At 39.6% G+C, this 576,716-nt stretch overlaps 18 protein-coding genes and 3 long non-coding RNA genes across 46 annotated transcripts in view; 14 read left to right on the top strand and 7 right to left on the bottom strand.

The window, feature by feature from the left end:
- Positions 1–3,836: 3,836 nt before the first annotated feature.
- Positions 3,837–15,974, bottom strand: LOC116062968 (KN motif and ankyrin repeat domain-containing protein 1-like). 4 transcript variants are annotated; one of them, XM_031317779.2, is made up of 12 exons: positions 15,760–15,974; positions 13,147–13,247; positions 9,266–11,851; positions 8,731–8,883; positions 8,132–8,240; positions 7,864–8,040; positions 7,625–7,712; positions 6,750–6,969; positions 5,448–5,590; positions 4,759–4,959; positions 4,418–4,516; positions 4,257–4,319 (listed from the first exon to the last, which is right to left on the bottom strand). In XM_031317779.2, the coding sequence occupies exons 2-12, from the start codon at positions 13,181–13,183 to the stop codon at positions 4,257–4,259; spliced, it is 3,876 nt and encodes a 1,291-aa protein (XP_031173639.1). In that variant the 5' UTR covers positions 13,184–13,247; positions 15,760–15,974. The 4 variants fall into 4 exon arrangements, with proteins under 4 accessions (XP_035847505.1, XP_031173639.1, XP_035847507.1 ...); XM_035991612.1 differs by lacking the exon at positions 15,760–15,974 and having other exon boundaries at positions 3,837–4,319; positions 13,147–13,183; XM_035991614.1 differs by lacking the exons at positions 13,147–13,247; positions 15,760–15,974 and adding an exon at positions 12,546–12,706.
- fbp1b (fructose-1,6-bisphosphatase 1b) lies at positions 15,185–22,297 on the top strand. The gene is made up of 9 exons (XM_031317780.2): positions 15,185–15,425; positions 18,342–18,691; positions 19,610–19,772; positions 19,902–19,994; positions 20,529–20,669; positions 21,188–21,325; positions 21,483–21,602; positions 21,758–21,947; positions 22,059–22,297. The coding sequence occupies exons 2-8, from the start codon at positions 18,522–18,524 to the stop codon at positions 21,944–21,946; spliced, it is 1,014 nt and encodes a 337-aa protein (XP_031173640.1). The 5' UTR covers positions 15,185–15,425; positions 18,342–18,521; the 3' UTR covers position 21,947; positions 22,059–22,297.
- A 10,651-nt stretch (positions 22,298–32,948) lies between these two features.
- gas1b (growth arrest-specific 1b) lies at positions 32,949–35,093 on the top strand. The gene has a single exon (XM_031317622.2). The coding sequence runs from the start codon at positions 33,378–33,380 to the stop codon at positions 34,152–34,154; it is 777 nt and encodes a 258-aa protein (XP_031173482.1). The 5' UTR covers positions 32,949–33,377; the 3' UTR covers positions 34,155–35,093.
- A 6,907-nt stretch (positions 35,094–42,000) lies between these two features.
- LOC118493067 lies at positions 42,001–42,556 on the top strand. The gene is made up of 2 exons (XR_004895016.1): positions 42,001–42,333; positions 42,383–42,556. It is a non-coding gene; the product is annotated as an uncharacterized LOC118493067 (long non-coding RNA).
- On the bottom strand, positions 42,199–49,523 carry c9 (complement component 9). 2 transcript variants are annotated; one of them, XM_031317621.2, is made up of 12 exons: positions 49,259–49,523; positions 49,088–49,178; positions 48,051–48,201; positions 47,216–47,357; positions 46,087–46,225; positions 45,731–45,908; positions 45,555–45,682; positions 45,158–45,398; positions 44,925–45,044; positions 43,595–43,770; positions 42,708–42,942; positions 42,329–42,594 (listed from the first exon to the last, which is right to left on the bottom strand). In XM_031317621.2, the coding sequence occupies exons 1-12, from the start codon at positions 49,330–49,332 to the stop codon at positions 42,437–42,439; spliced, it is 1,833 nt and encodes a 610-aa protein (XP_031173481.1). In that variant the 5' UTR covers positions 49,333–49,523; the 3' UTR covers positions 42,329–42,436. The 2 variants fall into 2 exon arrangements, with proteins under 2 accessions (XP_031173480.1, XP_031173481.1); XM_031317620.2 differs by having other exon boundaries at positions 42,199–42,594; positions 45,555–45,908.
- Positions 49,524–57,669: 8,146 nt separating this feature from the next.
- Positions 57,670–67,671, top strand: dab2 (DAB adaptor protein 2). 8 transcript variants are annotated; one of them, XM_035991596.1, is made up of 15 exons: positions 57,670–57,915; positions 61,346–61,607; positions 61,736–61,875; positions 62,634–62,732; positions 62,835–62,966; positions 63,082–63,165; positions 63,461–63,487; positions 63,572–63,622; positions 63,733–63,795; positions 64,696–65,319; positions 65,891–66,020; positions 66,124–66,780; positions 66,870–67,069; positions 67,160–67,252; positions 67,340–67,671. In XM_035991596.1, exons 2-14 carry the CDS (start codon positions 61,466–61,468, stop codon positions 67,232–67,234), a joined length of 2,424 nt encoding a protein of 807 aa, XP_035847489.1. In that variant the 5' UTR covers positions 57,670–57,915; positions 61,346–61,465; the 3' UTR covers positions 67,235–67,252; positions 67,340–67,671. The 8 variants fall into 8 exon arrangements, with proteins under 8 accessions (XP_035847489.1, XP_031173591.1, XP_031173590.1 ...); XM_031317731.2 differs by having other exon boundaries at positions 57,701–57,911; positions 61,334–61,607; positions 67,163–67,252; XM_031317730.2 differs by having other exon boundaries at positions 57,702–57,911; positions 61,334–61,607; positions 67,160–67,256.
- A 2,428-nt stretch (positions 67,672–70,099) lies between these two features.
- Positions 70,100–93,593, top strand: zgc:162472 (uncharacterized protein LOC553495 homolog). The gene is made up of 38 exons (XM_035991351.1): positions 70,100–70,222; positions 71,713–71,915; positions 72,008–72,656; positions 72,795–72,898; positions 73,067–73,132; positions 78,225–78,392; positions 78,570–78,703; positions 78,840–78,934; positions 79,053–79,107; positions 79,223–79,360; positions 79,523–79,750; positions 80,781–80,844; positions 80,930–81,131; positions 81,220–81,329; positions 81,436–81,817; positions 81,996–82,130; positions 82,741–82,777; positions 82,865–82,978; positions 83,085–86,148; positions 86,302–86,456; positions 86,593–86,846; positions 87,469–87,535; positions 87,628–87,781; positions 87,878–88,013; positions 88,107–88,140; positions 88,247–88,337; positions 88,426–88,722; positions 88,853–89,174; positions 89,287–89,452; positions 89,538–89,832; positions 89,955–90,276; positions 90,389–90,554; positions 90,640–90,934; positions 91,074–91,404; positions 91,508–91,673; positions 91,759–92,053; positions 92,175–92,505; positions 92,609–93,593. Exons 2-38 carry the CDS (start codon positions 71,719–71,721, stop codon positions 92,714–92,716), a joined length of 9,927 nt encoding a protein of 3,308 aa, XP_035847244.1. The 5' UTR covers positions 70,100–70,222; positions 71,713–71,718; the 3' UTR covers positions 92,717–93,593.
- Positions 93,594–93,974: 381 nt separating this feature from the next.
- LOC116062815 (rhotekin-like) lies at positions 93,975–111,410 on the top strand. Of its 3 annotated transcripts, none has more exons than XM_031317519.2 (13): positions 93,975–94,157; positions 96,284–96,483; positions 97,030–97,076; positions 97,167–97,220; positions 97,485–97,602; positions 97,708–97,947; positions 98,044–98,138; positions 98,233–98,339; positions 98,437–98,565; positions 98,801–98,963; positions 104,783–104,881; positions 107,315–107,402; positions 111,254–111,410. In XM_031317519.2, exons 1-13 carry the CDS (start codon positions 94,140–94,142, stop codon positions 111,258–111,260), a joined length of 1,365 nt encoding a protein of 454 aa, XP_031173379.1. In that variant the 5' UTR covers positions 93,975–94,139; the 3' UTR covers positions 111,261–111,410. The 3 variants fall into 3 exon arrangements, with proteins under 3 accessions (XP_031173379.1, XP_035847245.1, XP_035847246.1); XM_035991352.1 differs by having other exon boundaries at positions 97,705–97,947; XM_035991353.1 differs by lacking the exon at positions 104,783–104,881 and having other exon boundaries at positions 97,705–97,947.
- Positions 111,411–114,646: 3,236 nt separating this feature from the next.
- On the bottom strand, positions 114,647–118,488 carry arid6 (AT-rich interaction domain 6). The gene is made up of 6 exons (XM_035991737.1): positions 118,300–118,488; positions 117,372–117,528; positions 116,956–117,008; positions 116,642–116,739; positions 116,403–116,559; positions 114,647–116,079 (listed from the first exon to the last, which is right to left on the bottom strand). Exons 1-6 carry the CDS (start codon positions 118,309–118,311, stop codon positions 115,045–115,047), a joined length of 1,512 nt encoding a protein of 503 aa, XP_035847630.1. The 5' UTR covers positions 118,312–118,488; the 3' UTR covers positions 114,647–115,044.
- A 17,119-nt stretch (positions 118,489–135,607) lies between these two features.
- Positions 135,608–143,667, bottom strand: LOC116062925 (aquaporin-3-like). The gene is given in 6 exon segments (XM_031317720.1): positions 135,608–135,785; positions 136,225–136,466; positions 138,786–138,904; positions 139,593–139,730; positions 141,650–141,776; positions 143,560–143,667. Coding segments are annotated over 6 exon segments (912 nt in total).
- A 29,728-nt stretch (positions 143,668–173,395) lies between these two features.
- Positions 173,396–175,292, top strand: LOC118493095. Its single transcript, XR_004895046.1, has 2 exons — positions 173,396–173,491; positions 175,031–175,292. It is a non-coding gene; the product is annotated as an uncharacterized LOC118493095 (long non-coding RNA).
- A 38,991-nt stretch (positions 175,293–214,283) lies between these two features.
- On the top strand, positions 214,284–402,605 carry LOC116063022 (netrin receptor UNC5D-like). Its single transcript, XM_031317870.2, has 18 exons — positions 214,284–214,631; positions 331,829–332,035; positions 352,694–352,837; positions 353,031–353,134; positions 368,126–368,300; positions 369,350–369,517; positions 371,796–371,960; positions 372,292–372,324; positions 374,273–374,458; positions 377,622–377,771; positions 380,164–380,382; positions 381,410–381,494; positions 386,240–386,411; positions 392,518–392,748; positions 396,617–396,766; positions 398,155–398,319; positions 398,592–398,770; positions 401,211–402,605. Exons 1-18 carry the CDS (start codon positions 214,520–214,522, stop codon positions 401,398–401,400), a joined length of 2,835 nt encoding a protein of 944 aa, XP_031173730.1. The 5' UTR covers positions 214,284–214,519; the 3' UTR covers positions 401,401–402,605.
- A 14,638-nt stretch (positions 402,606–417,243) lies between these two features.
- On the top strand, positions 417,244–441,370 carry tnfrsfa (tumor necrosis factor receptor superfamily, member a). Its single transcript, XM_031317872.2, has 10 exons — positions 417,244–417,519; positions 429,576–429,750; positions 431,448–431,579; positions 436,437–436,548; positions 436,752–436,885; positions 436,991–437,086; positions 437,173–437,219; positions 437,368–437,649; positions 438,279–438,315; positions 438,823–441,370. Exons 1-10 carry the CDS (start codon positions 417,487–417,489, stop codon positions 439,122–439,124), a joined length of 1,350 nt encoding a protein of 449 aa, XP_031173732.1. The 5' UTR covers positions 417,244–417,486; the 3' UTR covers positions 439,125–441,370.
- Positions 441,371–442,398: 1,028 nt separating this feature from the next.
- LOC118493131 lies at positions 442,399–446,286 on the bottom strand. The gene is made up of 2 exons (XM_035991845.1): positions 444,477–446,286; positions 442,399–443,439 (listed from the first exon to the last, which is right to left on the bottom strand). The coding sequence occupies exons 1-2, from the start codon at positions 446,184–446,186 to the stop codon at positions 443,023–443,025; spliced, it is 2,127 nt and encodes a 708-aa protein (XP_035847738.1). The 5' UTR covers positions 446,187–446,286; the 3' UTR covers positions 442,399–443,022.
- A 5,600-nt stretch (positions 446,287–451,886) lies between these two features.
- On the top strand, positions 451,887–455,557 carry LOC116063026. Its single transcript, XR_004895040.1, has 4 exons — positions 451,887–452,062; positions 454,340–454,486; positions 454,684–454,828; positions 455,108–455,557. It is a non-coding gene; the product is annotated as an uncharacterized LOC116063026 (long non-coding RNA).
- Positions 455,558–456,660: 1,103 nt separating this feature from the next.
- trappc13 (trafficking protein particle complex 13) lies at positions 456,661–469,813 on the top strand. Of its 2 annotated transcripts, XM_031317789.2 has the most exons (13): positions 456,661–456,817; positions 457,820–457,888; positions 461,810–461,909; positions 462,565–462,649; positions 462,767–462,894; positions 464,250–464,322; positions 464,659–464,703; positions 465,166–465,183; positions 468,168–468,301; positions 468,782–468,980; positions 469,082–469,182; positions 469,282–469,429; positions 469,505–469,813. In XM_031317789.2, the coding sequence occupies exons 1-13, from the start codon at positions 456,772–456,774 to the stop codon at positions 469,610–469,612; spliced, it is 1,254 nt and encodes a 417-aa protein (XP_031173649.1). In that variant the 5' UTR covers positions 456,661–456,771; the 3' UTR covers positions 469,613–469,813. The 2 variants fall into 2 exon arrangements, with proteins under 2 accessions (XP_031173649.1, XP_031173650.1); XM_031317790.2 differs by lacking the exon at positions 465,166–465,183.
- Positions 469,814–470,686: 873 nt separating this feature from the next.
- sgtb (small glutamine-rich tetratricopeptide repeat (TPR)-containing, beta) lies at positions 470,687–480,545 on the bottom strand. Of its 3 annotated transcripts, XM_031317784.2 has the most exons (13): positions 480,334–480,393; positions 478,761–478,771; positions 478,007–478,136; positions 477,539–477,642; positions 477,054–477,129; positions 476,113–476,212; positions 475,741–475,845; positions 475,514–475,652; positions 475,356–475,418; positions 472,804–472,841; positions 472,615–472,698; positions 471,623–471,743; positions 470,687–471,512 (listed from the first exon to the last, which is right to left on the bottom strand). In XM_031317784.2, exons 3-12 carry the CDS (start codon positions 478,104–478,106, stop codon positions 471,632–471,634), a joined length of 921 nt encoding a protein of 306 aa, XP_031173644.1. In that variant the 5' UTR covers positions 478,107–478,136; positions 478,761–478,771; positions 480,334–480,393; the 3' UTR covers positions 470,687–471,512; positions 471,623–471,631. The 3 variants fall into 3 exon arrangements, with proteins under 3 accessions (XP_031173644.1, XP_031173645.1, XP_031173646.1); XM_031317785.2 differs by lacking the exon at positions 478,761–478,771 and having other exon boundaries at positions 478,007–478,122; positions 480,324–480,545; XM_031317786.2 differs by lacking the exon at positions 478,761–478,771 and having other exon boundaries at positions 478,007–478,119; positions 480,324–480,386.
- On the top strand, positions 480,343–488,736 carry nln (neurolysin (metallopeptidase M3 family)). Of its 2 annotated transcripts, none has more exons than XM_031317781.2 (13): positions 480,343–480,488; positions 481,474–481,724; positions 482,325–482,473; positions 483,016–483,120; positions 483,483–483,585; positions 483,687–483,847; positions 485,039–485,174; positions 485,703–486,069; positions 486,491–486,692; positions 486,787–486,973; positions 487,061–487,189; positions 487,434–487,570; positions 487,680–488,736. In XM_031317781.2, exons 1-13 carry the CDS (start codon positions 480,358–480,360, stop codon positions 487,830–487,832), a joined length of 2,211 nt encoding a protein of 736 aa, XP_031173641.1. In that variant the 5' UTR covers positions 480,343–480,357; the 3' UTR covers positions 487,833–488,736. The 2 variants fall into 2 exon arrangements, with proteins under 2 accessions (XP_031173641.1, XP_031173642.1); XM_031317782.2 differs by having other exon boundaries at positions 480,412–480,585.
- Positions 488,737–489,528: 792 nt separating this feature from the next.
- Positions 489,529–541,781, top strand: erbin (erbb2 interacting protein). 5 transcript variants are annotated; one of them, XM_031317536.2, is made up of 27 exons: positions 489,529–490,185; positions 499,492–499,561; positions 516,220–516,414; positions 516,746–516,863; positions 518,636–518,714; positions 518,850–518,939; positions 520,167–520,223; positions 522,450–522,513; positions 522,857–522,931; positions 523,668–523,812; positions 525,119–525,191; positions 526,747–526,876; positions 527,016–527,131; positions 527,475–527,544; positions 529,503–529,602; positions 531,448–531,569; positions 531,961–532,134; positions 532,278–532,460; positions 532,568–532,670; positions 532,776–532,950; positions 533,043–534,567; positions 535,887–536,030; positions 537,260–537,313; positions 537,410–537,577; positions 538,228–538,320; positions 538,522–538,596; positions 538,703–541,781. In XM_031317536.2, exons 3-27 carry the CDS (start codon positions 516,229–516,231, stop codon positions 538,808–538,810), a joined length of 4,227 nt encoding a protein of 1,408 aa, XP_031173396.1. In that variant the 5' UTR covers positions 489,529–490,185; positions 499,492–499,561; positions 516,220–516,228; the 3' UTR covers positions 538,811–541,781. The 5 variants fall into 5 exon arrangements, with proteins under 5 accessions (XP_031173396.1, XP_035847289.1, XP_031173395.1 ...); XM_031317534.2 differs by having other exon boundaries at positions 489,532–490,185; positions 532,568–532,685; XM_031317535.2 differs by lacking the exon at positions 499,492–499,561 and having other exon boundaries at positions 489,531–490,185; positions 532,568–532,685.
- A 12,974-nt stretch (positions 541,782–554,755) lies between these two features.
- srek1 (splicing regulatory glutamine/lysine-rich protein 1) lies at positions 554,756–567,773 on the top strand. Of its 4 annotated transcripts, XM_035991449.1 has the most exons (14): positions 554,900–555,022; positions 555,169–555,302; positions 556,000–556,178; positions 556,334–556,483; positions 556,944–557,066; positions 557,387–557,502; positions 559,201–559,347; positions 560,039–560,217; positions 560,423–560,553; positions 560,637–560,751; positions 560,857–560,964; positions 562,433–562,504; positions 562,771–562,885; positions 564,255–567,773. In XM_035991449.1, the coding sequence occupies exons 5-14, from the start codon at positions 557,036–557,038 to the stop codon at positions 564,417–564,419; spliced, it is 1,179 nt and encodes a 392-aa protein (XP_035847342.1). In that variant the 5' UTR covers positions 554,900–555,022; positions 555,169–555,302; positions 556,000–556,178; positions 556,334–556,483; positions 556,944–557,035; the 3' UTR covers positions 564,420–567,773. The 4 variants fall into 4 exon arrangements, with proteins under 4 accessions (XP_031173463.1, XP_031173462.1, XP_035847342.1 ...); XM_031317604.2 differs by having other exon boundaries at positions 556,000–557,066; XM_031317603.2 differs by lacking the exons at positions 556,000–556,178; positions 556,334–556,483; positions 556,944–557,066 and having other exon boundaries at positions 554,756–555,022; positions 560,860–560,964.
- Positions 567,774–571,132: 3,359 nt separating this feature from the next.
- The window catches only part of LOC116063021 (interleukin-31 receptor subunit alpha), a 7,675-nt gene continuing 2,091 nt past the window's right edge, over positions 571,133–576,716 (bottom strand). For both annotated transcript variants that reach the window (XM_031317869.2, XM_035991448.1), the window contains exons 7-16: positions 576,650–576,716; positions 576,371–576,471; positions 575,429–575,633; positions 575,120–575,305; positions 574,469–574,600; positions 573,628–573,789; positions 572,622–572,765; positions 572,427–572,508; positions 572,254–572,335; positions 571,133–572,165 (exon numbers count right to left, since the gene is read on the bottom strand). The exon at positions 576,650–576,716 is cut by the window's right edge and continues 75 nt beyond it. In XM_031317869.2, the coding sequence (XP_031173729.1) occupies positions 571,728–572,165; positions 572,254–572,335; positions 572,427–572,508; positions 572,622–572,765; positions 573,628–573,789; positions 574,469–574,600; positions 575,120–575,305; positions 575,429–575,633; positions 576,371–576,471; positions 576,650–576,716 (1,599 nt within the window). In that variant the 3' untranslated portion in view covers positions 571,133–571,727. The remainder of the gene's footprint in view (positions 572,166–572,253; positions 572,336–572,426; positions 572,509–572,621; positions 572,766–573,627; positions 573,790–574,468; positions 574,601–575,119; positions 575,306–575,428; positions 575,634–576,370; positions 576,472–576,649) is intronic.

Here is a 576,716-nt window from a genome sequence, read left to right as displayed (position 1 = left end):
TTACGTCGTCTCTCTCAGTAACGCTCAGCCATCACCGGAAAAGTGCTTCTAATATCCTTCACTGGTCTCCGTCTAGAGCAACGGGATCTATTGGTCCATTTTATATATGTCAATGAGCTCGCCCCTCCCTCCTCCTCATCCAGTCCCCTCCCCCTCCCTTCCGTGCTTCCACGCATTAACCCCCCAACCCCCACCCCCAAATCCTTCTTGTCGGTTATTGGCTGGAACACTGTTTGTTATGTTTTGTGGTGCAGGTTGGCGCAGTTTGTTTTTGTGGCCGTTTGTGGAGCCTGGGCTGTCTACAGAGACCACGGGTTTTTTTACAGTGTGTTCAGGGGACAGGCAGCTAGTGGATAGTGAGGAGATGTTTGCTGTATGTGACAAAAAATGTTGTAGCCTAAAAAATGTGTGACGCTTAGAGCACCTTTAAATATCAACATGATTTCATAAACATTTAGTTTGATAACAAGATGAATACTGTAATAAATACTTATATCGTAACTTACTACATGTTTTTTTTAAATATGTTTTACAGCACGGTTACAGTACACAGGAATTTATCAGAAGAGAAATTAATGTAAATACTTTTGCATTTTCTATCTGTGATAAAATCTGATGTTGATTGTTGGATTCCCTCCAGTCATCATGTTAAACATTTTATTAATAGACCTTTCTGTATTTTATCATCTACTGACCATTCGAAATCCAACGGATATCATATTTAGTTGTCCTTTTTTTGCAGTCAAAAATAATGTCATGGTCTTTTTTAAATTTATTGTTCATTGTTTTTCATTATTAGAAGGAAAAAGGTCTGGGGAAATATCAGAAATTCTCCTTTTACTTTCAGCCACTGAAAGAGCATGTCTGCATTTGATTGACAGCAGCTGGCAGGCTGAGCCCCAGCAGGGGAAAAGAGATAAAGTAAACACACTTGTGCTGTAGCTTACAAGCCATGGGCTTACATCATATGTTGTTAACAGTGGCATTGAAGAGTAAGGACCAAGATCTGAAAGGACCAAAGTGACATTTGCATTTACAATGCTATTTAGTGTTGTGCAGCTAACAAGATAATTAGCCGTCTAGACTGCTGTTAGCAGTGCACTTCCATCTACATAAATGGAGAACTAATGGTATTTTGGTGAATTAATGCAGACACAAGGGGTGTGAAATGTAAATTTCTCCCTTAAAGCAGAACACAGCATGCAATTTACAGGAGACATAGCAGACACAAGATGCAATTTAATATAAGTTGAAATTTAATATACAGTAAACTGTAATGGGATATGATAGGAGAATGCATTGTGTCTTGTATCACTGAAACAACACTATTTCTTAATGGTATTTTTTTTCAGTTAAGAGTACAGGGGGATTATCCTTGGATGCCAGTTTTATGACAATTATTCTTGTCTTAAAAATTAAAAAATATTTTTTTGAAGATTGCTCAAATGAAAATCTGCTTTATAAGCAATGTGGTGCAGTGTTTCTGTTATTTTAGTATTATGTTCCCATGAACCACTTGCTCAAAACCGCTGATTGTTACCATGGCAACTGCAAATTTTGATGGTGGATCTTGTATATAATTGTTTTTTACTGCTGTTGCTAGGAAATGACTCAGAGTGCTCTCAGTCACACATGCACAAGCTCTTAGTAATGCGACACATTAACGTTCTGTCTGTGTGTGTGTGTGTGTGTGTGTGTGTGTGTGTGTGTGTGTGGGTGGGTGAGTGGGGTCCAAGCATCACTTTCAAAACCTTTCCAAATAAGCAACATGTAAATCATGCAGGAAAAAAAAGCAAGGAGATAGACACACAACCCACCATGTCACAGACATAGTCTATATCAACGACGTTCCACTTCCGGGATTGCTCTGGTGCTGCCGGAAATTCTGCCTGAGGTCCCTCATTTAGGCCGGATGTCCGTTGCCTTGGGCTTCCTTTGTGTTGGCATTCTAAACTCCGGTGGATTTCTGAGGACTAACTGCTCCTCAGATCTCTGCAGGGTAAATCCAGACAGCTAGCTAGACTATCTGTCCAATCTGAGTTTTCTGTTGCACGACTAAAACAACCTTTGAACGCACTCATGTTCCACCAAAACAAGTTCCTTCCCGAGGCTATTTTGCAGCGGCGCCGTTGCTCCGTAAGGAGCTTAGCACCGCCCAAGACGATTGTGATTGGTTTAAAGAAACGGCAATAAACCAGAGCATGTTTTTCTCCCATCCCGAAATGCTGTGTGGACTAGCCAGACCCTCCTCCGCAGCGCTGTGGAGGAAGGTCTGGCAAAGCGAGACTACTGTTTCAATAATGTTATAAAGACTTGTGTGATTCAAATTCTTGCATATACTTTAGAAAACATACAGAGAAAATTCAAACTTTAAAATTGGGCTATGTCTTATTTTTATGATTTCAATTTATACTTTACCACTTTACTTTAACCATTAGTGTTATTATGTAAAATCAAACAATGATAGTCTCCTCTTCCTAGGTCCTATGGGGAATATTCATTAAAACAGTCTGAGCTGTACCATGGTGCAGGTTATTCTGAATGTTTGATAAATTCATTATAGCTTACTCAAAGCTGAAATTCAGGTTTTTAAATTTGCAATGGTGGGAACATGGATGGAGCCAAGCACACTTTGATAAGGTCACAAGGCCAGTCTTCTGAAAAGATGTTTAAAATTGAATGCATCTTGCTGCCCTATCCTTATGAAATAGTCAATAAAAACTCATTTAAAAAATAATGGACAGACAAGTGGGGACAGGGTGGACACAGAGGACCAATACCACCAAAACACAAAAGGAATTTCTGATAAGGATAATAAACAAACTAGCTAACGAATACCAAGTGAGTGAAAGGAAAAGAGCGGCGAGGGAGGCGAATAGTTTCTGTGTCGGAAGAACAAAGCGCTAGATGTTAGGGGATGAATCAAACGGCCAGACTAAAAATGGGGGAAAGAGGTGTTGACGACTCAGTGAAGTTTCAACAGGCATTTTCTTTCCAACTGGTTGAGTCACTTAAGAGAAATGTGAGAAAATATTCGTTCAAGACAACCACTGAAACCAGCTGACATTGAAACCTGTTGAATATGGAACTAAACAAAGGGCTCCATAAAAAGCTTTTGCACACTTATCAGAGTCTCAAAGTATCATTTCTGGAGGTGTTCTTGCTTTATTTGGTCAGTAGCCAACAGTAAAAAAAGGACATGGTGCAGAAATAAACTGGAGATTTTTTTTTTGAGGTAACCTTACCCAGAGTAGCAATATATGCAGTGGTGTAGTCTAATGTATTTTAGCGGGTATACTGTACTATATAAATATATGGACCAGAATGGACATATCGAAGTGGGGGCTATGGGTGTCCTCCCCCAGGAAAATTTTGATCACAGACTTTATTTCCTGCATTCTGATAGACTTTTTTGCACCAATTTACGGTGGAAATACCTTTATTTAGCCTATGCGAAGGAAAACACATATGACAATTCAAAATATATCAAAAATATAATGGAAAGTATGTTGTTACGTGTCATTGCGCATTTTTAAGTGGGTATATGGAAATCCTGGAGCTTTCTTAGTGGGTATACTGCATATACCTGCGTATCACGTAGACTACACCACTGAATATACGGTATATTAACAATTAAGGAGCTTGTTTTGGATTATTCTAGTGAAGCAGTACAGATACAGCAAAAACATCAACTTATAAATACAACTATAATCTTGTTTACATTACAATAAAAATATGGATGTACAAAGTTTACCTAGTTTTAAGATTTTAAGTTTTTTTTTCAGAATAATTGACAAATCAAGACTATCTGTAGCTATTTATTGTCTATTTGTTTTAATTTATTTACATATTTACTCACACATCTTTATGAGTTTGATGCTACTGTGCAGTATATTGTTCAGCAATTAAATATTATTTACAAAAAAGAGAATTAAAATAATTAAAGAAACTTTGAACTGATAGTATATAATAAATGACTGCAGAATACGACAATAATAATATCTCTTACAGACAAAGACTAATAATATACTCTACCATGTATATATTACCTGCTGAGTTACAATACACACTATGCAATGTTTTGCAAATGCTACACTAGATACTAATTTAGATACATACTAACTAGCATTCTGTCAATTGCCTGACAACTGTAGGTTTGAAACTGGCACTGTTAAAATCATTATGGGGGCCCTTGATACTAAATCACCTGATAAATAAGATTCAAGAAGAATCCATTCAGGCTTTGGGGCATCCCCTCATTCAAAGATATTTCTGCCACCAGAGGAGGAGAGAGACTTGCCACTGTGACGAGCAGATGCCTGTTAACACACAGAAAACAAAACACATTTCTTTTAAGAAAACTAACCGCATATATATTTAGTTTAAATGTTTGTGTAAAAATGTGGAAACCACATACCCCTGTCTGTCCTTTGGAGAAGTTGGCATGTGCATAAAGGAGCACTGCAATGTCATTATGTCCTGCCTCCAGAGCAATGGACAGGGCTGTGCTTTCATCCTGTAAACACACAAACTCAAATATATTATGAGAGGTTTTGCTGTTTATTGAACATTATAGATGGTAAAAGCCTACTGTACAGTACAACTTCTACTCCCTTGTTTATCTAACATATTAAATGGGAATAAAGTGTTCACTCTGATTTCATAATATGTGAGACAAAGTTGGAATGCTTCAGCCTCACAGCTTGAAGCCATCACAGAAACAGAAGCTGCACAGAGTGGCAGTAATGACTCACATACACTATCAGTCAGGGTGGCATCACAGTCGGGCTGTGCCAGCAGTAGTCTAACAATGTCGGCGTGGCCATGCTCGCTCGAACACATCAGCGCCGTGGAGCCCTCGTCGTCCTGGAGATTGACCTCGGCCCCCTGTGCCAGGAGTGCCTGCACCATGTCCATCCTGCCATGGCTGACAGCCAGCATCAGAGCTGTCTGACCGGCCTGGCGTCAAACACAGGGAATAGGGTTAATGATGCTGAGTCCATGCATATCAAACATTAACATTAATATGTTAATGGTATCAGACAGATCACACTTTCTCCACTTACAGAAGATAATGCACACACTAAAAAATACAGCAATGTTTTATTTTATGGTTCCTCCTGGAAATAACTATGTAATTTGGTACTAATTATGGGTAAAATAGAGACAGTGTTCAATGTTATGTATATCTATGCAGGCAATTGTAATGAATTGCCCACAACATGTGACATTCAAATCAGGTATCTGACATGTGACATTCAAATCACTACCTGAAGATCAGGTAGTTCAGGTTTGAACTACAAATATAGTAACCCAAAAGAAAAAACATCAACTTGGCATTAAAGAATAAAGAATATGTGGCTTTTAGTAGTACCCAAAGCAACATATGGACACAATTTAAACAGCAGGACATCAAACCCCTTACCGTCACCTGGGAACAGACTGACCTGGCTCGCCTTTGCATTGACGTCTCCTTTTGTGAAGAGCTGCTCCACAACTCTCATGTCCTCTGGACTTTCCACAGCTGCGAGTGCAGCAAGCATGATGGGCGTGTAACCGGCTTTGTTCTGTTGATCGACGTTGCACACCTCTGTAGTGATGGTGGTCATTTGAGTAGAAAAGACAAAAGAGAGGAAAGCAGAAATATGTAAGGAAGACAGAGGTTTATATCCATTTACTTTTAAGCCGGTGCTGGCAAACTGTTCTCCACCTATACAGACTGTACCAGGTTAAAATTATTATACGCGGAATACATAATTCTAAAATCATTAAAAAGAAACTATGTAAAAGTGTCCAATAAAATGGCCCTGCACCAAAGGTTATTTATTGTGTAGATTCATAGACATGGAAAAGCCTTGCTCAAATTCAAATCAACTGTGGCTTCTTTGCTGCTGTGCAATTAAAAGTTCTCAAAAGCATTTATTTTGTGAGCGCTAACATTCTACATAGTTTATATTCTAGCTTGACACCGCCACAGTAAGAATGAGCAGCTAAAACACTCACACAGTGCATCCTGTGAAGCATCAAACTACCTTCACCTACTCTTTCAAATGGAGTTCAATCATTTTTTTTTTATAGTCTTCATTTCGAGCAACATATTAAAAAGCTTTAGTCATGCTTTTTATATCCTGAACATTGCAAACATAAAATTATTGATAAATTTCTGTGACACAATGGATTAGCATCATTACTTGTTTGCTGATCATATGCTTCTGTTCCACCTGGTCTTAGACCAGACAGAGGTAGGTCCAATCTCTTCTGAAAGAGGTAGCAAAGCTTTTCAATAAAAATAGGAAAGAATACTTCATCTCCTCCATTAGGACCCTTTTTCAATGTTTGCCTGTTCAGTTGAAATTGATTAAAGGCTCTGAATGGCTTGGCCCTGTAATTATTGTTTTATCATAACAGCTTTGACAGTTAAGAAAAACATCTATTTTGGCTGGTTATGCAGCAGTCGACAACATGTATTTTATTTATCCTGTTGTTGTAATAAGCGTTATTATTATGCTTCAGAGTTTAAAATGAATGCTTTTGGGTTAGGCAGCTGCATTAAGATATATGCATATTAGACTTATTTTGTAGATACAAAAAGGACCTCATGATCCAGAAAGTATCTTACTCAATCACTCAATGGAGCCTATTTGCCCCCTAGAGGCTATTGTGGAGCACAGCAATGTCTGACCCAGAGCACTAAGCTAGAATGTTGTTAAAATACATAACCTCTAGTTTGCCTGTGAGTATTACTGTACCTGCATCAAGCAACTTCTTGACAATGCCAAAGTTGGAGTGAGACACACTGTAGTGCAGAGCTGTGTTTCCATTGCTGTCAGCCATATTAGCTATATGTTGCAATACTGAAGGTGAAATGACCCGAAATGTAGACAAGTAATTCCCTATAGTGTCAGCAGAAGCTGACTTGTGGCTGGACACAGACGACCACTCTTGCTGGATTGTTTGTAGACAGTCATGCTGTAAGGGACAAAAGAATGTAAAAAAACAAAACAAAAAAAAAAACATCAATGTGCATGTAGGCATCCATAAATGCCTTGCAAGTTGACCTAATTCACAGCGTGCAGAGCAATTTCACCTTTGAATAGAAAGGAGAGTCTTGTTATTACAAGAATTTGACCGAAAGAGCGCAAACCAAGAGCATAACAAAGCAACAACTCACTATCAAAATGTCCAAAACTATTTCAAAAAGGTCGAGAATATGAATCTGTCTTTATATAATCCATAAAAGGTTTGTGGCATGTTGAGAGTTTTGTTTGTCTTTTGTTTCTGGATTTTCATTTTCAATATACTTCTTTTGAACTCCCCTCCTTTTTATTTCTTTGCCAAATTATTGTGAAAGTGAGGAGTCTCTTTCACTCACATATTTCATTGTTTTCAAGTTCAGGAAAAAAAAATCTAATGACAGAAAATTACAGTGCCGACAAATTCCTGCGCCTTTTCTATTCAATGCCAAAGCCATTTCTTTTTAAATGGCATATTTGAACACACCCTGCCTCAGCATCCCTCCACACCCATCCAGTGACATACCATTAAACGTGCACATACACACGCACATATGCACAAACAGTGAACTTCAAGGGCTCTCATGCTGAATATAGTGAGAAAAACATACCAATTCGCTGCTGGATAAAGCTGTGTCATCACTCAGGTGTAACTTCAAGGCTTGACAAGCAGAAAACATAGTTTCACTTATCTTACACCTGAAAGGAATAAAATGCTACAAGTTACACGGTGTGAGTTCAGACCTGAGCGGAACTCTCAAAAGTTAGAGATTGAAGGATATGGCTATTTAACGCAGTACTCTTATTCAACTGAGATGTTTTGACTTTAAAACCTTCTGGACTACATTACCTCTGTGTTTGTGATTTTGCAGACCCTTTGGACACCTTGTTGGAGCCACCTTTGCCCTTTCTTCCTTGCATTCCATCTTGAGAAGCTTCCTTTGATTTTTTGTTTCCTCTCCTTTCCATTTCCTCAGAGTTAGCCTTCTCACTGGCAAAGGGCTCATAAGATGACATGGGGTCCAATCTAAGGCCAAAACACAGGAGTTACATACATAAAATATGTTAAGATGCTGAGTCCTAAAGTCTAAATATTAGTTTAAACATTAGATGATTACCCTGTGGTCACCCTCATTAATTTCATGCTCTTCCTGTTGCTGCTACAGCCTTGGTCACCATTTTGTTTCTTCATTACAGACCGCAGCACACCGGCATTCGTTGACCTATCTGGAAACAACAATGCAGCACATGCCTCTGAATTTGAACAAATTACATTTAATATTAAAAACACATGCAAAGAAACATATTTAAATCCACTAGGTCAATCTGTGCAGGACTTTGTGAGGATTGTTCTTTATATATTCTTATGAATCTCATTGCCTCATTTTAAAAAGAGAAAGCTTTCTCTGACACAAGCTCCTCCTATGGAGCCATTCAATTTTAGACCCTCAACCACAAACTGGTATGTGGTACGAGACGCCCTCCAAAACCAGATACCATTCCAAACATTACAAGTGTATCCCTCAGAAAATCCACTTGTCAAGCCAAAGGCAGCCACTTCCTCCAAACATAACGCAAGTTTAAAGTGGGCCCTGTTAGCGGTCTGGAAATAAAATATTTTTAAACTAGACTACTTTCGCACGGACAGTATTCTTACCCAATATCGTTTACTGGATTTCTCATGAAGATGAACTTTATAACACACACATACGTTTACCTTGCAGAGCTGAAGATGCCTGATTTTCCAACATCTGTATCATTCTTTTCACCTCTGAATCACTGCCACCCTGTTGGCAGATTCCTGGGTTTGTTTTGTCACACTTATTAGAGTCAGCTGAGAGTTGAGATGGGGACTGAAACTCTCTGCTGACTGTGACAAAGAAAGAGGATACAAGTGTTTGAATAGTTACAGCATGACATTACATATATTACATGATAATAGTAATCCAACATTAAAGGTATCTAAAGGAGTTTGTGACCAGTAGACACACTATGGCTTAACTTTTTTTTGATCAGTCGGTCCCCATTTTGAATGAAGGCACATGGATGATGCTACACATTCCAATAATGCAAAGGTTTAACAAACTATATGATGTACTTTGGTTTCACGGTATTCCACTTGCCTGATGGTGGTAAAATGCCAAAAAATGAAGAGGATACGCATAATGCTTTGTGGTGAGATACGGTAAATATAATATTTACAAGAAAACTCCACAGGGTACCTTTAACATTAACTAAATCTACAGTGTTACCTGGTGGCTGAGAATCTAAAGGATGGACTTCTGGTCCTCCTTGTGCTGCAGCTTTGTTATTACAGGACAGCTTGGAGCTGGCACTTCCTCGTCTACTGTGCTGCTGGACAAACCCATCCCTCTGCTGAGCGTGGTCCTCTGTGAGCAGGTCCCCGTGCTCCCTGAGCAGCCAATGCATCTTCTCTATGTAATGGTTCAGCTCGGGGTCCCACTGGGACTGTGAAGATTGCTGGATTATCTGGCCAGGTGTACTGGATGAAACTGACAAATCCCGTATCCTTCCCTCCCCTACACCGATGCTCCTTGTCTTGATGGGGTCAGGCAGATGGGATGGTCCACATGCCATATTTCGGGATTTCAGTCCAACCAGAAAATTGTCATTAATATTCGTTAATCCAACACCAGCGTCTCGGGTTACCTTGCCGACTGTCCCTGGTGTTTGTTTTAAGGCACTTCCTGGCAGATTTACAGTTCCTACACCAACCGTGCAGGTCTTCGGTGGGCATTTGATGTCTTTGACCCTGTTGCCTACTGACACGGTCCTGGTAACAGTCTGAGTGGTGTTGGTGTGCTTGTCTTGGGTACTTAAGACAGTATTAGTGCCGGAGTCTGTGTTGAAGGCATGTCTGGTGTTGGTAAAGCGAGACACTGAGCTGGATACAGTGTTGGTACGCTGGGAAGCTGTCTGGGGTGTTGCCATGATTCCCAGATCCACACCTCTGACTTGATCTGTGGCAATACCTTGAGAAACCACTTCCTTTGCTTCGCAGACGATCACATCAACAGAACAGTCCCCACAACCCACTGAATTATACTTCATCTTTCTTTTCTTAGACCCCAGATTCTCCGCTGGTACCTCTGTGTTGGTTATTGCATCACATAACTTGATCTCCCTCCCAACTCCTTGTGTGTTCGTAAGAACTTGGATCCCCACACCCTTTTCCATGGTCTCCACTCGCTCCCTGACCTCCCAGTGGCTCATGGGTACATCTGGTCCTGCGCAAACATTCTTCAGCTCAGGCCTCCAACACGACACTCCCACAGTCTTCACCTCTATTGCCTCCCCTGTGCAGGCATCTCGGAGCTCTGTGTGATTACCCACTGCCTGGCTTGTGGTGTGAGGCCTTGCCTCGATGCCTGTGCTCACAGTGGATGGTCTAGCAAAGGAGGCTTTATCAGCTCGGTTCCTAGCTCCTGCAGCCTGAAGCTCTAGTTTCAGACGACTCATCTCTGTCTTGAGAGTGGATTCTTTTAACTCTGCTTCTAAGTGACAAATTCTCTCCTTTAAGGCACCAATTATTAGTTGTTGGGCATCAATCTCTGCTTCCCGTTCTGTGTAAATTCCCAGATTAACTTCAGACACTTCTGATGCAATGGACCTCGTCTTTACCTGATCAGTGTTCACATATTTGTTTTCTTTAGTGGGTTTAGACAAGGTGATATCTTTATCAGTTCCCACTGTGACTGACTTGATAGCCTTGTCATGCAGAAGGCTATGGGCTTTTTCATGCCATGCTTGCAAATGTCCGCCCTTGATGGTTCTTTCCAATGCCTGCATCTCTTCAGTCAGTTCCCTGAACTCCCTGAAGTCGGTGCAGTCACTTCTGACTATGCCTTCAGGTCCTTCCTCGTTAATCACCTTATTCTCAGTGTCAGACTTTTCCATGCCATATGCTCTCTGCCAGATCACACCATTTATGTCCTCGTTGTCACTATGGTTCTTGAGTTGAGAGACCAGTTGCCTCTTTTCCTCCTGAAGGACTGAGATTTTTACCTGAAGGATAGGGATAATTGTCACCTGCTCCTCCAGCTCCTTCAGCCTCTGCAGAGCTACCACCATCTGGTCACGGACATGCTGCAGGTGCATGGGGCCGAGACCTGTAACTGGGGTGGTTCTCCCAGAGCTCTGTGGGCTCAGCCTAAGGCATCCTGTGCTGCCTCTACTGCCCAGGGACGAGTTAAGGTGGACGTGTATATCACCTCCTGTGCCAGTAGGCTTGTTCCCATTGTTGTTCTGATTATATGCGCCCAGGCCAGTAAAGGGGGAAAGCGACCCATGGGAACTTACCCCTCCAAAGCTGGCCAGCCGACGACGGGGAGGGGGCTGAGGTGGAGGCTGGCTCGTCACCTCCTGTTCCAAATGTTTGAGGGTCTCCATTAAGGTCTTTTCCATCACAGGGCTTTGTCTTTGTAATGCAAGAGATCTTGCAGCAGGCTGAGGCTTTGGCTCATTAAGTATCTGAGAAGTTGCTGGTCCTTCATTCCTGGAGGGTTTGTTATCCAATGAGGAACCATGTGGTGGAGGAAGAGGAGGTCGACCTTTTGTGGTAGAAGACATGCCCAGTAGTCTTTTATCATCACTGCTAGATGATGACAAAGATTCTGCAGAATGCCACTGGCTGGGTGAAATGTCACTCTGCGTTTTTTCCACATTATTGACAGCCACTCTGGGCCTCCTTTTAAGGCTTAACCGCTTAATGGTGACGCCGTTTTGGAAATTGTCCACACTCTTAGGGTAGTCCACGTCCAACTGATAACTATAGTCAATCCCCAGGTAGTTAGGAACACACTCTTCAGTGCTTTGACCTGTTAGACCAACAGTGGAACAGCCATGGTTGATTACTCTTGCAGAGCAAAAAATAGTCCAAACAAAATATCCCTATTGCATGTGATAAAAAAACAAGTAAAGAAAATGTCCTGCATTGTGAACTTAAGTTTAAAACTAAATATATAACTAGGGCTGCAACTAACGATTATTTTCATAATCGATTAATCTGTTGAATATTTTCTCGATTAATCGATTAGTTGTTTGGTCTATAAAATGTCAGAAAATGGTGAATAATGTGGATCAGTGTTTCCCAAAAGCCCAAGATGACGTCCTCAAATGTCTCAGTTTGTCCACAACTCAAAGATATTCAGTTTACTGTCACAGAGGAGAGAAGAAACTAGAAAATATTCACATTTGCTGCTGGAATCAAAGAATTTTTACTTTTGTCTTGAAAAATTACTCAAACCGACTAATCGATTATCAAAATAGTTGCCGATTAATTTAAAAGTTGACAACTAATCGATTAATCTTTGCAGCTCTTTATATAACTAGACATTAAATTTACAACAGCAAACCATTGGTATTGAAGAAAATAGTGTTTAACTCTTCATAACAAAATAATATCACAGGCAAAAACCACAATATGCTATATATGGAAAATACAGTATCTAAGGTTTTATACAGCTTTATACTATATACTTTCTACCCTTAGTTTATTTTTTCTTTCCTTACCTCAGTATTATACGCTCATCAGCGACCGTTTCTATTTGAGCCTAGAGCCTTCCTTCTATCACCCCGAAATGTTTTTGAGTATAAACTCTCTGAGCCTGTCCCACAAGAAGAGGAGGGACAGGGGAGGATTTACCAATTGTGTAGACACTCTGTTTTCAGCAGTCACTTCTCTCTAAATTGTATGTCTCTCTACATAGACTGAACACACTATAATTACTATGCAACTCTCCTTCTAAATGCCTGACCATAGTCTTGGCAGGTTTTCTCAACCACAGGCATCCTCCAAGTATTTTAGCCAGGGAACACATAAAAAAGGAACAGAAATCTTTTATATTCTTCAAACATTTGACAAAAAAAAATTGTAGTTCATCAAACAGGTATAACTATTTAAATTGTAAATGTTTTCACTTTCTAGTTGAGAATAATGTGTGTTTAAATTGATATAGATATTTCAGTATTTGCAATTTTTAAATTCCATTATAACCCCCTGTAAACAAAAGGTTGGACATATTTTGTTCATCATAAATAACACACAAGTTATGGAATCCACATCAAGCAAAAACTAGCATCAAGCTATTTGGAAAGTAATAGTTATAGTTACCTGAAACATTTCTCAAAACGTAACTTCCTTGAGCCATAATTACTCACAAAGTATCAATAATGGAGCAATCCCTTTATATCCAGTTAGAACTTTGGATAAGTCTGTAAATAAAAGAAAAATGTAGCAAGTTAACCATACTTCACTTCTTGATAATTAGCTTTTAATGTACATGTATTGTCCTACAGCCTCTCTCTCTCTCTCTCTCTCTCTCTCTCTCTCTCTCTCTCTCTCTCTCTCTCTCTCTCTCTCTCTCTCTCTCTCTCTCTCTCTCTCTCTCTCTCTCTCTCTCTCTCTCTCTCTCTCTCTCTCTCTCTCTCTCTCTCTCTCTCTCTCTCTCTCTCTCTCTCTCTCTCTCTCTCTCCCTCTCTCTCAGCCCAGGTCGAGCAGTCAATAACAGCTAACCTTACAATGCTTACATAAAGGAAATGCAATACCCGGCCACAACATATTATAGTTAATTCTGCAAAAAGTACAGCGAGCAAAAGGCTAAGCCTCAGTGCAAAACAGTGACTCACAGCATTGCAATGCCGTATCACTTTCTAATCAGTAAGCACCTTCTGTTCTCAGCACACAGAGGTTTTAAGGAGAGCAAAAAAAAACCATAGGTTTCAGTTCGGTCAGTGTCTTGTACATTTTCTCCCTTCATAGAGAGTTGGTTACATTTGCAAGTCAAGTGAAAAGTCAAGTAGTGTTTTATGTATAAAAAAGGGATTACATAAAATAGGTAGAGAAATGAGGATGTTCCAGCAGCAAAAGCATCAGGACTCAACAGAGAAAAGAACATTTATCATACGCACAATCGGAAAATATAAGAAAATATATGGTAATAGGGTATAAAAAATTGCAGAATTATGTAAACATACTGCTGTCAACATCAATATGGTTTTACTTCCAGCTGTTAAACCCAGATATTACTATCAGTCTACTTCACTGTACTAAATTAAACGTTGATCACTAACATTTATCATATATGCATATATGTGTTGGTAGATATATTATAAAAAAAACAATCACACTCCATGTCAAAATCAGGCTGTCTCCACACTGACATTTTCATCTGAAGACTGAGTGAATACATGACATCAAGCCTCAGGCAATAAATAAAGTTTAGCAAGCTCTCTTTAGAGTAAGCCACAATGACCGAAACTACTATTTCTGCTGCTCTCAAATGAATGTTACAGAGTGAATTGGGACAATTCATTGTAGGGAAGCAGAGTCAAGCTTGCAGTTAAGGAGCCATAAAAAAATGTTTGGAATACAGAATCAGGAACGCATAAAGCATGAATGAGTTAGAAAGATAAGGAAAAACACAAAAAGTAATATGTTTGAAATGTATGTATGCTTTATGCCTTTTTAATTCATCCACACATCCTTATTCAATCACTCTGTCACTAACGTACATGCCTTGGGATGTCTCTCGCAGGCACTGAATGTTATTTGTTTTATATCTTAGTTATTTGGTTTTTTTTCAACTAAAATGGTTTGTTATAGTGAACATGACTACAACTGTATCACTATTTGTGACATTCGATGTGACTGCAGTTTTTGCAGTTAGACTTATTTGTGTGAGGTTTTAAACACTGTCGTTGGTATGCAGTCAGTCCACAAGAGCTTTCAGCACATCAGTTAATTTGTTTCAGACCTTTATCTAATCCAATCTTTGCTTTGTTTTCTTGAGATTTTACTAGATAACTAAACCTATAAACATTAATAAAATGAGAGAAGGAAAATTAAATCACTCTTTGGTTGAACTGGGGCACGTTCAATCTCAAAACGGTGTGCACCGTTTTGCTACGGTTTGCTGGTTGAACAACATGTTTCCTCGGAATGGTGTGAAACGGTGTGCAACGTGCTTTGAGTTGTGTTTTGGTGGGTGTGTCTCTTGTTTATTGGCTGTGTCACAGGTGATACCCAGTCAGCAGAGACGTGTCTGTAAACTCGTGTTAAAAAGGCAGTGGGCTTTCACACACAACAGGGTGTTCAACCTTACGGTCTATGTGTTCAATGCACCTCCGTTTCAGTTTTTAAAAACGTGTTGCTACGTTTTGTTGGGGCCTGAACGTGGCCCTGGTCAAGTCGACAGTCCTGAAGGGGTCACAAGTCAGAATGGTTGGCTCTAACAAGGGTGTTTTCCCGGTTTTGTGGAATAGTCCAAATGTTTTCCCCCCTTTTCTCTATTTTGCAGGTGGTTTTGGGAAGTCCTCATTAACATTTAGCTTGAGGGATGCAATTCACCAAGGAATTCCTCAATTTTTGACACACAGAACCTGCTGAAACAGGTATTTATTCCTGAAAAAAAGTAGATATTCTGTAGTTAAAGATGACATAATTGCAAAATGTCTCCTGAAAAGGGAAGGGACAACAATGAATCCTGACCACCCAGAATAGTTAGCAAGGCAGGGTGCTGCTTAAGCCTGAAGCCTTGTGGTCACGGTGAGAGAAGATAAACGTAATCAATTATATGATGCTGGTGCAAAACTCTTACTTGACTTTTTCATGGTGAACTGAATGTTTCATATTTTTCTGTTAAAACTGAGCTCAAAGTCAGTGCGCATTCACCCGTTAGCCTACGTTAGCTAGCATTACCTAGCAATGTGATGGGATGTAACTTACCTGTGCAGGAGAAGGCAACAACAAGTTGGGGTGATGCAGAAGTTAAAAATAATGTCACAAAGTATGGGAAAGGTCGAACGCAAGATGATGACGGTCGAACGCAAGATTAATGCGAAAGCCAGATGATCTTTTCTCCTCTTTCCTCCTTTGTTTTTACATTTATCTGTGAAACGAAATAAGTTTTCACTCTGCAGCAGTAGGACAGCTACTGCGCATGTGTCGAGAGCTGTCAACATGCAGCACAGCAGGTGCTCCTGGGAGTCCTCCGTAAAATATTAATGATGTCTTTTCTTCTATTTAATTGATTAACGTTACACAGCATATGGACTACGTGATTATTTTTTGTCTCTCAGGCATCTTTCTTACAAATGTCTTTACGTTTCTAACCGAGAAGGGCTAGTTAAGTGGCATATTTTGACCAATAATAGTCAAATCAACTATTAGGCCAATATATTTAGAATATAGTTTATTTCGACAGTGTTATATTCGTAATGTATATTTACTGTAAAAGCTTATCAAACACCTTTATTTATTTATTTATTTATTTATTTATTTATTTATTTATTTATTAGTAATTTTTCCATTGTATTATCTAAATTCACTTTTCCCTCTAGTGGCAGATTCTGACAGTTTTCTAAAGTCAAATGAAACGACATGGTATTCTTTGTTTAAATAGTCTGCGTCGATTTAACTATACCATTCCACTAATTTAAATTCTAACAGCAAATGGCAAAAAAGAAGTTGGCCACTCTGACATCGTGCAGGATGATACTGTGCCTTACCAGAGCAGTTTTGATGGTGCTGAAAGTTTGAAAGAAGAAGAAAGTGACTGCTTTTATTTGCAGAGAACTGCAAAATTGAAATTGATTCAAGGTACAGCAGAGTTACCAGCATGAAATGGCCTGCTCCTTAGAGTTGAATCTTGGCCCAGACTCCATTTATATTCAACAGATTGTAAGCTGCACAGCGACATCATGTGGACACAGTGGAGAAATACATTTTGCACTCCACACTAGACCAGCAATACCAAATTTGTTACTTTAAAGTTTGACTGGGATAACAAAGAAAAAAAAGTACATTTTGGTGTATAACTTGTGTTGTTTATAGAGAAAATATATTTTTTTAATTAAAATGCTCATATTATGCTTTTTTGGCTTTTTCCCTTTCCTCTATTATGTTATATCTTTTTTGTGCATGCTATAGGTTTACAAAGTTAAAAAACCCAAAGGGACTTACCATCTCCAACAGAAAACACTGTTCACAAACTGCTCCAAACAGCTCTATTGTAGTCCAGCCTTTACTTACTCGCCTAGCTGCTAGCATAGCACGTCCTCATACTCTGCTTCTGACTGGCTAGTAGTCCTTACCTAGCTACTGCACATGTACGACTCCCAACAAAGATGGAACAGAAGTGAGATGCCTCACTCTGTAGCTAAAACAGAGAGCTCAACACACAGGGTGAAAAGAGGAGCTGCAGCAATGTGCAGTACAACCAAAATATGGTGTTTTTTTGAAAATTAAACCATTTAACCTATTCTGATATAACCTCTAAATACAATTATGAACCTGAAAATGAGCATAATATGAGCACTTTAACTATTTTGGATGTGTACGAGTGTTTTTTGTTAAAATCAGTATCACTTGTGCACTTTTTGAAGCTCTCACATGCTGTTCTTGTTATTAATACATTACCTCATGTGGTAGCTATTATCATGCCGGGTATCTTGTTACATTCAAAGTTCAACTTTCCGTTGTGAAACAGGTCTCTGGCACATTTCATGTAAGCTTATGTTGTAAGTCAAGTAACTCCATGGACCATGTAAAGTCCTTTTTACCTTCCCATGATTGTGTCACAGACAGAGACAGCCATACACTAATTACATGCATGCAGAGACACACTGACAACATTTACCACCACTACCCCTGATTGTTGCTGTCTATTACCTGGCTTGCAAATACTGTTTTATCTGCCAGTTACATTAATAGTGTTATCTAAAATCAGGTAGGGTAGACAAGGACAATGAGTCCCATGATTTGAACTTTACACTTCTTCAGGATCACGCAGGGAAGGAATGTTTAAGCAGTTTTAGTTGTGTATTCAAGAAGTGCTGAGTTAGTCATATCAAGTACAAGCTGTGTACCAATTCTTTCTTAAAAACAATGGTTAAACTGCAATGGCCACTGGTAAAACTAAACAAATTACATGTGTTCTATTCTAAAAGCATAGGACATCTGTTGATGTACTGTAAGGAAATAGGAATTAAGCTAAGTGATTAATGTAGTGCTGTATAAACATTGTTTCCGTTAAAAGCTTTTGGAATTATTGTGCACTTCTGCACCATGAGTAAAATGAAACAAAATCCAATTGTGTTGAGACTAAGTGCTGATCCAAAGTGTAACATCACTCAAATATGACTTAATAAAGTCATTTTGTTCATTCAAAGCATTGCTAGCAACTTACATTTAGCAGAACTGTACAGTGCAGACTGAAAAAAAGACACCTAGTCTCTAATCAAAGTGAACAGGGATTGTTACTTTAAAACAAATCTCTATCTTTGAACTTTGCTCTTTTAAACCTGCAGTTACAGAAGTGATCAAACCAACCCCTAACTGTGAGAAAGGACACTTGTGATTGGCTGGAAGAGTTGCACACCCCCGTCCCTTCCCCTATCTCAGTTCTAGAGTCTACTTTTTAACAATTGGCTCCACGCTCACCTATTTCACTTGAGGCATTAGGTCCCAGTCCCACACCTGGCAGTAAAATGTCTGACAAAGGAGCCTTCGATACCAACGTGCTGACCCTCACCAGGTTTGTTCTGGAGGAGGGCAGGAAGGCCCAAGGAACAGGTGAGCTGACGACCTTGCTCAACTCCATCTGCACAGCTGTCAAAGCCATTTCAACTGCTGTCAGGAAGGCTGGGATCGCTAACCTGTGAGTAGTATTTCTTTAAAATATAGAATATGAGAAGGGGGAACTACAGTTTGCACCTTTATTAGACATGTATGAATCAATCAAGGTTACTATTATTTGCTTTTATTTTAACATTACTTTTAGGTTAGCAAGTTTCTATTCCAGTGCATTAGTTATCTGTCTTAAATGTGTTGAAATAAATAGGAATTGATATCTGGGTACGAACGGCCGAAATGGGTTTCCTCAGGAGCGTGGCTGGCGTCTCCCTTAGAGATAGGGTGAGGAACTCGGAGTAGAGCCGCTGCTCCTTGCTCCTTTGCGTTGAAAGGAGCGAGTTGAGGTGGTTTGGGCATCTGGTAAGCATGCCCCCTGGGCGCCTCCCTAGGGAGGTGTTCCAGGCACATTCAGCTGGGAGGAGGCCTCGGGGAAGACCCAGGACTAGGTGGAGGGATTATATCTCCAACCTGGCCTGGGAACGCCTCGGGATCCCCCAGTTGGAGCTGGTTAATGTGGCTCGGGAAAGGGAAGTTTGGGGTCCCCTGCTGGAGCTGCTGGCCCCGCGACCCGACCCCGGCTAAGCGGACGAAGATGGATGGATGGATGGATGAATGGATGGATAATATCTGGGTTTAGTGTTAGTTTTAGTTAGTAGTGAGTAAGAATCAGTAAGCCGTTTTAACTTTGACCCCGGCCAAAGGTAAACTGCACATGTTGTGTACATACCCCCAGGGCAGAGGTCAAAAAGATAACGGGCTTTTCAGACCTTTCTCACAGGTTTAATCAAAAATAATAACAAACGTACTGTGAAAAAACAAACAATTAAAGAGTCACTTATCACAATTTACAAGAAAACCTAATGTTTTTAAAATTGCATCAGAATGGATAACTTTTATTTAGGCTTGGATCACATCAGTCTTCTCCTCTTTCCTCTCTTGGAAGATATGGCATTGCCGGAAGCACCAACGTGACAGGGGACCAGGTGAAGAAACTGGACGTCCTGTCCAATGACCTGGTCGTCAACATGATCAAGTCCTCCTTCACCTCCTGTGTGCTGGTGTCAGAGGAAGATGAGAGGGCCATCATTGTGGAACCAGACAAGCGGGTACTTACGTCTGTACAGTATGCATGTCTGTGCAAATATGTGTCCTTTTTCTTTAGGTTATAGATTTTTGCATTTAGTTTTTCTGATATTGTTGTGACATTAATAACATTATTTGTTCTCAACTGGCAGGGAAAATACATTGTGTGCTTTGATCCACTGGATGGTTCCTCAAACATCGACTGTCTTGTCTCGATTGGAACAATTTTTGCCATCTACAAAAAGGTTAGCTACCATGATGCTGCATGCTGATTAAAAAAACACTGAAGTAATTATCAGCCAACTGTTTCGTATGGCATTCAGGTATATTTTATATGGATTTTTCCTGAATTTATATTTTTCTCTGAAAACCCTCTTGAGAGTTGCGCGGATCAGCATCTGTAAAATTAACTAGGGTCCAGTGGTGGAATGTAACTAAGTACATTTACTCCTGTACTTTTCTTGAGTATTTCTACTACGCAACATCTCAGTGGGAAATATTGTACTTTTTGTTCCACTACATTTTTCAGACAGCTATAGTTACTAATTACCTTGCCGATCAATATTTTACATTCCAATTCTATAAAATGCATCAGATAAAATATGATGTTTTGCTATAGCTTAAACTACCAAACGATATACAACATAGATTGCCTTCACCTCTACCAGCTATAGCATTAAAATGCTGTTAAGACATCAATGCAACAGTAATGATAATAATATATCACTCACTACGTATCTGTTTGTAAAATGCCTCTCACTGTCGTTGTTGTTCCATAGACTACAGATGGTGAGCCGTGTGAGAAGGATGCTCTGCAGCCTGGAAGAAACCTTGTGGCAGCTGGTTATGCTCTGTATGGCAGTGCCACCATGATGGTCCTGTCCACTGGTCAGGGAGTCAACTGCTTCATGCTTGACCCCGTAAGATCAAGGTTTTACTGTTATAGATAGTTAGTTAGTTAGTTAGTGTATTCATCCCAAGGGAAATTTTAGGCATCCAATAGCTTAGACAACCATAACTTACACACATATATCTCACATACTGTACATAAAAATCCCTCATAGAAATTTAAAGAGTTAACAATTTGTGAAGTGATTACAAAGGTCTGGTATGGACTGACCATGTGATGCAGTGACCATGATAAGGTGCTATGGTAGAGTGTGTGCAATGGTGGTAGTGCAAAAGTGAACACTGCAGGGATTGAACAGTGCAATAGCTTATTATTAAATATTAACTATGATATTGACCTATGACCTAATGAGATAGATAGATAGATAGATAGATATATTTTATATATATATATATATAATTTTTTTCCGCCTTTTTTTTTTTTTTAATATATATTTATTTAAATAAATATGATTCATTTTTGCTCATTTCATTTTGGATGCGTCTTTTCAGATATGTTTCGCCTTATTGCCTTGCATTTCTCTTTCAGTCAATTGGCGAGTTCATCTTGGTGGATCGAGATGTGAAGATTAAGAAAAAGGGAAAAATCTACAGTTTGAATGAGGGATATGCGCAGCATTTTTATCCAGATGTGTCAGAGTACCTACAAAAGAAGAAATACCCCGAGGTAATGGCCATGAGTGTACAGTGTATGATCGCTGTTGCTTTTATGTATTATTCCATTGCAAAGGCCTAATGTGGTATTGGCTGCAACATATTTTGGATTCTGAATATATAAGTGACATGCTGACTAAAATTCTACATTTAAATGTGTGTGTTTCTAGGATGGTTCTGCTCCATATGGCAGTCGATATGTTGGTTCAATGGTCGCTGATGTTCATCGTACTTTGGTGTACGGAGGGATCTTTTTATATCCTGCTAATGTCAAGAGTCCGAAGGGCAAGGTGAGCAGTGGAGCTCATACAAATGGACAAAAAAAGTGTTTTATTATGGGATCATTTTTAGATCATCTACATGTATGTCAAGTTGCTGTAAAAATACACACATAAGTTGTTTGTCTTGTATCTTCTCATTCATATTTGTGCTGCTTGCGGCGCAGCTGAGGCTTTTGTATGAATGCAACCCCATGGCCTACATCATGGAGCAGGCAGGAGGCATGGCCACCACAGGATCCATGAATGTTCTTGACATCCAGCCCTCCAACATCCACGAGCGAGTTCCCATTGTCCTGGGATCCCCTGACGACGTGATGGAGTATCTTTCCATCTGTAAGAAGCACAAGAAATGAGGTATTCATCTTTGTTATGTATCAACCATAAACAAGACCGTATATAATAGGCATAAATGAGCAAACTGTCTGGGATAATAAATCATTTTCTTGTTTCTGTTTTTTTTTTCAGTCTCGTTGCAGGACTAACGGCACAATCAAGAGGCTCAATCGGGACATTCATTGTTAAATGCTTTCTACTCATTTCCTCAACTGCACTGATGAAGGAACCGGGAACTTCACTGGGCCCTCACTGGGCCTCACACTATGCTAGTTCCATCTTGCTGCTGTAAGTGTTATTTGTAGAGACTGTCCCCGTATTCTTTTTTTTAAAATAAAGGCAAATGAACCAATGCACATGTTGTTCATTGAGTTGCAAAGAGTCCTGTGGTTTTTATTCCCATCAAAATCTGCCATTTTGTTGTTTTTTTGTTACCACTACGCATCCGCCACATAAAATTTTAGCCTCTTTCAAAGGCTGAAATATACTGTGTAATTTCATTAACCATCTGCTCAAATTGCTTTGGAAGCCTAGTCTATATAATTTAGTCTATAGAAAACTTTGGGCTGCAGTATAACAGAATGTTTACACACATTCACACCTTGACGCTACCAAGGTTTTTGGTATGTTTAGACAGACCCGGGCTAACTGTTTCCCCCTTGTTTCCAGTCTTTATGCTAAGCTAAGCTAACCGCCTGCTGGGTCCAGCTTCATATCTAATGGACAAATATGACAGTGGTATCAGACTTCTCATCTTGCCAAGAAAGCGAATAAACATGTCCCAAAATGTTGAACTATTCTTTTAATCTAATGGGACATAAAAGCATAAACAAAAACGACAGTAGAACATCTTTAAAAAGTAAAAACATTTCGTCCATTAACAACTTTCATTTCTCTTAACAAACTTGCTGTTTCCTGGTTAGCCTCTGATGATTTCTGGCATCAGCAGCACACCCTGACAGGCCTTAATGTTTCAGCTTTGCCCCTCAACTAATGAGCCATAAAGACTCACTGAGAAAAACAAAAAGATTTCAACATGTATGCTAACACAAAAGCCTCATTCAATCAATCGAGTTTATTTAGGTAAGCAGTCATTATGGTCCGTAGAACAGCAATGCCTTCGATGTCGGCATACACAGTCTGTATTTTTTGCTGATATTGTACCGTAGCTTCCAGCAAAGAAAAGAAAATTTGATTGAAAGTCTAATATGAAACTTAATGAGCTTTTAATGATGTTACAACACAATAATAACATAGCTTTGTGGATCTCTGGCTGCTGATGTCACTTGGAAACTTGGCTTTGAAGCGAAACGCTCCTCTGAGAACATAATGGAATTTTTATTGGCTTTTTTTTGTACTTACGTCTTGGCAATCCAAAGCCTCACAAATATTGCATGTGAGTCATACGAAAGTTAAATTATGTGAATTGATAGCAGATGTATGATCAGAGACGGAAGGCTCAGTGCTTTCGAAAGAACTTCTTTGTATATATAGAGAATACAAGATAAATGTAGGTAGCTCCAGCCTGCTGGATGGAATCCATATTGTCTGGTATTTGCCAAAACTGAACGACTTCCTCTTTTTGTGTGTTTGTCAGTGTCAGCATTCAAGGGCCTCAGCGTCCATGAGACACACAAACACTTACACATTACAGGCACACTTGTTTATTTCGATTTTGTTCAGTCTGTGTATGATTATAGGGTACTGAGTCAATATTTAGATTTTGCAGGAAAAGCAAAACCCAACCTGTTTATTTTTCCCTCGCTACTGTGTGTGGTGTGTATGTAAGTGTGTGTGCTCATGTATGAAGAACAAGATGAGATGACATATCTTGGTTTGAATAACCATCATACTTTTGGAATAAGTATTCAATCTAAGTTGAAAACTTTAAAGGGGCTGTGGGAAGTTGGGAAGATCCAGGATTTAGCCAAAAAATTTGAACATCAACAACTTCTCAGTCCCTCCCCCCTTTCCGCTAAAGCCCAAAACGTTCTCCTAAGCCCCTCCCCCCACAAGGGAGAATGAATGCGTGTGCATGAGCAGTGATTGACACACAGTTAGACACCCCCCCCTGGCCCTGATTGGTGCATCTGAACAGGGAGCGGTGAATTTTTGCAAATCACACTACAGGCTGTAGGTGGTGCCAGAGGAGCCGGATTTCTTTTTTAATTACCTGCTTAATGTAGTTCTACTGGAACATAGGGTCAGTTTCAGCAAATATGACAGAAAGTTAGTTTTATAATTCTTACCTATTGCACCTTTAAGGATTATTGTTAAATGTGTTTAGCTGCAGTGTCTGTAGATAGGCATTTCCTTCCTGGGCGCCCGGGTAGCTCAGTTGGTAGAGCGGGCGCCCATATATAGAGGTTTACTCCTCGACGCAGCGGCCCAGGTTTAACTCCGACCTGCGGTCCGTTGCTTCATGTCATTCCCCCCTCTCTCTCCCCTTTCATGACTTATGCTGTCCTGTCAAAAAAAAAGGCCGGAAATGCTCAAAAAATAATCTTTAAATAAAAAAAAGAAAGTCAGTTCCTTTTCCCCCCTAAGGAGTGACTTGTTACATCTAGCCGCATCACTGTCTGACTATTAATTTTTCTCAGACAAAAGCAGAACAATGTCGAATTAAAGTTATGTAACAGAGGCTTGAAAGAACAGTGGAAGGCAGCATACCACAGTATTTAGCCAAATCATGTCATGGCTGCCTCTGCCAACTGATGTGTTCTTAATTTAATATAAAACAATGTGTCAGGCCTTTGAAACACTGTCTTGTCCTTTTCTCTCTGTCTATCCATGACAGGTCAGTACCTGTTGTTTTCCGTTGTAGCCCTTCCTTGTCTGTCTGATATCCAGCCCATGTGCAGACAGGCTCGGTTTACTTTACACTCTAATGAAGAGTGTTATAGCGTTGCGTCTGTGGTTTGTCTGTGCAGCTGACAGCTTACTCAACAACCTCCCTCCTCTCTGCAGCACATCTCTGTTTAGCTGGTGCAGGATGGAAAGAAAGATCACAAAGACAATAGATCCTCAATGTATGTTTATGCAGAAATTAAATAAAGGACACATATTATGAAATAAAAGTAGGCAATAACAAACATGTTCTTTTTAGCCATGCTAGCTAGTTAGTTAATTAGTTATATTTTATGTCTGTGTCATGCCAAACATTTTGGCCCATCCCACATGGGATTACAAGACACCACAAACTTACTTATTTAGCAAACGTCTTTCTGTCGCATATACAAATCATTCGGAGAAATACATGAATACAAATATATACATATATACACACACACACACACACACACACACACACAGAGAATGGGAGAGACGGTTGAGTGACGAGGCGCTGAGGGTTGTCTCTGGGGTATTAACAACCTTCTTTTAACCTTTTCTTTCAGTTGGGACCTAATTTACATGTCTACGTCTTTGTGTAAACGTTTTAAGATCCTTAAACAGCCTTGTGTCTACAATGTTCCCCACACACACACACACACACACATTACATACAAACAACAAATCTTCATCTACAGTTCATCTCGATAAAGAGCTTTTTTCCTCTTCTCCCAAGCTTTCTCAAGATAACTGGCTCATTTATATGTTTCATATGTGAACAGCCATCTCAGTCTTTGAGCATCATCCATATTTACCAAATCTCTGCTTTTATCCTACGAAACAAAAAATCACGCTGTTCACAATAAAAAGGACAGTAGAAAACAAAATGGAACTCATTTTCTATATCATTCAAACAACACATAACATAGCAGTGTGGCTCTGTCGGTCAGTCGGTCGATAGTCTATATCCTCGACGTTCCACTTCCGGGAGTGCTCCGTTGCCGACGGAATTTCCGCCGGGAAATCCACTCATTTAGATCGGATATCCGTTGCCTTGGCCTTCCTTTGTGTTGGCATTTTAAACTCCAGTCGATTTATGAGAACTATGGTTAACCATTCTCAGATCTCTGCAAGATAAATCCAGACAGTCTACTGACTTTGATGATCCTCTGACTTTTCCTCTAGCACCGCTATGAGGTTGTTGTTTTCAGTGAAATATCTCAACAACTCAGCACTAAAGTAGAGAGAAGGTGGCACACCATCAAAGCAAACATTGCTGACACGTTTCAGTGTGTCGTTTTGGTTTATGACCACATACCGTCAGTCTCAGCTGTAGCTACTTTGTATTTAGTGCTAACTAGCAAACATTAGCATGTTAACACAATAAAGTAAGATGGTGAATATGGGTATGTTAGCATGCTGATATTAGCATTTAGTTCAAAGCATCGCTATGCCTAAGTACAGACTCACAAAGCGTCTAGCACGGCTGTGGACTTTTTGCTCTTTTTGGAGGCACTTTTTGTTTCTTTATTAGATAGCAGACGGTAGAGAGTTGACAGCCAATGAGGCGAGACAGAGATGGGGAATGACATGCAACAAAGGTCCCCAGCTTTAACAGTAGCTTTATAAGCCAAAGATGAAAACTACATATCTAGCCAGAGACTTCCACTATAAACACACAATTCTGTCTGCCAGGTTGTGTACCTTAGAAAGGTTTTATACCTTCAGTCATCAGAATACACATTAGACGTACTATCCCACCTCTTTGTTTAACTCATCAGCATGGCTTTTCTCAGCACAGTGACAGTATACAGACTCAGAGAGCCTATGTTTAAATTAAACATAAACTCTGTATCCCAGACCACCCTGACTGGAGCTAACTGCTAATCCAAATACTGCCTCAACCTTCATCCAGAAAGGACCCATATTTGTGCCTGATAGTTATTGCATTCCCAATCCTGCCCACCCCCTGCCACATTCAAATGCTCTTATTTTGAAGGTAACAGTCCAAGTTTTCTTGCTAGATCCACATCACAATACTGCAGTTCATAGTTCCACATCCAAAATCTCAAATTCAAACTGACATCTGAGTGAGTCTCTCGTTACCCAAGCTTTTTTGTCAATTTGGAGAAACTGATGTAAGTCTATTAAAGCCAAGTTGGATGGGAGAAACCATTAATGCAGTTTAGAAGGCAAAGGACTGAAATTTTTTGTACAAAGTTATGTTACTAGGCAACATTAATGCTTGCAGTATCCTGATCTGGTCCAGTATCTGCTACTCTTAAGTTTACCTTCTCATGCAGAGGAGACTTGTATATCTGTAACAATGCCTTATGCTTAGTGTCTAAGCAAAATAGGAAAAAAGCAATATTCTATTGCAAGCATGTGTCCTCTGAATGATCCCTGAATCCTGAAAGAAGTTTGATCTTATTTCTTGTTTCATTTATGATGTTTCTAATACAGTAGAAGCCATGATATTTTGTGGTATTTGTCTATGGAAGTGGGAAAAAAGTCCACTTAGATTATCTTGATTTATTTTATGGTGTCACATCGAGACAGTTGGACCAGACCACCGATGCTGCTGCGCCTTACAAAGGGTGGTGTGTTTGGATTAAGAGCATGTGGTTACTGTCACTGAAGACAGCCTCATCTGTGCTTTGACCACCAGACTCTTCATAAACCTTGAGTCTTCAGCTTGGAGGATATGCGTGTATTTAAGTTTAGGAACAATAACCATTATATAAATGGAAGGAATCAAACCACCAAACTACATGCCTTTCCATCCACATTAATGAAAGTATAGTGAATCAAAGGATGCTCTTATATGTTTGCATTTGTATATGTCTGGATATTTTTGCATGAGGGATGTGTCATTCTTCCCATACAGTCCTGCAGTTATTATGTGTCTTGGGCTGTTTTTACGCTGAGCTGGAATTATATAAGCCTTTGTCAACTGCATCAGCAATTGTTCACCACAATGTCCTAAATCAGCCCACACGCGTCTACCCTGAAGTTCTAAGAATACTCCTAAGGCTGGCAGGAAGATATTCTAGGACCAATGTCCCATGCTGTTTAAGCAGTATCTTCAATTCTGCTCAAACATTGTGATTACTCCGGCAAATGCCAGGGAAGCCCTGGGTCACGTCTCATTTTTTGTCTCCTGAAAACAGCAGCTACGCCTTAAAGATTGAGCTCAAAATGTGCCCCACATTGGCAGGATGCCAGACAGGCTGAGTTAGAGAATGTGCCATGGAAATGAAAGACTGGCAATCTTGGATTCTGCTTCTCCAGCTCTGTCGTAGGACTGTACTGTGTTCCTACATGCACGCAGAGTAATAATCCCACAATGATTTCTTCTAGCTCTTACTAAAGTCTCATATATTTTAAGAAAACATAACCTCTTTCTATGTTGTCTTACTTGAGCGCTTAAAGGAATAGTACATTTTGGGAAATTAAGTGAGAGTTAGATGAGAAGATTGATGTCACTATATTTGTCCATTAATCATAAAGTGGAAGCCAGCAGCCAATTAGGTTAGCATAGCACAAAGACTGGAAATGGGAAAACCGCTACCTGGCTCTGTCTAAAGGACACAACTAAAGCTCAATAATAAACATATCTCATTTGTTTAATCTGATGCGATCAGAGCCTGGAAAGGAGAGGTTACATTTCGAACAAAAACTAAAAAAAAAAAAAGTCTGTCTTAGTCTCTTTTTCTTCTGTAATAGCTAAATACGAGGCCATTATTGTAGCAAAACTATTTGCAAATGTGTGTGGAGAGTTGTGCAACTGTATCTCAATCCTTGTGTGTGTAATCAGATTTCTAATGTGTAAAATGATCTCTAAATGTGTACTGAGATGTGTGAATGTGTACAGGAATCTGCAAATGTGTTAAAGAATCTGCGTAATCAGAAAAGTGTCTGCGTAATCAGAATTGTAAATTAGAGATGTTCCAATACTTGCGTATTGGCCGATACAGAGTACAGATCTGATACCAGTGCGTAAAAAAGAAATGTGTGTGTGTGTGTGTGTGTGTATATATATATATATATATATATATATATATATATATATATATATATATTTATTTATATATATAATACTAAATTATGTTGTGTCGGATCAATGCATTTTAGGCAGAATCAGAGGCATTTCTGATACTGATATCGGAATTGTTATCGGAACAACTCTAATGTAAATGCAGATTTGCAAGTGTATTCAGTTTTGTAAATGTGTAGACAAATCTGTAAATATGTACATAGATCTGTGCATTCGTAGAGAAAACACACATTTGCAAATAGTTTTACTACAATAATGGCCCCATAGCTACACCCTTCCTTTTATTACACAGATGCCCTCATTACCTCTGGGGAAATGTGTGGCTTTATTTTCTTCCCCTCTTTGAAAAGAAATGGCTCTGTTATCTTACATACCTGACCACTGTCACTAAGTATCTCTATACTGCAGGGATAAGTAATCCTGGAGAGTTCCAGTTGTTCCTTTTAACACAGATTGGACTGCAGATGTAATCAATCTACTACACCCACTATCAATAACAGTCCTTTGTGATGGCAAAACCATTGTCTCTCTGTCTGGAGTTTAACTCTCTGTTCCAATCTATTTAACAGCCCCATCTGCTTTGCTGCAAAATCCTTAAGTGAAATAATAACAACATGAGCATGAATCTTTTTGTAATGTTATCCAACTTTACTCCCTGTTGTGACGTTAATCTGTTCCTTGAAACAAGCCAAAGGAATCTGAAAGCTTTGCTAATGGGAAACCAATACAAGAAAACAATTGTCTATGTGTTCATCCTCGCATCATACCACATTACAAACATTTGGCTATGGCGAATATAACTTTTTTGGGTACTTTAGAACCAGGATGACCCATGTTTGAACTTGTGGCTCTGTTCTATATATATATATATATATATATATATATATATATATATATATATATGATGGCAATCTATAGAATAGATGGGAGAGAGATGATCACCCATGTCTGGAAACTAAGAATGTCTGTATGAGAATTTGTAGCAGTTCATCTTGAAGATATTGAGATATTTCACTTGATAAGTGAAAGCCTTGACCTGCTGGTGGCCCTGGATAAAAAGTCAGGGGATTCATTATCTGGGTACCATGGATATCTGTACCAAATTTCATGACAATCCATCCAATAGTCGTTGATAGATTTCATAAAAAAAAAAAAAAATGGAAACGTCAAAGTGGAGCTAGAGCATACTTCACGTTATTACCAAAATCATTAGGATTGATGCTCTGGGGATTATGAATGACTGTACAGAATTTCAAGGCAATCTATCCAGTAGTTGTTGACCGACAGACTGACATTATTCCGCTGTGTGTGGCTCAAATCACTTTGAACCATCAAATTTTTCTGGCCCAAACCAAAAAACAAAATTACTGCAGTGCTGTGTTGTTGACTTGATATAAGATGACACTTACTGCATATTCATGTCATGACTATGCATGCAAGTTATTTTCTAGTTTTCACCAAAAGCATACAAATTCCTCTCATGAAAAGAATGAAGACAAAATATCAGCATGTCTAAGACAGACATCTGAGCCACAGAAAAATAAAAATAAATGCAGGCAGAAAAACACTTGGCAGCTTTTTAACATTGACTCCTTTTCCTCCCCCCCCCCATCTCTTTTCCCTTTCTCCCTGCCTCTCTCTGGGCTTGGAAGCACTTGAATACAAAGTTCAGTGAATTGTTCTGGCATAGCAGCTTGTGTGTAATGACTTCTGACAGCAGTGGAGACAAGCTGAAGAGCATGTCTGTCTCTGCATGAGTATTTACAAATCTACTCTTGGGAACCGCATTCCAATTCTGGAAACATTATTATATTCAAGTCGCCATGAACAACCGCATGTACAGGATGTACATATCTGGAGGTACTCGTTTTAAATAAATGGAGGACAAAACTGCAAAGGACACTGGCCTCATATTACCCTCAGAACAATCTGAGAAGTTTGGTATAAAAGTAAAGCATCTGAGTGATGTATTAGAGTAATTTAAGAGGTACAGTTTGGGGGAGAGCAGCTGCCAGCTCCATCATACAGAGCCACTGGCTCGACTGAATCTGGCCGTTGTTCTCATCTGGCTGCTATCCAACACTGATGGGATTTTAGTTCTGCTATGCATTATGAACTCCTTAAAAGGGAAATGCAACTGTGGTCAGAGTGTGTTCTTTAGTTTGTTGTTGAAAAGAAAGCTTTGTACAGGCCTTGTGCATCAGGGTATGTGGCTCTACAAAGGGCAATAGTTAGAGGTACCCAAACCTTGCTCACAAGTTAAAAACATGCTGAATAGTCACGTCCTCAGCAGTGACACAGCACCCATATCTATCTCTGTTAAGAGCCGTCTTTGGCCTTAGCAATCTGGGCTGATGTCAGGCTCTTTGTAGTCGATGTAGACCCTTGAGCAGTTCACCATTTGGGCTTTCTCTAACCTCTGCTTTGATGTTGCTCTAAATTGAGTCTGCAGTCATCCTGTTGCTCTGGTATGCCAACTGGAGGAGGTGGGGGGGGGGGGGGGTTTGGGTTGTTTGGCTAAGAAACTCTTCTGCACTTGTCTTGACTCCTCTCTAATCTCTCTAATTGGAATCGGGGGGTCTGAGGGTCCCCTGAGAGCTGCCAGATCTTTATGGTCATAGAGTGGTGATGTGACGGGGTCAGAAGAACAGAGTTATTGGAATGACTGAGTGGTTTTGTTTTCGGACTTAAGGCCCCAACAGACCCGTTCGGTTTTCATTCCAAGTGGCTTCATGCTAGGTGTTTGTTTACATGGTGTGTGGCTGAAGTTGTTATTCCTCTTCACCCTCGTTTTCTTGTTAAGTGTTATTGTTAGGAAATAGGAAATGCCTTCACCAAAAGGTAAAGTACAGGGTCATTAGGATTTCACACCGCTGCTTACACTTGCACAGAATGGGCAGTAAAAAACAGCCAAATGTGGGTTTTTTTTCTTTTACTTTTCTCATATGAAGGCATCTGGTACTTTCCCAGCTCCATATCAGCAAACCATAGTTCTCAAACCTCTAAGCTGTCATGTCTTTATTGGTGTGTGCAAATGTGTGTGTGCAGCGTTGACGGGTAGCTGTATCATAGCTACGCAAGGCTTGTTATGTTTCATGGTGGAAAGTGTAAGACAGGAGCTCTGCATGTGTTATAACAGCTGTCGCCTCTCCCTGCGGGGAAGCAACACAATCCAAGTGTTTTCCAAAGAAGCTGTGCCTCATTACATACGGGTCTCAATGCAGGGATGAGCAATTATTCAAGAATGAGACCACAGTAGTTGAACTATATATCATGTGAAATCCAAACGTTATAGTAGTGCAACACAAAGTAAGAGATTTATGGAAAGACTACGGAGAACATCTATCTACTTTTGACCATTATAAAGAAAAACTGTGGTGGAAAGTAACAAAGTAGTACTGTACTTACTGTAAGTACAGCTTTTAGTGCTTTACTTGAGTATTTCTATTTTCTGCTACTTTATACTTCTACTTCACTACAATTTAGAGGCATTTTACTGTTTACTCCTACATTTTTTGAAACCTTAAATTAACAATGACTTTTCTACGGCTTAATAATACAAAATAAGATGAGACTTTATTGATCCAAGGGGGTAGCACAAGCTACTGGCAGTATATGAAGTAATTCAAATAAGGCACTCTGCTGCAGCTGCTACACTAAAGTGGTGTACAAATGAATGCATCAATAATTATAATTCAATAATATGATATACAGTCATTCTGCATAATAACTACTTTTACTTTTGTTACTTTAAGTATACATTATTTGAACACTCAGAATTATGTATTTTTACTTAAGTAAAATTGTAGATATATTACTTTTACATGTGGAGTATTTCTACACTATGGTATACTTTTATAGCAAAATATCTGAATACTTTCTTCATCGCTGTGAAAAATAACTCCATAGATATAAAAAAAAGAATAACTGTAATGTGTGATCTCATAAAAGACAATGGGTTAACAAATCTCTGTATAATTTGAAATTACAAGTCGTTTTTTATCATAAGATAATTAAAAGTACCCTTTGCAGAAAGATTTATTTTACCTCCGTTTAAAAACGTCACTGCCCGCGCGTGACGGCAGAATCACAACAGTCTATCGGACCAATCGGAGGGGGTTGTTGCAGTAACCTAATCAGCCCATCACCACAGCCTTCATCACAAAGCTGCTGCAGTTCGAGAGGATGCGGGCTGGAATTGAAAGCGGATGAGTGACTTTAGGAACACGGCTATATCGCGGTAGGGTACTTGGGAAGAGTTTGGAAGGGGAGTCCAAACACGTACACGTCTGTGTGGGTGCTGAACGACACAAAGGCTACGCACGTGAAGCCTCCAAAACCGGACTGGGACTGGCGAAAACTGGAACCTTTTTCTCAACTTTGAAACTTTTTTAGATCTTAAAATGATTGGCTTGTTATGGCCATCCTGGCGCCTCATTGACGTCAAGTCCTCAACTGTGACATGATATGAAAGCATTGAGGAGTAGCCTTGTTTCGACGCAGCGCGATGGAACTACAGAAGCCCATATGAAGTCGAACTTTTTTAAGATCCATTCTTCCTGGAAATGGCAAGTCGTGCCATATTGATGGAGCGGACAGCGGTTTTGATATGTAGTGTATTGATCCTAATCGTCGGTGTATGTGTCGGATCTCCTAACCACAGCCGTCAGCTGGTCTGCTGGAAAGCCATCCTGAAGTGCCACGGAGAGCCGGAGTGCCATTACGCGTATGATCAGTACCTTTATGCCTGCGCCTCTGTCATCAGTGGGGGCCGTAAGAAGTGCCCCAGCCACTGCATATCCTCTCTCATTCAGCTCAATCTGACCCGAAGCGGCCCGGCTTTGGAGGACTGCGACTGCGCCCTCGACCCGGTTTGCAGAAGCACCAAACAAGCCATCGAGCCGTGCCTGCCGCGGACCAGCACCGTGGGCTGCACCGAGGCCCGGCGCCAGTGCGAGATGGACCAGTCGTGTAGCTCTGCCATGAGGGATTATTTATATCACTGCCGAAAACTTTTCGGAGGGGAAAGGTGCTCTGACGGGTGCCGCAGAGTGATCGCCAACATGCGCTCCATACCGAAAGCGCAACAGCTAGACACTTGTGTGTGTGACGGCACGGAGAGGAACATATGCGAGTATATAAAAGTCAGCATGAAAACGTTCTGCTCTGATTCTAGTGATAGGTTCGCGGGAAGCGGCTTTTCAGACGCTGAGGACGACTCTGAAGACGATTACATCGACCAGGAGGATTATCAATATGTGGAAAACTCAAGTGGCTCCCCACTTTGTCAGACTGTCCTAAATGTCCTGACCACCATTTTGGTTTTGACCAAATTTATCTAAAAAAGCTGCTGCCATTGAGGGCAGCCAGAAAGTCAGTGGTTTTGCTCTTTGTGAATCAACAAAATCAAGAATCTGTCTGCAAAAATGGCCGTTTTGGTGTCGTTAAACTAACATTTGGGACTTTTAAATTCAACTCTAAACGTTCTGCTACACATCTGCACATGTTCACACACACATGCTGTTTGTAAATCACTCAATAGCATAGCATGTTATATTTCAGTTACAAAATGTTAGTCATCTGATAATGCTGAATGGAGCCTATTTTTTGTATGTCAGCTTTTTAAAGATAGATTGTACAGTATATTGTATAAAAAAAATATTTTTGTCCAAATATTTGTTTATAAGTGACAAGAGATTTGCACTGTAATAATAGGTGAGTCCCACTCTTTCACCGCGTTATGACCACAGAGGGAAATGTTTAGTCTAAGGGTGCCTTAAAGTCTTAAAAACTGGGTTTATTCACCATGATGTGACCATATCAGAGACGTGCTGTTATAGCAGAGCAATTTTCTTCACCAGCTTGTACAGAGACTTTCTCCACAACCCCTTCATTAAAAACCAAAGTTGATGTAATCCACTAAAATGTGTCTAAGATCCCAGGGCAGATAATGCCTCTGAAACAAGAAGCTTGTACGACTGATACACTTGACCTTGTAAACATGGATGTTTGTGTAAAGTATAAAGTGTTAAGCTTTGAAAACTGTTCAAACAGACAAGGTAAACTCCTCCTCTTGGGGATTTGCAGCACAAATGGAGCCAAGGAGCTGTTCGGTCAGTTTGTTTATCCTCACCCTGTGCATTTGTCAGAAGTCTTTACAAAGACACACTGAGAGAAAAAAAAGATGTCAGTGTTCGGGTGAGTGGAGATATTAGGTGCCCATTAAGAACACACTCCTCTGTATGTACATGCACATTAAATAAAGAAAAGTTTTAAAACGATTCATTTGAAAGTGTGGCTCTGTCTTTAACTGTTAATATTGAGTCTTTTTTGATTTCTTTTTTAAGTTTTAGGCTTAATGTTTTTATCAAAGGAGTGCAGAGCAACGATGGCTCATTTAAAGTAATCTCTGTTCTTTTTTTGTTTAATTTAAGTACATCAGATTCATTATAGGCTTACAGAAATAATTTGAAAAAGTCAAAATCTGATCTTTTAGCCATGATTGCTACTTTTGCTTTCTTTTCAAAATCTTCTAGGGTGATGCTTAAAGCTATCACCAAATGAACTATTTTTTTTGAAGGCATTTAACACAAGTATTTACCAGATGTCACTAAGAGTACACAAACAAAGTGGTTTTAACACTTTTGGACTTCGAGGCCTAAGCCAAAACGGTTCCTCCTCAGTCATAGGTCTTGGTGTTCACTATTTACTAGATGCATTATTTAAGTAATAAGTGTCAGTGTACTCTATAACCCAGAATAGGGTTTAGGCCTTAAAAATTTCTTTGTAAATCCCCTAAAAAGGACTTTTTGCTTTACAGGTCAACAACAGTTCGAAAGTTCAGTATGCTCACCATAATTATTTTTAATCTGTTCCAACATGCAGAACATTTCTTGACAGCGGTTGCGGAAAAAAACTTTTTATACATCACAAATGTGCTTTCAGTTGATTGGATTTTTTTTTTTTTTTTTTTGAAGACCCATGTCACAGACAGTCAGATTTTAGAATTTCTGTTTTTAGTGTATAATGCAGTTTTTAATGAGTGATAGCAGGTATGGTGCAGGGTACATGTGTCTGTTTACATGCCTCTGACTGATGTTATGAGTCAGTCAGCTCTTTAACAAAAAAAGCCTGTGTCCCCTCCTTCACCTGTGATAATGGGTCTTGAAACTATTGACAGCAGCCATGTTGCTTTTTGAGGAGAAGAGATGGGCCCTCCAGCCCATTGATTGGAAGAGAAGTCGAGTGGCACCTCTATTATGGAGATGCAAAATACACAATGGCGCAGCAGCACAATGCGGGGGCACTTCATTCACTCTTTCCCTCTGTCACCCCTTTCAGTGAGTGGGGGAGCATGAGGAGACAGCTATCCCAGAGGAAGACAGAGGAGTTATGTGAGAAAGTTCAGCTTTATTGCTCAGTCTAACTCCTGCTGATACATTCTTTTGTGCAAAAGTTAGTTCTCTTACAATTAGATGTGGTCTTCTCTAACTTCTCTCTGAAGCTTTGAGGATCTTTATCATAGTTTGGAACTCTTCATTATGTATGACTTTACTCTGAAAAACATGAGCTATCATTAGGCTTTAAACTGTCTTAGAAAGAAAATAATAAATCCTACAATGGCAGTGAAAAAATACCAACAAAGTGATGTGGGGAAAGCATTTCTGGGCCTTTGTTATGAGAAGCAAAAGCCTGCCACTGTCACTTTAAGAGTGAAGGCCTCTGCTCCAACCATTAATAATTGTAATGCCTTTTTATCATTGTTGAGGATAATGAAGGGATGAGAATCATATGGGGGCCCCAGACCATACTTTGCCCTGAAATGTTTTCAATTAACTTTTGGCACCAGAGAAAAATAGGAATGTTTTCTTCTCCATGCCGAAACAGAAAAGAGTCAACTGGGGCTTTTGGTGCATCGACCAGAACATCATTAAAATTGCCTCATCATAACTCAAACTGTTGCTTGGCCAACCTCCCCTCTGCCCCGCCCTGAACCCTTCTTCGTCTTGGTTACACTAAGCAAAGGCAAACAGGCAGCCTCACTTTGGCTAGATTTTGTCGACAATATATTCTCTTTATTGGCCAGTGGCGTAATGTGTATAGTACTCATTATTATGATTATGATTATTATTATTGATGTCAGACACTGTTCTTCAGTTAGGTAAGCGCACTGGCAATGCAGTAACTCCATCCTTCTTAAAATCCCAGTGGAACTTTGCAAAACATTTTTAAAACTGCTCATTTGCCAGACAGACTTTTTCTTGTTGAGCCTATTTTGAAACTGCCAATCTTACAAACAAGAGAACTGCCTTTTAATTCATTTGTTCTCACGTCCAATTTATGTGGCTCAAAGTGAGATGGAGTAATAACAGAAAGAGGGTAATACTTAAGTATCAGAAGTGATAGTTGGGTTTTCTGCAAATCCTACAAGTAATCATGAATTGGAAACCTTGTATATGAGGCTCACAGGTCAGTCTTGACCTTGGGAACAGCTATGGACCTTGATACTGAGCTGGTTTTCTCAACTGAAGATAAAACTGCAACTCTCATCCCTTTTTGAACCAGTAGAAATTGGCAAAAAGCTGAGTGAGGCATCTTACTTAGTCAGATACTATAGATACACAATTGACTTTCATGCAAGTAGTAGATTAATAATCTAATGGATATTGAAGGTGTTGTGACATATACTCAGCAAAAAAAGAAACGTCCTGTCACTTTCACCTGCTTTTATATTTTAAGCTAACTTAACATATGCAAATATTTGTATGGACATTAAAAGATTTAACAACTAAGACATAAACTGAACAATGTTCACAGACATGTGACTAACAGAAATGGAATAATGTGTCCCTGAACAAAGGGGGGGGGTCAAAATCAAAAGTAGCCCTCAGTATCTGGTTTGGCCACCAGCTGCGGTTCTACAAATTATACCAGCTGTAAAAGAAAAACAAACACCATCCCATATAAACTTAGCACAAACAGTAAGGAAATTTGTGTTTGGTAGATTATTTCTCTGTGGTACCAATGCTTTTTGGCAATAAATCTTATACCGTTGGAAAGCCTGTTTAGTTCCCTTTCAAATGGTGCCCCATTTGTAAGGAACATGCATTTGTGAGATGAGCAGCAGCGCTGAGTATGTGGGTTGCGCCCATGAAAAATTTGCCAAATCTTTTCTGCCATTGCCAAACAGGTTATTTAGCTGTTGCTACTGACACTTGTTTTGAGCTTCTGGTACCCCCAGGTGCTGCCAATCAGGTGCCTGATTTAGAGATGAGATTCTGCAACCAGTGGCACTCTCTCAACGAACTCTATCCTCCAAGATGACAACGCTCGCCTCCACAGGGTGGGGTTTATCAGAGACTACCTCCAGAATGTGGGAGTGGAGAGGATGGAATGGCCTGCCAGAGTCCTGACCTCAACCCCAATGAACACTTGTGGGATCAGCTTGGGCGTGCTGTTCGTGCCAGAGTGACCAACACAACCACGTTGGCTGACTTGCGACAAATGCTGGTTGAAGAATGGGATGCCATCCCACAGCAGTGTGTGACCAGGCTGGTGACCAGCATGAGGAGGAGGTGCCAGGCTGTTATGGCTGTGTATGGTTCTTCCACATGCTACTGAGGCTCCTATTTGTGAAATGAATAAATTGTTAAATTGCCAATATGTCTTGTTTCTTCAAACTTCAATCATCCAATCCACCAAACACCAAACGAGTCAATGGCAGAATAACCTATTTGGCATTGGGAGAGAAGATTTGGCAATTTTTTCATGGGCGCAACCCACATACTCAGCGCTGCTGCTCATCCCATAAATGCATGTTCCTTACAAATGGGGCACCATTTGAAAGGGAACTAAACAGGCTTTCCAACGGTATAAGAGTTATTGCCAAAAAGCATTGTTACCACAGAGAAATAATCTACCAAACACAAATTTCCTTACTTTTTGTGCTAAGTTTATATATTTGGCGACTGTGGTACACTTTAATGCTCAATGTCTTGAAGCGAGGCTGTATAACCTTTGCAGAACAGCGACCACTGTGCCGCAAGAGATACCAAATTCCCCATCACTGTCCAAAGGAACCATTGAAATGTCTTATCTGTGAGATGCGATGAAAATAGTGTATCAGTAACACAGCAATATAAGCTAACATTAGCCACCATGAGCTACTAGTCCCAGACAAAGTCCGGCTGTAGCAGCGAAACTTCGGAGTATATTGAATTCAGCAAGGGTGAGTTTTATTGCTTGTTAATCCATCTTTATTTTCTGAAAGGAGTATGGTGTTATACTCTCATTTAAACTTTTTATCATGTTGCTAGACTTGAATTACAGTTCAGTTTTGACCAAAATAAACAAACTTAGCAAAAGCAAAGTGTAGTGGGAAAAAAAACAACCCAGTGACCCAAAATAATTGGAGGTTGGGGGGTGGACTTGAGGAAGGCAGTACTCTGAGTTTTTTAGAGGTGGGAAAGGTGGAGGAGGGGTTGATTTATGATTGAGGGTTAATGGGGGAAGGGAAGGCTATGGGAGAGAGAGGGGCTGTGCTGGGTTGAATGTCAGGGATTTCTAGCCTATCTGAATAATGATGCAAAGAGAGAATATTTAATCAACCAATCAGTTTCCTCTACACTGCCATGGCTGGATAGGACTTGTCCTTTTGTTGCCTCCCCCCTCCTGCAGCCAAAGAGCAGTGGTGCAAAGTTTTACGGAGTGAGAGAAGAACAGGACGAGGGGGGGGGGGGACACAAAACATAGCTGACAAGGGGCATAACTTCATTTCCACGGTGCTGGGACAGCTGTGTGGAGTAATCCGCCGTAGCAGCCCTCTAAAACTTCAATGCCTTTAGTGACCCAGGGAAGTGGGGAGGGGGCGCCTCCAACTGTGTCCAGGCGTTTAGGAGTGCGAAGGGGCTCCTTTCACACCCTTCTAAGGGCTTTTGTTAAAAAAAAAAAAAGAAATATCCCTTACCTCTTGTGAGGACTATATGTTTATGAGATGAAGCAACAATGGTACGCATTTTGAAAGCAAATCTTGAGTTCATTTTGTAGCTTGTGAGCAACAAGCTGCAAAGTAAAAAATTTTGTGAAGTGAAGTGATCTGCATGTTCTCTGTTTGCCAACACGTTTTTTTCTCTGAACCTGTTTGAGATTTGAAAAGTATCTACAATACAAACAATACAAAAATGTGTTTTTAATGTCATCTATGTCGGAATGTTTAACACAAGATGTAAGTCTTGCATTTGGCTATGAAGATGTTTCTACTCACAAAATCTTCTAGTTAGAATCGATTTGCGATCGCACATATTCCCAAATGGCAAATGTGTTTCCACTTAATGGAGTATATTTGAAATATAACCTATATTATATGCCTAGGTGTCACAAACTTCTGCTTTTGAGGTTTCTCATTTAATCTTTTAAATGTTCAATGTTGTTACTCAGTATATGAGTAAAATTAGTAAAAAGAGAATTGGGAAGTCTATCGATGAAGAGGGGTTCATTATTTTGTGCTAAGTGTTCTGTCGAAGGCTGCAGAAAGAACAAAACATTTTAGACTAAGATAATGGCTTGAGGCTGGGTTGCCGTCCGGAGTGAATGGGGTCTCCCTGGAGCTCAATAAGGTCCCAAAGTTTTACTCCATTATGCTGACATCCCAAAGGCCAGGGGGTACCACCCCCAGTGGTTACCTCTCAAGTATGCATTCATCACCCCCCCCCCCCCCTCCCCCTCCACGCACACGCACACACACACACACACACACACACACACACACACAATCTTATGGACTTTAACTCCTCTCTATTTAAGTGATGACAGGAAGCGATATTCACAGAAATGTTACTGAGAGAGGAAGAAGAAGTCATAAAAAATGTCAGATGAGAAGGACCAAAGCTGTTCAGGTCATATAAAAAAAAAAGAAGAAAAAATCACAAAGCCCTATACTCTATCCAAGACTCAACTCTCAGACATTGTATTAGTATGTGCTTTGTTTCCTTTCAGAAGGATTTTATTAAAATCTGTTAAAGGGATTTAAACATATTTAGAGTTCACTATCAGTTATTTGCTTTGTCCAGTGTTTGACATGTTCAATCAGGATCTATCGGATTGAATACAAGTGTCCAAAAACAACCCCTTTTAGAAAAAGTCTTCCTCTAAAATTGGCCGAAAAGAAAATAGAAAAAGCATACTTTTCTTTTTTTCTTTTACAGGTCCGTGCACATTCCTAAATATTGTGCAAGGCTGGAGCAGTATACACTCAACTGCTGTTTGCTTAACAAGGCCTTCTCTGGCACGAGGATCTCAAGTCATTCTTGCATTGCTGCTGCTAAATGACGAAATCCTTAGGTGACTAAATCCATGAGCAAACATGGGAATCAAAGGCTTTTAAGCTAACCAAATATGACGGTCAACCTTTTTGCCCATTGTGATAGCAACTCCACAAGCATGAAAGTAGTAACCCCATGGTAATGATTTTAGTAGACCTTTTTTTTCCTCAGCAGTGATATTATTTACACCGGGGCTTTTCCTACTGTGACATCTCAAAGGGCCTATTATTTGGTATTTGTCTCTCCATGTAAATCCAAGACACACATTCAAAATATGTATCTTCATCTTAAAGTTATTGCTGTCATTAGACTTGTTTTAATGACTTGAATGATTAGTCCCTTGACCATCACAGAAATTCAGTTTAATTAAAGCAGATAAACAGTTTTATATGTGATGATTTTTGTTGTCCCTCATAATTTGCATTGGCACTAATAGATAGCCTTGTGTGAAAAAGAAAACATGTATAATGGTGTTTGTTTTTTTTCCACTTGAAGAGTTCCATATGAAGCGTCTTCCACAGAAAAGCGACTCAAACCCCTGTTCCTAGATTACACCAGAATTGAAAATCATCATCACATTTATGGGTAAATAAAAAAAATAGAATGCACATATAATGTCTTCCTTTATGTTGTGTTTATGTCCAGCACCTTAATCTCTAGTTGGCCTCTGTCAGTTCTCTCTCCATGCTGCTTCTACTCATCTGGTTCTCATTTACACAGCACAGCCAGCTGGAAAGTGTTCATGCTTTCAAAGATGAGTTATTAGCCCATTAATACATACTTTAGCCAACGCTTTTTTAACTCAACCAAAGTGGAAAGACACAGCATTGTTTGTAGTCAAAGTTCTTTTGGCTCTACATGTAAGACTTATAAATGATTAAACAGGACATGCTCTTTTTTGTGTGCAGGAATCTGTGGGCTGTAAAAGACAGCATAGACTTTTGATTGAAATTATTTGAAGAACTTGGTTTTAATTTTGCTTTATTGTAACGAAATAGAGCAACTTTAGGTTGCTGAAATTAAAACTTAGAGGGCTCAGACAAAAGAAATCAATCTACACATAAAATCATTTTATGAACTGCTTTATCCATTACCAACCTCAAGATGGCTCTGTTCTCCTAACTAAGCATGTACAGACAAAAATGTTCAACATTAAATGTTAGGCTTTTTTATCTTTGGAACATTTTGTGTGTGTGTGTGTGTGTGTGTGTGTGTGTGTGTGTGTGTGTGTGTGTCAGAGAGAGAGAGAGAGAGAGAGAGAGAGAGAGAGAGAGAGATTGTTTGTTACATGGTAATTAATCTGTTTAGCAGTGTTCTTCACTCCTGGTGTCTCCTCTGCACACAGCTCCAAGGAGCCCGTCTGTGTTACACCTGCGGGTCCTGATACGTTTCGCTCCACTACAGCTGGACCAGCTGGACCAGCATGACCAGTTACCTTCCTGAGTAACTGTCGGCCTTGCACCTGCAAAACATTATCAAAATTAACAAACAAAAGGAAAATGACCTAAGGTGATATAAATGGCCTTGTTGGTATGTTGGGCTATTGTATGTTTTGATGTATCTTTTTACTCTTACCTGCGTTTTTAGTGTTATCAGGCTTGTAATTCTGGCAGGCCAAGCCTTCATACAGGAAAGAGCACATGCACTTACACTGCCCATCCAGGAGAGCAAGAGTGCCTCCGTTATGACAAGGCTTACACTTGCAGATGTTATACTCTGCCACGTAGTCTGCCGTGGCCTGCTTCAGGTTGGATATCCTGGTGTTAGCGTCTGGCATATCCAGTGGAACTAACATATAGATGGGCTCTGGCTGTCAGATGAAAAAAAATCAGAATAGGTGCACCATTTCACTTGCCGGAATATGAAAACAGAAACATGATATCACATCTTTCTTTTGCCTCATGTCTTATGACATGAGTCTACAGCTATAGTGGCTCTGAGAGGCTGTACTTAGGCGCAGCAGTGCTTTGAGCTAAATGCTAATGTCAGCATGCAAACATGCTCACAATGCTAATGTTTAGGAGGTATACTTTTTACCGTGTTTACCATCTTTATTGGGCGCATAAGATGAATGTCTGTACCAAATCTCATGGAAATCCATCCAATAGCTGTTGAGAATTTTCACTAAAAACATCAGATGTCTACCTCATAGTGGTGTAAATATCTGACGGATTTTGTGCCAATTAATCGAGTAGATGTTGAGATATTCACATCATAAGTGAAAACTTTGACCTTTTGGTGACGCTAGGGGAAAAGTCAGAGGATCACTAAAGTCATTAGGATTTATCCTCTGGACAGCATGAATGTCTGTACAAAACTTCATGGAAATCTATATTGTGGTTGCGGTATTTTGGTCTGGACCAAAGTGGTGGACTGACAATGCCATGCCACTAGTATTGTTAAAAACACGACACCTATCATGATGTATTTACAGCTTCATTTTGCCAATCTATCATAGGTACCTCACTGGTGAGCAGCGCAGGGGCCTCAGTGATGCTCCGGGCCCATTCCTGATAGGTAGCGATGTCCATCACCCCTTCCTTATTCAGTTGAGCCCTCATACTAACAGCACTTTGTAGAGTACCTCCTTTGACTGTTGTCAGCACCTTGTCCACCACTGCTTTTCCGTCAGTATCACCTGTTTAAGCACCAGGGGAAAACTTTGATGACTTTCCACATTTCATACATACTGAAACCTTACTCATACACATCACAATATCAGTGCACAATGTCCTCATAAGAAAAGAGAGGTTTGGTTTTGGTGGTTAGGTTCGGATCTTTGCAAGTCTAACTTAAAGTGACGATATGTAACTTTTTCATGTTTCTAAAGCTATGTCATTTTTCATACAATGGTCTTAAATGACCTGTAACAGCAAACGAGACTAACGCTTTTTTTTATATAGTTTTTAGTAAGGCGTCTGCCCGGGTTCGGTTTTCCCCGCAAAGTCACAGAATGATTTACGGCATGTAGACGGCGCTACAGTAACACATTCTGAAGGGTCACAGATTTCTTTGTAACACCAGAAAAGCCTATGTTAGCGTATGCCAGGTAATAGGAAGCAGGAGATTTCTTTATATAGGCCTAATTGTATTTTTATTTTATTTTAGAAGTTATCTGTTGTAGTTATGGCTGAAACTGGGGAAGGGCCATCACAGGAAAGAAGGAAATTAAACGAAGAACAACTAAAAGCTAAAAGGGAAAGGGAAAGACGACGGGCGATAACGTGAGTCACACTCGGTCGGGCTTTTAACAGATGGAGACAATTACGGGATTGTAAATGATTCAAAACCGACCTAGAATTGGCCCTCAGGTATGTAATATGTCTATTTCATTCATAAATAGCTTTACAGTGCGCGACGTGGTTGTACGTCAGTAGCCGACATTAAATTACGACCCCCTTTCATTTAGCGTAGACATTTTCCTTTTAGTCCATGTTTGTGTTCGCTTTCTATTTTCTTTTCCTTTGTCCCCCTGTAACGTTACTTGTGTAAAGCGTCCATGGGTTTCACATAATTCGCTATATTAATCTAAGTTATTATTACGTTGGTTGCTACAACAATCTCTTAATGCAATTGGCTCGTGACACAGTGACAGCGATAACATTACCCGGTTTAGCTCACCAGACATCCAAAGTAGGCTAAGTTATCATATGCAACACTTGAAATGCAACAATACATCTGTAATGTATTCTCTATTTGTAAATGAATGATTTTCTGTCTGAGACTAGACTTCAAAACTCTGCACATATCCTTTAAATATTAGTGTGATCAGGTGAAACAGGGAAAGCTCACCTTGGTTTTTATTTGTTACATCTTTACAGTTGTCTTTTTTCACGTGGCCATCAACTAAGCTTTGGAAGTCTGCTGTGATGCCGACTTTAACGCAGTCTTGAACAGTTCTCTCTGTCAGATCTGCAAGAATCATGGAGTATGGAGGATCAGTGCTTATATACTTTACAATTCAGTCAACATTGTGATTGAGAAAAGGAACTTCAGAACCACTACGTTTGAAAAGAGACACATACTTTTTGTTTTTATGGTGTCCTGGTTGAGAACATAGACCAACTCATATTCGCCGCCAGTCTTCCCGTTTTTGGTGTAGTGAGTTCCGTAGTCCTCCAGGAAGGCAAAATAAATACCCTTCTCATACTGCAAAGGCAAATATTTGACATGCGCCAAGAACTCATCGGCTGTTTTGAGCTCACGGGAACGCATCCTGTAGGTGCTCAGTTGTACTTTGCCCTTCACCCGCATAAAGCTCTTGTTCTGAGTGTGCAGGAGAGAAGAATGAGTAAACGCATATGGCATGGATCTATCTGAGATTGGCTTCACAACGTTTTTTTAGTTTAGTTAATGTTGCTATGTATGTTAAGAACTATTTATAAATTGCAATGGGATTACTTGTCGCTGGCTGACATTTACCTTAATTTTGGTGTACTCTGAAAGCTCCTTAATGATCGTTTTCTTCTGGAATCCAGCCTCTAAACCCAAAGTTGAAGTTGAAGGTCCAGTTGCATCTGAAGTTGAAGGTCCAGTTGCATCTGAAGTTGCATCTGAAGTTGAAGGTCCAGTTGCATCTGAAGTTGCATCTGAAGTTGAAGGTCCAGTTGCATCTGAAGTTGAAGGTGCAGTTGACTGTGACATGGACTTCTCAGTTGGGCTGAATTTGAAGGAAAGTCCAACATCAAGTTTGTTAGTCATCTCCGTCAGAATCTCCTTCAGGAGGCTGTCTGTGTCTTCATAGATTTCTCTAGAGGTGGTTTCTTCCACTAAAGTCTGCAAAGACAGGGAGCACGAGTGTTGAGGGAAGACCGACTTTTCAGGACCCTCACTGACATACTGTATTCATCATCATTTTACACACACACACACACACACACACACACACACACACACACACACACACACATTAATACATCCTTAGGATAAAATTGGAGAAATTGTTTTAGCTAACCTCATAGTTGAGCACACCAACATTCCAGGGAAGCCTGTCATACGTCTGAGTGTTTGGATTCCTCACTCGATCACACCTTCCATTGAAGTAATCATTGTTGAAGGGGTTCATTCGAGGATCTACACCCAAGATGTTGATTCTGGTGCATGGACACAGTGGCCACTTTTACATTATATACAGTATTATGCCTACTCAAAAAGTTTGAGTAGTACTTGAGTTTCCTACCCATGTACAGGTTCTATTACGATAATTATACTTGAAGGAATAGTCTGACATTTTGAAAAACCTTATAGGAGACTTTTTTTTTTTAACCTTTTAGACATTTTCAGCACCTGCTTACAGTTTTTTTATGCTAAGCTAAGTTAATTGTCTCGTGGAGCTAGCTTCATTGTTCACCTTCAGGCAGAGAGTGGTATTGATGTTCTCATCTAACTCGGCAAGAGAGTGACCCAACGTAGTTCTCACAATGTCAAACTATTCTTGGAACTATTATTAGAGTACAAAACAGATCATTTTTATTGTTATAAACAACATTCAGATACATAAAGAAAGTATCTCCTCTGAATACTGCTTTGATTAGTATTTGTTCCGTATGGTCACTGTGAATGGGCCAATATGCCATTATAATGTAGCACTGCTAGCTGATTCTGCTATATGAGCCATCACTGGACAATATTCTGCACTATGCATATTTATTTATTTATTACTCTGTGTCACCTCCCACTGTGCAATATGTCAATTCTATTCAGCCGCACATTACTCATCTGTATATCTGTGTATATATATACTGTATATGTAAATATACGGGTGTTTATAGTGTAAATACGTTTGTATTATTACTATTATTATTATAACTAATTTTATTTTTTTCTATTTCTTATATACTTTCTGTATATGTTTCCTATGTCTATTTAACGTGTATTGGTGTTATTCTGATGTGTGTGAATTTTTCTTTTGAGCTGCTGTAACAAAGGAATTTCCCCAGTGTGGGATTAATAAAGTCTATCTTATCTTATTTTATCTTATCTTATCCTGATGTAAGTGCTCTCCACTGTGACAAAGCCTCCATTTTACTGTATATTGACACATTGATCCCAACTTAATTAGCTCTTTAATGACTCACTCTTACCCGTATCCTGCTGTCCTGCCTTGCTCATTGCTATCCAGGACTAACAGACCACAGGGTTTACGCAGAGGATCACAGTCCTCGTCTGATCCATCCTCACAGTCGTAGTCCCCGTTGCACATTAATCTCTTCTTGATGCATGAACCTGTGTAAAGATGGGGGTTAAACTGATAGAGCCAAATATAATGAAGACAAAGGTACTGTAGGCGACTTAACCCTTTTGTTGTCTTTGGGTCAAATTTGTCCCACTTTCAAAATGTATATATATATATCAGAAATCTGGGTTTCTTTTTAACTATACCTAATTGTAATTACCCAAAAATAACTCAGATGATTCCATACAACATGCTTCGCAAGTACAACAAAAGATTGGATCTCCACTTTCATTACATTTTGGTTGTTTTACTAAATTTTTTAGCATTTGAAAGTTTTTTTTAAATGTTTCGAAACAGTATCCTCACTGAACGTTGACATATACCAGTCTGTGATTAACCTTCCTTTAATATTAGTCTAAATAATTCATAATATTTAGCTTTTTTAACTCAAGGATCAGGTATAATTTCCTATTAATGAGGTGTATTGACCATGAATTTCAAAAATAAGCATAAAACTAGTGGTAATAAGTCGGTGTTAGTGGTGTTTATACAGTACATGGTAGTGAAAAGAAGCGCTAAACATAAAAAAAAGCGTCAAAAACATTGAAAAAAAACACCAAAAGTATCAGGGAAAAAAAAGACAAAAACGTCAGAAAAAGTGTTGATTTTCATTTGACCCGGGAGGACGACAAGTGCATGGTCAAATGGAAGACAACTCAAAGGGTTAAAAGAAGCTGAAGTACCTGACTCGCACTGGAACTCTGTGTCGGAGCATGCAGGAGGAGGCGGTAGGTCACATCTAGCATCTGTTCTACAGAACTCCCTGTCCCCCAGTGATCCCTCGCAGGACACACCACCAAACTGGCTGAACACTTCTACACTTCGCGAACGTCTCTGAGGATCACACATGACATCACACTTTGTTAAGCATCTACTGTTTACTTTTTTTTAACAGAGAAACAAGGGTTTGAAGTTTAAGGCCCTGTGTAACAGATATATGATTTGAAAACAATTAATTTTATGGGTTTTTTTTAGGCTGAATGTCACAGAACTTAGCCTACATAAAACTCATACCGCACTTTATGTTTGGACAATCTGAAGGGCACAGGGAAAATTCAGTATCTACAAACAAAATGGCTTCTTGGTTCTTTTTCAGCCGTCTTGTCCATTTGAACTAATAAGCGAGTTATAATCTTTAATTAAATACATTTAAATATGGGCTTTACAGGTAGCTTAACCACATCAAAAAGCATGACTTCCACTAGTGTTGGGGGGGCAGCAGAGACGATAGTTACTGAAACTCTGCTGAGCTTAAAGTTAGGTTAGCAGAATCGGGTGTTAGGCTACTTTTTTCCATTAAGATCAGATTTTGTGACTGCTGTATTTATTTATAATTTTTTTTAACAAACTCAATTACTAAGTTGTTGGAGAATCAAAATTTAGATTTTTTTAATTACAGGAAATAGCGCAGTAAATTATTCTGTTATCTAAAGCTCCTAAGTTGAATTAGCTTTAGCAAAGGCTATGTCAACAGCTTGCTGTAACAAGCCAGAGTGCAGTCACTTTGGTTTTTACCTCGGTTTTCTAGATCTTTCAAATTCAAATCCTGTATAGTTTCCCCTCCAAATTACAAAATTTCTGGGAAAGTCAGATTTGGGACGTAACTCAATTTTGTCAAAATACGTACATACGAGCAGTACAGTTTGTCACATGCTAGCTAGTACAGTATTGTGATAGTTGAAAGTTGAGTTCTCACTGACTACAGTTTTAATGGACTCACTCTGGTTTTCGTGCAAGGATCACAAGGACTCCACGCTGACCAGCGGCTCCAAACACAATTTACTGGTGGCGGATCAGGAAGTTCCACTCCCCTAAAATGCACATATTAAGTGATGATGCAACTTTGTATCTTCCTTAGTACTATGTAATCCTTAGTGTAAAATATACATACATTCCTTCTCCAACAAGCGCCAGTGTTAGACACAGGCCACAGAAGCCCAGCTGGAGAGCGACTTCAATCCTCATGATGAACCTTTGAAGAGACAAATGGTGTTGTGTGTCTGTCCCTATTAAAACTTTTAAGCCACGTCTCTGTCAATGATTAGTCAATGCAAAGGGACCACGCTGTCATCTTTGAAGTCAATAGGTTGTTTTTTTAGGGGCAGCAATGTTGATTTAGTGCTGGGTAAACTCCAAAACCAGAGTTTAAAGTGTTACATCATAATCACACAAAAACATAATAATCTTTTAAAGTGATGATTCATTTCTTCTCATCATCTCTGCAAAACTGTTATATAACTGTGAACTGTTTTTTAGTTGAGTGCTGTAGAAGAAAATGTATTACCCAATAGTATTAGTTATCTTATCCTCTTACTGTCTTTCCTGTCCTTTATCTCCTTGCTGAAACTATTTTAATTTGATCAACAGATTCAGTGTATCCTGATGTAATTAAGTGAATGCCTTTTTCTAGTTTTGTGTTGAACCATCTCTATGAGTGAGACATTTTGTTGAGAGTCCCACCTTAACTAATCAAAGCACCTTTTTCCTTTATGAAACAGACATATGTTGAGCCTATGTAAATCTACTCAGACAGACTTATGAGTTAAGTGTCTTCTCATAGACTTAGCTTAGCTCATTCCACTCCTTTTGTTAGGTGTTTCCTATAACTCAGTGTATAAAACTCTGGCTAAAATCTCACTTTGGTCAGAGAATTCTACAGCTTGTTGTGAGCTTCTGTCTTCACTGCGCAGTTAATAAAACTCATCTGAACCAGCCACAGAATTGGACCTGAAAGAACCTTTTATGGTCCAAGTGTGCTTATGGTTGAAACTACTAAAAGCAAAAAAACAAAAAAACATTTACACTCCAACTTGACTCTATAACAGACACGTATGGTAAACACATATTGTAATGCTTATGTTTCTTAAAGCAGGAGTCTTCAAAGTTTTTTAAGCCAAGGACCCCTTAACTGTAAGAAAGACGGATCAGGGACCCCCTTCTACATATATTGTATACAATTAAGTTGCATGATAAACTGGGCCTAAGGCAGCCTAAAGCCTTTATACACCTTATATACCTTTTTAGTGCAAATAATACTAAGCTATTACAATAATAATTGTTGGCATGGTTTTATTAATCATCTTTTAATGGTAAACATAAATTTGGCACAATGAATCCTTAGGATGAACTGTAGATGTGGACGGCTACCTTAGTGAATCCCTTACCTATAGGCCAGTAAGCCTATCGATAATGTGATGTTGTTTTTTTTCACAAATAGGCTGATTTATATTTGCAAATAATATGTTGGATTCATGTTAAGACATTTTAAGTATTGACAAAACTTTTAAAACATTAACAATAATTTGGTGGGCCCCCCTGCAGTAACTCTGAGGACCCCCTAGGGGTTCCCGGACCCCCTATTGAAGATCTCTGAAGAAAAGGAAGCACATCTCAAGTTCCCATGTTAAGACAAAATAATCTCATTTCACTTAATTGGCTTCACATCAGAATAAATAAACGCTGATGTGTTCTGGCACAATGCCTTCTCCAGAGCGTTATATAATAAGCAAAATAATCAGGTTCAACTCAGTGATATACTAATGTTTCTTGTTGGCTGTGATTATAGATTTTTTTTTAAATACCATTTTTGATAGCGTACTTCCCAGTTACCAGCATGTATTGCAAAAACATGACTATCTAATCAAACAACCTAAATCTTACCGTATTATCTTATTTAGCATTACATCTAGTTTGAGTCAGTTAATGATATAATTTGGAAGGTATTAATGAAGAATAAATGCAGTTTAAATGATTTGAATTAGTCACTCGGAATACAATGTACAAAACAAATAGTGAAACATGGTCATTGCAATATTTGGCAGTAGCCTACATATTTTAAACATGTGTTTATAGAAATTATATTTTAGGTTATTATATTTGTTCATTTGCTGTATTGTCATTCAGTATTCATTTCCATTCAGTCCTCCTTACAGTCACAGGAAGCTGGAAACTATCCCAGCATGCACTGGGTGAAAGGCAGGGAGACACTTGGGACAGCACACGAAAGCTGACAAATACGCTTGTCAAGTCTGGCCTTCTTTTAGTGCATGCACCCTGTTATGCACAAGGCAACGGGTCATTTATTAAGTTTTCATTTTTATTTTAGGACTACTAATTGGAGACAATTTGTCAATTTCTGAGATTCCAGGATTATGCAATCACTCAGGTTTCCAGGAAAGCCAAGCAAATATTGAAAGAGTCAGTTTTTGACTAACTTCCGACGGTCCATATAGGTCACCATCTGTGTTTGATAAATTGAATGGCAAGACTTTTAAAATGTAACCACGTAACCACTGCAACTGCCAACATCAAAGATGTTTGGAAAGCTGTTGTGCGCACTGATAGGATTCCTGCTGCACAGGTTCTGAAGTGCAACTCTTTGTCCACAAGATGGCAACATCGAACAGCTAACAGCAGCGTTTCATGCTGTGTGTCCATGTCTTACATTCACACACTGTTTATGCATAGGGCGAAGGGACACACCAATACAAATACTATAACAATTTATACAAATGCACAAATTTCTTTTTCTGACAAGTCAAACACTGTTTTCATGTTTAAACATGTTAAAACAAGCCTTGCACAATGCACGGAAAGTTTTAAACTGTTGCACCTAATGATATGTCATGGGATCTGAGTGGCTTTTGCTGAGTCTGCAGTACTTTGTTCTTCAAAAGGGAGGGAGTGCAGTGTGAATAAATTGCAAAAAAGGGAAAACAAAACACTTCTCAGTGTAGACAGATAAAAGCAGTAGTGGATTTAAAAGTGGACTTAACATCCATTATTCATGGTCACAGGGTTGGCAGTGACACATCATCGGCTTTGATCCATCTGAGAGAGTAAAACTGATGTTAAATTGAGTATTCAGCATGCTGACAAGTATTTTCTGCTGACTTAAATAAACACACACAGACTATTCCCTAATGTCTCCAAAGTCAATCAGGGGGCTGCCCTGTCCTGGTTCCTTCCCTGTATCTGCAAGCAAGGTTGGGGTAGTCTAGGGGCTATGTGGTCATGGCCCGCTGGAGAGGCACAAATATGTGCTGAGGTCACCACTTTTACGACGTTCGGCAGTTTCCTCCCAGCTTTCTCAGGAAACCAGAGGGTAGGTAATGTGCTTGGCCAATATTTCTCCTGACTAGAAAGGGTTCCTGTTTTTTTGGAGGGGGTTGGAGGTTGGAACTGTGTGGAAACACTTGTGCCCTGCTTTACTGTAATTTACACACTACATAGAGTCCGTCATCTTGTGCGACAGAATACGATGACGTTGCTTCCTGCATTGCGAATTGCCCTACTGCTTTATGCTGTATTTTTTTAGACTGAAATGGTCAAGAGTATTGAAGGCAGTTGGGAGTTAAAAGAACAAAGTCGGACAGAGAGGATACAATCTAAGACTACCACAATTATGGACTGGAGATAAGTGGCTATCTTAGGTTCTGGTTGTGGTGGCAGCTGGTTCCAGGATTCACGCCCTAAATGTTGGATGTTTGGATTGCGGCCTTCCTGTAATAAACGGAGGAAAGGACACTTCCCATTAGATTGTCTCTGTCAGCATTCTATCATATAAATAAATCCTCTAATGTGTATGTGCTGACTTGTGCCATCTGTTTTCTTGAAAAGGGTCTCCAATACTTTTCCTTTTCCTACCAGAATCACCAGAGAGTTGTACATGAGTAAGTAGCATGCAACATGTTGTCCTGTATGCAGTTGCATTGGGTGTGCCACTAAACCACACAGACAATGAAACACATTCAGCAGAACAAGGAACCATCATTCTGACCCAACGTCATCAGACAGTGATGCTGGACCAGAGAGACACGTCATTGAAGATTAAAGGTTAACGGCCTTGAAATGTATACGAGAAAACATCTTTTGCTATCCCTGATTTGATTATGTACAGTGTATGAATATTCTTGCATTGATATATATCAGAAAAATGAAACCAAGCATAATATAAATTGCAAATGTTATATGCCAGATGTGACGCAGCAACATCTGTACAGATACATGCCAATCATTCTGGGGGTCTGCAATTCTGAACAAAAGTCTGATGATGATAAGAGGTTATGAAAAAGATAATTCCAGTGGTTGGTGACTGAAGGGGAAAGACTCTCAGTTAGTCAGTTATCTGGCTTCTGAGGAGCGCATCTCCTAAAAACCAGCCGCTGTCAGCAGAACACAGGATACTAAGGCAGGAAGGACGTCCTTCCTCTGTCCCTATCTCTGTCATTCTCAGATCGCAACCAATGTACAGTGTACTGTACATCTCTTAAACGTCAGAAAGTTTTTGGGGTGTCAGAACTATATATATATATATATATATATATATATACTATATATATATATATATATATATACTATATACTATATATGAGTAGGATCTGGGTTGAAGTAATAGGTCCAGATGTGATTGTTACATCTGGATGGTTGGCTCTGTGATGGTTTCAGTCTTTATAGCACCAACAGGTTTATAAAAGTTGGCAGAGTTGCTATGAATTCGAAAATGCATGCTCATGTGTGCAAGTGAAATCTCCAACAGCCTGTTCCGGGGGATGTGATGAAGTCAGATTTGCGATGAGATGTAAAACTAAGCAGCAGGATAACTCTTAGTTTTAGTTTTCCTATAAAATATCTGATTTTATTTATTAATTTGACTTTGCTTGGGTTGAGGTGAGAAGAGCAGATGTTCTTACTCTTTTGTAGGCAGCTTGGCATGGTGAACCACTTTCATTGATAAAGCCATTTTATTTGTCTCCTAACTCACCAAAGGAAACATTGGGGGCGGGGGGAGTGTCTGACCATGCTGATAGTTTTGATTGTGAGTGCAGAAATGTCGAGATTTCTTAATGAATGTAAAAATGAATACTGATGCTCTCATGCTGCTCCAACACCACTTCCTATACACACCAATGGATTAGATATCATCAGCATATAGGGAACGTTTTTTGTTGTTTAATCAATAAGCTAACAGTAACATCATCACAAAACCAATAGTGTTGTTAGGCCACCAGCTGAGCTTTCAATAAACTGCAGTCAAACAGACACCACAGTATCAGCTGTGGGATGTTCATCTGGTGTTTAGGTTACCGTCATTTAAAAGTTGTCTGCTATTTAAATTATGATTCATTGCTAGGTAATGGCTCTCTATAGTTAGAAAAACACACATTTACAGAAGTGAAACCTACCGTTCTACAGGAAAAAGCTACATGGACATCACTTCTCATGTTAGTGCATATCTCACTGTTGATGTATACTGTTGTTAGCTATACAGATGGTCGATCTCCTTTCCCAATAATTTGTTTCTATTTCTTTGGTTTTTCTGTCTTTGTCTTTTTCACTGTGACTGTCCCTGCTTTAACTAAGCCCCCGGTTCTTCTCTTAATTATCCAAAACAAACATCTATTAATGCTTCTGCAAACATGGAACAAAACATTTCCTGTGTGACTTGAGGATTTTCTTCCTGGGAATATCATAACTGGCACTCAGTGCTCAGAACAGCAAATATAAAAACGGTCATTACACGTCTGAATCACTACATGGTATCAAAAAGCAAAATAGATATTTATACTAACCCATTTTCAGCCATCGGTTGATGGTAATTGCAATAACACTAGTGCATGGCAAAGGAAATGTAGTGCCTGGTCTTTCAAAAAAATGTGCTGTGTTAGCAACAGTGGAGCTTTCCTCTCTGGTTTGGACTCTTCTTTCCCCTCACTCCGTCTACACTTAGAATATGTACTCCTCAGTGTACATAACGTTTAGATGATATGAATGAGCTTTTTAATTTGAAAGTCATCCAATACTGTGGACCCAGACCCACCATGTTGAGGAAAGGTGGGATATTAATGGGTTTCTGGTTACCAAGCACAAATGTTGAGCAACAAGGAATCCTTGCTTCATCTCATTTTCAGCATTTGCCAATTTCTAGCCATTCTGCCCCCTTACACAAGAGTCATACTGAAAAATATGCTGTATTGAATATAACAATTTAAAATGAAATAGCTAATTGCCTATTTTTAGACATTACTTAAAGTAATATGCACCTTTTTTCTATTTACCTATTTGTTATACCCAAATGGAAAAGCTTATAACAAAAGAACTGCAAGGCCAAAATGCATAAACAAGGCTGCATTTGAATCATAAATTCTTATAGTTTCTGACATTGTGATTGCTTAGCATGTGATTAAAACACTACATCAGTTCACACATGGTTCAGAACGGTTTTTGGTCCTCGTCTATAATAAATAATTTTCTAATCACAATATCTAAGACATGCTTATGCCACACTATGTGAAACCTATCATCTACATCTTGTCAACACCTGTATACAGTTTCAGACCTGAGGCCTAACCTTATTGGAGCTAGGGAGTTTTCTGTAGGCCTATTGCTGTGTTCCAGACACAATTTTTAGTCTGTAAGTTACGACTTTAAGTTACGACTCACGACTTGGTAGCATTCCAGGCAAAGTCACGACAAACCCTTCTAGCTAGCGTTAGCTAGCGGCTACCTAACGTTGACGTTAGCTAGCGCTAGCTCATACTAGCAATTTCTAGTTGGCGACGTATTTTGGGCTTCATTTAATAAACATAACCTGTAGTAGTACACAATCGTATGTGTATTGTTTTGATTACAATGTGCGGAATTACTTTACGTTGCCTATTTATTTCTATTTCTCACCGTTAATCAAAGGCGTCTGTACAGCATCAACATGTGTGTGTGACGTCAAAAACTGTAACTGGGAGTACAACGATCTGGTACGAGTTCACGGGTAGTAAGTTACGGTTTGACTGCCGTTCCAGGGCACTTTCACAGGTAAAGGGATGTGAAAACACGGGTTACGGGTTGCCTGGAACACAGCACGTGTTGTCACTGGTGTCCCTCCAAAATCTCTCCAAGTGAACAAATTGTGCTAAATGCTTTCAATTATTTCTGTGAAACATTACTGAAGCATTTAGATGACTATAAAATCCTTTGACATTCATTCAAACATTGCTGATCATCTTTGTTCTCACAAAACGCATGCATGACACATGACGCAGCCCGTTGACGTTCCACACTGGGAGCGCATGCTGGATGTCGGGGGGCTTTCCCAGGCCGAAAACTTACCAGCAAAAGGTGGGGATACTTTCATGTGTAGCGAGGAAAACAAGCATACCAAGTAACCCGGTGCAGGAAGAGGAGTCGGAATAAGTTCGGTGAACAAGTTCGCCGACAGTGAGCGATGGACTCCATAGACGTTATTCAGAACTTGGATTCATTCTTATGAAAAACCCTAGATGAATATAAATTAGGCAGCAATGGACCCATATTTAGCATTTAGGACCAGCTCACAGGTAGGGAATCGTCATAACGATGTGTAATAGTTAGCATGTCCACATTGAAACAAGTTTTACACTCTTTAATACTTAAAGGTGCCGTAGGTAGGATTGCGAAGATCCAGGACTTAGCCAAAAGATTTGAACATCGACAACTTCTCAGTCCCTCCCCCCTTTCCGCTAAAGCCCAAAATGGTCTCCTAAGCCCCTCCCCCCACAAGGGAGAATGAATGCATGTGCATGAGCAGTGATTGACACACAGTTAGACACCCCCACCCCCCTGGCCCTGATTGGAGCATCTGAACAGGGAGCGGTGAATTTTGCAAATCACACTACAGGCTGTAGGTGGTGCCAGAGGAGCCGGATTATTTTTTTAAATTACCTGCTTCATACAGTTCTACTCGAACATAGAGTCAGTTTCAGCAAATATGACAGAAAGTTAGTTTTATAAGGCTTACCTACTGCACTTAATGCGAAACATCCAAACTACTGTCGTCAGCGAATCATTGAGTTTAAAACACCCTCCCCCCCCAGGCATGCACCTAACATTACCTCCTCCCCCCACATCTTATTTTTAATGCACAAATGAAGGAACTGGCTGGATCCCATTTCACTGGTTCAATAGCGTTATATTTTATGATTAATGTTACATGTGCCAAATACAATTGATTGTTTGATCTGTTGTTATTATAAAAATGTGTATTTTTGCTGCTTAAATTTGTGATGTCAAATCTCTTACACATCTCTTTTATTATTTAGTAATGAGACCATACTGTCTTGACGAAACCACAAATTTTAAAATGTTTTTAAAAAGTGCAAAAATCGTAGGAAAGCAGAGGTTGAAGTGGGGACGAAAATTGGCCAGCATTTTTAAAGCAAATTAATCAGATCTATTTTTTTATGACACATTTTTCATGACCCACTTACTGTGTAACGTTAGGCTATATGACCGATGGTGATATTCTCTTAAACGTGAAGAGACCGCCCCTCTTCCAGTTGAAATCTGCAGTGAGTTAGGTCTGTCAGTCAGTAAAGGGTTAAAGTGGGAGTTTGCAGCAGTCTCTCCTTTCTGTCCACGACAGTTAGCGGAAAACATCTGACTGCTGCTCGTTTTCAGAAGGCTGTGTTTGGTTTTACTCATTTTGTGCCGGAGCCGCGGAGGCATCACGGGAACAAAAATCACTGTTTCGAAAGCAGGATTTCAACATCTTACTGCGCGCTTTCAAACAGGTAGGTCCCTGTGTTGGTAACATTTTCCATCCATGCATTAATTAAGGATCCACCAAAGGATTACAGGTAGTCTTTTTTAAAGTAGAGCTACACAAATGCTGGTATTTGAGTTCGCCCATAAAAGCCACAATAAAAATGAGTTTTAGGTTTGTGGGAGTTGCTCTTCAGTCTAAAACAAACCTACAAATCAATTGGTTTTTCAGTAACTGTACCTTCCTACACATCTCTGTGGGAGGTAAAACTTCACTCCATGTTTTCATATGTAGGCTACTCATTTCCTTTCCTGTCTTAACTGTTGGGATAACAAACAATATAAATCACTTTTCTCCCCCTAAGTTTTCTTTCCAGAACACACTCTTCTAGCTGCAACCATGTTAACAAACATGTTTTTGTTTTTGTTTTTTTTTATCTTGAGAAAATATATGATGCAGTATGTTTTTAAGTTGCATCTCCTATCCATATACCTATCCTAGTTTTAGTGCAAAACATTTTTCATTTAGTATGAAAGTGTTTGCATGGCCTTTGTGTTCATAGTGGGCCTATGGTATTTCACCATCTCATTGACTTGCAGACTGAGTCATTCCCTGATTTCCTCCAGATGTGCACTAGTTTACGTTTCCTGACGGCCCAGGATTGTGACATTTCTGCCCTTGCGCTGCAGTTATTCTGCTGACAAATATGAATTTACACTTGTGCTCTGTGGTTAAGTGTTATTTGTGCCGTGACACTGGTGGATGCTGTAAAAAGCTCTTCTTCTCATCCTTCATCTGGTAGTAGTGACTTCCTTTTGAGTAAGTTGTTAAAATGTAATCCTTTATCTCAAATCTGCAATGAACTGCTGACATTTCAACCTTTTTTTATTAGCCTGTCCTCCAACTAGTGTGACTCTGACACCACCGTTTACTGGAAAAGTGCAATCATGTGTCACACTCGTGTAAATGGAGCAGCAACAAGTGTTTAGGCTTATGTCTGGTTTTTCTACACTTCTTCGCACAGCAACAAAAACAGAATGCGTGTCTCTGTGCAGTTGCAGGAGTTTAAATGTCATCATGACGAACCAAACATACAAGGGCTTAGTACTCACCCTGCTTGTTTCCTTGACTTCAAAACTGGTACTGGTGGATGAAAAGACGTTTTTATTGTTTTTACAGCTGCACAGTACAGTAGCTCTTGTGGTGCAACCCTCATTCCAACAGCAATTAAAAAAATCATTTCTTGAATAAGAAAAAAATACTCAATTGAAAATCCAACTTTGCCCCTTCTATTTTGAATAGCTGTTTTTTTGTTGTTTTTTTAAATAGAATCTCTGTATAGGCTACATGTGTCAGTCTCTGTTATAGTCAAAGTGATTTTATAGAGAGGTAACACACTCAGTGACCTGAAAGTTCCTATCTGTTATCTCATCCTGTATGGCTCTCATTTCCTTTATGGATCAAACTAATGACCTGCCTGATTGATTCCATCATAAACAGTACCTTCTTACTGTCTTAAAGGTAATGTTACTTTAGAGATGTTCCGATACCGATTGGTATTGCCTCCGATACTGCCTAAAATGCTGGTATCGGTATCGGGAAGTACTGGAGTTTATGCACCGATCCGATACCACGTAATAAAGCCCTAAAGAAAATCTACGTTAAAGTAGTTTATTTATGTTCTTTTTCCGTTATAACTGACTGTCAAACTGGATAAAAAAATAAAGTTCTGTGGCATTCATTGTTTGTGTTTGTTCATGTTTCACAAAGAGTTTAACCTGAGCCAGACCGTACAACAAAGATAGAAATCATATCACATCCATACAGGGATAGTAGTATACAGTTGTTAAAACATAATAAAATATATGACACAGTGGTATCGGATTAGTACTCGGTATCGGCCGATATGCAAGTTCAGGTATCGGAATCGGTATCGGGAAGCAAAAAATGGTATCGGACCATCTCTACTTTATTGTCACATACACATACATGTAGCGAAATTCATTCTCTACATTTAACCCATCCCTCAAGGGAGCAGTGGTCAGCCATTTATAGCGCCCGGGGACCAACTCCAGATCTGAGCCAAATGGAAACCAATGAATTTGCATCATCACTCAGTTTTTTTTGGGGATTGTTGTCCTTGTTGTGGATCATTTTGACTGATTCCACAGTATATTAAGTGTATGTTTTTTAAGTCGCTTGAAAACACTCTGGGTAAATGATCATTCCATTTCCAAAAGGCTGCAATTTCCGTTTGTAGTTACTTTGCTGGGCATCACAAGATCTTTTGCTCTGCTAGCGTAAGATTAACCTCAGGTAATTGCTCAACCTTTGCCCACTTTCAACCTTTGGTCTGTCCTACAATACACAGCCTCTTTACACTGTTAGTGCAGCCAGTGTAGCCTCTGGTACTCTTTCTGAAAGGTATGTATGTCCCATGCAAAGCCATGTTTGTGTTGGTTGTATTCCAATGGTTGTGCAGAGCAGGAGTACTTAATGGCCTTTTTTTGTCTGAATGGTTGTTGTTGTTGCTGTTGTTGTTGCCACTTTGTTGTGATCGTTTGATTCATTGAGTGACTATATGGTGGTAAAAGAAGTTTGAAGGTTGCTGTGACGTCCACTTTGCTACTGTCCACTGTGATGTTGTTTTTGCCTCATGTGATATTGCCTTGTGTTTCCTGCACAGTAAGTGCTATTCATTACTGTTCAGCGTGTTGGCAGGCAAATTGATGATGATGTTATTGTCGATGTGCAGATACATATGATGTTGCTTCTGAGCCACATTTAGCACAGGATGTTGATTATTGATGGCATTTGAATAGGTGTGACAACAAATCACATGCTGTGACAGTACAATTACAAAATGTGTCTTTCTTTGTCCATCTGTGCAGTTATAGTGGTACGTACCTAGTTATTATCCATCCTTAATAAAGCTCCCTAAATTAATATCTGTTTCGATGGCAGGAGAACAATATATTTGTAAAAAGGTGACTGTGTGCAGGACCTTCTTTATATTTAGGATAATTCACTCCTTTACAGGGCTAAACAACTGACTGTGTGTGTGTGTGTGTGTGTGTGTGTGTGTGTGTGTGTGTGTGTGTGTGTGTGTGTGTGTGTGTGTGTGTGTGTGTGTGTGTGTGTGTGCGTCTTCTCGTCCTTATGGAACCATCATGTGTTATAGGTCATATGTCTTGCTATGCTTCTGCATCTCAAGAGTGTTTCTGTGGTTGTAAATGTTTACTGTGGATTGTTAACATATTTCATTCTTTATGATGTGCAAAAAATCTTTTCAGCAGCTAGGTACAAAACCTTTTTAGCACTCACTTTAAACATTTACAGTCCAATATTTTGTTTGCAGTTTCACCAAGAGAGTGCGGATTGACTTTTTCATCTCCACCTTTTTTTGTCTCTCACCACACGCATGGTACAACTTCACTTTTTCTGCTCCAGGCAAATACCAAGGAAAGCATGTGTGGGTGTTAAGAGTCATCTGTTTGGTTGACCTCGCTGCCCCTGAACACGGAGCTGCCGCTTGCCTAACCCCCCGACTGTCCACTTGTCCAGTGAGACTCACTCCACAGCATGTCTGCAGAGGTGGAGAACAGCGTGCCCGTCCCTCCCGATCCCAGCATCGCATCCCCATCTACAGCCTCGACCAACACCCCTCCCACCTCCCCTACATCAGCCACATCCAAGGTCCCTTTCAAGAAAGAGAAGAAGAAAGGTTAGTGATGGAAGACGCAATGACATGATAATGATCATGCTGGGATTTAGACATTGGATTGACTATATCATTTTTGGGGTCTGATCTTGTAGAAATCATAATGTTCTTGATTCCTTTTTATTTTACAGTCCCAGAGAAGACAGATGAGTACCTGCTGGGCAGGTTTCAAGGGGATGGCGTAAGGTACAAGGCCAAGCTGATTGGCATCGATGATGTTCCAGAGGCCAGAGGAGACAAGATGTGTCAGGACTCCATGATGAAACTTAAGGTGCAGCATAGGCCCCCCGACTGTGCCCTGCTGTCTTTAAAACTCATTTTAAAGCTGGTATCGCTAGCATTTTTCAATTAATAATTCATCTCTGTGGTGGGTGTCATAGACACATTTGTACTGCAGAGGGCGACAGTGTGCACAAATGTAACAAATATTAGCTTTGAATCACAAGTAATGTGCTTACTCACAAAATAGGACTGTGCAATTAATCAAAATTTTAATCGTAGTTACTTTATTTTTTTTATTTATTTGTTTAATTAAAAGGGACAATGCACATCAATTTTTTTTGCTTACACTCAAAATGTAAATGTGCCAGAGTTAGCAAAAAAGCTAATTTTCATCTGTAGTCCCTTGGCAGGTCAACACATCATCATATTACATTAATAAAAAAGAATGCAAGAAGGATAGAAGGCAAATTAAGAAAGAAGGGAAAAGAGAGAGGGACAAAAAATAAAATAAAAAATACGATTTTGGCTCCTAATGATTATGAAAAAGTGAAAAATGAATTTTTCTGAATGAAAAGTATTAAAGGAAATGTCCAAGGTGTTTGCACTTTTAATTTGTTTAACTGTTCCACTGTTTGTTAACTTCAATAAATGCAACATCTTTCCAAAAGTCAATGAGGAATTGTGTTAAATAATCCTGATTTAAATATTGACCAAAATAATCGTCATTATGATTTTTTTCCATAATCGAGCAGCTCTATTACAAGAGATAGAAAACCATAATGGTATGTATTATTTATGTGCCACCAGGGTATGGCAGTAGCTGCTCGGACCCAAGGCAAACACAAACAGAGGATCTGGATCAACATTTCCATGTCGGGAATCAAGATCATTGATGAGAAATCGGGAGTGAGTTCTGCCATTTTCTTTCCATTACTGTCACGTCACACAGTATACGGTTCATTCGATTTGGTTTGGCCCGCTAATAAAGCTTTTGTCCTTATGACTCAGGTGATTGAACATGAGCATGTGGTGAATAAGATCTCCTTCATCGCCAGAGATGTAACAGACAACAGGGCGTTTGGATATGTGTGCGGAGCAGAAGGGCAGCATCAGTTCTTCGCCATAAAGACTGCACAACAGGTAACGCTCCCACATAAACACATGCAAACTCACACATCGGCGCTCGCCAACAAAAACTGCATGAACAACAAAGACAATTGGGCAACAATGGCAGTGTCTCTCTGTCACCATACAGGCAGAGCCCCTGGTCATTGATCTGAAAGACCTCTTCCAGGTCATCTTCAACCTGAAGAAGAAAGAGGCAGAGGCCTCACAGAAGGTAACTGCTTTAGAACGAGTTGACTTTAAACTGGAAAAAGTATTTTTTTTAATTTTTTTTCAAAAGTTGGACAGTGTGAACATTTTCTTTCTGAAAGAAAAGCATTTTGGTGTGGTCATCTGGCAGGGCTGACAGGGTATATACTGTATGTACCTCTGGAATGTCAACACTGCCTCTTTGTGTTCTTTCAATAAATCACATCTTTAGACATTCCATTGAAATGATGCGAAATGACACATGCCTCATTGAATTGAGAAAATAAGTATAGTCATTAACAGTCTACCTCTGTTTGCAGGGGGAAAGCAGCAGCACTGTAGTTGAGGTAAGCAACTTGGAAGCGCTTGTTTACATCCAACAGCTTCTCTAACTCCGTCCATAACCTTTTGCTTTTCTACCTTGTTTCCAGAATGGAGGTGGTGCCTCGCTAGGTATGGATGGTGAAGTGAAAACTGCTCAAGTAAGTGTTTCTGCTCTGTTGTGTTGTGCAGCTTAACAGTAAAATAACATACTACTAATTTATAGTAGCTGGATAAATACAGTATGTTTCTATTTCTCTTTGACATCCAGCCAGTGGAGCAGCTTGACCTGTTTGGAGCCATGTCGACCCCTCCAGACATCCAGGCTCCAAATGTAAGTGTGGTGCCATGAAATGTTCCCTCTATCTGGACAACATCATGGAATTGAACTTAGTCAATGAAGTGTAGCTGGGTATTTTACAGTATTATACGTATAATGCATACTTTATATGCATCTTAATTACTGTTAATAGACTGTTGAAGACTTATCCAAACCTTTCTTTTAATGGTAAGATTTTTTGAAAACAGGGAAATAGTAATAATGATGAATTCATTATCAAACAATATAATTTGCTACATGCTGCCTCTTGTCAAACATGTTTCTAATATGTGATTTAGAAGAAAAAAATCATCTCAGCTCCTCCCAGATCATTCTATGTGTGAACTCAATTCTAAAAAGGCCACCATTTTTGTGTTCAATTATTGTGTATCAGATTTGATTTTTTTATAAATTCAAAGTTTTTGACTTCAAAGGATCTTTTTAAGAATTGAGTTTGAGCTTCTTGTATACCAATTTCATTGTTGTTCATCAAACCTTTAAAGCTGCTACAAGTAGACTCTATAAAAGAGACATTTACATTGGCTTTGGTGACACCTGGAGTGTTATACTGGTAGTGTTTTACAACACTGTTGCTGGGCCAATTCACTAGCTGAGTTTCAGGTCAATGAGTTAGTGCTGACTAATGCATAGTTACGTGCCTTGCTGCTGTCCAAGGCAAGTAAGAAACAACTTAATTTTTCAAGTTGGAATATGGACTGTAGACTTTGCTTCACCATAAAGTTTAATATGACATTGATTTTTAGGTAAATATTCTACAGGTAGCAGCTTTAAATTGTCTTTTCACACCATGTGATTCATTTTTCATTTTGTTAACACGTGTTTGTCTCCTTCTGCAGAACTGATTCATAAATCTTTCTTTTTTTTCTCTCCCACTGTCCCTCTCATGTTAACCAGGGATCTAATGATATTCTCTTGCTGGACTTTTCTGCTGAAGTTGACAGCAATCAGAATTGCATAAAGGGAACCTCCTTTGTAACTTCCTGTGCCCCTGACCGTAGGGCATCTCCCCAGACAGAGAATCCTTTTTCCTCAACATTTGGCTACTTTCCAACCCCAGACAGTGACCCTTTCAGAGACGACCCCCTTTCTAAATCACCAACTTGGTCGGAACCCGATAATTCACAGATCTCCCTCAGCACCACTAATCACCTAAACAGCACTGCTGGCAACACTTGTAAGACAATTATTAACGGTGGTTTGAATGGAGACTCTGAACACCTCAGTCAGCAGATAAATGACTTATCCAGTAAGACCATGATCCTCGCTCTCAGTAACGGACAGTGGCCACTAGGGGGCAAAATAACTCGGGGCAACCCAATTACCATGATGGACGGGAATGAATCTGGAACAGTTCTCTCAACCAAAAACCCATTTTTTGACTCCTCTTTGAAAACTACCCCTGTCTCTAATGGCATAACTCATCACCCACAACCCCCAGTCACTCATAGCAAGGATTCAGTTGTCATAAGCCCGCCTCCGCAGAGCTCTAAGTCTGGACGAGGTCGAAGGAGCGCAAAGGTGAAATTCCATTGCTAGATGAATCATAGTAGAGTTGCATGCGTGATGCCTATAAATGGGTTTAATGCACATTTCCCAGAGTATAATTAGGTTGCTAACATCTCCCTTTCTGAGCGTATGGGTTTTGCACTGGTGTCTGACAGGATATGTCAGAGGATGCTGTTGGTTAATGGCCTGTTGTTTGTATCCATTCTGTCTTCATGCATGCACTGTTGGTCACATATTTCTCTAACTAGCTTGCATAAATGGCACTTTGACTGTGCGCCTGAACAATCGACTGTACCTTTTGTCATTGCTGCTCTAAATCTATTTTCTAACACCATGCTTCAGTGATGAAAGCATTGGTAAGTGGCAAAGCATGAATATCTGTCAATGTTAATGTAATACTGTAGTAAGTATGTCTGGCTACATACTTATAGAAAAAAATTGTTAAAGGTTGGTATAATTTCTAAGTACTGTGTAGTTTATTTATAGAGTTATCATGTATACATTTATGTCAAAAGGTGCAACAATACACTAATAAATATATTTATTGTATATATCATATTTTTGTTTTATTTTCTGTGACTAGTCCACAGCAAGTGACCTGTTTGGAGCAGAGCTATTTGCTGCTCCTGGTCATTCTGAAGGGTCACCTGCCTCAGGGGACCTTTTCAACAGTATACCTGCCAACTCCACTTCCTCCTCCATAGCTGCTCTGGGTAATACACAGGAGGGGAACTTTGTGACTTATCCAGATATTACGATGTTGTTTAGGCTTTACATTCCATTCCCACTTTCATATTCCTTTTTCTTTATATTCAGGGAATCTTCAGTTAGGTCCTCCAGCCAGCACAGGTATCCCTGCTGCAGGCATGTGGGGAGCCTCCGTTGCTGCACCTTCCATGTTCCCCATGCCAGGAGTGACCTCTCCCGCTCCTAGGCCCACCTACCCACAGCCATCTGCCTTTGGTGGCCTACCCATACCGCCCACAGCCTGGGGCCAGCAGGTCCCCTCTCACTACAGTTCCGCACCCTTATCCCCACCCCACCTCAACTGGGTCCAGCCTCCACCAGCTGGTCCACTTGGTGCTCCAGGTTGGGGTCAGCCCGCCATGACCAATCCTTTCCAGACTGGCCAGTTCCCTGGAATGGTTGACCAGCAAGGTCCGTCCCGCCCTCCTCCTAGGCCACCTGTTAAGGAGGCCCCTCCAAAGGTGGAGAACAGTGCCTTCACAGCTTTGGACCCTCTTGGAGATAGAGAGAAGAAGACTGGAAAGGACATGTTCAAGGACTTCCAGATCGCCAAACCCCCTGCCATCCCAGCGAGGAAAGGGGAGCTGGGGTCCAACTCTGCTCCAGCCCCCAACAGCAACGAAGCCGGGGCATTTGATCAGTACTTTTCCAGTAAAGTGGGCCTGGCTCAGGATAATGCAGATCATGATGACTTTGATATCAATCAAATGTCAGCAGGTGTTAACGGTAAACCAACCACAATTATGCAAGTTGACGTGTATGTGACTGTGAGATTTGCCGCTAACTGTATCCTCTGTCTTAATGTGCCTGTTTAGATGTTACTAAACCAGCTCCTGCTCTAGCTGCAGCCCCAGCTCCATGCTTTAACCCTGGCCTCCTCGATGCCGCCTTCTCTTCTGTTCCCATCGCAAACAATTTGGCACCGGTCCAAAGACAAGGCCCCAATCAGGACATGTTTGATAAAGCATTTGGGGCTCCAGATTCCAGTCTTTTTGGAGTGCCACCTGTAGCCATGGTACAGAGATTCACACAGACGCATATTTACACCATATCTAGTGTCACTGTAATCATTTGTAATCTGTGGCCTTTTTTCTCAATCTTACAGCAGACTGCTGCTGTTGGTCAGACTTCTGGTTCAGCCGCTGCTTTTGGGGATCCTTTTGGAAATCCTTTTGCTTGACCATAACTTTGTCGATAAGTAAGTATGTGTTCATGTTTATTACTTTACTGACTTCTTCTAAACAGGCTATAACTTTTTTTTTCCCTCTTCTCTCTGCCCTCACAGTTGAAATGGAGCAAATGGAGATCTTCACATCAAATAACATCTTTGGGACAAGCTGCTACAACGTGCGCAAGACAATCCAAATGATGAAATGATGAACTTTTCTAACTCTTGTCCCAGACCCACCCTTCTTACACCTCCACCTCTGATGCTGTTTTTTTCTATCCAATCAGTAGTTCCCTTATTTCTAAAGACCACTGATCTAAGAAGTAAATGTTATGTCCTGATCTGCTGAAGGAAGAAATGTGATGTGTGAGAGAAGGCATGTCCAAAGAGGTTCACTATTGATACTGTCTGTGTTAAAGAAATAAAGTAATTCAGTCATAACGCTGCAAGGTGTTGACAAGTCCATTGCCTTCTTCAGACTGAGTTAGTGAATCATCAGTGTGCAGTAGATGATAGATACACATGACAAACACATATTATGATAGATATTTATATGGGCTATGTCTATGATTACTAAAGTTCCATATCATTAAACTATATATATATATATATATATATGTGTGTGTATATATATATATATATATATATATATATATGTGTGTGTGTATATATATATATATATATGTGTGTGTGTATATATATATATATGTGTATATATATATATATATGTATGTATATATATATACATATATATATATATATATATATACATACATATATATATATATATATATATATATGGGCTGTCAAAATAACGCGTTAATTTCGATTAATTTGAGAAAAAATAACGCAGATTAATCCATTCCATATTGACGTTTGACCCGGAGCCGTTCTAGCCACCATTGGACTGTAAAATGAAGGAGGGAGACGAGAATGTGCTGCCTGGATCATTAATTGGAACATTTACTTGTAAAAATCTTTTTCCTGCCAACCCTGGCTACCGAAATCTGGTGCCACTGATATGTCTGCTCTTCTCTCTGGTGCTCTGAAGACGATACAGGCAACACAAACACCGCTGCATGTGACGCTAGTTAACACTATAATCAACAGCAGCTAACGTTAGCCTACCGCTAGCTAGTTAACACTATACTCGACAGCAGCTAACGTTAGCCTACCGCTAGCTAGTAGCTGGATTAAACACTGTTACAATGCTGACAGCTAACGCTGAACGGTGTAAAGTTTGACTGTGTTTTACTGTAGAGGACTGTGACTCAACAGCGGGATGTAACAATCTGCAGCTGCCGAGCTGCCGTCGGAAAAACAACACAGACACAGTTCAATGAAACTGGTAAACTACAGCTTCGTGGTGCATTTGAAGTTATTGTAAATGTCCTTGGTGGTTGTTTTTGTCGTTCAACAGCAATTTACTAGTGAAATAAGTTATTGTTATACATTATTATTAAATCATTTAATTTTGACCATATGGCCTTAGCAATAAACAAGCCGTTCTTTAATGTCACAGACTGTTGTTTAGTACCCTTTTTTTTTCTTTTCCTTTTTTACTTTCTTAAAAAGTATCGGTTCAGGCACCGTTAATTATGTATGCGATTAATTTCGCTTAATTAATCACAGAGTCTATAATTAATTAGATTAATTTTTTTAATCGATTGACAGCCCTAATATATATATATATATATATATATATATATATATATATATATATATATATATATACACAAGATTTTAAATAGCCACCTAATGGAGTATATAGACTAAAAAAAGGAAGAAGTATCAGATCTTTAGATACAGTACCACAGTGGAAAAATTCTCTATTATAAGTAAAAGCTGTGCAGTCAAAATATTAAGTAAAATATATTAAGTATTATCAGAAAACTGTATCAAAAGTAATAATAATGCAGTTGATGACTGGATAAGTGATTAATGTGCAACCACTAATCACTTTCATAAACTGTTAAAGTGGAGCTAATTTGAAATACTTTATATTACTAGTTTCATGTGTAACAATGCATCGTATAAGCTATATAAGCTTGATATTGTATTTACGACTTTACTCTAAAATCTGTGGAGGAAAAAGTACAATACATTGTACAGTACATAACTGAAGCAAAGTATTGGTATAAATTAGCATAAAATGGGAAAACCCAAGTAAAAGTTTAAAGTTTAAAAAAAATTGCAGTACTTTAATAGTAGCTTACTTGAGTAAAATGCACTCACTTAGCCTACATTCTACCACTGGTCATTATATAGGGCCTACAATCCCACACAAAAAACAGACAGATGATGATTATGTTTAACTAAGGAAATAAAAATAATTGGAAAAACCACAGGAAATAATGAACAAACAAAAAAAAAGAATTAGTACAAGTACTTGCAAACAATTTTGAGGAAGATCTTCTACATTATACTTTATACTATGTAACCATTGCATTTCACAGAGAAACATTGTAATTTTTACTCGATTACATTACAACTGTCTCGATTACATTACAACTGTCGTTACTTTATCTTACATAAAAAACATAATCAGCTTATAAAATGTGATGGATTGTTATCAATAAAACTACCTATTAGCATATCAAGTAATCCAATTTAGCTTCACTTTAATCAGCTACAACATCACAACACAACATTCTGCTCGTTTTGATTTATCGGTATTGTTAATTATATATATTATTATTTAGCATTTGAAGTACATTTTATTGCTAATGCTCCTGTAGTTCTTCTACTTAAGTCAAATTATGAATGTTTTTACTTTTAATTGAGTGTTTTTAGATAGGTGTATTGTTGCTTGATCTTGCCTCAGCCAGCTCTTTGCAGCGACCTGACTACATTTCCCACGACCCCTTTCACTCACGGAAATATTACGTCATGAAAAAAAAATGGCGGATTAGTGTGTGTGTGCATGGGGTCCGCTACTTGCCATCCGTAGTCGATAAATGAAAGCTTATTTCTCCCAGCAAACGACATATTTTCGAACAGGTACGTTGTTACAACGTAAATAACATATGTAGATGTAAGGGAATTATAAATGTAGCTGACTCAGGTTCTGAACATTAACAATAGGACGGTCCAAGTTGGGAAGACTCGCATACTAAAAGTGTTTGCAGACGAGTTTAAGCCCAGCTTTATGCACTTTCCGGCTTATTTAGTCAGTTATTGAAGCTTTTGTATGTCTTAAATGTGTTTTAGGTGTGTTAAGGTTTTGGCTTATTAAAACTCTGGTGCTATTTTCTTTTACGGCCAGATTTAACAGCTTCTCAACTGTCAGCGTCACTAGTCCTGTCAGTTAAAAAATAGCTGAGGATAGCACAACCGTATATTGCAAAAAGAAGCTATTCTTGCTAACGTTAGTCCTACAGCAATAAGTGATGGTTTGCCGCATTGCTAACGTTAAGCACCATGTCGCAGAACATAACGTTACACTTAAAATGGTCATTGTCAAATAAACAGTAACTCATTTTCAGCAAAACAAGTCTGCGGTTGTCATTCTCTCAAGAAGATTATACATATGGCAACCAGATTAAAATGTGCACATTTACGCAGAAGCCTGTATTTTGAATGCTAAATGGTAATCTAGATGTAGTCTTTACACTACATCCTACATTCATAAAAGACAAAATGATGATTGGAACCGTACTTCAGGACATCAGTTTGCCTTTTCTGTTCTGTATTGACTACAAAGTGTATTTTTTTTATTTCCAAGACACCAAAAGTTAAGTAATCTAAAATACAGTAAAGTACTGCTCGTGGAGCAGAAAGGTTAAACCAGGCTCTACTGTGATGCTGAAGAACATATAGGCCTAAGTAACATTAATTTACACTCCTGCAGTACTCAACACATTGCAACATTCTGACAGTAATAAAAGGATAGTAATTGCATTTATTTTCCTTCCAAGTGGTGGTGAATTAATAAGCAATGATGTTGAACACATGATGCATTGATTCAGTGATCTGAATGCTTAGTAATATTGAACAGTAAAACTTGTGCTGATATGAGGTGTCTGTATTCTGAGGACTGAGCATATGATTACCGGTAAGTGGTTTGCACTCTTTATGTAAAGGACATCATTTTGTGCTTAAATGTAAGAGTTTAGCCGGTCAGTTTGGCTCTTTGCATTGATAGTTTTGAACATTGAAACTATGTTGTATGTGAAAACACAACTGTAATTCCTGTCAATATGCATTCTGGGACAATTTTTGTGTGTTTTCGTTTTGCATTGTATCGGGTATTAAATGTTCTGCAAATATCTAAATTGAAGAAAAATGATTAAATTATTGCTGCAGTCAAATCTGTTTACGTGTGTCAGTTATACTATGTAAAGCATGTAGGTCATACCCCTGCTCTTTTCACATAACCTGAGTACTTAAAATATAATATATAGTAAAAATATATATATTTCACTTGCAGCTGGTTGTCAGGTTTTGCTGTTGGAATACTGATACAACTTTGACTTTCTGTGTGTTTTCAGGTCAAAATGTTTCGCCGGTCAAGATTTAGTATTCGGCCTAATGTTGTTACGGCAGGGAGAACAGCAGCAGCACCTCAGGAAGCCCCTTCAGCAAATCAGGAGGCCAATGAGACCCCCAAGGATGTCAGTGAGAGCAGCACTACTACTGCTGTGACAGATAACAAGTCTGTTGTGACCCCATCAGAAAAACCTGCAGCCCCAGGGTGAGTGATAAGCACTAAATGGAATGACCGGCAATGGCAACTACTTTTGTTATGTATAACAAAAATATAAAAACTATTCTTATATTGTTTAGGGATGGTAATGACCAAAATGGGGAAGGTACCAGCTCTTCAGCAGCAGTCCAGAGAAGGAAGCGGTTTTCCATCAAGCCTAAAGTGGCCCCAGGCCGCCCCTCCACCCTTGCTCGGACGCCAAAATCCCCCGTCAAGGCAGTCTCTGAAACTCCTATTGAAATCCCTGTCTCAGACCTTGACAAGCCAACTAAGTCCACCCAATCTGGGACTATAGCATCCCCTCAGAGACTCCAGTCCCCAAGGCGACGGAGGGCTTCAGAAGAGAGCAAGCAACCCAAAACGCAACCTAAACCCATCATCATCCCTTCTGACAGTTCAGAACCTTCAGCTGTTCCTACAGCTAAGGACTTTCTGGAACAAATCCCTCTGCCGACAGACAGTGGCAAAGAATTGGAAAGCACTTCAGGCAGTCCAGTTGAAGAAGTTCCTTCAAGATTACCAGATAAAGTCCCCCCCTCTCTCCCAGACAAAGAAGCTATTGAGATATCAGAGAAAGCCAAGAATCTAGTGTCATCTAAGACTGGACTTTCACTGTCACAACCTGCGTTCTCCTTGAGTAGACTACTGAATGACCCATCAGACTTACAGAGGATAGCAAAGGCCCAAAAACTCAGAGAGTTGCTCAAACAGGAGATGCACAAAGAAAAGGTAAGCTCAGATTTTCAGTAAGCATACTTCTTCTCATTCGCTCCCTCTTCATTTTCTAAATTTAGTAACGTAATAATTACATATATACTGTTGATATATTTTCAATTCATTAATTCAGTGTATCAATTGATGTTGCAGAAAATCAAGAGAGCTAAGGCACGTGTAAAGGAATATACCCTAGATCCTGCCAAAATGACCATGAGAGACCTTATCCGTTATCTACCACTGTCTAACCCCATGACGTAAGTGTCTTTTCTGCAATTTAGTCAAGCTTGGATAACATTTAATCCTTACCTCCATTGGTGCTGTTTTTATATTGATTATACTAGATCTTTATAAAGGTTTTTTATGGTTCCTTGTCTTGTGTGACTATAATTTGCAATCGTTATTTAATTTTTTTTTTTATACAGATCTAGTTTAGAAGACGCAACTCGAGAGAATGAGACGGTGGTCCCACCTTCTCCAGTAAGAGAAGAGTAAGTTTATTCCATCATCTTTCTACAATCTCTTTACGTTCTAGTTGTATTGATGTTGTACTTTGTGATCATATGAATGATAGAAACAGTATTAACTGCTTTAATGGTTGTCTGGTTCATGGTGTTCTGCCAAATGATATTATGTCTGTAATATTAGTACCTGTGCTTAAAGACAAGGCTGGTAAGCTCAACAGTATTTTATTATCGACCAATTGCATTAGCCAGTATCTTGTCTAAAGAACTGGAGAGAATACTGTTAACAAAGCTAGAAATGTATGTCCTTACCACTGACAATCAGTTTGGGTTCAAAAGAAAACATGGAACTGACCTGTGTATCTATGCTCTTAAAGAGATTGTGTCTAGGTACACAAGCTTAAATTCATCTGTTTTCCTATGCTTTATTGATGCGTCAAAGGCATTTGATAGAATTAATCATGAACGATTGTTGCCCACCAAACGTTTCAGGTTAAATTGGACAATGTTGTATCTGCTCCATTCTGTGTTAGTAACGGAGTGCGGCAAGGAGGGATTTTGTCTCCTCTTTTATTTAATGTTTATATGGATGAATTATCAAATCAGCTAAATAGGTTAAAAACTGGCTGTCTTGTGGGCAACACTATTGTTAATCATCTTATGTATGCAGACGATCTGGTCCTGCTCTGTCCATATAGTGCTGGGCTGCAGCAGATGCTGAAGGTGTGCTCTCAGTATGGCCTAGATTATGACATAAAGTGTAATGCTATGAAAAGCCACATAATGATAGTTAGAAGTGACGAGGACAGGAAATCAACTTTTCCGACTTTTTATTTGTCAGATAGTCCTCTTGCTGTGTGTGAGGAAATTAAATATTTAGGACATGTCATATCGGATGACAAAGACCTATACCGTCAGCGCTGTAAAATTTACTCTCAAGCTAACATGCTTATAAGGAGGTTCTCTATGTGCTCTGACACTGTGAAGTGCTCTTTATTTAGAATCTAAATCACACCGTTATATACTGCTCAATTGTGGTCTAATTATAAGAAAAAGAGTATGCAGAGGCTCAAGGTAGCATACAATGATGCAATGAGGCTGTTGCTCCGTGTCCCTAGGTGGCAGAGTGCCTGTCATTTGTTTGTGTCCACTAGAGTGCCAACGTGTGAGGCACTCTTAAGACAACTGATGTTTAGTTTTATGTGTCGCTTGGACAAGTCAGAGAACCATATAATTGAAGCCCTAGTCAGCCCTCTGAAAAGCTGTTATAGATACACTTCTAGGTTAAGACGACATTGGTGCAATAGCCTATATATCCTATAGGCTCATATGCAATTTTTTATGTATTATTGTGTATCCTATAGGTTAATATGCAATTTTTAAACACTTTATTTGTACTTTTCCAATTATCACATAAAACAATCGTATTCTCTATTTTACAAATAAACATAGAAAAACAATCCCAACAAGAGAAAGATAAAGACAGACCAAACCCCAAATCAACCTGACAGACTTGTCACAGACAACCGACGGACAAAAAACCCCCCAAAAAAACGTACACCTAACATTCCTTATTACAGGACTGACCAAGGGCAGGTGTAAACATTTATAGTTCCAGTTCCAGACCAGATAAATTGTTCACATAAGTTATCAGAGGGTCCCAGGTTTTGTAGAATCTGTTAATGGAACCGTTGAGGGTACATCTGATTTTTTCCAGCTTAACATTCTGTATAATGTCCCTAATCCAGTGGTGGTGTGATGGAGGAGTAGCCTTCCATTTAAATAAAATCAAGCGTCTAGCTAATAAGGAGGAAAAGGCAACGACCCTCTGTAGATGAACAGGTGGAACAGATCCCATTGTATCAGAAAACCAACCAAAAACAGCAACCAAGGGAGAAGGTGAGATGTTATAAGCATAAGCATTAGAGATGACTTCAAAAAAGGATGACCAGAAAGGAACAAGCTTCGGACATGACCAGAACATATGATAGGAAGTAGCTGGCGTCTGTTTACATCTATCACATAATGGGTCTACATTCGGAAATATTCTTGCTAATTTGGCTTTTGAGAAGTGCAACCTGTATAACACTTTAAATTGTATTAAAGAATGTCTGGAGCATATGGAAGAGGAGTGGACTCTAGTAAGAGCCATATCCCATTCTTCATCAGACAGCTGCGCCCCCAAGTCATTTTCCCACTGTTCTCGAATATGTGAAATAGAGAGGTTGCAGCTATCCATGATATGGGAATAAATAAATGATATTCTGCTCTTATTCAGCATATTAACCCTTAATAGGGAATCTAAACAGGAAGGAGAGGGGAGAGTAGGAAAATTAGCAAACTTTTTACGAGTAAAATCTCTAATTTGCAAGTATCGCAAAAAATGATTATTGGTCAGACCGAATTTTCTGGATAGTTGTTCAAAGCTAGCAAAAGTATTATTAATATACAAGTCCTCAATACTATGAATGCCCTTGTCATACCAAATTTTGAAGCCATTGTCCATTAGGGATGGTTGGAAAAGATGATTATGTATTATTGGTGAGTGAATAGAAATACTCTGAATACCCAGACATCTTTTGAACTGATTTACAATGCGTAGTGATTGAGTTACAATTATATTATCCTTAATATTATTAACTAGTGATGGTAGGGGTGCGCAGAGTAAAGCAGGGAGTGAGTGTGGGCTGCTTGTAACCTTGACTTTCTACGATCTAAGGATATCATGGTTTCAATATATATTGAAACCATGATATCCTTAGATCGTAGAAAGTCACTGTAGGGAGACCGGTGGTGATCATAAAAAAAAAAAAAAAAAATTAAGCATTTGGGAGTACATATAGCGTTACGTGTGTATACACACCTTCACACAGAAAATGTTCATTGCCACTATGAACAATATGCTAGAAAAATAATACTATAAAAATAGAAAATACTGTCAGAAAATATGACAGAATAACCATATCTAATGATACCACCGTCTCTTTTAAACGATTATTGGCGTCATTGACCCACTCATTAACATTACCTCAATCACCATTCTCCGCAACATGTGAGGCGGGGCGTCCGTTATCATCAATTACATTGTTATTAATGTAGGCCAGCGCCTCCGCAGGGTCGGTGAACTTCATACGTTTCCCGTTGTGTGTGACTTGCAGTATGGCTGGGTAGTAGAGGCCGAACTGGATCTTTGTGGCGTGGAGCTTCTTTTTGGACTCGGAGAAGGCTGCGCGTCGTTTGTTGACATCCAGGCTGTAGTCAGGAAAGATGTGAAATCTTGATCCGTTGAAGGAGAGCGGGCCCTTCTGTCTGGCGAGGCGTAGGATCAATTCTTTAGTTTGAAAGGGATGGAGCTTGACAATGAATGGCCGTGGTCTATTGTCGCCATCTGTTGGTTTTGGGGCCAAACTCCTGTGGGCTCTATCCACCGACGGCGGCTTCTCAAAACTGTCTTCCCCAAGCACATCGATGAGTAGTTTGGTGATGAATTCTGTTGGTCGTGGACCCTCAACATTTTCTGATATCCCCACAATGCATATATTCTGCCGTCTAGTGTAGTTTTCCAAGTACGCCACCTTTTCCCTCAGAGCATCGTTCTCTTTAGCCAGCGAAGTTTGGGAAGCTTCCACACCGCTAAGTCTCTTGTCGATCTCAGTCAGCCCGTCCTCCACATCAGTAATTTGTTGGCCATACACACTCAGGATCGAATGTAGAGAGGCAATAGACGCCCGGTTCTCCTCCTGAAACGAGTTGATAGAGGCTTGCACAGCAGTAACTGTATTTGCCAGCGCGTCCATGTTGTTAGCATTAGCACCTGTTTCTGTGCTAACGCTAGCCGAGGAGTTCGAATTGCCCCGTGTTGTGGGTTTCCCACTTTGTTGTTTGGCCGGTTTGGGAGGCATTCATCCACTCATAAGGTAGTAAAGTCACTTAGTGTGTGTTTCCAATGGAGTTTGAATGGTTACGAGGTCCAAAATGTATGAATTTGATAGATTTCTGCGGGAGCTGTCGAAGACACGTCTACTCACTACTCATGCTCAAGCGCGCCCCCAATATGCAATTTTTTATGTATTTTTTTGTATCTCCTTTTTATACTATGTGTTCTGTATTATGTGTTATATGGACCTGTGTCTGCAATAAAGCTTTATATATTAACTTTATTCTGACTTAGAACTTAAAAATAAATGTAAATGAATTTTGATCCCAGCTGACATTGGGCGAGAGGTGGCTTATACCCTGTCACCAGTCAATCACAGGGCTGACAGACAACAATTCATACTCCAATGGGCAGTTTAGAGTCACCAATTAACCATAACCTGCATGTCTCTGAACTGTGAGAGGAAACTCATTGGGCTTAAATGTCTAGGCTTATCAACACTTGTTTATCTTGACAAAATAAACAAGTCTGAATAATGGAATGGTCTGTATAATGCGCTACATTTTTAATCAATATCTCTATCATCAGCCATAGTTTATATATGGACATACAGCAGTAACTTGCACACGGTTCAAGATTAACTTTTTCGTCCACCAGCCAAATGGCTAGTGAATGTTCAAATTGTACCAGCCACTCAATAGATTACTGTTGTTTTTGGGCTGGTGAGCAAAGCAAATCTACCAACCACTTGCGTATTTTTCCAGCATTTGGCTAGTAGATGTTGCTAATTTTGAACCCTGAACTTGCAATTTGAGAATTACAGTTTGCTTGTATACTAGTCTCGCATAGCCCTAACACCTATCTTAGTGTTAGGGCTAGAGAAAGGTCTGGAAGTACCTTTTATCATTTTGATAGAAAGATACTCTGTTTTTTTTGTATTTCTTTAAACCAATCACAATCGTCTTAAGTGACGGTGCCCCTACAAAATAGATAGCGGAAGGGGAGGAGAATGCTGTCAAAGCCAGCCAATGGCGGGCTTGAATCACAGTATACATCCTGTGAGTCAGATTACTTGTATACTAGTCTTAATCCTTCGGGTTCCAGTTCCGGGATTGCTCTGAATGCTATGTGGAGTAGCCAGACTCTGCTTCAGCGCGCTTTGGAGGAGGGTCTGGCAAAGCAAGACTACTTGTATACCAAGCCCCTTCCTTCTGCCTGATGTTTGCAATGTAATCCCTGCAGTTCCCCAGAGAGAGCACAGGAACCTGTGGTCCTCCCTAAAATAGCAAGCCCGAGGGAGGAGGCAGAGGAAGAGGCAGATGCAGATGCAGACGAAGAGCAGGATGGCGCCGTAATGGTTCCTCAGGTCAAAGTAGCAGAGGATGGCTCACTGATCATTGATGAAGAAAGGTCAGTGGACGTCTATAGGTTATGAAATGCATGCTTTCATGTTAATCTACTTCCCTTTACTTGGTTATTATAGATAACATGTTTTATGACATTAGTTTTTTAAACATTGCTACATTATTGTAATATTGAAGACATTGGAAGCAATTGTGAATCATAACCTCTCAACCTGTGTCTTAGCTTGACAGTGGAAGTCCAGCGAGCCAAAGGGCCAAACCCAGCACAGGATCGAGACCCCATCTTTGAGCGTGGCTCCACTACTACTTACTCGAGCTTCAGGAAAGGGACCTATTCAAAACCCTGGTCCAGTGAAGGTTAAACTAATATGGATAACATATATATATATATATATATATATATACGCCAAATTTATCTTTACAGCACACATTTGCTCTGATGCTTTGTTCATATTGATTTTTAATGTCATGATTGTTTGCTGTTTTCCATCAGAGACAGACATGTTCTTATTGGCAATTAGCATGGTGGGGACAGACTTTTCCATGATTTGTCAACTGTTTCCTCACAGAGCTCGTTCAGAGATAAAGGTTAGTGGTTAATACAGACATGCATATATTTATGGGACATGATATGAAGAAGCAACACATTGCTAAACTAAATACACAATAAAATGCTTGTGTTAATTGCATTGATTTCAACTTTCAGAACAAATTTAAAAAAGAAGAGCGAGAGAATGCCTGGAGGATTGACAAAGCTTTCAGTAAGTATTCAGTAGGACAGTATATTTAGCTGGTTTAGTATAATCAATTATTAAAGTTCCCTGTGCAATTGGTGCATATATTTTGATGCAACATTTACTGCTGATTATTTTGTAGGAGAGAGGCGCAAACTAGACATAGAGTATTTTTCTAAGCTGCTAGAGAAGATTCTGGAAGTTCAAAAAACCCGGAAGAAGCTAAAGTCACTCACTGAGAAGAAATCTCCCAAGAAGAAAGAAAATAAAAAGACAGAGGGTAACTATATCCTTCCACGTGTTTTATCATGTTCAATACTCAGTGAGTGGTGTATTATTGCTACATAACTTCAATATTATTCTGGAGTACAGATTTTAACAACTGTTCACCCTGAGTGTGTCTCAATTCAACAAACCTTGTGTGTTCTAATTCCCTCTACAGGCAAAAAAGCTTCAAGGAAGCTGAGTGTCGTGGAGGAAGGAGATGAGGAAGAGCAGAATGAAATTCCTGACTTGGAGGAGGAGGGAGAGAAAGAGAACGAGGACCTCTGTAATGAGGGAGGAACCACTGTTGCTAAACCTCAGAAGAAACGTAAAAGAAAGAATAAACAGGATGCTTCGACTAAGGAACCAAATGACAAGAAAAACAAAACTGGTGAAAATGAACAAGGTACAGGAACATTCAGTTACTTTATCAAAATGTTAATGATGAAACTTGTAGATTTAAAGGGGTGATAGAATGATGATATATAGGGTATTTTTACACTGTTCCTTAAGGTCTCCTAATAGGGTATGTAACATTGGTTGGGCTGAAAATGGCCCGGGTGCTGTTCTATGTGCCATAATGCAACCCTGTGAAATAGCCCTAGAATGGCCCCTTTTTATGGTATGCTCATGAATATTTAGATGAGCTGCGCGATGATTGGTTGGCTTACGAGCGAAGCTGAGGAGCAAAGACGCAATAGCCAACAGCACTTACTGGGACCGGCAGCTCGCGCTGCTCTGTACCCAGCGCATAGTCACCTTTTCTGGGGTAACTAGGCCACCAACTACCGCTGACCTGATGGAGCTCCACGAGCGGCAGCTCGCGATGAAAAAGTGTCAGCATTCCCTGTACAGCCTGGAACACTGCATTTACGACCGTGGTTCGTTTTCAGTATCCTTGAAAAACTTTCAAACTTTCTCCTTTGTAATTCCCGTGGAGCAGCGCACAACTAAACTAGTGTCTGAGATCTACACGACCTACATTCAGAACACCAGCTGGTCTCAGACCAGTGGTCTGTATGTCAATTTTGGGGCGTGACAAAGGTACAGACCAGAGCCAAATAATGTACAGCCACCGAGTTGACGTCAACTATTAGCTTTGTTGGGATTTTTCCGTTTTCAGCAGCAGTTTCAAATTGTGAGATTTGCATAGGAAAGAGGTGTCAATGGGACTTTGAGGTTCTCTGTATGTCCATTTTACCCACCGAACTGTCATTATTCAACTATGACGAGGTAAACTCGGGTTTGCATTCTATCACCCCTTTAAATAAAAATGGTATGTTTGCGCACAGACATTGTAATGTAGAATGTAGATCCATTGGAGCTGCCATTTGTTTTTGCCTGATTTAACATAAATTCCAGAAAATGAAAGCATACAATCCTATTGGCCCTTGATGATTGCTGCTTACACTTTTCTTTTGCTTTTATATGATCAGATGAGGCCTACATACCCGGAGACACTGAGGCAGCACTTCCAGAGGACTGTCCAAAATCAGACGTGTAATGAAACTTAAAAAACGTTTTAACTAGAGTATTTTGCATCTTCAGTTGGCATTAACATTCCCTGGTTTGTCCTAATATTCAGGTCTGAAAAGACTGACAATTTGAATGAGTCCAAGGACAACACTATCAAGCCAGCTAAACTCTCCCGAGGCAGAGCACCAAAACCACTACTACCTTTGGGCCGGAAGTGGGGTAAAAAGCCTCCACCACCCTCCACAAAGACCAATGATACGGCATCAGATAAAGAGGATGAGAGTGAGCTTGATGGGGCCTCTAAAGAGCAGGTTATTACTTTTAGTTTCAGTTTCAAGTCATCAAATATTTCTACATATTGTTACTTTGGCTTACTGAACGTTATGCTAACCTTTTTAGGTAAATAAAGATCCATCACCCTTAAAGCAAGCCACTAAGAGGAAGTCAGCCAATGATGACATTTCCTCTGGTGAAGAGGATGTCACCGTTCAACCTCCGAGACCTACCAGGTACAATATTTCATGTTTTCATGCAAAAACATTCCTATTCCCAAAGAAAATAGTTAGGATATAATAGGATAGGAGCAGTCCATCAATGTGTGATTGTGTTTTATAGGTATGGGAGAGTGCCTAAACCCACCAAGCCCTTGAATTACCCTGGGAAAGAGGCTACACACTCGTCTGAAACCACTCCTGCCTCACCAGCTGGGTCCACTGCTTCTGCTGCCAGGCCTAAACCTAAATGCACAGCTAAGAGGGGAAGATCACCAAAGCTACAATCAGCCCAAGAGTCCAAAAAGCCTAAACTAGTCACCCTCAGGGCTTCTCAGTCAGAATACAGTGATGAGGAGGATGACAAGCAGCGAGTAGAGGAAGAGGTGGAGGAGGAGCACCTTGCATGTAGCTCCAGTAATGACAGCACTGCCGCTGCGTTTGTGCCTGCCAGCCTGCGCTCCCCACATCCTGTGATTTCAGAAGTGGAAGAGACAATGGAGGAGGTGAGAAACTGTTTCCTATCATGTCTTGTACCAATGCACAATATCCATTATTTATTTATTTTTTTACACAATTCTTATAACAAGCATTTTTGTGTATTTTGCATTAGTTTTCTTTGTGCATGGTTTTCCATTCCATAATTCAAACCCTCCACTCTGACTCCCCCCACATCACACGTAGCTTGATATCTTGGCCAATATGCCTGATGTGTTGGGCATCTCCCAAGATGTACTGTGCCCTGATGCCTTTAGCGAGCGGGCACAACATGAGATAGGCACAGCTGAACCCTGTGAACATCAGCTGGACCTGCTTGTTGTAAGTGTCCTATGTCTAAACTTTAGAACCAGTGACATGAAATCATTATCCCAGTTACACTTATGATTTTAATATTATTTCTGATATCTAATCTTAAAGATCTGATGTGATCTATCCACATAGTGTTATCTACAGAAGGGCCAACTTTTATAAAATGCAACCTTATTTTCCTCCCAATATCTCCCTCTTTTTAGTTTAAGTGCATGTATTTTGTTTGCCGTTGGATTTGATTTGATTTTTTATTTATCTCGAACAAAGCAAAAGAAAAACACAAAGATAAAAACACAAACATAGACACACACTCATATTGTGTCTTGCCATTATTTCCAGCTAAGGTTAGTTTTTGCACACTTTAAATGAAGAAAAAGGAGGACATTTGAGTTTGAACAATGTTGCATGCCATGTTCATGCGTGAGCTGGATGAATTCAAAGCAACCTTTTTGTATCCAGATGTAATCAACTGACAAACACGTAGAAAGAAAATGACAAAGAAGTGTAACTGGGGCTACTGTAATACATGTTTTCCATATATATCACGTCCTTTCATGACTAGTCTAGCTCATATGGGAAGTCTCTGATGTGACTTAAAATATATTTGTTTCCCTTGCAGGATGTTATCGACTTTCTTTCTGTAGAAAACACAGAAGGTATGTTGAAGAGGTATTCTAACTAGCTCCCAGGGAAATCTTTGGTCTCAAAGTCTCATGCATTTTTTGGTGGTCTTTTTGTTTTAGTATCTGAGGACGAGAGCTACAACGAGGCTGCTCAAACCCTGTTGACCATCGGCAACCTGGCTCACCTCTCTCAGTCAGCACAGAATCAAATAGCCACTCAAGATGACATAACAGGTTGGAGACACAGAAGCTAAAAAAAATCATTATATTGGAATTGGATTGCTTTCCTTGTAGATTAAATTACAGTGAATTTAAAATGTGCCATTATGTTAAATTGCAGGGACAACACCAGTCAGTGTGAATGAAACCAGCCAACACCTGGAAGAAGAGATTGCCTGCTGCTCAAAGCCTGCTGCACAGGAGGAACACAATGCCACTCTTATGTCTGCAACTTCTGTTCATGGAGGCCCAGAAACTGTTACCACTGTGGAGCTACAAAACCGCACAACAGACACTGATGCCATCCCTGTTATTAAATCCAGTAATCAGAGGACAGGTTCTGATACGGACCCTACCCCTCAATTGCACTTAAGTCAAGAGAGCTCAAAGACAAATTCTCCACAAACCAGAAGAGGACGCTTAGCCAAGGTAAAACCAAAACCTAACCTAGGCCAGTCCTCAAGGACTGCTCAGTCAAAATCCCAAACAGAGACTTCAACAGAAAGGACACCTGAAGAGAGCCACACAGTCGCTCCTGACCTTTTTCAAGCCACCGAGACACTATCAGCTGCAGCGGAAATCCCTAAAATAGCAGACTGTAGTAAAAAAAATGTAAATGTTGAAATTTCTCATATTGAAGTCAAACATACAGAAAAGCCATTTGGCAGTCAGAAGAGGTCTGTTGGTCATGTAAAATCTGGTGCAGCAAAATCAGATCAAAGTGCCTCAGAAAACCATAGTCACTACTTTTCTGAATCCCAGTTTGAACCCAGTTTGGAACAGACCACCAGAGAATCCAGGTCAACATCTGCATCTACAGATGAAGTACTGATTTCTCATGTCGGGACAACTGAGAGTAGCTGTAATAATCCGCTGACATCCGACTCAACAGTCACAGAATCACAGATTGGACAATGGTCAAACATAGACTCTGCCCCAGTCAAAGAGAGCAGCGACCATTCTGCACCGGTAGAAGAGTTACCTGTCAGTCAGAAAGAAGAGAGTGAAGTACCATCGACTAGCCAGACAAGGAAAAGTCGATTCCAGAAAGTCAAACCCAAACTCAACCTAGCGCAGACATCAAGGGCCGTACGTTCTAAACCTCAAACCACAAAAGACACTGTAAAGAAAGATTCCAACCCAACTCCAAACCTCAAATTCACTGAAAAAACAGTAGCACAGGTTGAAGCAGAGCCAACTTACATCACCTCTTCAGAAAACCCAAGTCTAAGTCCCTGTCCTGTTATACCGTCGTTGGATTTAGGGACTACTTTTACACCCACAGAGGAACTGTCTACAACTGAGGAGAAAATGACCGATGTTGGAGTTGTTTGTCAGGTAGAATCAGATACAGCAACATCAGATCAAAGTGCCTCAGAAAACAAGAACCTCTCTGAAGCTCAGTTTGAACCGAGGAGGGAACAGGCCACCAGAGACACAATGCAAACATCTGAGTCTACAGATGAAGTACTGATGTCTCATGTTGGGACAACTGAAAGTAGTTGTAATAATCCGCTGACATCCGACTCAGCAGTCACAGAATCACAGATTGGACAAGAGTCAAACAGAGACTCTGCCCCAGTCCAAGAGAGCATTGACTATCCTGCGTCATATGTTAAACCTGTAGAAGAGTTACCTGTTAGTCAGAAAGAAGATAGAGAAGTCGCATCTACTAGCCAGACCAAAAAGAGTCGATTCCAGAGAGTAAAACCCAATCTCAACCTAGCACAGACTTCAAGGGCCGTACGTTCTAAACTTCAAACAACAAAAGGCATCGCCGAGAAAGACTCCAACCCAACTCCAAAAACAATAGCAAAGTATGAAGCAGAGCCAACTTGCATCACCTCTCCTGAAAAACCCTGTACTGCTTCAGATTTGATACCATTGTTGGATTTAAGGACTCTTCCGCTGACATTCGACTCAGCAGTCACAGAATCACAAGTTGGACAAGGGTCAAACATAGTCTCTGCCCCTGTCCAAGAGAGCAGCGACCATCCTGCTCCATGTGTTAAACCTGTAGAAGAGTTACCTGTCAGCCAGAAAGAAAAGAGTAAAGTCGTATCTACTTGCCAGACTACAAGAGGCCCATTACAAAAAGTCAAACCCATCTTACCACAGACATCAAGAACTGTGCAGTCTAAGGCTCAAACCACAACAGACCCTTTCACTCCCTTGCAACTTCCAGAGATACGCTCGAGCCCTACTTTAACGTCTGAATCCACTGACAACACAAATACAGAGGTAGAAGCACAACCAACTTGCAGTACCACCTGTCCTGAAAAACCAAGCCAGCTTAAAAGTACTGGCTCTCTCTTAGTGTCAGTACCATCATTGGAATTATGTTCTACTCATAAAAGCACAGAGGAATTATGTTCAACTGAGGAGCAAAAGATAGATATTGGATGCAGACTAGACTCAAAGTCAGAGGGCTCAGAACAAAATGTTTCTCAAAGAAGGCAACGCTTTCCAAAGGTCAAACACAAACCCAATTTAGGATCCTCTCCTCGAACTACATTCACAAAACTGCTGTTAAAAGATGTCAGTAAACCCTCAGAACAGTGCCATATGGACACTTCTTTAACCTTTGAACAACAGCCTGAGGACAATAACAATGCACGAACAGAACTGGAACTCGCAGAGACAGACAGCAAGACATCAACACATTGTTCATTACATACAGAACCTCTCAGCTCAACCATGTTAGAAGGGCCTGCCGAGTCAGAGAAGTCACTAGACAGCACAAATTATAAGGGTACGTCCTCTGATAACGTCGTCATAGCAACATCTTGGGTTGCTGAGAATCAGTCCGTGTTGACAGACTCAGTTCTGACTCAGAGTAGTGAAAAAGCCACAGTTGAAGGGGAATCCGCAGAGGACAAAACGTCAAATAATGATGTGGTAGCTGGACCTGCTTCACAATGGGACTGCAAACAGGGCATGTCCATTAGAGCTACAAATACCCAACCAACCGATGATCCAACTGCTGTTTCAGATGTCCATACTTCAGAAGATGGTTCAACAGAGTCAAAAATTGAATTTAAACCCCCAACTAACAAACAGTCTACATCGGATCCAAAAATAAGCACTCAGCAGCCACGGTCAGAGAATGACTCTGAGGCACAAAGTCAAGATGCAGTCCAACATTGTTCTGAAACCACTGAAACTAATCAAACAGCTGCCCGAAGGTAAGAAATAAATCATGCTCCATCATTATGTGATCAAAAAGACACAAGACAATTATGCTGTTCATTATGCTCTCATTTACAACCTCAAGTTCTAAATGAATTATTAAAGAATTATTAGTTTTGCTTGTAACAGAGTTTGTTTTCCACTTAAAGGACTGACGATAATCAGTCAACGCCAACTGACTCTCCCTCAAGAAAAGCTCCCCAGACTTGTAGAGGCCGGCTTATTAAACCAAAACCCAACCTGGGACGCAGCAGCCAACCTCCACAACCTCAACAAATCCAGAAAACAAAACAAGCAGAAGCAGGTTAGTTTGACACCTTTTAAAATGAATGTTCCCTTATTTTAAAGAATGCTGAGCAGATATTCAGGATTACTGCCATATAAAGAAGCACTACAGTACCTATGTTGATCAGTGTTTTTTTTTTTTTTTACCCCCACAGATTTTGGTACTTGCTCAGAGGGCGTGGATGCTTCGGTTTGCCAGAAACTTGTGTCTGAACGGCGACCTGACATCCAGGAACCAGTAGAGGGAGCTATTGAACAATGTAGTAACCAAAATCCCTCTCTAAGTGATGCTGGGTCTTCGCTGGGCTGCTTGACACAAGTTATTGAACAACTGAGTCAACATGACCCCCCTCCAAATGTTGCTGGATCCTCTCTGGGTTGTGTGACACTACTAGAAAATGTTACTCAGGTAAGCTAATAATCAATATGTACAGGAGGAAGTGTATCTTGTGAGCATTACATGTATGATTGCGGTGTCTTTTTGTGTTGAAATTCCTGTTAAGCTTGTTAATAGTTGGCCTTGGCCAGACATGTAACAACATGCTTATAACATGGAGCAAGTTATGTTTTACCATGTGTCACTGAACTGAGTTTATATAGAATAGCAGTATATTTCTACCCCATTTGGTACTTCTGCAGTTCCCAGTAGGTGTGTGAAGAAATTGTAGAGTAGCTCTCAACTAATTGAAAAAAAAAGAAGACATTTTATATAAAGTAAATCAATTTATTGAGTCAACTGTAACAACTGAACACTACATGTTGCATTTGAGCGTGCATGGAAACTAGTTAGGAAGCAAGCAGTTAGCTTAGTAAGCAAAGTAATGGACAAATGGTTGAAACGTTCAGCTACTCCAGGTGGTACGTCTGACAAGGTAGGAAATAACTTGTATAGTACCAACAAAACTACTACACCAAGTTATTGCTCTGACTAAACCTCCTTTGACTAAGGGTAGGATGTAATCTTGGTAAAGAAGCCCTAATTTAAGGATTTATCCTCATATTTGTCACTGTGATTCTCTTCACATTTCCAGGATGCATCGACATCAAGTACAAGAGGGACTAAAGGTCATCCAAATGTCAATACAATAATTCCAGACAGTAAGTCAGTTTCCAGGTGATTTTGTGCTGTAAATTATATGCAGTGTGTGCACCATGGTTTTGCCTAAAACTTCTCTCACTCCCACTGTCAGTGCTGTTGCAGCAGGAGCCTTTAGATGCAGATGAACCGTTCTTCATCCTCTCTCTGACTGAGATCCCAGTCTGCTCATTAGGGGAGGTTGTGGACAGTGTGCCTGAGCCCCTCCCTTATCTTCCTGTAACAGATGCGTCAATAGAGCAACAGAGGTTAGTGCCTACCTTTTATCAGATGGTCATCCCGTTCGTGCAGGCGCAGATCTGTTTTGGTGTCTGATTCTACAACTTTCCCTTACCCCTCATCAGTGTTTCTGGAGAGAGTTTGGCAGCAGCTGGCGACAGGCTCCTGTCTAATGTTGCTGTGCCTGTGTTCATGGAGGAGAGTGGTGACACAGGCCTCATCAATGCAATAGATATTGGGCCTGACCCAGCGGCAAATATAGTAAGTGAATTTTCTAGGAACCACTTGTAGTGGCAATGTGATAAAATGTCTGTTTTTGTCACACTTTTTTTTTTTTTTCCTCACCCACACCAGGATTCGATCATGGAGAATCCAGTGGATCCACATGGTAGAGTAATAGCATTATTCTGTCATTTATTTAAGCTAATTAATAATTTTGTCTTACTAATAGCAAATCTGGATTGTTTGTGTTTATGAAACCGATAATATTACAGTCCATGCATCGGAATTACCAGAGACTGTAGAGAATAATGATGAGACTGAAATTCCCCCTGCAAAGCAGAGACTAATGGACACTCATAGAAGAAGAGGTATGTAGTACATTAATACTTACTCATCACATTCACCCTTAGTAAATTAGACAAATCTTTTTAATCTTGTACTTGTTTTTCTTAGAAGCAGCCAAACTGCAGGTTAAGCCCAATACTACCAAGAGGAAACAAGCCAGCAAGACCCTCGCTGCCAAGGAAGAAGAGTCGATCCCCATTGAAAAAAAAAAAACTCAGCACTCAGAGCTTCCTGGGCCTTCTGTGCAGCCAACAGTCTTTGATGACGATGTCACTGAGCCACAGAAAGGAAGTGATGATCATGTGGATGTTGAAAAGGAGACTCTGACAGGTGGTGAGGACCCTGAGGATAGCAGCTCAGGAGCACAAACTACAAGGACTAGGCAGGCTAGTAATTGGAATAGGTGAGTAAAAATGGTAAAAAAAAATTTAAATTCTTGGTTGAAATCTGAATAATTCCTCCTCAGTTTTCATGTTGGTATCCATCAATTTTAATGAAATGTTAATTCACTTTTATTTTCTAATATCTGACAGAAAAACCAAAGGCTCCCTTTCCCTACCTTCTGAGATGAACATTGCTGCCCCTGCAAGCGATTCTCCACCTGGCAAAGAGGCTCCCAAGGGCCGTAAGGTCAAAACTCCACGCGCAGCAGGAAAACCATCTACCCCAGCACCTGGTGCCTCAACATCCTATGATGGCCCCCCAACAGCCAGTCTGACACAGCCGACCCAGGAAACCCGCTCAACATCTTCTACCACATCACCAACACAAACAGAGGTGGACCCCGAACAGACTTCTGAGCACAGCCCACTATGCTCAGACACAACTCCTAGCACTTCTCTGTGTCCAGCTGAGGTAAGACAGGTACAAGTACACAGGTGGATGGAGAAGCATTCTGATTCAGTGGAGATTTAACACACCCACATAGAGTTGATAACAGCTGATGATTTGTTCTTCTTTGTTGTAGGTCTCAGCTTCTCAGCAAAGTGTGGAGAGCAGTTCTATAGAGGAGGAGCCCACCACTGTGTCTCAGTACTTCTTAAGTGACATTTTTACAGAAGTGACTGCAGAGAAGAATGATGAGACTGAAATTCCCCCTGCAGAGCAGACACTAATGGACACTCATAGAAGAGGTATGTAGTACATTAATACTTACTCATCACATGCACACTCAGCATATTGGACAAATCTTTTTAATCATGTACTTGTTTTTCTTAGAAGCAGCCAAACTGCAGGTTAAGCCCAATACTACCAAGAGGAAACAAGCCAGCAAGACCCTCGCTGCCAAGGAAGAAGAGTCGATCCCCATTGAAAAAAAAACCCCTCAGCACTCAGAGCTTCCTGGGCCTTCTGTGCAGCCAACAGTCTTTGATGACGATGTCACTGAGCCACAGAAAGGAAGTGATGATCATGTGGACGTTGAAAAGGAGACTCTGACAGGTGGTGAGGACCCTGAGGATAGCAGCTCAGGAGCACAAACTACAAGGACTAGGCAGGCTAGTAGTCGGAATAGGTGAGTAAAAACGGTTTCAAAAATCCTTTGTTGAAATCTGAATAATTCCCCTTGTTTTCATATTGGTATCCATCAATTGTAATAAAATGTTAGTTCATTTTTTATTTTCCAATATCTGACAGAAAAGCCAAAGGCTCCCTTTCCCTACCTTCTGAGACGAACAATGCTGCCCCTGCAAGCGATTCTCCACCTGGGAGAGAGGCTCCCAAGGGCCGTAAGGTCAAAACTCCACGCGCAGCAGGAAAACCATCTACCCCAGCACCTGGTGCCTCAACATCCTATGATGGCCCCCCCACAGCCAGTCTGACACAGCCGACCCAGGAAACCCGCTCAACATCTTCTACCACATCACCAACACAAACAGAGGTGGACCCCGAACAGACTTCTGAGTACAACCCACTATGCTCAAACACAACTCCTAGCACTTCTCTGTGTCCAGCTGAGGTAAGACAGGTACAAGTACACAGGTGGATGGAGAAGCATTCTGATTCAGTGGAGATTTAACACACCCACATAGAGTTGATAACAGCTGATCATTTGTTCTTCTTTGTTGTAGGTCTCAGCTTCTCAGCAAAGTGTGGAGAGCAGTTCTATAGAGGAGGAGCCCACCACTGTGTCTCAGTACTTCTTAAGTGACATTTTTACAGAAGTGACTGCAGAGAAGAATGATGAGACTGAAATTCCCCCTGCAGAGCAGACACTAATGGACACTCATAGAAGAGGTATGTAGTACATTAATACTTACTCATCACATGCACACTCAGCAAATTAGACAAATCTTTTTAATCATGTACTTGTTTTTCTTAGAAGCAGCCAAACTGCAGGTTAAGCCCAATACTACCAAGAGGAAACCAGCCAGCAAGACCCTCGCTGCCAAGGAAGAAGAGTCGATCCCCATTGAAAAAAAAAAAACTCAGCACTCAGAGCTTCCTGGGCCTTCTGTGCAGCCAACAGTCTTTGATGACGATGTCACTGAGCCACAGAAAGGAAGTGATGATCATGTGGACGTTGAAAAGGAGACTCTGACAGGTGGTGAGGACCCTGAGGATAGCAGCTCAGGAGCACAAACTACAAGGACTAGGCAGGCTAGTAGTCGGAATAGGTGAGTAAAAATGGTAAAAAAAAAATACAAATTCTTGGTTGAAATCTGAATAATTCCTCCCCAGTTTTCATGATTTCATATCTGTATCTACCAATTGTAATACAATGTTAGTTCATTTTTATTTTCCAATATCTGACAGAAAAGCAAAAGGCTCCCTTTCCCTACCTTCTGAGACGAACAATGCTGCCCCTGCAAGTGATTCTCCACCTGGCAAAGAGGCTCCCAAGGGCCGTAAGGTCAAAACTCCACGCGCAGCAGGAAAACCATCTACCCCAGCACCTGGTGCCTCAACATCCTATGATGGCCCCCCCACAGCCAGTCTGACACAGCCGACCCAGGAAACCCGCTCAACATCTTCTACCACATCACCAACACAAACAGAGGTGGACCCCGAACAGACTTCTGAGTACAACCCACTATGCTCAGACACAACTCCTAGCACTTCTCTGTGTCCAGCTGTGGTAAGACAGGTACAAGTACACAGGTGGATGGAGAAGCATTCTGATTCAGTGGAGATTTAACACACCCACATAGAGTTGATAACAGCTGATGATTTGTTCTTCTTTGTTGTAGGTCTCAGCTTCTCAGCAAAGTGTGGAGAGCAGTTCTATAGAGGAGGAGCCCACCACTGTGTCTCAGTACTTCTTAAGTGACATTTTTACAGAAGTGACTGCAGAGAAAAATGATGAGACTGAAATCCCCCCTGCAGAGCAGACACTAATGGACACTCATAGAAGAGGTATGTAGTACATTAATACTTACTCATCACATGCACACTCAGCATATTGGACAAATCTTTTTAATCATGTACTTGTTTTTCTTAGAAGCAGCCAAACTGCAGGTTAAGCCCAATACTACCAAGAGGAAACAAGCCAGCAAGACCCTCGCTGCCAAGGAAGAAGAGTCGATCCCCATTGAAAAAAAAAAAACTCAGCACTCAGAGCTTCCTGGGCCTTCTGTGCAGCCAACAGTCTTTGATGACGATGTCACTGAGCCACAGAAAGGAAGTGATGATCATGTGGACGTTGAAAAGGAGACTCTGACAGGTGGTGAGGACCCTGAGGATAGCAGCTCAGGAGCACAAACTACAAGGACTAGGCAGGCTAGTAGTCGGAATAGGTGAGTAAAAACGGTTTCAAAAATCCTTTGTTGAAATCTGAATAATTCCCCTTGTTTTCATGTTGGTATCCATCAATTGTAATAAAATGTTAGTTCATTTTTATTTTCCAATATCTGACAGAAAAGCCAAAGGCTCCCTTTCCCTACCTTCTGAGATGAACATTGCTGCCCCTGCAAGCGATTCTCCACCTGGCAAAGAGGCTCCCAAGGGCCGTAAGGTCAAAACTCCACGCGCAGCAGGAAAACCATCTACCCCAGCACCTGGTGCCTCAACATCCTATGATGGCCCCCCCACAGCCAGTCTGACACAGCCGACCCAGGAAACCCGCTCAACATCTTCTACCACATCACCAACACAAACAGAGGTGGACCCCGAACAGACTTCTGAGTACAACCCACTATGCTCAAACACAACTCCTAGCACTTCTCTGTGTCCAGCTGAGGTAAGACAGGTACAAGTACACAGGTGGATGGAGAAGCATTCTGATTCAGTGGAGATTTAACACACCCACATAGAGTTGATAATAGCTGATGATTTGTTCTTCTTTGTTGTAGGTCTCAGCTTCTCAGCAAAGTGTGGAGAGCAGTTCTATAGAGGAGGAGCCCACCAGTGTGTCTCAGTACTTCTTAAGTGACATTTTTACAGAAGTGGAAGAGGGTTGAAAGCTCTAGATATGTCGAGGGAGGGGATGAACATGCAGAGTTATGTCTGTAAAGGTTAATTTATAACTGAAATTAGTTTTTGTTGTGTTTTTGCTGTCAGTTGTAATTAAGGGAATCTAAATTGATTCTACTTTTACAAGCACTTTGAATATGTCCAGTAATTTCATTTTATTGAATTGCTTTTTTTAAAAGCCAATAATTCACATAAGTATTAAATTGTACACATCAATAACCAAAACACTGGTAAATTACAGGTTTGATTCAACAAGGGAGCAGCATTTCCCCAATTATTCATTATGTTTCAAGCCTCAGATTCCCCAATTTGGTTATTTATTAACTGTGAAAATGTACATTTTGTACAGTAGCAAAATATGTTTTCTTTTCCATATCTGTTCCGTTTAAATATAGACCACAACATTGGTCTCAGGAAGAAAGAAAAACATCTGGATTACTTGACATCATGTACAGTTGTATGTTTAAATGTATTACTTTTTTATAATGCCTCTTCTGTGTATTTGTGACAATTTTCAATCATCCTTTCTAATCTGAAACAAATTTTGGTTGTCTTATTTAGAAATCCAATAGACTGTAAAATTGCATCATTATATTCTGCAAATTCAACCCATACAGAGCAGAGAAGGGTAGTCCTACTTTATTGAAGGAAAATGTTATACGAGCTAGCATTTGTTGAGACATTTTGCTGTATTGTATATAGTGTTGATTAGTTCAATATTCAAAGAGTTACTTGTACAGATTTGCAGCATTCATATTATTATGTTTGATACTTGGAACAAAAACACGTGTTATCTTTTAAATGTTCATTAAAAGTAACACATGGAATTCTGTAAGATGTGAATAAAATGTATTCTTCCATCACCACTTGCTTTAGTCTTCCATCTATGTGGATGCTAGTTGCTAGTTGTTTTTTTTTATATTGAGGTGACCAATTTCCATTTTGGTACAGATTTATATAAGCTCTAGAAACACCAAGTACTGCATGTTTTTGTAGAGTAAAGTAAGTCATTTTATTACAATTAACTGTTCACGTTTCTAGTAACTACCCTTGTCTTTTTAGCCTAAATACATGTTTGCTTTTAATTCCTGTGTTTTAAGATGCTGTGAATATTAAGTAGATATTATATAGTACTCTTGTGACTCACTATATTTAGGAATTTGTTTCATGTGATAAAGCTGGTGAAATAAAAGACTAAGGTTTTAAACGTCTCTAATCCCTAAGGCTGCAACCTCTTGTAGTGAGGCTTAAGACTGTTTTGATCTCTCTGTTGGGTAACTAACTTCTCTGTCCGCAGGTCCACTCCCTCACTCAGTCAGTCAGCTGTGAGATTAGTGGCTCCACTCACTGTACTGCCTGCTGACTGCACAGAGACTGGAGCAGACCTCCGAGGCACTGCAGAGAAACAACATGAGCAATAACACCAAGGCAAGTGAAAGAGATTTGATTTTTGTATTTTATACATTTCTGAATAATTCATTACAGGTGTTCATATCATGGTTCAGTACTGGAATGTGTGCATTATGTTTTGTTTTTATTTAAGGTAGGTGTATTGTACCAAATACAACCTTTTTTTTTTTTGCTTTACAGGTAATTGTCATTTTACATGTTCCTATTTGCAGATCACAAAGCATGAGTGATTTGTTCTTTAACATGGGTAGTTAAAAGATGCCCTTTAAAATCTTATCCTGTGTTTCTATATAGTTGATCACAAGCAATCTGCGTCAATAGTTTGCCCCTTTTATACTAAAAAAAAAAAGCTATAATATGGCACTAATTAACAAATTTAAGGTTTTGCAAGAACAGTTGAGGGAACTTCAGGTTATGTAATTATTTTGCATCTATTCAGAATAAAATCCCAACATAAGAACACGGCTTAGCTTCAGAAAACTTGACTGAACTATGCAACAACCTTCTGATCCCTTAAGCTTTACTTCACTTAAAACCTATGGCTTGTTAATGCATGGTAAACCTCAAATGATTGCCCAATTAACCAACAGGTAACACTAATGATGTTCATTGTGTTGGGGGGGGGGGGTTTCATCATATTAATAATGGGAAAATATGTTATAGAAGAATCACCTGAAGTATAACAACTCACTGATCTGTTAAGTCAGAGGACCACAATGAATTTAAATGCATGTATAATAACCGATCTACCAAATGACATGCACATGGCTTTTCTACAGGTCACTCATAGTTAAAAATACCAAAAGAAAATCTGTTATTCATCATGACAATTCATTATATCTACATAATAATAATAATAATAATATATAAGTGTATACTTTATTAATCCTGTAAGGGGAAATGTATTTGTTTCACTCTGTTATATATTCACACACATGCCCAAATATACACATAAACAAACAGGGCACATGCACACAATACACATGCATTATGTATAGAACGATGTCGGAACGAGGGGGCTGCCTCACAGGAGTGTTATTCAATGTGTTTGGTGTCCAGGAGGTGAAATAGCACCTCTCCAGCTACAAGTCCCCACTCCGTACTTGATCTGTAAACAGCAGTCCCAACTGGAGCTCATTAGGAAACATGCTGCGCTAAGTGGATTATCAATAAAGAATTCCATCTAATGCATGTGGACATTGGAACTTTCCATTGCTCCAAATACAGTATTGTTTTTTACCTGGGTCAAATAATAACACATCTGTTGTTGCAAGCAAAGACAAAGGTAACATTGTCTATTGTGGGGAATTCAATTCCACCAACATTCACCTTGCCATGGCTCACCTGAAATGAGTTCAGTCTCGGGGCTCTGACAGCTGGACTACATCCAGGGATTAATGTGATGCACTAATTTAACACTGTCGCCCCATGGTGGCTCGGCTCTTACGTAACCGGTCTGGCTCGGTGTGTTTGAAGGTTGCCAGAAGGATCAGCGGGGTGTTTGAAAGTTACAAGACCGGTTATAGTCACCTGATAATGTGTTGTCATGTTTATTACTGTATATCATCAACAACAACATATGATGGCATATAGAAAAGTCAGGAGATCACCAAAGTTTTTTTAGATTAAAAATCATCCTGTGGCGAATATACGTTTGCACCAAATTTCCTGGCAATCAGTCCAATAGTTGTCGAAACATTTTACTAAAAACAACATGGGAAAGTTAGAGGAAAAGTCGGGGGTTCAATCCTTAGGATACATTGTCTGGGAACCATGTAAATGTAGCGCCAATCCATTTGATAGATGTTGAGCTATTTCAGTGGATACAGGAAGACATGCTGGTTGTGCTAGATGAAAAATCAGTGGATCACTAAAGTAATTAGGCTTCATCCTCTGGGGACCATGACGTCAAAGTTTCATGGCAATCCATCCAATAGTTGTTGAGAGATTTCAGTCTGGACCAAAGCAGGCTAAAAATGCATCGTACTTTGACTGTTTGAATCTTTGGTTCATAGACGTCAGATCATTCTCAGTACCAGCTTCCAAGCACTCTATGCTGTTAATTTGTCTTTCTTTTTAGTTAAAATAATATGAATATTGATAGTTTTGGTAAAGAATAATCTTCCTCCACTTATCTCGGACAGGAGGAAGTGGTGCTGAAGCAGATTGAGATGGAGGTGCGAATGCGGGAGGGAGCCACTAAGCTACTGGCAGCTTGTTCCAGGAGAGAGCAGGCCCTGGAGGCCTCCAGGAGCCTGCTAACCTGCAATGCCCGCATTCTGGCCTTGCTCAGCCAACTACAGAGGATGAGGAAAGCTCAAATCCTACAAAAAGTGGGACGCAGGTCAGATGGAGTGCAAGGATATATTGTATGTATGGGTAAATGGACAGATAATCTGTCTATTATCAGCAGGGAGGGATAAAACAATGTATTGCAGAGCGGAAACAAGTGCAGTTTGTGGACGTTGCCATGCCTCCTACCAGCCACTAGAGGTCAGACAAGTTCACTTTTTCAATCCCTGGAGTCCATTAATTCCAAAACAAACATTAGATGTATGGGTTTACCTGATTTGTTGTGTTTATAATGCACATGTGCATACATTACACATTTGTATACAGAATTTACAAGCATAGGCTGTGTATGTAATGGTGGACAGGACACGTTACCTACAATATGATACAATAGAATGCACATATCTTTCAGTTGTTCAGTTTTGTTGATATTGTGTTACAGATGTGTTGATATAACTGTTTTTTCTTCTTCCTGAGGCTGTCATTTCTGCTTTTGTACTGGATTGCACAAGTGTTCCTGTACATACTGTACTGCACAGCATGTATGTAAGGTGTATATATGGATAGTTGCATAGATGAACTATCTCTTTAACTGCAGGCCATCTGAAGATGTTGTGCCATGTGTAGGAAAAGTATCCCTTTCAGGCGAGTGTTAATAAAATATCTTGCCACAGATTCATAAAAATACTTGAACCTGGCTTTAATATTTCTAACTTTATATTTTGTACTCTGTAGACCTGCGAATCCCGCTGATGTGGAAAGACTCTGAGTACTTCAAAAACAAAGGAGGTAAGTCAGGATGTTGTGATCAAGGGGATCTGTTGCGCTAATGTGAATGGATGAAGTTTGATTGCATGAAAACCTTGTTGACCTCACTATAATACCTAGTCATTTAGCCAGATATCAGTTTATAAAAGTGCACTGAAAAGACTGAAATTATTGGCCACCCTCTCTGGTACCTGACTTGCATGAGTGCATATCATTACATGAGATAAATATATGTCAGCACCTTTAGAATCAATTGCAGTTTTCACTCTATTCTTGTACTTGCAGAGCTACAGCGCTGTGCTGTTTTCTGCCTGCTTCACTGTGGTACAGAGATCCATGACACTGATCTGGTGATGGTAGACAGGACTTTAACTGACATCTGTTTTGAAGACACTATCATATTGTAAGTCACACAGTTTTGACAGTGTTTTTTTTTTCGAGGTTCAGTTTTTGTCTAATCCCACTTTAAAGACATTTCATTCGTCATTGTTTAAATGTGTCTAAGCAGCAGCGAGGTAGGCCCAGGGTTTCAGCTTCGCGTTGAGCTGTACAGCAGTTGTATGGTCGAGGATTTCTTCCCGGGGGCTCTGGGGCCCAGGAGAGCGAGCCGTCTGGGGGGCTCACTGGGATGCTCCTCTGGGAAAAAGATCCGTGCTGCGTTTGAGTCTGCAGCTGTTTGTGGATCCAGTGGAGGAAATGTAGAACCTGGAAGAGTGTCCCCGCCTTTATCCCCTGACCTGTCTACACTGTGAGGATGATAATTCTCCCTCAAACACACACAGACAATGGGAATATTTTATAACTGGGTGTCACGTTGATTTTGCCCCTTGCTTTCTCTCTGAAGGGGGCCTAAGTATAACCTGCTGGCTCACACAACACTGAGAATAGAACACGTCAAGGAAGGTTTCAAGACGCATGATTTGTCACTGGCAGCAACAGGTGAGTTACAAATCCTCTTCTTTCTTCTTGCCACTCCTGTCCTCTTCTTCTCATCTTCTCCTGAAAGTGAATCCCTAATCTCTTTGTTTTCCAGAGGATAATCCATTCTGGTTGCCTCTATACGGCAACATGTGCTGCCGTCTAGTTGCTCAGCCACTGTGCATGATTCAGCCAATGATAAGTGGCCAACTCAAGGTTAAGGTGACTTGATTTTCATATATTATCCTGCCTTGTAATTCCTTTATTGTTATATCACATTACCATTCAATGTATCATATTATTCCCTGCTCTCATTCAGCTTGGAGAGGACCTTAATTGCTGGGAAAATGTCTATGGAGTCCTCAGGGAGCAAAGTCTTCTCTGCTATCAGAGTCAAGAAGACCTGGAGTCTGAGGACAAGCTATTACTTGTAATCCCCATCAGAAAGGTTGGATTATGAAGTCCAAGGATTATGAACTATTGATATATGAAGTAGTTGGTAGTCCGTACCACAGGGCCATATTAAAAAGTTACTCCCATAGCGGATTTATTTGTAGAAGGATGTTTTTTCAGCAGCAGATTTCATGATCTTCTGTCAACTGCAGTTAAACCTGTTGGATTATTTTGTCAATAGACTGAATAACTAACATGAAAATGATTATGAGTGTTTGTTTTTCCCGCAGCATACACATGTCTGTGTGTCAGAGAGAGATCCTGTCCATCACCAGAGTATATATATCCGCACACAGCATCAAGGAGAGGAACTAACCTATACGCTAACCACACACACACCTGAAGACACGCAGCGCTGGACCCAGGCCATCTGGCAGCATGTCTATAACATGGGTGAGGCCTGAATGAAAAAACTAAATGCCCAGTCTTGTCTGTAATACCAGCTACATGCAAAATGTGTGAATTTAGGCCATGGATCAAAGAAGAAGCAATTAGTTTGTTGTATTGACAAGCACAATATGTGCACATGACAGAACCAACACCCTTTTGATTATAGAGTTCATCCTTCTGCCAAGGTTGCATAGTCAGCAAATATGTTATGATTAGTCTTATTATTTATTATAGGAACAATTTAATTGATTATTGTTCTGCCCCAGAGGATCCAGAACTTCTGGAAATCAAAATACACTCCGAAGGTACAGTACAGTAGTTCATGGATATCCACCTGTTCTGTTCTTGGTTTATGGATGTGAACTCCTGTCAAACTGTCAAACTAGGCAGCGTTGATCAAATATGAATCAAGAGTCTGTTCTGCCGTAAAATTAAAAAAAGTTTGTGACCTGGGTGACATGTTAAAAACATGCACCGCCTACCGGCCGGAGCAACCTATCTCATTTTTACATCGAAACAGTACACTAAAATATGTTTCTGATCTTGATCCATATTCGACCACTGCTGCCTAGTTTGACAGATATTGACACTGTGTTAGACACTCCTCGGCTCTGATTGGTTGTTTTTCCCTCTGGAATCTTGGAAATGCCATTAGGAGCACTAGGAGGAGGCAGAGGAACTTGTTTTTTTAATTATCTGTCTCATGCACTATTGTCAGGATATAGTCACAGTTTTAGCAAATATGACAAAAGCTTATTTTTAATTAAGTTACCAACTGTAGCTTTAGCTGGATTTTTTTTCAAGTAGTTTGGCATGACCCTGCCTACTGCAAGTAATACTGTTACATGACAGTCACAACATGCACCATGCATCTCCAATTTTCTTTAAACAATCAACAGTTTTTGCAACTACAAAACAGCTGAGCAGTGTTAAAATCATTATAAGTAATTGCGCTTGATTACAGCATTGACTCAAACTCCCAACCCAAGTCTCTATACCTGGAAACGGTAAGAGGAGATGTTAATCAGGCTTTGTGTATGTAGGACACAAAATACACCTGTTGATACTGATACCTGCAGGACAGCATTCTTGACAGCACGGTGAACTATGCATTCATTTTATGAATAGTGTGTCACAAAGAAAATATTTGTCTGGTGTCTGACTGAGATCATGCGATGTTTATTGGTCTGTAGTGTCTGTCAACTTTATTGTATAGCACATTTCCTACGTAATAAAATGCAACACAATTTGCTTTACATAAAAATAATAATGAAACAAGTGCAATCATGCACGCACACACACGCACACACACGCACACACACACACACACACACACACACACACACACACACACACACACACACACACACAGACACAGAAGGTAGCCTCTCCTGCTTTGATGGATGGTTAAAAGACCTCTGCCTGTGGACCTGATGGTTCATGCTGGTTTGTGTGAATAGACCATTACAGTAGTCTAGTCTGATTGTTATAAATGCATGGATTAATTTCTTAATTAAAGTCTGATTTTGATAGAAAGCCCCTTAGTTCTGAGATGTTTTTTATAGAAGTGATCTTGTGAGATGATTGATATGGCTGTTCTGTCTCTAAACCTTTGCTCCAAAAATGAGTATTTCTGCTCTTATGGAATTATTTAGTCTTTGTTCACTTGCAAAAAGTTTTCTGACATCCGAAGTAGGGCTGCACAATTAATTGCAATTTTATCAAAATCGCAATATGGACTACTGAAATTTCCAAATCGCAGGGGGGGCGCAATATTTGTTAAAGGCAAAATATGTGTCGAACCAGTCTGAATTAAGTATTGTGGTGCTGCAGAAACGTCCCAGTTTACAAATCGTATCCTACAGAAAAGGAAACATCTTTGTTTGGTACAGATCCTTGCAAAAATCACACTATAATCATTTACATTTTTAAAATATTTTTTTATAAACAAAAATGTTCATTCCTCCAGTATCGTGACTCTTATTGCAATCACAATATCAGTCAAAATAATCAAATTAGATATTTTTTCTCATATTGTGCAGCCCTAATCCAAAGATTAATATCATGTATACACTGAGCCAGGGAGCTTTTTTCTACTTTGATTATGGTGACACCCAAAGATAATGATGTTCTAGCCAGAACTAATTCAATACAGTCCTGTGTTGAGACATTCCAAAGTCATGCAGTGGATGATTAGATTTGTCACACATTTTAGCATATTCCCAAAGCACCATCCTTAGACAATTGTAGTCCAGTGGTTTCATTTATTTCAGTTTTACTTTCCCTACAAAAGTTTTTCAACTTCCACCAAATGTTGGCAAATAGTGGCAAATTACTACCTCATAAGATAACAGACAAAAAAAAAATACATTTACCTTTTACTTTTATAATAATAATAATAATAATAATAATAATTTATACTTAATCCCACAAGGGAAATTACAATGTTTACACACAGGCCTGAGTTACACACATGCTCAGTACCTATACGTGCACTAATGGAGAGATGTTAGAGTGAGGGGGCTGCAGCTGTCGATGGACAGGCGACCCAAGCAGTTGGGGGTTCGATGCTTTGCTCAAGAGCACCTTGGCAGTGCCCAGGAGGTGAACTGGCACCTCTCCAGCTACAAGTCCACCACCATACTTTGGTCTGTATGGGGACTTCTCAACCCAACTCCCTACAGACTGAGCTACTGCCATCCCAAGAGTAATCTTAATCTTTTTTTGGCGAAAAGCTAAACGGAAGCCATAAACAAAACATTGACATATTATCATCACCTTTTAAGTTAATATGGCGAACCTGTTAGCATACAGTTGCCTATTTACACATCCAATCATCCGGCTCTTTAGCTCACGCTCCACAATGCTCACTAGTTGGTCACTAACTTCTTCTGGCTGCCATTTACTGCTGGACAGGTGGCGTTCGGTGGGTTTAACAACTTGTTTGCTGAAAATGGCTCCCTGCTGCTGCGCAAAAGGTGCTAAGCATTGAGAATGATCCAAAAGAGTGAATTTGCTGGTCGTATAAACAAAACAATGAGCTGAAAGATGTTCAAAACGGCAGAATTGGGTGATAATTAATTGTGGGATCATCTTTATGACCGACATATTTTACATTCAAGTCTTGTGATCCATTTTAAATATAAAAATGTATTCTAGCAGCTTTATTTAAAAAGACCAAGCCCTTTATCCCCATAATAATTGAAAGACAATATACATATTGTATTATAACTATCCCATAATTACTATATAATCATTGTTTCACATTGTGCTGAAACACATACTTATGTCAGGTGTGTTAGGTACTAGGTTTTTTTTGATAGGTACCTGATCAAAACCAATACATATTTTTAAAATTAGAAGTTATGAGAAGAGGCAAATGCATGCTCTAGATCCCTTTCATAGGAGGATCATTCCAATGTCATGACCAATACAATGTTGCAAATATGATTGAGTTACTAGCCAACTGTATGAATCAAAAGGATTACTAGGTAATAGATTAGTTACAGTTTAGTACACACCCCTTTACAATAATAAATAAAAAAAATAATAAATGACAGCTGTGAGACTGCTACTACAGCTTTGTCTGAAGTTTAAAAGAGGATCTAGGAACTTTGCAGGTGTTTATATGAATGAAGAAATTTATTTCAGACATATCAAAACAGTATAATGTTTATAGTCTTGTCTACTCTGGTCTAAGATTATTGTTATTGGAGTATTTATTTATGTCTGTCAGCGGCCAGATTTTTGCACCGCAATTGCATCACAACCGTCCAAGATATACTCACGTAACTACTACTCACATAGGTGTTGTGAGTCAAAATAAAGGCTGAGTTGTAAGATGGGTTTGGTCCGGTCAAGGGTGCCAGAAGTACGGGGGTTAAAAGTAGGGAAGAGACCTTGGCCCCCCACTTTACACCCCTGTCCCTATAACCGTGCAAGATACAGTCACACAAGAGAAGAGAGAAGAGGCTATTAGCCCCCTCCCCACCACTTTACGCCCCAGCCTGATTTGCCGTTGCAGCTGGTGTGATCCCATCGCATGGTCTCTAGTTTCAGTTAAGCAGTTAACTTTTCTGTATCCAGCACAGACACTTAATCTTTATATTGTGGATTGCATTTACAACATTTACTTTAAGTAAGTGGGTAGCCTTGCTTTGCATCAAGAAACCAGGTGTGTCCCTGAATTGAATACTGTGTACCTTGGGGCTATTGTTGTAACTTATTTATGCCTTAGTGCATTTCTGAGAATTAAGATATGAAATAAATCTTCTTTACTAACGCAGTGTTTGCACGGAGCAATTGCAATATTTGTGGTAAAGTCCGAAAAAATTAGCTCTTGCTGTACGGAGAGAACAGGCTTGAGAATGTGTCTTTTAATGTGTCATCACAGCAATATTGTGTGTGAACAAGTGAATGTGTGATGTATGCCACTCCTTGGTGTTAACAAGGGTGGGATGTTTGGCAGTAATCTTTTGTAGCTAAATCCTGATCCCTTCACTCATCAGTTAATCTCCTCCTGCAAAGATCACTTTCCTTGTATAACGGCAAGTATATTCCCCATTACAATGCTCCTTAATGAATTGATTCTCAATTAAAGGGGTTATTTCTGGGGTGTATGGGAGCTTTGGTTTGTCATTATCCTTGACAATCTTGAGATGACTTTTTGATTTTTACAGCTTCCTGCTTGCAGCATTCGTTGGCTTAGTTGTTATTGTGAAGTCAGGGAAATTGTTCAGAGCTCAGTTAGGTATGAGGCTGTAGGACTGCAGATTTGACTCGATGACAGATGCGCTGCACAAAGTACACATGGAACATCATAGCAACGTCTAGATCTGCCTGGTATGTGGTATGACAGTTATGACACTGTATTTATTGGCACAGATTCTCAGGATGATATGAGTGTTGAGCATGATCTTGAGATGCATGATAATGATACTGCCAGCTTGTCAAATGTTGTATATGATGTCCGTGTTTCCCACAGGTTGAGAATTTACTTGTGGTTGTGGGTGGCGCAGGATGTGATGGCTGGGTTCAGTAATGAACTAGTCAAACAAAGGTTTATGAACTATTTGTTGACAAAAATGACTACGTACCATTAACAGATCATTTAGAAAGAAATAACTTTACATATCAAACAAACCAGACTAGAAGATGATACAGATGAAGTGTAGCCTTTGATGTGCACTGTCAATCGAATCTGGTTCGTTTTTGGCGCATGGGTAGCTCACCTGGTAGAGCATACGCCCATGTACAAAGGCTCAGTCCTCGCTGCAGCAGCAGTGGGTTTGGTTCCGACCTGCAGCCCTTTTCTGCAAGTCATTCCCTCTCTCTCTCTCTCTCTCTCTCTCTCTCTCTCTCTCTCTCTCTCTCTCTCTCTCCCCTTTTATGTCTAAGATGTCCTATCAAATAAAGGCTTACAAAAATGCATAATTTAAAATCATCTTTAAAATCTGGTTGGTTTGGGTGCCTGGGTAGCTCACCTGGTAGAACGCCTGCCCATATATAGAGGTTTACTCCTCAACGCAGTGGCCGTGGGTTCGACTCTGACTTGTGGCCCTTTGCTGCATGTTATCCCTTCTTTCTCCCCTTTGATGTTTCAATTACTTTTTTTTGCCATTTTATGTGTAGTTAACTATTGAAACTCCAAACAATTTTGGGCCACAAAAGGAAAGAAATTATTTTATATTTTTATTTAGCCATTGCTTCGCTACTGTGAAGTAATTGGTAGCTTGCAAAGCTATGCTTTCAAAGTAGCTTCCCCATCACTGGCTTTGCCATTTACATGCTATGAAAATCACTGCATATAATATTTGTTGCAGGCCAGTGGAAGCAGTGTTGTGATCACCTCATGAAGATTGAAATGCCGAGCTCCAGGAAAGCCATTCCAGTGAAGCAGGGATCGCTCTACCATGAAATAGGTATTGTAACACAAGCAGAGTGAAACATTGCTACCTCTCACTGACGTCAATCAACAGAAGCCTTTAAGGACCAAACCAGTGGTTTGGCTGGTTTCCTTCCAGTCGCCTAAATCAAAGCACATCATTTTGTACAAAAAATGGTTCTGCATATAATTTCTGCAATGGCCCTTGATTTCTTTTTATGCATTACTGTACATATTTAAATATACTAGCAGACTCTTGAATCTTGCTGAAACTGTTTGGTAATCAAACAAGTCCGTTTTTATTTGTGTTTAAAATAAAAATGCAGTGACAACTTTTCAAATCAAGCAGCACTTAAACTGCATAACTGATAAACTAAAGCAGCAATAACTGCTTGGGAGCAGCATCACCTTTTAAAGCAGCCATATTATGCTCATTTTCAGGTTCATAATTGTATTTTAAGGTTGTACCAGAATAGGTTTACATGGTTTAATTTTCAAAAAACACCATATTTTTGTTGTACTGTACTGCTCTCTCTCACTGCTGCAGATCCTCTTTTCAGCTGGTCTCTGTTTTAGCTACAGAGTGAGACCTCTTTTCTTCTTCTTCTTCTGTACTATCTTTGATTGCACTGCACATGCCCAGTAGCTCAGATGTAGATCATGTCAGCTAGCTAGCTCCATAGACAGTAAAAGAAAGGCTGTTTCTACAACTTCGGTCAGTTACAAGGCAGGATTAGCTGGGAGACTTCTAAATGAGGGCGCACATGGAAGTAGTTCTTTTGTAGATTATGGTGAACTTGTGTGTGTTGTAGCAGTGCTTTGCTATTGAGAACGAGGTAGCATGCTAGCGTTAGCATGCTAGCGTTAGCATGCTAACGCTACAAGCTAATGGTTGCGGTTAGCCTGCTCGTTTCGGCTTGTGACGTCACAAGCCGTGCTGATTTTGAACAACTCACCCGGAGACTGAAGGCAGGACACATTCAGAAACCGTATCTCACTCTAAACAGCATGGGTGGATTTTTTTCAAAGTTTGTATGTGTGTGGAAGCACCAGAGACACAACAGAACACCCCAAATCCCAGAAAAAGTGATTTTTTCATAATATGGGCACTTTAAGTTGATACAGTATTGTTAGCAAATCGTTGCAGAGTTACACCTCCAGCAGATAATGTGCTACATTAGCATTGTTTTGGAGTTGTGTTTGTGTCCACCTGAAAAATTTAAGTCCAATATTGTCATTATGTTTTAGCTCGGTTTTGCTCAGCACTGACGCCTGAAGGAAATATTCAAGTCAATTCAATTTTATTTATAGTATCAGATCATAACAAAAGTTATCTCAAGACACTTTACAGATAGAGTAGCTCTAGACCGCACTCTATAATTTACAAAGACCCAACAATTTCCAACGAGCAAGCATTTGATGCAACAGTGGCGAGGAAAAACTTCCTTTTAGGCAGAAACCTTGGACAGACCCAGGCTCTTTGTGGGTGGCATACAGATATACAGATATGGAGAAATATATCTCTCTTTAGCTGCTAAATGCTCCACTATGTTCACCAGGTAGTCTTACTGTGGATTTCTAGAGGATATTTACTCAAAATAGTTGCCTGCTTCTGCCAAAGACTATGCTGATAACCAAAACAGTTGCATGCTGTAAAACCAAAACATGAAATACACTAGCTCCTTAGAGCTGGGGGGAAATGCAGAATTGACTGATAGCTCTCTGTGGATTCGTCCCCCACTGCAACTGACTGCACAACTCAAGCAAGTGTCATGAGTCTGCTACAGTAATTGACTTCCATATCATGTGGAATTGAAAGGAAACTAATGGCTGCATTGAACAGCAGGAAAAGTCAAAAAAATGTAATAGGATATGAAGTTAAGGAGCTAAAACTTGCAAACATACTGTACATATCCATGGATGGATCAGATTGTCATGGACAACATACACTTGTACACGTGTCTTCATGCAGGCATTCTGACAATATAACGAGGCTGTGTCTTCATCTGCAGGAATCTGGGGAGACGCCAGGCCTAAAAGTACACAAACGGGTTTGAGTACGTTTATAGGCGCAATTATCTTTAACACCTGCTGACAAAAGCACCAGCCATGCTAGAAAGTATACATTGGTACTAACCCAGGGGAACAAATATGTTGCACCTAAAATGTGGTTGTGTTGTTTATATGACAAAATGTTCGTTTCATTCCAGTGATTAAGACCGGTTGCGTGAAACAAAACAAAAGGAAGAGAAGACAATATAATGCAGTCAAGGAAATGAGAATCCTTCTGGGAAATCCAGATATCTGATCTCTTTGGGACTGAAAACATTTTTGTGGTTGGTATCAACCACAAAAATGTTTTCAGTCCCAAAGAGATAAAATATCTGGTCTAGAGTTTGATATCTTTTCAAATGGAATGATAAAGTTACTCCTTTTCCCGTTTGTCTTTTTTTCCCCTCTTCCTTTTCAGTTACGCCCTCCTCTCCTGGAGAGGGTCTTGTGGTTCCGGATTTATCCACTGAGATCCGCACTTTGGTCTCTTCCTACTACATGGAAAGGTAGGCTTTTCTTGTCACAGCAGACACTCCCTCCGCCATACGCATTCCAAATCCTTGCCTTATGCTAACCATGAAACGCTTGTTTTTGTGACAGTCCATTGTAACTGGAAGAAGTCTGACAGAAATGGGACATTTCACATACATACTTTGAAGCATGAAAATAAACACTATTACGATTATTTTTTGAGGCTTTTCCCTTTATTTGAAAGTGGATAGACATGAAAGGGGGAGAGAGATGGGGGATGACACGCAGCAAAGGCCAGCAGGTTTGATTCGAACCCTGCGCCGCTGCAGGACTCAGCCAACGCTCTGGGGCGAACGCTCTTACTGGGTGAGCTAGAGGCTGCCCCCTGAGAGATGAAATTTTAGTCATATCTGACAGTTTCTTGAGATTTCATATCTTTAAATATTTCACATTGCCTGCTGTTATCAACAAGTCCTCCAAACCATTCCACCGTATAGGCCGTTTATTCCTACCCTTTAATACGACCCACAGTAGCGTTTTCAAAAGCAGTGGCAGTGGCATGAAAATACGACCTACAACCAGCCTTGTATAAAGTACTTGAAAGCAATACTTGGGTAAAGGTACAAGTATCTCACCAGAAAATGACTTTGGTAGAAGTTAAAGTCACCTTTTAGAATGTTACTTGAGTAAAAGTCTTAAAGTATCTGATATTTCCTGTACTTAAGTATCAAAAGTAATTTTCTGATATTAAATGTACTTGGACTTTGACTCTGAAGTTGATTGTGGCTTCTTTATAGTAAAGCATAATATTCAGGGTTTCCACACTGTCTTAAACATCAAATTCAAAGTCTGACATTACCAAAGAGAAAAACCGACACAGATTTATATATATATTTTTAATAATCTTTCACTTCAACGTACGAAAACATGTCTTGCAAATACGGCCACAAGTGTATAACGTTATCTTCATCACCACCCCGTTCACCACTGTCGTCGGGGTGGTCATCGTCTGTTACCGTCTGTCTCCATGGCGCCAGAGCCTGCAGCAGGTGCTTCCATGACGCTATCAGTTATTATGTTTCCTCCTCTTCTTCCTGAGTTTTGCTGCTTGGCAACAAACAAGCATTAACCAGAAATATAAATAACGAAGTAAAGTACAGTATTTGTACTTTGGTACATTACAACACTGCCTACAACAAAACAAAAAGGGTGTATTGTGGGTTAAAATCAGTACATTTGTTAGGTGAATTCACTTCCGGATACATGTGGCACAGAATGTGACGTAGTTCTGTGTGTTACGTAAAGTTAAGAAAAACTTGGCGTTTACTTTTATTTTCAAATGGGACGTGAACCACGGCCCCCTGGGTAAAAGTCCTGTGTTTGTTTGACCCATCCACCATCACAACTTACTAGGGGCGTTGAAATTAATCACTGCATTGATGCATCGCGATACGGACCTAGACCATTCTGCATCGATGCAGTGACAGGCCATAATCGATTATTGCCTAATGATGTCGCGTGTTGATTTTCCGGTCACTTCTTTTTTTTGTTTTTGCCTTTTGTCTGCTTTGTTCAGAATTCGCTACATTCAGGAAGTATTTTTTTTAAGAGCGGATGCAATAAAAAGGAGAGTTCATATATATCTGACTGCTTGAATTTGTCGATGGAAAACCAGGTGTAGCAATATAATTATTATTAATATATTGAGGAAGTGACGCATCGTGATATTGAATTTATTCGAATCGTTGACAGGATAATCGTAATCGAATTGAATGGTGGGACCAGTGATTCACACCCCTAAAACTTACCTCCTTACGCAGAATTTGTTGCTCTTATACTTCCTGCTTTGCACCTGTCATAATTACTACAGCAACTAGAAAACGGCGCAGCAGAACAATAAAATATTATGGGTCATTATTGCTGATTGTACAAATGACTTATAAGTTAGTTTTTCGGGGTAGGACAGTCTTGCTGTTATAGTCTGTTTTATTTAGTAGTAGTAATTAGAGATGTTCCGATACCAGTATCGGTATCGGCTCCGATACGGCCTAAAACGTTGGTATCGGTATTGGGAAGTGCTGGAGTTAATGCACCGATCCGATACCTTGTAATAAAGCCCTAAAGAAAATCTACGTTAAAGTAGTTTATTTATGTTCTTTTTCCGTTATAACTGACTGTCAAACTGGATAATAAAAGAAAGTTCTGTGGCATTCATTGTTCATGTTTCACAAAGAGTTTAACCTGAGCCAGACTGACAACAAAGATAGAAATAATATCACATCCATACAGGGATAGTAGTATACAGTTGTTAAAACATAATAAAATATAAGACACACTGGTATCGGATCAGTACTCAGTATCGGCCGATACGCAAGTTCAGGTATCAGAATCGGTATCGGGAAGCAAAAAATTGTATCGGGCCATCTCTAGTAGTAATAAGAATGGTTCATTGAAATCATGTTAAGTACCTCAATTACTGTGGGAGGCTATTTTTTTTTTTATATTATGGAGCTCTGGAGTGATTCAGCCTTTATAAGTTGTAATCACACATTTCTAGTTTGGTCAGTTTGTTCACTCTCGTGGAAAAAGCAAATACGATCAATGACAAAGGTCACCTGTTGAGGTCAGCAGTGGCGTGACTTAACACGGGACATCACAGCTAAGCATGATGAACACCTCTTTGACTCACATAATGGTCCTTTTATACAGTGTTGGCTATGTCATTAAACACTGACTGCTTTCAAGACAACTTGACTTCTTAGAACCGCAAACACTCACAGTTACAAGTTTAAGTCTGCACATAACGCACCTAGGTGTCAAATGCCACAGATATTGTGTGTGAGTGTGATGGTTTGTGTACAGAGAAAGGCCAAAGATTGGTCAAAAGATCTCCTGGAGAACAGGTTATGCTGGAGATGTTGATAGTTGATGTATGTGAAGTAGCAAAGCTAAGAAGAAGACAGAGCTTTCACAATGCTTGCTTTGTGTAACTTTGAATGCTTCATGTGTGTTTCCAGCAGTCTGGAATCCAGTATTCTAGCACGGCCACATTATATGCAGCAGTAGGTTAGACAGCAGTTATTTTCTAGTTAGATGCCTTGTTGTTGTTTTCCTGTAAAGAATGCCAGATGAGTGAGTCACTGCTGATTTGACCTCATCTTACATCTCATTTTCTTTGAGAATTTACAAGCCTAATCATGCCACATGGGTGTTTAATTTCAAATGAAGCCAAGAAGAAAAAGAAGAAGCTTTATTAGTATTCATCACATGCAATCGTGCAGTACAATGTAGTGAAATTCAATATCTGCATCTAACCCATCCTAAGCATTAGGAAAATAGTTGTATAAAAATGTTGTGTGACCTAGGCACTGTATTGTTGTAAATAAGTTAGATTACTGGGCAAAAAACTCAAAAACAAATGTGAAATACATTTCCTCCTGTCTGGAGGGGAATGCACCCTGTCAGTATAATGATGTCACAGTGATCTATCAAATGTTGTATTGTGCTTGTTCTATTAAGTAAAATCACATCCTCATACCAACCCTACACCAGATCAGACATGGGAAACCTCACAGCCTGAGCTGCGGTTTTAACAGATACATTTATAATTAGGTCCAACTGTCAGTAAGATGTGGTGTTCTGGTTTTACAGGCTGGAATCTTAATTGGGGGGTGTTTTGTGTGTCACATATTAAAAAATACACCTTCCTTGCAGTTAGTTTTACACAGACAATTAGATATCAAAACAGACTGGAACTGTTAAAGTAAGACTTATTTGATGCTATTTAAGAACACTGGCATCCCTTTTTTTAGCAAGACATTTAATTTCCTTGAGGAAGTTCAGGATGACATTGTACTACAGTTATCTTTGTTTCTCTTTTGTACAGTTATTGATGACGCTGCCACAGTCGCACTGGAGGAGTGAGAAACTGTTTTTATTTTATTCGTTTGCGGTTACCACGCCTGGTCAAGGAAACGGACATGGACGTGATAAATGGTGCTATTTCAAAATTTTACCTAAACAGCAGTATTAGTAACAAAAAAGGAGTGAAAGGTGACGAATGTGAGTCTGGAATATCTACCCCAAGCTGACTGTACATTTTAAATGCGGACAAATCGCCCTGTACCATTGTCTAGCAATATTGTACATTTTGCGCATGTAAAGAGAGACCAGTACACGTACCAAATTATTCTGTTCATCACTTCCAGTACAGTATATTGATGTTATAATTCACTAAATTTGCCCAATGTTTGAAAGAAGTCTGCAGTGCTGCTGCAACACCGGAATTTCCCATTTTTTTGGGATCACTAAAATCTATCTATCAGTGATGAATGGAAGACTATTCTGCTACTAATGTGTTGCTCATTTGAGTTTCAAGTGTTATAATAAAGCCATACAAAATAAATCAACCTGCTTTTTCTCTCAGTTTGATTGATGGGGCATTTAATACAGGCAAACACTAGACAACACATGAATACTAGTATAATTTCTGTTAAAGGTTTGGGATATAGTAAAGCATGCCATATTTTATTTTTTTTTAAATTAGGATCAATTCAACTGTTGCTTTTTCTTGATAGACATGCTTTTATACTGAAACCACAGAAGCAGTTTAGTCTGTGTGCACCTCCCTGCTGAGTCTGCATGGAGTCACTAACATACTTTTACTTAAAGTGCTCATATTATGCTTTTTTGCTTTTTCCCTTTCCTTTATTGTGTTATATATCTTTTTTTATGCATGTTATAGGTTTACAAAGTGAAAAAGCCCAAAGTCCACCCCAAAGGGACATACCATCTCCAACAGAAAACACTGTTCACAAACTGCTCCAAACAGCTCTATTGTAGTCCAGCCTTTACTTCTGTGACGAACGTGCGTCATTTTGTAACACACGTTATAATGCTCGCCTAGCTGCTAGCATAGCACGTCCTCATACTCTGCTTCTGACTGGCTAGTAGTCCTTACCTAGCTACTGCGCATCTGCGACTCCCAACAAAGATGGAACAGAAGTGAGATGCCTCACTCTGTAGCTAAAACAGAGAGCTCAACACACAGGGTGAAAAGAGGAGCTGCAGCAATGTGCAGTACAACAAAAATATGGTGTTTTTTTTTATAATTAAACCATGTAAACCTATTCTGGTACAACCTCTAAATACAATTATGAACCTGAAAATGAGCATAATATGAGCACTTTAAGTACCATTTTCAATGCAGGACTTTTACTTGTAACAGAGTATTTTTACAGTGTGGTATTAGTACTTTTACTTAAGTAAAGGATCTGAATACTTTTTCCACCATTGACCCACAGCTACCTCCCTGCATATCTAAAGAAAAATGAAGCAAATAAACATCAGTTATTAGCTTTTAACAACCAAGGTGTTTAGGTTCTATGAATCTTCTGAATCTTCAGCCCACAACTAAGATAAAACTGAAACACCAGCAAACTGCTCAGGTTCAGAATCAGTCCAATAGCAACACACTGCTTGAGTTCAGTTATCAGGGGCGTATAGACTGATAGGAAAAAACAAATAAGTAAAATCAATTTCAATATGCTACAAATTGAGGTTTCAACACCAAATCTGCAGGAAGGTTAAAGGGGGTTTGAACACTTTCAAAATACACTGTCCAGTGATTTCTATTGTCTTATGTATTTAAAATGACTTACAAATCCATAAACGTATACAGTACTACATGTAAGGTGCTACAGATAGTTTGAGTTATAGTATTTTTAACCTGAGCCAGTACTTCAGGTGTTGTCGTGTCTAGCCATGTTAAAGAATGTTTTTACAATGTAACCTCAGTCTTTTCAAAGCATGAATTCCAACGGAATGCACTACCTATGACTATTTCCTCTTTGCTAGACAATATCTGCATAATGCAAGCACCATATTGTCCATGGCCTAAGGCCTTCCTAGGCCTAAAGGCCAGTGAGTTGTAAAAACTAAAATGCTTTTGGCATAGTGTAACTCAAAACGATGCCATAACTTTTGATAACCAAATAACACCAACAATGTGAAAAAAATGACTATATTATAATATTTGTTAATATTTAGTAAAATGGTGTTTAGGGGACTATTGTGATGAGCAATTTGCACGCAATAATCAGTGTCTATAATTACAGTGACGGTAGTGTCCGTTTTATTTTCATGTTGTTGTTATCCCGGATGACAATAACAATAACACTAACATAATAGTAGGCTGCACATGTAATCTTCAAGCATGTAGGTGTGACAAACAGAGCTTCCTAAAGCACAATTGAGTTATCTGCTTTTGACGTAACTGTTTTTCCGGTGTTTTATTCATACTGTATGTGTATGCCAATGAAATGTCGATAAAGGCCACAACAAACACATTTATGATTTCAATATAAAGGATTAGAAGCAAAGTGTCTCCCTGCTTATGAAAACAAAAAAGAGCGAAACTATCAGAGACCGCTCCCTTCCCACAGGAAACCAAATCACAGATTTCCATGCACAAGCTATAAATAGTATTGGAATATTTTTTTACTGACGTTAAAGGAACACATACCTGCCCATTTTAAATGGCACAGCCTATAAGGAAGTGAAACTTCTTCCTGAATAATGCTCGAGGCCACTACCTCCGTGCAAGGTGTAATTTATTCTTTTCTAAGGCGTACAAATGCAGTAATGGCTGTTAATTGATAAGCTTGATGAAAAGTAATTGTTTGGATTCATGTTAAAACACGTAGTAGTGGGATGTGAAGACAACATGATCACCCAACGAATGAGTCTTTCAAACTTTTATTTTATTTATATGAATTTATTTAGATTTAGATGGCATTATAGCTAAAGTGCTAAATGTATTATACAAGTAATATTTCTGTACAGACAAACCTAAAAAAGGTCAGACAGTGCACATTCTCTGTAAATCAAGCTGTGCTGATAAGATAAGATAACATAGACTTCATTAATCCCACACTGGAGAAATTCCTGTGTTACAGCAGCTCAAAAGGAAACAAATGTACACACATCAGAATAACACAAATTCCCAATTAAATAGTCGTAGGAGAAAAAATATACAGAAAGTATTATAAGAAATAAAAACAAATGAATTGGTTATAATAATAGTAATAATACAAACTTATTTACACAATAAACACCCTTATATAAACAGACCCTATATATACACGTATACTGTATACAGATGAATGAATTAATCATTAGATTATCATTTTTGGTAATTTGACTTAATATTGAGATACTATACAATTGAATGATATACAAAACAGAACTTCAGTAAGAAACACTACATGAAAGAGGAATGTAACGTGGTAAAGCTTTAATGTGGTGTCGGACTGTCAGTGTAATGATCTGACTGATCTTCATGATGAGTTTGAGCTGATTTTCTTCAGCTTCATATCCTCTTCATGGGTGAGGTGCAGCAGAGAAGACGAGCTGGAATTCCACATTAGCGCAGCTGAAGGGCCCATGTCCAACTTCTCTTCCCTCTCTGCAATGTGTTTCCATTGTAGGACACAGAGGCTGTAAACTCTTGCTGAACTGTGCGGGGACTAGAGTCCATATTGATTTGGATGGTGTCCTGGGTCACTTTGAAGGCATCCCAGCAAATTGGAGGTTTTGAGCTGTATCACCTCTTAATTCCCTGCGGATCAAATGGATAGCCATCCCCCTGGCTGCACATTTCAGAACACCACCTGAAGACTAAGGCTTGTAGGCGGTGAAATGGTTTTGGTTTGTGTTAAAGTGATAACTGGTAGTCTGGGTGGTTTGTATGGGATTTGGCAAATTACTTCGCCACAGCCTAAGATCCTCAGCGGCTAAGCTTGGGTGTTGGGGATTCATTTGAAATGTCAGGTTAGTCGGGAGGACTTCTGTGTCCGAATACTTTCTTTGTCCGGAGAGTCCTTCCTGAGGAGGAAGAGGAGGTAGCTGCTTAGCTCCATGCTTCGAGGCTGAGGATCCACACAGCCTGAGCCAGTCATGGAACACAGACAGCGGCACCTCAATTTCCATCTTGCCTCCGTTCTGTTGAGGGATGCCGGGCAGTATGTGACTCAGATTGAGCTCAATTACTTCTGGACTCCCCTCCCTCTCTTCTTTTGGCAGGATTGTTAAGTCTGTCTTCGGAGAGCTGGGTTTTTGTGCCATTGTGGGGGCACCTTCGTCTGTTCTCAGTGTCGGAGCAGACTCATATGTGGGGCTGATTGACGCTGTTAAAGCTTTGACATCGCCGGCATATGCCTCTCTGGCATTCGCAGGATATGAATATGGTGTGTCTCCTAAATCTGCTTCACCATCTTCCGTCTCACATCCGTCATTTCTCACCACCTGCGGACGATGAGGACTGTACAAAGGGGAGGGTTTGTTCAAGAACTTTGGGTTCTTGCTGGATGAAGGTGGGGTGAACGATGAGGCGGGGCTGCTGTCGGTTTCCCGCCCTGAGGCTTTATTAACGCTAAGGTTCAGAGGCTCAGTCAATCCAGATGTTGTCTTGTACCGTTCTGCCAGGAAGCGTAGCTGCTCCAATGGCTCCTTAACCCTGTCTGTTAGGTCTAGACGAGATGGAGAAAAAGGAACCCAGGGCTTCAGGGCAGGGGGGCTATGTGGTGTTAACGTCGAGGAGTAGATAGGGACATTGGGGGGCAGAACTGGATGGCTGGGTTGATAATACTGAGGGTAATGGGGCTGCAGAGGGAAGACACTCTCGTGTGGGTCTGGCTGGAGGTTATGAGGGTTCTGTTGGAAAGATAAGTGGATCGTCAGAGCTTTAACTAACTGGAAATATGTAATTATTGGGATCTTAAGTAAGCTTTTTGTTGCACCAGAACCAGATTATTAAAAAGAATAAACTGATTATTATTATTATTATTATTATTATTATTATTGTATCACATCATACCAGCTAACATGCATTTATAACCAAAAAGCCACTTCAGTAATTATTTACTACTTATTGTAATTAAGGATTTTTATTGAATCATAATCACATCAGTTCAAGTTTGTGTTGAGCAACTCTGCTATGTCTTTCCTATCTTGTTTGAGTGTAAAATAATACCAACCTGGTACAGATATATTGAGGACAGTTTGCGTTTAGCTGGCCTCTGGCAGGCAAGATGATTTTTGCTGTAGTTGGCAAAGAGGAAGTGCTTTGGTTGATTACGAGGCAACACGTTCACCAATGTGCCCGTCACGTGACATTCGTATGGCAGAATCAGCCTGCACAAATAACAAATGTATCAGATGAGTCTGAGTCTGGGAAGAAAACATAGCAGCCACTCTCATGTACCATTTAACTCACTTCTCGTAGTGTCTGCGGGTGCAAGTGGCTGCACTTGTGCTTCGAGGGTTTCCTCCCAGCGTGTTGTACACTTGTTTCCACAGCTGCTGAGCAGTCACCTGGAAGAGTGCAGGTGGTTTTTAGTGGCTTTTACTTATGTCACTTCATTAATTAACAGGGACAGTATAAGCAGTATTAGAGTGAGTATTAGTTTTGATAACAATAGCTAAATAAATAATTATTCCATTGTTATAAAATTAAACATATTGTTAATAATATTAACAATATTATTACTGATAATAATACTTATCCGTGAATTGAAAATATTTGATTACCTGGTGGTAGCCACCCAAGTCTCTGACAGCCTTGTACATCACAAATAGATCAACTGAAAAATAGGGAACATATACATAATCAAACACACTTCATAATTAGAATGTAGGGTCATTAGAATTTGATCAGTTAATATTGAGAATTGATTGATTGATTTTTCTAAAGGGTTGATAGATTATTAGACAATTTGTGGATTATTTTTCGTCAACTAATTAATCAATTATTCGACTATTCGTGTTAAATCAGAATCATAATCACAATTACAACTACTCATTTGTGTCCGTATACGTTAGTAGGCAGATAAATAATATATTCCTAATACCATATATATTTGTGTACTATATAAAAATGTTTGGTGCATAAAACAAATTAAATACATTAAAAATCAATGTGTGATAAGATGAATAGTTATAAGTACTTTGTTTGAAGCCCAGATTTGGGATTCTTTCTATGGGTGTATCGTTCTTCTTCATGAACAGGTGGAGATCTTTAAGGAATTGTTCCTCTGTCATCTCCTCCACCGGCTCTTTTGTTCTCTCCTCTCGGATCTCTCTGTGTGCCATTTCCATGTGTGCCTGAGAACACAAACAGAACAAATGATGATGTTATTTAAAAAAATTAAAAAAACATACCATATCATATCCCAGTTTTTGACAAAATGTAAAATCAATGCACAGCGCTACTTGACTAAACACATCTCAGGACCTGAGGTTCTCTCGTGACAATGCCTCACTGTTTCGTGCTCACGTCATCTTGAGTGATGATTGTCAAACACATATAGGTTTCTGAGCATATATCAAAGTTGTATCCCATGTTTGTACTTGCCTCAGTCGATTCAGCCCTCTCACTTGAGACATATGACACTCAAAAATGTCATCAATGCCCTCATTCATTCCTTCATGCCATACTTTCCATTGTTTTGAAATACGGTTATGAATTAAACTTGTAAACATGTCAGTATACGCGTGCTCACACTGGAAATTAGTTTCATTACAAATCAATTTTTCCAGTTTGAGTTCAGAATCTTTGTTGTTTTCATTTAGTTATTTTGTTTGTTTTTTTATCATTTACTATCATACATTTACTTTAATCATGTCACCATCATCATATTAATGCTTTTTAAACGTGGATATAATTATGTGAATATGATAATGCTTAAATGCATGTTGACCGAACGTAACTGACAATTGACAACATGGATGGAATATACAGGACAGTAAACCTTGGCAGCATATTCTTTTATTCTAGTATATAGTCTTTATTCTATCATAGATACTTAGATACAAATAGATACAAAATCATAGAGCAACTCTATTCTGGATTCTATGTGAAATAATGTTCCTCACCTGTGTTTCCATTGAGAGAGTAAGGTTGGATCTTATATCATTGCCCTGATGATCAGAAAACAAGCTGTTGCATGTACAGTTTGTTCCCTCCGGTGTAGTAAAAGAGACTAACAAATCACTGCAGCCAGTTATTTATGTTGCGTCTGTCACACACCTGTTCTGAGTAGCTTTATGACAGTATGGGTAACTGACAGAGGGGGTGTTTCTTCCAACTTGTTCCTGCCAAGATTGCTATCGTCAGACCAGTTGAACCTGCTCTTGAGCATGTTCCCAAAAACGGCGCACTGGAATATTCCACACAAAATTGGCAGAATACGGAGAAAACTAGTGGAAATTTGTGTTCATATTATTCCAAATAAGTCAAATTTGAACATTTCTATTGTATATACTGCTCTCACTATTTGTAAATGAATAACTGGATTTTGCACTAAAAACACTACAGCAGTGTTACTGCGAGTGTTTAATTTAGCACAGTAAATAATTAGATGCATTATAATGTTTTTAGTATTTAGTATGTTAGCATTGGCAACTTATTGAGTATGGTAAATTTCAATGTGGAAACAGGAAATGTACATGGCTGTCTAAGTGTTTGGGACATTGCTCACAGGTGATGAGCCTGTATTTAGAGTTGCAAGGCAAAGCATTTTTTCAATTATCATAATTAGCTCAGTTTTAGAGTTCCAGTTATGATGCTTAGTTCTGGGGATCCATTTATATATAATTGCCTTAAGTCTCCTGTTTTAGTCGTATAATTAGGCAAACCCAAATTTGCAACAAAGACATTTGTATGGATCAATAAACAAAAGAAGAGGCAGATTAGTCAAACTTCTCATTGGGGAAACTGTCCAAATGACAGAAAAAGTAGACCAAATTCCTTACTTACCCAGTTATTTAAAAAGTAGTCCAACTAGGTGGTAAACTGCCATCTCTCAACAGTGCTTGTAGTAAACATTTTGATTAAAGCTTATCATAACAAATGTGGGCGTTGCCTCTGAAAATCAACACATTAAAAGAAACAATAATTACTGTTGAATGATGATTGTACTTTCTCTTCCTCAGCATTGTTGGAGACTGCAGCGTGTTTTTATTGAACCATGACATCCGTCTGCGATGTTGTTTACGTCATGGGAGTTGTCTGGGTGTGGCAATGCCCATATCAAAACACAGAACATGCTATCACTGTGTGTTCATTGTATTGAACTTGAATTTTAACTACACATGTAGAAACTTGACAGGGATGATGGAGGAAATATAAATGGGTCAAGGTTATGTTAACCTTGGCTTTGGATGACTGCAATTATGTGCTGTGAGTTCTCCTTTGGTGTTGAGGTATGCTCTCACTTCTGTCTTATCGGATTTCAGCTATCACAAACAATATACATGCATAGCAACAAATTTATTTCTCTATATTTGAGCCAATATTTAGCAGTAGTTAGCGTGAATACTGATGCATGTGGCCCAAAAGACGTCGGTTTTGGCTTCTGCCTGTCAGCTAAAAAGAAAAAACAAATGAATTCCACCCTAACAGAAAATAGAAGGAAGTAATGGAAAGCTGTTGATAACCATTCAAAAATAGACCTGGACACATTGTACAGGAAGGGGCAGCTTTAATTTAGTGTAGTCAATTATAGGGTTTCTCTCTGTATATATTACAGCTGCATTAAGTTTGTTAAAATTTGTTATCCTTACATTACTGCAGATTGATCATTCTGCAGCTCCCCATGGGTGGTGATTGGGTGGGGGTAGATGTCAATTCATTAATGATAGCTACTTTTACAGCCAATGGGATGACATTAGACATCAGATAATAAGCCTAATAATCTCCATCTGCCCTTTGGTAGTTATGACAGAGACTGTACACACACTGTACATGTATTGACAAATTCAAAGATGTAAGCTGCTATATTACACTGTGTCGTGCTCCTTGACCTAAAACTTCTTGGCAGGCAAAAAGGAAGCAAAGGAACTTGATTCAGAGCTGGTATGAGCAGGATTCCTAACTAAAATAAGCTACCAATAAAGAAGTAGCTTTTTGTCAGCATTTCCTCTCTGTGAGCTGTGCAGTTTCTGTTATTCTGGCATCATTCGTCAGTTCTAGAGTTTTCCAAAGTTGACAACAGAGATGGGGACTCGAGTCTGAGACTCAGACTCGAGTCGCACAAACAGCTGACTTCAGACTCGGACTCGACCCAAAAAACTTCAGACTCGACCCAAAAGACTCGGACTCGACCCAAAAAACTTCAGACTTGACTTGCGACTCGACCTAAAAGACTTCAGACTTGACTCGGACTCGAGCTTCGTCAACAACCTGTTTTCATGCAATTATTGCTTTGTTTTTTAAAGATTATTTTTGGGGCTTTTCCCTTTATTTGAAAGTGGATAGACATGAAAGGGGGAGAGAGATGGGGGATGACACGCAGCAAAGGGCAGCAAGTCAGATTCGAACCCTGCGCCGCTGCAGGACTCAGCCAACATGGGGCGAACGCTCTTACTGGGTGAGCTAGAGGCAAATTGTATCTTTATAGTTAGTAGTTGCTGAGGCTCAGACATCCATGGCGCACAGGAGGCGGGACGCATTGATCCATCTCCCCAGGAACAAACGCTGTGTCGGGTGGGCAAATTCATGTGATGTGTAATTGATCCCATGGATGATTTGTATGCTATTAAGTGAACAAGGTGTACCTGTCCACCAAACACGGGGCCGTCTTGACTGTCTTAATTCTGCACATATTTCTGTTACTGTAGTCCTATTTACTATTTAATTTTTTATCCATGCGTGGCGCAGCGGATCCGTGCGCACCGTCACCTGCCGTGGAGACGCTGGCCTCACTTACGGTACAGATCCATTTGACTGTGCAACGCTTCTGTCGCGCCACGCTCCACTCTATTCCTATGGGTGACGTCAAGCGACTTCAACGTGCAAGGCGGCGCTGCATTTGAAAAAATGCTGAGTGTCCAAAAGCTAGCCGATGCCCATCTTTATGCAAATTATTCTGTTGAACGCAACGCAACTATCCAGTAGAAGTAGACGAAAATCTTTCAAACTAACCTTTGTCGATCTGAAATGAAGACAGATTCAGCAACTGCATGGCCTATTTCTCGCTTAAAATGTTTTCAGAAACACGTTTCGGTGAACTATTTTCTTAAAATACAAGATCGTATTCTCAACGAGCCGCCATGACACTCTGTTGAAATTCTCAAGAAGCCAGACCCACGTCATGCGTTCGTCCAATCAGCTGCCGGTCAAGGGCGTGGAGCATCAACCATGGATGTATGACGTTGCGATACCACGCTTCAGTCGTGTCGGTCAAATGGATCTGTACCGTAACCTCTCCTCCTCTGAGTCGGATCTCCCTCGCGCTGGACTCAGTTTCACTGAGCGTACTAACACTTAAAAAATAAATAAATTGCATTACATCAGTGAGTTCAAACTGCTTATTGTGCGTAATTTGGACTGACACTAAGATACATGTTGTTCTGTAACTGGTGTGGCGCTGCCACTATTCTCTTGATTTCCACTTCAACATTAGACATTTTTTTGAGTGAAAGAGACGTTACATTTAGCATATATCGTCACAGGTAACAAGCTAATTCGCAAAGTGTTGTGCTAATGCTGGGAACAGGCACATTGTATCTTTACAGTTGTATCCATATGATGTGATAGACTTAGGTTAATATTTCACCAGGTCAGAGTGTAATAATTCTATAATAGTCCATGGGAAAATTACCCTACTTCCCACTTAATTCATTATCTCAATAAACATTTTAATAAAAAGTACGTATTACCAGATAAAAGGTGAGCCGGCGAACAGGGCACCGCTAGCAAAAAGTGAGTGTCATGCAGCGACAACAGTTAAGTTTAGGCGTTGAAAAGTGAGCGTCATGCAGCGACGCTAGTTAAGTTTAGGCGTTGAAAAGTGAGCGTCACGCAGTGACGACAGTTAAGTTTAGGCGTCGAAAAGTTAGCATCATGCAGTGACAACAGTTAAGTTTAGGCATCAAAAAGTGAACGTCAAAAAGTGAGCGTCATGCAGTGACGACAGTTAAAGGAGAATTCAAGTCGATTCCTTCCGAGGGAACACAGCAAATTTGACTGGAATATTGGATTGTATGAGTTCGACAATCGACTAGTGTGGACTTGACCGGAAAACAGGAAACAAACAGAGGTATGTGCACGGTGTAGGCAGCACCGATTGTTTTCGTTTTTTTTGCTACTGCCAGCACTCCAAATTTCCAAACAACAGAGCTACGTGTTGAAATTGACCAGAATTCTCCTTTAAGTTGAGGCGACAAAAAGTCAGCGTCATGCAGCGACAACAGTTAAGTTTAGACGTCAAAAAATGAGCGTCATGCGGCAACGACAGTTAAGTTTAGGCATCGAAAAGTTAGCATCATGCAGTGACGACAGTTAAGTTTAGGCGTCGAAAAGTTAGCGTCATGCAGCGACAACAGTTAAGTTTAGGTGTCAAAAAGTGAGTGTCAAAAAGTGACGACAGTTAAGTTTAGGCGTCAAAAAGTGAGCGTCAAAAAGTGACGACAGTTAAGTTTAGGCGTCAAAAAGTGAGCGTCAAAAAGTGAGCGTCAAAAAGTGAGTGTCAAAAAGTGACGACAGTTAAGTTTAGGCATCAAAAAGTGAGCATCAAAAAGTGAGCGTCAAAAAGTGAGCGTCAAAAAGTGACGACAGTTAAGTTTAGGTGTCAAAAAGTGAGTGTCAAAAAGTTAGCGCCATGCAGCGACGACAGTTAAGTTGAGGCAACAAAAAGTAAGCATCATGCGGTGACGACAGTTTAGGCACCAAAACGACTAGTTAAGTTTAGGAAAAATATTGTGGTTTGGATTAAAACACTCACAAGGAACACACATTTCCTGGGTGAAAGTCTTTTGTTCTCCGCCGCTTAATGGGCGCTACGTGACGCTGCATTCTCATACAGCGGCAGTCACTGGGGTATTTACAGCAACAAGGGTTAGGGTAAGTTTTAAAATTGTTCTTATGGTGGTGTTACAAAAATTAAACCAACTAAATCCCAAAGTTGTTTCTATAACTATCTCTTCACTGAGCATTTAATCCCACTACATCATCACTTGAGTGAGACAATATGTATAGGTATTCACAAGGTACACAAGAGCCTTCAGGTTTCCTTTCTTTGTTCTGCTCAAGAATGACTACCAAGCTTTACTAAAATAATATTAAACTCTCCTGAATAAGATAACCTTGTGGAGGAATATTCACCGCAGATAATTACACAGATACATTTTATTATAGATACGTATGCTATAGGCGTTGTTAAACAAATCCCTGCATTTATCTATTTCTGTATTTCTTTATTTCAGTGTCACAAAATATGTTTTGTGTACTGCAACCATGTCACAATCATCCATCTAAGCCAAGCAGAAGCTATGACTTCAATCAGCTGCAGGTGTGACTAACTATATGAACAATGGCTCTGCCTGGAACTGGCACAACGATCTTAACTAATAGCACCTGTGCGTTTCCTTCTTGACATGTCAAAAGGTCTACAGTTTGCCAGTTGCAGTTTTTGCATCTGGTGGCAACGAAGACAAAACTAGAAGAATGTCATCTATTTATAGTAGTAATTCATTAATATGAAAAAGGTGTCAAAATGTAAATGTGGAGCTTTGGAAACAATATAGGATTACATGGGAAGGTAGACGTTTGTGTCAGTGACCTTTAATGGATTTGTGAAAACAAAAGTTGCCATTGTTTTTCAAAAATCTGGATCCATAACCATGCAGTTGATAAATTCATCTCCACCTTCGGATATCATCTTGGGATAAATAGTAAAAATAAACAGATACACAAAATAAAAGCTGTTTAACCCTAAATCAGATGGATTAAGTTCAGGGATCTGTTTATTTAATTGTGCATGAATCGCTAAAATAAATATTTCAGTAGTAGATAAATATTTTATTAAGATTGAGCTTTACTGGTGCTCAGTGTGGCTGTATTCTTTTTCATTGACGGGGTTTAAAATGACCTTTATCTTTATTTGCAGTTATAAAATGCAAAAACACAATGATTGAAGTCAGCTGTACTAAATAGAGACATCTCAGCCTAAAACAGATCAATCAAACAAGCCAGAAAATGAACTATTTTTTATTTTGTTTCTTCGTGGGGCTTCCCGTCACATAGATTCATTCGCATTATTCAGGAACGCAGCAGTAGCTTTCTATAATATTGAGCAACTTAAATCATGCAATGACAGTTCACGTACTATAAGTCATTGCTGAAAAGTTGTTGCATGCGCACATGGCTTCATGCCAGAGCTACATTGTGATCTCATCTGAAAGCGTTATTAATATCCCAAGCTCTACAAATACAATCTGCCACAAAAAAAGTTCCACTTTCTAAAACACAACTCATGGTTTTTGTTGCCATCCAACCACAAAAAGTAATTGTAAATTAAGGACATTTTTACCAGAAAGTTAATCATCATATGATTGGCAATAGAACATTTTTTTTGTTCAGTCTCACCTACATTTACATAACAAAGTTTTTTTTTTCTTAAGTAGACCCTTAAACTTGGCTGTTTCTGTAGCTAATGGCAGTGCACCTGAATGTAAATGTGTTTACAGATCTTTGACTTTTAGTTAAAGGTCTGGTCACAACTCTTACAGTAAGTCTGACCTAAAACAATGGTTACGTGCCTATCCGAACATTTAAACCGGTTTTGCTTGCTGTTATCCTTCCTCCTGTTCCGATTGGCTTAAGGCACTATCAGTGGAATTGAACTGTGAGCCTTAAATATAGAAAGATTGATACACGCCACAACAGATGTCTTTCATTTTTTTTTCTTTCTCAAAATGTTAGCCAAATAATTTATTTCACTCTTACTCCCTGTCCCTCAATGTCTTTTTCTAATTCTCTGTAATCCAATGTCCATTGACTCAAACAAAGAAAGCTGTGTTCAGTGCTAAGAGGTGGAAAGAAAATGCATGATGTAGGCTACCTGGTAATGGTGCTAAATTATACAGACATTTGCAGGTGATGGTTATTTCCTAATGAAAAGGTTTTTTTATGCATTGTGAATGTACAAATAAAGGGCTATATAACCGTTTTAAATACACAATGCATTCAAGATTATTTTATATCAAATCAGTTTTTGAAGGAATTTGTTTGTGTAGAAAATAAACTAATATATTATTATATAATTATTTTTTTCCCTCATTGTCCACCTTCATTATTTGAGATCATATTCCATACCAATCATAGTTTTAGTGAAGTTGTCTCTCCACTTGTTTTCATGTATGCCTTGTCCTGCAACCAGTGTCAAATTATTCCATTATTAAATGCACTGCATATCGCACATCTGCATTATGTATTTGAGCAATTTGTGGGAACCAATCACAAACTGGCATATCCACCTGGCGCGCTATTGGCAGGTTTAACACGATGACGATAGAGAAGCGACCAAGCAGCTTTTTGTTTACATTCAACATGACGGCCACCGAAGCGCAGCCACCCGTTGATGCTGCTGTCGCAGCTACGTCACCCGGATCATTGGTCTGATTGGTTGAAGGACTATCCGATTGCATACAGTCATTTCAACTATGCCTGTTGATCACGCCTCTTGTGCAGTAGAAATACAGAGCAGACTCCCCAGACTAATGTTCAATCTTAAAAGATTGAGCTTGGTCTGGTGATAGCCAGACTAGCCAGTCTCTGCACTTTAGATCAACAGAAGAGCATAAAGTTAGGCTATCAGGGTCCATACATCATAACAGGGGTAAAGAGTTCACGCAGCTTAAAATAAAAAATAAGTCAATAGTCAGATATGTTTATAATCAGATATGTAATTTTCCATTACAACTTAAAGTACCAATGACGAAAGAATCTATCTGTGTGAGTTGAACCGACCACACATTGAAACTCCATAACGAGCTGCAGTGTAAAAAAACATCCCAGTTTCCTCTTTTATGTAAAAGTGTCCCTCAGCAGATGTGGGCCTGTTCGTTTGATGAATTATGTTTTCTAGCTACTGTGACTGGGGAGCATAGTAATTCTGGGATCTGTCACATGAAGAGAAAGAGAAATTAGATAATTATGCATCTGGATAGCTTTATTAATGGTCACATGCAGGCATTTTAAAATCATGTGGTTTTTTTCCTGCAGACAGAGAGGAGTATAATTACAGATGCATTACATACTACTCGCTACCGTAGTCGCTCTTAATGCTACGTCATCTTCTCATTGACTTTACATTGGCATTGTTTTCCGTGGTGGCCACACGGATTTTTCCACACATTCCCACATGCCACCACCACGTAATGCGCTGTTAACAATTCGTGATCATTTTACAGAATTCTGTGCGACCAGGCTGTAATTGGTTCATAGACCCATCAGTCAGCACCATCTTGGATCTTAGGCGAATGGAGCAAAGTAAATTATTATTTTCATACATTACGATGACTAAACCGTAACAGGATTTCTCTGCTTCTAAACAACAAAAGTAAGTCTCTACACTGCATTGATCTGGAGATATTAAATAAGACATATGAAGTACGTGTTTGTATCGCCGACAAAACAAGTGACTTACGTCCGTTACCTTCGAGCCATTGCCAATTGAGTTGCTAAAAAGCTAATCAGCTCAACACAACTCTCTCTGTATTTCTCAGTATGGCTATGTTCAGAAGATTGTGTCATCCGGTGACTTTCCCGCACAGAAGCTCAAGTGAAGAGTCCATCATGTTTTTTTTTATCCTCCGAGTCCTCTTTAGTTACTAGCAACTGCGTGGTGGAGGGGTGGGGTCGCGTGCGTGATCACGGAAGGCTGTATCATGTGGACGCGCCAACAGTGTTATTGTCATTACTTAGAATTCCTCAAACTACGCACTACAGCTTTAAGTAGTTGATCTAAGAAAATAAACTCTATTTGGAGTATTTAATTTAAATGTATCTCTCTAGTCACATCAATTCTGGAATCAAAAGCTGAGATGGTGTGGTGGAAGTTTTTCGATGCAGCAGGTGTAGAGTTTTAGATAATAGAAAAGTGAAACAAAATAAGGACAGTCGAAGACTAAACCAAGTTAGGTTTTTGTATTTTATTAAGTATATTTGTAAATATAGGAGGAACACGATTTCACAAAATGGCACAGCAGCACTGTGTGAAAAGGGCTCTTCAACAAGTGAACAAGAATACTGAGCTTATATACACAAAGAGTCAATGGGAGTGATAGCCACACATGTTCAGGTCTAAACATGACATTGCATTTTCTTACAGCCATATCTGGACACAAGAGACAATCTAAATCATAATAGACACCTTGGAGCCACTGCGTCTCTTCCCTCTTGCCCTACTTTCACCCTGGGGTCACATACCCCGTACATCTCGAACTAGCAAGGGAACACTGGATCTTCACAGAAAGATAGTTTACTGTGACCTTGTACCTTTATCGGTTCAAACAAGGCCTGTACGCATTCGTCTCCAGACTTTGTGTACGCAATCTACATGTGGGAAGGAGATAAACTCCCTTCCAGCATTGTGAGAGAAACACAAAAAGAAAGTATACGAATAATATAGAGAATCATGCTTAAATGTCATTTTTGCCATTACAATGGTTACTGCTGCTCTGCTAAGCTATACCTTTAGCAGGAGCTAAGCTACGTTTTCTTTTTCCATCATGCGTGGATTTAACTACTGCCTGTTTTAGTTATGTGGAATAACAAACCGAAATACCAAGATGTCTAGTTGTGATGTTTAGTTGATTTGTTTTAATTATACATAACAGCTAGCAGAAAATCAATAGGTACATTTATTTTAAGCTTTTGGCTAGCCAAGGATAGCTAGCTTTAATTTGATGTAGCGCTTTTGCTTTAGCTGTTTAGTTGTTAGTTATTTGTCTCTGGCAAAGTGCATTCCAGCACCCTGGGCAGCAATGCGAGTATAATACATTTATACTGAAATTATAAATTAAGATGGCATAATATTTTTTTCATAGTAGACTGAACAGACATAAAAAAAAAGTCCTAACTAATTTTTGACCAATTACTGTGTTTTGGCTTAGTGTATTGAGTTTACACTAGAACATAGAATATCCATATCATCAGCTGCAACACATCTCCCAACAGGACATACTCTTCTGTACTTATGAAATGAGTCATAACTTAAATATATTGAACATGATTCAGCAAAAATACTTGTTTTACAAAGAATCTCTCAACATAAGGTTTACCTTATCTATTTACAATGCTTGGTTGCTGACATGGAACCCCTAGCCCTAATATAACACATGATAAAATAAATAATTATTTATTTTAACTTAACAACTAAACCATCTCCATGACAACTGCACAACTCTATCCACTAAGATGTGTTTGAAAGCTTTAGAAAACACATTTTTAAAGGTTCAAGCTTAGCTGTAATTTATTTGTTGTTTCATGAGTACAAGGAAGTAATCTGAACTGTGTGACTTATCTTCTATTATACATAGCTGTCTGAGGCGTGGTCCCTGTATGTCTTCTTCAAAATACACTTATCAGGTTTTCATTGTGTCTTTTAAATGAGAATGACATCTTTCACAACGCATACCTGCAATTTTGAAATGCAGGCACGCATGTGTGGGTGGAGTGTAAAAAAGATGGTAAAGCACATTCACACTCAAGCTCATTCAGAGCGTTATCAGATGGAACGTGTACCAGAAAATGAAATATAGCACAATGGTGTTTGGCATCTTAATATTGTCATTCGTCTGATTGATTAATATCTTCAGATGTACATGCGTACGTGCAGCAGTGCTGTGCAGAGGATACAACCGGTTTCAGGGGTTTATGAAAACAAAGAGTGAGCAGCTGTTTGTGATACATTAGTTAGTTGGTAGTTGCACTGGTGCTTTTTAATAACAGCAAATTTATACAGAGAGAAATTAGTCTCAATACTAGCAACAAATGCCTTTCGTGAAACAAATAAAAATGAGATTCACAAACGTGTATGATGATTTGTAAGTAATTTATGGTGTTCACAAATGTATTTCATATTCCATAAACCAATTTAATGTGTAGCAATTTTACAAACAAATACAACTCAACTTGAATGATGGCCAGTATTCTACATATACAGTATATCCAACTTCAAGTTCATTAATACAATAGGATTTGCTTTTGAAAACCTTCCTGTTCGTAAAAATAAAAGATTTTTTTAGGGACTGTTCGCTATTTATTTAAGGGGCTACCGGAGGAGTTTTGGGACCTTTAGCCAAAAAAGACATGACCCTCTCCTCGCCAGTAAAAAAAATTCTATGACCCTCCAAAACAATTTGGAAAAAAGGCATGTCCCTCTCCAACAATTCATCAATACCTTCTGTACTGGTTTGCGCTTGGCAAAGATATACAAATTCCCATTGTTTTTTTACAGCCAGGAGATATGTGACTAAACCTCTGCATTCTCATCTGACGCATCACACTCTCTGTTATGGTGTGGTGGCCATTTCAGTAGATTTAGTCACTAACATTGTTGTGAAAACACAATAAGCATGGAAACTAAATGCACACTTCCTGCATTACTTCAAATACTAAGTTACTCATCTAGTAAACTAGTATTCACATGAAATAAAACAATACAATATTGAGACCAGTCAGCAAGGCACTCTGGGTAATATTCAACACACAAACTGGTTGCTCGTCACTAGGCTTCCTCCACTTCGCCGTTTAAACAAAGTGGAATAAACGTATAAAAGTCCAAATCTACACAAAACCCGCAATCAATTAGTAAGCTGACATCAAATGTGGCATTTAGGAAACCTTTATTGCAACCTTGGCACGGTAAGATGTCCAGCCAGTCCATCGTCAGCCAGGAAATACTTTTTGTTACTAAAGCAGTATATACAATCTGATGTATTACCTACCACCATTTAATTGTTTTGTATTATTTAAGATATTTATAAAATATCTGGTCATGTCAGATATAATTAATTATTCCACTTGTGACCCTCCCCTATTTTCCTCCGGTGGTCCATTCCATAAATACCGAACGGCCCCTTAATTAAAACTTATAAAATATATAATACTGGCATTTATTTGGGTTGTGTTGTATTAGTTTGTTCAAATTTATATTTGTTTGTGGAATGAAAAATACATTGTAAATTATTCACAAATCGTCACACACTTCTTGGAAATCTTGTTTTTTTAACATGCATTTGTCACTAGTATCTATCAAATAAAGCAAGACGTATCTGTGTGTGTGTGTGTGTGTGTGTGTGTGTGTGTGTGTGTGTGTGTGTGTGTGTGTGTGTGTGTGTGTGTGTGTGTCCGCGTGTTTGGGGGCATGGTTAGTGGGAAGGTAACCTGCACGTCACACGCAGACGCCACACGTGGAAAGCTTTACAACAGCGGGCGGGGGGGATGTGTGTGTGTGTGTGTGTGTGTGTGTGTGTGTGTGTGTGCGTGTGTGTGCGTGTGTGTGCGTGTGTGTGCGTGTGTGTGTGTGTGTTACTGCCTTCCACTATTTTCCTGCTTCCAACGTTAGCTTCATGATTGCTGGATATACCAAACTAACTTTTCTTCACTTTCCTGGAGCACGAGCGGATAGCTGATCAGTGTCTATTATTTCGCTAAGAGGAAACTCAATAAAAAGCCATTTGCCAACACTATATAGTTGTTGTGAGCTGTAGCCTACATTCACCACTTTTAAACAGAGGCAGAACATAACGTAATCGGAGATTAGGCTATTCCTTCACAGCACTGTGCAATGCGAGAAAATCTCAGAGCTGAACCGGGCAGACACATCAGTTTTCATCAGACTCACCCTGGGTCGGGTTAATTAAGTCTACTGCTAACTTACAACACTAATAACATTACCGTCGCCAAAATACCCTCTCTCTCTCTCTCTCTCTCTCTCTCTCTCCCTCTCTCTCTCTCTCTCTCTCTCTCTCTCTCTCTCTCTCTCACGCGCACTCTCTCTCTCTCTCTCTCTCTCTCTCTCTCACACACACACACACACACACTCTCTCTCACTTTCTCGCTCTCTCTCTCTCTCTCTCTCTCTCTCTCTCTCACATACACACTCTCTCTCACTCTCTCTCTCTCTCTTTCTCTCTCTGCGCACACACGCTCACACACACACACACACACACACACATAGTGCGTTTCACTATCTTTGTGGGGACCCGTCATTGAGATAATGCATTTCCTAGCCCCTTACCCTAACCTTAACCATCACAACTAAATGCCTAACCTTAACCCTTACCCTCACCCTAACCATAACCTAATTCTAACCCTAATCCTAAAACCAAGTCTTAACCCTCAAACAGCCCTTTAAAATTGTGGGGTCCAGCATTTTGGCCCCACAAAGCTGTCCGGACCCCACAACTATACTGCATTCCCGGTTTTTGGACCCCATGAGTATAGTTAAACAAGAACACACACACACACACACACACACACACACACACACACACACACACAGTCCGGTTCTGGTGGTTGATGAGCGCAGATAGATGCTGATTAGCTCTCATAACGGGCCGGTAGGTAGTGCATTGCCATGAGTCCATGACGCTATTGTCTGATTACCCCACATTTTCATTGTGATATTTTGTGATTACATTATGAATCTGCAACATTCTCTGTCAGGTAATCAGTAAGTCGGTAGCAGGCTTTACAGTGGAGGTGCATATGAAGTGGTTTGGGGTACTTCTGTAAGTAATTTTGGGGTACAATTTGGTTTTGAAGAATTCTACAAGCAACAATACCACAGGCCAAGCAATCGACCCGTTCCAAACAGGCACATTTTCAACGGGCACTGTACTAGTTGAGTGCGTCTCACACATCTGTATCGGCGATATTGGCCCTGTATTTACTTGGTATCGGATCGATACCAAATATTGCACACCACTAATGTGGATCGGTGCATCACCGCATCGGCATGTGGGGAGAACAGAAATGCAAAAAAAAAACAAAGACACTCATGCAAGATGTCAAAAACGCCACAGGAGCCCTTTAACAACTTTAAAGACAGACAGATTCATCAATAGTATTATAATCTTGGTGATTTGTTTTTGTAATCACCACGAAAAAAATACCAACTGATGTCATACTTTAATGTGTCTAGCTGTGGATAAGGTGCAGTTAAGACTCTAAGCTAAATTAAGGGGTGTGACAAATTTGACTCATTCGAATCATCTTACTGAGTGCCACACAGAAACAGGAAACCACACAACAGGTGATTATGCACCACTTGGCTTCCTAGTACATGTAATGTGTTGACTGGAATACTAGGATATTCCATTACAGGACCTCATTGTAGCAGAACGAAAATATGCATACTGCGGCCCTTTGTGCAACATGATAGCGTTGTTGCATCTGGGAACTAAAAGTCATATGGAATGTGGACATGAAGAAAACTCATTATTTCTTTATAATACTGTCAGTCTGTGTCTGCATCAACTAGTGCAGTGAGGATTGTTTTAGTCAATAAGTGGATAGCAGTTGACAGATGTTAGTTTGGATGACAACTAATTTGAAGGTGTGTGCATAACACCGTCATTACTCATGTCAGTAAAATTGACATGAATCCAAATTGAACTTTCTGTTTGTTAGAATTTGGGCAACACACAGGGAAAACCATGCCTGAAATCAGTTTAGTTTTATTGAACATTTGCACGGAATTGGTCTTGGTCGTAAATTGTATGCTTTATGGTTCTTCAGCCCTTTTAATCTACCAGAGGTTTTCAAGTGTGACTTGCTGATAATAATACTAGTGGTTAAAGTGTTGAAGGTCTGTTACTTCACCACACAGTGGAGCTGTGGCTCAGCTTTCATATTACTTTCCCTGCATTGAAATGCCTGTGACATGACATAAATGTTAGGCTGATTATGGCATTTATTATTCTGCATGTTTAATATTAAAATTAAAACCTGCTACCCATATTTGTGCATGGATTTATATTTGATACTGTGTCCTGTATATGTTGCCAGTGATCATGCGTAGGCAACAAACAAATGTGTCAACCAAGGAGAGGGTTCTTATTACTCTTGCAGTTCATGTTGCTGATTTTATTTTCTGGTCATAGATAACATTTTTCATTTCTGCCATGTTTCTGCCCCAGCATCCATAGAAGACTGACTCCAATGCATAGGAAATGAAGAGTGATTTCGGATTTACTCTGTAGATATGTTTTTCAAATCAACAGACCTTGTCATATTTGTAATGGAACTTTTTACTGACAACATGGTTGAACCTCACTTTTGTTCTACGGTGACATCTATAAAAGCAAAAGCAAAATCCTGCTGCTTGATCTGCTTCCCTTCCGCAAGTCAACGGGAAGGTAAATGATAATTTCAGAGGCAAATGGTTAGATTGACAATAGATATGTTTGGTGAACTGCTGCAAAGGTCATGGCCAAAGAGGGACTCCAAATGTCAAACACCCGTCTCTGAAGTTTAAGCCTTTGTAAGATCAGACGTATTGATATTCTTTCCCAGACTCCAAAAATGTCATTACTGATATTTTGATGTGGAATATGCGTTGGCTTCTCCGATAATGGCAATTGAGCATTGATGGATGTCTGTGGAAGATATGAACTGTGAAGATGTGTGTGTGTGTGCGTGCGTGCGTGCGTGCGTGCGTGCGTGCGTGTGCGCGCGTTACTTTGAGCAAATACCCCTGACCTTTTTTGCCCTTAGTGCCCTTTCAAACCAAGATCGAATTTCTAAGAGTGAACCACCAGGCACTATAAACCAAAAGGGACATATTCACAGTTTGGAGGACATTTATAATGTAGCAAATGTCACTATTTGCATGCCAGTGAGTGTCTAAGGCAAGCTTCTTCATCATGTGAAACCATACCAATAAAAGAACATAGTTTTTCACTTGACAATATACCAGTTTTTCTTTTGGTTATATAAGGGCTTCCCTAATTGGGGTAATGATACAGTCATTCATACAGTACAAATGACAAACACAGATAAATTGGTGCTGACCATCTTATGCCAATTTTGAAACCATCTGTTAGGATAACAACATACTGAGCCAGGAACAAGCTGAAGGAACTCTAATAATTAAATTAGGACCATAAATAGCCAACCAGTGGGCTCTTCTCATTTTTCTAATTTGCCTACTTGTGTCCTCCGTCATCCTGCATGTGACCTGGAAATCAATCTCAGCGCACCATCTTAAAGGATGTCTCAATTCCTAAAATGTATCACGGGAAGTAATCTGGTTTGGAAGATGTGCATGCTGTTGGAGTTCCAAATCCATGTTTTTGGTCATAACTGTTTGCAAATGTTCTGAAACATATGTACGAAAAAAATTCTGTTTCAGTCCTTCATTATCTTTGTCTGTGTTGGAGAGGGGTGAGTTGCCGCATCCATTGCTGTCTGCCACAGTGTCCTTTTTGATGTTACCACAAAGGGGCGACAAGTCAGAAATTTTCAAACATTCTACATATTAGGGATTTATGAAATGCCCCATAGACAGCACATGGCATCCATGGCAGGATGTTGTAAGTGGTGACAGCAGAGCAGAGTTCCCTGGAGCCCTTAGTTATCCTGGATGAAACTGTCAGAAGAAGTCAGATTTGTGGAACCTACTCCTAGCAATCCAAAAATATAACAGTTTACACACATTTCCATATACAAAATAAACTCTAATTGTCTCCAGTGCTGTTAAAGGATGGTGGAATCATCCCTTAAAAGTCAAGGACTACCAGAAAATGGCTTTCAGATGTATTGGTTATAAATTTCTTTCTGATTGAATAATGACTTATGCTTATTTGTGGATTTTGAAGTTTGTTTTATGACATTTAAAAAGAATATAATAGTTGTATAGCCTGCAGTACATCATGTCCCTGGCAAGACGTGTGTAAAGGCATTTCTCTCACATATATGCAATGTAGAAATAAATGAATAGTGAATATTAAGCTAATTGCAAGTCAGACAGATAGATAGGATCACACTCTGGCATGTTTGCACTTTTTTTTTTAATCAGGCAAACATCAGGAAACACTTGCAACAAGGTGTTCAAGTGGTGGGAATGCACATGAAGACAAGACTGATATATTTATTTTGTCAGAAACGCAGCATGAAAGAAATAGTTATGTACTTCAAGCAGAAAATGAAAGAGCTGACTGGAGTGAAAATGAATTCAGAAAAACGTGCCATAATTTCATGAGAAACTCTTCTTGTACATGATGAGATGTCACAAGAGTAGATGTCTTCATGATTATTGATGGATGGCTTATGCTATCCAAAAGCTCAAGTTAGTTAAAGAGATATGTGAAGAACAGCTAAATGTATCATTGTTAGGCAAACATCTACTAATCTACTGCGACATAATTGTAAAAAGAAATCCAGCGGTGCTCATGCATCTTCGTTGGTTATCATATTGGAAAGTTTGAACCTTTCCTCCATCTCCTTCTGCTTCTCTTGCACTTCTCCTTCTAAATGGTATCCAATCATTAGCTGGTAGATCAGCACACCCACCACTGCACCCAAGAAGGGTGCACAGATGGGCACAAAGAAACAGAAGGTGTTTGCTCTGGAAGAGAATAAATGGAAAGAACTGTAATGCATGTTGTCATTTTCAATATTTCATGCCTTTACCTAGCAGGCCTAAATAAAATATGAGTGCATAGAAAGCATGTCAATATTGAAACATCCTAATTTTAATTTTATTAAAGGGGTACTCCACTAATCTAACGCGAAAAGATCTGTTTTTATTTGTCACAAGATACTACAATACAATTTTGTGTGAAGCGTGTTTTATTATTATATTTGCTTGATTGACAGGTGTCCCAAAATATCAAAGTCAGCCTTGGTGGTTGCTGCTCGCCATGTCCCTCCTCTACTCCCTTTACTTTGAGTAAATTAGAATTGACTTGCTCCAGTAACTGACAAAAGCATGGCAAGTGATAAACTTGTGTCCAATCTTCTTTACATTTCCTGAGCCTCCTATGGGTAATGTCACTGTTACCCACAGTTCAGTTCTGTTCTGTACTCAGGTGAAAACCTCTCGACCCCAGCCGGCGAGAGCCGTGAAGATGTGCGGCCCCAGGTCCCTGGCTGGGTTGACGGCATAGCCAGAGTTGAAGCCCATTGACAGGCCGATGACCAACACTACAAAGCCTACAGTGAAGGGCTCCAGACCTCTGGGGACTGGATTGTTGTGTGGATCAACTATGGCCAGGATGCACACAATCAATGCAGCTGTTCCAATAATCTGAGTAACAGTTCAGAATGATCTATTAACGCTTTTTGTTCACATCAAGTTAATGTGATCCTTAATTATGTTCAATAATAAGACAATGTAGTCCTGCTGATGCATGAACAAGCTAAAGAGTCTTGAAAACAGCTTTTTGATATGTCTTCGTGGAGATGTTAACAATCTCTTTTTAATCAGACAAACTATTTTGCAAATGTGTTTCCCTTAGCATGCTAGCGTTAGCATTAGCGTTAACATGCTAACGCTACGAGCTAATGGTTGCGATTAGCCTCCTCGTTTCGGCTTGTGACGTCACAAGCCGTGCCGATTTTGAACAGCTCATCCAGAGACTGAAGGCAGGACACATTCAGAAACCGTATCTCACTCTAAACAGCATGGATGGATTTTTTTCAAAGTATGTGTGTATTTCAATGTATGTGTGTGGAAGCACCAGAGACACAAAAGAACACCCCAAATCCCAGAAAAAATAATATGGGCACTTTAAGAAGTTGTGATATTTACAGTGGATTAGTTCTGACAATGTTCACAAGCTGTCAAACTTTCTTGAATAGAAATAAATGTGAAATCTGGCAATCGTGTCAACTTTTTCATCAGAAAACAGCACTTCATAGACCCTCCACTGTCCACTAATGTATTCTGACATCAATGGATAGCAGAAGCACCACAAGGAGCAACGGGACATTGTCTTCAATTGGCGTTGTTGCATAATGACAGGGTTGGACTTAAGACCACTCCGTTTCACAGCATATGTGCACAGTAGAAATGGTATAGAATACTCCACATGCTGTGGCATGTCAGGATCTATTTGAGTGCTCCAGCAGCGGGGCTGGCTGGTGGCCACCTTGGCCAGCAGGTGCCATGTTTACTGCAGTTCTTGTGAAATTGCATTGCTGACACCAGCACAGAGGATGTACTGTTTCAGTGTCAACAGGGGTCTCGAAAAGGTAAACTGGAAAAAAAAAGTCAACAGAAGAAAAGAAACTGTTTAGTGAGTGAGTGTACATGAAAATAAAACGGTGTATATTTCCAAAAATGCAATATTATATAATTTGTTGATGGTTGTTAGGCATGGTTAGCATACAGCTGTTAATGGTCTTCTCAACTGTTTGGTAGAGCACACATAATACGAGCGAAGGCAAAAGCTCCTTGCATATTGTTCTTGCATATGTTTTCTGGAGTTTCTGTCTGTTTAGACAACTTATCAAACAACTACTAAGAATGTCGCTCACACCTTTTGTAGGAATGTTAGACTATATCCTTCACGTTCCACTTCCGGGATTGCTCCGGTGCTGCAGGAAATTCCGCATGCATGTATTTTCCGTTTCCTCCTGCTTTCTTTGTGTTGGAATTTTAAATTTGGTGGATTCATGAGGACTATTGTTAACTGCTCCTCAGATCTCTGCAGGGTTAATTCAGACTGCTAGCTAGACTATCTGTCCAATCTGAGTTTTCTCTCGCACGACTATTTTGCAGCGGCGCTGTGCGGAGTTTAGCACCGCCCATGACGATTCTGATTGGTTTAAAGAAATGCCATTTAACCAGAGCATGTGGAGTAGCCAGACCATCCTTTAGCGCGCTTTGAAGGAAGGTCTGGCAAAGCGAGACTATAGGAATGTTAACTCTTTTTGAGACATATACTTGTAGCCATCAGCAGCAGGATTATGTGTGTTGCATCTGCAGTGTCCAGATTGTTGATGCACAGCGCATACTTTTACGCACTTGCAGAGTGCCTTCATTAATTATTTGAATTTTTCGACAGAGCAGGAATCTAATTGACCTTCCTTTTTCACACACTTTCAAGTGGTTCCACACAGATTCCAAGTTTAGACAATCAGATGAAATGAATAGTGACACTGTCCTGCTCATTACACCGACTGATGCTTTTTTAAAAAGTTAAAGAGGATGAGAGGAGCCGATGTGATGTAATTGGCTATTACTGGAGGGCCAGATTTCCATGCAATATCTTCTGAGCAATAATAATTTGGGGCTCCAGCAGTGGAGCCATGCAAGTCCTACGTCCTGCTATGTCTACAGTACACTTCACCTCAGCCATGTTTTTCAATCATCTGCCTCTTACAAATTTCAGTTTGAGTCAAGTGTGTTCAGCTCCACCAGCCGTGAATCACTGTGACCTCAAGTATCTAAGTCTGTGATTGTGTTCTTTTCTACTTAAACGTGAACTTGAGGCCTAATACAACAGACAATGGACACTGATAGAAAATGAATTCATGTGCTACAGCACTTGTGCAGTACTTTCACTGGAGTGTATGGCCTCTGAGTAGAAGTTCTCCACTTAAGAAATCAAGTCACTGTTACATGATTAAAGAACCCATTAACCAGGGTGAGATGTCTGGATGGATATGTAGCAAAAATTCCAGCTGTGGCATTCTTCCCCACCACAATCAGCTCCCCCTGGCTAAAGTCCCACAATGCATTTGGTGGAAGAACGTACAATTCACTTTACATTTCTTTTCTTTAAGAAAATGTAACCTTTTTATAATTAGTTATCTATTCTAATAGCACAAGAAAGCTTTGTCAATGTTTTCACTTATCTAGTGAAATATCTTAACATGTACTTAATGGATTGGTACAACATTTTGTAGACATTCATGATTTCCAGACACTGTATCCTAATGACTTTTTCTCTAGCACCATCATGAGGTTGACATTTATGTTTTTTAATTTTTTTAGCATTAAGTACCACTAGGTGAAGAATAAGTGTGTTAATTAATCCCTTGTGTAAGAGTAGAGTAGAAAGCCACCAAATGGGTTGCAAATTTGTCAAAGGTTTTTTTTTTTTTAAAGGTCAAAGTATAGATACTCATTTGTTCACTAACGTGTTTCCTCAGAGGAAAAAAACATTTGGCTTTGTTCCATGTGTCAGGCAGGTAGCTACAGCAGGTTGTACATTTTAATTGTCACCACCAAGCTTCTGTATACTGAAGGAAATCAAAGGTTCAAAATTGTTCCGGCCCTTGGGTCTATCCACCTTGTGTTTCCCCTCCAAAGATCTGTAACTACTACTCTGTACCACTGAGTAGACGACAACAAACTTGATTTGTGTGGCATGTTAAACTTTAACAATTTTCATTAATCTGATTATTCCTCTTCAGTTTCACGTACCAAAATAAATGCCAAATACAATCGCTGTACCCAGGAAGGCTCCGAGAGTCTGGCAGAGAAAGAACAGCGGGAACTTCCTCCAGGGCTCTCTTCCAAGTAAACACATTGAAAAGGTCACGGCTGGGTTTAGATGACCACATAATAATGAGAAAAATATAGAAGTCTTGGTATATTTTCATACATATATGTACATTCAGATTGTGATTTATTAAACACAGGAAAACAAACACATGGATGCTGTTTTATCTCTACTGCATAGACCCTCCCCCCGTTTTCTCAGTGAGACGGAAGGGCATTGTAAGCCTACTGTATATTCAGTAATTGCAGTCTCAGTAGTCTTGTTGGGATGGCAGGTCTCTGTGACACAAATTAAATTGGAGGGGATGAAAAGATTCAGAAAAGTATCCCTTTTTCCACCTTTAAAGGGGAAAATAACTGCTCTGATGGCACACTCATGTGGGCGCCTCGCTTCTATTCACACCTTAATCGTGTCAGGGTAGGAGCTATCTAATTATAAGAGCTTATTTTCTCAGCTGCAATGTGTGTTAGAGGTGGACAGCCTCATTATAAAGGCATTGAAGAAGTGAGTATGAGTGAACTGTGGAACCCTTTATAGTGTTGCTGCTTCTGACAGAGGATACTATTGGATTGAGGATTGACTCTCACCTTCCTTTCAATTACAGACCACACAGTTTTGAAGTTCAGGGGTAAGTGCCCCCTCCTACTGTGTGTGTCTCTTTTAAACTTTGCATTCCTCCGTCCACGGCTTCCTGTTTTGCTTCCCCCGCTGCCTTTAGCTGTCATTCGTCTGGCGAACACGTCAGTGTAGTAAATATTGCACTTCTGATAACTGCCAGGTTACCCTTTGCTGATATTTAATGTCTGTCAAACCATCAATAATAATGACTCCCTGGTATGCTGATGGAGGTTGGAGAAAAAAGCTGAGTCTGTTGGAAACACTTTTTGAAGGACAGGTACTTCATGACAGTGATGCAAATGACTGTAGCTCTTACTAAATGAGTGGTTATTGATGATAATAAAGTTTTCCTCCCTTTTAATAAATTATCTATTTGTCGATATTGGCTTTACTGCCTCATTATTGTTGCTAGTATGAATATATAAAAATAGTCACAAAATCAACAATTTTCCCTTTTAAATGGGTTTTTCTTTTCTTCTGACCTCATTAAAAATATAGAGAAAGGCATTGAGGTGGTAGTTTTTTGTACATTTAATGAAGGTAACAAAACACAGAATTGGCCACAAAGCATTGTTATTATACCTAATAAGGAAACATATGTTTCATATGTTATTATGGGCTATGTTGAAATAAATATATATTTATTCTGTGTACCCAAAAGTCATTAACTGAGAGAGATTACAAAAAAAAACTCCAATAAGAGAAATCCAAATAGACTTATTTGGGATTTGGGAGGAGTAATGCTGCGTAAAAAGTACTGTCACAGATATGGATATATTGTACTAAACCATATTTTACAGCTAAGGTCACAAACAGAAGTAATGTGTCACTTTCTCTAGTGGACTTCTGAAACATGTCTTCACTTCAAGATCACGTCTATAACCAATAATTGTAAAACTGGGGAAAGTCATGAAGTATCAAGGTGATAACATTTTAAGTATGTTTTATTAGCTGTTAAGGAGGGCTTGGGGTCACGAAGAAGCAGTGAAGAAGATTTTTAAGAAAACAATGAAGCACATGTAACCCTTAAAGCAGTGGTTCTCAAACTTTTTGACATCAAGGACTCCCTAACTGACACAAATTAGACCACGGACCCCCCATTTGATTAGTTTTTTTCACCAGGCTCCCAATCTGATAGGATTTTTGCTTTTCAATGTTTTATTACAGAAAGTCTATGAAACCCATGACCAAACTAGTCATACATTCTGTCAAAGTGTTACCTATGGATGGAATTATAGTGAAAATAAATGATTCCCCTTCTTGCTATGGTGACCCCCTGGAACACCCTCAAGAACCCCTGGGGGTCCCCGGACCCCACTTTGAGAACAATTGCCCTAAGCACAGTATGGCATATCCTCACCTGAGATCTGTCCACTCACAAGGATGCACAATGTTGCAGCAAAACCAAAAGCAAAGTTGATGGTGAGGAACGTGCCATGGGAGCCGGCGCTTAGCACCAGCTGTGCTACTGCGCCGCAGCCAAACATCTGGATAGAGGAGAGGGTCACACCTTAGACAAACAACGTGGAATTATTTAGTGAACACATCTGACCTTAAATGCCTTTTTAACAATTCCTTACCACACACTTTTTTTTGCAAGATCCATCCAGACATAAGCAGTGAAGTTGAAAAAGACAGACCCTGAGATTAATTTTGTTGTTGTTGTAGACGGACAGTAGTATAAAAACTTCAAAGAGAATAATAAAGGCCCACAGTGGCCCACTGACCTCAAGTCCAGCTGAGTCTTGCTTTTCGTCGTATCCAGGGTGCGTCTCACTGACCCCAGAGTTCATGTGTATGTTATGGTCGGGGCTTTGTGTGGGACTATTGATGCCGACAACAATCTGAGTCCACCCGCAGAGCCTTCATCCGCGGAGGGCCAGCAAGACCACCGAGGGGACCAGACTGCCAGCAGAGTGAAAGGTCTCCTGGAATTAACAGATCAGTCACAGCTGGGGAGCAGAATAACAAATGGCCTGGCGTTTCACCACTGGTGCCCTCTCCTGATATTTGTGTTGTCTGTGGGCTACCATGAGACACAGAGGGACTCCAGGTTGTTTTGCACCAGCTAAAAAACATTTAGTTTTAAATTTTGAAAGAATCTTGCGGCTTCCTGGTGTGTTGAAATAGGTTCCATTGTGGACTGCAGATGAAGTCTTGTATCATTAGCAAAGAATATGGATATAAAATATTATAGTTTTGTGTGTAATTCCAGTACAAAGAATGAAATAACAGGAGACACTTAATGCAGGAGTATTAGGTGCTAAAGTTCTTCTGAATATAGTTGAAATTATTCAGTGTTGCTTCGCTTCAGTAAGAAAGGAGCAATTAAATGAGAAGAGAGCATCAGTTTGACTTTCTTTTGACCTTTTAGCACTACTGTAAAAGTTGACTTTGAACACCATATTAGTCTTGCAGAAAACACCTGGAGAGCCTAACACATAACCAAATTATTAGCTATTTTGTCATTTAACAACTAACATAACTAAACTCTTGCCAGACACGATAGCACCCTCACCTCTTTCTCTACACAAACATGTTGAACGAGAAGGAGACAGAATCCTTTGGGGCATTTTTAAAAGATCTTTTTCCTCTTATCACATCAGCTTTTCAGTTCAAAGCAGCTGGTGGAATGCTTCAGGCTGTTTCAGGATACGTTCTTCGTGAGAAAATCTGGCAACCTGTTTACCATGTATTTGCTCACCATCTCGCATCTTTAATTCTTAGCTCGATTCATTGATTGATTGGATCAAACAAATGGCTTGTTAGTTGTCATGCTCTTACTCCATAATGTACACTTTTTTACTCGTTTTACTTTTTAGATTTTTGACATGAACTTAGGCATATTCAGTAGTACCGTTTTAATTTTATTACATCTCAATATGATATAACACTGCAATATACTGTATATATATATATATATATACATATATACATATATACTGTATATACAATATAACCAAGTATACAAGTATACTTGGTACTTAAGTATAACAAGTATAAGCAAAGATATTTAAGTGTAACTAAAGGTTCATTTATTTCCCCCCAGTTCCTGAAATTGCACAGCTTACATTCCATTTTTATTTCATTTAATGGAATGGCAGCAGATAATAATCTGAAAAACATGCATTCAATTTTAAATTGAGTTAATAACCAGTTTATATTGAGTTATGTACACATCTAGCAATTTAGTTTATTAACCTTCTTTACTTGAACAAAAATGATCCACTCAGCATGCTGCAGGAGGGATGCAAAATATTCTGTACTCACCACCAGAATAAGGGTTCCGAGGCACTCTGCCAGGGCCTGGCGCAGGAGCACATGTTGGATCTGAAAGGCCCCTGCCAATTTCTCCAAAATGTCTCTTTGTTTTCCCATGATGCACTTATTATAAGATTACCTTGAGGTAGGCTCTGTAGTCTAACAACAAATGTGAGTCAGTGGCTGCACATCAGCTTTTAGGGGTCTCATAGGATCCCTCCCTTGCCACTCCTAAACCCATTTCCACCCATCTCTTCCTCACTGTTCTGTGGCTGCTGTTCTCCTGCTCTGAATTACTTTCAGCATCCCTCTCTCCACAGTGCAGCCAAACGTGAAAATAAAGCTGTAAAGTTGCTCATTTACTCTGGAAGCTAACTGATGATTTTTCAGGGTTTTTTTTGCCCTACTTTAAAATTATACCTAATTAAAATATAAGTCTTTCTGTACATAATTGTGCACATTCATCAAGCAAATGATTTCATCCTGAGGGATATGAGATTATGAAGGCCCCTAAACCGATCCCTCTTGCACTTCACAAGTCAACGCTCGCAGCTGCGGAAGACACTCCACATAAGGGAGGAATGTAAAACAGGTAAACTGTTTGACGCACACAACACTCTAAGTAGGAAACATCCGTCACCATGGATACTGATAGATGCCATGCTCAAGCAGCTGTTAGAGCTATATTGTGTGAGGTGTCACAGTAAATGAACTGAAGGATTGAGAGTCAATGTGGGCTTGAACTATTGTCCTTTAGGCTTTTCTAAACACAGTCAACATCTTTTCCCCCCAAATATTTACATATGTTTCCATACCCTACTGTCTGTTTCATTAGTTGCACTGCTACGTGCGAAGCCTTCTTGGCATATTTCCACCTTTCCCACCTCTCTTAAGTCAGCATTGGTTTGAGCTGAAGACTACAAGCAGCTCTAGGCTACATTAACAGCTGGCAAAACGCATTTCTCTGATCAAACTGTCGACTGTTGAACAGCATTGCGTGTAATGTAGGTGCCAGATTTTGACAAGGAAGAAGAATGTATGAAATTAAAAAGATGATGTCTCTGATTTCGCTACATCGTTTTTGATTTTTAAGCTTTCCAACGTGAGTCTGACTGTGTTATAGAAAAGTAATGCTAAATCAATGCAGCACAGTTTATATTGTTTGTGCTTGCATAGCACATAGCCCTAAATGAAACTGTGCTCAAATTACCACAAACTAACTGAAACAACAGCAAATAATCTGGCCATATACAGTGCATCATGGTTATCTGTGGAGAAAATCAGGGCTGGTGATGATGAAGGTTGAGCTTGACCTTGCTGCTAATTTAGTTTTTTTTATTTAACAAAATTAAAGTGTTGGACCTTTAGCTATCAAATTACCTTGTCAGTGTTAATCTATGAAGAAAGCAGGAATAAAGCACAACGAGGTTTTTACTCAAAGATGTTTTCACCTTGCTGTAACATTCAACCACTTACCAGTGTGTGTGTGTGTGTGTGTGTGTGTGTGTGTGTGTGTGTGTGTTCAAGCTTCAAGCAGGCTAATGCAACTGTTATCATTATCTCCGAGTGCAGAGCAATTAAGACATTCATATCTTGTGCTTCGTTCAGCGTATTAGTGCGATGGGAATGGCCAGAGGAGAGAACTTTGATGGTTTATCTTAGAGGTTAGTTAAAATCAGGCTGACTCGCTGTTTCGGCACAGTGCAGAAAACAACCTCCATGATAACCCTGATTAAAATGTTTATTCAAATATCAATTTATTTACATATGGAGCTATTTGTCTAAGATTTTTCCCTGACCACTGTTTTCACAATATGTTCTCTCCTGAGGCTGCCGCCTCTATTTTTGCTTTTCATGTATTTTGTGCACCTTGCTGAGGAAGGAAGCTATCAGGGGCATATGAATATTTACCTAAAATTATTTCTTGAGATTTTTCAACAAACAAAGCAAAAATGATATTCCCCTGATAGAACTTCAGTGAGCTGAAACCAAACACTATTTTTTACTTCTTTTTTTTAAATCCATGAATTTGAATAGCAGACATCGGCTCACTCACAAAAATATATAACCAAACACACCACACACACACACACACACACACACACACACACACACACACACAGGTTTGTGGCACTATCTTTGTGGGGACCCGTCATTGACATAATGCATTCCCTAGCCCCTTACCCTAACCTTAACCATCACAACTAAATGCCTAACCTTAACCCTTATCCTCACCCTAACCATAACCTAATTATATCCCTAATCCTAAAACCAAGTCTTAACACTCAAACAGCCCTTTAAACTTGTGGGGTCCAGCACTTTGGCCCCACAAAGCTGTCGGGACCCCACACGTATACTGGACTCCCGATTTTTGTACCCCACGAATATAGTTAAACAAGCCCCCCCACCTCCCCCCCCCCACACACACACACACACACACACACAATGTCCTCCATCAGGGCATATAAGACACAGCGCGCCCCAACCAGCAGGCTGTCCCTTCTACTAAAATGCTGGGTTTGTTTAGCTGAAGCCTCATGCGTGCAAGATAAATTGATTTTTAAAATAAAAATCACAGTGATGCTCACTCTGGTTACCCCAGTGAGGCTTCTGTCACACTGATTACAATTGTTTGTCTCTCCGATATTGACCTTTCACTACCAACCACAGTGAGGGCAGTGAGGGCAGGGTTAATCTTGTCTTTGCACACACATGCTGATTTATATTTTATATCTCTGAGCTGGATTTGTAATCCATTATGTTTACTCTGTGTACAAAAATCAAAGATCATAATGTATCGCTCTTCGTTAAACAAGGTGAGATATGTAAGAGACAAAGATGAATAGGTGTGAGCTTATTATTTACATTGACATGATTATGCATAGTGTCCTCCACAGCTTCCTCTGAATAAAATGAGTTTCCATTATCGGCGGATTGCATGAAAATTCACGGCTAATGCTAGGAGGTGCTCAGTGCGTGTGGACACAGTCAGGAGAGTGGCACCGCATTAGCATAACATCAATGTCAAGCTTACATCCCTGAATCGAGCTAATCAATATTCCTCCTGTCATATTAGCGTGGCACTCAGAATCTAAAATATACAGCTATCTGGTAATATCACCAATCAGCCACGTCTATATATGCTGCTGTCACATTCCAATGGAATTTTAGAAAAGTATGAAAATGCACCTCTGCTGTCCACAAGGGTGAATCATAAACGAGCAAAGGCTGGAAAAAAAGAGATGTACCGTAATGAGAGTGCACATTATCTCTGTTGTGAGTAGGACAGTGGTTATGTATATTGTAGTATATCATGTAAGAGGCCCAGCAAAATGTTCTGTATCCAGGTATGAATTCAGGTACAGTACAAGTACGGCTGCAGGTGTTTTTTTTTTTACAGGGCATTTTTTGCCTCTAAAGTGATCCAAAGGGCCTTCACTTTGCCACTATCTTCTTTCACATGTTTCATTTGGAAAAGTAAGTGAGTATAAATGCTAATACATGGCTTAAATCGACAGAAAAGAACCAACTTAAAAAATGAAATAGTATGATTATCCTTGATATACTGTAGCCACTGACCGGTGAAAACCATGTATCTCTAGATTTGTTGATTTTTACATTTTTCAGATAAACTGAAGAGTTCCTTTTTGGGTTGAGAATGTTTCCTTGTTATCAAATACAGGTGGTACTAGGGATGTTTTTATTAGCTCACAGTTTTTCACAAGACAGTTATGAAAAATGATGGGGCAAAATCAACTGGCAAAGGAAAGATAATGTTTAAAAAAAAAAAAAAAATAGTGAAAACTCCTCCAGCTAATTCTGTATGCAGAAACACGCATGCTGAGATCCATCCCGTGCATATGCATTATAACAGTAATGTCTCTCTGAGCTTTCAGCATGGACTAATAAAACCACTAGAGTGCCATGCTATGCTCTCTGTGGAGAAAAAGTATACTTCGCTCAGCATTGCTTCAGCGCCGTGTTTGATTAACACTTTCTCTGCCTCTCCTGACTCTTCATTATAAAGCTCTAAATGGACTTACAATCCATATTCCATATTTTCAATAATGTTTTATGTAAAGTTAAAATAAGATAAGCAGCACATTCACATATTCCCAGATCACCATTGCTGATTTATGATGCATAATGAATATAATATTTTATATAACTAGTAAAAGCAATGGCAGAAAGTTAAAAATGAAATGTGGTAATGTGAAGAATATGACAGTAGTATGTTGGTGTTGAATCATAGTCCATGTATAACAACACTCCTCAGAAGCACTTTACTGTATGTGGGTAAGTAAGTGACCAACTAATTCCCATTACTTTCCCATAGGCTGCACATTACAGTATGCATGACAATGATTTGCAATTAATCCTTGCACAGAAAGCAATGCGAGAATAGCCTAAGACACGTATATGCAGTACCCATATAAAGCATGTTCAGCATGTTTATGTCATTATGGTCAGTGCGGTAAAAAAAAATAAATTCACATAGCATTTTAAACATGCTGCAATAGTGCACCTTTACTACATTGCAGGTTGTAGAAATGCAAAGTAGCATATACTCATGAGACTCCTGAATCATCACTGCAACTCTTCAAAGAGAGCATAGTGACCTTTAAATGATATGCTGATGTCAGTTAATCACCATTCTGAAAAAGAGTAACATGCAGAATGTGATTAAAAAAAGAATAACAGGGGTCACCAGATTGTAGGTGGTCACCATCCACTACCACACTGATAATACTTAGCATTTTACTATGTGCACTTATTTATTATTGGAGGTCATAGTATTAGTGTTTTTTCTTAACCCATTTTTCCTACCCATATATGCCTACTTTTTAGTCGCCCCTAAGGATTAATTGATTTGATTTTGCTTTGATTTGAATTAAAGTTCTAAAATATATATATTTTTTAAAAGAAGTAGAAGCAGTGGCAGTGGCAGTAGAGAGCAGTGACAAAATATAAAGCAGTTTTCCACATCTGCCAGCTCTCTGTGCCACTATGACACATTTTAATGGTCACCTGCGACTTTATCACAAAGGAATGATGGAACAGAGAAGCAGACTCAAGCCAGTTTTTTTTTTTTTTATCCTGGAAAGGAGAAACATCCTCTCATGGCCAATTAAAAGACATTAAGTTATATGATGCATCATGCATGACTTATTATTCTATTATGTGATATAGTAACAATGTTTTATTTGAGCTTTTTCACTTTTTCAGTTTGTTGCTAAATCATTTACATTTGGCTTATTGCATAGGCTACATGTACGTGTAATTTAAAATAATGAACGCATTCATTTACATTTGAAAGGCCAATACCCCAGCTTGATGTTTTACCACGTACTAATTAAAATATGCTCATGTTGCCTTACCACGTCTTTCATTCATGTCAGTGAGGTAGAATAACATAAACAATGGTATCTGTGTGATAATACATAATCATAATTAATACTACAGATACAGAGGCATTTATACATATGCTTATTTAGTCTATGGTGTATTGACTATTTTGTTACTATTTTGTTGAATGATCTTGAATATTTTAGTTACTGTGTCACCTTTTCTTTGATTTTTGTCTGGGTGGGTGGTAATGACGGAAAGGGGGGGGGGGGTTGGGGGATTTGTTCATATTGCAAGTTGTTTGTTTTGTATTTTGTTTAAAAATGAAAAATAAAAAATTGTTAATCACAAAAAAATAATACAAATACAGATCCAAAAGCCTTGTGTTTTGGCTAATAGCTGCTAAAATTGATGTGGGACACACCCCCTTTAAAAAAAAAACTCATTGTAACTAAATTCACCTCACTTGATGTATGTATAATATTAAGTCACCCTCCAAATCATATCAATTTCCTACAAACCCTGCGTGCCTTAAGGTCCCTCTAGCAGTCATACTGAGACCTGTGTAACAGCAGACAGCTCCTTCACAGTACCAGATAATGGTCACGACATTTCCAGGCTGCAAAGCATGCTGGGACAGAGCACTGGGCAGCAAAATGACACGTCAAGCCACTTTGCTGCCTAAAAGGATCAACAGCTACTTGTCTGCCTGCCACTTGCACAGCAGCTTTGCCTCCTGGCAGACAATGCTTATTGCAGCATTCTTTAAGCTGTCTAGAAGCTACTGTATATAACAATGTTTGGCTGTTTGCAAAGCGCAGTGTCCTTTTGGTGCTTGGCCGAGTGTCACGCCATATTGTCTTGCTGCTTGGCAGGCATCTCAAATATCTACAGAAGCCTTGAAGCTATATGTATTATTATCTTTTTTCTGTGGGAGATTGGGGTTTTGTTATCTAGTAAGCTGACTTGTAATACTTCACTGCGGACATTGTGAAGTAGTCTTTAGGTTGACTCGAAATTGCTTCAAAAGCTAAAGAACATTCATAGAATTCATAGGATACCATGAGAGAAATAAAACAAAATATAACATTATATACACTGTTCATTGACCTGTGTTCTGAATTATATTGAAACTAAACTACTACTACTAAAATATGCAGATAAATGGAATGGTCAGCTTCCTAACAGTAATTCTTTTTTTTTAGCTAACCTCTTGGCAACAAATCGAAATCATGGATTATTTTCCAAAATGTTGTACTATTCCTTTAAGACACACTCATAAGGCGATAAAGGTGAGGTGAAATACATTTCTTCCAGGAAATCACTGTGGCATTATGTGTTGTTGGGATTACTTTTATTATGTGAACCACATAGATATGAAAATATTTGGGTGAGTTTGTGCGTCAGGCAATTTTAAAATATATTCTTTCAAAATGTCCTTGCAAATATTTCACAAATACTGTGTTCGCACATTGAACAAGTAGCATAGTACAGTATTTTCCCAAAGGGTTTCATTATAAACAAGTTCCATCATCATAAATGTGATCAGTGTGTATTTATTGGGATCTAATCTCTAGTATTCATAATGATGTTTTCATTAGTGAATAATATCCTGAAATCAAGATTTTTTTTTTCGTTAGTTTATAATGAGCCCTTCATATCTACATAAGTAGCAGGTCTTCTTCAATTAAGCCTGCCATGTTGCACCGCGTGTTTTTACAGTAGAGGGCCTTTCAAGGTTTTTTTATGTTACCTGAAGGCCCCCATGGGTTTGGGTTCTACTACACGCTTGCAAAGGAGCAGGGGTATGCAATCTGTAACCTCACCGCTAGATGCCACTAAATCCCACACACTGGTCCTTTAAATTACATTAAAAGTAGATGCAAACCCTGCCCCAGTACTGCGCATTATTTTTTGATAACATATATTGTAATGGATTAAATTCTTATAGCTTCCTATCTATAGAAAACTCTTTCTGCCCCCCACAAGCTAGTCCAGTCTACATTTTATTCTACATTATTCCAATACTTTTGCATACAGAAAGCTTTAGAGGTAAAATCGAGTGCATTATTCTCTTTGAACAGCCAGTCACAGCTGGCCAGCTGTTAGCCAACAACGTGGGGGCCGAGAATGACCTCTTTCTGAACCCCATCCACATAATGTTACTGCACTGTAAGCCTCTGTGTGTCAGAGCTTTATCTGCCTTCTAATGATCAAACACAGTCTGAACATGTCCCCGCACTAACTGAAGTCACTTAGAGGTTAGATTATTTCTAACCTGTGAAATCGACTGAGGCAGAAAGGCAGGAACCTGGATAGATGCTCTTCTGTAGAGGAAAGAGACTGTCTGACAGCCAGTGTTTAATCTGTCCATGTCAATCCATCACTGTCAGCCATCACTGTCACAGGCTTATACCCGGGGCGGATGATAGAAAACAACAGTATGGAAATAAGAATGTGTAGGGAGCATCACATTGCAAATTTAGCTCAGGTCACAATTACAGCATGGATTCAGTAACATTTGATCTGATGGATATTATTTTCATTTTGGATGTTTTATTTGTGTCCTGGTAAACATATACCCTAATGTCTAGTCAGATTTAAGTGAAGGAAAAATCACATAATATATTAATAATGTTGCCCTGTCATTTGCATTCTGCTTTATGACTCATCCTCTTTAATGTGTTTGCTTTTTAAGTCTAAAAGAAATCAACATTATCATTTTAGTTTATAAAGAATATAATTGTGTTGATTGATGAGAAGAACTTAAGCTCTAAGAGGAAAAAGGTCTAGAAAAAGAAAACTCTAAACCAATACATTTCCAGTGCAGCAAATCTTAATGCAATCATACTTGTGAATGGCAATCGATAACAGTACAAATCATTTAAAAATAATCCCAGTGACTTTAGATGGTCTTTACTTTAAAAAAAAGCTTTTGAATAGCCGCTTATAGTATTAGACCGCAATTGAAATGAAGAGAGTGACCCAAAGTCAATGTCTGTGCATTTCAGCTTGGTCTATAATGTGCAGTTTCAGATGCTATTACTGAGACCAAACTGAGAGGGGCGAAAATGAAAAACACTATTGAGTTAAACTGACCTCAGCAAATATGAGGATACATTAGAAGCTTTTACCTTGTGAGAAATCACATTATAAGACCCATCAGGGTTTGATGGGATGTTGTAGGGGAAAGTGAGTTGAATCACCTTTTACCTGAGGCATCTTTAAAATAAGTTGAAGACAGTACTGTCTCCAATGATGGTTTTAGGTATGTAATATTCAAAATGATCTATCATAGTAAACTGTGTGATGAAAGTCTAGAATTCCATGTAGACTTACAGTAAAATAACAAAACATCCAGCAATTTGGAGGGATAATCGTGCTGGGTTAAACTCGTACTCAAGCTTTTTTTTTTTTTTTTTAAGCTTTTGTTTAAAGACAATTGTCTCCTTGACAATTGTTGCTTCGACAATTGTATCCTCGTATCTGGTTTTGAGCCTTGCCTGTTTTCTGTTTCAAGTAAAGTCAACTTTTATCTTAACCTGTGGGTCGTTTTTTTGGGTTCCAACCTGCAGTTTATCTTTGCCGTGACAATGGCCTACCTTTTCATTTGGGGAAACTACCCAAATGGTACAAAATGTAGCCAAAGTTATCACAAGCTCCCCAAAGCCCTTTTTATCCACCCAATTCAATATAAACTAGCCTCATTTGGCAAGAAACCACTGAAAAAGGCAACACTGATATTGGACATTTTTCATTTCTTTCTTTCTTTAATGTTTGCATCATTGGGTGTGAATGCTGTAAGCATTCTTCTAAAGCTTTATTATTATTATTGTTATTATTCCGCCGCATTTTTTGTCGTTCAACTAATTTGAACATTTTTCAACGTAAAAACCTAATTCAAACTATCAAAACATTCAGCTCAATTAGGACATTATTGTCCTAATTGAGCTGTCCATTATTGTGACAGCTTGACAGCTCCCCAAAAGTTAGGCCAAAACATCTGGATCGCCCTGGATGGCTGCATGGCCCCCTCAATGTAAGCGGATGGGACGTGGGCCAAACTAAAACATCAAAAAAAAATTTTTCCCAAAGATGATTTTTGTCATTTTAGTAGGTCCTATCATGCTCATGTTTGTTCAAGTGTTCATGTGTCTGATACGTTTGGTTCATATACATACGTTATTGGTTTTATTGACTTTTAAAGCCAGCAATCCAGTTTAGCGTCAGCTTTTCAACATCCAGCATTCACTTCTTTAGTTCTGGTCTGTTTTTTTCACTCCTCGTACATGCACATTTCATGAAGACATCGTTCATAAACATGTGTCCTTTTCACCGCACACATTTGAACTCGTTGTAGCAGTATAAGCACAGGTGTAACTAATAACATTAGCGATGGCTCTGTCCCTTTGAAGTATAAGCCAGTTAGCCATGTCACTGAGCCGACACACAATATCAGGGCCCTGGAACTGGGTCAACTAAATGGAATGGAGCCACATTTGCTCCATCTGCCTTAAACAAATCTATTGACCTCCCTATTGTCTATCTGCCCAATACCTGAATTGCTACAGTAAACTGTTATCGTCAATCAATCAATATGTGTTACTCGTAGGTAATTCAAGTGTGTGAGTTTGTGTAGAATAATGTGTTAAAACCAGTGGTGGTTGAAGTATTCAGATCCTTTACTAAAGTAAAAGTACTAATACCACACTGATAAAATACTCTGTTACAAGAGTCCTGCATGTAAAATGTTACTTAAGTAAAAGTAAGTATCATCATGAAAATGTACTTAAAGTATTAAAAGTAAAAGCACTCAATGCAAAAAAAATCCTCACATTTTTGAAACTGGAAACGATCCAAACAGTTCTGTCAGTCAATCAATTTCAGCTGGACTTGTAGGCCGTTATATTGTTGGGCAGTTTAATTTATAATAAATCTTATTTTATAAACTACATGTGTTTTGTGTGCAGACATCTTCATTTGTAAAGTAAATAGCAACGAAAGCTGTCAAATTAATGTAGTGGAGTAATAATAATAATAATAATAATAATAAACTTTATTTCTATAGCACTTTTCTTAACAAGGTTACAAAGTGCTTTCCAGAAAAACAGCAAATAAAACCAAGAAAGACACAGCCAACAACAATGAAGTAAAATACAAAAGTACAATCTTTGCCTCTGAAATGCAGTGGAGTAGAAGTAGAAAGTGGCACAAGTATATATAGTACAAGTACCTCAAATGTGTACTTAAGTAGGCTACAGTACTTAACTTGTTGAAAAGCAGTCATAATATGGGTGCTTTAAGTAATTCTTAGTTACATTCTATCACTGGTTTAAACTTAAAATGATTTGTGCCAAACAACAACCTAACGAACTCTTAAATGGCCTTCTGAGTTTCCCACTTTTGCTTTTGAAGTACTTTACCTCATGGAATACACTGGAATATGTTAGCCCAGGTTTTTTGGTTACTAACCATCCCTGCTGTGGGCAAGACAGTGATGCAAGTTCTTAAGTAAAAACCTCTTCAAAGAGCGTTTGCCTGGTGCTACCCTGCTGTGTTGGGCCAAAGCTGTGTTCATTAAGAAAAGTCACACTCTGCTCAAAGTACTGAGGAATTGACAAAAGAAAAGTAATTCTCTTCATATCAATAGTTCAAGCAACAGCTATCCTCATCCTTTCGAAAGAGTATAGATTATCACTTGGTTGTTCATATTTTTGTGTGATATGTGGGGGAATGTTTGATACATCTTTAACAGCAAAAGTAGCTTTTCTTCAATAAGACACAGTTGCTTAAAATTACTTGTGAACAGTTTCTGTTTTGCAACATATCACCCCCTGAATACACTAGTGGCATCTGCTTGCACACAAGGAAATGAGAATGGGACGCTTCACAGATTGTTTTTTCTCATTCCTTGAGTCACACAAACTAACAATGTTATCCATAGGTCCTTCTTTGCATATGCCATTCATAGTTTACTGTTATGGAGCTCTCAGTCATTAAATGATGCTGCAAATCATAGCATTGTTTACCATAAAAAAATGTCAAAGGAAACATCAGCACCATGGAAGCATGCCAAATAGTTCACTTAAAAGAAGAAACAAAATACAATCAGATTCACACATGCATTATATTACTGACATTTTTGGCATCACACTGAAATATTGCACCAATAGACTCCCAGGAATGATAAATGTGTGATGATGGGAAAGAGGATTAAAATGAAAAATGTTTGTACACAACATCTTTGCGTGGATAATTGTCGGTTGAACAAAAAGCCCAAACAGCAGATGTTTCATTCCCGAGATGGAAAGCCTCATGGCGATGATAATGAAGGTAAACCCAGAAAAGAAAAGAGAAACACACACACACACACACACACACACACACACACACACACACACACACTACATCTATTTTGAAGGGGTTTAGCTTCTTCTAGATTCTGTGGAGGGGTTATAGATGTCGGTTAGTGCTCGCTGAATTACCATAACAACAAGTGAATGGTCCATCAGGAGACAGGTGTTTGCAAACTGTCAGGAAGAAGGTTTTCAGTTACTAAAAAACAGATTAACATCAGCCATCAGAGTCGAATGGCTGCCGCCTGTGTATCCTTCTCTGTCGCTAATGCTTTTGAAGAAAGGTGTGTTTGGTTCAGTGTCATTCTGAGCCAGATGTGGCATGTAAGCATATTGAACTTCATTAGTGACTTACGTATGCTCTGTGAAGAAAGAAAAATCTCTACTCTATGCTTTGCATTGAGTGGAAACTGAAGATATCTGAGTCTGGCAAGGCTAGGTCTTTTAAAACATGTAACTGTTGTGAAATGTGACATGGAATGTATGAGTGCTGGTGCATTTTTTTGTGTGCTGGCGTGAGTCAAAAGTACAGGGATGTGTATTTATTCCCAATCCGTCCCTGCCTGCAACCAGTTTACTGTGAAAAAACACTTGTACATGTCTTGGGTCTCTAAAGACTTATGAACTTTCTTGACAAACATTAGAAAAAGCAAGTGTTTTCAATAAGTTCGACATGAGAATCAGGAAATGGGAGTTGAGCCCTTAACTGTATAAAATGAATGAATTAGATGGAGGTTAATATGGTATCAGGTCTATGAAACCTGAGGAGTGTATTTACTCACTCAGACATCGACCCTAACCTTCTTAAGAATGGATAAATGACTATTGATGGATCACAGAATTTCATCTTCAAACAACACATATTGTTGTATTACTGACAAAACATAGTGAGTCAGTTTGTTGTTATGCGTCTTGTCTACTTGTGCTACTGTTACACTACATTTCAGCATTTACTGTAGGCTAATTGCCATTGGTGGTAACAGTGGCTGCTGTTTAGCAAACATTTGAGTTTCACTTTGAGGGTACACACAATGCATTTTGGTGGGAGATGTTAAATGTGAAGAAAAATATTGTTTTTTTTTATAACAACAAGATTTTGCTATTAGCAGCTAATGTAGCCTCCAGCTGCTAGCCTCAAGCAGTGATGAGGAGCAGGCTACAGCGGTTTGGTAAGCTCACTTCTTTCTAACTCCATACTCCCAGATTTCTTTTTACATTTCAAAATTTATCAGACTTCACGCAGCTCCCTCTGAAGCCACAACAGGCTTTATACGACGCTTTCACATATGCAGTAGCACTCCCCAAAACCTGTAAACAGACTTTGATGTGAAAATCGGTGGCGCTCCCCTTTAACTAAAGCCATCCAACTGCCAGAGTTACTTGGAGTAACTGTTGCACCATGAAACAAGTTAATCTTTGATGAAAGCAGCACATTTCTGGACTGCGTCAACAATTTGCTCTTCAATGCTTAAAAATCAGGTTTCCCATTTTCCTTTACCTAGTTTTTTGTATTATGCCTATTTAGGCTGGTTTCCACCTCAACCTTGGATAAACCCCCAGCACATCAGCACTCAATCAAGCTTAATCCGACGAGCCGAAGAGTTCCACTGCAATATTTGGAATATGAGTCGCACACGTGAAACTGAAGTGAAAATCTGCAGGGTATGTGACAGTGATGAAAACACAGTCAGACAATTGCTCAGAGACAAAGGCTTTAGGTGCCATTGGCAGAATAAAAGGACACGATTCTCTTACTCTTACGTGAGCACTCATGGAACACAATGTATTTCTAACCGTAGTCTCTTCAATAGCTCTGTGAAAACACTCCAACTCTGCACTGTTTGATTTATGGGGGGAAGCCAAACTAATGAGCAGGGACTGAAAATGGCATGGAGCATAGGAAAGTGGGGAGAGTGAACGAACAGAATGTGTCAAATGAACAGTAATTAATGTTGAATAAGGAAGGCTAGAAGAAAAGACCGGCACATTTTCCTCTCAACCAGCCTGGCACTAATGGGAATATGATTGCATTCTGTCTTTTTTTTTCTCATGAGGGTTCTTTGTCTAATTCAATCAATACTTCAGGGCATTCAATGCACTCTGAGTGGATGCTCTGAATGAGCTGTATCAAAGCAAAGCGATTTAGACAGCAAGCGCAACCAGTTTGACCTGTGGTCTAATTTAGCAAAAAGCAGGAAAATGCTGGAATGTTTTCTTCTCAGAAAGCACAGCAATCTGAAAACAAAATTTCACAGCAGTGTTTTCAGAAAAATCTATTCTATACCTAAGCTGTGTTCGAAATCATTCCCTCATTCACTCACTCACTATTCCCTATATAGTGTTTATTAAATAGTGAACTATATAGGGAACGACCAAACAAGATTTTGGACACTCACTGAAAATGTGTTGTGGCGTCAGTACATGCGCCAATATTTGTGTGAAGGAGGGGGGGCGCACCCAGCATCATGTAAACAAACCGAAACAAAAATACTTCTAACACATCCCTGAAACAAACCAAGCAATCAGGAGAATAGTATAAGGTTGTATATATGTTGCATGTCATATTTCCACTGTTTAGAAACGAAAGCCCGCTCCATTTTTCCTTTTCAGTTGTTGTGGGTGCTTCTGCTTCTTCTACTCTGGGAAAACACGACCGCATTGCATTGTGGTATACCAGAGTAAAATGTAGGGTACATTGTATGTACCCAAATTAGCTGTGGTATTGTAGGTATTTTATAGTAGACTATAGTAGTATGAAATTATATAGTGAATGAAATTAACTGCGGAGAATTGGTACACCACTACAAAATGGCGAACACACTATAAAGTGCACTATTTCCGTGATAGGGAACGATTTCGAACCCAGCTCACGAAAACTGTAACCCGCACAGTAATACATTTGAGATTCAAAACTGGATCTGGCATTATATTAGGCTGTGACAGAAGTTGGCATTTTCTGTGTGATGGAAGAGAATTTTATGTGCCCTTCCCTGAGAAGGCAGAGGAACATGATCCACTGAGGGCAGTCGATGTCAGCTGCTACAGTGTTTTTCAGCAACCTTTTGAACCTCGCCCGACTCCAATTAACTTGCCAAGCCATGTAACACAAAATGTTGACAGGGATGAATGACAACTGACCAAAGGTTCAACCAAGACCATCTAAGAGATTACATCTTTAAAATATTGTTGAATGCAGAGGTTAAATTGGGCCGGGGCTGTCCCGTCCTCAGCATAGGCCTATGGTCTGTTATGTCATCAGGGACATTTAATTTAGTACACTTTTCTAGGTCTTGAAACAATGATTAAAACATGTTTTCTTTATTACTGTAGAGAACACAGTCCTTAAATAGTTGATGTGAGAATTTGCGAACATTAGAACTCTCTGAAGGTTTCCTTTTTTTCTGTCAATCTTTAAAAGCTACCAAGCAGATCAGCGACCTCAGTCTAGATGGACCTTAACGCTGGTTGCCACCCACCCAAAAACGACATCAGTGCACTTGTCAGTCAGTCAAGAGGTTTTCACGTAAATGCTGGACAATGTCCGACAAATTAAGTCCTGATATTGTCCAAACTATGGCAGGATATGACATGGATTACACGGTGTAAAAGAGTTTTACGTAATTCGGACATAAACAAGTCTCTTGCCGTTCCTTTTGTCTGCCAATTTTGGCGCCGGCCCTTACAGACAGAAGTTCCCAAATCTTCTCTCCAGTTGGACATTCTCGTTGCCATCTTCCTGTAAATCACCCTACTTATTCAACCTTGGATGTTTGTTTTGTTCCAGTTTTGCGTCATCAACACGGTGACTCGCTCGCTGTGAATTATCACACTTTGGCCTCAATCGAAGATTACACAGACTTTGCACTAGGAAGCTGGCAGGGTAAAGGCAGTTTGATGTCCGATCCAACTGATTTGGACATTTGCGTTCTTACATAATGCTCCGCCAGGAAATGTGTACATAATCTCCGGTTTGCAGTACATTCCTTTCTCACAGAAAGGCTTCAGACAGCACAGATGGCAGAGAGTGATAGGTGGATGGCAAGGTAGGAATATAGGTCAGAAACTGACTGACTTAATAACAGAATGTAAATTGTAAATTTCCTCCAATCTATGGTAGCTAGCAACCCTGAAACCACAGAGCCCACTCCCCCCCCCCATACATACCTGTAACAAATTCCAATTAAACTGGTTAAATGGTATAAGCGTGTAGCACAGTGAAATGAATATGCGTATACTATATTGATTACATGAGGGATTACATTACATTACAGGAAATAAAATTACACTGAAATGTCTAAGCAGTTGCAATAATTCATATGAATTTATTAATTTTCTCTCTGTCTCCTTTATTGAAGCCTATGTTTTGTACTACTTGTATTCTATACACACACCTTCAACACAAGCAGTACAAATCATGCTGTTTTAATGTTTGCATTGTGTGTTTGAGGTTTTACTACACTGATCTCTGTCATACTGTTTTTTTCTTCCTGTAACACGTGCCTGCACACCCACCTTTAAATACGCATTTCTACTGCTTCATATGCAATATTTCTATTCCACCTAAAGTGCTGTAGCAATTATATATTCGAGCAAGTATCGAACCCACCTCAAATGTCAAAGATTCTTACTGTGCAAACCACAGAATGCCAAGTGAAATATAAACACTTTCGTGTTACGAGCCTGACATATATGAGCAGGTCAAGTGAAAAGGTTATTTTGTATATTTTGTGTTTGCATATTTTTAACTGTGTGTTTTGCAGTGCTCATAATGATTTACTTATACGCATGATTTGTCTGTTGTATTGCTGTGGATGTTGTTTTTCTTGCATGCTCTTATTTTGTAGTGTTTTGATCTGTGTGTTGATGATAGCTTGACCTTGCCCCTCCCCTGAGGATACATTAATACTGATGCGGGCCACCTGTTGCGGGGTGAACACTATTTAGGTCGCAATCGGAAGAGAACGAGGAGATGCACGGGGACAAGAGCAGATGGCAGCTGAACTACCAAGGAGAGAAAACAGAAAGACGGACATGCAGAAAGATGGGGCAGCAGCGACAGAGAACACGGAGATGCAGAGCCAACGGTAGCAGTGGCCCGAAGCCCGAAACGCTTCAGTGCAATATGTATGTGTGCAACACACAAGGCAGTAGCAGAGACGGCAACACTGCCGTTCCCAGCCACGACCAGGCCGCTAGCGGTAGAAAGTGGGAGAGGGTGGAACCTCTCCCTTCCGCGTAAGTATCTTTTTAAACCAGTGTTTGAGCTGTGGACATGCATGATAGCGGCTGTTGTCTGGTGTTAGAAAGGGATGCTTGACTGGCCCTGGAGTTATCTCTTTTCTACAGGCGGACCCGGAGGAGAGGAGAGCGAGGCTTACAACAGAGGAGGCTAACAGACTCGCGAACTTTTGTCCTAGCCTTGACATTCTCCCACTGGTTGCTGCAGCGTTTTTTTAATCGTCATAGATTTGTTGTAGCTACCTGCATTTGTATGTCTACAATTGGATATTCTAATTAGAGTGTTTTTTAAGTGTTTTATTTATCCAGTTTTTTTAAGAATACACATTGTTTTTCCTTTTCATCAGGTTGAGTTCGCCTCATTTTAAACACCACTGTTTTTAACCGCTCTCCTCCCGATTTTAAAAGGACCTGGGTTTTATTCCGTTTTGATCTTTTACAGAGTCCTAGGCTCTTTTAAACCTAGGTGGCGTTGTCGGCCCTTTTTCTATTTTTCTCGATTTTAAAAGAAAAGCCTGACAAGTCAAATTGCATAATGACTCAAGGACAATTTAGCATGATTTTGCAGTGAAGTGAAATTGACAATTATATTATCAGTGTGAAATGCCAGCGACTCAGTCTTTGCTGTGAAAGGGGCATCGATATATTTTCTGTTGCTGTAATCAGTTCTGTGTGGTTCAACCTCAACCTCAATGCAGATGGGCCAAACATCCGCACTCATGCACATCACTCAACAGTTCTCCAGCCCTCCTCCCACAGTAATTGTGTTTTTCTTTGCACCTCAGCTATGAAATTGCTTCTGCTGCCTCTCCCATTTTTTCCTTCTTTCATTTCTTCCAAATGTTTTATCAACTTCAAGTTATTTCTTCTATGAAAGCTATAGGAGACTCTAGGGTTTACAGGCTGCAACATGACTTTTTAGAGATACAATGCACTCCTAAGAGACACAATAAAAAAGAGACATCAGATCAAACCTGTAGTGCTTAAACAAACCATGCTCTGTTCAAAGATAAGGCTAGCAATATTCTATGCTTTTGTGTTTGACAAGATATTCCTTATACTTATTAGAAGTCCAGAATAATGAATGAACTTGAGTACAATTAGCTCATGCATATGAATAAGTAACCAACTAAAACATTTTTTTAGATGAATATCTAGTAATAGAAAATGTGCCCCATGTTTTCAGCAAAAGCTTCTCAAAAATATTGATTACATGCTTTCAACTAGTGCCTGGTCAAAGATTCAAAGATTCAAAATCCTTTATTAATCCCACAATGGGGAAATTCACACCAAAATGTAGCACAGTGCAATTTATTGTGGAAGCATGATAATGTATTGCCTTGTGAGTCATATAATGATAGCTTTGTGTAGTAGTTTGTAGTCTCCAATTCTCTCCCATTGCATTTTAAAGTCAGCACTATGGAGATGATGTCCAATTTGCATGTCAAATTTCAGGTGAATTTCAAGACCAGCATTCTGCAAATTTACTTCACGTCCACCAGTCAATCCCCTGATGGTGGCGATTCAATTGAAATGGTCCAAACCTTTCCTGTCGTAAATGGTGATGTGAACAAGACCTAATTCTTTGTGAGGTATACAAAAGATTGTATGCTATGCACTTCTTGGCCTACCAGAGTCTATAGCCATGTTAGCAGCTCTGTAAGGCTAACATTAGCATGCTAACTTACTCAAAATGATAGTACTAACATGCCGATGTTAAGCAGGTGTAATATTTACCACATTAGCATGCTAACATTTGCTAGGGTAAGGGGATGAGTAAACACAAAGTACAACTGAGGCGGATGAGAATGTCGTTAGTTCTGCAGGTATTTGATCATTAACCAAAGTATTAGACTATTTACAATTTTGATGATTCTTATAATGGCACTACATAGAACTCAGGGGACCACCAGATTCAGTATGGGTTCATCCTCTTGGGACCTATTTGTACAAAATGTGAATACATCCTGTAGTTATTGAGATATTTTACTTAACCCTTGTGTTGTCTTCCATTCGATCATGCACGCGGGTCCTCCCCGGTCAAAACTGAAAATCAACACTTTTTTTGACGTTTTTGTCTCTTTTTTTCAACATTTTTGGTGCTTTATTCAATGTTTTGGCGCTTTTTGACGTTTAACATTTCTTTTCACTACCATGTGTAAATACCACTAACAAACTTACTTCCACTAGTTTTACACTTATTTTTGGAATTCATGGTCAATAAACCTCATTTATAGTAAAGTATACCTAATTCTTGATTTAAAAAAAAGCAGAAATTATGAATTATTTAGACTAATATTATAATATATAAAGGAAGGATAATCACAGACTTGTATATGTCAACGTTCAGTGAGGATACTGTTTCGAAACATTGAATAAAACACCCAAAATTCAATGAAAGTAGAGATCTGATCATTTGTTGTACTTGCAAAGCGCGTTGTATGGAATCCGTGTTATTTTGGGGTAATTACAATTAGGTAGTTAAAGAGAAACCCATATTTCTGATATAGATATTTTGAAAATGGGTTAAATTTGACCCGAAGACAACACAAGGGTTAAGGCCAAAAATGTTAACCTCATGATGGCGCTGGAGGAATAGTCAGGGGATCCCTAAATTCAGTAGGGTTCATCCTCTGGGGATCATGGATTCCTGTAAGGTCATGGCTAGTCTATAGCTACGACGTTCCACTTCCGGGATTGCTCCGATGCTGCTGGAAATTCTGCCAAATGCACCTCTTTTCGGTCAGATGTCCGTTTCCTTCCACTTTCTTTGTGTTGGAATTATGGAACTATGGTTAACTGCTCCTCAGATCTCTGCAGGGTAAATTCAGACAGCTAGCTAGACTATCTGTCCAATCTGAGTTTTCTGTCGCACAACTAAAACAACTTGAAAGTACCAAAATGTTGCACCAAAACATGTTCCTCCCTGAGGCTATTTTGCAGCGGCACCATGGCTCCATGAAGCGCTAAGCGCCACCCATGATGATTGTGATTGGTTTAAAAAAATGCCAAAATTTCCTATCCCGGAATGCTGTGTGGACTAGTTAGACCCTCCTCCACAGCCCTGTGGAGAAGGGTCTAGCAATGCGAGACTAGGTCATGGCAAACCATCTTATAGTTAGACATTTCAGTGTGAACCAAAGTGGTGGACTGGCATTGCTATTCCCAAAAGATCACCCACACCTCAATTCCCCCAACCACACCTTGGCAAACGCACATTAACTCACATACGCGTATACTTAGACAGCCAGTGCTGAAACAGCAGACTGGGTAAGCACATAAAAAGACCCCTCAACTCCAGCAAGGAATGACACACCGCCTGCTCAACACTCTTCAGGAGGATGATGGACCTGCTGGGTTGTAATACCGGGAGAGAATGCAGGTCACACACAAGCATGCACTCGCACACTGACCCACACAGGAAAAACCTGTCTCTGAATAAAAACCTCTATTGAAATTCCTGGCCATAGTCTGGGCTCTAAATAAGCACAGAGGTGTAAGGAGAGAATCCCCATCTCCATTCAAAGGGAGCAAAAACTTCACCCCTCCAAACATCATTATGCTTATCCAAGCCCTTATCGCAGCTAAGGAATAACTCAGTCAGATCACAGGAGGCCCCTAGATATACCCTTCTTGGGAAAAAATAAAATAAAAATAAGATGGAATAAAATGCCTGCTGCTACTGTACAGCCATACTATCAGTGCCAAGCTCCCACTTTTACTCAAGCATGCAGAGGGTGTTTTGTGCTGATAAATTTACCTAGTTTACGTTTGGGTGCTGCAGAGAGAAGGAGTTCAGTGCCAGCCCTAGAGATTTGGGGACCCTAAAAAGAGGGTAACAAACCACCACTACCACCTCTGTCAGTGCCACAGGCTGTATGATGGCGATATCCATCAGTAAGTGTAATGAATGAATGGATAAATAGAGGCTACAACAAATGTGAAAAGCAACAAAAGGAATTTGAGGGCTGCAAGTCTTCTAAATCATCACACCATCATCATAAAATGGAAAGCCCAGTCTTTATTGAAGGATTAAAATAGTGTATGTGAATTGCTCAATAATCATTATACAGATTACTGGCTTGCAACGTGGGTTAAGAATAGCTGAGACAACTCTTTCCACTAACATCGATCTGGAGGTTTAAGTCTGAGACCTTGCTGTGATGTAACAGTGCTAATAATTGAATAATAATAATAATAATAATAATAATAACAACAACAACAACAACAACAACAATAATAATAATGATAATGATAATGATAATAGCAATAATAATAGAACAAAGATGCCATTAACAACAACAGTGAGCTGAACTTAAGAAAACTGAAGACAGTAATGCATATCGATTCCATCCATGCTCTAAAACCGTAGCTGCCAGGTAGGAGCAGTGAGGTGCAGAATACTAATATGGAAAATGCTTTCGAGCTCAGGGGTCACAACCTGAGACATTTTAGCCAAGGCTCCAATCAATTCCAATTTGTCACTGCAACATCCTGGTGTCACATTTGCGAGCACAAAATGAAAGCAAATTATCGTATCCGAGTAGGGACAAAAACTATGTTCCAGGTCAACCCTGACACATTTACATCCCATCAGTGATGGTGCAAGGCATTCTGGGTATTAGTCATAATTCTATTTTCACTATGGTGAACTTTTGGGGAGCAGTTCCGTACATATAGCGTTTAATATGATGTGGCATGGATGTTATATATGGATGTTTTCCAATGCTAACTTGCTAAGATATTTTAGCCTTTACTTTGACTTGAATGCATGTTTAGTCCTTCAGTAAGAATTATACTGTCAGCCATAACCTTCATCTCTGCAAAGTCAGAAAAACCAACATTTCTTCAGTGAGGTTCAAAATAAGGTTCCAGGTCACCCATCCGCAAAGGAGGAAATACATGCTGAAAAGAAAGCACACACACACACACACACACACATATACAAGTCTTATTCATAAACAATTCACACAGACAAATTAATACAAGTAGATCACATATACACAGTCCATACGTACTGGATGCACAAAAACACCTTTCGTCCATACACACACCCCTCCACAAACAAATAAACCTACCCGCCGCACACAGCATTGCGCGGATTAAGGGTCCTCTGTGGTTGTTTGCCTTTTTAATGGTGTCCTAATTATCATTCAACCCTAATTAACCTGCATGGATAGGAGCCGGGCCTGATTAATTCTGCACATTGTTGGTCCACTGTGGGGTAGAAATTTAACTTCCTCATTCACTCTTTAATCAGCTTTCTGCCAAAGCATTGCACAAAATGATGTGTGTCGGGACATGCATGTGCACACACACAAATTCATTTAACAGCGTCTTTGTTGGCGCAAACATCACTCCACAAGGACAGGCAGGGTGTTATAAGACTGCATAGTTTCTTTCCAAAGTTTAGTTATTTTCGTCATTGTGTCACATTGTGAAGAAGTCCTTCCCCTTGGTTTCCTTGAATAGAAAAGCATCATTCATTGTTCGTTTGTTTTACAAATGAGTTCCTTTGAGATTATGTGAACATCCATGTTGTGCTTTTGCTTTCCCAAAGTTTCCCTATTGAGTTTTATATTTCAATTTGATGCTTTCATGAGCTGGTGGTTTTATTTTGTACTTTGAGGCACCAGTGAACCTCACCAGTATTGTACTTTGCAGGATTGTTTTTCTATCAGTTTCTTGGGATGTGGAATATTGGGTGCATTGCATTGCCCTCTGGCTGAGGGAAGGAAAAGAAACAAACAATTCCAGAATCCCGTGAGATACAGAACCCCCTACAATCCTGTGGGACTGGTCCAAAATGAGTCAGGACATAATATATGAAATAGAAAAAGTGATATATGACTGGGAAAAAAATCAAGGTTAATAAATAGAATGTGCTAATTTGCAACTTTTCGTGAAAAGCATCATATAAATTCATTGTTGTGTAAATTAAGTGTACTATAGATGAACTTAAGTGGGATTAGTAAAACAGGTTGTGAGTATTAAAGTTACTGGATAATTGGATTGGATTGGATAAGATCAGCAGATTTTAGTTGCTTTCGATGATAAAAACCCTCGTTAGCATAGCTTAGCATAAAGAATGGAAACAGGAGGAAACAGCTAGACTCTGTAGTTAGCAAAATTGTCCTACCAGCACCTCTAAAGGTCACTATTTAACATGTTATATCCCTACATGCCATACAAAAACTGACGTGTCTACTGTTCCCACTCTTTATGCTAAGCTAAGCTAACCAGCCGCGGGCTGTGGATGTTTATTAAACAGACAGATATGACAATGGTATCAATCTAATCATCTAACTCTTGGCAAGGAAGCAAAAAAATGTATTTCCCAAAATGTCAAACTGTTCCTTAAACGTTTGAAAAGTTTTAACTTTCATTAAACTTTTACATACTTTTTCCAGACTGGCACCTGATAAGATATTCTGAACTTGTTAAAAAAATACACCATTTTATTTTTAATTTAACCAGAGCACACCGAAATGTTCCCTGCTGTTTGGACTATAATACTGAAAAAACTGTCAAACTGCACACAAAATATATGGAAAAATAATTTGAGCCAGAGCTTGCATCACTGCAACACCACAGATTGTCAAAAATATGTGTTCAATACCTTTTCATTATTTCAACGAGAGGTGGTCTTCACATCAACGTCTTATCTTATACAGAGAGGCAACAGGTGATATTCAAGGGAAAAACTGAAATTCATTAGAAAGCAATTACTTTCCAATCACTGGCTGACATTATCAAGTCACTGTGTCCCGTACCTGTGAAGGCAATATTCCTACAATGACAAGGTGTCTTTTCCCATATAGCCCTACCTTTTCTTTGCTTATCTCTCTTCCATTTGTTCAACCATTTGTGCCCAAATGTGAATGTAATAATGATAAGCTCACCCAGAAAGCTGGTTGGCATTACTCAAATTCTTTATGTAACCTATATTCTATTTTCCATCAATTTTCCACTGCTTATCGGTGTTGTGGTGGCAGCAAGCCAAGCAGAGAAGCGCAGACGTCCTTCCTCCAGCCCTTATAAGGAGATGTTCCTAGGCCAGATGGGATATGTACAGTAGTCCCTCTAATGTGTCCTGGGTCTGCCCTAGATTAACCTCACAAGGCAGTGGCCTGAAAGTGAGTCATTTCAGCACAAAAGAGCTGTAATTCTACTCCAAACACCTTCCTCCCTACCATACAAAGTGCCATGCTTATCAAATCAATGCTATCAATATTATAATCAAGTTTTTATTAATTTCCAAAATCATACCTTTTAAACTTTCAATATGCTCAAACCTTGTATTGCCTTTACAGCACAGTACCTATTTCCTTCAAGCTTTAATAAACTTGTAAAATTATGATCAAATAATTGTGCCTCTGCTGCTCCCTTTCCTTCTCTTCCTCTCTGGAACAATGTATCAAGTACAGCATTTAATGATGAACTATTTCTTATGGCATGCATTACTTTTACGACAGCTTAAAGGGGACAAATGATGCCCTTTTTTAGGATCATATTTGAATGTTGGGTTTCAACTAGAACATGTTTATATGCTTTAATGTTAAAATGTAACTTTTCTCATATGGCTCATGGCTGCTGCACCTGTATTCACCCTCCGTCTGAAACACTCTGTTTTAGCGCCTGTCTCTTTAAGCCCCCTGTCATGATCCAGGGCCACGTTCAGCCTTGACAAAACATAGCAACACGTTTTTTTAAAACCGAAACAGGGTGGGGGTGCGTTGAACACACTGTTGTGTGAGTAAGCGCTGGGCCTTTTTATTAACACAAGTTTACATACGCGTCTCTGCTGATTGGGCATCACCTGTGACACAGCCAATAAACAAGAGACACACCCACCAAACGAGAGAAAACATATCTCAAAGCGCATTGCACACTGTTGCACACCGTTTCACACTGTTCCGAGGAATCATGTCATTCAAGCAGGAAACCGTAGCAATTGAACGTGCCCCAGGGTTTAGTTTACCGTAGTTTCCGGTTGGCTGCTGACAAAGGACTTGTCTCCATACTTGTCTTATTAGATCTTAGTGCTGCATTCGACACTATCGATCATACCATCCTTTTACAGAGACTGGAACATTTAGTCGGCATTAAAGGAATCGCACTGAGCTGGTTTAAGTCTTATTTCTCTGATTGATCTCAATTTGTTAATATCAACGGTAAATCCTCCAATTACGCTAAAGTTAGCCATGGCGTTCCGCAAGGCTCAGTGCTTGGACCAATTCTTTTCTCCTTGTATATGCTTCCTCTAGGCAATATTATTAGGAAACATTCAATTAACTTTCACTGCTATGCAGATGACACCCAATTATACTTGTCAATCAAGCCAGACGAAACCAGTCAGTTAGCTAAACTTCATGTGTGCATTAAATATATAAAAACTTGGATGACCTACAATCTTCTGATGTTAAACTCAAACAAAACTGAAGTGATCGTGTTGGGCTCCAAACACCTCCGAACTTCATTATCTAAAGATATAGCTACCCTGGATGGCATTGCCCTGGCCTCCAGCACTACTGTTAGAAATCTAGGAGTTATTTTTGATCAGGATTTAACCTTCAATGCCCATCTAAAACAAACCTCAAGAACAGCCTTTTTTCATCTTCGTAACATTGCCAAAATTAGAAATATCCTGTCGCAAAACGATGCTAAAAAAACTAGTCCATGCATTCATTACTTCTAGGCTGGACTACTGTAATTCCTTACTATCAGGATGCTCAAATAAGTTCCTTAAGACTCTCCAGCTGATCCAGAATGCTGCAGCACGTGTTCTGACAAGAACTAAGAAAAGAGAGCATATTTCTCCTGTATTAGCTTCTCTGCATTGGCTTCCTGTAAAATCCAGGATTGAATTTAAAATCCTTCTCCTGACCTACAAAGCTCTAAACGGTCAAGCACCTTCACATCTTGAAGAGCTCATAGTACCTTATTGTCCCACTAGAGCACTACACTCCCAGAATTCAGATTTTCTCGTGGTTCCTAGAGTCTCTAAAAGTAGGATGGGAGCCAGAGCCTTCAGCTATCAAGCTCCTCTCCTGTGGAACCAGCTCCCAGTCTGGGTTCGGGGGGCAGACACCGTCACCATATTTAAGAATAATCTGAAAACACTCCTCTTTGATAAAGCTTATAGTTAGGGAGTGAATAGAGTAGAGTAGAGGGAGGCAGGCCGATACAGCCCGGTCCGGTTGGGGAGAGTTCTAGCCCGACCAGGCACCTCTCTTTGGCCTGTCTCTCTTAGTTATGCTATTATAGTTCTAGACTACGGGGGAAAGTTCCTTCCTTCCTGTGACACACCGAGCTGCTCTATCCTCTCTCTTTCCATTTGTTTCCATTTGTGTGCATCCTTGCAACCAGAAATGCTTGTTACTAACCTATCTCTGGGGAGTTTAATCCCCGGAGTCCTTGTGTTTCTTTTCCTGCCCAGAATATTCCCTTGGATTAGGGTGGCACCACGATCTTGGTTGGAGCTGTCAGTGTGGTCCAACGCTCTGCAATGCCCTGCAGTGTCCGGCGATGCTCTGCAGTGTCCGGCTGCATCCTGCCAAGCGTCTACATCTTGCTACGCCCAACCACGCTGTGCTGTGCCATGCTACATCCTGTAACGCCCTCAGTGCCCTGTTATGACATGAACTACTATGACTACCATTTGTAGTCACTGCTCCATTATCCTTGTGGCTATTATTGCCACTGTTCAGCACACCCCCAACCGGCATCGTCAGACACCACCTACCAAAAGCCTGGGTCTGTCCGATGGTTTTTCCTCGCCACTGTCACATTACACATTAGCCATTGCTAATGATTGCTCTTGGGGGAATTACTGGAATTGTTGGGTTTTTGTAAATCATAGAGTGTGGTCTAGACCTACTCTATCTGTAAAGTGTCTCGAGATAACTCTTGTTATGATTTGATACTATAAATAAAATTGAATTGAAATTGAATTGAATTGTTTTATTTTGTATTTTCTTCTCCTGTGTCATGTCTTGTGTGTTTTCCCACCTTTGTGATTGTCTGCCCTGCCCTGATGAGTTTCACCTGTTCCTCGTCAGCCGCATGCAACCTGTCCCATTGTTACCACCCTGCTTTCCTTGTGTTTATGAGTCGTGTTCAGTGTCTGATTATCTGCTTTTGTTTCTGGCTCTCAGTGTTATTTTTTCCCAGTATTTACTTCTCCAGTGTTTAGTATTTCTTGTAGTATAGCTTTTGTTATTAAAGCTAGCGTTTTGTTTCATTAACCTGCTGACTGGTCTCATTTATTTGGGTCCTCCTTTCAAACCCTGGTGCTGCATCAGGATCACTGAAGACAAATCATCATTGGTAAGTTATTTAAAATCAGATTTTATTCTGGCCGCTGCTGCCACTGTTTTTGTATATGTTAAGGTTTATTAGGGAAAACTTTCATAATGAAAGTGACCGTCAATCTGTAAATTTAACTTTACCAACATTAAGCACATTAACTCTAATTCTGCATAATGACCGTTTTGCCAAATAAACCATAACATACATATATATTTAATTTCCCGCTGTGCTAATCTTATATTTATTAAAAATAGTGCTTTTTTTGTGGTGGTGTGTTTCAAAATACAGTGATACTGTTTACTGTCCATAGATCATAGTGTCGCTAATGGTTACTTGGCTGCGTGTGCATCATGATGTGTAGGCACATGACATGTAGTTGGTTTTGTGCGGTAGCAGGGGTCGCTGTCATGCGTTTTGCACCCCAGCCTGTTGTCACCATATTCTGCTGAAGTGCACACACTGCCTGTGTGATGATGTGATTTTTTTTTTTTTTTATTATTATTTTTTTTTTTGTAAGGAGGCTTTGCATTTTGCTTTAGAAATCAGCTGTTTGTTTTGGTGATAACACTCATTCTCTCGGTGCTGTTTACCCATTGCATTGTTCAGGCTGGACTAGTGTCTTCATTTTTGTTTCAGAGCTGGAATTGTCATAAATAACTTTTTGCAGTACTATAAGAGAGGACACAATTGGCTAGGGTAGTAATTTGCTTTTTCCCCAACAAGAGAAGGCGGGGTCACAGGACCAAGGTTTAAGAGTCATGGTTCGCTACCAGTGTTGGGGAAGTTAATTTTAAAAAGTAGTGTTTGCTCATTACTTCTTAAAAAAAGTAATCTGTTACTTTACTTAGTTACCCCCAATGGAAAGTAACTTTTTACTTTACTCGTTACTTTTAAAAAGCAGGCGTCTCGGGCAGAGACTGAAGTTAATCATACAAAAACTATCTTTGACCATAAAGCCAATCAATGGTTTATCAGTGAAGTGTCTGAACTACACTGCAGACTGGATTCTCTACTCACAGAGTGACGGCTGATTCATTATGAAAGAGTCCAGCGCGGGTTGAATGCACATCAGCAGGTCATCGGTGTTATATGGTGTTAGTGTATACTATGTAATGTCTGTATCGATTTGTACCGGTTGCGCAGCCACGATGGTCCGTGCATTGTCGTAGACACATGCAGCCTCTTTTCTGGAAATTCTTGCGTGTCCGTGCAACCGACACAAGCAGTGGCGTAACGAGCCAACACCGGGCCCCTATGCAGGATTATCAAGGCGGGCCCCCCTACTACAGCACGTGATGACGGCACCATGTCCACGAGTAGGCTACCATGAATAGGACAGGATAGGATCATAGAGTCACAGCATATAAGAGATGAGATCAAATCAGGAGTAGCCTACGTGCACCACAACAACAAAAACACTGAATGTGCACATTTGCATATCGCATGAAAAAAAACACACAATAGCAGTCCCTCCAGGATTTTGTGGCCTTTTTTTAGATTGTTGCAGCCCAAAATGCCTGATTTTTGCGGGAGCTTTTGTAAAAAAATTGCGATAAAAGTTGCGATGTCTTTTGTTTGTCTCATCTGCGGCGTGTGTGTGTGTGTGTGTGTGTGTGTGTGTGTGTGTGTGTGTGTGTGTGTGTGTGTGTGTGTGTGTGTGTGTGTGTGTGTGTGTGTGTGTGTGTGTGTGTGTGTGTCGCGGGTGGAACTCAGCAGCCCCGCCTGCTGCAGAGCCAACAGGATTGAAACAGCAGCTGCTTCATCGGCTTTAGAGTGAAAAATCGTTTCGATTGTCGCGAGTTATGAAAATGCGATAGGGGGCCCCGGCTATCAATCAATATCTTCCAGTCACGTGGGCCCCTGATTGGTCTGGGCCCGTAAGCACCACTTACCCTGCTTACTGATAGTTACGCGTCTGGACACAAGTTCACAGCTGTCCGCTGCGTGTATCCACCACATTCATCTGTGAGGTTGTCAGCTTTGTGTCTGCCTGGCTCCAGCAAAAATCCACGAAGCTTAAAACGCTCTCAAAAGTTAGCTTTGGCTGCTTCTCGCTTGCCATGATTACTCTGCTACCAGCCTCTGTCCCGTGTGGAGCTTGTGAGCGCGCAGCTGAGAAGGCAGTGTCGCTGTCAAATCTGTCCCTGGGAAAAGTAACTGCCGAATTGAAAAAGGAACTACGTTTCATTACCAAATTTTCAGTAGTAGCGCGTTACACGACTTTTTACCCGAAAAAAGTAGTTAAGTTACTTTGTAACGTGTTACACCCAACACTGATCGCTACTGTTTACATTACACTTACACATACAATACAGTAATGTATGTCATTGTGAACACTACTCTTCGCCAGTACAATTTGTCATTTTGTTGCACCCGAATATATAAAAAGACATTGTTGGTTAGTCCTGCTTACTTGTTGACAATTAAAAGTAAACCATGCTGTTTTTATAGTTGGAGTGGATGCTGTGAAATCACTTCATTAGCCATCAAATTGAGCCTTGACACAGCTGCATCCCATACACCCTGTGGAATGTTCTAAAAAATATTCAACCATTGGTCAGTGGAGAAAGACAACAAACTCTGATGTATTTCAGCAGGAGGTATTCCAGAAACTGGGACTGGCAAATATACCAGATCCGATGAACACAGTTCAATTTAGTGTTCTGCTTGGAAAACACACATTCTGAAATGTAAGGGTTTTACGATTGTCTTACAAAGATGTTTCCTTTTCATGTTACCATTTTCCAGCAATTATATTTTCTACTGCTCATTGTGAATTCCTCTTCACTTAATTGCAAAATTGTAAGAATTGCCCTTCGTCTACCTCTAATTGCAAAGAACACCTGGGGAAAGCAATTGTAAGTAGGTCAGTTAGAAAAGTATAAATTGCACAAAACTTTGCTGTACATTTTCTTTTTTATATTCCCTGGCAATTACCCAGTGAGGCTCATTAAAGAGGAACTTGACTGAATCACAGGTCAGCCAATTATAATCAAGGTAAAGGATTTGGACACTTAACAAATGTACACCATGGAAATGTATCTTATAGTATCTAAGCATCATCAGCTGTGCATGGTACTCTGATGCCCTATTACCCCTCCACCAGTCAATGATGGAAAATGAGTCAATAGGAAATCCTACCACTCCAATTAATGGGAACAGAAATGGCAGAATATTTTCGATTTCAAAGGTTCATTTCACAATATAATGCAAGTCATTACTCTTATCCCCTGTGGAGATTATCCTTGCTCTGTTGAGAACAAATGCACACCGTTCAGTCTTAGTTCGATCACCAGAATCAAGTCAGTGGTTGTGTAATCAGGAAAAGTGTTTAACCCAATCAAGACTAAATACAATTTAGGATTATTTAAAATTGTCTTTCTGAATGCTGATTAAATTAAGAAATGTCACAATGACTTTTAAATAACCCAAGTTAACCACCAGTGTCTTAATTACACCCATTATTGCCCCTGTGATCTATCCTTCTCCACCACGACTAACCTTTTGCTCGCCCACTTCATTTTTTCTTTTACTCCCCGTCCTTGCATTTCATTCTTGCCCTGTCTCTTCTGTCTCTCGCTACAGGCAATTTTCCCCATTCAGTTTTCCTCTCCTCCTCATGACTCAAGTCACGAGTCATTAGAAAGGACTGACCTTCTGGGAAAGGTCTTGGGTAAGCAGTGATAAAGTAGGGTTGGCCCATTGAAGAAAGCTATACTGTAGCACTATAATAGGTGCAGCTATAGTCCAGGGAGCGGACTAATGGTCCTTAACCTCCATGTGCCATTAGCCTGAAATAAAGAGAGAAGGGAGGAATACAGACTAGAGGGAGGACAAAAAGTAGTCCCCCTCTCCTCTGCCCTGTCTGACATGGAGACGTGGATGATGTGAGCATTAAATGCACTTTACATGGTGCCTCTGTATTGGCATTTCTTTTAAAAAGTCACCTCGTCCACTGAGGAAGTAAGCCCTATTAGTCATTGCTAGCTTGAATGACGCATGCAACACTGTACTGTGAACATACAGAACTTGAGTTGACAACATCTGGGTAATTTTCTCTCCAGACCCACAGAAGACATTATACAACTGTTTTGTAAAGTAGTACTAGCCATAAAGAGTAGACTGATCTTTATGTGAAGTGCTTCTCTAAATCTGCATTAAAAATTCTGTCTACAATGTATTTTGTAACTGGCTAGTTTGGTTGTGCCTCGTTTGCTTCTCTCCTGCAGGTTCATGTAATTGATAGGCGGGGCCATCCACTTGGGCTGAGTGGGAGCACCTGGGCCCAATGCTCCCACTCACTACATAAGCTGCCACCTTGGTCCTCTCAGAGACTTTTTTTTTGGTGCTTTGTTTGGTTCCATTATCAATTTTTCCACCAACACCCGCACACCATCCCACACATCCACTCACTGACACGGCTGACTTTACTGCCATCCACATCTCTTTTGCAATTTAGTTTATTTTGTTGTAAATATATCAGTTAATTTTCCTAAAGATTCTCTATAACTAAAGAGAATGCATTACATGCTACCCCAATTTTATGAAACGGTACACACTTCCTGTCTCCCGAGTGAGCATGGCCATGTTTGTTATATTTGCATAATGTATTTAAATTTTCTTTTACTGGCATTAGATATTTACACAGCTAAAAGCAATATTTACCTGTATTTATCTGTGGCATTCAGAAATGTAGTTGACTTAGTTGACATGTTAGAGATTGGTAAAAGCAAGATGGCACCTGTGTTTGGTCTTGCCACTGCTGCATCACATTAACGTCAACTTTCTCTGTTTGGGCTAGTCTTTTTCGTTGTCATATCAGCCCTATCGATTAACGAATGTCTCTGCTGCTCGGACTTATAATCGATAAGTTGTTAAGTTAACGTTGTTGGACATCAGAGAGTCTATGGAAAGACTATTTGACAGCTGGGAGAGTTACAGACAAACATTTCCGCCCCTGTTTGTGCATCCTCCCTCCTCGCTTGAGTACTAGCTCCTGCTCACGGGCCAAGGACCTGGAAATCCCAAGAAAAGGCAGAGAGGGAGAGGCTGGTGTGTGTGTGTGTGTGTGTGTGTGTGTGTGTGTGTGTGTGTGTAACCGGGAGTCCAGTATACTTGTGGGGTCCGGACAGCTTTGTGGGGCCAAAATGCTGGACCCCACATCTTTAAAGGGCTGTTTGAGGGTTAAGACGTGGTTTTAGGGATAGAATTAGGTTAGGGTTAAGGTTAGGCATTTAGTTGTGATGGTTAGGGTGAGGGGCTAGGGAATGCATTATGTCAATGACGGGTCCCCACAAAGATAGTGAAACAGTGTGTGTGTGTGTTGATCTTAACTTTCCGCTGGATGCTCTTCCCCTGAGAACTTGGGCTCAAAGGCGTATTCTAAACCAGCATGCCGCTGATAGGTTCTCTGGTTTGTTGACCCCAGGTTCACTGATGTGATGCTGATGTTTTTAGTCAGTGTTTTGCAATTTTAGATAAAGTGGCACCTGTGAAAGCAAGCCTTCTCAGTCATAAAAAGCCTTGTTCTTTGATAAATTAATCAATCCACCTTTTTAGGAGAAATTGTCGACAGGTATGGAAGTCGACTAAACTCAAGGTTCATAGACTTCACCTTAAGCCTGGTTCACACGTGACGATTTTAAAATTGTCGGCCGATTTTCCAATCCTGAGAGACCCCACACACGGCGATAAAAAATCACGGGTCTAACAGTTTTGGTCGTCAGTGTGTGATGGCAGCACACGGCAAAATCAACACATCACACACAAACCGATTTGACTCCCGAGCATTCCCAGGTCAGACGGGAAATCTCGCAAAATCCCTCGAGATCAAACGTGACTTCAGAGTAAACAATCATGGCGGATGAAGAGGATGCAGTGGCAATAGTTTGTAGTTTGTTGTTTGTTTTGTTGAAAAAAAACGTTATCACAGGTCGACGAGTTGGTCCTCCATCTCCGACTGTTTTGATTTTGTTTCCCGGTGCTTTCTTCGCCACCTCGTCACCTCGCTTTCTGTTTGGCTACATGCCACAGTCCACAGGCTGCGTGCTTGTTTGTCCACACACGAGGAGAAATCGGGCCAAAAAAATCCAACATGTTGGATATCCCCGATTTGAGATCGGAGCGGTCCCGACGTCCTTCCGAGCAGATGAGAGCAGTCTTAACACACCACACACGGCAGGAATATCTGATCAGATTATTTTACGATAATCGGAGCATCCTTAAGATTGTTGGAAGGGGTGAATCGGGGCGAAAATCGGCCTAATTATCCTGCTGTGTGAACCAGGCTTCAAGGAACTAAGGGCTTCCTTAAATGAAATGCTAGATCTCAATACTTCCCTCAGCTAATATCCTCAAACAAGAAAAAAACCCAAAATCTTGTTTGACACCTTTTAATGAAATTGTTTCCCATACTGCCCTTCAAGTCCCTGTGTTCTCAAAATCAGACTGTAATGCATTTCTTTATTTCTTTGTAGAAATGATCAGAGATGTCAGGGCAATATGCATTAAAAAGGTATGTGTATAGGCTTTAGGCCTCCCCACGCGTTAATGTAGGCCAAGTTTAATATGCAACTTAATTTTAAACAATATATGTAGTAGGGGGTCCCTGTTCTGTGTCTCATTCAGTTAAGGGGTCCTTGGCTTAAAAAAACCTTAAATCTGTGCTTTAGCCTATCCGTGTGAGACAGAAACATGTCTCGGACAAGTTAATTTTCTCCTGATTTTTTTAGTCATTTTAAGTCATGATAAATCACGCTAGAACCTTTCTATAATAATCTTCTTTCCCTTTGTACCTAAAAAGATGCCAATACAGGTACTTATAAATAAGTTTATCTGCTGTTGGCATATACAGAAAACTACACTTAGCATATGCTTTGCTATAATGTTCTTGGGGCAGTGTGAATGAAATTGCCGCTATACAGTGTGTGGGCAAAAACAACGGTGTCGTTAAATCTTTATGCATTCAGGGTTCTGATTCATGAGATGGATTTCAAGTTGCCTAGAACTAATTCATCTTGCTGTCACAATCTGCCCATCTACTCAAGGTCAAAAGTGATATAAACAACAGGTTAACCACACATGTGCTACAAGGCCACACGTTAAGTGCACAATTAATCACAAGACTTTGTTATTCAGTAGATGGTGGCAATGCATTAGTGAGCAGTGAACAAGACAAGTGGAAATTTCATCAACTTCTGATTTGAGGCCTGCTCACATTGTGGTGATAAACAACACATTCTCACTCCCGTCTCGTAAAATACGGACGCTTGGTCAGGTGCCTTTGTCGTTGTTATTGACACTACAAGTCTCCTTTAGCGTCGTATAACACGGTTTAACTAAACGCGCTTTAACTAAATGCGCTTGGTTGGGACTATTGGCGTCCGTTTTGACGCAGTTAGGTTAAGGAAAAGCTTGTTGGTGGGCTTGCGCTTCCGTGACACGCGGGAACGGGATGGTTAAAGACACACGCGGGACACAAACTCCAGTCTCCTGGGTGAAAGTCGTGTGTTTGACCCATACGAGTTCAGAGTGAGAACGGGTTGTGATTAAAGCCCAAAACACTGAGAACGTAGCGATAAATTTCAAAACATGAACGATGCATCTTGACAGTGCAAATGAATGCCCACGTCATAGATAGTCACAGAAGAAGGAAAGGAGGAGGCATAAGCCCCGTTTCCATCAAACACTTTCGGTATAGTACCTTTACAACCTTAGGTAAAAATCTCCACCAGACCTGTCCATTGCAGTGCATCTGTTCACACTTTTATCTCTGAGAAAAGATGCTGATTTCGCATCACTATATGTATTTTACAAATTATTCCTTTACCACGATTTTGTGAGTTCCTTATTTTGAGGTTAGAGATAAACACATCTATCTTTTTAATAAGGCCACTAGATTATTTTAAGAGGGCCATGGGAACGTTTAAACTGATGGGAAGACGCATGCTGATAGCTGCACTTAAATGTAGTCAATTCTTCAAATGAATCATACCTCCAAATCCGCCTCGAACTACTGTCAAAGCACAGGCATTCTGTTTAGCATATTACGGCTAATCAATTAACTGCTGTGTTGATTAATTGCAGTCTGTTATATCTAGCAGACTAGAAGTGGATGGTAGAGACCTGCTCCTATGATACTATTTATTATAGGAGCAGCCAGCTACCATCTTGCGGGAACATAATGTGTCACTGTGCCGGTCGCAGCAGGAGAAAGCCCCTTCTGGTGCCGGCCTGCATGCTCTTATTCTGAGGTGTATTATTGAATAGCTGTCCATCATAACAGTGCTGGAGTAGACATATCCTGCACAGAGCAATGGCACGGGCAGGGAGCAGATGGTGCCATTTTTTATTAATGACTAACCTCAACATTTATGCTGTGTACACATCAAAACAAGATGCACATATCACAGCAGTGGGTGGACACATGCAGTGCAACCCTTAAGCATAAATTATCCATATTATCACCTTGTGTGTGTGTGTGTGTGTGTGTGTGTGTGTGTGTTACATAGAATTTTAAACATATGCTGTTAAATACCAAGTTGGTCCCACCAGTCCAATGTTCACATTTTCTTGTACAAAACCATGATTCTAGTAAGGTTACAGCCTACTGATTATAGTCTGTGTTAGACAGTACAAGCCACTAATGAAGGAGTGTGTGTGTGTGTGTGTGTGTGTGTGTGTGCATATTAAATACAATTTGAGAAGAAGAACAAGCAAAGCATTTTTGAGTTTCATGAGCTTCTCAATCTCTACTGATTTTACATCTACTGCTGCAAAACAATATGCAGGCTGGTCAATCCACATTCTCTTTCAGCACTGACTTGGCAAATAACATTACATATTTACGGAATAGCAGTTCATTGGCTAGTAGTTGAGACGACTGTCTATTAATAAACATGGTCACTGGGGCTTGGCTCTGCAAGGGTTTGTTACTGATAGAATTGGTAAAAAGGAAAAATACCCAGCGACTCCCACTAAGCTTTGACTCTGAAAAGTAACGTGCTGCTATGATGCTCTATGAGATAATAAGTCAAAGTCTCATAAGAATGGTCACAGATTATAGTTTACTTTAAATTGTGGGAGAGGAGGAACTGGAATGATTTTGATTGCTTCCTTCTTCCTCCCACAAAAGCGCTTATGAATTTCGTGGCAGATTACTGTCTGTGTCGCTTTGTATTACTGATGTTTTTAGGTATTGAGTGTAGCAATTTAATTTCTGTTGTAATAACTTCTACTATTGTTGGTAGTAATATCAGTATGTCTCACCTATTATAATTGTAATATGTAAATGTAGAATTAGATTTAAAGGTGTGTGTGTGTGTGTGTGTGTGTGTGTGTGTGTGTGTGCACTCAAATATGACAGTTGAAAACAATACAAAACAATCAAACATAAAGACAAAAGTTATCAGAATTCCAATCTAGTATTAGTTATCTTCCTCTGATACAATGATGAAAGCAGTGAGAAAATATAGTTAGGTTCTTGTAACACATATACCAGCCTGACTGTTGCTCTCATGCGATGAGCAGGCCTGCGGCAAAACACATTTTTTATTCCTTCAAAATTGAGAAATTTGCATTAAAAATGTACAGATTCCCAGCTGATAAAGTCATAGCAACTCTTCCAAAAAGTTACGAGCATTTGTAATACATTAAAACTCAAATCAATTTTTAGTAAGATGTTAAAAGCAAAATATTTATACGAAAGTCCATAATTGTCCATTCAAACACATAAGAATTCAAAAGCTCAAGCCTAAATCTCACCACTATTGTTTTCCAGCATTAGCAAGCACCTGTAATAATGACTTGTCATACAGAATATGTCCAATAATTGTTAAATACAAGTTTTTTCTTTGTTAAATAAAAAAGCTGCTAGTTTGCATTATCTAAAATGAAGTGCCTCTATCAAGGCAATTCAAAGGCATATCAGATGTCCACAGTTGAATATTTCAACTGATGCATATTTATAAAATGTGTTAACTTATGAAAAATACTAGGCTTGAGTGTATTATGAAAATGCAGGACTTTATCTACGCTCTTCCAGCAAGGTCTGTACTAGATTGTACTCTCACAATCCCTGTGGTAACCTTCATTTATGTATAAAGTTGCTGATTTCCCACCATACGGGATGTAGGCTAGTGCACTAAGACAAGTAAAATACGAGTAAATCTTCTATTCATAATGATAGACATGAAAGCGAAGATATGGCAAGGCAAAGGTATATGCAAACAGGAATAGCATTGGGACCAACCATATTCTATGGCGACATAACAGCTATCACCCTAATGAAACTTTTCTTTACAAATTTAAAGCATTGATTCTCAAATAGATGCTTAAAATAACCCTTGTTAGCATGTTGTCCTTGAAGCTGAATAAAAAATGCATTGCCTCATAGAAGAAGGAAAACGTATAAGTTATTAAAGTGGCAAGGGGTAAAGACATAGTGTGGCCTTGGCCCTGCTTTCTACATTGCAGGCTGTCAATAGTTGTCGTATAAAGACTAAGTGAGTAAGAACATAAGAGGTCTTAGTGAAAATGACTGATCAAAGACTGGAGGTAGGTTAATTGGAGCGTACATCAAAGACGCTGGATTCTCAGGAGAGAAGCTACCACGTTTGACACGGGGGTTCTCCAAGCATATCACAAACCAACCTTATCTCGGATGCTTTACACTTGACCCCCCCCCCCCCACACACACACACACACACACACACACACACACACCCAGGATGCACTCTAGCATCCTGCAGAGGAAAAGGCTTTTTCATAAAAGCGTTACTGTTAATCTCAGCGGAAAAGCAATATATCATACTGTGCTCGTTCTCTCTCGACCTGATTTGATGGAATTCCAAGAATGTCACCAGCATTGCATTGACATTACAGGCAGACATCAGCGGCTGACTTTTGCACTCATACAGCACAATACACCGATTTTTATTTTTTATTTATTTTTTTTTATAAACAAAAATACTCTTTCTGCATCAGCGGTCAATCTAATGAAGTTGCATCGGTACATCTTCTCCCCACATGGTTGCCACAAGACTTTATGTAAACTCCATTAAAACTGCAGAAAAAAAATGTAATTAGTGTTAAGCATCACTAACCATCAGCTCAGCAGTAATTCACTGCTTTTCTCTTTTTTTTTCTTCTTTTTTTTTCTTTCCCTCCTTCCCTCCCAACAATTCAGAATAGTCAGGGATGAAATTTCCCAAGGATCCAGGAAATGCTTACCGAGGATTACACAGGAAGCACACAGCTACTTGCACTCTAGCATTAACTGAGGCTTAGGTTTCAATAAGTATGCATATCAACTCCTCCCTGGTGTTTTGAAGACCAGCATTAGAGAAATAATATATGCACCCCCTTATGCTTCTGCCATTTATTATATTGTAGCTCTCTCCGTGCTTATGAACTCTTTCTTTAATGTATATAACATTCGGCCGGCAGTCATCAATATAAAAAGCCTGCATTAATCTTGCTGTCTCTCACATTGACTGATTGCCTTGTCTTCTATACACTAAGTGAATTAATTATAGTCTCATGTCCGCTTAAGCACCTGCAAGGAGAAAAGGACTTAAGAAAACTGATAAAGATGCGTTGTACAGTCCATTAGAGACAAATCGGTTCACATGATTTAAATTCTATGATTAATATGCATGATGATGAAAACAGGAATATTAAAGAATATGAGATTTAATTTTAGGACGTCTGATGAGCACTGCATAAATACCAACTATTGATGATCAAACATTGAGTTGGCAGGACCAGGCTGGTGTAGGTTTTTTGGCTTATGCTTTCATGCCTCCCTGCACTCTTTGAAATTCATGACAGTGTTAAGGCCCCAGGATTTAATTAAACCAATTCAGGCGCGGTGGCAAAGTGGATTGGTTAATGCAATGCTGTGGAACAAGGAAAGGCAAACTGGGAGGTCATAGCAGCAGGGAAACCTGTGCTGCTGAAGCACTGATAAAAGCGTAGTTGATGGAGTTGTGGCACAATGAGAAGATGAGAGGAAACGGCACTGAATATTGCCATGGAAGATACATTGCTAAGGAACAATGTTTGCATATGAAAGTATCATTAATATATACTGCAAATCACTGTCATTACTACATGTAGTCACATAACAGTAAGAATCCATCTGTCTCTCTCCATGGTGCTGAATGTTTAAATAAAAGGTGTTTCCTGATACCTGCACAGTGTTTGCACTTAATCAAGTGTCAGCTTGTGTGATGTATTTCCACCAATTGTCTGCCATGCTCAAGTATCCATTAAGACTGAAAGTGTGATTTTCACAGCACATGGGGGCTAACTTGGTTAATGAGGTCATCTTGTCCCTCACACAAATGCATGGCTTTCAATGGCTCAAGCTCAGATGATGAATCTATTGAAGTACAAAAAAAACAAGACTAAATGTACAGCCTTAATTTGACCTCCTAAGCCCCGCCCCCTTAATTACTGTTTCTATGCTTGTCGAGCTTTCCTTTGTCACACGGAAAATATCCAGTTTACAATAACATTGGCAGATTAACCACTTGAAATGTTTAGTAATTTATGAAACCACAATTGACCCTTTGCTAAGCCCCGCCCTCCTTAGTTACTGTTGCTACGCCTGTCAAGCTTTCGTGCCTGGCACGTCCATTACAGTATGTACAGTATGCACCGGTGTCAGACATTCCCAAGGAGATAATTAGTCATTTTTGGCAACAGGTGAAATATCTGAGAGAGCAAGACAAAAGGGACTGCACTATGCATTCAAGGGATATATCCACGACATATATGCAATCGATGAGAGAATAATTTCATCAAAATTGAAGCTAAAGCCTATAGGTCATGCAATAATGTGAGCCGCCTCATACGCTGACCATTCAAATGGGAAACACACAAATTGAGGAACAGCTTTGTTCATGCACATCAGGGTAAGTGACCTCTGAAAATAATCTAATAATTATAAATCGAACAGCTTATCCATAAATCTTGTGGAATAAACACAAGACATTAGCTTGAACACTGTGCAATGATAACATTCTCTTGCTTATATTTTTAGCGATTAACAAATGCTGAAATATATTTTAAAGTATATCAGTGAGCCTCCGTCTTGCCTTTAATCATCTTAAGGATGGGTTAATAACAGATGTGTACCCACTCGATCGCTCTCTGGGACGTTTTCATGCTAATCAAATGTGTTTGGAGCTTGAAACAAGCTAGCACGGACCGCTGATTAGCGTAGCTCCCAAGACGGCGGCCGCCTGTATACAAGAACGCGACTGTCTTTATAATCTATCTTTTTAATAAACTGTCTGTACACTTACAAAGTTCTCAATGCTTCGGTTAACATTTAGGGACCCTCATTATGCTACCGTTGAAGTGTGGTGATATTTTGAGCCTTTTTAGTGGTATAAATAGCGATTTCTTTTTACTTTCCCTGTGCCCCGAATACTAGCGTTGTAAGCTAATCAGCGGTCCGCGCTAGCTTGAAAACATGTCCCAGAGAGCGACAGAGTGGGTACACATCTGTTATTTAACCCCTAGGTTCGTTTGCGCTGGAATTGTCTTTATTTTGCGTTCAAATATATGCATTATGAACAAAGAACCGTCATTATTTCCAAACAATGCAAGTCCAAACTTTTAGGGTATCGGATTTGCACAACGCTTCGGCGTACGGTGTTTCCCTCGCTCGAAAGCTTGACAGACCTCCCGCGCCTAGTTACGGTTGCTAAGACACGATTGGCCTGTGGCGGTTTTCAGGCGTGGCTTAGCGAAGGGTCAATTCAGACAGACCAAAGCAGCCTTCTCAATTCTAGTCCGGCACAGTCAAATTTATCAGATGAAAACTTTACAAAAGCTATCCTACTAATTAAAAGAACATTAGCTTTGTATATTGGTTAAAAACCCTGTCTCCGGTTGACTCTATAATGTTTCCAGCTGACTCTCTTCGAAATTAGAATTTTGTAAAATGAGTCTTAAAGATACACTCGATAGCTACATACTGGTGCTGTCAAGCAATTAAAAAATGTAATCAAGTTAATCACAGTCATGGGCTGTGATTAGTCATGATTAATCACAAATTTAAAATACTAGGATTTACTTGTAAACGTGCAGTGTTGAAATAAATAAATGCATGACAAACTAGTTTAAACAAACAGATTCTTCAGTTTTATTATTTCAACCATTAACATTTATAAGTGTTCAATAACTATCTTAATTTGTTGAGGCATCCATATGAACTGCAGACATATTTAGCAGTAAACAACTGTACCTCTAATTTATTTGGCATAGTAACATCAACTCAAATGAATGCAATAAGTAGGCCTATTTTAGAAATAGAATGCCATAATGTACGTGAAGAGAGAGGGAACAGTCTCTACAGTTGTGATTAAAGATAATTACTTCAAACAGTGTGCATCTGTGCAACATGCCTCCTGTCAACCAATCATACAGTCTAATCTCCTTTTAACCAGTTGCTCAGGCAGATTAACTTGTTCAGATGGTAGAGTTGACCTCTTCTTTGGCAGAATGTTGCCTGCCAAAGAGAACCGTCTCTCATATGGCACTGTTGAGGCAGGCATAGCCAAGTACCTTTTTTGCAATATGGGCCAGCTTACCATATGCATCTGCTTGTGACGACTATGTCCAGTGGTCTCCAGTAAGTGCAATAAACGTACCTTCTGCCAACTGCCTCACTTTCATAGCTTTTTCAGCATCCTACAGTTCATGTATTCTCATAACAATAGTTCCCCCTGGAAGGTAGCTTGTATGATGGGTCGCCTGTGGTGATCTGAATGATGTCTTGAAGCCCCCGGTCCTGAACTATGTAGATGGGCCTGCAGTCAGTAGCGATCCATTTAGTGATTGCACTAGTTAGCTTTGCTGTTGTAGTTTTGTTGACAAACTAGCGCCGGCTGCACTCTGCCAGTGACGTTTGACGAGCACGGCTTGTTGACCCTGTCACACAAAGTGTAGTCTATATCCAAGACGTTCAACTTCCAGGATTGCTCCGTTGTCGCCAGAAATTCCGCCTGATGACACTCTTTTCGGCAGGATGTCCGTAACCTTCCGCTTTCTTTGTGTTGTAATTCTAAACTCCGGTGGAGTTTAGAATAAGAACTGCTCCTCAGATCTCTGCAGGGTAAATCCAGACAGCTAGCTAGACTATCTGTCCAATCTGAGTTTTCTGTTGTACGGTGGCTCTGCCCATTGCTTAGCGCCGCCCATGACGATTGTGATTGGTTTAAAGAAATGCCAATAAACCACATCACGTTTTTCTCCCATCCCGAAATGCTGTATGGACTAGCCAGACCCTCCTCCGCAGCGTTATGGAGGAAGGTCTGGCAAAGACTACACAAAGAGTAACCATCCACGCCACGATAACGGGAATATGTTGGGGTCAAACTTGATAAAATGCTTACTTTGCGTTAAAAAAATAATGCGTACATTTTTTTTTAGATTGCTTTAACGTTGACAGCCCTACTACATACTGTACATGATATATTTTTAACCTAACCTATAACACCACAAATGACTGGTTAACAAAGTGCTTCTTTGGAAGCAACGCTCAGTTATGACTGTAAGTAGTAAGCTACTTAACCAGGCGTGCTAACGATTGTAGTTTACATTAGAGCACATAAACCCACCATGAACCATTTAATCCGCTCCTAACACTTCACTACACTAGCTCTTGTGTCTTTGGTTTTGGAAAAGGTAGAGAGAAAAAGCACCACCATCCACACTCTGTACAATGTATTTCTATTTCTAAAACCCCATGCACACCGCTTCCATATGTGGAGAAATCCAAAACTTGACAGGCCTGCTGTGCCTAGTTGCTGGTAGCTACACTTTGGCAATCGCTGTGGGGTTGAGCAAACGGTCAATTGCAATCAACTGCCAACCCTGATGTTGATGAGTTATGAACTGAACTTGTGTGACAATGCCAGCAGCCACACCTGTAAAATAACGCTGAGATGATGGAAAAAGCTTCAGTTGTGTCTGCTTTTTTTTTTTAAGGATCACATGAATTTTGAAGCTCATAAGAAATCTGACAGAGATGAGTATTACAATTTATACTTTTAGAAAATAACCACTGCCCAGAAGCCAGGCCAACAGTGCTGCATCATGAAAGTAAAGTCGGGGAATAGTCTGTTAACGCTGAAACACTTCTGCTGCCTGATATTCTGTGGCATCACCCATCAGCAGCCAATCGTGCCACGTCTGTGTTTACTGCCTTTACCGTTAACGGTAACAGGCACTACAAGCACTATAGCCGTGAACTAGTTTATATCAGCTGCTGCACAGAAGAACACTGATGCAATTTACAGTAACTGCCAGCGACATGATCTGACACAAAGTATAGCTCCAAACCATTAAACAGATGTTTCACTGGAGAACACTTTGGTCCTTTGAGCTCTGCATTCCTCACTTACCCAAGAAACCTGCCAGGTTTGTTTGATGATGGAAGATGATGGCAGGGAGCACATGGGTGATTAGAGAAGGTACAGACAGTGCACCAAGGAATGTTTTTGGGTTATAATCAAAGTCTTTAAAAACCTTTAACTGTCCCTCAGTGTTGGGGAGTAACGGAATAAAGGTACCGGTGTTACATATTCAGAATACAAATTATGAGTAACTGTATTCCGTTACAGTTACAATTTAAATAGTTGGTATATAGAATACAGTTACATTATTGAAATCAATGGATTACATGACAATACTTCTCTGTTTCACGAGTTTATTCACTCTCTGAATAAATTAAGGCAACTCCATGAAGAAGCCCCAATACGAAAACGAAAAAATTTGCTATTTGCGTGATCACTGATAGAGGTAGAGATGGAGCCGGCACCACAGAGCCAGGGCAGGAATGTGTTTCTATCTTGGAAATTTAAACAGCATTTCACATTAAAGAAAGAACACGGAGAATGAAATATAACTGTGCAGTGCAACCTCTGCTTGCCAGCAACCAACCTCCTTTCAGCGTCCAAATTACTCCACTTACTTTTTAATTAGCCAAGGGTAGTTGTCTGCTGTAGTTTTACTGGTCACCTTGCTATTTTATAGTTGACGTACAACTTTACATTCTCCTACGTGCTGATTTACTAGCTCCAGAGCCGTTGACTAGCCCCATTTGACATGCTAGCTAACGTTAGCTAAAATTAGCTCGTGGTAGTTTAGACTGCAGTTAGATTTTTGTAGTATGCAGTTCGGGACTACAAATACAAAAATCTATCTGCTTGTTCAGGTACACATTCAGCCAGTTGGAACAGAAGAACACACCAGAATAGGCCTGTTTAGTAAGCTGTATGTGATGGCCGCATTCCTACACTTATAAAATGCAATTCAATGTGGAAGTAATCCAAAAATTCAGAATACGTTAGTAACGTATTCTGAATTTTTGGAATACGTTACGGCATGTATTCTGTGATGGAATAAGTTTTGAAAGTATCCTTCCCAACACTGCTTTTCCCCTATAGGCATGCAGCCATACATGCACTAACTTTCACATGACATTGTCTACAAAATACATTTCTCTTCCCTGCCCAGAAAGTTGCAACTGACGCAAAGTCAAACTAGCGGAATGCAGAAATAACTTTGTTAATTTGTAAAACAGTTCTTACCCCTATTTAGCAATTTTTCAATTCTACAGTTTGATGTACAAACATGTGAGGTGTATTGATTTTTGCGAGTCGGTCTCAAAGGCGATGGAAAGTATCCTCCTCCAACCTTGGCTTGTAATTTCATTAAACAGCACACGGTTACAGCCTTTCCCATAGCAGATGAGAGGTGTTGTTGAGTGTACAATTTGGCATCTTCAAAATCAAATTCTGTTGCCTCGATCCCACACAGACCTGGACTTTCTACATTCCATGAAGGTGTGCAGCACTGTGGTGGCATGCTGCATTCGTCAAAACAACGCCATTAGTCATGGGATGCCTGGGTGAATAATGCTCACAGGCCTGATCTGACTCAACCAGTTTGGCCCTCCGAAGACGAATGACGGAGGGAAAACGTGACTTTTTTTTTTTTTTTTTAAGTGCATCTGTTGTAGCCATTTTGAGATTTGACTTATTTTACATTGGCTGCTTTGCTTTTCATATATAGATATATTTTGGTATTTAAATAAAGTTTTATTGACATTTTGTTAATATATACAGGACTGTTTTGGCCTCAAGTTCAAAATTGCAATAACAGCAGTGTTTGTTTTTCATATTCATTTGATTCAAACTTTACTGAGAATCATATGTCGTACATCTGGCCCTCTGTGTGCCTCATCTGGTGGCAGCATGGGTTTCCAGAGTCACATGTCAGTTGAGAGTGCACCAAGTCAATTTTTCCACTGCAGCTGCTGCCCAAGAGGGACTGATGAGAGTTAGATATGCAGAGGCAATAGGCGGTGGTCTCATTGCTGACTGATCCTTATCCTTCCTTCAAAGCCTGGGCTTGAGTTCTCTGCCTCAGCTCATATCTCCCACTGGTAACAGCTGTTACAGCGGGTCTTGGATTCAACTACTTTTCCAATTGCCACCCGCTCTGCATGAACAGCGAAAAAGGTCACATACTTTATCTGCTGCAGGTGGACAAGTGATGAGAAACAAATATATGTGAAAAAAGTGGGGGAGAAAGTATAGGATACCAGTGAAAATACATTAAATATTTCCACCTACTATTGCACATACAGATTGTTCTGGATGTAAATAGTTGATGCTTACATTTGACCTTTTTAGATGCAAGAATGAAGTGGAGGTTTTAAAGGTGAGGTTTTATAGTTCGTAGTTATAATATCTGATTAGCATCTGACCTGAGTGCTCACAGGAGCGCTGGTTCCTTTCCCGGCTCCTCCTCACAGCATGTCAAAATATTCTTGATTGTATAATGTAACTACAGTATATTGATGGAGCTCCTCACTATCATAGGCCAAATGTTCTGCAATGTAAGGATATTGTAGTCTAGTCCAGTGGTTCCCAAACGTTTTGATGTCTAGGACTCCTAAACTGAACCAAATTAGACCACAGACCCCCACCCAGCATCCCCCCTTGCTTTTAGATGTTTTATTGCAGAACATTTATGATTATAATTCTGTCGCGTTTCTTATGAATGGAATCATAATGAAAATAATTCTTTCCCTTTTTGCTGGGAACCCCTGGTGATTTTCATCCTTTGCGAAACTTCCTAGTCCTCTAAAGCTTTACAGGACTATATGGGCCCTTCTGGCAGACCTGAGGAGCCGAAAACATTTTAAAGCACTTATTATTAATATGTAAATGCGCCTATAGTTGCATGACTTGTTTTGTATTTTGAGATGTTCGAGTTGTAATGATGCCATAATGAAATGTTACATCAATAACTATGATAATGCAGGGGCAGTGTGTTCTTATTTCCTCGTTTTACTAGTTGGACTATTGGTTACTGAGATGCCAAGATATTATAATATTTATATTTCAAAGACTAATAACATGTTCATTTGTGTTCCCTTAATTGTTAAATGCACTGTTTTTGGTTACTCTAACTTAATGTAACTGAGCGTTCAACTAATTCGCTAATTAAGAAACTCCTTGATTTGTGTTGTATTGGGTGGAGGAATGATGGACAGGAGGCCTGCGTCTGTTTCTGAGTAGAAATAGTCTCTTAGTAACTTACAGCTCTGAGACTATGTTTCCTGCTACATCTGACTGTTGGTACAATTAGCACTCATCTATTTTTCTATTATTTTTTTCTATGTTTGAATTGGCTGTTCAGTATATTACTGACTTGTGACTCACTCACGTGTTAATTGGTTCTCATTGAGTGTACATACCTGTCATCGTTTGCTTATATCTCTCTCAATCTCTGTGTCAAACTTTTTTTATTTTTATTTCAACTGTTTACACTCTTGGAAAACTTGCAGCAAGTCGTACAGATACTGAAACGGTTTTATTTGTTTAAAAAAGAGAAGCTGTTGCTAAGGAGGATTTGGTTACTTATTTATTTTTAACTACTCATTACAGTAGTGCTGTCACTTGTCTGTTTGTTGTTAAAGGGTTGTCTCATCTATCTTTCCACTTATCATTATAAGATGCTTAACAGATGACAGCAAAGAAAGAGAAAAGTAAACCTTTTCATTCTTTAGCTGCAAATTAAGAAAATGATTTCCCATTTAATAACTTCAACACGTGTATAGACACATGTATCAATGATGTAGTCATGTACATTTTTATTTATTCAAATATATAATTACCTGATTCAACTCATCTTGGAAACAGAATGGTTTGAAAAACATATTTTACAAATCATACCATCTTTTTGATGCAACTTTGCTGACGTTACTCACTTCAAAGAAAAACTAACATCTGGCAGTTACAGTGAGGAAAATAAGTATTTGAACACCCTGCTATTTTGCAAGTTCTCCCACTTAGAAATCATGGAGGGGTCTGAAATTGTCATCGTAGGTGCATGTCCACTGTGAGAGACATAATCTAAAAAAAAAAATCCAGCAATCACAATATATGATTTTTTAACTATTTATTTGTATGATACAGCTGCAAATAAGTATTTGAACACCTGTCTATCAGCTAGAATTCTGACCCTCAAAGACCTGTTAGTCTGCCTTTAAAATGTCCACCTCCACTCCATTTATTATCCTAAATTAGATGCACCTGTTTGAGGACGTTAGCTGCATAAAGACACCTGTCCACCCCATACAATCAGTAAGAATCCAACTACTAACATGGCCAAGACCAAAGAGCTGTCCAAAGACACTAGAGACAAAATTGTACACCTCCACAAGGCTGGAAAGGGCTATGGGGAAATTGCCAAGCAGCTTGGTGAAAAAAAGTCCACTGTTGGAGCAATCATTAGAAAATGGAAGAAGCTAAACATGACTGTCAATCTCCCTCGGACTGGGGCTCCATGCAAGATCTCACCTCGTGGGGTCTCAATGATCCTAAGAAAGGAGAGAAATCAGCCCAGAACTACACGGGAGGAGCTGGTCAATGACCTGAAAAGAGCTGGGACCACCGTTTCCAAGGTTACTGTTGGTAATACACTAAGACGTCATGGTTTGAAATCATGCATGGCACGGAAGGTTCCCCTGCTTAAACCAGCACATGTCAAGGCCCGTCTTAAGTTTGCCAATGACCATTTGGATGATCCAGAGGAGTCATGGGAGAAAGTCATGTGGTCAGATGAGACCAAAATAGAACTTTTTGGTCATAATTCCACTAACCGTGTTTGGAGGAAGAAGAATGATGAGTACCATCCCAAGAACACCATCCCTACTGTGAAGCATGGGGGTGGTAGCATCATGCTTTGGGGGTGTTTTTCTGCACATGGGACAGGGCGACTGCACTGTATTAAGGAGAGGATGACCGGGGCCATGTATTGCGAGATTTTGGGGAACAACCTCCTTCCCTCAGTTAGAGCATTGAAGATGGGTCGAGGCTGGGTCTTCCAACATGACAATGACCCGAAGCACACAGCCAGGATAACCAAGGAGTGGCTCTGTAAGAAGCATATCAAGGTTCTGGCGTGGCCTAGCCAGTCTCCAGACCTAAACCCAATAGAGAATCTTTGGAGGGAGCTCAAACTCCGTGTTTCTCAGCGACAGCCCAGAAACCTGACTGATCTAGAGAAGATCTGTGTGGAGGAGTGGGCCAAAATCCCTCCTGCAGTGTGTGCAAACCTGGTGAAAAACTACAGGAAACGTTTGACCTCTGTAATTGCAAACAAAGGCTACTGTACCAAATATTAACATTGATTTTCTCAGGTGTTCAAATACTTATTTGTAGCTGTATCATACAAATAAATAGTTAAAAAATCATATATTGTGATTTCTGGATTTTTTTTTTTTTTTTTAGATTATGTCTCTCACAGTGGACATGCACCTACGATGACAATTTCAGACCCCTCCATGATTTCTAAGTGGGAGAACTTGCAAAATAGCAGGGTGTTCAAATACTTATTTTCCTCACTGCTCGCTGTCAACAAGTCAATGAAACAAAATGAGTGATCAGGGTTAGTTTGTCTTGTAATCTTTTTTTCAAATATATTCGTAAACATTTTTCATCACGCCTTATCATACCAGAACTAACCAGTAAATGTACTATTTTCCCCTCTCTTTCCCTTTCTGTACACTGTACACTCTGCAGCATATGGAAGACACAGGATAACTCCATTTTTAAGGAGGAATGCCAGTCGATGTGAGCAGATCCATCAGTGTTTGTCTCCCACTGAGATACTGAGATGATGGATGGGTCTAATGGATTGATTTAAGCCTTGGCTCCCCTTACTGACTGACTGAATAACCGAGTGAATGCTAAAGCAAATAACTTGTGCTGGTGGGGGATGCATTTATACTGTGCACTCCTCCGCAGTCAAGTTCATCCATCACGCCGGCTGATTGCTATGTTAGGCTCTCTCAAGGTTATTGTATATGCTGTATTATTTCTTAATAACAAAGTCATTTGACACCAATATTACCAGATCACTTTGCTCATGTTTATTTCAATATTAAAAATAATTTTTCACTGAGCTCTTGTTACAGTGACTGATTAGGAAGCCATACATGAAGAATGTATTGCTTTATAGAAGCAGATAAGTTGTGTTTTAAATTATGATGGTGGCTGTAAGGGATGGACAGATTAATACCACAATAACCCATACTTCAATATATAGATACCTGTTAGAAAAGTATTATCCACAAACATTATTTCGGCATAGTTGAAAAAGTTTTTACATATATATCTTCAGTGGTAGGACTTGGTAATAACAAGGTAATAAGGGGGTAAACAAACGGGTAATACTGGGGTAATTCCATGCTAATTACAAAGGTAATAACCTGGTGATATTCAGACTTTTTTTTCTCGTCTTGATAGCAGGGCATACTCACGACTATTACTGGAAAGAACATCTCAATTGGACAGAAAATGTTAGCAATAGTATGATTTTAAAAACAGCAACAATAGGCTACCCTCGCAATAATCTGGTTATATCTAGATAGGCTAATAAAAAAGATACTACCCCTTTATTACCTTGTCATTTTCAAGATGTAATGTACCTAATTTTGGAAACAGCAGAAAGTGGCAATATTTGGGGGTGGGAAGCCAGTGGGGGATTACACCTTTGTTGCAGCACTAGCAACCCCTATTGGTCAGTCTGTATAGAGGAGTTGGGAATTTGTTTTCGGAAAGCTCAGAAATATCCGACTTCCCACTTAATAATATGGGAAGTGCTTCAAGACTTTACATGCCTCTTGATAGCCAAAGTCCATCAGTCAAAGGTTATTAAACCCACATTGAATGGATATAGTGTTATATTGTAAACGCACAGTGTTTTGACGTGAGCAATCACAAGTCATAAACATGGGAATCTTTCATCATCTCAACAGTGCAGTTGGAACTGACCATTCTAGATCGAGCAGATTGCTTTGTTTTGGCATGCAAAGTATGTATTTTGGTTTCTCATGCAATCTTTAAATCTAATCAGCCTTTTGCCAAGAGTTACCTAAATAATACAGCAAGAGATCCAGTCCAATATAATGTTAGAAATGGTAACTGTGTTTTATGGTGAATCATTCATTTTACTGTTAAATGTATTATTTGTAGTTAGTTTGCTAATATGATTTGTTTATTAATATATGAGCACTTCTGTGACAGAGGGCAGCAAAGTAACACTTAATTATGAATATTCTTTATCTGAAGTCATTTTATTATCTCTGCCAAGGATGTTATGTTTTTGGTTTGTCTTGTTCATGGTGCGGATACACAAATTACTTTTCACTTTCATTAATGTGAGATAGCCTTGGTGAAGGTCTGCACTCTCTGAGGGCCCTTCTACTCCTACTATGTTTCTGTTCAAGGACTCAAGCTGTGGAATTTTCCATTTAAAATTTGCTGTGAATGTCTACCATCACCCGTCTAATTCTTATTTCTTTCTATTAAAGGCAAAACGGCATGGTGAAATCAGAAACCATATGACGCCTGTGTCGTTCAGCTGTTAATTTGTGGCTCTGCCGCTTTAGACTTTGATGAAGCTTTCACACGTGGAGCCTTTTGTTTGGCATGTTTCCAGTCAGCTGAGGAAATGTGGCATCATTGTCTTTGTATAACCAGCTACAAAAATAAGACGTTTGAGTGATCCACAAGCCTCTATGAATTAAACATACAGGTGCTCCGCTGGAAGAAATGTATGTTGATTACATTAGAAAAAATTGGATAATTCAGGGGAAATAAAAGAACTAGAACTATCACAACAGCTTATGCCAGGCAAAAAAGAGGAGACTTTTTAATAGCATTTGGTTAACGTCTAAATTCCTTTTTAAATCTTTTTTTCTACAAGGACACACAGACTCCTGAGCAGCTCATTATTATTGCAGAGGAGGCGAGTGAATCATTTTTGATTCAGTGTTTTCTGTACAATGAGCCCTGCTTCCTCATGGCTACTGGGGGTCAGATAGGCTAACTGTCACAAGGAAAATCACATGAGCAAACAAACAAGCGAGTAAGCCTCGGATCTATGAGGTGTGCAGCATACAAACTGCAGCTATTTTCCACAAAATGTAGCCCCATTAGCGCTGAACGAGAATTACCTGAGGACCTCCTGTGATTTAACCCCACATCTGTTCTGTGTGGTGCATTCTGTTCTGTGTGGACCATGTATCTGGATAGAATAGAAATGTAACTAAATGAGCATCTTGAATTTGCGCCCAAAATGCTATCAAGCTTTTATCAGTAATTCTGAGAGCAGCCTTGATATTTCTCATTTAAAGAGCCCCTACATACTCCTTCTCTGCGTCATATTCATACTCTTGGTTCTATTAAAATAAAATTAGTTTACATGCTTTGATGTTCAAAACACTGTTTCTCATACTGCTCATTTAGCAATGCAGCTCCTCTGCAGTTTGAGCTCTTGGCCAACCTTCCTGAAAAGCCCAGTCTGCTCTGATTGGTCAGCTGGCCCACTCTGTTGTGATTGGTCAACCAAATTCAAACAAGCCACTGTGCGGGCTGTGCTTGCTCAAGCAGCATGGGCAGCACATATGAACAACTGGGCTGGCATTGTTAATCAGTGACATCACTAATTGAGGAATTTCAAACAGGAATGTGGACGAAGCGTTTTATAGGCAATTGAGAAAAAGTGCAGTCTGTGTGGAAGAGAGCTCCATTTTGAGTGAAATGTGTGGTTTTGTACTTTATACATCTATTACATACACACAAAAAGATGAAGCACTAAAAGATGGGAGGAAATTCAAAAAAGCATAATAGGGGCTCTTTAAATACCTCTCAACACTTCATATCTCAAGTCGTTACATTCATCTCTCCAGGGATCCAACAAGGGAAGAGGCTTCCTGTTAACTGGAGTTTTTGGCAAGATCAGTTTCTCTTTTGTTTTACACTGACACCTGTGTTTTACTCCTTTATGTTTTCACGTGGCGTTTTGCCCTTGTTTAATGGAGAGAGGCTGACTGATTGTGGAGGACAGATGACTATTCAAGTTTGGGCTGGAGCCAATCCCAAGCCCTCCTCTGTTTTTCCCCGCTCAAGGTTGACGGTGGATGGAGGGTAAAGGGTGTCATTCCGTCTCCCAGAGGTACAAATAAAAGTGGCAGACAAGCAAAACACCTAAGCTGTCACGCACTGATTTAAGACCTTGCAATGTACTTGCCTTACTTTTTCCCAACTTTTATTCAGAAGGAATTGTTACATATCTTTCAGTACGTTTACATGCACACCAATATTCCACTATTATTCCAAATATGACAATATTCTGAATTTGATACAGGTCATGTAAACAGCATATTCCAGTTGGATATTCAGAATAAGGCCTTTTTCCGAATATATAATTTTCCGATTAAGACATGGGATATTCCGGTATTATTCAGGTTTTATTGTGGACATGTATACAGCGCATTCGGAATATGCGTCTAAATCTGGGTTTTCACCACAGGCTTATGGTCAGCTCTGTGTGTTGCTATGGTTTCTGTACACAAACCAACCAACCAACAGTCTGCAAGGCTGCAGACCCGATAAGGAGAAACACAAATACTTTAAAACATTATCAAAGACTTGGATATCAACAGGTTTTTGGATATGCGCAGACATCGCTATGCCGACCTTTTCAAGAAGCTGGTTGAAGGAATGAAAGAGGGATGCTGTGTTCGCACTGTCCAACAAGTCCACCACCGCTGGTAAACTTTGAAAAATTCGGAATTAGGGCAAAAAACTGAATATTATGTGCATGTAAACATAGTCAATGATGTGTAGGCCTTGTTGTACCCTTTAAATGGTAACCTACATGGCAAGATCACTTATGATCTCATGATGTGTCTCTTGTTGAGCATCAGAAGCAAAGAGGAAGGAGCAGGGATACTTACTTCCATCATAACTATTGCAGCACACAAAACATGAGTCATACACAATCCAACTTCAAGAGGGTGTTAGATATTTCTTTGATCATATAGAAATAAATGCAGTAATCAAAATCTTTTATAACAGTTTTTTTTTCTTTGTATATTTACTGTCAACATTCTTAAATATTACATTTCAAGACACAAAACTCTCACTTGCCTCACATAATAATCCACTCATCTCCTCAAACAACTTATTGCGTTTAGTTTTGATACGAGAGGAAATTGAGATGCGTGGTTAAGAAGGAAAAACAGATAATTGGTCTCCGAGGATGTGATGCATCATCTGAACTTTGTTCTGAGATATTTTTATGCTGTTTTAAGATGTACACTGCCAGTGGCGCAGTTGGCAGTGAGCCTAGTTTGACATTTCTAGATTATTTTTTTCCTACACACTTAACTTTTATAAGAATTCGACTAACAAACTTACAACTACCCAAATATGTCAAGAGTAGTACTTGATAAAGAGTATATTTAGTAGATGTATAGTCCTTCCTTCCAGAAATGAAGCAAAACAAGCTGTTTCTTGGTACCACTCCCTTCTCTCAGTGTCTGTGCCACGTATACACGTGCATTCATGCACTACATATTAAGAGCTTAATTCTTGATATTACGAACATTCAAAAAATTCCAAACACGTGTTTCATTAGTATGGTTTATTTGAGAACAGGGCGTTCAGGAATAAATACTTTTAAATTGACTTTCCTACCCGTTTGTATATGCTTCAAGCAAGGAAACACAAGTGCAAAAAATCCTTTAAGGCTGTTTATCTGTCAGATATTGCATTTTGTCATTGACCTGCATTATTAACTACACATCTTTGGGCACTTTTCCACTTGCACTTTTATATAAAGAATTTATGAATGTCATAAGACATACTAAAGACGATGAAATATACCATGGAATATACTTTGATTTGACACATGATGGATGTGTACATTCTTATTCTGGAATTAGCTTCTTGCATATTTTTCTTCTTCTGGTTCCTGGGGAATATAGCACACTCGACAGAGAAAATCTGGATGAGAATCCTAGCCCTATTGCAAAACCACTGATTGGCAGTTGCTCTAACCTCTAGGGCAACATTGCACCAATCACTGAAGACAGTTTGTCTTCACCTTTGCATGAATGTGAGAAGCTTCAGGGCAAGATTACTGGAGAGGCTTTGGGGGAACCCAGTTAGTCAATTTTGACATTTGATTACCATAAAACACAAGGAGTGGTGTATCTCTGCAGACTGACTTGAGTGGGATTGGTTCCAATTGCATTCTGCTGTAGCATGTTGTGCACAGATGGTATGTTTTTTCTCTGGTCATGGTGGTGTGATCTCTTAGCTGGGTGAAAAGGCCTTAATCACAACATATGTGCACATTTTCATTTTTGATCTTTTTTTTTTTGTAAGCAAAACAAAAATGCACAATTACAGTGTATATTGGGTAAAAAAAATGTAACACTGGTTCACTTCTATAAAATGTATATTGGTAGATGTTAGCATGTCAGGGCCATGTTAGAAGGGGAATAAATCTCTAAAACCAAATGCCACATTTCCCTGTTGCTCAAATATTACTTCTCCAAACATGAAATTAAGTTATTTAAAGCATCCCATGTACTAAGTGTCTAAAAATGTTGCCTCGTCTATGATATAATCTGGCTTAACGGATGTACATTGCTAGGATAAAGCCAGACCAACCCGTTTTCACTCCCAACTCGTAAAATACGGACGCTGGCTCTCAGCGTCAGATACAGCGCAAAAAGCACCCTTCAGCGTACATATGGAATGCACCGGGCAGAGCAGCAGCGCTACTGCGGCGCTGTAAGATGACATAGTATTCAGAGCGAAAACAAGAGCGTGTAGTATGAAAGACCGAGGTTGGGGTGGTGGTTGGGTCAAACAACACAGGACTTTGACCCAGGAGACTGGGGTTCATGTCCCGTTTTTTTACCGCGTGTCACTGAAACGTACATTTTATAACCCCACCCACGATCTTTTCCTGTCCCGTTGTTGTGCCGCAAAAGTGACGTCAAGAGTCCGACGCTAAAGAGACTTTTAGAGTGAATAACAAACGCCAAAGGCACATGACCAAGTGTCTGTATGTTACACGATGGGAGAGTGAGAATGTGTTGAGCCAGGCGTGTGCTGTGGAGATAGGTTTGGCAATGCGAGACAGAGCATTCACAATGTATCTGTCGTTAAAATTAGGTTTTCAATCATTCAATCTGTTTATTTGTCACGTGAAATCATAAGGTACAATTCCAGTGAAATGTAATGCTAGTACTAGAATCATTATCAATACCTCTGTAGTTTAACAATAACAAGGTATACAGTTGCTGTAATGACACGAACAAATATCAGATGATAACCCAATTATATGATTACTTTGAAAGGTTTTGCCTCATTTTCTCTCTCAGTTCTGTATTTAAAAATCAGACCTCCAATTACCTTGAAAGTTATAAAATGTAAAGCCACATTCTGATAGCGGTGCTCCGTAGCCGTGCTATGCCTGTAGAGCCGTATATTAGCATATATACTACTATAATGATGGACTGCTTCACCCAGCACTCGAAAACATGAGATGAGCAGGGGAGAGAAAGACCTTCAGACCGACTAGATCCCTCTGTTTATCAAGCGTCAACAACAGAAACCGTTGCCTGAGAGCGTGTCCCAGGGGGCCGTGTCTTTGGTTTTGAATAGTGATGATGGTGTTATATGATTATTCAGTTACTTAACGGCACTAATGCTGCATTCAAGCTTGTATCTTATAAGAGTGATTGAAGATTTCCTTTAATTAGAACACACCACTATTGATTTGATATGGATTTAATTGGTCTGTTAAAATTCATGGAGACGTTTTTCACCATTTTACACATTGCATCATGCATGCGATGACACACTGAGTCAAGCAGTTCAGAGATGCGAGAATATTTGTAATTAAGAGAAAACTGCCAACTTTATATGCTCACACACCAGCACTTGAATTCCTGCAGTCAGCACCCAGCCAAAGGTGGAGGATGAGCAGGGGTAGAGAAAGACCTTCAGACTGACTTTATCCCTCTTTGTCCTTATGTGTAGAGAATCCCCAAGTATCAACAACAAAAAACTGTTGCCTGAGAGCATGTCCCAGGGGTCTGATTAGCTCCATAGACCCCCAGCCCTGTCACAGGGATGGCTCTCTAAGGCTGGAGCCCATTGCTCGAGGGCAATGGCTCTGTGTTGTGCCAAGTGTGTTCTTGTTCCATTACCACACAAGACACACCCATTTACGTATAATACATGTCACTGCTTCTTGTGCACATGCATCTCTGACCTTGAAGCTGACGTGCACCTAGATACTAGTTTATACTTAAAGAGGAAAATGGTACGCTATCTCTTCAAGGTCTGAACGGACCGATTTGAGAGGCAAACACTGCAAGAAAGCATACAATATTTTTCATTTGATTCATTTTATTCAGTAGGAGGTTGACAAAAAGCAAGCAGCTTCTGGCATTCCTCAGATGTGAGAAGATATATGGAAGATGTATGGAAACATGCCAGCTTTGTTTTCAGTATTATTTATGTTTATCATTTAACAATGGTCAACATATATAAGCAGATGTTAGAAACGAGGGAGAATGAGGATATGCAAGCTTGAAATAAATAATAAAAAAATAGTGAATATATTTCAAATAAGGAACAAAAAGCAACCAAAACGAGTTGTAAAATGTGAGGTGCTATATCAGATGCCCCTAGTTCCGGAAGTAAAAGTCCTATTCACTTTTTCCATAGACTGTGTTAACATGACTCGCAGTTGAAGCACTTCGGTGGACATGAAACTCTCCTGCATGAATCAGAAAGACAAAGGTTTTTGAAATGCATAGAAAATGTCTGATTCTTTTATTAAAACAAAAGGAAAAAAAGTCAAAGGTTCAAGCCTTTTCAGGGTAAAAGTTAACCACAACTTCCAAAGTGCATTTAGGTAATTATCCAATCGCAGAGCTTAACATTCTTTGAAATACACAACTCACTCACTGCGTGTGGAAGCTAAAGATTACAATGTTGGGAAAACTGAAAATACAATCAGCAACTTAAGAGCCTGTTCGCTGTTTGAAAAATATATTTAAAAAGGATGGTCATAACAAAAACCTGACTGGTCGTTCTCATTATCCAGCAGAGTCCTGTGTTTCTATGTTAAGTAACATTGAATATATTGTTTAAAAAGGAATAAATATTGGGGAAAAGTCATCTGGAACCAGTGACTCATTCCACTTTGCAACTTTATAAATGTACCAGAATCACCAGAACGTAGAACACAATTAAAATAATGATTCCTGTTGAAGGGATGGTCTTTGTTTCTGTCTGGACACCTCAACACCTGTGTTTTCACCTTTTGTTGGTAGTAACGGTAAATAAGTTCATTCAAGTTAATTCTTTTGTTCAGTCACGAATGTTGTATAATCTCCATTAGTGTAACAAGACTGAGCCGGTTTGGACTCTGTGCTTATTTACCACATAAGAAAGGAAGAAAAAAAAAAAAAAAACGCTTTACAATAAATACCTCCCACACAATGCCTCTGAGTAATTTTCTATCTCTTGTTTTGTTCGACTCCTTTTGTCTGAGGGCTGGCAGAACACCGCAGAGAGAAGCAAGGGCATGTTGGTTAAATGTTTCTATCACGTCTTCTACATAATAGCCTTGTGTATATAAGGACACAGCGGTCACAGATAACCTGCTGTGTTTGCTGCCTCATCAAAATAGAACTGGTCTTCCTACTGTACTCACCCTTTAGCATAAACAAAATGTCAGAGCAGTTTTATTGGTACAGAATATTCACACTGGCTGTGGAATAACTTGTTTTTAAAAAAAAAATACTACCAGTCGTCTTTTATCTCTGAGTTAAAGCAGTGTTTCGTTTAAGGCTATCAAATGTAATAGCTAAAAGGATACAGCACTGTTTGCTATTTGCTTCTGCCTGTTGCGGTTTTATGTCTTACAAGATTGCAAATAATTTAGATCTGTTCCAAACCTGACCAAGCCAATGCCAGTATGGGCTAGATTTGCAGGGTTTCCCGCCCCCCGTAAATTTGCCACTGAATGCTAATGCATGCATGCAACATGAGATCGGAAAAGAAATGTTACTGTTCTTGTCACTGACTATGTTTACATGCACATAATATTCCGGTTTTTGCCCTTATTCTGAAAATGACGATATTCCGACTAAGCTGTTTACATGGCTAATGAAAGTGAACATTCCACTAATATATAATAATTATATTACATGTAGCCGTGCAAAACAGGATTTTTCAAAGTTTACCAGCGGTGGCGGACTTGTTGGACCGTGCAAACACAGCGTCCCTCTTTCATTCCTTCAACCAGCTTCTTGAAAAGGTCGTCGTAGCGATGTCTGCACATATCCAAAAACCTGTTGATATCCAAGTCTTTGTTAACGTTTACAAGTATTCGTGTTTCTCCTTCTTATCGGGTCTGCTGCAGCCTTGCAAACAGTTGGCTGGTTGGTTTGTGTACAGCAACCAAAGCAATGCACAGAGCATATTGAGACGCATCTTCGGAATGCTCTGTATACATGTCCAAACAATGCCTCTAAAACCCGAACAATACCGGAATGTCCCACATGTCTTAATTGGAAAATGCTATATTTGGAAAAAGGCCTTATTCGGAATATCCAACCGCAATATGCTGTTTACAATAAATTCCGAATATGACAATATTCCGAATTTGATACAGGTCATGTGAACAGCATATTCAGGTTGGATATTCCCATTAAGGCCTTTTTCCGAATATAGCATTGTCCGATTAAGAAGTGGAATATTATTTGGGTTTTAGGGGCATCGTTTGGACATGTATACAGCGCATTCGGAATCTGCGTCTCAATCGGGGGTTTTACCGCAGGCTTAAGGTCAACTCTGCGCTTTGCTATGGTTTGCAAGGCTGCAGACCCGGTAAGGAGAAACACAGCTACTTTTCAACATTATCAAAGACTTGGATATCAACAGGTTTTTGGATATGCATACACATCGCTACACCAATCTTTTCAAGAAGCTGGTTGAAGGAATGAAATAGGGACGCTGTGTTCGCACGGTCCAACAAGTCCACCACCGCTGGTAAAATCGTATTTTGCACGGCTACATGTAAACGGGACTTTCATTAGCCATGTAAACAGCTTAGCCGGAACATCGTCTTTTTCGGAATAAGGGCAAAAACCGGAATATTATGTGCATGTTAACGTAGTCACTGTTGCGTGTTTTTGCTGAAATTGGTGCTTTTAGAAGTACACCTTAGTGCAACTTATCCTCAACAAGCAGTGTTCCACAGCAAATGACAAACATGCCCCGCCTTGACCATCATCAAATACAAACTCTATACAATACCTACATTCTGGTTTGTGCAACTGTATTCTCTTTTAGGCCAGCAAGGCCATACAGAGCACAGCCATTGTGATCTTAAGAGACAGTAAGCAGTTCTTATCAGTAACCTTGCTATGGCGTGATGGGCTTGTAATACTGTGTAGGATGCAGTATTATGGAGATGGAGGAGTAAAATCCACATTTTAAGAGTGGGTGTATTTACAGGCACAGACGTATCCTAGTTATGTGTTGCACATGTAAACATCATGAGGATTGAGGCATCCACAATGGATGCCTGAGAAGGTTGTGTGGAATTCTCTGGCCAACATAGCTTGGAATTATATAGAAAAATCAAAAACAAGAACATCACTGAAAAAAAGGCAGAGGAATCTGCGATGGCTGAGTCATGTGCTTAGAATGGAGACAGATCACATACTAAAAGAAAACCTTGAAGACCAAAAGTGACCTGGGGTCTCATTTATAAAACTGTGCTAGGATCCTTACTAAAGTGTACGTACGCCCAAAAAAACATTACGGCACTAGGGGACAGCTTCGATATACCAGACCTATAAGATTTAACAGAACTATATTAAATCCAAACAAGCCTTAGTGATAAAGTTGAAGATTTTATAAAAACATTTAGCTGTCTGCCATTTCCCTCTGGAAACAGCCAGTTGCCCCCAGAGTGGCGAGGACCTGTATTTAGGATGGCACGGTTCCGCCGCGATGCCCTCTCTGCTGGACCCAATTCAGTACATTGATCCAAGAGCACAGCTTTAGGGTATTTAAATCGGCATATTAGCCAGTCATCGTCATGGTCCCTGAAGTCTCTTTCTCTCCTGATTCTTCCATTGGTGTAGTCCTCTTGCAGTGCCATCAAGCAGCATTACGCACAGGGGTCACCGCAGCATTTATGTTTACAACAATTTGTGATTGTTAACACCTTGCCAAAATCACAGCATCAACTAGTGGTATCCCCCACCCCGAGTTACAATTTGAAGACGAAAGTCTAATAGGCAAACTAACAAGCAGCTCAAGAACGGGACAGTTAAGTTCAGGAAAAGATCGTGGGTGGGGTTATAAAATGTTTGTTTCTGTGACACGAACCCTGGTCTCCTGGGTGAAAGCACTGTGTTGTTTGACCCATCCACCACCCCAGTGGTGTAGTCCAGGGTATACGCTGGTATACGGCGTATACCTACTTATTTTTCAGTCAGCATTGCGTATACCCACTTCTAAATCCCCCCTGATGCGCACCATTCAGTAATATCTGTGAGCCAGATTGCCCATTTTTTCCTCAAGGATAGTGAAGCCATGACCCACCCTCCTCTGCCTCTAATTGGCTGGTACTCGCTGCTTTCACTGATTAGATTGGTTAACTTTAGGCATGAGGACTGATGAGCCAATCAGAGGCAGAGTAGGGCGGGTCATGCCGAGGAAAATATCGCTAATACCTCAGGTGCCAGTGAAAAAAAACAAAAAAAAACCTCAGGTGCCGGTGCCACTTGACTACGATAACGGCAGCAGACCAAACAACAGATGAAGAAATAACACAAGCGGGGGTGTGCCACCCCAGTTGATGGAAGACATCATTCTGAGGTAAGTTTTAAGGTGGTTTCCAAATGAATCATTATTTTAAACTACTGGCAAATTGCCAGTGGCAATATGACTGCACATTTAGAGGAGAAGAGATAACACCATGTTTGCCTCATGATAAATACATTTTACATTCATCCAGGCTGCTTGTGTGACCAGTAGTAACTACAAACTGCTCCTAATCAAGTCATGATCATTTTATAATAGTGAGCAAGTAGAAATGACAGATTTTTGGGTAAACTAAATCATAGTCTTACATGTCACTGTTTCTAAAACAGGGCTTTTTTCTGGACTACTTTTAAAAAAAAAAAAAAAAAAAAAAGGTGAAAACTGAGAGTATACCCACTTCTCCAGGGACCACTGCACCACCCCAACCAACCTCCTTTACGTGGCTTTTTGGTCTTTCATACTACTCGCTGCAGTTGTCGCTCTTAATACTATGTCATCTTACAGCGCCGCGGTCGCACTGCTGCTCTGCCCGGTGCATTCCATACATACGCTGAAGGGTGCTTTTTTGCGTCGTATCTGACGCGGAGAGCCACTGTCCAAGTGTCCGTATTTTACGAGTTGGGAGTAAGAACTGCTTCCCAGGTCTCCAGTCTGCGTCCTTCACCACTGGACCATCTTCAGCGCTGATCAACACAAAGAACCAGAGAAAGAAAGAAGATCAGACTAAAGCTGCAGACACTTAACCTTCCTCAACGTGCAAAGAAACCATTTACAGACTTAAGACTGAAACATGTTCACACTGAAACATGTGCCCACTAGTCTCGCACCGCCAGACCTTCCTCCACAGCGCTGGGAAGGAGGGTCTGGCTAGTCCACACAACATTCCGGGATGGGAGAAAAACGTGCTCTGGTTTAATCGCATTTCTTTAAACCAATCACAATCGTCTTGGCGAGAATAAGCGCCGGACACAAGGACGGTGCCGCTGCAAAATAGCCTCTGGAAGGAATTTGTTTTGATGGAACGTGTGCTTGTTCAAAAGTTGTTTTAGGTGTGCAAGAATAAACTCTATTTACCCCGCAGAGATCTGAGGAGCAGTTAACCATAGTCCTAAAAAATCGACCACTAAGAAAGCGGAAGTTGACGGACATCCAGCCAAAAATGAGCGACATCCGGCAGAATTTCTGGTGCCACATGAACAATCCCGGAAATGAAGCATGACACTGATACCCTCTGTATTACTCAGTTAATTGCAAAAAAGCTCAATAGCTCAGTTAGTAGAAAATGTGTTATAGGCTCATGGTTGTGGGTTTAAATCCCACCTGATTGTTTTTCTTCTGTCAGCCCTCTTAGGACTGTTTCATAAAGGTGTCTCTTATTCTGAAAAGCCAGTCTTCAATGGGCCTAACAAACTGAACCAGGATCAGTCTGTTTCATAAAAACCGAAAGAATTGATCAGAGCCTGAATTTATCCAAATGTCTCAGAGGAATTTGGCAAAAGCTCTCAGGGTGATGGAGGTCATACTGATGTTTAAGAATGGTTGGTTGATGGTATTGAACTTATTGAAAGGTATTTTGGACAACAAGCTGAATAATATAATTTATTTAAACAACTTTGGGGTGAAGCCTTGAATTTGATTGAAAAAAACAATAAATTGCATTAAACGTTTTTTGATCGTTTAGAAAAGAATTTAAATGGAGGAGATTAATGCACCAATGATATAGTGTAAACGAAAGCCACAATATTTTACAAGAGACCTCACTGAACTGAGTTATTCAAGTTTATATAATTAAAGAACCAATTATTGTATTTCAGGCATGTAAAAAGGATAATGTGGAGAGCTGTCAGTTGTATGTCAGCGTGTAAATAGATTAATCAGATTAAGACTTCCTATTGGCAACAGAAGCATTTAGTTTAACTGTACTGTATTTAAAGCCACATGAATACTTGAATGCAACTGTATTCAGTTTGTACATTAACCAAAGTACATGCAACTGTTGTATCTTTCCATGTGGTTAAGTGAATTCAGCCTCAACAGCAACAGAATCTGCCCGGGTGACACATTTGGGGTGTTGTAAATTCATATTCAGGGCATATATTCACATTTATGGTGTCACACATATATGGTGGTTGCTCTGTGCCTCCTACACAAGAACATGATTTACCTCTCAGGAAGCTGGTGTTGACTCTCCTTTCCATTACATGACTGTCATTAAGCCCTGGTGGGATGTGCACTGCTTTTATAAGAGATGAAAAGACCTGATTTTATTGACCAGCTCCCTACCACATCTGCTGCTGCTAATGCTTACCTACTAATGCAGCTCCCTTTCACAACTACACTGGAGGTGGTCAGCCCTCGCCTCTGATCAGGAAATTACCACACGCCCAAATGAGTTTCTACAGCGAGCGACTGCCTGTGTGTGCGTGATACAAGGAGAGCAGGCCCTTATCTAGTCTTGTATCGATTGTTGCACATTTGCATCTGCAGTTGAGTCAAAATGCCCACAGCAAGATTTTTAACGAGAACCTAAAGGAGAAATCATACATACTTGTCAACACATTCTCACTCTCCCATCGCATAAAATACGGACGCTTGGTCATGTGCCTTTGGCGTTTGTTATTCACACTAAAAGTCTCCTTTAGCGTCGGAACTTTTGGTGTCCTTTGGCGTTTGTTATTAACGCTAAAAGTGCGCCCTTTGGTGTTTGTTATTCATGCTAAAAGTCTCCTTTAGCGTTGGGACTCTTGACGTCACTTTCGACGCTAATGCCACTGGCATGGTCGGAATGAACTGACTGACATGCGACACAAGAACCGGACAGTTAAGTTCAGGAAAAGGGGGTGGGGTTATAAAATGTTTATTTCTGTGACACGAACCCCGGTCTCCTGGGTGAAAGCACTGTGTTGTTTGACCCATCCACCACCCCAACCAACCTTTTTACGCAGCATTTCGGTCTTTCATACTACTCGCTACCGTTGTTGCTCTTAATATTACGTCATCTTACGGTGCAGATCCTGCCCGTGCGACGCTTCTGTCGCACCACGCTCCACTTTATTCCTATGGGTGACGTCAAGCGACTTTAACACGTCTGCAAAACATCTCGGGAAAGCGGCATTGCATTTGAAAAAAATGCTACATGTCAAAAAAGCTGGCCAATGCCCATCTTTATGCAAATTAATCCGTTGAATGTGACGCGACTATCCAATAGAAGTAAACGAAAGTCTTTCAAACTAACCTTTGTCGATCTGAAATAAAGACAGATTAAGCAACTGTATGGCCTATTTCTCGCTTAAAATGTTTTCAGAAACACATTTCGGTGAACTATTTTATATAAGTAAAACACTAGATCGTATTCCGATCGAGCCGCCATTACTGTCGTTTTGAAAATCGGGAGTAGCCAGACCCACGTGACGCGTTCGTCCAATCACCTGCCAGTCAAGAGTGTGGAGCATCAACCATGGATGTATTACATTGCGACACCACACTTCAGTCGTGTTGCCAAAGTGGATGCGCACTGTTACAGCGCTGCGGTCGCACTGCTGCTCTGCCCGGTGCGTTTCATACATACAATGAAGGGTGCTTTTTGCATCGTATCGGACACTGACAGCCACTGCCAAAGCGTATTTTACGACTTGGGAGTGAGAACGGGTTGTACTTGTACATTTTCTGCCTTGACTTCCACTTGATTTTCAAAATTCTAATAATTTTAGACTTGCATGTTGGTAACATGGTGTGTCTTGATAGGTATTGTACAGTAGCTGTTGTCTATGTTATTAGCAGTTAAGATGCAACTGTGTCTTCTGGCTTTTATACATAAAATACTTAATAATTGTGTCTTGTATTCACAGACATAAATTAACTATGAGTGATTTGTTCAATAAATATTGCTATGCTTTTGTCAACTCTCTTCCATTATTGATTACAGTGACTGACATGAATAGCGAGCATTATACTATTGAATTAGATGTGAAAAATATGCCCAATACATTGATTTTCTTTCTTGTCTTTTGTAATGTAATTAACCCTTTTTGGATATTCACATCATCGTGACCTCTAAACAACAAAGAACAATGGTGAATTGAAAAGTGAAGCCAAATATGGCTTAGTATCAGCACACACATTTTGACAGTATATTGAATAAGCATTGCAAAATTGCTGAGCCCTGGGAATGCTGGACTGGGGGGTTGGCGGTTCAAAACTTCAGATTAGCGGAAGGGAGGGTGGATGAGTAAATGTATAATCTCTGAACTAGTACATTTCAAGTGATGCACTCAAAGGTACCTTGAGGAGTGTTCAATATACATGTGTATTCAATATTACTCACCAATGCACTGTGTATCCTTAAGCCCTAAATAACATATGGAATGCATTTCCTACCTCCATAAAAAGCTTTGAAAAGCAGCTGTCTTTTTCTCTTCCTCGAATATTGATAATTGGCTTTACAGCACTTTACCACCTGCAGCTACCACTCTCTTTAGTCTGCAAAAACATGTGTATCACATCACCTTCTTGCTCAGACACATACAGTAGTACAGTATGTGTCCATGCCAGTTCTACTGCGATGGATGGATGATTAGTTAGCAAAACCCTAGGATACAAATCTGTGTAGCGCGAAGTTTTTTTCTTCTCACTTTCAGCTATATCTGGTTTACATGGTAAATAAACTATGGTTAACGGAAAAGTGTTTTGGAAAATGCACCTTTTTAGATAAGAAGACTGATACCACTCACATATTTGTAGGCCTTCACTAAATATGAACAGACCATCTGGCACAGCCACACGTAAAATGCCCAACTGTCATTGTCACACTTTTTTTCAAGGTTTTTGTGTAGATTAAATTAAGGAGAGAGAACATGTTATTTACTGTGCTTTCAATGTGTTGGTAGGTGGATTTTGTTACCTTTGGACAGAGCCATGCTAGCTGTTTCCCCAGTTTACAGTCTTTATGCTAAAATAATGTAAATTAGCAGGCTGGCGGTAGCGTCATATCAGCATACAAACATGGTTGTGGTATCAATCTACTCATCTAACCCTCGGCAAGAAAGCACATAGTCAAACTTTTTCTTAAGATATTTATATGGTGTTAAGTAAAGATCATGATTATGCTTAATAAAAATATAAATGGTAATCACATATATGTGATAGGATTGTGAAGCACAAGGGTGATGCTGCAAACTCTGCATAACATTGCATGGATTGAAAAACAATATCATTGTCCTAGGCAGAGCTTTCTGGAAGACTTGGCTGACTGAGTAAATAAGTGCATTCACTTTTCCTCAGTGGAGGCCCTGCAAAATTGTGTGAAGACTGTAAATAATCTGACAAACCCACTGGCAGTTGGAAAATAAAAATAAAATACCATAATACATACCAAATTCATTGACAATAAAGTTGAATATTCGTGCTTGTCACTCAGTGCTGTTATGAGCTGATACTGCTGCAGCTTGGTGGCGATGACAGTTTTTTTTTTTCTTGTTATTTTAAATGCTTTGCCGTAAAAGCAAAACTGTTTTGCCCATTTCCATGAGAGAATGTCCAAGCAAGCACTCGCATCAGATGGATAAAGCAAGAAAAGCTATGCAGCAATAAATACTGCTACATGCCTTTATAGAATCATATCTGTAAGTAAACATGTCTGTTTAATTACAATAACAATGTTAGAAGGTGCTTACTTTTCTTGCTGTTTAAAGAGATTTTTTTTTCTGCACATACAGCAACACGTTTTCAGTTATGAACTTTTTTATTGGATTTGAAGAACTGCAATATTATTGTAAGATATTTTCATAAGAAGTGTTCAAAAGTTATAATTAGGACCAAAATACCCCCACTCCTGCATTAAATTGTGACAATGTAGACCAAAGACGTTGTTTTACAAAATTAAGAAGTCTGGATTTTGAAAATAACCACACCACAGTAAAATATGATTGTTTGGACCCGCCTGCTAAGTACACTGGATGAAGTAAATACATCTTTAAAAGCTGAAAACACGCTTATATCTTTTATCTGTCTGCACAGAAAATGGTATTTTTTAAAATGTATTATGCATTTGTTTATTTATTTTTTTGTTTTGGGTTACATACCTGAACTATACTGGAACTACTGCATTCCATAGCCAATGTTTTTGGTTCTGTGGGTTGGTTGATTGATTTTTCACATGAAAACGTACAGTTACAATTCCAGTGAAATGTAATCCCATCAGCTCCTTTCTAATTTATGCATTATTCATCATAAAGCAGAATGGTGCCGCCAGATTGGTACACAGAAAAAAAAGTCAATCAGTTGAATGGAGCCGGAATTTCAGGATCCAGCCAAGTCTCAGCAAAGGGACACCACATCACACCTAACCACTAATCACATCTTACAGACAAAAGCTGCCATTTTAATCTTAATATGACCCACAGTATTATTTCCCACAGTGGAACACTTGATCACATTTCCCATTTTAGGGACAATATAGTACAGTGTGAGGCACTATTTAACATTTAGTTAGTTCTTATTTCACTGTCACACATTGAAGACAAGTGTTTATTCTACTGTCAGAAATCTTGCTACTTCTGTCATCTCAGATAGAAATCCATCAGTTCAAGCTATGGAAGGGTTAGAGTTTACAGTGTACGAGCAAGTGAATGTGTCATTCTGCAACTCATGATGTTTCCAAAAACAATAAAACCGACTATATAATATTCATTCAACAACAACAACAACAAAAAAGCATTTGCAGTGTCTCCTTTTGTTCACGGTCCGTAAGGTATCTCAATAGCCTTAAGGCCACCCAGATATTTAATGCAAAGTTTATGGCTCTCTTTTGAAATATTATCAAGTAGTTAACCTTGCCTGCCAAGATGACCCCTGGCAAGAACTCTGGGAAATGAACCACTGAATGTCTGGTCAATAGGGTAATTATGTCAGAGAAGGTCAAACTGCGGTGATTTACATAGAAAATGAGCAGACACACATTCTGAATGGTAAAGTACATCCCAACACTTACTGGAAATGATCTGTGGATACTTTTAAACGGTAAATCTAAAATTTGTCTTTTTACATTATTGGAGCATTATGTGAAATAGCAGTTGATAAAAGAGAGACTATATTCACATAAGTGACCAGCAGCTCGTAGTGGTGGAATTTACTCAAGTAGGGACAACTTTGAAGTACTTTAGTTGAGCATTTATCTTTAATGTATACTTCCATCCACTACATTCCTGATGGAAATACTGTACTTTTTATGCCACGTTCATCTGACAGCTACTAGTTACCTTTCTACATAATTAAAATGTTCTGTCAAAACATATGATCAGTTTATAAAATATCATGCTTTGTTTTTGGTAAAATTACACAACCGTTGCCTAGATACAGTGGTGGAAAGTAATAATAATTTTATTTGTATAACACTTTACATGAATAATGCAGCACAATGTGCTTTGCAATAAAGAAATGACATGACATAGAATAAGAATAAAACAGGGATAGAATGCCACAATCCATGCAAAATTAGCTGGAAAACAAAACATGCTTCATAGTAGTAAAAGAAATAACATAAGATTAAAAAGAAAATACATAATGGACGGAAAATAAACCCCACTGAATAAAAATATGAATACAAATGAAGTTAACAATATTAAAATCAGTGCCCATATTTGCAGCAACAGTTGTGGAGATTTGCAGTAAGTACATTCACTCAGTTACTGTGCTAGAGTACAGTACTTTACTTACGTATTTAAATTTTATTTAAACTTTTTTAGAAGAAAATGTCATTTTTACTCCTCTATATTATTTGACAGCTATACAAATTCAGGTTTAAAGACCTATTGCCACAACCTCTGCCTCTGTGTCATTCCCCAGGCCTCTGCATTTCTATGATGCCTTGCAGTCATTGCCATACTCTACCTGTCCCCCAGATGGCCGCAGACTTTTCCACCTGTCCCAGTCGCTTGACTCCCACACACACCTGCTCACCCGTGTCTCATTTCCTCAATGATCCTGTCAGTTTATACCAGCCCCTTCTCTCCAGTCAGTGCCAGATTGTCATTGTTGTTATGTTGTGCGCAGCCTTTGCATTCAGCCACCTGTTCCTGGCCTGCTCACCAGTTGTGCCCTCTTGGATTTATTACACTGTTTGGACTGCCATCTCGTTGCAAACTTGTAGCCTGTTCCTGACCATTACCTCCAGAAAATTTCCTTTCATGCTTGCCTTGTGTGTGTTTGTCTGCATTTGAGTCCCCCTCCCTCTATTGCTTGAATTTACCAAAATGTGACAGCTATGATGACTCTAAAAATATGATCCATTATACAGTAAATTAAATAACTCAAAGTATGTATTATAAGAGCTTCACCTTAGCCAACTACCACATTAAGTTATTCACATACATCATTAATAATTATCCAATAGTAGGCGGCAACGTGACAGAAGTCAATTTGCCTGCATACTTTGTACTTAAAGTAAATGGCACTAATTTTGCTGCAAAAGTACAGTTTTGAATTCAAGATTTACGTGAAATGGTGGATTTTTACTGAGTGGTATTGCTAGTTTAGGTATAGGATCGGAATACCTATTCCACGTCTATTTATAGGGGCTACATAATTTAAATCCTGCTTATGTGCTAGCCTATTATTGATCTAAAATGTAATTTGCATTAATAAATCACTCTGAAAGTCTTCTGAAAATGAATACATTAAATACTGTACATGGAATACTTTACTTTTGTTGTAGGCCTAATTTAGGTGCATTGTTACTTAAGAAAATTATCTAAATATATTCCTTCAGGCTAATCACTCCATTATAAGCACTAAAGTGGATTAAATAATTTGAAAATGGACATTTGGAAAGAAGTAGCCTGATTTAACTGAGCTACTCCCTGCTTAATTGGCAATTGGACACCAATCACAGGCCATATGCTCATAGGCTGAAGACAGGCATCAATTAGGAAAAACGTAATTTTCCAGACAAGGCCACTGGCAAGAGCTCCAAGGCAATGGTGTCGATTTCAGTGGACACATTTCTGTACAGAACACAAGCTCGGGTGTAGCTGAAAATGTGAAGAAGAAGAAAAACAGGCAGAGAGAGATAATTGAAAGATGTTGTTTTCACACTAGTGAAGCGCGTGAGCATATGCGCACACACCTTTGTAATTTTTCAACAGGTCCACAGGGGCTTCTCTCTCTCTCTCTCTCTCTCTCTCTCTCTCGCTCTCTCGCTCTCTCTCTCTCTCTGAAAAACCCAAAGCTGTTAGCTCGCGCGCGCGCGCTCTGTCCCCACTCTCGCGCAACAGAGTGCGGACTGTCGAGAGCTCCGCACCACTTTCCATCTCTCCGCACTGCGATTCCGTGAGGTTGACGGCTCTCCTGGCGGACACTAACTACCCAAACACCTGGACAGAACGTCCGTCGGGGGCACGGTAACGTGTTTAGAGGTGCCTCGAGCAGACGACAAATGCTGGAGACCCGAGTCCAGTGCCCCCAGACCCGATGGGGAGGGAGAGACGCAGAGCAGTGATGGGACAGTTTTCGGGAGGATGCTACCTGAGTTTTGGCATCCTCGTGCTTCTCGGTTCGCAAGTCCCCGCCACGTTAGCAAGAGGTAAGCACAGCACAAACACACTCTTGGGTGAGCTGAATGTTTTTTATCACATGGGGGTGTCTCAGTCTTCGAGAATAAACTCGAGAGAAAAAAAGACGTTGACGTGTCTGTGTGACAGACTGCTTTTTGTAGCTATGGTTTCAGTGTGTTTGGCTTTTGAAAAGTGATATTACAAGCCGGTGTTAACAGTTTGTGTGCCTGCGTGTGACAGTATCAAAAAAGTAGACATTCCTCAGCTTGCATGTAATTATGACAAGTTTTTATTTGTAATGCGACACGCGCTGGCTGGTGTCTGAGTAATGTGGTTCCTTTTGAGAAGATTGGTGTTTTTAAAGGTTAAAACGGTGTCGAGTTCCGTTAAACGCACTGTGGAAATTGATAATCCGTTTGGCGAGCAGTTTTGTTCACAGAACAGAAGATAGTATTCGCTCTGCTCTGCTGCCCTTTGCAACTGTAATGGAAAGGGAGATCCATATCTTAACCCAACCAAAGCCCACTGTGCGAGTCATGTTTCACAATTCATTTTTGTGACAGGTTTGACATTTTTAGCTGCTAAAGCCATGTTGACAGTTGCTAGAGGGTCTCATTAAACACATGAAGACAATTGCTTGAGGGCTGTGCTCACTTCTGAAACTTGTAGTTGATATTAGTTGCTTTTTGTTTGTTCATTCTAAATGTCATATTAATAAAAAGCTAGGTGATCCAGTGTGTATACAAGTTGGTCAAAAGGTGGTTCTATAGGGTAATACACACATTGGTGTTGTATTTATCTGATAACATTTTGTGATGTAAGACTGAGATGTGCATTGTCTAAAAATGTTTCCATTTGGTCAGTGAATAGATTATTATGAAATATTTTCCCTTTCTTTGGCTGAATCTGTCCTGACCTATTGACATCCATTTAGCTCACATGGCAGTGAAACAAAGATGCATTTGCAAGTCAATTAGTTAACTCGCCCTTAAGGTTTTCATTTTTTTTACATCCCAAGTTCAGAAATTAGCTTCAACTTTGAAATTTGCATAGCATAAATATTAGATTATGCATACGTATCTTCAGGGCAACTTTGCATGTAGAGATCAAGAGGTTTTTTTGTCATTTATTTTTTATGTTAGTCTGAAAGGCGTTAAATATAACCTTTTTCAAAACCTTACACTGCACATTGTATTAACTTGACCAGCATTTTCACAGTGGCTATGTTTTCATGTAAAGCATTGCACGATATTTAAAAATGAGTGACCTATGCTTGTCAAAAAAACAAAAACAATGTTGTGAATGCATGAAAGTGAAATGTGCCTGTGCGTGCAAAATGTAGTTTTCATAAGCTGCATAGGTATATGTTGTTACATACATACATCGGCCTGGTTTTAGAGTGGCGTCTGCGATGGCTCTGTGCCAGGCTGTGAAATAAATATTTATGTTGTGCAATAATGTGGATGTCAACAGTCAAACACTTTATGCAGAAATCAAATGAGATGAAATAGAAAAGGCAGACTCCACAAAAAAAACTGATGAAATAATGTAAAACATACGGGCAAAGCTAAGTTATGGAGCATGGTTGAAATATGAATTAAGTTCTCTAGCCACATACACGTATAAACTCCCCTACAGTAGAACATTTATTTCTCAATTAGAAGCCAGGTTATAATTCAGTAATCCAAATTTATTCTCCATGTCTTGCAAGGACAAGACCTTATTACTCACCTGCAGCATACAATTTAAAGCTAGGCACACTGAGAGACCACAAAGTGACGAGAACACACTTAGCCCCATGGAGAAACCTGTAATCAGTGCCCACAGGTGGATTCATGGAGGAGACGGGGCTGATGAAATGTTGAGCAGCAATGAACATAACAGACGTTTGCATTGTGATCAGTAAAGCATAAGTGTTGGCAGTGAAAGGGTGACCAAGAGCACCACAGCTTGGATATGTATATTTGTATGTAGAGTGTGTCACGTGAGCGTAGCTACACAACAACAAGAATCATCTGTGTGCGGGATTGTGGCTTCGTAGGCGTTTCTCTGAGTTCCGCTTGTGACTGAATTCATTTCTTTTTGGATGATTCATGTTGAAAAAAAGAGCTTTTCATGATTTCAAAAAAGGCTCAATTGTCACATTTCAACCGAGGCCAACCTCAAAACAATTTGACATGTCATACATGGAATTTAGTTCCATGGAAAGACGGAGAGCTTGCACAACAATGTCACAAAAGCATAAAGCATGGTCCTAATGTTAAGTAGATTATGGTTGCAACTGGGTATTATGATATCGCCAAAATCATATAAAATTGTCTGTAGTTTATATTTTCCTATACCGTTTCTATCGCAGTGTCGAAAAACCAGAAGCCGAACTGCAATACATCGTTATTTACATTATTTGGACAACGCTTTATGTTCCGATCCTTGCATGGTATATTTATTTTGCACTAAAGTTCTTAAATGAGAAAATATTCAGTACTTTTCTGTTAGGTATTTAATTCACACAGGAGTATACAAAAACAGTCTCTGTCATGTGGCTAGTCATATAGACTGTTTGTTTTTTATTGAATTACTAGAAAACAAGCTATATTGTGAGATATATATATATATATATATATATATATATATATATATATATATAGTTATCGAGATATGAAATTACCTTTATTGCGAAAAAGGATTTTGGCCATATCGCCCAGCCCTAACTGCAACAAACAATTATTTTCACTATAAATTAATTTGTAGATCATTTTCCCAATTAATAGTTTGGTCTATGAAATATTACAATTTACTAAAACCCAAATGTAATGACATTTAATTGCCTATTTTGTCCAACAAAGACTCTAAAACCTAAATATATTCAGTTAATACAATTACATAACACAAAGCAGCAAATTCTCACAAAACCAGGGAATGTTTGGCATAAAAAAAGACAAACGATTAATGGGTTGAGCTAAAGGTGCAGTAGGTAAGACTTATAAAACTAACTTTCCGTCATATTTGCTGAAACTGACCCTATGTTCTAGTAAAACTACATGAAGCAGGTAATTTAAAAAAAAAAAAATCCGGCTCCTCTGGCTCCACCTACAGCCTGTAGTGCGATTTGCAAAAATCCACCGCTCCCTGTTCAGATGCACCAATCAGGGCCAGGGGGGGTGTCTAACTGCGTGTCAATCACTGCTCATGCACACGCATTCATTCTCCCTTGTGGGGGGCAAGGTTATAATCGTTAACGAAAACGAACGAAATAACGAAAACTAGTTGGGGAAAAAACATTGTTGTTAACTGAAATAAAAATAAAAACGAGGCATTACAAAAAACGATAACTAAACTAAAACTGTTAGTCTGTTTGCAAAACTAACTAAAATCAGGTAAATGTCCTTAGTTTTCGTCTTTGTTGATGTCTTTCATAGAGCAAATAACGTTATATCTTTCCGACCATGACATTTCCCGTAGACCTGTATAGTTTCCGACTGGGAACCCAGAAATTCCAACATTCCACGTCAAATTGAACACAACATAGTCCGTGCCCCTCGCCTGGCATCATAGCGGTACCGAAAGTCAGAAGAAAGCGGCACCTATTTGATTATGACTGTGTCAGATAAAAGCAAGTGCCTTGCAGTGGAAGGTGGTAAAATATGTGGACAATTTATTACAGGGAAAAATCCCACGAATTTGAAAGTACATTTGAGAAGCGTTACCTTAACAAGGTAAAGTAGAAAGCAAAGCCCCCTTTCCCCGAAACAGAAGCTAACCCTGGTAACGTTACGGGCATGGATGTATGGATACAGGGCCAGGCAGCACGAAAGAGACAACAGCAGGACAGAGAACACTATAGGAGGGCTTTCACCGGCGAACCGATAGCTGCTGGTTAGTACATACGCAGGAACACCAAAAGCGGGAGGAAGCGTGGGTTAATACGTGGATTGATACTGGGATGTCTAGCTACTAGGGCTGTCCTCGACTAAAGAAATTCTTAGTCGACTAACACTTATATGATTTTGTCGATTAATCGATTAGTTGATGTAATCGACAGAGCTGTGCTCTTTGAGAGGTGGTTAAGACTAGACAAGCACAATATAAATGTAGTTAATGAACCATCTGTAAAACTGAGTTTCTCCACAATTAATCCTGCAAAAGCACCACTTTAAATCTTGTGCTTACCAGAAATGTGCTCATAAGTTTCTTGGAAATGAGTAACTAAGCATGAATAAGCATAAAAAATGACTCATCAACTAAAGAAATCTTAGTTGACTAAGACCAAAACGACCGATTAGTCGACTAATCGACTAAGAGGTGGCAGCCCTACTAGCTACACTTACTGTGTGACTCGATTGACTTTAAAAAGTTTGCCACTTTACTCGAACCAAAGTTCAAAACACCTGTTCATGTATGTCTTCTTTAGTCTGTTGGCTATTTAGGTTTTTTTCCTGGAACACGTCACTTTTGCACTTACTGCTTGTGTAGACTGTTTACATATTTATGACCATATGTAGGCTACATTTTATGTACTGGTGTTATTGTTGAATACATTGTGAATACATATTTCTAAAATTGTATGATGTTTTTGTTGAGTTATTATTACACAATACTTTTTCTGACCTTTTTGAATCCCCTTACAAATAACCCATATTACAAAAAAAGACTAAAACTAAGACTAAAACTAATAAAAACTAAACTAAGCATTTTCAAAAAATAAAAACTAAACTAGCAAACCCGCTTTAAAAACTAATTAAAACTAAACAGAATTTAAAAACAAAAAGTCAAAAGTGGGGGGAGGGGCTTAGGAGACCGTTTTGGGCTTTAGCGCAAAGGGGGGCGGTACTGAGTAGTTGTTGATGTCGAACATTTTTGGCTAAGTCCTGGATCTTCACAATCCTACCTACGGCACCTTTAAGGCTTAGTGACACAGACAGGTTAGGAAAGTTGTAAAGCTCTGAAAGTATGGACGTATTTCTGGTTTAAGTCTTTTTAAGGGATTTGTCGACAATAACAAATATTGAATGAATGATGCCAGCCTTATCCTTTTTAAAATGCGATACTAATTGGATAGACTGCTTGATTTGAAACATGAGTTAGGTCCTAATGGACTATATAAGGTTATTGGGGTGAAATCAATCAGTGTACCCCTGTGCTGTGACACCGACATGACAACACTTCTAAGCCATGTAAGTGGTCAACCTGGAGCAAACCCGCACTCTCTATCCACACACAGAGCAGATGACAGACGCTCGATTGACCTTAGACCATGGTTCAGTAGGTTTGGTAGGATAACCGCCACTCTAACCTTCATGCAACCAGAATGTCGTGCATAGTTCTGGGGAAAAACATAAAAGTCTTGACAACACATCAGCACTGTCAGATGCTTGCACAATACACACTTTAATTTACATTTAGGAACATAAATATGCTTTTAATTTAATCAAATTTGACAAGCTCGTAGTGGTCGAGGCTTAGATCTGCAGCCATTGTGCCTCCTGCTGCTAAAAACGCATTCTTGCTTTAGCATAGCGCAAGTGCAAAAATCTCAAATATAAAAACAGAGAGAGAGTGAGAGAGGAATAAAGGGCAATTTAGTCATCTCTGCTATGTTTTATTTATCCCAAAAATGACTGCCAGACTCTTTCTCAAGCTCCAGCTTTGATTTAACTGACATTTCACATGAGATGAATTTATGAGCACAGATGGGCTGGTGTCCACAGTTGTTTCTATTCTGTTGGAGATCGCATGGTGGTCATATTGCCCAGTTTCACCATTGCATTATTCAAAAGGAACCCATTTCTCCATCCATCTCACCAACCCCCTCTCCCATCGTTTTTCTTCACATTTAGAGGGCTCTTAAGCTCAACAGCAGCCAAACAATGGTAGGGAATATTGTCTAAAGCAGAACGCTACAAAATCCAATATGGGGAAATGATGGGAATGTTTTGCAAAGAAATTTTGCTTGGAAGTTAACACACACATTACACTGATGAAGCGTTATGTGAGTCTGTGTTGGACAGAGCTACAGTAGTAATCAAACAACTATTGTTTTTGTCTATGAGATATTGAGACTTTGGAATCTGGTCAATAGATAAGCTTTTGTTCATGGTATTCCCATGAGAGATAGGATTGATTGGAACAGAATCCTTTTGGTTGCTCCAATAAAACACAATGCTTTCATTATAAATCTGTTGTCATATTTCTACTTTATTCCATTGTGGTTATGTATTGATTACTAGAGGTCCTTCTCTTCTTTGTTGTATCATAGAATTCTTTTTACTATATTAGATGCAGCGATTTCTGGTACTATATTGTTTAGAGTCAGTACCTCTGCCCCAATTCGGATCCGAGTCTTTTAATATTAGGTAATGTAACAACAAAATATATTTAATGTTGATTAAATATCTATCTGGTACATTCAAATACAGCTGTAGACTACTAAATTTGGCTCATCTTTTATTTATTTTTATTTTTTTTTTAAAGCTATTTGATCCAAATACTGTAGGTCTGGATTCTAAATTATAATATGGATAATGTGTGACTCCTGAGATTAATTTTAGATTAGCGAATCCCTGTATTTTAAGAGATTGTTGTCAGAACTCAGTCACTCACACCAGTGTGCACAAAATTTAATTTTCACAAAGGCACTAGGGCTGCACGATATGAGGAAAATGTGATATGCAATAACGTTGAATATCGCGGTAACAATATTACTTGCGATAAATAAACAGATATTGAAGTGTACTCAGTTCTGCATTTCTGCTGCTTTCAGTATTCTGCTAAAATACAACAAATTGCTTGTTGAATTTAAAACGAATAAAAGATACATTTCCAACGTTCTTTTATAAAACAAATTGAATTGAATATAAAAGGCACCACTAAAAAAGAATGGCAGTTACATTTCAATGTACAGTTTTCTACTGATATTTTCTTTCAACTAACTCAAAAACTCTCGGCGTGTCTTTCGCGATATGTCGCAGCCTTTCGCAATGTACATATGATGCGATGATATCGCGGTGACGCTAGAAAAATTATATATTGTGCAGCCCTAAAAAACACTGGCGTATGCAGTAAAAGTCCTTACACTGTAGAGCTTTGCAACACTATCAGGCCGTGGTGGACAGTGGAGTACAGTGATGAAAGGATTGGCATTTGATCGGGTTTATTTAAACCGACAGCGATCGATCAGCCTAAAAAATGCCCAGATTGACCTTGATACCAATTCTTAGAATAAGCTCTTGGCATCTCTAGCATATATCCATAGTTACATACTACATAGAGATTATACTTTCATTATTCAGCATCATTTATACATATCGCAAGCGTACCGGATGTTTGCATGCATGCACTGTAATGTTGTACTGTGGTATCTGATTGCTAAAACGCTGTGAGAATGACAGGGTGTCAAATGTTGCCATCTCAGTCGCCTCCTGCAGATTTGCCTCTCAGCCTTGTCTCCGCAGCCTTGAAGCTTTCTGTTCGATAAGAGCTAGCATTGCTGTCATGCGTTTTCTAATAACGCTGAAAGGGAAGCCTTGGAGATAACTGCCAATCCACAATGCACCATTCAATGCCTCACTGGCTAACTCAAGGGCATTGCCACAAAGGAAAGATTCACACCATACGCCGTTCTATTCAATGCCCTGCTTCCCCCCACACACCTCTCTCTTCCCATCTTCCAGTTTGTACCACACTTTTGTGTCCTTAAAAGCGCTTTTATTTCATAAACACTCTGTCCCCTCATCCTTTCTTGTTGCCCACTCCCCCCTTGCAATTCCTCGCGATGTAATTTAGTTTCGGTGGATTGTTGCTGTGACAAATGTTTTGGTTCTGGTATCATTTCTCACCTCCCCACCCGACTGAAGGGGAAAGGGGAGCTGAGCTTGGAGAACGAGGGAGCAGGGTATGGTAGAAGGCAAAAGCAGAGAGAGAGAGAAAGACGGATATGAGGGTTACAGTGCAGAATACTTAAGTATCTCATGTTATCAGTAACTGCCACAGCAGTTTGTCAGTAACAGCGAGCACCTGTCACTGCTCTCCCTGATGAATTAATTTCAAGAGTAATCAAAAGCAAATGCATATTTAATGACTTTCGGATTAAAGTACGGGTACGGTGTTTGTGTGTTTGGCGTGTGCGCTACAGTGTTTTGACACGCAGAAGCGAGCATGTTCATCCACCAGTTTTGGTGGCGAGTGAGAAAATGTGATGAAAATAAATCAAAAATAACATATTTAGACATCAGCATCAATGTTTTGTTGTTGTTGTTTTTTTATATTGTGTCACTAGGGAGACTCCATAGGCCGTAGTACAATATTGACGTGAAACTTCAACACATCAAACATGAAATGTAAGAAATCCATACTGTAGAGGCGAACATGTGATTGATTTCCTTGTTAGTGTTCTTCAGAACTAAATAAAGCCCTTTGACCGTATACTTCATGAAACACGGGCTGTCATGGCTGTATGTGCTGTAGTCATCACCCATGTTAGCATTGACATTGTCCCATCTCTAATGGTTTGAGACCAGTAAGGTGTGGTGGTAAATGTTTGAGGACATTGTTTTCATTTGAGATGAACCGTGATCCCATTTCAGTGTGTTACCTAGGTTTGTGGAAGACTTAGTTGCATGTATTTGGCGTGAAGGTTCAGGGTTTCTTTCTTAGAAAATGTTTTTTTTTAAAATAAAAACACACAAATATAATTATTCATTATTTTGGACCATTATTATTAGAGAGCAGAACATAAATAACACTCAAAAAGCTTAAAGACAAAACTTGCTAAACTGGGGACCAACTACAAAAGTTATTTTGTTAGTTTTAATGCTCACTATTGATTTTACTTGATTTTATTCATTGTGCTTAGATGGTGTCCAAAACTGCTTGGGTGCTGTGCCTGCCATTTTATGTTCTGGGTAGCTGTTTGGGTTGTTCTATCTAGACCTCATTTTGTAAATCCAAGAGAGGTTTGCTCTCCCTCTCGGTTTTATAGTATAAAAAAATCTGATGACACCCCAAGCTGCAGAAAAGCACCATGCCTGGCTATATTTCATGCACCCCTGTCTTTCTCAATGGCTATTTGGTGCTTTTGTGAGTGTCGGAGATGCAGGATGCGGTTTAAAAGTCCCTCTTGGTGTATGAAGTCTACATAATAACTCTCTGTAGTGATGTGTGGCTGTGTGATGTAAAACCAACAAAGCTCTGTCATTCATAAAACAAAGTGGAATCCCATTGGTCTTTGAAGATGCCTCCTATGTTTTTTTTAAGAAGAAATGCTCAGTCCTGCAGACACAGGGAAGATTCAGAAGTACTGTCTTTGTGAAGTGCTAACCTAAAAATACATTAAAGTCAAAGTTGAACTTCAAACCACAGGGAACATACTATTCTAAAGACTTGCATTTTCTTTAATCCAGATTTCATGAGTCTAGAAAATAAAACAAGCATTGAAAGACAAAACTAGCTGCAAATAATTAGTAATTTTTGCTTAGCTACCAAAATGTTCATGTTTTTCAAAAAAAAAAAGAAAAATCAAATTTAATGAATAAACACAGAGTTTAATGAAGCTGAAATAATCCCATGAGTAACCCTGAATATTAAATGCATGTTAATCAATTACCTCATAATTAAGTAACATTTTAATTCATTGTGTCGGAACATATTTAATATTAATTTAGTCTACTGACCATACACACGGCCTATTCATGTCTAGAATACATGATTTCACCATGCTGTAGACGTTGAATCTGCAGTTTATCCTTGGAGAGAGCTTTGGTAAGAATATTTTAGAGCAACATGCTTCTTGCTGAGCAAAAAGCGTAAACTCCATGGGACAAGGGGGCACACCTTGAGCGGTTTAAAGCCACACTGACTCACTTCACCTTTTCTCTCTAACTCTTTACCTTTGCTGTCTCCTCCTTTATTGTTTTTATTTGGCAGTGAAAGGCAGGATTTATTTGGAGAAAAAAATGGCAGCGTCTTCATAATCACAAGTTCAAAGTTCACTAAACGGTCTGCGCAGCTCATCTCCCAGCGTGCCCGCTGTATTGTCCCCATGGCAGGCCTCCCTCCACCCCCTGTCTGACCTTTACAGCCTCGATCAACCAACACTGGTTGTCCTTCCCTTGGCCATCACTGTGCCACTACAAGCGCTTTTTTCCTCCTGGCCTGCTCAGTAGGGCTGGGACGGTATGGATTTTTTCTTACCGTGGTTGAAAAGCAAGAAATTACGGCACTAGAGCGGTATACCGCAACCCCCTTACGAGAGTAGCGTAAATTAGAGCGAGAATGGCAGGGTGCCTTAAGTGAGTGACGTCGGTGCCCGTGTGGTCGCGCAAGGAGAGCGAGCGTTAACGGAGAGTAGCGTATGAGTGCCGCTGTGAGGAAAAGAGCGAGGACAAAGAGATAGTAAAGATGATGTAAAGTGAGTTAAAAGTGAACAATGAAACAAGCTAGAACTTCTCAAGACACGGTGGCTTTATCTATTGTCAATACTGCCGGTAAAGTGAATGGCATTACCCCCGAAAAACATCGGCTTTAACCTTACAACATATGTTGCAGCCCGTCTAGCAGCTGAGCAGACAGAGAGCAGAGAGGGCAACTCGGCAGTTCGCTAACTTGTTGCTCTCTCTACCAATATATAAGCCGCTCTGTTTTAGGCTACGAAACGTGCATGCAGGCTGAAATTCAACCGTGCCGTTTTATCGGGATAAAGCTATAAACAGAAGGAAACTCTGTTAGCTGCTAGGCTAACGTGCAATGGTAAACACTGCAGCTGTAACGTTAATGTGTCTACCTCAGCTGAGAACGGATAAATGTCTTTGCCTTTCCTACCGTAATACACGGATGATAAGTTTTGTTTTTGAATCCATGTAAGACACAATGTCATCAGACACAGACCATGTCATTAGAATCAATGAATCCATGTCATTAGACACAACGTGCACACATATGCAAATGTTTTTTTGCGGTGATGGCGGTGACGAGCTCAGACCCGCGGTAGGGGGTCACGTGACCTCGGTAATGCGGTAACCGTCCCAGCCCTACTGCTCAGTGGTAAACTCAGTCAGAACTGTAGAGTTTCTCCTGTCTTTCTAATACTCCAGCCCTTCCTCAACCCTGGCCAGGGTTCATAACAAACGTGTTTGTGTTGTCCTTTTTAGTCTGCTATCCTTGAACAGAAATAATATTCTTACTTCTTGAAGCATGTTCTGCTTTTATTGTTGTAATAGCAGGCAATTTTAAAGTGAATTGTCACTTCTTCTTTTCATTTCCAGGTATTCTAAATGCTTCTGGAGAGAAACTAGTGTGTCAATACACATTGCTTTTGTCTACCATTTTCTTGGTTTGCAGCTGCATAACCTCCTGCAGTCTTTGCCTGCTGTTTGGTCACATTTGCTTAATATGAATTTGAATGAGAAACCAAAAAATCTATTTGTGCAACTGATTTACATTTCAATGAGGGAATGAATTAAGCATTTTAAAACAAAATGTGAAAAAATAATGATATAACAAATATCCCTCTTTTATTTACATTCCTACTGAGCTGTTTTGAATTCCTTTCCTTCTGTGTATTGACACTGGTTAATGGCTTGAACAGTTGAATTTAAATGTTCATCCATACATAAGGTAGTGTGTTTTCTTCTGCTCTCTGAGCACCACTGCAAGGTTATGCATGTGTAACTTTGATGAGGTTCCCCTTCAGCCAAGGACTCCCGTTTGTCATTAAGATAGATAACATCTATTCTGTGCATCAATGTGGCTACATTCATTTAAAGACTACTTTTGTTTCACCTCACAGACAGCACAATCAATAAATAGCCTTGCCTATTTCTGCTTCATTTCATCTTAGCTGGTTTGGACCAACTCAACCTCTGGGCTGAGGATAGATGCTGCTACAGCATTTACTTTATAATGTCAGAGCGCCTAAATACATTTAGAAAAATTTGAATTAAGATTATTTTGACTCATATTGCAATTGCAATGTGATTGACGATGTTGAAGGGAATTGTCGGAATGTTTTTCATTTTCAAAAATGTATTAAAATGATCATGGTGTGATTTCTTTGTGAGGATCTGTACCAAACAAAGTCTGTAGAAAACGATTTGTAGACTGAGACTTCTTTGCAGGGGCAAAATACTTATTTCAGAATCATATTTTTACCCATATTATGTGTTTAACAAACCCTCCTGCGATTAAGATATTGCACTCCGGATTAATTGTTCAGCCCTACTGTACATGTGCAATTAAGTTTAAGTTAGGAATTAAATAATTAATGCTGGTGTTATGCTTTCTTTTCATTAAAAAAATTCTCTCAAGACCCCCAAACCAACTATGAATTTATCATAAAAACTGTCTATGTAGCCAGAGTATAAATAGCTTATCTTCTGCTTCCAATCTTTAAAACTCCACTGTCACCCAAACACTATTAAAAACACATTAAAACAGCCATACTCTCACACGGGGTGATATGTTCCTCTATTGCAATCAACACGGGAGTGTAGTTTATTCAGAAAGAACTCCACAACACGCTTGGAGTTGGGCAGACGTCATGCTGGTTCAATATTGAAATGGCAGTGGTTTTGTTTGATAAGCTGAGGGAATAAATGTATTTCCTGTACCAGTTGGTCTGACACATCGACAGACAAGATGCAGTATATATAGATAGATAGATAGATAGATAGAGATATAGAGATATAGAGATATAGAGATATAGAGATATAGAGATATAGATAGAGATATAGATAGATAGATAGAGATATATATATATAGATAGATAGATAGATAGATAGATAGATAGATAGATAGATATCTTAATGTTAATTTAGAGTTTGGTTTAAGAAAGGGTAGGTTTTAAACTGGAAACAGGTGAACATTTTTAAGTGTCATGTCCACATTGAACCTAATAATGTTCCAATAAAGAGCCTGTGTTTTCAATAAACCTTTTTATACTGAGTACTGTAGTTTGCCATAAATTATTTTTGTAAGAGCCCCACTTTGTTGTAAAACGTCACGGTAGAAATAGATGTGAACAGTTGTGTATTAGAGGGTAAGATATATACAGTATTTCTGCTGGATAACTCTTGCAACTGTCATCCTGTCGTGGTCTCCAACCAGAGCGTACATATGTACTGACAAGATCCATATTCAACGCACTGAATTGTAGAAGCATCGGAAATTGAAATGTCAGGTTGAAATTACCATGCCTTGAATTAGAATGTGGAAATAGAAAAGACAAGCTATTGTGCCCCAGCATCTCGTGTTGACATTTTTGTGTGCATTGTGTTTACTGACTGTGTCCAATACCTTGATACCAGATTTGGTTGGAGTGAAAAGCCCTGCATTTTCTGCAGAAAATGGTCAAGCTTTTCTTCTGTCGAGTATCATAATTGGACTGCAGCACCGGTCTCATTCTCCTACTCTTAATCAGTTATCCTGAGATCTGTCGAAGTATCCTTCTCCTTTTCCTGTGTATGTGTGTGTTGTATAGCTTTAATCCAAAACAAGGCCTGATAAAATGAGAGGATAAAACCCAATTACCCAGTAGGCAGTCCTGAGTCATTTCCCATTTGTTCCAGCCATTTTCTCCTCTGTCTTCTCCTCTTTATCTCGACTTCTATGGTTTACTCAAAGACCACCCCAGCTGATTGTAATCTGTAGGTGAAAAGAAATGAGATGGAAAAATGTGAAGAAGAAACTGAAGTGATAGAGTGAGCTAATCGATGCCAAGCTGCTTGCACACTGGGATTTTCTTTTCTCTTCTGTACAATCTTCCAGTGTGATTGTGAAGTTCGTGTGCGCCAGGCTTCTGAGGGGGACCAATTAAGGAACGGCAGGGCAGGAGCTTGAACTCCTGGCTCTCCTAATGGCCTACAGTCTGCAGTGGTCCTGATCCATATTCAGTCGATAACACATGCCCCCCTGGTCTCAGCCAATGAATGCCAACAAAAAAATGAAAAGTCAGAATGGAAAAAATACTCTTGCATGTTAAAAAATATCTTTGTTTTTACTGTCACATTACAGTAAAATTGATGACAGTACGCTGATGGCAGAACAAACTTTTTTTATGTATGCCAAAACAGCTAAGTGTAAGACGGACCACAGCAGGCTCTTGACCTTTGCAAAAGATTTGCTTTTTTTTTAGGTTTAAGTTCCCTGTCTGTGAGTGGATGGGTATGTGTGTTCATTTTTCTTTGTCGGGCTTAGTCAGTTTTTTGTCTTTGTTGAATACAGTGTTTGTTGTAGCCCTCACATACTGCAGGAATATACTGCTGACATTCAGCTCCCTCTCTGCTGACCTACAAGGTGTATGATAACCTACAGGAACAGCGGGTTTGTTTTTCAGGGCTAATGGAGAACACTCCCAAGACCGAACATAAAGCAATGATGCCATGACCCATCTCTAAGGGATTCTGTTCACTCCTAGCATTTCCCCTAGATGAGGTAGAGTCTATAATGTAATGTGAATGGCTTAAATGTAATCAATAGCCATAGATATCATTTACGAATCTCTTCAAACACGCTAGACTTTGAATTACTAGTCTACGAATGTTGCTTTGGTGCATGTGCTGTACTACAGTATATGTGCAGAATTGGGCTACATTCTGTTGGATGACTGCTAACGAATATTCTTAATAGTTTAATTCCTGTAGTTTCTTCTCAGTGCACCTGCTGCTGATGTACAATGTTTTTTTTATGACTCAGAACTTAAGCACGAGAAGGGCTCAGGGCACTTATTCTTGTTTGCCTTACCACACAAAGTACAAAAGAGAGGTTATCTTCAATCACAAAAAAACAACTATTGACATGGAAGACATTTATTTTGGCAATTGTCACTTGTTGTCAAGTGAGATCATGCCGGTCTTGTGTCACGCAGCCTTAAGACTGTGAGAACAAATGTCCTCAATAGAGGACAATAAAGAATGAATATGAATCTGATATGGCAATGTTAGTCCAATGTTAGTCCGTAGGTCTTTCTTTCAACACTTTGGTCCAGAGCAACATATCTCAAAAACTACTGTCCAGTTTGTCGCGAAATTTTGTAAGCACATTTCATGCTCCCCTCAGGATTGGCCATGGCCCTGTCCTTTCAGGACTATGCTGGATTTGCTAGGATTCTTTTTTTCTTTGTATTGATAACTTGGGATTTTACAGGTAGACTTGACATGAAATTCCTTTCTTCAGTTTCAGCCATTTTTCCCAAATGTTAGCACACAACATACATGGATATGCTTTGGCGCTGGGATCATGCTTATTAGTATACCCATCAAAACTAAATGCTTATCACTTTCTAATCATTTCCCACATTGTCATTGGTCTGCTTCCGCTTCACAAAATATAATATGATTTAATATATAATACATTTGGAAGCTCTGGTTTCATTGTTCATCTCTTTCACCGTGACGAATATGGGCACATTATTGCATGTCCATTGCACATATTCTACATAACTGGCATGAGAAGCTGTCTACCTTACTCTTATCTACCGATAATTATGACAACCACCACCTTTGTGAGATCCTGCACAAGTCTAAAAGACATGACAGAAATGCACATTTTACAAGGTGCCCTTGTTCTTGGTGCTAAAGCAGTGCAGAAAAAAACATAGTTGTGCACAGGCTTTTTTCAATTCATGCCTTTTTTTGTATTAAGGATTGATGCAAGTTATATTGCTTTGCGAACCGCTGCCACAACAAAATGCTACATATTGACTGCCACAATACTATTTAGATTCATCTATATAAAAGTGTTTCTGACTGTGTGTGTAAATTTGATTTGGTGATTCTCTCAAGTGTACTCTATGGAGGCCAAGGAATCTCATGTGGTCTAATTGTGGTTGCAGGTGCTATTGATTTGTCTGCATCTGCTCGTTATGGTCTTTCCATCCTATATCCTCACCAATTCCTCTCAATTTATGTCTCTTTGTCTTCATTCATCTCTTCAAAGTTGTTTTAAATGTATGAATAGCTTTAACTTCACTGAATGCTTTGTATCTGCTACAGAACAATGTTTATCACCGTCAAGCAAATGTAAGATGCAGCAAATATTAGTGTTTAACAGGCATGTGTGCACCTGTGCAATGTTTATTTTCTAAATCAGCAAGTTTTTGCAGTGTATATATAGTACAAAGTGCACATCCATTTGCCAAGTGGACACCAGACTATTTGTTTACCATCATTCTAGATGTCCTGATATCTATCGCTTCTAGTTATTTGTTCTCCATCTGCTCTGTTTCTGTCTTTCTGTCTGTTTTCCCTTCATAATCCACCACTTGTGACATTTTATTGCTTACCTACTTTACAATGGCGCATCAGCGCTGTATTTTATTTTGTGTTTTTTATTATGTGCTCCACATGATTAAAGTGGTAATGGCCCGAGACGGTGGCTTGTTGTAGCAGGAGTAGGGATGTAACGATTACCAGTGTAACGGTAAAGCACAGTAAAAATGTTGACGGTAACAATTACCGTTTTCATTTAAAATATCCTTATCGCGGTGGATTACCACGGTGTGGAAACCCTGTGTTTAATCCTTTCCAGCTTCATCCGAGGCTCCTGAATTTGCCACGCAGGCGCACTGTGCTCAGACCGGAGAAGGGGACAGAATGTAGCAGCTATTCTCTTAATACACCCATGCTGTTAACTGACTTTTTTCTTTATCATTCCCAATCCTTTCCCGTTTTCGGACTTGTTGAAGGGATGTGTGTAGCCCAGAACGTAAATTAATCTCTGGTTCAAGTTCTTACCGGCCACCCTACAGCGGGCCAGTGTTTCAGTAGCCAGTTTTTAATAGTTTTTACAAGCCTATTGCCTATATTTTTGTAATATAATGAACACGGTTACACTTTTTGAAACCATTTCAGCTTGTGTAGGCCTATCAGTGCTTTCTGAACATATTGAACACACTTTTAAAAATACCGCGATAATACCGAAACCGTGATAATTTTGGTCACTATAACCATGAGGTAAAATTTTCATACCGTTACATCCCTAAGCAGGAGGCCTGGTGTTTGGGTGTCCTGTGGCACACTGTTTTAATTCTCTACTTTTTTTTTTACAAAGTTTAAAACCATTGCTTTAAGCAGAAAATTAAAGACATACTGCACAATATTCTAGTTAAAAATATACTGTAACAGAATAGTGTGCATCTGGCTATTGTTTGTGTGTACATCCTTCTCTCTTGTTACTTGATGCTGTCTGTATAGGAAGACTGGCATCCATAAATGAGAGTTTGGAATCCACAACTTTTCATACCTGAACTTCAAAATAGGTTGTGCTTAGTTAAGGCAATTAAATATTGTATTACTTATGCTTTTGCTACTGAGAGAGCACATTATTCATTCATATTCGGGAGTCATTATTCTCCCGAATTAGGTCCCTAGTCAGGTAGACATAAACTTAGTTTGTTTTAGGCATTAGTACAAATAACCAGTGCTCCCATTTTCTAGTAAGGACAGGCTCCAAAGAATAGATCTCACATTAGTTATTCCAAGACACATTGTGTCCTTTTTTTGGGTTCAGATTAGAGCGCATTGATATCATAGAATATGTGGATGTGCTTATAATTGTCAAATATCATTCAATACAACTAGAAATGTAGCTGCCTTGTTAAAATGTTTTGTTTTTTTCTGTTTCATGTCCTAAAACATGGACTGTTCTCAAAAACCTTTTTGTCTTTTGTGAAGACAGATTTTTCAGGTTAAACTGTCATACTATAGCCCACTATTGTATATTTCTTTGGGCATTGTAACCCTTACGCCATGAATACAGGCAGAGCTGTCTAACAAGCTCAGCACACTGAAATGAGAATAAGCCGAAAACCATGAGAACAGGCTGTGTGTTTGTGAGGTCAGCACTGCTAATCACCTGCACAACTACTGTAAGATTGATATTGGTAGAACACTCAAATAAGCCTTTGAAAAACCACTTTATCCCAAAATTACATAACCAGGGTAAAAAAAATGTTAATTAAGATGGAAGGCACTAAACGTAAATGATGAGATTAGTTTGGTTAAGGTAATAGCCGACTTACAACAGCAACAGTGTTAAGGCCGCTGAGCCAATCTGACAACGAGGAAGATGTGGCGGCAGGTGGTTCATCACTAGGCCGGGTAGTTCACAGAAGTGCAAAACTCCCTGAAGGTCTGCACTGGGCAGGTATGATATTAAAAGGGCTTAAATGACAACACAGAAATACAGAGCAAGAGAGAGATCATCATCATCATCATGTTACTGTGAAGAGACTAAGGTGTACAGATCCAGAGCCCTTGTGTTGTGCATGCTGGCTTACTCCCATGGTTTATTGGCACAACTAAATAGAACAGAGCCATCATTAATGTTATCATTTACACCTGTGCTTTTCGTGCATGATGGGACAGAACGCCGCAAGGAATGTCTATTCAAAGCCACATTTTCAACGGTTGAACAGCTTCGCACAAAGCTGAAATTAACTTAAATAAGCATGTCTTGTCATTTATTTAGTCTTTATTTATTTGTTCATTTATTCATTCATCATTTGAGTTTCTCTGGCAATACATATGAGCAGCTTGTTAGTTGTGAGTTTTGTGTTTTACAAGACTGACCAAATGCTAAAATGCAGTTAGACATTACACGTGGGGAGACACAATGTGATTGACTGTATGAAAATGTGAATCCTCTGAGTGAAGATGGCTTTGTAGTAAAAGACCTGGGGCCCGTTTCAGGAAGGAGGTTTAACAAACTCTGAGTCTAACCCTGAACTCTGAGTTGATTTACCCTGAGATGGGAATCTCTGAGTTTTTGGATCCAGAACAGCTGATTTGAGTTGGTTCAATCAACTCGGAGTAGGTTGACTCAGAGTTAAGCGTGTGCACCACCACAATAAAAAGGCAGCATGAATGGAGCCATGATACTACGATTCACCATGGCAACAACCACAAACACATCGGTCGGCATACTTTATCCCTCTGGAACTGGAACTAATGCTCATATCAATACTCATGCACACGTACAGCGACTTTGAACATATATTTTGTTAAAAAAAGCAACATGGCTGCTGCTGCAAAATAGCGAGAATTGGTGTGGGAAAAAATTGTTGCTCGAGTCAATGCATAAGCTCTAATATAGTGTATTAATTTCATATTTAATCATAGGTAACCTATAATATTACTGGTGAAAACTGGAATGGTATTAAATCTACAATTTCATTTAGGTGCAATCCTGCGGGCGAAAAAGTAAGCTACTACTAAACCCATTCTGAGGCTGCAGCACCATGTCATTAACAGAACTATAATTTATAATCATTTAATTATTTTTAATGGCTCTCACTGGTTTGTGTCCAGGGAACTCTACAAAAACGTTTAAAAAACGTTTCAGAGCGGGGCACACTTCTCTGACGGCTCTGCATACAGTGGCTTTACTAATATGCTCCGCATCACCAACGTTGCGACACAAAGAATCTGCTGGGATGTAAAATAAGACATGGATACCCGACCCGAGCCAGACGGGTCCCAATGGGCCGGGCCTGGTTCGGACAGATATTTAGAAATTATGGTCGGGTTTGGGTTGGGCTCGGTCACATCAGCACGATGAGGCATTTGTTGTAAAATGGTGCTTCGGCTGTATGTGGTAAGTGGTCAGAAAAGAGACAGAGCAGAATTTTGTACACAGTGTGTGCGGTGTCCGAAATAAACCCCAGACTGAAAAATGACAAATTTCTTAATGCCTGTCAGGCTCGGGCCAGGTTCGGACAGAAAAATTCGGCCCGATCCGGACTCTAATGTAAAAGCATGTCCACGATGTGTGACGTTAGTGATATGAGGATGGATAAGGTATTTACATATGTGATTGACTGAAGAAAAACGATACCTCTCAAATAGGTAGTTATCTGGAAATGAAAATACATCTAGCCTCAGTATCATCTCCCGACGCATGTTTAACTCTCTGTGAAGTAATACAGCTTTTTGATCAGCGGGATCATCGACAAAAGGATATGCCATGTTCGAGAAAAAAACATTTTATAATCTGCCTGACATAGTTAATAAACCAACACGTTTTGTTATTCATGCAGATGACAGCACGAAAAATGACTAAAACTAAAATGTGCCTGATACAGACTACTGACTGAATGAATGAGGAAATGAAAGAGAGCTGTCTCAGAGGGAGGAGACTGAGAGAAACCGAGAGAAGAAAACCTGCTCCCGACCAGGTTAGGTTCACAGCCTCAGTTACCATAGTAACTGACTCTGAGGTTAAGTTACCTCTCTTTCTGAAACGGGCTGGAGTTACCCCTCCCTCTCAGGTTTGATTAACCTCCCTTTCTGAAACAGAAAACCCAGAATACCCCTCATCTCAGGGTTAACAAACTCAGTTTTCACTAAACCTGCTTTCTGAAACGGACCCCAGTCAGTGTGCTGTATCGTTTGCTCCTCTTTATTACTTGTGCACTTAACCTTGATGGCTCGCAAAGAACCACTAATGATTGCACAATACCATAGCACTGTAGTTGCTATGTGGCTTGTTACAATAGAGAAAAACAAGACATGGAAGTATTTGTTTTAATAAATTGTACTGTAGGAAATTACAGAATGAAAATCAAATAAAAACTCAACACAATTCAGATGTTTTGTTCCCCTCCACCCACATGTGTTTTTGCTTTTTGTAACTTCAGTTGGATGTTTGACCTTCTCTGTGCAGAATGATGTACGTCCAGAGTTTGACACTAGAAGGCTGTTTTCCCATTAATCTGCTGAAGGGGAAAGTTTCTCTGTGCGGTTCAATGTGCAACTATGATTTGGAAACTCGATGCCTCAGTGCTAGAGCTGGGCAATATATCAATATTATATCGATATCGTGATATGAGACTAGATATCGTCTTAGATTTTGAATATCGTAATATGGCATAAGTGTTGTCTTTTCCTGGTTTTAAAGGGTGCATTACAGTAAAGTGATGTACTTTTCTGAACTTACTAGACTGTTGTCTATTATTTGCCTTTACCCACTTAGTCATTATATCCACATTACTGATGATTTTTTAACAAAAATCACATTGTGTAAATATTTTGTAAAAGCACCAATAGACAACACTACAATATCGTTGCGGTATCGGTTCAGAGCCTATAACCGACGTAATTTTACCAAGTCGGTTATTTCGTATACGTGACTCCGCCCTGTCCAGTCTGCGACCATAGGTGCTTTCCGATCGGATAGTACTTGTACTTTTTAGAGGAAAAGTACACTTCTAAGCAGTTCTAAGAACTACTCTCCCCCAAAATCTTTTTTCCCATTTGCATTCCCACTGGCCAAGTGGCCATAGGGACTGTTAGGAGGGGTAAGGGAGCGACGCAAGCACGGCAACGGTCTTTATAGCATCATCACTAGACCTTAGCGTCACATACAACAACAACAAATGATGCTATTACTTGTGCACTTTTCCTATATTAAATGCATTAAATCCATTCTCGTAGTAATTCACGTAATGTTTTGCTCAACACAGACGGGGCTTTATTATACTCAGAACAGACCCCGCCTCTGCCTGCTGCGCTGTGTGTGTGTGTGTGTGTGTGTGTGTGTGTGTGTGTGTGTGTGTTGGCCGGCGAGCCGCAGGACACGCTTGTGGAGTTTAACTCCGAAAAGACAGTTAACCACAGGTTCCCGTTAATCTTATGATGGACATTTATTATTTATTTTCTACATTTTTAGGAAACTTCTTTTTTTTTTACATTAAAACTTAAATTACGTTTTTATAAGACTATTTTTATTTCATTGTAAAATCTACTGTTGTAGATTTCAGTTCAGTTGTTTGAAATATTTAATAAATAAGCATTAATTGCTATCTGTGTGTTGTTTCCTTATTTTAGAATCACAAAGATAGGATTATGCACTCTTTCATTAGAAAAAATAACCGTGAACATAAGAAAAGATTTTTTTTTTAAAATAATCGTTCAATAATAGTAATCGAGGTAACTTGTTCAATTAATCGTGATTATGATTTTAGCCAAAATCATCCAGCCCTACTCTGAAACATGTCCATTAGAGCATTAAAAACTGTAATGGCTGTTCGCTTTACTTCAAAGCTGGGTATGTAATGTCAAGCTTGTGAAAAAAAACAGTGTTTGGTCTCGTCACCCATGAAGAAGAGCTGTAAGCTATCAAGTGCATCATAAAAATGTAACTGAAACAGACTGGACAAGAACACAGCATATTGTGAAATAATTAAATGTATGATAACATATTTACTGTCATCTTTTTTTCTTTTTTTTTTTAAACAACTACTAACACATTTATCACATCGAGTCATCAGGACTATAAAATGGTAAATAACACATTGCTATTTTATTTAGCACTGACGAAATTATGTACCACCTCATAAATTAGAGATGACTTGCCTGGAACGTCCTCGTTCTCTCTGCATCTCCCTCGTTCTCTCGGCAGCTTACGCAGATGTTAAGGACAGGTGGCTGTAAGGGATGTGAAGCTGCAAACTTGTTGTCATCCCTCATACCAGGCTGAGGGCGAGAGATGCTGGCGAGTCAAACAGCAAAGCTAATTTCTTATGTCATCTTCTCCAGCTTTGAACTATAGCAAACATGGTTTATCAATCTGTTTCTGGACCAACTGCATCTTTCCTCATTTCACCTCCTCAATTGAGGACAATGCTTTGCTCATGCATTATGAGGATGACATTGATTACAAGCAGCATAGAGCAGAGGCAAGGCAGTCATTAGGCATTCTTTTTCATCATTGGCCACACCTCCTTTGGCACAGTTTGTACTTTGACATTTTTTTCTTCTTTTTTTTCAGCAATCGGGGAGCTACTAACACACGAAACAAAATGCTTTGTCATACTCTCGTATTGTAGTTTCCACCTTCTCTCGGTGGACTGAGAGCAGGTCATCAAATAACTGCAAGTCACATTGACTGCTTCACAATCTTTTGAGAAAGCTGTTTCACTTGTACTTTTATATTCATGGTTCCTGTAATATCAAAGTTACTGCACTTCACCTGTTAATTAAAGGGAATGCATCTTTATATAACGTGAGTCCTTCTGCCTCCATTGGTCCTTGGAGTTTCCAAGCTACTTCACCAAAGGGGCATTTAGGTCTTTTATTTATATAGATGGCCTCGATCTTGTGACCCAGTCAAGAGAACAGCCTATGTTCCAGTTTGCCTAATTGTAGCAGCATTTTAAAGAGTTTAGAAGTCAAGTTATCCAAGCTGTGGCACAGACAGACCCCAGCGGTTTTGGTTCTTAGCCAATGGTAAAGAGAGAACCACTGAGCACATTCATCTGTGTTTTGGTTCCAGGTTTTGTATTTAGGACAATGGAAATGTATCTTATTGGCACAAGGTGAAACACACACCGTCTACTGTGGTTCCTACTAACACCCCTGGCCTGCCCTCCCTTGTGGGTTGATACACTCAGCCATATGGTCAACAATAATGATATACTGTACTTAACCCTGCCCCTGTTTCAGTTCTTTTTTAGGGCATTCCTGCAAGGAAAAAATGCTGACATCTTATTCCGTCCAATATTGTGATACTCATCTTCAAGTGGCAAAAAGGAAGAAGGAATCATGCAGACACACTTTTTACAGGCAATTTAGTGAGAAAATGACAACTCGTTACATGCCTTCAGTCAGCCTAGTAGGCAGAGAACAGGCAAACAGGATACAGGAAGCTATAGTAGCAATAGCTAATAGGGACCTAAGGAGATGAGGAACAGGTGTGCAAGCAGGTGGCTGAATCTGAAGACTGTCAGGGTGGGAAAACATAACAGGGGCGACAAGTGGGCAGGTGAAGAATGACAGAGTCCTGGGGGAAAGGGTGGCAGTTCATGCATCAACATGAACACTGACTCCCTCTGAATGGGACACACTAATGTGCACACCTCTGTCTAAAGAGAATGTGACTCAGCTTATCCAAAGCAAACTGTCGGTGGATGAAGGGGACAATAACCTTACTTACCTAATATGATGTACAGCATTGCCTTTGTACTTCATCCAAAATTTGATAGAATAGTATTTAGGATTAATACCTCTTCCTTAAATAGAAAAAACAGAGGCCCAGATTGCTCAGCTGGTCTTTTAATATACCTGCATCCCAAAACTGCATAGTTGATAAATGGTCTTTGATTCAATTTCATACTAGAATTACGTTTAAATTCCATTTCTAGTTTAATATAGGAACTATACTTTTATTTCTGTTTTGAACAGAGTAAATGATGTTCACACGTCCAGAAGAAATTTCAAAACATGCAAATGCTGAGGCTTTTATGATATGATTATGAGACTGTGACTCAGTGTTCACCTAGTTTTGTGCATATTCTGTCGGATCTAGTCCTGTTATATCAGATATAATTTTCCAGACATACAGTATATGAATTTTAAATTCTCAGAAATGCATGAAAGCTTTGATCCCCCTGCTCTTTTTTTCTTCTCCCTCCTGCTCCTCAGCAGGTAGCGGAGCATTAACCTTTTGCCAGTGTTTCTAAAATGAGGGCTGTGGCGGTGGGATTCTGTTACCCTTACAGTACATCCCCAATCTCCAATGTCTCTGCATCTTGCCACTGTGAATCTCCTCATTCATGCGAAAAGGCAAAAAGGCTTTGAGCACACCGGAGAAAAAGAAACCTGAATGAAGTGTGAAATAACAGCTATCGGGGATTTCAAACGAAGGCCTGCTGTTTGAAACAAAGGCCTGCTGCTTGTGTTCTTGGACCTTAAACTCTGAGAATTGCATTTCAGATGGTTTAATTAAGTAAAGGAAATTAAGTTCCTATCAGGCTGATTCTAGACTATAGGCTTCTAACTAAGGCTGCTTGGGATTGAGCTTGGGAAGTGTCATGCCTGCAATTCGACTTTTTCTCTACTGATACGATAGCTAAATTCTGGTTATTTGCTGACATCAAGTAGCCTACTGATCCGATACCGTTGCTGTTTTCTTTTTTCTAACCAAATTTTAAATCTGTAACACTTTTTTACTGCTTGAGACTCATGGGGATCACTGTTATGCAGGTTAACATGAGGCTGTCACTGTAAAACAGTACTACTTCTTACTCTGCTAATTTCGAGGTCAAAGTCAGACTCATCCGTCATGCTGGCTTCCTCTCTGCACTTGTGTACTGATATCGCGAGACACTTTTTACCTCAACGAAAAATCTCGTCACGTTTAATATCTCGTGGGACGAGATCTCGTCACACCCCTTCTTCTTACTGTAAGTTTAAATGGAGACCTGTTCCAACATTCCTTCTAGGCTTTTGAATATTTTAATTACATTGCTCCAGGAGACTGTCTTCCCAACAAGCGGGAGGCAGTCTCCTTAAGCAAGTGCCCCAAAACAACATATTTACGTATTAAGTAACAAGCCCCTCCCATAACCTTAAAGGCATACTATGCCGTTTCCATTTTTTGTCAAACAGCGACCCCTAGAGTCACTGTGGAATACTTGTATTTAACGTTACTGTCGTATGCAGAGCCGTCTCTGCACTCACGGCCTGATCCCCTCCCCCCCTTCTCGCGAGATTTGGTGGGACGCCACCTACCAAACTTGCATTGCTGGTTTTGCCAGCGTCCGACTTCGAAGCTGTTATATTAAGGTACAAATCTTGCATAGTGTGCCTTTTAAAGAAGTAACCATTTTAACCCAAACCACAACGTTTCACTAACCGAAACCCTAACCTAATCTCACTCATAAACGGTATGTTGTAACAGTTTTGGAAAGCACAGACAAAGGATGTCTGGCTGATAGGGGTGTCAGAAAACTGTGTTGTTCTACAGGGCATGAACAAACCACATTTTTTGTTTAATTTGGAGGACAGTTTGAGATTGCGTCGTTATGATGCATCAATCTCAGTTAATTATTTTTAAGAAATCCTGACAGGCCAGACACGCCATCATTTTCAACGTTTCTAATACATGTAACACATGTGGTCCGTGCTTTAATTAGCTTCTTTGGACCTCCTTTTTTTTTTAACCTCAGCTTGCATTTTTTATCTTTAAATAGCAATTTCAAACAATTGTTGCATCAACCCATTTCTTGTACATGCTGGGGGAGTTATAGTAAGAACAAAAGAGTGAGTTCTTCTATTTAAGAGTAAGTCAGAGCTGTGTAAATGTCTTGTCGCTGCATTGCGACAAGACAGCTGGTGGAGAAACCTGATATCTAACCACCACATTTTTTGTCTAGGTGAACGTTTCTCCATGATTCTGCATACAAGCAATGCCTGCCACCAAATATTTAGCTTTGTGCTAAGTGTGAAAGTAATGTGAATGCAGTATGACTGTCTCAGTAGTTTCATATCAGTGTATTTTGTCCGGCCACAGGAGACCATATGCTATTTAATGGAAAGTAGCATGGTTCAGATTTAGGATACGTGTCCCATTGCTGGGTAATTGCCTCTGAAACCCTGATGAACCACCACAGAATTAAATGCAGCTATAAAGTCTCATTTGGAATAGAACTGAAGCAAAGTGGGATCATAACTATGTCGGGGGGTGGGGGGGGGGGGGGGGGGACAGCCCAGTAATATTTTATCTGAGATAAAGAGAATGATGAAATTATGAATCTAGCTCATCATCCATCTGCTCTCTTATTTCATTTTGGCCTATGTTAGTCTGTGACACGCGTGAGAAAGCTGATGTTTAGTGAGTGTGAGAGCTCAGCCTAACCTTTGGGGAAAGGCTAAGAATAAACACTTCAATAAACCGTTTTTGATGGCTGGTAGCTGTTGCTACCTGGACATTCAGACAGTGCAACAACGTGGAAAGGTCACTTGTCCCAAACATATTGGTAATTGGCCCTAAAATACCACCTGGCATGTTTTTTTTTCCTCACAACGTGCACTGGATTCTGTCAACCTTTACCATATAGACAGGCAAGTATGTTCTGTCGATCCACATAACAATTCAAAGGTATGCCCTGTATTTATTTATTTTTAAGTTTAGCAGATATTTTCAGTGCTGAGAAGTTGTCAGCCCTACCACTTACTAGATACTATATTGTGACTCTGGAAAATATGGCTAAAGGTTAAAGTTGTTATCGGTTTTATTGGTAGGTAAAAGCAAAATGAAGCTGTTATTTCTTACTTAAAGGCTAAATAGACATGAAATTACTCACCAGCAATGTCTATATATAGGATTTATTTTCTGAGTTTCTTGAATATTTTAGTAAACCGACCACAGACTGAAAAATAAAATACAAATACTGTAGTTATGGTCTGTGCAGGTTGTCATGGAAAACCATTATGTTTTCCATATTCACAAACCTCCACAATATGAAATCCATTAGGGTTGGGAAACCTGCATTCATAGCAAGAGATGCAGCAAACGAGAATGTCATCAGGTTGAGAAAATATTAATGTCACTACGCTCGGGGCTCGTTTCATGATTGAATGCTTCTGACAGATGGCATCGTGTTCTGTGTTTGTCATTGCACTGATAGTGGTCAATTTTCAGAAAACCTTCTATTGATTTCACAACGTTTACCTCAACGTCAGGACATCAGTGGGAGGTTCCAATGTTTGCAGGGTGAATGATTTCCTTTAGTCACAAGATAAGAACATCAATATATGAGTCATTGCAGTCTCTTATGCCAAAAACAGGTGTGGCCTTGGAAGTTTGGATGTAAAAGGTTTCTCTCTTTTACCTCTCCTTGTGTGTGTGGTGTTTTTTTGTGTTATTAAAACATTTAACATTTTTGGACTGAGCTTGCAATACAGAATATACTGTGAGGGCTTCAAAATGTATTGTGAAGCAAACCACTAACAAATTACAATTTTAGTTTTTGTCTGACAACCAGCATCTCACTGTCCTATACTGGAATGACATACAGTAAATTGGATTGGTTATATTGTTAAAATAAGTGATATTTGTGTTGATGCTGCACTGCATATTCCTTGTGGATAACAAATTACTAAAGTGTAACTGACATCAGCAAAAAAAAACTCCATGATATTAGAATGAGTAGGATTTGTATGTTGCCGTTTGTAAACCCAACATTCGAAGTTGGCCCGTCCTCTCCGGCTCAACGACACCAGGAGCGTGCGCCCCTGACCACTTGCTCTTCATCCCCATCCTCCCCTTCAGTGCTCCCCGAAAGCCAACCCCACATTCTCTCACGTTTTGGAATGAGCTTTGTGTGCTTGAAGTTTTGCCTCGCTATATAGTTTTTTTTTGGCGCTGTGTCTGCCATTTTTGTAGCTTCCTCTTGTATACGTGTTTATGATCTGGTACCTGGTCTTTGTGTTTTTATAGAGTCCAGCCCTCACACCTTACACGCTGTGGTGTTTCTTATGCCAAGAAACTGCTCGAACACAGCAAAATAAGAAGAGAAAATACAGGCAGAGGACAGGGTCTCTGCAGATATATAGTCCACCTCACTCTTCTAGTGGGTCATAAGTGATGATTAAGAGGGATTACTTTGTATTAGCCTATACATTGTTTTTTTAGAAAAGGTCCTGCTCATTCTGCCTTTAAAGTGCTCGTATTATGCTCATTTTCAGGTTCATAATTGTATTTATAGGTTATATCAGAATAGGTTTACATGGTTTAATTTTCAAAAAACACCATATTTTTGTTGTACTGCACATTGCTGCAGCTCCTCTTTTCACCCTGTGTGTTCAGGTCTCTGTTTTAGCTACAGAGTGAGACATCTCACTTCTGTTCCATCTTTGTTGGGAGTCGCACATGCGCAGTAGCTAGGTAAGGACTACTAGCCAGTCAGAAGCAGAGTATGAGGACGTGCTACGCCAGCAGCTAGGCGAGCATTAGAACGTGTGTTACATAGTGACGCACGTTCATCACGGAAGTAAAGGCTGGACTACAATAGAGCTGTTTGGAGCAGTTTGTGAACAGTGTTTTCTGTTGGAGATGGTAAGTTCCTTTGGGGTGGACTTTGGGCTTTTTCACTTTGTAAACCTATAACATGCACAAAAAAGATATATAACACAATAAAGGAAAGGGAAAAAGCCAAAAAGCATAATATGAGCACTTTAAGTATAGAAATATTTGAATGTTTGTTTAGCATTTTTACTTTTTCTTTTATGTCTCACCAGCCGAATACCCAAAGCACAAAATACAGTAGGAGTTTCTTACCTTTGGTTAAATTACTGTCTTCAGATCCTCATTTACAACAAGGCTTTGGAGTTGCATCACTTTTGATGTTATTCACTCGTGTGGAGGTGGGAAATTGCTGTTCACTCAGAAATGCCAACGCCAAGGGGAGTTGTCAAGCTCTGATCTGCGTTAAGGGCGTACATCGATCTGACCCGTGCTTGTAAGTCCCTCTGGACTAACCACATGCAACCCCGCTTCCCACTGCTTAGCTGATGGGTGTGGGAGACCAGGAGATGCCCTCCTCAGCTCGTCTCTCCATTCTCCAGCTTTCCTACTTCCTGTACTTTTTGTCTTATTTTTTTGCACAGATGAGTAAGGGCTCTGTCCTGAAGGCATTTCACTCCCAGCCCTCTACACCTCTCTGCTTGTTCCCTCTGTCTGCTTTTCTTGAGCTGTTCTTTTTTTAAAAACACCGGTGTCAAAGTTCTCAGCTCTCCTCTCTTGGCAGGTTTGCTCTTTGTCTTAATTTGTGCGGTGTTGTTTTCATCTTGCCATTTGAGCAACCACAGAGAGCAAAGACCAACTTTGTAGATTTCTGTGCTCTACACCTACACTACAGAACAACTAATTCTTGTTGTTTGCAGTCTTGTTTATTGGTTACAGTTGTTACATGAACTTGTGGAGAAAGGAGGATTAAGTGTGATTGGGTAACTCGTCAAAGCTCTCTGTCAGCAGCCTTGTGGAAATGGAAAACTGGGGAATTGAAGTAGTTGCTCAGTCACTTCTGTACCTGAATAGTGGATTCTTACTTTTATTTATGTTCATTAATATTCTGGTTCTATCAGTCGTCCCGTGACATTTAAAACATGCTGAATGAGGCTTTAATTATATTTCTCATCATAAAATTGAACAGGATAAGGCTTGTAAAACTAAGTCTCTGTTAGCTTGAGCAATAAAGTGAGAGAAGTCATAGTGAGTAACTGCACCATAGGATCATAAATTTACTATTCCCACTAGACTCACAGGTAGGTTTCCAAATATAAATTTCATTTTACTTTTTTTACTTAACTTTAAAAAATGATATCTGCAAAAGCAGGATCTCATGATTTTCGCTATGTCCTAATTCCATACTGTCTAATACAACAAAGTATACATAATGTGCAGATGTATAATTGATTGCTTTACAAGAAATTAGCTAGGGGTTAATAAAATATATTAACCAACATTATGAAAAATGGAAGACCCATCAGCTACGACAGCAATGAGAGAGTTCACAGGACAAGGGTGGTGTGGTTGCACTGCTCAACCGTTGTAGGGGATGTGAATGAAAACCCATCCAACATGCTAACGCACATTCAAAGGCATCACCCAGATGCGCCGATTGTCGGTTGATAAATGTTGGGTGCTTTGATTGTTTAAATATAGCAAAGGTGGAACTAATTGAAACATTCCTCCTAATGCACAATAGGGCTGCCAAGATTGGCCAAAAATGAGTTTTGAATATTCCTTCTAAAAAAAAAAAAAACACTTAGTTTTGAATATATTCTAATATCTATTTTTGAACATTATGTCCAGAAGAGGTCAAACCAACACAACCACAGACATAAATAATTGTATAGGTATATTTATTTCAACATAAACATGTGATTTTAAACGATCTACATACTTACACCCACTACGAACTAATGAATACAAACTAATGAAATAATGTTCTACACAGTAAAACTTAAAGAGCATAGACCTCTCTCCCTCTCCAGAGCGTGCAGGAGGTAGGATGTGACGAGAGTCACACGGCGGGGTTCCTAATTTGTTCATAAACAACCAAGTCTCTTGCCGTTCCTTGAATGTGTCTGACGATTTCGGCTTCTGCTCTTACCGACAGAAGTTCCCGAATGTCATCGTCCTTCTAGTTGGACATTTTCGTTGTCATCTTTGTGTAAATGACCCATAATCGGACAATACACAGACTTTGTAGGGAGCTGAATGTCGTTAAGGAAGCAACGGCCCACCCAAGAACGAGCGAGGAAGACGCCATAGTAGTGCTGCTTTTTCCCCCCAATCAAATATTTTTCATATTCAAATACATTGAAAAACAGTTTGAATATATATTTGAATGGTGTGTTATAATAAAAAAATAGTTTACCAAAGTTGCCAGTGGGAAAAATGTTGCCCCAGGCAGCCATTTTTCAAGGCTGCCTCCTGCCTCCCCATCAGGAGGATTGGGTCTGTGCCCTTATGCATTTGATTTTTTTTTCCACTGAAGTCACCGAACCATGACTTTGGTGTACCGTTACACCCCTACTCACCATTATTACTGATGTTTTTTCCTCAATACATCTTACGTATGATTAGGAGAAACATACAGTAATATTCACACTGTCTGCTGTTGTGTCTACCAAACTGCATTTGCTATACAGTACGGTTTAACTTTTCTTAGTTTAAAAAATGGCATGTTTAATGCCAACATTAAACGTTTTAAGAGTTTAATTTAAGAGATCAATCTCCTTTGTTTTCCCCTTGTATAATTCAGGGGGTTGTCCAAATTCCTGTTGTAAATTACGGGGACTTAGTACTTAACGTAAATAACTTTTAGTCGTTAAGTTACATTGTATTGGCAGTTTGGGAATGAAGTCCATCGCAAGCAGTAGGCAGTAGTCGAGCTGAATTTGTTTGAACACCAATGAGGCGATATTCTTCCATTATGTAACTATGCAGCATATGTTTTAAATCCTGATAATGACATTGTTTGTGTGCAAGAATAATAATTAACTTAACCACTACTTGGATCTAATTCTAATGAAGTCTTCTTCCATACAGATATAATGAGGCTAGCCTGCATTTCATGAGTTGTTTTTAGCATCATCGTTCCAAACCGTTTGAGCTAAAGGAAAAACAACTGATGCTGTGATGTATACGGCACTGGCTGACATGCTCACATTTGTTAGACATTCAGCATAAAAAAACACTCATTTCCCATTTGACTGACAAGCGACCCAGTCAGCCTTTTTTAAAGCGTATGTTGTGACATATTCACATATATGGAGCAGGAGATGAGACCAAAAGGCATGAGCTACACCAGATGTCAATCTTAGAAAAATAGGGGACAAAAACACTGCACACATTTGCTTCTTTATTCGTATTTCTTTTTTTTCTTGCTGAAAACAGTGTGGAGTGGGAAACAGAATGAGTATTATAATTTATGTTATTATATTACTATGAGTAGTAGTGGTATTAAAGCAGTGATCAGTACTTATATGATAATCAGAGAATACACTTAATTGTTGTATAGAAGACTCACCTGACGCTGCAGTTAAATACTGCTGGCTTCAAACGAAAGCAGGGCAGGATAGCAACAATCAAATAATTAACTGTTGGCTGTTATTTTGTTGCCTTTCTGGTAGATGAATTAGAATATGCTGTAATTAGAGTTCATCAGAATAGGGGAAACGCCAAGTCTTAAAATGAAATGAAAATTTAATAACCCCGTTGTGCAACCATTAGTTCTGCTCCAACAAATCTCTCAGAGTTTATATAAGTGATTAATTACGACAACAAGGAAGTGTTCAGGCTTGGAAAACACTGCCTTGCAGTAATTATTTTGCAGTCAACAAAAACTCTGTCGGTCAAAAACTGTCAAATCTGCTTATCTTTACTAGTTACACAGTGGATGCTAAAACCGCCTGATCCTTGTGGCTTCTTAGCTAGCCTGCGCAGAATAACCTTCATGTTTAAACTCTGATGAAATGCTGATCTTAGCAGACACACTTTATGATGAGGAAATACTGCTTTCATTCCATATTTCAGTAATCTTGTCCATATTAGTCTTGAGTGTTCCCAATTAAACACAGACCATGGATTTTGCTGACCACTTTTCTCTGCAAATGCTTTACCGAATGCCAACAAGAACAGCCCATCTTAAGGCCTCCGATCTTCAACCCATTGAATCTAATTACATTCTAATATGTCACAGTGTATCTGTTACACGGTTAAACTGAATTTCAGTCCGCTTGCATTTCTTTTTTTTATTATTATTTTCTGATTCATCCCTGTTGTCTTGCTGTGCATGTTAAAATATTCGATTCAGTGTATTTACTGTCAGAGCTATCAGAAAACTTAAGAAAGAGAAATATTGAAATTAGACCAAAAAACGTAAAAAAAAAAAAAAGATATATACATTGCTTAGACAGTAAACATCACAAACTTTATATCACTTTATAAAGTTATGGTTTTGGCGTTATGTGCGTACCTCCTTCTCAATGCTGTCTTGTTATCCCCTTGCCTGTGGGAGTGTTATGGGCTTTCATCATCATCATCACCCACTCTTCCATCTACCATCACTGACTCTGATATGTACCTGCATGAAACCTACTTTTAAATAAATTCAGTCGCCCACATTGGTCACACCTTTGAACCAGTGCAGATGTTATCCCAATACCACTTGCACTTCAGCATTTGATGGATTTATTTACTTTCTGCTTTAACTCAGAGTTGAACTACATCTGAGTGTTGCAATTTAAAACTACTTTTTCACTACTTTTTTTGAAAAGCAGGAAATATAATATTGCGTTAATTTCTCTAGCCATGCTCGCAGCTCTGTGAGGCTGCTCTTGGGCACAGCCGTTTTTTAGAGCTTAATGCTAATGTCAGCATGCTAACATGCTCACAATCACAATGCTAATCCTACTGATGTTTAGCAGGTATAGTGTTTATCATGGTCACCATCTTAGTTTAGAGTGTTAGCATGTTAACATTTTGCTAATTAGCACGGAACAAAAAGTACAGCTGAGACTGAGGAGAATGTCCTGGTTTTACAGGTAATCATAAAAAAAAAAATCATTATTCCGTCCTGATAATCAGAAACACCGATGTCTCTACAAAATGTCCTAGCCATCCATCCAATAGTTGTCAAGGCAATTTCACAAAATAACAAAAAAATGATCAGGGTAGCACTAGATGAAATGTGAGGGGATCACTGAAGTCCGTTGGGTTCATCCTCTAGTGACTATAAATGTACAAAATTTCATAGCAATCCATCCAATAGTTTTTTAAGACATTATCTAGACAAAGTGGTTACAGCCCGACATTGCCATCCCTAGAGTCACGCTGCTAGCATGGCTAAAGAAAATGTGGCATGTATGTTTACGCGAAGTCATGATGCCACGTTGGGTAAAAAAACAAGCCCGCTTTTCATGACACTTAATGGAAGTGCGTAGCATGGCCGAAGGAAGAATTACAGAATTACAGTTTGGAGTGGATCAGTTCACTTTTGTTAACAACGCAAGATAGGGCATGGACTTATCCACTGATCCACTCCAAACTGTAATTCTGTAATTCTTCCTTCAGCCATGCTACGCACTTCTATTAAGTGTCATGAAAAGCGGGCTTGTTTTTTTTACCCAACGTGGCATCATGACTTCGCGTAAACATACATGCCACTTTCTAAAGCCACGTGGCGTATTATCGCGAGGCTACGTGTTATCGCGAGTCTACAGTTGTTTTTAACGTCACACGCGGGGGAAAAGAAAAACCGGTTGGGATTAGGAAAAGAAGAACTGGGTTGGGTTTAGGAAAATAAAAACGCGGTAAGGGAACAACACACGCGGAAAACGAAGGAAACATCACACGCGGGACGCGATCCTCGCTCTCCTGTGTGAAAGTCCTGTGTTTGAACCATCCACCACCCCTACCAACCTCCCTACGCGGATTTTCGCCCTTTCATACTACTCGCTACGGCGTCAATTCACACACAAACGCAAGGTAATGTAAGTCAATGGAGGACAGACTGCGTTGATGAACACGCTGAAAAGCGAGTGTGCGTCTTGATAACACGCCAATAATGGCACACCAGTTGGCGTGTCATACATACGCCACTTCATAAGATCAGTCTGGTTTTTCGTAATCCTGCGGACAAACGAACCAAACCGAAAAGGAGGTGATGAATAAACAACAGTCTTCCCAGTATTGGCTTCACTGCTTCTGCTTTCCATCCAGGAAAAAATCATTTAGGTATTTGGTAAACTTCTGTAAACAAGAAGCAGTGTGATAAGCAGTGCAATTAAAGAAGAATAAATATTAGCACTGCCTACGTTCAGTGGAAAGACCTCCAGGCTGCAAGATGCTGATCTTCATGCAGAATAGCTTTTTTTTAATGGACAGGTAAAAACTCCTGATATTTACTCAGCAATGTGAATGTGGTTGTCTTGTTAGTGGATATAAACGCAGTGTGCATAAATTATTCACACAGAGCCAGTTTAACAACCTCGGCAAGCAGATCATCCTATGGTGCATGAAGGAGTGACTCAGACACTCCTTTGCACCCACAACTGCTGAGTGCAATTACTTTCACCAATGTAGAGTTCATTTTTATTTATTACTGTATAGTGTCAAAATACAACAGGAGTTCTCTCAGGACACTTTACAGATAGAATAGGTCCAGACAACACTCACAAAGACCCAACAATTTCCCCCCAAGGAAAGAGGCGAGGAAAAACTTCCTTTTTACAGGCAGAAGTTGGGATGTTTTTTACCAAAAATTTTCAGAAGAACACCATTAGCATGTTAAAAGACGACATGCATTGAACAATTCACTGAGTTTAGAGTAGAGATTTCTTTGTGACTTTACCTCCGTAGCTCCAGTACTGTGCTGCAGGCTCTGGGGGGGGGGGTCGGGGACTGTGGAAATCTGGCACTTTTCTGATACTAAAGTGCTATCACATTAATGGAGTTTGAGTCACATCGTAAGTTTAAGAAAGGTGTTAGATATCAAAGTGTTTGCATGGAAAGCAGCGAAAAGGAAAGAGAATTAGAGCTAAGGTGTTTGAGGTTTTCTACAAAGTTTCTTGGTAATTGGAGTGTCAGTACAGAAAGAAAACCCATGAAACGCACATTTGAGTCTGTTTCTCTCACATCCGTCAGTTAAAAGTGGGAGGCAGAGCTTCAAAAGGTAATTACATTTTGGTATCAAAGAGCAGGCGGCAGGAAGAGCTTAAGGCCCAAAAAATACAGTCCAACCTATTCCTCATTACCTCAGAAGACAGAGGTGTAAGGGTTATTTTTCATGGTGTGTGTGTGTGTGTGTGTGTGTGGTAATGTGTTAGTATGTGCTCATGTGTTTACTGCGGGTCAGGAGGCTGCACTGTATATTTGTGTTTGCATATTGTTTGTTGACTTGTATTTGGCAGGAGCCTTTACACTTCAGAGAACAAAGGCAATGTTTACAATTATATTGGATTTCGTTTGGATGATGCATTGTAATGGCTGCAGACTTGGACAAGTGTTGTTAGTTATAAAATGCATGTGCTAACTCCCACGTCTTTTTTTCAAATTTGAGATGGCAGCGGTGGGGAGGATATAGGGATTCTTAGAGGTTTTTTACTAGCCTGGGGGACAGCTGTAGCACTCTGTGTTTTTTATTCATTACCCAGTAGAAATACCATCAGTACTGTTCCCTCTAGGGAGTGTTTTGTTCAGGGCTGCTACGGCCTTCACTGTATGTCTGGCACACTTGTTTGAATAGTAAAACAGGGAGAGTAAAATGTAGTCGCAAGATTTATGTTTCTCTGTGGTTCAGAGAAGTAAGTGATGGATATCCAATGGAAATTGGCATTCAGAGCTTGGTATATTGATGCCAACGTAGACAGTGGTAATATTGGTGGTTGACAGTGGCGATAATGATTAAAGATGTCAATGACCCTGATGCTAATGATGATGTAGGTTTTGATGAGGCTCATGGGATCGGTGTGATGGCGTTCACAGGGCCTCATTCAAACACAAACACCTGACCATATATATATATATATATATATATATATATATATATATATATATATATAATTAAACAAAAGCCACATCGCTTCAGAGTTAAGACAAAGATTTCAAAACTAGATCATAGTTGTGTCCTTCTATATTTGACCATTCGTATATAGAAGCCCAATAACCTTCATTGGCAGGAGCGCTGTTCCAGCGGTGTCGGGGGTAATCAAGCGTTCTATTTTCCCACTCTCATCAGTTACTGAAAATGGGCCGCCATCTCCCTGACTGGACTACACACACACACACACACACACACACTGAAGCCCATACAATTATCATAAGCATTACATTAGGTCACTTCTGCTATCAGTGGTTGTTGAGATGGAAAGCAAAGTTAATGACCACCCTCATATCAGTAAGAGTCCTCACAAATGTAGCACTCTAAAAGAGGTTAAAATAAATTGTGTGCTTAAATCTTCATTGCTATAGTTCAGGTTTTTCTTCAAGCACATTTTTACCATAAATTATGAAAAAATATATAAATGCCAATTTAGACATTAGCTTTGATATTAAAATAAAGCAAGCACAATAATGTTTTTTTGGGACAAAATGACTGGTGCTGTTATAAAATTTCAATGGCAAATCTGGGTCAAAGGGAGGTCCAATTTAGCAATGCAAATTCAATACCCTACAGACCACAGTACTTGGTTTTGGAATGTTGAGAAGAATCAAAAGAACTGCTTAAGAAAACGAAGTCAGTTTGTGACAGTAGCAGAGGAGCAGACTAAAGAATTCTCTAGACATGCCAATGGAGTTTTAGCCATCGTTCCCATCTGTTCTGTTCCCTTGCTTTCTTTTATAGTCCTCAACAAAGCTTAAAACTGCTCCATACATTCCTTGAGGCTTCATATCTCTTTCTTGTGAAAGGGAACATGTTCAATTATTAAATAAATAAAAGCTGCCTTAATGTTTTATGAATGGTGTACCCGCTTCGTCTTAGCGGCGGTGCATACGAGTCGAGTTCTCGCTGAAAGTGTCAAAAAAATGTCAGGATGCCGGCTTACTTGTCAGGTGAACTGATTAGTAGTTATAGCAACACAGAAACATATGAAGTGTAGCTGTCTAATATGCAGTTAATGTGTGCGTTTGTTTCTGCATTTCTCTTTCCTGCGAGTACATGGTGTGTTCTTCATCCTCTTGCACTGTGTAAGTCTGTGTTTACAGGCTCTATACTGTGAGTTCTCTCATCATGACTTTTCTTTGCTTCTCTGCATTGTCTGCCTTCCACTATTATTTCTACCACTCCTCTCACATGCACTCAATGTTTCCACCCTACTGCTACACCCTTACGGTCTATTGAGTCAGCCGGGAGTCTCCAGTGTTTTAGAAGTGCATTGCATGCCAATTCCTATCTGTCAAGTTGTGCATTGTGACTTTGGGAAGGTGCAAAGAATCACTACTCAATCAATGCTTAATTAATCACATTTCCTACTGGAGTACTACTGTGGTGCAGGAGCCAGGTAGTGGGCAGACATACTTAACTGCTCATGTGAACCGCTGTGTAACTGAGGTCTTAGGCTCAACGTTTAGATATGGCCTATAGCAACCAGCCGGTCATTAATGTCTGCCTGCCTGTTGTTGCACTCTCCCCTCACTCCTGTTGGCCTGCCACTTCTTTCTGATGAGGAAATATTGAGTGGAGAGCCGCAAACCCCAGGGTTGTGTCTCAGCAGCCGGCTGATGTGCTTGAGTTGTGAAAATGAGAAAGGAGGAGGAGGTGGTGTTGTGGTAAAGGTGGGAGAGGGCATAGAGTTCTCATGCGAGTCGAATTGTTTTCTATCGGCTGAACTGCAAAACATTTCAGAGAAAATATGTGGGAGGTTTAGTAGAGGAATGCCAAACCACTGTGCTGAATAGTAATCCTTAAAAAATTAAGCACTAAAATCACTCTGTTGAATTGTGCATTAGCTGTGGATTTTTCTTTAAATGTTTTATTACAGTCTGTATGAGCAAATGAACATATAGTATACATCACTCGGGCTGCAACTAGCAATTGTGATCATTCAATAAATCATTACAAAAAAAATTAAATAAAAGGTGAGCTCTTCCAATTGCTTGTTGCATGACATAAATGAATAATCAATAATCAAAATATGTAATAAAAAAATACGTTCAATGTTAAGTTTCTCTGTGTTACCTATCTTGTTTTTTTTTCTCAACTTACAAACATTTGAATCCGCAAACAGGAAGTGATCTGTCAGAAAGCATTCACTGTGACTGCTTAGCTGCTAATTTCCTATTGTCAGTTACAGATATATTTTTTATATATTTGGACATCAAGTCAATTTTGTGTTGGGTACCGAGACCCGGTGCTAATACGGCACCAATGCCTTAATGAGCGGTATCTACTGGACCGAATAGCAACCGGTCGTCAGAGGCAACAGAAGCATCGCTGCATGTGACGCTAGTTATAACTACACTTGGCAGCAGGTAACGTTAGCCTACCGTTAGCTCGCAGCTAGATTAAACACGGTTAAATGCTGACAGCTAAACAGTGTAGAGTGTGACTGTATTTGGATTCAAACAGCAGGACGTCCAACAGTCTGCATCTGCCGTTGTCGGAAAAACAACACAGACGGTATGTTTACTTGAAACTCGCCTCGCCTGCCTCATGGTGCATTCAAAGTTATTGTAAAATACCCATTTCCCATCTAGTGGTTGTTTCTGTCGTTGACCATCAATTTACTGGTAAAGTTATTGTTGTGTTATTGTTATTATCATTTAATTTTGACCATATGGCCTTAGCAATAAACAAGCCGTTCTTAAATGTCGCTGACTTTCATTTTGTGTGTTTTAAATCTTTTTAAAAGTATCGGTTCAGGCACCGTTTAGGCACCGGCACCGTTTCCGAAGTATCATTTTAACACCGGCATCGGAAAAAATCCAAACGATACCCAACCCTACTAGTGGAGATCCAAATAAAGAATAAGAATTAGAATTTAGCAGCTAAAGAGCCAGATATTTCCCTCAGGAGTTGGTAGAGACCAAAAACGGAACTACAAGAGAGTGAATGTTGGGCTTACATTCATCAGGTGGACACAAACACAAATCCAAATTCAGCTGCTCCATAACTGCTGGATGTGTAAATAAGCAACTGTCATATCAGTTTAATAGGTGATATGTCAAAGTTGTGTTCACAACTTATTTTCCCTGCCCCTATGTAGCCATCATGAATATATTAGCAGGCTTAAGTCTAATAAAAAACAACTGAAAAGAAATCATCACATTATTTTACACACACTCAACAGCACGTGGGAGTATGAGAAAGCCTTGAATGAGGCAGAGAGCTGGCTGTCTTTAAGACCTATCACATAAACGCTGAAATCTATCTTTTCCAAGTGTCCTAGACGAACTAGATGAATAAATGGACGAAAGTGTGATATCATCAATAGGTATTATGGACGTGATTCACAGCTCATTGCAAGAGATCAGTAGTAGACACTGAAAGAGAGTTAAAAACATTACAGTCAAGTCATGCATTGCACCGCTCACTAGCTTGAAAGTAAAAAAAAAAAAATCTCGTCCTGCACACAGACAAGGCCATGGTCTCACTTCAGTGGTTTCTTGTCACTTGTTCTCAGGTGTGTTCAACTCCACCTCTGTGCAAAGACACACCAGTTCTGCTATATTGTAGAGGAGCTTTGATAGTGCAGCTAATATAACGCATATAGTAACTTGCGACTGTATGGTGACTTTTGTCCGCTCATGTTCTCTTTTTGTTCTTCTTTTCACCATCACTTTCACCTTACTGTTTTACTTGCTATCTCTCTTCACTCCTCTTTTTTGCATTCTTTTCTCTCTCTCTCTCTCTCTCTCTCTCTCTCTCTCTCTCTCTCTCTCTCACACTCATGTTAAAAATGTTTGTTCTTTTATGTTCTGTTTTGTCTCTTCAAGAACTGTTTTGTGTAATGCTGCGTATCGGTGCTAATTATAGCACCTTCCAAAGAGCAAGGATTAAGGTGACTTCATTCAGAACAGAAGATGAGTCTTAAAATTGGGTTGCAGAAATTGTATTTTCCCTTGGTAGAGGGTGTCTGGGAGAATAGGGGCTTTTGCACCGTTTCCGGTGTTTGTTGTGTCTTTAGTGCAGCACTAACAGGAAGTGAGTTGTTAGCAGCTTGAAATGTTGACATGCCAGAAGTAATTAACTTCCATTGATGGTTCTGAAATGTATGACATACAGTGAATATTAAAAAAAAAAAAAAAAATGAGATTAAGGTCGATAAGCCTTCAACAGATCTAATTTCCTCAGGCTGTACTATGCGTTGTGTAAAAGCATAATAAATTGTGGGTTGCAACCTAAAGGTCCTGTAATTCTACAAGGGTTACGAGTTAACAATTACTGCACTCAATTATCGAGCCAGTGTATGTAATAACCTCTGCTGTCTATACAAACACTTGTCCAACTCTTCAAGCTTTATGTGTTTAATATAAGTGTATCCACAACACTGAATTGAAACAGCCTACCACAGGGCTGCCTCTGTGAGCTGCAGCTGCCCTTGGAGAGAGTCACCTCCAGCAATGCAAAAGAGTGTATTGTGCTTTCCAATGTTATTTGTATAAACAGCTATTGATCCTAGGGGGAGGACTGGCACTAGTCAGCAACTTTATCAACAGCTGAAAAGAAATGAAATTACATTTTTTGATGGATGCTCCTGTCAGACTAAAAGAAAAACAAATGCCTACAGCATTGGTTGCTGCAATCCTCGCCAAGCAATGATTTGGACAGGTAAACCAGGCTATACTGTAAGTTAATGTAACAGCCTTTAGATCCAACACAGTTCTTATTATTTATTTATATGAATAGAGCACCTCTGACACTCTTGGAGGTTGCCAATTTGTCTCTTTTTGGCTGTTGCACCTTCACATTCCTTTAATGTTGCCTTGTTAACTCTAGCCCTGGTGATAGAAATGTAATTCCCCTGAGCAGAGTAGGCTTGAGCAGCAGCCCTTATACTGAGAGTGCTAATGAGATCCCAGCGAGCTCTTTCATAATGAAACATCTTTCAGGCCAATTGTCCATCACTAATAATCATATGGTAATAACCGCTGCAAAAACCTGCACTAAGGAATAGAGTTGCACTCGTTTATTCTTTAAAGCGCCCTCTCCTCTTCAACGAGGAAGAAAAGATAGGCAAACCAAAAAAAGGAGGTGATGAAAGTTTAAGTGGCAGAAGAGGACAATAACAAAGAATGGAAGAGTACGTGGAATAAAGTTTTTAGAAGAAGAAAAATAGGGAGGTGGAATATGAAGAAAGAAAACAACCACAGAACAAGAGGTGACAATCCCACGCATTTGATTAGTAATGAAAAAGTGAATAATGAAATATTAAACATGTTAACTATAAATGTTACCATGAATAAGTGATCATTTAAATAAGTTGCCGGTGCGTGTGTGCTTAGGTTGGGGGTGCGGACAGTGTTAGCTAATGTTGGTTTAATGTAGTTGCAAACAAATAGGCCATTCATCATGCTCTTTTCTCGTTCACAATGGGTGCAGGTTGGGAGGACTGCATTAGCGCCACCACTGGGACCGGCAAGCTGGAGAGCATAATGGAATCTAAATTGATGCCATCCAAAATTACAGTGTGTGCAAGTAATAATTAAGGATTCAGAAAGAGACAAAGAGATGTTTCACATGTTGTTAAAGGCTTGTTTGGTTGAATTAACAAATAGTTTTTGAAAATTGGTTTGCACTGTAGGTGTAACCAATTTTCTTACCTGAGTCAAATACCCACAAGAACATAGTGTCTTCAAAGGCTGATTAAAGTCATAGAAACATTGCATCATTCGAGTCACTCTCAAAGAGTAATGAATATGCAACCACACAGGGAATATCATTCACTTTTGAGAAATTTAAAATATCAACGTCAAGGACCTCCACGGTGTTTTTATAATTCAATCTCCAAGGTTCCAAAGACAAGCCATATGACTGGTTTTGAACAGAAGGCACATCACTCTGATGTCCTTCACGACATTTTGTGTTTTCTTTTCCTTTTCCATCTGGGTTAAAGTTACACAGGGAGTAAACGGAGAAAATCTACAAAAAGCTGTATTTTCTCAACTTTTCTTTTCTGGTCATAACACGATTCAGCTTAAATGGTAAAAATAAATACCTTAGAGGAATGTGTTTGAAATTGGCACATTAGTGGTATAATTACAGCTCAGTGGAGATGCCTAATGCTCTGAGGTTCCAGAAAAGCCATTATCTGTATTGTGTCAGGGAGTGAGGGCCTGTCCGCATGGACTCAGTGATGGGTCAATAAGAGAAAGAGGAGATGAGCCAGGATAAACAAAATGCCACAGTTTTGCCTAGCCTGACAAGCACACGCTTACTCAAACATACACATATACTTATGGATAAATAAACATACAAATGCTGGAAACAGTGGACCGTGACAGACTGTTGGTCTACTGCTGCTGGGGCTAAAAACAGCAAATAGAAATGGCTCCTTGCCCAGCAAACTGCAGCTTCTCTATGAAACTCCAAATGTGATACAGTAATATACATACTTTAAGAAATTGGCTTAATTCAGTCTGTGGTAAGTTATGTTAGGGAACAACTATACAGGGAACAACTATACATTATTCACATAATGTACGTGTGTTATACTGTATCATATTTTGCCTTTAGGGCAACAGGCTTGTAAATGTGTACAACGGCAACATTATTAAATAATGATTGACAGGCGTCAAAGTAATGACTCATGACATCAAAACAACAAAGTGCTTAATGATGCATTCATAGTCAAGCCCTTTAAAAAAAAAAAAAAGAGCATTAAATTAATTCCACACTGTCGACAAATATTGCAATTATTAAAGAAGGTAGAAATAATTATGTTAAAGGGGCTGTACTCGAGATACTGAAATAACAATGAACTGGGATTGTCTCCACACGGCTCTCACAGACCGTTCCCCAATACGTGAAATACATACGTTTTTTTCACAGCCACATGCACTAACATACACGTGCAGCCAAACCAGCTATCAAAACAAAGAACAGAGAGCCTTTGATTACAACACACACACACACACACACACACACACACACCCACACACAGAGTGTGACTTCATTCTCTGCTCAGGACACGATGATAATGACTCCACCTATCTTAAGGTCGTGACACACCAACCAGACGGCCGACCCTCAGCAGAAAAGGCAGTTGGACTGATCAGTCTCCCCGAGTTGGTCAAAAAAGTGCCTCGGAACACACCAAAGCGACGAGACGTAATACGTCTCCATAACAGCAGGCGGCGCTAATCTGTATTGTTGCCCAAAAAGGAAAACGGGCAGCTGATTGGACGAACGTGTCATGTGGGTCTGGTTTCTCCAGAAATTCAAAGCCAGAATGTCATGGCGGCTTGTTCAGAATACGATCTCATATTTTACTAAAATAGTTCACTGAAACGTGTTTCTGAAAACATTTTAAGCGAGAAATAGGCCATGCAGTTGCTGAATCTGATTTCATTTCAGATCGACAAAGGTCAGTTTAAAAGATTTTCGTCAGATTTTGAGAGACTCTCGTCACGCTCATCCCACTCCTCGTTTCCGGGTTAGCACTCTACCAATCAGATTGGTCATTTGAGTCCGACTGCCGGCAGTGCCCGCCTTCCGATTCAACATGTCTAATCGGCCAAAATGAAGGCCGATGGCCCCTCGGACGGACGACGGCACGGAATACACCGAACAGACTTGAGTCACTGACTTCGCCAGACTGTCCGACGGCCGATTATTGGCTAGTGTGTCTCTGGCTTTAAAGCAGCCATATTATGCTCATTTCCAGGTTCATAATTGTATTTTAAGGTTGTACCAGAATAGGTTTACATGGTTTAAATTTCAAAAAACACCATATTTTTGTTGTACTGCACCGCTCTCTCTCACTGCTGCAGATCCTCTTTTCAGCTGGTCTCTGTTTTAGCTACAGAGTGAGACCTCTTTTCTTCTTCTTCTTCTGTACTATCTTTGATTGCACTTGCACATGCCCAGTAGCCCAGATGTAGCTCATGTCAGCTAGCTAGCTCCATAGACAGTAAAAGAAAGGCTGTTTCTACAACTTCGGTCAGTTACAAGGCAGGATTAGCTGGGAGACTTCTAAATGAGGGCGCACATGTAAGTAGTTCTTTTGTAGATTATGGTGAACTTGTGTGTGTTGTAGCAGTGCTTTGCTTTTGAGAACGAGGTAGCATGCTAGCGTTAGCATGCTAACGCTAACGCTACGAGCTAATGGTTGTGGTTAGCCTGCTCGTTTCGGCTTGTGACGTCACAAGCCGTGCCGATTTTGAACAGCTCACCCAGAGACTGAAGGCAGGACACATTCAGAAACCGTATCTCACTCTAAACAGCATGGATGGACTTTTTTCAAAGTGTGTATGTGTGTGGAAGCACCAGAGACACAACATAACACCCCAAATCCCAGAAAAAGTGATTTTTTCATAATATGGGCACTTTAAAGCTATAGTGCGTAGTTTCTGTCGCCCCCATGAGGAATTCTAAGTAATGACAACAAAACTGTTGGCGTGTCCACATGACAGTTGCTAGTAGCAAAGGAGGACACGGAGGATTAAAAAAACATGATGGACTCTTCAGAAGAGGTAATTATTTTCTCTCGAGTTTCTGCATAGGGAAGTCACCGGAAGCCACAATCTTCTGAGCATAGCCATACTGAGAAATAGAGAGTTGTGTGGAGCTGATAGTCTTGCTTTGTAGCAACTCATTTGGCAATGGCTTGAATGTAACGGACGTTCATTAATATCAAAACGTTACGCACTAAAGCTTTAACTGTAGACCACCCCTCAATTAACCAGGCCAAATAATTGTACTTAACTTTTGACCTTGGGTTAAAAATAATGAGCACCTTAGGTAATCCCAAACTAAGAAAGATGTTGACATTGGCTTATGTGCTCCTTTTTAGGTTACACTGTTTACATCTGCACTATCCTGCTTCCTAATTTACCTTTTATCAATACTGGTCCACATATAATCAGAATTCTACCAATGTATTGCCTCCTGCTTGTACCTTCTGGCCCTAATTGAGGTGTTCTTGACCGGGGATGTGTAGCAGTTATACAGATAGGATACGTGTTATCTGTTTAAAATAAAATTGATTTTCAGAACACTGCAACATCGATCTGTTTTTTGTCGGTAAATGTTAATTTCAGGTCATTTTAAATTATGTTGTTTGCCCGATGGGGCTGAAGTCTGACTTTCATCTCTTTTGACAGACTTAAAGTTCAACCCAGTTGTAATTTTTCTGGACTGATATATCCATCTGTGTTGGGGAAAAAATAGGAAACACTGAGAATTTGCAGTATATGACCTCTGTTAGGGGAAGAAATAAAGCCAAAGGGTTGACAGTGTATTAAAGATGGATTGGATTAAGAAAACGGAGTCCAGTACTGTCTCACCATTTGCCAACACATGTACGTACATGAAGACACACACACACACACACACACACACACACACACACACACACACACACACACACACACACACACACAAATGTGTATTGCACAGATAATGGCGGCAGGGTATATGGTTTCACTCATTAGCAGCTTTATGTAATAATATATAACACGGTTTTGTCATTTCTACTACATTTTTAGTTATAACTAGCAGTTATCACTAACTTTCACACTGATACACATCATCTTGAACAGCAAAACATAGATTCTTGAGCAAGACAAATTGTTGCACTACTCATTAAACAAGCAGTACAAATTTTCACCTGGTGACAGCTGTCTGACCTTGAACCATGTGTGTTTTAACTCACTGTCTCTGGGCAAAGGGGCTCACCACATCATTAAAATCCTGGGCTCTGACCAGATCACATTCAATTGCTATCAGTGGCGAGGAGCTTGGAGCCCTCGGGTCATATTGCTTCTCAGTTGTTGTTTTTTAATATGTGGTAAAAAAGGGCTCTTGTGTTCTTCAGTTTGTGACCGGCTCAACACATACTTTTGAGGCAATGTGGATTTTTAAACCTGCATTAATCAAATTTTAATTTTTTAAATAGCGTTAAATCAAATGTCTGTTTACTTAAGGGCTTGTGCCAGAATTAAAGAGAAATTAAGCCTGATTCTGCAGCTCTATGAAGCTTCTTAGCTTCTTCAGGTCATTGTTTTTGGTTTTAAGGCTGACACATTTACTATTGTTCAGTCACTCTCATCAACCCCAATACAGAAGCAGCTCTGATAAACCCACTGGCTGTACTCTCCTGGCTGTACTCTCCTAGCAACAAATGCCAGATAGATAAGATTAGATTTTTTTTTTAAAAAGCCAAAAACGCAGAATCTTTTCTCAGGAGTTGGTGGAGACCAAAACATAGCTAAAAGCAAAGTGAATATTAATCTCAATCAGGTGAACATAAATATAAAGAGTCCAATTGAATGCTAATATGGCTTTGTATATGCTGAAAGTGCAGGTACAGTAGGCAGTTGTTTACTACAGCATTGGATGGAACAATACCATAATATTGATGTTTTCTGCTGCCAGGTGGCCTTAAATCAAGCTTGAGAAAGTGTAGGCTAACTCGTTGCAGGCCAGTTAATCCGTTCTTTGTTTTGTGAACACTATATAGCTGGATGCATGTTGGCCGCTAAAGGCTTGATTATACTCCGGAAACAGATGTACACAGACAGCTGTGGACACTACGGACGCATAGTACCTTTGTTACTATAAGTGGTGTAAATCACACATTTTATCAAGGTACCATGTAACGATACAATATTTACTGATTTCACAAAGTCTGCCACAAAACGGTTTTGATTCAATTTAGGGGTCTGCGACCGATACGAGACAATACATAAGCCCATTTAACACAGTCGGTTACATTTATATATATTTAGAAATAGCAACTAAAATATAATTTGACAATTTCATTACTAAGCTCTTCCAGACATTAAAATAATAATAAAAAACTACTCTTTTTAATACAAATAATAAATATAAAGTGGGTATTTCAAAATAAAGCGTCTTAAAGATGACGATATGTATCTATATTTACACTTTGCAGTGATAATATTTTTTTATCGTTGATAATTGTATCAATGTCAATCCAGATCGATGTATCGTTACACCCCTACTATACACTTTGTGGACGTGTTCCATACATGCGCAGTATATTGCTGCGCTACCACTTGTAGGGAAGTGGCTGCATCACTATCCCAGCCCAGTTCCACACCCATACTTGCCAACAGCTGTGGATGAGGATGCAGCAGTGCAAGGGACTGGTGGGAGCAGGTGGTGGTGAGTGTAAAGTGAATAGGGGGGTGGAAAAGCTGTCAGGGGCACAGTTTTCTTCTCAAACCAAGGATAGAACCATTCTGGTTTTGTAGACAGGACATGCTGTTTCAATGTGCAAACACAAGCCAGATGGTTCGTCAATCTTGTGACCTATTTAGCATGTTGACTGTACAGATAGGATTTTTTTACATTATAGTATTGATTTTGCTTCACATGATGAATTCCCATCATGTGATCCCATTCAAGGATATGATATATTTGATGTACATGAAAGTGGAGAATAATGAAGTACAGGAAGATGCTACCTCTTTAAACATATTGGGCAGTTTGTAAAACTGCTTTACCCAGCACTGGCACTCCGCCAGTCATCAATCTGTTCTCTAATCAAACAAAATACTAACTCAATGTACAGAACAGATTTCCTTCGGAGAAGCACTGTAGTAGACTTACTGTTTTCAAGAATTGTTAACAGCTTTTTCATTGACTTCCATGACTTTGAAGGTTGGAATTTGCTTATCTGTATTTTGTTGGACACACCGTAATTTGCATAGATCTCTATCATGAGTGTGCATCTCATTAAATGATGTTTATTTTGTCCCTTGCATAGCTTCAAGTGCTCTGTTCAGCATTATAGGACCAGTAAATCATTTCCATAATAAAGACGTAAGGGCATTTGATGTTATATGGGAAGACAAGCAAAGACCCTAGCAGATGACAAAATAGTCAAATGAACTTCTAACAGTAAAATTGACTTAAAAAGCAAAAAGCAGAGACATGTTATGAAGATTACTTATTTACTTTAATGTTTTTGTTTAGCTAACAGGGGGTACATTTGCTTAATACTTTATTTTCCTTCTGGCCTTCCGCCATGCCTTTTGTCACACACATCTGTTTCTGTAGCATTTTGTCTTATAACTGTCTCTGCAAAAATATTCTCCCATCATTTTTTTTCTACATGCAAAAAGCAAATTTCACACTGCAGCACAGTTTATTACTTCACTCCTATCTGTAGCCTGTATCCGTATCACTGTTTGTGTAAGCGTGAAAAATTGCACTTGGGAGAACACACACACATACACACACACTCTTTAGGCACAAAAGGCGCATACCCACTTTGGCAGTGCATCCTAAATGAATGTAAGCATGCATCCTTCACTGACCAGCTCATGATGTGATAATTGGCTTGGGACCATCAGACTGTGAGATGGCAGACTGAATTGCACCTCCATTACACTGATGTGCATGTTTGTAAGTGTAATATTGAGGTGTGTGTGTGTGAATGCCTTTGTCTGTTCCAGCCAGTAAACTAACCAACCTCACAGAACATTACAATTAAATTAAATTACCCAATGTCAGTTATTGCGGCCATATATTAAATTACACCGTATAGTTCCTATAGATTTTCATATCATGTTTCCAGAAAAGGGAAGATGTCAGATGATTTTTAAAAAGGACAATCGCCTGTGTTTGGACTACAACATTTTAATTTAGTACACTGGGAAATATTCCCATACAGTCTTACCTTCATTCTCACTTTCTAAATATAAAACGCATAGTAAGGGCATCTCCTTCTTGCATACCATATGGGTGTGATAGCAGTGTGAATAAATAAGAATAGATGCAGGCAGGGAGGTTCTGGTCTGAGCTCTGGCAAAACTTCATAATTAAGTTCATGCTTCAGTCAGTGTGACCCTCCCCAATCTGTCCAACCTTCTTTGCCAGGGCAAGGCTGATTCACTATCATTGCCTTTCGTATCCCACCATGCTGGAGCAACTCATCAGCTGTTATGTGAAGTCCCAGGATAGTGATGTCATCATCTCAACAATAATTTGCTGGAGGCTGGAAGCCAGGGCAAGGCCATAGAGAGACTATCAGCTGAGCTATGAGTCAGGGAGGCAGCACTAATTCCCATACGCTGTGACTATCGCGATGAGCAGTCTAACGGAAAACTGTGTTTTTTCTGAACGTGAAGACAACCCTCTCAGCCTCTGACTGACCTATTGCTTGGTCAAAAAATAGTGGTGAAGCTCTGTTATTAGGGATATGATAAAGTTTGTACGATTATCACATTGATTTTTTTTATGTGATGCCCTTAATTTGAATCAATTACATGCAAGCATACATCAATCTGTTTATATTAAGATACTTTCGTTCCTTTAATTATCTCTCTCGGTAATAAATTATGCAGTAAATAATTAAAATTAATCTAAAATAATAGTCTAAGCCTTCAAAACTGTGCTTTATTTTATAAATTTGGTCAAAAAAATAGTCTATTTCAGTGTTATTGTTGTAAAACCTAACTGTCAGATATTATTTACCATAATTTAATCAATACTTTCTATCACCTTGTTTCCTCATTGGTAAATATATCCATACTGTCCTGAATAAAAGATAAGGTTATGATATAATGGAATTCAATAATTAATTATTTGCCACCTTACAGTATGCTTTCAGAATAATAAATTGATTCTCAGTGTAATATCAGTCACAATTTATTTAAAATACCCAATTTAACATTTATTTTATTCTATTTTATTCACCACCTGGAGAGAAAATGTCAATGTGATCCACCAGTTTGTGGCCTATAGCATAATAGTTATAGTGCAAGACGAGTAAGATTATTCATACACTGTAGTTATGTATTTGAGTTTAAGATTGTGTATGCGTTGGAACATGAATCTTAATTTTGAAGCAAGTGAAATGATGAAGGCGTATCGAGGACAAAATGAAAATAAGGAGAGGGAGAGAGAGAGCAAAAGAGAAACACAGGGTTAGAGATGTGGCGGGGGACGGTTTCAGAATGTGAATCAGGGGTCTTGACGGTGACAGGGGCCCTAAGGCTGCATGACACCTGACATGTTTCATCTCCAGCCGTGTCACGTTCCCCTGCCACAGTCCTGGAGCTATGGATGCCGCAGCTACACGCAGAAATAGAAATGACAATGTGCAGCAAAGAAAGGACTTCTACAAAACCAGATGCCTCAACATGGGCTGTGTGTGAGAAGAGCCTGGAAAGCAGCCGTTTTGCCTCGGATCTATCCGTATCACTGATGCAAAGGCGACCCCAAATCCATTACAAGCCAATTATATGTGCTGGGCCGGGGCTGGGGCTGGGCACTCACTCGTGAACTGCAGTGCTTAATCCACAAAGAGGAACTAATAGGAAATTTGAAAATAGAATCCACACTTGAGTAACTTTGGAGGGATTTGGTTGGATTAATGAACTGTCAGGCTCACTGTCAACATGCCGGGGAGTGCAATCCTTTACCAGCCTTTGCTAGTCTCCTTCTAGTCTCTGTCTTTTCTAGTCTCCCCGCATTTCTCACTTACATACTTACTTTAAATTGACATGTTCTGTTACTCAGGAGCAGGATGCCAACAGGAATGAAAATGACTGGTACTGTATACCACCTGCGTATAATCTGTCGGCACTAATGTTTCCTTGCTTTTAACTGTCTGTACAGCTCATCCATCATATGCACACAGACAAAGGCGTACACACACACACACACACACACACACACACACACACAAACACGTACACACACAAACACGTACACACACACACGTACACACATATAGGACAGACCACTGTTCCCTCATGAGTGAAGAGCCTAAATGAGCTTCTCCTCCTGGAGCAAGGCAGCATCTGCTTCAGTCCAAGGGGACACACACTGCAATCACAGGAGCTACTAGTCACACTCTGCAAGCTTAAAGGCAGCGGAAGAGGAGAGGAGAAGAAGGCTGAAAGCGGGAGGATGAGAGGTAAAAGCGACAGAGTGGCTCACATTTGGTTGACAGTTACACTCAGACAAACCGATGGAGAAAAACACTTAAGAGGGAAGAAGTGAAGCAGGGCTACACAACTGAGCCAGTATGAGATCATGACAAGGACACAGTGAAATGATTGAAACAAAGATACTTAGTCAAACTGATCCAATCCCAAGCTGTGGCTGTCACTTTGTTTTGGAGAGTCTTGATAGAAAATAGCTTATGCTGTGCAGTACCGCTCAACGTGAATGATGGTAAATTCTGAAACCGCTAGATGTTTATCGTGTTAGCGGATAAAAAGATCTGAGCACATGATCTGGCCAGAAAAAAATGCCATTGATGATCTCATTTCAAAATTAAATAGGAAACGCACAACATCACAACAGGCCCTGTGGCTAACCTGAGGCATGAATGTGTAATCATGTTGTAGAACTGTTTCTGTGAGACTACCAGTCCACACAGAAAATCCTCCCTCGAAAACTGGATCCATAAACCTAAATTATGGATGAAAGTGGGCTGAGAGGAATGACCGGGATGGAAGAGGTGTAGCTTTAGGTTACATCACGCCAAGGCCCACCATCATCACGTTGACTCTCGGAGCAATTGCACTGCAATATTCCAGGTGCCTAAAAATACACCAGGTTTATGGTTGAGTTTACTGGCTTTATACTCTTCTTTTGCACTTTGATCCACTTTGTTTGATCTGATTATGATTTTTTAAGGATGGGATGTTTTTTAATCATTTCTTTGAAGCAGTAACAGTAAATTCCACCAGGTCCAGTTCAGCATCGGAGTTGGAGGAATATATATATTCTATATACATCAGTTTCCAACCTTAATTTCATGACTTGGACAAAGGAGTAAAGGCTTGGTCACACCAGAATGTGACGCAGCAAAATTCATCCACGCGTCTTTGCAAAAATATGTAGCTGTATATGCTTGGTAATGTAGTGCTTACTCAGAATGACTGCCTCTGGCAGGTTAAACACTATGCAAGTGGCCTGGAATATGCTAGTGCTAATCAGTCACTATAGTAAATCGGCATTGGCTCGGCACTTGCGTGCACGCGCTCAGGCAACGATATGTGAACTGTTCAAAAATGCGAGATGACAGGCTCGCTGGTGCTGCGCAGACGCATTCCAGATGTCTAGCAGGCTAAATATCTGGAGCGGTTGGAGACTCTGCCGGTAAGCTCCAGCCAATGAGAGCGCATGACACAGGCTGAGGGAAAACCAGGGGGGTCGACTGTACTTTACTGTGTGTTGCATTGCAACACAGACCAAAGTTGTTGCACGTAGAGAAAACAGGCAATAAATAGTAAAGATGTGTCAAAACAGGCTATTTTGTGAACGTGTGCTAACGGCACACCGCCTAAAAGTGCTCTTTCTTTTTCTTCTTTGTGTTATTGCTGCAAATCATCCACCAACAACTTGGAGTACTTGTTTCTGGAAGACATCCAAACATCCTGGATGGTATTATGCCATGTCCCGGTCACTTCTGGCATGTGTTTTTTTTGTGACAAAAGCGTAGTTTGGAGACTAGGCTCAGAGATTCCTTCTGGTGAAAGATCTTGTAGTGTGTTTGATCCCCTGTTGCCGGTCAGTCAGGTAGTGTGACAACAAGCAACAGCAAGTTGTGTAGTGTCAATAGTACAGCAAACTGGCAACTTTTAAAGTCTTGTAGTAGGAATTTGGCTTTAGCGAGCCCGTTAAGGGACAATCGTATACAGTTCATTCAAAAAAGATGTATGTGCCATCAATTCCTGTCTCACATATGTCTGCAAACCATTCCTCTTTAGTGGAATAGTTAATACTCAGGCAGAGGAGATTGGATAAAATGGATGGTACAGCACTCCTCCATTTTGGATTCTCCAACTCTCCATTCCCTCAAAGGTCAGCAATGTTATAAGTGGCCTGCTATTGGTCAGTGGCAGGAATTAGCATCTCAATGACCCCAAAAGGAAGGTCTTAGAAACTAATCCCACTGTCATGTCACTCATTTTTATTCTGTCTTTTTACTGCCATTGGTTTTAGCACAGGAAGCTGGGACAATAAGTAGCAAAGCCTAGCAGCCTGCACCAAAACAACAGTGCTGTGCTAGATGAATGTTGCACGTTTAATTTTGCTGGAGGCGCTGTCCAGCTGACTGAAAAGACCAGAGGGGTATTGCACAAAATTAAGCCAGTTATCCTGGATGAATTTATCCTTGACTTGGTTGCACAAAAGCAGAGGCACCTAAGTTACCATGGAGATTTATTTTGTGCAGCTAGCCTGCTCCTGACCATGCTAACAGCCAGGATGTATTAATCCTGGAGCCTTTTCTGTTCACTCAGCAGTGGTTTTTACCTTATTTTTATTAGCCTGCATTAAAATACAACAGGTGTATATTGCTGTTCAGTTAAGCACTGTTATATAAAGTTGTGACCATTATTTTTAGAATTATTCACTTAGTCATTAGTCATTGTTACTGTTATATTGCTGTATGAAAACTGCTGTTCATATTGTTAGAAGTTTGGTGAATATATTAGGCTACGGCAATTGTTGAGATAATTAGAAAAGGCTGATACAGTTGCAAATGTGTTTTAAATGAAGTCAGCGATGAAGAATAATAAATAAAGTCCTATACATGTGTTAGTGTTTCTAATAATGGCAGACTGGTCAGAGACCAATACACCTTTGATTATTTTAGTTGATTTATTTCTTTTTGTATTCTTTAACAAAGGATCATCTATGTTCCTCTTCCATGTGCATTTCATTTTGCATTCTTAGCACACAATGTGTGTTCTCTCCAGTGAACTGCAATTTGGAAGGATTGTACAATTATAAATACCTATATCCTAATTGTACAGTCCTCCTTAATTATAGTCTTAGTTCACTGGACCAGTAACTATATAGTTGAGGCTACTGGAGGAAACTCTGCCTCTGTAAAAAAAATTAAAATAAAAAAATAACAGCGAGAAAAAGCGTGGCAGATAATAGCGGACCGATTGAATGATATATACGGTATCTAAAAATATACATTTATGAACTACTGCTCTTAAATGAAACCATTCAAGAAGTTAAGCTAATTATTTCCACAAAGGAACTGTTGTACACTTTGCCTGAAAAGCGAGCAGTGGAAGTTAATGTTACTTAGGTAATTTATATTTTAGCCCATACGAGAGAGAGGGAGAGACAGAGTGAGAGAGAGGGATATGTACGCATCATAGGCCTATTCTAGCATTGTAGATTAGTGGTTGTAATTGATATTCAAAGTAAATTTCCTGCGTAACATTAGACTGTCTTCTGCTCACTTTTAAGGCAAAGAGTACAACTGTTCGTTTGTGCAAATAATTAGCCTAACTCCTTGAATGGTATGATTATGACGGTTTCAATTCAGAGCGGTGGTCAGTTAATGTATATATTTAGGCTACTTACACATTCAGGCGGTCTGCGATCGTCTGCCACGCTTTCTCTCGCTGTTTCATTACAGCGGCCTTGTTTCTTTTTTTACAAATAATGTGTTTCACGTTATCATACTTCCATAAGAAGCTGCTGCTCACTCTGTATAAAGTATGTACAATACGTATTCTCCATTTTAGCATCAGTAAATCTGTGATCAACCTCGCAGTCTGTTACAGAAAGCCGTGAACTCGCATCTATCCAAATTACTTCAGCCTGCCTTGACCTAGTTGCTCCTCCTCAGCCTGGCTAGGCATTCATGAAATGCTATAAATTCTGCTTTTGTGCAATACCCCCCAGAGTGTCGCTCGTACAAAAACAGCTGTAGACAAAGAAAATAACTTAGTGATGATGCCCCGGGGAGCAAACAGTAGTGATACTGCAAACAAAAGCCCATTCACTTTCTGTCTAATTCTGCTGCCAACACCATTCAGTGTTGAGGCACAAGAAAGCATGTCACACACACACACCGTACACACACCAGATAACCCGAAAAGAACAAATAACAAAGCAACAACAGAGCAATATTTCAGTTGTGTTTGCTGGTTGTCCTGTAGTTTGTGTTTGTAAGAACTGCTACATATTGTAGGAACAGTTTAACTTTTAGCAGAAACAATTGATTTTTCTTAGACATTACTGACCGTATTTTAATATGTCACCATTGGCTGGACATCTACAGTGAAGCATAACGGCAGTGGAGCTTTATTTAAATAGCCATGACGAATGTAGCTCTTCATGCGTCAAATGAACACTTACATCACCTGTCCTCCATTATCACTTGCCTCCTCCACCATACAAGTCCTCCCCTCACTCAATCCCATGTTTTCTATTTTTCCTTCTTCCTCTCTAAAGCTATTGTGCTTCAGCCGATCTTGTGTCATCGCCCGCTATTCTTCTCATCTACATTTTCTCTATTATCCAACCGAACAGTCCACCTCAGAACCCATAATCACCTTTCCATCCCACTCTCGTTTTCTTCATTCTCTTCCTCTTCAGTTCACTCTGTGAGGGGGTGTGCAGATTGCTCTCTTGCCCTCAACTTATACTGTTTTACTTGATTGCCTTGCATCTGGACCGCGTCAGTCTGTACTATAGGGAGATGAGTATGGCTTACATCCAATTAGACTGTCAATCCATCAGTACATCCTCAACTAGAAAGAAGGGGCAGGGCAGAAGTGTGTATGTGTGTGTGTGTGTGTGTGTGTGTGTGTGCGTGAGAGTGTGTGTGTCAGAGACCATTTATGTTTCTATGCTTGTGGTTGGATCATGGCTCTATTAAAACAATAAGAAATGTGTAGTGATAATCTGCCAGCAGAGACAAGACCCAAAGCCTTCTGCATCTACACACCACTGGTCGCCACATCCTAGTCTTTATTATTGATTTTCCCTAGACATGAACCATGTTTTTCCATTTACTTGTCAGATTTTATGTTCTCAGACACACTACAGATCTAATAAAAGACAGTCTTTCGTGCTATTCGCCACCAGCTAACACAAACATATTGGCTCATCTCTGGCGAAACTACAGAGCAGTGCGGCTGTGTACAGCAGCCTTGGGCATTTTCTTTCCATTTGTATGTGCGAGTAATGGGGGGGGTGTTTTATGTGGATGAGTGCAGGTGGTGGCGCTGATTGACTCCTTTTTCACTCGCTAACAAAGACGTGTAGCTGAAGTTTCGCATCTAAACGAAGTTAAATGTGAAAGTGCAACACTTCACTCCTCTGGTAATACCAACCTTCTCCAACGTAGCAGACAAATGAAACAGCATTTAAGTCATCAAGATAGCTTTTTAAAAGCCTGGCTGTATGCCCTGGGGAGCTTTCTATGTCTTGACCCTCTCAGCCTGAATGTACAGTATATACTCTGCCAGGGTAGTATGAAGAGGGAATGAGGATGCTGATATTTGCGATGAGATGACAGTAAGAAAACAAGCAAGTCAATTTGTCTGGGTATTAGTCCAGTGCACGGTAAAGCCTGATTGATGCAATCATTACGGCTCCTGGGCTGGAAGCAGCATGCCTGTTTAATCTTGATAAAATACAATGTAGAAGGAGATGAAGACACATTTGTCAGGGTGTAACATGACTGGCGGGATCAGGTATACAGTATATATGCGGACAAACAAAGTAGTGAGTTAATTTTTTTTCATTTTTGTTTTTATATAAAACTAAATTGAGACAAAACGGAACATGTGGTTTATTGTCTGTGTGGTCAGAGCAGTTTGGGAAGTATCCACCCATTTGGTTCTCTGGTATTCAAGGGAGGATGCATCGCCCTGCTCTCATTGAAGTTCCCTGCCGTTGCTCCAAAAAGAGATAAATATGAAATATGGGAGCTTTCAGTACTGCTTAGGCCTGCAAAATAAGTCAATTAGTCACGGCAGGCAGCAGTCAAATGGAGATTCTGCATGATGGTCTTAACAAGGGCCGCATAGGACAAGCGTCCGACAGCTCGTTAAATTAATCCTTGGGGTCTGCTGCAAGTGGAATGAGGCATGTGTCTGTGTGACCTGCTTATGTCCTCCACATTACATTACAGAAAGATGCGCACACACACTCTCTTGCACAACGGACTCTGAGCTCCAAATGGACTGTAAGAACTATTTGGGATCAAAGTTTCTTTTTGGCCCCATGGTTGCTCAGATTACATGAAAACCCCAGCCAGCAGGGAACTTGGGAGTCTCTCTTTCTCTCTCGCTCTCTCTGTACTCCATCCCTTTTTCTCAATTTGTTTTTTCCCCTGTGTTGTTCTATTTTTCTTGTATCTCTGACTCATTACATCCTTTAAAATACCCCCCCTGCAAACACAAGCGCTCTCAGTATGTAGGATGTAATGAGTATGTTATGTGACGGCTTGATTAAGGCAGCCCGTGTTTTCTTGCCTGGTTTATGTACGATTCACGAACTACACTAACTGAGTTTGACTTTTTGCGATGTGCAAGTCAGTAAATGTGCACGCTTGTGCTCTATTCGTCTCTGCAACAATACAGAATAAACACTACTTTCTCCCCCTATATCTCCCCTTCCTTGCCCTTGCTCTCTTTTTCATCTTTTGCAGTTAACAAAATTCCAATGTCAGGCCATTTGCCAACCTCACATCACACCTCTGTCATATATCACAGATCCCATCTGACTTTCCTACCTTCTCTAAACCACCTTATGAATATCAAAGCCACCAACATGCTCTATATTTGAGAAAGGACATTCAGCTGCCCTGCTCGGCGACTGGCTTTGTCCAATCCATCTCAATCTACCCAGCATATCAGTCTCTGTTTACCCAGGCTTCGGAGGGGTATGTGCATGCTTTCTTCTGCGTATGAACAGAATGTGAGGCTCTTTCTTATCATCAGGCCCACTGGCTAGCAATTTACTCCTCTATTCTCATTTCCAAACCATAACAGAGGCCTATAAATTGCCCTAGGGAACTTTTCTTGACCCCCTTATGTTTTCTGCTTTTCCTTGACTTAAATCACTGTCTCACCCTCTTTGACACCTGTGTCTTTGTGGCACAATTTAAAAATCCTTCAAAAGGTAAGCACAAAACAGCTCTGATAACCATAGAAGCATAGCATACACATCTGTTGTACTTCAATAGCCCTGCAGATGATGGCAGGTTAAACATAAGTTGAGGTATTACATTAATGAGTAGTATTAATGAATATTTCATCATACTAAAATAATGCAACAATGCGGGGCAAGGCAAAACTCTGAGAATGACTAAAAGAGGAGAGCGAGGAATGGCTCCGCAGTAAATGAACAGGATGAAGATGTGAGACAGGCTATTGAGGCTGGCTAGCAACCATCATTTGTTTCTCCGGGGTGCAGAGATTATCTGGTTGAGTGATAGAGGTGGCCTTGATCAGCCCTCTCCCTGCATACAGCCGTATATCAGATGTCACGCAGCTGCATCAACCCTTCACTGGCTTGGGACGCACATATTTACCATGGTAAATGGCACCCCTACTCAGTAAACACTCCTGTTTTTCACCGACCGTCAGCATGCTGGAATGGATGATGCATCGTTCGCTGTACATTCTCTGTAATTGGTCACCGGATGATATCCGGGAAAAACTGACAAGCAGTAGTTCCTTGAGGCAATGATGGGTTTGAAAAGTTGGTCCTTTTTTTTGTGCCTTTTCTTTCCGCTTTTGATTATAGCTCGCCCTCATTAAGCTGCCAGCATTTGAATTGTAGAAATCTATCAAGTCAATCAGAATTAGCTGCAGGTCTTATTTTGTAAAAAGGAGTAAAGGCCTGTCATGATAGAGAGAATGAATCAGTTCACTGAGCAGAGAATGGACCTAGAAAGCTGATTGCAAGGATGGAGGGAAGGAGGGAAATATGTTCGCCCATTAATTAATCTAATAGTTTTCATGGGACAAAGAGTGCATATCTCCGCTGCCTGCATAATGAGAGCCTGGAACAAAGTCATTCACTGCATCCCATTTATTATGATGTGAGTGTGGGCTAAAGACCGGGAGACGAGGCAGAATACAAAACTCAGAAAATCAAAAGGGTTTTCCATAAGCATACCTATTGATGCGGTTTATTTAAGGTTATGTTCAATAAATACTTTTCATCCTGAATCCCTAAAATATTGTGGTGTTTCGGCTGTAGAAATGAGTGTAGAATTTCCCCCCAAAATAGATTGTATTTTACAGAGTTCAAGGCATTAATCAGTTATGAGTACTTAATATTGAAAATCAACAAATTAATTTCCAGCTGTTTGGATTGGTTGGAATTGCAGTGAGAGAATGGTACCAGGATTTGATTGGAGAATAGGGGTTATATCACAGCTCACTGGTGCAAAACGGTTTGGGAAACAGCCTAGATCTTATTGAATTTTAATTCAATGGATCTGTGATGCGTGTGATACAGGGGGAATGGGAGCAGGAGGCCTTCTGGGCATCGTAATGTACCTTTTTCTGCTTTTCCAGAGATTTCATAAGATATATATTTTATCTAAGGTATTTTATTTCACACCCACAAGTACACACAGTGTACAGATTCATATACATGGATGGGAGGTTTTTGCATCAGCAGGGTGGGGTTTCTTCTCTAGGGACCATTTCTAGTTGAAATGGTGTGCATTTACTAAAAATAGAAAGGACATTTAATTACTCCTTGACGACAGGCTAAGGGTCTTGCAATATTATATCATTATACTTTATTATATTATTATACTTTATTCAGCAAAAGAGAGGTACGTATATCACCCACACATGATGTGGCATTTTGCATAAGTGGACTGAAGGCTGATTTGATGGTTAGAATTGTAGCATAGATGCGGCTGAAAGGTTTTCAGCCAATTATGCTATTTAATACAGTATGTTGACTTGTGTTAACTGGAGTTCACCTTTGCATTCTACAATGCAAAGAAGAAGAGAATGAAAGAGAATGAAAGGGGAACACTAGCAATCATTGGCGCCTGAGCAATGGAGCAAGTGGAGCAAATGCATCCCTGTTATTCAATAAGGGTGGGGGGGGGTACCCCACTTTTTAAGAAATGTTTTAAATTACAAATTTCTTCTGGGGGAGGACCCCAGCTCCCACACCAATTATGTATCTTTCTGACTTTGCTCCCCCATTTTAAAACAACCAGGCACTCATGCTTGCAATATTCAGTAACTCAAAGATAAGGTAGTTCATTACAGTTACTAATAAAGTTAATTTATATATCCCACTTTTAAAAGCATCCCTTTCTAGTCAAAAAAAAGGAAAATGCTAAAATAATGGAAAAGATGCTTAAATATGAATAAATAAGAACATCAGATGGCAAATATATGGAACAAGAAGGCAAGCATTTGTAAAAAAAAAAATAGGTCTTGTCTTGTCAGTAAAGAAGCAGGTTAAACTCATGTCAGACTATCAGGTTCCTTTTTAATGGTTACCGTGCGTGACAGGGTCCTATCAGAGAAGGCTCACTCACACTTAGTCATCACGCTCTCTCAGTTTCCCCAACGCTATCATGAACCACCTTGTCATCCTCTAAAGAGATGAAAGGTGACATTAGCTGATAATGGGCTCAGAAACGTTGCTCACTATCAATATCAGGACATTACTCCAGGTTTGTCAGCATTTAACTGTAAGAAATTACATTTGATGCAGTTTTTATGTCAGAAAAGGGGTTTTGTCAAAGTGAGTCAATCTGCTTTCTGTCATTTATATCAACGGAGAGAAATAGCTGCGTGTCATTTGCATGACAATGACAACTGATGCCATGACTACGAATATTTTGCCGCAGGGGCAGCATATAAATGGAAAAGCAAATGGGTCCAAGAAGAGAACCTTTCAGTACACCCCTGGACAAACTCATACGGGTGAAACTAAAATTACGCATAGCTAGAATTACCATAAATTACCACATACATAAAAAACACAGAACCATAAATACAACCCACAGTTCAAGAATATAGTGGTCGACGGTATCAAATGTAGTACCAAGGTGTGAAGGAACAAAAACCAAGGACTTTCCATCATCGGCATTTGAAAGTGTGCATTTGAAAGCGTGCATTCAACACTTTGATCAATAATGGTGTAAAAGTAGGCTTTAATGATGCCACTAATGAATGGGAAATGGAAGACAGATAAGATATTTGGACTAAATTAAATACCTCTTGGTGAACGTTGTGGGTAGAGTTTCCTCCTAGAGATGACCTTTCTGAGGAAGTTTGAGGAGATGGGATTAAAAGAGTTACAGTTTTGGTAGGAGAGGTGTAGGACCAATCTGCATCCATCAGTGGGAGTGATCCGTGCCGTCATTTGGGGAAGGAACTATGGTTTGGTCAGTAAAATAGGATCCCATATGACTATGCCAATTTCATTTAATAATGTGAAAGAGAGACTGAGCTCTCGCAGTTCTAACTTCTGCAATTACATCTTTTACTTTGTCTTTTGAAGAAGTTCATTACTGCTCTGCCTCTGAGGCGCTCTTTCTAAGTCACCAATGCTATCCAGGGCATAGAGGAAAGGTACAATTTGGTCTAAAATAGAAGTACAAGTTAACATGACCCACTACTAAAACTGCTTTAGTTAGTTTAGTTGATTGCAGAGGAGATGTTACACCAAAGTAACAGTACAGTACACTGTGCCACAATTTGGGACAGATGAAGGCTGTAGTTGAAATAAGTGAGAAGTAACATGATTGCAAGTTTAGCAAAAAACAATGCATGTGTTTGCAGTACAATAACTAGAACAGCATTACAAATCAAAAACTCTACTGTGAAAATTTAAATATTGTGAAAAGTGAAATAATATTGCTTAGTTTATATAAATTCCGACTGACACATATATTAAAATGTCAAGTTCCACTGCATTGTTGTACACTATTAGAAAGGGATTCACACCATGAAGATGTGGTTACCTATTGTTTTGTTCGGGACTTTCTATGAGTGTGCAAGCTTGAGCAGATGGCAGTGTCTCATCAGTCATGTTGGTTAGACCTTGGAATAACATTACATTTATTCAAATATACTTGCTTTTTAAAAGCAGTGCCGGTGTGTACTGTATATTTTGAGAATTAATCACACTATAAAGTTGATACATAATCAGTGTACTCTGTGCAGTATGTACTCAAGAGCAAGTAGAAAATGTATTTTTTTAATGGGAAAGAGACATGACGTGAAACGGTCAGGAGTGTGTTGCCAGAGTATTGATGGACATTAGCTCCAGTTTGTGCCTTTCATGTAATCAGTGTTTGAGACTTTTGCATTGGAGATTATGTTTGAGTCAGAAAAAAATAAGCCATGAATATCATTTCACAAAATGTGTTTATGAAAAAATTACCATAATGCTTGAAGACTGCCATATGCAATCTTCTTTTTTGGTCCCAAACAAAGATGGCAATTAAAAAAGGTGAAATCTTCTTACTCATGTTGTTCCCATCTTCATTGCACTTTTACTAAATATGTTGCAAAGAATCTTTTAATTTTGGTGGTGTTGAATTCACTGTAATGAAAGAGTACTGTCTGCTTTCGTGGAATGTTTCCCATCGTCTTAACTTAGCTACTTGATCCGTGGCTTGTGATTGTGGAGGAGAGGATTTATACTGGGGTCATGTTTCATTCCTCATCACTGCAACCTAAATGCTACATTCCTCCACTGAGAAACCAAAACAAATCCCCTTATTTCAGTTGATAGTAAAGGGAATAGACAGAGGCATTTATCTTGACTCTGACTGTGCCTCTATCTGTTTAGTAGTAGCTTCATATGGACACATGGTACAGAAGCTCACAGTGCTCTGGACACTGCTCAAAGGGACTTGGGCCCTGAGGCTTTCCCAAAGAGGGATGACAAACCTAAGGTGGCGAGTTGAAAGTAAATCCATCAGTCTGAATGAATCTCTAGTAGCACTTATGTGGACAGGGGAGATAAAATAGAGGGGGGGGAGCCTTGTTTCAACATTGGTAGGACAGTTCCAGCAAGAACTGCACATCCAAGCATTAAACTTTAATATAGCAGGTTTTTGTGCAACAGGGATTTGTCACAACACTTTATGAGGAACACGGTTTCTTGGATATTGCACTCTATAATTTGTAAAGGCTGTGGCACACCGGCATTTAAAACGGGGACATTCAGTGCATTTAGTGGATTGGCTTGCAGGGACAAAGCAAATCCGCTCAACTTTGACAAACTGATCCACGAATTTGCGCCTGAACCAATAGCAGGCTGCCTTCACAGTGCTGACCTTTTGAGATAACCAGAGCCAGAGAATCCTCTTTTATTTAACCTTCTCTGACAAAAAAGAAAAAGGAATGGTTTGCAAACAGTTATGAGACATGAGTCATGGTTACTTCAATAAAACTCCTGGCTGGCTAGCATGTCAGCGGTTAGCTCACTGGCCCGTGAGTAGTAATTACAGTACGTCACAGAGCATCTTAGTGATTCTTGCTAATCACCAAATCACTTACACGCATACCCAATCAAAAGACGTAATCATTTTTTAACAACGTAACAAATGTTTCAGAATTTTTTGTTTTCAGGATTTACTGTGACATACAGCTTGATACCACAGTAATCTGAGATTTCCTGCTTGGGCTATCTTGTTCATCCCTCCATCGATTTTCCATTCTCACTTATCCTTTTCATGCTTGGCCTAAACCGGCACACACTGGTCGATAAGCAGGGAACGCCCTGCAGAGCACCTGGAGAAAACCTGGGAAGAACATACCTTTGTTATATTCCAGAGAGGAAAAAACTACAACCTTTCATTCAAGTGTCAGTTGGTTGAATGATCACAAGAACTGATCTTAATCTTCTTGGCAGAGAAAATGCTCTGAAATGTCTTTAAATCCACAGCTATTTGAGGTAATGTCAGTCAAACGTACAGTAGCGGCAAGGGAGCTCCGTTTATTCTTCGTCTATGAACACTCGTCATTTATTTATCTGTGCCATTGCTGCTTCATTTCCTTTGTCACATTCAGACCTGTCTGAGGGCTTGCATATTCCAAACACAGCCTTCACTTGATAATCTAGGCAGGTGTGTGCTGATCCTTTGGTAAACCAGGAGGTAATTACTCTATTTGCCATATCGACAGACTAACCAACAGTGATTTCGCACTGGAAAAACGGAGAAAGCCACATTATAGCCTAGGCTTACCATGGGAGTCTCCGGGGGGGGGGGAGGGAGATCAGCAGGGAAGGAAAGGGTGAACACAGTATAAAGAGAGATGGAGAACAGACCCAAGAAAGGAAGTTGGAGTGTGGCACAGTAAGCCATCGGAAAACGGAAGAGTGTGGGAGAAAGAAAACGAGTGAGTGAGAGGTAATGAATAGCAAATCAGCTCCTTTATAAAACTCCTGCTTTCAGTGTTCAATCAGAGTAGCCCGGATTGGCAATTTTCCTCCGGCACAATAGAGCAGGCCCAGGAGGACCCTGGCCTCAGTTCAGAGAGGGGGAGAGAGAGAGAGAGAGAGAGAGAGAAAAAGAGAAACCTTGCCAGTGTGCAACCCTACCAAGCGTTCTGTCAAGTTTGGCAAAAGCAGTACGGACAACAGGAGGTACTCAGTAGTGACTTGCTCTTTGACTCCTCTATTTTTCATGTATTCCTACTCTTCAATGATGTATGAGGTAATGAGAGTGAGCCTGTGAAGGAGCCGCAGCCAGGCTCCTTGCCACGCTCATTTGCATAGAGGAACTCCCGGTTTCCTCCCATGATAGGAAATAGCCTCAGGGGTGGAGAGAAAGGGAGGAAGAGGAAAGAACATGACTGACTGTGCTCTCAGTGTGCACTCTGCTGGGTCAATGGCAACAGAATTTGCATGTTTAGCTACTTGGATGATTTACCTGTGCATGTGCACTAGGTCTGAACGATTCAGGGACAATATCTAATTGCGATTTTTCTGCGATTACGATTCCATTTTCAATTTTTTTATTTTTTTTTAAGTTTAGCTAAAGTTTAATATTCACTGTGCAACAGGTAGAACATGTCTTGGAGCATTATAACTAGGGCTAGGCAATGTATCGATATTATATCGATATATGAGACTAGATATCGTCTTACATTTTGGATATTGTAACATCGCAATATGACACAAGTGTTGTCTTTTCCTGGTTTTATAGGCTACATTACAGTAAAGTGATGTAATTATCTGAACTTACCAGACTGTTCTAGCTGTTCTATTATTTGCCTTTACCCACTTAGTCATTATATCCACGTTATTGATGATTATTTATCAAAAATCTCATTGTTTTAAATAGTTTGTGAAAGCACAAATAATCAACCCTACAATATCTCCACAATCTCAATATTGATGTATTTGGTTAAAAATATTGTGATATTTGATTTTCTCCATATCGCCCAGCTCTAATTGTAACATGAGACACCATCAAAACTGCTCCATATTCTTATGCAAGGATGGGAACATTAATATGAATTGCCAGCAATCAGTGTTTTTCTTTTAATAAGCATGGGACATTGAACAGTCAAACACAGAACATTTATCACAAAAACTAAAGTTATAATAATTAAAAAAACCATTCCATTAAAAAAAATATCAGTACTTTCCTGTAAACTGAAATGTCTGATATGCCTCAATTCAATAGCAGCATCTACATATTGCACCTTCCACCATCATGTTGGGTAACGTAATCAAAAATAAATGACAAATCCACTGAAAATAGGACATTTCTGTGAACAATCTGTGATATGTAAAATCTTATGAAAAAGCAGTAAATATAAAAAGAGAAATAAAAAATGTTAAACCAAATGTTACACCAAACATTCAACTAAATATTGCACATTTGATTAATCGCAGTCTTCACGATTAGCTAATCGCATTCTTTCAAATCTCGATTTCGATTTGAAAATGATTAATCGTTTAGCCCTAATGTGCACACACACTCCATATCTTTACGTCATTCAGCTTCAAATAGATGTGCATTTGATCATGGGTAGTGCAGTATGCAGACCTCTGAGAATGATGATTTCAATAATTAAATGGTGAATTTGGAGGAATTGTTATCTGTGAATTCTTTTAGTTTTTACCTCCCAAAAAGAAATGCAGCTAGGTCACTGTACACTGTAATGTTGTGCAGTGTATCTCCAGATTGAGTGACCCATTGAGAGCAGCTCATATCGCTTTGTAAGATAATTGTTGTTGCATGACATGCCAAATTAAATTGGAATAGAGTTGCTCATTAAAAGTGAACTGAGCATGAAAAGAAAAGAAAGTCACACATAACTAATTTAGTCCAGGCTAATAAGATACTTGATCATAGCCGCCTGAGCATTTGTGCTATTAATTTTGGGCATAATTTGCACTCCTTTAAACTGTGGTGGTTACATAAAAGAGGGGAAACAAAAACGTCCTAATTGCTTCTATAAATTGAGATGAAGTGCTGCACAGCAGGCCAAACAGTTGAACGGCTTTGTTCACTCGGTGCAACCTGAAATCAAAAAACAAACACGCACGTTCTCACATATACACACACACACACACACACACACACACACACACACACACACACACAGTTTAGCTGACTTCCAAGTGCTGTTCTTTGCCTACGTAAAGCCATTTTAACACACATCTCTGGGCACGTTGCACGCTTTGTATGGCAAGCATTAGAGGCGACTCTCGGGATAAATAATTACTCTGGACAGTGGTGGGGCTGAATCCAGATGGACTTGGCAGAGCCATGCAGAAACCTTCTGCCAAAATACACAACTCATACCTTCTTCGCAACACTCATTGCTAGGCCACCCAGCCCCTAAAAACAGCAAGATTTCCTCCAGCATTAAGTCTCCTCTAGCTGGCCAGCAATCTAGAAAGAAAGCTCGGCACACAAAAGCCAACGCTGGCATGGGCACAGCATAAGAAAAGCAGGACTAGAAAATAAAGCATGTTGAAATAAAGAAAGAAAGGAATGCAACATAATAACTGTTATTGTACTGTAATTGTTGTGGATGTCTTTCTATGAATGCCACATTGTATGGTTTGGTAACCTGAAAAGTGTCTATTTTCAGTTTTTCTATCTGTGTACTTTTTTTTTCTCCTAAAAACTATAAAGTACCCAGGCTGTGTGTCTTATTTGGTGGTGTTCACCCCACAAGACCAGGCTTTTATTCTATTACTGAGCACTCAAAGACAGAAGGAGCACTTCTGACATTTGTGTGGTAAATGTTCCTAGTTGGATCTTTGGTGATGCTTATGTTTCTGCTCTGAGGTGCTGTACTGTAGGCAGGATAAGCTCTTCTAGTGTTGTGTTCTAATACAGATGAGAAGGGACAGTGCATTAAGGACAGGTTTACAGTGTTTGGTATTATCAGTGCACTAATTCACCAGATAAGTATTTACTGCCATGTGATCCTTGTTGTTGTTTCTTGTGCCATCTGTGGGCGTTGTCTCCTATCAGTATTTCAGCATCATGAAACGGCATCACAGTTCTTTTCTCCATGTTGGATCTATTTTTACCAGACCACCTGGCATCTCCAAAGCATCACATTCACAATAAATGAGTTTATTTATTGATTTAAGACTAAAAAGTTGCAATAAATGATACATTTCATTTGGAACTGGCTTTGTCTTTACATTCATGAAGCGAACGTTTTCGTTTACAGTATCTCTTCTGAAATATGTGAAGCAGGACAAAGAATGCTTCCTTTCGCTACAGTAATATACACTATTCAGAAAATATAGATACAAATAAAGTAGGACTGTCTAAATTAACGCAATAATGACGAGTTAATTCTTTTTAACGCCACTAATTTGTTTGGCGCGCTAGCATTAGCAAGTAATGTTAAATTCAGGTCAATATGGCCATCTGTTGTTGCTTGATGGGCTTGAGTTTGCCATAATATGCTTTCAGCAAATGTTTTGAGCATACAGTACCTTTTGAGGTCATTCTGGAGAATATTCTAGACAGTATTTGTCATTGTTATAGATTGTTGCAATAATAATAAACATTTGCATAAAGCATATTTGTGTGCTCTAGGGCTGTGCTTGATTGAAGAAATTCTTAGTCGACTAACCCTCATTCAATTGTATCGACTAATCGATTAGTTGATTTAATCGACAGATCTGTAAATCTGAGTTTCTCCGCAAAGAGTCATGCAAAAGCACCACTTTAATTCTTGTGTTTGCCAGATGTGTGCTCGTACATTTCTTGGAAATAAGTCATTCAGCATGAAAAAAAGCATAAAACATGACTAATCGACTAAAGAAATCTAAGTTGACTACCACCAAAACGACCGATTAGTCGACTAATCGACTAAGAGGGAGCAGCCCTAGTGTGCTCCCATCCTAATAAGAGCATTACAAACTAGGGCTGCAACTAACGATTATTTTAATAATCGATTAATCTGTCGATTATTTTTTCGATTAATCGATGAATCGGATAAAAAAACAAAAAAGCATTAATTTACATCAACTCAATACATACTTAAATACATACTTGTTGTTTTAGTTAATAGTTGTGTAAAGGTAAGTAACCCAAAGAGCAGATACACACACACACACACACACAAGTTCACTTGAAGCTTATTCATTAAATTATTACCATCATTGTAGTAAGTGCGAGTTAAGTTCATTTATACACCACATTTAAACACAGCTTAAGATGACTAAGTGCTATAAAAGAACTTTAAAATGAAATTAAAAAGTACAACACACACAAATATATTTGTCAACAATATCTGATATGGGACAAAGCACAGAATATATACACGACAATAGATTGAAAAATGAATGGGCCAAAAAAGGCGAGTGAATAAAAACGTGTCTTTAGTCCTGCCTGCTTTACTACTGTTATTAACGAGCTAACGCTAGCTTGTCATGCTAGTCAGCTGGATAACGAGTAAACATCACACCAGCACCACTGGAGGGACGTTACGTTCCTCACTTCAAAACGGAACAAAAGTAGGATTCTGTAGTGACTTTACCCTGCTGTTGAACTCCCTTCCTCCTCATCAAGGACTCCAACATGTTTACGTTTTAGGTGCTGAATCATCACCGTGGTGACCGTGCCATGCCATGTCGCTTTTGCTTATCTTGCAATTAACACGTTTTCGATTTATTTAGTGTGAAACGTTGGATGACTTAGGTCGTACTGATTTCTCTGCCTCCGCCATGTGTTTCAGAACAACGTTATAAGGGTCTCTCCGGTCTCTCTCCGTATTTCCTCTCTACCCCCGCTCTGCTCTTTTTTCTTTTCTTTCGCTCCGCACCGCTCCACACGGCCCTCAACTCAATTGCTTTTATCTCCGCGACTGAGTGGCATGTCGCGCGACACAACGAATCGATAAAGAAATTCGTTGCCAACTTTTTTAATAATTGAATTTTATCGATTTTATCGATTCGTTGTTGCAGCCCTATTACAAACATTAATATATATCTTCCTCAAGTACATTTAGAACAGATAGAAAATGTGTGATGAATTTGCGATTAATAGCGAGTTAACTATGGACAATTATGCGATTAATCGCGATTACAATTTTAATCGATTGACTGCCTTAGGGCATAAAGATAAGACAACATGCAAAACAACTTTAAAAATGATTGGAAATGGGGATATTTTAAGACACTCCACTTCTTATACACTACAGTGGGACGTCGGGGTCATGCAGTAGAGATTACAAGAATCTATCAATAAAGTCTATTAGGGCCGCACGATATGAGGAAAATATGCCATAACGTTGCTAAAATACAACAAACTGCTTGTTGAATTTAAAACAAATGAAAGGACACAGATTGAACATTAAATTGACTTAAAGGCAGCAATAAAAAAAAAAAGAATTGTAGTTTTCTGCTGATATTTTCTTTCAACAGATATTACCTGACTGATTTAAAGATTCAAAGTAACTGGTGGTTATGGATGTTTTGCTGTAAAGCCCAGTTCAGACCAAAGATTTGCGACGAGTTGAAACTTGCAATTACTTGCAATGTGCAAGTCTGCAGCGTTCTGAAACCTGCAGGTTCACAAGAGTAGCGGCTCTACTCCGAGCTCCTCATGGATGACTGAGCTTCTCACCCTATCTCTAAGGGAGACACCAGCCACCCTCCTGAGGAAACCCATTTCGGCCGCTTGTACCCTGGATCTCGTTCTTTTCGGTCATGAATAAATATGAATGTGGATAACGTTAGTGATAGTGAGATGCTTGCTACAGTTGCATTTCTAGTGATGAATCTGCGAAAACGTTTTATTTCAATGATTCACGGCTTTGTCCTAGGCGCTCCCTCTCTTCAGTCACTCTCTAGCTCGCTCCACCATACGCGCTGCTACCTGCCATTTCGACCAGTTAACAGTTTGTAATATAGAAATAAAAGACCACTGAAACTTTTCTCTGTGACGTTCTAAAGCGGTTTTGTCTCACCGCAAATCTTTGGTCTGAAGTGGGCTTAAGAAGGTAAAATTTCCCCGTCTACAGGACGAGGCAACGTTCAGTCACCAGGCTGTGTGAATGACAATGTACAGTGCTGAGCTGAACACCATGATCCATTTCTTAGTTGGGGCAGCTGTGGAGATGTGAGGTTACTAATGACACTGTGAACTGTCCTCACGCTGCTTGTTATAAATTCCCTGTAAAGATGAGAGTGGGAACCCCAGGACGAAAGGCAACAAAAGGGTACAGTAGCTTTGTCAGAGATGAGACGTTTGGAGGACAGCCTATTTGTCAGATTACCCAGGCAGTGATGCTTTGAGCAATAGAAAGTTTGTTATTTTAAAGAACAAAGACCGTGACACTGCATAGCTATAATACATTATCACACTTGGTGTATTCATTTTTAAAGTGACTTACATTTTTAACTATTTAAAATATAGGAATGCTAAACGTATAATTTGGATGTCCTGTCACATTAATATTCAGAGCATGTAATGCCTCCAAGACAGATTGGACTACACCAGAACAAGTCTCTGAGGAGCGGTTTGTGTCACTCTAATAATGTCTATATTGGGACTGCAACTATTTTTATTGATTTTTTTATTCTATAAAAAGTAGGGCTGCACGATATGAGGAAAATATATAATTGTGATTGTTTTTGACTGATATTGTGATTGTGTTATGATTCACGATATTGGAGAGAATGCTGATTTTTATATCACTATTCTCATTTTCATTGAAAAATATTAAAATAAAATAAAAATTGAGATTATACTGTAATTTTTGCGAGGGTCTATATCAAACAAAGATTTTTTTCTTTAGGAAAAAAAATTGGGCTTCCTTTCTTTTTTTTGTAGGATACAATCTGTAGGCTGGGACGTCTCTGCAGCACCACAATACTTCATTACATTACATACAATTTGCCTTTAACCAATATTGCGCCCGCCCCCCTTGCGATTTGTATGGTCCATATTGCGATTTCGATAAAGTTGCGATTAATTGTGCAGCCCTAATAAAAAGTGAAATATACCTACAGTAGGTGTGTTCACATGTCTTGTTTTGTTCGACCAACAGTTTAAACCCCCCAGATGATTAATTTACAATGATATAAGAAAGAGAAAAAGCGACTAATTCTCACATTGGAAAAGCTGGAAGCAAAAAGTGATTGGCATTTCTGCTTAATAATTGCCTCAAATGATTAACCAATTCTTTAAAGATTTTGCTGATTAGTTTTCTGTCGATTGACTAATCGATTAATCAACAAATCGTCTCAACTAATCATTTTCTACCCACCCGTTTTTATTTAGAAATAAACATGGCCTATGTGTTCTACTTTGTCGTATGTCTTGTACTGCTCATTTCATGCCATCTACTTCTTGACTCGTAGCACGGGGGCTTTGTTCATTTGTTTCGTTTTTATGTGCAGAGCATCCTCATTTATTTGTTGACCACATGTTTTGGCCACATGCTGTCGCCCCCTTTCTGCTATCAGCGGCCCCATATGGATCCCTGAAGGATGGACACACAGATGGACACAGTGGGGATCCACAGCCAGCCTGGCTGACACACCGGCCTCCCGTCTCACCAAGCCCCACGCAGAATGGCAGCACATCACAGAGTCACATCAGGAGGTTTTCTGATTCAGCCATTAGCAATGAAAATTATTTAAATGCTAATTTGCCTTTTCCCCATATTTGCTCTGGATGTGTGCTTTTCAGACTAATTGACATCCAGAGTTGGTTACCATTCGCCCATAAAAGAGGACATAAGTCATGCTTTTAAAGTCACACATCAATAATAAAAAAAAAGGTTCATAATAAAGGGCAATATCATTACGCTCTCATACATCCAGAGGTAAACATTTACAAAAGATGTCCACAACAGGATTCATTGCTCCCCAATGAGGTTTGTGTCAGAAATTATTGAGCCATCCTGGTTTTGAATAACACTGTGACAGTGAAAAATGAAAGCTAAAAGATTAGAAAAGAAAAACATATATTAAAAGTCAAGCTTGTGGGTGGTGATAATAACCAAAGGATCCAATTCCATCTCAAACAGACTGTTTGAAGATCAAAGCTGTGACTTTATCTGCAAACTAAGTCGAAAGCGTCCAGAAAGATGGCAGGGAAAGCCAAGCGTCTCTCTACATGCGCCCTGCTATTCCAAACCTCATGTACCATAGCTTGGGCTGGACTCAAACTATACAATAGTTATATACAAAATTCAGCTGAATAAATATGGAATATAACTTTCCTTTTTTTAAGTTTTGAATGATCTTTAAAATGGTGGCATTTCCTGCAGAAAAAGAGTTGTTTTCCTTTTTCCGCTAATAGAGGAGAATCAATCACATTAATTGTACATTCATGTTAAGCAGAGCTGTCAAGTGTCAGTGGTCGTCAGTCCGATATTACCATAACTAGCCAATGCAGCTGTTATAATGAATTAGACGCCACTTTGGAATGACATGATTACATATTCATTTTATTCAGTAACATCAACTAAACCACTAATGTGATATCTTAATAAATTTGAGCTAAATTGGTTGATTTTTCTTAGAAAGTTGACTTTCATCTGGCTGACAGGTTTTTAAAAAAAAAATAAAAAATAGGGAGAACCCCTAAACAACAAGCAACTGAATTATTTTATCTGACAAAATCTGTGATAATGCTGGGTACAGTTAAATCTTGTTACATACTCATGTATGTAGACCACAAATACAGGCAGTCTACACAGTATTGCTGTTCAAAAAAGAGGCTGTTGTCTTCATAAGCGATCTTGGCGATTGCCTCACATTAGTTTCAGACTAATTTGCAGGTAGCTCGGTATTTGTTGAATGTAATTACAGCTAGTGAGCTGAGTTGATGGAATCTCCCATACAATCATTTAATTTAATTATTTATGATGAAATGTGTTGGGTATAAATGGGTATAATAATACATCAATCTGGACCAATTTATTGATTCAATCCTCAACGATCCAATATTATTGATATAAAGGGAAAATAGTGATATCGTCATGTTTAAGATACGCCTTTATTTTAGAATTCCCACTTTATATTTATTCTTATTTTATTTTTTTTAAGATAATTTTTGGGGCATTTTAGGCCTTTATTTTTATAGGTCAGCTGAAGACAAGAAAGGGGAGAGAGAGGGGAATGACATGCAGCAAAGGGCCGAGGCCGGAGTCAAACCCGGGCCGCTGCGTCGAGGAGTAAACCTCTATAGCCCGCTCTACCAACTGAGCTATCTGGGCGCCCATATTTATTCTTTTTATTAAAAAGAGTAGTTTGTTTTTATTTAAATGTCTGGAAGATCTTAGTAATGACATTTTTAATTTTTAGTTGCTTTTTAGAAATATATATATAAATGTAAGTGATTGTGGTCAATGGGCTTATGTATCGACTTGTATCGGCTGCAGGCCCCTGAATTGAATTGAATCAAAATCGTATTGAGATATAAGTAAATGTATCGTTGTCCAAAGAATTGATATAATATTGTATCGTGATAAAAAGTGTAATTTACACCACTAATTAAGACGAGACAAATATGAGACTTTATTGCTGTCATTAAATGCTAACCGTGAAGACATCAACATGCAATATCGTTGACAAAAAAAAGACAAGATTAGAATGTAGTTTAAAAAAATGTAAGCTCTTTCTTCTTGTCACCTATCTTTTCTCCCCCTGTCTCTCGCTCTGTCTGTCTCTCTCAAACTCACACCGACTGTCCATGTCAGTCCTGGGTGTCTCGCATCGCCAGACCTTTCTCCACAGCACTGTGTCAGCGCAGGGGAAGGCTATAGTCCTCGGTGGGGTTTGGGTGGTTGATTAAAGTGGTTGAAGTCGGCCGGAACGATCTAGATGCGCTCCGGCATCTTTGATTATTACGTTTTAAAGGGGAACTATTATATAGCATTTTCAGGTTCATACTTGTATTTTGTGTTGGTGCTAGGACATATGTACATGCTTTAATGTTCAAAAAACACTTTATCTTGTCTGCTCTGATTGGCCAGCGTGTTTCCTGGCATCTCCGCTACGCAGTTTTGTTTCACTAGTTGAAGCTGGAGCTACTGCAACAAAGTATTTAACAGGACTTTGTACCGTGTAAAATCACAAATAAAAGCTTCTAAACCAAATACTACACAACCCGGACATGTCCCAGCAGTAAAGTGACCTCGAAATTGGGGAGAAATGACCAGCATTAGCCGCCAAGATTACAGCTATCTGGCATTAGCATACAGCTACTTAATAGTTAGCAGTATGCTAACATTAGATTGTAATGGAACGAAACAGCACTTTCTACCATCAAAAATCGCAGATAAATGCTTCTGAACCAAATACTACCTAATCGGACATGTTTCAGCAGTAATGCGACCCGAAATTGGGGAAAATTTAACAATATTGGCAGCCAAGATGACATATTTTAATGCCGTTAGCACGTAGCTACATGTGACAATGTTAACACCGCAGTAGCTTAAAAAAAACCTCTCCAGTCCTGCCTACCTGGAGCAGGTGACAAATCATAGAAGGCTGTCTAAGTGTTGCGTAACACTCCCAGAGTAGAAAAAAAACCAGAGCGTTCAGAAAACTTGGAAATCTAAACGTTTTAGCTCACAGGGATTTGTCTAAAATATGTTAACCTCATTATTTGAAGTTTTGGACACGTTTAACAAGAACATCTGACATAAAAACATTGTTAATATGACAGAAAATATGGAAAAGCATAATATGTCCACTTTTAAAATAACATTTTCGTCTAAAGACTAAATCTAAAATATTTGTCTAAATGAACACTGCCCGTTAAGACCGGGAACTGAAGTTATATGACTTTCTTTAAAGCCACTAGACTCCATCAACAAAAGCAGTTATTTTACCTTGTAGAACATGGAGTTGGTCTACCGCTGCCTCAATCGGTTGTATCCATTTGGAGTTTCTTTTTTCCATCTCCTAAATAACAAAAGCCGAGACATTCTTAGGTAATTGTAGTTGCAGTATAACTATTTGTTGCAGTAAATTGTTTACAAATCACAATGAGTATTTCCTGAAGTGCCTGGAATGGTTTTATGTTTTTAAGGAGGGCATTGTGTGTTCTCCTTTCCTCAGACCTTATGTCTGTATTGTGATTAAATATTAGGTACCATATGCTGTACACCTCTTCTGTGCTTCATTAGGAATCCAATTTATTGCATGTTTTAGCTGAAAAAGCACTCTCGAGATTAATTTTATAAAGTGTTGTAAAACCTTAATCATTTATTTATTTATTTTCAAGGCCCGAGGCTCAGAATATTCATCAGTGTTTTGATGTATAGGTGTATTAATTTACTTCATTTTAATTGTTGGGAGGCCAGACGTTTATGGATATTTTGTGTGCAATTAGCACTCCATGCGGTGTTGATGAAATATTTCACAAAATTACAGGGGATAGCTCATGTTCTAATTATCTTCTCAATTTATCCTAACAATGCTGAGAAAAATGTGTTCTGGCCTTGTTCAGTTTTTTATTCTGAAAACTTAGTCCACAAAGGTGAAAGAAGACTCCTCTGTTTGTCCTTCCTGCTGTCTGTAAACACTGGAGGTCTGTACAAGTGGATGACCATCAAATTCACTGTCAACATCAAGCGCTCCCTTGATCTTTGCTCCTATAGGTGTGCAGAAGCTGCAGCTCCTTATCTAAAAAGTGATGATCTCTGGTAGGAGCCATCGTCCCTGGAGAATCATATAACAAGGCCAGCATTTGGCACTGGAACTGAGCTTTTCCCCAGTGGGAAGGAGAGAGGGACCAGACCTCTGGCTGTCAGGATAATTGGCAAAGGCACGCGGATCATACAGTGGGAATGACAGAGTGACATTCATTACCTTTAATAGTATTTCCTCTGCCACTCTGTCACCTGCTCACTTTCTCCTTTTCTCTCACACACACGCTCACAACTCTTTTTCATTTTGTTTGCCCTCATCAGCCCCCCAGCCGTCACCCGTGGGTCACTATCCAATGTCTCCCTGCCGTTGTTATCCTTGGCACCTGAGAGATAAAGTCACTCCTGATGACTGATGACCATAGGTCCATGCAGAGATGAGCTGCAATTTGTAATGATACAGATATGCTGGGTGCCTTTTTATACGGACCTCAAGGCTGTGTCTGCACAGCCGTGTCAGGTCACAGCCTGGATCAGCAGTAGCATTATGAAGTACATCATAAAAGTCCTTGTAGATACAGCAAATGTTCATTCAAGCTGTAGCCACGCTATAGACCTTGAAGTAGCCAAGTCCTTAAGATAAATAAATGGGGAGTTTCATCAAACCTTAGCCTGGACACAGCAGAGGACTACCTGACTGATAGTTGAGGGCCTTTTTGAAGAGCTGTTTATGATTCTGCAGTGACTGGAGCAGATAATGGCCAGCTGTGGGCATCACTCACTGAGCTTCTCAGGGACCTCTTTGGCACACTAAAAGATCTCATTATGACACTTTACAGATGTCACCTCTGCCACTTGTGGGATTTGCCTGTTGGCCTCCCACGATACTTTGGTCCTGACAATCTGGCCGTAGCCAGGCTCCGGTTGGGGACATTTAAGTCGCTGGGCTGGGGAGAGAGGAGGTGGACAGCCAACTGTGTGAACAGCGAACAAGCTGCTGCTCACATTTTATTTTCTACCAGAATTATTCTGCATTTCTCTTTTAACTCTCCACTCCCTCAGGTTGTTTTAGAAGTACTGGACTTAAGATGTGAAATTCTGTCATAAGCAGACTTCAAAGTAACACGTAGCGTTGTCTTTTTTTTCTTCAAATTATGCAGTCACAATTGTATCTTTGCTTTTTGCTTTGTTTTTGTTCAATTCAAAGTAGTCTCACTTTGCCAGACCCTCCTCCACAATGCTGCAGAGGAGGGTCTGGCTATTCCACACAGCATAAATTACCTCGGGAAGGAACTTGTTTTGGTGAAACATGTACGTTCAAAAGTTATTTAAATTATGCGACAGAAAACTCGGATTGGACAGATTAAGTTAACCATAGTCCTCATAAATCCACCGGAGTTTAAAATTCCAACACAAAGGAAGCGTTAGGTAACCGGCGGCAACAGGGCAATCCCGCAAGTAGAATGTCGTGGATATAGACTAAATTCAAAGCAACATGTACTGTATGTCATGTACAGCCTGTTGTAAATTAATTGTGAAAGGCATTTCAATCATTTACACAGAAACATCTTTACACCAATTTCTTATTAGTTGTGTTAAAAAAACATTGCACTGTTATATGTGCATGTGTTTAAGGGGATTGAGCTATCAGGCTTAAAGGTACATCATAGCTCTGTTGTTTGGAAATGTGGAGAAAAACTAAAACAATCAGTGCTGCCTACACCGTGTTATCCCCCTGCTAGTGTTAGCACCCAAAAGGCTTAAACAGGGCAAGTTTTAAACATGTTTTTAGCCTCTAAACATACTCGAAATGTCATTACAAGTGCCTACCCATGTGCAGTGATTCCTTCCGAGGGAACACAGCAAATTTGACTGGAATATTGGATTGTATGAGTTCGACAATGGACTAGTGTGGACTTGACCGGAAAACAGGAAATAAACTTAGGTATGTGCACTGGCTGGATTAACACAACTTTTATGCCTGCTTCTGTCACATCTACTGCAGTCAGATTTGCTGTGTTCCCTCGGAAGGAATCACTGCAAATGGGTAAGCACTTGTAATGACATTTCGAGCATGTTTAGAGGCTTAAAACACGTTTAAAACTTGCCCTGTTTAAGCCTGTTGGGTGCTAACGCTAGCAGGGGGATAACATGGTGTAGGCAGCACCGATTGTTTTCATTTTTTTTGCTACTGCCAGCACTCCAAATTTTCAAACAACAGAGCTATGTGTTGAAATTGACCGGAATTCTCCTTTAATTGCATAAATCCGTGTGTAAATGCTCCAACGATGCTTTGATGCATTGTAGGATATTTATTTGACCTGTCAAATTACATCTATACGTCTATGGTTTAAGATGCATTGTACCCAGAAGTTAGTCAAGTGTGAATGCAACTGACCACAAAAACCAAATACTCAAGTGGAAGAAAATCACATGCAAAATCAAGTGCCATTTCATTTATATAACACATTTCATTAACAAGTAAAGTCAATGTGCATTGCCTGTAACTTCATATTAATTCCTGTCATATTTAGACTCACCCAGGTTTTTGGGTAGAAGCTCTGTGATGCTAAAATGGGAAATAATTGCAAAATGATATAGATTGAAAGCTATGCCCTTCATTTTTAGCATGAGCATGTTATAACCTAAAACTTCTGATTGGTGATTGGCTTGCAGCACATAGTCTGGGGGTTTTCAAGGTAGAAATGGTTAATTTTCTTTTGAATAGCTGATATTTGATGATTATTGTTGCAGCTATTCCCCACTGTTTGCAATTCATAACTTGTTGACTTGTAAGGAGAAGTGCAACTCCTTGCATGTTGGATTTTCATGCCACTCTGTACTCTGAACTCTAATCACCGCAATGTGACAAACGCTTACTACCTACTACTCCTGTTCTGTGTGATTGTTTTTTCTTTCCCGTGGGCTGTTCAGCAGCTGCTACCTTGGTATCAGAGAAATACTGGATAGCTCCTCCACAATGTAAGCCTTGTTAAGTGTTTTGTCGGCAGCCTCAAGCTGTTAATTGGATTTGATTGCACGAAAGAAATGTGCTACTTTTGATCACGACTGCAGCAGTAGTGTGGATCAATAAGACACGTTGAACTGCTATATAAAAACAACGATCTGTTATTCATTACTCATAGACTGTAGAATGTGTCCATTGGCCATAATTCAGTATTCAGTTTGAAATGAGAGCATTTGATATTAATGAAAACATTTTGAAGCCATAAATGGTAAGCATTAAATTCTTCCCCACCATGACTTGATCACATACTTCACCACCACAAGATCAATGCCCCTGTTACATTGTTCAACTAATTATGCCATCAAGCTGAAACTAATTAAAAGTTAATGTTGTAACCTTGCAATCTCCAGATACATTTATAGGAGATGGGACATACTGTCTCATTCAAATTCAATTTTCTTTGACATTTTCTAAGCAATCAAAACTGTTACTCATCTTCTTGACAAACCGTATCGACACATATATAAAGCATCGGGAAGTTACTTTGTGGTGAAATTAGAAATTGTGCATACATTTGCATAAATGTTTCCTTAAAATCCTTTTGTTTTGTACTTTCCCTCCAGTGAATGATGGCCTACATTCCTCCGCTGATTGCAATCTGAACCAACTGCTACAGTGAGAATGTTAATGGATAATTCACTTCTTAATTCAGTTAAGTCTTGGTCTGTAAGTGCTTGATGTGGTCGAACACTAATAAGCATATTAGCTGACAATGTTATTGACAGTATTGGTCGAATTAACAATATTCTAAGTGTATCAATATAGCCTTTAACCACATTTCGAATCATGGATCTGTTGAATGGCAGCCTCTTTGCTCGGGTGTCAGGCAGGAGAGGCCTCATAATTTATTTCAGATTGACAAACCGTAGAACACTTTTGCTCAGTATTAAACCGTTACCCATCATTCACTTCTCTCAAAAGACTCATAAATGTATTTTTCTTGCTCGTGTATTGATTTGAATCCAACATAATTGATCATTGGGGAGACACTTAAGGTTCAACTGTCTTTCTACGTAAAGGCAATTCCACTGCATCTCTTCGCTTTTTATTCTTCACAAACAAGACTCACCCGCCAGGGATTTTCCATGATCGAAAAAACCCGAGATGGAAAAATAAACACTGAAGTAATCGGCTACAAAAAACGGTTTCAATGCAAAGAAAATAAACAGATGAAAGAATTTGTATGGCAAAAAGCGAGATGAAAGAAGGCGTGATACATCCCTCTTTGATTTAATGCGTCTCTGTCAGTTTCATATTAGTGGTTAGTTTCATTTACCCAATCAGTGAAATTATGTTGCTGCTGTACAATGCTCTGTTCTGCTACACACGTAAAGATCAAAAGCTCTGCAGTTCTATTTGAAGGAAATAAGGTAACATTGTTCCCTCGCAGATCAGTTAACTTGTGAAACATTTCACATAACTGGATTCCTTAGAGCTTAAATCTCTACATGCATATAGAGAAACACGATTGAAACAGGGCCATTAAATCACAAATAAACCCTTAAACAGCCATAACTGACTGTACAGTCATACATTACCACATGTTGCAGCAGACTCTGATGAAAGACCTGGGTTTACTCTACTGCTACTCTACCGTTCATCTGAAACTGTGTCCAAAAAGTCTAATGTTGATGCCATACTGTCCATTTTGAAGTCAGGAAAAGTGCAGACTGTACATTTTTAGAGTGTCTGCAAGATGTACCCATGAGTTGACATGTTAACAGATGTTATTGCAATCACCCAGAGTTACTTAGGTCATGCAACAGTTGCTAGTTGCTTGCTTTTTAGTTTTGCATGAAAGATTCTCCACCTCTGTCAAGCAGGCGGAAAATAGTGCAGATGGTATTTCCACAAGCTTCGGAAAGTTGTGGAGGGAAAAGAAAGTGAACCTTTATTCTACAGAAACTTATTTTCGTAACAATCAAAAACTGAGGAGGACACGCTGTTGGATGCTGTCCTCCTCTCCTACTCTTTATTCAATGCTTAACGAATCTATCTCTTTCTCTCCCTGACCCTGTCTTTCTGCATGAGCAGCACTGGTTGAAGCCTGAAAATAATAAATTAATAACATAATTAATTACACTGGTCGGACTGTTCAGCTCTGTTTCAGACTGATACCTCCGGTTCAGGCTGGTCCTCATCCTCAACACGTGCCTTTTTCAGTCGCGGAAAATACTTTTCTATACTCATCTGGATTGAAGCAGTGTAAGAGTAAAAAAAAAGTGTAAGAGTAAAAAAAATGACATAACATTATTTATAATAAGTTTATTTGAGTCACAGCTGCTACATATAGTGTTTTGACCTCGACAACCCAACTGCATTTTACCGCAAACTTGCGACTAGTTAACTGTCTAAAGCAGGCGCAATCGCTTGTTTGCTAAGGGTCGGGTCGGGACTCCAACATTAACTCACTGACAACATTGTATTCAGAGTGACTGTGTAAAGGTGTTCACGAGATACCAACCTTTTGTGAACTTGTGAATTTCGCCAGCCGTCTTCTCTCGTTTTCATGGAGACAGTTGCTGTGTGCACGGAGGGGAGGGGCTGTGTATGTGTGTGTGTGTGTGTGAGTGACAGAGAGACGGAGGCGAGCAGGGAAAGGAAATGCAGCTGAACGAATACACTGCATGTTTTAAATAGCATTAAAAATATATATATATATTAATAGAAATTTATAATGAAACGCAATATGTGGCGGCCGGTTTTGACTGTCACATAGTAGTACAAATTAGTCTGTGTGGGAAACACTGCAATTCATTTGACTCTTATTGCCTTAATAATCCAAAATATTTCAAAATATCATTTTATGAGGAAAAGTTTTACTCAGGTTGAATTTACATCCCAGTTAGCTCATCCAGGTGTGGGCCACCATTAAACAGACCTGTTTAGATCCTCAGCTGTAGCAAGTATACAGTCTGGTAGTAAATGGCAGTGTTGGTCATCTTACTTTAAAAAAGTAATTAGTTACAGTTACAAATTACTTCTCCCAAAAAGTAATTGAGTTAGTAACTCAGTTACCACATTGTAAAAGTAATTAGTTACTCAGCAAAGTAACTGACGTTATTTTTTATGTTCTATAACGCTATTATGTTCTACAACATCCTTGCAATCAATGTGTTCAGCTCGGCCTTGGTCACCTGTTGCTGACCCGAAAAATCGAACGTTGCTTGTTTTAACAGAGTGGCTCCGTCTCCTTCACTGGAGCTCACGCTAGCTGCATTTGGGCTTGGGGCTGGGTTAGCAGCAGCAACAAGTGTCGTGTTAGCATGTGTTGATGTGAGGTGCTTCATAAGATTCGAGTTGCTTGAGGCAGACGTGGATACATTCTTTTTTCCTGGGCATAGCGTGCATGTTAGATAAACATTCTTGCCTTTAATTTCAATGAGCGAGAAGTAGTGCCGGTACTTCCAGTTCGAGAACGCTACCTTTGCTCGTCGCCATTGTCGCTGTCTTGTGTTTAGTGGTAGTCAGAGCATGCAGTAAGACCATTGACATATATATATATATATATATATATATATATATATATATATATATATATATATATATAGTGAGACAGCGTGAGGAGGGCATCCGCCCACCCAGCCAATCATCATCGCATTTGCAACGGTGTCATCATCCCCACCCCTGCTCTCTCCAGGCAGCTGATGTGTAGCCAAAGCCTGACACCTGCAGCATAGTATCGTGATATTTTCCTTGGCAATACTGTATTAATTATTATATTAATTTGTTAATTTAACTTATCTTTTAGATAAAACAAACGTTAACAAAGTTTTTGAGACATAATTTGAAGTTGGAAAAAAGGTAAACTGCAATATATCGCAGAATATCGCAATATGTTTAAAATCGCAATAATATTGTATGTGTATATGTATATATTTATATACATATACATATATATATATATATATATATATATATATATGCTGCATATGTGTGTGTGTCTGTATGAAAAGTCCTTAATGGACAAAGTATTGACACTGTCAATAGAAAAATGGCGTGACCTGTGTGGCCCAGAGCGTGGAGCTTCCCAGAGGAGAATATTAGGCCAGTGACACAGCCTCCGACGAGAATTATGATGAAGGAAAACTGACGGACTTCATGTGTTTTTGTTCTGGAGACTTGTAATTACAGCCCGAAGAGCCAGGGAATAATTATGTGAGCTCTGTCACTGAGTGATAGAGGAGTACTGTATGTGGATGAAATGAAAATCAGAAATATCATCCACCTCTCCAAGAGGAGGGACGGAAGAAAAGTGGAGCTTTAGTGTCTTTCTTTATCTTGTGTTAGAAATGAAAAGAAACAAAGAGCGAGGCATTTCTTCCTTCCCTCCATGTCTGAGCTGCTCTAATCTTTTCTTGTTCATTTGTCTGCTTCTCCCACTTTTTTTCTACTCTGACTTTTTTTCTACTGACTGCTTTTATTCTCTCCGTCCAATGGTCCGTCTGCCTTCCTCTCCCTCCTTCCTCTCTGACAGCGTTCAGGCTACTCAGGGCAATTACATTTTAAAATGACAAAATGGAGATTATCGGCATGTCACAAGATCAAGTGAATGAAATGGCCCATGAAAAAAGCCTGTGTGTGTGTGTGTGTGTGTGTGTGTGTGTGTGCGTGTGTGTGTGTGCATGCATGCGTGTGTGTGCGTGCGTGCGTGCGTGCGCGAGAGAGAGTGTGAGAGAGAGAATGTGAGTGTGTGTGTGTGTTCTGGTACTTCCAACAGTGCCCACCACAGTGTGTCCCGTATCAGAGTTTCTGAGTGAATCACCCTCAGATGCAGTCGTAGGTAATGTAGTGTAACAGAAGGAAGGGTCGCACTGGTCTGCTCATTTCACCAATCGCCATTACTCCCAACATTCACGTGATAGCAGCTGAATTCCACTTGCGACGATGTCAGCATTTTTTAAGCCAGTTAAATATATCTAAATCCTGCATGCACTGCTCCTTGATAGTTATGATCCCTAAGAGGGATTCCATTCTGCATCCTACTACACTTTGACTCTCCCCACAGGCTTTTGAGGAGGAAAGAGAATTCAGAGCCAGCCATAAAACCGACACACTTCGGTGGCTTCAACCGTATTCTGTGGGCTGTGGATTTAGGTTGCCTTTCTCTCTCTCTCTCTCTCTCTCTCTCTCTCTCTCTCTCTCTCTCTCTCTCTCTCTCTCTCTCTCTCTCTCTCTCTCGCTCTGTTCTGAAACAGATGGTCTTATAAACTTTAACATGTGTTATGGAAAGAATCTAAAAGGGCATCAAATCCAATGTTGTTATTATTTAAAATTCATTTTAACGCAAAACTTAATGTTCCTTGTATATTGCTTCTTCTTTTTTTTTTTTTTTTTTTACCATTTTCCGCCCACTTGACTCTAAATGTTGCATTAAAACCTAAAGCTGTTGTGCTCACATTTCTGCTTGCAAACCCAAAGCCCCAGTTTGATCATATTGAGCTGTAGCATTTCCTCAAGTAGCTTTCTCTAAGAAGGATAGCCAGCATTGTCGGTGCTACACATCCTTTGCCTCAGCTTTAATTACGTTATAGCCAGACAAGCCATACAGGCAGCCAACCCCTCTAGTCTCCATGCTGATCAATAAATGGAGAGACTCCAAAACCATTGCTGCGTGTAAAGATTACCACCAGAACTTGGTGGTGAAGAGAGAAGAAATAATAGAAAAGTGTCTTGATGGCTTGTTACTATACATCTCTCCTCTTTTCATTAGTCTGTTTCATTACCTCATCATTTTGTAAATGTATATGCTTTTTGTCTAAATGCAAAGCCCAGTTTGACGATATGAATAGAGCCTTACTCATCCTTAAAAGTGTACTTTTCTTTCCAACAGCTTTTCCAAAAATGCATTTCTGATATTCTGATATAAACAGAGCCACTCTGGGGATATTGCCGAAATGAACATGGTGACAGAGTGCACTATTACTGTACCACGTGCTCCGACGGAAGGAGAGAGACTGGCGGGGGGGGATGGGTGGAGTGGAAGATTTGTGAGCATAGAGAGCAATATGGAAGAAGATGATCGGGTAAGATGGATAGGAATAGATGGGAGATGGAAAAAACGGGGATGATTTAGAGATAGCAGGAAAGGGTGAGAAAGAAATAGAGTTGAAAGGCAGTGAAAGGGGGAAAGAGAGCTAAGGAGCGAGTGACAGGAATAGTATAAAGAAGGTGTCACCGTCAAGGGTGTCTCAATGAGATGCCATAAAACACTCTCTTATTCTGCCTTCTGTCACAGCACAGAGTCAGGGGCCCACAAATAGAGATGTGAGATAAACACCAACACCGAAGACACACTGATACATTTACATATCTCTTGTGTTTATTTGCCAACATTTCTGCCCAGGGTTTGCAGTGTATTGCAGTGACACTGGTTTCCCTGTGTATCATTTTGTAATAACAGCAGTGAGCCGAAACAAAATAGCCGCTGAACAAGTTTATATCTAGAACAGTTTTCAGTGTTTTTTGTCATGGCTTTTTTTCTCAGGCAACAGTAAGGGGCTGTATAAAAATGATCAGAGGGGAAGCTGGGGGTCAGAATTGGGTGAGGATTATGAATTTTAGTCTTTTTGCAGAAGTGACCTAATCCAAGTACCGATCCGATACCAGTGTTAAATTAATAAGTTGTACGCCTCGCTGTAGGGAAGTGACCGGGATCATTCTTTTATGTGTCAGGCAACACAGGCTTGATATAAACATTGCTTTAACAAATATATACATACATTGAATTATTTATAATTAAAATAATAACTTGTGTGCCAGCAACTTGGTAAGAAATCTTCAAAATGAAGAGAAATTACAATTCAAGGGTAAATCTTTTAAATGCAGCAACACATTGGTCAAAACTTAAACAGGAATTCCAGTATATAATGTATGTATGTATATAGTATATAAACATCAGAATCAGAAAGGGATTTATTGCCAAGTAAGTAACACTTACAAGGAATTTGTACTACCCTTGGTAGTTGGTGCATACATAAGCATATTAAACATTCATTTGAAATAAACAAACAATAAATACAGAAACAAATATAACTTTTTAACATTAAGAAAGGAAAAAAGAGGCTGTGGTTACAGGGAATTGAATTGAATAGATCGGCCATCTTTGTCAGCGTTACCAGATCCAGCTATTTGAGTCGGTATCATCCCGATATCTGGTAAGGATGCCCCCTGGGCGCCTCCCTAGGGAGGTGTTTCAGGCACGTCCAGCTGGGAGGAGGCCTCGGGGAAGACCCAGGACTAGGTGGAGGGATTATATCTCCAACCTGGCCTGGGAACGCCTCGGGATCCCCCAGGCGGAGCTGGTTAATGTGGCTCGGGAAAGGGAAGTTTGGGGTCCCCTGCTGGAGCTGCTACCCCCGCGACCCGTTACCGGATAAGCGGAAGAAGATGGATGGATGGATGGATCATCCCGATATCTGATATCAGTATCGGATCAGTACATCCCTAGTTAAGTAAACAATCTAACTATTCTTTGTTTTTCCTCTTTTAGTTATTAACGGTGAAATGAATTGTCAAATGTACGTTTAAGTCAAGAGTAGGACGCAAAGAAAATATTATATTTTATTATATACTGTATGTTCGACCCCCCCTCCACCCCACCCCAATAATATTTTTTTTGTACTGTCCTTAACTATTTATTATTTTGAAATAAAAAACAATGTATCTGCATAGAGTATCAATGTTCTAAAAGTCATATGTATTCATCAGTGTGTATCCATCAACTTTTATTGCATGAATATTCTGAAGAAAACCTAAAAAGTATTATGTAATCAAAAAAGTGCTTCTAACTGTCCTGTGATTTGAGGAACAATGGCTTTTCTTTGCTATTTCCTACATAATTTATGCCATTTATGTCATTTGTTTCCTCTGACCAAACCAACCATGTAATATGCAGATGATGCTGAACCTACACAGCTGGAATCTACTTTCCCATTATGTTCTCATAAAAAAGAGATGCTCAATTGTTGCTCCACTCAAAAGTCTGGATTACCTACAGTACAGGGCACAACTGGAAAAGTTTCAATGAATTCTGGAGCGTTTCCCCGTCTTGTTCAGTTCGATCAGGTGTGAAAGCAATCAAACTCTGGTGCGGACTAAACGATCGGACTGAGACCATCAGGAAAGAGGACAACCAGAGAATTTTATGAAAGTAGATATGTTTTCACATTAATTCAAATCTACTATTAAAGTGCTCATATTATGCTAATTTTCAGGTTCATAATTGTATTTAGAGGTTGTATCAGAATAGGTTTACATGGTTTCATTTTCAAAAAACACCATATTTTTGTTGTACTGCACATTGCTGCAGCTCCTCTTTTCACCCTGTGTGTTGAGCTCTCTGTTTTAGCTACAGAGTGAGGCATCACACTTCTGTTCCATCTTTGTTGGGAGTCGCACATGCTCAGTAGCTAGGTAAGGACTACTAGCCAGTCAGAAGCAGAGTATGAGGACGTGCTATGCTAGCAGCTAGGCGAGCATTATAACGTGTGTTACATAGTGACGCACGTTTGTCACGGAAGTAAAGGCTGGACTACAATAGAGCTGTTTGGAGCAGTTTGTGAACAGTGTTTTCTGTTGGAAATTGGTAAGTCCCTTTGGGGTGGACTTTGGGCTTTTTCACTTTGTAAACCTATAATGTGCACAAAAAATATATATAACACAATAAAGGAAAGGCAAAAAGCATAATATGAGCACTTTAAGTTTGCTCGCCATGAACTGTCAAGGATGAGATCTAAAAGGCATCCTGTATAAGTGGTGAATACATTTGTGCAAGATCATTTAGTAACCAGTGAGTGAGTGAATGCTGGGAAGTGAAAAGGAGTTGAAACAGAGGTGTGTTGAGCTTGTGCCCTTCTATGTTATAGCAGTACCCCCCCTGTTATATTATAGTACCAGACACCTCTTTACTATAATATGATATATAATAATATTTCTTTGCATGCTCTTTTTGACACCATTTTTTCATTAGTTTTTTCTTTGTGAGCTCTCTGTCACACCAGAGAAGATAAATAAAACACATTATGTGCAGTAAAGTGTTGTCAGACACTAAAAGTTGATTTCCCCTCGTGAGTCCATGTTGCGATGATGATGACGCAGGATGACAGGCGCCAAAACTGTCCAATCATTGAGCCACCTGTCCATCCAATTAGCTTCCAGTTTACTCCTGCTGGTTTGTGTTTAAAAAGTCAGTGTGAACACAGCACAGATCAGAACAAAAAATCAACTTTAGATTTCCCTTGCTCTGGAACAAACGAACCGACCTATAGGTATGAAAGCGGTCTAAAACACTTGTCCCCTGCACGTTGAGGAGTGTATCAAACTGTGAAACATTGGAGCCAGACAGACTGTAGTTAAAATCTGTGTGGGCTGAACTTCAGCCTTTGCTTAACTGCTTGAGAGATCTCAAAATATGGTTGGATCAGAATTTTCTCTCTCTCAATGACAATAAGACTGAAATTATGGTGTTTGGTTGTGCTGAACATTTTAGTGCCTGTGTAGATGCTCTTGGTACTTTAGATTCCCATATTTGTCCTTTTACCAAGAATCTGGGTGTGATTGTTGACAGTGCTTTTAAATTTGACAAACAGATTAGTTCTGTTGTTAAAACCAGTTTCTTCCAGCTGAGACTTTTGGCTAAGGTCAAGCCCTACCTGCTACGCAAAGACTTCGAAAGAGTCATACATGCATTTATTACGTCTCGATTAGACTACTGTAACTCTTTGTATGTTGGATTGGATCAGTCATCCTTTCATTAGCTAGTTAGTCCAGAACTCAGCAGCTCAACTTTTAACCGGAACCAAAAAGCGTGACCACATTACACCAGTTTTGGCCACGCTCCACTGGCTTCCTCTCTGTTTCAGGATTGATTTTAAAATTGTATTGCTTGTTTTTAAAATTTTAAATGAGTTGTCGCCTTCTTATTTATCGGAGCTTTTACATGTCCACACACCTGTCAAAGCACTGAGATTTTCCAATCAGAAGCTCCTCGATGCAGGTTAAAAAAATAAAGGTGACCGAGCCTTTACAGTGGCTGCTCCAAACCTCTGGAATACTTTACCTATTCATATAAGAACATCTCAGACCGTTGAAACATTCAAGTCCTTGCTTAAGACCCGCTACTATTCGTTGGCTTTCAATTCAAGTTGAGCTTTGATACCTTGACCTTTTTCTACTGTTGATTATTTTGTATTGTGTATTGTTTGTGTATGTTATCATTTTGGGTTTTTTGAGCTTGTTAAGCACTTTGGTCAACTATATAATGTGCTATATAAATAAAATTGAACTGAATTGAACAAGGTTTGCAACCAAGAAGTAAAAGCTGGATTTGCTCGATATTTCTACAATTCATATGTCTCCAGGCAACATACCACACAAACAAACACCTTGCTACAGATGGGGATTATTTCTTAATGTCTTACCTGTCACTGCATGCAACGGAGGAGGACATCAGCTGTGTATCAGTACAGTGCAGGGAAGCCCTCCGTGGTCAGGTTGTACTAATGAAGATATTGCAGAGCGGTACAAGCAGGCGCACCAGCAGAGCCAGAGAAAGGTCAATGAGGCAGCTAAAGTGACACTCAGCTCAGCGCTCCTAATTGCTGTATTTGAGGAGAGTGTGGAAACATGGATGTGTGACAGGTTCTCGCTTGGTTTGCTTTTGTGAAGAGGCCCCATTAATGACAGGCGTGTGTGTGTGTGGGGGGGTGCACATTGGTGTCATTACCAGATGTTGTTTTTTTGTTAATGAGGACTGCAGAAAGTTGGAGAAAGTGGTGTGTATCTCTGACTTTATCTCTGGAGAGATTATGCCTTAACCCCTAACAACCTCTCATAAACAATCTCTCAGAGCTTGAATATAAGTGGAGATTCTTTGTTGTTATAATTAGTACTGTGGGTGATGTCCACAGGTTGTTGGTGAGGGGTCTGCAGAAATAAAAGGTAATGGTTCTGGGAAGATACTGTCCTTCTGTTATTGGCAATCACCACGTTTGCAGGAGATTTCTTTCTTTATTTGAAACCGTGTTATAGATACATTAAAAAAGCATAGTTTCCTACAGGCTTTTGCAACATAAATAAAATATATACACTGTGTGTGTAGACTGCTCAGAGTAGGAACATTACACACAACTGTGTTGAAAAATCTGCTCACCTATCATGAATTCGAAACACCGCCATACTGTAGGTCTCTAAGACATTTTTAAAATGATGTCGGTAGTCTTTTTTTTAGCATTCTCCTTTTGCTGATTTCAGGATTTCATGAGCATGCCATTAAGCAGCTGTTCAGTTCATTGCCATTAGAAAGAAACAGCTAAACAACAGCAATTTCCTCAAACATTTAGCCCCAGCTTTGACCATTATTCTGCCACTGCAACAAGAGTGCAGTGCTCCCAGGCAATCTGAGCTATATGAGTCTCATATCTTTTCCAAGAAGCAGCTCTGCCTCTTTTGGGTGTCTGTACTTGGACATCAATGAAACGAGGATGCTTGTTAGAGGGGTCCAAGTCGCTGGCACCTGTAGGTTTAAAACAGCACACAAAGCAGAGAGAACATAAAAGTGCACATGTCGGTGAGCTATGAAACCAATCAATCATTCAAACCTAATTACAGTTTGCATGGTTTGATATTCCCCCAGGCTTGTGACATGCATGTATCCATCCATATTACATGCCACCATGTTTAATTTTTCAAAGGCTTGAACTTCAAGAGAAATTTGAACCGTTCTACTGTATGTTCTGTCTATTTCAACTGTGGTACATTTAAGTCACTTAACTGGCAGGACAGCAGGCAGAAGGTGCAGTTGGTTGGTGGATTGCTGGCGCCCTAAAGCCGATTTATCTGATAGATGTTTGGACCTGGTCCGTTGGGCTGACCTCTGAGGCAAACTGTAAATTAGATTTTTTTTTCAGCACAGACTGTGTTGCTGTGTCACCTCTGTTTGTCATCCATCCACCATCTTCAGCAAAGGAATTACTTGGTACACAGATATTATGAACTTCATAATAGTGAGTGTGTCACGTCTCCTGAGACCAGGCATTGTCGCTGACGGTGTGATCCCATTATGCCAGAAGAAGAGAATGTAGACAATAGAGGACTGCGCTGTGAGTGATAGATGGCGTAGCCAAAGAAATGGTCAGGAAGAGAATGCTGCGTCAAGCAGTGAACTGGCCAGGCATCGATTTAATCTTGTGCACTCTCCTGATTTGACCGTGTCACGGTGAGATTGAAAAGCCTAAGTGGATGTGGGGCTGTGTTCAGTCACCTGAGCACACAGCACTGATAAGCACACAATGAACCTAAAAGTGGGCTGGAACACTGGACGAAATAAAATGGGGGTAGAACATCCAAGACAAAGGGTAAGACAGCTGTTTCAGGCCTGCTAACAAGCAGCAAAATCCACCAGAGGGCCTGGTCTATCGATTCATACTGGGGTTGGAGAAGTCGCATAGCTCATGCAATAGGATCCTTTGTTTCCAATGGATTTTGACTCAGATATCTACAGAGATCCCTTTGGCTCAAAGACCATCGATTAGGCTGAAGAGATTTTTATCTAATGAATATTCTAATTGCTGTCATATGAGGCAGGGGTGGTTAACTGTGTGAAGAATGTGTGTTTGACTAGGTTTGATAGATTCTAATAAAGCCTGAGGATTAAGCTGTGGTCTGATGTTTATGTATAGCAGAGGCAAATTGATATTGATCCCGAGGCCAGCCGTCCTGTGTTACATGTCACTCCCTCTTTCATCTTTCCTGCCCCTGTACAGTCTGCTGTACAGGTGCACAAATGTCACAAAATAATCTTTAATTAAAAAAAGAATTTGTCCATGACTCACATTTTAATTCAAATGATAATTCTTTGACATTTAGCCCGCTCACATTGCATTGTGGGATCAGTCGATGTTCAGGATTAGCCATAATCCTGGGTATTTGGTGAATACATTCATTAATGGAGAAACGTGTTCAGACGAAGTGTGCACACTTTTGCTGACTTCCATGCAGGAACACAGAGACACATTCTGCTTCACTCACTCTACTCAATAAACTTGGTCACAGTTAATCTTCACCTCTCCTGTTTGTCTGCACATTATGCATTGGCGCACATGCATATGCACAGAAGCACACAGACACACACACTCAACAAGCTGCATAAATAGGAACCACACAGGTCGACACACCGTGGACCTCTCTCTCATGTTTTTAAGATTGAGTGGCAGCCACACCTTGACCTCCTGTGACTTTACTGTTATTGTGCATGCCACTGTTGCCCTCCAGGTTCCAATTAGGTAGATCATCTGGGACAATCGATTCAATATTCATTTTAGTTGTCATGATCATCACAGACTTCCATTTTCCTGTAGATAGCCACTGCCACATTTAATCACCATTCCTTATAGATATGCTCAGCTTCCTCACAACATTTCTCATCCAATCCATTAGCAGATAAAATAGTCACACAATGTACTGTAGAACCACAAAACTGTACCACCTGCATGGCCACAAGCTTATTTAACTACGTTGTCGCTGCCTCCTTTACAAATTAATTGTATTTCTGAATTCTGAATTAGGCGTTACATTGCCATCAAGCTTACATAGCATTATTCATTGCCTGATATCAGACAGAATTGTCAACTCGTTAAACTCTTCAGTCTGACATTTTCTCCACTCTAACCTTTTTCCGTGGGGGTGGGCAACTCGATTTTCTCTTAACCAATCACTACAGACCAATGTATACGCCTGAATCTAACGTCATTTTAAGTTGACACTAATGCGTAACCATGCCAACATACTGGTTTTGGCGGGGTTTAAATAGTGGTAAAGTAAAAAAAAACAACTAAGATGTTTGATGATATTGGAACAGCTTGACATCGCCGTTAGTCCCACCCATGGCGCTGATTGGCTATTCGTAAGGCGTTCATTGGATCGATTACTTTTTCAACCGAGAAACTGCTGTTTTGTGTCATGATGCCAGACGAATCAGTCATCTCGGTTGAGTGAGTAGATTCAAAGGTCTGGACCCAGGCAACATTATTCAAACACTGCTTGAGCATTGATTTATTTAAGGGAAGAGCACATACATCTCTGCTGCTGCAGCATCCTTCTTCACATTCATACAGCTACACACACACACACACACACACACACACACACACACACACACATGAAGGTTGTCCTGAGAGTGAGAGGTGGTGGTTTTGACCGAGAGGTTGAAGCTCCAGGCTGTCAGGTCTTCTAATTGAGGGGTTATTGCCTCTGATGGCGGGCTCTAGCAGCCGATTTATAGTCGTCTTAACCTGTTAATTAAAGGCCAATAGGGTTTCTAATGAGGAGAGAAATGGGCGCCTGTCTCAGACTGTGTGGCAGACGTTATCCCCCCACCACCAGCAGCCCCCCCCCCCCTCCCCCTTATGGCAGCTAAAGTCTTTTAGCTAGCTTTACTCAGCATTCTCTTTCTTGAACTTCACACGTTGTTGCTGAGATAGCAAACCTTTACAATGCATAGGTAGCCTGCAATACCTGAGACACTGAGCAATGAATGTGCCTTCTTTTCTTTTCTTCTTTTTTTTTTTTTTGTTTGTTTGTCGACTACTTGTATGGTGTGCACAAATAATCAGGTTACGTAAGGTGGAATCTAGGACACTGTGCAGGAGGATGTGCCACAAGGTGCTGAGCATGCCCCGCTCGCTTGCTCATTTGCTCATTTGCTTGGTTATTTGAAGTGAAGCATTATTTGTGTGACAACAGCCAAGAGATTGTGTTGACATACTTCTGCCGTGTCCATCTAAGCTTGACAAATGAGGGTATTCAGCTTTCAAAGATCTCAATTCTTGTTGTTTTGCTGCTTTTTTCTGTTTTTTTAAAGATGCATTAGGAATCCCTGGTACAGTACACTAGTCTAAGTTATTAAGGTGGTACATTGTTCATTAGTAATGTTTTGAAGGGATTTTTATCTGCTTTGCTTGGCAGAAATCATATCCTTCTGTCACTGGATGAGCTTGTTAGATAACACCAGACTATATACAATCTGATTTGAATACAACCTTTTCCTTAGCGTTGTTCTCTTGTTTATTATTCATGTTATCTTGATCACATTCCATTTACTGCAGAGCTGTTTGGATCACATATTCGCCATCCACTCAGATTGCATTACTGGGGCAGTAAAAGTAACGTTTGAAGACCTCCACTGGGACATAAAATGCATGGCAGACTGGGCTCCGATTCGGCGCTTTGAACCACTTGCCCCTGCACACTAAAGAAAATCAGAGATGAGGTGAGAGAATAGTGCTTGGTGAGAGAAGAGGTGCAGGATAAAATTACTCACGTTCTTGCATTTTTCAAGGGGCCATTAGAGATCTTTTCCTTTTGATATATGCAAGGATGCTTGCAGACACGGAAAAGCACTGTACAGGTGTTTGATTGTCATGAATTATATGTTAGGAGACCACTGGCTCTTTTCCTGGTGTGCTTTTAGCTAACCTCCATTTCACCATATTTTCAGGAATAATACCATGAGTGAGTCGTTACTGGCTAGTAGAGGAAAAAGACTGATTTGGCGGAAGTTAACGCCTTCTTGTGTAGTAGAAAGGTTTTTAAGTGATAGATAAGCCTTTGAAAATGTTCAAGGCTTTCATGAAGCCTGAAAGCTGAATTCGAAGCCGCAGACAGCTCTTAATCTCTACTGTAAAGCTGGAAGTCAAACTGTGGAATATAATGTGCTGCAATCAGAGGTTGAACAACGATATAGTCTTATACCGCACAATTCATTTTGAATTATGTTTTGACTTAGGGCGTTTTCACACATACCTCATTTGGTCCGGACTTTCGGACTTTTCAGTTTGATCCGAACCAAAATTACAGGTGTGAAAACTCCCCCGGACCACGGTCCGGATCAAACGACCAAATTTTGGTCCGACCAAAAGAGGTGGTCTCGGTCCGGACCAAACTGAACCATGGTCCGGTTCGTTTACAGTGTGAAAGCATTTTTTGGATGGTTCGGACTTTCGGACCAAATAGAAGAAGCTCTGGCAGGCTCTCCTTGTGTTACAAGACTGGGGAAGCTCCTTTAAGGAATAGCTCGGTGCTTAGTGTGTAGGCTACACGTAGGCTACGAGAGTGAAAGTGACGGTGAATGCGCTCAGAGCAGACAGCTGTCGGCTATCAGAACAGAGAATACATCAGCATTTTATTTGTTAAGTGGTAGTAAATGTACAGTGTAGGTTTCTGTTTGTCTCTGAATAAATTCTCCAGAAAGTTCCAGTGTCTTGCTTCTCAACATCACAACAAAACAAAAAGAGCCGCGGCCGTATGGGAGAGCAGCAGTCAGCTGAAAAAACTCCGACACAGAGAAAAGATACGAGAGGACGGGGAAGCCCGTCTACAAACCAATCAATTATAAGTATCTGGAGACGCAGCTCACGTATGTGATGACGGCAGGACGTAGTTTTGTCACGTATAGATCTTTAGTGCGCTTGCATAACTGCAGTGTGAAACCAAAACTTACCGGATCAAATGTATACAATGTAACAAAAACATGAACCTTGGTCCGGACCTTGGTTCGGACTTTAATGTGTGAAAACGCCCTTAAAGGCTTCTAGTTTGATGGCATAGACTCTTTTAATGGACAGACCACACAGGCTAAGTTGTAAAAAATAAAATGGAGAATTCATTATACAATACTATACAAATCAAGGGATTTAGTATTGCACTTCCATAAAGTTGTGAGAGACTTAAAAGATCAAAGCAGATAGAGTAGACAAGGCTGAGGTTTTCTTAATTATATTTCCTAGGAATGGTCAAGCTTCATCCTGCAATTCCTATCATGCAACTCAGCGATGTCTTTCATTTAACCCTCCCTGCCTGGTAAACTCAGTCCTACAAGCTTGACACCCCCATTTTGTAATGCACGTTTTGACGTCTCCACGCCTTAGGTGAGATAACCCTCTGCAGTCAGCCTCATTAACTATTTCTCAACAGTTGGATGGATAATTTGGCTCCATCATCGGGTGAAGATTTCAATTTTTCCACTACTTTAGTTTGTGACCAAATACCTGCAAAACTGATGGCATTCCCATCAGCCTCGGCTGTACTTTGTGTTTACTGCTAATTAGCAAATTGTGGCATGTTTACCCAAGATGGTGAACATGGTCAACCTTATACAGTACCTGCTCAACAATAGCATGCTAACATTATCATTGAGAGCATGTTAGCATGCTGATGTTAGCATTAGTAAAGCCCCACAGAGCTTCTAGCATTGCTGTAGTCTTGTTCAGACTTTAGAAAACCCTCCAGAAGCACAGACAGAATGTTGCACCTGTATTCACAGACTAAGTGGCGCTCCTCATTATGGCTAAACTGATCTTGATGTGTAAAATTGGCAGAGTGCCCCTGTAACACAAATAAATGTAGTGCTCTGGACAAAGCCAACTGTAAAAGCAGGCTCTAAATTTGATTTATCAAGTGTACCCTCTAAAGCTTCTTCTTTAAACCTTGCATTGATAATGCAACACAAATACTCAGCAGAGGGCTATTACAGTATGGCTTAATGATAGTGAGTAATATTACATTTTTCATTCAGTCCTGCTGTATTAAGAATGCAACACATGTCACATTTGTTTACCATTTTTTAAGCACAAAGAAATGTGTTCTTTAAATGAGCCCATTTAGAAACCAAATAAATGAGGCAATTTAAAGGTGTCGTTGACAAGTTATCTCATTTGTAGAATGATATTGACTCCAATGCATTGAAGTAAATGTGAATAGTTTTGTCCAAAGGCTGCTGAGAAGTAACACTATACTGATGTGAAACAACATCAGCAGTTTGTGTTGCTGGTATACAGCCAAGTCATGCACCTTCTTTGTTATTTACGGGCAGTTTTTAGTGAAACCACCACTCGTGTCAACAACCATTCGTGCTGTCGTCAAAGTGCTCCCCATCAAACTTGAGATAAAAGTCTTCTAGAAAATATGCTACTTTGCTGTGGTGCTATACCCACTCTACAATTTGGACATTCTCTAAAATCTAAACATGAATCCAATGACAAAAAAAAAGGAAAAAAGCTCCCTCCATAATCAACCTTGTACATAATGACAGATGATTAATGATATTAATACAGAACCTGCGTGCCTAGTCATTTGCAGGATATTCACTTTTTTTTATTAAATCTCATTTTTACCCTGCCAAACATTTAATAAGATGACAAAACAGCATTGTGTAAGATGAAGTTTGGTGCCCTAAACCTTCTCTCGCGTATGGCCACACACAGTAATTTATTCATAAAATCCTTCAATAATAGAGTCCCATTCCTATTTGCGGTCTGTGTTAAAGCTCTCGAGAAGAAGTGGGAAGAAAAAAATGTGAGAAAAAGAATGAGAGAGGATTGTTTTCTAGGGTTTTACTTATTTATTGAGCCCCCTTAAAAAGAACTCGCATTAGAGTGAGCTGTCAGGTTGCTAGTGTGATCCCAGCCGAGATTGTATATGCCACACAATGCCTTTTAATTATGTCGCTGTCTCTTCACTGTCAGAAAAGACAAAATGGATCAAAGACTATATGGAAAAGAGTAAGTAAGCAATTATCTTCTTTTGTCTGCTATCACTGTCAGTCGACAGAGGCTTGCTTTCTAAACGACACCATAGGAAAACCAGAGAATGAACGCTGATGAATGAGGTAATAATGGTGCTGCATATAGCATGTTAATGAAGGCACTCCATATCTGCATCATTACTCAAAACCAACTTGATTGTTCATGCAATAAGGACAAACTAAGCAGAAAAAAATCAAATCATCAAGTAGTCTGGAGGATCCCAGATATTACACTCACTCTCCTCCAGAGGTGCAAATGATTTAATTAATTTGCATGGTGGGCTGTAGAAGACTAGTAAGTCATTTTATTGTTAATAATAGTTTAATATCAGGCTTATTTGGGTAAATAAGTTTCCAGATGTCTGTTTTGAGCAGCAATATTCCTGTATGAATAAAAACGTGAGATTAAAAAGTTGTTATAAGAAGTCCTGAGTATTCAGTAAATTAATATCTACTCTTCACATTTTTTATTTCAGTCGAGATGTTTAGGCAGACACCCAGTATGGCTTTTTAACAGTGCTCAGAACTTAAAGTTATAATCAGGGCTTGACATTAGCACCCGCCAACCCGCCAAATGCGGGTAGATTTCGGCAGTGGCGGGCGGGTGGCATGCCTTTATATTGTAAGACTGGTGGCTGGAGTAGCCTACTGTGCCACCGCCCGACACAGGGACACAGCTGTGACCCAGTGTGCAGCGGCAGCCCACAGCCGGAGTACGGTGGCCCGTACGGCACGCCAGACCAGCAAGCCGCTGCGATTCCTTAAAATATCCCCCAGACATCCGTTCAGCGTGCGCACGTGACAGGGCAAGCCGAGGCAACAGTTGCATTTGTACAGGTCATAGACTGTATAAGGTATAGGTTTGTAGAAGAAGTACAGAGAGAGCGTGCAGCAGGACATTTGATCTGTTTGTTCCGCTTCCTGTCACCGAGGCCGCTTTCCGGCTGATAGTGATACGCTTCAAATCACTTTCAACTAATCTTCTACACCCCTGCACCACCTAGCCTATGCTTAAGAAGCTACTCTTTTATGTCTGTGTCTTATTCGGTTGCATGTTTTCATACAAAAAGGATCTTTACACACATTATCAGAGCTGCATATTTGACGACTGCAGTGTTATATTTTATGTAGTCTTGATTTAGGTGTTTACAGTGCTCATTTACATTTAAAAGGGTTGTAAATCTGGTTCTTCAAGTTAATTGTAGCAAACCATAGTCAACTTTATTCAAATAAAACGTAATTTTCCACAAAATAGCGGCTAGTGAAGATAATGAGTGGCTAATAGCTTTTGGAAAACCAATAGTCACAGTGGCTGGTGAGCAAAAAAGTTAATGTCAAGGCCTGGTTATAATCAAGATTCAGTCCTGGTTGATTCAGTGACAAACTTTGAAAAAAAGGAAAATCCTGCACTCTGCTCTTTCTATAGCATCACCATTCATTAAATAAAACTAACATTTCAGTCCTCTGGACCTTCATCAAGAGCAGAGTGCAGTGATATTTTACAAAGCACCTGCACAGAAGAATTGTTGGATGTGTGAATTGTTCCTTCGAAAAATGATTTAGTGGCAACCCTTTGTACTGGTGGTAACAGGAGATAAGGTTTAATACTCCAGGTCCCAGAATTATGGGCGGCAGCCAAACGTCTATCTTTTAATAAAGAAATCAGTCAATAATTGGCTGTTTTCCATCATGCCATGAGCAACCAGGATCTGATTTCATGCAGTGCACAGCACAAGTCTTTTTCCACACAACAGCATAGTACAGTAAAAGAAGTTGGTTAGCTTGCTGAGAAGTTGGAGGTGTGTAGCCTGTCTTCTGAAACCTTTCATCTGACAGCTCACTTTAGCTTCTCCTTTTTGTTCTGTCACCCCCTGAAATATTTAAAACCGATCTGCTGTCAAAAAATGCAGAAATGTTGTGTTTTGTACATATGTTGTTGATGAACAATCACAATCAGCACTAACCTCTGTGACAAAAAAAATTACCTTTTCTTTAGTCTATATCCACGACGTTTCATTTGCCGGATTGCTCTGTTGCCGCCGGAAATTCTGCTGGATGTAGGCCTGTCACGATAACAAATTTTGCTGGACGATAAATTGTCCCAGAAATTATTGTGATAAACGATAATATTGTCGTTCCGAGACCATTTTCATCTAATATAATGATAATGGCATAATAATGCAGGTACACCTTTTCAAAGATCAGTACACTTTTATTTCTAAAGAATATTTAACACTGGAACTGGAAGACATTTTAAATATCCACAATATGTCTTTGTTCTCCTTTAGTATGTCGTCTTTCACGCTGTTGTACAGTTGTGGAATTGCCGTTTGTGACACGTATGTTCTCCTAGGCAATTCGTACTGGCTGTTTGCAGCATTCCTCGAGTGTTTGTAATATATTGTAATATATAATTAATAAATTATATCTATCTATATCTGTGTGGATATCTGCCACATGGCGAGTAAATGTTTGTAGCAAAATAGTTCTGTTTTTCAGTCTTCATTTTGGCGAAGGTGCAGCTACTTTCTTCTGCTCCTCTGCTGTCTGCAGGTTGGAGTTTCGCGGGGGCGGGCCGACACACACACACACACACACACAAAACACTGGCGCAACTCTGACACACTTTCCGCACTCCGTGTCCGCGGACAGCTGTAGGCTCGTACCGGTTAATGTTCGGTGCATTGTCGGACACATGCAGCCATTTTCCTGAAACTGCTTGCGAGACTGACAAGTCCACAGCGGCGTGTATGTCCGAGCCAGTCTCCTCCGCCTCCACCTGCAGGTTGTGTGCTTTGGCATGAAAGGGAGAAAACAGGACGGCGAGTAACACGGCAGATATAGCTCATATACTTTTTTTTTTTTTTTTTGACGGTGCCTTAACTGCAAAGTGCTGCGGGAAACCCTGCTCCAACTCTCAACTAGCGTTTTCTCTGTTTCTCTCTCTCCGCCAGGAGTCCCGCCTCCCCACACAAAGACCATGCGACTGACAAGAGGGTTCACTCCTCTTTACGCTAAGGAACCGAGAGTGGTCATCCAGTCTCTTTGGTAGAGAGAGAGAGAGAGAGAGAGAGAGAAGGAAAACAAACAAGCATGCAAATGGAATAATCGCGGCCGGAAAAATTACCGAGCTCATTTTTTTTATCGTGCGATTAATTGATTTATTGACTATCACGACAGGCCTAGCTGGATGTCACTCTTTTCGGCCGGATGTCCGTTACCTTCCGCTTTCTTTGTGTTGGAATTTTAAACTCTGGTCGATTTCTGAGGACTATGGTTAACTGCTCCTCAGATCTCTGCAGGGTAAATCCAGACAGCTAGCTAGACTATCTGTCCAATCTGAGTTTTCTGTCGCTCGACTAAAACAACTTTTGAACGTACACATTTTCCACCAAAACAAGTGACTTCCCGAGGCTACTTTGCAGCGGCAACGTGGCTCTGCTCGGCGCTTAGCACCACCCAAGACGATTATGATTGGTTTAAAGAAATGCCAATAAACCAGAGCAGGTTTTTCTCCCATCCCGGAATGCTGTGTGGACTAGCCAGACCCTCCTCCGCAGCACTGTGAAGGAAGGTCTGGCAAAGTGAGACTACCTTTCCCGTGACTGCTTCACAATAAAAACCACCCCATGTTTCTTCAATTTAGTGTGGCAGTAATGTACAGCTTTGATACAGCTGTAGGAAAGTGAACAGTAAACCGTGAGGCTGATGTCAATGAGATTATATTACAATGTCAGACTCAACATTGCATCCTGGTTCAACTTCCTCACAGAGAAAAGCCAGAGAAAAGATTACAAACTCAAGAATAAAACTAGAATCACCAACACCACTCAAACCCAACTCTGAAACCTTTACAGTCATGCAGTAAAAAGAAAGGCAGTCTTCATCCGTAAGGACTTTCATACCCCCTTCACCGCTGCTTTCAGCTACCTGCACCAGGCAGAGCACCTCTGGCCAAAAAGACAAAAACTCTTTCATTCCCACTGCAATATCCATCATAGACAAGACCAAACAGACTGTTACTACTTTGTTAAGCAGCTCTGCAAATATGCTCTTATTTATTTATGGAGTTGTTTTAATGTAAATTGATGTGAGTCTTTCATGAATGTATGGTATGTTGTTTATGTTTAGTGTGAGCCCCTAACCTAAGGCAGTCTTTTATCATTATGTAATAGACAATTCTTGAATCTAAGATTGCAGAAGTCCGACCAAATGTCGGACTCTGCCTCTTTACAATCAGAACTGCTATGTAGAAAGGAAATTACAGAATGTAAATACATTGGATGACTAGTGCCAGGGCTTCAAATTAACTTTTTTGATCATCAGACAACATGGCTAGTAGATTTTTAAAGTTACCAGCCAATCAAATGTTCCACTAGCCAAAGTCTGGCACTTAGCCTGGCGTGTATCTTTAGCGGTGCGGAGAGCCACTTCACGCACGCTTTTGGGTAGCAGCTGGTGGAATATCAAGCATTGACTTGAATGGCCGCAATTGCTCGCGCGTGCCCGGAACGCAGCGCCTACGTGCCTGGTGGAAATTAGGGGTTAGTGTTCATGTGAAATGTAGGATAAGTACTACAAGCAGTGTTGCCAGATAAAGATTACGTTTCCAAGCCAAAAACACACAAAACTGCCCAAATAACTTAGCAGGAAACACTGACTTGTCACATCATTTCTGCAGCCTGCCCATTCATCACCGGCCAAATTGGCTAGTAACTTTAAAATGTTACTTGGCGGATTGGCAGTTGTCAAAATAAAAGCCCTGACTATTGCTGACCATAAATTCTATCAAGTGAGGTTTGATTTCATGAAAATATCAAGGATTATAAATTTAATGACTGATCAGCATATTCTGCTCAGGATATGGAAACATCTACAAATATCAATATACGTAGGTGGTCAGAAGACATTTAAAGCACACGGAACAATGAGTCTGTCACTTAACTAGGGCTGCAACTAACGATTATTTCCTTGGTCGATTAATCTGTTGATTTTTTTCTTGATTAATCGATTAGTTGTTTGGTCTCTAAAATGTCAGAAAATGGTGAAAAATGTGGATCAGTGTTTCCCAAAAGCCCAAGATGACGTCCTCAAATGTCTTGTTTTGTCCACAACTCAAAGATATTCAGTTTATTGTCACAGAGGAGAGAAGAAACTAGAAAATATTCACATTTAAGAAGCTGGAATCAAAGAATTTTTACTTTTGTCTTAAAGAATTACTCAAACCGACTAATCGATTATCAAAATAGTTGGCGATTAATTTAAAAGTTGACAACTAATCGATTAATCGATTAATCGTTGCAGCTCTACACTTAACAAGACATCACTGTTTGTAATCAATCTTTTTCTATTTAAATTGGTACTGTCCATCATTAAGGCCCAGTCATTATAAGTTATGAAAAAGTCAAGTCACAAGTTTGAGTGGACTTTTTTAGGATTATCCCTGCTCTCTGCACTTATATACATGACTCTACAGCTTATTTGTCATATTTTTAGTTTACACTCTTCATTTCTTTGGTGGAGGAAAAAGTCTTCGAGTGAATTATTTGAGATACTGAATATGAAAGGCGTATGCAAATGTGTGCAGCATTTGAATTTGTTTCCCCCCTAATATAAATGTGAGCAAAACCTTATTGAGAAGTGGTTTACGGGCCAGAAAATGGGAGACTTTTTTTGTCAGTTTGACATCCAGGTAACCCACTTTTGCTTCAGCATGTTTACTCTTTGATTATCGGGAGAGCTGCCAAAACCAGGCTGGAGAGCTGTCACAACACCGATGAAGACACATATACCACCTGGGTGTTTGTAGGTGACACACATTCACACAGAAACACACACAAACTGTACACACAGGCTTTGGTTTGTATACACACACACACACGCACGCGCACGCACGCATGCACGCACACACACACACACACACACACACACACACACACACACACACACATTCTTCCTAAAACCAAAACAACAAAATGTATTGCGGTGGTGCTTTTATGAAAACTTTATATATCTGAAGCAATTAAGATGTCATAACAGCAACACCTACAGTATTTGTCTTTAGTGTTTATATGTATAGAATACATCTATATCAATCTAGCAAATGATGACATATTGTGCTTAACAGATGCTACATGAGCTGCTGCATTATTAATGTGCTAACCCCACTTAAAATCATAGTCACTGGGGCATCCTGGCAGCCAAATGGTCATGACCAAATCCTCATCATCGGCCCAAAATCCCTCATCAAATCCTGCCAAAACGTCTCTCTGTATCGATGGTTCTTCTCTTCCAGCATCCACAAAAATTCGCAACCTCGGGGTGATCATCGACCAAACCCTCTCCTTTGAGCACCACATTACCAAATCTGCATTCTTCCATCTCAAAAACATTGCCCGCCTTCGTCCCTCCCTTTCCTTCTCATCCATCCTTTCATCACCTCCCGACTGGACTACTGCAACAGCATTCTGTACGGCACGCCCACCAAATTCCTCAAAAAACTACAATATATCCAAAACTCAGCCGCCCATCTACTCACTCACTCCAGCACCAGAGACCACATCGCTCCAGTCCTCCAAGACCTCCACTGGCACCTCATCCAACCCAGAATCCAATCCTCCTCATCATCTACAAAGCTCTCAATAACCTTGCCCCCTCCTACCTTTCTGACCTCCTGCACCGCCATACTCCCACCCGCAACCTCAGATCCACAGATGTCAACCTCCTTTCCCCTCTCACCCGCCCCAAGCACCGAAACTGGGGGGACAGGGCCTTCTCCGTTGCAGCCCCCTCCTTCAGGAACTCTCTCCCCAAAGACCTCAGACTTTCCACATCACTTGCTCACTTCAAAACCGCACTCAAAACCATCTTTATTTTTTATTTTATCCTTTTTCTATGCTGTTTTGCTGCACCTTTTAATATGTATATCTAGTTGTTATTGTTGTTGTTGTTAAACTGATCCTGTTACCGATCAGTCACTGTTTGTTTTTTTTGTTTTTTCGTTGATCTTGTAAAATGCATTTGAGTACCTTTTAAAGCGCTATATAAAATAAATGTAGTATCATTATTATTGTTATTATTATGACGCATACCATACAACAACTACATTTTTCCAAGGGCCAGAATCTTTCTAAGCAGACACTCTGGGGGGCGAGACTTTCAAATAAAGAAAGTAAAATGTATTTATACCTAATAAGCTTTCATTGTTTGATATTTTCACTTTCTTACTAAATTAATGCTATTTTTATTAACTTGTATTAGTGTGAACAGAAAAGGCTCCTTAAAATCACTTGAAATCCATAATGATAACTAGATAGGCTACTTAACTAGAAAATGATCTCAGACTAGGAGGCAGTTCACTGAGGAGTGATGGTTAAAGTCTGTGATTACGGAAACGTCATTGTAGTATGCAGTGTCCTGATTAGTGATAAACGCTTGCAGGAAGAAAGGCCTGCTAGCTAAAAATACAACTGTCAAAGAGCCTGAAGCGTAAAGTTGACATTGAAAACCTAAATTTATTGAAGAATGGACTGCTAAGCATTCGTTTTGCCAACTTTCAGCAATGCTTAACCTGTCTGCCTTATTGCAATGAAATGATCGCAGTTGCAAAATAATACAACCTTCGTTGTCATCATAACACAAAGCATGCAACTTTCAAAGAGTGCCCAGGAGCTGGACATTTCCCTGAGCTATTGTCAATAAAATAAATCATATCCCTGACATCAAAATACTGAGTAAAGAATGAAGAATGCAAATATGACGATGACGTAATTCACGTGCATATTAATTAGCCATGTGGATTTGTTGTCTTATAATACATCCATGGATTCACCGCTTCAGCGGAGAGGATGGTTTGTTTACACTAGCAGCTAAGTTGAAAGACTTTGTCCAAATTTCAAGATTTGTGGCAAACTAAGAAACAGACTACAAACAGCTTTCGTTTTGTTTGTAAAAATTCACTGTTTGCAGAGTAGCGCTCTGTGTTTTTGTAAAACAGCCGATGAGAAGCTGCATGCCGATTTAGCAGATATCGCTTCCTACATGGTTATGCCTGTTGAACAGGTTAGTATTGATAAGTAGGAATTGGCTTTTTACTCACGAAGGTTTTATTGCACTTGATCCGCCTCTTAGCTCTGCACCCTACCTTACAGTTTTGTCGCGGATCATGTGTAGGCGGCTTGAGTTGTCATCTGCGGGCTGTTGATAATCCTCTCTGTATCGTTCCAAGTTTGGTACATGTGCTGCATGTTGTAACACACATAGGCTATCTCTCTGCTCTCCTGTGTGCAGCGCGGCCATCACTGTTCAATATCCCGTCCATCTTCCAAAATGTAACGCTTGTATCCAAATATATTGTACTTGAAGCTGCATGGCATTTTGTCTGGTTTATCATGGGTGTTGTCCAGTGTGACTTAGATCATCCCGCAATATCGAAACTAATCTGCATGTGAGATGCAAATACAGGGGGCTGGGTTTGTGCTCTCCCTGTGGAATGTTGCCTGCTGTGAATGCTAGAAATGCTTAAAGTGCTCATATTATGCTTTTTGGCTTTTTCCCTTTCCTTTATTGTGTTATATTTTTTGTGCATGTTATAGGTTTACAAAGCGAAAAAGCCCAAAGTCCACCCCAAAGGGACTCACCATCTTCCAGAGAAAACACTGGTCACAAACTGCTCCAAACAGCTCTATTGTAGTCCAGCCTTTACTTCCGTGACGAACGTGCGTCACTTTGTAACACACGTTATAATGCTCGCCTAGCTGCTAGCATGGCACGCCGTCACACTCTGCTTCTGACTGGCTAGTAGTCCTTACCTAGCTATGTGCGACTCTCAACAAAGATGGTACAGAAGTGAGATGCCTCACTCTGTAGCTAAAACAGAGAGCTCAACACACAGGGTGAAAAGAGGAGCTGCAGCAATGTGCAGTACAACAAAAAATATGGTGTTTTTTGAAAATTAAAGCATGTAAACCTATTCTGAAATACAATTATGAACCTGAAAATGAGCATAATATGAGCACTTTAATACCAGGATGCATTTTTTTTCTTTCGCACTTTCTGAATTAATTATTATTCTGCGGGCCGGACTGAAAGCTTTGGCGGGCTGGATGTGACCCACGGACCGCCAGTTGACAATTGCTGCTATACACCATATAGATCATGTTGTATTTGCATCTTTACCACAAAGAAAAAAACAATGATTGAATATTCAGATAAAGTTTTTATCTGAAAAAAATCAAGCAAAAATGAGCAGGAGGTGAAAGTGCTGTAGCCTTCCTCGCAGTATTCTTTGCATATGGCCCTGACAACTTCCACCAAGAAGATAGCCCTGTATGTTGCCTGAGGGATGAAACTCTGAAAACTGAAATCAACTCTGATCTTCTCTCCTCTCTCAACGTGTCAAATTTTCAAGCAGCCATTTTGCACAACATCTTGTAGCATTACTATTAATACACCAAAATACAGTATAACAAAAACTTATCAGAGACTCTATTTCTATTGTTCATGCTGTGTGCTTTGACAATCTGTCTCATCGTCTCCATCCCACTAATGTTAAACAACAGAAGCCTGATGTGATACACTCACAAACACTGTACCTCACAGATATACAGGATACATCCTGGTGGCAGAGTGTATGAGTAGTGCTTAATTCTTTATTTTCCACCATCCAGGTGTCCTTAAACTAGGCTCCTAAACCCCCCGCTGCTCCAGTGGGGCTGCTATCCAACAGATAAGAGCTCGCTCATAGTAAGCAGCTCCCATGTGCGGTGTAACTTTGAGTGTGTGAAGCAGGGCTTTGCTGATAAAAGAGAAACGATCAGAATTTTTAGACATTTTGACACAATGTGGTCATCTGAGAGGAAAATAGTCAATCAGAGCAAAGAGTCATAATTTGTCTATCCATGTTTCGATTGAGCAACATCTGGCATGTGTGTATGGAAAACTGTCTTTGCCTAGGAGTGCTTCAGTTGTGGCACACACTGTGTGTGTGTGTGTGTGTGTGTGTGTGTGTGTGTGTGTGTGTGTGTGTGTGTGTGTGCACATGTCTGTTGTGTCCTGAGATGACGGATGAGAGGTTTGCATCAATATTTGAACAAAGCGCTCTGGCATCTCTTTCTGGTGTGGCCATGTTGTTTTTGAGTATGAGAGGCAGAGCAGAAATGTGTGGCTGCTGTGAATCCCGTAGCAAAGAAATTTCCATTTCTGCAACCTGACCGAAGTAACTATGAGACTTGCCTGGGGACAAGAAAAGAAACAGGGATGTGATTTTAAATAATGTAATGCAATCTGGCTATTGTCTGGTTATCACCTTGACTCAATCCTTTAGTGTCCAGTGGAGTCCATATGCATCCAGCTGGTGTGCATTATTCATAGTTGCCATAGCAGTTCATTACCTGTCAGCTTGTCAGGGGGACACATCTAGCCCTATGTTGATGTATTTTGATGTGGTTGAATAGTGGGTAGTGTCTGCAAAACACCGAACACAATCGGGCTTTCATGTGTTACCGCCTTTCTCGCCCCATTTGCTGTTGTGCTGGAACATTATTAAAAAAAAAAATCTTTGCTAGTCCATCTTTCCCTGTGGGGAATCTGTCATTCAGAAATTTCTGCAGACAGAATCCCCTTTCACACAACGTGTTCACGGCAGGAATGTTGCGCCGTTATTCCGCCTCACCGTTCTGTATAACAGGTACGGACACGGAACGGTGTGACCGAGTTGTTTCCCCGTTAAACCGGCAGTGGAGGTAGTAAATGAGCCAAATTGACATCTGTGTAAAAGGGACAGCCGGCATGGTGGGACTATGAGCACACACACACCAGACGCTGAAGCTGTTGTGTTAACGTCACGCCTCTTTTTCTTCCGGAATTCCGCATGCTGTCTAAGATCACACAGCATTATGCCGGAGTTGTTTAGTTGAGTGTAAAAATCGGTAGCCTTGCAAAATCTCTGTGGGGAAAAAAGCCTAGAGAGGAAGTGAGGGGCAAAGGTAGTGATCCTTTAGTAGGCAAAAGTTGGTCGAGAACCAAAAACAAAAGTGCCTTTCTTTTTGGACTGGTTTATAAGCACTTCCTGAAAATGCTGAACATTTTTTTGTCATCCTGCCGTGCTCTCGGTTGATCCGAACAGATGCTCCCCCAGTGTTTCTCACCATCTTCAACACCCACCTATCATCTGCTTCACCAATCTCCCTCCACCCCCATCTCCTCTGCTAGCTTCACCTCTGATCCTCAATCTAGACCATCCATCTGCTGCACGGATCTGCGTCAATACTGCCTATGAAGACACCTCACACTGGTCATATATAATTAATGCAGCTTTGACCATTGGCAAGCTGTATTTATTCATGTATTTACACAGGCACATTAGCCTGAAAATCGGTGTTTACACAAAAGCAACGACACATAGTAGGAAATAAAATCCACAGAATGAATCCCCAGTTCACCAACTAACCACCTTATTTTTCAAACCTGTTACTGAAATGTCAACATGGTGAAGTAATTAACAAACAATTATGCCACTGGCTCTTAATTAACACACTAAGAATTAATTAGTAGATGTGTTTGTTAATTCATGGCTAAGCAGCTGCTTCCTGCTTATTAGTAATACTGAATGCTGTTGATTGAGTTAAAGCAATTTCCTCTGCTTCTTCAGTTTTCCCCCCTTTTTTTAACATGCTAATTATAAATAGAGGTTAGGGTGCACAATAGCTCTTCGTTGTTATTTTAAAACTGCAGCATTTCTAAAACATTAAAGGATGGTCTGTTCCTCATATGTCAGAATACTTCTGAAAATGAGAAATGTTTTACAGTAGGCTTCAAGCCTCTGATTATCCAAAGACACATTCAGGCAATGTTGCATTTTATTAAAGCCATATATTCTCTCCCGCTCTCTGTGCTTCTGTCTTTCTTTCATGCTAACACACACTGATACACACACACACACACACACACACACACACACACACACACACTGTCTCCTTCTTGCTCTCTGTTCATGCTGGTACTTCACATATAGTATTAGCAGGAGATTCATTTTTGGTGCCTCACAACTGTAAGAACTTTGAAATCAGAGATCACACTTGTGACATTGTGACTAGGGCTGCCATTTCTGTCATTTTGGTCTTAGTCGACTAAGATTTCTTTAGTTGATGAGTCATTTTTTTGCTTATTCATGCTTAATTACTCATTTCCAAGAAACTTATGAGCACATTTCTGGTAAACACAAGATTTAAAGTGGTGCTTTTGCAGGAGTAATTGTGGAGAAAGTCAGTTTTACAGATGGTTCATTAACTACATTTATATTGTGCTTTTCTAGTCTTAATCACCTCTCAAAGAGCACAGCTCTGTCGATTACATCAACTAATCGATTAATCGACAAAATCATATAAGTGTTAGTCGACTAAGAATTTCTTTAGTCGATTACAGCCCTAATTGTGACAGTGGGTGTTTGAATTCAATATGGTTCAATGAACATTATTCATGAAGAGCAACTGAAATGGAAAAGGGACACATAAGGAAACTTGCATTAAAACCAGCAGTGTTGAGTGTTGTGGTTACTGAAACTGCAAGTGCAAGGCCATTTATATCCATTAAAACTCTTTCAAACTGAAGCAAACCTGTTTTGTGTGCATGTATCAACACAAGTGGTTTAGTGCAGCTCTGACTCTGCAGGGAGAAACTGCTGTAACAACAGGTACCCTACCTGCTATAGGTTAGTATACACTGTAGATACAAGCAGATAGTGGCATTGATGTCTCTTAAGCAAACAGTCTGTCCTTAAAGGGATAGTTGGGATCTTTTGAAGTGGGGTTGGATAAAGTACTTATCCAGTGTCAGTGTATTACCTACAGCTAACATGAGCAATGTACTGCTGTGGACACAGCGGAATGTATTTTAGCCACCTAAATCTGTTTAAGTGTACGCTATATTTAGAATATTTTTACCGCTTTACCTTGCCGCCAAACGGGGCTTTATAATGGGTAACTGACGGTCTTTAAAGCCACCAGACTCCTTTGACAAAAAAAGTAATTTTACCCCACAGAACACGGGAGTTGCTGGTCTACCCACTGCCTCTACCAGTTAGTTAGTTTGTTAGTTCTGTTACTTCTTAACCCATTTAAAACACCAAAGACACACAATTTCACAAATAAACTACTGTAATCTATGTGATATTGTGTGTCTTTGGTGTTTTAAAGGGGTGATAGAATGATTATATAGGGTATTTCACACTGTTCCTTAAGGTCTCCTAATAGGGTATGTAACATTGGTTGGACTGAAAATGGCCAGGGTGCTGTTCTATGGGCCCTAATGCAACACTAAAATAGGCCTGATTGAAATGACTGGTTTTCTGCCTTATATGGTATGCTCATGAATATTTAGATGAGCTGTACGCTGATTGGTTGAGCGAAGCACGCACACACACACACACACTGCACAGAAATTGTATACATTGTTCTTTGCTATTTCATTACAAATTCACTTCTGAGACTTTTTTATGCGAGAAATCAACTATGTAGAGGTCAGATATGGACCGTTTTACGAAAATTGTTAGTTGACTTTTAGCTTTGTTGAGATTCGCCCGTTTTCAGCAGCAGTTTCAAATTGTGAGATTTGCATAGGAAAGAGGTGTCAATGGGACTTTGAGGTTCTCTGTATGTCCTTTTTACCCACCAAACTGTCGTATTTCAACTATGACAAGGTAAACTCGGTTTTACATTCTATCACCCCTAACAAACTAACCGATCGAGGCAGCAGTAGACTAGCAACTCCAGAGTTCTGCCAGCTGAAATTAATGTTTTTGTCAAAGGACTCTGGTGGCGATATAGCAGCTTCAGTTCCCTATCGTAAAGGGCTGTTTGACGGCAAGGTAAAGCACTGAAAAATAAAGTGTACACTTAAACTGATAAAGGAAAGACAACTTAAAATGTCATTAAATCTCAACCGTAACACCAGTACAACAACCCATTGTAACGATGTTGAAACATGACAACCCTGTTAGGGAAGTGACACTTCTGCACTGCATTTCCTTGTTTTTGTAATATTGTGAACCAGACACAGGTTGTTGCATCACTGGATGAATTTAGTCAGTTGGTCACGATCTTGAGTCTGAGTTCTAAGATTGGAAAGAAGGGCCATGTCATCTGCAAAATTGATGACATGGGATGTGGTGTACACAGTCCCCTGATTGCTTGTACTGTATACAGAACAAAAAGCAGCGGGAAGTGTTTCTGTAGGACACGATTATATCAGCTAGCGTTTGAGCTGGAAACAGGACAGCAGTTATGGATATGGGGTGGCAGTGTGCTGAAAGAGGAGCAGAGTTTGGCAAACATCAGCCTGGCTGCTGCTTTTAATATCTCCAAATCATGACGAGTGCGCTGGAGCAGGAGTCATCTTTCTCTGTCTGAAACAACCTGTGCTAACACCCAAAGGCTTTACCAAATAAGTTCAGTCAGCTAGGGGCTCTTTCCCCCTCATTTCTTTTAAATTTCCACTCAAAGCTATGAACACATTGAACTGACCGAAAGGACCACATTTACCCATTGCTTTTAATTTTGCATGTGAGGAGATGGAGTGTCTGCTGTATTTAAGGAAATTAAAACGTTTGTCAGTTTCCCTTCCAGGTTGCATCAGTATTGGCACACTATAGGTGCGCATTTCCAGGACATAAGTTTGTTTATGTGTGAGATGGACCGAGAGGCAGAGAGAGAAAGATCTGATAGAGCCATCACTCAGCCCTTTGGCAGTGATATCTTGTTTTCCTCTCAAACTGGGCGAGATGTATATCTGTGCCCCTTGTGTGTTATTGCCGGGCCGAGGCATTGGTTGTAGATCACGGGGAAAACTGTGAAGCGCGGTGCAGAGCGGTCTCCTGTATGACAGCAGCGAAGCATATTGAGGAGAGATATTGGTCTTCCGCCTTTTGCCGGGAACATCAAGATGAACCAATAACAGCCCTGCCCTAACCATGTGATATAAATGAGCGGAGAATGTTAGAATGGAAAACAGGAACCCCACAGCTCCATCAATGCCACCGCGTTCTGCAGCCACTCTGTTTGAGCCACATCTCACATAATTACAGTTATCTCATTTCCACGTGTGTACTCACTACAAGGTAGGGCTGTGCAATTAATCGAAATCTGAATCACGATTTTGATTTTGGCTCCTAATGATCACAACAGAGTAATCGAGAAAAACGATTATTTTGCACATTACGTTTTGCAAGTAATCTCTTACTTTGTCTTGTGTTCCAAATGAAAATGGGAAAGGTATTAAGGGAAATTACACGGTTCTAGGTGTTTTCACTGTTGATTTGTTGAACTTTTTCACGCTTTTTTTCAGTTCAATAAATCTTTCCAAAAGTCATTAAGTAATTGTGTTAAACAATCTTGATTTCGATCATGGCTTTTGTATGCTTTGGTCATGTGAACAACTTTCGTTATTTTGGAAATTTGTTATCAAGCTGATAGCTCAGTGTCAGTGTTTACATGTATCAGTTCCCCTTTCACCTCATTTATGTCTTTTGGGAATTAATATGTCTGACAAGTGGAATAAATTTGAAAGTACAGTATGTACATAGATCTTGCTTTGATGGCAGCTAGGAAATGGATAGCTTTAAATGGAAGGCTTCCAAACCCCCAGCAAAAGTCCACTGGTGGAATAAACTCCCAAGCTACTTTTTTATGGTTTTATGGTTGTTTATGGAGATATGGCAATCTCATAGATAATTTGACTTTATGAATTTTTACATTAATGTAAGGACTACAGTGTTATCTGAGTGCATTTATTGTGTTGTTTGATCTGTTTGTTGGGTTTGTTGTTTTGTGTTTTTTTTATTTATTCACTTTTATGTTTTGCATGTCTCGTCTGTTTTGTCCTTTTGTGAAGGACTTGATATATGAGCATTGAGATATATGTATGAAATTACTTCACATTGTGTTTTGCAAAATAAATTATAACAAAAAAAAGGATTGATTTCAGTATTGACCAAAATAATCCTGATTATGATTTTTTTCTCCATAATCGAGCAGCCCTAAAGTGCAGAGTACTTGCTTGGTGGTGCACTTTGTGATCTATATGCAGCCATTTCGAGAGCAAAGACGATGTTACGCTGGTCCCAGCCACAGTTAAAGGAGAATTCCTGTCGATTCCAACACGTAGCTCTGTTGTTTTTAAATTTGGAGTGCTGTCAGTAGCGAGAAAAATGAAAACAATCGGTGCTGCCTACACCGTGTTATCCTCCTGCTAGCATTAGCACCCAACAGGCTTAAAGGGCAAGTTTTAAACTTGTTTTTAGCCTCTTAACATGTTCAAAATGTCATTAAAAGTGCCTACCCATGTGAAGTGATTCCTTCTGAGTGAACACAGTGACTCTGACTGCAGTAGATGTGAAAGAAATGCATGAAAGTTCTGCTAATTCAGCTCTGTTTAGTTCTGGTGTTGATACTGCAAGGAGTGCTTTGGGACCGTCTACAAACTACAACACCGAAAAGTGATGCAAACATATTTTCAAAAATAAGCATATGCTATGTTATAATTGATGTAAATTGATGTTGTAGTTTGTAGACGGTCCCTAAGCACTTAACTGCTGTCTCAACACCAGAACTAAACAGGGCTGAATTAGCAGAACTTTCATGCATTTCTTTCACATCTACTGCAGTCAGATTCACTGTGTTCACTCGGAAGGAATCACTTCACATGGGTAGGCACTTGTAATGGCATTTTGAACATGTTAAGAGGCTAAAAACAAGTTTAAAACTTGCCCTTTAAGCCTGTTGGGTGCTAACGCTAGCAGGAGGATAACACAGTGTAGGCAGCACCGATTGTTTTCGTTTTTCTTACTACTGACAGCACTCCAAATTTAAAAACAACAGAGCTACGTGTTGAAATCGACCAGAATTCTCCTTTAAGTACTTGTTTCCCCCTAGAGTCCCATGTCCCACCACCAGCCTGAGGTTAAATCACACCTGAGTGTCTTTCACTATGTCTTGCCTAATCTGTCTGGTGCAATACTATCCCATGGAAAATGAAATAAAGCCTGTAATGCTTTACTAAACCTTGCTCCTGTTGATGTTGATATTTGAGGTATTAGTTGCCGTGGCATTAAATTGTCATGTTGGTAAGCATTAGTATAATACCTGATCTATTCACAAATGAGTCATTACTTGGAGGGATGTGGCATTGTTTGACAGCTGTGTGTTTGTGTATTCATGTTCCCATCTATCATCGTTGGGATGCACGCTCACGCCTATGTTTTGCATCTATCCAGAAACAAACACGCCATGTCAATGTTTCGTGCGCAAAACAAATTGGAGCACTCTGTACAAGAAAAGCTTGCCTGGGGCTAGTCATTTTGAAATTAAAAGCATGTCTCTTTGTTCAGCCTCAGTTCCAGGAATGAGGGAGAGAGCGTGCATGTGTCATACGGATGGGGAGGGGAACACTGAGCTACTGGCTGTGATTTTCACAGCCAGGGAATCACAGAGTCTTTTATCTACTCCCCTCAATCAGGAGACATCCGGCAGGAAAGGTAGGGGGATTAGATTAGCTAGAGAGAGAAAGAGAGAGTGGGTTCTCTAATCCTGATGGTGTTTTCAGAGGTACACCCATCACTGGGGAGAAACATGCAGTGTGCAGCGGGGAGTTGGGATCGGGAGGGGTGGGCGCGGGACGGTTTGCCTCACTAAACCCTTCACACTTGCATGAAAGAGGTTCCAGCAAACTAGGGGATTAGTCAGAGTGTAATTACACTAGCAGGGCCTTAGAAGTAGCAAAGACGTGTGCTGACTGGAACACACCTCAGACGGGCACGGGAAGAAGGGAGTAATGCCTGTTAAATGTGTTGCCAGTGTGTTGTCTGTGATTTCTTTAACTGAATTGGTCATCTTTAGTGAACACCAACATCTGAGAGATCAAAGAAGCCTTTATGGGACCACTGTAGATCTGCCTGATCAAAATTAGGATGCCTCTGTTTTGTTCAAGTTCAAATAGATGTGTATTCCAGTAATTTATATCACTTTTTTGTTTTGTTTTCTGGTGAAAATATGTCTGTGGATTTTTTTTTCCTGTTAATATTTGGTTATATCCAATACACAGTGGTTGTCAAAAAAGAGCTTACACCCATTGCTATAGTAGGATTGCGCTGAAAAAAAAAAACTGCTTCATGTTTCAGGTCCTGTCGGTTCCCCTTAAAAGTCCCATCAAATCAGGATTTCTCACCATCCAACAAAACTGTTTTCTATTTCTGTGTTGCTATTTGTTACCATCCAGAGAAGAAAAGCATAACACATACACAGTGCAGTGTAGATAACCCTTACCCAATGCCTCAAATTTCCCACAGAAGCTCAAAAAACTCATGCTGATGAAGTAAATTATTAAAACCAAATAAAGATTGTATTTTTTACCGTACATGTTTACTGGTTTGTCTATTGTCGGCACGTTCCTGTGTACTTAAAATATGAAATAATAGGATTTGTTTTACTGTTGGCTTTCTCTAAATTATTACATTGTAATGCTGTGGCAGAGAATAGACTGTGGGGACGGGGTGATGTTTTGTTGTTGTGGTATTTCTCACGTTGTGCTCCAAAACAATTTGTTTGAGGGAGACGTCGCTGTAAGGAGTAATGGCTGCTAGTTGGCTCTGGTTGGGGGGGAGAGCCAGAGAGTGAGGGATAGTGGAAGCTGAGGGGAACATAGAGAGTGAGCTAGTTTTCAGGTGTTTTTGTGTGTGTGTTGAAAATAACATTTCACTGCAGGGTTAGTTAGCAGGGAAGAAATCTGAGATGATTTCAATCCGCCATCTCGATGCCGTCGATTAATAATTAACTTTTAGCTTCCATTTTTTTTTCAGTTATACCATTTGAGTCTTATTTTATTCTCATTTAATTCTTCAGGTCCCCGAGGTGAAGCTCTGCAGCATGGCCAGTCTGGGACACTGCCTCACTTCCTGGAGGAGCCTGTTGATGCTTACATCATCAAGAGTAACCCCATCAAACTCCGGTGTCAAGCTCGGCCTGCTCTTCAAATCTTCTTCAAGTGCAACGGCGAATGGGTCCACCAGAGCCAGCACATGTCGCAGGAGCACACCGACATGGGGACAGGTACAGCAAACACTGATTAAACCTAGGGTTGGGTACCGTTCACATTTTTTCTGAAAGTCGGTTCTCTTACACAACGGTACCTTTTTTTTTGGCCCTTTCCTCCTGTGATAACAAAAAATGAACTTCAGTTGTAAAAATTATTCCAAACCTACCTGCTTGGAATTTTGAAAAAATGTAAAAAATGTAGGTTACTCTTGCAACCGCTTAACCGGCATTGCCGTGACTCATTGTGACTTTCTCTCTGTCAACATGCAGAAAGGACCGATAAGAATGTACAGAAATTCTTGTGTAAAACCATCAATGTTCCAGCACTGCAATAGCAACTCTGATACATTCTCACACCTGCTTGCTGATACACCAGATGTTGTTATTATCAATGAGGAGTCCAGTGAGGTGTTCATTTTAGAGGTTGCATGAACCTTTGATCTTAGCATGGAGGAAGCTTTTTTGTCCACGGTCATTAAAAACTAACCACTTCAAAACACCATCTCAGAGTTAGGCTATAGGTGCTGACCGTTTTCATATTTGGCAGCTTGGGACACACACACAGGCTGGTTGTAAAAGGGCTTCGTCAGCTTGGGATGCCCAAAAAGAGTGCTAAACGGCTAGCAAAGTACTGTGCTCTGTCTGCTATCATAGGCAGCCTCCATACATGGCGAAGACGCTGTTAATTATACCCATAAGAACAGAGGGGTATGCTTAATAGTATGAAGACTTGCTGTATGCCAATGGCCCATGATTTTGTATATGTATTTAACTGCATCTATAATATTTATGTCCCTGTAAATTATTCTTTTCAAGTGGACTTAAGTAAATTGTTAAAGTGTGTGTGTGCGTGTCAAGTACCGAAATTTGATTTTAACGTGAATTGGTCCTCGGTAGTACCGACGTAATTCGGTCAGTACCCAAGAAAGTACAGATTTCGGTACCAAATCCTAATTGAAACAAATTCTAGTGTATACAGACAGACAAGCATGCTGTCCACACACAGGATATACAGAAAGACTACGTGCAACTTAATTTATATTTTCCTTTCCGTCAAGCCATCCTCCTGTCACTCTAATTTATGAGGGTAGCATTCACATCTCTCATAGCAAGGACTGAAGTCTTAAGAATGAACTTTGCAAATGGGGCTTCATGACAATGCCTGCAGCTATGTCCAACCCTGCAAATGTGTTTGCCTCGCTTCCTTAGTGCATACTGTGTGTCACATTTCATCCAAACTGAAATACCAACGTTTAGACCATGAAAAGCGCCTACTTGTTCAATTTTAGGATTTGACTTTGAACTCCAAATGGTGTCTTTTACTGATGCAACTTGCTGAAATGCAGTTGTTGTTGTTGTTGTTTTAACTTCAAACTCAAACTACAAAGAAAGATGTCCTTTTTTTCTGAATCCCTTGTCTGTTTTTATTGCATCATCTCACAATGGGTTCTCATGAATTCCCTTATGTTTATACAGCAAATTGGAAGACAGAATTATACCTTCTTTTCTCCCTAAAATGTTCTTGTATTGTAATTAAATTGACTTATTAAATTGGTTTCTGCCGAACCATTATTTTTATCCACCGAACCAAACCCTACGCTTGCACTACGCTGGTCGACGTAATGACGGCGCCGTTGATTACGGGAAGGTGTTTACATAGGTGGACCGTTCAATGCAGTAGGCCGTGAGAAAGTGAAAATGGAACTCATGAGCAGAAAAAGTGTTGTCTGGCAGTACTTTCAGTCAAAAGAAGGTGATTCAAGTCGAGCTACATGTTCAATTTGCAATGCCGATTTGTCTCGTGGTGGCAAGGACCCTAAACAATACACAACTTCGCCGCTGTTAAAACATTTGGTATGAAACATCCGAAAGAATACGAGTTGAGCATGAAGGAATCTACAGACAGCAGCCAAAACGCAGCAACTTCAGGTACGGCAAAGGAAGGACAGTCCCAGCTAAAAACTTGTGTTAACCATTTTTTTACTTCATTAATGTGTTTACTGTGTTAATGGACTGAGGATGGGTGTAGGATTCAGATTCGGCAGAATCTTAACCAGTGGATTTGGTATTCGGCCGAACCCCAAAAATCTGGATTCGGTGCATCCCTAATTATATTATCACTTTTTTTTGTCAAAGAACCACATCGCTTCACTTTGCAGGGTTGGATCAACGGCATCACACCACAGAGTTATTTCTTGTAAATGTACCACTACCACATCTACATAGTATCCACAAGAGCAGAATTAAAAACTAAAAAAATATTAGCTACACTAATAATGAGGCCTAGGTCTGCACTGAATGTCAGATGACCATCATTTAATTTGATTAGAACTCACTGAAAGAGGTCAGGATGAAGGCAAAATATTTATGAGCCTGCCTTGGCTGCTATTAGTGTGACAGTGTTGATGCTTCACTAAACACACAGCACCAATCAATATCTCCCCCCAGAGTTAACAATGGACCTCTAAATTTTTACTGCCTCTAGTATGGATTCATAGCGCTGCTCCCATCTGGCTCCTTATCATCATTTGTATCTGTTTCCACTGGGACAGACACGTGGAAGGAAGACTACAGAAGGGAAAGGACTGAGAGGGAGAATATACGGATGCATATATAAGGAGGTCATCTTAAAAATCCACCTGTGCTTGTATCTCATAAAGCCGAAAGATCTGTCCAGGCCTGGACTGTGCCAGGATGTGTTCTTCTAAGCGCCAGCTGCTGGAAAATGTGACAAAATAGAATGCATGTGGAATTAGGGATTTTTATTAGTCTTTATAGAACCTTGACCTTTGCTAAAATAGGAGAAGCACCACAGAAATAGATTTCAGAACCGACAGAAAACCTGGATGGATACCAAAAAGGAAGCATAAGCCAAGTGAGTCCTTTCCCATGCATGAATGTATCTCAACATTTAGTTGAATTCCTAAACTGTAGAAGTTGTCAGTAAGGTTCGTGTGTGCTATTCTGAGGGCTGCTTCCTGTCTATCAACACTTCTTGCTGTTGCCATAGCGCCAGTGTTTAAAGCTGAGGTGACAACGTTACAGATAGACAGGCAACACTTGCAAAGTTTAAATTTAATGAAGGCAGAAATGAGTTGTGCTGTTTGTGGAGAGACTGGTAAAGTAGAATCTGCCTGCATAAAATCACGATTTTCTTTTATCGTGCTGATGAAATACTTATAGATTGTTTACAGTTAAACTGGATGCATTGACCCATCCCCTAGCAACATGTATTTTAACCATCAAAGCAAGTGTTTCCTAATCTTAACAAAGTTGTTGTTTAAAGCAGCTATTATCAATATCTTTTTATGGATCAAATGACTATGTGTAATGTGAAAGGGGTCGCTCGTTGTGACACGCCCACAGAGAATTATCACCCGACTCTGCAATTCCTCTCTACAGAAGTTAAGAGCGTCTTTAAGCTCATTGTCTTATTGTCTGGTTTTCCAGCCCTTTTATTTTTTGCATCACTCTCATCGCATCGCTTTCTGCCATGGTAGGCAGCTGTTTTCAGCAAAAAAACTGTAAAAGTCTTTTGTATGTCTGTCTGCTGTTCAGTAGTGGAAGGGGAGCAAAGTTAACAAATAGCTGGTTAAGCATTGTGGAGCATTTAGCAGCTATAGAGCAGGATAAGTTTTCTCAGGAGGTGGTGGAGACCAAAAACCGAGCTACGAGGAACATCAATATTGGACTTACATTCACCAGGTGGCCAGAAACATGAAACCAAATGAATGCTAACTTTGCACCGTATCTGCTGGATGTGTAAAAGATGGATTATATAAAAGTGTAATATATATATAAGACATCAGTTAATGCAGGTTTAAATTTAATGCATTTGGCAGGATAACAAGGGAATGCCCTTAGCCTAGTAGTTTGTTGTGTTTTTGTTCTACTGGTAGGGGTCGCAAGGTCAGCAAAATTGTGATATGGCTCATCTTAGTTTGTACTGACAAGTTTTTCATTTTTTAATGTTTCAGTCTCCAACAACTGGTTCTCACTTAATCAAACCTAATAGAGCAATGTCATGAATGCAGCATGAAGCATTAAGTCTATAGTTTATAGTAGGGCTGAACGATTAATTGCATTTGCGATAATATTGCGATATGTTAAAACGCGATTTCCTAATCGCAAAGGCTGCGATTTGGTCACATGACTCGCGAGAGCAAATCAGTCTGCACTCCGCAGAAAAAGCATCAACTAGCACGCTAACGCTTCACTGTACCTTGAGCTGATTTCTGTCATTCAAACAACTCTGAGTTGTAGTTTAAAACTTTTACAGCCATTTTAATAAAATGAAGGGTTTTATTCTGGTTCGAGTCCATACATGCAGTTAATGGATACAGACACGCAGAACTGAAAGCTCGGTTGGCAACTATTAGCTAGCTCTGATTAGCGGTTAGCTCCGGTTAGCGGTTAGCTCCGGTTAGCGGTTAGCTCCGTTATAAAGATATGGAGTGGAGGAGCTGCCACTGAGAGGGGTAACAATCAGACTGATAAATGACGTTCGGGGAGCTTTCACAGCAGCGTGGCCGCGGAGTTTCAACAGTTTTATTAGTACAGTTAATCCCACGGCAAGAACACCAGCAACTAGCTAACGCAACGATAGCCTCTCAGCACTCGGCAGCACGCAACTTCACGAGGGGGAGGGGCTGGAGGCAGCTGTAAAAAAATAATATACGTGTGTGTGTGTGTATATACTATATTTTTACTTTTTTAACTGTCTAGTGTGTAATTATGTGTTGTTCATACTATAAAATGATTTATTGTTTGTTTTTGTTGAATAATACAGAAGACAAAGAGCTTAAAAAATAATCGAATCGCAATCGCAATATTTGGGAAAAAAATCGCAATTAGATTATTTTCAAAAATCGTTCAGCCCTAGTTTATAGGCAGATGTTTCAGTTGTGGCTTTGGATTTATATTATCACAATGCAGCATTAGTTGTAAAACCAGGCTTCAGTATTCACTATTTTGTCTTGTCACCGATCATCTCAGTACTTCTCGTTGTAATCAGACACAGGATGAGGCAAGTTGAAAATGGATGGAGCCGTTTAGTGCCTCAGTATACAAGAATATAAACCACAAAATGTACATGAAGTAATGGTCCTCCGGCACGACATCTAGAAACTCTTACAGCTACTTTATTGGATAATGCCTCAAAAGGAAGTGGAGAACAAAATGTCCCCAAATGAATGCCAATATCAGTTGATTTTTTACAAACACTAGACCTAGCCATCTTTTACAGCCCACACTTGGATGTGACTGCACACTCCAACAGCCTTCCCCATGAAAGCAGTACATAGCGTCAAATGTTAACATTATCATTGTTTAGCACATCGTTTATGCACAGTGGAGATGTCCTTTCAAGCGTGGCATCATTTTTTTCAGGCCCTAATGAGAGATTCCACATCCCTCCTTTCAATCGATCATTAGATGAACAGGAATGCAAAATTATTTCCCTTTATGTTGACTGCCTTCCGACGTTCATTTTTGTTCAGGAATTGTAATGGGTTTTGGAACAAAAATGGAAAATGTAATAGCCAGTAGCAATTCTGTCCATCATGTTATGGCTTTGCGAAACAAGAATGATTATTTGAATAACTTTCATTACTATTTTTCAATGGAACTGTGTTAGAATTGTAGTTATGTGTAAAAAAAAAAAATAAAACCTGATATTTCTTTTCTAATTGCATTATTTGATCAAAAAAGCATGTTTGGCAACGGAATACTAAAATCACATTCATTATTCCTACAGGTTGAAAAAAGCTAATAACAGCACCTTTTTATTTTTTTTAACAGCATGGCTTCAACACTTTGATCGAGACTGAAATATCTCAATAATGATTGAGTTTTTGTACAAACATTCATGGTTTCATTAATTTCCCAGAGGATGAATCCTAATGACTTGGTGATTTCCTGACTTCACCTTGTTTAAAATAATTTTGGGTGGGTATTTTTATGCTTTTATTAGACCTTCACATTTATAGTTTTGAGTCAAATGTCTCGACAACTATTGGATGGATTGCCATGATATTGGGAACACTGATCAATTGGAACAACTCTGGTGATCCTTTTACTCTCCATTAAGGTTCATCATCAGATAAGAAAATGAATGTCTTTAGACAAAACTAATGATATTCCCATTGGCATCAACTCTACTCAGGCTTTTGATAACATGCTAAACTAAGATGGGGAACATGGTAAACATAACCCGCTTTCTTCAGCATGTTAACATTGCCATTGTGCTTTTATGTTAGCTGATGTTACCATTCAGCTTAAAGCACTGCTATGCCTAAGTACTGCCTTACAGAGCCACTTACGCTGTAGACTCTTATTCTTGTTTGAGCATTGATTGTACATGACAGTCGCTTTTATGCAGAGAAATGACAACTTGTCATTTATTTTCTGTTATTTATGTTCACTTATTCATTCACTCCCTCTCCATTGCCTTCAGTCTTTTTTTTAAGTTTCTCTCTTCTTTTACCCTTAGCACTTGAACACAAACATAAATATTAAAGCTTGAATGCATATACTTGTATTATAATAAAGTGTGCTCTGGTTGAAACCCCTTGAAGGCTGTCCTGCATGATAATGTGTGGCTTTACTGCTAGGGCATGCTTTAGTATTCACAGGTGTGGAATACAGAGGATTTAGTGAAACAGTATCTGCCACTAACTGTGCTGTATACACAGGTGGAGGTGGGCCAACATGCTACATGTTGAGAAAATGAACATCTCCCCTCAGCTGAGACACTTCTGGCTGTCAGTCCAGCTTCATCTGTAGGAGGCATTTGAACAGCTGTATCTCGGTACAAGCTATTATAGTCTGACTCAGGTGGTAGAATGGCCCCTGGGTTCAGCAGTGAGCAGGGGGCTACAGCTATTAAAGCAGTAAGCTGTGAATTACATGCAGACAGACTCAACCACAGATACCCTAACATTGTTTGACCAGGGGGCTTGAGGCAGAGGACTGAGACTTTGTCTGTCCAGAGGCATCTAACTCAGTTAGGGAGATATATTTTAGCTTTGTGTTGTGTTGTTTTTCTCAGATTTAGTCTAAGCTCAAATGTGCCTTGTAGAAGACAGAGTGGCAGACAACGGAATGAAATGTAGGAAGAAAATATCTGTTGCAGCTTCTGTGAATAGCTGTTACTGTTGCCCTAAGCATGAGGAAAAACTGGCACAATATACAGTCTGTTCCAACGGCATGAATCTCGTTATGTTTCTCGGTTTTCAACACGATACGATGGATAAATATTTCATACCTGCAACTCATCTTCTCTGTGAGCTAATCCTGACTTGCTAACTTTCCATGACAATGTGTGAGCTGTATTTGTTCTGAGTTATTTTCAAAAATGTCAGATATACTTATTTTCATGTAAGTTCTTGAAATGTTAACACAAGAAATATGCAGTATTAAAGACCTTAAATAAGAACTAAATGTAAAATACACAATCAATAAGGGCAGGCAATTTATTTATAAAGCACACTTCATACACAAAGGCAATTCAAAATGCTTTACATAAGCATACACATACAAAGCAAATACAACATAAAATTCAACAATCATAAAAACAAAACAAAAACAAAGCAAAAACAAACAAACAGTAAATTTAAAAGACTTTTAAAGCATAGAGGTGTAGGAATGACCATCTCTAAATGACCTCAGGAAAAGCAATGTCGAACAGAAAAGTTTTAAGTCTTGCTTTAAAAGAACACAGGGTTGGGGCAGATCGTAAGTGTTCTGGAAATGTATTCCATAACTGCGGTGCGTAAAAACTAAAAGCTGCTTCTGCGTGTTTCGTACTGACCCTCGGGACGGTAAGTAGGCCTTTCCCAGATGATCTCAGAGCTCTGGATGGCTCGTAACAGCAGTGTAACAGCGGCATGCCATACATGTATTTTGGTCCCAAACCATTCAGTGCTTTGTAAGTTAATCACAATATTTTGAAATCAATTCTCTGACTTATAGGAAGCCAGTGCAAGGCTCTAAGAACAGGGGTGATGTGTCCAAATTTCCTGGTTTTAGTGAGCTCGGGCAGCAGCGTTGAGAATTCGCTGCAGTTGCCTGATTGATTTTTTTACAGAGACCTGTAAAGACACTGTTACAGTAATCAAGTCTGCTAAAATCAAAGGCATGAACAAGTTTCTCTAAATCCTGTTGAGACATGAGTCCTTTAAGTCTTGCTATGTTTTTGAGATGGTAGTAGGCTGATTTTGTAATTCTGTTGATGTGGGTTTTGAAATTGAAGTCAGAGTCCAGAACTACACCAAGATTCCTGACATGGTTTGAGCTCCTAAATATTAGGGCCTCAAGATGAGCACTAACATTTGATTGTTCATTTTTTGCACCAAAGATAATTGTCTCAGTTTGGTCCTTATTTAACTGGAGAAAATTGCGCACATCTGACACATATTAAGTTTAAGCCTTGTTATGTGTTAGACAGATAGTTAAAGATGTTCTTGCACCACAAATACAACCGTGTTCACTTGACAGTCAGCAGTTCTGGACAGAACACATTAATGTAGAGCTGGATGCCACTGTGCATGTAACTTAACTCTCACCACTTCTCTGAGACGGCAACAAATACACCAGTGTCAAGTGTTGAAAGAATTGTTTTCTTGACTTGTGGTTTATGTATTTCCTACTCCACCATGAGGGTTAGTAGTTTAAAAAATAGCTTTTTGCACAGTGCCCCATCTGTATTCGAGTGCGGATCGGGCCGCATTTTTCTGTCCGAGCCCGACAGGCATTAAGATATTTATGTCCGAGCCCGACCCGAGCCCGACACAGTTAAAATCTCATTTTTTTTCTACTACTACTAATGACACATGTACATGTAGCCTAATATGCACGTGTTTCATTGTCACAGCTACATAAACAAATTTCCGCACACAGGAAGACGATGTTAGGGTAATATTTTAAATTTATTTTAATCACAAAAACTAACCTTTGCATCAAGTGAAACAGGCCCATTGGCTACCTACATAATAAGTCGTTTTAAATTTAAAATGTTCAATGCCTTATCACGCTGATGTGACCGAGCCCGACCCAAACCCGAACATCATTTCTAAATATCTGTCCGAACCCGGCCCGTCAGGTACCATCGGGTCCCGTCGGGCTCGGGTCGGGTATCCATCCTATAATCTGTATATTAGGGCTGTCCTCGACTAAAGAAATTCTTAGTCGACTAACACTTATATGATTTTGTCGATTAATCGATTAGTTGATGTAATCGACAGAGCTATGCTCTTTGAGAGGTGGTTAAGACTAGAAAAGCACAATATAAATGTAGTTAATTAACCATCTGTAAAACTGAGTTTCTCCACAATTAATCCTGCAAAAGCACCACTTTAAATCTTGTGTTTACCAGAAATGTGCTCATACGTTTCTTGGAAATGAGTAATTAAGCATGAATAAGCATAAAAAATGACTCATCAACTAAAGAAATCTTAGTCGACTAAGACCAAAACGACCGATTAGTCGACTAATCGACTAAGAGGTGGCAGCCCTACTGTATATGACTTATTTATTTATTTATTATATTTCACTGTCATCTATATGCATTTTACACATTCTAGACAGACCAAGAGCTCAAAGAATAAACATATACTTTCCTGTCTTCAGAAGATTTAAACCAGACACTGATGTCATGTATCACTGCAGGATATTGTGTAGGCTGTAATGAATGCCTATTTATTATCATGATGCAATTGTTATGAATAATAGCATTGTTGTGCTATTCAAACCATTAACTCGGCTTGCTGTCAACCTGAAACATAATGCATCTATCAATAGAGAAGTGTTTTGTGAGATAAAAGAAGACACTTAGTTGTTGGACATCAAAACCATTTCTCTCACTTTGTTGCTACTATCAGTTTAAGTTTATTTACTGTGTTGTATCATGTTGTTTTTTCTATATTTGTGTTACATGGTTTGAACGATGCTTTCTTTATTGTTCAGATCATATTGTGAGGACTCACTCCATTACTGACAATTTACAGAATTTCACAGTCTACAATAGGAATGCTACTAGCAAAGGGGCAATGTGTTGTGAGTTACATGCAGTGAAGAGATAATAACTGAATCTTGTGAGATGCATGAATTGGTTACGAGCATTGAGGAACCAGAATGTTTTGGCCAGGTGTTAGGAAGGAAAAGTTTGGGAAATATGCTTATTCGCTTTCTGGCCAAGAGTTGAGAAGATCAATGCCTCTCTCATCTCTGCACAAAATGTGAAGCTGCAGCCAGCTCACTTAGCTTAGCACAAGCACCATGGGAAGACACTAGTCCCAACCAAGAAATAGTTTTGCACCTAACCCTGTAAAACAGTGTTAATGAGTGAGGTTATGAGATGGTTGTAGGTGAATGGAAGGCAAGCTGTTTCCTAGTCTTTGTGCTAAGCTAAGCTTGCAGTAGCTTCATATTTAGTGTACAGACCATAGACTATACAATATAGACGTAGTCTCCGTGACGTCACCCATACAGTCGGTTTCTTAAGGGTCAAAATGAGGCTCAAAGTGGGCAGCTACCGGTGGCTCTGGCTGTCGCCATCTTGGCTGAGGCTCCCCCACAGATGTCATAAAGGGGGAACTTATCTAAAGAGACCAAAACCGTTTTTTGTACTAGGCTGTAAACATTTACGTTTAATTATGCTGTAAAGTTGGGAATTTTAACATAGGGGTCTATGGGGGTTGACTCCCTTGTGGAGCCAGCCTCAAGTGGCCACTCCATGAACTGTAGTTTTTGGCACTTCTGCATTGGCTTCATTTTTCAGCACCGGAGGTTGCCACTTGGTACAGACATGAGAGTGGTATTGCTCTTATCATCCGATTCTCGGCAAGAAAACAATCAAGCATCTTTCCCCAAATGTCAAACTTTCCCTTTAAACACAGATTGTGTGGCCATTATACAAACAGAACAAAAAATACTTGAGTGGCCCAGATATTGTGGAGTAACAGGAAGAAGCTTTTGATGGGTAAATGAAAGCTTTGAAACAGTGAGGTAAGAGCTAAAGCAGACTATGAGACATAGGGCTGTAAATATTATACTTCTCAGCCAGTCTCATTACTGATCTCATCACCTTTTTAAACATCTGTGGCAATTTGAAAATAACTAAGAGGAGAGGAGAGAGTTTTTCCAAGTAAGAAAATAATGTTTGAATGATGCTGAGTTTGTAGATGTGAATATAATAAGCCACAACAAATCTGATCCGAAAGCAGATGGTGCAGCATTTATGGACGTATAGTGGAGACATTGAAAGTGCAGAGTTAGAGATATGTCATGTTTCCTGAGATATTACCCAGAGACATTTTACAGTGATCTACTGCACTTAACTGGCACACTCTAGTGTAGGCTTCATCAACATTTGTACAGTAACTATAGAGATGAATAATAGAAACAGGTAATAGTTATTTTAGGCTTTTTATATGATTGTCTTTCTGCTGTATCACATCATATCACAGCTAAAATGCATTTGGAGAATTCAAATGAGATGCCACTTTTGCCTGACAAAAAAGGAGGCCATGACGCACGGGAATATTGCCTGCTGGTAATCCTGTGTTTTTCAGAGAGAGAGAGAGCGCGAGAGAGAGAGAGAGAGAGGAGAAAAAAGCGAGAGAATGTCACATAAGCTATCACAATGCCAACCTACCATTTTGATACGTCCAGAAGTCTGTGTAGTCTGCAGAGCCTGGTGGTGTTTGCATGTGATTAAATCAATGTAAACACAGTGGATCAATGTGTGCAGTGGCTCGGCCCAGTGCACTGCATTTCGAATTAAGAGGATGCAGGTTTATCACATATATCTGTCGTGCTGCCTTTAGATGGTTGTAGGGATTTAGTTACAGTAACTGAAGGAGAAGGCTTTCATATAATTTCAGTTTAAAGCGTCAGTAGATGACAGATACTGGTACAAAGAACCAATTCATTTTTAACTTCCTGCAAAGTGTTTTTTTTCTTTCTTTAGTCACATCTACTTGCTTGCGAGTGTTTAATTACATTATTAGCATTATTCCTAGAATTGTTGCACATTTCCTCGGAAGTGTTTACGTATGTGCTCATTATCACCCAAGAACCAGCTGAGTGTGAATGCACCACCAAACAATAATCAAATCCGGTTTTTGGATGTCTATTCTTACCAAAGTATGATCCAGCTTTTACCAAAATACTAACACTTGCTCTGTGCTAGCTCACTTGAGTTAAATTACTGTCTGTTTGTGCCTATCCTAGCAACTTTGTGCCAAACACTTTGGGTATGAAAATACCAAAAAGAAAAACAACAACATGTCAAAGAGCTGCTTGTGGTAGTCTTTGCACTGCCATGGAAATCAGGCGGTTGGTGGGATTGCAAAGGAAGGATGCTTCCCTGAATATCGTTCCCTGATATAGACATAGCATATACAGCAAGTCTTGTCTGTATATCCAAAGAGTTATTTCTTTTTCTGTTGGAGTAAAAACATCTTCTCAGGCCTTCTGGATTGTCTTCTTGATGAAAGTGCATCTCTAAGTGTGAAGGGGTGGGCTGGCTCTAACGTAATTTGAAAATCTCAACAAATCAGAAACTGTGAAGGGTTACATTAATGATGCACCATGAGATGAAAAGTATCAATACTACCACTATGAATCTTGTTTTGAGTACTAATACTATCAATATATTCATTACTAAAAAATTAATTTGTCTTACATTAGAGCATATTAGAGCTTAGATCGGGCCCTAACCGAGCCCGTGCACGTTGCGTCCGAGCCCGGCCCGACACATTAACTGTAATTATGAGCCCAAGCTCGATTTAAACCCGACAGTTTTTTAATGCGTGGGCCGTTATAACTGACGTTCTCAACTACAATTCCGAGTTGTTTGAACTACAGAAATCTGTTTAGAATTATCTTAATAAATACCGGTAATGCAACAAGGACGAAGCATGTAAACTGCGCTGTTTGTTTATTCAGAATGGAATGGATCGCAAATGGATCCAAATGAAGAAATGTAAAAAAACAACTCAACCCTATAAGCTCCCTCAGCCCAATAGTGTGGGTAACAGATCAAGGCAGCAACATAATCAAAGCCCTGGAACCATATAGGAGACTTTCTTGTCTGGATCACCTAATTAATACTGTCCTTCGCCACAGTCTGCATGGTGACGCACTGGCCGTGAACAGTGCTGCAGATGGGGGGAGACACGATGTAGCACAGTTTACCTCACACTCAAGTCAGTGCAGTAAATACTCCTAAAGCTACGGGAGAAGCTGGAGAGGCATAGCTTTCTTATGGAGTTAGAATCACCACCGAATAAGGCTAATAAAGTAATGATTAAAAAAACACAAATGCTTGATCAAGGGTCGTGTCCGGTTCGGGCTCGGGCAGAGAATCTAAACTCTAGAGCATATTCTAGACATATTAACACTGTTCTTGGTGCATGCACTCTTTGCCTCTCTGCTGCTGTTGTGTGCATGCGTGCAGCAATAACATTTGGTCGGAACACTTAATCCTTCATTTTATCTTAAACAAAATCACTTAATTTGGAGATACATGGTTTTCACTAGACGGTGAAAAACGGTTTTGTGTTTTTTTACATACATGTGCGTAATTTATTAACAAAGACCAGTAAAAAAGGATAATAAAAATGAATTAACATGTGGCCTATTAATAATGTATCATGACACTTGGCTCTTCACTACATGATAGGGCCTTAGCAGCTTTTAAAAATAAAAAGTATAATTATCGATATTGGTGATTTTGGCCCATTTACTTCTTTGAATTGTATCCAACACAAACTTTGTGGGGTTTTTTTTGTATCACCAGCCATACTTCTGGTGGGTAATTAGGCCCACTGAGGATTCAACGCTTGAGCAGTTTTGATGGACAAAACTGGGAAAAATAATAAATAATATACTGTAATATCCTGTGTCTGTTTTTTACTGCAAAGCCCAAATGTTTTTTCGAAGGTTTTCAATCTTCAGAGTGTAGGTTGTTGTTAGCTAGATGAGTTCCCAATCATTGTTGTATTTTACTGAAGACAATAGTGGAGACCAAAAGGGAAGGCAGAGGGAAGCAGAATGTAATAATCGGCCAGCGGGAGGCTTATTGTTGCAGTCCACATGGGAATTTAAGTAAGTAAATGGAATCAGTTTGGATATAAAAAGATATTTTCCCACTGATTTTAGAAGAAATACTTTGAGTTATTGTTGTGGTGGTGGCAAGTTTCCCTGTGGGTACACAATTATTTGAGAAAAGTGTAAATCTCTATTGTGTGCACATGAGGGAGTGTTTTACCCACTCAGAGGTGATGTTATGGTGTTAAATAAACATAGTTTCTGACTTTACGAGCATCAAAATCAGTCATTAATGTTTATGTGCCCTCGCTGTAGCACTAAAGGTAACCGGCCTAACATGAACCATGAAACAGGAGACTCGTCAGGGCTGACAGTAATGGCTGTCCCACAAAAACACAAATGGAGAGAGCTATCTGTAGAGAACATATTCAAGTCCACATTCAACTATTGTTATGCAATTCCTGTGGCTCTTAAGGATAGTCGAGGTTAATGCTAGACAATGCCTGAAACTGTATCCTGAGGCTGAAAGTGAAAGGCACCATGGGAGAGAAAGAAAGCATGAAGGGTGCTAAATCATAACACAGAAAGTTTAAAATCCTTAATAGTGAATTATATTGTTATGTCGCTAAACTAAAATCATGCATTACCTTTCGTGCTGTCTTTCTTCTAATCAGCACCAAGATAATCTTTTAAATCAGTTTGGATTTTGTTAAGAAAAAGGTGCACTGATCAGCACGATAAGTGCATTGTCACATTCAGTGCACCAGTGTTTATTTCCTTATCTCTTTGCAGTTGTTAAGCCTTTTGATAAACCACAGGCAGACAAGGCTCAGCTGGATATTCCATGTAGTCATCGCTACCCAGATTTTAACCTCCCTTCAGGAAAAAAATATCTTCATAGATAAATCAGGGGAATAGGCCTTAAAGTATCCAAAGACAACGTAAAAGTGTAGTTGCTGTAAACAAAACACAGATTACTGTGCAGCACACTGCATACTTTGACCTATCACAGAAGACTTCTTTATTTTTGTCTCTGTTGAAATGCTGTAAGAGGGGCAAGAGATGGAAATGAGTGATAGAACTCAGGAGATTATTGAAGGACGGAGTGAAAGAAGAGCAGAGAGGAAGGTGGAACAGAGGGGATATCTGTGCCTATAGACTTGAGCTGAAAGGATGATACCCCGATGGAGAGATAAGAGAAAGAGAGAATAAGGCAGAACGAGGACATTGGAAAATGGAGAGGGCAATGGGAGAGTGAAAGAGATGCTGAAATGGATACCACGTTGGTTTTCCCGAGAAGGAGGGGATAGCAGCTTCTGCAGATTCAGTGATTAAGAGATAGTGATTGAGGGAAAGCGTTTGAATGCAGGTAGGATAGAGGAAGTATGGATATCTATTCCTGTTGATGCTCTGTCAAAGACTGTCTCCACTGTTGTGTATTATGATCCCATCCAGCTGAGAGATACCATCAGCCAGGCATGAACTCAGGACAAAGAGAGAAAGGTGGGGACTGGTGAGGGAAAGTGAGATGCCTCGGAGGCTCTCAGTGTCACCAAGTATTAGTTAAAGAAATGGGAGTGAAACAAATGGAAGTGGCCCACAGAGTAAAAACTACTTGTCTATGCAAAACTGGCTCCTAATAAGCAGACACGCGGCTTTTGGATAAACATAAATAAGGCGACTGGGGAAATGACACAAATAAGGACTCGTAGCATTTTAATGGCTGAATTATCATGATTTCTTATGCGCAGAGTAATGTGTCCCTTTGCTTCCAGGATTAAGTGTGACACACACACAGCTGGGACCAGACTGAAGATGTTGCTCGGAGCATGTTCCGCTTGTCTAGCAGGGTTCGTCTGTGTCTGGCCCTCAGCCAACCCTTACAGCCCCCACATGCTGAGCTGCATGCCGCAATGTCACGTCACACAAACATTTCCCCAAATCTGACAGACGTGCTCCTAAAGCTATACCCATCCACCTCAGCCCACAGCCCACGTTGTGTCACCCACTATGTACACAGCTGCTTTACGAGGATCCTTAAGACAAACAGAATTTTAAAAAATCCCAATTCGACGTGGCGTTACGTCGGATTGGTACGACGGAGACATCCTGGACCTGGTTAAGCTGAGCCAGAGCAAAGGAGTTCTGCCGAGCTGCTTGAATAAGCAGCCACTTGTAGCTGGCACCGCCTGGCTCCCTTGGGCCTTTTCATAGACTCAGCCAAGGTGAAACAATGGGCCAAAACCGGAAGAAATCACACCACAAGCCCCATGCCAGACAGACCAAAATACAGACAGAGAAAGAACGAGAGCAATGTGGGAGGATAAGAGAACATCAGCATTGGTATATCGCTTTCTGACTTCTTTATAGAGGTTACAATAGAGACATATTTAAGGACATGATTAAAGGGGAATGTGAAAGCTGCTCCACCTTGAGGGCTGTTGTCCAGGCTTTGTGGTGCTTTGTGAAGAGCCACTGGCATGAGCCTGAAGGAAAGCGGGGCAAACAAGAAAACAGGTGACTAGGGACCGGCTCATGGAAGGAGCTGAATGGATGTTTGTATTACTGAACGCTGAGAAATGACCGCATGTCATCAACATGACCGAGCAGTTATTGGATAATATCTCAAGCCCGGTGTCATTCCAGGCTACCTGGAAAAGGGACTAAGCTTTTTGATCACTGCCTAATGTGTCTTTCTGATTTCTCTATATGTTTATCTCGCCTTCAGCAGAAACACCATGGCCCTCACTCAAGCAAACAATAGCTTCCATTCAACGTGTGTGTATATTTATTGCCAGTATTTAATTAGATATGTGTGTTTACATTTAAGCAAACTGGAATTATAATTTTTTTATATCACTGTTGCATTGTAATGTAAAATGGCCGGATGTGGAAACTTCACTTTTTGTTTATTTTATTCTATTGCTTCTTTAGTGGTCAGAAATGTTCTCAGTGTGTGCCAGACAAAAGAAGCGTTTGTAGTGAATCTACAGCGCTGTAGCTCAATCCAGCTTTTATGAGTCAGTTTCTTCTGTTTTCAGCATAAAGCATTGCATCAGGAGCAGCAAACTGGTGTTTATGCAATAGTTTCTTCTGTTTTCTTCATCATTAATAAAGATGAGGAAGTCTGATTGTGAAAAAAGACAGCGGGAGACAACATGCCTGCCCTGAACCCATTCCTTAGTCTCCTTAATGCTTAAGGATATTGTCACAACCCAGTAGTTCAAAACAAAGACAGACATGGTGCGAGGTTAGTTCATTTTAAGAATTTTTCATTCCAAATTGACATTTTTCAGACTATTCACACAGAGCCCTATATAGACCGTTTAATCAATTGATCTGAGACTAAATACATCTACTGTGTCATACTAATTAAGTGAATTGATTATTTCTGAACTCAAGCTCAGCCGCTATGCTTCCATGAAAGAAAGTCACCATTAAGTCAGCTAAAATAATGTTATTGAGCTGTAGAAGAGGAAATGAAACCAACAGTGAAGCACTAGACTCACCAAGTTACTGTTTATCCGTTTATGTCACAAAAATATCTGTCTTTGTTCTGCATTCAGATTTATACTGGACATTGTTAGAAATTGTCTAGATTGCTTCAATTTGTGTATTAAATTGTTTTCTGCTACTGTTTATACTCCTCAAATAACATATTTACCATGTACCTGAATGCATTAATCAATAAAACACAATTTGTATTTAAGCCCTACTTTCAAAAATGGAAAAAGGAAAGTCTGTGCAACTATTAGGGTCCGGGTGGAAATAGTTGAAATAGAATGGGAAGTTGCAGTGGGAAAATACAAGTCATAATTGCATTGGGCCATTAAAGATGATTTTTCTCTCTTTCCTTTGTGTATATAATGTGAGGAGGCCCATATGAATGTTAAGTTGGTTTGAAATGAGATAGCTCAAAAGCTCTTTTGAAACGATCCCTTACTTTAGCACACAGTGCCAGGCTTTAATATCTAATCATAATTTCAAAATAACACCTGTCAAGCTTCATCCTGCACTGTGCAACTAACCCGCTTTAAAAAACTCATCCGAGAAAAAGTAATGTGGATGAAATGTCTGAATATTGAACTATTGAACTACTATTGAATCTGCATCTCTGCGTTTTAGCCTATGGGCTATTTTATTACATTTTGGCAAATCTGCAACATTGAAAATTGTGCTGTTCTGGCAATTACTGTAGCAGTTCCTATTCACACAATCACATGGATTTTTTTCGAACACTATACACAAAAGTATAATTTTGCCCTCTCACTAGAGTGCAATTTTGTGTTTTTATTTCCCTGTGGTTAAATCTGCCTCACCCTCACTTAATCAGGCATGTTGATTAAGTCTCTAATTTGTAGCAGTAGAAAGGAGGAGTAGATTGTGTGTGTGTGCGTGCGTGCGTGCGTGCGTGCGTGCGTGCGTGCGTGCGTGTGTCTGTTGTACATAATACTAGTCAGTCATTGCAGAGGATTACAGTCTCTTCAGAGAACATTTCTGTTTTACATTACTTCATTAGGCTCTCTTTGATAACCTTTCATTTCATATTAGTTTTCATTTAATCCCGGCCCCTGTCTGAGCTGCTCTTTGCAATGTACGGCATGACGGCACAAGCCTGTGGAGAGACAACTCTTCTACAAGTGTAGGGCTGCGTAATTAAGCAATAAGCCACAAGAGGCCGAGCTTTACAGTGATTTTTGAACAGCTGCTGTGAGATGTGTTGTTAGGCACGACTTGAAATCAGTGTTAAGTACAACCTTTACTGATTTACTGCCTTCAATATAAGGTTCTAAAAAATAGTAGATTTAATAAATTAATAACAATAAAAAGTAATTAAATACTAATTTAACGTTATGATCCTTTTGATGCTATTCATGCTCATGTTCGTTGTTAGTGACGGAGTCTGCCATCCCCGCGCTGGATTTAGGTCCACAAGGTGTCTTTTATTGTGAAAAAGTCACACGAAACGCTATGTATGTTTGTGCTGACTGCAATTGTTAATCAAAAATGCATCTACAAACCAAGACAACGTGAGTTTGTTTGGCTGCCCTGTAAACAGATACACCACTTGCTCCTCTGTTGTATTTCTGACATAATAGCTGCTCAAGGAGTGTTTCCACCAGTAACCGTCCACGGGTGTCGCCAAATGAACCAGGACAGGATAACTTGAACTAACTTTACTTTAGCCATGAAATATAATTTGGTGATAATATTTTTATTTGTGCCAATGTATTTAACAGACGGAGTTGTACATGTCTACCAGCATCTTTGCTGATCAGAAGTAGGGACAAATTCTGGGAATTTGACTCTAAAACACAGTTTTCTGTTTTAAAAACGAAAGAACGAAACAGGCCTGGCAGTAATCAGCATTGAATGGAGTGAATCCTGCTAGCTAAGTTAAGTCAGGCTACTACTCCCACATGTGAACTAAGACAAATGCATCACTGCTGCTCATATATTTAATCAGCTCCACCAGGATTTAATTCAATTCAATTTGCAGAGGCATGTGAAGTAGTAAATAGAATCTTCCCATAGGCTCTAATTCTAGTTTTCTTTGAGGGGGTGGGTATTTGTTATTGTGACTCCTTATTCCCCCTCTGTGCATTTTTAATTGCATACTGTGACGAGGAGACGAGACACCTAATATTAACCATTCATAACTCTGTATTCATATTTTAATAAATCTATTCAAGTTGGCTGCCTGAGGTTTCAGAACATCACAAATGTTTGCTGAAAGCTGCAATTTCCTAGATACCCAATAAAGCCACCCTATAATGCATTAATGGTCCGAGCCTGTCATCTTTTGTTCATATTCTGGCATAATTGAAATACCAGGCATTTAAATTCCCATCAGTTGTCTCTGAAAATGTTCGTCTCACGCCTAGCTCATTAGAAGCTGCATGAACAGACAATATACAGATATAAACGAAGGACTTGTGCGACATTAAGTCGAGGTTCTGATGCAGAAATGGATGATTTGATTGTCATGGAAAGGATCGGTGTTCAGATGAAATATTTAATTGCATTGTTTTGCTTATCTTGTCTACCTTAAATTATAGCCCCTTCAAATGTTTTCAAAGAGAGAGAATGAGTGCTCATGCATTCCCTTAACAATAACAGGCTGATGTGTTTCTCCTCTCAGTTAATTCCTCCACTGGAAAGCATTTAGTGTCACTTGTGTATAAATGGATTATGGTATACTGGAAGAGGATATGAGGGCTCACTAACAATGTGCTAGCGTTTTGCATTGCTGTGCCATTACTTTGCCAAAACTGAAGATTTCACAAAGATTTGTCGAAAGACCAGTAATATAACGCAGTAATGTAGATATCAATATTCACATTGAAGTGGTCAGTTCTGTGTATTTAAATCAGATGAAAGTATACAATTAAATTGTTGTCTAAGTAAAATCTCTGAAATTGATTTAATTTGAGTAGCATTCTCTCCTCCTCCTCCTCCTCCTCCTCCTCCTCCTCCTGGCAAATGGTAGATCTGTTTACTGCTGATAATCTTATCATATTAAGATTTCACTCATCATCCTGTACCTACAAATCTCCATCTCTTTAATCGATCATTCCTGGGATATAAGCTAATCAAATCAATCCACCATCTTGTCTGCAGGGCTGAAGATCCGCGAGGTGATGATCAACGTGTCACGTCAGCAGGTGGAGGACTTTCATGGACCCGAGGATTACTGGTGTCTGTGTGTCGCCTGGAGTCACCTGGGAACCTCCAAGAGCCGCAAGGCAACTGTCCGGATCGCCTGTAAGCAACATGCCACTTTGATACCAGACTGACCTTATTGTCTCTGAAAAGCTTATTCCTCAAACTGGTGGCATGAGATCGTAGAATCCATCATTTTCATGTATGTGCGGGCAGGAGAAGGTCACACATGAAACAAGTTTACCGTCATGCTGTTGTAGTTGTTTAATGCAGGTTGTTTATTCTCTTCTTGTAGACCTGAGGAAGAACTTTGAGCAGGACCCCCAAGGCACTGAGGTGCCTCTGAATGGCATGATTGTGTTGCACTGTCGTCCCCCAGAGGGAGTGCCTGTGGCTGAGGTGAGGGCTTCTTGCACTTCAAACAAGTAAAATTTTCTCATGTGTTGCCTGAGGAGGAGCAGTCGTCTGTCTGGTTTACTTACACTGTAACTCTGTATTCATGATACAATGTTTTGTTACTCTCCAGCCAAAGCCACATCTGCACTATTCTCTTCAGTTTAGTATAGACAAGAGCTGCAGTTGATGAGCTGGAGATGCCATTTGTTTAGTTACTGAGGCTCTCTCTGTTCAAGGATGAGTGATTATTCATATACTGGGAGTAATATCTATCCATGTGCATCACTATGTTCTCTGTTTGCTATGTTCTCTAGTAAAAGGATGTATGGCTATGACTTATTTAGATGCCATGTATTCCCTATCACTCTCACTATCATTCCCTCTCTCCCTCCTCGTGCGTGTGTGCGTGTGTGTGAAAGATAGCCATATTAATTTTTACTATGAATATAAAATGAGGCTCTTGCGGACAGTCCTGTTGAGTGGTGTGTGTTGTGCTGCGCTGTGATGTTGTACGCCTTCATGTGAAGACTCAGCAGGCAGATATGTCAATATCAAAGCCTTTGTGCCCAAGCATCTGAAGCTCTGCATTTACTTAAAGGCACAGTCCGTGATCCATTCGTAAACAAAATACAGCTGTACCGGCAAATTTCAAAGCACAGGACTGGAACCCTGCTATTACTATCTGAAATGATTGACAGGTCTTTACAAACACTGACTAAATAATGTTGTATGATGCTAATAGTTGTTTGTAAACATCATTATATGTTTTATATTTTTAAATATGATCAGTTGAGAGACACTTAGTCAAACTTTATTACTGATTGTATTATTTGTATTTAAAGGGGAGTTTGTCTTGTCACCACTGCTCATGGGGAGATGTTGCGTCTCTGTAAATTAAAGAGTACTAGTGCAGTGCCCGTTGAAAATGTGCCTGTTTGGAACGGGCGACTGCTTGGCCTGTGGTATTGCTGCTTGTAGAATTCTTCCAAACCAAATTGTACCCCAAAATGACTTACAGAAGGACCACAAACCACTTCATATGCACCTCCACTGTATTGCCTACTACTGACTTACAGTGTAGGCTACGTCTACATCAGAGGAAGACATTGTACTACTGTATTTACCTGACAGAGAACGGGGCAGATTCCGAATGTAATCACAAAATATCACAATAAAATGTGGAGTAATCAGACATTAGCGTCATGGACTCATGGCAGTGTGCTACCCACCTGGCCCGTTATGAGAGCTAATCAGCACATATCTGCGTTCATCTACCACCAGAACCGGTAATGTTATTAGTGTTGTAAGTTAGCCGTAGACTTAATTAACCCGACCCAGGGTGAGTCTGATGAAAACTGATGAATCTGCCCGGTTCAACTCTGAGATTTTCTCGCATTGAACAGTGCTGTGAAGGAATAATCTCCAAGATTACGTTATGTTCTGCCAGCTCACAGCAATTTAATACAATAGCAGGAAAAGTGTCCCCCCCACTGTTGTAAAGTGTTCTGCATGTGGCGTCTGCGTGTGATGTGTAGGTTACCTTCCCCCCAAACATGCCCCCAAACACGGACACACATATACAGATACGTCTCGCTGCCACTTGTCTGTAGCTGGCTGTGCTTTGCATGTGTGGGATTCTGAAACATCCTTAAATTTGGGAATTGTCGTTTGTTTATTCAAAGTCAAAGACAGTCCAAAGTAGTGCAACTTTGCACATTTTTGTGGGTCTGAGGTATATGTCACATTTTGGCTGCCAAAGCTCCACTGCTCTTTGTCTCTGGTCCTCAGGGTGAGAGGGGGAGTGGCCAGCAGCTAGAGCGGCAAAAGCCAATGTGTGCTTCTTTTATCTATATATTTAACGATATATTTTGCATTTCTAATCCAAACAACGTCAAACTTGGCACTGTACTTACTCGTGCCCGTAGCAAGACGCCTGTCGAGTTTGAAATCCATCAGACTAACAGTTCGAGAGATATGCGCATAACACACAGACAGACAGACAGACGTTCCTGCAATTTATAGATAGATGGTCTAGACCTGCTCTATATGAAAAGTGTCATGAGATAACTTCTGTTGTGATTTGATTTTGACTTTAAACAAATAGACTGAAAAACCAACAAATCCGTGGCATATCAGACCAATATATATATACACGCATACAGGTTGACCTCAGTCCAACTGAGCATGTGCGTGTGTTCAAAGTAGCAAGAAGTGAACAAGAAAAAATCTGGCAGGTCATTACTGCTAACGTCTGCAGACTTCACATGGTGTTCCCCTGTAAGAGATTTTTAACGAATATTAAATATGATCAACGTTGGTAACTTGTCTAATGGCTTTTCCCTGAAGATTGGAGGACTATATTAAAAGGGCTACTATTCAACACTGTTCATCTTAAATTCAAACTGAAAGTCAACACCTGGGTGTGAATATGTACAGTATTGTAGCATAGAATTTATATAGCCCACACAATTTCTCCAGCTGGCTGTATAGTTGGTTATGTATTTTCATATTGATAAAATGTTGATCACAAAAAAAAAGTAGATTGTGGCTTTAAGACCCTGAAAAAAAAATGACCACGGACTCCCTCCACAGAACACGCACAATGCACTGGAACTGTTTGTGCAGTGTGTGTGTGTGTGTGTGTGTGTGTGTGTGTGTGTGGTGTGGGGGGGTGGGTGGGGGGGGGTGGCGGATGATGAATGATTCAGCTCTCACAAATGGAGCATCGGTGTACCACGAGTCTCCCCCATGCATTGCGGTCATCAAATAGGCAACTCCTCATGCATTCATTAATGTGACTCTGGCTAACAGAGAGAATGGTAAGAGTAAATAATGCAGGGACAAATCCAGCTCCTTCTAGTATGACTTGCACCGGGAAGAAAATACTCTCATCAAGAGTTGGGGATGTGGCTGTACTTTTTTTTTTTTTTTTTCATGACTTTAGGCATTGCTGAAAGGTTAAAACCTTTTTTGTATCCAGCACTGTGAAAATTGGCTCAGAGAGAAGCTGTAGCTCAGCTACAGTTTGAGTTAAAGGAATTGAGGTCATGGTGCAGTGTGATATGTTGAACCCTATGTGTATTCTAAGGCCTATTTATTTTGGTCATGAGATTTATTTGAATGTCTCATATTTCTGCAATTTGCAACGGATCCTGATGGAAATTTGAAAGTCGCAGTAATTGCTGAGTTGACCTGATGCAAATGAAATGATTTCCAACTTGCATGCCAACTGCATGCTGTTTTAAGACATAAAAGCTGTAGAGACGATTTTACAGCTTGAAATCCCCTTATGTCGCTGCTCTCATTATGTTCTTAGAAGCAACACTAACAGTGAGAGAGAGGGAAGAACTTTATCCGCATCTCGCTGTAACTAAGCCACCCGGGATGTAACTGGGCTGCTGTGTAGGATGTTAATGAAAATCAGAGAATGCCATATTATCTGTCCCAGCAGTGATAGAAGCAATAATCTGTGCACACAAGTCCGACCACAGAGAATGTATCATAGTAAAACAGCTTAAGTCTGCTTCAGTTTATTGGTGACAAGAGTCAAGATGGCCAAATCTTTTCACTTGGCTCTAGTTTTTATAGACATGGAGCAGTTTAGAATACAGATTATATTCACTGTGATGTTGAAGTTATTACATTATTGGCTCTGGTTATGGCATGATAATCACATAATCATTTTTCTTAAAGTAAGACTGAAATTAAAATTCCCTTTGGAAAAGAAGTCAATATATATACATGCTCAGTGTTTGTTTTGACCTGTGTACTTATTTATTCAGCCGATGTTAATTACATAAACAAAAAGTAATGGGGATTAGCGCTAACGTTAGAAAGCTAGGCAACTTTCAGCATTTTCTGAGTGGAATACATACTCAACAGCACAATGGGGGCGTCCATATGTTGAATGTTGGATAGAGACAGATGTCAAATCACTAACTGATAGCTAACGCTGACAAAAGGAGAAAAACATCTGGTTTCAATATTAGTAGGATATGTGATTATGTCATGCTCCAGTCACCACAGATATTGACAGTATGTCTCCTACAAATCCACAAATGTGTCAGATGTGTATTCTCTATTGTAAAATGTGCATAATAGCTATAGTGTTGTACTGTAAAGTGTATGTCCTTACACAAATCGTGAGGGGCAATTAAAAGTTCAGTTCGACTTGAAAACAGCAAAGTCTGTGCTAAAATCAAAGTCCCTGGAGGATAAAGATCATGGCCATAATAATGACTGCATAATTAATGTAGCTCTAAAAAAACAATTAGGGCACCATCAGGGAACATAACTGTCACAGCAAATTGCACTTTTTTATTTACTACTCAAGATTTTATAGCCTCACAAAGCGACACAACACATCTCAAGCTCAGTTGTCACTATGAAATATTAGTTCGGGAAACAAATCTACTAATGACTGATTAAACGTAGTAGCTGAAAGCCCAACCAATCAGTATAGTGACTGTTTGAAATAGCCAAACCTCATAAAAACACATTTAAAATAGGTGTTATAGATATCAACTGAAGCATGATCCTGGAACAACATGGCCTATTTTCAGGCCTTAAATTTATTAAATAAGTGATTTAGGATGTATTTTTCACAACCAGGAAAGTGATTCCTGTATCCAGTGACAGTCTAACTGTAGGAGCAAAATGTCAAACATCTATTATACAGCCAACTTAAAATGACATCCAAGCAAATAGCTGTTGAGTTTTGCGAGCTCTAAACAAGGAAAGTGAAAATTGTGGCTGCCATTGTAGGGGTAAAAGTTTAGTGGTGGAGAGACAGAAAGAAAGAGAGAGAGAGAGAGAGAGAGAAAGGACTCCAATAACTTTAGAAAAAACTGTTTTACAATCATTAGCCCCACATTAACAGCCCAAGTATTCTATACCAAGTGTAATTAATCATCAAGCCTCTCATCCAAAGTCATTTGAAGTACTTAAAATGTAATTATTCAGTGATGAACATAACATTTCCGGAGACGGTGTGGAGATAAACCAAGGACACAACAAGGGTTTTGCCACCCCCGCCTCTAGAATATGCTGCTGTCAGATTCGGAGGGCTCATTTGTTTAATGTGATTTCATGAAAGTCATTGTTGCATTGAGAAAAGGCCATACATGACTGAGGGAAGGCGGGGAGAGGGTGCAGGAATGAGGGAAGTGAAAGGAGGAGGGCGCTTGTTAATGAAACTCAACCATAATTGAATCAGATGGGACAAAACCTACTGCGATGCTTTGTAATCGTCTTCGTGTCGCTTTCACTTCCCATTTAAATGATTGTAAATGTAGGTCATTACATTTGCCTTCAGAATAATTGAGTGTTGAGGCCTGATGCAGGTAGGAATTGGAATGACTTGAACAGGACATACTTTCTCTGTGTGTCAGGTTTAAGATGATACCTCTCTGCACATAAACACAAATTGCTCCAGTCCTGTTGGCTGTCTCATCTCAACCTCTTCAAACAGCTTCAAGTTATCAGAAAAAGGATACTCTGCTGCATGGTTAATAGACACCCTGCTGACCATTTGATACTGCTTTCGATATATATCTTGACTTAATTTCATTTGCTCCCTCTCCTCTGGCTGGAAATGATCTGTTACTAAATATCACAAAAGTTAGAGTGAAAACTTTCAGAAGGACACAGTGCGGATCAGTTTTCATTAGCTTCAGTTTAAATTAGCTGCTGTCCAGTGGTGGACCTTGGCACCACGTAACCCCGCCACCAGTAAACTGCCATAAGGCCTGGTTGGCTGCGTTAGGTGTGGTGTAGTTCAACACTGGTTGCTGCTATCTAAGTGGAACAAATTTGCCAATTAAGCAAATCTGTTTCCTGTCCTCCCGAGGCACTGGCTTATCAGGCTCATTTGAGTCTGTCCTGTCCCTACCTTCTCATCAGCATGTGCATCTCTCTATCGCTTTACCCCGAAGGGGAGACTCTAGGACCGACACAGAATGCAAATCGCACTCTGGGTTTACACTCTTCCTAGAGCGAATGCTGGAGGAGAGGAAAGGAGGGGCGGAGTGAGAGAGAGAGAGAGAGAGAGAGAGAGAGATAAATCAAAGCAAAAATATGAGACAGAAAAACCAACCAAAGTACAAGACAGTTATTTTAATCTACTTTAGCCACCAAAGAGAATCCACATATTTATATTCTTATTTGACATTCACGGAGAGACTGGAGGGGAAATGATGTGGTCAGTTACACTGAAGAAGACAACATCTGAGGCTGTTACACCTTTCTACTTCTGTCTAATTTTACAACACTTTTACAAATGTCTTTATAGTTTCACCATCAGTGGTGGAATGTAACCAAGTAATACATTAAGTCAATTACCATACAATTTTGAGGTATTTCCATGTTTTTTAATACTACTACACTACATCTCAGAGGGAAATATTGTACTTTCTACTTCACTACATTTATTGGACAGCTTTAGATACTAGTTACTTTGCAGATTCAGATTATTAATACAAATTATAAATCAACTAATAAATTATGTATTGTTATAGATTAAGCTACCCGTCAATATCTGAAGTACGTAAAATTAGGCCCAACTTTCCCAGCTGCAACATTGGTGATGCTTGCACATTATATTATTCTGAAATGGGCCATTCTCCATAATGAGCACTTTTACTGTTGGTACTTTAAACTTATTTATTCATTTTATAATACTTTTCTGTATTTTGAGGACAACCCCTTAAAAAAACCTGAGGAATTCTTCCACCACTGTTCCCGATGAGGGTGCTGATAATGTTAGTACCGTATGTGCTTTCCACTTCTTTAAAAAATGTTCACACTATTTTCTTACGCTTAATAATAATCTTGAGTGTCTGAAATATGATATCACTTAGGCAGTCTAAAATAAACCCATTTTTCTTTTAGGATGGTGGTAGCCAAAGCCCTTTGTCCTCCTATAAATAAATCCAATACAGCCGATACTGGGAACAGGGACAGAGTGTCACAAACACGTAGCTTCTTAAACACTTCAACAGTATTGCAGAGAGGGCGAGTGAGTGATCCTTTGTGAAGGACAGATCAATACCACAGTAATCAATACTTCAACACTCAAAACGCAGCTCACTTGTTATCGATACCAACTAAAAAGGATTGAATAGAAAGTTGTTGTCTTTTTAAGTGTGGTTTGGAAGGTTTTGGCAGACATAAAATGCACTTAAATAGTTGATGTCTGTGCAACTGAACAGACTCTGGTGACTCAAGAGTCCCAGAAGTCACCACAGCCCAACCACAGCCCAACTCCTTCACTCTGTTTTTGTAAACATTGCACTTAATGATTGATGTAGGTAGATCTGTAAAATGGTTTTATTTTTAGTGTAAAAGTCAATATTATTGTTATTTGATAGCACTGTAGAAGTAAAGTCCATAAGGTTTCATGTGATTGATAGTATTACATTTACAATATTGTATCCATCCATCCATCCATCTTCTTCCGCTTATCCGGTAACGGGTCGCAGGGGTAGCAGCTCCAGCAGGGGACCCCAAACTTCCCTTTCCCGAGCCACATTAACCAGCTCCGACTGGGGGATCCCGAGGCGTTCCCAGGCCAGGTTGGAGATATAATCCCTCCACCTAGTCCTGGGTCTTCCCCGAGGCCTCCTCCCAGCTGGACGTGCCTGGAAAACCTCCCTAGGGAGGCGCCCAGGGGGCATCCTTACCAGATGCCCGAACCACCTCAACTGGCTCCTTTCGACGCGAAGGAGCAGCGGCTCTACTCCGAGCTCCTCACGGATGACTGAGCTTCTCACCCTATCTCTAAGGGAGACGCCAGCCACCCTCCTGAGGAAACCCATTTCGGCCGCTTGTACCCTGGATCTCGTTCTTTCGGTCATGACCCAGCCTTCATGACCATAGGTGAGGGTAGGAACGAAAACTGACCGGTAGATTGAGAGCTTTGCCTTCTGGCTCAGCTCTCTTTTCGTCACAACGGTGCGATAAATTGAGTGTAATACCGCACCCGCTGCGCCGATTCTCCGACCAATCTCCCGCTCCATTGTTCCCTCACTCGCGAACAAGACTCCAAGGTACTTGAACTCCTTCACTTGGGGTAAAGACTCATTCCCTACCTGGAGAAGGCACTCCATCGGTTTCCTGCTGAGAACCATGGCCTCAGATTTAGAGGTGCTGATCCTCATCCCAGCCGCTTCACACTCTGCTGCGAACCGATCCAGTGAGTGCTGAAGGTCACAGGCCGACGATGCCATCAGGACCACATCATCCGCAAAAAGCAGCGATGAGATCCCCAGCTCACCAAACTGCAACCCCTCTCCACCCCGACTACGCCTAGATATTCTGTCCATAAATACTACAAACAGGATTGGGGACAAAGCGCAGCCCTGGCGGAGGCCAACTCTCACCTGAAACGAGTCCGACTTACTTACTTACTTACTACATATTGTATTTAATCAGAATTGTTTTCAGAAATTGTTGTGAATTATCAGCTACCAATTATGATGCTGCATGGTTCACTGTTTAATGTGTAGACATCATACTGCCTTTTAATGATCTAGGCACAAATAAGCTGATAAAATTAAAAAATGTCACTTACTATTGTAAATCTATGAATTTAAAATGAGTAATGTTGGCTGTGATTTGTATAAAAACCAGCATTATAAGAGAGGAGTAATACCACAGTGTACTGTAGAATAAATACTCTGTTACGTGTACAAGTTATGCATTAAAATTTTGACTCATGTAAAGGTACATTATTAGCATCAAAATATACTTAACATACAAAAGTAAAAGTATGCAGAATGTCCCATTTCAGAAAAATATATATTGGATTAGAGTTGGGGCTAATTTCAACTACTTAAAGGGGAACTATGCAGGTTTTTTAGCTTAATTTACCTTAACTGAACAGCTTCAGAGTCATTGGAATGGTTATATGACTTTTTTCAAGTTGAATGGTGATCGTCTCGCTCCCCCCTAGCACCTGTGAGCGGAAAAACCACCCTTGCAACTTTCGGCCGGCGAGCCGCCAGCCTCAGCATCAGGAAGTATCGCGTGATATCAGGTCTCGCGATGTAACGAATTGCTTTACGGCACTGCACACATACGCCCATTCAGGAACCGGCTAACAAGGTAGCAATGGAGTTTTTCAATTTTTTTTGCAGACTGACCGAGCGAGGAGTCAGACACAAGTAAACATAGGAGCTGCCAAATATCTATTCTGAAGCTGTAGGGGGAGCTCTATAGAGAAACCTGCGAGCAAAAAGCGAGAAAACAGCGAAGAAATTGCCAAAACTGCATAGCGCCCCTTTAATATGCTGTTGGGAACCTTTAGTCATAATAATACATCATAATGTATTAGTAGATTATATTTGTATTAACAATCTGAATATAAAGATGTTAAATATAGTGGCATACAAAGTTCTTTACTTTTGAATAAAGTATAAAGTAGCATGAAATTGAAAAACTCAAGTTAAGTACAAGGTCCTCAAAATTGCACTTAAATACAGTATTTAAGTAAATGTGCTGACAAATGGAGTGTCATAGTGGCATGTCAGAGTGCTCTACAAAGTGTTCCAGACACTTTACAGGGGGTTGACATAATGGTAGGCTTTTGACAAATGGTGAAGTAATGTTAACAGTTAACTTTGTCGTTGAGAGAGATACTTTTTGTGGTGGAGATTGGTGCCGACACTGACCTTTTAAAGTGATTGGGTACCAGGGTGTGACTGATCCACAGTAAATACAGTTTCTTTGTCTGTATCATAAAGAAAATAGTGTTTCAACTATCAGTTACATCCTTTTATAAATGGCAGGCTACAGCAATCCCCATGTTACCCCAGGTATGTAAGAGTATTTTGTAGTGAACAAGTATGATTAAAAAGCCATGAGCTTGTCACCTAGTATCATACTGGCATATACTGCATCAGATGCCGCCAACGGGGATTGTCAATATAGTTTCAGGGCTTGAGCCAAGGTTTACAGTGACAAACACAAAAGAAGACACTTTAGAGAAAGTGAAAAGCAACAAGAAGTACTTACCCACCTATCTATACATACATTATATATCTACTGTTTATACTGTACATGGATAATGCTGCTTTTCTATACTGTAATTTATGTAACATTACCCGCAGGGGGTGGACAACCACACATTCAACTTCTCTGCAATAAAACTACCATAATGAAATTCATAATGTTCAGGTTTGTTGAAAAAAAACTTTTGATTCAACTCAAGGGTAATAAGTTAATGCATTAATTGCACTGTATTGTATTGTTTTATATCATAAGGTATCAATGTGATTTTGTTCACCACCATTAGCTTGCACACTGAGCAACACAAAAATGAATGCAAACCAATGACATTTCTTTGTGTCTTTGTGGAACATTGTAAATGAGAAAAAACACTTCTCTTCATTGCTTTAATGGCCCAACTGATTAATGTTGCAAAATAGACAGTGGCTGAGCATTTATCCAGCTCATTATCTTTACTTGCTACATTGCCATAGAAATTAGATTTGTCATTGAAAGAAATGTTTATAATGTCATAAAGTGTAGCATTCATTTCTTGCTGTAGGCAATGCATTTCGTTTTACTCAGTGTTTCCTAAGGTGACATATTATCCACTAAATGTTGAAATATATTTAATTTGGACAACATAATGGTTACATCTTGGTACCTGTCAAGTTCAATTTTGGCAATGCTCTATAAATATGCATGCCATCTGAATATGTGTCGGGAGAGAACGAAGGGTTGGGGGTTAATTTTCAATTCAGTGAATTCTCCGCATTATATTTCTCCATCACAGTTGTTTATAGACACCTGCTGCCAGCAGGAAAATAGTTTTTTTTTTTCATTTTTGTTGGTGTTTTTTTCTGAAATGAATGGGATTGTATTTTCAAGTCATTTTCAAGTCATTTGAACATCATGTGCTGAGTAGAAATAGCAATTTGTGCGTGAATTGATTTAAGGTGCTTGTAGTTGCACAACTGACCTTACAACACTGAATTTGTATAATTACTGTATATAAGTTCTTCTCATCTAGTAGTAGTTGACCAATAGCTTCTTCCCCCATTCAATTATTGTGACATTTTCTCACATCATAACAACACATGCAGTTACAGTAATTTAAAATAGTCTTCATTAGTAAAGCAATATAAGACAGGAGCTTCAGTATGAATGTTATGTGTTGCTTGTATAACACCAGATAACCGTCTGTCGTCCAGTTAAAAAAAGTCAGCTGTTGGTTCATTACAGCTTCTAAAGGCTTTGTATGTTTCAATGTACAAACTCTCTCATCGTTTCAGATCCTGCCACTCCCACCTGCCCTGAAGTTACCACTGTGTTCCCGCCATTTCCCATCCCATCTTACCTGCACACCTGTTCCCACTTCCCCATCAGCCGAGTAGCAACTTTCATTCATTCCTCCCCTGCCCGCCTTTTTGACACCTGCTCGCTAACATAATCCCCTTTTGGATAGGTTTGCCTCTTCTCCCCTGCCTGGGGACAGGTGTTGTAAATTAGCGTTTCACTACAAACACTAAACACAGTGCATCTGGTCCTTGTGCATATACAGTGCTGCTCATGAGTTTAGGAACCCATGCTAAAGTTGACTAAAAAGAGGAATAAAAAAATCTTCTTTTGGAAATTGATCTTAATGCCTTAATTAAAAAAATTAGAGGCCAGTTATTTCATGGATCCAGGATACTATGCATCCTGATAAAGTTCCCTTGGGATGCATAGTATTCTGGATCCATGAAATAACTGGCCTTTAAAAATAAAAATCTGCCTGCCTCTATGGGAATTTAACATAGGTGTGTCTATACTTATGCCCCCTGTATTTTAGGTAAGAACATTTATTTATTTACGATACATTATTCATTCACAAAGAAAATTTGTGTTCTTAAAGGTTGGATTTTTCCTAATTTCTTTAATTAAAGCGTAACTCTCGCCAAAATGCAACCTAGGGTCTTTTTGTGAATGTACCCGAGTCAAACTTTCGTTTAAAAGCATATTTAGGATGGAAGCGCGACTTTTAAGATGTACCGTATTTTTGTTTTTCGGTCAAATGGCCTTTTGAATGGGAGTAACAGGGGCACTTTATGCTAGCCTCAAAATATCTATTTTTAAAACACTAAGAAGGCTCGACACAACATGAGACTTTGCTCGAAGTATCACCATGGGCGCTACACCTTAACTACACCGGTGCACAAGGGATATACTAAATCTGTGGCTACTTGTTTTGATATTGACTCGTTTTGACTGCCGAGGTGGTAGCTGCCGGAAACAACAAGAGCTATGGTGAGTTGTTCAAAACCTTTTGTTAGTAAACTCTGGGTACACAAACAATGTTCTCAATGCTCAAGTTCATGTGTAGAGCCCCTGGTGATACACGAGCAAAGTTTCATGTTGTGTCGAGCCTTCCTAGTGTTTTAAAAATAGCTATTTTGAGGCTAGCATAAAGTGCCCCTATTACTCCCATTCAAAAGGCCATTTGACCGAAAAACAAAAATACGGTACATCTTAAAAGTGGCGCTTCCATCCTAAATATGCTTTTAAATGAAAGTTTGACTCGGGTACATTCACAAAAAGACCATAGGTTGCATTTTGGCAAGAGTTACGCTTTAAGGCATTAAGATCAATTTCCAAAAGATGATTTTTGTATGTGGGGTTCATAAAGTAAATTAGTAAGTACATTTTATTTATACAGTGCTTTTCACAGACAAGGTCACAAAGTGCTTTACAATATGCATAGACAATAAAAACATGGTAAAAATAGTCAATAGAATAAAATACAAATACAACAGATACAATTATCAATAAATAAAAGACATAGGCTACCCAAAAGCTAGCCTGAACAAGTGAGTCTTCACTTGTCCCTTAAGAAAAACTCATGAGCAGCACTGTATGTTACTATTCTAATGCTACAGTGATATATATATATAAGAAAGAAAAAAAACTAAACTAAACACCTGGTTATAACCTTGGCCTGTTTTCGGCCTCAAGTAAACTTTTTATTTTACCGGCCTGGTCTCAGAGTAATGCTTTTAGGGTCGAACCTGTTTTTAAAGAGCCTTTTACATCTTCTCTCTGTGACATTTGAGATGCCTTTTAGGGAGAATTGAATTTGAATACTGCAAACAATACACAGACGGTGTAATGTGACCCTGGTAAAAAAAAAAACAACAGAGCTCACCTCTGTCATCCTTTCGTGAAAGAGGCTGCAGTATTTGCGGAGAAGGTGATAAAGCACAAACCTCCTTCTTGTCAAGGTTAATTCCCTACTTCCCAGATACTAGACAGGGCCACAGACAGAGATGGTAAACTTTGTACAATCAGAGGAACAACTGTGTACCAGACTTTACTCTATATTTGTTAAACTATAAGACCTCAAGATAGATAGATAGATAGATAGATAGATAGATAGATAGATAGATAGATAGATAGATAGATAGGGTGTCAGTGCTTGAAGCAAAATACAAGATTATGTGATTGCATAAATAATCCTTTAAAATGCATAAAAATGAAATAATTGGTATGAGGAAACCACAAGATAAGGGTGAATTTTAATTTGAAATAGAAATTCTGCACTATTTTTGCACTATGAAAGATTGAAATAGACTGCTTCCATAATTGAGTAGATTTTATAGTAGCAGCTGTGGAGAATGTAAAACAGCATGGACGGCAACACACAGGTTGATTAGACATTGAAGGTGTGAAATAGTGAAAGGCAAAAAACATAAAGACCAGGCTTGATGGAATGGCTGATGCAGCCCACCAGTCCAATGTGGTTTCTTTGTTTATCTTGAAGGCTGTGGAGCCAAATGATGAAAAGATATAAATTAAAGGCACATGATGAAAGAGTTCTTGGGCCATCAAAAGGAGAAAAAAAACGTTTGTGACAACATGACTCCTGATTTATTGATTTCCCGGCTCAATTTTTTCATCCAGGGTGCTTGGAAAGAGCAAAGCAATCTCTGAGTTTGTTGGCCGTTGTTATATTCCCTTGGCAAATGGACACTCCCCACAAACACACACACACACACACACACAAACACACAAACAAACAAACACACTGGAGTACAAACCCATGCACAAACACATGGAGCTCCCAGTGGGGTGGAGTTTTTAATCCTCAAATACACTGCCATAAATCAAACCCCACTCCCTCATGCCCCAGCTCGTCTTCCTCAATGAAAAGCTCAAGCCAGTGGCACATTAATAGCAATTTACAGGACCAGTCATGCGAGGAGAGGAGCATCAACAAAGTGTCCTTTATTTTGTAATTCCTTATTACTTTCAATCACTACACGGACACTAAATTGGTAAAGAGTAGAAGATGTGACCTACCTACTCCATCACCCCCTCCGAGTGAATGTCATGTTATACCTTAACGACAAACCCCTAATCTTGCAAACAGAATTATCTTAATAAATGTAGTGTGGGGAAAAATATTGAAATAAACATTATGTGGTACTGTCTTTGGGAAAGTCCTGAAAAGGAGAGTGTTTTGCGTTATGGAATAGCATCACTCACTTTCCTCAAATCATGTAAATAATGACTGGTCAAAATAAGATAACTAAAATTAAGGAATAACAATTTTGATGTAGTTAGCATAAAGTAAGGAATAACAACTGTGATGTAGTTAGCTAAAAGTAAGGAATAACAATTTTGATATAGTTAACTAAAAGTAAGGAATAACAGTTTTGACATTGTTAGCTAAAAGTTATGAATAAATAGCTGAAATAGTTAGCTAAAAGTCATGAATAGCATTAGCTTAAACATTTGAGATTTAATCATATTTGTATAACTCGTTATACAAAACCAGACTGAAATACAAATGGTATTCTTAGCAAGTTCACACATTCACCCAAAAAACAAACATGGGAGATTTGTATCTGAAAAGGTACAATTGGTGTTAAGGAACACACACTTTCAGATATACAGTATTTAATCTGTCACATCTTCTTTTGTCTATACATGAAAGCCTTTTAGTTAGTCATGCAAATACACTGCTGTTTTCAGGTGGAATGGCTGAAAAATGAAGAACCTCTTAACTCTGACGGTGCCATTGATACAAGAGGCGACCATAATCTCATCATCTCTGAAGCCCGTCTCTCTGATTCCGGAAACTATACCTGTGTTGCCAGCAACATTGTGGCCAAGAGACGCAGTGCCACTGCCACTGTTGTAGTTTATGGTAAGATATCAAATTCCACATATACTGTGTGATATTTTTCAAAAAACTATGCGTCTAAGTTGAGTCTGAGCCAAAAGGGTGTGACGGTAGAATTCTTTATGGTGTGCAGTACAGGTGATCAAAACAATGTCAAACAGCTTTTTTGTCTGCCTCAACATATCAATTTTCACTACATAAGTAGGCTTTCAAATTGACACCTCAAGCCAATTCCCCAAAGTCATTAATGTAAAAAGCACTGCTCAACCACAGCGTGTGGTCTTTTTTCACACAAGTCTAATGAGCAGGCAATGGGCAAGTGATCCCTCATGTGTAAAAACAAGGAGACACAGACACAATATTTACAAGTACTCAATTATTAATGGTGGAAGGGCAGTGACGTGGGCTGTCACAACTCCCCGTGCTTTATCTGCCAATGCTGAACCACCTTGCGTGGAGCGCTTTGTATAGCTGCAGGCTAGCAGATGCCGTTTCCAGCATTTTTATAACCCTGTAGAGAGCTCTGCAGAGACAAAGGAGAATAAGTGGAATTATAATGTCATACTAGCACCACCTAATTTCACACCAGAGCAATACCTTGTTAATGGAAGTATTTCAGGTGTTATTTTACTGACCTTTCATCCTGTTATTTTTATTTTTTCGGGGAGGAAATTTAGCTGCTGCAAATCCTCTAATTCTTTCTGACACCCTGTTGTTGAGGCCCATCAATCATTAATTTTCTTAATGCTAATGAAGTCTAGACAGGCTCACTACTCCCAATAGCCTCTGACAGATGTACAATGGTGGAAGACTAGTATTTCTTCCTGTCCTATGACAGCAAATGAGCCGATTAGTCAATCATCCCGCATTATTTTAGGCAACAAATCAGAGGAAGAAGTAGACAGAAGGGAAGACACCATTGATCATCTTTGTAAGGACACCTCAGTTTTTCCTGATAAGACATTTATTGTCTTTTGAGTGAACCCCTATGATGCAGACTCGGTGCAGAATAGTAGGCCAGTCGTCATTCTTGTAGTATCTGTTCATCCCTTTCCTTTCATCCTTTGGCACAGTGAATGGGGGCTGGTCATCATGGACAGACTGGTCTCCCTGTAATGTACGCTGTGGTCGCGGTGTGCAGAAACGTTCTCGCACTTGCACAAATCCAGCTCCTCTCAATGGGGGAGCCTTCTGTGAGGGCATGTCGGTACAGAAGAGCACCTGCAACACACTGTGTCCAGGTAAGCACAAGCACATAGTTTTCATGCTGTTAGATTTGGGGTACATGCTTAAAAGCATGCTGTGGAGTTTTTGAAACTGTCAACTCACAGGTTCTAGTTAATAATTCTGTTTAACCCTTGTGTTGTCTTCCCTTTTTGTTTTTCTGGGTCAATCTTTCAAAGGAAAACTTTTTTTTCAACGTTGTGGCCTCCTTCCAAATGTTTTTGTCACTTTTCCCAACGTTTTTGTCACGTTTTTCCAAGATTCTTGTCACTTTTTCCAATGTTTTTGTCGATGTTTTTGTCATTTGTTTCCCCATGTTTTTAAAGCTTTTTCTGACATTTTTGTCACATTCTTCAACATTCTTTCATAAATTTTTCTTCAAATGCTATAAAATTCAATGAAAGTAGTGAACTGATCATTTCTTTTACCATTCATGTTATTTTCCTTGACAATTTGGTTGAAAGAAAGCCAAATTTCTGATATAGAAACTTTTAGAAAATGGGTTAAATTTGACCCGAGGACAACAAGGGTTAAGTCGTGAAATTCTTAAAATTGACTTCAGGGGTGCATTCTAGGAGGCTCTAAGATTTGAGATTTAGATGCTTGAACAAATTGCATTCATTGGTTATTTATTGCCTCAAAGGAATAGTGCAACATTTTTGGGGAAAATGTTTTTTATTTTATTGTTTTATTTTATTCTAACTTAATATATTTGGCTTTTTGATATGTTTTTTGTTATTGTAGCGTGGATGGGGCTACAACTGCATTGTGCAATCCTGTATAATGACGATTAGGTGCAGCCTTGAACCTTGTAAAACTTATATAAAACATTAGTAGTAGTTTTATTGGAAGTTATGTGCTGGAACTTTTTTTTGCTGGGCTCAGTCTTTCGGGAGCCTGATCATAGTGCGGTGCCCCATAAAGCCGCAAGTTGATGTAATTATGCTTTGGCCTTTTTACAGATTGGAATAACAAGATATTGCATGTTAATTAGTAACAATTAGAAGTGCTAGTCAGCAGATTCTTTTTTATCTTTGGACAGAGCCAGGCTAGCTGTTTCCCCCTGCTTCGAGTTTTAATGCTAAGCTAAGTAAACTGTCTGCTGGCCCGAGCTTTGTATTTAACAGATTAACTCTTGGCAAGAAAGCAAATAATTGTATTTCCTAAAATGTTGAAGTGTTCTTTCTTTTCAATGTCAGCATAGCCTTGAATGTATCAGTGTGGAGAGGTTTCTCTCTGCTCACAAACACACTGCCACACAATAATACAGTAAATGTGACGAAAAGTAAAATCAACAAAATGCTCTCTGGGATTGATAACTCAGGAGCCCTTTAAAGCCTCTGTAAGTTGATTTTCGTACCTGTAATTAACAGAGAACAATGTCAGTTTTGAAGGTAGGAAATACACTTTGCAGTTAGCGGTAGTCTCCTTTCCAACAGTTACATTATACCATGAATGCATTGCACGTCTCCACTGCTGTGTGACAGTGGTTTGTATATAAAATCTAATGCAGTGGGCCTTAAAGAAAAGCAAATGAAGATAAAATGCATGAGTAATGGAGAGAGGGAGTGAAAAAGAAAGGCATACAGTAAGGAGAATTTGAGAGAGAGAAGCAAACAACCGAAGCTTAGGATGTGAGAGGAAGAGCAGAGCAGCAGTTCCAGTTATCAAAACTTCCGTGTAATCTGCTCTGCCCAAGTGTTTTTTCTAGACAAGCCCAAATTTATGATTTCAACCACAGCACCAGTATAAAGGGAAATGCTCATCAGGTTTAAGAAAAAAAAAGTTATCAGTGGAAGGCAGTGCACTTCTGCAAACATTATCTCCCCTTTGCCAACTGCCTCCTTCTGAAGGATTCTTTCTGCTGCATAACATAAACAGGGTGCATTTGCGTTTAGATTAGCAGGAAGAAGGGAACCTTTAGTTCATTTGGAGGTGGAAAGGAGGCTTGATGGAGTATAACACAGCAGAGTGTCTTTGTGTCCTGTCACCCTGAGGAGGAGAATGTTTTCGAGAAGTTAGTAGTGCAGCTGTTTTCTCGTAAAGTCCCAAAAAACTATTAAATGTATCAACGTAGGTTTATTGTTTGAATCTTGTATAAGAATAGTGAGTTTTTTTGTCATGTCAGTTAAAAAAGAATTGGTTCTCTTTTTCTGTATTCTTCTATATCTTCTTTATTCTTTTGCAACTTTGCGTGTACTGTATGAGTATGTTTGTTCACACATTAAAGGGACGATAATGTATATGTGCATCCTTGTATTCTTAAACGTTTGCATTTGCCTGTGATTCCCTCAGTGGATGGCGGCTGGGGAGAGTGGAGCGAGTGGTCAGTGTGTAGTTCAGACTGTGAGAGGCAGCGCGGCAGAGAGTGTACAGCTCCGGAGCCCAAACATGGAGGGCGGCTGTGTGACGGGGTGGCACTGGCTACAGACAACTGCACCGGCGGCCTCTGCACACAGAGTGGGTAACACCACCATCTCTCTCCACTGTTTAACAATGAGAAACTGATAGTTAAGCGCCATTACTGTCAGTCCTATTGTTTTCGGGGACTGTGTCATTATAGATTTACTGTTCATAATTTTTGGCAGTGTGGGCTAGATCATGATAGTCATTATACTCATGCTCATTACCAGAACCCTCATCCATCTCCATTATTCATCCTCTCCACATACATAACAGTGTGCACAGGCATGGATGCATACACAAGTAGTAGTTAAATCAACTAAGACTTGTAGCATTCAAAAAGGTCAACGAGAAACTCTCAAATTCTGATGTTTCTCTGTCTTTGCAGATCGAAAGTTGCTACATGATGCTAAGCCACAGGGTGAGTTTGTCCTCAGCTTGCATTACAGACTATTATGTTATTTTAAAGATATCACTGTCTACGAAGAATACTTATGCAATCATTTACTTGATACAATGACCAGATAATATTAGATATAAATTGTGTGGAAGGTGTTGATTGTTTCAGATAGGCTCACGGCTCTTATTTAGAGTCGTCATCACCTTTATAAATTACTTGTACTTCAGCCGCTTGTGTCAGCTGTTGCTAGGCTACACTGTCTACTATTTGCTGGAGTTGTAAAGTAACAACATAAAGTCCATGTTTGACAAGTGCCAATACAATGTTTTTATTGAGAACCCTGACCCACCACTGGCAGTAAGTGAAAGAAATATGTCTGTTGGTTTAGCCTAGCAAATCAGTAACTTTACCCAAACAAAGGGTGTTGCCATAAAATAGACATCTCACACATTTTGATGAGTGGAAAGCAACCATGGTATAAGAGGGATGAATCACTCTGACAGGTGTGGTTATGAAAACTAACACACTCTGCATGACTCATTGTGAATTCTCCCATAGTTAGAATAGAGGCGAGAGTAATTTAAGATACAGATGTTGTGACAGACAAGCAGTGTACAAGATGTATGAATAATTAGTGGAAAATACACAAAATGTTTCAGTTCATTGCAAGCAAATATGTAAGCAGATAGGAGAAGAAATCAATTTTTGTTAAAAAAAAAAAACAACATTCAATTTCCAGTCTGGTTGTGATTTTTGTGTCATGGAGTACACATTTCTGACTAAAACAGTTAGGCAGAAGACTGTGATGGTTTTCTCCACCCTTGGCATCCATTTTCACTCCATTTACAATAACATACAGTATGTTGGATCATGTCACTTGTTAATAATGGACTTCAACAGGAATTAAAGTAAAATACCATTTACTTCTGTAACATTGTGTGGTTAAACTGTATTGTGTAGGTACAATATTGTTAAACAGTTATGCGTGATGATCAATTCTATCAACCGAATCATCTATTCCCAGCTTTGTTATTACCTGAGTTTTACTTCTGTACCAATTTACTGTAAATTTCCATGAATATTATTTTTTGATGCATCAGGTATAGCATTTCAGTGGTTTGTGTCTGTGCATGCATTGCTTTGTGCATTTTTGCCGTTGAGGGTAATGGGCCATGTATGTGTTGATTACTGCTGCGTAGTTAAAGCCATAGGCACATGTTCTCCTTACTTGTCCTTTAACACAGTTACGTATTTTTGTTCGTCAGAAATGGGAAAAAGAATGCAACCAAGCTGCCAAAACTTCCCAAGCCCCCAATTAACCCGGTACTGTAGCTGTTAATGCCGCTTTGCATTATTTGTCAATTTGTCCCCATTTGAGCTTCAGGCTACTTAGAGGATTTCTCAGCATGTCCTGTTTCGGCGCAGATCTCATTATCTTTCAAGAACAAGCTAGCAGCCCCTTTATTTCCCACTCGTTCTTTTTCCTTTGTGGAGTTGGACGCTGCAGTACTGGTGGGACAAGATAGAGCATAATCATTGCCGATGAGCTAATTTAATGAATTGGTTTTGTCACATTATCCCATAGGAACGTAGAGTGCCTCCAACACCAGAGCAAAGCAGTGTTTGAAATGACAGTCAGGTGCTGGGTTGATTATAATCTTCTTCCATCCGAGGTTCCTCATTAGTAGCTTTAACACTTCACGAAGGAACAATGAAGCTGTGCATCAGGAGGCAGGGCAGACGAGGAATAGAAAACAAAAATGGCGCTAAAGTTGTGTGAAACCAGGGTAGACTTGCTTCCCATGAAAGACTTCCATATCTTTAACTCAGCTACAAAGATTTTCAGTTTATTCTGGGAGAAAATGTCTTGCAGCTTCCTAATTAATAAGCACAGCAGAATCAGTAGAAAGCAAAAAAGAAAGTTGCTCAAATATCTTCTTCTCTCTCTTACTTACTCTTACTTTCCAAGGTGTGGAGAACAGCAGCGATGTGGCCTTGTATTCAGGCCTTGCTGCGGGGGTGGTGACAGTGGTGCTGCTGATCATCGCTGTCACTCTTTACCGAAGGAGCCAGAGTGAGTACGGTGTGGATGTCATCGACTCCTCCGCCCTCACTGGGGGCTTCCAATCCTTCAGCTTCAAGACCTCTCGTCAAGGTGAGCCAGTGACTTTGTGTCTTACAAGTCCGATTTACACTTAAAATTGTGCCATTAAATGCTACATCCCTCTGTGAACATAGGCTTCCCACCGCATACTGTATCCAAACTGGGAAGAAGAAAATTAATAAAAGAAGCTCTTAATGTTACCAATGGTTGAAATAACAGAGGGTAGATGGAAAAGATGGGAAAATAATACAGGAAAAGTTGTGTTATATAATAATACAATGTTTAATGGAAGTTTTATAAAGCTTCCTGTAATAATTTCCTTCTGTTTAGGTCATATCCTGAGGAGGACACCTTCGATAATTCACTGTATACATTCAGAATATGAAGCATATGATACAGCAAGTTGTGTGGATTATTTGCTAGAGTCTGGTGCCATGTTGGATAATTTAATTCATTCATTAATAAATGCACACTGTTTGATTCGTGCATAATTATACTCACCACACCATGTTCACACCTATCACTCCTGCTGCTGTATAATAGCTGCAGGTTTTTAATGAACTAAAAGTGAAAAACCCCATACAGTATGTAGACCCAACAGTTGTAGATGATCATTTTGGGTTTTGATATGCATTTAAACTTGTACTAGACACTAAACGTTTTTAATCTATATTAGAAAAATAAACAAACTCAACCTACCTGATGATTTTGAAGAGCGTCTTCACCATCTAAAGATACAAAAAAGTGTGCTTTGCACTTGACTTTGTAATAAGAGGTTGTTAAAGAGCAGTGAAAAACAAGTACCAAAATTGCTCTTCACAACCTAATTAGCATAAATACAACCCACCTTGGCACAAGATGGTTCATTTGGATTCTCAAAATGACATAACAGGCACGAGCACAAGAAAGGCTCCTGCACCCACTAAAAATGGCATTTGGATTGCATTTGTATTTATGTATCTATTTACTTCTTTTGTACATTGACTGGGCTTACGTGCAGTTTAGTGTCACAAATTATTTTCCAAAAACTGAGGGTCCCAAATGATGAGGGTCTTATTTGAGACAGGTTAAGGTTAGGGTTAAGGTTGGGGGTAGGGGTAGGGTTAGGGTAGTGCAGGTGGTTTCTGGTGATCGTAGTCAAGAATATGAGGATTTGGTTGATTTCATTTTCACAAAATGAAAAGTAGCTTTTTGACTGCAAGTGCAATCATACTATTCTAATTTGATGATTCAAAAGACCCTGAAAATCTGTCCAAAATCAAATTAGGTCTACCGTTTGCCTGGTAATACAATGAGATGGCATTATAATATAAATTAAGTGTCATTCTCCTCCAAACATAAGAACTATGCACAAATGAAAAAGGGAGACCAGACACATTCACACTCATTTTTCAGCTTGTCCTAGGTGAAGAAATATATACAGCTCACACACACGCGCACACGCTTTGAGAAGACCACAAGATACATCATGTGGTTCTGATTCTGTTGCACTCATATAAATGTACTCACATGTTAATGTCATGGTTTGTAATATAAACTGCAGAACATGTGAATATATATATATATATATATATATATATATATATATATATATATATATATATATATACATACATATCTAATGTATATGAATATATATATATACATATCTAATGTATATGAATTATGCATAAGTTTCCTTGTATAGTGATATAACAACATACATTTTTTGTTTACTTGACTGTTTTGGAGATTCTTGCTGTAGTGCACCAAATGTCAAATAAAATATAGTATAAAGCTTAATCTATAAAGCACACCATGCATGTATTGCTTTATTGCAAACATCAGTATACCCCAAGCAATAAAAGTTCACTGAAAACTTGTGGTGCAAGCAAATTTTGTGCTCTAAACTATTTTACAATTTAACATATCTATTATTACTTAGACCTTCTTTAGTACCATAACTTAGGCAAAAAATGAACAAGAGGTGTATCATCAGGGTAGTGAGTCAGTTTGTGGCATTATCTGCTGTTTTTTTGTATCATGTATCTAACATACAGCAAAACTTAAATTAATTATTCATGATTCCGAAATTAAAATGTAATTTATTAGTGTTTTAATTTTTGTTCACCCGGCTCCCGAATGAGCATTTGTGACCCTACATTTCCAACATCAGAGCTCAGAAGCGAGGTGTGTTTTGCCCCACAGATTGAGGCATATTTTTACAAGGCTGGCATTATGGGTCGCCACAGCAACAGCTCTCAGCAGGGCATAATAAAGTTCATTTTGATAACACAGCAGGAGCCAGAGAAAGCTTTAATCTTGGTCCCTGTTCTCCTTGATAGAGGGGCTAGAACAGCCCAACCTCCATAAAATCCAACATGCCCTCCCCTCCCTATATGTTGCAGCCTGCTACACACTGCTACAGTAGTTACACAGTAATCATTTCATTTCACCTCTTTTTTGCAAAGACATCCTTGATCATGAGTCACTATGACAACGGCTCAACCAATTCCCAAAAAAAGAAATCGGCAATGAACATTTCTTTGCTCATTAGGATAAACCATGCTGTTTGCTTAACCGTGTCTTTTGTCGTCATTTCATGTTCGCTGAAAACGCTTTTGAATCATTAATCACGCACAAAAATTCACATTACAAAAAAAAAGATGCATCTTATCTATAATAACTTTTCTCTGTTTCTGTGTTTTTTGATTGATCCACAAGGTACTGTGATTTAATTCCAGTACAACATACATACTGTACAAATGGCTACAGTATGTGACTGATTGGGTGCATCACTTGCTGTAGCTGCAGCAACACCCTTACCTCCACCTGCCCCTCCTGAAGTTGGAAATGTATATGTAAAGAAAAATGTAAATATTCACATGAGTTAATTGTTAATACATTGATAATTTAATTCAATGGCAATTTATTCGGACTGTTACAGCATTTTTTTTAAACCACCATGACATCAAATGTAAGCATATTATTACGCCCCAGCTGTTGTTGTTATGCAGTTTTCACTTTTAATTGAGACATTGATACGGTAAGGTGTTTGCCCTTCCTGTATTCATGGTAATAATAGTGTAGTAATAGTCATAGGTGGATAAAACTAATGGTCATGACACGTTTTAGGTTTAATTGTTGAGGCAGTCTAGTTTAAAGTGTCATTCTCTGCAAATGTGATGTCTAATTGTTGACAGTAATTAGCATTTTCTGTTTGTGTGTTTTTCAGCAAACCCCCTGCTAATTAATTCATCCATGCAACCTGATCTGACAGTGTCGCGTACCTACACCAGCCCCATGTGTTTTCAGGACTCTATTGACAAGGAGCTGATGGCCGAGCGCTCACTCCTTGACCCATTGCCCGATCTCCAAGTCAAAGGTCAGAAAATGAAAGTGTTTTGAAAGCCCAATGTCTGTGGTGGTCAACTACTTTTGGCAAGGCAAGAGTTACAGAGCAGTGTGCAGTTCTGCCGTTGCAGTCAGAGGGGTAATCCGTCTTGCTTTGAACCTGCTTTGAGGCAATCTCTAAGAACGCTGTCACAAAGAAAAATGGTCATCACCTTGAAAGGCATCACGAATTGACCATTCGCTAAGCCACGTCCTCCTTAGTTGCTGTTGCTACGTTTGTCAAGCGTTCTGCTCTTGCACAGACTTGCAGTTTACAGTGATATACCACTCTTAATTTATGATGATGTTTGAAAGAATGGGTCCTTGAGTTCCAATATGTTATTTCCATGGCCTAGAAAAGTTCAATCAATATTTGTGAACATGAGCTACTTTCTTTCTCTCTCAAAGCCAGAAACCAGAGAACTTGTCATCAATTATAAAGTCTGGAGCCGCTCCTTAGACAATACCCATATTCTATATATATGTATAGATGTATAGATTTAAATAGAGGTATAGACATATGCATTTATCGATATATAGATATATGAACTGTCTTGGACCATAAGAATAACATGTATGGATTTTGAAAATGGGCGTAGCTCCCCTTTAAAGCAGCCATATTATGCTCATTTTCAGGTTCATAATTGTATTTTAAGGTTGTACCAGAATAAGTTTACATGGTTTAATTTTCAAAAAACACCATATTTGTGTTGTACTGCAGTGCTCTCTCTCACTGCTGCAGATCCTCTTTTCAGCTGGTCTCTGTTTTAGCTACAGAGTGAGACCTCTTTTCTTCTTCTTCTTCTTCTGTACTATCTTTGATTGCACTGCACATGCCCAGTAGCTCAGATGTAGATCATGTCAGCTAGCTAGCTCCATAGACAGTAAAAGAAAGGCTGTTTCTACAACTTCGGTCAGTTACAAGGCAGGATTAGCTGGGAGACTTCTAAATGAGGGCGCACATGTAAGTAGTTCTTTTGTAGATTATGGTGAACTTGTGTGTGTTGTAGTAGTGCTTTGCTATTGAGAACGAGGTAGCATGCTAGCGTTAGCATGCTAGCGTTAGCCATAGCGTTAGCATGCTAACGCTACGAGCTAATGGTTGCGGTTAGCCTGCTCGTTTCGGCTTGTGACGTCACAAGCCGTGCCGATTTTGAACAGCTCACCCAGAGACTGAAGGCAGGACACGTTCAGAAACCGTATCTCACTCTAAACAGCATGGATGGATTTTTTTCAAAGTTTGTATGTGTGTGGAAGCACCAGAGACACAAAATAACACCCCAAATCCCAGAAAAAGTGATTTTTTCATAATATGGGCACTTTAATGTGTACAGCTGCTTTCAGGATGAGGACAACCAATGTTTTGGCAAATTTGGCAAACATAACACTAATGCGATTAACGTTGGCCAGACTCTGCATGCTCCTTGGCTTTGGAAGTAATGCTCTGTTACCAGGGGCGGGGCTAGAAGGGGGGCACGGGGTGGCACCCCCCCCTTAAATTTGATTGCCCCATCCATTGGGCTAGAGTGCTGTCAATCTGACAATTGTGATTTCCATTGGATCGGAGTATTGTCACTTGGCTGCCTGTTCTGCCAGTTTTCCCAGCCATTGTCACATGACAAATTAATTTTTTCATGATGACTATCCAAAATTCTGATACCATGGAATTGTTTTTTGTGTGTTTTTTAAAGTGGCAGACTGAGCCTATGGAAAATGTATATTATTTATCAGATATAGGTAAGGTTTAAGGTTTAAAGCAACACTATGTAACTTTTAACGCGAGCTGTAGGGGGACCGAAGCGGGAAAAGTTACATAGTGTTGCTTTGAGGTTTAAAATGAGAACAAGTGAAACTAATCCTGGAATCGCCCCTGTCGGTTACCACTTTAGGTAGTACGCATGTCAGCCGGACATGCTGACGTTCGCAGCTTATGTAAAAGTAGATAAACACACTGGTTAATCCATTCCTCACACATGTGTTTTGGGGTTTGGAAAGGCTAAATGAAAGATGTCAGCCTTACAAACTCTTCAATGCTGAGTATCACTCTTACTACAGCCCCATGCACACTGCTTCAGCTTGTGGAGAAATACAAAGCTTGACAGGCTTGCTGAGTCTAGTTTCGGTTGCTAAGCTACTGTATTATTGGACGACGGCTGTTTGGGGAACGGTCAAGTGTAGAGGGATTGGTTTTACAGACACCATACTGGATTCAACTTTTAGAGTAATCTTCAAAAGAGCTATTTTATCACTGTTACATGTTGCTGGAGTTTAAAAAAACTGAGATTATAGTGATGCCATATTCCTGTCTTTTCTGCTTTTCTAATGTTTATGATCTGAGTTTGTTTAACTGTAACAAGGTCAGTGTTATTTCATTGTATCTCTAGGTGTGGCAGAAAGGGCGGAGTACCTTGTCATGTCCCACCCTCAGACATTTCCAAGGGGCCTGGCTCCAGACTATAGAGGGGTCGCAGTTGGGACGACGCTGGGCAGAAGAGGCAAAAACCTTTTCACTCCGCAAGTGTCTTTGACTCCCTGCAAGCCTCTCCACAAAGCAACTGCGGTGTTTGGTCATGCTGGAGGCAGGCTGGTGGTGCCTAACACAGGTGAACAAAAAAAACTAGAAATCGCAGAGAAACTGAAATCTATAGCTTCACTTTAAAGCTACAGCAAAGCTGATGATGGGATTCTTGTGTTGCATTTTAGAAGTTGTTTGACCTTGTCAGTGTTGGTCTGCAGCGAATATGTGGAAATGTCTCCGATCGACCAAGTAACATGAACAGGAATATATTATTTAAGGAATTGATAAAGTTAGACAGCATTGGCATTTTTAACTGACCAGCACATCCTTGCAAACCCCATCAACATTTCTCAGTGTATGGAAAGTACCATAGTAAATCCATAAGCTTGTTTGTTTTGCTAGAATTTCTTTTTAGCTTTTGAACACACTGTAAGTAAGTAAGTAAAGTTTATTTCTAGAGCACATTTAAACACAGCTTAAGCTGACCAAAGTGCTGTACAAAGAAGCACTAAGGTGCTGTATAAAAGAACATTGAAATATAAAAATAAAAAGTTGAAAGAAAATGCCAAAGAACATCCCAACAACAAGCAGCAACATACAAATACAGAATCATAGACATGATAACAGAATGAGAGATTAGTGTGTTAAAAAGTAAACATTTGTCTTTAGCCTAGATTTAAAATAAAAAGAGAGAGAGCACATCTTATATCTTATATCTTTACCATTATGTAAACCTGTGATGCTCAGTCAACCACATTATTCAGGCAGCTCTTTCTCGTGGCCTACATTTATCATCCTGTCCCTTGAGGGCCTTTATCAACTGCAATCTGTGTAGATTGGCAGTAATTGTTTATCATACAGTAGAACATTGTGTATGTGTGTGTATCTAGAAAACAGTGTTCTTTTTTGTGACAAAGAGACCGCTGGCAGCATTGATTCAAGCCTTTCGGGACTTGCTTCCATCCGATTTTCCTGGTGCCATCACCTCTCTGGCTGTCACCTTTAGTAAAGAGACCTGACAGCCAGGCAGGTGTGTGTGTGTGTGTGTCGTGTTGTGTTTGTGCATGTCTGGCTGTGTGTTGATCAGTTTTTGCATGTGTGATTCTCTGCAGGTATCAGTCTGTTGGTGCCTCATGGGGGGATCGCGGAAGACACTACCTGGGAAATGTATATGATCATCAACCAGGAGGACAGCAGGTGAGGGACCCTCACTGAGGCGCTGCAGTCTGCTTCTTCGGCTGCTCGCTTTTAATATTTCAACTCGTCGCACCGCATCTCTCATCTCTCTTCCTGCCACGTTGTCTCCTCCTTTCTTTGCTGTACATGCACCGCAAACAGATACACACAGATCCTCTCATACGGAGAATATGCAGTCCCATGTACAGTACACATACACATGTACAGATGCAGACATATCCCCGACCAGCATGGGGTCTTTGCTCATCTTGCAGTCACTACAGGGGAGGACATGATGTGTCACAAATGCATTGGCAGCTGCAGACAGATTACATTACTGCCTTAAGCAACTGTCTCAGCTGAGAAACATACACTCCATGACTCTGGTAGCCTGTTTTGTGTTTGTAGACATAACAGTGACAATATCTCTTTCGTATCGTAAATGGTTAGAGTGGGGAATTTTGTGAACTTTGTAAAGTCATGGTAATATTGATTGGGTTTTTGGCTCGGTGCAATGCGATATGCTACAAGGTTTAGATGCGTGTTGCCTGCCAGCAGGAGTCTATTTCTGTACCTGTGCCGTCAAGATTTTCACAAAGCTATTACTTGGGAAGAAAATGGCATGACAGATAAGAACCGTTTGAAAAGGCGGTGTAATACCTTTGACTTCTTTGCGTCAGAGCCTCAAAAGGTATCTGACAACCAGAAGTCAGTTTTTTGACATGTTCTTGATTTATAGCAGACAGTATCAATGTGTCAGCATATCTGCGTAAAACCCTGCTAGCGAGATATCGCCCTAACAACACAGCTAACCGCCTGCGCTTCTCAATGAAATTGAATTCCTACATCCAAGAGAGAATCAAAAGTGACATTTAGCTCCATCTGAAAGTCATCTCAGCTGACCTCCACCCACCTATTGAGTGCCGAGGGTCATATGGGTAAAGAAACACATCAAAGGTCACTTACAGGTTGCGGCTCAGAGCTCAGTTAGCGGACTGGTTATGCACTCCCCTGCCTAAAGTTTTCCCAATTCAGCCAAGCTGCTGCCCTCCAGGCTCCTGCTTTGCTCTGATAAGCCTGATGCTGTTTACTTCTCTGGCTGGCGTTTAAAAAGCTGCAGGAGCCGTGCACCGCTGAGCTGTCAGTCAGCGCCTATCTTCTGACAGCCGCAGAGTCCAGGGGAGAAATTGGATCCTTTCTTCCCATTCAAACTCGGCCATCTACATAAGACGATGCTTTACTCTGCAAAGAAAAGGAATCGATCAGCTCTGCCTCGGTTTCAGGTGTTCGCAGGAGCTTTCGTCCGTCCTCTGGGCTTTACGAGGTTGTTTTGTGTGTGATCTTCTCCAGCTCAGCGGGCGACAGTGGGTAGTCCAAGGACAGAATCATACTGTGACAAGCTACACCTGATAGGATGTGACTCACACAAGTATATGAGTCAATGAGTTGAGCAGTATCAACCTCATGTTTTGATCATACTTTGCAGGGAGGCACCGATAACTCTGTAGTGTCATACTCAACTCAGACTAGGCTTCCTTTTAATTTTTTGATTGTTTTTAATGTCATGTTATTTCTACTGTCCTGAGTTGATCGACTTCATTTAGTATTTGCCGCAAGTGGTGTCGCTTGCTGATTGCTATCTGGCTAGCATAAAATGCTAACAGTAGCTATTGATAATCTGTGGATGTTGAGTATTAACATTTGACAAGTCAACAAGTAAATTAAAATTAAACAGCTGTCCACAGCACCAAAGCTGTTCACATTGTGTTCTGTGGATTATATCCAGAGCAACAGGGATACTATTTCAGGAAAGATGATTGTTTTATATGTAATTTTTTTATTGCTCTGAGCACCATAAATACAATCCCATTAACCTCCATTGATGATCTGCATTGTCAGATACCACAAGAGTTATGTTGTTGTTTTGTTTGTTTGTCTGTTTGTTTGACTAGTGCAGTGCACATTCAAAATGTGCGTGTTTGGAATAAGCCAATTGCTCTGCCTCCGGTATTGTTGTATTATTCTTTCTCAAGAACCACTCATCTAAACTTCACACTCGACACTGCGCTTCCTTGGGTCCTGAGCAAAACACCTGCCATGACATTGTTGCGTTTACCCTAGCAATGCTATACGAGTATACGTGTCATTTGCTAATAGCTAGCTATTTGGGACCAGGCTATTTCTGGTAACAAAAGCATTCATGCCAATCAGTGTTTGAGTTTGCTACAATGTAACGTCTCTGCTCTCTCCGGTCCCTCTTTCTTCATCTGTTCTTGAATGTAGTGTAGTGTAGGAGAGCGAGCTGTACCCAGCATGCTGTTTAGCGATGTTAACAGTTAATAGGGATCCCCTCTCAATACACTACACAGTGTGTACATAACACACTTCTAATAAATATGTCCCATAGATCTCAAGAGCTTGCACTCAACATTGCACTTCCTTGTGTCCTCATCAATACACCAGCCAAATGTGAAGTCGATCGGATGAATGGTTGTCGAGACAATCGAAGGACAGACATACAGAGAGAGACTCCCTTCATTTTAGTTAGATTTGGTTGAAATGATCCTTTAACTAAAAATATTAACTCTAATTATATAATTACAACTCTGAACCTCCGTTTTATGGCAGTGATTTTGTTAAGACTCCATACTTCTATGAGAGCCAGTCATTAATGAGACATTGTCAAAATGTTATTTTTTATTGTGGTCAGAGCAACAACAAAAAAGCAATAATGTCACACTGGATGCTTTTGTGTGCAAAGTGAAAGAGGTGTGTTGTGTGTTCTGCACATATGAGACAAGACTTAAACCCCAATCTGTTATCTACACTTTAAACATCATCACAGAGTGTTATTTCTTTGCTCTCATAACCACAATCAGAGATGCTAAATAACCATTTTTAATCTTTGCTCACAGGCAATCTGGCTAATGATCATAGTCTCAGTGGCAGGTAAACTTGGTTTCCTCCGAGCCCGGGGCTGATTAGCACAAAAGTGCAGCTGCAGGGCCACGGTGTTGTCTGAATGGGTGATTTTATTTCCCAACAGCAGATCATAACCTCTTTTAATGTTGTTGATTGGTGACAGTATAATGACAATGTTTTACACAGCACTCTGCACTAGAAACTGTTAACTAAATAACAAAAAAAACAACCTTAGCAACATGTTTTGCTACGTGGGAACGCTACACTCTCAGCACACACAAACGCACACACACACACACACACACACACACTCACACATACATACATCACCCCTCACCTTCACCTCCATCATATTTATAGAACTATAGTCATTCATCTTACAGGTAATTGTTGCAGGGATGGAAACTACTAGAAAATCCCACTACAGTAGAAGTGCTGTCTCCTAATTTGAAGATATTAAAAATAAGAGTACTTGTTGAAAACTACTCAAGTAAAATAGGAAAGTACCAGGAGCTGTGTCCCAAATCAATGCTGTATACTAGTAGTATACATAGTAATTGTCTGAGCTGAAACAATTAGTCGATAAAGTGATTATTTGCAAGAAAGAAAATGAATCGACATTAACTCCCAATTAATCAGAATGATCTTTGGGAAATAAATTGGAATTAGAATGGAATTCAGCTATTGACCTGGTTAGGTGGTACAGTGTTTATGTTTCAACATGAGAAGTGTAACCTATAAAAAATGGTACTATTAACGTCTAACTCATTCTCTCTCTGTTGGTGTTTCCTATATTTGTGTCCACGCACCCTTTTGTGATACATCTGTGCCTGCATCTCAGGGTCTGTCCCCGCTGCAGTTGTATTAATGATGTTGAGAAATATCCACGCTGCTCCAGTGACAACCGCACCAATATCGTGTCCTGTATATGTGAGGTGTCCAGCCGGGCCAGCTGCATGACTGATGGTGGTCCCATTGATTGCTCTCAGTCTTCGGGGCTTCCAGCCAAGATTGGGCCCCTGGCCAAGAGCAGCTTGGCCCAGCTAATCTGTCACCAGGCTGGCCAGAGCTGGCTTCATAAGCTCCATCGACCCACCAAGCTTACAAGCTGTGTGCTAAAGCCTGTCCTCCCTAGCCCCACTGTCCATTAGTCTTGGTGCTTTAATCTTCCTCTATCTGTGTGTGCCTGTGTGTCAGCTAGTCAGGGATTGATTCATTATGAGTGTCCAAGGATTTGAGTGTACTTTATTCATAGGCAAGGGTCACAGGGCCTATCTGTGTGCCTGTTTAGGCAGTGATTCCATATAGGGCTGTGCAATTAATCGAAATTTGGATCGCGATTATGATTCAGGAAATTTCACAGTTCAAGGTGTTTTCACTGTTAATTTGTTTACCTTTTTCACTGTTTCTGAAGTTCAATAATTGCAACATTTTTCCAAAAGTCAATGAGTAATTGTGGTAAATAATTGTTATTTCCAGATTGACCAAAATGCCTCTGCAAAATTGCCTCGGAAAGGAAATTGTTTTGGTGGAACATGTGTACATTCAAAAGTTGTTTTAGTCGTGCAACAGAAAACTCAGATTGGACAGATAGATTTGCTAGCTTTCTGGATTTTTCTTGCAGAGATCTGAAAATGGTTAACCATAGTCGTCATAAATCCACCGGATTTCGGCAACGGAGCAATCCCGGAAGTGGAACGTCGAGGATATAGACTACTGCCACCCCAATTCATACTGTTTTAAAACTGTATTAAAATGCAAAGAAAAAATCATAAATGTTTATGGTATCATGAAATGTGTTGTTTGTTTCAATAAGTTCATTTCCTGTACCTCTCTGTGTGCAGCACTGTGTCCGAGGACGGGCCAGAGATCTTCTTGAGCCCTACTGTCACGTACGGCCCACCAGGCCTTGACCTGTCCTGTCCCATAGCCATGACCATAGCCCATTGTGCGGAGGTGGCGGCTGATAATTGGACCATCCGGCTAAAGAGACAAATGCAGGACAACAAGTGGGAGGTGAGCAATTTCCATTCAATTTCAATTTCAGCTGTAGTTATCAGGTCAAAATTCCCTTCTGCAACACCAATGCAGAATGTTAACAAGTGCAAACACACAACTTTCACCAGTGCCCAGAATATCAAAACGATCTGATATAACTGCTACCACTTACTTTGATGAAAATTCCCATCCTGCAGTGTAGCCATGCAAGCACAGAGCTGATTTCAGGGTTGCCAGCTCAGATTTGTCATTCTGTATAAAAGTCAGCCTTTCAAGCTCTACCTCATGCTGTCATACATCCAAAAGAAATGTCAGACCAAGTGCAAATGACGACCATTAGTCATTGAAACACTCATTACTTTTCCCAGTTTAATGATAATGGTATTTCAAAGCATTACTCTTTCATGAATCTGTGAATTCTGCATTGCAACTGTTCATAAACTAAAACACAACAAGCACAATTTACATAGCAATGAGAGAAAATCACAATCATATTTGTACATGCTGCACATGGCTTCTGTATGTCTGTTGTTATTTATTATGTGGCAAAAAAGGGCATGCTTTTTCAATTATTCTTGAAAATAATTATTATACCAGGACCACTGTGACTTTTTATTTGGATTCATTTGAATTGCAGAAAATACCATCCACCAAATAGATTCAGCTACTTTAGCATTATTCTTTCATCTTAATAAAAAAATTTTGAAACGGTGAATTGAGTGAGTTCCAGCCAGAGAAAAAACAATAAAACACAGAGACATACGATATAATGACCAAAACATAGAAAGAATGTAATTAGTCCGTAGGAGCTACTCATTAAAAGGTTTAACAGAAGAAAGCTCTATAAATTGTCCCTGAACTAGAAGATTTTTTTTTTAAAACAGCTAAAAATTTTATGCAGCTGTTCCACTCTGATACCAAAGTGTGAAGACAAAGAAAAAAATTGGCAAGTGTGCTTTTTTAAAATATTTAAGACTCTAAATACAGCATAGTCCTATCTCTGTGATTGCTGGTGTGATATTTTCTTTTCTCACATTGAGCTTTTTTCACTACAATAACACCTCTGAAAAGTCCTTCAACTCTGTCCTGTAGAGCTACTTCAAAGCCTCACAGTGACTTGTTCAGGCATCTGACTTCAATCCAAACACTCCCTATCCATGTTTTTGTTCCATCTTGGCAGAGTGGACATATCTAAGATGCTCTTTTAATGTTTAACTAACCTCATCAAAAAGCTTTGGGGACCTCATCGAGGCAGAGTGACCCCGGCTTTGCTTGGCCTTGGAGGGCCTGTGGCTGTCTCCCCTGCCTGGTCCTTTCACTATATCTTGACATTTACACAGACGTAATTTGCCGCCGGACGTGTTGCACAAAAGGCCCATCACTGATGGTGGCTATATGCCATCGGAAAGGAGAGAATAGGAGAGAGAGTCGGCTTAGAAAGAAGAGACCGACAGAGAGATGCAGACGAGTTCAGAGAAAGGAGATGTTCTCCAAGAAAATGTAACGGCAGACCCATCTCTGTCTCAGGGAAATAATGAGCCCTTCATCTCAGGAAGGATGCTTAATCAAAAGCTAATCTCTGGAATTAGCAATATAATGGGAGACGGAGGTCTCTCTCCCCCTCGGTCTGTCTCTCTTCCCTTCTCGCTTTCCTTCTCCCTCGCTCCGTCTGCCTCTCAGTGCCATTCCCATTAAAGCGTGCACTTTTGTCCCACTAGAGTTTTGACTTGACATCATTTCTCCTCAGCTGCCTGGCAGGGATGAGCTATGTTATGGAGATCCTTCTGCTGCAGCTTTAATGGGGCAGGTTTAGGAAGCTGTGGGCCACTAAATTACCCTGAATTACTTAATATGGCTCAGGCAGGCCATATGCAGAGGGGACCTGTGGGTCACAGTTATGTTTCAAAGGTGATTTAAGGAGGATTGAGCACAAGATGAGGAGCAATTGGCCTTTGGATACAACTGCACCCTGCTAATCCGTTTTGTCAGTGTAACTGTATCCCCATCTGTTTAGGTAATGTGGCATTGTTCATTTGGCCCTCGTTCAGCTTTGTACATTTCCTGATCCGAGTCTGTGTATGAGGTAAAGTTTCCAGTTTACTGTCTGCGAAGTGTCTGAATAATATCCTTAAACAAGTCAGCCACCTCTTGAATTTAAAATACTGAAATTATGCCCCTCACGGTTACATAACAACCTTTTATTCAGGTAATAAGCTAATAGATAATAGATGGAATAATAATTTCACTCAACACTGGCTGAATTGTGTTCAGCTTTTAGTTTGATGGTTCAGTTAAAGCATCTTACAAAAATCAATGCTGAGTTAGCCTGGTGTGCCAGACAGCTCCGCAGAGAGTAGAAAATCAAGGGTACGTGGACCAGAAATTGTAAAGTTTACATACAAACGAATGAAACTCCTGAAACGGCCAAAGTGATGCTAGTGAGAGGCCTAGAAGACCTAGGAGAGTACCGAGGAAGATGAGGCCTTATAGCCTAGGTAACACTATGATAGGCTACGAATACCAAACAAGCTCATGATCATAAATCAAGATACTGATCCGGAATTTCATTTTTTTTTTTATAATTTAGACAATTGCAATTATTTTACTGTGGACCAATGTAACAATAACATTAAAGTAGAACATTTCTACATTTCAATTATTCATTTCAATAGTCGTAGTCTCAATAAGAACTTTCAGGACATAGTTGATTACCTAAGTGAATTTAAGAGGCCTTTCAGTGTTATAGCAATTTCTGAAACTCGGATTGGTGATGGCAGGGGTAAGGAATATGGAATTCCAGGATATGAGTCAAAACACATAAACAGAACAGAAAAAGCAGGAGGAGGAACAGCGCTGTATGTAGATAGAAGATTAAATTATAACAGACAAATTGACAGTAGCTGTGGAGAATGTTTGTGAATGTATAGCTATAGAGATTGTCATGAGAAATATTATGAGTTATGATATAACTATGTTCAAGGATTGGATGGAAAAAGTGTATGCAAAGTCTGAGCAGAAGGTCATGTTTATATGTGGTGACTTTAACAAATACCTACTTAACCCAAACAAGCAATCAGCGATAGATGATTTCTTGGAAACCATTTATGCAATAAGTCTATATCCCACAATCACAAAACCAAGTAGAATTATATCACATTCAGCCACAATTATAGGCAATATATGTGTAAATAATATGGAGAATAAAATAGTAAGTACGGACCATCTACCAGTCTTTGCCATATACGACTGCATACGACAGAGCAGATCTCATGTCTCACGATTGAGGTGAAGAATAGTATGTACAAATAATTTATTAAATATAGATCCAAAGACAAAGAAATCAAATACAAAAGATACAAAAACAAACTAACAGACATAATTAGAAAAAGTAAAAAGGAGTATTTTGATAATAAACTTGAAATCAATAAAAACAACATTAAGGGAACATGGGATATACTAAATAAAATGATCTGAAATAAATCAACCGGTACCAGCTACTCCAGTAATTTTATTGACAACGGAAAAGTTGCAGTGGCAGAAGGTTTTAATAAGTTCTTTGTATCAGTAGGCCCCAATCTGGCAGGGGAAATTATACCGCCAGATGAGAGCAGTGTAGAACAATTTTATGGAGCCAGAAATTTGGAATCAATGTTTCTGAGAAAAGTGGGAGAGAATGAGATATTTGAACTTGTAAACAAATTTAAAAACAAAAAATCCATAGACTGGAATGGGATTGACATGACTATAGTTAAGGAAGTCATTTCAGCCATTGTAGTGCCTCTCTCGTGCATCTGCAACCTATCATTCCACTTGGGCCGCTTCCCAGACAAAATAAAAACAGCAAAAGTAATTCTACAGTTCAAGGCCGGCGATAAAAAATTATACACAAATACAGACCGGTCTCACTTTTATCTCAATTTTCAAAAATACTTGAAAAACTGTTTTTTGCCAGACTGGACTGCTTTGTTGAAAAACACAATCTATTAATTGATTGTCAATATGGTTTTAGAGAAAGTAGATCAACATCGATGGCTTTGATGGAACTTCTGGAAAAGCTTTCAATGCAGTTGATGATAAGAAGTTTGCAGTGGCAGTGTTCATAGACCTTAGGAAAGCATTTGACACCATAGACCACGATATTATGTTGGAGAAATTGGAAAGGTTTGGAATCAGAGGTGTGGGTCTGGAATGGCTGAAGAGCTACATCAAAAATAGGAGTCATTATGTACAAGTGGGCAATGCCATGTCCAAACTAGTCAACATCACGTGTGGTGTGCCACAGGGTTCGATAGTTGGACCAAAATTATTCATTATGTGCATAAACGATGTTTGCAAAGTGTTCAATATATTGAAATATGTCATTTTCGCAGATGATACCAACATTTTTTGTTCAGACGACTGTTTACAAAGGCTAATGGAGAAGGTAACAGTAGAAGTATGTAAATTGAAAATGTGGTTTGATGTAAACAAGTTATCTTTAAATTTGAAAAAAACGAAGTTTATGATTTTTGGAAATCGCAAAACACATTTAACAGCTCAGGTAAGCTTAAGGATAGAAACTGTTGAGTTAGAGAGAGTATATGAAAATACCTTTCTAGGGGTAATAATAGGCCACAAATTCAGTTGGAAACCACAAGTAAACCATGTAAGATCCCAAATTTCCAGAAGCATTGGGGTGTTGAGTAAAGTCAGACGCTTTCTTAATCACAGATTTATGAACACTACAGCACGCTGATTCTACCCTATTTAACGTACTGTGTTGAGTTTTGGGGTAATGCCTGCAAAACCACTATACAGACAGTGTGCACAGTTCAGAAAAGAGCAATACGATTTGTGAATAATGTTGGCTTCAATGATCATACTAATTCATTATTTTTTAAGTCAAGAACACTGAAATTCCTGGACCTGGTGAACCAGAAAACTGCGTTAGTTCTGTATAAAGCTCGGAATATCCTACTTCCTCCCAACATACAAACCATGTTTAGAGAAAGAGAAGAGGGTTATGCCCTCAGAGGCGAAGTCAATTGGAAACAACCTACCTGTAACACAGTGATGAAAAGCAGATGCATATCTATCTGTGGTGTGAAGTTATGGAACGCATTACCAGAGGAATTAAAACATAATAGGAATGTCTTCAAATTTAAAAAAGGGTTCAAAGACATGACACTAGACAAGTATAGACATTGAGTAGTATTATTCTGTGAGAATGTTGATAATGGTGATGATGATGATTTATGAACATCATTATTATCATTATGGTTATCATCATTATTTAGGATATTATGCACCTTATGGTGGCAATGTACTGTATATAAGTACTGACCCTTATGGGTATATGTAGGCGTGTATGTATGTATGTATATATGTAGGTAAGTGTATGCATGCATATGCAAACACACTGTATGTATGCATGTATGTAGAAAGTTATCTGGGTAAGTGTATATGTTCATTAGTTTTTGTATATTTTTTTTAATCTTTCTTGTCTTGTAATTTTTTTGTCCTTGCCAATTTGTTTGTTACTCTTAAAAAAATGTGAAAAGGGTGAAGTTTCTGACCCTACCCTTTGGTTATGACAAATAAACTCATTCTTTCATTCATACCTCTGCAAACAAATTCTTGGCAGTAATTGAAATGTTAATATTCATGAATCAGTATGCTCAGCTGCAGGTGGTTGCTGATCAGCTTGTCTCGCTTTGCCAGACCTTCCTCCACAGCGCTGCGGAGGAGGGTCTGGTTAGTCTACACAGCATTCCGTGATGGGAGAAAGTGTATGTTCAAAAGTTGTTTTAGTCGTTCAACAGAAAACTCAGCTAGCTGTCTAGATTTACCCTGCAGAGATCTGAGGAGCAGTTAACCATAGTCCTCATAAATCTACCAGAAGAATGCCAACACAAAGAAAGTGGAAGGTCACGGACATCCTGCTGAAAAGAGTGACATCCAGCGAAATTTTCAGCGCAATCCCGGAAGTGGAACGTCATCGATAAAGACTACTGATCAGCTGACAGCATTCCAATATTGAGCTGTCCTCCTGACAAACCAAAAAATGAACTATTAATGGCTCTGATTATGTGCTTAATGCATCAGATCTAAATGTGGTCTCTCCTGATGTCTCCTCCCCCCAAAGGAAGTGATGTCTGTGGACGAGGAGAGCACGTCCTGCTACTGTCTGCTAGACGCCCAGAGGTGCCATGTGCTATTGGAGCATCCGGGTCGCTACGCCCTGGTGGGGGAGCCACTGAACCAGGAGGCGGCCAAGCGGCTGAGGCTGGCTGTGTTTGGAAGTCCGGATAACTGCAACTCTCTGGGCTTCACCCTCAGGGTCTACTGTGTGGACGACACGCCTCATGCATTTCAGGTACGAGGGAGGATGGAGGATATAGAGGGAAACAATGAAGAATCGGGGATGAGTCAATGTAATGAGATCGTTATTTGCTTAGAATTGAATAGTTTTGTCTTGTCAATATTTTAAAAACATTGATTTCCATTTACTTTAAACCTGTATACATGATATGTCATGAAACATATTTAATTCAATTAAATTTTCTTTATAGTGTCAAATCATAACAGGAGTTACCTCTGGACACTTTACAGATATAGTACTCTAGGTCTAGACCAGGGGTTCTCAAAAATCCATCACTCAAAAGGTCAGCATCTGATTTTTATTCCAGGTCAAAGGTCTGGAAAAACTGGCAATAACAAAAAAACATTTGGTCTATTTTTTTTTACTTCATGCAGTAAATGGAAGTTTTTGTCGCTTCAACAATTTTTTCGTGGTTTTCTTTGGCGTTTTTGCTCTTTTTTAAAAAAAAAAATTTTTTCACTTTTGCGCTGCTTTTTGCAAGGTTTTTGTTGCCTTTTTCAACGTTTTTGTCAATTTTTTTGTGTATAGTCAACATTGATAACAATGTATTGATCAATAGAAAATGTATTTCAAAATACATAGCGAAACACTTCATAAGGTATTGTGAAGTATTGTATTCATAACACAAGGTATGGGCTGGGTCCGGATTGACTTGCCGTTTGGTCCGGATGCGGACCTTTGTCTGAACTTTGAGAAGCCCTTGTCTAGACCATAGTCCATACATAATTTACAAAGACCCAGCAATTCCCCCCAAGAGAAAGCATTTGGTGTGACAGTGGCGAGGAAAAACTTCCTTTAACCTCGGACAGACCTTGACTCCTGGTGGGCAGCCATCTGCCGCTGCTGGTTGGGAGACAGAGATACTGGTACAGATATACAAAAATATGATTTGTAATAATTATAGCAGGTGGTATGATGAACAGTGGCAATTATAGTAACCTATTGTTGTATACGACAGGAGAAAAAGCAGGAAAATCTGTTTTCTGAAAGGAAGAAAGAATGAATTCCTACTATATTTTCCCTGGCTCTGGACGGCTGTACTTTGGCACAGTGGTGCTTTAAGCTAAATGTCAGCATGCTAACATGCTAACAATGAATAATGATCATTGCATTAGTTTTGTAGGTATTTGGTCAAAAACCAAAAGTAATGACAAAATCTGATTATGGCGCTAGATCAAAAGGGATTTAAATGGATCATCAATGTTATTACACTTCATCCTGAGCAGGACATGAATGTCTGAACCAGACAATCCATCCAGTCATTTGCATTTCCTCCTAATACCACAAATGTCAACCTCATGGTGGCACTACAGGAAAAGTCAAAGGATCACCAAAGTCATCAGCATCCATCATCTGGGCATCATGAATGCATGTACAAAATGTTATGGCAATTCTTTGAATAGTTCTTGAGATACTTCAGTCCACTGAAGTGGCTAAAAACATGAATATTTCTAACAAAATTCTAATACAATATGATGTAAAATATATGTATATAAGAAATTTAAATTACAAGAGTTTTGGTCGTTGTGGCTGGTGTTTTTGCCTGGGAGAATTGCTGTCTGGGTTTTTTGTGCTCCACTGAAGATCTGCCTGTTCAGTAACATTGCCACTGGGAGATGCTTGATGACTAGGAGACAAAGAGGGACTTTTAATTACAAAGACAACAGATGCTCCAAGGTTGCTTCTCTGCCCTTTCTTTGCGTAATTTAATTTGCTCTCTGTTAATTAAATGTGTTTCAGCATTGCATTCCATGTGACAAATATTTGAACAAGTTAAAATGGCACATTCTCAGATGCGGCACCAGTTTGTCGCTGTGCTCCTGAGTGGTGCTTTGTGGAACGTTTGCCCTTCTCCTTGCACACAAACACCTCTTTCTGTTCAAGTGTTCTGCGGCCAAAAATACTTTTTTACAAGAGCAATTTGTCTCCTATCTTAATTAAACCCACACACAGCTTTTCTCAAGTAGTGCTGATAGTTGTCCCGTGTAGCCACAGGCCCTACTTCACTTTTGACTTGATTCAAGAGGTAGAATTGCATGGGAACAAAGAGAAATTGGATGTAGGCACCAAGAGCCAGTTCAACCCACCTCTCCCATCAGTCAGACATTGTTATTTGTTCATTTGTTCTTTTTTGGTTGGCTTTTGTTTGTGCTTCATACGACAATTAATTTCCCCTGTGAGCTTGAAGCAGGAATTGATCAGGTTCAAGACAGCCTGCTTGCTTTGAATTCCCCTTCTCTGTGTGATGTGTGACTGAGAGAAAAAGCACCATGCATACCGGACTCTCACGCCCACCCCTCCCTGCATTCCCAAGATACAGAAAATGGAAACACAAACATGCATACCAACACATGTACACAGGTTGTTTTCCATAAATTCAAAAATATTACAATATCACAAGGCAGGAAGGCAAAAAGTATAATATTGACAAAAGACTTTTGTTTGGATTTTTTTCTCTGTTTATGTCTCGTCTTTGTGTACAACCAATATGTTTGACTAACAATTCAGACTGCTCTCTTTATTTGATTTTTAGGCTCTAGCAGTGTCGGTTTCATCCCTTTTGTGTCTGGTTGCACATTGTGAGCAGCAAAAAAAGCTGTTAGGCTTTTCAACTTTCATGGGCCAATCGTTCTGGATGCATTTTGAAGCGTTAAAATGCTTCTATGCTTTTTTTTCATTTAGAGTAAATTTTTTTCCTACGTCATGGTCACAGCGTTTCTCCAAAAAAGATAAGATGAGTATTTAACCCGAGGGAATTGCTGTGCATCAGTTGCAATACAAAGTGAAGGGAGAGTGAAAATATAAAAGTCTATGATAAGATAAGGTCAAAACAATAAGGTCCAAATCCAAATGCCAAAATCAGGTTAACAGTATGGATCATAAAAATATAAACAGGTTAACGGTAGGGATCAGTCTAGGTGGGTTTCATATAGATATGTATGTACAGTATCAGATCTGAAGTATGGGTAAGTGCAAGAGTACAAATAAATGTACAAACGATCACAACATATAAAAAGCTGAGGCTTCCAGGGTGCACAAGCATAACAAGCGAGGCACACGTAACTTAAAACCCAATAAAAACAATTACTAAAAGCTTCTACTGTGTATTTGCAGTAGTTATTTGTCTTACTTTAGCCATTCATTTGTGTTTGTGTTACATTTCTTTCACATTTAGGAAAATGGTTTTCTTGAAAAAGGAGGAAAAGGAGGTTTAGTTCATATACAGCCCATCACAATTTCCTGATACTTTCCAAAGTGCTTGTTTTGTCTGACCAACAGTCAGATTCAGTTGACTGTCACAAAAGACAAAAGCCCAAAGTCTCAAATCAATGTGTTATGCATTCTTACTGGTAACCAGTATTATGTATGGGACTTACCGTTAACCTGTTTAGAACCTGTTTTTTTGCAACACACTAATAATCTTTTTTGTTTATATTTGGCTTTATTTGCACAATATTTGCAGTCTTTCCCACTTTGTGCTGCAACTGCTGCACAACAATTTCCCTCGGGGTAAATAAGTTCTATTTTATCTTATGTTTTTTTTGAGTGATTGTCAAAGTAGTTGACGATTAATTTGATAAATCAAATAATAGTTTGAGGGTTTTTTTTTCAATTTGTCTCTTCACCCTAGATAAACTGTTGCAATGAATCTCAGACTTGTCTGTGTGTGTTTCCTGTTTGCGTATATACTGTAGGTTTATTATTAATATCAAGAGAAACATTTTATTGTACATAGAAATCTGTGTGCTGTACCTGGCTTGAGTCCTGGAATGATACACTGAGGCAATCCCCCATATAACATATCTACCTTTTTTCCACTTCCCTACCCCATGTAAAAACAACCCACACCTTTCCTTATCAGGAGGTGGCGGTGGGCGAGCGCAGCAGGGGCGGGCGGCTGCTGGAGGAGCCTAAAATGATGCTGTTTCGGGGGAACACTTTCAGTCTCCAGGTGTCCATCCAGGACATCCCACAGTTACTCTGGAGCATCAAGCCTTTCACCACCTGCCAGGTAGGCAGTTTATAACTGTGAGTTTGTGTCATTAGGTGGGAAGGAATTTGAGCAGCGAGCATGTTTACTGTATGTGCATCTCACTTCTAATGTATACCGAGTTCACAGAGAGAAGCTGTGCACCTTCATCTTCTCAGCTTCGTTTGTTCCTCCATAAAAAACTCTCACCTCTACCAGTTTTGCTTTTCCTTACTTGGTCGCATCAAAGCCAAAGGACAGCAGCAAGGGCACAGCAGGAGATGACTAAGACTAGCTATCTCACCCACACACACACACATACAAAATTAATTATGACTGCCAGGAAAGCACACACACATCTCCTACTTATCTTCCTAGGGGTCTACATCCTGCATGTTCTGCTCTGCCCTGTGATGTTTATCCCACCAGTGACATCCTATTAGCAGCATAGTGTGTCCGGAATACCAACAACGTGTTCTTGGAGAGGGAAGAGCCCCTATAGCGAGGGTCCTAAGGGGAAGATGGCTGTAGGCTTTTATTCAGACACCACTCTTGTCTAAAGGAGGCTTTTACAAGTAGCCTCCTCCTGTCTGATGGATCTGAAGAGAGGATGATTCACCCATAAAACAGTGTTTTTGACCTGTTCTCACTGCGCCACTGTCTGGGTCACGCAATAGTTAGTAATGGAAGTCGAAATTGTCCTTTTAGATTCCATTTACTCCAAAGGTCTGTTACTTTTGGGTTTTCCGCTGCTACTTTTGGGGTAAATGCAGTGCAAACTGGGTAAATTAAGGCATGTCTGTCCTGGTTCCATAATCACATTACAGTTCTTGATCTAACAGATTGGCATTTACCAGCATATGCAAGCATATTATCAGAATTTGGAGAAAACATAACAAGCCAACAAGGTGGATACGTCTTGCTTGGAAATTCTTAAGTTAATGCTGTGGGCTGTACGGTTACTAAAGAATGTATGATTTTATGTCATTGCATAGACTATTTCTGCTAATGATGTGGGCTTGTAATATTTATTGACCTAATGGTTGCATGTAGGACTAGCCAAACTGTTGGTTATAATGCAAAAGTAATGTAAAGTAAGTTGATTATTTCTCCCAGGCATAATGTAGAATTTATTACATCTTTGCACTAATGGCTCCAGCTCTTTCAGTGTTAACAGGATACATTTTCATCCCTTGGGCTCTAAATGCCTGTTGGTGTTCTGTCTGACAGGTAAACTGCTTGATTAGGTAACACCATTGATTGGCTAAAGAGGCTACTTATTCACTCCTAATTAATCATGTAAACAGCAAAGTGGGTGACAAAGCAGGACTGAAATAACTAATGTCTTTGATTTAATGAGTTTGTTGTCTCCTCCGCCTAATCCTATCGCTGTCCTCCCTGACCGCTGTCTGCCTGTCCTTGCTCTGCAGGAGTTCTCCTTTTCTCAGGTGTGGGCCAGTAACCAGCGTCCCCTGCAGTGTGCCTTCTCTTTGGAGCGATACAACCACTCCTCGTCTCAGCTCTCCTGCAAGATCGGCATCCGCCAAGTCAAAGGCGAGGAGCAGATTCTCCAGGTCTATACGTCTGTGGTGGAGGTGAGTAGCACTCATAGAAACAGTGTCCTCGGTGCGTGGGCAGTCAAGCGGCTTGTTAATAGGTTCTTTTATTACACTGAATAACTCTTGATTTGATTTAAGGGTTTGCTTAATGAGCCTCTCTGGGAGCTTTTCATGTATAGATTGCAAATTGTCTTGATAAGTCCTTGTCCTTGTCTTCATATTGAGAATTTCAGCTGCAGTATCAAAATCATCCTGACACCTCTTTCCTTCTTTCTTTCTTTCTTTCTTTCTTTCTTTCTTGCTGCCAGAATGAAAAGGGAGTGGTTCCCTTTTTCACTCAGTCAGACTGCACCATCACCTCTCAGACAGGGTCAAGGGCCTTTAAAATCCCTGTGTCCATCCGTCAGCGGATCAGTGCCACCTTTGACACCGCTAACGCCAACGGGAAGGACTGGCAGCTTTTGGCTCAAAAGCTCCACATAGACAGGTATCAGAAGTGTTTAGAGTTATAGCGCTCTGAATCCAGCATTTCATTCCTAGTCTTTATTGTATGCAGTTGCAGTTTCCCTCTCGCTAAGTCATGTACTGTATGTGCTACACAAGCTGAGATATATGAAGCAGCTGGTATGTTTTGCTTAGTTGTTATTACAGAATAATGAATAGAAAGCAGAAATGCTGTATCGGTTCTCCTCTATGTAAACGTTCCCACTTTGAATGCTATTTTTAATCTGGAATTTAGGCACCATGTCAACTCTAATCTTCCATCATTCACCAAGCAGCCTTCAGTTACACACCACACTGCTGATTTCATTATAGATCTAGAAACACATGCACAGAGAGAGAAGGGGGGGGGGATGTAAGGGCCAACTTTAGCACAGTCAGAATAACTGGAGAGAAGATGCAGTGGTTTGCAGAAATAGGAAGGGAGGTCTGAGACCGCTGACAGACCAGCCTCTGGCAAGAAAATGTGTTCATGTTAGCACTCCATATTAGCAGCATCTCTGCATGTGCTCCATCCTTCACCCCCTGCTAAACTTTCCAGAAGGTTGTGCCAGGTCAGTATTTGCATAGGCTATGGAGGATTTTAGTTGTTTGGAATGGGGTGAGCTCTGTTTGTGCTTCAGAAGAGAAGTCAATAATCAAGAGCTTATAGCCACGAAGACTCTTAAATCTCTGCCATCAGCTTCATCAAAGCACTTGAGGAAATAAAGTACTGAAAGTGAGTATTCTATCTTGCTTGCTAGTTGGAAAAACATAAGAGGAAAAGTAAGCTAAGACACTGTGACTGAAAGTATGGGATAAAGGAGTTCCACTTAAACAGTCTGAAAACAAACATCTGTGACTGAGGACTGGGAAAGGATTTGAGAGTTTAGTTTCTACCCAATCGAACACACCACGAAGCACGTAGTGAGAATGTCTCTAACAAGTTAAAGCAAAAAAAAACGCCAGAATTTGAAGTGAGTGAGACCTGTTTCTGCAGCTCTCCCCTCTCTGTCGCACCGGCAATGCATCCGCAGAACAACCAATAGGAACACTCTCTATCTCTCTCTAAAATGACCTGTGATTGACCAAAGTCACCCGTCACCGGCTAGATTATCTAAAACCTGAATACAGAGCCAAGAGGAGGTGCAGAATTCTAGTTTTCTCTCAGACCACTTGAATTACAATATGCTGAAAGATTATTATGGGATCTTCACCAAACCAGGCTAAAAATAAAGAGCCTATCGCAGCTTTAAGCTGATTTTTCTAATTATTTCTCTGAATGTGTGGAAACATCATCATACCAAGGGCAGAATGTGGGGTAGAAAGGAAAAGTGGGTGGAAATCCCATTGTAATGAAACAGTGCACTCTGTTGGATAGGCATTATAACAACAGCACAGGAAGAAAATCAATGTAAATGAAGTGTTGCTCCTTTTTTGTACAATAAAACATCTGTTCACACTACAAACTGTAACTAAATTTTGCTGTACCAATACTATTGTTGACCTTAAGATAAACCAGTTTACTTGATCTTTGCTGACTATAACTGCCTGTCTAATAGTCAGATTTATGTAGAGCAAGCCATCAAGTAAAACAGTTTTATTAAATATTATTTTTCTTATACTATGAAAACAAGTAAGGTGGAAATTCAGGAATTACTATATTTAAAAAAAAAAAAAAAAAGTAAAATATCTTCTTCTACGTATTTAAGAAAGGAAAACCACCCACATACTCAAAATGAGTTTAAAGGGGCACTCCACCAATTTTACACATGATGTTCAGTTTACTCGTTAAGAGGAGAAGGTAGTGACCTTCTCCTCAGCCAGTGAAAACAGCAACATGTCTTCTATTGCTCTTATTTTAATAAAACAATGCAATGAGAGACAGAGATAAGTTGAAAATTAAATAATAATAATAATAATACAAAAATATCTGAAAATCCTAAAATAAAGAGGGACAGACCTTAGAATAGAGCAATTTATTTGACCTCAGGGGGTTTCATCAAATATGAGAAGAAGCTGACTTCTGTTGCTCCTCTGTTTTGAAAAAATAACTCTGACGATGTCGTAGTGATGTCATCAGGGTCGTCTCAGCTTGGGCTTGAGACTTCAAATTTAAAAACAGAAAGGCTGCATTACAAACTGGGTGTGTGGAGTCTTTAAGGAGTTTGACCCATAACGGGTTAAAAGTCAGGATATATCGGCTTCTGCTATTTTAATTTTGCCTCTTTTATGAGTTCCCCATGTGTATGGAAGTGCAATACTACAGTAAATGACTAGAGTAACCCTTTGAAAATGTCTTTGCGTTGGCCTTTTAAGTTATAATTAGTGCAAGGCAATCACTTCATTGCTGAACCACTATTAACTGGCCCTCTCATTTGTCTCAGTGATTGCCTCTTGCCTTGCGATCCACCCTAATATAATATTCTGTTTTCCCTCGCCTGTAGGAACCTTTGCTACTTTGCATGTCAGGAGAGCCCATCATCAGTGATTCTGAGTCTGTGGGAAGCCCAGCACCAGGACTCGGGGGACCTGGACTCTCTGGCCAGTGCTCTTGAGGAAATCGGCAAAGTCCAGTCCCCCAGGACCGCCACTCTTGGCTGCAGCAGAGAAGAACGGGACTCAGAATTCACTTAACTTGGGTAGGGATGATTCTACAGCAGATCAAAAATAATGATGAACCTTTACTGCATGAACACTGATGATCAGGTGTACTAGCTAACCTATGGGGAGGAGGAGAAAGAGGAGACGCAAAGAGGACTGCAAGGGAAACTCACTTTTAAACTGTTGCTAAAGGAACATCTTTGCTGAACCAAACAGCAAATACAGACAGACGGAAATCAAGCAACAACCGAAGGAAGTGAGTGAGGAAGTATTTCTGTTATTGACAGGCACCAACAAAACATTTTAGAAAATGGAGATATAGGTATCCTACACCCATCTTTGATTGAGAAATGTCAACTCCTGACAGGTTTGATAACCTGTATTCAAGGATTATGGATATCTGTGTGAAGAGGACTCTCCGCGTAGGTTGGAGTGTGTTGTAGACAGACTGCCAATCAGGCTGGTGTTGTGACTTTCCCAGGATCGGATGTGCTTGCACTTGCCCCCAAAAAGTCCTCTGGGCTGTCAAAAATATTTAGTGTAATGTCATTCATTTTTCAGTTCCCCTAATGCTTTTTTTTCCATTCCTACAGCGTGTCTCTGATATTAGGTGCTGGAGTTAGAGGAGGAAACAGAAAGTGAGGTGATATTACTTTTGTCAGAACTTTGGCCAGAGATACTGACAATGATTAGCATTTAAAAAGATCTGATGATGTCCACATGCTAAAAAAAATAATGTAAGGCTGTGTAAGAGATTACTTTATAAACTGTGCTAAATTGGCATTGATCACATGGATAACTATCATTTTGCAAGAAACACCCACATGTAGAACATTTTCAACCCTACTTGCAGAACACATTGTCAAAGCAAAGGCTGTAGAAGAGGATAAGTTATCCCAATGTACAATGCAATGCAGCCAGAGGTGCACCGCATCCCCTAATGTCTAATGATCAACTTCTCTGTGTGATAAGTGACTCCATACCAGACAGACAGTGGGAACATTACATAAATTGCAAATTGTTGGCGCTGGTTAAGTGGTGTGTACGTTTAAGACCCTCTGGGACTTAATGTTTCTTGATTATTATTTTTTTATTTAAATTTTGACTTTTGATGTGTGGCTTGATTTGAGCTGCCTTTTATGGATCGTATTTAGAGACACTCCCACTCCTCTGTCTTCTCTTCCCAGGCGGAGTTGCTCCACCTGCCCCTAAACATGATAAAGTGATTTTGTGTTGAACTCTGTGTGTTGTGTATGTGTGTGTGTGTGTACTTTTAATGAATTCAGTTCTTGAAAGGCCTGACAGCCCAGCATACTGTTTGGTGAAGAAATCAACTAAAGTAAATCTTCAAAAACTGTATTCAGCAAAGAGATGAAACAATAAAATACAAAATTGAATGTTTTAGAAAGATGTAAAATAACCAAGTAAGCACTCAAATCAAACTTAAGTTTGATGGATGGCAGATCCTGTCATTCCTTCTTAGAAGTACTTAAAGGCATATTCCGACAATTTTGGAAATAAGCTATTCGCTTTCTTGCCGAGACTTAGATGAGAAGATCGATACCACTTCTATGAGAATGGTAACAATTTTCATTTCTAATTTACGGCACAAAAGTGAATAAGCTAATTTCCCAAAATGTCAAACAATTTGTTTAATTAACTAAGGCTCCTAGTTTCATATGCAAGCTTCCAAAGAAGCTCCAAGCGTGCTCATGCTGGCTCTACAGTGGAAAAGCACATTCCTGTTGATTTGTGTATTCATGGAAACATTCTGAGATATCTAACCACAGAGATATGCATGCCATTCCATAGTCTCTGAGGTCCTGATAATCCGTTTTCACTGAGCCATGACTGCCAAATAATCAAACTGCAAATAATGCAGACCTGTAGTCTTATCAGCAAGCCCATCTGTATGGATCAAAGAACACCACATACAGTACAGACAAACCTCTATAAGGAGAGACTGATTCTCCACTATCAGCTGAAAAGGTCACAGTGTAGAAAGGCCAAAGCTTGGAATACATTTACACTTGGAAGAAACTGACTCACATGGAGGCCACTTATACAGACAGCAGGATCTAAACCTTTACTAAGAATGTAAAATACAGTTGAGTCTCTTCTCTATACTTTCCTTATGTTTAAAAGTAGATTATGAAGGGGTTGAAGTAACTGGGGGTGCAACTAATGACTATTTTCATAATTGATAATATTGGTTTGGTCCATAATTTGCCAGAAAATTTTGAAAAATGTCCATCACAGTGGCACATTCAAATCTCTTGTTTTGTCCAACCGGCAGTCCTAAACCCAAAGTAGCTTAATATCATAGAAGACAAAGGTGTGCAAATATTCACACCTGAAGCTGGAACCAGTGATTTTTTTTTGGCATTTTTTTTTACTAATAGATGAATCACCTAATCATTACAGCTTTAGAAGTAACCATATAAGTAGTAGTCTTACCTTAACAGGTGCTCTACTTTACACATCCTTTAAACTCATCAATTAAAGAAATAATTTGTGTCAGTCAAACAGCCAATCTGGGATTATTGTTATCACCATCCTGACTGAAGGTCAGCCTTAAAGGTAATCCAATGTAACCTCATGCTACCGGCACTCGTTATTATGGATCCCACGTAACTTCTAGGCAAGTCCCGCTCTACGAAGCAGCTCGATTGGTTGGGGTTAGGCATTGACCTAGAGTGGTTAAGGTTAGGGTAGCCAATTGGTCAGGGCATAGGACCTGAACAAATCAGGTTACTTTACCTTGCGTAAGCATGGACGCCTGGCCAATAGTAGTGTGTGAATGCTATTGAAGGGCGGGTCTTGCCTAGAAGTTGCGTGGGCTCCATAATAACGCTACTGGCACCTATAGTTAGCATAGCTGCTAATCAAGCTTTAGAGTGCTAATAGAATGCATGGCCTCCTCAGCTACAAGGTTCAACAGCTGGGCTATAGGAGCTAGCTAGCATACAATCAACTGCTTAAAGCAGCTTTTGATTGACTGTAAACCTGTTCTTTTAATGTCTCCAATAAGCACTGAAATTATTCCGGGTGGTTAGTCCTTGTTTCATCAGTTGGACTGTTAGGAGTTTCAGACGTAGAATCATTTTCTTTTTAGAAACTTCAAGTACAACCAAATTAATATGGACCCGTTGTAATCTTAGTGAGCCTCCAGATTGAGAGGAAAATCCACATTTTGAAGTGATTTGTCAAAGTTACATGAAACTACTACATGAAAGAGTTGGTGCTATCAGTGCAGTGATTGGGACCAGCTTGTTTCATCAGTACTCAATTCCTCAATGGACCAGCATGCATATTTGTTACTCCCATACTTACAGTAGGACTACATTTACTTTTTTACATCATTCAGATTATTCAAACACTTATTTCTTCCTCCTGGGATCAACAGCTCTTTTCCAGTATTGATTTTCTGCTAACTTGTAGCATGCTGACAACTGTGGATGACTTCTCCCACTGTGCCACCTGGAAGAGCATTCATACCTATTCAAAGTCTGGAACCTCCTGCAGAGCTGTAGTGTTGGCTAATGGTGCCAACGTTGCTTTTTCTTGAAAATAGGTCATTACTGTAGCTGCTCTCGAAAGAGAAAATAATCAGGCGAGTTGAAAGACAGTTTCCTTAGCTATTACACACAATATATCCCACTGATGTATCATCACTATAAGAGCTGACTCTTTCAGAATCATGAGTTGACCTTTCTGCTGAAGCACAGAAAATGTCCTGCATCTTTCACTAGGCCCCTGTGTGATAAATCATTAATGGTAAATGCAGATTTTTATCCAAACTTTTTTTTTATTGTATTTACAGATGTATCAGTGCTTGGGATGGGATCAGTCAGATCTCCTTGGATCAAAAGAAATGGGATACGACACTCCATTTCAGCTGCGTAGTTAGACCTTTTAGGGCAGGAATAGGAGTAACAAAAGAATGCAGCCGCCTAAAGGGAGGACAAGAGGGGACGTAAAAATGTTTATCTCTAGCCAGCAGTTGGACAGGTGCTCAGGCACTGTTCCTCCATCTGATACATTTTAGCAAAATATCAAAATTCCACGTGAGTGACAAAAACTCCAGAAATTATTCCAGTAGACAGAAAGCTTAAGAAAGGAAATGTGTCTTGACAACCACCCTGTTACAAAGCTGAGGGTCTGCTGAGCAACCAAGTTGCATTTAAAGAACTGGAACTGAGACTTGATGGAAATGTTGTCCTGTAGAGAAGGGACACTGCCAAGGCTACATAACTCCAGGAGACCTTCACGACAACGAATAGCACCCATTTTTTAGACATCACAGTAGAAAGTTTAGTCTTCTCCTCTGCACAACTGAGAGTGATCAGTATTACACTATCCATCAGTGGTTTTCAGTCAATGCAGGGAAGGAGCCGCACATCGCCATGCAGATCTATAACGGACAGTGATAATGTTGTGATTTATGCCACCTTGTAAAGATTTTATGGACTCTGCTGGAGTGAAGATTACTTTGGACTTTGTTTTTTGAAGTCTTTTTGGCAGAAGGCCTTGAAACTTCACTGGAATTGACCTTTTTTTGGCTGAAGGCTTGGACAATAAGGTGTTACGCTGCCAAATCTCTCTCCCAAAACTCAGTTTTTTATTCCCAACTTAAAATCTCACACACCTACAGTACCTTGAACTGAATTTTTTGCTTTGTCAAGCCCCTCTGTCTCTCTTATACACACATACATGTATACACATACATGCAAATTTAAAATGAAACAGATTAGCTTTATAGTCCCATCATGTGTTGTGCACCACAAAAATAAACCGTTTTCTAATTCTAACACTAACTAATTGTGCCTCTCCATGTGGGTTTGGTGTCATCAGAGAGTCTGACCAGAATGTTTTTTTATTATATACCATATCAAAGAAACTAGTATATTATATGCAAGTTGTATTGTCCATTGCCATGCACAGTGCCCACCTTGTATACACTGCAGAGGTGTTTCCTAAGAATGCTGAAGCATTTAAACCTGTTATCTCCGACGCCAGGAACCTACAGCGACGATGAGCTGACTAAAAATGATTTGACCATCTGTCACCTAAGGATGCTCAGTGTGTCCGTCGGTGTCCTTTACATAAACTTGATGACTCAGAGAGTGTTTGCGTGTGAGTGAGTGCGTGCAAAGAAAGTTGTGTGTAACTTTTAAAAAGCTGTATTACATGTCCTTGGGAAATCCAGCCTACAGTAGTGCTACTATTTCAGCTTATTCAGACGTGTGATGTGATGTGTTTTTCTCACAGCCTACTATCTGAAGCTCTGCATTGCTTTAGAGAAAAAAAGAAAACAATGCTAACTTGAGTAAAAGTATATCAATTCATCAAACGTGGTGGAAGTTTAAGTCAAAAGGTTATTACTCTTTTTTTGGTTGTTGTTTCTGTTTCTATGCTTTTCTTTCCAGGATTACATCTATACTGCCTCTTAAATCTTATTCTCATATCACTCTATCAAATGAAACTGCTGGAAATGTTAAGTAGTTATTATTTTATTCTTCAAATGGTTATGTATCCAGTGCAATGCATTTCTATACGTTTGATTTGAAACATCTCGGTACATTTTCGGTACTCAAGATTTGATTAACGTGCTATATGAATGTTTATGTTGAAGGTGAAAAGCGTGACAGTCATGCTGCTTATCACCAGTGATGTTCCCTTAACAGCCAAGTTCTTTTTTTTTTTCAAAGATTTGCAATTTTGAAACTGTATATACTGTATTGTGTTGAAATAAATATGCAGTGAAAGCATATCATTTATTGTTTATCTGTGGTTTATACATCTTAATTTCCTTTCATCTTAATTTTGGTCTTTTTCAAGTAGCACTCAAAATGCAACATGGGTGTGACCAGGCTTGGGTTTCACTAATTGTGACCAACCTTTGGGGAAAGTGACTTCAGAATCAGCTTTAATGGTCAGGTATGTATACAAAGACAAGTCATTTGACTCTGGTTTGTTGTTGCTCTCAATGTACTTACACATAATAGACATACAGCTAAAACAAGGACATAAAGCTGAACAAAGGTACACATAAACATGTTTACAGTATGTATTTAACACTATAAAAATATATATAATTTACTTAAAAAGGTGGATGCTTGTTGTTACAGGGTTATTGCACAGGGATTGATCCTGACACTATGGACTGGTGTTAAATTATCATCACAGTAGTCTACATCCTTGAGGTTCCACTTCCGGGATTGCTCCGGTGCCGCAGGAAACACCACCCGATGCATGTATGTCCGTTACCTTCCGCTTTCTTTGTGATGGAATTTTAAACTCCGGTGGATTGATGATGAGTAAGGTTAACTGCTCCTCAGATCTCTGCAGGGCAAATTGAGACAGCTAGCTAGAATATCTGTCCAATTAGAGTTTTCTCTCACACGACTATTTTAAATCTGCTCTTTGCAGAGCTTACCGCCGCCCATGGCATTTGTGATTGGTTTAAAGAAATGCCAAAAAACCAGAGCACGTTTTTCTCCCATCCTGGAATACTGTGTGGACTACTCTATATCACAGTGACGGCCTGTGGGAGAAAACTGGTCTTGTGTCTTGTTGTTTTGGCGAACAGTGTTCTGTAGCGCCTACCAGAGGCTAGATTAAATCTACTTAATCTTCCTCCAAAATGTAATTTATGCAGTTTCATGAATCTCCATTTTATAGATTTTAGTTATTAAATGTATAAAGCAATCATCTACAGAGGAACAAGAGTCCACAGCCACGCTATAGCGGCTCTGTGAGGCTGTACTTAATAACACATAATGCTAAATCTATGAGGAATTGCATGTGTATAATAGTGCAGACCCAGGTAGATCAAATTACAGCAAATGTATTAATTTCATTTTCTAAACAATTATATTGACTTGAGTACCTTTATATTGTATTATAAAAGAAGATATATATGATTGAAACTTACTTTTATTTTTAGTTTGTATACATATATCTATGTGCATCTAGCAGTAAAAACAACGAAAAAGATGGGACAAATAGGACTATACAGTTAGTACAGCACTAACTACATGAGGGTTAAGAGTCTTATCCCACATGAAACACTTACGCATTCGTGTCATAATGATACTTGATACAAGTGTCAAAAACAAAGTGATCTACAGTAAATGAGGTGTTTCAAGTGTTTTACTGTAGTTAATGAAGCTCGCTTCCATGATAAATCTACAGTCTGTCACAGGTTGAGAGCTGTGCGCAACACCAAGGATTTCAATTTAAAAAAACTGCTGAGCTTGCACCTAATTTATATATATATATATATATATATATATATATATATATATATATATATATATATATATATATATAAAATGCACTGAAAGCATCCTATTATGTTAATGAATTTACATCTTACACTCCTGTAATTCATATAATTGTTTCGCTTGAAATTTTATTTTTCACTTCACCTTCTCTATGTATGAGGATAATAAAGTTGAAAATTGCTGTTTAATGGAGCAGACTGATTACATAATTACATACGTTTATCTTTTTTAACAAACACTTTACTTAAATAACACCTTTTAAAACAAAGGTACACAGTGCTTTACAGTAAAAACAGTAATAAAGCTAAAAACGTGTACAAGATATAAACAGGATAAAATAGTTGGAATAAATACCATCGGTAAAGAATAACCCAGTTTTTTTACATCAAACTACTTTTAATAATGATCGCATCAATCTTGTGTTATGAAATATAATTACATTGCAGCACATTCACACACATTTCTCGGGGGGGCACAACATGGATGTGACACTGTGTTCAGTGTGATGCATCAGATTTAGTACAATGTCGCTTTAACTGTGAGAATAACTGAGAAACCAAAGACTTTTAGGTGATGTCTGTTTATCTACATGTATCAAAATAATCTACCAGCATTATAAATAACTCATTGATATTTCTCTGAAACATATACATATATATATATATATATATATATATATAAAATGCAATATATGAAGACAGAAGCATTGCATGTAACTCAACTGACAGAATTCAACCCCGACAGCAGATGGCACTGCATGCTTTCCTCTTATGAAGGGTTATCTTGTTGCATGTCTTGACATTCTGTGTGTGCACAAGTGCGCATGTGCACACAGGTTGTTTCCATGACATGAGGCAGTCACAAAGGCTTGCATGTGTGCCCCTCCACAGTGTGGGTAGGGTCTAGTCAGGCTTGGCACTCAGCAGCCAGCTACACCCTGTCTGACAACGCCAAATGCAGCTCAGCGCTTACCCACGAGGCTACAGGGGCTGCAAGATTCCCATTCCATTTCTATTGCACTATGCAACACAATCATTGTTTTGTCACAGCAAACTTTGTTTAGTTGATATGCATTACTGTGCATTATACTTAGCATTTTCTAACAGTTGAGCATGAATACGTGAGTTAATGTTTATCTATTCTACCTGCTCTAGTTTAGTATCGTCACTCAGCCATGAAAACCACGTCCCAGCCGGATGTCATCTGCCCCAGGCAGGCTGCAGGGTTTCCCAGCAGGCCTCTCTCTTCCCCTCCAGACGCTACACACACGTCCCTGGCACAACCAGAGCCCTCTCACCCCGTCTAATACGCCCCACCCCGCTCGCCTCTGGACAACTGCTCTGACTCAAACGGATTAAAGATGACTCTCTTCTCTCACTTTCTTTTTTTTCTTCACCATCTCTCTTTACTTCTCTTTTCTTTCCATGCCGGATGAAAGGCCTCCCAGACACCCACTCCATGCACATACCATTCAGGCCAGGACACACAGGAAATCTATGTGCTGCGCGGAGAGGAGGAGGAGGAGGAGGGGGGATAGCGGGTTGGGAAGTGCGGAGGAAAGGAGGGAGGGAGGGGGCGCTCAGTACAGAGGGAGAAGGGGGGGATGAAGAGAGGAGGGGGGTTGGGGGGGGGGGGCAAGAGAAGGGCTAAATGCAAGTCATGTGAAGCTCATGAGAACTAACCTACAAAAATTGGAATCTTGTTTTCCTCTCACCAACTCTTTACTGATATTCTTTTGTTTCCCTTGTCTGTCTTTATGATGTTAATCTTAAATCTGGTTACCGTGGCAACTTCATCTTTATTTTCTTCTCTTCCAACTCAGAACTTTTTGACAACAACAAAATACTTCTCTGTGCTTTTTATTCTGAAATAGAAGGTTGGTTATGCAGCTGACAACCACCAATTGATTGAATGGATCTTATTTGCACACTACTGACCGTATTGGCTTTGTTGTCCTCTTTCTCTTATAAACTTTGGATGCAGTAAAGTCGAGCTACTGACACCAGTGAGTTAAATTCCTTACAGTTGTTTGGAAAATCCTTCTTTTTTTTCTTACAGGAGGCGCCATGCCATTTAGTTATGAGATTAGCTTCAGCCCAAATTTGCTGGAACTGTGAATAATTGCATCACGTGAAATGGTGTCCTCAGTGCATTTGTTACTTTTACAGGGTGTATTGCTTCAGTGTGTGTGTGTGTGTGTGTGTGTGTGTGTGTGTGTGTGTGTGTGTGTGTGTATATATATATATATGTGTGTGTGTGTGTGTGTGGGGGGGGGCGCTTGTTTAACTATATTCGTGGGGTCCAAAAACCAGGAGTCCAGTATACTTCTGGGGTCCCAGGGCTGTTTGAGGGTTAAGACTTTGTTGTAGGATTAGGGATAGAATTAGGTTATGGTTAGGGTGAGGGTAAGGGTTAAGGTTAGGCATTTAGTTGTGATGGTTAAGGTTAGGGTAAGGGGCTAGGGAATGCATTATGCCAATGATGGGTCCCCACAAAGATAGTGCCACAAACCTGTGTGTGTGTGTGTGTGTGTGTGTGTGTGTGTGTGTGGGTGGGTGGGTGACTGCAGCCCCAGCTCGCAGGGAACAGCGTCACATCGCATGCTTTGAATTATTGTACTTTCGCGGCTGGTAGACAGTCTGCTGCCAACTGTCTCTCAGTGGATCAGACAGCTAACATCAGCACTGTGGGTTCTGCCACAAGTCCCTTCTTTAATTCCCACTCACTGTCTTTTTCCTACACACTTTCTCTATTTGGGATTTCTTTTACCACCGTCTCTCACTTTCTATCCATTACACAGACACACACACACACACACACACACACATTCACACACACACACACACACACACACACACACACACACACATACACACACATGCAAACACAACTCACTGTCCTTATTTTTAATCATCCCTACTCACTCAAACGTATCTATCTTTATTATTTATTCATACCATTTTCTCCCCTAAATCACATAGTATATACACAAGAAAAAACAGACACCGACACCCACACACATTCTGGTATGCAGCTCACACAAACACACAGATTTGTCAGTGTGTTTACACAGTTCACTAGGCAGCTAATCTTTATGGCACTGCTGACTGAAGCCTGTCTTTTGTCGAAAAACGCTTTTAAAAAAACAGAGTCAGGAGACTAATCAGGCCACATTGCAACATCTAGATTGTTGCCTTTAACTGGCTGGCCCCTCCTGTGTGAATCGTGCCCAGGTGGTGCCAGGGAAATTACTGATGACATCACCGCAAAGGTTTCGACAAAGACGAGCATTCCTCACTCAATCGTAATCCGCTTTGTTAATATTCAGCCCGACCTTAACCAGACAAAACCAGTCAAGAAGCTTTTCTCTCACGCCTTTTGCTCCCTGCCTCAGCCTCACTTGTAACCATTTTTTCTAACTCACAAACAACAACCTTCAGGGCCTTTATACAGATCCTCCAACTGTGTGTGTTTTAGGAAGTGTGAGCAGATTTGACAATAAGACACTTGACGATGTATTTCCAGTATATTTTGCCAAGAACTCCCACACCATTATTTGTCTTCATGTGCAGCACTTCCATTTCCATTACTTAGAGGGCATCGTTTCAAAGAAACACAAAGGTACTCTTCCAAAGTTCTCTATTCTATATAATTTATTTTATTTTGAAAAATCAACCAATTTCAACGATTTGCCAGAATTGTGTCACTTTTTTCATTCTGTATTTTTTCTAAAACTCAATTTTCTCATTAGCTTGAAAGAATGTTTTCTTTAACAAATCTAATTCCTGAAGGCAGGATACAAGTAAGACACAGTAAACACTGTTTTGTTGCAGTGTATATAAGAAATTGAGGGTTCAGCCACCCTATCATTGTCAATTGTCAATTGGTATTTAGCTCAAAGCACACATAGAGCCGCTAACGTGGCTGTACAGTACACTCTTAGTCTGGTTGAAATACACATCTTCTGTCTTGTATGAAACCTGCAATAACTAATTGCCTGGCCATTTGTGGGCAGCCGAGACAAGTTGTAGATGTAGCACTGAAATATTATCACCCTTTACGTAGATATGACAAACTTGTTTGCAAAAATGTTTCTATTTTACACACCCAGCAGATATATCAACATTAGCATTCATTTGGAGTTGTCTTTGTGGCCATCTGGCAAATGTAATGATTAATATTCACTCTCTTTTAACTCAGATTTTGGTCTCCACAGGGAATATCTGGTTCTTAAGCTGCTAAATGCTCCACTATCTTAGTACGTCTTAGCTAGACGCTAACTGGGTCTACCTGCAGTTTGGTTCTGGGTATGTAGTGTACAGTGTTTTTTAGAGTTTTTAGTCAGGCTCTAGGTGTGAAGAAATGGAATGTGGCCCTCAGGATTAATTAAATAACTAATCCAATCCAATCTAAAACACTTTTTGTCAAACGCTGAAAAAAAAATCAGGTGATCATACACAGCCCTGGCTCTCTTAACGGGAAACAAACAAAGTGGCTCGGGTCGAACCTCACAACACTATTCCAGCCAAAGCGCAACAGCCGCATTCATGGACAGGACAGGGGAAAGGCCATGGATGTCTAAAGAGAAGGTAGTGGGAGTGAGGGGAATGGTCAAAAAGCAGCACTGAGGAAGTTAAAATATCAACATTTTTTCTCCAGAATCGCTGATTCCATCTTAAATTCTTGTTTTGAATAGAAACCACCATGACTCTGATTCGAGTGAGAGTAGCGCAAAACAGTAGCGTTGGGCTGTAAAACCAAAACAATGAGCTGAAAGAAGCTAAAATTCTCCATAAAGATGAGGGGAACTGCAGAGTGGAGTGATCATTTCCTGTTCATATACAAGTACTCATGTGCAGTCTTGTATAAAGTACTTGAAAGCAATGCTTGAGTAAAATAACAAGTATCTCACCAGGAATGTAGAAGTCAAAGTCACCTTTTTGTATGTTACTTGAGTAAAAGTCTTAAAGTATCTGATATTTACTGTACTTAAGTATCAAAAGTAATTTTCTAATATTAAATGTACCTAATTATTAGAAGTAAAAGTAAAGGTAACTAAAAACTTTGATTCTGAACTTTATAGTGGCTTCCTCATAGTAAAGCATAATATGGTTTCCACATCCTTCTTTAATTTTTTTGTGAAAAAGAATCTTTCACTCCAACGTGCGAAAACATTACTTGCAAGTAACGAGTGACAAAGATGCTTAGGGGAAATGTAGTGGAGTAAAAGTAATAGTTACCTGAAATATAAATAACGAAGTTAAGTACAGATACGTGAAAATCCTACATAAGTACAGTAACACAGGATTTGTACTTTATTACATTACAACACTGCTCATGTGATCCATGTTAATAGATACGTTCAATCAATTCGTTGGACTCATTTGTAACACCACACATGTTGACGTGTTTTCACCCTACTTGTGTGTCTGTATCAGTCTGTATGCGTGAGAAAGAGGCGTGTACTGGATAAATGTCATGCTCCAATCCTCAACACAGAAACATAAACAATATCATCAACTTCTGTGTCAGGCTAGGGCACCTCATCTCAGCACAAAGTTCACACTGTGACCATTCCCCTTTGACTGTAAACAGGCCATTATGACCCCTCTGGCTGTTGTTGTTATTGAGAGCTCTCACAGAAACTGATGTGCAGAGGGGTGCAATCATATTAGCCCCATAAATGTCAGAGATAGATTGTGTAATTATTGTGAAACTAAGTTTAATGTCCCACAAAACACAAACAACAAAAGACGACAACAAAGATGTCGAGGTGATGAGAGGACGCTGGCCTTGTCATGTCCCTGCTGTTCAAAGAATGTGGATCATTTTACACAATTTCCTGTCCTGTTTTTCTCCTATGAATCCAGCCTTAATGTCAGTGTAATTTTATGACAAAATCGAATCAGAATCAATTTTGTAAGTATGCAACCATCAGAGTGCAGTCAAATGAGGGACTTTTTTTGTGTTTCTGTTGATATAAATAACGCTAAATAAGAAAATCACTTCAGGGCTCATGTCTTACATTTAGTTTTTCAGCTCCTTGTTGTTCTCAACCTTCCTAAACAGCAAGTAAAACAATAGCCAACAGGAGTCACAAGATAAGTTACTGACGCTCAGGAAGGTTTCCCTTCCCTTTATTTTCTCTGCCTTTTCCTCAGCAGGTCACTTCTGTGACTCACCAGCATCTGCTGTACACAGACCTACACAAATGTACAAACACACACACATATACACACTCACAGGACCGTCACACTGCTCCCACACAGGATATGCAAATGACTCCTCTAACTTCCTTCATCTGTAAAGTCAAACATTCTCCCTCGAACTACACATGATAAACTGTCAAATGTTAGGATATTTGTTGTTTCACAAGTCTACTATCTGAACTAATCAACCCAGCGGCAATACATACTGACTTGCTCAGGATAAGCCTGCAAATAACTCAATCATACACTTCCTGTTTTTGAGCACGTAGTCGGTGACCTCAGGAGGAGGAGCACAGGATGTGCTCCAAGTGGAAGATACAGACAGAGATTTCCTAGATAGTTTAAATTGGGACACGTTAAACTTTGGCAGGAGGAGATGGGATGCATCTGTTGTCAGACTGGATGTTGTGTTGTTTGTTCCCAATGAGTTGATTATGTGTAAAGTCAGCTTCTTCCAATGCAAACAACATTATTTTTTAAATATTTTTGTTATTTGCAGTTTCTTTTTAGCCCCAAACACACTGGTAACTTTTGTTTTTCCCCCACTTTTTCCCTTTTCGGAGCTTAAAGTCTGTTTATCTTGGTTGCACTCCACGTTTTACTGTGATTTAACAACATAGTTGTGTGAGAACTATCACATTAGTGTTTTTTTCCCCCTCATGTTTAGCTATGGCAACGGAGGTCATCTCTTATTTTAAGACCCTCTACTATAAAACAGCATCTCTGATGTGACCGGATCACACTTTTTTTTATTTTTTTTTTATTAACAGCAGCTGTTCACACAGTCATCTTTAAATACTTTTACAGAATGATCCATCTTTTCAGCTTTTTACAATGTAAGCACACAAGAATAGGACAAAACATGGGATGTTTTACATTTGAGGTAAAATTGAAAATAACAATAATCATTTTATTTTTTTTAATTAAGTTTATTTATATAGCACCTTTCAAGAGCAGACGTCACAAGGGTCTTGACAACAGAAAACACAACAGGAAGTAGAAAACCCAGGCATTTTTTTCATACTTACTGACACACTCACTGATTAAATAATGTTTCACTATCATGACTTTGGTCACAAGATATTAAACTAATCATCGTAATGTTTCATATCATCAGAAGTGAGACATAATGCCGGGCAGCATTTATTCTAAACATGTCTTGAAATTGCTCAATCCTTCTTTCGTCACACCAGTGTCTGGACTCAGTGGCAGGCCTAGTATTTGGTTGTTTGGCTCTGTTTGTGTATTTGTTTGTTTGCTTTGCTAATGGTCTGGTGTAGGTTTGCCCAAATATCTTCCGCTTTCTCCTCCCTAGACAGACTGCTGTAGACCCACTTTAGATAAGATTTTGTCAGCAGGAACCACATTTGAGAGGATGTTTGCTGTTTGATATAGGCTGGTACAAAGTGGAATAATGTTATAGTGTCATTAAGGGTGACTGCCTTTAAATATACTGCAGGGTTCTTAAAGTACAGGAACTAAGTTGTTCTTCTTCTCACTGTGGTAAAATCAATTAATTGGAAGCAAACCTAAAACTATTCCTACTCCGTGGGATATAATACCTATAAAGTGTCTCCACTCGGGGATCCACTGGGCTGGAGTGTGTATTTGTGCCAAAAAGTCAGACTTAGCGATTATTCATTCACTGGTGCTTCAACTTGTTGCACATTAGTTAGTTATAACTAGTTATACATTACAAACTTAATGGCTATTGTAAGTTAGTCACTAGGAAATGTAGATCAAAGCCTGAGATGATCCATTTGAATGAAGAGCCTGCTTCAATTGATATAACATCGCTGCATATTTCACCCCACAGACATAATTGCAAACTGTAAGGTAAAAAATAATGTGTTTTTTTTCCCATTGAAACCCAGTGGTGGAAAGCCCTAAGTACATTTAGTCAAGTACATAGCCTACTTAAGTACAATTTTATGTTACTTGTGCTTTACTTAAGTATTTCCATTTTCTACTTTATACTGCTTCTCTACTACAATAAATATTGTACTTTTTACTACTCTATTTTCAAACTTTTCTTACTTTGCAGGTTCTGATTAATAATACCAAATATAATCAACAATAAACCGTGTTGTGAATTTACAGGAAAAAGGCATTAATGCATTAATAATTATTCCAATTATATTATTATTATTATTATTATTATTATTATTATTATTTAAGTATATTTTGATGCTTATAGTTTTGAATACATGACTTTTACTTGTAAAGGAGTATTTCTACATTGTGGTATTGCTACTTTTTACTTATATCTTACTTAACAATAGCTATAAGTACTTCTTCCACCTCTGTTGAAAACCTATTATTCTAGGTGAAGCGTTGTGATTGGCTCCTGGGCAGCCTGACGTCACAGCAGCTCTAAGGCGAAGGGGGAAAAAAGTCTTCAGTGGTGCTCAGACTAGTGTCTCTCAGCTCCCTGAAAAACGCTGTAAAGTTTTGTCAGTGACGAGTAAACTCATGAAAGAAACCGGGCGACGGACAGTTTTAAAGCTGGACTTGTGGTGCTGTTTTCTTTTTTCGCTGTAATTGTGTTTTTTAGAGATTTTAAACTGGTTGGTTTGTGACGCGTAGTCGCCGGGATTTCCTCTCATCTCGAAGTTCCCAAGATGAACTTCGGTCCGTCGGTCGGGAAACTTTCTGTAAGTAAAAACGACCATAACCTTCGGTATGCTTGCTTGTATGCATTTACATAACTGTGTTTAATTAAGAGACGCTCGTGTTATCTTTATTAAAGTGCTAATGATTATTAAAATATGCTTTTAACTTCAGATAGCTTCTTATCTTGTATGGGCGCCTGGCGCTTCAGCGGGACAGTTAACGTTATACATTAATTTAGCTAATAACACAAATAGCATGTTGATTCACAATGTCGCAAGACGCCGCTTATATACCGATTGTCTAATTAAGTTGAAGCTTAAGCCAGACAATCCTTGACTGTTTTAGGAGGCTGTGCTGTTAACATGGGAGCAGAAATCACAGCCAGGCCTGTGTGTGTGTGTGTGTGTGTGTGTGTGTGTGTGTGTGTGAGAGAACTTGTTGGATAAGATAAAACAAGCCCGTTCATTGTCCAGCAAGAGCTCATACACAGGAAGCAACATTGTGTTTGTTGTTGATTAATGTGTTTATTTCTGTAAAGAAGAGACTCATCTGAAGCTTATTGGCTCCTGTTTCTGGTTTACAGTACATGTGCTGCATATTCACTCAGTCCCCCCCCCAGCCTCAACGTTACAGCAACCATCTGTGTTGGACATCATGCGGTCATATTGTTCAGACATTCAGCATATGATGGCTCTTGGACTGTCACAGCGGATGGAGCTAGGACTATAGGCACTATTATTAAGTGCACTGCAGTTATGGCCCTGGCTGTGGAGTGCACTTTTGTTTCAAGCAAGCTTTAAATCACATTGTGTGAAGAGTGTGTTGAGAGGCACGGGGTTAATAGTAGCATGTCAGTTTGACCCCAGAAAAGCCAAGAATTCACTTTGCCCGTTAGTCAATTAAAGTCACAAAGTTTTCCCAACAGTTTTCCAGTAAAGTTAATTCCACTCTCAGACCCTCACAGAGACGTCTTTTCATTCCCCGGCTGTTGTTTTTTCCATCTGTGCAGCACCAAAGCCTGACACTATAAATACTGTAAGCTCACTGTATAAGCCCTTAACGTGTAGCCAACTCATTAAAGGTTCTAGGACTGCTGGGCAATATAGCCAAAATCTTCTATCCTGATAATACTAATATAGGTCATTTCATATCTCGATAACGATATATCACGATAGAGCATGTTTTCTGGTAATTTATTATAGTTTATATGAAAAAAGTGCATGGTAAAGCCTCCTGTGTGACTCCTGTGTGAATTAAGTACTTGAAAAAATGAAAAAGTATTTTCTCATTTTATTAAGAACTTTAGTGCTAAGTGAACATAACGTGCATGGATCAGTGTCGTCCAAATGACTTAAATATTGCCATAACGCAGTTCGGACCGCAGTGTTTTCACCATCGCGATAGATACGATATAGAACAAGAATGGCACTCTGAGAGCGCAGATCTTCGCCAAGGCCAGTGGTGCGTTCATGTGTGCTCCTCAGATGGTCCAATTTCCCTTGTTGGGAAGTCGTTCTGCTGACTTTGGTGTGTTTGTGAGCTTTAAGTCGTAATGTGGAAACAACATGGATGCTACAAAGAAGTTGTGTTGTATTGTATTGCTCAGAGCGTTTCAACAACAGGTTGATAGCTGCTTCCGGTGTTTGCGTGACGATGAAGAGCAAAAGAAAACTAATCACGGGAGCCATGAAATATGATCAGGAACACATTTTTCCATTATTCCGACACCACATGAGCGCAGCACAAATACCCTGTCTCGCAATGTTAACGAAACGGAATACCCCATGATTGGGATCCTCTCCAAAATTGAATGGGTTCTTCCTCGACCCATGCTACACACCTCCTCCAAGTTTCATGAAAATCGGGCCAGTAGATTTTTCCTAACAGACAGCCCAACCACAAACATAACCTCCATGGAAGAGGTAATAGAAATATACGTTACACATTTTTATATCGTCAAATTACCCAGCCCTAAGAGGTTCTTTGGATTAATGCAAAATATTTGAAGGAATTGTATGTGGGACACTAGAAGGGTTTCCTTCAAATACTTAAGTTTACTGCTTTACATTACAGTGTGAGATAGGAAACGGAAAATAAATCAAAGTTCCTGTAATGACAGAGCAAATTAAGGCAAGGCTTCTTTTGCGGTTGATAAGGGCAGCAGTATAAGTCATTAAGCTGTAATGTTGTGGCATACCAGATGCCTACTGTAGCTCTGCTCACTGTAAATGTAGTTGATAAAGTAAATGTAACATCTGCTGATGTGCCTGGAGCTTTAATGTTTGTTTTCTGCGTTGTCTGATTTGTATTTTAAGTCATGCAGTGTTCCATCAGATTTACTTCTCCGGGTGGCAAAGTCAATGTTTATCTCTTTTGTAAACTACAGTACATTCTGGAGGCCTCGCCAGCAGGCCTTGTTGCTAAGGGACTATGGGGAAACTAAACACCCCCCCCTTCCCTCCACCCCCATTCCTCCCTCTCTAATCCCCCACACCCCTTCAAATTGCCTGAGTGTACGTGCCTGGCCGTCCAGTAAACTTCCTGTCTAGAATACACAGATATGCTGATATTAGTGGCATCAATTTACTTCTGAGAATTGTCATGCCCATGCAAATGTATACTAGATTGTTATCTGTGATGACTTACTGTGTGTCTGGGTGTTGGTTCACACAGGAAATATCCCTCTATGTCAGGGCAGGACTGACATCTGGGACAAGTGGAGGCCAAACTGTGTCACTGGGGACTGAGCAGTGGTCAACAAATTGGCTACTCTAGAGTAATACTGCTGCTTATTGCTGCTTTACATGGTGACCATGTGAGCAGTTGTACAACAGAGCCTGTGGCTTAGAGACGGACACTGAATGATGCAATTTGGCGCAACCAACTCACTGTCAGATACCAGGTGGTTGTGTTCCCTTTTATGTTGGCCTGTCACAGTTTCCAACCAGGTATTTATTCTCGAGAGCGGACATAGCAATATTTTATTGTTGGCCAATCAATTTTTCTGAAGGAACCTGCTGTTGTTGTTGGCATTGTAAAATGTGAATCACTCCAGATATCAAAGACCTGCTGACTCACTTAGGGAGTGCCACCTGTACAGGTGTGACCCACCCACACACGTAATGCATACCATGAGAGGCAAGTCAGCGCTCCCACATGAATGATCTAGCTTTGTGATAAGTGGGGAGAATTTACTGTGTGCCAAGCATCACTAGATAGACATTTTACCTCCACCTAGCTTCATTCATTCTGTGTTGTTTAGACCCAAATAGCAACTAAAATCATGTCACACTATAGCTGCAAAGATGAATCCATTAGTCATTGTCAACTATTAAGTTAGTTGCCAACTATTTTGATAGTTGTTTAATCGGTTTGAGGAACTTTGTAAGAAAAGAAGTCAAAATTCTCTAAATCCAGCTTTTTAAATGTGAATATTTTCTGGTGTCTTCACTCTCTATGACAGTAAACGTAATATCTTTGAGTTGTGGACAAAACAAGACATTTGAGGATGTCTTTGTGGCTTTTGGGAAACACTAATGGACATTTTTCACCATTTTATGGCATTTTATAGAACTAATTGATTCATTGAGAAAATAATCAACAGATTATTTGACAATGAAAATAATAGTTAGTTGCAGGCTTGCAGCCCTATCTCACACACAGTGTCAGAACTACTTTGTGGTGCAATACTCTCATACATAGCTCTCCCATGTGTACAGAAGTCATCTGAATATCAAATCACATGAGTTAGACATTTACATTGCTCTTTAAGGACATTATACTAGGAATGGACATTATTTGCCGAAGGGTGCAAAGCTATTCTTAGCTTCTTTTTTACACTGTTTTAATGTTTAAAGACACGAGTGTAATGCTCACTGGAGGGCATACTTTTCTATGTCAGACAGTGGCAGCTGTTTTGTTATCTGTGTGGAAGTTATATAGAGGTGTATTTTATGAGTAGTACATATGTGAAAGCCTTCTATATTCAAACTATTTAAAAGAGACAAAATCATCAAGCAGAAGTATATCACTATTACAAAGCTGTTATGCTTTTATCTCCAAATGCTACTAAAGCAAATGTGTTGGCATTTTAGTAGAGCTGAAACAATAAGTCAATCACTCTTCAGTTATTTTGATAATTGATTAATCATTTCAGTCACTTTTCAAACTAAAAGCCCAAACGTTTTCTGTCTGGTCCCAGCTACTCCCATTTGAGGATTTGCTTATATTCTTTGTTTTACATCACTCTAAACTTAATATCTTTTTGGATGGAGTTTTATACAGTTTGTTGGGAAAACAAATAGCTATTTGCAGATGTCACTTGGGCTGTGAGGAATTGTGAATAACTTTTTTAAAGTAGTTTTTGGACATTTCATAGACTAAAATGGCAGATTAATCAATAATGGAAATAATTGTTAGTTTCAGCCTGAGTAGGACCTATTGGAAAGGATTCTATCCATACTGTATTTAATCAAGGCAAAACCATGAAGCAGAAGGAAGTCAGCATTAAAATGCTGTTATGTGTTACAGCTGCAAATGTGGGCATTTCGGTCATCGATTAGTCAACTGACAACAAAAGAATCAGCTATAATAATCGATTCATGGTTTGTTTGGCATCTTTGCTTGAAAATGTCAAGCAAAGATGCCAAACATTTCCTAGTTCCAACTTCTAAATTGTGAGGGTTTGCTGCTTCCTCTGTTTTATGTGAGATATATATATATATATATATATATATATATATATACTGAATAAACTGAATATCTTTGGGCTTTTGACTGTTGGTTGAACAAAACAAGCAGTTTGATGCACAATTTTCGCTATATTCAGTTGTTGACCTAACAGTCAATCCATTAATCGAGAAAAGTTATCAAATAATTAATTAATAATGAAAATATTTGTTAGTTGCAGCCCGACCTAACAGCTGAAAAAGGTTAAACTATCACTTAATCAACTGGTCGTTGTGTCAGAAAATAGTGAAAAATGCCCTCCGCAATTTTCCAAAGTTGACATATTTAAATGGCTTGTTTTGTGCACCCAACAGTCCAAAAGCCAAACATCTTCAATTCACTCTTATAGAAGACAAAAAAAATGCAAATATTCACAGTTGAGAAGTAACAACCTGTGACGTTTTGGAATTTCTGCTTAAAAAAGAAGGTGCAGTAGACATTTAGTGGCGCCCGGATACATGACATAATACGAAGTTTTGCATCAGTGCTATATCCTCTGACTTCCTGCTCTCCTGGATGAATGAGCAGATTATAACAAAATGTTAGAGTCTTAGAACAAACTCAACCTTTGTCCAGAGAATGGACTTCTGTTTACAAAGACATAAATCCAACATAAATTCCAGCTATTGATGGTCACTTAAGTCCTTGTTGACCTGCTACAGCAGCCACATATTCTACATTTTTGCTGTGATGTGTTTATAGAGAAGGCTATAAACTGCCAACGCTTCATGGCCTTTTTTTTCCTTTTAACACAAAGACAAGCTTTAATGGAGCTAATGTGATTGTCTCTAGAGCGAGGTGATGGATTCCTGCACATACTTTAATCTATTAGTCATCCGTTCTTGCTCTTTTCATTCTCACCCTCCTGGGGTTGTCTGATGAGTTGCCGCTCAGCTTCTCGGTGAAGGGCCTAATCAGAATTTAAAAAGGCTAAGTTAATAGCCCTACTGCACACAAATCTCTGAATTAAATTTGTGGATTGACGTTCAAATCCGCTGTCCCTGAATAACATGCTGTATGACTCACAATGATGTTGTGTACGTGTGTGAGATCAGCAGCCAACCTTAAACCACACTAGAGACCACCTCGACCTCACAACACAAACAAGTTGTCAAATGTATGTCACGCTGCACCTGCTTACAACTTTTGAACCCTGGCCTTTCCCTTTAAGTCATCAAAACAATGAGCCCATTTTTGTGTGGTCAACATCAACGTCAGCGCGTCAGTCATTACAACTTGTGGTTTCAGATTGGCTGCTGGCAAATTCATTATAACTGTCGTCATCACAGGTTGTTTTTGCTCTTTCTCTTTTTCTTCTTTCATACAAAGGTGAATGTCACCTAACCTGCTTGTGACACACTGTCACACTAGTCTAATCAGTGAAGGCTACCTCCTGAGGAAACTCAAGAATTTGTGTTGTGGAGCTGCAGCTTCCCTGAGTTATAAATACCCAGCCTAGCGGATATGTTGTGCGTTCAATCGGGTGCTAGGCCTGCTCTGAGGCAGGCTGCTGTGGAGGGAACATTTTGGAGCTGAACCCTGCATGAAGCCTCTGTATTGTCTTGAGCTTCCTGTGCTCCCTGAGAGGAGGGGGCTGCCGCTTTTCACACGCTCCCACACATACACTGTATGTGTGCTTGTTGTACTGTATGTGTGCAGTTTTTGTGGCTCAACAATGCGGTTTTCACACTGTGAGCACTTTCTTGTCTAACTGCTTCAAATTGACATGGGAGTCATTCTCTTCGTTTTATATCATTCAGCTTTATAAAGATGAATGTATCCGAGCTCGGCTGAACTTTGGATTTATTTACATGCTGTAGCAAGTGTCAGACTTCTTTCTCTTGACATATGCTGGGTTGTACATGCCTTCATCATGGAAGACAGGATGTCAGTGTAATTCATCACTCAAGAAAGTCGTGCATGGTCACCCCCCCGTCTCCAGCGTATGTCAGGCTTTATCTGTGAAGCAGAGAGCTTTCACTGTCCTGTCAAGGGATTTCCATTGTACATTACACAGTTACTGAAAACTCTGTATAGTACGGAGCCCCTAAAGGGACATGGCATTTATTATTTCTTCTGGTGTGATACTTTCTAATGCACACGGGAAACCAATCTGAGTAGCAGTCAGAATGGCTGCAGAGGAGGAGGAATTCATCTTCCTGAAAATGCAACGAAATGTACCTGACAGTATCATCAACAAAGTCAAAGATGATAAAGACAACGTTAACTGATGTCATGCTGTGAATGTGAAATATTTACTTTAGACACATAACGTTAGCATCATTTTGCTAGCCTTAGATTGGTTTCTTGTGAGCATGAGATACTTTTGCGTGCCCACCAGAAAGCATCTTGTGCGCACCAGAAAGTTTCTTGTGCGCCCCCAGAAAGTATCTTGTGCACACCAGAAAGTTTCTTGTGCGCCCCCAGAAAGTATCTTGTGCACACCAGAAAGTTTCTCATGTGCACAAGAAAGAAAAAAAGTTATGTCATGTCCCCTTAGGGGCTCCGTAGTATAGTATAGGGCTGCAACCAACGATTATTTTCACTGTAGAGTAATCTGTCAATTATTTTCTCGATTAATCGATTAGTTGTTTGGTCTATAAAATGTCAAAAAATGGTGAGAAATGTTGATCAGTGTTTCCCAAAGCCAAAGATGGCATCCTCAAATGTCTTGTCCACAACTCAAAGATATTCAGTTTACTGTTACAGAGGAGAGAAGAAACTAGAAAATATGAACATTGAACAAGTTGGAATCAGAGAATTTTTGTGAAAAGAAAGTGACTCAAACCGATTAATCAATTATCAAAATAGTTGGTGATTAATTTAATAGTTGACAACTAATCGATTAATCTTTGCAGCTCTATGGTACATATTGCCTAACTTAAATTCAAAGTTTCATTTAAGACAAAGGGTACTTGAAGTCTGATCTTAAATGATGAATTGGCATAATGTTAAATTAGATTTAGGTTTAAAAAGCAATGTCAAACTAATATTGGACATTGGTTTTTACTGCCACACATATGATATTATAGAAGGCATCTGTTCCAGGACAGTGTTTATGTTGTTCAAATTCCAATTAATCAGTTTAAATTAGGAATCATTAATTCAATTAAACAAGATAATTGAGCAGTCATGAGTAGGTAATGGTGAATACCATAAAATATGGACCTGTGTTTATTTTTGGTAATAAACACAGCAATAGAGCGCAAAAGATAAGTTGATTCACATTAAAATAATCAACTATTTTGATCATCGTTTAATCGCTTCAGTCATTTTTTTTCAAGCAAAAAAAGGTGAAAAATGTTACACATTCTCTGGTTACAGCTTCTCAAATGTGAGGGTTTGCCGCTTTGCTTTGATAGAAATTGGACTAATTGTGCAACATACCAACTTTGGACTTTTTAATTGACAAAGACAGTTTAAACTCTGCCATCAGTTGTGCTTCTAAACAGCTGCAGCTGTAATGATAGTGCCACCTCCTCTGCTATGAGATGGGGGTGGATGTTTCTCTTTCCTGTGGTTGTGGGAGGCCCTGGCATTTGAGCTGAAAAGTTTAAAAAGATTGAGCTGTGGTAAGGTCGGAGGAAGACACATGTTGGTGACATTTAAAGTATGGAGTATACATTTCATGTTTAAGTCATTCATGACACGTCACATATTTAGAACTGTGGCAGAAACTGTGGCAGTTCCATTCTCCAGTTTATTAAATGCCCAAGTCCTTAAAAATCCTCAGTTGTAAGAAGTAAAAGTTGATTACCAGTGGTAGTTAAGCCTCTGGCAGCTGACAGTCTATAATCCGATCAACTGATTAAGTTTTTGTTGCATTAACAAATCGGCGTGCAGTTAAGGTTACACTCAAAAACTTGATTGAATGGATTGCATTAACTACAAAGTGACAACGTTATATTTGTTTTTCTATTGACGGCATGAGTAAGATGAGAAAATTCATATGTGAATACATTAAAACTCTGTGTGTATTATGAGTGACCTAAAATGACACGTTTTAGATATTTCTAATCTAACATCCTAGTATTTTAAAGCTAAACTTCTCAAGAGCTATTTCCCTTTCTGTCATGATGATGTTTGAGAGTATAGATATACCATATTGTAAATATCACAAATGTCCTGCATTTACTTTTTTTTTTTTTTAATTGGCTAATAAGAAAAGCATGATATGGAGAGTCAGGTCATACTCCGCACGCAGGAATATAATGAAGTAATCATGTTGTTCCTTATCAGTTGACTATGATTGAAATCATCATCTGTCCAATATGAAAACGTCTCCCCCTGCTTTATTTGTATGTGTATGTTTTGTGTGTGCAAGTGTTCATTGCATTTTCAGTTTCTGCCCCATTTCATTTATAATGGAGCTCACTGTAATTCCCTCAGGGATATGGAGTGATCACAGCCCTCTAAATGCCCCATTGATAACCTAGGTCAGCTGAAAGGATGTCCTGTCATTTAGTCACAAATGCATTCTCAGTGTACATGGCATGTATAGAGTTTGTGCCAAGGAAATTTGGAAGAACCCAGGGTGTTTAGAGGAAGTGGAGGGGAGCTACTGTTGTCAGATAAACAGAGGGCCCCTCATTATTTTATTGCAACTTTTTATTAGCTTAAATTGCATCCACACACGCATAGTACTAACCTATCATACATACAGACTGAGAGCATGACAATAGGACACTGTTTTACCAAATAATCTGCAGCCAAGCCCACTCATTGTACAGAGGATAGAGAAGACTGTGAAGTGGACTGAACCACTTCAGCCGGGGGTTGGAGAGTTTCCAGGGATTGTGGGTTTGGAGGGCTTTCGACACTGAGGTTATGGTCACTCCAGTCTTCCCTCTTCGCTTGGTTATGGAGGTAAAACTAAGCCACATTGTGGCTGCCCATAGTGTTTATGTATACAGTGCATTTATGGTAATGTAGTTTAGCAGCCTAAGGACATTAGTGTGGACACATGTTGATGGCGTGGTTCGTTTTGCTTGTCTGCAAGCAGGCTGTGTTCAAGAAATACTACACAGTGGGATTCCCCTCAGATTTACTCTACAATCTCTATCCAGCTTTTAGTTTGTAATAAAATAAAAGCGTGACAGAGATTTGTTTTTGATTCTCACATTAGCACAAAGAAGTAATGATGCACTGGCATGCCTCTGCTGTCCCATAAAAACAGCCCCTCTTAAAACCGAAAGCAAATTCTGATGTTTCCTTTCCAAACTGAAACAATAATTAGTCGCTAGACAGAAAATAAACCGTGAATTATTTTGATAATCTATTAAGTCATTTTAAGGAAAGCCAAGCAGTACCTGGTTGCAGCTTCTTTAACGTGAGGATTATCTCATTTTCTTTGTATTATATCATTGTTAACTGAATATGTTGGGTTTGTGGACTTGGGGGGGGGGGGTGAAGACACTTGAAGACATTACCTTGGGCTCTGGGAAATAGGTTTTTTGTTTTTTTATCACTGTTTTTTTATGTTTTATAGACCCAACAATTCATCAATCAGATGTTTAAAAGATGATGTAAATAATAGATAATTACAACCCTACATAAAATGAAATGTGAATAGATCTTTTGTGTAGCAATCCTTCAACTGCTGAGCATAACAGGGCAGCTATTGAGAGCGGCTGCACCTGGGAGTGTTTTGAACAGGCCCTGGATGAACAAAGACTGGAAATGATGTCATCTCTATGCTGTCTATGCATCTTCACTGTCAAAGAGACATCTGAGTGGGAACTTTTGATAGGCCATAGGAATTCAGTATTAGCTACTTAAGGGTGGACTAATAAACTTTTGGACATGCAGTGCAATTTCACATTCTACTTCTGCTTTGTAGGAGTGTTGGATTACCTTTAGTGCAGCTCATTCTTTCCCCAGTTGTCTATTTTCCCATCTTTTCTTTCCACGGTGTTGTCGTGCACATGTGCTTATACCAGATTTCGCTCTCTTGTCTTTTCACACGGCCTTCTGAATACTCTTTCCCTAAGACTCTGTCTCTACAACCCCCCACCCACCCTGCAGTCATACACATAGTGTATTCAAGTCTAAAGACACCCTGTGTCATGCAAGCTGTTAGTCCCCCCTCTCATTTTGTCTCCCTCCCCTTTCCTTCTCTCCTCTGTCTCCCCCTCCCCAGAATGTTTGGATAGATCTAAATGGTGTGATTGTGACTGCTCTGCCGGCCGTCTGCCCCTTCACGTCTGCCTCTCAGCGTCTTTGGAAAGTCTGACGTGAGCAGAGGGAGAGGAAGAAGGGAAAAAGGCAGAGAGTGAGTGAGAGAGAGAGAGAGAGAGAGAGAGAGAGAGAGGAAAGTTCTTTTGAACAACAAGGCATGGCAGCCCTCCAGAGAGCCAAGTCTAGCGTCAGGAGTCATTCTCAGCCACAGCCTGTCCCTCTTTCTCTACCTCTGTTTATCTGTTCTCAGTCTTTATTCCTGTCATTCTCCCACACTGCCTTTTTTAAACAACCTATTCCCTGCAGAACATCCCATCTTCAACTCTCAATTTCTCACTTTGAATCGACCCTCCTCCTCTTTCTCCCTCTCAACCTGGCCCTCTCCACCCTCACCTGTTTCTTTCTCTCCTGGTCTCGTAGAGGTAGTGTGTGTGTATATGTGTGTGTGTGGGGCGAGGGGGGGGGGGGGGTTGCACAGGAGAGACAAAACCTCCAAATCTATGCCTCTCATTTACCCAGGAGGTGTCGCGTTGCGTTTGAGGCGCTTCATGGCGGTGTCACATGTCATGGCATTCAAAGAGCCGGGGTTTAAGAATGTGGGTCATTTGAAGTAGAGCCACTAAAGTGTGTTGTTTGCCAATGAATGGAGCCTTCTCACATTGACATGGTGAAAAGCGTGTGAATAAACACCAGCGCCTGGGGGCCACACTAAAGTGTTCGGCTGTATTCTTCTTAGTACCCCACCTATACAAGCCTGTTATTATCTAGCACATGAATGGATTTCTGGAATCACATTTGATATGGGCACTGTCCTGGTGTTAGCTGAGATACCTTATCAAACCCTTTCTTTTACACCCACTCTGCTTTTTAAACCTCTTCTACAAGAAAAAAACAGATCATGGAGTAATTAAGTTTGGTTGCCTGTTGCGCTGCATGTAGTTAGTGTATAGCTCTGTATCCTGTACACACAGGGTTGTTTTGCCTCTACTTCTGACCAGCTGGATGGCTCCCTTAATTGCTTTCCCACGGCAGATGTTCAGATCAGATGGTTCAAATTAAGTCATAGATTGCTCACACAAGGTTTCCTATGAAGATACTCTCCTCTTTACTGTCCTACAGCTAATGAGACACAAAACTAATGTAAAGCTTTTCTTTTGTCCCCCTCTTTCTCTCCCTGACCTGGATGATTTAGGTGTTTGCGGCAGCGCTCCTCATCGGGCTGGTTTGTCACGCAGCAGAACCTCCAGCATCTCAGTGGTCCAGCGATGAACACACAAACAAAAATCTCACTCTTCGACGACACAGGACATGTGTTGAGAATGAGCAGTACCTCCACCAGGGACTCTGCTGCCTCAATTGCCAGGCTGGTAAGGATAATCACATATGACATATACCAAACATATGAGGAATGTGGGCCTGGATAAGTACGCCTGCTCGCAACATTTCAACCTGAAACTCCCTCTGATCAACAAATTGTGTTGCTTCCTGTATCCTCAAACACTGATCTATGTCTTCTAATATAATAAGACCTGAGTGCAAGCTAGTGCCAAGATATAAAATGGCATTTTGTTTAAAAGAAAGTTGAGTCAAATGTCAAACCCATAACCTGAACTGTGTCCCAAATGAGTTTAGCAAATATTCTCTGCATGGTCTGGAAAGAATGCATGATGGCCATGAGCAGGAGTCAAACTGCTGGAACTCAGCAGATTAGAGCGAAGCACAAAGTGAAGGAAAAAGTGCACAATTTATGCAGTGGAGGTTATTTTTAAGTTCCAAGTAATTAAAAGTACTAACCATATTACCGTATTATGTAAAGAATTCGGTAAGACTGTTGACTCTTTTTTTAGCTCAGAATTTAGCCAAGATGCAATTACTGCAATGTGGTTGCTAGCTGATTAAATTATTTAATTTGCCATTCTGAATTCTAAAAAATAATTTTATTTGATTACTTTGGTTTTGGTTCACATTCACTTTATCATTTTATTTCTTCAACACATTTATCAGCCCCATTATCAGATTATATGTGCATGAACATCCAAAGTAATAAATCCTTTAAGGTTAATTCTATTGCGTTGTTTGTGTCAGTTTTTGTAGACCTTCTGGCCTACAAATCTAGAGATATTTCAGCAAGAGCTCCTGCAAATCAACTTATATCTGAACTCTTCATTCACAGTAACAATGGAAATGAGACCTTTAGAAAATAAAACAGCAGTGTGCACAAAGACGGAGACAAAAGGATAAAGTTATTTAAGGGCGAGATATAATTAATAGATTTTAACTGATAAAAGAGAGCATCACTGCTAGGTTGTGGCCTGTAGAAAAATATTTTTCTCTTGGGTTTTATGATTTTCCCACTATTGTGGTGCTCTTGTGTTGCGTTCTTGCTAGTTGGTTAGTTGTTACCACATAGTTTGACGCTTCTATGTTAGCTGTCTGCTTCTTTTTGTCAGTATGAGCTTTTATATAACCAGGCAGACTTTGTTGCCAGTATGCACATTGAACATCAGTTTTACCCACACTTAACTTGAACTAAAACAAACTGTACTAACAACCACAATACCAAATCATTTTTTCCATTCTCTACTGTGTCTTTTTTTCTTTTGTGCATCAGATGAACCATGAAAACACATGAGAATCAAGTGGTTTTATTCATGGCATGCATGAGTATAACAATTCTGAGCATGACTAGCGACCAGTGCAGGTCCAATCACTGTGTGGTTCAGTGAATCGATTCCTGTCCTCCTCCTAGTCCCCATGAAATGCGGACGTTAACTTCCAGGAAACCTCTCAGCTCGTGTAAAACAGTTAATCGTGCACAAGTAAAGTCCCACGCCTCGGCACTTTTATGAAATCAAACTGCCCTTCTCATCTTAGCTGATATCCCATTGGTTTACAGTTTAGAAGCACAAAGACCACTGTGATCCCTGTGGTATGTCCTGTCTAAACATCCTATTTCAACAGGAAACGCATCACAATTAAGAAGTCAAGATTCAAAAGACTTTAATTGCCTGTAATATGTTTACATCCATCACATGAGTTGTTGTTCTCTTTTTTTTATTTGCAGGATCCTTTGTGCAGAAGGGATGTGAAAGAGACCAAGAACAAGGGACATGTCTTGGCTGTGACCACGGACAGACCTACACAGAGCACTCCAACGGGATGAACCGATGTTTGCCCTGTACACACTGCCGCTCAGGTAACAAGATTGTCTGCATCTTGACGTGTGTTTCATAGCATCTTCATTTTTATTAAATCAGTAGGAAGAATTCATTTTTTTTGTCTTGACAAGTTTGTTTTTTTACAACCTGGGTCTTGTTTTTGCACTTTAAGCTCATTATTTAACATAACATTTACTAAGATCTGGTTGAGCAACTTAACAATGAGTTCTATTAGGCTTTGTCTAATCTGCCTGACCACTCGATGTTTTTTTTCACCCATTTAACCATATTATTAGGGCTGCAATAGAAATGAAATAACACACAACTGACTTGCCCTTCCATTCCAAAGAAGGGTCATCTGTAATCCAGTTTGTCAAAGATGTATTGTTTTGGAAAGTTAATACCTTTTTGTCTGTGCCCCCCTCTTTCAGATCCACTCTTGAAAATGTGATCTTATGATGTTTCACAGAGTCGTAGGGCGTGTCTTTGTTGTTTTTGTTTCGTGGGCTGAATGTAAGCGCGTTACCTGTCTCAGGGGATTTGCTTGTGTGTCTGTCCTACCTGGCTGAACTGGGTGTGGCTGTGTCTCATTGTCTCCCACACTGGGTGTCTTTGTGTCCAATGAAAGGCTGGAGCTACAGAAAAGAGACTACTGTTACATAGGATGTGTTTTGTGCTCATTCATTGCGGTTTTAAGATAGAACTTTGTGTGTTTTGCTCTAGTTTTAACTTATTTATGACCATGTAATAATTAATGGGAACACAGCATATTTTGAAAAGTTGCCCTTGCTGTGGACTACTTGCACTTAAAATGAACTGTGCTGCTATCTGTAACACTTAAGAACCTACTGCTGGGAAATCTCGTATTTTGAGAGGCTACAGTGAATTGAATCATTGATGGTGCTAGTTGGAAGTTTTGCTTTCTTCACGTTTAAGCCATGGATTTGCATGTCGTCTCTCTAAAACAAAGCCTTATGATGATTGTTTTGGGGGGTGTTTACCTGTGAAAGCAATCTTGGTTTTCAGTCAGAACATGTTATTCATTTAGGTATCATTCAGATCAGGTCAACTTCGTTGATAACTACTAAGACAGGAAGGACATAGAAAAAGCTCTTCCTATTCAGATTGGGCTGAACAGACTATTCACTGATTTTGTGCCCCACCCTCCCCATCCCTGACACACAGACTTATACAAAGCACCTGCCAATTTAATAAGAATAGCATAATCAATAAATTGCAGTGTATTCCTCAAAACACCAGCTGCCTGGCTGGTAGCTGACTTGTTGCCAGTCTGCCACTTCTGAATGTGTTTTTTATTTTTATTTTATTTTTTTTTACCCTGACTCAGATCCTATTCAAAGCTTTGTTGCTCTCCTCTGCATGTGTTACATTCTAATTATCACTGAGCATAATTATGTGACGAAACTGAAAACCGTGATTTGTCACTACACTGAGCTTAAATACTACTTGCACTGTGCAACGGTACGACAGGCTTTAGACAGAATCTGTGTCAGTTTTCAATTTAGAAATGAGCTCCTTTAGCACAGCATGAAGGAAGCAGAAAGTGTTGCGTTGTCAACAATGTGTGAAATGGCTCCACTGGCGATTAAACTCGCTCAACAACAAAACTGATTTGAATGAATTAAATGGCAAACAAATGTGACAAAATGGAGCAGATTATGTCCCTGAATATTATAATTAGCAAGTCCAACAAAGTCAGCTTTGTTTGAACTACTATTCAACTCTTTGTACAAAATATACACTCAGGCCTTTTTATTGTTTTCAAGATTTTTTTTTTTTTTTTTTTTTTTTATCAATAGGATTCATTGTGAAACTTCACAAAATTCAAACTATGAACAAGAATAAAAAAACAAGCACTGTTCAGCTTACTTTTAATGGAGGTCCATGGTATTGATTTACCCTTCATTCATAAATAGATGTATTAATTAAGGATTTTTAACTCATTATCAGGGTGCGTCAGATGTTTTTTAGACGTCCAACCAATACCATGGACTTCCAGCAAAACTAAGCTGTCCTTATTTTTTTATTCTTACTTGGCTACTTGAAGAGCACCAGATTTTATACTTCAACATCACTAACACCAAGTTTATTGACCCTGTGCAGCACTCCCTATTTTTTCTTCCAACATTTTTATGATTTTTTTTTTTTTTTTATGTGTCATATTTTTATAGTTGATCACTTGTTATTTTCAAACATTTGTGTGTTCTACAATCACTAAAAGATGGTAGTTTGCTGCGGGGCTGACCGTTTAACAGCCATGTAATAAATGAGGTTGTCCCAGACTGTCTATGCCCCGTGTTTTAGAAATGAACAAAACAGCCCCCAAAGGAACTTGTCATTATTTTTGTTATATATCATTAAAATGATAACAATCAATCCCATTGTCCCAATAGGCAGAAGTTGCAGGTGAGGACTGCTCTCGTAAACTAGCTGTCTCTCTGTGTGAGTGTTTGTGTATACCTTAGTAAAAAAAAAAAAGTGTTAATAAAAAAGAAATTACCAAGCACACTTTTGAAAAAAACATGTGTCTGCTTAGTGACAAATCCCTGCTCTGTATATGTGTTTATATCCATACAATTCAAGTTGTTGCTGTGAGCCATCAAGTCATTCCATATATAGTCTTGCATAGCATAAGTCACAGCTGTGATATCTACCGGCCCATTCTACCCAGCTACATTTAGGTCATTATGATCATTACATTGATAGTCAACAGTGGTGGAATGTAACTAAGTACATTTACTCAAATACTGTACTTAAGTACACATTTGATGTAGTTGTACTTTACTTGAGTCTTTTCTTTTCAGGCCACTTTTGATTTCTACTCCACTATTATTACATTTCAGAGGGAAATATTGTACTTTTTACTCCACTGCATTAATCTGATAGCTTTAGTTACTTTACAAATTAAGATCTATTGCACACAAAACACATTTAGTTTATAAAATATGATATGATGTTTTTTTGAGATTATTTTTAGGCCTTTATTTGTATAGGACAGCTGAAGACATGAGAGGGTAGAATGACATGCAGCAAAGGGTCGCAGGTCGGAGTCGAACCCACGGCCGCTGCGTCGAGGAGTAAACCTATATATATATATATATATATATATATATATATATACTAGTATATATATATATCTATATATATATGATATATATATATCTACTATATATATATACCCTAGTGCGCGCTCCACTAGGTGAGCTACCCAGGCGCTCCACTAGGTGAGCTACCCAGACGCTCCACTAGGTGAGCTACCCAGGCGCTCCACTAGGTGAGCTACCCAGGCGCTCCACTAGGTGAGCTACCCAGACGCTCCACTAGGTGAGCTACCCAGGCGCTCCACTAGGTGAGCTACCCAGACGCTCCACTAGGTGAGCTACCCAGGCGCTCCACTAGGTGAGCTACCCAGGCGCCCATAAAATATGATGTTTAATCATAAAGTGAACTATCCAACAATATATAAGCCTACAGTACAAGTCCAGCTGAAATGATTAGCCAATTACAAACTTCTCAACTTCTAAAATGTGAGGATGTTTCTGCAAGTACTTTTACTTTCAAGTATATTTTCCTGATGATACTTACATACTTTTACTTCAGTAACATTTCCAGTGCAGGACTTTTACTTGTAACAGAGTATTTTTACAGAGTGTGTTATTGGTACTTTTACTTAAGTAAAAGGATCTGAATACTTTTCCAGCACTGGTAACTAATAATTAACGACAGGACAGATGCAAAGAATTAGATAGACTGAGAGAAGGCAAACTCTGGAGTCTTTACTTTCTTTCAGCTGGCTGGCACCAGGAAACTCCATTTAATTCTCACCTTCACATGTATGATGACAGAATTTCTCCCAATAAAATACGCAAATGTTCTCAGCTCATCAACAGAGCACTGCTGACACACCTCTCAATTTCCCGATGAATGTGACAAAGTGTTTGCAGGCAGATGACTAATTGTGGACTTTGTATCCCGGGCAAAGTTGTATTTTTCACCTGTGGAAAAGTTGACTAAACACGTGTCCTCATATGGGTGAATCCGGTCAAAAATGTGTGCTAGAAATGAATATCTGAAAAACTAATTTGCAGTGTTCTTTTAAACTCATTATAACTCCAAAATACTTTTTTTTTTCTTTTCTTTTTTTTTTTTTTAATAACTTGCTACAAAATGAGCTGAATTGTCTGAATTAAATTGTAGGAAAATTATTCTCGAAGAAGATTACAAGATGGTAGAGTGTGCTCGCATTTTGCAATCAAACCAACCTAACGCTGCACTTTTTCTTTAATTGGCAAGCATGGACATCACATTTCTGTGAAAGGTCATCATGTGGAGGTGGACTGCTGGTTTGTTATTAAATTTGATCTTATCTTAAAGGCCAGTGCTACGGTCTTTTCAGGTCTCAATTCAATAAATGAATGCCAGATTCTCCATCCCTCATTATCCTGTTTAAAATTAGGCAAATTGTATCTAAGAAGAAGACATAATTGGAAACCCAATTATCTATCTTCTTTTTGTGCAAAAGATGCTACATAATTGCTAAACTACAAATTACCTGAGAAGTCCACCATCTTTTGTCGTTTAATGCATGCCAATGGTCACAGGTTAATTATGAGTCTAGTTGGATCACGTTAGATTTTATGACCCGAGATATGTTTTAAATCGTCATATAATATTGTATTATATCTCTCTGTGTATTGGATATGGTAACTTTTTGTGAAATATGTTATTTGATGGGTGACTAGATTGGTGTTGTGTTTCTCTCTGTATAAATTCCATGTATTAAATTTGACTCGATTTATGTCCCTCATCATTGTCATGATATTTCACAAACAAGCTGACGTCTGCCATCTTTCTCACAACTTGACTATCCACAGATGAGACTCAAACTGCACCCTGCACCACGACTACAGACACCAGGTGTCAGTGCAGACCAGGGACCTTCTGTGTCCCAGATCAGGCCTGCGAAGTCTGCAAACGTTGTGCCAAGTAAGAGTCCTTTCCTGAAATGGTTTTCAGTTCTCTGTTGCAGTGCTCTTTAACCTTATCAATATTATCCAACATGAATGTAATACCTAGGATAATGGGCTAACTCTTTTGGATCAACTGCGTTGTTGGGTTTCCATCTTAAACAGCCAAGGGTTATGCTGTTTTTTTGCATGTTTTAACATTCCTTTTCTACAAAACTACAGGTGTAAATCAGGAGAGGAGGAGGTGAAGAAATGCACCCCGTTCTCTAACACGGTGTGTCGGAAACGGGATCCGTCCCCAACCAAAACCTCCCCAGCCCTTCCTTTACCGACTCCTACCTCTTCTGCAGACATTGGTAACTTCGCTTTACTATTTTCACTGTTTCATCCAAAGCCTTCTGCTTACCATTGTATGTTATTTTAAATCCTAATTGCACATCTTCACTGATTTATTTTTCCAGTTACTCCTATATGCATTTCCCTGGCCATCGCCTTCATCATCATCATCGCGGCTGTGTGGTGGTTCGTAATCAAGCAGCGTTCATGGGAAATACCATGTGAGTCAACATGGTGTACTCCACCTTTGCAATGTTGTTTTGCTTAATAAGGATGTATTCCTAATGCTTTGTTTGTTTTTTAACAGGTTCAAAGAGCCACTGTGATTCCAGTGAAATTGTGAAGATTCCTATTGTACGTCCTATTGTTTTTTTGTTTGTTTTTTTGAAAGGCTTTATGATATTAGATGTTATTGTCTGCTAGCACTCACTATTACCATAGAGACTCTATGGTACAATATGTCACGTTTTCCATCCTGCATGTTTTTTTTTCTTCTGCTCAGGATGAGAGTGGAGCTACAGCGGAGGAGAGACAGAACAATCAGAACGCAGGTCTGGAGGGGGAAGAGTCTCGCCCAGAGTCCCGGCCCCTGCTGCAGGAGACCCAGTCTGTCATGACCAAGGCCTCCCCTCCCCTCGAAGATGAGGACCGAGGACTAGGAGACAGTTTGCCCAACACCACTAGTTCGTCTCAAACTAGCCTGTCGGCCCTGCCCACTGCAGCTTCCTCTGGTAACACCCCACACCAGAGCCCCACTGCCATCAGACCGCCGCCTGCAGACATGGTGAGGGAAACTCTAGAACAAGGATGCCCAATTTCAGGCCCGGGGGCCAAATTTGGCCCATCCTGCCTTTTGTTTTGGCATTCTATGGCTTTTGACATGCTCATGCTTATTCTCCTCTAATTTTGAAAGTGCTGTAAAATCCAACCAAACGTACATTTTGTGAAGCTCAAAAGTACTTAATCTGAATTTTACGACAAAGCACAGTGCTGGTAAACTTACCTATTAAATTACGTATGTTTTTAAGAAAATGTTGTAATTCAGCTGGAGCTTAATGTTGAAAGACATTTGGAAAAAAACAAACAAGCCAGACCTCATGTCTCCCACTGATATTGCAAGTGCTAAATAACTGTAAAAGGTCTGTAATATGGTTGATATATGCAAATTAAAGAGCAGTGTTGTATTTTAGGTTTAGAATGTTAATTTTCTATAATATATAATACATTTTCTCATAATATCATTTATTTTTGGCCCGTGGCCTTCCATCCAGATACATTTTTGGCCCTTCATATGAAATAAGTTGGGCACCTCTGCTGTAGATGATCTCAAACAGTCAAATAATTTCTCATGTTTCGTTTTCAAATATTAATCACCTGTGCCACCATTCCTTATATTTGTATTTTATGTTGTAGGATGATCCTTTGCTACATCGATTGGTGCCACTACAAGGTAAGATTCCTGCAGTGGGAGGCAGAGATTTCCCCTTTGCTAGACATTGTTTATGTCACTCGATTTGCACTAAAAGGCAGCTACACACATTTTTATTTTTTACAGTTCATGTCATGTCCAGAAGGAAGTCAAATAAACACATCTCCTCAAGATCTCACATTATCTGCTTGATAGATTAATCTCATGACAGTCAGGCCGTATCTGAGCCTTCAGGGGTTGGAACATGCCGTCTTTTTTGCTGTTGTTTTCTCATGCTGAATTAAAGAGGTCATGGCTTAACAGATTTGTTTGATCCTTTGTTAAATTGTTTTTAATGTATGCATCCCCTGAAGGAAAACATATTGAAATGTAGGAACAATGCATATACTGTATCCTGTGAGTTTTTCAAGCATTTAACTTAGTTAAAAGTTAGTGTAAAACGACAAGATAAACATTTTAATCCAGAGTTTCGTGTGCCATTTTGTGTCTCACAGTCTAAATTTGATCTATTCCTTTGTGTTTTTTAAGGGTCAGAAAGATCCCTAAAGAAGAGCTTTGATTTGTTCGATGAGTACCTGGATGTGCGGATCCATAACAAGTTTTTCAGAATGATTGGAGTCAGTGACAACCACATTCGGATTGCGGAGAATGGAGCCCCTGTTGACAAAGTGTATGAACTGCTGAAGAACTGGATGCAGAGGCAGGGCCTAAAAGCCGACATCAACGACCTGTTAGAGGCTTTGCTAAGTATGGACCAGCGACGCTCGGCTGAGAGCATCGCCTCCGCAGCCCTGCAGAGAGGCTACTACAAGCACGCAGACACGCCCTGAAAGCTGAAGTAACGGGGACTGCGAATGAAGTAAACACAAAATACTTAACACAAGAACAACTAAAAGCACATAGACACTGTCAGTGGACATTGTGTTACGAACGGGGCTTACCTCTCTGTGGCGGACCGGCCACGTATTCAAAAGCCAGTAGTTTTAAAAAAGAAAAACACAAAAAGGGGAAGGTCGAGCCGTATTTATCAGAGCTCTGAAGATGTTGACTACTTGCCAAATGCGGAGGTGTAATAATGAAAAAGTTTTGTGGTCAAATTGAACAACCTTACTGCCAAAGACAACCATGATAATGTGTTCCAAAAGAGCAGATTAACATGAAGGTGTCAGCGTCCACAGGCAGAAACGGCTGCATGTTTTAGGCTCCAATGAAGAAACATGCATCCAAATACTGAAAGCTTAGAAGTCTCTGAGCGCGTGTCACACATCTGGTCCTCTACCCAGATCACAATACACTACCTGGAGACGAGGATATACACTGGTTAGTAGTGGCATTAGCTGTGTCACTAATACTGTGCCTCTTTGATGCACTGTCCTCTGGCACATGTAGTATTTAAAACAATCGTGCTATATTTGTTGTTTTATAGATTTAGGCTTCTCTGAAACCATATATAACAGTACATGGACATTTTCTTGACTAATGGTAGGAAAATATCGTCCATTTGTTATGACGGTCAATTTGCAGCCTTACTAATCATTAGTTTTACCTCTTCAGTGCCATTTGATAATCTAAATGTATTTAGCTATCATTTCATTATGTTCATAGAGCGTAATGATTACAAAATGTCGTAGATTTTGTACAGTCAAGTCACATTGGAGAAATGTTTTCAGTCTTTGTCTTCCGGCCTTTTGTGTGTTCAGTGTTACTACACACACACACACACACGCGCACACACACACACACACACACACACACACACACACACACACACACACGACATTGTAGAAGGAATAGTTTCTGTTGGAACAATAGTTTAGTCAAATGTTTCCATGGAGAATTTCAAAGGTCATTTTTATTTATTGACATATTTATTGTAATGAATAATAATTCACTTTTATTATTTATACCATTACAAAAACAAATGACCCTGGAAAATAAGCATGCGCTGTATTTGTGTTTTGATAACGTTTAGCTTCAGGGCAAAATGACTGACAACATTTTCAAGGCGGGGTTGGAACGAACTGTTTAGTTAAACTCTGTTTATGCTTGCCGCACTGTTTGGTCCACACCATCAATGTTACGTGTGCCATTTCTTCACCAGAGTGTGGAAGCTTTCATGAGGCTAAATGCCCAATGTGTCATTTCAAATCGGCAATGAGGTGACACCAATCTTAGAAAATGAGGATTGACGTGTTGAGTCCAACCGTTAAAGCGAGCCAACTGAACAAACAGTGCTCCTGCACATGTCTGTGGTGACATGGCATGCAGGTACAGACTGTTTTGACTTGATTAGACTCAGACAAGATGAAGGAAACCTTTTTTTTTTCTGGATTTAAGAAGAAGCTCAGATTTATTTTCCTCATTCTGCCACATGTACATACAAATTCAGTCCAGAGAGCATTGAAGCCTCACAAAGTGTATATGTGTATATATGCAGCTCTATTAACAAACCAAAATGAATATAGAAAGGTATGAAGTCATTAAGAACAACAGAAACACCAACCACATTAGTTGGCTGTTGACATTGTGACATTTTAAACTAGATTTTGCCCATTTTTCTGTAGTCTCTTATGTAAAAAGAAAAGAGTTAACAGAGTTATATATTATTGCTGAAAAGCGATGCTACAGTGCTGGCGCTGCCATCTATTGACAGACAATGAAAATACAGCCGGCATCAATTTCTAGGGATCCTATACACCCCTCTCACCTAACATTCTCCCTTTAACTCCTTTTTAGACATTTCTCAACTCTTTTTTTTTTTTTTTTTCTTTTCTTTTAAAAATTCCTCTTGGCCTTTCCTGAAGTAGCATAGCAGTGGATGTGCTTCAGTGCATGTTTTGTTCAATCTGTGGCACCAGTTCATGGGTGTATGTCTTCTCTTTTTATAATTTCTGTTTTACATATTTCATTGCAAGTCCTAAGCTGTTCAATTAACTTCCTTTTTACTTGTGTAAAAACGTCTGTTTGCCATTTCCCCCTTAGTTATTGTTTGCTTGTCATGGATTTCAGATATAAATTATGCAAATACATCAAAGCTCTTTTTATGTCAATTTCAAAATAAATGTTTTGTACAGATGAGTGTCTTTGAATTGTTTGAAATTAGTGATGTTTTCATTATATCACAAGATGGAAGCAATATGTATTTTTGAAACATACTAACTAAAAGAAGAGGGTCGCAAATGGATCTAATTCCTCAGATTTCATAATGTCGGTATTAATAGAATTATTTCCAGTCAGGGTTGTTATCTGTTACATAGTTACAGTAAATTAATAAACTTAATGAAGTAATATGGACTGAATTACAACCAAGAGGTGCATGCATCTAATCCTTTGAAATAGCTGTAACTGATCATGAGCGTGACCTTACTAGAGTAAGGATGGTACCTTAACTGTATAAGATCAATGCTACATCAAAATATCTGCCATTAAAAAAAACTATCAAAGCTTTTATGTTGCTTTTAAAACAGCACAGAAAATTACAAATATATCCAGCTTCCCGGGCAAAAGAGTATGAATCTGAGCCTATGCAGTCCTAAAATTATGTTTTTATTCTGTGCAGGGCAAGAAGGCAGCAATACTTTGTCAAAACAAATTAGTAATATATTTCTAGGATAGAGAGTTAAACTGTGTGTGTAATTTATTAACAAGGGCTCCTTTTAGCTTTACCTATTCCAGGGGAGAAAATGTCTCCCAAGTGTATATTTATACCAATAGCCTTTAACTAATGCTAAAATATATCGCAGACAAAGGATGTTTTTAGTCTAGTGCATAACAAGGATTGTCTTTATTTCCAAGTTCAATAAATGTGGAAGTATTTGCCTCAGTGGAGCTGGTGCTTAGATACAAGAACAAAGAGACAGTCAGAGTGCTGTAACAGAGTGCAGTGTGTGTGTGTATATACATATACACTATAGTTTGACAATTAATATAGCCTATATATACAGTATATGCTACATACATTTCGGTGTGCTTTGCTAAATCAACTTGAGCAACATAAAAACAACAAAACAAATACAACACTGCAGTATGTAGAGACTCAAAGACCTAACAAATAGTTAGTTTTAAGATAGTAAAATAATATGAAGTTATGGATAAAATGTTCGACTAAACAGACTACTAAACCCACTCAATCAGCTTTTTACTATGCTGTTTTAAATGGGTTCTGTTTACTTTATGTCGTCTTAGCAATCACTTCAAATAAAATGCATAATGCATCCATTAGAAATGTCTTGCAGAGAGTTGAGAGCATCAATCTAATCTAAAAAACTACATTCAGAGGTAGAAGTTGTGTCTTAAGTTACTTTGATGGACATTATCATCATACACAAAGTATATATAGAATCGAATTTACAGACAGGGCCACAATATCTTCAGTATACCACAAAAGCATGTTACTAAAAACCTCCATGCACTGACTGTCTATATAGAACACATTAACATTAGAGTCAGTACTCTTACAAACCTGCACATGAAGAACCATCAGTGTGTTGATGCTCTCTGCTTATTCACCCAGTTATTCTGACATCTGTTTGGATGATGATGACATTCTCAACTCTTAAATCAGGCTATTGCATCTCATTTACTGGCCAGCAGGTAAACAATAGACATCAGTGTAATCAGTACTTAACTGTGTTCCTGTATTTTGCATTTTTAATTGTTTTGCAGGGTTCAGGTCCTCCAGTCACTCGGTGTATTAAATCTTCTCTGTACATCATCTTCAGGGCCTGATCATTTGGGGTGATCGGCCTTATTCCTTAAAGTAAGACGTCTGATATAACTGAGGAGATTTTCACGAGTGTCTCTTTTGTTTCTCACTGTGAAAACACTGTTTTCTGTTTTATCAGGGCTCCTTTTTTGCAGTCTTTGTCTCTTGTAATAGGGGTAAAAATAATTCTGAACTCTTTTCATTACTCCGTCAAAATAATAGAAATGATCGTATTCATCATCATTAAGAAGATTGTCTTTCTGGTCTCTGATGGACATACGTTCTGTCTCCTGCTCTCCTGTATGCTTAAATGCATCCGTGGGTTCCTTTGTGTAAAACATCTTCGATCCCATTCCTGCAGCTCTCTCCATACAGTGTTTCCACCCAGCTGCAGTGCGATGTATTAAACCTCTGCAGAGTGGCATATTGTCATCTGTAGTCTGTAGGGAGAACTTTGCATCAGTACATTCACTGCTGAGAAATGTGACTCATTTCTTCTTACAATACATACACTTTTTGAAGTAGTAAATGAGAATTAGAACAAAAAAAGTATTTTATTAGGTGGCCAATTATTAGCAATGTAACATTTTGCTCTCAAAGATCAATCATTCATCAAGTAAAAAGGTATATCCAAAAAATGCGTATTTTGAAATCGTTTTCTGATAGTTTTTAAGAATGTTAATATCTCTGCAGCATTATCAGTTTTATCTCTAATCAGATTCCCCCTTCCTGTTGTATTTTTATCTCTGCATTGTATTTTGCACATTTAAACCCATTTTCCAATTTTTGTGTAACACTTTATGTACCTTAAAGCAAAAGTTCAACATTTTAGGGAATACAATAATTGGCTTTCTGGCCCAGAGTTAGAAGAATATATGTCTGTCTGTTATATATAAGGCTTCAGACAGCAGGCAATTAGCTTATTTTAATACAAAGAGAGGGAAACAGCTAGTCTGGCTCTGTCAGAATGTAAAGAAACTCCAGCTACCAGCACCTCTAGAGCTCACTAATTAACACATAATATCTCATTTGTTCAATATGTACAAAAAACAAAGTGTAAAAATTACAATTTCTTGTTTTATGGGGGGTTATGTGCCAAACTATTTTTTGCTTTTGAGCAGTTGCCATGCAACCAGCGGAGACTCCAGTAAGTTTACTGTGTCTGGCCAAGACATTTTTACACTTTGGTTTTCATAGGGATTGAACAAACAAGATATAACGTGTTAATTAGTGAACTTTGGTGGGCAGATTTTGTCCCCTTTGAACAGAGCATGGCTAACTGTTTCCCCTGTTTCCTCTCTTTGTGCTATGCTAAGCTAATCCTCTGCTACATGTAGCCTCACACTTAACGGACCAATATGAGAGTGGTGTCAATTTTCTCATCTAACAGTCCACCATAAAGCAATTGAGTGTATTTCCCAAAATGTCGAACCATTCCTTTAATTTCACCAGGTTTTTCATAGAAATCTTTACTTACTTTTGGAAGCGTGTCTGTAGCTTGTTTGTAGGTTGTTTTTAAAGGTTTTGCAAATGTAAATGAGTCCACTTTTGGGTCATTTTGGACTTCTTTTCTTTCAGTTATAGCTGTTTCTTCAGTGCCTTCATGAAGTTTGGTTGTATCTGCTGGGATGTCCTGTCTCATCCTGAGGCCTGTGAAGGACTTCTCAGTCGTAGCTTGTATAGTCCCAGTTTTCCATTTTATAAATCTGGACTCAAATTCTGGACTCATTGTTGTCCTTGGGGTCTCTCTACTTGGCAGTCTGTCTGCTTTCTTAGTGCCGCTTTGATTGAAGGCTTCCGTACTTGATGTTGTCTCTTTTATCTCCATGTTTACTGTTGTTGTCTCTGCTACATGCTCTGTTTTTGCAGTTTCTCTTTCCGTCATTTTAAGTGAGGGAGGTAAAGGTATGACGGATTCTTCTGACGGCAAATTTTCCTCTTGTTTAGTATGATTTATGCCCATAATTTCACGAGGTGCATTATAAGTCTCTGTGTGTTCTTGTGTCGTTTTGATCTGCTCAGTATATACAGACACTGTATTTACTTTAGCTGTAATTTCTGCTGGTTTTATATCCATGCTGTCTGTTCTATCAAGCGGCGCATGCATTTTTAATGAAAACAGACTTTCTTTCAAACTCTTTGGTTCAATAAAAAATGTCTTCTTTGTAACTTTAGTCATGGGTGGGGGGTCACCCAACTCCTTCATGGGTATATTTCCTGTTTTCCACCCAGTGTCTGTGTGCAGAATAAGTTTTATTTCCGATGATGGTACTTTTTGTGTCTTCCTCTCTGTGTCTGGAGGGAATAACATGACTAAGACTTCTTCTCCCACCTCAGTATGTATATGTTTGTGATCAACATCATTATTCTCTGTTTTATGCGCAGCTTGTAGGATGAATGCTATTTTTTTCTGGTTTCCATTGTCAATATTTGTACGTGATCGTTCTGTTTGTCTTTCTCCCTCTGGGCGTCGAAGCTCTGCTTGTTTTGTGATTATCCTCACATTAAAATCCTCTTTATTATCATCCTGAGCAGACTTTATCTTGAACTGCAGTCTCTTCATAGATTCTGTCTTCTCTCTGGATACCAACAAGAGTTGCTTCTCAATATAAAATCCATCATCATCATCATCATCATCATCATCATCATCATCATCATACACACTAGATGCAGCTTTTAAAGGTTGTTGCTTCTGAGCACTTTTTTGCAAGTTGAAGATCAAATGTTCGTTTTTCTTAATCGTTTTGACTGAACTTCTCTTTATCTCTGATTGTGATACATCTGAGGCTTTCATTGAAGCGCTGCCAGAGTGCAGAGTAGCAGCTTGGGAAACGTCATTTTGACGGACTACATCTTGTCCATCATACTTCATGAGAACTTTAATGTCCATCGCTCGCTGTGTGCTCTCTTTTTGTCTGATTTGTAGTTGTGCAATCTTTTCTTTGGACATTTTCTTGATGATCATTGCTGATCTTATTTCGCCCTCTTTAAAACAGCAGGAAATATTCACAGTTGTAGCAGCACAGTATCTCTTCGTCAGCATTTTCTGCAGTTGAACAATGGTGGCGGGTGCCAAGCTCTTGGATTTCTCCAATAAGAAAGCCTGAAAATTGTGGCCTGAGGCGGCTGTGTGATGATTCAGTGTCCATGCAGACTCTGAATCAGGGGGATCTTTTATTATGTCCATGGCAATATGACTGGTTTCACTAATAGCATGCAGCACTGGTAAAGCATCTGACCTCAGCAGAAAGGCTGGAACACTTTTTCCCTTTCCACGGAGGAGAGAAACAGCCTAAAGTGACAGGAGAGGAAGATAGAGTTGGTTACATAACTGACACCAGACAAATGCATGAGCCATGACATAAAAATAGCCATTTCAAGAACATTACTTCCTTCGCCAGCAACATGGCTCTAGGGATAGCAAGACCATTTGGTCAATCCATCACTTTGGTCCAGACTGACTATCTCAACAACTATTAGAGGGACTTTTCATCTGGCGCCATTATGAGGTCAAACTTTTAGCTCTTCCAATACTTCAGTTTATGATAAAATATCTGCAAAAATGGCATTCCCATCAGCCTCAACCCAGACTTTAGCATGCTTAACTAACAGGTTGACAATGGTGAACATTAAAACCTGCTAAACACTAGCACGTTGCATTGTTACTGTGAGTGTGTCAGCGGGTTGACGTTAGCATTTAGCTCAAAGCACATGGCTGTAGACTCTTGGTTTCTAAGGCAGGGAGTGACATTTTTAAACTTTTAATGGTTCTCTTTTAGTGCTTTAATGTGTCTCTCTTCATGCTAAATCTTTCACTTTGATGGCAGTTCCCTCGTCACACACACACACACACACACACACACGCACACACACGCACACTCACACACACACACACACACACACACACACACACACACACACAGTGCGTTTCACTATCTTTGTGGGGACCCGTCATTGACATAATGCATTCCCTAGCCCCTTACCCTAACCTTAACCATCACAACTACATGCCTAAACTTAACCCTTATCCTAACCCTAACCATAACCTAATTATAACCCTAATCCTAAAACCAAGTCTTAACCCTCAAACAGCCCTTTAATGTTGTGGGGTCCAGCATTTTGGCCCCACAAAGCTGTCGGGATCCCACAAGTATACTGTATTCCCGTTTTTTGGACCCCACGAATATAGAAGAACACACACACAAACACAGTCTCACACACACACACACACACACACACACACACACACATGCAGCAGGGTATGTTTAATGGTAAGTAGAAAGAAGGAAATCTCAACAGGAGATATTCAAATTTCCGCAACTGTTGCAGTTACTCTTTCAGTAACTTTATTTCTTCATGTCTGTTTAACCGTGAGATTTATATTCTACTTTTCGTTCTTAGTCATCGTCTTGGTAGTATTGTAAGGTCTCCATGTCTCCAAGGTCTTTTCTGCCCTATAAAGAAGTTTCCTAGTAAGGTTTCTCTCTCTGAGCCAAAGGCATTAGTTGGAAACATATCTCTCTGATCTCCCATAAATATTCTGAACACATGCAAAAACAAGCTGCAGGTCTGACTTTCTTATTATTAACAGTGTTAAATTAGTACAAAAATAAACCCTGGTTGTTATCGTCAGTGTGATGATCAGCTTCATGTTTTTAGCTAGTGTAGTTTTGAGGCAGTTGACTGTTAAAATCGCACCTAATAATTCATGCACACACCAGGGAGCAGCAGGACAGAGAAATGCAGTAAGGTAAAAACAAATACTTTGCATACAGAGGATATGAAATATAGTAGCAATAGTTGTGATCACAATTCAGTACATGAACAGAGAAAATGGGTAGTAGTATGCATACCAATACTGATTGAAATAAGCATACCAGTATTCCTGTAAATTCCTGATGAGACAAACATCCATGATCATCATGGACTGTGTGTGTCCAGTAAAAAGGGGAGGTCCCCAGTTTGTGTTGCACACAGTTTCTCTTGATACACATGCATTGGTGTCCAGTTTGGGTCTCAAGTATCTCCAGTCCTGGGGGAGCCATCTGAAGCAATTTTCTGCATAAACTCCAACAGCAATAATCCATGACCCCATCCCCGTCCCCAAGGGGACTCAGGTCAGAGACAAGCAGGGACACCAGCAAAAGCCACGGCCTCATTGTGCTGAGAATGAGTGCTGGAAGGCAGCATAAACCCAACAGTAACGCTGTTATCTTTAATGCGCCTTTCTCATCTCACTTTGAATATGCAAACCATGCAGCAAATATGGCTCTGCTCTATCTAACAAAGTGCTGTAGTTACAAAGAACCAATTTTATATCACTTCCACAGTGGCAAACCTTATATGAAAGTTGAACTAGTTCCTAATGAGTTAAGTAGCTTCTCCATTTCAGATTAAACTGGTTTAATGTCCACAAGAACAATTGTAATACATACCACTGCCGTATCACATTTCAGAATAACTTATTAAAGGTAAGTCTATTAATATTCTATCTTCTTCGTATTGTCTACAAATCCCAATAAAACATCCAAAACCAACAATGAATTGATCCTACTAACAAGTGTTGTACATGTATCCAAAGCCTGATATATCATATCCCTCTGTGACATAGAGATCCACTGTTGTCCAAACACTATATACTAACTGTTTCTTTATTTCAATGTACATATACTGTAGGCACTGTAGTTTATTTTGATCTGATCCCACATACACAGTCCTGCAGCTAGGAATTCTCACTAGAGCACCAATTGTGTATTAATCTGCAATTAAAAATAGTCCCCGACAAATGCACTGTTGACTCGCGTTTAAGTAACGTTTTCTAAAAACTACAATACCCAAATGTTTAAGGATATTTAGAACTATTTAACCTTTTTAAGAAATTAAAATATATATTTGTGACCTGTAACATTTTCAGTAGGATGGATGGGCTTGAGTGACACAGATAGTGTAGGGAAGTCAGAAAGTATTGAGAGATGGACACATCGTTGGTTTTGATTAGTGTTAGGGTAGTCTCGCTTTGCCAGACCTTCCTTCAGCGTGGTGCTGCAGAGAGGGGTCTGGCTAGTCCACACAGCATTCCAGGGTGGGAGAAAAACCTCCTCTGGTTTATTGGCATTTCTTTAAACCATTCACAATCGTCTTGGGTGCTGCTAAGCCCCCTACGCAAAATTACGAATCCCACTATGGCCACGCCAAGACCCGCCCTACGAAGCAGCTCGATTGGTTGGGGTTAGGCATTTCACCTCGAGTGGTTAAGGTTAGGATAGCCGATTGGTCAGGGGATAGGACCTGTACAAATGGGGTTACGTTACCTTGTGTTCTCATGGACGCCTGGCCAATAAATGCTATTGAAGGGCGGTTGTTGGCGTGGCCATAGTGGGATTCGTAATATCGCACCTCGTACGGAGCAATGGTACCGCTGCAAAATAGCCTCGGGAAGGAGCTTGTTTTGGTGGAACATGTGTACGTTCAAAGGTTGTTTTAGTCATGCAACAGAAAACTCAGATCTGAGGAGCAGTTAACCATAGTCCTCAGAAATCCACCGGAGTTTAAAATGCCAACACCAAGGAAGCCCAAGGCCACAGATATCCGGCCTAAATGAGTGAAATCTGGCGGAATTTCCGTCGGCAACGGAGCAATCCCGGAAGTGGAACGTCGAGGATATAGACTTGTGTTAGGGTTAACCCTAACCCTGTTTCATGATTTTCGTGACAATAACAATAACACCCTAAAACCTTAACACTTAAATGACTGCAGGGCAGATTACTGTAACAGAAACACCTGGTTCAGACACAACTGTTTACTAAAACTGATAATTACCCCTTTATAATGGTTAAGGATGTTGTTAATTAGTGTTATTGTTGTCTTGTCACTGACAAAAATGTAGGTAAAAGAGATGCTAGGTGTAATGGACACCTATAAGAGGCTTGATCTTTTGAAGCAGGTGCACATACAGTATATTTCCCTACCCTAGCTGTGCTAAATGTTTTTGCATATTATCAGACTTCCATAAGACACCAACTGCTGAAGTCAGGAGAACAGCCACAGCGCATTATTGTCACCTTGACTTTGGTGTCGCAGCAGGTAAGAATTCATTTTGTGTTTAATCCAGACTAGACATTAAGAAAAGACGAAAATGATAACAAAACCTGGTGTGTATTGTGTATTAAATACACATTAGTGTATGTGTTTTTCGAGTATGCAGGGAAGAAATAATTGCAATTTCTGTGCTCGTAGAAGACTTACTTTTGTACACTTTGAATGGCTCAAACAAAACTCAAAAAACAAGCAGCTTGATTAACAATAGAAAATATAGCAGCATTGTAGCTAATGTCTTTTCCTTTTCCATTCATATACATCAATCACATGCTGGAGTGGATGGTGTTATGTGCAAACTAAATTGATAATGTCACATTGTACTCCAAAAGGCAGCCAAGGCTGTAAAATAATAAAATTCAAAAGTTTGATTTGTCACATACTTATTCAATATGCGAGTAAAATGCAGAATGGCAAACATTAGATGCTCCGCTAAAAGGCTAGTGTAAAATAAAGAATGGTAAGTAGAGTAAAAATAAGAATAAAAGAAATACTGTAGGCTATGACAAATTATAAGACAAATGATTGTACATTACATTCAAATGTGGAGAAAAAGGCCTGTGGGCATTGTTTTTGAGCATACAAACAAATGTAATATGTCCACAAATTTGAATACAGGTTATGAGGAATATCACTTTTTAAATTACAGCCTCAAGCAAGACCTGCAGTCCTGACCAATCGTAGCAGTCACTTCAGACATAACGAAATGGGAAATATCAACACTGCATGCCAGATGAGCAACTACAGCAAAAGGAATGTCCGGGTGTTCATCACTGAGAAGACTCTGGAGCTTGACGGCTTCATCGACTCCCAGCCCGAAGGGGATGATAAGATCGTGAAGTTCATCTTCAAGAAGGACGTCAAGTGCGTCCGTGTGCTGGTCTCTCAGACTCAGGAAGTGCCCTGGGATGCTAATCACTTTCTGTCTGTCTTCGTGGAGGATGAAAATGATGAAAACATTTATTCCAAGCAAATCATACACAACATGGCGCTGAGTGCTCCGATTACTGTGCTGCTCTATGATGTGTAGATTAACACATTTTGCTCATGTGGTCATTACTGTCTGCTAGAGTAGGAGGTTGCATTACGTTGCTGACTCAAACAGGTCTGAATACTGTTTGCTGTTCATGTATCTCTTGTGATGCCTCTAATAAAAATTCTGCACAGCTTCACTGCCCTCTTGCCTTTGCATTTGTCATTACAAAGAAAAATGAGGTTAAGCATTCACTCTCATTGCGTGACTGGCCCTCTGTGATCATCTGCTTTCATCCAGATCTCAGGATTGTTGCTGAACAGTGAAGGCTTTATTCATACTGGAGATCTGTGCTAAATTAGATGACATGCTAAGACATATCTATCACGCACATGTTGTTCTGAAAAAGAAAAAAGTACTTCATAACACCTTGCAAAACAATGCATGTGATCCAGCGTGTTGTAGTTTTGCTTAGTCATATAAAGCATTTTTGTGATGGCTCATGCTTACTACACGTCATCTATAAATCAATGTTACTAAACTAAAACACGTTAACATCAATAACAGCCTTGTGTAGTTTAATTTGTTTTAATACCTATTAGATTTTTTTTTAAAGCTTGACATCACCTATCTTCTATTTTAGCTCAGTACTATATATAAATATGTCTTATAAATACTTTAATGTTACAGTCAGTTTGTTTTGTAATAAATATGCACATTCAGAGTGCATGGCAAATCAACATGACTAAGCAAAAAATTACATGGAATTTTGTAAATGACAAAACAGACATAATCCCACTTAAAGCGTCCCTCCCTTTAACACCAGACTTATTTATCATTAGAAACGATTTCTGGTGCTACTAAGATGATCTATAAAAGAATAGTGAAAGTGGAACAACAGGAAATTTGATGTCATGGTTATGGTTTGGGACCATCTTTAGGTACAAAGAGAGTAAATAAACAGGATTGATATGAGGAACAGAAGCACTTGTCTGGTGAGTATGAACATGTCATGGACAGTTTGGTTTTGAAAGCTCAGTGTCAAAGGAAGAACAAGGTTTTCTAACATGGATTTGACTGTGTGTATTAAGGAGTGGAGGAATAAGTACATGTAAGCTGTACTGTATAATTTCAAGAACTTTCCATCTTTATACTTCTACTCCACTACAATTCAGAGGTAAATATCAGTCTTTCTTATTGCAGAGCTTATAGCTACTAGTTAATTAAGATTTTAACTTTTAAATTACAATGCATTGGTTCCCTGCTAAAATCTCATAATTATCAAGTCATGTTAGTCTGTAATTGAGTCCTAACCCCAACATTTTTTCTAAAATCAGCTTTAATTTTTCATAATTCTAGTTCAGCAACACACCTAATACTTCATTGGTAAATTTGACATAAAAAACAAATGGAAATACTTTCACTGCATTACCAGATTTTTAAAGAAAATATGTTTTTTTAGGACCAAGTTATGGCCAGAATTATCATTATAAGATTGGGGCTTTTGCAGTGTTCGAGACTGACCTGCCCACCAGTAGCTACACCCTGACCAATTGCAACAATAAAATGCTACTTACACGTTAGCACATCAGTAATAATAATATTTGCCGGAAGTTCGTCAGGGTTTTCTCAGGCTAGGGCTATTCTGTAATTTTGCTTTTTTGATACTTATATTTAATTTAACTCACTTTTTCCTACTTAATTCTGAAGTTGGAAAAAGGGTAATAAATTGCAATATATCGCAGAATATCGCAATATGTTTAAAATAGCAATAATATTGTATCGTAACATAAGTATCTTGATAATATCGTATCGTGGGGGCTCTGGGGATTCCCACCCCTACTATACTACAGTAATGTCTTCTTACAGCGCTGCAGTATATACACTTAGTTGCCAGTTTATTAGGTACACCAAGCTGAAACTAATTCAACAGTTTTGCAATAAATGCAATCTTCATGAAGGTTATAATGTTCATTATTTTAGAGGATGTGTTTTGTTGTGCTGTTGAACTGTATTGCATTGTACAGAGAGGTGTTTCTGTTATTAAGCCTTCCCCCCGTTGAAACGAATGGGGTGGACAAAATAATAGAAAACCAAGTGTAGCCTCAGCTATCCTCAAATAAAAATGCAATCAGGCCCACAATATTTCAGAAGGATAAATAAATGGGGTTGCTGTAATTGGTGGAGCATTTGTGTCCCACCGACCATACAGAAAATATTGGTCTTTAAGGGACTCTCCACCAATTTAACACGTTTACTTGTCACAAAGTGTACAACTTGGTACAGTATAATGTCTCTGAAGGGAGCTTTCCAAAGTCTCAGAAAATAGCCCATATAATGTCACCAGGATTGGCCATTCTTTTATTTTTTATCTGTCTGTTGTTTGTATAGGAAAAGTAATAATAATATTAACATCTATATTTTATTACATTTTTATGTGCTCTAATTTGAAGTCACTAAACATAGTAGATACAGGGACAAACATTTTGTACTAAAACCATTCTGAATGAAAATGTTCCAGCAATTGATCTAGTTTTTAGAAGCACAGCTGGATGCTGGTGCATGCTGGACTGATGCTTCTGGCTCTGCTTCTGTCCGTCCTTGGGCCTGTGTGCTGTGTTTGACTTCCACAGAGGCTTCCACATCCCTAACCTTTACTCTCTGCACAGCTGGGTGGGCATCTGTGCTGTGCTAATGTTTACATTCCAGATACGGATATAAGGTAATGAATTATTAAATATACTTGAGGGAACTGTGAGAAAACACTGAATCACATCTATCAAATCCTTCTCCAAATCCATAAAACATTGGTTATTGACCAATCAAATATGCTGCCATAATCCGGAATAATGTGTTTGTCTTTGTGTAGTGTCTCTGTGTGGGCTTATGTGCTTGGTGCTTCTGTGTTGTGGATGTGTTTTAATGTGTGTCTGTGCACTTCGACCTGTGTCTACTTAATATGCTACTTGTGTTATGTTTTTCTCATGCCATCAACCTGCCAGCTGTCATGATCTGGAACAGTGGTTGTGTCATTTTACTTGTCTATGCCTATGTCTTTCTTGTTTTATGTGTATTTGTTGTATTGTTGTAGCCTATCTATTGTTTTAAGCCGTTAACCTGCTAGGGACTGCAGATGAAAATTAGCCTGCATGGCTAAATCTGGCACATTTACATGTTGGACTTTGTACTCATGTTGATTAATGTGCGTTGTCCCTTTTAAATAAATTAATCTAAAACAAAAAAAACTTGTCATTTCACCATGCTGTTAATAGTGGGTCCTTGGTCTGGCTTCCGTGTTCTCCGCTATGGTTCCACAGCAGCACCCTGAAACCTGTCCGTATCTGGATGGGAAAAGCAATGTTGATCCTCAGTCTGGCCTCCTGCATTAGTGGCATCAATGAGAAACGGCTCCTTACTCGGTAGGTGCTCAAATATCCAACAGATGGCATCACAATGTCCTTTTTATTTCAATGGAAAAACAGCCAAAATCACACGCAAACGTACACAACATTAATAAAAGCATGATGCAGGTTTTGTTGCAGTTGCACTATAAATGAATAAGAACCACGCAAGAAATGTAACTTAATTTTTTCCTTTCCTGTAGTAACGGAAGCAGTGGTAACCCGTACAACTCTCTGCCTGTGGAAGCAAAGTTTGCAAACTCCCTTGGCATCCTCATTGTGGCCTTTGGATTGGTCATCTTTGGCATCCTGTCCGAAAACAGATGGCAGCGGCCGGAAACAGATAGTGAACGTGCTCATGTGAGTATTGATGCCATAACAGTTATCATCAATCAATGCCACCAAATGAGATCATTTTGGTTTGAGTTGACATAGATGTGAATTACATATTGCCACACAGTACATTTAAGTGATTGTTGTAGTCAAAGTTACCATGTCACTGGGATAAAACATGTTGTTTTGTTCCGCCAATATTCATTTAGATGAACTGTACTTGACATGTTCATGATTGATTCATTTTGTGTCAGTATTTTAACTCTCTGGGTGAAATAATAATCTAGATGCCATTTTTAATTACAGCTTCTGCTCAATGAAGAGACAGCATATGAGAACACTGATACAATGTGCCATGGCGAGCACATAGTGCGCTGGTTTTCAAGAAAACTGCATTGTATTTCTCTGATTAACATGTTTACAAAGGATATAAGAAAACCTTGTATTGAAGTTGTTTGAAGTGTTGTTGAAAGTACCAGTATTCCTAGAATCCTTGTAGTTTGCAGTATTTAAGGGAGATGGATTTGTTTTACAAATTTCATAGATTATTTGTTCTTCTTTATAGCTGATCTATGATGACCTATATTGATATTTAGTGAATCAATTTTCTGTCTCTATACGTACACAGCTGCATGTATTTTTAATAAACGACAGAAATGCATGTTCAGTATCATTATGGCAGCTTCACAAAAAGGCTTGTATTACTAATGTTGCTACATGGTATGGTTTAGAAACAATAAAAGAGTTATAACCTAACAGTTAAACTGTTATCAATTACAGGAGGGAATTTCAAGGAATAAATAATCTAGTTGTTTAGCACTTCTTTTTTTTCTTTTATCTATCTCCTGCTGAGCTTTCTGGATCTTGAGTTGATTCTTTTGGATGAGGATTTCAGTTAATCCGATACAGTTGTGTTGTATTTTATTAACAATGTAGGCGTTTAGGAGTCTCATTTGTGTCATTTTTGGCTGTCATTACAAATAATATAAGTCACTTGTGTTATTAAACTGATGAACTAAAGCTGCAGTGTTGTTGTAGCCTAGTGTATTAAAAGGCCCAGACCACTAGAGGTCAGCGTTGAGCAGCAGTACCACTAAAGTAAAGTAAATAAAGTACAATAGATTCAGACGGGCTTTGAAGGACAAAACATTATGCAGTGACAATTTAAATTCCAACAATATCAAGAGCAGTTAGATAATATGAATGGAAAATTACAGTATGTCCACACACTGACAACCACAATCATATTTTAGCTGCTCCTGTACATTTTTACAGTTTGACAGGCTGACCAATTGTCAACTTTACAAATGTCAACCAAAAATAATAAAGACAATGCTTTTTACATTGCTGCCAACAAGGTGCAAGGTGTTTTAACTTTGCTTGTCATGTGCACAACAATTACAGCAAGGGAAATCTTAGTCTTCAGGCACCGTCCAACAATACAACAACAACAAAAGAGAAATATTGCGAGTTAAGATATAAAGCTAAAACATAATAAAATATAAAAATAAATAATAAAATATGGTCAACTTAACAGATCAACAGATATGAAAGAAAAAAGAATTCCCTGTTGTTGTAATACCCATCCCAGATGAGAGGCAGCATTACATCTTGAAGAGCGTCCCAAATTAAAAGAGGACGAAAAAAAGCACTTCCTGTAAACCAATTTGTTTTCCTAGGACGGCGAAGGAATGACCCGCCCAGCTCTCCCTCTGATTGGCTAGTACTCCTTGCCTTCGTTGGTTGGATTGGTTTGGTTTAGGCAAGAGGAGTGGGATTGGTTAGGATTTGGGTAAGAATGTCAGGATAAGCCAATCAGAGGCAGAGTAGGGCGGGTCATGCCTTCGCCATCATTGATGTATTAGAAAAAAAAAAGAACTCGCTTCCTGTAAGGTCAAAGTTCAATTGCTAGCCTGTCATAGCTAGCATAGTAGCAACACCACCCCGATAAGATAGTTTACTCTGTCACAATGGAAGTAAATCAAGCGAAACAAGAACACCTACTCGCATTAAAAGGTATTTGATTGTCCTTACAACAGCATAAAGATAGTCATCACAGATAATGTTTTAGTGGTAAAACAGACGCGTTAAATATTTTAGAGCACCGGGTTGTTGTCATTTGTTGTGGCTACCAGCTGCTAATAGCGTTAATATGCAATCAAGACTGTTTGTGACAAGTGTAACGTTAGCTTTAAATACTGCATTTCTTGTAGTTATAGTATTGTTATAAAAAGACACATTACAGCAAGAATGACATCCTTATATCAGCTAGCTATTGCTGTTGTGTTGTTAGCTAACGGTAATTAAGCTAAGGAACATTACATTGGTTTCCTAAAGAGTGAATTACGCCCTGAAAAAACTCACTAACGTTAGCTTTGTTATCTATGTCAGCTGTTTGTTATTTGTCTGTAAATGTGCTCTTGTTACTGTGTTAGTGGAGAGCTGCTGACAGTCAAATTATGTGACAGGGAGCTACTTAGCCAATGCTTTTGATTCTGTTTCTGATGACTGCTGTGCCAATTAAAGGTTGTTAATATGGTTTATTTATAAGATGCAATATATACTGACCCCAAGTCGTGCTTTGGAAATATGGATCCAATGCACAAACATGTTGTTATTTGTTGTTATAAGCTGACAGCTGCTAAAATGTACCTGTTAGACCAGTAAATCATAGTTGAGTTGAAATCAAATGGCTAACCAGCCAACTATTCAGATACTTGTCATTTCTGTGGCTCACCTAGAAAACAAATAGTGTTGAAACGTAAATTAACTAGATTTACTGCAATACAACAATTTTTGTTTATGCATTGCAGCCAAAAACTACAATTATGGATGACCTGTTGTAGTCTTATGTTGCTTAACCTGCCTCTCTTTACACGACAGGGCTACATTGCTAATTAATACTGAAGTTATTGACACCATATGCTCAAATGAGTGGTAGAGATTACTTTAAAACAACAGAAACATCACCACATTAACCACTGTCCAATCTCTAACTAATGTCACCTTACTTTACAGTGATGCGGTTAACAAAACCGACGCTCTTCACAAACTTGCCAGTGACATGTGAAGATCGAGATCTGCCAGGTAAGTCTGTTTATCATTAGAGACAGAGCCCGAATGGAATTTAATTCTCCATTTAACATACTGTATCTATAGCAGAAGAGAATAGTCAGAACAGAGTTATTGCTGTTTGCAGCATTACCACCATGTACAGACAACAGGAGGTATGATAACTGCATTAGCTAATGGCTTATTTAGTGTCTCCTTTATCTGTATTTTTAATGACATTGCACTTTTAACTGAAGATCATATGGTTGTGGATCTATTGACTTTGTATTGCCGTGGATGTTTCCACTTGTTGTGGTTGTTATTTCAGTGTCTCTTAGCCGATATGTGGACACAGCAGTCAATTTCATGCCACACAGAGCACTTTGATATTGTCAGTAGAGCATGTCCAAAATCTTCTATCCAGATAGAGGTCATTTCATATCTCGATAACGATATTAATCACTGCTATAATTTCTGGTAATTCAGTAAATAAATATATATATAGTCTATAGTCTATTAAATAACCACATGGCAAAGCCGATTTTGTATACTTCTGTGTGAATCAAATACTTGACAAATGAAAAGTACCATGGATTTTTTTATTTGTTTTATTAAGAACTTTAGTTCAATCATAAACATGATGTGCAAGGGTCAGAATGTAAAGTGTCGTCCAAATGACGTAAATATTGCCATAACACAGTATGGTGCGATAAATACAATATGGAAAAATATATACAATAACGATAGACATTTTTATATCATTTTAATGATACATATTGTCAAATTGCCCAGCCCTAACTGTCAGGGAATCAGATTTGATCAATTATTCTACTGTTGACTGATCAAATGTAGCGGCAGCCAGCACTTGGGTTGGGAGGCTTTCAGAATAACCCATAAAACCATTCAAAATCTATACCAAAATGTCTGCTGAGTTGGGTGACAGTTAATCAAACACACAGAAAGGCTCCAGTTGGCCGGGTCAGGATCTTTTTGCTGCGAGGCAACACTGCTAACAGCTGAGCCACAGTGACGCCTTTTTAATAATGTTTGTTTGTTTGTTTGTTTGTCACAAGGCTCGTAGTCATAAAGGGGACAGGGGAGAAAAAACATGAACATAAGTATAACAGTCCTGTGTCTGTAGTGTCATGTCTTGCTGTTCTGCTGTTGCTGTCTTTGTACTGTTGTCTCTGTTCTGTAGAATGTAGACATTTAGTCAAATCTTAGCATGACAGATACAAAGGAAATCTATTTTGGAAGCTTCCAAACAACCAAGTTCTCGATTACTTTATTATCAATTGTGAGTTTTTACATGCATGTATAACCATGGGGTAGTTTAAAATAAACCAAGAGGTTTTGCCAAACTTCTCAGGCTCTTCACTCTCGGTCTATTCCAGTGAATTAATCCATGAATGTGATTGAGAAACCGGCAGTCAGGCTTTGCAAAGTAGCTCCAGAACATCAATGAGAGGTTTATATCACCATTTCATAATAATGTGCACTAAGGGAAGCAACATAAGGACTGAACCCAGGCTTCAGTGGATGTCTTGCTTCTACTTTCCGTGTCTCTGAGAGCATTTGCTTCTGCTTTTACTGCTCCCAAAATAAAACGTTCACCCAACCGCTTACATTCTCTACGGTTGCATTAGGTTTTCACAAACATCCCACTCAAGACAGCAGATAACACTTCCATGTTCATGTCAATATATTTATTTAAGGGAATAATACCACAAATCTTGATGTCATAAAAACCTCATTAAAGAGGTCAACAGGTATGCAGGAAATAAACAAAAAGTGCACTGATGCTCTTAGTCTATTCCTGCAGTAATGAGATATAATAATTGGGCTAAATTTGTGATTGAGAATTTTCCAAAATGTTTAATTTAATTACTTCTGCAGTAGAAGTACTGTATAATCTAGTAGCGGAAAGATAAACACACAGAATGTAATGTGGCTTAACAATCTGTGCAACATATGACACCCTCTGTCTTAGACCCTGGATTTGGATTAGAAAAAAAACTTCCCCAAAAAAAACTTTTACCTGTGAAAAAAAAATGGAAAAAACTTCAGGAAGTACAACTGAGGAGGGATCCCTCTTCCTGGCCGGACAGACAATAGATGTTGTTTGTACGGAATAACCAACATAATAAAAATACTATGGACAATCAGGATGATAGAATTACTAGTAGATGGTAAACATATATGAATAATGGATCCTGGAGGATGTTGAACAACCTCAGGTGTTGCCAAACAGATAGGACCTGAGCCACATGACACCATGGAAACCATCTGTATTGTAGATAAAGGACCCTATTTTAATGATCTAAGCGCACGGCGTGAAGCGCATGGTGCAGGTGCGTTTAGGGCGTGTCCAAATCCACTTTTGCTAGTTTAACGGCGGGAAAAAGGGTCCGTGCACCGGGCGCATGGTTCAAAAGGGTTGTACTTAGTGCCTTCATTAATTCATAGGTGTGTTTTGGGCGTAACATGCAATAAACCAATCAGAGTGTCATCTCCCATTCCCTTTAAAAGCCAGGCGCGTTTGGACCTTGGTGCATTGCTATTATGATGTCGGATTTGCACCGTAATATTTAGTGTTTATTAATAGTTGGAATGCTGTTCAACAGCATTCCAACTATTGTTATTCTGTTCTTTATTTTTTCTTTTTCTTTTTGTTCTTCTTATTATTATTCCGTACGTTTTTTGGCTCTCCGTAACTTCTGCATACGTTACAGCTATACCAGCACGCCCATAGGCGCACAGATGGGCGCAGGTGCATTTGCTATTTAAACGACGTGGGCGCTGGACGGGAAATTGATAACTGCGTCGGTCTTAAACTAGCAAAGACACTTGAGTCGGGCTTTGCGCTGCGCTGCGCCGGGTGCAAGATAGGGCCCTTACAGTCTCTGATCCATCTCCCAAATTTAGATGGCAAGCCTGCTGAGAGTTTCAGTGTTTGTTTTCTAATCTTGTGGTGTACAGCAAAGAGAAATGCAGCACTGGTAACTGAACTCCTCACGAACCATAAATCACCATGACACTTCTAGGTATAATTGCTATTTATACAAAAGTTGCAGTGAAGTGACGGCTCTTAGAATTCACAAAAGTGAGGTGGTTGAATTTGATATTAGAAACCAAAAACCATTTCCCTTTTTGCTATCATGGTTCAGCTTTAACTCCTGCGCTGACTGCACAATCTTCCAGACTGCTCTTATTGTTGTTAATAATACGAGGTGGCTGTATTAGTAGGAGTATTGATAGTGGTAGAGGTATTATTTTAGTCAGTGAGTTGATCACAGCATAAGATGGACAGTAGGTGGCCAACTTGTTGGACAGAAATCTGAACCCAATGGTTCAGACTCCTTTGAAACCTGATCTTCAAAGGCCCTTTATTTCTCTCTGTGATCCTCCCTGCAGTGCACAGAATCCTCAGACACTTATATAAAATATAAAACCTTACTGTGTCAAAACTGTCTACATCTCTTATATCTACACAGACACCTTAGTATGGACTGTTTTTGGCAGCTAATGATAACAAATATAAGTTTAATTTTAGTTACAAATTTGCAATAGCTTGCACATGAATATACAGTACATAGAACACATGTGTATCTCATATTGTGATCCATTTCTAAGATCTCATGCATGTAGGTACTCTAACTAGAACTCTAAATTCCATTTGGTTAGGTATGACTTGTCCCTGGAGTTTACATCCTTTCTAAATGTTGAGAAATCACCTAGGTGTATAGGATTGTTATTATAGTAATAATGTGCGTCTCATAAGTAATATGTGTGTGACATGTGTTTTTTTTTCCCCTTTGGCCCAGAACAAATTTGCTTTGCATTGCAACAAACTTTTTGTGTTCAATGTTTTGTCGAGTCTGGTGTGTGCTCCAGCTCTCAGTGGAACATTCATTAACAGATGCATTACACATACTGTTGTGTTTTTTCCCTCTCTAGGGGATTTATTTGCTCAGCTTATGAGGGAGGACCCCTCCACCATCAAAGGAGCAGAGGCTTTAATGCTCGGAGAGATGCTTACATTACCGCAAAACTTTGGGTAATAAACGCTGTCGCAGAATTAAACAATTATTAACACCTAAGGGTTGCACTTTACTTGAAGGTATCTACATGAGAGTGACATGACACTGTCATGAACGTGTCATAAACATCAGGGTTCATACGTTTTGAAAAAACCTGGAAAAGTTATGGAATTTGAAAAATGCAAATTCCAAGCCTGGAAAGGTTTTGGAAAAATAAAAAGACCCAGAAAGTTTTGGAAAAGTCATGGAATTTTTAACACAGCATAATAATATGTGTTTAATTTACGAATCCCACTATGAACCACATCAATTGTTTATTGTTAAACCTCTGAGGGTAAACTTTAACACAGATTTGTATTCTTATTGTATAATGTCGACTGACATTTTCAGGAATACATAGTCATGGAAATTTGCCAAAAAGTCATGGAAAGGTATTGGTTAAAATACGTATGAACCCTGAAACATTATAAACAAGTCATAAATGTTTATGACATAACGCTTCTTTCAGTAAGTGTCATTCAGTTTTTGTCATGACAAGTTAGGGTTAGGGTTCATGTGTCATGACAGTGTCATGACACTCATATGTAGATACCTTCAAGTAAAGTGTTACCACACTAAGTACTTTTTGTTGAGTAAAGCTTTAAAGATTTGACTTTTCTCTGCATTACACAGAAATATTTTCCTTGGCGAGACCTTCTCCAGTTACATCAGTGTGCACAATGACAGCAACCAAGTTGTGAAGGACATTCTTGTGAAGGTACTATCAAAAAAAAAAAAAAAAAAAAAAAAACACCTGCCCAACACTAATTTATTACACACTTTACACTGCTGTTTTACCCATAAGTGTCCTGCTGTGTGATGGGATCCTGTACAGGCTGATCTACAGACAAGCTCACAGAGGCTCAACCTCTCGGCGTCAAACTCTGCAGTAGGCGAACTCAAACCTGAATGCTGCATTGACGATGTTATCCACCACGAAGTCAAAGAAATTGGAACACACATGTGAGTGTTTTTTCTAGAGTGTATACACTCTCTTGTTTGGTTATTGGGTCCTATTGTGCTGCCAAAACCCCAAATGTTCTCCTTAAACTGACCAAATCAGGGAGGCAATCAGGCTGCATTCTTGAAAAAAAATGAAGGTTACACTTTACCTGAAGGTATTTACATAAGAGTGACATGACACTGTCATGAACGTGTCATAAACATTATAAACAAGTAGAGCTGTCAGCATTAACGCGTCAATTGCGATGCGATTAAGGGCTGAGCATAACGTGCACATTTTTATTAATTGCATTAATCGCATGCCGCCATTTATTTATTTATTTTACACTTCACTCGGCTTCAAGTCGTGCCTAACAACGCTTCTTAGCTGTTCTAAAATTACTAGAATCTACGGCCTCTTGGGGCTAGGCTACTATTTTGACCCTTTGCCGCACCTTTACTTATCATCAAGCTGCCATACTTCCTCGTGACACATCCTGCTGCTGCAGGCATGTTGGAAAAGACAGCAGCAACACAATTCTGAATGACGCTTTCAATTTTCCAAAACTCCCGGACGGCTCAGTAGACAAGTCGAAAACCATATGCACATATGCACATAAAGCCGAATTAAAATATCACCGAAGCACGTCAAGCTTGAGCTACCACCTACGGAGTTAAGCATAGTGCAGTTAACGTGACTCAGGTTGATGCTAGCGGGCTCAGGCAAAGCACTATTTTGGAGAGTGCTAGTTGCCGACAAATGTCCTGCTGTGGCATCCAGTTTTTGGACCATTTTGTTTGTATAAGCAAAGTGTTGGTGTTACATCTCAGTTAATTGCTGTGGTGTAAGGATAGGGGTTTTTAGTTTTTTAGTTAGGTACTTGGAGGAATTGTGCAATAATGACAGATTCACATGTTTTTCTTTTGTTTACAGTAAATAAATAAATAAATAATATTCCCAATCAAGATACACTGGTATGAATTGCTTTCCATTGTTAATATGTACTTAAAAACAGTTCTGAAATGCAAAATAATAGAATTTTAATTGTGTGATAAAACATGCAATTAATCGGGATTAACTGTAGAAATTCAGCGATTAATCGTGATTAAGAAAAAATGAATCGTTTGACAGCCCTATAAACAAGTCATAAACATTTATGACATAATTCTTCTTTCATTAAGTGTCATTCTGTTTTTGTCATGACAAGTTATGGTTATGATTAGGGTTATAGTTAGGGTTAGGGTTCATGTGTCATGACAGTGGCATGTGTTCATGACAGTGTCATGTCACTCTTATGTAGATACCTTCAGGTAAAGTGTTATCAAAATTAGTTTTTGCTATTCTAAATGTTTCTTTCCTCTCTTCCAATTTCCAGCTTAGTTTGTGCTGTCAGTTACACCACTCAGTACGGGGAGAAGCTCTATTTTCGGAAGTTCTTCAAATTCCAGGTGAGGTTATGTTTGAGCTTTCTCATTAGATGACAGTGGTAAACTCCTTGGTCAGCTTGGAAAGGACCTGAGAAATGTCACAGGTCTGCAACAGAGCAAATGCAATTACCATCTATGGATTTGGTGCCTTGCCGTCTTCAGCTCTCAGGTTGTGCACTAATTGTAACCCTCTTTCCTTCCCTTTAGCAACGTTTTCAGCATTATCCCTTAGATTTCCATTTCTTCCTTTTCTTAGCTGATTCCTAGTCTGATTAGTTGCTGATTTTTTTTTCCTGCCGAATGGAGGTACAGTGTGAGAAAACGACAGCGTTCAGTTTGCACTCTATTTTCAATCAGGTTTTGAAGCCGTTGGATGTGAAGACAAAGTTCTACAATGCAGAGGTAAGTTAGCCACTTTGAAATACCAGCAGCAGAATAATATAAGTCCTGCTGTCAGCATACAGACTGTGCACTCGTATCTCTCACCATGTTGTTCTGCAAATAGAAGAACTGTATTGTATGACATGCAAGTTATACAACATGCTTCATATCATATTTCATTTCATAGTTAGGAACATTTTCATATTCTCATAGGGGCAGTTAGTATAAGAATGGTCTCCTGGAAAACCCTTGCACCTCCAGAAATGTCAACTTAACAGAAAAAAAAAACATACTGTAAAGTCAGAATGTTCCAAGAGCTGGAGATCAAGCGTTTTCCTCACAGTGCCAACAAGCTTTTTCCTTTTTTCTCATTTTTATACCAGTAGCTTTTTATATTAGCGGTATGCAAATATTCATTGTCATCATCTTTGGCATGTAACTTCATTTGTTTATTATTGTCTTGTATTTTATTTTCTCCATTAGAGTGACCTCAGTTCTGTGGTAATTGTTCCTTCTGTTCTCATCGCTGAACATTTAGCTTCTCTTAATCCTTTTTGGTGCAGCAGACTTTGTCTTTTCCGGGGCCAATAGAAAGGTGCAAAGCAGAAGAATGGAAAGTAATCTATGAATTATAAAATGCCTGCCAGATTGTCAAAGATAAAAAAGTGACAACATTAACTTAACACCTTGACACAAACTTTCCATTATTTTTCTTTTGCCCTTTCTTTGGACGCTCATGCTTTCTTGCAAACTCATCCTACACTAGGGCTTGGACTTTTTAATTGAAGTTTGTGGTGTCAAATTGTGGGTGTTTTGTGTTTTTTAGCCCCCAACATCGCCTTCCAGGCAGTGTGGCAATGGTTATGTTTAGAGTTAAGGTGAGGGTTAGCTGCCTGGAAGGCGACGTTTGAGGCTTAAAACACCATTGAGCCAAATTGTGGTGGGTGGGGTTTTCATCAATTATGCAGTATGACTGTTCTCATTTTCTTATTGTCAAGATGTAAATGATGACGTAATGGACACAAATTATTTTGTTTTAATGCTTTTGATTCTCATTCATAACTTTTGTATTGCTGGGATGAAGGCTACAGTGTGACGCAGCAGGCCTATTAAGGTCTTATTGACAGTGATTATAAAAAACAAAATTCCTTGTTTTAGAGTTAATGGACCAAATATATTTGATTAAATGTAGTAGCGCGAGGTTTCAGGTATTAGTTGGAATGGCTTTGCATGGAACCGAGATGCTAAGGTCTGTGATTGAACTCTAACCTCATTCAGAACGGTTCATGGTCAGTTCTTATGTTATTGAATGAATTGCAAGGCATGGACTAATCTCTGCTTCTCACTCATTGGATCTTACTGTATAGTAGAGGTTGCACTCAAAGTTTGCCAGTTGTGAAGACCACTGAGTGTTACTTTTCCAAAGCATCGACTAGTTGCCTACAATCCTGTACGAACCCCATGTCAAGCCATGTATGGTGCCAGAACCAATTGTCTTTCAGCAACAATTCAAGTCTTATAATGTTATCATTGTAACATCATTTATTGTAACATTATACTTGACTTTTTAATATTAATAATAACTGATAAACACATTGTTCGTATTGGTATATTAATCATTGGTTATCAGTTATAAATGTAGTGAATTTGAAATATTTTAGAATAGAGTCTATAATACCAGTGCTGTTTATCTCTGCAAAGGCCTTTGCTCTGCTGCTCTAATGGTGGTGACATTTACATTAATCTAGATATATATATATATATATATATATATATATATATATATATATATATATATATTTTTTTTTTTTTTTCATATCCACAACAAACTAATAAAAGTGACTGGAGAGCAGACCAGTAATTTATTCCTCTAAAAGGCTCTGATGCAAATGACACGGCTGTTTTAAATGTATCGCTTAAAAACACGATTGTTGGTTAAAAACACACAACTAGTTGATGTTTGAGAGACTACTTTAAATGACCTGTCGATTGCTAAAAATCAGTCGTCGTGCAACCCCTACTGTATACTCCGCTGGTCAGCACTTGAACTAACCTGTCCTCAAAGGTACACTGAGCATACTAAATAGAATTCAATTTATGTGATTAATGTTTGTCTTCTGAGTCTGGCTGATAAATGTGATTCATTACATGACTCTCACATCACCTAAAGAGTAGATTAAAGTGTAAGTTCACATTATATCTCACAACCTTGATCACATGCCTATATGTACATTAAAAGAGGTACAACTGTTTGTAGTGATTCCTGCGGTTCATTCCGGCCTTAAAAAGATGCATCTCCAGTGGAAGTGATGGGGGGTCAGAAACCATAGTCCTTTTTTTCTGCAAAAAGTCACAGCCTGAAAGTTCAGCTGAAACTAATGCAAGGCTTAATCAGTCTGAATTACAAATCAAGTGGGTTTTTTCTAAAGTTACCATCTTTTTACTGCAGAACGTCCGTACATGTTTCCTGCTGGGCTGCTGTGGAGGGGTAGCAAAACAGCAATCGTCATACTAAAAGCACTAAGTTTGGAAGATGCTTTGGAAGATTTTTTTTTTTGTCTAGTACCCTTTTCCACCTAGATTTAGCGCTTAGATGTGAGGGGGTTTAAATGTAGAAAAAAACAGCTAAACATAGGCGATAGACTTCTTTTCCCATTTCCAGTAGATGAGTATGCCTTTCTGTTTTTCTTTTTTTCTGGTGTGTCACATCCGATGTCACGAACATGCCGGAAAACAGGGTTAGTTAACAAAGCAGCATGGAGGCAAGTGAAAATGTTATGGTGGTTACTTTTTTTTTTTTTTTTTTTATCTGTTACTTATTTATTCTCTTTCAAACTCGGTGCCAACATCATTTCGGAACAATGTTGAAGCGCTGCTTGCATGGAGATGGACAGAATTTGTGGCTGAGATGAGTCATAGCATCACGCCGGGAAAAGTGGTGAAAATGTCCACCCGGGTGTCATGTTTCCATCACTGCCATTCGAGCTGGAGCCGATAAATACCTGGGACTACTGCAGAGCCATTTGTCCCTGGAATGAATGTCGATTGTAACCTTTTACACTCAAGGGAAATGCTAGATGTTAGTGGGTTTTTTTGTCCAGTTGGAAAGGGGCTTAACTCAGATTACTGAAACATCATATTAACTTTGGTCAAACTTTAGAAGGCATTTTTTGAGCTGTGGATTTTGTCCCCCATGTCTTACATTGAAATCTTGTTAGGAAGGTTACGGTTCATGGCCAATATTGACAGGAGGAACATTTACAGCAGCCAGTAACTCTTGAAACACTCCTATGGACATGTGAATAAGACAGACATGAACAAAATGTGAACCTATCCTTTAAGGCAGTAGGATTTTGCACAAGCCTAACCCTCCTTAGTACCTAATGATAAAGTTTGTGTTGCTCAGTTCGCCTTGGAGATAATGCTATTGTATTTAATTGTAAGCAACAAATATAAGTTAGTGACCCTTGGCTTCTCTGCTGCAGACAGACGAAGTGTTCCTGGAGGCTCAGATCCAGAACATCACCACGTCTGCAATGTTCATGGAGAAGGTCTCTCTCGAGCCCTCCATGATGTACAACGTCACAGAGCTCAACACTGTCACGAGTGGAGAGGATGGGTAAAAAAAAAAAGCACTTTAGTTTACCCGTGTGTTCCTTTCTGTTAAAGGTGCCGTAGGTAGGATTGTGAAGATCCAGGACTTAGCCAAAAAATTTGAACATCGACAACTTCTCAGTCCCTCCTCCCTTTCCGCTAAAGCCCCAAACTGTCTCCTAAGCCCCTCCCCCCACAAGGGAGAATGAATGCGTGTGCATGAGCAGTGATTGACATGCAGTTAGAAACCCCCCATGGCCCTGATTGGTGAATCTGAACAGGGAGCTGTGGATTCTTGCAAATCACACAACAGGCTGTACGTGGAGCCAGAGGAGCCAGATTTTTTTTTAATTACCTGCTTCATGTAGTTCTACTCGAACATAGAGTCAGATTCAGCAAATATGACAGAAAGTTAGTTTTATAAGTCTTAACCTACGGCACCTTTTAATGTATGTACCGTCAGTTTTTTTACACTCGACTCTCATCCGTAACTTTTCACTGCCAGAGAGTCCACATTTGGGAAAATGTCCTACCTGCAGCCCATGGACACAAGGCAGTACCTGTACTGCCTGAAGCCAAAGCCAGAGTACGCAGAGAAGGCAGGCGTCATCAAGGGTGTGACGGTGATAGGGAAGCTTGACATCGTATGGAAGACTAACCTCGGGGAGAGAGGGAGGCTGCAGACCAGTCAGCTGCAAAGAATGGTATTAGGATGCTTATTTTTTATTATTTGTGTGTGCGCTTTTGTATGCCAAAATAAAATCATTTGTGTTACACTGTATTTATATCCTTGTATGTCTTCCAGGCTCCAGGGTATGGAGACATCAGACTGTCTTTGGAGATGATTCCTGACACTGTCAACCTTGAAGAACCTTTTGACATTATCTGTAAAATCACCAACTGCAGGTCAAAAATCCCCAGTCCAACATACGATTAAATTATTGAATTAAAAGCATGACCCAATAGCACTAATAACCCGCTTTTTTTGCGACCTTCGTGTTATAGCGAAAGAACCATGGACTTGGTGCTGGAGATGTGTAACACCAGGTCCATCCACTGGTGCGGTGTATCAGGGCGACAGCTGGGGAAACTCAGTCCCGGTGCCTTCCTCTCTCTGCCCCTCATACTCCTCTCATCCGTCCAGGGTCTGCAGGTATGAACGTATATATTATAACTCACATCCTCGTGTTGTTCTTGCTTACTAATAGTCTTCATTTCTTTGTTTCAGAGTATTTCTGGATTGAGACTCACAGATACCTTTCTGAAGAGGACGTACGAATATGACGACATCGCACAAGTGTGTGTTGTCTGCCCATATACGAACAATGAGTGCTAGACATTTTATTTTGCTTTTTGCATTTTAGATATGAATGGACCAACAGTGAAATTCTGCACATAATGCTGACATTTCACTCTTTTTGCAACCTGATGGGATTATACTGTATTTTAAAATAAATTGTGAATAATATAAATCACTTTCTTTGCAAATAATTATGTAAATGTGCATAAATGTTAATAAAAAACATTGGCCATCTTTTCATGCCTATTGCTTCTTTTTTTAATGTATTTAATGGTGGATTTTGTCACTTAAAAAAGCCATAGAGAAGAATATTTTATAAAGTTCATTTTATTTTTATTAAGACTTTATATTACTCTGTTTAATGAAACTATTTTAGACTGCACTGAGCATATTTTCTTCAAATGTGTAGATTATAGGGATTTCTTGAAGTTTTAAGCCACATTTTGAGACACAAAGGATACCTATTGGGTGGCAAGTCATTGTACTAAATGGTAAACAGAAAGTGACCTTATCACTGGCCATACTGTGTTCCCACTAAAGGAATTCTCATAATGCAAAGCATGGACTCAACTCTTTTGTCGAGCCGTGATGTTTAGCCCCGGAAAAGTCTGGGGCTTATGGGAAATGGTGTTTGTTGATGGCTGGTAAAATAACTGAAATATTAAGATTTTTTTAAGAAAACTACTGTCCATTTAAACATATGAAGCGAGCCATACGACATACAGTACAGACATACTCTGTTCCAGGCTGGATTTGTAGTTATTGGCATTGTTAAAATCTCAATGGGATTTTGAAAGAGTTTTTCTTACTTTTGGAACTCCACCTTTCTTTAAGAATCGTCTTGACTTGTAAAAGCCTGCTTTCTGTTATAAATTAGCTCCAAGCCCACGACAAGACATCACTTTGACATCATTAGGGATATTTCCTCAGAGAAATATTAAATTGGTGGAGTGCCCCTTTAAAGTGTGAGCCTGCTAAAGTGCTAGGATTCTCTGTGATGTCAGGTGGATCTTGGATTCAAACTGAGTGTTACCCATTATTTAAAGACATTATTCAACAGGAAATATGTCACACTTTCATATAACAATGACACAAAGGCAAGTGTCTGCCCAATTTCAAGACATTTATTCACATGTTTTAGACAAAACATTGTGCTGTCCTAGCATACCTATTTGTTTCCATAAAGCATCTGATCTCAAATACCAGATTTAAGAGCATGCAAAATGAACAATCTGAACACTCTGTTACTAGTTAATGAACAATTAAATATGCTTAAAGGGGATATATTTATTTATCCTAAAGTGCAATAACAACATAATACAGGCTGCAGACACTGCTATACAATTACATGGTTGTCTTAATCAAAAGTTAAGTAGTACTCATTGAAAAGCAGTGATGTGAGTCTACGTGTTCCCAACACACAAGTATTCTGTCTACAAAAATAATATTAAAGAAGATGCGTTATAAACCTGATGTGTTACGGTTATTGTACGAGAAAAAAGCTGAAATGTTCCCTGCAATGCTGTAAAAGTACATTCCTCCCTAACCCTCTATGTATCGTGACTATACAGAAGGATCCTTAACTCAGAACATGAAGAGGGCAGTATTTTCTGCACATATAAAACACGATCTCTGCAGAATGTAAAAGCACTGAAGAAATTTACTCATGTTCCCTCAGTAGGCTGAATGAGTTCTTGGCTCTCTTTATGATTAGGTGTTTGCAAAATGTGCCCTACGTGTGTGGGATGCTTCATTTCATGGTCCAGTCTCTAGGCCCTCATCTCTCCGCCCCAGAGTCTTTAGTCACAGTAAAGTGCCTTCATCTCCCATCCTTGTCTCTTCATTCCAGCTATGCCGGGGATTTGATTTCAAGAAATGGGTGTAGAGATTGTAATCGCGCGATATGGTTGCCCTTCCTTGGAAAATAAATGTGAGACTGAAACGAAAATAATGCATGTTAATGATACAAATATATTCTTTTTTTTTTTTTTTTTTTTTTTTTTTTTTCCACGTCAGCTAAGGTTCGTTTTTTAAATACAAAAACACCTGAGTAGATCATGAGTGTTCCTCGGCGCTGCCGCTGAAGGAGCGGCTCCGGATGTGGTTCCTTAACTGCTCGATCAGCTCTGGGTTCTGCTGCTGGATCTGCTGGGCGAACTGTTGTCCCCTGACAGACAGATGAGATCACTTTGTTTACCTGCTGAATTGCTTCCCACCAGAACAATAGCTCACACAAAGCAAGAAGAGAAATAGTTCAGTTTTTAATATGTAGTAAAATAAGAGAGAATGATCGTATCTCCTCACATTGTGGACATTTACAGTACAGGTACAAGTTGATACTAAATCAGAAACACCAAAAATATTCTCATGCTGGGTTACCTGGGCTAAAATATTATCAAAAGAGGAGCTGTTTCCCAATATGTCTGGTTTTGAAGGGTCTGTGGTATGAAAATGTTACATACATTTTGAGGATTATTACACGTTTTGTTTCAGCCTGTCTCCACCTATAACATCATTTTGAAAAATGCCTGGTGGGGTGAATGGGAGAGTAAGGAGTGTACCCAAATCCAATTTCTCTCTACTATCTGCAAAGAGGTACTTTAACATCATAAACTGGCCTTTTGAGCCACAGTGGGCAGCAGAGATAAAATATTGCATGCCATGTCAATACAACTTTGCCATGTGACATTGTTTCAGAAATGTTTTGATATTATTCTTGCCGAGAGTTAGATGAGGAGATCGATATCACTGTTGACATGTTACATGTTTGTACAGTAAATATGAATCTACTGCCAGGAGCTGGTAAGCTCTGCTTTGCATTAAGACTTTAAAAATCACCAGGAACTGTTATTTGTAGCTTCATATTTACCATACAGAGTGCTATAAATGTCCCAATATGTTTTAATATGTTATATTTAAACACATATACTGTAATTCATACAAAACTCTATAGCTATAAAACTATATAACTCTATAATGAATACTAACTTATCAAACAGTCCTTTTAATCCATTTAAGATTCAGTTGGGTGTACTTACGCTTCAATCAAGCTGGAAATGTCTGACAGTCCACCCACTCCTGCTGCAGGACCCCCGACTGCATTGGACATCATTCCTGACATACTGACCACACAGTGACACAGTGACAGTGAGTCAATGTACTGTATGTTTAAAAACTGCACTTTACACTTCACTCTAAATGCAATCAATTAATTTCGACACACTCACAGCTGTTGTACTTGTTGGTTCTGCATCACGCTTGCAGCCTGTAAACGGAAATCAAACTCCACTGTGTCACATATTTATTGAGGGACAATGTGTTTCTGATTACATCGGTTTGTTTTGGGAGAAAAGAAAAGAATTTATCGTCTGGTGCTGTACATACATACACACAGAGCTATTTCATTTAGCTGTATCTTGCTATTGTTAAGATAAGATAATCCTTTATTGTCTCCTATAGGAGAAACTCATCTTGGGCATTTGAGAGAACGAAATGGTGACACATCACACATAAACACACAATAAACATACAGTTAACCTACATAGAAACATAATCATACATTATCTCATCCAATGCCCCCCCCACCTTTCCTCACAATCACAGAAGAACAGAAGAGAATCCAGAAAACATCCTCCCCCTCATATTGCACTTAATTGTGATAATGATTGCACATTTCCCGTTAACTCATGCTGGAGTCAATAACTTCTATATTGCACAATGCCCAATTGCATAATACCATATCAAATATAACATAGCATATATATATATATAGTGAGGAAAATAAGTATTTGAACACCCTGCTATTTTGCAAGTTCTCCCACTTAGAAATCATGGAGGGGTCTGAAATTGTCATCGTAGGTGCATGTCCACTGTGTGAGACATAATCTAAAAAAAAAAAATCCAGAAATCACAATGTATGATTTTTTAACTATTTATTTGTATGATACAGCTGCAAATAAGTATTTGAACACCTGTCTATCAGCTAGAATTCTGACCCTCAAAGACCTGTTAGTCTGCCTTTAAAATGTCCACCTCCACTCCATTTATTATCCTAAATTAGATGCACCTGTTTGAGGACGTTAGCTGCATAAAGACACCTGTCCACCCCATACAATCAGTAAGAATCCAACTACTAACATGGCCAAGACCAAAGAGCTGTCCAAAGACACTAGAGACAAAATTGTACACCTCCACAAGGCTGGAAAGGGCTACGGGGAAATTGCCAAGCAGATTGGTGAAAAAAGGTCCACTGTTGGAGCAATCATTAGAAAATGGAAGAAGCTAAACATGACTGTCAATCTCCCTCGGACTGGGGCTCCATGCAAGATCTCACCTCGTGGGGTCTCAATGATCCTAAGAAAGGAGAGAAATCAGCCCAGAACTACACGGGAGGAGCTGGTCAATGACCTGAAAAGAGCTGGGACCACCGTTTCCAAGGTTACTGTTGGTAATACACTAAGACGTCATGGTTTGAAATCATGCATGGCACGGAAGGTTCCCCTGCTTAAACCAGCACATGTCAAGGCCCGTCTTAAGTTTGCCAATGACCATTTGGATGATCCAGAGGAGTCATGGGAGAAAGTCATGTGATCAGATGAGACCAAAATAGAACTTTTTGGTCATAATTCCACTAACCGTGTTTGGAGGAAGAAGAATGATGAGTACCATCCCAAGAACACCATCCCTACTGTGAAGCATGGGGGTGGTAGCATCATGCTTTGGGGGTGTTTTTCTGCACATGGGACAGGGCGACTGCACTGTATTAAGGAGAGGATGACCGGGGCCATGTATTGCGAGATTTTGGGGAACAACCTCCTTCCCTCAGTTAGAGCATTGAAGATGGGTCGAGGCTGGGTCTTCCAACATGACAATGACCCGAAGCACACAGCCAGGATAACCAAGGAGTGGCTCTGTAAGAAGCATATCAAGGTTCTGGCGTGGCCTAGCCAGTCTCCAGACCTAAACCCAATAGAGAATCTTTGGAGGGAGCTCAAACTCCGTGTTTCTCAGCGACAGCCCAGAAACCTGACTGATCTAGAGAAGATCTGTGTGGAGGAGTGGGCCAAAATCCCTCCTGCAGTGTGTGCAAACCTGGTGAAAAACTACAGGAAACGTTTGACCTCTGTAATTGCAAACAAAGGCTACTGTACCAAATATTAACATTGATTTTCTCAGGTGTTCAAATACTTATTTGTAGCTGTATCATACAAATAAATAGTTAAAAAATCATACATTGTGATTTCTGGATTTTTTTTTTTAGATTATGTCTCTCACAGTGGACATGCACCTACGATGACAATTTCAGACCCCTCCATGATTTCTAAGTGGGAGAACTTGCAAAATAGCAGGGTGTTCAAATACTTATTTACCTCACTGTATATATATATATATATATATAAATATTGCACCAGTACCCTGTCAGGCATTGCACATCCTATAACCATAAAGGTAAGTACTGTTGCTGCAGTAAAACTCTGGCATGCCTGTAGAAGCATTCTTGGCCTGACAGACATTCCCATATGTCACCGTTTAACAAGTCAGGACTCTCAGGGCCAGAGACGGCCATTTCCATGAGACAATAACTCGGTTGATTAATGGGCTATCTGGACTGTCACTCATGGGACTAATTAGGGAAAATATCTGGTCTAACCTTGCCAGGTACAAAACGAGCGTACGACACCTGTCTCCAGGACAAATGATAAAACCCTGAACAGCAGTAACCTCTGTGACACAGCCAGGCTTTGTATGTAACAGTGCATATATTAGGACGCATGCTTACCATGCTGATGAAAGCAGGGTTGTTGATTAAACTAGCCATGTCAAATCCTAATCCAGCCGCTATCTGTAGCACAAATTCACAGACAAAGGTCAAAAGTAACCTGACTTAGTGTGAAATGTGAGCTTTAATGTACTAATATACATTTTTCTTTTACTTACTGGGCTGGTCGCTTCTTTTTGCTTCTGCTCTGCAATCTTCAGGTTGGATTTGTAGGTATCATTCTCAGGGTCTAATACCAACGCTTTCTTGAAGTAGGAAATTGCCTCTGGATACTTGGTCATGGCTGTCAAAGCCAAACTGGAGCCACAAATTAACAGACCTTGAAATATTATGGAGCAGATTACGTAAAAAAAATAAAAAAATAAATAAAAACTATAAAACTCACCCCATCCTCCCATAGGCTTTGCTGTAGGTAGGATCAATCCCAATGGCTCTCTCGCAGTCCCCAATTGCCTCTGTATAATTTCCGAGTTTACTGTGAGCTGCAGCCCTGCACAGTGTTAAATTCAGACCCCATGTTTACCTTTATCACTGGCTTGTTTAATTGTGTTCAGATACATAACCCACAAGGAAGGGATTTAATTCACTAGCACTGTCTAGTCCAGTCTTACATCATGTCAAAATCACAGACTATTTAACGACATCTATTGCTGCTCTCCTCTGCTGTTGTATAAAAATCTGTGATCCACAGCAGAAGTAAAAAGTCAAGTGCAAAACACTAACAGTGTGAAATCTTGTTGCTTGCTGTTGTAAATACCTATTGCAGTAGTACACAGCGTTTCTTAGGTCCAAGTCAATGGCCTTTGTGTAGCACTCCACTGCACATCTGTAGTTCTCTTCTTTCATGTGATTGTTTCCTAAAAAAAAAAAAAATTTGATTGTTCACAGAGTTTACACAAAGAAAGATTGTGGTTACAACACTGGGCCAAAGTTATCATAGAAGCTGTTTTTCTTTTTATCATCCTAAGAAACGGATAGTAAGATTAGATTCAGTGAAACCTTTTTTATTTTTTATTTAAACATTACCACAATACCATTTTGGGCAGATAGGCAATTAATAATATGAATGATAATCTACATGACATCAGTATTAAGATATTTCCAAGGGCTATGGTGAAGGTTGACTATGTTGGCATGGAAAACATTCAGTTCCTGTCCGACAGAGGCACCAATTTTCTTTCAGAGATCAATACTTTCCACCCGGACTGCACATTTACTGTAGCTATTAATAAGTGAGGAGGAGCTGCAAAGCTCCAAGATGTTCATCCTTAAGGTAGCTGGTGGCCTATCTGATTCTTTTGTATATACAAGTAACTGTGAAATTGCAGTTATTTTTGGGTTAGTCAAGGCAGAACACATGAACTATGGCTGGCTCTTCTCTAAATGTGTTATCCTATATTCACAAACATTGACTTAGGAAACGTTGCCGTATTTAAAACCAGACTCAAGCTTTGGCTAACATCAGCACAGAAGTGTCATGACCAATGATTGCCTTGTATTTCTCATAATGCTTCTATTATTTTCTCACACTATGGAATGGGTCACTGTGGGAGCTCGCAGGTTTTTAGTTTAGTTTTAAGTTAAGTGTAGTATTTAGCTAGCACAAGCACTTCATGGTAATACCATGGATGCTACAGAGGGAGACACAGTTTTCAGACTTAATGAAATTAGAGTAAGAATTAAGAGTTTTAGCATTACCTTCATTTTTAAGTTGCTCTGCTCGTTCAATGTCTTCTGGAGATGGGGAGGTCTCTGGTATGGTAATGTTGTCATTCTAAGTAAATGCAAAAGAGAAGTCATTACTTACTAGTAAAGTTAACATAAACAGTGACTGTGTTGTAAACAAAAGATCGTTATTATGGTGTTGACCTGACAGAAGGAAAAGCACAGGTGTAAAAACTAATATCATTAAGATTCTATTCTATTGGCGTGCCAATAAGCAATGCCAGTGAGCCAGCATGCACTGGCACACCTTAAAGTAAAATATAGTAATATTAATGACAAGTCAAAATGTCATGAGAAGGATTTGTAGTGTTGACTCTTGATAATGCAAAACACAATTATCTTTATCGTGCTGCCGTATAAGCTGAGTTACTGAGTTCATATGAGCCATACATAATGATAAACTGATTTACTTTTTTTGTATGTGAAAGCATTGGTTCCATTGATGGTGCAGTACCCACCTTGAGCAGGGAATTGAGGAATATCTCTGTCAGAGGCTGTGGCACAGCAAGATGGCAGTCACTGGAGCCGATCTTAAAGGTTGTCTCCAAACACTGTATCGCAACTGCAGTGATAGCATGATGTTGATGAGATAAATTACATTTGTGAGGTTTTAGGATAGCAGCCAAACAATTAGTCTTGGAGTTAACAGTATTATTATGGCGAGTCAGAGCTTGGCTGCACATTCAGAGTGAGAAATCTAAACTGTCCTCCTGTCCACATAGGATGAAACACGCCACCGCACACACTGCACATTATACCCTGATTTCTTGTGATACTTTTTGATGATAAAACCTACTCCTGTTTATTCTCTCTCTATCAGGGTAGTGAGATAAGAACATAATGTGTATTAGTTTGCTGAAATGGACAGGACAAGAGCAGAGTGTCCTATATTTGTAAAAATCTACATGCACTGTGAGTTGGCCTACCTTCAAGGCTCTCCTGCTCATCAGAATTCAAAGCACCGCAATGTGTTTGATCTCGTAGGAACTGCACAATAGAGAATGCCAGACGCTTCTCCACTGCCATTTTTACCTAGAAACTGCTGCGCACACACAGGAAGTTGTTGGAGTGAAACAGAAAGGCATCCACACAGAAATGACTATGTTATTCATAGGCTGACACTTTATATAATGGTATAAAACACAAGCTAAATTAATGCAAAACTAATACATGACTCATGATGAATAAATGCAGGATTTTTACAAATAGTATTATGAGTTGCCCACTATTTCAAAAGTCGCTATGCGTTTTTAGTGATTAGTTAGCACTTCATGGATCATCAATTTACATTCATGTATATGCCATCACATTAGCTGGAATGTACTTAGAAAGAAAAAAGGCATTTCAAAACCCCATGCATTTACAGAGCCGTACTTTATATCTCAGAGAAATATAAAGATGAATTTGATCAAATGGTGGTCAGATGCAAACATCTACGGTCAACAACAAAAAATAATAAACTCACAATCAGATTCCTGACACGACATCAATACCCAGTGGTTCTTTCTACCTTAATTACAATGTAAATTGTTGACATATGCTTAAACATGTCTGTCCATTCTCCCCGATTTGTCAACCCTAACCTGCTAGATGTTTGGGGTTTTAGTGCACCATTATCTTCAACAGCAACAAAAACAGGTTCGTAGTTCTAAGAGAAAAGACGCTGAAGGATCTGAAATGCCCTTTTCTATGTTACCAGATTCCAGCTAAGTTGGTGGCATAGGCTGTAATTAAACGTAATGTATGAAGTAATTATGAATTAACAATCTTTAAGTGACTGTATATGAACTGATCACATAAACTCATCATGACCTGATCATTTATTTATGGTGAGCAACAGGAATTTGTGATACTTCTTGTATTAAGCAATAATCAAAGTGAAGAAAAAAAAAACACATTTTGGTACTATTGATTGATACATGTATATATGTATTTATTATTTAACAGTCAAAACCCTGCTAATCAGCTTCATCAGGACTGTGTGAATGTTCTTTGGCAGTAAACTGCTCGAAGCAATAAGGTGATTGAGCCAATATGTTTTCAGGGCATTTAATTCATACATTCAATCACCATTAATCATTTGTTATGCATTACTTGTTTTGTACTCTTATTATAAAGTGTTACGATTCATAGACAGTCTTATTATTTATGAAGTATGTAGTTCCATGTGGGTTTTGATGGTGTGTTCAATTTTGTCAAATCTCAGTCAACTATCAAACATAGTCCTGAGTAATTAGTTATTATCTAGTTATTAACCAAGGCTGAAAAATCAGCTGGACAACTGCCCACAGGCCGCAAAGGTCAAAGTCAAATGATTTTTGGTAGTTTAATTAATTGCATTTTTTTTAAATGAATTTGCGTATGATATCAACTAATGCGAACTCTGCAGTTTTATCTTATTTTATGGGCCTGTAATATAGAGCTGTGTGTGCTCACATGGCTTCCACTCCTAAATAAAGTGGTATTAAATCAAATTACCACAATACGGACTCAACTGTCCAAGGGCCCCCTAACAGGTCAGTCCAGCCATGTTATTATTCTGTTATCTCCAACAAATGCTACAAGAAAGGATGCTGGTGGTGCATCTGGTTCTTGTTTCCAAGACAACTCACATAAGGATGAAAGCAAAATGATTCTTGCTTACAACAAAACAAGGCATTGCTCCATTAAAAAGCTGACTGTTTCTCTGTCTGACCAAAGCAGTTCCAAACATATTAGTACAGGGGGCAAACAAGGCCACCCCATATAGGCCTACTGTAAATTGACTCTATCGGGAAATGATTTGCAGATACAAACACTGGCTCATACATCACTCGCGTGCTAATGCCATTCGTTGTTACGTTAGATCTGGCTAGCACAGCCACTCCGTGTGTGTTCTGTTGACACGTAAATGCAGTGATGCCGAAGCTGTGATGTAATACCATAATGGGACACGAGGTGTGTTTTTATTCATTATACAGGCATAATATCTTTTTTTAAATACAATTCATTCAAGAAAATACAACCAATGACGCTGGCAGGTGTTTGTCATATCTTAAAAAGCCCGTCCGGACAACAGGGCTCGCGCAATGTGGATCTTGTGTGATGCTGGCTAAAAACAATTCTCTGTCAAAGAGGCAGCAAAACAGGCGCGAGGAGAGGAAAGAAAGGGCAACCTTACATCCCCCTCTAACACTATGAAGCCAGTTTATTAAAAACATTGTGTCAAAAGATGCTATTCAGTGTCCCCCTCCGCCCACCTACCTGAGTGTATCCAGCTGTCTGCTGCTACCGCGTCATGAGGACTTGTGTCGGATTTGATCGCATCTTCTACGGCGCCTGCGCGTTAAAAGCGGAAATAAGCGTTTCCACATTTCAAGGAGGAGAGGGAGACCGCTGCTGCTGCTGCTTTGTTTGGACTGAGCTACAGTAAGAGGAGACTAAAGTGGGTTGTTTTTTTTCTGCACGATAAAACGCATGCAACCGCTGGCATGTTGAGAGTTTTAGTCTGCCGAGCGCTTTTCAGGTAGGCTATGCTTACACCGCTGAGTAATTGTAGTAAATTTAGTGTGTTTACACATGTGACAGTGCGACTGTTACATTTAACTGCTGTGTGTTTTATTTACCACCTGTTAATCATAAAAAGGTAGGCCGATATACTGTATAAATGGCAGCTTGAGCGATCACTGAAATTCTTACATGTTTTTGGCAGCGATTTGTCATATTGCCTTGCAAATTATTCCACGCTTTTATGATCTTGTTTTGAAAGGCTTCTGCTGCCATTCAACGAAACTCTACACTGAGTGGTAGTAGGAAAAGGTCTCCGTTTAGCATGGAAAAAATGCAGAGCATGTTTTAACTGTGGCCTTGAAGAATTTATTGCTTACAGTAGTGCCATCTGTTAAATTCAATCTGAAGTCATTTCAAATGGGAAGCAGTGTAGTGTGTAAGGGCTTTGAACATTATGATGAAAGTAAATCACTCTCATGCTGTGGATCTCATGAGGTGTTGGAGCAATTTTTGGATCGTCAACGGATTTGGTGCAAAATATAACCATTTCTGACCACTCGAGAATTCATTAAAAAAAAATGATATCCTCAAAATGTCACATTAAGACACCAAGACCTTGATGAACACCAAAGAAAACATGCTGTGATTTGGTATCAAAAACTTTTGACATTTGGAGATTTCTGCAATCTTCCAATAGGCTATTGGATGGCGAGCGCTACTGTTCTGGAAATTGTTTGGAAACCCCTTTATTGTCATTTGTACCTTGGAAAGCCATACATCCTCTGAATGCCCTGTGTCTCTACTTTGTGGTTGTAAAGTTTTATGTTGGCTGTGATTATCCTACAGGTCATAATATGTCTGTAATACTGTTTTTAACTTAAACTGGATGTCTAATTATTTACAGCGTCTCTAAACCTCTCCTGAGAATGACCATCCACAACAGGTCTGTGACATGTGCCAGAGACTGCTCTCAGGAAGGAAATAAGAGAAACGCACTGAGATGGGACCTGACCCCAGAAGATATCAGCACCATGACAGACAGCTTGATTAACAGAGTAAAGGCGGTCTACGATGACGTTGGATCTCTAAAGATAGAAAATGTGTCTGTTGAAAACACCCTGAAAGCCTTGGCTTATGCCAAACTGGATTATGCATGTAAGTCTTTAATGATATGCTCATTTTCTTCATGTCAACAATCGCGTAAAAAAGACCAAAACCAACAATGAATTGATCCTACTAATAAGCATTGCCTGTAGCCAGAGCCTCTGTGCCATAGAGCTTCATTGTTGTCCAAAAACTAATAAAAACACAATAATGACCATGTTCAGTATCATAAACATGGTCATTGTATTTTTTTTTAGTCAGTCCCATATACATCTTAATATTAACTATAGCACCAAATGTGTATTCATCCGCAGCAAATAGTCCCAAAAAAAATCACATTATTTACTCCTGTTTGAATAAAGTTTGTTAAAACAAATTACAGTACCCAGCTGTTTGGAGAAATAATGGAGCTTTTTAAAAAATATATATATATTTGTGAGCTGTATTTGAAGATGTAGATCTTCAGTAGGAACACATGGGCTTGTGGATTAGTGCCACAGACATGTGTAGAGAAGAGATGAACTAACATTTAGCTGGTTCTGGTCTTTTCATGGGATTTGATAACAAGCAAAGAAATTCTTCAAAAATGTTCAAATATTGCACAACTCATAGTAACATTCATAGTGTTTTGTGTTTATTCTGTTCCCGTAGCATCACTCCATGTTCTTGATTTCCCCCAGTATGTATGTCCCTCTAAAGAGGTTCGGACAGCGAGCACAGAGGCAGACAAGAAACTGTCTGAGTTTGACGTGGAGATGAGTATGAGGGAAGATGTGTTCAAGCGAATTACAGCCTTGCAGGTGCGCCTCATGTCACATCCACTTGAATATGCACATTACTCACAACATCTGGGAGGTGAAGGTTGATATACTGTAAAGTCAAACCTCTAGTCCACTAAGATAATAATGAGGTGTTAAAGTAATCTTAACGGTCAAAGATATGCATTTGAAGCTAATTGAATCTAATGTGTGCAGATTTGATGCATTTATCACAGTAGTTATGCCAATGATAGATTAAATAATCTATCATTGGCATAACTACTGTCTGGCTGACATAGAATGTGAAAATTCACATTCTATGTCAGCCAGAGGGCAACCAGATAGATGGCAGAGGACTGGTATGCCATACCCTTATTTGACCCCACCACTGGTTCTTATTTAGCTTGGGAAAGAAATCGAATCTGAGCGATTCAGTGTTAGCCAAGCATATGTTATTCTAAGCAGGAGTGGCTGGCTGACATGCAGCATAAATAAAGGTCATTAAATTTAGCAAAATGAAAAATTATTCTGCCTGTATGAAGAAGTGTGTTTGTCTTCTGTGATTTTTTTTTTTTTTATAACAGAAGAAGCATCAAGACAACCTTTTACCTGAAGAAAAGAGGTTTTTAAACAGACTTGTTACATTAGGCAAGCGGAAAGGATTGCACCTGTCTAAAGATATACAAGAGGTAATGCAATATGGATCAGATTATTGAAGCTACTTTAGTTTTGACCGTATAAATAAGCATGAAATGAATAAAAAGCATAAGCGTGTTTTACTGTTAATAAAATCAGAATGCATCCATAACATAGCTTTAGATGTTGTTGAATAAGAGTTTGTTTATTAAAAGATAAATTGATCATCGAAGCGATAGCAAGTGCCAGTCTTTTATTTTGAAGTTTGATTGTTGCGCTGCTCTTGTGTTTACATTTGAATGACACATTCTGCTTGTAATTCTTGAATAATCATGTCACATCCTGGAAATCAGTTTAATTTTCTCTTGACTTGACTTTCCTTCTCTACTAAAACTCTGCTCCTTTTCTCTCCCAGGACATAAAAAGAACCTCCAAGCGTATAAGTGCACTCTCCATAGAGTTTAACAAGAATCTGAATGAAGACAATACGTTTCTTGTTTTTTCTGAGCGCGAATTAGGTAGGTTTATATGCATGAGTCTCAGGCTGCTGGACAGATCTTGTATTATGAATATGCTTTTGCTATATTGACTATTTATGTTGTTGCCCTCTTCTGTTAAGGTGGGCTAGCTGATAGCTATCTCAATGGACTGGACACGACAGAAGATGGGCGGTATAAGGTGACACTTGAATATCCCCATTACTACCCCCTGATGAAGAGGTGTTACAATCCTGAGACCAGGAGGAAGATGGAAACGGCTTTTCACAGCAGGTGTAAAGAGGTAACTGGAGTCCGATAATAAATCGGTGTGCCCTGTCTGACCTGTGACCTGTGTCTGTTTTTAACTTCACTTGATGCATATACACCTGCAACTATATATGGAGAAATAATGCTGTTACTTGCAAGTACTATGCTACTATGCTCAAAGTTGTAATCCCTAAGACTTTCATGATGCACGCACATAATCCAGCGTTGCCGTTTGTAATTTGACCTCATTGATATCAGCTTCACTGTTCATGGTCCACTCTCCTACAGCCGTAGCAGAGCTGTATTCAATTATACAGCTAATGCAAACCAAACATTTCCTACTGCCACTACCACATTCATCCAATCAATCAATCAATCAAAATACTTTATTTATATCTATATTTGTGTTTCTTACATGTGCTCCATTCTCTAGTATAAATATATAGAGAAATTATCAGAAGAAATAGAAGAAGAAAAAATAGAATAAGAAATATCTGTGCAAAAATGAAATACAAATATGGGCATTATACTTAAATCAATACATATGAAAAAATATACTACTATAATACACTCACCTAAAGGATTATTAGGAAATGTTGGCCCATATTGATAGTATAGGGTCAAACACGGTATTAGTATGGTGTTCCTAATAATCCTTTAGGTGAGTGTATATATACAACATTGTGAACGTATACAGTAACGTAAATAATAATAGTCCTGAGTAATGGGATCTAAATGTGATCTTAAAAGCATTCACAAAAGGTACAAGAGTAAGCAGCCCCAGTGAGCTGTTACATGAACAGTTGCAGGTGACAGGCTGCACACCTGCAACTCCTCAGCAAGGTAACCAACTCCTTTGACGGTGCACTGCTGTTGAAAGCTGCTTGTGCCGTGTGCAGCTTGAAATCAGACCCTTGCTCACAGAATGATGGGAAAGGGTCAATTATTGACTGACCTCTCTTTTAAAACAATGTGAATTTGTTTGGCTGCACTGTAAATGGATACGCCAGCTGCTCTTCTGTTGTATGTCTGACAAAGTAGCTGCTCAGGGAGTGTTTGCTTCCCACCTGTAACCACAGGTATCGTCAAATCAGCCAGGACTGAAATCTTGAGGATGACAACTTTAAATAAGCAAAATTAGATAGTGTGTGTAAAATGTTCATATTGTATACATTAGCTGATCTGCATATCTTAATCTACTTCCCTTCCCTATTTTTTTTCTCAGGTCAACACAGCGATCCTCGAAGAATTGATACAACTCAAAGCAAATGTCGCGGACTTACTTGGTTACAGTTGCCATGCAAACTATGTTCTGGAGATTAACATGGCCAAGAATGCAAGCAATGTGTCTGACTTTCTTGGTATGACACCTTTTGACCTATTGCCTCTCAGACATGCACATGCACACATACAACATGTGTAATTTAAGATGAAGACTCATGCAATCTGATAACCGCTTTGCATTAGAAAAATAAACTTATTTGGACGGTACCTCATGCCTATTGCATGTAATGTAGTGAATGCTACACTACATGCCTCTCTTATGTAGTGTTACATACAGTAATGTTCATGGTCATATATCACAAAGTGGAAAGGGTTCTGATGAGTGTGGTCAGTATCTTGTTATTAGAGTACAAATCTATATGGAACGGACATAATTGATGATAACAAATGTATAGAATTTAACAGTGGGAGTCATTATTATGTGATTGGTCTATAAAAAAATCCACTGAAACTGTTTTAGATTTGAAAATATTTCACTCTGAGCTGATTTATATGAAAAGGTAGGAAGACGTATTGCTTTGAATTAAGGCAGAAATAAGACATGATGAAATTATGAAAATACAGGGTGTACATAATTGAACTGTGTTTTTTTTCCCACTTTACAGACACATTCTATGAAACACTTAAGCCCATTGGAATCAAGGAGAGGAAATATATTCTTGCACTAAAGAAGCGCGAGTGCTTGATGAAGGGCTACCAGTTTGATGGACAGATCAATGCCTGGGACTTGCCCTACTACATGAATCAAGTGGAGCAGTGCAAGTTTGCCGTGAACAAGGATAAACTGATTGAGTATTTCCCGCTTGACGTGGTGACAGAAGGACTGTTTGGAATCTACCAGGAGCTGCTGGGTCTCACTTTCAACGAGGTGGAGCATGCTCATGTGTGGCATGAAAATGTCAAGCTTTATTCAGCCTTGGACACTGAAACAGGAGAGGAGATTGGTCAGTTTTACCTGGACTTGCATCCAAGGTAGAGAATGTGTCACTTTTAGGGCTGCAACTACAATTAGCTCCATCATTGATCAATCTGCTGATTATTTTTTTCGGGTCTTTGATTGATTATTACGTCTGTAGAATGTCCGAAAATTGCGATAACCACCGATTACAATTTCCCAGAGAATTGATTCCAAAGATATTCCACATCAGACGGAGGAAAGTAGCATATCTTCACAGCTGAGAAGCTGGAAATGGGGAATGTGTGGCATTTGTGCTTGAAAAAGGATTACTTTAATTATCGAACTAGTTGTTAATCAATTTTCTGATCACGTTTTTCCACCATCTTAAATTCCAAGACAAATCGGTGACTAGAGCTCTTCATCTTGTAATGTAATTTGTGTTAATGGTCAGATTCCGCATTGCTGCGTGACTTTTGCAACCTTGTCCTCCACCAGGAAAGGAAAGTATGGCCATGCAGCCTGCTTTGGGCTCCAGCCTGGCTGCAGAGGACCTGATGGAAAACGCAGACTTCCAGTGGCAGCTATGGTGGCTAACTTTACCAAGTCCAGAAAAGGTTGTCCCTCTCTTCTCCAGCACCATGAAGTGGAGACTTATTTTCACGAGTTTGGTCATGTTATGCACGAACTCTGTTCTAAGGTATGCCACTGTGGATATGTCATCAGCGTAATTTGCATATTGTGTATCATTAGAACAGGTGAGCATAAACTTGTCCTGTTTTTTTTTTTTTCAGACCAGTTTCTCAGAATTCAGTGGAACCCAGGTGGAGACAGACTTTGTGGAGGTGCCTTCGCAGATGCTTGAGAACTGGGTTTGGGAGAAAGAGCCTCTGAGGAGAATGTCTCGCCACTACAAGGATGGCACCACAATCCCAGACAATCTACTCGACAAACTGATTGCATCCAGAGTCGCCAACACTGGTCAGACACATTTTCACACAAAATGAAAACTATAGAATAATGTATACATAAATCAACAGTCTCTGTTGATGTGTTTATCCTATTCAGGACTGATGAACCTGCGTCAGGTAGTCCTCGGTAAAGTGGACCAGTCGCTACACAGCAGCCCTCATGCAGATACAGCTGAGGTGTTTGCAAAGCACTGTAAGGAAATCCTGGGTGTTCCTGCTACGCCAGGTCAGTAGCATTAGCAGCAGTAGCATTGCAAGGCACATTTAGGCATGTACAGTATTTAGAGAAATATAATATATGCATGAAGATTTTTATTCTCTCGTATGAGGATGAATAAATACTTAAATTGTTAAATTTCAGATGCAGTAGGCAGGCATGGTTTGTGTTTGACCTTTTCTTTTTGGAACGTGTGTTCATGATTTGTAACAAAGGCCATTTTGATGTGATGACAAAGATCTGTTCTCTGCAGGTACCAATATGACAGCCAGTTTCAGCCACTTGGTTGGAGGATATGATGGCCAGTACTACAGCTATCTGTGGAGTGAGGTCTACTCCATGGACATTTATTTCAGTCGTTTTAAAAAGGAAGGCATTATGAATCCAAAGGTAGGTGTGATTATTACTGTACTTCATACATATTTTTTTTTATATATATATAATTATCCAGTTACTTGTAAGCATACATCTCATCTTTTGTGGAAAATGTCTTTATCAGGTTGGACAAGAGTACAGAAAGGTGATTCTGGAAGCTGGTGGCTCTGTGGATGGCATGGACATGCTGAAAACCTTCCTTGGCCGTGGCCCATGCCAGGATGCCTTCTTTCAGTGCAAAGGACTGATTAAGTCAAAGGAAACACAGACGTTGTAATTTGATATATTCTTTAAGAGTCTTTTTGTCAAAGCAAGGTATATTTTAATTGTCTGAATGCAGCAGGGCTATGTCAGTAGAAACATGGCTTTGCTTGAAGTGTATTAATACTGCATGTTGGTATTTGTTCAAATGTACAGTAGATCATTGAGGGTCTTATGATGTTATGTACAATTGGCCATAAGTTATAAGTTATCATTGTAAAAAAAAAGTTATTTTTTAAAGTGATTAAGCTTTTGTAAAGATAACCAGGAGATGGGTATGCAAAAAAAATGGTCATTACATCTTTTGGAGCTTTATTGTCCTGTTTTGCAGCCCCCTCTTAAAGGTAGAGGCAGACAATACAACACATTTCCATTCATGTTATGTTAAAACATTGAAAGATATATACATAGAAAGATATAGACATGTAGTGATTGGATGCTTTATTAAAGCTAAAGAAAGATTTGAAAATGTGTAATGTCTTACATTCAGTATAGAACCTTAAACTGCATGTGTTAAGTTAAGATGGCTTACAAAACCTTACTGTGAATGGCTGTGATATGTCTATATCAGTCCCATCCTTTAAAGGGAATTAGGCTGCTGTGATGCAATATCTCCAGAACCATATTAGAAGAATATATACTTTTATGATCCCTAGTGTTGATTACATATTACACATAGGCGCTAAATACACACTCATGGACAAACAGGACCTATACATTCACTAATGGAGAGATGTCAGAGTGAGGTGGCTGCCCATTAAAGTTGCCCCAAGCAGTTGGTGTCTTGCTCAAGGTGGAGAACTGGCACCTCTTCAGCTACAAGTCCACAGTAAGGATTTTAACCCGCAACCCTCTGGTTCCCAAGCCAAGTCCCTACGGACTGAGCTCCCGCTGCTCAATAAATGATTGTTGCCATATTGTGCAAGAAGGGCTTTACATATTTTGGGGACCTGCTTATTTAAAATTCCCCTGCAAGGAATACCATTATTTATGAAGGGTTCATTTGCTAAATGAAATGTTTTTATTTATTCAATTAAATATTTTTTTTTTAGTGAATACAATCCAGGGAATATCAAACTGCTGATGGGTTGTGTTGTTAATATCTTTTTCCTTTTTTTTCTTCTTTTTTTACATTTTCATAAATCATGTATTTTTGTGCACTCAAGGAAATGTCAATCTGATGGCCACATTCTGCTTTAGGATGAATCGTGCACAAGTTAAAGGATTTCACTGGAAATGTACCTCGTACGATTTCATGTGACAAATACAATTGATTGATTGCATCTAACTGTTGATTTTTTCATTTTAAGAATGGCTTTGATCTATTTTTGCAAATGAACTCTTCATATACACCAGGGGGCGCCACATGATAGCAAATGCTGGTATGTGAGTTTAACACAGTAAAGAAAAGTGAATGTTCTCATAGTTATCCTTGGCATAACACTTTCTGTACTAAGACTTACAACATTATATTTAAATAAACTCCCAAATACGTTTGATTGCCATGAATGGTCAAACTGTTGTAAATAGTGAAAACACCTTTAGGTATACATGTAGATTGACTTAAAGTTAAATGTCTGTTTTTACCTGCTTCTAGTCTGTGTGAATATTTCTCTTCGACCTAATCAGAGGGTAAGAAAATATTGTCAAGCAAATGGATGGATCTTTGGGGGAAGATACAGGGATTCACTCAAAGTGTCTGGGTGAGATAGTGAAAGCATCATCATGGGGGCTCGGTGTAGCTGGGAAGGCGACTTCTGGTGGACAGCCTACTCCTACATGTAGACAGAGAGGTCGCAGAGAAGAAACCCACCGCTTCACGTTGCTCTCAGACTCAATGTAGCTTCACTCTACAATGTCAAAGCTTCACCATTAAAAGAAAAGGAAATTATGACTGTAAACATCTGGGTGCGGCATACTCTAGATGAAAAGGTTTCGCTCTGCCGGAGGTCGAACGCATTTTTGCCTTTTGTATTTCCTTGCTGAATGTCGTGGACATTTTGGATTTTTTTTTAATGCTCTGTGTCATTAAGTCTTACCAATTAAGGAACATTTTTCTCCTGTCTTCACGTTTCGGTTAGTTAGTTTGAGTAAGGTAAACACTTTAGAGTGTAAAAACAACTGGAGACGACATCGTTAAACAACTTGAGGACGGCTTGCAGAGGAGAATGTGCGTACTGGGCCAGCTTCGAGTTGCTCTTTAAGGGGGCAACATTAGCTAGCTGCTAACACTAGCACACCCCTATTAAACTACAGTCAAGCAAAGCTGTGAGACTAGTGCCCACGTCTCGACACATTTTTTTGGATAGTAGCATTCTGCCCATAATCTGGACATCATTAAATGAGACGCTGACTCGACAGTAATCCAGGTAAGTCTCTTTGTTTGCGCAAGTTACTGTTTCTGTCTGTGGGGCCCCACACAACATGCTAACATCACTGCTAGCTGCGTAGCGTAATATCGGTCCCATCCTAGCTCTGTCCGATTTGAGTCTAAGTCAGACAATTTTAACACTGAAATTACAATGATAAAGCATTTTATGGACGGTATAAATTTAGTAATGGTTATGCGTTATATTCTTGTTTTAATATAAGAGTGAGTTTTGCACGGTAACAAGAGATTTAAGCAGCTGTCTGCTTTCAGTCAACAGCTGTACATGGCTGCCCAGTTGCAATGTTGCTTAACTGCCTCTTATCTATTCGGAGCCACCAGTATCCAAAATAACGCAGTCTACCAACGTTACATGTTAAAGTCAATAAACTGGGTTTATTTGACTGCCATTCCCAATGTCGTTAGTGTAACAGCTGCACTGCAACAGCAGCAGCAGGAGTCACATCTTTTGTTACGGAGCACCTTCAGCGCTTCGACGGACGAGGGATTAGTGGTGTGCTGCTGTACACTCAACATATCGGCGTTTTCATTTTCTCACCACTTCACTAATCAGATTACTATCACCACTTAAATCCAATGTTATTTAATCCTGTTAAGATTGAGATAGGCTACGGTTAGCTAGTCTCTAGGTTTGATTTTTAGGAATTTCAGCTGGGCCATCCATCCATGCCCCTCGACTTGTTTTTTATTTTTTTGTTTGTTAATTATCTCTCTGAGAAATGTGGTCAAGAGAAGCAGCCCTCAGAAATCTCAGAAAAGCAAGAGCAAATAACGTTCAGGTGAACATAATAGCAAGCGTGTGGTTCATTTTTTTAATTATCTATCGGAATTACATCCGTGAATGCTTTGTGGTTTCAACACACCAATGGCAGCGTGACATTATGCTTGCAGTGTTGGCTATAAACCAAAAGCATTCTGATTGTAAACTGACATCTACACGTCTCTGTTGAATATCTGACATTACAATACAAACCCATCTCAACTAACCGTTTGAAGTGACAGGATGGGCTTCTTTATGTACACTCTGCAGGTACATACATTAAGCAGCTGGATGTCCTCCAGCCTGCTTATTTGAATACAGAGAATGCTTTTGCTGCCTTGAAAATCAAACCTTGAATTTGATGCCTGGCATTGTCATGTAGTAAAACAGTTCATGAGTAGCCTTCAAAGGCCATCCTAGCTGTTGTAAAATATAAACAAAGACTAGGCCATATCAGCAGCCACTTGTCATTGTTGTAGGCCCATAGTCGGAGAGCTGGTGGCCAGCTGTTTGTAGATGATTATCTAGTTAGCCTATTCATAATATTGACTGATGATATGCATAGGATAACATTTCAATGCCTCCATAGTTTGGGGTAATTTCCTCAAACTGTTTAATACATTGTTGTATTATTCTCCTGCCCTCTTTTCCACATTGCAAATTTGATCATTCATCTAATAATATGCAAGACTGATCTTCAATATATAGACTGCATAAATCACAGAAACGTGCACAGAGTCTTAATGCAGTGTTTTGTTTCCATTGAGGTGTTTGTGAAACATTATTTTTATCAAGTTCCTCCTATGATCATTTACAACAAACCCTGCCTAGAATGGGAGATAAGGTTCACTCACACAAAGGCCCTCTACTGCACTGTTCTTGTCTCACACTAGTGCCAAAATAGTGTTGTTACAGATACACTTGCCCAACAGTTTGTTGTGACACTTGTAGATGGAAAGAAAGCAAAGACTTGACAAAAGCCTTCAACAAAAGTGGCAAAGCCATGTTTCCTTATCTTCATTATACACCCAAAAATGTTACCCTGGCTCCATAATGGTTAATCCAAAATCCACAATGCTTCCATTGTGATTTTTTTTTTCCATATCTCTCCATCACACTTTGACTTGGACAAATAAAACTCTTGAAGGCTTAAACGTAGGTCACCTAGGTTAAAACCATGTTTTTCCTAAACAACCCCCAAACTGTTTTGTTCCACAGTTCTAAACTCAGCCTGGTTTCCACCAGCCTGCCAATACCCTTTTTTAAAAGCCTAATGAAATGGTATCTTTACTTCCTTAAGGTGATGTAATTCCTGTTGAGAAAAGGGACACAGTGTTATCATCCTGAACTGTGAACCAATGGGATATCAGTTAAGGAGAGAACGGCTGTTTGATTTATGGGATATCAGTTAAGGAGAGAACGGCTGTTTGATTTCATAAGAGGGTCAGAAGGGTGGGATTTCATAAAGAAGTAGTATTGAATGGACTCTTTTTTTTTTTTTTTCCCACCGGTGTCGAACGACTGCTGAACACAGTGCTATGAGCAGATGTATTGTGTGAGTATCGCTGCAACTGTAGGTGTGTTTGACTAATGACCCTTTGTATCACATAGGGAAGGTTTTTTTTTTTCATCTTCATTAATATTTCTGCATGTGTGACCATATAAGTGCACATTTCCTTCTCCAACTTCAGCAAGTCTTGGCTTGAACTGATTCCTGTGCTTTTTTTCTACCCTAGAGAAATATGCTCGAGCAATGGGTCAACAATGAAGCTGTTGACGTGGACCACAGAACACTTATTAGTGACTAAATACTCGCGTGACGTTGATGGTTTATTGTGATGGGGAAGAAACCTGTGAGAAAATGCCGTCAAGTTAAGAAATGAGCCGGTGTAGTCTTTGGCAGTAGCGTTTTTCTCTGTGTGAATGTGCCAATTTGTATTTTGTTTTGTAATATATTGCAGCTGGAAGGTGATTTAGTCTTTGTGTCACAGTTTTCAGTGTTGATGGCACAGTTATTGGGAAAAAAACCCACTTGTCAGTCCAAAATTAGTTTTAAGCTAAATCTTTAATAGGTTACCATAAGATTATCTTTACATCATTAACACTTTTTTTTGCAGACCGAATGTGTTCATTTGGTGCACTTGAATGGATTTGCTTTAATAAAGATTTGATGTTTTTTACTAAAAAGACAATGAGAAATTTGGCAAGTTGTGAGACTTGGTTTTTCTGTTGTGTAAGCAGCCCTTTCCCTCTTGTAGCAGGTGCACGCAAAGCAAGCTCTGCATGTGTTTATTTTCCATTCATTAATGGGCTAGCTTCGTTTTCTTTTTAATGATTCGCATAGAGCTCAAATGATCTATTAATCGATAACTCGATGGACAGAAAACTTAACTATTTTGAAAATCAGTGAATTTTTTGTGTCATTCTTCAAGTCAACCAAATATGACTTAATTCCCTCCTTGCTGCTTTTTTTCCTATTTGGTAGGCTTTACTGTTGTCTGGCCAAAACAAGTAGGCTGAAGACCTTGGGCTTTAGAAAATTGTGATGGGCATTTTCATCAATTTGTGACATTTATAGTTTAAAAGACTAATGGAAAAAATAATCTGCAAATTAATCAATAGTGTAGATTGTTTGTTGCATCTCTGACGATGACAGATTTTTAAAATAAAGATAATAAAGGGCACCAACACTCAGTGTAAGCTGTCCCATTGCCAGTACATTTTAAGGATCTATTCATTGTTTAATACCGAAATGTATTAGTGCATTTTGTTTTATATTAACACCACACCACCACCAATAAATTCTCAACATGTGGGAAGCAATACGTCATTGTAGAGATTGGGGACATGTGTGCTCTACTGGGAACTGTAACAAACTAGTCCAATTGGACTATGGTAATATTACCCTCAGATATCTTTTTAAATAAGCCCCATTTTAACATAACTTATGTCAGTTGGAGGTCCACCCAAGTAATTAATTTAGATGATTGTAAGTTCTTGGCATCAGCAGCTTCTTTGTTGTCATTTCAAATTCCCCAGAAACAACAACAGTGTAATAGTTCATAGAAATGTTATCACCTCATTGCGGATGCTAAAGATAATGTCCTGTGCCTCGTTTGATAAATGTAAATGGAACTTTTCTTACCTACGTAGTCATACATGTTTTGCTTTATAAGTAACCGAGGGGAAGACGCCGCTCGCCTCTTCCATTTCTGCTGTGTGTCACATCTATTCCAGTTTGGCTACAAGAGAGAGAGGTTAAACATGGTGTTGACATTTTCAGCCAACTTCTGTTCAGCACTCCACTCTGCACACCGGTTTAGTGTTTGAGCTGGTGCGACATCTTTGTTTAAGCTATTAGTGAAATGCAGTGTCTATGCATGTGCTCCGACTGGTTTGGGTAGGAGTTTGTTAGAGTCTTTCCGTGGCTTTTCCGTGATCTTTCTGAATCTCTGCAGAGGCCAGTGATAAGTGTTTGGCTGCCAAGAATTGTTTGTTCTACATCTTAAAGCAGGTGAAAGCATGCAGCAGATTGCAAAACAACGAATGATTTGATTGCAGGCAGTGACTACAGTTTTTGTCATGTGATACAGCAAGGTTATGGGATTAGTCAGCCACCTGAGGAAGACCATTTATGGTCAAACCTTTGTCGTGGTCATGTAGAATAAAGGAAGAAGAACTGTGAACAAGTTGGCAGTGTGCAGGTATTTGTGTGCAGGTATTTTTTTTCGTCTTTTTGTGAAGATATTTGTTACCTTGGACCCACTAAGTTTTATAGATGCACATGTGCCCCCTGATGATTGCGTGGGATTTGTGAGCAAATATTTAACTAAGTTTCAACTGAGCTGCTTAATTCATAAGGGTTGATCACCATGGTAACTAAAGCTGCACAGCTAACTTCATCTGGAACAGGCTACATTCAGACTAGGGATGTCGCAAGCTAATATTTATAATTTATAGCAATGTTGCAGTCCCACTGACCTTGCTCATGCTGTATAAAAAGCACTGACACAGCTCTCTATACCAAATGTGTCTGCTCTTTAAGAGATTGATTTGTTTTGACTGTTCTTGAAGATATGTCTTTAAGTGTTTGTTATTTCACCATTTTCTTTCTAATGATTCTCCAAATTCTCCTCTAAGAAAATTCTACTTTTTAGAGTGTATTGATTTAGCCTATGTGTATTTTGTCAACACACTTGTGGTGATTTTGATTTACAATCTGGCGAAGGTCTGTGGATCTGCAGCATATTTACCTACCACTTTGTTTTTCATAATGATAAATCAGTCCAAGATACAAGCCAATGTTCATGGATTTTCTTTCTTGGTCTGTTGCCCACTTGCTATAAAAGCTGGCTTAACAAATAGCAGGTAATATACATTATCTACACAAAGTAGATATCGATACTGAATGAATAGCCTATTAAGTGCAATACAGGCCTTTCATTCAGGTCCAGAACAAGGTTAGTGAGTCTGTATTTTGAGACAGTATTTGTGAAAAAAAAAAAATGTGCATGATATTTCACATGCTGTTCTATCAGTTTTAACATACGTCTTTGCATTCAGTTTCTCACTAATGATTTGCCTGCTTCTGTGACCCAGTTAGGGGAACATCTGTCTCTGCCTGATTCAGTCTTGCTGTTTATCAGCAGATATGTTCATAAAGCCAAATCCTTCTTCAGTTTTGTGTCTACTGGCTGCTTAAGACACCACAGAGGAGCATGCTGTAACAGCTCCAATCCCCCCTACATAACGCATGGAAAATGTGAAATAAATGACTGGTATGAAATTAAGACATTTATGTAATGGATGACTTTTGAAAGGGTTTTGATTACCAAAGAGGAAAGAAAAGTTCTTAGAAGTGAACCCTGCAAGAAATGGTCTGTTGTAATATCAGCTATAGATGTGCGTCATATCTCTGCTAGAAGCTGCCTTCATACTGTATAGCATAACTGATTTTATGTGCTGTAGGCTGGGCAATGCGTTGTCTTCAGGCTGTCTACACATGATAAGCGGTCTGAGGAGCTTAACTCTGCGCTGGCTTGGGCACAGAGTCAAGCAATACCTCAGCACAACGGCGAAACATCAGCATGGATTTTATATGGGCCTGCCTTATAAACGAGACATGCTAAAGAAAATTATAATACCCTGTGTCAGTGTGGTCATCCTTTGCCAGATACCCCCACTGTAAGGACAATTGCCAATAATATAATATAAACACAGATGCAGTATTTTTAACCAACTTTATTTGATTGCATATATGATGTGGCTGTATGTTTAGGCAAATTCTGGCTATGAAATTGGGCTTCTGTCAAATTGCAGTTGGCTAGTTCAGTTATATTATCACTGAATTATATGTACGGTTTCAAATAAAATGCTCTGAGAAAGAATTGTTTATAAGGGTTGGGACAGTGATTGGGCTCAGTGCAACCTGGTTCATCTATATTCATGTTCATTCATATTCGCTGCAGAACATGCAGCCATTTTTATTATTTATTATTTGACACAATATTTTATAAATATTATTTTTCTGACCGATTCTTGTTACCTTTTGGATCCTTTGTTCCAGCTAATCATATTACGTTTGGCACTGTAAATACGTAATTTCCCAAGAAGATCAGTACATTGATCTTAGCCAAAATTCTATCCTTAATTAATCTGGTTCTGTATGTTGGATGTAATGGACTGTTTGTCCATGTTTCGTGGCTGGATTGGAAAAGTCAGAGTTAACAAAAACTGTTAATAACCAGTTTCATGAGTCAGGTTGCACAGGATTGATTTCCCGATAGTCTGAGAGGCTGGAGTGATGAGCATTCCTCTGAACAGACTTAGACCCACCACCCTTTATTCATATTATACTAGTTTGTGTCTACATCCAGTTTAGATGGATTGCAGCTCAAATCTGGTCTCACTGCATCATGCACCTCACACATATCTTAAGTGTTCTTGATCAGATATTTTTCCCTGCTCAATATTCAAATTACTGCATCAGCTCCATTTCCATGGACCACGGTCTGTCCTCAAAGACAAACAACAGACTGTAATCTATTCATGTCTCCCAGGCTGACATGCCCTCATAAAAAATTATACATTTTGTCTTGTTTACGATCCGAGGATCCATAATGTTATTGTTGTTGCTCATGGAGATAGTGATTTGTTGTTACTACTTGTTTCACACAATAAGTGGCTGCACTGGCACAAAAATGTACATCTGCTTACATGTAGTATACATTACCTTAAATGATGCATTTATGCCTATGATGTATTTGACCACATATGTGGACGCCTCAGACTACCGTCATTGTGTTTTGGGTGGAATCACGCCTGTGTTAACTTGTAAAAGGATTGCCCAAGCTATATTTTAGTCCAAAATGTGAACAGCTCACTGTTAGCTAAGGCTGGCAGTATAATTAAAATGATATAGAATCTAGCATGTGTGCACAGCCAAAGTGGTGGGTTTGATTATTTTTGGGGATTTTTCCCTTTATTTGATTGTGACAGTGGACAGACAGGAAAGGGGGAGAGAAAGAGAGGGGATGACACACAGCAAAGGGCCGCAGCCTCTAGCTCGCCGCCCCATAGCTCTGTGTTTACCACTAGTGCTAAAGAACTTACAAGTCCAATCCGTTCCCACCTTGATCTGAGAGTATCTCCTTTCTGTGCTGATGTCATTAAACAAACACACCTTTTAACTGCAGTGAGTACTCGTCTTTGTTTGATCACAGCATCATATTTGACAACAGTTTGAGAACAAGCCAATTTTAGTTTTCACTGTGTTCTGCAGAGTCTATTAGCAGAGCAAAGGAACATACTGTCCAGGACATGGAAGAGTGAGAATGGTATTACTAATACCTAATTAGCCAAGTAATAGACAATAACAGCATTATTACCATAGCAAACAAAACAAACGAGCAACTCTATTACTTAATTTCTTTGACTGCATGGAGATGTATAGAAATAAGCTTTTCCGTTCTCAGTTTGATGAGAAAGGCCAGTTAAATCGTCTGTTGAAATCGTCACAGAGAAATACTAGATTCACTGTCAGATTGGAGTAATGTATACGGAATGGAAATCAGCTACACTTTTTTTAGATATTAATTCATTTATGAGCATACAATTCCTGATGCAGAAGTGCATACCTTATTGTGTGCAGGACAAAGTACTTCCTCATAGAGCTCATGTAAACAAGGTGCAGGTAATTTCCTTCACCCATCTCCTGTGGTTTCACAGTATGGCTGCACTAGCAATGGGGCTATGTGAATGAAAGGCAAGTAGCTGAAAAGGAGATGAGGCTGTTGGTGTAGCTGCAATGCCCCCCTCCCCCACTGTGCCAACACCCCCATTTTGAAAATTGACGCTTCTCATGCGCTTTTCTAGTGTGTGACGAAAAGGAACTTTTGTTTGGCAAGATTCACTATCCCAAATAGATGAGATGAGGATAAAGGCGCCCAAGAGGAAGTGGAGCAGAAACTAATGGGTGTCAGTGCAGTCGAATGTGTTTGCAGCTGATTGGGAGATCCTATGAATAAGTCAAAATTTCTCTGTGGCTCTCTGTCTTTCCCCTCTTTTTCTGGCCTGTTTTTATCCCTCCCTCTTTCCTGCTCTATAGCTCCATTGTGCTCGATGAGGATAGTGGAGAGATGATTCTATCTTTTAGCTGGCTCAGTTTGTCTCAGATCAGCTGGCAAAGCTAATGCTTTTCCAGACACGCACGGACAATACTCTGTGTTGTTGTGCTCTGACCTGAGAAGCAAGATTATGCCACATTTCAAAGCGGTGTCTTGTTCAGATTCAGTTTTTTTAGACGAGCACGATTACTTTCATAGAGTTGAAAGATTTCCGTAAAATTAACTGATTTACAATGTATGTTGCACTATTGCTGTAGCACTACAGTCTTTAGTAGCAAAATGAGAACAGTGGGATCATTATATCATTCCAATTCTTGTCAAATTGTAAATGTACCACAACATGTATGACAATTACTGAGACTTGCTTATGGTAAAAAGTCGTTGATAATGTGTTTCTCTCTATGCTTCTTGTGTTCTCAGGCAGGACTAACTTGGCAAATAGGAGGAGCGTTGCTATTTTAGTATATCCTAAACTTAATAAATTACTACCCCATTTAACAGTTCTGTGTATGTAGTTTGTGAAGTATTCACTGACAAATCAAAAATATTGTCTATTCTATTTATAATTTCCATGGGCAATGTACAGTATTATGGTTGTGTAGTGTTGTAGATCACCATGTAATCCACAGCTGTCTGAGCTCTCTGATTTCTCACTGATGAAGGGAAGGGGGCAAGGACCAATGCCTTAAAACGGTATCAGAAATAAATTGCAAGGGTTTATCAAAGTTCGTTCAAATTGTGGTATTAACTTTAATATGTTATTGCAAGATGATTCCACAAATATTCTGATGTTGAGGTGCTAGAGGAATTTTTCCTTTACAAACCAGTTTGTTGTTAGTGTTTGTCATGTTTGCTTTATGTGTTGGTGCTGATGTTTTTTGTCTCTGTCCTTTTTCATTAGATACTGTAAACAAATTGTTGCTGTTGGTGACATCCACTGGGATCCAGGTGCTTGAGTCCTAAATGACAAGGTATGTAAGGCATCCCATTCATGTCGTGCAATTTCCAAATTTCGCTGTTAGGTGACTAAGGCTAAATCTATTGTGGGCTTCTTCTTCTTTTTTTTCTTCTTTTTTTTCTTAAATTTCTGTCTCTTGAATCACACACTACTGTATGACTAGTTTTGGTCTCACAGAAGTAATGCATTTACATCAAACATTAGTCCATCTCTAACAAGAAACAACAGAAGTGCCCCACCCTGTTCTCCTGTAGGCCAAGAGACATGATACACCTGCCAAACTAGCTCTGTGTGCAATCCGCATCCTATGTCATCTTAAAAAGACAATAACTATGAGAGTTATTTCAGACCATGCCCCGTTGATGATTGACTACCATGCCGTTAAAAACTCAACGGTTCCAGTTAGATGGAGATCTGATACAAAATGGCTTCCTTTTAACCCTCCACAAACGTTGTTTAATAGACTGGAAAAAAAAAACTTTTCTCAATCCAAATTCTTGTGGAATAACAGAAGACGATGATTGAGACTGACGTTGCTGTACTGACCTTATGATAGGGGAGGGCTCCAATTATATAATGTCCTTTGGTACTGCTTACAGGAACAGGTTTGGCTTTCAAAGCTTAAGGATTATGCTTTGTCTGAAGTGCAACACATTTACTTGATTGACTACTTGGTTTTTCCTGTAACTCACAGCCACACTGACGACATGTCTGTCATTTTAACGAGTGATACAGACTATCATTCATTCACACATTAGCAGTGGCTATTTGCTGCTCTTTACAAGTGCTTAAGGGCACATCTAGCAGCTCATAGGGCTAGGTATCGTTAAAACAATTTTGATACCAATACCATCATACCCGATATTTTGAAATGTGCTCCCAGAGGAGGGACATTTTTGGGTGAACTTTTACTGTTGCATCAAACTTGGAATTTGTGCTAGAGACTGGTTTCTCATAAATGGGTTCCTTATACTAAGTGAGTGAGTTCTTGAAGAGAATTAATTGGTGTTACAGCTGTGTCTAGTGATAAACAGTATATCTATTGAATTAACCATCCTTATGCATGTGATTTTAATATCTTACCAGAACATCTAATTGATTATTCCATACACACAGTTTCAGCTGACAGTGCTTTTGGCTCTGTGGCAACTTTGCCATCATTAGACCCTCAGAATGTTCTGGATAATGAGGTACAGCCTCATGTCTGGCTTTGCAAGACTAAAATTGACAGCATTGTAGCTAACTATTGCTCAGTGACTTAAAACTTTTAATAACTGATTTTAATGACACTTTGAGGCAACGGAAACAAGTTGGGAACATAGAGCAAAATTGTCTTTTCATTTGGGATCACGTTTCTGACCACCTGACAAATGTAAGTCTAATATTCACTCTCGTTAAGCTCTGTTTATGGTCTCCACCAACGCCTGAGGGAAATAGCTGGCTCTGTAGCTGCTAAATGCTCCACTATGTTCACCCGATAGTCGCTAACTGTGTCTGTCTGCTGTTTGCGGTTTCAGACCTGCGACCAAAACAACGCTATGAGAGTGAATCAAAACAGTAAAATTCTGGGTTGACGGGCTGTACAGCTAAACAATGAGCTGAAACTCGCTATAAAGCTCTTTTAAGGCTGAGGGTTCCCATTCCCATTGTCACAAAATGTTCAGCTGTGCTTCAGGGTGTCATAGGGTCACAGGTGGAGACTCCACTTTTGCTCCGTAGGAGTGTGATATTGTCAGCTTGGTCGTCTTTTCTTCAACATGCTTCCGATGCATCTAGAGATTGTAAGATAAAGGAAGGCCCAGTAATCATCATTAATTCTCTTTCTCCTGAAGCAAGACGAGCTGTTACCCCTGTACAAGAAAATTCTAACACTCAGCTCTGTGTTTATGTTGATGCAGAGGACACGGTTTAGTGTATTTTCAAATCAGCGAGAAAATGATCAAAGCTTGCTTGTTGCTTTCCTCAGTAGATGCCTATTTATAGATGAATACAAAGATATTTTCTCAAGAACATGCCCTTCTCTAGCCTATTTTTGAATGGATGATATATTAATCTGTATTTTATAGTCCCTTTATCTATGCATATTCTGATTTGATTTAAAGTGAAAATTAACATTCATAATTGTAAAAAGATACATATATATTTAAGATAAAGGAACCTCTTTTAGTTCTTTTTAGCACAGCTTGTTCATTAAAAGGTGAGAGTGGGAAAGACTGTATGCTATATTTTGACTTTGTGCTTTTTCATTGTTAACCGTTTTAAAACAGCATTTAATGAGCAGACTTTATGACTTTAACAAGCCTTTAGGGGAATGTTATCCATCTCCATATTCTCCAGTAGGCAAACAAGGAAAAGGTGGCAGTTGTCTGCATGGATACATGGATCTGACCTAAATGTGTCTGACCTGGTTATTGAGACTTGGCAAACTGCATCTCAATCCCTCTGTTTATCACATGGACAAACACACAAACAGACAAATGCCTGTATCTGATACATAATTCCGTATCTCTTTTTTACAGGGGAAGTATTATCTTTTAAACATGAATATCACTGACAGAGGTTTTTAAGAACCTCTTTTGGTGTCTAAAAGTGTGTCCATTTATTATTCAAGTTATAGAAAATACATTTAAAAAGACTTCATCTGATTGAGTACCACGCAAAGCAAAAGTAAGATATTTACTTTCACTGTGCGCTGTATACAAATTATATTTCTATTGCTTTTATGTTTGGCTTGCTACTTTACTATCATTACTCTTATTTTTCCTTGCTTGGCCAGTGGGAGTAGCCTTGATCATGAGCAGATAGCCTTCCAGGTCCTATTGAGCTCTGTGATTTGGCAACGAGACAAGCAACATTGGTCTGTTAGCACTGGAACTAGCTGTAAATTCATATAGGCATACTTGGTTCACTAATTGGCTACTTTTCTTATGTGTCATGGTTTAGCAGTAAGGGAAGTAACAGGAAGGCATTCCATTGTTTTTGCAGTTTGCAAGACGAAGAATCTAATTGGCAGCTGCCTTACCATTAGCGCAGTGGTTCATGGTTAGTAGTTTTCTTGGTATTGCCTACAATAAAATGATTGTTTAGCTGCTGAAACTTTTTAATTGGATCAGTTTAACCCACCAATGTTACTGTACTGTTATTGTGATTGCAAGCTGGCAACTTTCTACCTTTCTAGAGTAGTTTGTATGCATAAACCTAATCTGTAAATCTACTATTTCAAAGAACCTGAAGGCTATGAAATGGACTCTACTCCATAACCCTTATAGATATTGCGACATTGTTAATATGCGCTAATGCCATTTTTCAGGTCTCCTCTCTGCAGAAATGAATCTCATGGGCTCATATTTAACTGGATCTCATATTTAATTAATAACTTACCCGCAGAAGGGATTTTTGAGCAGACTATTTATAACCAGCAGGGCTCTCTCCTTTGTCCTGGTTAGGTCTTAATGAGGAACAAACCGCTCTCTCTCCAAACATTCTGACCGATGTTGGATCTAAATGTATTACTTTGTTTAAGTTTTTTGATTTAAGTATGGACAAAAAACATAATTTAAATCACAATCTAGAGATGCTCCAAGCCTTGTTAGGTGTCAAGCAGAATAGCTTGAAGCTTGTTATTCTAACAAATCCGCTCATTCATTTTCTATACCTTTTTTTTATGGGAAGGGGGAAAGTTCAGGAATCCCCAACTAGCATTCTAGCAGGTCAGTAGTAGACCTGTTCTTGCAGCTTTCTCTGTGTCACATAGTATATATTAGTTTTCAAAATAGATGACTTTGCTGTGGGTTTGTAGCACTCTTTGGGTCTAAAAAGACCTCTCAAACATTGGGACCATTATAGAAATGGGACATCAATTGATGAGGTAAGAGAAGGGAGGAAGGAAAACTCATGCCTGTAGAGAAAGGGGGGGGGGGGAAAGCCAAAATGATGAGCAGAGTGCTCTGTTACAGAAGGCCGCCAGCTCACAGTTGATAAAGCAGCAAGGTCATTCAATAAGGCAGCTCTGCACAGAATACTAATATCTGCTACACCTTGTCAATAAACAAGGCCTTTCTAACTAGTGTTTCCTCTGTTTCACATGGAATACCAAGCAAGTGAAATTATTCAATTACCCTTACCTGACATACATTTCACTATGCTGCAAATATTTAATGGGCTTCTCTGCAACTGTGGCTCAGAAATCAACACACTCATATTTGAAATGTTACCTTTACCTGCAGGTAAAACAGAGTTTTAAAGAGACTTTCCTCCTTGGTTTTCTTCTTTCATTAGACTACCCTACCTCTACAGAACCAACATTTGCTAAATATACCTTACCTGAATATGTCGTGCTTTTGGTATGAAAGTGGCACATTTTTTTTCTTTCACATTCTTTGAATTGCCTGTGAAATTAACAATCAGCGTCAATTGACTGCTGTGGTGAGCTTGTCTCACAGGAAATTGTTGCACATCTCAGCAGAATTGTCGTCACTCTTCATGTCACCAGGAAGTGGCTTTCAGAGACACAACAAGGTAGCCCATAAAAGGCTGTGGGTGTAGTTCTGATCATAAAACTTAAACTTAAGGTTAAGGTTAAAACAAATGCTTTATTTGGCGATTTGATTATGTATTGTAGATTGTCACAAAACATTTTGTGTATCATAGAATAATTTTCATTGATGATGTCTTGTAATTCACACCCAATGTTCACAAAACAAATCCGAGGTTGCTTACCATAATGACCTTTCCCTTATCTGATGACTTTTTCTGTGAATGATGACAGGTAATTAGTCTCCCTTGCTCTACAGTCACATTCATAAATGTAGGTCCTATAATTTATATCAATACAGTAGGATTATAATCTTCAATAGGGAGTGGAATTATGCAGAAAGTATTGTTTCATTTTACTATTCCATGTGTCCGTTATCATTGGTAATCTGAGACATCCACTGCTTGATGTGCAACAACTGAGTTGGGTATGAGAGTATCCCACACTGATATTGTTGGGTGAAGAACTAGGATGGCGAAGATTACAGATACAGGCCTTCACAACACAAACTTTTGTCTCCATCTATCCCAGTAAAATAACCATTCATTCATAACTGAGTTGTTCTACGTCATTCCCTTTCCCTAAGATATGAAACGAAGATAAGCAAAGCAAACTCTGTTTTAGTGTGCTCAAAATGATTTTAATTCTAAGAGGTTTTTTTTTTCATATTTATGAATCAGTTCATCATTGTGCCAGAAATAGCTTGGTTATACACAGCAGAAATGCCAGGGTTGCTCTACATATGTTCTACATAGTAGCATTTTATTACTAAGTGAATTATAGGACAGACTGTTACCAGCTTGCACGAAAGGTCGAAAGATAAGCATGCTTATTAATCACTTCGTTGCATTGTAGAGAGGACATAACCTTAGGAAGTGGACTGCCTTATGCCTAGTCTTATTATTCTCTGGGGGATCCATGACATCTCCATAACCTTAGCGTTGTGAATCATGAACAAATGAAGTGGAAAATGGACCGCATTTATTTGCCCTAGGCCCATCAGTGTAAGAAATAACGTGGGAATTATTCATTAGAGTAATTATGATAGTCATCTCAAAGGGAATCGAAATGAAGATGCTCTGGATTTAGAATACTTGAAATCCTCTGCACTGTGAGCCAGGCTGAGTGTGCAGAGTGTAAAAGTCTGAGTCAAATGTATTGCATACAATTTAAGTTGGTTTCAATTAGATGTGATGGCTAAATGAAAGGGTTGTTGGAATATACACGCTCCATTTCACTTGATGAGAATATTATCAGTCCGTTGCATAGCTGTGCAACGCTTTTCATAACCTAAAAAAAAAGAATGGCCGGCCTTTATACACCATTCAGCAACACCTATGTAGGATGTGCCAACGTAAGCATCCATCTAAGAACATATCTGTAAATGTCTTGCATATTGTTGCTTACTGGTAATCCATTTTGTACTACTGGCATTTTCATTAGAGGAAAACTTTTTCACAACCTTCTTTTCAGGTTTTTATCAAGAGTAATGAACTGGTAAATCATAATGAATCAATACATAATATAATGGAAAGCCTAAAAGCTATCCAGGGAACCAATTTTAATTGAAATTTCTAGTTTTTTTTCATCTAGGACAACACTTGGAATTAAACAACTGAGGTATGTTCAATATTGTTTGTACATTTGTGAGACAAACGCAAAGCCGCACTTGCTCGAACACAACGTCAGCATTCTAAACACATAGCCTAGTGGACCTAGCCCGGGCAGGGGGCATGTAGCTGTGCGTCATTGTGTGTGGGAGGACTACAATGCCGGATATTGTAGGAAATTGTGAAACGGAGTGGCTTGACAGCATATTTTCTTTCTGCGAATACTGAGTATATTTAAATTCTTGATTTCTTTTAAGCATTTCCTCAAGTACAGCAGATAAAGAAACCAAATACTCAATTTCTTTTCTTTCTACAGCTTCAGCTTGTTTAGTGCATGTGCATTTGAGGCACAGTGGCCCTTTGCTGCAACAATAATACAGTTTTGTCCATTATTTTAAAAGATATGAATTGCAAAGCCATACTTGAACATATTCAGATATAGAGGAATGTGTGTAGGTTACAAGTAAATGTTCAAATAGATACAAGTCTCGTTGTTATGATGACTTCATTCTATCAAAGCCTGCCGTCAGCTCAGAGTAGAAAATTGGGAAGATGCTGTAAAAGGGCACTTTGTCTTTGTCACAGATCGGATTACTTACCCTCATTTCACCACAAATTCAAAGAAAACAATCATGGTTTTGTTTTCTAGAGTCACGAAAGACCACTGAGACCTAAGAACACTGGTGAGAACCAAAACCAGAGGGAGAGCAAAACTGGAACTTCAGGTTCCACTAAGCTGCATACTCCTGCTACAGATACTGACAATGCGGTTGTCTTTCAACTGTAATTCCAGACGTTGTTTTCTGTTGCTTAGTTTTTCTATACATAGGTTGCTTCCAATGTTTTAATTATCAAGCCCTACTGATATGTCAGCTAGCAAAATGCCAGCATGGTATCCGCTAGCAGTGGTTAAATAAGAAAGAAGGCAGGGATATGTGTCTAAGCTGTGTTTGGGACTGCAAGGTTTAAAGAGTATGGAGCATGGAGACATGGCCCTGTGTGTCTTAGTCAGTTGTTGAGCTGTTGTCCTCTTAACTCAATATACCGCTGCATTATTGAGAAGCAGCAGTTCTCCTGTTGTGCAAGCTGCAGTTGAAAGTTAAGCTGTTAATGAGGCACCCAGAGGAAAGACCTCACTCGGGACTGTTTTTTTACACTGCTCTTTTTTGTATAGAGATGATCCCACCCTTCCACCACCACTACACACATTTTTTCTAACTATACTTAAAATTAAAGACATTTAGTTAAAAATGACTTTTAGGGATAATGTAATAATAGTAAAATAGTCTTTTTGGAAGTTGTTGAAGTTTGTTTTTTCCTGTGTTACATAACCTGTTGACTAGGAACATCTCAATGGGATATAGGACTGCACGATTAGTCAACATCTACTGTATGTCTCCTGTGTAAAATCTGCCAAGTGCTTATTCATTCTGCACTCTTATGTGTCAGCATGCACAAGTGTACTTTTAAAAAATGTAACAAATCTCAGAGCAGTCTAAGATTACTGTAAATGGAAACCCTATAAAGATAGTTTTGTTTGCAAACATGAAGTTGCATTTCACAGCAGTATGGTATCTTATTCTGTGGTGCACTCATGGTGTAATATACTAGAGTTGTTGTAAAATATGCTGCCTAAAGATTGTGTAACTTGACATTTATATTATGTATTAACCCAGAAAATGATTATTGTGTGAATCCCGCTTGGATGCACAGAGGAATCTAACTTTTCTTTCTGCACTAAGTTTTGAAGTGTCGGTGATTAATAAAGACGATCTCCATGGTTAAGGACATGATCCCATTTGAAAAGAGTTAAAGCTGCATTATAGGAAGGGTGAGAGAACAAGCCTATAGTCCGCTGGCACTCCGCCCTGCATTGAGGAAGTGACTTTTTCTTTCCTCTTCCTTTACAGACGGAGGCAATTCAAGTGTATCCCACAGGCTCAGCAGGCTGTTAGGGTTTTTTTTTCCTGCATTGTTTTTGTTGCCATAATCTCTAATATAAAATTTCAGCTGTGGCCCAGCAATTCTGTAACAGTCCACTGCAATCTAGATCAAAAGCTCCTTTCATAAGGCGAGAGCTAGCCCATACTAATCACATTCTGCCATATCAACCAGACGAGTACTATTTGCTATAAATAACACAAGCTGCTTGCTACTGTCAAATGCTGCACTTTCGTTTCCGCTTAACCCTTTATAAACACACACAAACACATGCGCACACAGACACAACAGGGTTACAACAATACCTGCTGGGCCTATGTTGAACACATGCACCCTTTAGCACCTTTTTACCTTTTGTCTATTATTTCATGTCTTTACACAACTCTACTGGCTGCTCATGGGCTTTGAACAACCCAATGAGGTAGACTAGACATAAAGTGGAATTGGTGTTTTTGTTTATCTGTGTGTTTTGCCCCCAAATGCTCCTTCCAGGCAGCGCTACCTGGAAGGCACTAGGATTAGGCACTGGTTATGGTTAGGGTTAGGTGCCTGGGAGGCGGCGGTCGCAGCGCTGCCTGGAAGGAGCAGTTGGGGGCAAAAAACACCATTGAGCGGTGTTTTTGAAGCAGAGACACATTTAAACTACTAATTTGTTCCCAGCACATTCTACTGGATAAACTGAAGTAGGCCAGTGAGTGCTTGTTGGCCACTGTGGAAGCTCTCAGTGACCTTTGGGAAACGCACACAGACATCTCAATCTCCGTCTGTCTCTTTCAGAGTTTATTTTCAATAACATGTCTCTCACTTTGACCACAGGACCACCTTTTGTTGAGCCCTTTGTACAGCTCCTTTTAGAGCTGGGCAATATATCGATATTATATCGATATCGTGATATGAGACTAGATATCGTCTTAGATTTAGGATATCGTAATATCGTAATATGGCATAAGTGTTGTCTTTTCCTGGTTTTACAGGCTGCATTACAGTAAAGTTGTCATTTTCTGAACTTACCAGACTGTTGTAACTGTTCTATTATTTGCCTTTACCCCACTTAGTCATTATATCCACATTACTGATGATTATTTATCAAAAATCTCATTGTGTAAATATTTTGTGAAAGCACCAATTGTCAACACTACAATATCGTTGCGGTATCGATATCGAGGTATTTGGTCAAAAATATCGTGATATTAGATTTTCTCCATATCGGCCAGCCCTAGCTCCTTTTGTATTTTATCAGTCAATACTTTTCTACATAAGCAGTTGAGCAAGTTCAGCTGTGTGTTTTGTGCATGATTTCGGGGGTCGGAGGAGAGCCGATCCTACACTTGACCATAGTCTCCATAGCAACAGCACTGACCCAGGAGGCACTTAAGTTACAGGGAGAAAGGTTGTGACAGGGAAGTGGTTTCCTGGCTCTGACTGGGAGAATAAAGTGGGAATCTGTGACTGGCCTGCTCTCTGGACTATTTCATTCAGTGTTGCACAGAGGAAGCCACATTGATCATTGTCAGGCTGCTGAGTCACATGTCCACCATTCACACATGCCCACACATTTTGAAATTTCTGAATAAATGCTGGTGGGTTTTTTTTAGGCTTTTAACAATTTCACGGTTATCAGGCCAAGCTGTTACTAGCAAACTGATTTGAGTAAATGTGCTGCTTAAATAAGTAGGCTAAGAAAGAAAATCTCAGCCAAGAGCTTAACATGTCTGTCTATTGCATGTCTTGAACTTTTTTAGTCGAAAAGTCAAATGCTCTTGATGGACTAAAGCTGGGTGAATGTAGGCAGTCATCATTCCGATAACATGTAGGTCAGTGGATAAGCCTATCTATGTTGAAAGCAGTGCGGGTCTCATTAGCGTGCTGCCTTCCAGATCAGCAAGACAGACAGACAGACAGACAGCCGAGCAGTGAAGCAGTTATCCAGCCCATTTCACTTTCTCTTTAGTCTATAAGAAAGTTTCCCTACAAGTAAAGTAAAAACATTTTCCTGGTACAAAAGAAAAGGGTACAGAAACCGTAACCAAAACTGGCATTAGGTAGGTAGGAGATTGATGTTTAACACTGGTGCTGTGCTTCACTCTACCAGCAGTTTATAGAAACATCTTAATAAACAGTGTGTTGTGCATTATGCACATGTTAACAGGTGTTATGCTTGGTTTAAAAACATAATCTTTCTATATACAGTGCTGCTCATAAGTATTCATACCCATGCTAAAGTTGACTAAAAAAAGGAATAAAAAAATCATCTTTTGGAAATTGATCTTAATGCCTTAATTAAAAAAATGAGGAAAAATCCGACCTTTTAAGGACACCAATTTGTTTTGTGAATGAATAATGTATTGTAAATAAATAAATGTTCTTCCTTAAAATACAGGGGCCATAATTATACATACCCTTATGTTAAATTCCCATAGAGGAAGGCAGATTTCTATTTTTAAAGGCCAGTTATTTCATGGATCCAGGATACTATGCATCCTGATAAAGTTCCCTTGGCCTTTGGAATTAAAATAGCCCCACATCATCACATACCCTTCACCATACCTAGAGATTGGCATGGTTTTATTTCAGTTAGCCTAATAGCTAACTGAGCTAATATCCATATCAGTGCAAATCAAACCAGCTATTAGGCTATTATTATCTGTTGATTTGTATGTTGGTTATGACAAATCTATGACCTAATTGGAGCAGCTGAACTTCCTTCTGTTTAATTTGGAGGACTGTAGTTCCAAATTGGCAAGTCTACTGTTTACCAGTTATCTTACTTGGCATGTTGATGACATTGTGCAGCATAGTTATAATAAGTTTGTTATTCTCAACAAAGCCCCCAAATTGCCCAAAAACCAACAATGTTTTAGCTCATCTCTCAATACTTTCTGACTTACCTGCCCAGTCTGTGGCTCTCAGCCCAAGCCCATTTGTTTCTGCTGAAGACATAAATCTTTAAAAACAATTAATTTATATATACTTTCATTTTTATTCCAAATAACTTCCTAAAACATATGGGCACTGTAGTTTTTAGCAAATATTACTCAAACAGGAGTAAATTGTGTATTTGTGTATGGATTATTACAAACTTGGTGCTCGAGTGAATTTTTACGGCCCCCAGTATGGTGTACTCAAAATAACTACAGTACTATTTTTTTAATAGTTTTAACAGTTGAGCTCTATGGCACACACTAATAACCTCTGATTTTGACAACCTCAGACAATCAGATTTTTGGTTTCTCAGACAATACTTGTTAGTAAGAACAATTCATTGTGAGTTTAGGTCTTTGCATAGGATTTGCTGACAATAAGAATAATATTATTTTTCACCAGACGTATCCTTTTAGTTACAAAACCTGGCAACCTATACGACAATACTACCAATACTGGTTCATGGCCAAATGCCTTTCCATCAGACATTTCCATCAGTCTCAGCTGCACTTTGTTTAGTGCTAATTGCAAATATATCATGATAAACTAAAATGCTTAAAAGTAATAAGTAAGCATGTTAGCATTGTCATTGTGAGCATGCTTATGTTAGCATTTAGCTCAAAGCAACCCTGCACCCAAGTACAGCCTCGCAGAGGTACCAGTGTGGCTTTAGACTTTCATATTTTCTGGTCATTTAACATTATTAGATCCCATTCGTGTGAGAGTAAATTCTTCTACCATCTTTATCATGTTTACCACATCTAGTCTCCTCTTTCTTGATTTGCTCTTGCTGCTTTATATATCTCTCTCCCACAACTTTTCTCATGACACGTTATCTGCTCTTGCTTCTTCTCTTGCATAACTCACAATAACCTACACCTACCCCCTTTCTCTGTTATCCTATATCACACTGCCTCTTCTCCCTTTTCTCCCTCTCCTCCCACTCTGAATAGCATGCGTCATCCATATGCTCAGTGCTTGTTACTCGAGGTGAATGGAGCCAAACCCTCTGTTATCCCCTCTGGTGATCGACCAGATTACTCAGAGTATTTATACATGGGCTGCCTGCTGCTATAGCAAAAAGTGTGTGGGAGGCTGACTGCCTCTAGGTTGTGCATACCTCATGTGAGTGTGGGCGTGTGCACACATGCACCCATTTTTTATTGAGTTGGAGTTAGAGGGGTGGCTGACCAGTCAACTTTGGACAAATTTAAAAGTTTCATTTGGAAACCTATTGAGTGTATATCTCTTTTGATCTTTTTTTTTTTTTAGTATCATGACTAATGTTGTGGCTGGCTATTAGGTCATATTTTGAGTAGCTCCAAAAATAGTCACACCTACTTTGCACTGTCCAGAAAAGGCATCTCTGCGCACACATGCAAAAACATGTACACTTGATAACAAAGACAATGGGTTGTATTCAGTCAACCAAATTTCAGAGAATATATTTGCTTGCATAGTTCCTTTTTAACTTTTAGCAACCACTAATACAAACATGTGGGCACACCCACACATAGTCTGCACTAACAGTGTAGGTCAAGGCTATCACAATTTTACAGCTCAGTTAGACAGTTAGGATACACAGTGAGTGAAGGGCTCAGATTATGTGCTGTTGTGGCGCTCAGATTAAGACAAGGGGAGGAAAAGTCACATTCTCCACATGCTCCGAGGAACAAAGCCTCTGTTGACCAGAACGCATTCCATAGTGTACTGTACTCGGTAAAAAGGCATCCGTGTTGACCTTGAGTTCTAAAAATGATACATTCTGTACATCCCTGTAGCAAGTTAAAGGACAGGTTTACAACTCCCCTCCCATCCATCCCTTAAACCCCCAACCAGCTGAAAAGAGTTTCTGGCTTTTATAGATGGCTTTATTTTGCGTTAGAGGGAGTTTTGGATAAAAGTAGTCAAGGATTTCCAAAATGATGACTGATACATGGCCTACTTCTTTTTGCATTTTTATCCTCGCCTTCGACCCAAATGAGGATACAGCGTACCCACGATAATGAACAGCTTCTTGTTTTGCCTTCCTATGAAAATTCTTCCCAGAAGACAAACAGTAATGGGAAGCTATTTACAACACGTCTGGCTTCACTGCGACTTTATTTCTTTTTAGTGCAACTTTTAAAATAGGAAGTACAACTCATAGGTCATATGTGTAATCAATTGTGTCAAGCACTTATTCACTGAATGGTGACTCTTTGTCAGCTGTAATCTATATGCAAATCTGAGAACACGTTGACAGCACAGTTCTTGTTGGAAATAATATGATTTTGTGTGCATGATGCAACCCACGGCTGTTTTGAAAGGTCCTTCTACAGAAGTGCCTCTCCACTGAAGAGCTGTTATACATCTACTGATACTGTTGGAAAGCGTTGGCTCACTGTGGTCTCCTTTTAGACCTGGGGGCTATTTCACAAAACCTAGATAGCAGATTAAGCCAGGATTTCCCAGTTATCCTGGATGACTTGAGCCTTGAATCGTATTATTAATCCTGGAGACTTTTCTGTTCACTCAGCAGTGGTTTTACCTTATTGTTATCAGACTGCATTTAAATAGGTAGGCCTACATATTGCTGTTCAGTTAAATACTGTTATTATTTTAACATAGTGACCATTATTTAAAAAAAAAAAATTCATTGGTGCTGTTATATTGCTGTATGAAGACTGCTGTTTATATTGTTGTTAGAGTTTGGTGAATATATTAGGCTATGGCAGTTGTTGAGATAATTAGAAAAGGCTGATACAGTTGCAAATGTGTTTTAAATGAAGTCAGTGATGAAGGGCAGTAGGCCTATATACAGTCCTATACACGTTTCTATAATGGTTCTAACAATGGCAGACTGGTCAGAGACCAATGCATCTTTTAAGATGATTTATTTCTTTTTCTACTTTTCAACAATAAAGGATCATGTACGTTACTCTTCCATGTGCATTTTATTTGCCATTCTTAGCACACAATGTGTGTTCTGTCCAGTGAACTGGGACTATAATTTGAGAGGATTGTACAATTACAAAAACCTATAAAAAATGTGTGCAATCCTCTTAAATTATAGTCTTAGTTCACTGTATAGTGTAGGCTACTGTTCATTCATGAAACAACAGGGAGAGGACACCCCAATGGTTTTGACCTTATATTTGCTGGGGGAAGAATAACTGATGAATACTCTCTTACAGTCATGTTTACAGTGTGCATTGAGTTTATCACTTAATTATCTTCATAGTTTCTAGATTTTAGAGTCCAATTTCTTCAGCGTCTTTCTTTTCTATGTGCATATATACAAGGAAGCAAAGCATATATGTGAAGAAGCTAACTCAGCCGCTATAATAAAAAATTGCGTGGCCTACCATAGCAAACGGACTGAATGATAGTCTAAAAATTTGCATTTACAAACCACTGCTCTTAACTGAAACCATTCTGCTCACTTTTAAGGCAAAATATACAACTGTTAATGTGTGCAAATGATTAGTCGTGGTTACATAATGTCTATTTTTAGGCTACTTACTGTACACATTCAGTCGGTCCGTGATTGTTTGCGACACTTTCTCTCGCTGTTTCACTACAGCGGCCGTGTTTCTTACAAATAATGTGTTTCACTTCAACAAACTTCCATAGGAAGCTGCAGCATCAGTAAATCTGTGATCAACTCGCGGTCTGTTAAAGGAACACGCCGACTTATTGGGACTTTAGCTTATTCACCGTAACCCCCAGAGTTAGACAAGTCCATACATACCCTTCTCAGCTCCCAGCGCTAGCTAAGCCTAGCACAGATCCTGGAGGTAACCGGTTCCAACTAGCCTACTGCTCCGAATAAGTGACAAAATAACACCAACATGTTCCTGTTTACATGTTGTGATTTGTATAGTCACAGGGTGTACAAATAACAAGGTCACTATGCTTTTACTATCTAGTAATTGTTGACTCTCTTACTCCAACTCTGAGCGAACTCCAGGCGAACTCTCTGCTCCTCACCACGGGGCTTCAGGTGCTGCTAGCAAATCCCTCCGCCCAAGTAGCAGAAGTAGCAGTGCTTCGCCTTTCTGAGAATATAGTATACAGTTTGTATACGGTTAGAAGATGGCTGTGTCTCATGTGACCTTGTTATTTGTACACACTGTGACTATACAAATCACAACATGTAAATAGGAACATGTTGGCATTATTTTGTCACTTATTGGGAGCAGTAGGCTAGATGGAGCCGGTTACCTCCAGGATCTGTGCTAGGCTTAGCTAGCGCTGGGGGCGTCAGACAGAGTTACAACACGCACGGAGATGAGAAGGGTATGTATGGACTTGTCTAACTCTGGGGGTTACGGTGAATAAGCTAAAGTCCCAATAAGTCGGCGTGTTCCTTTTAAGGAAAGCTGTAAACACGCATCTATCTGAATTACTTCAGCCTGGCTCGACCTAGTCACTCCTCCTCAGCCTGGCTTGGTTGTCGTAAAATGCACCAAGCCAGGATGCACAGATTAGACTAGGTCAAGCCTCGCTTTATCAGTTATCCTGGATTTATAAATTCTGCTTTTGTGAAACAACCCTCTGATTCCCCAAAAATTAGACCATTGAAATGTTTAATAAAACAGTAATGTTAAAGGCAAACTGTAAACCTTGGTATTATTCACTTAATTTTGCCCATTATGACAGTTTACTTAACTCCTCCATTGACAGCATACTAAACTCCTCCATTGTAAAGATTTAGGGGAGACACAGACTTCGGCAGGAACAAAGTTGATCATGGCCAGTAGCACAAGCCTCCTACAGTATTCCAGGAAATTTTAGTTTATTAGAAATCAACCACTTAAACACTGAAAGTAAACACAGAAAGTAGTCCCATAGAATGGTTTAAAAAGACTGGATAGTGTTTGTTGTAGGGAGGTCGTATGTAAAATGCTATAAATAAATGACAAATAGTCATAATAGACAAATATAAGAATAAGACACAGGTTGACAAATGGCAAAGTTTCCTTTTTTAAAGAAGGACCTGAGGTTTTTGGGGATGTGTTCACACCAAAGTAATGGCTGTTTGATCAGATCCCCTTTTCAAGTATTTGGGTCTGATGGTTACACTAGGTGACGTATAACATGTATCACTTTAACTCTCCATCCTGAAACTACCTTGTTGCTCTCTAATGGGTGGCTGTTCAGTTATTAAACAGAATAGAGAGTCAAGTTAACTGTAAAAAACGTGTTGCATGGCCACTTTATTGAAGAGAGTTTTATGCCTCCTTGTGGCTTTTTTTGTTGTTGTTGACTCTGCTGCCACATTCTGTTAAGGCCTGCTCATGCATTCGTTATCAGTAAAATTTTGGCATTTGTGATGTAATTTCTTCCTCATCAAAGCTTGAGTCATTATTCTCCACGTGTTTTTGGACACAGGCTGCTGACAATGATCTGCACTGTGGAAGCAATACAAAAAACAAGAATTAAGTCTGTCACATGGTCATGGTTCAGATGCACTGATCAGATATCAAAGTCAGTGTGTGCGTCACGCGTGTGTTACTTTTATACTGCACTAAAATCATTACATGTGTAACCTAAAAGGGATTAAAAAAAATCAGAATCTGCACACTCAAATCTGAAGTGTGAAAGTAGCTCTAGACACATGCGGACCACTCAACTCCTGATGCTCTACCCCCTTTACATATCTCTGTTTTCCCTCTCTAGTGCCTGAGGATGTCCAAGCGGAGCTTGTTTGTTCGCCTGGTGCCGTGCCGCTGCTTGCGGGGTGAGGAGGAGGCGGTAACATCGCTGGACTACTCCCACTGCAGCCTGGAGACTGTTCCTAAGGAGATCTTTAGCTTTGAGAAGACCCTGCAGGAACTCTACCTCGATGCCAACCAGATCGAGGAGCTGCCTAAAGTAAGGCACACACACTGATGTATAGAAGCTTTATGTTTCCGTATGTACGCCATCTACAACTTCTAAAACCTTTGAACTACATGATATCATTACTTATGAGGCCACTAAATATTGACTTGCTGTATGTCTAACTAGTTTATCGCTTATGAAAAGCTTGCATTGTGCACTGTTGACGACATTCATATTCATTAAGACAGAAAAGCCTTTGAATGACGCAGTTGAACTTTTGAGACAATCGGGACATTTAAACATCTACTATTCTGTGTTTTCTTCTTCAACCATGTGCTTTTTGATAATAAAAACGGTGTTATCTCTTCTCTCTCTCCACCAGCAACTGTTTAACTGCCAGTTACTCCACCGACTGAGCATGCCAGATAATGACCTAACAGTGTTGCCAACAGCGATCGCGAACCTCATCAATCTCAGGGAGCTTGATGTCAGCAAAAACAGTAAGCAAAATGACCACAAATTTTACTGTATGTCTTTAGTTTAGAAGTATTTTTGACTGGCATGTTAAATGAGCCATGGAAAACTGCAGCATTAGATCAAGTTGCTAAAACCTGATAACTGACCACAGCCACTGGCTCAGTGTCCTGTAAAGTTCAAATGCTAAGTGTCCTAGTTGTCCTTGTGTTGTCGTGACTGCAACTGACATCAGTCAGTGAAAGAATGAAAAAAAAAAATGACATTGCCATGAAAGAGTTGCATGAATGATACCATGTTTAGATTGCGTCAAAGATATTCTGATATGAAATGCCACTGTTGGTTTATTTTACCACGTTACCTCACAAGAATGCGTAACTTAAAACCCCTTAGCACCTAAGGGGTTTTAAGTTACGCATCAACTTCCTTTATCAATCACCTAAGGCTTAGGTGCTTGATAAAGGAGTTGGACAAGCCAAGGCCTGCTATATATTACGCTTGTCTTCATAGCGCAGAGTAGCAGTGACAAAACAAAGCTAGATGGAGCGCCTTAGAGCTGGTTCTCACACAAACTGTGAAAGTATCTGTACAAGGCGCTCAACTCAAAGTGTCTTTTCAGTGGTTTCATAGAGTAGGAAGTATCACACATTTGTCAAAGTGCGACATTTACCTCTTTGAAGATAAACATTCACACTGTTGATTATGAGGGAGAGCTTTGTACTTGAAGTCCTTTCAATGTTGCCTGTTTGATAAAAAACGTTGCGCTGTCAATGTCCTAGTATGAGTATTTAGAACAAGAAACAGCTGCAAACTAAACAATCCGAAGGCTTGACAGTTCTGTATTTAAGCCCAGCTGCACGTAGAATCATTCAGGTGACTGTGCTATTTTAGAAATGTCAGTATTTTCATAACATCCTGTTGCATATTCATCACAGACGGTTTTGCTTCAAACATGTTGTCAGTATTTTAGCATTAACATCACTGTCACTGTAACCATGTTAAGCGCTGTGAGCTGAAAGAAAGTGGTAACACTGCAGGTTACTGCATAAGATGGTTGATCATCATCATCACTATATAACCTTGAAGCTAAGCAGAGCAGAAAAGGAGTATGCATGCTCAGCAAAACCCTTCAGTGGATAGAGCAAGGTTAAAAAGGTAGTTCTCATATAAATGAATGAGTGCAGAGACAGCCTAGATTAAACACATGTTGAAGGATGTGGTGGTGGTGTCATGAACCAGAGCTACATGTGCCGTGTTGACATTAAACGTAGCTTATCCTTCTTCACCAAGCACTCTGTGCTAAGTGTTTTGGACACAAAACAAAGTGGGTTGAAATAAACCTTTAGACTTGGTCACGTTCCCTTTTTCACAGTTCAACACATTGTGGATGTTTCATGAGACCTTGCAGACTATCGCTCACTGGTCTTTTTTTTTTCTTCTTCCTTTCCTGCGCTTTCATTATGTCACCTCGAGCGCTCGTCTCTGTGGTTGTTTAGAGAGGAAAGGTGCAGAGCCACTTCTAATGTATCTTGAGCACCTACAGTTCAGGCACAGAGCCTTCCTGCTTGTACTCACAATCCACAGAGTGCTCAATGTCCACCTGTGTTTAACGTTCACAAAGCTTCTCCTACTAAACACGAGCCGCATCATCGATCATCTTTTTGGTTTTTACAGGGATCATTTGTTTTGTGTCAGTGGTTATAAAACGGTTGAGATACAACATGCAGATGTTGAATTGATGGTTGTCGTACCCTAAAACCTCCTGATGATATTTATTGATTGTGCTATTTATCTCTAGGTATCCAGGAGTTTCCGGAAAACATCAAGAATTGCAAAGTCCTAGCTATTGTAGAAGCCAGTGTGAATCCCATTTCCAAGTGAGTACTGCCCACCCTCGTATAATAGCTTTTCACCATTGATTAACTCCATTTTGGTTTAATGTTGTTAACTATTCTGGCATTGCAGCAGCTGTGTCTGAGTGATATGATTCATGTTCCTGTATGTGTTTTCAGGCTCCCAGATGGTTTCACCCAGCTCCTGAGTCTGACGCAGCTCTACCTGAATGATGCCTTCCTGGAGTTCTTACCAGCCAGCTTCGGCAGGTCAGTGTGTTCTCCGGATTAGATCAGGATGAAATGGTTTCTGAACGGTACAAACATTACACTCAGGCTGCTGATTGTGGTATTAAGTGTATGTTTTTGTGTATGAAATGACGATGTGAAAGGGGATGCTCGTATTGAAGAACCTACAGAGAATTGTTTAGCTGTCCGTTGTGCAACTTTACTGTTTTGGGTTACTCTTACCGCTCTCCTAACGTCGTTTTCGGCCACAGCAGGCATCTGCTTTCTGCGAAAAAGCTGGAAAAACCCACAGTACACACTACCTGCTTAGGTAGACAGTAAAGGCAGATTGTAAAGTTAGTGACTAGCGGGTGAACTTGGTGGAGCATTTAGCAGCTAAATAACCAGATATTTTCCAAAACTTTGTCACGTAGCTGCACACTATAGCAGGTTTATTAGAAGATAAGACAGCGGAGGCAATTGTGGCTGTTGCCGTGGCTTAAAAATCTATTCCACATAATACTGCTGTGAGGTAGAATGTGATGAAGGTGTCTAGTAGGTGTCTAAGTGCTGGAGAATATTTGTTAAAATTAAGTATGACAATAATGGTGCAAACTAACAGTCAGTTACAATAGATATTAAAATATTTGCAAACTCATTAGGGAAATGAAGGTAACTACAGTATGAAGATCAGATCTTAAAGTGCTCATATTATGCTTTTTTGCTTTTTCCCTTTCCTTTATTGTGTTATATATCTTTTTTTGTGCATGTTATAGGTTTACAAAGTAAAAAAAGTCCAAAGTCCACCCCAAAGGGACTTACCATCTCCAACAGAAAACACTGTTCACAAACTGCTCCAAACAGCTCTATTGTAGTCCAGCCTTTACTTCAGAGACAAACGTGGTCACTTTGTAACACACGTTGTAATGCTCACCTAGCTGCTAGCGTAGCACACCCTCACACTCTGCTTCTGACTGGCTAGTAGTCCTTACCTAGCTACTGCGCATGTGCGACTCCCAACAAAGATGTCTCACTCTGTAGCTAAAACAGAGAGCTCAACACACAGGGTGAAAAGAGGAGCTGCAGCAATGTGCAGTACAACAAAAATATGGTGTTTTTTGAAAATTAAACCGGGTAAACCTATTCTGATATAACCTCTAAATACAATTATGAACCTGAAAATGAGCACTTTAAGGCAGTGTCATTTAAATATCAAGGGTTGTTGTTAGTACTTAACGATTATGACATTGGCTTTCTACTTGTTTGCAGGTTAACTAAACTACAGATCTTGGAGCTGAGGGAAAACCAGTTAAAGATGTTGCCAAAGTAAGTGGTTTTCTACTTCATGTTTTCCAAACATTAAATATACCATGTTCATTTTATTTACAAATTAAAGATGCATTGTAAGAGAATGTCAAGAGGTTTTACCATTAGTTCCCCACAGTCTTCTTCCTCTCACAACCACTGCAATGCCTCTGCTGTGTCCTCTATCCTCTTTTTTTTTTTTTTTTTCCCCCCACTGTAGATTCACTCCCCATACCTCTCTAACTGTAGCATTAATTTCCACGGTGTTACATAAGAGCCCCCTTTGCTTGGCTGCTTGCTGTGGCAGGTTTTATAATCCTCTACTGAGACAGTGTTAAGGTTTATTTCACCATTTGAGAAGGTTACAGTGCTGCTGTGAGACTAAACGTCCCACGAATATTTGTGAAAGCTCTAGAGGATTCTGGGGGGAAGTTACTTTCTCTTTCTGTCTTCTCTCATGCTTCACTTGCCGTATCATTCCATTTTATGTCCTTCCCATTTTCTCAGCAAAGCTGTATTTCCCTATTTGCCTTTTCTATCCTTTCCTCCCTCTGGCTGAGTGTCTTTTCTTATCTCCCTCACTTTCCTCTTTCTTCACTAACTGACAGGCCAGTCGGTGTATAAAGTGCAGTGCTGCCGCTCAGAGCGGATCCTCTCTTCTCGCTGTGTTTATGTGACAGTGGCCAGACCTGTTAAAGGCTGGAGCCCTGACAAAGAAAAGGACTAATGATCGGGAACGTTGCCAGAGCAACACACAAGCATTTCAGAGATGTAAACAAATGTGTGCGTGCACAAAAGGGGGCGCAGTAGAAGTCTTTTCAGGGCTTCCACATAGAAAGTGCAGCCTCTTTTCTCTTAGTGCAGACACACACCAAGCATATGCATAAACCAAATGTTTCTCTGTATTTTTAAGAAGGATGCTGTGTTCCTCACAACTTGGGGTCATAAGCCATAGTGTGTGTATGTGGGGTTTTTTTTTATCACCGGTGAACTCACTTTCTAGATGAGCCAGCACAGCTCATTCTTACCCTTTCAGCTCACATGGGGGTCTCTGGTGTTCTTGCCAACTTTGAGGTAAGAATGTCACAAAGCTGGCTAATGCTCAAGTACATCAACATGATTAACATTTTCAGTTGTGCAGCATGTACTAAAATAAAAATCACCTAATGGTTTAAATCATATTCATGATTTGTGCCGTATGTCTTACATTCTCATTTTATGAGAAGCCCCTAAAAACAACACTACACAGTACTGTTGGTGGACCTCTGCTTTCCATTCCTGTGCTGAATCTCACTCATGTTTTAAGAAAACACAGTTCATCCCTGCTGGGAAAGGATCATCACAACTGTTCCCAAACAGAACTTGGTGCAGCTCCATTTCATCTCCACTCATGGTGTCTTGCTTTTGTTTCGTATGTAGAATCGTTTTGTTGAACTTGTGATTCACTTTTAAGAAAATCATTCTAGCCCTTATCTGGCCTAAAGTTGATTTGTTTATCCCAATTCTTCTTCATGCCAGAATTATACAATTTAAACTCTTGACCCCAGTGTGTTTTATAAATAGTTCAGAGGAATTGCCTTCAATCAAGAACACAAACGATACAAATGTGTATTTTACTTTACTCTCATTTTTGAGACTTTGACATTGTTTGTCTGTCTGACGTCAGTTTAAACTAAGTTGTGTATGTTCTGTGATAGCTACTATTTGCTGCTGCCTTTTAGGGTTAAATGCCCTCAAAGGCATCTTGTCAGTAGCTTTTGAGGAATGGAAAGAGTGATATCTGTTTTGCTGCTAAAAATGTGAAATAACCCTTTATATTAAATGTCACGTCCACTGTGTCGGTCACTGGTAATAAGCTAAATACAGTAAATATTGTAAGCAGTTGTAGTCCTGGTTTTTATCTGCTTGTTTACAGTGTAGCAGAGAATGTAAGAGTGTGACCTGAATGTGGAGAGAAAACTCTGCAGGCGAGGCTTAGGGCTAGCATACGTCACATTTTCCATTATTTAAAGCATATTTCTGTCACGCCTGAGCTGTAAAAGGTATTTATTTTCTCATAAAATTATTCAGTGAAAGAAGCAAAGGCAGAGCATGTATGCTTTCCAAAACATAACATGAAAATTGACATTTAATTTTTTTTTCTTTTGGCTTCCTTTTTCAAGCACATGACCCACATTGCTTATAATCCTGGCTGATTTTCCCGTTGATGTTAAAATCTCCCTTCCTGTCTGTCCTGTGTGTCTACAGAAGCATGCAGAAGCTCACACAGTTGGAGAGGTTGGACCTGGGGAGTAATGAGTTCACTGAAGTGGTGAGTATCCGTCAGTCGGCCTGTTGATGCCCAGGGCTTTCTACCTTTTCTTGTAGTGAGCTTCCTTAATCTCTTCCCTTCTCATTCCTTTATTTAAATGGAAGCGCTGTTTTTTTATGTGCTCATTTGTTTTCACTGGAAGATAGCATGAATTAATACATGACAATCTGAGTAGAATAAATAACCGGTCTTATGATTACATTTTTTTAGCTTGTTTATGAGTTAAGCTCTTCATCCTGACACACACACACACACACACACACACACACACACACACTCATACACACACTCGTACACACACATCTCTATCACTTAACCTCCTTTCTCCTCTTTACATCCACAGCCTGAGGTGTTGGAGCAGCTGACTGGAATCAAGGAGCTGTGGATAGATGGGAACAGACTGACGTTTTTACCTGGGGTATAATTTACAGTCAATCCTATACACACTTTCAAAGGCTGCTGCACCCCAAAACAACACCTTCAGATTATTCCCCTTGATTTTCAATCTATGTGTCCGCCCAAATCTTCATCAAAATGAACTATAGTCAGTTTGCATCAGACTTTAAGCCCTCTGAAAACCTGCAGCGAAGGAGCTGCCGTTTAGAAAAGACTCTCTTGCTGGGTGAACACAATTAGACAGTTTTACAGAAAACAATACAGCCTTTTGGGTTTGCAGATGTCCCAATAATAATTACAAACATCTGCAGCTGTGAATTCATTATTTTCCTTGAACGTAATTAATTTATGATGTTTTGATAGTCGGAATGTGCTACATGAGATTCATTTTTCATCCAAATGACCAGCTTGTTTGTAACTGGGTCATAATTAAAGCATTATTTCTTCTGCCAGCATTTCAACAGCATCAGCTGTAATCACAGTCAGGTCTTTTAAAGGCAGTGATGCCTGTCGGGAATATAAACCAAAACTAAATACAGCAACTGTTTTCCTTTTTTAAAAATGTAATAATTTGACTAACTTTGGGATGTCTGGGATGTTCCGTTCTTAAATTACTTTACGTTACTGCTGAGGATGCTTTAGGGATTGTTTTAATCCACTGCTTCTGTATTCAACCAGCACAACTGTCTAATCCTTGGGTAATGACGATTCAGTGTGAATACTGTGTGTTTATTGTGTCTCCCTTTTTATGTATCCAGATGCTTGGGATGCTAAAACAGCTGGTATACCTGGATGTGTCCAAGAACAATCTGGAGATGGTAGACGAGCAAATCTGTGGCTGTGAGAATCTGCAGGACCTTCTGCTCTCCAACAATGCCCTCACACAGCTGCCAGGCTCCATCGGTAAAGATTACAGCGCATGCAGATGTTTTATTTGAAGAAAATCCATTATTAAAGTGCCCATATTATGAAAAAATCACTTTTTCTGGGATTTGGGGTGTTATGTTGTGTCTCTGGTGCTTCCACACACATACAAACTTTGAAAAAAATCCACCCATGCTGTTTAGAGTGAGATACGGTTTCTGAATGTGTCCTGCCTTCAGTCTCTGGGTGAGCTGTTCAAAATCGGCACGGCTTGTGACGTCACAAGCCGAAACGAGCAGGCTAACTGCAACCATTAGCTCGTAGCATTAGCATGCTAACGCTATGGCTAACGCTAGCATGCTAACGCTATGGCTAACGCTAGCATGCTACCTCGTTCTCAATAGCAAAGCACTGCTACAACACACACAAGTTCACCATAATCTACAAAAGAACTACTTACATGTGCGCCCTCATTTAGAAGTCTCCCAGCTAATCCTGCCTTGTAACTGACCAAAGTTGTAGAAACGGCCTTTCTTTTACTGTCTATGGAGCTAGCTAGCTGACATGATCTACATCTGAGCTACTGGGCATGTGCAGTGCAATCAAAGATAGTACAGAAGAAGAAGAAGAAAAGAGGTCTCACTCTGTAGCTAAAACAGAGACCAGCTGAAAAGAGGATCTGCAGCAGTGAGAGAGAGCACTGCAGTACAAGACAAATATGGTGTTTTTTGAAAATTAAACCATGTAAACCTCTTCTGGTACAACCTTAAAATACAATTATGAACCTGAAAATGAGCATAATATGGCTGCTTTAAACACCTCAAATCTATTTTAGCTATCGCCAATGTATTTCTCATTCCTGGAGCCATTCCGGTGTTGTTTTGTACGTATTTATAACGTAACATTTTTATAACGCTAAACATGCACCAACTTTCAAAAATTATACTGCAAGACATCACCGAAGAGGATGAAATTACTGTTTCCCCAGTTACAGTATAGGCATAGGTGTCCACAGTGCAGTAGTGCCACAAGATGTTGAGTTAAATATATAAGTATAGTTATTAAACACATGGAAATATGTATATCGTTACATCTCATAACACAGTCTTCCTTCGCCGGTACCGTGGAGTAATTTTTTTTCATGTTTAGTTTTTGCTTTCATAGATGAATGGACATTGGGAATGAGTACTGATTATAGTATTGACGACGGAATTAAATAATACAATTAACTGCTGTAATGGATAGTCCTCTTTGTGGTGCAACAGCAAGTTATGATCAATAACTGCCCTGAGCTGTTGTATGCATCATTGTAATTCTTTCCCTCTTTTTCTTCCTCTTACACTAGGCTCACTAAAGAAACTTACTGCACTGAAAGTGGATGAGAACCAGCTGATATACTTACCAGACTCAGTTGGAGGGTAAGTGTAACCGCAATAGATTTATTATCGGCAGAATAAAACCTTGAGATCAGTGGATTATCATGCCGTTTTCATCTGACACCCCTGGATTTCATAAAACATCTGTCTGGATAAATCAGATATTCCCATTAAACATAATGTGTTCTGATGCTTCATTTGTTTTGGTCTAATGCTGATGATATTGAGTAACTGGATAAAGGCGATGAATAACAATAATAGTATGAATAACAGTAATTGAATGTCATGGTTCTGAGTCTACCATATTGATTTCCGGAAGTGGTTTGCTTGATTGTGGAAGGGTCGATTGTAATCTTTGGCCAGATGACCCTGCAACACAGGGATTAAATCAGCCATAGCCATTCTCAGACTGACATTGTCTGCAGCAGGTAAAGCCGTAGTGAGTGGTCCACACCCTGACCCTTCGCCTAATCTGAATCATTGTGGTCCAACACAAAGATTAGGCTTCAATTTTATTTTTTCCATCCATTCCCACATCCATGAAAGAGACAAATCTACATTGACTGACAGTTACTACTGCAGCTGTAGAGTTCATCCATTGTTTCCAAACAACAAACACTGTCAATTGTCCGATAGGTTAATGTTTCTCTTTCAGATTATGAGACAAAGCCTATGTAAACCATAGGCTTTGTCTCATAATCCCATGCAAGGATTGTATTTCAAGCAAGCGGATTCATTTTTCTTTTATACGTAACTGATCTCATTCAGTCCACTGTAGGTGCACAGTGTTGTTTGTCCCTGTTTTATATTCAGCAGGGAGGGGTCAAATCGTGTGTTTTGGAGTTTGGTGGTTCAATAACACAGTAGCTCTCCGGCGAGTCCGACTCTTTTTGCATTCATGTGAATCCCCAGAGTGCATAGGCATTTTTCATTCAGAAGAAAGCCCCAGCTGCTCGGCACTTCTGTGTCAACATGGGTTCCATTTGAAATGTTACTACTTTTAGATTATGTCCCCTGAAGCTTTCAAGATGCATCAGTGTTGTTGTAAATGTCTATTCCACTGTTAATGTAAGACTGTCACAATAACTGGTGTGGATATGAGTTGACGGCCATATGGAATTTTTGCAAAGCCTTATTACAGAAACACTAGAAAACATTTCACAATATCATGCTGCCCAGTAATGACACCTAGTTTGACAGTCAGATGTAGTAGAATTTAAAGGGGAATTCTACTGATCCTTACTTCAAAATTCAGTTTACTTGTCATAACAAGTACTACTCAGCCTATGAAAACAGTTGTATAATGTCTTTTGTGGCTCTGGAGGGAGCCTTCCAAAGTTTGATTTGTCATCTTGGCATGATTTTGGAGACTATATATTTATTGTCACATAGTGACAGGGTTTCTATTATAAATGTGTAATAGAAAGCATGTGGTACAAACTGTGGAATTGGAAAAATGTGGGAACATGGAAGTACACTACTAAATCACTTTAGTTCTTCAGACAAGATTAAAACTTGTTTCACATAGTATATGCTGTTTATACAGTAATAACACCACATGATTAAAGTCATCCCATCCTTCTCCTCTCTGCATCAGACTGACATCTCTGGATGAGCTGGACTGTAGTTTTAATGAGATCGAAGCCTTGCCCTCTTCCATCGGCCAGTGTGTCAGCATCCGCACCTTTGCTGCAGATCACAACTTCCTTACCGTGCTTCCCCCCGAGGTGAGCATGCACATTAGAGTAGAGTGTATATGTGTGTTTGAGGAGATGTGTTAAATGGTGTGGAAAGCCAGTCTGCTCATCTGTAACAGCTAGCCATGTTGGCTCATGGTTATGAGTTATTGGTTTCTTCCTCTCACAGATGGGCAAATGGAAGAATGCAACTGTGCTGTTCCTACATTCCAACAAACTGGAGTCTTTGCCTGAGGAAATGGGTGACATGCAGAAACTCAAGGTTATCAATCTGAGCAACAACAAGTGAGTCTAAACTGACAGTATTCATGACTAATAAGGGTAAAGTTTTAAGGACAAATGTAATTTGTTTTGTTTACTGTTTACTTTGAATGATTGCAACGTAGAAAGTCATTTTAAAATAATTTTCTAGTTTCTTATCATTGTAACTGGAATTTTGTAGAGAAATTAATTAATCAGGAAAATAATCAGCAGATTAACTGTTAGATAAGCACACACAAATTCTGAAACAGAACTCCTTTTTTTTTTTTTTTTTTTTTTACTTTTGCCAAGGAGGTTATGTTTTCGGTGCATCAGGTTTTGAGTCTTTAAGGTTGTTGGTACCAGTGTAGTTTTTGTTCCACTACAGGTTAAGGAGTCTTCCCTACAGTTTCACTAAACTGAACCAGATGACTGCAATGTGGCTGTCTGAAAATCAGGTAAAATTACTGAAAATTACATTTAGCATGTAAAAAATCACAAGTGTAAGGGTTTCACAAAAGGTGCAACTGAGACGGTGATGCGTCCTATGGAGATTGCAATGGCAGCAGGGTTACGTGACTCGCCACAACAAACAGCTGTAAATGAATCCAGCAAGGCCAAGTTGCTCACAGGAAAACACATTCAAAATTTAGTAAACCACTTCCAGGACATTTGATCTATACGTGACAAATGGAAATGCAGGTCAGACTCGATATCGTAAACTCTACATTTTTAAGTTGTAGGAGGATCCTAATGAATGTCAGAAATGTTATCCTTACATTAATACTTGTTTAAAGGCAACAGTACAATAATCTAGCATTTTATTAACCCTGAAAAGTGGTGTGACACAGATCTGAATGACAGGAAGGCAGCAGCAACTAGCCGGAAGTAAAGCAGATGAAGAGAGATCAAGGTAACCAGACAGGTAGTGTCGCTTTAAGTTTGGACGTCTGCCTCGGCCCTTGACAGAACACAAGATAAGCCTATCGGAGGTGGAAATGTTTTGAGTCTGCTGAGCTCAAGTGTAAGGAAGTGGCTTCGGGTCCTACTTTGTCATAGCAGTGTAGCTTTGTATGAAATTATATAAAAGGAATTCTTGAACTACTCGTATCAAGCTTAGCAGAGGAGTTTTAATGTGTGCAAAGTAATGTTGGAGAAGACGCTGCAGGAGTATATTGATTTTGGTGTGTTCACTTTGTCCAACCTTGTAAATATTTCTAAATTACAGTCTGTTGACTCTCACCGCATTCTAAAATCAATTATTCATGCTTTTTCTCATCCTAGCTGGACTATTTTGAGTCTCTGTGCAAACGCCTGAACAAATTGTCACTGGGAAACTGCAGTCATTGCAGAATGATGTAGAACAACTGATGTAGAGCTCTCCTGGCCTCAAGTCAGATGCCTATTAAATTAATAAAATTTAAGAATTTTCTTCCACAATCAGTCGCCTGCTTACCCTTGTGCACACAGAGGATTTTTTTAAGGCAGTAATATTGATATTTTAGAATTAAAAAAAAATCAGATAATGATTTGAACCCATAAACATTTTTGGTAAGGTTCCCTTACATCTGTTTTTTCAACAATTGTGACCAAGAAACGTACGAGGCACCTTTCTGGTGGGAAAACTATAGAATGGTGACACGGTTTTAAAACATATCTTCGGCATTTCTGTACCTCAATTTCTTTCTCGATTAATCGGTCAGGCTCTATTCTTAACAGGAAACTATAGAGACAGGACTTGAATGTCATATGACCAGGGATCTATGAGCCAAGGGTGAATAATCCTTTGCCTCCAGGCTCTCAAAACAGCATTCCTGTAGACACGAGGTCTGTCAATGAAGACTGTTTCTAGAATCCTCTTTTATCAATTTTTTTTGTTGTCTTCGTGTATCAAAAGTGTAATTTCCCTTGCCTTTATTGTCTTGTAAAACACTTTGTGACACTATAAAGGTACTCCCTGTATATAAATCTGATTTACAACAGGCACAGCAGTGCTGAGACACAGGGGATACTGTTGGGCAGGTGCAACAATGATGATGGGGCCTTGGGGACATTGATGGAGCCTACACCAGCTTCATCAAGGAATGGTTGTCATGAAGAGGCACCCAGAGGTGCTTAAGTAGTGTCTCAGTCAAAGCGAGGCCAGTGGGTGGTTTGGAGAAGATTAGAGGAAGATACTCCGCTGGAAGGAACTGTGGGAAATTGTGGGAAACCACATTCATTTTATAATTAGTGCAACTTGTGTTCTCCAGTTGACTGGATTTAGGTATTATCAAGTACTGATGTTGCAGCCCAGTTCACTTGCCATGTCAAAATGAGGCACAGAGAATGCCAGGCCACTCTTTGAGCACTCTGTGTGTTGACAAAACAGTTTATTGCAGATAGCACACTCAAACCTACTTTTTGTTTCCCACAGTCAAAGCCCCTGATCCCTCTCCAGAAGGAGGAGGATCCAGATACACACAAAATTATGCTGACCAACTACATGTTTCCCCAGCAAACCAGGACTGAGGACTGTGAGTACTTTTGCATTCAACAAGACCAATAATGATAAAACAGAAATGGAATCTGGTTCAAACTGCAAATGTTTCTGACCTGTTTTCACAATTCAATTCTTAGCAGTGGGGCTCATATTAAAGATTTAAGCTTGTTAGTCAATTTTCTACCAGGCAATCATTCAACAATTCAATTCATATAATATGAGCACAACTTATAGGAATGAAACACTGATAGAGTTTGTGGGAGTTGATGGTCCATGTCCAGTATAAAACTAAAGTAAGTTTGGTTATAAGTGGTTTTGTAAGCATGTATCTAACAGTAAGTCATACAAATCCAATTTTTAGGTAAATTAAATGTATTTTGATGTCAAATTATTAGGCGCTGCCATGACTACAACTTACCATCTTTACCGTAGCAGTCTTATTGGTGGCCTGCCAGGATTCCTGTATCCATATTTTATGAGAGACCTCGTTACCTGAGACCAAAGCTGCAGAAGAAACACTCGTCTTCGTCTTGTCAAGCATCTGTTAGTTTGGGTTGCTTTCCTATTGCACCAGACAGCTTAGGCTGACCCTGTTGCATCTAAGCTTTAGAGTAATTAGTGGTTCAAGGACTACGCGCTTGAAATACAGAAATGGTAGCGAGTCAGCTGCTTGATTTTTGCATGATGTGGTGCACTATCAGAAAATGCTCCTGTACAAGTTGTACAACTGTCTGTAGGTTTTGTCCTCTATTAGATATCGCCAAGCCATCTGTTTTATGCCATTTTCCACAGTTAATCTACTGTTTCCTCGTGTTTTCATGAGAAGCTGGAATAAGTCATGACCTGACTGCAATTATTATGTTTTACAACTTGTTGACATGGTGGCCACACACCAGGTGACTCATATTATCCACTGTGCATTCACACTCTGGTATGGTGTGTTAAGTTGTAGACGACAAGAGTTGTTGATAATTGTAGTTCATTCTGTGCCAACATCAGCTATTTCCTACACAGTATGTACTTGTTTTTAACTGTCAACTTCTAATCAAAATGTAGATACAAGTTAGCAAGTTTGTTTTAAACACTATACATCTGTGTCTCGCCAAATTGGGGGTAAAGAGCTTTTTAACACAGGAAACCACAAAGGCTAATTTACATCTTCAAGTGTGAATGACGGCTTTAAATGATATAGTCTGATATTACCTTCTTAAAAAAACAGGATGTGATATATTTGTGCCCTGATATTTTCAGTCAAGTGTCAAATTTATTGATTCTTGGTTGTGCAATAAGTGTCAGAGACTTACAGACACGACAGAGGGCACATCACTAATGCAAGATGCTACTGTAGTTTCAGGACAGCGTCATCACAACAATCACCACTTTCATGACATCATTTTCATAGTTATCATGGCTTTGCTTCTCCCTTCCCAACATGTAGGAGTCATACAGGAGTGACAGTAAAGGACAGAGAGCGAGTTGAAGACTTAGTAGTTATAAATGTGTCATTGAAGTGTTGGCATATTGTCTGCAAAGTAATGTTTAGCAATCATTTTGTCTGCCATAGGCTTTACAGACTGATTCATGATGAAGTTAGTGGCAAATCCTGCAAGTATGTTAATTGATGTTGGTTTATTACAACAATTCTAAGTATCAATAATTCTTTATTGAATGGTTTGGCTTGAGTTTAAGGGGTTAACTCCTGAATTTCAAGTTCCTCCACAGATCCTTCAATTTATTGGCATGCCTCATGTAGTCTTTGCGCCATCTTGTGGTCAAAGTCAGACTTGTTTGAATTACAAAAACGCAATGGGGGGGGGGACTTAAAAGGTCTTAATTTGAAACTAAGACATTCTACACCTGGTTTCTGATTTTACTTCAGACATTCCCAACTCTGACTCTGAGAGCTTTAATCCGGCTCTCTGGGAGGAGCAGCGCAAGCATCGAGCTCAGGTGGCCTTTGAGTGTGACGAGGACAAGGACGAGAGAGAAACGCCCCCAAGGGTGAGTGTGAAACGGTTGTTCGCATAACTGGGGAAAGATAAATAACTGTGGGGACATGGTTTTCCAAACTGCAAGGGCGTTATTGTGATCACAAGTAATATTTTGGCTACAACCTTCACTTTGATGTAGCAGTTTTCATGAAAAATGTGCATCGTGTCCCATTTTCTACAACAATTTCAAGAGATTATTGTTGAAGTAAATAGTTCAAATCAAAATATCATTAATATGGATTAAGGAAATTGTTTAAAAAAGGCAACATAAGTGCCTTTTGTATATGATATTGAATGCACCTCATTCCAAACTGACATTTCACCTATCTTAGTCCCACTTCTGTTAAAACTGCAACCAGATGATTTTAATGGTAAGTTTGTGGGTATTTGTGCTATTCCAGGAGGGAAACCTGAAGCGCTACCCTACACCATACCCAGATGAGCTGAAGAACATGGTGAAGACAGCCCAGTCTGTGGCTCACAGGCTGAAGGAGGACGAGTCAAGTGACGAGTCGGGGAAAGATGCAAAACCAAATGAGAGGAACCACATTGGAGTGCAGGACGTGGGAGTTAAGGTCAGCTTCAGCTAAATGAGATATTTTACTTGGAAAGAAACCTTGGTCCCCCTTTAGTTCCCCTTTGACAAACTGCATATTCTACATGCAAGTGAGAGAACATTTTCAATAAATAACTGACCATCCGTGCTGTTTTTGTGCAGGTGATTGAGCCTCCCTATCCTAATGGTACAGCATCAGACATGGACTCCCAAATATCTACCGACACATTTTCCCATAACCCATCTGCAACAGAAACAAAAGACACTTCGGACTCTTACAGCTCTCAGAAAGTCCCAATCAAATCATCAGGGGGCTCAATGATGAACCATGAAGACACCCTGGAGGTGCTCTCGATTGTTTAGTCCTCACAATTTTAAGAAAGACAACAAGAGCATTATGAAGTTTCAACTGAAAAATGCAGCTTTAAGAACGCTTTTGTCTTTGTCTTAAGGATTCCGAGGAGCTGTCTGATGAAGAGGAGGAGATGAAAATGGCAGAGATGAGACCCCCTCTTATTGAGATCTCCATCAACCAGCCTAAAGTAGTGACTTTAAGTAAGGACAAAAAAGGTAAAAGTTGTGTTTGAGTGATTAAAATATAGTATTTTAAGTGACTGTGTCTAGATACAGTACACTAACAGGGATGTTTCTGATTAACAGATGATGCAGACTCTTTGCTGGATGACACAGTGGCCAACAGCAACCAGAACAACAGTAACTGTTCGTCGCCATCACGCATGTCTGACTCGGTGTCTCTGACTACAGACAGCAGTCAGGACAACTCTCTATGCACCCCTGAGAGAGAGGCAAAGATGCCCTTCCTACCAAAAAGCCGGTTAGTACAATTCTTCACGTACATAGAATACAAAGGAGAGTCTTCCTTCTGGCATTATTAGAAAACCTGATATACCTCCTTCTTTGTTTTAGGCGAGAGGATGAGAATATGAACCAGCCTAAAGACACCACCCCTCTCCTCCATAATGGAAATGGCTCCGAAACATCCCTTCAGGCCCTTTTGAAAACCCAGCAGACTCCGCCAGAGAAAATGGGTGACTACGACCTGTCCATGGAAGCCAGACTGGCCTTCATTGAGAAGGGATTTAACAACGGCATGGGTGAAACCTACACCAAGTGGGATCAGATCAATATGAACGTGTCCAAGTTGCCAACCGACAACATGGTTCAGCTGGATGAGGGGAACACAACCAAGAATGGCTCAGTGACCCAGGAGAACTTGGACAGCAAGCAGGGTTTTAGCAATGACAACATGGAGCATTTTCTGAATGGAAACCAGCAGGTCAGTGACTGCATCAATAGTCTTGGGAACAAAACCCAAGCAATAAGAGTAGAGACATCTGCTGTGCATGTGGCCTCGACAGGCGTGACAGCCAGCAGTGACATGTCTCTGTCTCGCAGCACAGAGGAACTGTCTCCAGACAAAAGGTGCCATCCCCAGCAGGTGGTGAAGTCTCACAGTATCAGCAACATAGAAACAGGAGGCTTGAAGCTGTACTCTTTTGATGGGGATGATGACTCCTATGACGCAGCAGGAATGATGAGGATGGCAGGAGCCGGGCCAGGAGCTCAGGGCCAGAGCATAGTCCGGAGCAAGTCAGCCAGTCAGTTACTCAACGACCAGACTCTCCAGATCTACCCCGGCTCCTCTGCATCTTCCTCAGACCTGCTCTCCTCCTCTAAGCCCCCTGCCAGCACCAGTAGATATGCAGTCTCCTCCACCATGGCCATGGGCATCCCTCCTCCTCAGTACAACATACAGTACACAAGCAGTGCCATGCCTAAAGAGGGCCTCTGGTCCCAGAGGATGCCCATGCCCCCAGAGCACCAAGGTTACCTTCCTCCTCCTCCACCACACTCACTTGCCAACACCAACTACTCCAACCGTAATCAAGCACCTCCCTACCCTCTACAGCCCCAGCAGAGGGGGCCTCCCATGGTTCCCAAACCCCCTGGGGACATGTGGACTAAGGAGAGACTTCATTCTACTGGAGGCCAGGCTAGAAGCAGCACTCTGCAGAGGCAAAGCAGCACCGCCTCCACAGCCTCCATGGGTGACCCGAGGCGTATACAGGTGCCTGACGGTGAATACATGACATACAGGGACATTCACACCCTCGGAAGGGGGCCGCTGGCAATGAGCCAGGCCATGCAGAGGCCCCTCTCAGCTCGCACTTACAGCATCGACGTACCTGGAGCTTCCAGGCCTCTCGGCGCCAGGCCGCAGCCCCACGAGCTTCCAGAGAGGACCATGTCTGTCAGCGATTTCAACTACCAGCAAAGCAGCCCCAGCAAGAGGCACAACACCAGGGTGAAGTCTGAGCACTCGCTGCTGGATGGGCCTGGACAGGTGTCAGGAGGAGTTGGAGCAGGAAGGGTGCCGGTTGACTGGAGAGACCAGGTGATGCGGCACATCGAGGCCAAGAAAATGGAAAAGGTAAAAAGTACTACTGTAAATGTTAGTAGTAATAATAATAATAAATTGAATTTGTGTAGCGCTTTTCATGGACTCAAAGTCGCTTAGTAAACACCGTTTCAGGGTGGAATTGATGTTTATTTTGTAAAGTTTACCCTATGACGTGTAGATCACACTTATATGACCAACAGTATGAACACAATCATCCTCGCATGGCAGCAAAACATGATATTCATATAAAGTCCTAAACTTGCCATAGAGCCGCTATTACATTAGCTTAAATTACTTTGATAGTACCAAAGACTATTGCAACATCATGTATATAAGAAGAAAATATCTGTAAATCTTTTCATTTGCCCATTTTAAAGGGTTGTTTCACCCATTTACAAAAAGACGTGTCACTTGCACATAGCCCTGCAGACAGTTTTGGTTTTGTTTGCCCAGACTTTGAGGTATCTGCCTCTGAGATTTCTGCTACTAACCCAATCCAATGGAGGTGAGAGGAATTTAGTTTGTGGCGCTCACAGCTTTGAGAAAGTACAACAAATTAACAGCAACGCGTCTTTCTAGAAACAAGATCCCGGTTAATCTGAATAATCCACAAACCTCCCTGTGTGATTTATCCAGAATAAGAGGGATCTGCTTTTTGGGAGGGATGTTGATGTTGAATTTTATGTAATTGTTTCCGTGTTGTGAGCTCCACAAACAAAATTCCTTTCACCTCCATTTTAAAGGTGTAGGGATGGGGTTTGATAACATTTCATATTGTACACATTACCGCACATCATTGTATCAGTGGCCTCGAATCTGAATCCACTTCAGAATCTGCTCATGACTCTGAATTCTTTTGTATCCCTTATCAAATCTTTCAAGGTAGTTTAGAGGGGAAAATAGACATCTATCAGTTAAAAAAAAAAAAAGATGGTCTGACCATGTTCAGTCACTTGTTTATTTCTTTGCAGGTACCTGTAGTGTCAGAGACATCTAAGAGACATTGTCAGTGAAAGATTTGATAAGGGATCCAAAATGGAATCGTGCCAGCTACCTGAACCTTTCACTTCATTTGGGTGACTCAAAAAAACGTGGGCAAATAAAACCAAACCTGTATGGCTGGATACCATTGCAGATATTTGTGTGAATCGACCCTTTAATATGAAGTCAGAAGTTTGCCCAAGCTTACTAACCCCGCTGTATGCCCAGTATGCCTCACTGCATGTTTGTCTGGATACGCTGTAAACCTTTTTGTTGTGTCTTTTATGTCATCGCTCATTTGGTGGATTGCATGGCCCCGGCTGACATGCCGGTTGGTGCTGGTTGTTCCATGTCGTCCCTCTGTTCAGAATGCGCTGTCTCGCTCCTATAATTCCAATAACGCTCCGCTGAGCTGGTCTCACTACGGCAGCTGTAGGGATATGCATGCCAGCCAAGGTTCTCTGGTCTTTAGTGCCAGGGACGGACAGCCCTACGGAGCTCTGGGCTTCTGTGTGAGTACTGTGAACATGAAGTTAGCTCCTGCAGCTCATACTTAGCCAGGGCTTCCAGCTCCTGCTAGTTTCACATCCTTTAGAAGATGAGAAATGTCTGTTTCCTTCTCTCCTCGATGTTGAGAAGTGATCACTGACCTCAGAATCTTTCACTTGTCCTTTTATAGGCAAGTGAAAGTACAATTTCTCTCCTAACGTCTGATTTCTCACGACCACAGACCCTTTTTACGTACATTTGACTGTCTTCTCTGAGTGACAAATTGATGAATTCTAGTTTGTTGTGTAGTTACTCTGAGTGTAATGCAGTATGACTTGTTTAAAAAGGGGCCTACTAATGTTTTTGTACCATTATCCAATTTGTGTAGTGGCTTTACTACCTCCATGATGGAATTACAGAAAGACAGATCTATACAACTGAAATCTGACTCTATTGATGAAGGCTGCTACACATACATTTAGCAATTATTTTAAATATACTTCTTCGCAAAAACGTACAGGCTATGTGGCATAATTAATTTACTATCTACCACATCGTATTCGAGTAATGAACAAGAACGATGTTTCTGTCTTGTTATAGTGCAACTGGAGACTTGTATAATCAGAAATGTAAAGTCATGTATGGTACAAAACACACCCCTTTTAAACCTGCCAGGTGCTCTAACATCACAATCATCCCAGTGTGTGTTATCCCTCCACCCTGCCACTCGCATCCTATGTTTGTAATGCATCCGAGCAACTGTGATTTTCTTCTCCTTTTTAACTGCACTTTCAATCCTTACTTTGCTCATTCATCATCTTCACTTTAACTTCCAATCACTTCAGAATCACTTCATATCCTCTCACTTTGTGTGTTGGGATGAAAACTGTTTGCAAAAGGTAAGTGGTTAGAGGTGTGTGTCTAAGGGATTTAGAAAGTGGTTATTAGACTCTGTAGAGGAGGGAAAAAAAGTGCTGAGAGAGTGTTGTGTTAACCTTTGTAAGCTAATATTCAGAATTAGATGCTGATTAGAGTCTGAATAGAAACTAAGCACAGTTTAATCTCATTTGAATCAGATCTGTCCCTTTCACCTCCTTCCAAAGCAACACATCACTGCTCAATGTCATTACCAGACGTGACAAATATTTGTGTCAGTATCTAATTATCTGTCTATTATCTCTTGCTGTAAATGAGTTTCATTTGAGTGAGGTTTGGGCACCATCTTAATGATCAGCACTCTCTTCCCTTTCAGGATGATGTGTTTCCCCAAGGGCAGCAGAGCTACACCATGGACCCCCACAGAAAAGTAGGTTCACCACATACGTTTAGCGGCAGAGCAAAAAATGTGACTGTCGAATTTAAAAACAACTGTTGCTCACCTCTGTGTGTTTTTGTTTCCTAGGTGCCTTTGATGAACGGTCAGATGGGCCCTTCTGTTCGTGCTCCGGTGAGCCAGGCGCCCATGGCCCGACACCCTTCCAGAGAGCAGCTCATTGATTACCTGATGCTCAAAGTCTCCCATCCGCCCCAGGGGCCCCCACGCATCCCGCAAGACGCACTGCAGCAAGAGGTGAAGGATGGTGTTTGTGTCAAAGGACTTGAAGCAATACAGACATTTTTTTAAAACGATTAATTTGATTTTGAAGATATTCTTCATTTGCTTGGCTGAAGTTTGATTAAAAGAATAGTTTGACATTTTGGGAAAAACTCTTATTCGAGCTTTGGGTGGGAGATCAACACTCTCCCATTGGCTACAGCCAGGAGATGGTTAGCTTAGCTTAGCTTAGCTTAGCATAGCACAGCACATACACTGAAAATGGAAAAACATAAAGATGTAACTAGTTAATCAGTGAGCTTTAGAGATGCTTGTAGTTTGGTTACTTTGGTTAGAGCCAGGCTAGCTGTTTCCCCATGTTACCAGTCTTTATGCTAAGTTAAGCTAAGCTAACCACCTGCTGGCTGTAGCTTCATATTTAACAGACCGGTGTAAAAGTGGTTTTTAACTTAGGAAATAAGCTTATTCACTTTCATTCCTAAGGGAATCTTAGGCTGTAAGAATCTGGTCTCTTGTTGTTTATTCCCCAGAATTTAGTTTCATATACAGCTAGCAAGCCAATTAAAAAAATACCTGGACCCTAACCGGCGGTGGTTCTTCAAGGCGTAATAAACGGTGAATGGCTGTGAATACGTGGCTGATGAAAGTATGTGGGTGTGTTTTAGATCCGTCTGAAAGTAGAGAAGAATCCAGAGCTGGGTTTCAGTATATCAGGAGGAGTGGGAGGCCGGGGAAATCCCTTTCGTCCAGATGACAATGTAAGTTTTTTTTTTTATTATTATTATTGTTATTATTATTATTATTATTATTATTATAGTACCATACCTTATATTCCATTAATATTTTTATTATTTCCATAGAAATTGAATTGTTTTGTACAGCCACTTGGGAAAACATTCAATACAACTCAGCAGCTTTTAATACGTATAGTTAATATGATATTTTCCATATCATTTCAGGGTATATTTGTGACAAGGGTTCAACCTGAGGGACCGGCATCTATGATTCTTCAGCCTGGAGATAAAATCATCCAGGTATTCTGCTAATAGAACAAAGCTCTCGTCAAAGTTTCTGTTATTATTTAAAGGTTTGTTGGGATTTTTCTCCACGTTAACAAAACAAATCTGTCTCTTCTCACAGGCAAATGGCTACAGCTTTGTGAATATAGATCATGGGTATGCAGTGTCCCTCCTGAAGACGTTTCTGAACACTGTGGATTTGACTATCATAAGAGAAGCGCAAGCATAGACTCAACTAAGACCTCTAAAGAAGAGGGACATGAGAAAAGAGACAAACAGAGACATTTTTGTTGACTCTCATATTTTTATACACAGAGGAGACTGACCTGTTGATACCTGTTGGGACTATTTATAGTAGAGATCTGCATAGCCTTGATTAAACAGGGAAAACCACTGAATGTAGTGGATCAAAGTGAGACGGCGGCAAACCTCTGCAAGTACGAGTCCTCAAAAGGCCATCACTGTGGTATATATATTTTTATACAAAAGAAGCTGAAGATGTGACCTGCTCTGATGCAAATGATTACTGTGGTCTCTGTACAGATCTTTTTTTTTTTCTCCCTAACTCATAAATTCTTCTAGATTTAGGTTTTATTCCTGCGGATTGACGTGAATTGACCACTAGGGGACAGGGCTCCCTCTCTCCTGTCGTTCAATTAGCCTATTTTTATTCTTTTTTAAACATGTTATTTTAGATGTTGAAACCATTTTCTGGTCTACCGTGCGTTCGTATATGGAGGACAATGTTACGTGCTTTTCATGTGGAGACGAATGTAGGTCAAGGAGGGGTTTTACTTTGTTTTTTGGAGAGGTTTTTTTTTTTTTTTTTTCTTCCTGCAAGATCGAAGAGTTGAGAAGAGGAAGTCATCCACCCCTGCTTCCATAAACCTGTGAGCACCCTCCAGCGTACAGACACTTCTGTTCTCAGTTCCATCCTCACAGCGACTGCTCTGCATATCATCCAACCAGACCACTACTACCTGCGCTGTGTGGAAACAATCCCTCGCAGTATGAATGAATCACAGCTTCTCAGATGTTGGGGGGAGGGGGGGGGGAGAAGTAGTCTGCGTGTGGTCATTTAATAAGACTGGAAAGTGGAAAGGAAATTTAAATATTGGCGAAATGGGAGAGGAGAGGTATATGTTTGCTCACCCTTAATCTGTTTTGCCAATCAAAAGCTTTTGTTTAAAGCAAAGTTAGACATTTTGGGAAACGCTTATTCGCTCTCAGGCGACGTGTCAGAGGAGAATATTGACGCACAAACTATAAGAGCAGTAGCTATCGATCCTCTCCGCTACTCTGCTCTTTTTTTCCGCCAGAAAGCGAATACACACGCTAAATTTCCAAAAATGTCAAAAACTATTCTTTTAAGCGGAGAAAGATATGGCGGTTATGCTAGTTAACCAAAGCAAGTTTGGAAATAGTGGACAGAAGGCAAAAGCAGCAGACAACTTAAGAAAGAGATTTGAAAAAGAACAGTTCGTTTCATTCATGTTTTATTTTTTAAGGGCTTCATCTTTCAGGCAGACATTAGTGAGATAAGTGTTTTGAAGGGGTTTCAACATCTGTCAGTTTTATTTTTTACATGGGAGAAGACCACAGTTTGCCTTTTGTGTCTAAAAATGTTTTACGCTTTTTACTTTGGATCACTTTGGAGCAGTTTCTCAAGCTGTTTTTTTCTTTTCTTTGCTGTACAGAGAGTAGAGTTGGGAGAAACAAGTTGTCAAGTGCCATAGACCTTGAACTGTTTGAATAGGGGAGGACCTTTGACCCCAGAACCCAAGCAATATAAAAATAATGTTCACATCCTTCTGAGTACTTTTGCAGCATAATGGCTTAAAAGCAATATTTTAAAGCCTTCATTTTCATTCAAAAACAACATCAGATAGAATTTTTTTTTTTTTAAAAACACAATCTTTTGGTAATCACCGATGATTTTACATGAATTTTATATTGTGAAGAAGAATCTTCTTTTGTAATGAAATAGCACAGGAAATATATACAGCATTGCTTAAACAAAAGATTTCTCTGCATTGTGTATAAGTGAATGTTTGTGTCACTTTGCCTAAGAAGAGCTTTTTACCGTTTGTTGCTTAGATTACCATAACTCCTGATGTTTATTTGTGCAAAATCAACTTGCACCGTTGAAAATCCAGTCAAAGCTGCATCTCAGAACATTCCTAATGTTTGTCAAAGAAGTGTGTCAGAAGGAAAGATGTTTTTTTAAAGGCAACATGTCACTCTGTGCACCGCTCTGTTAATATTCATTCACTGGTAAAAACTCTTCATTGAGACGTGTTTCCAAAAGAAATGGAAATGAACAACAAAGTGAGTAAAGGCCTGATAAATTCCAACAATACATTTGTGACCACTGAATTGTTTGTAATAGAATGTTATCCTACAGTGTTTCAGCAAATGGCATTCCCTCAGCTTGTTTATAGTGGATTGTGTCATCTACTGTTCCCATATGTAGTTAAGATTGACCCATAGGTTATGCTTGTGGCACTGCCAAACCAAAATAAAAACCCTGTGGTAATTAACAAAATTAAATACCCCTTTTAATAATAACAGCCGCACTGTTTTAAGGTAGCTGTTCTTTAAACTAAATCTAAAATTGGTCATTTTATTCACAAGTAAATTACTTTAATAATGTGCATTTCCCAAATTTCTCACAGAATGTAGTATTTTACACATGAACTGTTTATTATTTCTATTAATTTTGTTGGTGATTTCTGTTGACTTTTTAAGAGTGGGGGGGGGGAGGGATTTCTGCGGTAAGTCACTTTATATTCATGTCAAAAAAAAAAGTACATCGTCTGACATAGTAGACAATCTAGGGAGATAAAACATGTAGTCCCATTTTCTTCATTCATATCCGGGCGGTTTCATATGCTCCCATATTCTTATTTATTTAGTAGTTTTCTGTGGTTTTTAGACCTTACTAATCAAATTGTAAATACTCTTAAAAAATTGAGAAAAGAATTAATAACGGCATTAGTGACTTGCGATTGTAAAACCAGCAATAAATTGCAATGCAGAGGCACTCGTTTTAATGTATAGCTAGTATTTCTAAGGTTTCTCTGGAAACAGCCACAGTGAGATGATGATTGATATGCATTTATCCAACATTCCAGATTTTGTACATAATTACCTGTTTCTGAAGTAACCTGTGGAAAATAAACTAATGCTCTTTAGCAAAAGATTCTTCTGTGTTCATTTCATCCTCTGGGTTTATCTTTTTAAACCAGTGCAGTAAATGAATAACAGTACAGATGCACAGTCCAATGTACAGCGGACTGTATGTGTGTTCAGGCTGCGTTGGTTACAGTATAAGAGATGTATACAGTGATTAAATTAGCGATACAGCACCAGTAATCCAAATAATGAGTTAAATTCCTACTTGCTGGTAAATCATGGTGCTGTATGTAAAATGTTACCTAAAGGATTACATGTGGACTGATGTGTGGAATTAGGTAAGCTTGTGCAGACGAGACTATAGTTTGAAATATATTATGAAAATGCATAAGTTCAGAGGTTTTTGGAACAGACCTGTGTGTGTGTGTGTGTAGGATGGTACGGTCAGTTTAACACTGCTGAAGGCCTTTTACACACTCAAACCATGCTGATGTTTTAAATTGTAATTTGCATTGAGCTTCCTCTGCTTTCCTCTGAAATGTAATATTTTCTTCAACAGTTTCCATTAAAATGTAGCACAAATCTTTATATTTTTGACTAGATTAGACTGGTGAATGTTGTGTTGAACGAGTATTCTGTCAAAAGTCATGTCATGTAACAACATGGCCGTACTTCTGATGCCACCCTCAGGCCAGACTTTCATGTTTTTCATGCCATTTTTCCTCCTTTCTATATTTATTGTGTAATGATCATTATATCCTCACATCCTTACCGTCGGCATGGCTATAGACGTATTGTATGTGTGCAGGAAGCATTGTTTTTGTTTGTCTTACACACCCTAATTGATGCTTAATTACTTCATGAAATAGTTATATTACACAAAACTTTGAACTGTGATTTGTATAGCAAAAATGATAGCAGAATTTTAAATGCATAATAAAATCATATGTAGGTGAATGTACATTTCCAAATTTCCTGTCACCGTTCATTCATAGATTTATGTTGATATAAAGGAAGTGTGTCACGTGTGTTTTGATTTTTCGATCTTTTGCAGTGGCTAAATGCCTCAGTATGCTCTTTCTCCCCTTTCTGAAGTGTACCTGCTTGTTAGGACCATTTCAGCTACTATACATTTTATGACATCTGAAACCAGTTAATTATTTAAAAACCTTTGTCATAACCTAACATCACTGAAGTAAAAAAACAACACAATCTCACAATACAGTGTCATTTTATAAGCCTAAGTATTTTTTTTATTAAATGAAAAATGCTTTTTTGTATTATTTAAGAATGTCCCAAATTCAGTCATACTAATGGACTGTTAAGTGCAGGCCTGTAGACTAAATCACTTCTAATTTATCCAACATTAATCTGACACAAGTATACAGTACATAATTTTAATCTAGAAATCATTTATAGACTACATCTTTTATACTGACTATTAGAGCAAGGAAATATGCTTTTAAAGAAGTTAGCTTTAAGAAGTAACTTTCTATTGCTTAAGATACATCCTTTGTCGACTAAAACACAGATGACCACTTCTCTCCAGCTCTCTTGTCAAGGTAATCCTGGATTTACTGCAGGAACACGGAGTCGCTTCCTGATTGGACATTGGCGCAGTGCACATAATCCTGCAGACTGAGAAAGGCCAGTAAATGTCTGTAAATATTGAAATATTGCCATAAATTATTCCCATTCTTCTGTCTGGTGCAGCAATCGACACCTGTGTGAGGAAAAAAAACAGAGTAAGATAGATCATCTTGAATAAGTTATAAAATAAGGATAAACAGGTACACATAAAGCTAGTTTACTGAACGTACATTACTTTATGTATCTTTATACTCCGTACGCTCTTTATTTAAGCAGAAGTGGGCAGTCACTGTTGAGCTCTATAGGACCTGTGTGAGGAAAAGAAATGAAGTGAGACAGACAGAGTAAGACAGATACACTTTGCTATATTGAATAAGTTAAAAGGATAAGCAGGTGCATATATTTTACATAATGACATACATTATTTATCTTTATATAAGTCAGAAGCTAATCACCTCGCTGTCCACATGCAGGGTCGGCAGCAGCTCAGGAGGTGGAGGAAGAGAAGAAAAAGATATAAATGAGTAAGACAAATAATAGTTTATTAAATCACTGAGAACCAGGTTTTACAAAATAACGTATTACTTTCTCAGTCAAGTCAGAGGCTCTTATATGGTGGAGTAGGACAAAAGTACGTTAAAATGGTTAGTAAAACAATATTTGAATTATTGAATAAGTATGGATAAGCATACTATTTAGTTAAACAAAATTACAATACAATAATACACATGTCTTACTATGTCTTTACATTGTAGACTATTCTAAGTCACTTTCTCTTAAGTCAGAAGCTCGTACTTACCTTTTTGGTCCACAGTGAACAGCAGAGGCTCAGGTGAGAGGGAACAATAAATAATGGTCAGTAAGATAGACAAATTAGTTTTTAATTACTAAATAAGTGATATTATATGAACACACAGATGTAGCATACAGTTTGTAGGTAGGTTACATAACATTGATTTCTCTGTTTTTATATTGTAGACTTTTCTAAGTCACTTTCTCTACCAGTCAAAGCTCATACTTACTTTTTTCATCTACAGTGAACAGCAGCGGCTCAGGTGGAACAATACATAATGGTTAGTAAAATGGACAAATAATCTTTGAACTATTAAATCAGTGATAATATATGAATGAGCAGGTGTGGTATAGATTATGTAACTAGTTTACATTACATCACTATTTGTCTTTATATTATATTTTATTCTAGATTACTTTCTTTCTAAGTCAGAAGGCCGTACTTACTTCGTTCGTCCACAGTGAGCAACAGGTCAGGTGGTGGAGTTAGATCAGAGTAAAGTCAGACAAAAATGATTAGTAAGACAAATAATCTCTAAATTACTGAATAATATAAATAATACAAATATTTTATATTGTTACTGTACCTTTTCTGGCAATATTAATGTAGGTATTTTTAACCTCTGGATGAAGATGTTCAGGAGGCATCCTAATCGCGCGCCTAACGTTGGGCAGACTTTAACCAAACTGCCCTTGGGGAGATTTCTTGGTGACTTGGTGCCATGAGGTTTGCTCATATATTTGGATGTGCGGTTTTTGTAGGTGTCCAGTGCATTTCCAGTCAATTGATGATATGTGAATAAAGTGCTTTGTCTTCTCTTTGATAGTGCAGATTTTTTGTAGGGGAATATGGTGTTCATTTGAACACCGACCAAGCTTGCCCTGCCTGACTCAAAAGCAACTTTGTCTTCATCGGCCCTGCCAGACGCAAAGGCTACATGCATGGGGTGTTGACAGCCTTGCCAGACGCAAAGGCTACCCTTGTCTTCATCAGCCCCGCCAGACGCAAAGGCTACATGCATGGGGTGTCGACAGCCCTGCCAGACGCAAGAGCTACCTGAGGCATCGCCGGCCCTGCCAGACACAAAGGCTGGCCCTCAGGATGAAAGAAATAAAGTCGATCAACCGTGCAAAAATGAAGAGATACACAAATAAATATGTGCAGCCCTGCCAGATGCAAAAGCTACCATGGGAATCATTGGTCCTGCTGTGATGTGGAAGTGATGAGGGGCAGTGAAAAGCAACTTTGTCTTCATCAGCCCCGCCAGACGCAAAGGCTACATGCATGGGGTGTCAACAGCCCTGCTAGACGCAAGAGCTACCTGGGGCATCACTGGCCCTGCAAGACGCGAAGGCTACCCTTGTCTTCATCAGCCCCGCCAGACGCTCCGATGTTTCAAGGAGGAATGTCAGCCCATCCATTGTAGAGTTAATCCCAGTCGCTGTCATCAGCCCACCTCCGCCTCTTTGCAGCAGTCTCCTCCTCGTCGCTCTCGTCCCTGCGTCTCCTGGAGCAGCCGAGGTGAGACATTGTGAGGGATCCAGGAACTACTGCCTCGTCAGAAGAATCTTCTAGGAAGATTGGCTCGATGTCCTCAGCATTCAGTTCAGGGATGTCAAGTCCAACAACATCTATCTCAGAGTCGTCGTCGTCGTCGTCCTCTTCAGATTGCTCATACCTGTAGCTGGCCAGTAAATTATCAACAGCAGCATCGATACCATCATAAAAATGGTCAGCAGGAGGATTAGCAGGAGGATCAGCAGGAGGATCAGCAGGAGCGAAAGTATGAGGGTCAGCAGGAGGAGCATGAGGATAAGCGTAATGAGTATGGCGATAAGTGTAAGTTAAACAAAATTACAATACAATAATACACATGTCTTACTTTGTCTTTACATTGTAGACTATTCTAAGTCACTTTCTCTTAAGTCAGAAGCTCGTACTTACCTTTTTGGTCCACAGTGAACAGCAGAGGCTCAGGTGAGAGGGAACAATAAATAATGGTCAGTAAGATAGACAAATTAGTTTTTAATTACTAAATAAGTGATATTATATGAACACACAGATGTAGCATACAGTTTGTAGGTAGGTTACATAACATTGATTTCTCTGTTTTTATATTGTAGACTTTTCTAAGTCACTTTCTCTACCAGTCTGAAGCTCATACTTACTTTTTTCATCTACAGTGAACAGCAGCGGCTCAGGTGGAACAATACATAATGGTTAGTAAAATGGACAAATAATCTTTGAACTATTAAATCAGTGATAATATATGAATGAGCAGGTGTGGTATAGATTATGTAACTAGTTTACATTACATCACTATTTGTCTTTATATTATATTTTATTCTAGATTATTTTCTTTCTAAGTCAGAAGGCCGTACTTACTTCGTTCGTCCACAGTGAGCAACAGGTCAGGTGGTGGAGTTAGATCAGAGTAAAGTCAGACAAAAATGATTAGTAAGACAAATAATCTCTAAATTACTGAATAATATAAATAATACAAATATTTTATATTGTTACTGTACCTTTTCTGGCAATATTAATTTAGGTATTTTTAACCTCTGGATGAAGATGTTCAGGAGGCATCCTAATCGCGCGCCTAACGTTGGGCAGACTTTAACCAAACTGCCCTTGGGGAGATTTCTTGGTGACTTGGTGCCATGAGGTTTGCTCATATATTTGGATGTGCGGTTTTTGTAGGTGTCCAGTGCATTTCCAGTCAATTGATGATATGTGAATAAAGTGCTTTGTCTTCTCTTTGATAGTGCAGATTTTTTGTAGGGGAATATGGTGTTCATTTGAACACCGACCAAGCTTGCCCTGCCTGACTCAAAAGCAACTTTGTCTTCATCGGCCCTGCCAGACGCAAAGGCTACATGCATGGGGTGTTGACAGCCTTGCCAGACGCAAAGGCTACCCTTGTCTTCATCAGCCCCGCCAGACGCAAAGGCTACATGCATGGGGTGTCGACAGCCCTGCCAGACGCAAGAGCTACCTGAGGCATCGCCGGCCCTGCCAGACACAAAGGCTGGCCCTCAGGATGAAAGAAATAAAGTCGATCAACCGTGCAAAAATGAAGAGATACACAAATAAATATGTGCAGCCCTGCCAGATGCAAAAGCTACCATGGGAATCATTGGTCCTGCTGTGATGTGGAAGTGATGAGGGGCAGTGAAAAGCAACTTTGTCTTCATCAGCCCCGCCAGACGCAAAGGCTACATGCATGGGGTGTCAACAGCCCTGCTAGACGCAAGAGCTACCTGGGGCATCACTGGCCCTGCAAGACGCGAAGGCTACCCTTGTCTTCATCAGCCCCGCCAGACGCTCCGATGTTTCAAGGAGGAATGTCAGCCCATCCATTGTAGAGTTAATCCCAGTCGCTGTCATCAGCCCACCTCCGCCTCTTTGCAGCAGTCTCCTCCTCGTCGCTCTCGTCCCTGCGTCTCCTGGAGCAGCCGAGGTGAGACATTGTGAGGGATCCAGGAACTACTGCCTCGTCAGAAGAATCTTCTAGGAAGATTGGCTCGATGTCCTCAGCATTCAGTTCAGGGATGTCAAGTCCAACGACATCTATCTCAGAGTCGTCGTCGTCGTCCTCTTCAGATTGCTCATACCTGTAGCTGGCCAGTAAATTATCAACAGCAGCATCGATACCATCATAAAAATGGTCAGCAGGAGGATCAGCAGGAGGATCAGCAGGAGCGAAAGTATGAGGGTCAGCAGGAGGAGCATGAGGATAAGCGTAATGAGTATGGCGATAAGTGTAAGTTAAACAAAATTACAATACAATAATACACATGTCTTACTTTGTCTTTACATTGTAGACTATTCTAAGTCACTTTCTCTTAAGTCAGAAGCTCGTACTTACCTTTTTGGTCCACAGTGAACAGCAGAGGCTCAGGTGAGAGGGAACAATAAATAATGGTCAGTAAGATAGACAAATTAGTTTTTAATTACTAAATAAGTGATATTATATGAACACACAGATGTAGCATACAGTTTGTAGGTAGGTTACATAACATTGATTTCTCTGTTTTTATATTGTAGACTGTTCTAAGTCACTTTCTCTACCAGTCAAAGCTCATACTTACTTTTTTCATCTACAGTGAACAGCAGCGGCTCAGGTGGAACAATACATAATGGTTAGTAAAATGGACAAATAATCTTTGAACTATTAAATCAGTGATAATATATGAATGAGCAGGTGTGGTATAGATTATGTAACTAGTTTACATTACATCACTATTTGTCTTTATATTATATTTTATTCTAGATTATTTTCTTTCTAAGTCAGAAGGCCGTACTTACTTCGTTCGTCCACAGTGAACAACAGGTCAGGTGGTGGAGTTAGATCAGAGTAAAGTCAGACAAAAATGATTAGTAAGACAAATAATCTCTAAATTACTGAATAATATAAATAATACAAATATTTTATATTGTTACTGTACCTTTTCTGGCAATATTAATTTAGGTATTTTTAACCTCTGGATGAAGATGTTCAGGAGGCATCCTAATCGCGCGCCTAACGTTGGGCAGACTTTAACCAAACTGCCCTTGGGGAGATTTCTTGGTGACTTGGTGCCATGAGGTTTGCTCATATATTTGGATGTGCGGTTTTTGTAGGTGTCCAGTGCATTTCCAGTCAATTGATGATATGTGAATAAAGTGCTTTGTCTTCTCTTTGATAGTGCAGATTTTTTGTAGGGGAATATGGTGTTCATTTGAACACCGACCAAGCTTGCCCTGCCTGACTCAAAAGCAACTTTGTCTTCATCGGCCCTGCCAGACGCAAAGGCTACATGCATGGGGTGTTGACAGCCTTGCCAGACGCAAAGGCTACCCTTGTCTTCATCAGCCCCGCCAGACGCAAAGGCTACATGCATGGGGTGTCGACAGCCCTGCCAGACGCAAGAGCTACCTGAGGCATCGCCGGCCCTGCCAGACACAAAGGCCGGCCCTCAGGATGAAAGAAATAAAGTCGATCGATCCCCCATGCAAAAATGAAGAGATACACAAATATATATACAAAAAATTTACAAAAAAGCCCCAGTGCAAGACGCTACCTGGGGTGTTGACAGCCTTGCCAGACGCAAAGGCTACCCTTGTCTTCATCAGCCCCGCCAGACGCAAAGGCTACCCTTGTCTTCATCAGCCCCGCCAGACGCAAAGGCTACATGCATGGGGTGTCGACAGCCCTGCCAGACGCAAGAGCTACCTGGGGCATCGCCGGCCCTGCAGGACGCAAAGGCTGGCCCTCAGGATGAAATAAATAAAGTCGATCAACCGTGCAAAAATGAAGAGATACACAAATAAATATGTGCAGCCCTGCCAGATGCAAAAGCTACCATGGGAATCATTGGTCCTGCTGTGATGTGGAAGTGATGAAGGGCAGGTATGGACTGGGCGATTGCTCCGATGTTTCAAGGAGGAATGTCAGCCCATCCATTGTAGAGTTAATCCCAGTCGCTGTCATCAGCCCACCTCCGCCTCTTTGCAGCAGTCTCCTCCTCGTCGCTCTCGTCCCTGCGTCTCCTGGAGCAGCCGAGGTGAGACATTGTGAGGGATCCAGGAACTACTGCCTCGTCAGAAGAATCTTCTAGGAAGATTGGCTCGATGTCCTCAGCATTCAGTTCAGGGATGTCAAGTCCAACGACATCTATCTCAGAGTCGTCGTCGTCGTCGTCCTCTTCAGATTGCTCATACCTGTAGCTGGCCAGTAAATTATCAACAGCAGCATCGATACCATCATAAAAATGGTCAGCAGGAGGATTAGCAGGAGGATCAGCAGGAGGATCAGCAGGAGCGAAAGTATGAGGATCAGCAGGAGGAGCATGAGGATAAGCGTAATGAGTATGGCGATAAGTGTAAGGAGCATGGGGATAAGCATAAGGGGGGTGAGGATAAGTGTAAGGAGCATGGGGATAAGCATAAGGGGGGTGAGGATAAGTGTAAGGAGCATGGGGATAAGCATAAGGGGGATGAGAATAAGTGTAAGGAGCATGGGGATAAGCATAAGGGGGATGAGAATAAGCGTGAGGAACAGCATAGGGAACAGGGTAGGGAACACGGTAGGGAACAGGGTAGTAAACAGGAACAGGAACAGCGGAACGTTGTTCTTGCCCCTCCACCCCATTGTACAGTGTCGGGAACTGCTGCTCACCTTCCCCATTACCTACCTGAGGCTCAGCTTCCTGAAGCCTGTCCACATCACCGGCCCCAACAACGCCACTCTCTTCCTCATCGTCCTGGTAATCAGGCAGGATTGGGTCATTGAGGGGGCTCTCAGCAGCAGGGCGTTCAGAGTTCAGAGACGAGAAGGAACCACCTGAGGATTCAAAAATGTATTCAAAAAAGTCACATTCTCCACTTCAAAAACACAGATTTAAACAGGCGGCTTAAATTCCTAATTAATCATTTTTCACCAGATGCATTACAAGCACCGTGTAGAAAAACAACCAACGAACACAGTGCCATAGCCACATCTAAACATAAAATATCAAGTATTGTGCAGTTCTGCTGCTGTTATCTGAAATATTATGACAGGACGAGAGTAATCTGATAATGCATTCAAGCTAGATAAATCTTCACTGTACACTGCTCTCGTGAAATTATCTAAAAGTTTTGCTTTTGGAAGTTGTGACATATTTAACCGCCAAAAGCTAAATAAAGATTTACATCATTCAGACTGGAAACAGTAATGCGGGACTGTCGGTGATATTTCAAATAAGTGCAAATCTATGTCACATAGAGATAGCATTTTCATAATTTGCTCTTAGACTTAGACTATGTGAGACAGCAGCCATGATTCAAAATGATTTCATAGGAAAAGGGCAGTGTGCCCCAGCTGCTCACTTTTCCATGCAGCTGTCAACTTTATTTTGGACCTGGATTCAGAAAACGTTATTATTCTTGCCTAAATTATTTTCCACTCTTTCATAGTTTACATGGGGCCTTGTACTCTCAGACATATGTTGGTAAAAGCTGTACACACTGCACAATATTACACAAAAATACTACATAATGATCTTATAACATCTGTTTCTTCATTTAAAGAACATGTTGACTGGGGTGCTGTGAAGATACTTTGACATTTCAGTCAGGCAACAACAGTCTGCAGCAGCACACAAAATGTGATGAATTGATCCATATCATAGTAATTTGTATCTTCCCTTTGATGAGCACAGTAGCAGCAATGAGGGACTGAAGAGCAAAAGTGATTCAGGTTAAGTATTCAGTCAGATATGACATTCAGTTCTACTGTCTCTATGCAGCAAGGGAAGAATATTTAAATCTCGTTTGCAAAGCAAAATTCCACATAAAGACATTGTTCGCATTCCTGTTTTTGCTTCTGAAAACATATCTTGTTCCTTAATACCACAAAAAAATGTAGATTAGTATAATAGCAGTCAGAACAATAGGCCATAATCCTGTCATGTTGCATCACATTTCCGTTGTATAAAAAAATGGCAAAACAGGTGGCTCTGACTCTATTCAGTGATGTAGAGAGAAGAGATGATGTTCATGACACTGTGGGAACTGCGTTTTTTTCAACAGCATAATATGCAGTTTGCAATAACGTGTGAAAAACACTGAGATGTAGCCAAAACGTTTGATGCGCAAAGATATGCGTGCGCAATTACGCACGCTTAAACGTGGGTACCTTCGTTAATTCACGCGTAATTAACAACAGGGCTTCTCCAAAAAAATAACCCCAGCTAAATATGTGCATCTTCGCAAAAAGATATTTTTTTATATTTAGTCACTCCCCCAATTCATAGGTGGAAAACATATTTCATTTTATTTCTATGGTTCATCATGCAGCGTGGGGGAGACGGTGGCATCTTGAACGCAGGATGCGCACAGTCACTGCATGACAACCCAAACTAATCTCTTCCATTTAACGTTACAAGAAAATACCACATGAACTAGTAAAGTAGGCTATATTTCAATGTTATGATAATACAAACATGTCAAGTAGAAGCCCTGGGAGGTTACTGAACCGCTTTAGTTTTAGGTGCATTAACTGTCAGACACTTTAGTTCACTTAATCTCCTTCATTCAGGCTCATAATAACATTGATCAGCAGTATCTGAGAATTAGGCTACTTCACACACGTGATAACGTGAACTTCAAAGAACCCGACAATATCTCCGGATATATTTTAAGCCGCAACCTCAGGTGTGCTCAGAGGAACGTGCACTGATTTGATTACACCTGCACTTAAGTTCCATCGTTTCCATGGTGCACAAGAAAATGTATTTTTTGGCATTATTCGAAAAATGGCCCAGTTGCCATCTTGTTTTTTCGGTTGTTTTTTTTTACATTTTCGACGAAAAATTTGATGCTATCAAACAAAAATAACAGTGTTTCCAAACCACTAGCTAGCTACACCATTGTTAACATATTTCACGCATGTCCCACCACACTCAGTACATTCTTACCATATAATTGTTATTTTATACCGAGAAAGTGTCACCAAAAACTGTGTTTTCCTAACAGGCCATCTAAAAATATAATAATTCTTTATTTTATATTTAACAAATTAACATAATTAAATGCCAATTGTGTTCTAAATAGATAGATAGATAGATTGATCCCCAAAAAATGGGAAATAACATTGTTGCAGCAGCAAAATTTCAGACACACAGCACACGTACAGAGTAAACATTAAATAATGGGAAAAAATATACATGAAATAATAATAGAATAATACACTAGCAATATTTCAAAATATATACAATACATGTCTCTTTTAAGGATTTAATGAACATAATAATATAATAAATACATTTGGCATGACATTAAAAGATGTCTCACCTGCAAAGTGAGTGGTCCGTGTGGTCAGCAGGTCCTCCCCCGCAGGGGGTCCGCTAGAAGCCATTTTAGCAGTAAATTACAGTAGGTTTTGCTGTAGTTTTACTGCTATATGTTTTTCTTCAGGTATCAGGTATCAGTTTGTTTTTCAGAAGTTGTTTTCCAGGTGATCAGGTCTCCAAGATTTCAACTGTCCAGTTTTTTGCAGGTCAACTTGTGTCAAGTCCAAATGCAAATGAGAAATTAAAAAAGGCCTGCAGCTATTACCTTGGTCACCACGTCAACATTCTGTTGCTATGACTTTTACTGACGCACGTGCGTGCAAGCGTGCGTGTGAGCGAGTGAGAGAGATTCCATACAGTAAATTGATAATATATGTAAATTGTTTGGGCTTTTGTGTGTGTACTTTAGGTGTTTCCATAAATAATTTATGTGTATGATAATGAACACACCAGCTTGACCCAGAGCTCACTTACCAGGTTAAACTAAGAATGAATCTGTCAGCATCAAGATTACTATAGTTAAGGTAAACTAAACTACAACAGGTGTGAAAACAACATTTTGATTAACTGAAATAAAAATAACTACATCCTTCCAGCAAGTTTCATGAAAATTGGGCCAGTAGGTTAAACCAACTGAACTGAAAACATAACCTCCTTGGCAGGGGTAATAATAACAAAGCCCCAATTTATACATCATATCGTTTTCCGTTTTTTATTTGCCGCTGGAATGATACAGAGGAGCCCAGAGTTCCCCCAAAGCTCCAAGTTCACTGTGTGGCACAAAGATGCCTTGACACAATACATGGAAATCACAGTTTGGGATATACAGTACATAGGCCTATACAAATAATATAGGTCTTTAAACCATCAATTATGATTCTTTGGAGATGCATACATGTCTGTATTTAATCAATTAGTCATCTTGATTTGACAGTCAAATGTATCTTACCCATATCTGCCATTGTGCCACGTAGCCTCTGTTTCCTGAAAGGCGTTTCTCTTCCCAAACACTATACCCACTTCATTTCCACGTTGATTCGTCAGAAATACGTCAGACAGCCTATTTCAACGTGTAAAATGTAATTATTTATAAATGGGTGGCGAAATGTAACTAATATATTATATACCTATATTTAGGCTACTCAAGTAATTGTAATAACAATTCGTACTGAAGTACTATACTGTACTAATTTGAGGAAGGCCTACTTGTACTTTACTTGAGAACTGCCATTTCATGCTACTTTATACTTCTATATCTATTGTACATTTTACTCCAGGTCAATCATTTGATGACTTTAGTTTTTACAAATAAAGATTTGTTTGCATACGAAACATAAGTGCTTATAAAATATGATGCTTTGTTAAAAATGCAACTACCCAACAGTTTATACAAGTAGAGCTGAAGCGATTGGTCGATCGTTGAGTTGACAGAAAATGGCAACTATTTTGACCATCATTTAAGTAATTTTTCATAGACAAAATTAGCTCCATCTCAACCAACTACAACAGCAAAATCCTGCCTTTGAGTAATAATAATGTAATATTATATATAATAGTCTAACAGTCACAGGGGGCTTTTTTGCATTGAGTACGTTTTCCTGATTATTTACATGCATAACATTTTCAATGGAGGACTTGTAACCGAGTATTTTTTACAGTGTGGTGTTTATACTTATAAGTAAACGGTCTGAATTATACAATCTATGGTCTGAATACTTTCTCCATCACTGTAAATGTGAGGATCTTTCTGTTGCTTCGGGCCATGTGTAGTAATATACCATCCAATACAATAGGGGGCGGTAGTGCATCTTAAAGTTTATTGACAACCACAGTTAGAAAATATTAATAAGAGGAAGCCAGTGAAACCTCTCGCTTCGCCCAGTTGTGCATATCGCCGAGCGGGGTGACTGAGAAATACATTTTATAAATATTTAGATACTACACTTTAAAGATAGGTAACGCCTTTATCAGTTTGCGCAATGAGCGGGATACCAGGGACTGCCGTCGTCCAGGTCACCAACCTGTCCTCGGCTGTGAGCAGCGAGCAGATGCGCACTCTGTTCGGTTTCCTGGGAGACATCGAGGAGCTGCGGCTATACCCGCCCGAGTAAGAGCAACCTTCCCCGGGATGGCTAGATAGGCAACACCGCGGTTCTGCGGCCTTTCTGCGGTCCACATAAACATACAAATTAAGAATTCACGGTTGTAATAAATAACTAACCCGCCTTTTTCTGTTTGTGTTTTCTTTCACAGCAATGCCCCTCTGTCTTTCTCCTCCAAAGTGTGCTATATAAAGTACCGAGACCCCTCCAGTGTTGGTGTGGCCCAACATCTCACCAATACAGTTTTTATTGACAGAGCTTTGATAGTAGTGCCATGTGCGGAAGGTGAGTGCAGCCCGTTTCGTTCAAAGGAATGAAAATAAAGTGTCTGAGTTGTCTCAGTGGACTTGCTATGGCCTCCTCCCCTTGAATCCAACCGTTTGGTGTTTTGGTTGAATTCTGGTTTCTTTCTATTCACATGGAAAATTGGCAGGTTGTGCCATTGGGTAGTTCAACTTTTGTCATAAGTATTTGACACAGGTGATTGGTTGTATCACCTTAATAAAAGCTAGCTAGATCATTTCTTATTAGCGCACAGCCAAGGTTTCTGTTTGCTGTCACAAGGTGGTTTCTACAGATAACATTAGACCTATGTTGAATGTTTTTGAAGCTGCAAGACTTGCAGACTGCATTATTTACCTCACTGTAAACACTGGATTCTGTGGAATCTTGTAGCGTGTTTTTTTTGTTTTGTTTTTTAAATAAACTGACATTAATGTTACTTGTTTCATGGAAATGACAAACTAAGTTCATGGCATCACAGCTAACTCAATCCCTTTTCTCTCTTTCATTTTTGGTGCTCCTTTTTTTTTTAAAATTCCCCTTCCCTTTGGTGCAACTGTTGTTCCCTTGTGTACAGTCAAAACAATGATATCACCTCTAACTTGATGCTTTTTGTCCACGTGACTTGGTGCTGGATGGCTACTGAGTTTATTAATTTGGTTTTGTATGTTTTTTCTGTGTGATTATGTGTGCATATCAGATGACTAGACTGGCCCAGCTGTTACACTACACTAGCCTGAGTCAGGCATTGTTTTCCAAGCCACTATCCCCGATCGGGCCAACGCAGCCTTCAAGGGGGAATGTGACCAGGAGAATAGCCTGCTGAACCTTCCAAGATGGACACCTTGTCTCTTTTTTTTTAATTTATTTTTTCTTTTGGTTTGTTTCCTTTCATACTTTCCCATGTTGTCTACTGTCTCTATCTAGAAACTACAGTATTGCTTATCTCTAGCTTTGTGTTTATATTTGTTATTTTTGGTTTGTTGTTTTGATTATTGTCCAACCCCCCACCCCCCTCTCTCTTTCTGCTACAGCTGCAGCTTGTGTGTGATTGAATTCTGTCCAGGTTGCTACGGCATACCGGTGGGATGTGTATCACACATGGGATGCTAAGAGGATCACTAACACTTTACTCTCTTGTCACCTACTCCTGTTGTCATAGTGAGGGGCTAGACATTATAAAAGTGAGATCCAGTAGAATGTTTTAAATTCTATTTGCGCTTTTCACCTGTGCTGAAATCTGTAGTAAAAGGTTTTTTTTTCCTCACATTACAGCTCTGGTATGGATGTTTAGTATTTAATAACAACAGTCACTCTCCATTCAACATCATTTTCTCTTTTAACTTAGAAATGCATGACACATGCATTAATACTTTGCGCCGTTATTTTATATATGTTCTACAATAACTTTTCAAATGGTAATTCATGCTCAGTGCCTCCAGCTGTAATGAACTGAATTTGTAGTTATTTTGTTTCTTATTCGTCTTAACGTAGCTCTCTTCTCCAGCTATAAAAAGCAGCAGACTTTAATGGAATGAGCAAACTTCCTAATTGGTTGAATTTATAGCAAAGGCTTGGATAACATTTCCTACAGTTCTTAAAATTGTTGTTCTTTTCTGTATCTGATGTCCTGTGTGCTATTAGTGATGCAGCCATTGGGGTTATCTTGTGTTGCACACCTTTCCAACACTGCGAAAACGATCGCCCCACGGAAAAGCGCCCATGCTTGATATCGTATGGTTCATGACCAATATGTTTCCAGTACAGGTGACCCATGCATCAAAGTGTTGACTCATTCTCTGCATTGTATTTTTTTTTTTTTTTTGATCTATGAAAAGAGACCAAGGACAAATCAGTGTTCTTTTGTTTTTGAAAAAAAGTTAAGCTTTTTATTGAAAATAATAATTCAGATTGACTGAGAATAATAATTTAACAAAAGCAGTAGACAGTAGAACACTTGTAGGTTGTATAGGGAAGTGTATGCTCTCTTTCTCTCTAGAATACAGTGGGCTAATTGTGCAGACATAGAGGAGACAGTGAGAAGAGTCCCTCTATTGCCTTCACTTATATCTGCTTCTGTCCTGCAGGGAAAATCCCAGAAGAGGCCAAAGCTTTGTCACTTTTGGCACCTGCCACCCCAGTACCCAGTCTGATTCCTGGAGGGGGACTGCTACCAATTCCTACTCCAGCGCCGCTTCAGAATGTGAGTCAGCATGTTGTGGCCCTCTTGTCGTCTCGTCTGTTTGCCTGTTATGTAATTAGAGATGCACCGATTACAATTTTCTAGGCCGATTCCGATTTCAGATTTTTCATTGAGCTTGACCTGCCGATACCGATTTTAGCTGATTCCGATTTCATTTTTTCTAACCACTTTACAGCACACACAAATATTTATTTTCTATCTTTTCTTTAATAGAACATTTTTTGAACAGATAATCGATCGCTTTAAAATAGAACTATATAAATTTCTCCTGGTGTGGGAAATTCACAAACATCTAAAGTGCAATGTTATGAAAGAACCATTTCCTTCTTTTCACATCCAATATCCAACTTAAACAATGTGATATATTTAGCAAACTAAACTTCTGTATGAAAACAGGGGAAACAGGTAACGGCAATACAATAATATAGAAATAACAAATATAAATAAAATACATTTAAAATACCCTTGCAGTATAAAGATATTTCTCAAAAGGCCGTCTATAAGCAGTGATTGTTAGAGTGCATGTCAGAGAATAGCGCGGACACAAGCTTCACACCGCGAGTGGGCACGCGCGCCACCCGGCGGAAAAGAGAGAGAAAAGAAAAAGAGTGTCGGAGGATAACTAGCCAGTGGAGATCGTGTGTGTGTGGCCTTGAGAACTGTAAGTCGTATAACTTGATTGTTGAACGCCCTTGCTCACGTTTGTATTTTATGTGCATTATTTACATGCTACAGTAGTTACACTGCATTAAGATAATGCAATTAATAGTGGGTTTATTGTTATTATTTGCTAGCCTATATATAATTCCTATGCATTGTGTATGGTAGCCTTTACAATGTTATTTATTTACAGCATTTGACCGGCACAAAATCGGCATATGTCAGACTGACCAGCCAGTCGCCGGTCATGGCCGATCACGTGAAAAACGGCCGGTCACCAGCCGGTCAATCGGTGCATCTCTATATGTAATAGAGCTTAGACCGGGCCCAAAAAATCAAGCCCGACCCTACCCGAGCCTGTGCACGTTGCTTCCGAGCCCAGCCCGACACATTAACTGTAATTATGAGCCCAAGCCCGATTTAAACCCGACAATTTTTTAATACGTTAATTGACGTGGAACGCGATGTAGCACAGTTTACCTCACACTCTAGTCAGTGCAGGACATACACCCAAAGCTACGGGAGAAGCTGGAGAGGCATAGCTTGCTCCCCACTGAATAAGGCTAATAAAGATCTCTTTTTTTGTTTTCCACACCTCAGTGTAGGCGGGATTCTCAGCTGATCGCGTTAGCCGACACACTTGCTGGATCCTTTTATCGACAACAATGTCTGCACTTTGCAATTGTACAGCGTAGTGAATGGCGTAGTTTTGCAGCCTGCCATTTTATTTCAAATCTGTGTCGAGGGAATAAAAAAATTGCGGTTGCTATTGACAGTAGCTTTTTAAATTTTTTTAAAATGGCAGGTTTGTGCAGGATGTCCCTTGTCACACTAGTAGATGGTTCTCTCTGACCAATAAGTGGTCTGCAGTGTTTTAAGTCCTTTTTAGTATCTGCTCAGCACACAAAAGAAAGGACCGGGTACTATCCACAGCTTTTCTTAATAAAAGAGTTAGCTGTGTAGAGCCGTGCTGTGCTATTCAGTGGAAATGCGGCATTAGTAAAACTGTGTGTGTATATGTGTGTTTTACACCTGCAGCTGAACCTTCCCGTAGTGAATCGGCTGTCGGCTGCTCTGGACCCCACAGCATCATTGCTCTCCCAGCCCCCCCTCATGGGAAATGTGGATCCCTCAAAAGTCGATGAGATCAGGAGGACCGTTTATGTTGGCAACTTGAACTCACAGGTAACATAATGTCAAATCTGTGTTTACACTTAATATAGTGAGTATTTACAGCAGCAGGGTGGTGTATGTGCCTGTTGCGCATGTTAGTGTGGCTCATTTGTGTGTTTTTATTTAGTTTTCGGACAACAGAGGTATAAGATATATTACCCTGTGGGAAGTACACAGGCGATATTTGTTCATGGATTCATTATTTTCAATTTGTTAATAAGAAACAATAGGAAAAATACAGAATATCACCGGACTTATCTTTTTTGCCAGCAGTCATTTCCCTCATTCATATTGTATTGTAAGATGCCTTATTTTTGTCTTATTTTTTAGCCGTCCATAAGTATTCGTGACAGATCTGAACAAATTATAGTTTCAACTAATAATGGTCAGAGGAAATTGTTTGTTCATAAGCTCTTTGTGACCACTAGAAAACAGAAATAAAGCCTTCAGGCGCAATTTCATTTTTGTTGTTGGACCATGTAACGCTGATGATGTAGGATACCCAATCACTAAAATAGGTCGATTGAATAAGTTAACTCTCAACCCGACTGATTTAGGCCCAAGAGAATTAAGATAAATTCCAACTCGAACGTGTTGTAATTTATCGGAAAGCCTCAATGTAGTTCAGGCAGAGTCTCAAAGCTTTACATTCTGTAGCTGCAAGTTTGTTGTCATTCAGTCCAGTTTATCTTTCTTTCTACAGACCACCACTGCAGACCAACTGTTGGAGTTCTTCAAGCAGGTGGGAGATGTGAAGTTTGTGCGAATGGCTGGAGATGAGACTCAGCCGACACGCTTCGCCTTCGTAGAGTTTGTTGAGCAGGATTCCGTCGTCAGAGCCCTGACCTTCAACGGAATCATGTTCGGAGACCGACCCCTGAAGTATGTATTATTATTTTTTAAAAGACCATTCTACAGAGCAGTACGATGAAGTCCACGGACAGACATTATAACTCAAGAAATGTGTAATTTATTTACTCCGACTATAGTTCTCAAAGAAACAGTCATGTGCTCAAAATGACACTAATCACGACAAAGAACAAAATACCTGTGATTTGTCAGTTGATAATTTATTTCTGTCTTTCAGGGTTAATCATTCCAATAACGCCATAGTAAAACCCCCAGAGATGACGCCGCAGGCTGCTGCTAAGGAGCTAGAAAGTGTGATGAAGAGGGTGAGAGAAGCCCAGAATACCATTGCTGCTGCCATAGAACCAGGTACAACATTTAGATTTTCTGCATGTATCAAGTTTTAGATTAATGGAGTTGTTCTGATGCTGAGGCTGCCTCTCTTCCTCTAGCGGACATAAAGAAGCTTTCTTCCAGTCGGTCTATAAGGTCACGCCGGTCACGATCGCGCTCACGCTCCCGCTCACACTCGAGAACGCACAGGAAAAGGTCCCGTTCGAAACACAGGTGCCCAACTAATACTCTGAGCTTTGAGATTTCACTTGACAATGTTGTGATCATATGATTGTGATTTCCAGTCAGTGACGGTTTCTTTTCTCCATCCTGTTGAAGCAGACCGGTGCCAAAGTTGTGTCCGAGGAATGACTCCCACAATTCCCGAAGCAGCCACAAGAGGCGTTCTCGCTCCAGAGACAAGAGACGCAGTCGTAGTCGCTCTAGGTATGTTGGAAACAAACGAAATATAAGCAGTGTTGGGCAGAAACACATTACTTAGTAATATATTACTGTAATATTATTACTTTCCACAGTAACGAGTAGTGTAGGGGGTTAGTAACGCTGCAGTATTGCATTACCCGAATGTGATTTGTTTTTTGTCCAAGTAGGCTTTCCTATACGATGACGTAACGTGTAGGCTCGTCGTAATTTAGCGCGCAGCAGGCCAAAGGGCAGGTCACGCCGGCTACTAGCTTAAAAGCTAAACGAAGGATGGAAGATGATGGAGAGAGGAATGCTTTCAACAGCTGGAAGTATTGTCATTTATACAGTATAAAGGCTTTGATCCGAGTGGGAACATCGATGACATTTAGCATGTGACTGTTAGCGGAGCAGAGCAGCGTTCCTCCCCTTTCTCGCTGTGTGAATGCAGGCAGAGCGAGTTACTGTAGTTATGGGAATCTGCGTCGCCAGGTAAAAACTCGACAAAAAAAACGTAATAGGCCTATGTAAATGTGCGATAGTCTTTGTAACACACAGTAACAGCCTGAATGCAGAATGTTTGGTGGTAATGGCGCAGTGGATATGACACATGCCTTTGGAGTGGGAGATTTGGGTTCAATTCCCACTGCGATACATCAACCAACATGTCCCTGAGCAAGACACTTAACCCCTGGTTGCTCCAGAGGCGTGCGACCTCTGACATATATAGCAATTGTAAGTCGCTTTGGATAAAAGCGTCAGCTAAATGACATGTAATCTAATGTAATGTTGCAGTTCTGCAGTTTGGCTGATTGTTGACTCCTGCTGTAAGGTGAATTATTGTTCCAAGAAAGTAGAATGAGGAGCTGGCAGGTTGTGCGTTTGTTTATTTTGTGTATTGGGGCCGCGAAAGTAATATAGTAACGTAACTAATTACTTTTGATACTAAGTAATAAGCAACGTAACGTCATTACGTTTTTAAGGAGTAATTAGTAAAGAGTAACATATTACACTTGCCCAACACTGCATATAAGGCATTGATGTCCAAATCATCTATTTTACAACCAAATGGTGTTCAGACGTCTAGCTGGGTGTGCAACACCATCTGCTGCTGTAGTTGAATAATTGAAGATATTACAGTCCTGCAATAATTCAGTTAATCACATAATGTATTATCAAGAAAACTAAATCTTATCCACTCTGGTGTTATCCCTGTCCTGAGCAGTAGGGTTCACCAGGTACTTAATGAGTCTAGTAGGTGCCTGGATTTGGCTCCTGTTGTGCTGCATCTGGCACCATGGGGGGAAAAATGTATCTTATGATCTTAAAAACCTTTTAATACAATAAGGTGTACATTTATGGATTTGTATCACTTTTCTGACCCATCTATGTTTTTGTGTCCTTAATGCATGTACTCTCTACTTTTTTCCCCGTAAGTAGCTCATATTGTCTCCACAAAAGGTAGTTAATCCAGTTAATGTGGTGTTATCAGGGCTCACAGGAGGAAGAGTAGGGATCGGTCCTGGAGCCCACGGAGGAAAGTCAGATCACCCTCACCAAAAAGGTAAGTCCATCAATTCTTGTCCATCAAATCTTATCCTCCTAAACTGTTTTGTTCGTCCCATGTCTTTCCTATGTTTTCTGAGTGGATTTACAACCATGTGTGGACAATACATATCAGTGATTTTGTAGTCTCGCTTTGCCAGACCATCCACACAGTGTAGCGCAGGAGGCTCTGGCTACTCCACACAGCATTCCGGGATGGGAGAAAAACGTGCTCTGGTTTATTGGCATTTCTTTAAACCACTTGTTTGCGTTGGTTTCTTTTAGAGGTAAGAAAGACAAGAGGAGGGAGCGCAGCAGGGAAAGAAAGGGCCGCTCTACATCCAGGAAGAGGAGCCGCAAGGACGAGGACAGGCTAAAGAGCAGGGCCAAGCCAATGAAGGTAATAATGAAGCTTACACTTTCAAACACCTCACTGAACTAACACTCCCCTGTTTAGATACTCGCTGTTACCAAAATCTGCTAAACAATTCCTCCTGGTCGAGCAGGCAAATAAAGCTGTTGTACTACTGATAATTTAATGAGCCAAGCTTTGTCGCACTAAAAGACTGCTCAGGTGTGAGGGGAAGAATTAGCGGTCTGTTCCACTGCATGTCTGCAAATCTCTGCTTTCCTGTCCTGTGAAGTTGTTTCTTTCATGAAAGTTTTTTCACCCTCGAACTCGAGTATCAAACCACATGAACACTGACCTACTTTTTAAAGTTTACTGTAAAGATCACACAAAGGTGCTAGCCGTGAGATAAAAGGTGACACATTTTAGACTTATCACACTCCATCTTTCCTGTTGATAACAATCAGAAAACGAAAGGCAGCTGAGTAAGTTGTTCTCCTCAGAAACCACTGAAAACCAGCAACATTTTACCATTATAAACAGAGTCTTTAATGGGAACAGATTGATGGAAATTGAGGGCAGCATATGTACAACCTCATTTGCAGTTCACTGTGATGTCTGCAGCCAGGCGGGGTTTTTTTTTATTTTTTATTTCCTCACTTGTGTGGAAATGTGAATTTCGTATCACAGGCGATGAAGAGAGACATCAAAATGTGAGTCCTACAGGTAAAAACATGTTTAGCTTGGGGCTGCTGCTCTGCAGGTGTGCTGGACTTAAACTTAACTGGGAATAATAGACTTCACGTACTGAAGAAGAAACATACAGTAGTTATAATTATAGTTGCCCTGCACGATGGTCGGAGCCGAGCATTTTAAACACGCAGGGAAGGTAAAGATAAGAAAAAGCAGGAACCGTGTGCACATGACAAATTTGAAAATACGGAAGTCGAGTTGAACACAAAATATGAATAGGCACTGTCATTGTGTTTGTGTAGAGTATGGTCCTAGTTTTTTAGTTAGAGTTCAATTCCAGTTCAAATTTTATTTTATTCATGTTTTTATTATTTCTTATCTACACCAGAGTGTCCTTGTGTTGCTGGTTTTGTGATTCTTGTGATTCTTCGTGCGTGTTTTGGCTGCTGTTACAGTGCAATTTCCATTTGGGATTGATTAAGTATCTATCCGTCTTTGTCCCAGGTCTATTACTAATAAATGAATTAAAATATCTTAAGCAAGAAGCTTAAAGGTAGTCCTGAAGATGGGGAAAGAATTAGACCATGTCCACCTGTCCTCACAAAATACCAGTTAGACAGACTAGACAGATACGAGACAACTGGATCCCCTGTTAATATACGGACTCCAATGAAACATCTCCCATATCATCGTTAGTACCTGAGCCTTATCTTCATTTGAATTTCAGGTGCAAAGGGACTATGACAGAGAAGAAAAGGACGACTATGTAAGTGACAGAGAAGACTCCGTCACACTCAGCGAGGACAGGATGTCATCACCCTGCACCCAGCATAACGGCAGCTACAAGACTCACAATGAGTATGCGTCAATGGGCGCAGAACGCACCAAGTGACTTTTACGTCACTATGAAAAAAAACTAATCCCGCTGCATCAAATGATCTCAGCGCCCATCACGTGCGTATACACTCATCAACACCAGATAACCACTCACAACAGCGCGTTTTTCCTCGCCATCACCTGATTTCTACAGCACATTCTTGGCAACACATGGATCCTGTCATTCAGCTAATTTTCCCACTCAAAGGGCAAGTGAGCACTCGGTACAACAGAGATAGCCCCACCTTTCCTGTTACCAAGGAAGCCGAAGATTTTGGGACTTGCAGAAGGTGCACGATATAATGGAAAATAACAGAACACTAAATACTACAGGCTCAGAAAATCCCATAAAGTTGAGTCGACACCTCATCAATAACTTCCTAAACACAAGGCTGTCATATTGTCATATCACAATAAGATATTGTGTCCACCTCCTGTATGTGTTAATTACATAAATAACTTTTATTCTTTCTGTATAGACCTTTTCAACAGCCTGGCCCCTTTAGGTTAACTTCCTGTCAGTTGATTTATTCACATAGACTGCAACCCGGAAATCAACTTGGGGCCATTTAGAATGTTTATGTTTACAACTTTGAAATGGTCTATAGATGCTAAAGCTGTCACGTGCATGCCTGAAGCAGCTGCAGAGCTTTTAAATAACTCCTTGTAGTCCGTCACATGAAAGACCAGCCTCAGAGGAGACCGTTTCAGGCAGAGATCCCACAAGAAGAGCAGAGTTAATACTTATTCAACAATTTGAAGCCAGATTTCAATTATGGATTGGTCCCTTGTTACATGGATATTGCCTGATGAAAAGCACCACATTTTGCTCTCCATTTCTCCTGTGACATCTTGACCACACACTTAAATAGGCTTTTGATGCATCTAAGATTATCAATATTTGTCATACTGTAGTATGTATGCCATTTCCTTAAAGAAATGCAGCAACAATCTGCGTTAACAGTTTTGGAACTGCTTGAGATTGGAAAGTTTTTCAGTGGTAGAGAGTTTTTAAAATCTTTTCCTTTATGGCTGGTGTGTGAGACTCAGTTGAAAAGTGGGGCTCTCAAATTAATCAGTAACACACACTATGGTCGCATCGCCAGACCTATCTCCGCAGCGCTGGAGTGAGGTCTGGCTACCCCGCTTATCTATTCTGGGATGGGGGATAAAAACATTCTGGCTTGTTTGTATTTTAAAATAATTACAACAGCATGCAGCAACAGTGCCCTTGCAAAATTAATACCTGAGGGGAGGTACGAGCTGGATGATAAGCTTTATCTCAGCACTATACCTCCGGTGAGCCAGACTAGTAATACACAAAGAGGTTAGCTGCAGAAAAGTGAGGCAATTTAATCTGCTCTATCTGTGCAGTGTGCACAGATGCAGGCACTCAAAGGCAAAAAAAAAAGGCTTTGACTGTCAGATAATCTAGATTGCAACACATTTTTAAACTTGGCACACTTCTTCTTCAGACAGCATTTAATACAAAGTATTACAGTTTTAACACAATCACTGCATTAAATCCTTATTATTCTGTAATGTCCAACCACAACTGTCTTGAAGCCCCCAGTTGAATCATCAGTTTCTCATATGACTTTTCATTTATCATATAGCCAGGCTTTGCAGGTTTGCATCAGTTGCATTTGCAAAACAAACAAAAATATGATTATAGTATAATCCAGGCCATTGTCATGTTAGGTTCTGTATTTAGATTTGCTGATCACTAACACACCAAAAAACAGAACCAACAAGGTCCGCACCAACTAAACCAGATACTTTTATTGGGCCACCTGAAATGTTAAAAAAAAAATTGTGACATATGTCATTATTGACAAAGATTTGTGACATATGTCGTTATCGACACCTTGTGAGGTGATATATAAGCTTGCCTCTCTGACTGCGGTCTCATGGGGTGTAACTGTTTTTCCTCTTTATTCTGCTGCTCTGGCCTTGGTGTGGCCGTGACAGCAACATCCCATATTCTCTTTGCTTGTTTACTGAGTGAGACAAATATTGAATACATGTTTCTTCTAGGTGTAAGAACATGAGTGCTAGAATAAAAAAAAAAAAAAAAGCTCATTTGCCCTTTGTGTGGTGTTAAAGGGACATTTAACCAGGTCTTTGAAGAGTCCTTTATTCCCCGTTCGGCACCATTTTTTCTCCGTTATGGGAACTGGGACGACCTGCAAAATGTACGCTGTTGATTTTAAGACTTGAAGTGCTGTAATTATGTGAATGCACAGTGGTATTTTACGGTTTCTGTGTTGCTAATATATTGTTTTTAAAAGATGCATTGCTCATTTGGTCAACATTAATACATTGCTTTTGTTTTTTTGTTGTATGGGTGTACATGTTCTTGTATTTTTATATTTCTGATTAGTCGCAACAATGTATCATGTTCCTTTTCCGGCTACTGTTGTAATGCTGTGAGATAAAAAATTAACTGTTTTTATAAATACAAAACAAGCCTATACTGTAAAAAACAATTATGCTGGTGTGGAAAATGTCTGTCGGCTCATATTGCTCAAGAAAGTAAGATGCAAACAATGTGCTGCCCACAGTGGCAGTCTACATATCTCACACGTCAACTAACTGCTTGCAAGCACAGAAGGGTAAAAAAAAAAGTGCCTAGACTAAGATTGTACAGAGTATTCTAATAAAATATGGAGACTTATTGACAGATGCAACCCAAATTTATTGTTTAGGATGTTAAATAGCTAAAACTAATGAAATGTTCTCTTTAAGTATTGTCAGCTGCCTTTAGTAATTAATAGTGGGTTAAACATTCATGGGACTTTTGTTGTTTATTATTATTAGTACATCATTTGTTTTTCTGTAATTTTTAGTGTTGCAGTTTCAGTTTGCTGTATTGTGATTGTGTCAAATATGTGTCTGCAAACTAGCCCCAGTTTGAGATCAGTATTTTTTTTTAAGTTTCTAGGAAAGCTTGTTATATGTTACTATTAAGGAGAGTAAATTTAAGGAGACTTAAATTCCACTTCTATGGCTTTTACAAACCTAATTTAAAAGTTTTTTTTTTTTTTTTTTATGTACACAATGCTTCAGTTTGAAGTGGTGAACTCGTGATAAAGTTTAGTACAAAAGCATTTCCAACCCAACTGACAGTATATAAAGAATTGTATTTTTTATATCCATGTATCCACTATGTACGGTAAATACTGTAGAAATGATTCATAGTTTGCTCCTGGGGGGGGTTGGGCACTCAATATCTGTGTTAGGGACTGGATGTAAAGGTTTGGTAACACTGGTTTTGAAGAGCTTGGGTGTATATATGTACGTTGTCCTTAGTTGGAAGATACATCTGATCTGTTTCCATAAACCACTCAATAAAGACACTTTTCATTTATTTATTTTGCTAGAGTGCTTTTGTTGTGTGATTGCAGATCAGTCAACCTTTGCTTTCCTGCTTTCAGTGGTTTGGGTCTTAATGCTGCAACTTGCCCCAGATGTGTTTCACTGTGGACTTCAGGGAGCCATAATCTGGGTCAAGGACACTTGTATCTACATGCCATCCATACTTCTTTTCTTTTTTTGCCATGCTAGCAGTGTGGCTCTAGGGATAGCAATGTTGGTCCACCACTTCAACAACTATTGGATGGATTGCCATGAAATGGAAGAAATTGTTATCACAATAATTACAATTATGAAATTGTGAATGGATATTCATGGTCCTCGGAGGAGCGTCCTACTTTGGTGATCCCTGGCTGTTCCTCAGTTTGAGGTCCTGCTGTTCATGCATGCTCGCTGTCACACTGCTTACTTAAAGCAACACCAAAGCACTTTTCCTCTTCGGTCCCCCTACAGGTTGGAAGCGGAATTGTCCATTACTGCTGTTGTATGTCTCATTCGAACTACAGATCCACTAACCGATCTGGCAAACTTGTATAGTGCGGTTATAGCCGATAGAGGGCCGCAAAGCAAATGCAGAAGTGCTGTTCACCCTGTTAAGAGTTGATGAACCACTAAAATGATTTTGGAAACATTATTTTAAGGTACAAAATAATATTTGGTGTTGCTTTAAACACTTGAATAGAACGGACCTATCATCCCACTTACTACTACTACTATAATTGGAGAGGTGTGTGTGTGTACTTGATCATGAGTGACTTCCCACACCAAACAGTAAGAGTTCTGACGTAACATTAAAATGGTTGTCTCATGTCACACAACTATCTGACTTTTCAGCTAAGCTCTGGAGGACAATCGGCTCAGAATGAGGATGACCAGGTCATTGGAGCTGCCCATAGCTACAGGTAAATACTCATGCTTTCCTATTAACTCTTTCCACCTGCATTTTCCTTTGTTTGACCTTTTGTTTAAAACTAAACATTAACATTTGTCTGATTCACTGTGTTTTTCAGCTGATCGCTGTGAAGACAGTTGGCTGCGAATGACACGGACTAGGTCACTGGAGCTGCCTGAGGTTACAGGTAATTACTCAGGCTTTTCTATTAAAGTGCTCATATTATGCTCATTTTCAGGTTCATAATTATATTTAGAGGTTGTACCAGAATAGGTTTACGTGGTTTCATTTTCAAAAAACACCATATTTTTGTTGTACTGCACATTGCTGCAGCTCCTCTTTTCACCCTGTGTGTTGAGCTCTCTGTTTTAGCTACAGAGTGAAGCATCACACTTCTGTTCCATCTTTGTTGTGAGTCGCACATGCGCAGTAGCTAGGTAAGGACTACTAGCCAGTCAGAAGCAGAGTATGAGTTCTCTTAATACGAGGGCGTGCCACGCTAGCAGCTAGGCAAGCATTATAACATGTGTTACAAAGTGACGCACGTTCGTCACGGAAGTAAAGGCTGGACTACAATAGAGCTGTTTGTGAGCAGTGTTTTCTGTTAGAGATGGTAAGTCCCTTTGGGGTGGACTTTGGGCTTTTTCACTTTGTAAACCTATAACTGAGCAGGTAAGGCAGAACCCCTCCGGTGGCCAAACCAGATGGCGAAGACCCTCAGGATGCCAAGCAGGACGGCGAAGATGGAATACCTCTGGATGCCGGCAGTGGAGGCGATACCCCTCTGGAGGCCGGCGGCGGAGGCGATACCCTTCTGGCGGCTGTCAGCGAAGGTGAGACCCCTCTGGAGGCCGGCGGCACGATAGGACACGAGGGGCAGGAGTAGGTCTGACCGCCAACATAACACGGGGAGCAGGAGCCTCTGGGACACCGGGGAACGACACAGTCTTTGAGGCGCCACACGGCACAGTCTCTGAGACGCCACACGGTACAGTCTTTGAGGCGCTGTGGAACGGCATAGACTCCAGGATACTGGCCAGCACAGGAATACTGGAAAGCTCGGGAACACAGGAAAGCTCAGGAACACAGGAAAGCTCGGGAACACTGATCAGCTCAGGCTCAGGAACACAGGTCAGCTCAAGCTCAGATACACAGGTCAACCCAGGCTCAGGAACACAGGTCAACTCAGGCCCTGGAGGAAAAACAGGCCTGGAGACAGGGAGGCCGAATTCCCTCGCCGTAGCCTGCCTGCACACCTCCATAAGGTGCCTAGCGAAGGCAGGATCCTCCTCATGAAGACCGTGAAAAAATTCTATCAGAAATTCTTCCCCCAGAGTCCATGGGGTGAAAAAACGGCACAAACTTGACAACTGCTGGGTCCATCTTTGGTCGGATTCTTCTGTCAGGGTGTAGAGAAGGTTTGGACCCAAATGCACTTCAAACAGAGATGTATTCCAACTAGGAAAAACACTACGGGCAGCACACAACATGACATGAACCAAATGAACAGAAAGTCACACTAACAGAAAGTAAGAATCTCACAACAGACAAGGGAAACAGAAAGACTAAATACACAGGGTAAACAACACTAACAAGGGACAGGTGATATAAACAGGTGGAACACATCAAGGCGGGGCAGAACAATCAAACAGGCGGGAACAGAAAACAGGAAGTAAAATAGACAAGACAAGGGGGAACAAACAGATTTCAAAATAAAACAGGAAACACAAAGTCACAATCGTGACAATAACGTGCATAAAAGACATATATAACACAATAAAGGAAAGGGAATAAACCAAAAAGCATAATATGGGCACTTTAAACCTTCCATCTATGTATGTACAAAATGTAAAAAAATGTGTATGTGACAAATAATTACTATATACAAATTTACCATATTATTACAGATTTTACACCAGAACCATCACTGAGTTGAAAGCGTGAAAGCAATGGAGAGGGCTGGGGTACAGGGCCAAAAGTCTCAGGAGTTAGTTCTCAGGGCAAGGGGAAATGGGCGCCCAAGTCGTTCTAGTCAGAACAAGTTTGGCGCATATTGTGCTGCTAATCTGACTTTGCTCCCTTTCCTCTATGCGCCAAGCAGGAATCTAAACACCTTCCTTCATTGTGACGTCATATCGATAAACTCCAAGGCTCTTTGAGCTGCTATGACTCTGGAAACCAAACTTCTTTCACTATAGATAATAGATCAAGGTTAATGGTCTGTGTCACTGTTGTGATAATTCAACTGCAATTTAAATCAAAGAGAAAGTGTAGAAGAAGTTAAAAGTCTACAATACCAGCCAAATCCATTTCTTGTACACTATTTCTGAGTGGAACTGTAAATATAATATTCTCAACAAAAGGGAACAGTAATCTTATCCTACACATCTCCCTTATTGGGTTTAAATTCTACAAACAACATACAGCTAACTATGCATACCAAGTAACTGATGTTAACAGTATGTCGGGCTGGGAACCTTTTTTATTTGTTTATCTCACTTCACATTTCTTGCCACACTATGTTGTCAAACTATCCGATACAGACACAAAAAGAAAAAAAATGACACACAGGATATAACTCTTTCTTTTGATTCCACAAATGTGATCAGTTATGACAGAGGAAAGTAGGATGGACAAGAGAAGCACAGAAATAGACATTGGCATTAATTAATTCATCAGGAGGTACTCAGATTTACAGATTGAAATAAGATAGTTATGTTCAGGGATGTATTGCAAGTAATGTTCACACACAGCATTACAGAAATGAGCAGAGATGTTGATGTACATGGACAGAAGAGATTGTTCAAGTAATGTGGATTTACAGGTACGTACAGTAGAGAGGTAGAAAGAGAGACAAACTGTCTTAGGAACTTAACTTCTGTCTTTAGAAATGTACTTTTTAACCTTGGTTACTCAAGTAAAGAGTAATTTTGACAGCTCATAGAGCTAAATACTGTCCTTCTAGTATTGCTTTTGATTCAAACATTCATGGACAAAGGTTCTAATGATCCTTTGTTCCTTGCTCTGCATGCTCTGCAGTCCTGTTTTAAACTGTTTTCACAAAATTCTGAAAATCTCCTTGCTGTCCAAGACCGGACTGGTACTAAATTTTCCCAAGGTCGAGTCCGTGTCCTCGGGCTTGCTTTCCGTGGCTTGGGTAACTGATGTATTTGCTGACATGCCCTGAGGAATCCCCTGCTGAAACAGTTCCATTGTTGTATATTCACTTGAAAAGGCGAAGGGAGAACTCTGAGGGTTTGTCCGTTGGATGTCCAGGAATGTCTCTGCAGTAAAGACAGGTGAGATGCCTCCACTTGCATCTTCTGTGTCTCTTTGCATCCAGTTACAAGAACTCTCTGGTGAGTCTTCCTCATCCTCGAAGGCGTGATAAAGCGGTAATGTGCTAGCAGGGATCACATCTTCTTTCTCAACTATTTGAAGGCTGTATGTATCCCATTCTTCTGCCTTCAGAGTGTTGATGGACTCTAATAGTTCCTGAGTGAAGTAAAAACAGTTCCTCATTAACTTTTTAAAAAAAAAATTCTTCACAGTCTGGCTGGTAGCTTAAGGTTTTGACACTTACCAGTTCACAGGGTCCTATTATCTTCTGCAATGCATTGCTTTTTCCAGGGTTAGGTATGCTTGGCCACAGAATGACTTTTGCTCTGGATGAAGTAGATAGTGTAGAGTAGATATTTATCCATGTTAAAAATGTATGACAGCTTGTTCAACATACATGTAAGACAGTGGCGATACCTTTTTATTATCGGCGATCCAAATATCAGCAAAATGGCCACAACTGCAAAGACTGTGACGACACCACTCAAGTTAGACAACCCTACGGAAAGAAAATACACACTAAGTCAGGATGATTCTTTGCAAATATTAAGTATCAGAAATGACATTTGATGAACGAATAATGGTCATAAAGATGTTTGATAAATATATAACCTTCAGATTTAGTTTTGAAGATGCTTTCTGTGTTTCGTACTCCTGCTCCTGCCTGGGTGAAACCTGATATCTGGACTTTGTATGCTGTGCCACCTTTGAGATCCCCCAATTCATAGCTGTTTAACGTTGGATCCACTGTAATATCTGCAATCAAAGAGTGACAGTTTACAGCATATTACAAATGCAACTTGGACACATCTGCTTTAAAGTTGGTCTGAATTTTCCAAATACTACAGTATTTAATAATCTACACTTGGCAAAACATGTGTTGGCCACGTTAGCAGCGAGGCTCTAGGATGGTGACATCAATCGGTCAGTTGGTCCACGACTTTGATCCAGAATGAAATATCTCAACTGTTGGTTCCATTCATACATACACAGACATTCATAGTCCCAAGAGGGTGAATCCTCATGACTTTGGTTATCCCCATTTCTTTAGTAGGTCGGAGTTTTCATTTATCTAGTTAAATATCAACATCTACCAAATGGATTACCAAAAGAAGATGTACAGACATTCATGGCGCCTTGCTGATGAATCTGACTTTTCCTCTAGCGCCACCATCAGGTTGACACCTGTGGTTTTAAAGTGAAATGTCTTGATAACTATTGGATTGATTGAAATTAATTTGGTAAATTCATGCCCCCCTCAGGATGAAGTCTACTCCATTTGGTGATTCCCTGGTTTATGACCAAATATCTGCACAACTAACGACATTCCCAACAGCCTTAGCTGCACAAATGTGTGCTTAGTGTTAATTAGCAAATGTGAGCATGACGAAAAGCTAAATTAAGATGGTGACCATGGTAAACCTTTAGCATGTTATGTTAGCATGACAGCCAGCTGGCAGACAGGAAATCCATTTAGAATAATTGTGGCTGTGTGTAATTGCAGAGAACAATGGTTGTGAAGCCAATGATGTTATGTTGTATTTAGAGATTAGCCAAAACAACAAGGATAGAAGTTTATGAGTGGGTAGTGACTTAGTTTAAGGTGGATAATGCTTACTTCTCTCTGTATTTGTCCCTCCGGGGTTGTACTCAGTGTAGTAGATGATGTAACCCAGTAGGAAACCTCTGATGTCTTCCTCTGGGATGGACGACCACTGCAGCACCACTGAATTCAGCGTCACAGTGTAGCTGCTGATGTTTGTGGGAGCGCTGACAGGAGCTTTGGGAGTATAATATCAAGAAGTCAGACTGCTTTGTTCTGGATAGGATAATACGAAACTAGCAGTACTGTCATATTAGAGGTGATCTTTATCCTTGTTGTTAGCCACTCTCAGCGGTGTAGCTCTAGGGTTTTGCAATACCGGTCGGTCAGTCCACCACTTTGGTCCAGACGGAAATATCCCAACAACTGTTTGATGGATTGCCATTACATTTTGTTCAGATATTCATGGTCCCCAGAGGATGAATCCTAATTACTTTGGTGATCTCCTGACTATTCCTCTAGAGCCATCAAAAAGTCAAAATCTCACGTATCCACAGTAAAATATGGCTACAGCTACAAAATGGATTATTACGAAACTTTTGTCCAGACATTCATGATCCCAGGGGGATGAATCCTAAAGATTTTGGTGATCCCTTGATTTTTCCTGTAACGCCAACAACAGATTGATATTCGAAATGTCTTGACAACTTTTGGATGGATTGCCATGAAATGTGATGCAGACATTGGTGGTGTTTGTGAACTTAGGTGACTTTTCATCACCTGGTAAATATTTCAATTTGTCCAATACTTTGGTTTATCTTTCTGTTTGGTTTTCTTTACAATGAGCATTACAGCCTCACAGTTAGTCTGGTTTATTCCAATAACACATACAGTAGGTAGTAGGCCTATGACTTACATCCTTCAATGAAATAGAACTGTGTACTCCCATAGGTCCTCTCGCTGTTGTTTACATGCTTCATGTTGCAGGTCTCCTTGTCCGTCCGTGTATGTAGAGTGATGTTGTATCTTTTATATGGTTCCAAAGGCTCTGGGGATTTAAAACAACCAAATGGATTATAGCAGGAAACTGAATATATTTGATAATGTACCAAAATTAACCCTGTCTTCCATTCATTTTCTGAGAAACACCACATGAGTTACGTTTATTATCAACATAATGAGGAATCATTTTTAATGAATGTTTCCCCCAAGTTAGATAATATTTAAAACATTTTTTAAAAATTAAAAAAATATTTCATTAGTTAATCTTCCAATTTCTGCTTGTAGCAACTAAAGCATGATTAATATATATTTTTTCTGGTCATGTTTAGACACTCAAAGTACTTTGTTTCCCTAACCTTTACCAAATGTGTGCTTTTGTTGGCTGAACATGGCCTCAGCTTTGCCAACACACATAGTACATTATTCACTCTTTCTTTCGCCACAGAACATAATCTAGACAAAAATTATATTTTCTTTAAAATGTACTTGGCAAAACAGATGAGTAGCATATGAGCATAATGTCTAGGGGACAAGGTTGACCAAAGTATGAGGAATATTTCCACACCTGGTAAAGGAGATAAGGTCCGATAGTTGTTTGTGTTCTGATAAAATGGCATGTACGCTGCTTTATGCCCCTTCTTCATGTACTCCACAGAATAGCAGACACACTCTTTGATGAGATTGTCTTTCCAGTAGATGGTAAAAGATGTATTGCTGTGTACTGTCACGTTCAGCTTCCCAGCTCCCATACCTGTGTGGACCAATGTATAATCATTTTTCAAATCTGATCTTATTATTCTGTAGGCTATATATAGACCCGATCACCAAGAGTGACAACTGTTCAGAAAAAAAGAGAAGTTAGATGACAACTCACTGGGCATGTCTTGTCGCTGTGGTATTTCCTGGCTTACAGCTGGGGAGGTGCTAGCGTTGTTGACAGCACTGATGTTGAGATGATAAGCTGAATAGGAGAGAATCAGTGTGATCTCAGGCTGAGTGGTTTTCATCCACTCATATGCCTCTCCTGATGCCTTCCCAATGGTCACATAGTAGCCATCATACAGGTCTTTGGTGGGAAACTAACAAACAGGGTCATTTTATTATCACAGTTACATCTGTACAGAAGCTCTGAGAAGAAGAATTCTGGTGATCCATTTTCTAAGTCTAATCTAAATAGTTTTCTCTCCAGTGTTTATGATTTAAGAACAGGTAAAAATAAAAAAAATTGGTAGGTAAATGTTTGTGTGTGTTGTTGTAATATTCATTTAGGCCACAAGAGGCTGAAGTGCACTACTACCCTACGTTCTACGTTGGACTCAAAACACTAGCGCCGATTAAAATACATTTCTAGCCTAACAAAAGACATAACAGTAATGTAACATAACTTGCTAACACATATGCACCTTGTGTTTAGAGTGCAAGGACAAATTAAAACTCAGCTAGAAGAAAGCATGAATGTTATAAGTCCTATTTAGAACATGGGGTAGAGGTGCACTTCAGCCTCTTGACGAAATGAGTATTACAAAAAAAGATAAAACACCATCAAACAAATTATCCTGACAAAAAGAATTTACCTGCCAAAACAAAGAAAATACCTTTGAAAAAAATTAATTGAGGAACTTAGAAAGAATAAACCTGCCTTTTTTCACTTGTTCTTACATCATAACCACAGGTGAGAAAACTATTTAGATCAGACAGACAATAGATCATCAGAAGACGACTACAGGACTACAGTACATTAGCCATCGCTACAGTACACATAAAATATATTCTTGTGGAAGGAAAATTTTAAGGAGATACATTTAAAAAAAATTACCTTCCAGGTTAAATAAAGCAGCCGTTGGTCTTGGTTGGTTGGTCTACTCATTGCAATGTCAGTAAGGTTAAGGCTGACTATGACAGGCTGTGTAGTTAGTTCTGAAAGAGGACATTTAATTATTATATGTGAAATAAGAAACATTTATTTTTATGAAGAAGAAATATTTCAGCTTCAACTTATTTGTCCTGTTCTTGTTACCATACAGTAGGAGTAAAAACACTAGAAACCACTTCTGTTTAATGTTGTATTTAGTTTAACCAATAAAAGCAGACTGACCTGATGGGATGGTGTAGACTTCGCTCCATGCACACTGTGAGCATTTCTCATTAGTGTCGCACTGTAT

The sequence above is a fragment of the Sander lucioperca genome, chromosome 14 (genome assembly GCF_008315115.2).
Source record: "Sander lucioperca isolate FBNREF2018 chromosome 14, SLUC_FBN_1.2, whole genome shotgun sequence".
Lineage (NCBI taxonomy): Eukaryota > Metazoa > Chordata > Actinopteri > Perciformes > Percidae > Sander > Sander lucioperca.
The sequence above is the reverse complement of the archived record's forward strand: the minus strand, read 5'-3'. Positions and strand labels throughout refer to the sequence as shown.

What these genes read in the sequence shown, in the direction of transcription:
- fbp1b (XM_031317780.2), top strand. Translation starts at nt 18,522, where the DNA reads ATGTCTGACAAAGGAGCCTTCGATACCAACGTGCTGACCCTCACCAGG. An exon ending in AAAAGAAGAAATACCCCGAG is followed by an intron (nt 21,326 to 21,482) that starts GTAATGGCCATG and finishes GTGTGTTTCTAG; the next exon opens with GATGGTTCTGCTCCATATGG. An exon ending in TCAAGAGTCCGAAGGGCAAG is followed by an intron (nt 21,603 to 21,757) that starts GTGAGCAGTGGA and finishes CTTGCGGCGCAG; the next exon opens with CTGAGGCTTTTGTATGAATG.
- LOC118493131 (XM_035991845.1), bottom strand. Translation starts at nt 446,186, where the DNA reads ATGGACATAATAAAAGATCCCCCTGATTCAGAGTCTGCATGGACACTG. An exon ending in CTACAGACACGCTTCCAAAA is followed by an intron (nt 443,440 to 444,476) that starts GTAAGTAAAGAT and finishes TTCTCCCTACAG; the next exon opens with ACTACAGATGACAATATGCC.
- srek1 (XM_031317602.2), top strand. Translation starts at nt 554,895, where the DNA reads ATGAGCGGGATACCAGGGACTGCCGTCGTCCAGGTCACCAACCTGTCC. An exon ending in AGTAGTGCCATGTGCGGAAG is followed by an intron (nt 555,303 to 557,386) that starts GTGAGTGCAGCC and finishes TCTGTCCTGCAG; the next exon opens with GGAAAATCCCAGAAGAGGCC. An exon ending in TTGGCAACTTGAACTCACAG is followed by an intron (nt 559,348 to 560,038) that starts GTAACATAATGT and finishes TTCTTTCTACAG; the next exon opens with ACCACCACTGCAGACCAACT.
- LOC116063022 (XM_031317870.2), top strand. Translation starts at nt 214,520, where the DNA reads ATGGGGAGGGAGAGACGCAGAGCAGTGATGGGACAGTTTTCGGGAGGA. An exon ending in CTGCAACACACTGTGTCCAG is followed by an intron (nt 369,518 to 371,795) that starts GTAAGCACAAGC and finishes TGATTCCCTCAG; the next exon opens with TGGATGGCGGCTGGGGAGAG. An exon ending in GCTGGTGGTGCCTAACACAG is followed by an intron (nt 380,383 to 381,409) that starts GTGAACAAAAAA and finishes GATTCTCTGCAG; the next exon opens with GTATCAGTCTGTTGGTGCCT.
- LOC116062968 (XM_031317779.2), bottom strand. Translation starts at nt 13,183, where the DNA reads ATGGCTCAAGGAAGTTACGTTTTGAGAAATGTTTCAG. An exon ending in TTTAGATTCTCAGCCACCAG is followed by an intron (nt 8,884 to 9,265) that starts GTAACACTGTAG and finishes TCTTTGTCACAG; the next exon opens with TCAGCAGAGAGTTTCAGTCC. An exon ending in TCTCCAAAGGACAGACAGGG is followed by an intron (nt 4,320 to 4,417) that starts GTATGTGGTTTC and finishes GTGTGTTAACAG; the next exon opens with GCATCTGCTCGTCACAGTGG.
- dab2 (XM_035991596.1), top strand. Translation starts at nt 61,466, where the DNA reads ATGTCTGCAGAGGTGGAGAACAGCGTGCCCGTCCCTCCCGATCCCAGC. An exon ending in TCATTGATGAGAAATCGGGA is followed by an intron (nt 62,733 to 62,834) that starts GTGAGTTCTGCC and finishes CTTATGACTCAG; the next exon opens with GTGATTGAACATGAGCATGT. An exon ending in CTCCTCCATAGCTGCTCTGG is followed by an intron (nt 66,021 to 66,123) that starts GTAATACACAGG and finishes CTTTATATTCAG; the next exon opens with GGAATCTTCAGTTAGGTCCT.
- trappc13 (XM_031317789.2), top strand. Translation starts at nt 456,772, where the DNA reads ATGGAAGTAAATCAAGCGAAACAAGAACACCTACTCGCATTAAAAG. An exon ending in CCAGTCAGCTGCAAAGAATG is followed by an intron (nt 468,981 to 469,081) that starts GTATTAGGATGC and finishes TATGTCTTCCAG; the next exon opens with GCTCCAGGGTATGGAGACAT. An exon ending in TGTAAAATCACCAACTGCAG is followed by an intron (nt 469,183 to 469,281) that starts GTCAAAAATCCC and finishes TTCGTGTTATAG; the next exon opens with CGAAAGAACCATGGACTTGG.
- tnfrsfa (XM_031317872.2), top strand. Translation starts at nt 417,487, where the DNA reads ATGAACTTCGGTCCGTCGGTCGGGAAACTTTCT. An exon ending in TACCTCTTCTGCAGACATTG is followed by an intron (nt 436,886 to 436,990) that starts GTAACTTCGCTT and finishes TTATTTTTCCAG; the next exon opens with TTACTCCTATATGCATTTCC. An exon ending in AAATTGTGAAGATTCCTATT is followed by an intron (nt 437,220 to 437,367) that starts GTACGTCCTATT and finishes TCTTCTGCTCAG; the next exon opens with GATGAGAGTGGAGCTACAGC.
- gas1b (XM_031317622.2), top strand. Translation starts at nt 33,378, where the DNA reads ATGGCAAGTCGTGCCATATTGATGGAGCGGACAGCGGTTTTGATATGT.
- LOC116062815 (XM_035991352.1), top strand. An exon ending in TTTGTCACTGGCAGCAACAG is followed by an intron (nt 98,139 to 98,232) that starts GTGAGTTACAAA and finishes TTTGTTTTCCAG; the next exon opens with AGGATAATCCATTCTGGTTG. An exon ending in ATCGCTCTACCATGAAATAG is followed by an intron (nt 104,882 to 107,314) that starts GTATTGTAACAC and finishes CTTCCTTTTCAG; the next exon opens with TTACGCCCTCCTCTCCTGGA.
- erbin (XM_031317535.2), top strand. Translation starts at nt 516,229, where the DNA reads ATGTCCAAGCGGAGCTTGTTTGTTCGCCTGGTGCCGTGCCGCTGCTTG. An exon ending in AGTGTGAATCCCATTTCCAA is followed by an intron (nt 518,715 to 518,849) that starts GTGAGTACTGCC and finishes ATGTGTTTTCAG; the next exon opens with GCTCCCAGATGGTTTCACCC. An exon ending in AGAGAGAAACGCCCCCAAGG is followed by an intron (nt 531,570 to 531,960) that starts GTGAGTGTGAAA and finishes GTGCTATTCCAG; the next exon opens with GAGGGAAACCTGAAGCGCTA.
- zgc:162472 (XM_035991351.1), top strand. Translation starts at nt 71,719, where the DNA reads ATGTTTCGCCGGTCAAGATTTAGTATTCGGCCTAATGTTGTTACGGCA. An exon ending in CAACCTCCGAGACCTACCAG is followed by an intron (nt 81,330 to 81,435) that starts GTACAATATTTC and finishes TGTGTTTTATAG; the next exon opens with GTATGGGAGAGTGCCTAAAC. An exon ending in CAATACAATAATTCCAGACA is followed by an intron (nt 87,536 to 87,627) that starts GTAAGTCAGTTT and finishes TCCCACTGTCAG; the next exon opens with TGCTGTTGCAGCAGGAGCCT.
- c9 (XM_031317620.2), bottom strand. Translation starts at nt 49,332, where the DNA reads ATGAGGATTGAAGTCGCTCTCCAGCTGGGCTTCTGTGGCCTGTGTCTA. An exon ending in TGTAACAAATAAAAACCAAG is followed by an intron (nt 43,771 to 44,924) that starts GTGAGCTTTCCC and finishes GTGCTTAAACAG; the next exon opens with GTGATACTGACGGAAAAGCA. An exon ending in CTGCGCTGCTCACCAGTGAG is followed by an intron (nt 42,943 to 43,594) that starts GTACCTATGATA and finishes TTCATCTGACAG; the next exon opens with CCAGAGCCCATCTATATGTT.
- nln (XM_031317781.2), top strand. Translation starts at nt 480,358, where the DNA reads ATGAGGACTTGTGTCGGATTTGATCGCATCTTCTACGGCGCCTGCGCG. An exon ending in TGCCAAACTGGATTATGCAT is followed by an intron (nt 481,725 to 482,324) that starts GTAAGTCTTTAA and finishes CTGTTCCCGTAG; the next exon opens with CATCACTCCATGTTCTTGAT. An exon ending in CAATGTGTCTGACTTTCTTG is followed by an intron (nt 485,175 to 485,702) that starts GTATGACACCTT and finishes CCCACTTTACAG; the next exon opens with ACACATTCTATGAAACACTT.
- sgtb (XM_031317785.2), bottom strand. Translation starts at nt 478,106, where the DNA reads ATGGCAGTGGAGAAGCGTCTGGCATTCTCTATTGTGCAGTTCCTACGA. An exon ending in GCTGTGTACTACTGCAATAG is followed by an intron (nt 475,846 to 476,112) that starts GTATTTACAACA and finishes AACACTGTGCAG; the next exon opens with GGCTGCAGCTCACAGTAAAC. An exon ending in ATTTCCAGCTTGATTGAAGC is followed by an intron (nt 471,744 to 472,614) that starts GTAAGTACACCC and finishes TCTGTCTGTCAG; the next exon opens with GGGACAACAGTTCGCCCAGC.
- arid6 (XM_035991737.1), bottom strand. An exon ending in AAATCTGGGCTTCAAACAAA is followed by an intron (nt 117,009 to 117,371) that starts GTACTTATAACT and finishes CCTATTTTTCAG; the next exon opens with TTGATCTATTTGTGATGTAC. An exon ending in ACCCGCAGACACTACGAGAA is followed by an intron (nt 116,560 to 116,641) that starts GTGAGTTAAATG and finishes TTATTTGTGCAG; the next exon opens with GCTGATTCTGCCATACGAAT.